The sequence below is a fragment of the Vipera ursinii genome (assembly GCF_947247035.1).
Source record: "Vipera ursinii genome assembly, chromosome: Z".
NCBI classification, from domain to species: Eukaryota; Metazoa; Chordata; class Lepidosauria; order Squamata; family Viperidae; genus Vipera; species Vipera ursinii.
Genome location: NC_139517.1, coordinates 53,718,415 through 54,275,025, shown reverse-complemented (window position 1 = coordinate 54,275,025; position 556,611 = coordinate 53,718,415). Strand labels below are relative to the sequence as shown.

Below are 556,611 nucleotides of genomic sequence, written 5' to 3'. Positions count from 1 at the left end.
CTGACAGTTAGAACAACTAACCAGTGGAACAACCTGCCTCCAGAAGTGGTGAATGCTCCAAGACTGGAAGTTTTTAAGAAGAGACTGGCCAGCCATTTGTCTGAAATGGTATAGGGTTTCCTGCCTGAGCAGGGGGTTGGACTAGATGACCTCCAAGGTCCCTTCCAACTACTTATTATTATTATTAATAATAATAATAATAATAATAATAATAATAATAATAATAATAATAATAATAATCTTGTAGAAAGGAAATGCCCACACTGATAAATTAAAAAACTTTGTGGTCTGCAAAGGAATGCTGGTGGGCTAATCAATGATTTGGTGACTAGAGGAACATCTACAGTGTTGGAGCTTGTGATCATGGTAAGCCATGGAGGCACTAGGCAACATGACTTTCAGGGCAGTGGTGTGATTTTATTACTTTTAAAAAAAAGTCTGTGCTCTGTCCAAGGGTACTTGGTAGGCTGCATGTACAGGCCTGGTCTAGAATTTATTTTGGAGCATTCAACTGTCTAGAGCAGGCATGTCAAACTCATTTTGTTTGAGGCAACTTTTTATAAAAGAATTGCCATTAATTTGTTTTAATAAAATAATTTAAATCAATTTTTCACTTGATTTCAAATTAAATGAATGAGATATTTTTTTAGTACAATTGCCAAATGCAATAAACTGGTTTTAGGTATATGTTACTGGAAGGAAAAAGCAATCCCTGTTGCGTTACTGATCCCAGAGAAACATTTGCATGTATGCAGGTATCCTTAGGGTGCCATAGTTATGGATGAGAAATATTGGTTGCAAAGTTGGCATTTCTGGATGTAATACATATATTTTGGACTTATTTTTGTTTCTTTGCATGTTTGATATTTTTAAAAAGGCATATACTACTGACTACGCTTATGCACATATGTAACATGATCACTGCGTGTCCAAAATTCTACTATACAGATAATACCCCCAGAAATTATTTTAGCCTTTTTAATAAATGTTGTTATTGATGTTTAGCTCACTAGGGAAAATATCATATATTGTTATGTATATACTAGGTTAATTATTTAAAGACTAAAGTGCAAAATAACCAGATTCTAAATAATCTATTTTTCAAAACACACAACAGTCCAAACAGTAAAAGTAAAGTCCAAATTAAGAATATTTCATTCTTAAGAATTGTTTAGATTCAAAATAGTTTTCAAGAGTGTACAAAAGATACTATTTTTTTCTAGAATCAGCTAAATTAGACATATTACATTGAGAAAAATGTTTCTCATTTCTTTCCTGTTACCTTTGATTTCATTGCAGAGATGTTAACATAAGAAATAGATTATTTTGTTATCTAATTTTACCTTCCAAAAGACAGAAGCAGATGAAAAATGTGAGGTTCTTTGCTGTTGGCTTTTCTGAATTAGCTGTTTTAGATTCTAAAAGTTTAGTTCTTAAAGAAGTAATCCTGTAAATAATTTTAATGTCCTCCTCTAGTGCAGGATCTTTTATGAATCAAGGACTTCAACTCCCAGAATTCCTGAGCCAGCATGGTTCAGCTTGGAAACCTCTCCCTTTCCCCTCAGCATGGCTAGCTCAGGATTTCTGGGAGTTGAAGTCCATGAGTCATAAAAAAGAGCCAAGATTGCTAGCCCTGCAATAGGCTTAGGAAAGCCACTAGAGGGAGCTTCTTTTTTTTTTTTTTTTTTTGCAAAAAAAGGTGCCAGAACGCCATTCTCAGTGTTCAATGAGAAAAAAAGCCCTGGTAATAACATTCTGAGCACCATCTCTGCAGTTCTAAACTATTGATACATGATCTTGCTTTATGATTTGTCCTTTTTTTCAAATAGTCACTTTTTGGGCAGCAGTATTAACTGCTTCTGCCCTTGTCCAGTTTTTCTCTGATTTTTCAATATACTTTTCCTATATATATGTAATTGCTTTGTGTTTATTAAAATCTACATTTTGGTTATGTAAGATACACTGAGCAGGAGAACGGGTGAGAGAGCCTTTGTACCCTGCAACCATTGAGTAGAATCAGCAACTAGGTGCAGATGACCAGAGGGGAAGAGAGAAGAAAAAAGGAGAAGGAAGAGCATGCTACTGGTGAGCAAGCAGGTGAAAAGCAGTGAAACCCAGCAGCATCAGGCAAGCATACTGAGCAGCATTGAGATGCTATCAGAATCACCAGCCTCAGCTTTGCATCTCACTGGCATTCTGACATCAGTGAGGCAAAGGAGGGGAACAAGGGGAACAAATGGCCAGGTTGCTGTGTACTTTTATGATGGGAAAATGGGAGAGGAGAATTGACAGTTGACAAAGAACAGAACAGCCTGGAATTCAGTTTGAGCTGGCATCCTTGTATCTTCAAGGTCATTTACCCTGGGTGTGGAATTTCACCAGCCTAAATACCAGAGTTTCTTATAACATCATGGTGGTGCTGGATTGATTATGCTCTGTACCACAGGGGGAGGGCTAGGGAAATTGGTAGTTTAGTTCTGTATTGCTGCATGGGAATTTCAAATTCCGCTTGACTCTATTGAAACCAATATTCCTGTCAGAACCCTATCGTTCTATGGGCATGTGTTTTCTGATCCTTTTTGGGTTCTGCCATACTCCGGAGGGAGGGGGAAGTTTGAGGTGCTTTGTTTTCTGCTCTATCCTCTTTGATGTTTCTCTAGTGGGATAAGAATGGAATGTGTCTCTGCCCATCTGCCTTAAGTCCTACCACAGGAGAAATGGCACAGACACCTAACAGCCTTGGAAGCTGCACCTTATCATTCTGTTTCCATGGTGTTTTCACACCTGCAGATTGGCCCGTTTGAACCATCTGGATGGACAGTTGGGATGGGGTTACTATGGACATTTTTGATTACGTAGTTTGCGTGGGAAACCCTCAGATCCTGCCTTCTATTCCTGGTGTCAATATCTCCCAATAAAAGTTCCTTTTAAAATGATGCCATTTTAAGAGTTCTGCTTTCTTGGGAGGACTGATTGAGGCAGGTCCTTATATTCGGCAGGATCTGCAAAGTGGTCAACCCAGAGGGAAAACTGTTGTGTATGTAAATAGTTAGCAATAAGCCATGGAAGAGATTGCAAACACAGTGCAGCTTTGCAAGATTTAAAGCGGGAAAATAAGGTGCAATCATTGGACGCCACAACCAAGGAGCGGGAAAAGAGACTGTTTGTATTGGTTACAGTTCAAACGCTTTCTCTATAAAAGGGTTGCAACATTTGACAGTTGACAGTTGACTTTGTGTATTCAATAAACTCGTTCAGTGTTAACCACTCTGAGTCCTCGTCAATTCGAACCAAACAACTGGCGACGAAGGTGGGATTGACAGAAGACCAGAGATTAGGAAGAATTGTCGTGAAGGCGGCAAATTCAGAGCGAGTCACAGTCAACCGAGCGGCCGCGGCAGAATAGGAAAAAATTCTCCGAATGGCGCAAATCGGGTCACTGAAGGAATTCGACCCTAACTTCCCCGAAGATTGGGAAGAATACATCGGTCAGGTCGAAGGATTCCTGTTAGTGAACGGAATCACTGACGACCGAAAAAAAGCGGCGGCACTTTTGACAATCTGCGGCACACCGGTCTACAGAGTTGCTGTCGGGCTGTGCCAGCCACAACCAGTCTCCAGCGTGCCCTATGCCGACCTCCTCGCAAAATTAAAGGTTCACTTTACTCCCCGAAGGTCCGAACTCTTTTGGCGGCGCATCTTCGAAAAGAGAAATCAGAGACCGGGGGAGTCCATACAGAAATTCGTCGCTGCCGTCAGGGAAGCCGCAGTACGTTGCAAATACGATAATTTAGAAATTAGAATTCGGGACAGAGTCGTGCTGGGCTTACGTGATGAACAATTACAAAATAGAATAATCGCCAAACCTACCAGCGATTTACAGGAAGTGCTCGACGAACTCCTAACGTATGAGTCAACCGGGTATCGCGACCCCCCCCCCGCAGTAGCATGGCGGCAGCACCTGAAATTAACCAAGAGGGCTATGTGGACTGCGGGGAGGTGGATCAGCAGTGGGAGGAAGAGATCGCCGAAGTCTCCAGGCGATTCGGAAAGATGGCACCAAGACAACTCAGAAGCGAGGGGCCTGAACCTGGCCGCCGGCAACAACCCGCAACACCGCAAAGACCACCGACCGGGGCACAACGACCGTGGCGGGACACCGCAACCAGACCGCGCGACAACGAAACCCAGAACCGATGTGGCAGCTGCGGCGGCAACCATCCCCGCGCTTCCTGCCGATTCCGTACCGCCAAGTGCAGGGCTTGCGGCAAGACCGGCCACATCCAGGCCATCTGCAGAAACCGCGTTCGGGACACCCGTCTGAACGAAGTCGATGTGTGGCCAGAGGGTAAGGTAACCCCCAATGCTAGTGGCAAGGAGACCCCTAAAACCCGGGTGAAATTTCCAAACCTAAGGGAGGTGGCCCGAGTCAATCGGAGACGGCGGGGAAGGGGTCACAATTTTCCGGACGGAAAATTAAAAATCACAGTCCTTCTGCAAGGGGTCCCTTGCAGAATGGAAATCGACTCAGGGGCTTCAGTGTCGATAATTTCCACTGAAACCCTTGAGAAAATTGAACAACTAAGCGGAAAAAGAATTCCACTTAGTCCAACAAATATTCAATTAATGGACTTCCAAAAAAGTCCAATAATCGTAAAAGGAAAGACCAGCCTTAGAGTAAACTTTAAGGGGTTTAAGGGGGTCTTAGATTTGATAGTTACGGAGGGGAATAGGACCAGCTTAATAGGGCTTAATTGGTTTCCTGCCCTGGGAATTTGGATAGGGGGAATAAATTCAGTGATTAGAAATAAGACCCTCGAATCCGTCTGCAAAGAATTTGCAGACGTATTCGATGGATCTCTAGGCAAGTACAAAGGGCCCCCCATTAATTTTAACCTAGACCCCTCAGTAAATCCAATCAGGCTAAAGGCCCGGAGGGTACCTTTTGCCTTAAAAGAAAAAATCGAGGCCGAGCTCGACCGGCTTGTAGGCCTCGGAGTTTTAGAACCTGTTGAGGGCGGTTTGTGGGAGACGCCGATTGTCACACCCCTCAAACCCAATGGGGAGTGAGAATCTGCGCCGACTACAAAGCCACCCTCAACATTGGAATGAAAAAGCATGCTTACCCGGTCCCGACGGTGAAGCAGGTCCTCGCCACGATCCAGGACGCCGCCATCTTCGCCAAGCTCGACTTGGCGCATGCGTACTTACAGTTGACTGTTTCCAAAGAGGCTGCAGAGGCACAGACAATTGTTACCCACAAGGGGGCGTTCCGAGTCCACAGACTGCAATTTGGAATTGCAGCAGCTCCAGGCATCTTCCAAGAAGTGATGGAGAGGACCTTACTTTGATGATGTCCTAATAGCTGGAAAAGATGAAGGAATGTTAGTAGAGCGGCTGGAACAGGTACTGGGTAGATTTAGAAAGGCTGGATTAAAATTAAAAAAGGAAAAATGTAGCATAGGGGTTAAATCCACTGATTTTTTGGGGTTCAGGATTGACAAAAGCGGAGTCCACCCTACCCCTGAAAAAATTAAAGCAATAAAAGGGGCTCCTGAACCAAGGAACAAGGCGGAGCTACAGGCCTTCCTAGGCTTGGTAAATTTTTATCACACTTTTGTGCCACATAAGGCTGCCATTGCAGAACCACTGCACAGGCTTTTAGATAAGAAGACCCCTTGGCATTGGCAAGACAAGCACAAAGCGAGTTTCCAGACCTTAAAAGACATCCTTTCCAGTAGTTCAACTGTAACCCACTTTATAGAAAACAGACCAATCTACCTGGCGTGCGATGCTTCGCCTTATGGCGTTGGGGCAGTAATCAGCCATTTAGACACCCAGGGAATGCAAAGACCCATTGCTTACTACTCCCGCACACTAACCAAGGCAGAGCGGAACTATGCTCAAATAGACAGGGAAGCTTTAGCCATAGTGGCAGGAGTTAAAAAGTTCCACGACTACCTGTATGGCAGGAACTTTACAATACTGACAGACCACAAACCCCTGCTGGGACTGTTTACCACAGATAAACAGACTCCCCAAATTATGTCTCCCAGGATGCTGAGATGGTCCATTTTCCTCTCAGCATATTCATTTTCCCTCCAATACCGACCAGGTAAGGACATGGGTCACGCAGACGCTCTTAGCAGATTGCCCCTTAGCACAACAGAGGAGGACCCTGCCCCAGTGGGACAAGTAATGTCCCTACAAGATATTCCTGATTTGCCCCTAACTGCTAAAGACATAGCTGAGGCAACCAATAAGGACCTCATCTTAAGGAGAGTAATGGCCTGGGTCATGAGCGGTTGGCCCAACGCCAACCCGGACGTAAAATACAGTCCATTTTTCAGAAGGAAAGATGAACTATCAGTTCATATGGGTTGCTTACTCTGGGGAACTCGTGTAGTAATTCCGGAAATCCACAAATCAGCTATTCTATTTGAATTGCATGAGGGACACCCTGGAATAGTAAGGATGAAGGCCCTGGCTAGGAGTCACTTGTGGTGGCCAGGATTGGACCACGACATTGAGGAATGCGTTGCCAATTGCCATCTGTGCCAACGTTCCAGGCCTGAACAACAACACATCCGCACACATAAATGGGAGCTAGCTAGGAATCCTTGGTCCAGGATTCATATTGACTTCGCTGGACCTTTCCAGGGGTTAACGTTCCTTGTAGTGGTCGACAGCTACTCTAGATGGCTAGAAGTAGTACCGGTCAGTTCAGTAACGGCAGGCAGAACAATACAGGCATTAAGGGGCCTCTTTGCCACTCATGGGTTGCCGGATTTAATAGTGTCTGATAACGGGCCACAATTCACATCTATTGAATTTCAGGATTTCCTCAAGGCCAACTCGATTAAGCACAAGACTTCTGCACCCTTCCACCCCTCCACCAACGGATTGGCTGAAAGGAATGTGAGGACCACGAAGGACGCGCTTAAAAGAATCATTCGAGGTGACTGGCATCAGAGACTAGCTGAGTTCTTGTTGGCTCAGCACACAACCCCTTGTTCGGCTACAGGGAAAAGTCCAGCTGAAATGAGGTGGGGCAGGAAAATATTGACCAAGTTGGACAGATTACACCCTGACAGACTCCAACCAAACATTGAATTAGACATTCCTAACAGAACATTTGAAGTGGGGGACTTGATTTGGGCCAGGAACTACGCCCAAGGGGACAAATGGATTCCAGGGGTGGTAACTGAAATCTTAGGTCCCCTATCATACATCATTGAGGGGGAAGGGAATAGGATCTGTAAAAGACACATAGACCAGCTGAGGAAAAGATCTAGTGGGTGTGTGCCTGCAGAGGGGGACCAAAGCTCAGTAAGGGGAAACAGTACAGACAACATTAGGCCAGAAAGCGGTGTAGAGGTTGGGCAAGATGACACATTCCCTGATGCCCAACAACAACAATTCAGTCCAATTGATTGGGAAATACCCCTGCGAAGTAGGCCAGTGACCACTGAATCCCAAACACAACCTAATACACAAGACAGTACATCTGAAGCCAGTAACCCAGAGCCCAGGTCTAGTAGTAACCAGCAGCCAAGCAGTCAACCAGGAAGAAGGGTCCCTAATAGCCAAAGTAACAGATACCCGTCCAGAATACATAGGCCACCAAAATACCTAATGGATTTTGTAAAGAAATGACACCAACTGGGGGGTAAGGGGTGTTGTGTATGTAAATAGTTAGCAATAAGCCATGGAAGAGATTGCAAACACAGTGCAGCTTTGCAAGGTTTAAAGCGGGAAAATAAGGTGCAATCATTGGACGCCACAACCAAGGAGCGGGAAAAGAGACTGTTTGTATTGGTTACAGTTCAAACGCTTTCTCTATAAAAGGGTTGCAACATTTGACAGTTGACAGTTGACTTTGTGTATTCAATAAACTCGTTCAGTGTTAACCACTCTGAGTCCTCGTCAATTCGAACCAAACAAAAACCCCTACCACAGGGACCATGCAAAAAATGTCAAACCACAGTGGTGAGAGAGGAGAAGGCAACCTTAGCATGAAAGCTCCCCCTCCAGGCTAGCTTGAGTGAGAGCAGCTCAGACTCCTCTGGTTCATCCGATGAGGCCGTGAACAGACAAAGTAGGGAGAAACCTAGGTGGTTGATGGGCATTGGAAAGAAAGAAGACTAGGAGGCAAAAGCCAAGAAGTTAGCCCTTAAGCGTGGCAGTCACCATCCGGGTTGGAAGTGAGAGATGAGGATGAGAGTGAGGATGAGGATGAGAGACCAGCCCAATCTGACTGCTTCCTCAAGCAAGCCATCAACCTGATGGTGGAAGCTTTCAGGTCCCTAAATGAGGAGGAGGAAGAACTATGCCAGGACTCCATAGTCATGGGAATTGCAGAAGAGGAGTGCTGGGAGAGTGAGTTGGCAAACCCAGGCCCCTCTACCAGCACATCAGAGGCGGCAGAAGCAACTGTTGTGATTCAGGGTCAGCCTGTGGGTTCGGCAGTTGGGTCGGACGAATCAGAGGAGACCTTGCTGAGGGGGTTGAAGATCTTGCTGATGATAGCCCTCAGGCAGGCCCCTCCCACTTGGTCACCATGGAGACCCAGCTGTGTGAGCCTGACAGTGTGGATGAAGATGACCCACAGCTGGCCCTGTTCAAGGACGCCCGACGCAGGAGGCAGTCAAGTAGGAGTAAACAGAGGAAGGCTGTGGGGCTTCTCGGAAGGAGGCAGAGAGAGGCCACGCCCTGAACTCTTTATAAAGGGAATGTTTGGGGAGGGCTGGTTTGCTGAAAGCAACCGCTCAGATAGTGTTTCAAAGCTCCTGTATCTTGGTACGTGTCTTGTTTGTTTTTTGTAGTAATAAATTTGGCAGATGTCATTCCAGCCTCTTGCCGTTTATAAAGGGGTTGCCTTTCTGCAGGGCCGGTAGCAGGCTGGTACAGAACAGTTTGCTTTCAGCCTCCCACCCCTTACTAATATTATGGAGCAGCTACGTGCTGAGAATGCCCAGCTCACCCAGCAACTCACTTTGCTGGCAGCTCAGGTGGCTCAACTGCAAGCTCAGGTTCATGCTGCACCCCCACCATCACCCCCACCCAGGAGAAAATGCCAAGTTGCAATGCCGGATAAATTTACAGGCACTCCAGAACTGTTTCCTGCTTTCCTGGGACAATGCCAGCTCTTTATCAGAATGAGAGCAGCTGATTTCCCCACTGACCGGGATAAGGTGGGGTTTGTGTTAAGCCTTCTTTCAGGTGATGCAGCTCGTTGGGGCACACCTCTGCTGGCTCAACCTAGCCCATTGTTGGACAACTTTGTGGGGTTTTGTGATTATATGTGTCTGATGTATGAGGACCCTATTAAGACGCAGACTGCTACTCGATGCCTGAAAGCTCTGAGGCAGGGTCAACGCCCCCTACAGGGCTATATCAGCGATTTTCGGCTGCTTAGCCAGGATTCCGCCTGGAATGAGGCTGTGCTTGTGGATGCCTTCCAGGATGGATTGTCGGAGGAGATGTTGGATGAGCTGGCCCATGTGGATATTCCCTCAGACCTGAATGGGCTGATCCATCTCTGCCTGCAGATCGATGCTCGGTTGCAGCAGCGAAGGAGTCGCCGTGCCACCCCACAGACCCCTGCCACCCCTGTTGTGCGTGAGCCCCCAGTTCAAAGGGAGGAGCCAATGGAGCTGGGTGCCGCCAGGTCTCGTCTATCGGTGACTGAAATGAACAGACAATCGGGGGGGTTGTGTTTTTACTGTGGGGACCCTGGGCATTTGGCTGCTTTTTGCCCAAAGAAGTGACAGCGGACATCAGTGACCGAGCCTGCCCCGAGAAAGTCCCCTACTTTTCTGTTGGGAAATGCCCCGAGCCCGATATAGACGGTGTGATAGATTGGGCATCCCACAACAACACTGAGCGACGTCTTTCCGATGCTGCCTGTGGACCTCCACAGCATTTGATTTTGGAGGCACGTCTGATCCTTCCTGGCAAGCCAGAGGGGATTCCAGTCCATGCCTTAATTGACTCTGGGGCCACCACAAATTTTATGGACTCAGCATTTGTGGCCAAATGGGCTGTTCCCCAGTGCCCGGTGGATCCGCCCATGTTAGTGGAGACTATCGATGGTCGAGTGCTCCTGTCTGGGCCTATTACAGCCGCCACGCAACCATTATGTATGGCTATCAGTTCCCATGTGGAGGCCATCCAGTTCTATATCACCTCAGATCTGCATTTCCCCGTGGTCCTGGGACTGGCGTGGCTCCGGGCGCATGACCCACAGATCTATTGGTCACAGAACTTGGTCACCTTCCCAAGCTTGCAGTGCATGGACCACTCCCGCCATATCTGTGCCGGCCAGGTGGAGGGTTCCCCAGGGGTTTCCTTGCCTCCTGAACTGTCCGACTTTGCTGATGTGTTCAGCGAGACAGAGGCGGATCAATTACCCCCGCACAGGCCCTATGACTGCCCCATTGATTTAGTCCCTGATGCGCCTCTCCCAGTGGGACGTTTGTACTCCATGTCGGACCCCGAGTTGGCTGCATTGCAGGACTTTCTGGAGAAGAATTTGGCTCGCGGTTTCATCCGGCCCTCATCCTCGCCAGTGTCTGCACCCGTGCTCTTCGTCAAGAAGAAGTCGGGCGAATTACGGCTTTGCTGCGATTATAGGAAACTTAACGCCATCACGGTGCGCAATCGTTACCCGCTGCCCCTCATCCCCGAACTCTTGGACCGACTCCGGGAGGCTAAGATTTTCACGAAACTGGACCTGCGTGGAGCTTACAACCTCGTCAGGGTTCGGCCGGTTGATGAGTGGAAGATGGCGTTTGGTACTCGCTATGGACATTTTGAGTACACGGTGATGCCGTTTGGCCTGACCAATGCCCCCGCCATGTTTCAGCATTTCATGAATGACATTTTCTGGGATTTGTTGGATCAGTTTGTCGTGATCTACTTGGATGACATCCTGATCTACTCCCCGTCGCGTGAGGTGCACCATCAGCATCTCCATCAGGTCCTGCAGCGACTCCGAGAACATCGGCTGTTTGCCAAGTTGGAGAAGTGCCAGTTCTACTGGGTGACCATCGATTTCCTGGGTCACCACATTTCTCCTGAGGGCATCGCCATGGAGCCGAGTAAGGTTGAGTCTTTGCAGAGTTGGCAACCCCCGCGTCGCGTGAAGGATGTTCAGCGACTTCTTGGGTTTGCCAACTATTACTGAACTTTCATCCCTGGGTTTGCTGCCTTGACAGCCCCCCTCACCTGGCTCCTGCAGAAGAAGACTCGGTTCCAGTGGAATGCTCCAGAACAACAGGCTTTCCAGATTTTGAAGGAAGCCTTCATGAAGGAACCCATCTTGAAGCATCCTGACCCGCAATGGCCATTTGTCGTGGAGGCGGATGCCTCCGACATTGCCATTGGGGCGGTGTTACTCCAGGCAACGACACCCAGCGGTACCCTCTTCCCTTGCGCGTACCATTCACAAAAACTGAACCCTTCGGAGCGCAATTATACAATCTGGGAGAAGGAGCTGCTGGCCATCAAAGCGGCGTTCGAGGCCTGGAGGCATCATCTGGAGGGAGCGTGGCATCAAATCAAGGTCCGGACAGACCATAAGAATTTGGAAAGCCTGCAGACCGCTCAGAATTTGAACCAACGCCAGATCCGGTGGTCTCTTTTCTTTGCGAGGTTTGACTTCCGGGTTCGGTACATACCTAGCGGGGACAATCAAAGAGCAGATGCTCTGTCCAGGAAGCCCGAATATTCCCGAGTGGAAGACAAGCTTCTGCCCAGGACAGTGATCCCCGTCGAGTCTTTTGCTGCGGTGCGGGAGCCGGTTGATATACGGGCTCGGATCCGGTAGGCACAGCAGCAGGAGGTGTGGGTGGCTCAGCGGAAGGAGGAGGTGGGGCAAGATTCTCCTTGGACGGTCACGGATGGACTCTTGTATTATCGTGACCGGCTCTACGTTCCGGGAGGGCCACTCAGGGGACTCATCCTCAGCCAGTGTCATGATAACCCAGCGGCGGGGCATTTTGGCCTGTTCAAGACCCTGAACCTGGTCTCCCGTACCTTCTGGTGGCCCCGAGTCCGACACGACGTCCAGTCCTATGTTACCTCCTGCATCCCATGCAGGCAGGCCAAGTCAGTGACAGGGGCCCCGCCTGGATTACTGCAGCCTTTGCCAACACCCAAAAGACCCTGGGGGGCTGTGTCCATGGACTTTCTGATGGATTTACCCCCATCCTCTGGTTTTACGACAGTGTATGTGGTGGTGGACATGCTGACCAAGATGGCGCACTTCATCCCCTGTCGCGGCTTACCATCAGCCCGCGCCACTAGTCGTATGTTCATTCAGCAGGTGTTTCGGCTGCACGGCCTCACTGATAGAGTCGTCTCTGATAGGGGGGCCCAGTTTACAGCCCGCTTCTGGCAGGAGTTGATGCATGCGTTGGATATCAAGATTTGCCTCTCATCCATGCATCATCTTTATACTGACGGGGGAACCGAGAAGGTCATTGGTATCCTGGAACAATATCTGCGCTGCTACGTCAATCTGCAGCAAAATAATTGGGTGGACTATCTGGCCATAGCTGAGTTTGCATTTAACAATTCGCAGCACACCTCCACACAGATGACACCGTTCTTGGCCAATATGGGATATCACCCCCGGTTTTTCCCCCTTTCTCCCGTGGACTCACCGGAGCCAGCAGCGAACGACTTCATGGCAGAGTTACAGGAGATCCATCGATTGGTGCGACGTCAGTTAGAGAAGGCCAAGGCCGATTACAAAAGGTTTGCTGATCGGTCAAGACGGGATACGCCTCCACTATCGGTGGGGGATCGGGTCTGGTTGTCCACCAGGAACCTACCATCAACACGGCCGGTGAGAAAGTTAGATCACCGATATTTAGGACCATTCCCAGTCGAGGCTGTCATCAATCTGGTCGCCTATCGCTTAACTCTGCCACGTTCCCTGTGCGTGCACCCAGTCTTTCATCGGTCTCTGTTGGTCCCCGAGCAACTGGCCTGTCCACTCCACCAAGTGGAACCTCCCCCATCAGGACCTCGTGATGGAGGCAGCACCTCCGGGTACGAGGTCACCAGCATCAGGGATTCCCATTGGCTGAAAGGTCGTTTCCAGTACCTGATTGAATGGAAAGGTTATGGACCAGAGGACTTCACCTGGGAAGATGCGACCGCTGTTCATGCCCCTGCGTTGGTGACCGCTTTTTATGAACAATTTCCATCCTGACTGCATCCGGATCGGCAGACCCTGCGGTGCGGGATAGTGTTGTGATTCAGGGTCAGCCTGTGGGTCAGCCTGTGGGTTCGGCAGTTGGGTCGGACGAATCAGAGGAGGAGGGGGGTGTTGAAGACCTTGCTGAGGGGGTTGAAGATCTTGCTGATGATAGCCCTCAGGCAGGCCCCTCCCACTTGCTCACCATGGAGACCCAGCTGTGTGAGCCTGACAGTGTGGATGAAGATGACCCACAGCTGGCCCTGTTCAAGGACGCCCGACGCAGGAGGCAGTCAAGTAGGAGTAAACAGAGGAAGGCTGTGGGGCTTCTCGGAAGGAGGCAGAGAGAGGCCACGCCCTGAACTCTTTATAAAGGGAATGTTTGGGGAGGGCTGGTTTGCTGAAAGCAACCGCTCAGATAGTGTTTCAAAGCTCCTGTATCTTGGTACGTGTCTTGTTTGTTTTTTGTAGTAATAAATTTGGCAGACGTCATTCTAGCCTCTTGCCGTTTATAAAGGGGTTGCCTTTCTGCAGGGCCGGTAGCAGGCTGGTACAGAACAGCAACCATGGCAGTGGTTGCTACCCTGGCATGAGCCATCCCAGCTGGGGGAGATAGGCACTGGGCCAGATAGAGGAGATCCCACAGCCCCAGCCAAAATGACATGGTTGCAGAAGTGGAATGGACTGGAGGACCAAAGAGTTAATGTTGCCAAAGCAAAAGCCCACCACCTGGGGAGGAGGCAGAAAGACAAAGAGAAAATGGACCCCACAGGTGATAGCAGCAGTGAAGGATCAGGTGTTGGAAGGAGTACCCAAGAAATACTGGGATCTAGCCAAGTTGTTTAGTGAAGAGTGATCTGATGAATTACCCACATCAGCCCACAGACTGCACCATTGAAATCCTAGAGGGGGCCAAATTACCTAAGCCAAAGATATATTCCATGACAACCAAGGAACTAGAAGAGCTGCAGAAATTCATAGGAAAAAAATTAGCACAGGGTTTCATACAGCTGGCAAGACCGAAAATGGCGGCTTCAGTTTTATTCTGGGAAAAGAAAGACAGGTCTCTTTCCCTCAGCATGGATTACAGGTCCTTAAACAGAGTTAGCGAAAACAATATCTACCCCCTGCCACTAATGAAAAATATGCTGGCCCACCTAGCAAAGGGGAAAATATTCTCAAAATTAGACCTAAGGGAGGTGTATTACCAGGTTAGGATTAAAGAAGGGGATGAATGGAAGACGGCATTTAACTTCCCCATGGGCTGCTTCCAATTTAGAGTACTCCCATTTGGACTACAGGGAGCGCCAGCAGTCTTCATGCAACTGATTAATGAAGTCCTCCAGGAACACCTCTACAAGGGAGTCTTTGTGTACCTGGATGACATCTTAATTTTCACCTAGATGAGGGAGGAGCACATAAAACTAGTCAGGGCAGTGCTGAATAAATTGTAGGCCACTTGACTTTATACCAAGCTGTCGAAGTGTGAATTCCATAAAGAAAAGATTGACTATTTAGGATACTGCATATCTCATAATGGGATAGAAATGGATCCAGAGAAAGTCAGGGCAGTGCTAGAATGGGCACTGCCATGCACAAGGAAACAATTACAAAGTTTCCTAGGGTTTGCTAATTTCTACCACCAATTCATCCCCTTTTGCCCAGATCCTGCTTCCTGTTATGAACTTGCTAAAAACCAGTGTTGTGATTCAACTGCCTGTGGGTTCGGCAGTTGGTTTGGACGATTCAGAGGAGGAGGAGGGGGGTGTTGGAGAGGTTGCTGAGGGTGTTGGAGAGCTTGCTGATGAGAGCCCTCAGCCAGGCCCCTCCCACCTGGTTACGACACAGACCCAGCTGTGTGAGCCTGACAGCGTGGATGAAGATGACCCACAGCTGGCCCTGTTCAAGGACGCCCGACACAGGAGGCAGTCAATCAGGAGTAAACAGAGGAAGGCAATGGGGCACCTCGGAAGGAGGCAGAGAAAAGCCATGCCCTGAACTGTTTAAAAGGGGAATGCGTGGGAGGGCTGGTTTGCTGAAGGCAACCGTTTGAATAGCTCCTGTTTCATGGTTCGTGTCTTGTTTTTGCTCTGTTTGCTTTTGTGTCCATAAATTTGGCAGGCTTAGTTCCAGCCTCTTGCCTTCTTGTAAAGGGGTTGTCCCTGCCTTATCTGCAGGGCCGGTTGTAGGCTGGTACAGAACAACCAGAGGGGAGGGAAAACCAAAGCCTAGCCAACCACTAAAATGGACCATGCAATGTCAAGCCGCATTTGAAAAGCTGAAAAGACTTTTCACAGCTGAGCTGGTCTTGAAACACCCAGACACAGAGAAGCTGTTTTTCATACAAGCAGATGCAAGCAATGTAGCAGTAGGTGCAATGCTGCTCCAAGAAAACCAACAGGGAAGAATGCATCCAAGTGCTTACATATCCAGAAAACTCACAGAGATGGAACAGAGAGGCGCAGTGTGGGAGAAAGAAACCTATGCAGTATGCTGGGCCCTCCTCACATGGAGGCACTTCTTGGAAGGGAGTAAACTCCCCTTCCAGGTATGGATTGACCACAAGAACCTTGAAGCCTTAAAAAAAACCAGAAAATTGTCACCAAAACAAGCAAGGTGGTCTTAACATTTCCACCGATTCAATTTCACCATCAAATACTTATCTGGAGGAAAGAATTTCTTAGTGGAAGCTTTGTCAAGGTTGCTAGAGTATAACAGTACCAAAACAGTAGTAGACCCCCTCATGCCATCTAAACAATTAGCAGCCCAAGTAACCACACACTTGCAAGCAAAGAAACCAAAGCCCCTGGATGGCGAAGCAAGAGCGGAGTTCAGACAGGCTCTGGAAATGGATGAATAGTTCCTGAGTCACAGAAATCTCTGCTCAATGAATTATGGACTGCCTTGGGAGAGTTTTGTTCGGGGGGAAAGTTCCCTTTGCATGGGGCTTTCCTCCTCCCTTGCTTCGTTGTTAGACATTGTATTTTTTGCAAAGTTCCCCGGTAAGGGTTTTCCTTCCAGGTTGACTCTTAATGCAGATCCTGTCTAACATCAGGACCCACCCCAATCCACATCTTAGGAAAGAAGAACTCTTGGAGACAGGGTTGTCCAAGCAGGAACTTTTACTAAAACATGATTGACAGTGGAAAATCTAGACAGAATCTGGAAACTGTGTTGCAGATAGATACTTTTAAAGTGTCCCCGAGTAAAACCCCCTCCCCCTCAGTCCATTTGGTCAGTCCCGGATCAATTAAGTTTCAGGTGTCAAAACCTTCCATGGGAAAAGGGATCTTCCATGCCTTTACAACAATTGCTTCCTCCCCTTCAAATTTCAATCGGAGATACAAACCAGATTCTCTCCCCCCCCTTCCTTTGTTCTTCTCAGTTCAAAGGTTCTTTTCCCTGGTCTTTGATGATGGCCTCCAGGCACGCTGAATAAACAACCTTGCATCTAATGGATAGGGATCGCCAATTAACATCTTCTCTTCTACTCCTTGGGTATGGCAGAATCCAGTAAAGGGGGGAGATTTAAGGGTTGCAAAGATGGGGATTTAGGAATGGAATATAAATGGATTCTGACAGATATTATAGTATAGTTAGGTCATGCTGTGTTTTGCTCACATGTAACTGACAGAATGGATGCCAAATTGTGATTTTAATATAGATTTTATCTGTTATTTATTATTTTATTTTAGAATTTTTTTACCAGATACTCCTTGAGTGTTTTCTTGTTCTAGTCTCTGGTCTTTAACTGTAATAAATTTACTTGAAACTAGTGAAGGTCATATAATTCTTCCCACAAGCCAGAAGAGCAATGCTGCCAAACTCTCTCTCATTCTTGGACTGTCCACATACACACATGCAGCTCAACAAACTTGATGTTAGCTTCAAAATTAATTGGAACTGATAAAATAGTGGGTAATTTCTGAAAACTGATACAGTACAAGATTTGTAGCTCAGGGTTGAGCTGTGGGGTCCTTGTTGCTCTTTGAGTTTGATAGTGTTCTTGCAGACATTTCATGACCCAACTAGGAAAGATCATCAGTGCTAGTTGGTAATGAAATGGAGGGCTGGGGGGTCCATTGACAATAGAGGAGCAATGGCAGAGGGCCAGCTGATTCTGAATGCCCACTGTGAATTGGCTGTAATTGGAGGGCCAGGGTGAAGGAGTTGCAAGCATGTAGTATAGATGAATTGTCCCTTTCCATCCCCTGAGGAAGCAGCCTAGAATAATCTAGTTTTCTTGTATACATGGGACAAAATTTGGCATAAGGATTAATTAGGATGCCTAACTAATAAGCCTGGATTTGATGTGGGCAAGCTATCCATCGGCCATCAAAGGAAATGTTCTTCAGTACATATCAAAATAGGGCTGAATTACTCTATTTCCTTAGAATTTCCACACCTGTGAAAATCATGCATTCCTAAGAAAGATATTTTTGTGGAAAAAAGGTCTGGCAATTTTCTGGAAGATCTATAGTCCTATTGATATTTTTTTCTTCCCTATGATGTAGATGACGCATTTAATGTGAATGAGGGTTGCTTTTTTGTGGTCTTGCACATTTGTTTTTTGGATTCTTTGAATTTGCATCTTTTTGGTTAGAGATAGTGTGAAAATATTTTAAATATATCTTACATATTCATACTTTCCTACACATAAATTTCCCCTTTGCTCCCTTATGTGATTTGTGATTACATTTCAATGTGTGGCTTGTGATGTGATTACTATCCATATTAGATTTATATTTTATAAAACGTCTACGCATGCCCAAGATGGCGGACGTACTCGGCTGAGCTCCGCGAGCTCCAGCTGTTAGGCGTCCCTTAGGAGCCCCTCAGGAGCCTTTGGGTTCTCTGTGATGGGGATTGGGGGCTCATGGTGACAGGCAGTGAGGCAGCTAGGCAGTTGACGAGGCTGGCAGTGGTCCGTTCAGGCTCTTACCCACTGGTTTGTCCGTCTGCTGGCCCTGCTGTCTTCCGACCGCTTGCTTTTTGCTCCTTGCCTTTTCCGGACCGTCTGCGGCTGTTCGTGACCGACTCCGGCGTTTCTTGCTGCTCCGGGCCATTTTGGGCCGCTTTTGGCGACGGCATCCTCGAGCTGCTCTCGGTCGGTGAGGGGGATGCCTGTGAGTTTGTTTTGATGGCAGCGGTGGCGGCGACGGCGTTAGCGTCGGCTTCAGCGTTGGCGGCGGCCTTTTCGGGCCGCGCTCAGTGGCAGCCCACGCTCGGCGGCGGCGGCAACGGCAGCGGCGGCGTTTTCTGGCCGTGTTCTGGCCGCTTTCAGTGATCAGCGGCTAACGGTGATGTTTCCGGGGCCTTTTGGCCAGTGCTACCAGCGGTGACATCTGGTCTGCCTTCGGGCCGCTTTCGGTGGCACCAGCGTTTTCGGGCCTGTTCGGGCCGTTTGCGGTGGTCGACGGTCGGCTGCGGTGTTTTCTGGGCTTTCGGCCCCTTTTGCCACCGGCGGCATTCCCATGTTGCTCCAGGCTGCCTCGGGCCGCTTTCGGCGTGGTTGTCGTCCTCGGGCCGTTTTGGCGGCGGAGAGGACGACTGTGAGTCATCTCGGCGGCGGTGGTGTTTCCCTATGTTGGCTTCGGGCTGCTTTCGGCGGCGATGGCATCTTCGGGCCATTTCAGCGGCAGAGAAGACGACCGCGGGTCATCTCAATGGAGCAATGGCGACATGTGGTTCCTGCACCGTTCTTGGGCCGCTTCAGCGGCGGCGACGGCGTCTCCAGACTACCTTAACCACCTTGGCCAGCCTACCCTTCTGCCTTGAACATATATACTTACCAACTCTCTGCCTACCCCTCTCTCCCCTTTGGACCTGGATGGACCTGGGTACTAGCCACGGTGGGAGAGTGGCTTGGGTTTACATCTGCAGCCCCATAGAGGTGGGAGCTCTATGGGGTATGCCTACCCAGAGTATATCTTGGACCACCCCCAGGAACAGAGCTGCAACCCGTCGTGAGAGGGTGGGGGGTGGCCTGTCTCTGGGGACACCCAACTGAGTGGCAGTGAAGTTGGGTGAGGATCCAGATATTTATCCCCTTACTTCGATCCTCCTATGGAAATGACCAATTATGGGACTGCCTATCCTGGACTTGCCGGACCTATATGCAGCGATGTACCAGCACAGACTTGTTCGCCCTCAGGGGTGCCCCCCTCTCCTGGGTGCGACCCACCTTTTCAAATACCTCCAATCTCGATGAAGGGCCCAACTGTTGGGACCCTGAGAGATGGCCGGCAGGGGCAGGGGCCTTCAACATAAATTTAATAGGAGGCCCCTGGTTAATTTTTTAGCAAAATTTTTTATGGGGTTAGGGAGAGGGGTGGGAGTGGGTGGGGGTTGTTTGGCTATGGGGGGTGGTCAATCAACCATGGCTCAGGCCAGGCTTGGGTCTGGCCGCGCGGGGGGAGAACAGGGTTAGGGTTAGGGTTAAGGTTAGGGTCTTCCAAATCGGCAAATAAGAGATAATTTGAGAATAGTAATGAATACGTTGGAATATTATGAGATGCACCCTAGCAAACAGTTGGCAATGAGGTTTCTTGATGCTCAGAAAGCATTTGACATGGTTAGTTGGGAATTTTTAATATGTCAGATGATTAAAATGGGATTTGGACCAAATTTTGTAAGAGCTATACAAACAATTTACACTACGCAATCTGCCCGAGTATTATTCAATGGTGAAATGACTGGGAAAATTGATATACAAAAAGGTACGAGACAGGGATGCCCCCTTTCACCTCTACTGTTTATTTTGACTTTAGAACCACTATTGATCATAATTAGGCAAAATAATAATATTAAAGGATTAAAGATAAATGATCAGCAATATAAGCTTCAAGCTTTTGCTGATGACTTAGTTTTTATTTTGGAAGACCCGTTGGAATCAGGCCCTAAATTATTGGAGGAAATTAGTGCCTTTGGAGAAGTAGCAGGTTTAAAGATTAATCGAGATAAAACTAAATTTTTGGTAAAGAATATTGGAACTGAATCCAAGGTACAATTACAAGAGGTGATGGGGATCCAAATAGTTAAAAAAGTTAAATATTTAGGTATTTGGCTATCTTCAAGGTGTCCATCTATAAAGGAATTAAATTATCAAAAATTGATGACTGAGATGGAGAAGAAATTAGACAGCTGGAAAAACATTCAACTCTCAATCTTAGGACGAATCGCAGTGATTAAGACTCATATTTTGCCAAAGTGGTTATACTTATTCCAAATTGCTCCTGCAAAACTAGATAAGAAATTTTTAAAAAAACTAGAACAGATGGTTGGTAGATTCATATGGAATAACCGAAAGCCGCGTATTAAAAGAAGAACGCTGCAGGAGCACAAAACAAGGGGAGGACTGGGGCTCCCATATTGGGAGCTGTATTACCATGCCTCTGCCTTGGCTTGGATTAGGGACTGGGTTGTGTTATCTAGAAGGAGGGTGTTAACTATTGAAGGATATAACTTAACGCAGGGATGGCATGCCTATCTCTGGCCAAGGAAGGATAGTCAATATAAAGTTTTCTCTAATCATTATATTAGGGATGCATTGATAAACTCTTGGCGTATGGTGAGAGGGTGGATCTATACAAAGATACCTGGCTGGTTTACTCCTTTGGAAGCTGTAACTTATTCAACGTTACACAATCCAGACAGAAACTATAGGTATAAAGATCTCATAGATCTGAGAGGCAATCTTAAATCCAGGGAGGAATTACATTCTGGGGGTATAGAGTTGGATTGGTGGTCGTATTCTCAAATGAGCTCAAGGTTTAATAGGGATAAGCAGGAATTTGGACTCAATATAATCCCACAAGAATTAGACAAGATTTTATGGGGAAGTGATGCTAAATTTTTATCTAAGACCTATAATCTACTTTTGTTTCCTGGGATGGAAGGGGGAACAATAAATGACCTAATGAATGTCTGGGGGAGAAATATTGGTCGCACTATAGAAATAGAAGAGTGGGAACAAATTTGGAAGAAAAATATAAAATTAACGTTAGCAACGGCATTTAAAGAAAATATGTACAAAATGTTGTATAGATGGTACTTAGCTCCCGCACGAATTTCAAAAATGTTTCCCAATGCAAATGACAAATGTTGGAAATGTGATTCTGCCAGGGGCACTTTCTACCATCAATAGTGGACTTGTCCAAAGGTTAGGCATTACTGGACCAATATAAAAAATTGGTTATTTCAAATAACAGGATATGATCTTCAATTGGACCCAGCTATCTTCCTCTTGGGGATGAAGCCACAAGAAGTACCAAAAAATGTTTGGTATCTAGTAATACATATTACAACAGCGGCGCGTATGACTTATGCGCAATATTGGAAGACGAAGGAAATCCCAACGGACTATCAAGTAATAGAGAAAGTATTACTATGCGCAGAGTCAGATCGTATGACATATATTCTCAAAGGGAAAAGTGAATCACTTTTCAATAAAAGTTGGGACTCCTGGTATTCATGGTTACAAAATAGAAGATTTAATCTCAACGGGGGAAATACTAGATGATTGTCTATTTTTTATTTGAGGTATAGAATCTGGAGATATATACAATTATAGATTTCTAATATTTGGTAATTAAAGGTTACTTAGCCTGGGATGTACGAGAAAAAGAAATTAGGGGTAGTATTACACTCCCCGGTCCTGTCTAATGTTGTTGTTCTTGTCTATTTTGGTGTCTAGGATGTCTTGGTGTTTTTCTATTTGATGCACCTTTTAGTACTTTGTAATAATGTTCTTGTTTTTTTATTTAAAATTTGTTTAATAAAAATATTTTTTTTAAAAAAACCATGGCTCAGGCCAGGCTTGGGTCTGGCTGCGCGGGGGGAGAACAGGGTGTGGTTGTCTCCGGGGCTCTGGAGCGGGTCATGGGACTATCGATTCCCACGACGTTGGGGAATGGCAGCAGGTGCATAAACAGAGGGCCGTATCATTACCGGGGGGGGCGTCTCCACTACTTGCAAGCGGTGAGGCGCTCCGACCCTCTGTTTCTTCCCTGAGGTTCTGGGAGAGAGGATGTGCAGCCTCCTGAGCTCCGGCTGGGGTACCTGAATGCCAGGTCCGTGGTTAACAAAGCTCCCCTTGTTAGGGATCTAGTTGAGGGTGAGCATGCGGACCTGGCTTGCATCACGGAGACCTGGTTGGGCCCAGAGGGTGGGGTCCCTTTGGTTGACCTCTGCCCACCAGGTTTCTGGGTGCTACACCGGCCACGAGCTCAAGGTAGGGGTGGGGGTGTGGACTACTGCAATGCTCTTTACATGGGGCTTCCCTTGAAGACCACTCGGAGGCTCCAACTGGTACAGAATGCGGCCGCGAGAGTTGTCTTGGGAGTTTCCCGGTACTCCCATGTTACACCTTTGCTCCACGAGCTACATTGGTTACCAGTTGTCTTCTGGGTGAGGTTCAAGGTTTTGGTTATGATCTTCAAGTCCTTACATGGCATGGGTCCGGGGTACCTCAAGGACCACCTGCTGCCGGCGTCAAGTCCCCTCCGCCCTGTGCGTGCCCACAGAGAGGGCCTCCTCAGGGTGCCTCCAGTCAGGGAATGTCGACTGGTGGCCCCCAGGGGGAGGGCCTTCTCTGTGGGCGCTCCGGCATTATGGAACCAACTGCCGGTTGAGCTCCAGATGGCATCGGACCTTCGCTCCTTCCAGCGCGGGCTGAAGACCCACTTATTTGAATTAGCTGGTCTGGCCTGATGGGGAATATTAGGGTTTTTTAATGGGTCTTTTATTGTTTTTATTGTTATTGTAATTTTTAATTGGGCATTTGTTTAATTCTTTTTAATTTTTGTATTGTTATTTATATATGCCCTGTTAACCACCCTGAGTCCTTCGGGAGAAGGGCGGTATACAAATTTAATAAATAATAATAATAATAAATAATTTTACTGGATACTCAGAGAAAAAAGAACAATTTTATCTCAAATGGGAAAAACTATGTAAGAATAAGGAAGGAAAGTTATAATGAGGTTATGAAAAATTGGGATAAGAAATAAAATGGGAAACAAGACTGAAATGAGGCATAGAAACTGTTGGAATGAAAATTAGGCAGTGGTGGGATTCAGCTGGTTTGTACCACTTTGGCAGAACTGGTAGCTAATTTTTTGTTGCCCAGGCCCAAAATGGACTTCTGGAAGCGGCAACCACACAGAGAACCAGTTGTTCACATATTTGAATCCCACCACTGAAATTAGGTCCATTCCAACATGGCATTGAAAGAATGCAGGCAGTCACTTAAAGTAGAGAAGTTTTTTTCTGAGAGTATGATATAGCACAATATCAGTTTATCAGAAGTGTGCACTCTTAAATATTTTCCAAGGTCTCCTTATACTGAAACTCCTTTCCTTGGTTCCACAAAAGCACAATCTGCCAGTTACAGAAATGGCAACCTTGCACTTCTCTGCTGAACTGTGTTTTAATATATCTTGATCTTTATGGGAAAAGCCCTTTCTCTTCTTCAATCAAAAAGATCACAGGTTATGGGTCACATAAAGAGAAATGTTGCGACCCATTGCATTTAGTGTTTCCTTTGAATTTTGTCTAGAGCCCATTCCAATGTGTGATTCTGAAATACAGAAGGAAGAATGTAAGGGACAACTTGATGTCTTTCCCACAAAACAAAATCCAATTTTATTCTTCTAATTAAATTAACCCCTATAAAAGGATTGTTTGTTTGCTGTTAACTGTTCTCCCATTCAAAGTTTGATAAAATGTTACCTTGGAGGTAAAAGTATATAATTGCCTTAAATGTCACTAGGCAAACAATAAGACTTGAGAAGTAAATTAAAGGGGGGGGGAAAGAGGGGGGAAGAAGGCCAGGGCAATCATTCTAAATAAAAAAATGACCAACTCTAATTATCATTTTTGGACTCTATGTGAAGACTCAGGTCTTCTAAGGGGCTGCCACAAAGAAGAGGAGGTCAATCTATTCTCCAAAGCACCTGATGGCAGTGGATGGAACTTAATCAAGGATAGTACCAACTTAGAACTGAGGAGAAATTTCCTGACAGAACAATTAATTAGTGGAACAACTTGCCTCCAGAAGTTGTGGGTTTTCCATCACTGAGGACTTTTAAGAAGAGACTGGACAACCACTTGTTTGGAATGGTATAGGGTTCCCTGCTTGAGCAGGGGCTTGGAGTAGAAGACCTCCAAGGTCCCTTCCAGCTCTGTTATTCTGTTTTCCTACAGATCAGCAACAGCATAATTAACCCATCTTTTCACACCAATTCTTTTACCTAAAGGACACACAAAGAGTTTAAAACACATAGATACACAAAGAAAAAAATGATTAAAGCTCTTAAGTTTTACAAACCACGCATTTGGCCAGGCATCATAGATCTTGTTATAATATTTTCATCTCATTTTTATATCAATTTGAGTCTAAAGAAACATTCATACAATTGCAACTTGATTTTTCACAAAAAATGTTCCTACTCAAAGCACTTGTATAGCAGAGAAGGTTTGAGCTGAAAGTACTCATTTCTGGACAGATTGGATTACCAGCCCCACTTCTGAGCCTAAATGTGTGCATGTGTCAGAACCCATTCCTATTTCATTTCTCTCTATCCCCTCTAACCCAAAAGTAAATATCATCTTTTCCTGGGTTCTGCCATACTTCTAAGGGGGAGGGGGGACATGCCCGCAGGTTTATTGCCTCTGCTTCATCTATCTGCTACAATGTAACATCTTGCTCCCCTGTGCTATATCTCTGTTCAAACCTATCTCCCTAAACTGTCAGCTAGAACAAGGGAAAGAATAAAGGATGCAACCTCCATGCCTGGTTTGTTTCCACAATCCCAGAGGAAGGTGTGGAGAGCTGTCAACCACTGTGGGATCTGGAGACAGGCCAATGTTATCTCCCCTTTTCCCACAATGGACCTAACACCTGGTGATTGGTTGTCCCACACTGGCTGGATGGACTATGAGATGGGTCTTCCTTGGGGATACCTTAACCTATCGTTCTCCACGGGAAATCTCAGATCCTGTCTAGTATACCTGCTATCAACTACTCTTAATAAAAATTCCTGTTGGTAGAATTTGTTTCCAACAGTTCTGCTTTCTTAAGATGTGGGATTGAAGTGGATCCTGACAGCATGGTTCTTTTTCATCCACCAGGATGGGCAATTTTCCCTTATGCCAGCCTCCAAACTTCTTTCCCAATGGGGAAGCCAGAGAAACCTTAGAATTCCCAATGGACCCTAACCAAATACAACATGATTTCTGCTAAGCTTTTAAGTGCTCCACATATCTCTCCTAATGGAGTATTGACCTTTCCTTATTAAAACCTTTTTTGATTCAGGGCTAAGACAGAAAGTAGACTGGTAATTGCACAAAAGAAATCATACATTTAATTTTATGCAATCAGGCTTAGGTCCTTATTCTGTTGATTCCTCTTACTTTCCAGGTCCTCCAGGTAACTGTCCAATACAGGCTAGCAGTAGGTTGAGTGCAGCTGGGACAGACACAAAATCAGCTTCAGGAATCTACACACACACACACACACACACACACACACACACACACACACACACACAGACATATTGGGCACAAAAAATTACAGGGTTCTTACTATGCAGTTCAAATAGATGTTTGGCCCAAAACCAAAACCTCCTTTACAACTTGTGTTGGAACAAGCAGAGTCCTGGGAAACCCATCCCCAGATTAAAAGGCCTGATGCCGGCAGGATGAAGTTACCTGGACTCCGTCTGCCAGTCAGGTTAGTTCAGGAGTCCCACATTGGGCACCAAAATGTTTTACTTAGTCTGATTTTCTGAGCCCAGTCACAAATAAACATATAATGCACAGTAAACACAAATGGGCAGCTGCTATAAGCAGAGTTTATTCCTTCAACCATGTACAATGATTGAAGGCAGTCTACAACATTAGAGGTCTATCAGTAGAAGGATATATAATGACAAGCAGAATAATTTAATTAAAAGTCTAAAGAAAACCCTGAACATGCACAGAATTGCAACTACAGAGGAAAATAGTGAATGGAGACAGGAGAAATCTTGGAATTCAAACATTTATTTGGATTCAAACTTTATTCTGGTGAATTCTGCTGTGTAGCATTATCAGACTGCAGTTTCCTTTGTTCCTATGTTGTTCTGATGACAGAAAATATCAACATTGAGAAAGTTTTTCAGAATTGAGACAATTTTCCTTATACAGACTGAACTGTTTTTCTTCAGTATTAACTGTAGTTCTTTTTACCATAACAGAGTACAGACATAATTGCAAAATGAATTAGATACAGAACCATTTCCATGAATGTTATCTCTCCCTATCTCTCTAATGATTAAGTGCAGATCTATTTGCAAGAGTTTTTTTCTTTTTCTCTCTACATATTTACAAGGATTCCAGTCTTTACTAACTAAATAATCATGACTGAATTGAATACAATTATAGATAGATAGATAGATAGATAGATAGATAGATACTGAGAAAACTGAGTAATCATTTTAAAAACTGGTTTACAACTATTGTAAAGTTTTACTGCTGAATCATAATTTTTGGTTGCCTATATGGTAAGCTTTTATTGTCCTGAACTGCAATTATCATTCGTTTGTGGATTACAAATAGTCAGAGACATCAATAATTTTTACAATATTTTTAAATTTTTAAATACTTTGGGAACTAGTTTTGTAGACTACCTTGTGGATTTTTGTGGATTGTATTGCATTGCATTGCATTGCATTGCATTGCATTACATTATATTTTTTTAAACTAATAACAAGCTGACATTTCATTTTTCTTACTCTCAACTAAGATAAAATTCTTTTTTCTTTTAAGCTGAGATTTTGTTTTACATTCTAAATTTTATTCATCTATCATTTTCAATACATGCGTGGGTTATTATATCAAGGCTATATCAATAGGGAACAAAAAGAGAACTTCTTCGCCTAGAACAAAGAGGTGAGAGGCAGCCTGGCTGCAAGGTGGCCCAGTTGTGAGACACCCTGGCTGCCCAACTGAGAGACACCCAGTTGAGAAGTGGTCTAGCTGAGAGGCAGCCCAGTGTCCCAACCTGAGAGGTGCCCTGATGGTCCCTCTGAGAGAAGGAGAGACAGCCAAGCTAAGAAATGGAGAAACAGCCCAAGGCAGTGCAGTGCAAATGGAGGCCACTGAGTACTGGTGAAACAGAGCAAGGTGGCAGCACATCAGCAGTGTGAGCAGCATGGCAGACCTTAAGCAGCAACAGTGGAGAGTTAAGTGGCAGAGGAGCAAAATGTCCAGAGCAGTGATTAAGAGCAGTGTGGTGAACCAGCAGCAGCTGAAAGAAGCACAGTAGACAAGCTGAGCAGAGGGCCCACAGCGGTGGCTGAGAGCAGTGAAGCAGACCAACAGCAGCTGAGAGCACTATGGTGGATCAGCACATCATACCTGAAAATCCCAGCAATGGCCAGGCAACCAAAAGGCAAGAAAGCAAGGAAGAAAAAGAAAAGTAGAATCAAGATCATGTGAAGTATTATTACCACTTTATAAAATCCTAGTAAGACCACACCTGGAATACTGCAAACAGTTTTGGTCACCATATTACAAAAAAGATGTTGAGAGTTTGGGGAAAAAAATCAGAGAAGAGCAACTAAGATGATCAAAGGCCTGGAGATGAAGAATGGCTGCAGGACTTGTGTTTGGCTAGTCTAAAGAAAAGAAGAAATAGGGGTGACATGACAGCAGTATTCCAGTATTTGAAGGCTGCCACAAAGAAGAGGGGGTCATGTTATTCACCAAAGTACCAGAGGGTAAGACAAGAAATAATGGTTGGAAACTGATCAAAGAGAGAAGCAATGTGGAATTAAGGAGAAACTTCCTAATAGTGAGGAAAATTAACCAATAGAAACAGTTTGCCTTCAGAAATTGTGGACACTCCATCACTGGAGATTTTTAAGAAGAAACTGGACAGACACTTGTCTGAGATGGTATAGGTTCTCCTGCTTGAGCAGGGGACTGGACTAGAAGACCTCCACAGTCCCTTCCAGCTGTTTTCTATTCTAAGTACAAAACACTTGTGGACAGGGAGTAGAGGGTTAAGAACAAAGCATCTCCTAGAAAACAACCTGAGATTTCCAACAAAAAAGATATTACTTCATAAAGGGCCAAGAACTTTTGTAAATTCTTAAGTTTTTAAAATCTCTGAATTCCATTTTTTAAAAAGAAATCTTTTTTAAAAAATTTCAATTTCTTTTTTCAATTTTTCAATTCTTTTTTCAAATTTTAATTTTTCAACTCTTAAATATTTTAATTTTAAATTCATTTTCATTTTTAAATTATTTTCAATTTTCAATCTTTTTCAATTTTTAAAAATCTCAATTTTTATTTTTTTCAATTTTCAATTTCTTTTTTAATTAAAAAATTGAAAAAACTAGCTCACTTATCTTAATTCTTTAGAATTTATTAGACTCTTAATAATCTAAGAGAAAAAAATAAACCACAGAAAAATAGACAGACACTTCAAAACAGGGAAGATAATGAATTTTTCAAGATAGAAAATAAAAGGCCAAGAAGTCTTGTAAAATATTGTAAACTGACAATTCACAACAGGTAAAATATTTAATTTTTAGAAATTTTTATTTTTTAGCAAACAAACCAAAAATGTCATGGAAATAGAAACTGACACTATAATGACTTGCAAAGTGTGTCATATGTTTCAGTTTATGCCCAGAGAAGACCCAAACTATGTATGTATCAAATGTAAACTACTTTAATTAGTAGAAGAAAAAGTAAAGAGTTTCTTTGATCAGTTATTGGTCGTTACATTCTAACCATTCTGAAACTCCAATGAACAAAGCTAGAAACAAAAAGCAGCCCAACCCTAAACAAAAAGACTACACCAAAATAAAACACAGTAGGGAACAAATAGTTTCTAAAAAAAATGACCCCATGTATGAACATAAAGAAGAAAGCTGATACACCCAAATTGAACACAACAGAGAATAATTTCCATTTAAAAAATGACCCTACATACGTATCTAAAGAGCAAGACCATAGGAAATATGTCACTCTTAGAAGAAAACAACAACCAAGAGCAAGATCCTTACTATCTACCATAGTCCACTCCAATGAAGCCTCTCTAGAACTAAACAATCACTTTCATAGCCTCCCCCTGGAAGAAAATATGCAGACACCCACTGTTGTGCCCATAGTTAATGAGAGTGGTTTCCCAAGGCGGGAAAACCGGGTGCAGTTATTGGTCGTTACATTCTCGGCGGGAGATTCTGGGCCGGGGATTGGTTATGTTTAAAGGCACCTTAGTATATAAGATAGGGCTCAACGGCTGTTAGCCAGTTGACCCATGTGCATTCAATAAACGTTCTCTAGTTCAACCTCGCTGTCTACGCTCGTCATTCCTCAGGGAAAGGGCGGTATATAAATGTAATAAAATAAATAAATAAATAAATTCCGGACTTAACAGTGGCGACGAGGGTGGGATGACGGTGGAACAGCGAAGGAGCCGCGGAAGCCAGCTGAGCGAAAAGCGGGAAATTTGAATCGCAGTCAACCGAACTGCTGCGTCTAAACTCACAGAATGGCGCAAGTCGGATCCCTGAAGGAGTTCAACCCAAACTACCCCGAAGACTGGGAGGAGTACGTCGGCCAAGTCGAGGGGTTCATGCTGGTCAACGGAATAACAGAGGACCGGAAGAAAGCGGCGGCTCTCCTCACCATTAGTGGCACGCTGGTTTACCGAGTTGCCATCGGCCTGTGCCAGCCCTTGCCGGTCTCCAGCGTGTCATACGCCGACCTGTTGGCCAAACTTAAGGTCCACTTTACTCTGAAAAGGTCCGAGCTGTTCTGGTGAAGGATATTCGAAAAACAGAACCAACGGCCGGGCGAATCCATCACACAGTTTGTGGCGGCAGTCAGAGAAGCGGCCCTGCGTTGCAAATACGATAACCTCGAAATTCGCATAAGGGACCGAGTAGTTTTGGGACTGTGAGACGAACACTTGCAAAACCGGATAATAGCAAAGCCCACAGGTACACTGCAAGAAGTCTTAGACAAGCTACTCACGTATGAGTCTACAGGCAGACGTGACCCCCCTTACAACAGCATGGCTACCTCGGCCGAAATAAAACTCAAGAGCCATGTGGACGGTGGGGAGGTGGACTACCAGTGGAAAGCCGATGTTGCAGAGATCGCCCGAAGGTTCGGAAAGATGGCGCCGAGACCCCCATGCTACGACAGACCCGACCAAGGAAGAAGACAGCAGACCCCAGCACCACAACGACCCCAGAGGGACAACCAATCCAGGCCTCGCGACCCTGAAGCGAGGTGCGGCAGCTGCGGTGGAAACCACCTCCGAGCAACTTGCAGGTTCCGAAACGCGAAATGCCGAGGGTGCGGAAAAACGGGCCACATCCAGGCCATTTGCAGAAGCTGACCACATGACAACCGTCTCCACGAGCTCGACGCATGGGCCACAGGTGAGGTAACCCCCGAAGGGAGCGGCGGAGAGACCCCAAGACCTAAGGCACGCACTTCCAACCCTGGGCCGGGGGTGGGGGTCAACCACGTGGGAACCCCTAGAATTAATCACATTCTGAGGCCTAAATTAAAAATTGGAGTCCAACTGCAGGGCATTCCCTGCTAGATGGAAGTGGACTCAGGGGCCTCAGTATCTATAATTTCTAGCGACACCCTCAAACACATCGAGAGGAAAAGCGGCCGTAGAATTCCCCTAAAACCCACTAAACTACAGTTAGCCGACTTCCAAAAAAACCCCATTGAACTAAAGGGCGAGGCCACGATTAAAGTAAAATATAAGGGGTTTAATGGATTTTTAGACCTCTTAGTCACTGAGGGCCAGAGAACCAGCCTAGTAGGCCTCAATTGGTTCCCGGCCCTGGGGATTTGGGTAGGAGGAATTAACACAATCACTAGCAAGACCCTTAAGACTGTCTGCGATAACTTCACAGACGTGTTCGATGGGTCGTTAGGGAGATACAAGGGACCCCCCATTTCTTTTAATTTAGACCCCGCTGTTAGGCCCATCAGGCTTAAGGCCCGGAGGGTGCCTTTTGCCCTTAAACAAAAAATCGAGGCCGAACTAGATAAGCTAGTAGGCCAGGGCATCCTAGAACCCGTAGAGGGAGGCCTCTGAGAGACACCAATCGTCATACCCCTTAAACCGAACGGGGATGTGAGGAGTTGTGCCGACTATAAAGCCACCCTAAACTTAGCCATGAAAAAACATACTACTTGCAACTCACTGTGTCTAAGGAAGCCGCCGAGGCCCAAACGATAGTTACCCACAAGGGGGCGTTCCGCGTTCACAGACTTCAATTTGGAATAGCAGCAGCTCCAGGCATCTTCCAGGAGGTGATGGAGAGGACCTTAAAGGGCATACCAGGTGTATGCCCTTACTTCGATGATGTCCTAATCGCTGGAAAGACTGAAGACATCTTAGCAGACAGGCTGGAACAGGTATTGTGGAAATTCAGGGATGCAGGGCTTAGACTAAAAAAAGACAAGTGTTGTATAGGGGTAAAATCAACTGAGTTTTTAGGATTCAGAATTGATGCACAGGGTATACACCCAACTGAGGGAAAAATTAAGGCAATCAAATTGGCTCCTGAACCCAAAAATAAGGCGGAACTACAAGCCTTCCTAGGCTTAATCAATTTCTACCACACCTTTTTGCCTCACAAAGCAGCCATTGCTGAACCTTTACACAGGCTGTTAGATAGGAAGACACCTTGGCAGTGGCAGGACAAGCACAGAATCAGTTTCCAAACATTAAAGGACATCTTGTCCAGCAACTCCACAGTCACCCATTTCATTGAAAACAAACCAATCTTCTTAGCATGTGATGCCTCTCCTTATGGAGTAGGGGCAGTCATAAGCCACATGGACGACCAGGGTCAACAGAGGCCTATTGCATATTATTCCAGGACTTTGACTAAAGCAGAACGGAATTATGCACAAATTGACAGGGAAGCCTTGGCCATCATGGCCAGCGTAAAAAAGTTCCACAATTACCTGTATGGTAGGAACTTTACAATTTACACAGACCATAAACCCCTCCTAGGGCTATTCACCACAGATAAACAGACACCCCAAATCATGTCCCCAAGGATGCTGAGATGGTCAATTTTCCTTTCAGCTTACACATTCTCTATTAAACACAGGCCTGGCAAAGAGATGGGGCACGCAGATGCCCTTAGCAGATTGCCACTAGCAGACACTGGCACAGACCCAGCACCTGTGGGCCAAATCATGTCTCTACAGGAACTCTCAGAATGCCCACTGACAGCCAAAGACATTGCAGCAGCTACCAGAAAAGACCACATCCTTAGCAGAATAGCAGCGTGGGTACAGGGGGGGTGGCCTAACAAGAATCCTGACCCCAAATTCACGCCATACTTTAGAAGGAAGGATGAATTGTCTTCACACCTGGGATGTATTCTGTGGGGAAATAGGGTTGTCATTCCAGAGGGCCATAGGAACGCAGTGATGGGGGAATTGCATGAGGGACATCCAGGGATTGTCCGAATGAAAGCCCTGGCAAGGAGTCATTTATGGTGGCCTGGGTTAGACACAGCAATCGAGGACAGAGTAGCCGGGTGCTATCAGTGTCAATGGTCTAGGCCAGAACAAGCACACACACCTGTACATAAGTGGGAAGTGGCTAGGAACCCCTGGTCTCACATTCATATTGATTTTGCAGGCCCATTCCAGGGCCTCACATTCCTAGTTGTCATGGATAGCTACTCCCGGTGGTTGGAGGTCGTGCCTGTAAAGTCCATGACTTCAGCCAAAATCATACAGGTCTTGCGGGGACTCTTAGCCACCCATGGGTTACCTGACGTGATTGTTTCTGACAATGGGCCCCAATTCACATCCAATGAATTTCAGGACTTCCTCAAGGCCAACTGGATTAGGCACGCGACATCGGCACCCTTCCACCCCTCCTCCAATGGATTGGCTGAACGAAACGTCAGGACAACCAAAGAAGAATCATCCAGGGGAATTGGCATCAGAGACTGGCTCAGTTCCTGTTGGCCCAACACCTTGCACGGCCACAGGGAAAAGGCCAGCTGAAATGAGGTGGGGCAGACGTCTAACTACCAAATTGGACAGATTACACCCTGACAGGCTACCTGCGGAACCTGAAAGAGACATTCCGACCCGGTCTTTAAATATTGGGGACACAGTCTGGGTGAGGAACTATGGGCAGGGGGACAAATGGTCACAAGGGGTAGTCATTGACAAAACAGGACCGTTATCTTACTTAATTGAGGGGGAAGGGAATCAGCTGATCAGGAGACACATCGATCAGCTAAGAAAACGGTCCCCTGAAATTGTACAGACCAACAATGACAGGAGCATCACTACACCAGACAATGCATTCAGTCATGACCAGTTAAGGGCAACATCAGGGGGTGAGGGAATGGGAATACAAATCAGTGCAGCTGAAGCAACTCTCCTTAGTAGCACAGCAGAAACGGAACCACGTTCCCAAGGCAGCCCAACAGAGTCCCCTGAACGGCCCAGTGAACCCCAACAACCCATAAGTGCGGCCTTGCCAGAGTCAGTGCCACAAACCACAGGGCCTGAAACAGAGTCTAACAGCAGAACAGTAGACACCCCAGTTGTCAGCACAGCCGGCAGATACCCAGCCAGGAATCATAAGCCACCAAGTTACCTAAAAGACTATGTTAAGTAATTAACATTTATCTGGGGGGAAGGGGTGTTGTGTCCATAGTTAATGGGAGTGGTTTCCCAAGGCGGGAAAACCAGGTGCAGTTATTGGTCGTTACATTCTCGGCGGGAGATTCTGGGCCGGGGATTGGTTATGTTTAAAGGCACCTTAGTATATAAGATAGGGCTCAACGGCTGTTAGCCAGTTGACCCATGTGCATTCAATAAACGTTCTCTTGTTCAACCTCACTGTCTACGCTCATCATTCCGGACTTAACACCCACAAAAGATCATTCAGCAATAGTTTCTTTAAAAAGGCACAACACAGCATTGCTGCCACAGGAAGAAATGTATTCCAGAATTCCCTAGGGAAAAAAAGGCAAATATTGGTGATAGGAAATTCAGTTCTTAGGAGAACAGAAACTATAGTCTGCAGACTGGACAGTCAATCTAAGGAGGTGTATCCCTGGAGCAAAAAACAAAAAACAAAGATGTAACTGAATATCTTACTAAAATAATCAACACCACAATTACTACCCCCAAATAATATTGTATTTTTAAAATCTATTTTAACCTTTTTAAACCTTTTAAACTCATTTTAACCTTTTTAAACCTAGTTTTAAACTTATTTTTAAACCTGTTTTAACAAACGTGAATGGGGAAAAGGAGGAAGAGACAGCACTCTGCAGCAGAGAGTTTATCCAAGGCATTGAAGCAGCTGAAAATGGAATATTATATTGCAAACAGACAGTCTGTTCCAGTAAGTAACTCATTCGCAGGCACCTTATCAGATAAATTTAATTTATGTGACTCATTGGAATGGGACTTACAAACCTAACTGGAGAGCAAACAGCATGTAGAGCTGTCCTCTTGGAGAATGGCTCCCCTCCTTGGAACCCAGCAGCAGCCTTCTTTGCACAGGAGGGAGATGTAATAAATTTAAAGGGGGAAAATGTGACAGACTTCCTCTCTAGACAATGTTTGCTTACAGCTCAAACTGTAAACTTAATATATGATCTCTTGTCAATTGTCATAAATAAAGTCGACTGCCTGAAAGAATCTTTTGCAAAGTTTGTTAGGAGCCACCCAAATACTGTAGAAGGACTTGGGAGGACAACCATGGATAGACATGGGATGGCTAATTCAGAAAATGAAAGTAGACAAGGACCTTGTCTTCCTTCCAAAAATTTGAACACCCATAGAGAAAACACTCAATCAGGCAAAGGCCTAAGAGATTACCAATATAACTACAGTCTGCAAACTAACCCGGTTACTTTGCAAATTTATGACAAGAGAGTAAATAGAGGGTTTTGGAGTAATACAGTAGAGAAGCTGTTAGGCTGTCCCTGAGCCAGCTGCTTTGCTCTGAATTCACTCTGATAGATCTACTACATGCAGAGTGGCTTCCAGCAAGAATGCAATGTATGAGAATTCTCCTATCGTTCAAGCAGCCCACAATTCCCTCCTTGCTCTTCAGAATGAAGCCCTTTCTGAGCACCTTTTCAATATTTCCAATAAGGGTCTTTTGCTCAGACAAAGTTTGCCCACTCCTGAAACAGCGTCACCAAGAGGGAACTGTCACTTTAAATCCAGGCTGCAACAGCCCTCACACTACTAAGCCTGAGGCTGCTACAACTGAACTGACCCTGAGAAGGCAAAGGAGCAATATACAAACTGTGTTACCCACAGCTGCAGGAACTGCTGAGGATGTGCCAGAGGAAATGCTGATTGACCTATTCAGTGCATTGCCGGAACCTGAGCAAGTTAATATCATTCAAAGATCGGATAACCTAAAAGAGGCACTGACAACAACTCAATCTACAGCAAAGCCTCTATTTAATTTGGCTCCACTAATCACACACCATTGTGACAATATATTTAATCAACAATCTCCCTTTACCTCAATAGTAAAAAAAGGTACTGTCACACAGGCTGACAATGGGGTAACTGCACTGACTGACCCAGCCTCTGAGAAACAACTGAAAGACAAAGCGCTTCATCACACAGTGCCCCCTAAATTGACAAACACTAAGGATATAATCCAGCTTCCATCCTCATTTGATTTAGAAGTTCCCACAACATCTTTCCACAAGATGAATGCCCCTCCAAAAATGGACATAAATTTACATTTATAGACTTAAGCTGGAGTACCTGCCCATTGGGGGAAAAAGTCATTCTTGGAGCAAGAGCAGAGCCACACTGGCAACTGAGATATAGAGGAGCAACAACAAGTCCTGCAACCCACAAGGAGAAATATTGAACCTCACAACAACTGTGTTTACATGGGAAGCATAAATGGTATCAACCTGGCTCCAATGTCAAGTTGACATCTGGCATTTTTACCATCTAGCCAATCAACCAAGCCAGACCACCTTGCCTCCAAGAATCCCATACAGTTGATGACCTGTAATGTAGCTGGCTGGAAAGGGATGGTTGATAGTGGACTAATGAGCTTTCTGTCTAGATTTGACGTAATAGCCTTTCAAAAAACCTGGTTAACTGAAGTGGATGAACAAGTACAACTGCCAGGCTTTCAGGGATGTGTTCTGTACCAGCCTGCTACCGGCCTAGCAGAAAAGGCAACCCCTTTACAGATGGCAAGAGGCTGGAATACATCTGCCAAATTTATTACAAAAACAAACAAGACACGAACCAAGATACCGGAGCTTTGAAACACTATCTGAGCGGTTGCTTTCAGCAAACCAGCCCTCCCCACACAAGTCCTTTATAAAGAGTTCAGGGCGTGGCTTCTCTCTCCCTCCTTCCGAGAAGCCCCATTGCCTTCCTCTGCTTACTCCTACTTGACTGCCTCCTGCATCGGGCGTCCTTGAACAGGGCCAGCTGTGGGTCATCTTCATCCACACTGTCAGGCTCACACAGCTGGGTCTCCATGGTGACCAAGTGGGAGGGGCCTGCCTGAGGGCTATCATCAGCAAGGTCTTCAACACCCCTCCCCCTCATTTGAGTCATCCGACCCAACTGCCGAACCCACAGGCTGATCCTGAATCACAACAGGATGGGCCTCCCAAAAAACAAAGAACAAAGGGAGACCCTCTGGTGGACTATTTGAATATGACCAGTTTGAGTTAATATTGGTAAATGTGCATATTCCTCCAAGCACAACCCAGCACTATAATTCAGAATACTGGATGGGCTTGGAAGTTATCCTAGAAGATATATCTGTACTGTATCCTCAGTCCACAGTGGTATTACTAGGAGATCTGAACGCTAGGCTGGGCCCCTTTCTATATGAGCTTTCCCAGAAGAAGGGAATCCCAGGGGAGTTCTTTGATAACCATCCTCAGTGGCTCTCGAGAGACTGTAAAAGTAATGCTGATGACTTGCTCCTAGTCTCCTTAATTTTTAAGGGTAACCTCCATATTTGGGGGGGGTAAGGAAAAGAATTACACATACCCTTATACATACCACTCAGTCAATTTAAGTAGTGTACTGGATATCTTTTGCGTGTCTAGAGATAAGGCTGACTTCTTTTCGGAGGTCACAGTACACCTTTGCGACAATAGCGACCATCAGCCTGTAAGCGTGACATTGTGAGGCCGCTCAGATTTAAGACCATATAACATGGCTGACAGATGGCTCACCAAAAAGGTAGAGGTGACCCAAAATAAAAGGTTAATTTGGGCCAAAGTTGATACTAAGGCAATATTAGAATGCCTTAAAACAGAGAATGCTACTAAGTGGGCTAGAACAATCCAGTCATCTACTACTGACTGGATGTCAGCCTTCAATGCATTCTCCAATCTCTGTAATATACTGAAAAAACACCTAACAGCTAAACCTACTACAAAAAGAGCCCAAGTGGGTAGACCTCGCTGTTTTGATCCTGATTGCCAGCGACTGAAAAAGAAATTGAAGGCAGCCATGAGGCTTGCCCAGAGGAATCCTACTGCCTATATACAAGCTAAGATGCTGCACACAAGAAGGGAATATAAAAAAAACTATAACATTAAAGAAAAAACGTTTTGCCATTTCAATCTGGTCAGGACTTGAGTTGGCTGCCAGAAGTCATAATTCAGTATTATTTTGGCACTCTGTAGCAGGTATCCTGAAGGAATGGAGATTTGCATTTGACATACCAATCTCTGCTGCAGACTGGGAGAATTATTATCAGTGCTTGTTTGCCCCCACCGAACCGGTAAAGAAATTATTTTTAAACAGTGATTTGGTAAATCCTAGAACCCCCCTTGGCCGCCAGTCTCAGAAAAGGAGATACAGTCCATCATTAAAAGCTTAAAGAGCAATAAAGCCCCAGGTGAGGATTTTTTACCAGCAGAATTATTTAAGAAATTTCCCAATTGGTAGGGCTCTGTATTAGCAGGTCTTTTTACACACATAAATAACACCTGCCATATACCAGACAGGTAGAAGATGGCAATAGTTGTCCCCATATATAAAAAAGGAATAAAAAGGATCCTAGTAATTACAGGCCCATCAGCCTGATTGACATTGTAGCAAAAATATATACTAGGTACCTTTTGAACAGAATAGAAATCTGGGTACATCCTCACAGAAGAATAAGCAGGTTTTAGACAAAACAGATCTACTATTGATAACTGCTTTGTCTTGAACCATCTAATTGCCAAATAGGCCTATAAAAGGAGACCCCTGTTTGCTGCTTTCATAGATCTTACAGCAGCATTTGATATGGTAAATAGAGAAGTACTATGGAGTAAATTGACATCCCTTAAAATAGAACCCAGACTCCTGGATTTCATTAAAGCCCTTTACACAAGTACCTGTTTGACGGTGCAGTATGGGGTTAATGGGTCCCTGACTAACAGGATTCACACAATAAAGGGATAAGGCAAGGGTGTATCCTGGCCCCATTATTATTTAATTTTTACATCAATGACTTGCCTGGGTTAATGAAGGATACCATGGTACACATGCCGATGATCCTAAATACTTACTGTAACAGCTTGCTTTATGCTGATGATATGATTTTATTATCATACTCACAAATAGGATTACGTAGGCTATTAAGAAGATTCAGCTCTTATTGCCAGGATAACTCCTTAATTATTAGCAAATTTAAATAAAAAATAATGGTGTTTGGAAGAAGCCATCAGAGACATAAGTGGTGAATCAATTGAACAAGTTAACACCTTTGTATAGTTTGGGTGTAACTTTTTCCAAGACTGGATCTTGGGCCTGCCATCATCAACGGACTACATTTAGAGCAAAAGCCCTTTTGAATTTACTGCCCAGACTAAAGAACCATAGTTACCCAGGGTCCCTAGTCCCATTAATCAAGGTTTATAAGGCTAAGGTTACCACAATGCTCTTGTATGGAGCAGAAATTTGGGGTCTTTACTCAAACACAGTCCTAGAACAAACACAATCCCAGTATTTAAAGATGTATTTTGGGTGTAGATTCAAGAACATCTGCTGCAGCAATTAAAGCTGAATTGGGAATTCATACAATTCATGCATTATCTAAAATTAGAGCTTATAACTACTGGTGCAAAGTTAATGAAATGGAGACTAATAGACTCCCCAAGTTATGCCTACTAGAGCAAATAAAACTACAATCACAAATCTCCTGGATCATCAAACTAACAAATTTTGTAAGAAGCTGTGGCCTTCCCATCTCTTGCGTAACAGGAGAACAATCCCAAAAAAGAGTTGCCCAAAGAATTAAGGATATAGAAGCACAAACTGATATAGCTATCCTTGGTAAGGTGGGTAACTTGAAATGGCTGAGTAAATACAAACATACTTTTCAAGTAGACAGTTATTTGAAGTCACAACTCCCAAAACATCTCAGGGAGATATTTACATGAGCGAGATTCAAACAGCTTTACACAATGGTCAGATATGGGAGATTTCATGCTATACCCTATAATGAACATCTCTGCATTTGCAGAGCAGCAGAAGTAGAAGACCTGGCTCACATCCTATTTGACTGTTGCCTGTATAAGAGGATGAGAGACAGGTATCTTGGTCAATATACCAAACGAAAGACCCATTGGGATCCCCATATCAAAACATCTTACCTTATGTCTGGCCAGAACTTGAAAATAACATTTAATGTAGCACAGTACCTAAATAAAATGGTCCAGTTGAGATCTGCATATGTGGGGCTGATAGGGGTAGATTGCAAGGGTGACTCCAAAATATAATTTTATCATATTTTACTTATATCTTAAATTATTGTACATTATTACAATTTCATTTTAGATTGTATTTTATTACCATTACATTTTAAATTGTATTTTATCAAATTCCATTTTAAATTGTTTGTATCAAATTTTAGTAACAATTTGTGCTGGAAATTTGCACTTTGATATGGCCCAAGGGCTAATCAATAAAGTTGTTGTTACTATCCCTTTCTTCTCCTACACATGGAGACCAATGATACAACAATGAATCTAAAAACAATAACAAGAGATTACAAACAGCTAGGGAAGAAAGTTAAAGAATTAGGAGCATCTCATCTACTAGGAGTTTTCATCTATACTTCCAAGAAAAGGCAACATCCAATGAGGAAGCAAAGAATTTTAGAAACAAACCACTGGCTTAAAAACTAATGTTATCAAGAGAAGGTCAGCTTCCTAGACCATGGTCTGCATTACCTACACAAAGAGCTACTGGCAAGGGATGGACTGCACCTCACGAGACAGAAATAAATATATTTGGAAAACAACTGGCTCACCTTATCAAAAGGACTTTAAACATTAATTGAGGAGGGAAATGAAATGAATATAAGACTAAAATCTGGATAAGTTTGAAATTGGTGGAATTTGTTAAGATTTTCTTTTTAAACCATGAAAACAGAAGAAAACAATTGTTTATTTTGAAAACTGAAAAACGAACTGGTGCTAACATGTAGTGGTGGATGAAAATATACAATAGTAGTTGCTCCAATACAGGACCTGGCAAAGCCCAGGAAAAGGTAACTTGTTTTTGGGACCTTCAATGCCTTAATAACAGGAACAGCTGTCACAAAAAAAGAAAACATTTTGGGCTATCTACAAAGTGAGAATTACAAACTTTAGAAAAAAAATTGACCTTCCTGGATTATAAATACTTACTCAACTATGACTCTAAAGCTGTTTGCAGAAAAAGAAAAACCCTGATTTTTTGCTATCATGGAAAACCAGAGATCTGCAGAAAGAATATACCAAGAAAAATCAAACACCTTCCAGGAGGAGATGTATGGTATGTTGCAACTAATTCAAACAACAATGATCTCAAACTATGAGGAAATTAAAAATAACTTTGAAAATATAACTGAATCCATCTCTAATATAACTTTACAACAACAAAAAAACTCTCAGAAAATAAAAATAGAGAGTAAGCAAATAAAACAGACAACTGAACATAAACCAGAGGAAAGAGATTTAAAGATGGAACCTAACAATAGAAGGAAGTATGACTTAACTCAGGAGGAAAAAATGCAGGAAATATTGGATATGGAAAAGATAACTTATACTCTAAGATCACAAAATAAGTCTGAGGACAAGAAAAAAGATTAGACAAAATGGATTACATAGCTGTCAGGAGAGCTACGAGAACTTGAGAGACAAAAAATGATAAGAGAAATTAAGACAGAAAGAAAGGAAAAGGTTTTCAATGAATACGAAGGGACAAAACCTTCCCATAAAAAATCTTACTTGATTTGCCTTTTTGTACCTACAACAACATCTACAAGACTATGGGAAGACTCTTTCATTCAGCAGAGCATATTGATCAGGAAAGTTGTTTGGCAAAAAAAATAGGCTAAGGTGAGAATTAAGAAATTAGATGATGGGAGAGGTATTAATAAATTTGTTTGGACTGGGAAGAGACCGAGAGTTAAACTTAAGATAATGCAAGATGTACATGAAAGAGGTACATCTTTAATTTAAAATGCCTGATTTTAAATTATACTATGACGCTGCAGCATTATCATCAATTAGTAATTGGTTTAATTTAACACAAGGGAGATTACTGAATACTGAAGGATATGATTTGTTATATGGTTGGCATGCTTATTTATTGTATGATAAAAAAGTGGATAATGTTTTTAAGACAGATATATTAAGATATGCCCTGTTGCGAGTTTGGAAAAAATATCATTATAAGTTGAATTTTAAAATTCCAATTTGGGCAATACCTAAACATGCGATAGAAAATATAAATGTGGGATTTAAGCATGATGTGACTACATATAAAGAAATTCTTAGATTGGAAAGAAATGGGTGGCAATTAAAGCCATTTAATATTTTAAAAGAAGAAAAGATAGTACAAAATTGGTTCCAGTATGGGCAGTTACAAACTAGATGGAAACAGGATCAGAAAATTGGTATTTCTATAGTAGAAGAAAATTTGGTTAAACAAATTAGAGATCAAAGTCCTGCACATATAAGAAGGATATAAAATGTATTGATAGAATTAGATTCAGAAATGGAACTTGTTAAATATTGTATGATAAAATGGGCCCAGAATATTCAAGAACCAATAGCCATGGATACTTGGGAAACAATCTGGGTCAGAAATGTAAAATTTACACAGGCACAAAATTTAAGAGAGCATTTTTATAAGATGTTTTATAGATGGCATTTAGATCCTAAGAAATTGGCATGTATGTATCCAAATTATCAGCCTAAATGCTGGAGGTGTGGTTGTGATGATGCAACGTATTATCATATATGGTGGACTTGTAAAAAAGTTAAAGCTTTTTGGATTAAAATTTGGTGGAATATGCAGAAGATATTTAAGAAAAAGATAAAGTTTTCTCCACAATTATTTTTGCTGGGTATTGCTATAGACTCTACTGCTATAGAAACTAAATTGATGTTGAATTTAATAACGGCAGCAAGACTTTTGGTAGCGCAATATTGGAAGAAGGAGGATTTGCCTACTGTAGAAGAATGGACTTTAAAAGTTTCGAACCTGGCAGAAATGGCAAAAATCTCAGCATATTTGAAAGATCATTCGCAAGAAAGATATATTTTGGAATGGAGAAGATGGATTGATTATATCCAGAATAAATATGGGACTAAAAAGTTTTATTTAGCATTTGAATAAATTAGATTTATAAGATTTGTCATTATTTAGTTATTTTTAAGGAGAGTTAAAGTGCGATAGGACTTAAAATGTTATTATAGATAGTTAGCATATTATAGTTTAAGATTGTTAGGGTTAATACCCTGTATTTGCTCTGGGAAGTTGGTTGGGGAGGGAGAGGGAGGGATGGGTTTTATGTTTAAAATGTATTTGTAAAACTTTTTAATTAAAAAAAATTAGATGATGGGATTTATCAGAGGGAATATTTAAAAATTAAATATCTGTTTGAATATGGTTAAAGAAATGGAAAGATTTTGGATGTAAATGAATTTTAGTTTAAGAGGAATGAGCCCCTCAAGTAACATAGTATTTTTTCTTTCTTTTTTCTTTTGTTTTTTGACATGAGAAATATAAAAATATTGGGATGGTTTATATAAAGGAAATGTTTTAGATACTTAAATATAATTGATCTTGAGAAAACATCAATGGATAAAAATGTTTTGAATAGATCTAAAAGATTATATAATTGGATTTATTAAATGGAATATTTAAAGATTAAGATATGTTTGAATATGATTAAAAAGAAGAGAAAAATTCTGGATATAAATATATATTAGCCTAAGAGGGACATGTATTTTAAATAGTATACTATCTTCTTATTTCTTTTTCTTCTCTCTTTTTTCTAAGACATTAGAAATGTAAGCATGTTGGGATGTCCTGTATGAGGAAAAAGATTTAAATATTTTGAGTGTAATTAACTTTGAGAATTTTTTTTTACAAATTTTATTAATTTTCTAATATTACATTCACATATTTGAAAAGCAACGAGGTGACTGAGTAGTAGTAATTCAATTACATACAGATATAATTAGTACAGACTTCAGATTGCTACCATAAACATTTCCTCTTTTTCCCTTCATATATACTGTCTATTTGAAAATTAAAAAGCAAGTTTTACCTTATGAATCACATAGAAAATAATTTTCTTACATATATCCATAGTTTTTAGTTTACACATATTCTAGTTGTTTTAACATACAATCTTTTAGACAATCAATGACTTAATAGATTTTTCAGTTGCAATTTCACTAACATTTAGATTTAATGTTTGCTATTTATCATTCCCCCCTTCATGGATTACTGCCTTGTCGTGGCGAAGGGGCTTGTGTAATTCAATGAAGCTATGAGCTATGCTGTGCAGGGCCACCCAAGACGGAAAGGTCATAGCAGAGAGTTCTGACAAAACGTGATCCACTGGAGAAGGAAATGGCAAACCACTCCAGTATCTTTGCCATGAAAACCCCATGGACAGTACCAAAAGGCAAAACGATATGACGCTGGAAGATGAGCCCCTCAGGTCGGAAGGCGTCCAATATGCTACTGGGGAAGAGCAGAGGGCTAGTACTAGTAGCGCCAGAAAGAATGAAGCGACTGGGCCAAAGCCGAAAGGACGCTCAGCTGTGGATATGTCTGGTGGTGAATGTAAGATCCATGAATCAAGGAAAGCTGGACGTGGTCAAACAAGAGATGACAAGACTAAACATCGACATCTTAGGTATCAGCAAACTAAAATGGACAGAAATGGGTGAATTTAATTCAGATCACCATCAGGTATACTACTGCGGGCAAGAATCCCTCAGAAGAAATGGAGTAGCCTTCATAGTCAATAAAAAAGTAGGAAAAGCAATACTGGGATACAATCCTCAAAATGACAGAATGATCTCAGTTCGAATCCAAGGCAAACCATTCAATATCACAGTAGTCCAAGTCTATGCCCCAACCACCGGTGCTGAAGAAGATGAAATTGACCAGTTCTATGAAGCCCTACAGCACCTTATAGAACTAACACCCAAAAATGATGTCCTTATCATCATGGGGGATTGGAATGCTAAAGTAGGAAGCCAAAAGATAACTGGAATAACAGGCAAGTTTGGCCTTGGAGTACAAAATGAAGCAGGGCACAGGCTGATAGAATTTTGTCAAGAGAATACGATGGTCATAGCAAACACTCTTTTCCAACAACCCAAGAGACGGCTTTACACATGGACATCACCAGACGGTCAACACAGAAATCAGATTGACTATATGCTCTGCAGCCAAAGATGGAGAAGCTCTATACAGTCAGTAAAAACAAGACCAGGAGCTGACTGTGGCTCAGACCATGAGCTTCTTGTTGCAAAGTTTAGGCTTAAATTAAAGAAAGTAGGGAAAAGCGCTAGGCCAATCAGGTATGAATTAAATCATATCTCTGTTCAATATACAGTAGAGGTGACAAATAGATTTAAGGAATTAGAACTGATAGACAGAGTGCCTGAAGAACTATGGACAGAGGTTCGCAAGATTGTACAAGAAGTAGCAACCAAAACCATCCCAAAGAAAAAGAAATGCAAGAAAGCAAAATGGCTGTCTGAGGAAGCTTTGCAAATAGATGAGGAAAGGAGAGAAGCGAAAGGCAAGGGAGAAAAAGAAAGATATGCCCAATTGAATGCAGAATTCCAGAGAATAGCTAGAAGAGATAAGAATGCCTTCTTAAATGAACAGTGCAAAGAAATAGAAGAAAACAATAGAATAGGGAGGACCAGAGATCTTTTCAAGAAAATTGGAGAGATGAAAGGAACGTTTCATGCAAAAATGTGCATGATAAAGGACCAAAATGGCAGGGACCTAACAGAGGCAGAAGAGATTAAGAAGAGGTGGCAAAATTACACAGAACAACTATACAAGAATGAGCTTAACGTCCCTGATAATCACAATGAGGTGGTCACTGACCTCGAGCCAGACATCCTAGAATGTGAAGTGAAGTGGGCCTTAGAAAAGCTGAGCAACAACAAAGCTACAACAAAGAATTGTATTAATTCAAAGTTGGCAGAAAAGAACATTATTGGAAGAAGGGAAAATCAAGCAAAGCTACTATGTGGACTATAGAATTATAGAAACTAATTGTTATTTATTGCTTTTTAAATATAAATCCAAACAACATGCTGTTTATCAAATATTAAGGTGATTATGTTAAAATAATCATTAAAATATATTTTTTAAAGAATAAATCACTGGGACCTGACAGATTATATCCCAGAGTTCTGAAGGAGTTGGCAGATGTTATCTCAGAAATATTGTACCATATCTTTCAAAAATCCTGGAAACAGGGAAGTACCAGAGGATTGGAAAAGAGCTGATGTGGTTCCCATCTTCAAAAAGTGGGGGGAGTGGGGGAACAGAGCAAGGTAACTACAGATTAATCAATCTAATATCAATACCTAGGAAGATCCGGGAAAAGATAATAAAAAATAGAACTGTGAACCTCTAGAAACAAATAAAGTTATAACTAGTAGCCAATACAGGTTTGTTAAAAACAGATCATGCCAAACCAATCTTATTTCATTCTTTGATTTGATTAAATTAGTAGACCAGTGAAATGCTGTGGACATAGTGTAGATTTCAGCAAGGCATTCAACAAAGTAGATCACAATCTATATCTTGGTAAACTAAAAAAATGTGGGATAGACAGCATCACCACCAGATGGATTTGTAACTGGCTAACAAATTGTACTCAGTTAATAATCCTTCATGGTATTACATCTACATGGAAGGAAGGAAGCAGTGAGGTACCACAAGGTTCTGTCTTAGGCCCAGTATTCTTCAATATCTTCATAAGTGACTTAGATGAGGGAATAGAAGTGGAATTCATCAAATTTGCAGATGACATTAAGCTGGCAGGAATAGCCAATAGCCCAGAAGACAAGCTTGGGATCCAAAAGGATTTTGACAGACTTGAATAATGGGTCCTATCCAACAAAATGAAATTTAATGTGGAAAAAAACAAGGTTTTACATTTAGGTAGGAAAAATCAAATGTACAAGTACAGATTGGGCAACACCTGGCTCAAAAACAGTAACTGTGAGAGGGACTTTGAAGTCCTAGTGGACAATTACTTAAACATGAGTAAGCATGTTACTACATACTTTATAAAGCCTTAGCAAGGCCACATCTGGAGTACTGCATCCACATTACAAAAAAGATGTTGAGACTTTGGAAAAAGTGCAAAGAAATGCAACTAAGATGATGTAGGCAAGGCCTGGAGTCAAAAACATTTGAAGAATGGATGCAGGAATTGGTTATGGCCAGTCTAGAAAAAAGAAGGTTGAATAGCGAGATTGAATTGCTATTAGACCTGTTAACCTTTATTTCTAATCAACTTGCCATAGAAAATGGGGGAGAGGCAGAAAGTGCAGGGAGGAAACGGGATTCCATCTTCAGACCATGACAGCCTGCAGGAATGCCAAGGTCACTAATGCAGGTGCTTGATGGAGAAGTAGACCATTTCCATAACAAGCTGAAGTTCTATGATTAGATAATGGGAGCAATTTTTCATGCAGGAAAACCAGAGCTGGTTTTGCTTTGTCAGTTCTGAGATGTGTATTCAATAAAGTTTTGTCTTTTATGGCACTTCAAAGCATTGAAAATTCCTTAATTTTGAGTTCACTAGTCAGACAGTTTACAGAAGGACTAGGGGTAACATGATTTGGGTATGGCTACTCTGGAGAAGAGAAAGTCTGGGAATGACATGATAACACTGTTCCAGTTTTTGAGGGGCTGCCAAAAAGAAGTGGGGGGTCAACTGATTTTCCAAAGCACCAGAAAACAAGAAACAATGGATGGAAACCAATCAATGAGAGAAGCAATCTGGAATTAAGGAGAAACTTCCTAACAGTGTGGACAATTATCTAGTGGAGCAGCTTGCCTTCAGAAGTTGTAGGTACTTCATCACTGGAGGTTTTTATGAAAAGACTGGGCAGCCACCTAACTGAAATCATATAGAGTCTTCTGTTTGAGCAGGGGGTTGGACTAGAAGACCTCCAATGTCCCTTCCAGCTCTAGTCTGATTGAAGTTTAGGTGTATATTGGATTTGCCCTGAGGAAATATAAAGTCCAAGAAGGAAGGTCCTTCCTAGGTGTAGGTTATTATGAAAAGGTCTGGCATCTTCCCTTATTTTGAAGATCTTTGAAAGAGGTGTTAGTCTAAATATTAGGTTTATATATTTATTTAGAGGACTTGCTAAAGGGGAGTGGAGGGGAATCAAAGGCTTTTAACTTTTGATATTCTTTTTCTATTTAAAATCTAAGAAGAATGAAAAGAAAATATAATAAAGAAACAGAAAGAAATATGTAAAATGATTTCCAACCTTCATACATGTATAAACAAACCAAATTTTCTGCTATCTTATAGATCTGAACTTACCTTATAGAACTTTCAACGCAATTCCCTTTGAAGGATTATGACAAAAAGTGGCAGTTTCTTCTACTGATATTTTTCACTTAATAATAAAGTGGCAAGAAAATTGAATACAATGTCTTTTATTTATTCATGCATATAATATAAAGGCTATCCAACTCCTTAAGAACCCTAGAGATTAATGTCATTAAAAACAAACATAGCAATAAAAACACAGAGCTTGAACCTCTAGAAAAAATATACTGTATAAAGTAAAATTCTAAGAAATACAGCACCCAGTCTAAACTAAGGCCTGCAACAATAATGAGATTTTCTGAGACTTCATAAGCATCATTAAGGGTGGAAGTCTTATAAATCTTAAGGGGATGTTGTTTCAGAGGACAGGCATTGCAAAAGAGAAATCATAGGACCACATGGTTCTGGGACTGCTTGCCACCCAACAAGACAGGATTCAAAGAAGCCATAAAGGCAGAGGTCAGGGTGAGATAAACAGGTCAGGGGAGTTGGAGGTAGTTCCTTACTTTAATAAGGCTGGAAAGAACTGAACCCAGAATGACTTGGTTTGAGGTGGATCCTTGGCTAACAATTAGTGGTATTTACTTAACAACAACAATGGGGAATGTCAGAACTGCCATCACTAAGTGATGCAGTAAGAAGAGTTCTGCACTGCGACATGATGGAAATTTCATTCCCAATGTGATCTTAACCTGCAAATCTTAACCAGCAAATGTTTTCTCTACTACCTCAGCCCACAAGCTTTTGCTTGTGGTTTTTGTTGTGTCTGTAGCTTAATTGCAAAAAGGGTTTCTTTGAAGCGGGAAGTTTGGGTGCATTCATTGGTTAATGTTTTAACGGCGGGAAATTCCGGGCTGCGGATTGGATACAGTTCAAACGGCTGGAGTATATAAGCCGGAGTTATTCTGACAGTTGACAGTTGACATATGTGTATTAATAAACTTCTTACTGTTAAACCTCTTTGAGTCATTCGTCTGCCTGAACCCAACAAGTGGCGACGAGGGTGGGATTCGCAGCAGACTAGAGACGGTTCGGCGATAAACAGCTGAGTGTAAGGCGGTAAATTTAAAGAATACACAGTCAACCGTTGGCGGCCGCGGCGGAAAGTAACTAAACCTCCGAATGGCGCAACTCGGCTCTTTGAAAGAGTTTGATCCAAACTACCCAGAGGATTGGGAGGAATATGTTGGACAGGTCGAAGGGGTTTTGCTCGTAAACGGCATAACCGACGACCGGAAGAAGGCTGCTGCCTTATTGACCATAAGTGGCACACCCGTGTACCGGGTTGCCGTTGGACTCTGTCAACCTATGCCGGTATCTAGCGTCTCGTACGCTGATTTACTGGCCAAATTAAAAGTACACTTTACGCCGAAAAGATCAGAGCTCTTTTGGCGACGCATTTTTGAAAAACGCAATCAAAGACCGGGCGAATCTATCACAAAGTTCGTCGCTGCAGTCAGAGAAGCAGCGTTGCGCTGTAAATATGATAACCTAGAAATTAGGATTCGTGACAGAGTGGTGTTGGGCTTGCGGGACGAACAGCTACAGAATCGTATTATCGCTAAGCCCACCGGCGACTTACAGGAAGTCCTAGACGAACTGTTAACCTATGAATCAACTGGGAATCGCGACCCCCCCCCCGCAATAGCACAACTGCTTCAGCCGAAATAAACTAAGAAAGCCTTGTGGACAGCGGGGTGGAGGACCAACAATGGGAAGCCGACATAGCCGAAGTCACCTGAAGGTTTGGTAAAATGGCGGCGAGACACCCTCGAAATGACGGACCCGAACCGGGACGCCGAGTTCAAACAACTGCACCGCAACGACAACCAAGAGACTACCAGTCTAGACCACGCGACAATGAAAGCAGATGTGGAAGCTGCGGGGGCAACCACCCCAGAGCAACATGCAGATTCCGCTCTGCCAAATGCAGAATGTGCGGGAAGACTGGCCACATTCAGGCCATTTGCAGAGGTCGTCCCCGAGACAATCGCCTTCACGAAATTGACGTTTGGGCCGAAGGTAAGGTAACCCTTAAATATAGTGGCACTGAGACCCCCAGACATGTGGCACGTTACCCCAACCGCGGGGAGGTGGCATGAGTCAACCACATAGGGAAATCCAAAATACACCACATCCTGAGGCCTAAACTAAAAATCGTAGTACAATTGCAAGGAATCCCTTGCAAAATGGAAGTTGATTCTGGGGCCTCAGTGTCCATAATTTCCAGTGAGACCCTTAAACAAATTGAACTTAAAAGTGGATGTAAAATTCCACTTAGTTCAACCAAAATTCAATTGGCAGATTTTCAAAAAAAACCAATAAATATTAAGGGGAAGGTTACCCTTAAAGTTAAATATAAAGGGTTTAATGGCTTCTTAGACTTATTAGTCACAGAAGGCCATAGAACTAGTTTAATTGGTCTTAACTGGTTTCCAGCCCTGGGAATTTGGGTCGGGGGAATAAACACCATTAATAATAATAAGACCCTCAAATCTGTCTGCGATGAATTCGCAGACGTATTTGATGGGTCTTTAGGTAAATATAAAGGGCCCCCAATTAATTTTAATCTAGACCCATCAGTTAAACCCATTAGGCTTAAGGCCCGACGGGTGCCTTTCGCCCTTAAGCAAAAAATCGAGGCCGAGCTCGATAAGCTTGTAGGCCAAGGCGTATTAGAACCAGTCGAGGGCGGTTTGTGGGAAACACCAATTGTCACACCCCTTAAACCCAATGGGGATGTGAGGATTTGTGCTGATTACAAAGCCACCCTGAACTTAGGAATGAAAAAGCATGCTTACCCGGTCCCGACGGTGAAACAGGTCCTCGCCACGATACAGGACGGCGCCATATTTGCCAAGCTCGACTTGGCGCAGGCGTATTTGCAACTTACTGTTTCCAGGGAAGCTGCTGAAGCTCAAACTATTGTCACCCACAAGGGGGCGTTCCGAGTCCACAGATTGCAATTTGGAATTGCAGCAGCTCCAGGCATCTTTCAGGAGGTGATGGAGAGGACTTTAAAGGGCATACCTGGTGTATGCCCTTACTTTGATGATGTTCTGATAGCTGGAAGAACTGAAGAAATTTTAGCTGAGCGTCTGGAACAGGTACTGGGAAAATTTAGAGAGGCGGGACTCAAATTAAAGAAGGAAAAATGTTGTATTGGAGTTAAATCCACTGAATTCTTAGGGTTTAGAATAGATGAAAAAGGAATACATCCTACAGCTGAAAAAATTAAAGCAATTAAATTGGCTCCTGAACCAAAAAATAAGGCTGAATTACAAGCCTTTTTAGGATTAGTCAATTTCTATCACACCTTCTTGCCACATAAAGCTGCCATCGCTGAACCATTGCACAGATTATTAGATAGAAAAACCCCATGGCAGTGGCAAGAAAAACATAGAATCAGCTTTCAAACCTTAAAAGATATTCTATCTAGCCAATCCACTGTTACTCATTTTATTGAGAACAAACCAATCTATTTAGCTTGTGATGCTTCACCTTATGGTGTGGGAGCTGTCATCAGCCACATGGATAGTCAGGGAAATCAAAAGCCAATAGCATACTATTCCAGGACGCTTACCAAAGCTGAACGGAACTATGCTCAGATTGATAGAGAAGCTTTAGCTATCGTGGCAGGAGTAAAAAAGTTCCATGATTATCTTTATGGTAGGGACTTTACCATATTCACAGACCACAAACCGTTACTGGGACTGTTTACCACTGATAAACAGACACCCCAAATAATGTCTCCCAGGATGCTGAGGTGGTCAATATTCCTCTCTGCATATTCATTTTCCCTGCAACACAGACCCGGTAAGGAAATGGGTCATGCTGATGCTCTTAGCAGAGTACCTTTATCTAACAGTGATGGTGACCCTGCCCCGGTAGGACAAATTCTGTCACTACAGGAAATACCTGAATGCCCCTTAACAGCTAGAGAAATAGCTGAGGCCACTAAAAAAGACCATATTCTCAATAGGATTATGACCTGGGTACTAGGGGGATGGCCAAGTAAAAACCCGGACCCTAAATACACTGCATATTTTAGAAGAAAAGATGAATTATCATCATATTTGGGTTGTATATTATGGGGTAACCGAGTTGTCATTCCTGAACTTCACAGGAATAAGGTCATAACTGAATTACATGAAGGTCACCCTGGGATTGTCCGAATGAAGGCATTATCCAGAAGTCATTTGTGGTGGCCGGGGTTAGACAAGAATATAGAAGAGTGTGTTTCTGGGTGTTACCAGTGTCAGCACTCCAGGCCGGAGCAGGCACACGCACAAACGCATAAGTGGGAAATGGCCAGGAATCCATGGTCTAGGATTCATATTGATTTTGCGGGGCCATTTCAAGGCCTAACCTTCCTAGTTGTGGTGGACAGTTTCTCCCGGTGGTTGGAGGTTGTTACTTCAATGTCATCTACTAGAACAATACAGGTTTTAAGGGGCCTTTTTGCCACTCACGGGTTACCTGATGTGATTGTATCGGATAATGGGCCCCAATTCACCTCTGCTGAATTTCAGGGTTTCCTCAAGGCCAACTCGATTAGACATACAACATCGGCACCCTTCCACCCTTCCACCAACGGCTTGGCTGAACGCAACGTAAGAACCACTAAAGACGCCTTGAAGCGAATCATCCGTGGCGACTGGCACCAAAGACTTGCAGATTTCTTGCTGACTCAACATACAACCCCTTGCACGGCTACAGGGAAAAGCCCTGCGGAAATGAGGTGGGGCAAACGGCTAACCACTAAACTGGACAGGTTACACCCCGACAGACTACCCTCAAGTGCAGAACCTGACATCCCAAACAGGTCTTTCAACATTGGAGATTTAGTTTGGGCAAGGAACTATGGACCGGGGGACAAATGGGTTCCTGGGGTAGTCACTGACATTATGGGGGCGTTGTCTTACACCATTGAGGGGGAAGGGAATAGAGTAAGCAAAAGACATATTGATCAACTAAGGAAGAGGGTTTCTGAAAGTGTGGCAGTCAATGGGGGTCAAATGGAACACAGGGGTGATACTGCATCGTGGCTTATCCAACATGACTCGTCAGCTAGTGGGGGAGAAGTGGAAACTCAACCTAGATTAGCTGTAGAAACTCCACAGCATAGTCAATTTGATTGGGAGTGGTTTTCCAGGGACAGGCCAGCAGTACCTGTACAACAACAACAGCTAGATCAACAACAACCACAACAGCCACATCGGCTTCAGCAATCAGTTAGTAGAGATTCTGCGGAGCCAGTAACCCAAAATTCTAGGCCCATAACAATCAGCCAGTCAGTCTACAATGATGTAAGTTGCAAGTCAAATAGATACCCATCTAGGGTCCATAAGCCACCTAAATATTTAAGAGATTACGTCAACAAATAACATCAACTGGGGGGGAAGGGGTGTTGTGTCTGTAGCTTAATTGCAAAAAGGGTTTCTTTGAAGCGGGAAGTTTGGGTGCATTCATTGGTTAATGTTTTAACGGCGGGAAATTCCGGGCTGCGGATTGGATACAGTTCAAACGGCTGGAGTATATAAGCCGGAGTTATTCTGACAGTTGACAGTTGACATATGTGTATTAATAAACTTCTTACTGTTAAACCTCTCTGAGTCATTCGTCTGCCTGAACCCAACAGTTTTATCAAAATTTCTCACCAGATTCTAGGAAGATTTTTCTTCTTCACAGCAAAAACTTCTCCATATATGTCAACATTAAGATAATTTTTATATGCTAAATGAGAAGTATAAAGGAAAAGATGCACCCAAACAAAAGCAAAATACAATTTACCTGGCATTTATTTATTTATTTATCTGATTTGATTTGTTTGCTGTCCATCTTGCTTTGAGTTGACTTTCAAAGGCTATCCTTCCCTATAAGACAAATGAAAAAGAAAATTTACTGTGATTCAGAAAAGTATTATATATACTGAGAGACAAAGAAATAGAAGAAAACAATAGAATAGGGAGGACTAGAGATCTCTTTGAGAAAATTGGAGAGATGAAGGGAACGTTTCATGCAAAAATGGGCATGACTAAGGACCAAAATGGCAGGGACCTAACAGAGGCAGAAGAGATTAAGAAGAGGTGGCAAAATTACACAGAACAACTATACAAGAACGAGCTTAACATCCCTGATAACTACGATGAGGTGGTCACTGACCTCAAGCCAGACATCTTAGAATGTGAAGTGAACTGGGCCTTAGGAAAGCTGAGCATCATCAAATTTAGTGGAGGTGACAGTATTCCAGCTGAGCTATTCAAAATCTTAAAGACGATGCAGTAAAAGTGCTACACTCAATTTGCCAGCAAATTTGGAAAACTTAACGGTGGCCACAGGACTGGAAAAGATCAATTTACATTCCAATTCTAAAGAAAGGCAGTGCAAAAGAATGTTCAAACTATCGCACCATTGCACTCATTTCACATGCTAGTAAAGTTATGCTTAAAATCCTACAAGCTAGACTTCAGCAGTATGTGGATCGAGAACTACCAGAAGTACAGGCAGGATTTCGAAGAGGCAGAAGAACTAGAGATCAAATTGCTAACATATGCTGGATCATGGAGAAAGCTAGAGAGTTCCAGAAAAACATCTATTTCTGCTTCATTGACTATGCTAAAGCATTTGATTGTGTGGATCACAACAAACTGTGGCAAGTTCTTAAAGAGATGGGAATACCAGACCATCTTATTTGTCTCTTGAGAAACCTATATGTGGGTCAAGAAGCAACAGTGAGAACTGGACACGGAACCACTGATTGGTTCAAAATTGGGAAAGGAGTCCAGCAAGGCTGTATACTGTTGTCCTGCCTGTTTAACTTATATGCAGAGCACATCATGAGAAAGGCAGGGTTAGATGAATCAAAAGTTGGAATTAAGATTGCCGGAAGAAATATCAACAACCTAAGATACACAGATGATACCACTCTAATGGCAGAAAGTGAAGAGGAACTAAAGAGCCTCTTGTTGCGAGTGAAGAAGGAGAATGCAAAAGTAGGGTTGAAACTAAATATTAAGAAAACCAAGATCATGGCATCCGGCCCTCTCATTTCCTGGTAAATAGATGGGGAAGAAATGGAGGTAGTGATAGATTTTATTTTCCTGGGCTCCAAGATCACCGCAGACGGGGACTGCAGCCAAGAAATTAAAAGACGCTTGCTCCTGGGGAGGAAAGCCATGGCAAATCTAGACAGCACACTCAAAAGCAGAGACATCACTCTGCCTACAAAAGTGCATAGTCAAGGCTATGGTCTTCCCAGGTGCAATGTATGGCTGTGAAAGCTGGACCATAAGAAAGGCTGAGCTCCAAAAAATTGAAGCCTTTGAACTATGGTGCTGGAGAAGACTCCTGCGAGTCCCTTGGACTGCAAGGTGATTAAACCGGTCAGTCCTAGAGGAGATCAATCCTGACTGCTCTTTAGAAGACCAGATCCTGAAGTTGATAATCAAATACTTTGGCTACCTAATGAGAAGGAAGGACTCACTGGAGAAGAGCCTAATGCTGGGAAAGGTTGAAGGCAAGAGAAGAAGGGGACGTCACAGAATGAGGTGGCTGGATGGAGTCAATGAAGCAGTAGGTGTGAGCTTAAATGGACTCCAGAAGATGCTAGAGGACAGGAAGGCCTGGAGGAATGTTGTCCATGGGGTCATGAAGGGTTGGACACAACTTCTCAACTAACAACTTACTGAGAGAGAAACAGGTACAAGTGGTCCTTGACATATGATCAGTCACTCAATGGCTGTTCAACAAAAGTTATGACACATAGCCCTCCAAAAGCTACACATAACCCCATTTCAAAGTTATAGTAACTGCTGAGACCCCACTTGCTCTTATGACCAACCACAAAGATGCTGCAGCACACACACACACACACACACCTCTCTCCCCCCCATCCTGTCCCACCAGAACTCCATAGCACTTGGACCTGCTCCCTATGCCTACTGGAGGCAGCCACTATTTTTAACTTCCAAACATGAAGCCATACTTATGAGCTAGAAGATTGCAAACTTTTCCTGGCTCTTGTTAGGCTTGAGAAAAGCCAACCACCTATGTGCAAAGGTGGCAGCTTCATGATGAATTTCCCAAAACATTCCCTTGCTTCACCCCCTCTCTCCCCCAGGAACCCAAATTTCTTCAATAAATAATACAAAACAAAAGCTGGGAGGAACAGATTTGTTTATCTTTCCCTCCCTCAATTAGGAATTAATAATAGTAATATGATAACATGAAATCTGATACAAACTTGAACATTCAACAACTGAAAGAAGCTGTGCTTGACAGGATAGCATAAAGAGCACTTGCCTATAAAGTCACCAAGAAATGACGAAATGGTTAAAACAAACAAACAAAACAGTATTTGCAGTGTATGCCACTCAGCATACACAATGAACAGCACAGAAGGAGGCTGAAGAGCAGCACAGCAGGAGGCTAGACAGCTCCGGGCTATAACCGTTTACGCGGGAAAAGCCTGAATGGCTCAAGCTGTTGACAGCCCCAGGCATGGTCAGCCCTGGTGGGAAGCCAGGATTTAAACCTATTGGCCACCTGCACTGGCGGGAAGCCCAGGTTTGAATTGATTGGATGTGATTCACCTGGGCAGGTACAAATAGATGCCAGGTATCCCCTTTTGCCCAGATTTGTTCTGTTCCTGAATAAAGGCATCGTTACCCAGCTCAGTGTCTGTCTCTCTGTGAAGCACGCGACTTTACACTGGCGACGAAGGTGGGATCCTGCACCGGACAACGCTAGCCGCGGACGAATTCCAATCGGCAGCTCGGAAACCGACACAGGACGACTGAGACCACGGTAATGGCACAACTGGATCAATACCCCATCTTCCACAGCAACTGCCCTGAGGAATGGGAGGCGTTTGTAGGTCAGCTCGAGTGCTACCTACGGGCGAACGGGGTCAAGGATGACCGACAGAGAGCAGCGGCGCTACTCTGCAGCTGTGGCACGGAAACGTACCAGCTGGCGGTCGGTCTTTGCGCGCCCGACGACATTCATGCCATTGGGTACAGCGAACTAATAACTAAATTGACGGAGCATTTTAAGCCCGAGACCTCAGAAATAGCATGGCGGTACCGGTTCGAGAAGCGGGAACAGTGACCAGGTGAGACCACCAAGCAGTATATGGCCGCCCTACGACAAGCAGCTCGACTCTGAAACTTCGAAAACCTAGAGGTCCGTCTGCGAGACCGGATCGTCTGCGGGCTAAGGGATCGCAAACTGCGGCAGAAAATGTTTGCCAAGCAGAAGCTGACCTTACGGGACGTCCAGGAGGAGTTCTTAGCCTGGGACGTAGCAGAGGAATCCGAAGCGAGGGAGAGCAGGGCCATCCATCAGTTGTCCGGCCACAGCGACGCGGAAGGGGCAGAGTTCGAGGTGTACACCATTCACCACCAGCAGCGATCGAGTGCCTTCTCCAGGGACCGCATGAGGGAGCAATGACCAGTGGCGGCCGATCAATGGTACCAGGAGTGCGGGTGCGGAACGAGCGGACCCCGGTCTACCCAGCTTCCCGGCTGCGGCGCCAATCGCCCCGATCTACCCAGCAGTGCGGCTGCGGCCCCAGGTCTACCCAGCCTGGCGTTCTCGGACAACCCTGGTCTACCCAGTGCGCCGGCTGCGGATCAGGAAATTCCCCCCAATCTACCCATTGCGCCAGCTGCAGAGGACAGCATCCCCGGTCTACCTGTCATTTCAAATCGGCCAAGTGCAGAGTGTGTGGGAAGACTAGCCACATTGCGGCGGTCTGTCGGAGCCGGCAGAGGGACAGTCTACACGAGGTGGAGGCGGACTTCCAGCTGGCCACAGGTACTGGGGAGCGGATGCCGAGGCTAACGGTTAGCCACACGGTGGGACGGTCGGCTGTTTGTGTAACAGGGGGGCATTCACCCCTAACGCCGAAAATCAAACTGAGGGTCAAGCTTCAAGGGGTCCCCTGCGTAATGGAGCTTGACTCTGGGTCGGCCGTATCCATAATTTCCACGTGGACATTCAACAAAATCTGCAAGCGGAGCAGCCAGCGGGTTCCCTTGAGGCCATCCAGACTGACCCTCTCGGACTTCCAGAACTCTCCAATTAACGTAAGGGGGGAGGCGTCGGTGATGGTCCATTACAAAGGGTTCAAGGGGAACTTAAGCGTGCTGGTTGTCGAGGGCCAGTGGACCAGCCTCGTGGGGCTAGGGTGGTTCAGGGCGCTGGGCATTGGGATCACGGGGATCCACCAGACGCAGAGCCACCTCTTGTTGGAGGGCATCTGCAGGGAATTTGCAGATGTTTTTGACGAACAGCTGGGCAAGTACACCGGGACCCCAATTTCCTTTAAACTAAATCCCCTAGTCCAGCCGGTTAGGATGAAGGCGAGGAGAGTTTCGTTCACGCTCAAGCATAAAATTGAGCAGGAACTGGATAAATTGGTGGAACAGGGGGTGTTGACGCCGGTAGACAGGGCGGAATGGGAAACCCCCATAGTCACACCGTTAAAGGCAAACAGCGACATTAGGATCTGCGCAGACTATAAAGGGACAATCAACCGGGCTTTAAGCGCGCATTCTTACCCAGTCCCTGCCGTAAGCAGCATCCTGGCGTCCCTGCAAGGCGGGGCAGTGTTCGCCAAATTAGATCTTGCCCAGGCTTACCAGCAGTTGCCGGTAGACCCAGAGGCAGCAAGGGCTCAAACGATCATCACCCATAAGGGGGCATTCCGGGTAAACCGGCTGCAATTCAGAGTCAGCGTAGCTCCAGGTATTTTCCAGGAAGTCATGGAAAAGACGCTCAAGGGGATTCCCGGGGTTTGCCCATACTTCGACGCCGTCCTCATAGCAGCCAGTTCAGAGGTCGTCCTGGCATCACGACTAAAAGCGGTACTTGGTCGGTTTAGGGATGTTGGTTTAAGGTTGAAAAGAGACAAGTGCAAAATTGAGGTAACGGAAACGGAGTTCCTGGGGTTCAGGATAGATGCCCAAGGCATCCATCCGTCCGCCTCTAAGGTCAGGGCAATTAAAGAAGCTCCAATTCCCAAAAACAAAGCAGAAATGCAGGCGTTTCTTGGTCTTTTAAACTTTTATCACACATTTTTACCACACAAGGCAACCATTGCAGAGCCTTTACACAGACTTCTGGACAAAAAAACACCCTGGGACTGGACTGCCACACACACAAGCGCGTTCAGGACCCTAAAGAACATGCTAGCAGGGGATGCAACAGTCACTCACTTCAGGGAAGATCAGCCCATCTGCCTGGCATGCGATGCATCCCCTTATGGGATCGGGGCGGTCCTCAGCCACCTAAGGGAGGATGGCACGCAGGCTCCCATAGCATACTATTCCAGGACCCTGTCAGCTGCTGAAAGGAACTACGCTCAGATAGATAAGGAGGCACTGGCAGTGGTTGCTGGAGTAAAAAAGTTTCACGATTACCTCTATGGGAGGGAATTCCTCATTTACACAGACCACAAGCCCCTGTTAGGACTATTCACCACAGAGAAGCAAACGCCACAAATCCTTTCACCCAGGATGCTTCAATGGTCCATATTCCTATCAGCATACTCCTGTAAGCTGATCCATAGATCAGGGAAGAAAATGGGACATGCTGATGGCCTCAGCAGACTCCCATTAAGGGAGGCTGGGCCAGACCCTGCTCCTGCTAATCAGATATTAGCAATACAGGAATTGGCTGAATGCCCATTAGATGCTAGGGATATAGCATCTGAAACTCCCAAGGACAAGATTCTCAGCAGGATTCAGTCCTGGGTGAGCAGCGGGTGGCAAGACAAATCACCTGGACCAGAATTCACAGCATTTTTCACGAGAAGGCACGAGCTATCAGCACATAAAGGGTGCCTGTTGTGGGGGAGTAGGGTCATCATCCCCACAAAACTTAGGGAGAAAGTCCTTCAGTCACTACACGAGGGCCACCCATGAGTGGTAAGGATGAAGGCCCTAGCAAGGAGCTACCTGTGGTGGCCAGGGCTGAACAAAGAGATAGAGGGGTTGGTAGCGGGGTGCTACACATGCCAAAGGTCACGACCAGAGCTTGCACACGCTCCAGTCCACAAGTGGGAACAAACACACACCCCATGGTCCAGGGTACATATAGATTATGCAGGGCCTTTCCAGGGACACACATTTCTGGTCATTGTGGACAGTCATTCCAAGTGGTTAGAGGTGGTACCTGTGACTAACATGACATCAGCAGGAACTATACAGGCCTTAAGGGGAGTGTTCGCCACTCATGGGCTGCCAGATGTAGTGGTATCTGATAACGGAGCACAATTTACCTCCTCGGATTTAAAGGTGTTTCTGAGGACCTTGGGGATTAGGCACGCCACATCAGCGCCCTTTCACCCTGCCAGTAATGGATTGGCAGAGAGGTTCGTGCGGACCACCAAGGATGCACTCAAGTAGATAGTACAAGGGGACTGGAAACAGAGGCTGGCCACATTCCTCCTTCATCAGCACGCAACACCCTGCACAGCCACAGGCAAGAGCCCAGCGGAGCTCAGGTGGGGCAAACGTCTCATAACAACGCTAGACAGACTCCACCCAGACAGGGTAGCAGCAGACACAGAACCCCCAACCCTCAAAACCACTTTCAACACAGGGGAGCAGATCTGGGCCAGAAATTATAGCACAGGCCATCCATGGGTGCCAGGGGAGGTAGTAGAGCAGACAGGCCCCCTCTCCTACAAAGTAAGGGTGGAGGGAGGACTCCTGTGGAGGAGACATTTAGACCAATTAAGGAAGAGGGCCCCTGAAAGGACGGGTGAAGCATCAACAAAGGCAGTGGGGGAAGAGGCAGTGCAAACACAAGCACACACACAAACCCATTCGCAGTCACCCAGAAGAACAGCAGGGAGGGCCCTGGGGCATCCTTTTACCTGGCAAGAAGCTGGCAGGGAAACTAGGCAGGAGTCCGATGACAGCAGGTTACAAAAAGCAAACACAGAAACACACACCCCCGCACAAAACAGACCACTGCAGTCAGACCAAGAACCAAGAAGCAGAACCGCACCTCCTGGAGAGCCGATCCTGAGAAGATCCAACAGATCACACAGAGCCCCTAGCTACCTTAACGACTATGTTCGCTCTTAACCCTGGGGGAGGGGGAATCACAAGGGTTAAATGTAAATTTGTAAATAAGCTGTATATAATTAAGACAGAATGACAGAGGGTAACTCCTCACCATGGGGGAAGGGGTGCAGTGTATGCCACTCAGCATACACAATGAACAGCACAGCAGGAGGCTGAAGAGCAGCACAGCAGGAGGCTGGACAGCTCCGGGCTATAACCGTTTACGCGGGAAAAGCCTGAATGGCTCAAGCTGTTGACAGCCCCAGGCATGGTCAGCCCTGGCGGGAAGCCAGGATTTAAACCTATTGGCCACCTGCACTGGCGGGAAGCCCAGGTTTGAATTGATTGGATGTGATTCACCTGGGCAGGTACAAATAGACGCCAGGTATCCCCTTTTGCCCAGATTTGTTCTGTTCCTGAATAAATGCATCATTACCCAGCTCTGTGTCCGTCTCTCTGTGAAGCACGCGACTTTACAGTATTTTTATTACAGTCACAGACCAGTATTAAAAATAAGAAGCACTCAAAAGATTTTTAAGAGAAAGATAAAGTTTTCTCCACAATTGTTTTTATTGGGTATTGTTGTAGATTGTGATACTAAAGAAATCAATTTGATGTTGAACTTGATAACAGCAGCACGGTTACTGGTGGGACAATATTGGAAGAAGGATAGTTTGCCTATTATAGAAGAATGGGTACTTAAGGTATCGAATCTTGCAGAATTGTTTAAGATTTCTGCTTATTTGAAGGATCACTCGCAAGAAAGATATATTTCAATTTGGAGGAGATGGATAGATTATATTCAGAATAAATATGGGACTAAAAGGTTCCATTTAGCTTATGAGTAGATTTTAGATTGTTATTAATTTTAGTATTAGTATTGATTATATTTTTGTTTAAGTTATTATTATTATGTTTTTAATAATTTGAATGTATCTATGTTAAAGGGGAGTTAAAGCACATTATGAATTTGGTTAATTTTATAATGGATAATCTTAGTTAGAATATGATTATTATATCTATAACTCTATTCAGCTCTGGGAAGTGGGGGGGAAGGGGGTGGTTTGGGGCGGGTGGGTTTTGGGGATATTTATTGTAAAAAATTTTTGTAAAACTCTAATAAAAAAATAAGAAGCACTAAAAATTAAAGTGAAATGAAATAAAGTAGAATAAAACAGATAAAATGACATTTAACAATTGGTGGTGGATTGGGCAGTCAAACTCTGCCTAATTTTGCAGACAGTATTAAAAAATTTGACTACCTTCAAAAGCACTATATTGGACCTATCTGAAAGCAGCAATTGTATCAATGTTTCCCTGATATTTTATTAGGTGAGGTGTTATAGATGGGTCCCTGTCCACACAGGGCACAGTCTCGGCTCATATAGAATTTTTTAAAAGGAGCTCTCCAAGACTGCTGTGGGAAATGCACTGCAGCGCACTAAAGTTAGTGCCTTCAGAGTTGGAGACAGTTATATAGCATAAATATCTTGCTGCTTTTAAAAAGAAGATTTCACTCCTCAAAGAAATGTTCTTAGGAAAAGCAGACTGATCTTGTTGGGATTCCAGATACATTGTTTGACTGCACTAAGGGCACACTCGTACCTCATCAGAGCTCTTCCATGGAGAAACAGTTTTTGGGAGATGGTCTGAAAATGGCTGATTATAGTCTTATAATGGTCCATTCTGACTTGTAAATGTCCTCTAAAAGGAAAGAACTCAAACCTGCAGGGGAAAGACTAATTTTAATCAATGTGCTATAATGAAAGTACCTGTTTCAACTTCAGATAACTCTGCCTCCCTCCTTAGTAGTCATGTAGTCATCTGGGACACAGTGAACTACTTGAAATATAGCTCTTAGGAATTTGGATTGCACCCATACCAGAAGGGTAAAGAAAGAGTAAGATCTCAGCTGAGCACCAAAGAGTAATTGTGTGTGCCTTAATTAAATATAGTTCCATTGTTGCTGGAATATATGATGCTCTTCTGGAGAAATGAAATGATTGGGGATGACATGGTTGAGGAAAGTGGAACCCAAGGGTGGACTGGAGGACTGGAGTGTTGAGGTTTCCAAGAAAAATAAAGATGGATCTCTTCAGCCCTGCATGGACTATAGGTCCTTGAACATGGTGTGTGAAAACAATATCTATCCCCTGCCACTAATGAAGGACATGTTGGCCCATCTAGCAAAGGGGAAAATATTCTCAAATTGGACCTATGAGAAGCATATTACCGGATTAAGATTAAAGAAGGAGACAAATGGAAGATGGCATTTAACTGCCTCATGGGGTGCTTCAGGAGCACCTCTTCAAGGCGGTTCTTGTGTATTTTCTTGTTAATTTTCACCAAAACAAAGGAGGAGCATGTCAAATTAGTCAGGGTGGTACTCAATAAATTTCAGGCCACCAGACTCTATGGCAAGCTTTCAAAATGTGAGTTCCATAAGGAAAAGATTGACTATTTGGAATATCACATATCTCATAATGGGATAGAAATGGACCCAGAAAAGGTCTGGGCAGTGCTAGAATGGGCACTGCTGCACACGAGGAGGCAATTGCAAAGTTTCCTGGTGTTCTCTACTTTCTACCATCAGTTCATCCCCTCCTTTGCACAAATTGTGCTCCCAGTTACCAATTTGCTAAAATCAAAGAGGGAGGGCAAGCCAAAACCTAGTCAGCAACTGAAATGGATTATGGAGTGTCAAGCCACATTTGAGAAATGAAAAAGACTTTTCTCAGCTGAACCAGTCCTAAAAGCACCCAGACACGAAAACCTTTCATCATTCAGGCAGATGCTAGTGATGTAGCAGTAGGTGCAGTACTATTCCAAGAAAACCAAAAAGGCCAGCTACAACCTCGCACCTACACATCCAGAAAACTCACAGAAACTGAACAGAGGTGGGCAGTATGGGAGAAGGAAGCCTATGCAGCTTTCTGGGCTCTCCTTACATGGAGGCATTTCCTGGAAGGAAATAAAATCCCTTGCCAGGTATGGACTGATCACAAAAACCTGGAAGATTAAAAAAAAACCCAAAGAAGTAAGGCATTTGACAAAGTAGACCACAACCTACTCCTTGGTAAGCTAGGAAAAGGTGGAATAGACAACATAACTACCAGATGGATCTGTAGCTGGCTGACAAACCATATTCAACAAGTAGTCCTCAATGGCACTACGTCCACATGGAGAGAAGTAAGCAGTGGGGTACCACAAGGTTCTGTGTTAGCCCCATTCTTCATAAATGACTTAGATGAGGAAAATGAAGGGGAACCCATCAAATCTGCAGAGGACACCAAACTGACAAGAGTAGCCAACACCCCAGAAGACAAACTTAGGATCCAAAAACATCTTGACAAACTTGAACAATGGGCCCTATCCAACAAAATAAGTTTCAATGTGGAGAAAAGCAAAGTCTTACATTTAGGCAGGAAAAACCAAAGGTACAAATACAGATTGGGTGAGACCTGGCTTAAAAACAGTAACTGGGAGAGGGACCTTGGAGTCCTAGTGGGCAATCACTTGACTATGAGCCAGCAGTGTGCAGCAGCAACCAAAAAAATTAATACAATCCTGGATTGCATAAATAGAGGCATAGAATCAAGATCACATAAAGTATTACTACCACATTATAAAACCCTAGTAAGACCACACCTGGAATACTGCAGCCAATTTTGGTCACTATATCACAAAAAAAATGTTGAGAGTTTGGGGGGGGGAAGCAGAGAAGAGCAACTAAGGCCTGGAGACTAAAACATAGGAAGAAGGACTACAGGACTTGGGTTTGACTACTCTAAAGAAAAGAAGAAATAGGTGAGACATGATAGCAGAGTTCCAGTATCTGAATGGCTGCCACAAGGCATAGGGGGCCAGGTTGTTCACCAAAGCACCAGATGGAAGGACAAGAAACAATGGCTGGAAACTGATCAAAGAGAGAAGCAACCTGGAATGAAGGAGAAACTTCCTGGCAGTAAAGACAATCAACCAGTGGAACAGCTTATTGCCAGAAAACGTAGGCGCTCTATCACTGGAAATTTTAAAGAAGAGACTAGACATTCACCAGTCTGAGATGGTATAGGTTCTCCTGCTTGAGCAGGGGGCTGGACTAGAAGACCTCCAAGGTCCCCTCCAACTCCTATTCTATTCTATTCTATTCTATTCTATTCTATTCTATTCTATTCTATTCTATCACCAAAACAGGCGAGGTGATCCCAACATTTCCTTTAAAATACCTGCCTGGGGAGAAGAACTTCCTAGCTGGCACTTTATCAAGGTTGCCACAATATAATAATACAAAAATGAAAGTGTTGGACCCTCTTATTCCATCCAAACAATTAGCAGCTCCAGTAACCATACAGTCACAAGCAAAAATTGTACTCCATGAGCCCTAAAGAGAAGGAGGAGATGGAAAGATTCATAAATGAAAACCTAGAAAGGGGATTTATTAAACCCACCAAGCCCAAAGTAGCCAACCCGGTCCTCTTTAGAGAGAAGGATGGTACTTTGCGCTTGTGCATGGATTACCATGCCCTGAATGTAATCAGTGAAAGTAACCTGTACCCCATAACCCTCATGAAGGATCTATTATCCCACCTATCAAAAGGAAGATATTTTACCAAACTAGACCTAAGGGAACCATACTACCGCATTAGAATTAAGGAAGGGGACAAATGGAAAACCACATTTAATTGCCCACTGGGATGCTACCAATTCAAAGTTTTGCCATTTGGACTACAAGAGACCCCTGCAGTCTTTATGCAATTAATCAATGAGATGCTAAGGGAGCACCTGTTTAAGGAGGTCCTAGTTTATTTAGATGACATCCTTATTTTCACCGAGTCCAAAGAGGAGCATGTCAATCAAGTCAGAGTGGTTTTAAAGGAACTGCAAGCTGCTCACCTATATGCCAAACTATCAAAATGTGAATTCCACCAGGAAAAATAGACTATCTGGGTTATCGAATATCCCCAGGGGCATCGAAATGGACCCTGAGAAGATCAGGGCAGTGCTAGAATGGGCACCACCCTGCACAAGGAAGCAATTGCAAAGTTTCCTGGGTTTTGCAAACTTTTACCACCAGTTCATCCCTTCATTTGCCCAAATAGCCCTGCCCCTCACAGACTTGTTAAAATGAAGGGGGAAACCTCAGTGAAACCCAAGCAATGTGGCAGTGGGGGGCTGTACAACGAAGGGGTACTGCAACTATGCACGTACACATCCAGGAAACTCACTGAGATGGAACAACGCTGGGATTTGTGGGAAAAGGAAGCGTATGCTGTGAGATGGTCATCACTTACGTGGCCGCCATTTCCTTGAAGGGAATAAAATCCCTTTTTAGGTCTGGACGAACCACAAAAACCTGGAAGCACTAAAAACACCCAGAAAGCTCACCCCTAAGCAAGCTCACTGGTCCCAGCATTTTTACCAATTCCGTTTTATGCTCAAACACTTGCCAGGGGGGAAAGAACTTCCTGGCAGATGCACTGTCTCACATACCCCAATATAACAGCACACGTGCCACCAGTTCTAAAGCACTCATGCCTGAACCACAACTGGCGACACCAGTAATCACCAGGGCCCAAGCTAAAATAAAGCTGCAGCTGGGTAGCCAAACTGGAACTGAATTCCGGAAAACTTTAGAAACAGATGAATGGTTCCAAAAAACTTGACACATGTGCAAGATCAAGGACAGACTGCCATTGATGGGGGAGAAGTTATATATACCAACCACCCAGAGGGTCACTTTCATGCAGCTGTGCCATGATACAAAATCAGCAGGGCATTTTGGATTTGTAAAAACATTACATTTAATTAAAAGGCAATTTTGGTGGCCATCCATGAAAAAGGACATAGAAAGCTATGTGGCCAGCTGCCCAAGTTGCACAGCTGCTAAAAGGTTGCAAGGGAAATCGCCCGGACTGCTACAACCAGTGGCAAATCCCTCAGCCCCATGGAAAGAAATATCCATGGATTTTATAGTGGAATTACAAGAAAGCAACATAAACACTGTCATTTGAGTGGTTATGGACCTGTTTTCAAAACAAGTGCACTTTATCCCTTGCCAAAAGATCCCCACCGCAAAATCTTAGCGAAACTATTTGTGCAGCACATCTATAGACTGCATGGGGCACCCCACCGTGTCATAACAGATAGGGGAGTGCAATTTGCATCAGAATTTTGGGGAAAAAATATGCCTCTTAGGATCCACTCAGAGACTGCCATCTAGTCATCATCCTCAGTGCAATGGATCGACGGAACATTCAAACTCAGTACTTGAGCAATACTTAACGTGTTTTATCAATAATTTCCAGCAAATAAATTGGGCGGACCTACTCCCTTTCACAGAAGTTGCTTGCAAGAATGCAGTCCAGTCCAGCACAGGCTACATTCCTTTTCAAGTAGCCACAGGCAAAAGTTTCAACCCTATGCCACAACTAACCCCAAACAAACCAGCAATCACATCACTGAAATAATGGATATCCCAATTACAAAACACCTGGCCAGTGGTTAGGAAAGCCTTAGTTGAAGCTAAACAAGCACACAAAGCATAAGTGGATAAAAAAAGAGTCAAACCTAAACCATTCACTGTAGTAGAAATGGTATATTTGTCTACAAAATCTCTACATCCCTGTAAAAAACTTGGTCCAAAATATATAGGACCTTTTCCAATTAAAAGAATCATAAACCCAGTAACAGTAGAATTAGAACTACCCAAGAACCTCAGGCAAATACACCCAATTTTTCATTGCAGGTTACTGAAATGAGAGCAACAGTCACCCTTACAGCCAAAAGTCCCACCACCAGCAGCTCCAATCATGGTTGAAGGAAAACAACACTTCAAGATAAAAGAAATCCTAGATTCTAGGAAGTATCATGGGGCAACCAAACACCTAGTAGCGTGGAAACACCTTCCCTCCTCACAGAACGAGTAGGTCCACAAACGTCATGTCAGAGCACCCAAACTGCTAAGGACGTTTCATACAGAATATCCCAAGAAACCAGACTAACCTCTATACCTGTTTTGTTTTCTCTACAGGTGAATCTCTCCTATTTTTTAGGGAGAGGGGGGATGTGCCCAGGGGGGGGGGGTTATTGCCATTGCTTCCTCTATCTGCTACAATGTAACCTTTTGCTTTGTTTATTGCCTTTGCTTCCTCTACCTGCTACCGTGTAACAATTTGTTTCCTGCATTCTCTTTCTCTGAAATTTATCTCCCTAAACTGTCAGGAATGTAACCACAGTACCTGCTTTATTTCTACACTCAGAGAAAGGTGTGAAGAAGTCGTGACCATCACTGTGTGAACTGGAGATGGGCCGATGTTATCTCTCCTTTTCCCATGATGGACCTAACACCTGGTGATTGGCCATCCCATACCAGGTGGGCAGACTTTTGGGTAAGGTCTTGTTTGGGGATACTTTAATCTATCGCTCTGCATAAGAAATCTGAGATCCTGTCTATTATGCCTGCTATCAACTACTCTTAATTAAAGTTCCTGTTGGAAGAAATCACTTCCAAGAGTTCTGCTTTTTTAAGATGTGGGATTGAAGTGGGTCCTGATAAGCTAGTCATTTTCTAAATATATTCTTTCCAGTTCTTGTGAGGTGCCTTACCATGGTATGCATTACCATTTAGGTAATGCAGACCATGGTCTGGGAAACCAAAGTTCTGTTGACATCAGTTTTTAAACCAGTGGGTTTGTTTCTAAAATCCTTTGCTCCCTCATTTTGGAAGTATAGATAAAAACACCAGTAGTGCTCCCAATTCTTTAACTTTCTTCCCTATCTGTTCATAATCTCTTATTATTGTTTTCAGATTCATTGTTGTGTCATTGGTCCTCAGATGTAGGAGAAAAAAGGGATAGTAATCCACAGGATTGATTCTTTTAGTAAGGTTTTCAGTTACATCTTTGATTTTTGCTCCAAGGAGATAAGATACCTGCCTAGATTGACTATCTGGACTGCAGATTATAGTTTATTTTCCCCTAAGAAATGAATCTCTGATCATTAATATTGACCTTTTTTTCCCTAGGGAAGTCTGGGATACTTTTCTTTCCATCACAGGAATTTATTTATTTATTTATTTATTTATTTATTTAGTTAAATTTATATACCGCCCTATTCCCTGAGGACTCAGGGCGGTTTACAGGGAATTAAAAATCCAAAATACAAAAATTAAGAACCAAATTAAAAAAACATTAAATTAACCCTGTAGTCAGTTAAAAAGAACCCCAAATTAAAAATTCCTCCTCAGTCTGGGCCCGAGAGCTCAAAGAGCCAGGTCTTCAGGCCCCGGCGGAATGATCGGAGGTCGGGGGCAGTCCTCAGCTCCACCGGCAGCTGGTTCCAGAGGGCAGGCGCTCCCACCGAGAAGGCCCTATCCCTGGGTGTCACCCGCCGGCAATCTCTCACCGGCGGAACCCTGAGCAGACCCTCCCTGTGGGAGCGCACTGGGTGAAGGGCGTTTGATGCCGGCAGCAGGTGTTCCCTCAAATAACCCGGACCCAGGCCATGTAGAGCTTTATAGGTGATAACCAGCACCTTGAATTTCACCCGGAGGGCAACCGGAAGCCAATGCAGCTCGCGGAGTAGAGGTGTTACATGGGAGTATCGGGAAACCCCCATTACAACTCGCGCGGCCGCATTCTGCACCAGTTGAAGCCTCCGAGTGGTCTTCAAGGGCAGCCCCATGTAGAGAGCGTTACAGTAGTCCAAACGGGAGGTCAAAAGCGCATGAGTGACTGTGCGTAGGGCGTCTCGGTCCAGATAGGGACGCAACTGGCGCACCAGGCGAACCTGTGCAAAAGCCCCCCTGGTCACGGCTCCTATGTGATCTTCAAAATTGAGCCGTGAATCCAGGAGGACGCCCAAGTTGCGAGCCCTATCAACGGGGGGTAACACCTCACCCCCCATCATTAGGGGTGGAATAACATGGTTAACCCGAGACGCCGATACGCACAGCCACTCAGTCTTGGCGGGATTGAGACGAAGCCTGTTTCTCCCCATCCAGACCCGAACCGCCTCCAGGCACCAGGACATCACGGAGAGGGCATCACTGGGTTGGTTCGGGGTGGAAAGAAAAAGTTGGGTATCATCAGCATACTGGTGATACCCCACCCCAAAACCACGAATGATCTCGCCCAGCGGCTTCATGTAGATGTTGAACAGGAGAGGTGAGAGAACCGACCCCTGAGGAACTCCACAAAGGAGAGACCTCGGGACGGATCTCTGCCCTCCTGTCAACACCGACTGCGAGCGGCCCCGGAGGTAGGAGGAGAACCACCGTAGAACGGTGCCTCCCACTCCCAACCCCCTGAGACGCCACAGCAGGATACCATGGTCGATGGTATCGAAAGCCGCTGAGAGATCTAATAGGACCAGGACAGAGGAGCAACCCCTGTCCCTAGCCCTCCAGAGATCATTCACCAGTGCGACCAATGCCGTCTCCGTGCTGTGTCCGGGCCTGAAGCCCGATTGGTACGGGTCCAGATAATCAGTTTCCTCCAGGAACAGAGGGAGCTGATGCGCCACCACACTCTCAACAACCTTCGCCAGAAAGCGAAGGTTGGAGACTGGACGATAGTTGTTTAAAACAGCCGGGTCCAAAGCAGGCTTCTTGAGGAGGGGTCTCACCACCGCCTCCTTCAAGGCGGCAGGGAAGACACCCTCCTTCAAAGAAGCAGTTATTACTGCATGGAACCAGCCTCGTGTTCCCTCCCGAGCCGCATAAGTTAGCCAGGAGGGGCACGGATCCAACAAACAGGTGGTGGAGCTCAGTCTCCCCATGATCCTGTCCACATCATCAGGGGAAACAGGGTCGAACTCAGTCCAGATAACATGCTCAAGACCGCCTGATTCCTCCACATCAGACTCTGCCCAGTCAGAGTCCAGGCCGGTCCGGATCTGAGCGATTTTGTCCGCCAGATGATGACTAAACTCCTCGGCTCGTCCCTGCAAGGGATCCTCTCTCACCTCCTGGTTAAGGAGGAAGCGAGTCACCCTAAACAGGGCGGCCGGGCGATTATCTGCGGATGCGACAAGGGCGGCAAAGTAGTTAGACTTCACCGTCCTTATCGCCGCAAGATAAGACCTTATAAAGGTTCTTAACTGCAATCGGTCGGATTCGGATCGGCTGGATCTCCAACCGCTCTCTAGACCTCGTCTCCGACGCTTCATCTCCCGGAGCTCCACAGAGAACCATGGGGCCCAACGGGATCTGCGCCGAGTCAGAGGTCGCATGGGTACAACGCAGTCGAGTGCCCTGGTGGCAGCCGTTTCCCAGGCTTCCACCAGAGCATCGACTGGGCTGTGGGTAAGGGTGATAGGTATCGGCCCAAGCGCCCTCTGGAACCGGTCCGGGTCCATTAGGCGCCTGGGGCGGAACCACCTGGTCGGTTCCGCCGCCCAGCGGCGGGGGATGGCATGACAGAAAACCAGCCTCAGGAGGTAATGATCTGACCATGACAGAGGGGTGATAGATGGAGAACCCCCTCCCAGATCATCCAACCACTGTCCAGACAGGAACACCAGGTCGAGAGTATGATCCCCCTCGTGAGTAGGGCCCTCAATAACCTGGGTCAGGCCCATGGCTGTCATGGAAGCCATGAACTCCCGAGCTAACTCCGACGACCCCCCCAGTGATGGCAGGTTGAAGTCACCCAGGACTATAAGCCTGGGGAACTCCACCACCAACCCTGAGAGGGTGTCGAGCAGCTCAGGCAGGGCTGTTGCCACACAGCTGGGCGCCAGGTATGTGAGCAACAAGCCCAACTGAACCCGAGGACCACATCTCAAGAGGAGGGATTCACTCCCGGCCATCTGGACAATGGTGGCCTCCCGGGGACACAAGGTCTCCCGAATAACCACTGCCACCCCACCACCCCTGCCCTGAGCCCGTGGCTGGTGCAGCACCCGGAAACCTGGCGGGCATAACTCGGTGAGAGGCACCCCTCCCTCCGAACCCAACCAAGTTTCCGTGATGCACGCTAGATCCGCACATTCCTCCTCGATCAGATCACGGATGAGGGGAGCTTTGTTAACTACGGATCTAGCGTTAAAATAGACCAACCTGAGCTCAGGTGCCTGATCACCCTCATCCCCGGGTAAGAGGGTGCTAACCAGAGGGTCGGAGCGCGCCACCGCTCGGAGATAGCGGGGGCACGATCCCAGATGTTGATATGGCCCTCCGCGCAAACACCTGCTGCCATTCCCTATCGCCGTGGGGATGCTGGGTTCTGCCTCTTTTTTAGAAATTTTATAGGTGTCTGCAGTTTTTTCCCCAAGGGAGGCTATGAAAGTGATTGTTCAATCCCAGAGGGACTTCACTGGAGTGGGCTAGAGTAGATAGTAGGAACTTTGTCCTTGGTTGCCCTTGGTTGCTGTTTTCATTGGTCTTCCCCTTAGGGTCATATATAGGGTCATTTTTTATATAGAAGCCACTTGTTCCCTGTTATGTTTGGTTTGGATGTATTGGTTTTCTTCTTTATGTTCATATATGAAATCATTTTTTAGAAACGGTTTGCTCCCTATTGTGTTTTATTGTGATTTAGTCTTCTTGTTTAGGTTGGGATTTCTTGCTTTGTTCATTTGAATTTCTGTGTGGCTAGAGTTGCCTCAAGGCCCCCTTACTTTGTATTCTAGTAATTCATATAATTTACATTTAATTTATTTGTTATATATATTTATCCATAGTTTGGGCATACACTCAAACATATGAGATATTTTGCAAGCCACTATAATGTCAGTCTATATTTTCATGACTTTTTTGTTTTTTGTTAAAAATTTTAAATGTCTAAAAATTAAATATTTTCCCTATTTTGAAGTGTTAGTTTACAATAGTTTCCAAAAGTTACAGTAGTTTACAAAAGTTATAAATATGCAGAGAAAAAAAGAGAAAAGAAACATACTCTTGCAAACAGATCTGCACCCAATTCCTGAGAGGGGAGGGTAGAAAGAACACGTATGCAAACAGATCTGTATTCATTTTGCAATTATGTCTGTATAAGTATGCACTCTTAATGGTAAAAAGAACTATTCAGTCAATATTGAAGAAAAATAGTACAGTCTATATAGAGAAAATTATCTCAGGCTAAGATGCTGTGTGGTGCCTGTCTCTCCATAATTACAAAAGACAACAAAGGAAGCTGGAGATAGTTTATGCTACAAAGCAGAATTCATGAGCATAAACTTTGCATCCAAATACATTTTTGATTTCCAGGTTTTCTTCTCTCTCCAAATCCAGCCTTTTCCTCCTTTCACTTTTTTTCCCTGAGAGTACAATTGTGTGCATTGTCTGTGCTTTAGTTTAATGGGTGCAATTCTGTGCTTTATCAGCAATGTCCATTTCTCTAAAACACAGGTGTCAAACTCGCCGCATCATATGACGTGTCACAATGTATCACGACTTTTTTTGCATTGCTGGAGCTAGGGTGGGCACAGCCTCCAAATGATGTAACCAGCCCGCAGGCCGGCAGTTTGAAACCCCTGCTCTAAAGCAATCCCAGGATTATTTGTCTTAGAAATACCACATTTAGGTTTTAAAGTGGTAATACCCTCTTTGGAAAATTGATCCAAAAGTAGACTAACTTTCTCTGAACAGACGACACATACTGAGAATATTGAGAAGGAGTTCAAAAAAAGCTTCATTTTAAGAAGCATGCTAGGGATAGTAGATTGCTTAAAGCAGGGGTGTCAAACTGCCAGCCCGCAGGCCGGATGCATAATGGCAAAACAGCACCCACCCCATTGCCGGCAATGGGAAAAAAGTCACAATACGTCTTGACATGTCACGTGACATTGCGAGTTTGACACCCCTGGCTAAAAGGTTAGTAAAAATCACTTGCATTCCTTTCTGCCTGGCAGCAATTCAGCAGGTACTAGATCTATCAGAGTGTTTGCAGTGAAGCAGCTGGCTTAAAGTCAGAACAATTGCCTTTTTAAAGGCCCCATTGCCCTCAATTCACTCTGGAGATCTGCAGAGTGATCCAGTTGGTCTGTAAGTAATAGTTACACTTGTCTTGTCTCTGCCCTTTTAAGAGTTAAATCTACCATAGTTGTTGCTTTTCCTCCTAATTGATTGAGAAGTGGGGTTAGCTCTAAATTCCCTATTAATCTCATACTATTTATTTATTTATTTATTTTTATAAACCGCCCTTCTCCCGAGGGACTCGGGGCGGTGTACAGAGTAAGATAGGCAACATAATGAAACAGTATTGAAAACAATAATCAGAACAAAACAAACTGGGACCCCAATTAGAGCTATCAGAGCTATCAGGCCAGGCCGGACTGCTGGAATAGGTAAGTCTTTAAGTTGCGCCGGAAGGTGCGGAGGTCGGGGGCCATCCGGATTTCAGTTGGTAAGCAGTTCCAGAGGGCTGGCGCACCCACTGAGAATGCCCTCCCCCTGGGGGCCACCAGCCGACATTCTTTGAGCGGTGGCACCCTGAGGAGGCCCTCTCTGTGGAAGCGCACAGGGCGGTGGGGTGTTGACATTGGCAGAAGGTGCTCCCGTAGGTAGTCCGGACCCATGCCATGTAGGGCTTTGTATGTCATTGTTAGCACCTTGAACTTCACTCGGAAGGCAACCGGAAGCCAGTGCAGCGCACGGAGGAGAGGTGTAATATGGGAGTATCGGGAGGCTCCCAAAAGTGTCCGTGCCGCTGCACTTTGCACCAGTTGAAGCTTCCGAGTGGATCTCAAGGGCAGCCCCATGTAGAGAGCGTTACAGTAGTCTAGGCGAGAGGTCACAAGGGCATGGGTGACTGTACGTAAGGCATCCAGGTCCAGATAAGGCCGTAGTTGGCGCACCAGCCGAACCCGGGAGAAGGCCCCCTTGGTCACAGCTCCTATGTGATCTTCCAGGGAGAGCTGTGAGTCTAGGAGGACACCCAGGTTGCGGGCCTTATCAACAGGGGGTAGTAACTCATCCCCGATGTTAAGGGATGGGATGCTCTGAGTATCCTGGCTTGCCGGTACGTACAGCCATTCAGTCTTGTCCGGGTTCAGTTGAAGCCTGTTCCTCCCCATCCATTCCCGGACCGCTTTCAGGCAGCGGGACATCACGTCGAGGGCATCACTGATGTTGTTTGGAGTTGAGATGAAAAGCTGGGTGTCATCAGCATACTGATGGTACCCTACTCCAAAGCTGCGAATGATCTCACCCAGCGGTTTCATGTAGATGTTGAACAGGAGAGGCGAGAGGACCGACCCCTGAGGGACTCCGCAAACGAGAGGCCTCGGGGTCGACCTCTGTCCCCCTGCCAGCACTGACTGCAAGCGACCGTGGAGAAAGGAGGAGAACCAACGCAGAACCATGCCTCCCACTCCCAGTCCCCTGAGGCGTCGCAGTAAGATACCATGGTCGATGGTATCGAAAGCCGCCGAAAGGTCTAATAAGACTAGGACAGAGGAATGGCCCCTGTCCCGGGCTCTCCAGAGATCATTCATCAGAGCGACCAATGCCGTCTCCGTGCTGTAGCCCGGCCTGAAGCCCGATTGGTACGGGTCTAGATAAACCGCTTCATCCAGGACCTGAGGAAGTTGGTGCGCCACCACGCTCTCAACAACCTTCGCAAGGAAGCGAAGATTGGAGACTGGATGAAAGTTATTCAATGAGGATGGGTCCAAGGTGGGCTTCTTGAGGAGAGGTCTCACCACTGCCTCCTTCAAGGTGGTGGGGAAGTGACCCTCACTCAGAGAAGCAGAGATGACCACCAGGAACCAGCCTCGTGTCCCCTCTCGAGCCGCATAAGCCAGCCAGGAAGGGCACGGGTCCAGTAAGCATGTGGAGGAGCTCAACCTCCTCATAATCCTGTCCACTTCCTTAGGAGTCACAGGATCAAATTCCTCCCAGATGACGTCAACAAGACTGTCCATGTCTTGTTCTTCCAACTCTGCCCAGTTGGAGTCCAGGCCGGCTCGAATCCGAGCAATTTCATCCAGCAGATATTGACCGAATTCCTCGGCTCGACCCTGCAAGGGTTCCTCCCTCACCTCTTGGTTCAGTAGGAAGCGAGTCACCCTGAACAAGGCAGCTGGGCGATTATCTGCGGACGCGATGAGGGTGGAAAAATAGTTGGATTTTGCCACCCTTATCGCAGCAAGATAAGACCTGGTGAGGATTCTTAATCGCAATCGGTCGGATTCGGTTCGACTGGATCTCCAACGGCTCTCCAGGCCCCGTCTCTGACGCTTCATCTCCCGGAGCTCCACGGTGAACCATGGGGCTCGCTGGGATCTGCGCCGGGTCAGAGGCCGCAGGGGTACAACTCGGTCCAGAGCCTCCGTGGCTGCCTTTTCCCAGGCTTCCACTAAGGCATCCGCCGAGCTGTGAGCAGGGAGTGCATGTGCGTCCCCAAGCGCTGCCTGGAACCTATCAGGGTCCATTAGGCGCCTAGGGCGGTACCATCTGCTTGGCACCATGCACCCATGGCGGGGGGTGGCAAAGGGGAAGTCTAGCCATAGGAGGTGATGATCGGTCCATGACAGGGGCGTAACAGTCGTGGCACCCCCACCGATATCATCACGCCACCGTCCAGACAAGAACACCAAGTCTGGGGTGTGGCCTCTCTCATGAGTCGGTCCAGAAATTATTTGCGACAGGTCCATGGCCGCCATGGAAGCCATGAACTCCCGAGCCAGTTCGGACGATCCTCCCAGGGACGGTAGGTTAATGTCGTCCAAGACCATGAGTTTTGGGAATTCAACCACCAACCCTGAGAGGACATTGAGTAGCTCAGGCAGGGCTGCTGCTGCACGATTAAGTGGTAGGTACGCCAGCAGCAGGCCCAACTGCGCCCCCGGGCCATATCTCCGTAGGAGAGACTCACACCCGACCATCTGAGGGACGGTGGTCTCTCGCAGGCTAAGGGATTCCCTGATGATAACTGCCACTCCCCCGCCCCTCCCATGGGTCCGAGGCTGGTGCAGCACCTGGAAACCTGGCGGGCAGAGGTCAATCAGAGGGACACCACCCTCTGGGCCCAGCCAGGTTTCCGTGATGCAAGCCAGGTCCGCGTGCTCGCTCTCCACTAGGTCACGAACGAGGTGAGCCTTGTTAGCTACGGACCTGGCATTCAGGTAGACCAGCCTTAGCATAGGAGGCTGCACACCTTCGCTCCCGGGTCCTCCAGGGAAGTACAGAGGGTCGGAGCGTCTCACCGCTTGTACAGAGCGGAGATGACACTCCCGGTGACGATACGGCCCTCTGTTTGTGCACCTTCTGCCGTTCCCCACCATCCTGGGAATAGGCTGTTCGTCAGTTCGCCACTGGCTTTTGTCGGCGACTGGTCCTCATTTTTCACCATCGCGAATGGTCGTAGGCCTGGCCTGCGTTATGGTAGCTGGAAGGCCTGCCTTTCCCGAGCAACCATATTCTTTTCCCGCCCCCCTCCCTAACCCGACAAAAAACTTGACTAGAAACTTAACCAGGGGCCTCTTGTTGGTCTTGTGATGAAGGCCCCTGACCCTGCCTGGCCATCTCTCAGAGGCCCAATGGTCGGGCCCGTCATCGAGGTTCGATGTATTGAAGGCAGGACGAACCCAGGAGAGGGGGGAACTCCTGAGGGCGAGTAGATCTATGCTTGAGTATTGGAGAAGCATAGGGGGCATTGGGAAGCATTGGGAAGGCGGTCCCCTGGGTGGAGCATTGGAAGGAGGGTCTAGTCAGGTAGGTGGGTATCTGGACCGTCATCCAACCACTGCCACTTGGCTGGGTGAACCCCAGAAGCAGGCCACTCCCCATCCTCTTCTGGGGGTGGTCCAGGACCCACTCTGGGTGAAGCATACCCCATAGAGCTCTCACCTCTATGGGGCTGCAGGTGTAGGACAGGCCACTCTGCCACCGTGGCTTACACCCAGGCCCATCATGTCCTGTGGGGCGAGGGAGGGCAGGGGGTTCGGAGCTGGTGGAGGCAAGATGCTGATGGCCTCGGTGGTCTAGTCGCCGTCATCTCCACTGGTCAGCTGCATCCTGGCGTCTTTAGGTTGTTGATCGGCACGGAGACACCGTCGGCACCCAGGGTGCGGGCCGGAGACGCCACGCCGCATCTAGTAGTGCTGCCGTCAAGGTTTTTTTGGTGAGTTGGTTGACCGGGGCCTGGAGAAGCTTAGCGCCGCTCGGTGGTGGTCGATAGGGTCCGCATAGCCGGTCTGCGGCGTCTCCCTGATCCCATGGAGACGCTGCCGTTGCTCAGGCGCAGGCCAGGAGGTCGAGGCAGAGTAACGACTCCGGTCCTGCTCAGGGCGGTTGCTGCGGCTGCCTCTTCCGCCGCCTAGCTGATCCATTTGATCCGCGGGGTCTTTCCTGATCTTCCCAGGTGCCGCCGTTGCCCAGGGAGGCATAACAGGGAGCCGAGGGTGGAAGCGCCGGCCCCACTCCGGATGGCTGCAGCAGCTGCAGCGGCTCAGGGGCGGGTCAGAGGCGCCCCACCGCCACCGCCAGTGTTCAGGCCCGTGGGGAGACGACAGACTAGGGCCCCGCTGGGTTCTCGCCATCGCCGTTGCCGACGATGCCACTGCCTCCGCCACCCAGCTGATCTTCGGCGCCTCCGTTGATCGCTTGGAGACGCCGCCGCAGCCCGGGAGTCGAACAGGGGGGTCAGGGCAGGGCAGAGATGTTGGCCCCTCTTGGATGGCTGCAATGGTTGTGGTGGCTTAGGGGCGGGGCGGTGATGCCCCGCCACCACTGCCACTGTCGCTGCCAGGCTCCCTGAATAAACGACCAGACTGGGGCTGGAGAGTCGTCACCGCCGCCGCTGCCATCCTCGCCGTCGGTGCCTCCGCCGCCCTTGCCCGGTGATCGGGATCGTGGGAGACCGCAGACCAGGGCCCGCGGAGCTCTCACCGCCGACGCCAACGAAGATGCCGCCGCCTCCGCCACCCAGCTGGTCCGCGGCGTCTCCCCGATCGCCTGGAGATGCCGCCGCCGCCCGGGAGCCGATCAGGGGGCCGGGGCAGAGGAGAGCCTCCGGCCCCTCCTGGATGGCTGCGATGGCTGTCGTGGTCCAGGGGCGGGCCTGGAGACGCCCCGCCGCCACTGCCACTGTCGCTGCCGGCTCCCTGAATAGACGACCAGACTGGGGTTGGAGAGTCGTCGCCGCCGCCGCTGTTGTCCTCGCCGCCGGCGCCTCCGCCGCACAGCTGATCCGCGGAGATGCCGACGCCGCCCGGGAGCCGATCAGGGGGCCGGGGCAGAGCAGAGCCTCCAGCCCCTCCTGGATGGCTGCGATGGCTGTCGTGGTCCAGGGGCGGGCCTGGAGACGCCCCACCGCCACTGCCACTGTCGCTGCTGGCTCCCTGAGTAGACGACCAGACTGGGGCTGGAGACTCGTCGCCGCCGCCGCTGTTGTCCTCGCCGCCGGCGCCTCTGCTGCACAGCTGATCCGCGGAGACGCCGCCCTTGCCCGGCAGTTTGCACAAGCGGTAGAGGCAGGGCAGAGGCGCTGGCCCCCGTTTATAATGGTTGCCAACGGCCCAGGCAGCGAGGCGGAGATGTCCCGGCACCCCTGCAGCTGATTCGGGAGGCAGCAGGCGGCACAATTGCCCAGCTCATCTGCCCGAATTTCTGGCCCCACCCCAGGGGTTCGCTGACATCCCTGGGGGGCTCCTGGGGGGATGCCTTACCGTTGGGGGCTATGGAACTCTCCCCAGCGCGTCCGCCATCTTTGGAGCCGGCAAAAAAAAAATTGCTGGTATGAGCAACAGATGTCTTGTGGTTTCTGCTGTTGGTTTTCAAGCATACTTTATAAAAGACCCCTTTTAATGGGTAGATTTTATTTTTAATTGAAGTTAAAAGTTCAAAGATTTTTTTTCTTTTTAGATTTAATGGATAAATGTTTTTTATATTTTATATTTTGATAAACTAATAAAATATTAAAAGCCAAAAAAGGGTTCAAAGATTGAAGTTACTGTTTTTGCTGTAAGCAGACATTGCCTAAAAGTGTGTTTCAGTCTCCCTTTTTAAGTTCACATCATTTCCATCTTGCATAAGCAAGGCAGCTGCTGAACAGACAGTGGGAGTTAAGGGAGACAAGCATTCTCTATCAGGAAAGAAGAAAATTCCGTAAGCTGTTAGCTTACTACTTCCACCTGTAAATGCAACTCCAAGGAATTATCAATGTTATATCTATCTAGTGAGAGAGTAGAGTTTAAGTTACTTACTGAAGTTATCCACTTAATTATTATCTATTTATTCTTTCTCTGTTGATTCAGAGGCTTGATTGAATTCTCTGTTGCATAGTGGATATATTGTCTCTTCTTCCTTTTCCCTATTCTTAAATCCAGATTAAGAATTATTAAATTATGTCTGGTTTTCTCAGCATTACCCACTGGACTTTTTTTTTTAAAAAAATGTCAGCTACTATATGGTACCTTCCTCATATTTGGGAAAGACACTATAATTCTTGGATAGTTTTAACTAATAAGAATGTGTTTTAGCTTTTATTTTTTATGTATCTCTCCTCTTTATTTATTATTGAATGTTCTGGGTATTCAGACAATATTTTCTCTTTTTTTGCCAGTTAATGACTGCAATAAAATTGATTGATTTGAAATGTTAGCTGGAAAAGATAGATGGCGTCTTAGGTGATTCAATTTAAATAATTTAAAAATTAGAAATGGAGAGTAAAAATACCAAAATAAAGTTAAAAATGGAGAGCATACATTCAGAGCTGTTCACCAGTCACCATCTTCAGCTCCATCTGCAATTAGGTGCTGAAACTACAGGTGAAACTCAAAAAAGTAGAATATCGTGCAAAAGTTCATTTATTTCAGTAATGCAACTTAAAGGGGGAAACTAATATATGAGATAGACTCATTACATGCAAAGCAAGATAGTTCAAGCCATGATTTGTCATAATTGTAATGATTATGGCGTACAGCTCATGAAAACCCCAAATCCACAATCTCAGAAAATTAGAATATTGTGAAAATTTCTAGGCTCAAAGTGTTCCACTCTAATCAGCTAATTAAGCCATAACACCTACAAAGGGTTCCTGAGCCTTTAAATGATCTCTCAGTCTGGTTCAGTAGGAATCACAATCATGGGGAAGACTGCTGACCTGACAGTTGTGCAGAAAATCATCATTGACACCCTCCATAAGGAAGGAAAGCCTCAGAAGGTAATTGCAAAAAAAGTTGGATGTTCCCAAAGTGCTGTATCAAAGCTCATTAATAGAAAACTACGTGGAAGGGGAAAATGTGGAAGAAAAAGGTGCACAAGCAGCAGGGATAACCTCATAAATGTATAGGTAGAACAATGTGCTTATTCTGGGGATTCTGCCATCTCTCCGAAGGGGGGGGGGGAGAGGATAGACTTTAGGCATCTTCAAACAACAGGGAACATTTGAACTGGGGGAGGGAGGGGGAGTGACAGATCGGATTGCATCTTCAATTACAACAAAAAGGGAAGCAATAACCATAAAACCAAGGAGAGTTCCCTTTCCCATGGAAGGGCCTGACATCTGACCAAATGGATGAGGGGAGGGGCTGAAATGGGAATGCTTTATATAGGATTGAAATGTAACTTTGTTAGATTCCGTCTTGTATTGCCACAATCGATTCCATCCTAGTAAACATTTTCCTTTTGGACTAAACTTGCATCCAAGAGTTCTTATTTCCTAAGATGTGGATTGAGGTGGGTCCTGACAGTAGACGGAATCTGCTTTAAGAGTCAACCTGGAAGGGAAAACCTTACCGGGGGACTTTGCAACAAATACAATGTCTGGCGATGAAGCAAGAGAGGAGGGAAGCCCCATGGAGGGGGAGTCTTCCCCCCAAATGGAATCCCAGAGACAATGGGAAGCTGAAGCAGCATATTCCCCCGGGGAAGAAGCAGTGGAGCAGTACGACCGAAAACCCCGATGGTCGATGGGCGTTGGAAGGAAAAGTGAGTGGGAAAAGGCTTTGGGAGAAGCAACCCTGAGGCAGAGTAACCACCAACCGGAATGGAGGAAAGAGATGGAGAGTTCCCTGCACACCAGTGAGGAGGAGCGGATCCTGGAAAAGGCCATTGATCTGATGAAAGCAACCCTGAGCTCACTGAGGGAGGAGAGAGCTGAAAATCGCAACCGAGGCAGCGCCTGGGGACGTAACTGGAAAGGTAACGGAGGGGATCCAACACCTGAAACCCCGGGGCCGTCCAATGGAACAGGAATTGCTGCCTCAGCAGTACCCACCCACCCCAGAACCACAGACGGGGACCAGGATGAGGAGCGATACCGGCCCTGGCACAGACAACGCTCCAGCCAAAGACTCCCGCCCCTGGAAGTCAAATTCAAGGGGGAGCCATCACGACTGGGATTTTTCCTAACCCAAGTCCTCAGCTACATGGAAGAGTACAGACGGGACATCCCCAGTGACAAAGCACGCATACGAATTGTGCAATCTGCCCTGGACGGGACAGCTGCAGACTGGGTGGTGAACTTGCATGACTCCAATGCCCCAGAACTCAACAACTTCAACCGGTTCATGTCATCTTTGAGGCGGAGGTTCGAGGATCCTTTGGCTGACTGTAAGGCCCAGGAGAGAATCAAAACGGTGAGGCAGGGCAGGCGAGCAGTGGTTGATTATACCCAAGAATTCCGAGCCATTGCCAGCAAGCTGAACTGGCCAGAAGACATCCTCCTCAGCCACTTCAAAGACGGTTTAAACTACAACCTGTATGACGCTTGCCTGCCTTGAGGAGACCCACCCCATCTCGACAACTGGTACATCCTGGTGGAGGAAGTGGAAATAGACCTACTAAAGAGACACTGCAGAGGAAAACCATGGGGCTGCCTGCCACCCGAGCAAACACACGAGGGGGGAAACCCACCAGCCACAGCCAAAAAATCAACAGGTTGCTTCAACTGCGGGAGAGAGGGCCACCGTGCTGCAGAATGTCGTTCAAAAGCCCCCCCACAAAAACCAGAGGCATCATCCTCCAAGAAGCCGGGGAAGCCCCAAGGCAACACAAAGAGATGGGCAGTTCCTAAACATGATAAAAAAAATTTTCCTGCCCAAGATGGTGGCAGCCGCAGTTTGAGCTTCAGGCGCTCCACAAGGGCTACAAATGGGTCAGTTTAGGGAGGCCCACCCGTGCCACGGTATGATGGGGCGACTCCGGGGCTGGGGGATGCAGAAACAGCTGCTGCACGCTGTTCTCAGTGGCGCTGAGCCCTCCCCCTCCGAATAGCGGCGCTTTGGATATCGCCGGCCTGCCGGCCTGCTGAGCAATACTGGAATACTGCGAAGGCTCTGGGCGTCCTTGCTTGCCTTTCCTTTCCTGTCTGTTTGTCGTGGATACCCTCTGCTCGTTCGGAGGGGCAGCGGCGACGATCCCATCGGCTGGAGATTCGATCAGGGCTATCAGCTGGCTGGCGCCGTCTTTGGCGGCGTGGAGCCTCCCTCTCCTCCCGGATGGCGGCAGTGGATTGTGGGCCTGGACATCGGCCTCGGCGGACGTGCTGGTGAATGCCCGGACTCTAGACAGCTGCTGGGAATGCCTTTCTCCACCGCTCGAATACTGTTTGGACTGGCGAGCGGGCGCTTGGGGGAGAGAATGTTTTTGCCCTCCCCCCAGACTGGTGGCATTGGCCGGCGACTCGAAGATCGGCAGAGGCCTGGCTTGCTTGCTTTCTTGCTTTCTGTGCTGGCAGGCAGGTATTATGGCTATCTCCATGCCCCGCTGGAATCAAGACCTCCCCATTGACGGTCCAGTTTGGCTGGGACTTGACCATGGTGGGAGGACGGTCTTGGACTGGACATTGACCACCTCACTGGTGTGAGAGACCAGTTGGGGTGGGCTTGACCCAGGACTCCCTTTTCTCTCCACTCCAGATTGGACCCCTCAGCCGGAGTGAGAGGACGGCTGAGGCTTCCCTTTTGATTGCCATCTCAGGTGAGAGCTGAGATGGTCTTGTGGATTGAGAGACATGCCTACTGGACTTCTTTCTTCATCTATAACAATACCATCGAACTACCCTTTGGACATATCTGTAACATCTGCCCTATGTGATCATTCTAGTGCTGCATGGTTTGCTTCCATTACTCCGAAGCTGATCTGTATGCCCTCAGGGGGGTTTCTCCCTCCTGGGTGCGACCTACCACCTGTTTCCACACTCCCCTTAATGATGAGCCCAAGTGTTGGGACTCCGAGAGGTGGCTGGGCCTAGATAGGGGCCTCGAGTTGAGACGTGCTAAGAGGCCCCTGATAAAATTTTTAGCCGGTTATTTTAAAAGGTTAGGGAGGGGGAGGGGTAGGAGGGTGGGGAGGGAATCTTTAACTGGCACTCAGTCTCGGCCTGTTAGGGGTCCTGACGGGACGGGGTTGGGGGAGGTGGCTGCTGGTTCTGTGAATGTTGGGGTGGGGCTTCAAATCCCCACGACGATAGGGAATGGCAGCAGGTGGTTGCACGGAGGGCCATATCAACACCCGGGATCGCGCCCCCGCTATCTTCGAGCGGTGGCACGCTCCGACCCTCCGGTTAGCACCCTCTTACCCGGGGATGAGGGTGATCAGGTCCCTGAGCTCAGGCTGATCTATTTTAATGCCAGATCTGTCGTTAACAAAGCTCCCCTCATTCATGATTTGATCGAGGAGGAATGTGCGGATCTGGTGTGCATTACGGAAACTTGGTTGGGCTCGGAGGGAGGGGTGCCTCTGACCGAGTTATGCCCTCCAGGTTTCCGGGTGCTACACCAGCCACGGGCTCAGGGCAGGGGTGGTGGGGTGGCAGTGGTTGTTCGGGAGACTCTGTGCCCGCGGGAGGCCACCATTGTCCAGATGGCCGGGAGTGAATCCCTCCTCTTGAGATGTGGTCCTCGGGCTCAGTTGGGCTTGTTGCTCACATACCTGGTGCCCGGCTGTGTGGCAACAGCCCTGCCTGAGCTGCTTGACACTCTCTCAGGGCTGGCGGTGGAGTTCCCCAGGCTTATAGTCCTGGGTGATTTCAACCTGCCGTCACTGGGAGGGTCGTCTGAGTTAGCTCAGGAGTTCATGGCCTCCATGACGGCCATGGGCCTGACCCAAGTTATTGAGGGCCCGACTCATGTGGGGGATCATACTCTCGACCTGGTGTTCCTATCTGGACAGTGGTTGGATGATCTGGGAGGGGGTTCACCAACCATCACCCCCCCTGTCATGGTCAGATCATTACCTTCTGCGGCTGGTATTCCGTTATGCCACCCCCCGCCGCTGGACTGCGGAACCGACCAGGTGGTTCCGCCCCAGGTGCCTAATGGACCCAGAACGGTTCCAGAGGGCGCTTGGGCCTATACCCATCACCCTTACCCACAGCCCAGTCGATGCTCTGGTGGATGCCTGGGAAAGGGCGGCCGCCGGGGCACTTGACTGCGTTGTACCCTTACGACCTCTGACCCGGCGCAGATCCTGTTGGGCTCCATGGTTCTCTGTGGAGCTCCAGGAGATGAAGCGTTGGAGACGAGGTCTAGAGAGCGGTTGGAGGTCCAGCCGATCCAAATCCGACCGATTGCAGTTAAGAACCTTTATAAGGTCTTATCTTGCGGCGATAAGGACGGCGAAGTCTAACTACTTTGCTGCCCTTATCGCGTCTGCAGATAATCGCCCAGCCGCCCTGTTTAGGGTAACTCGCTCCCTCCTTAATCAGGAGGTGAGAGAGGATCCCTTGCGGGGACGAGCCGAGGAGTTTAGTCATCATCTGGCAGACAAAATCGCTCAGATCCGGACCGGTCTGGACTCTGACTGGGCAGTCTGATGTGGAGGAATCGGACGGTCTTGAGCATGTTATCTGGACTGAGTTCGACCCTGTTTCCCCTGATGATGTGGACAGGATCATAGGGAGGCTGAGCACCACCACCTGTTTGTTGGATCCGTGCCCCTCCTGGCTAGCTTATGCGGCCCGGGAGGGGACACGAGGCTGGTTCCATGCAGTAATAACTGCTTCTTTGAAGGACGGTGTCTTCCCTGCCGCCTTGAAGGAGGCGGTGGTGAGACCCCTCCTCAAGAAGCCTGCCTTGGACCCGGCTGTTTTAAATAACTATCGTCCAGTCTCCAACCTTCGCTTTTTGGCGAAGGTTGTTGAGAGTGTGGAGGCACATCAGCTTCCTGGAGGAAACTGATTATCTGGACCCTTACCAATCGGGTTTCAGGCCCGGATACAGCATGGAGACGGCATTGGTCGCGCTGGTGAATGATCTCTGGAGGGCTAGGGACAGGGGTTGCTCCTCTGTCCTGGTCCTATTAGATCTCTCAGCGGCTTTTGATACCATCGACCATGGTATCCTGCTGCAGTGTCTCAGGGGGTTGGGAGGCACCGTTTTACAGTGGTTCTCTTCCTATCTCCTGGGCCGCTCGCAGTCGGTGTTGACGGGAGGGCACAGATCCACCCCGAGGCCTCTCATTTGTGGAGTTCCTCAGGGGTCGGTTCTCTCACCCCTCCTGTTCAACATCTATATGAAGCCGCTAGGTGAGATCATTCGTGGTTTCGGGGTGGGGTATCATCAGTACGCTGATGATACCCAACTTTTTCTTTCCACCCCGAACCAACCCAGCGATGCCCTCGCCGTGATGTCCCGGTGCCTGGAGGTGGTCCAGGTCTGGATGGGGAGAAACAGGCTTCATCTCAATCCCGCCAAGACTGAGTGGCTGTGCATATCGGCATCTCGGGTCAACCAGACTATTCCATCTCTAATGATGGGGGGTGAGGTGTTACCCCCCATTGATAGGGCTCGCAACTTGGGCGTCCTCCTGGATTCATGACTCAATTTTGAAGACCATATAGGAGCCGTGACCAGGGGGGCTTTTGCCCAGGTTCGCCTGGTGCGCCAGTTGCGACCCTATCTGGACCGAGATGCCCTATGCACAGTCACTCATGCGCTCGTGACCTCCCGTTTGGACTACTGCAACGCTCTCTACATGGTGCTGCCCTTGAGGACCACTCGGAGGCTTCAACTGGTGCAGAATGCGGCCGCGCAAGTTGTGATGGGGGTTTCCCGATACTCCCATGTAACACCTCTACTCCGCGAGCTGCATTGGCTTCCGGTTGCCCTCCGGGTAAAATTCAAGGTGCTGGTGATGACCTATAAAGCCCTACATGGCTTGGGTCCGGGGTATCTGAGGGAACACCTGCTGCCGGCATCAAGTTCCCTTCGTCCAGTGCACTCCCACAGGGAGGGTCTTCTCAGGGTGCCACCGGTAAGAGATTGCCGGCGGGTAACACCCAGGGATAGGGCCTTCTCAGTGGGGGTGCCTGCCCCCGACCTCCATTCATTCCGCCGGGGCCTGAAGACCTGGCTCTTCAAGCTCTCCAGCCCAGGCTGAGGATTAATTTATTTTAATTGGGGTTTTATTTATACAGAGATAAATTTATTTTTTTTTTAAACTTGGTTTTTTAACTTTTGTATTTTTGGTTTTTAATTACCCTGTAAACCGCCCTGAGTCCTCCGGGAAAGGGTGGTATATAAATGTAATAAAATAAATAAATAAATAAATAAAAGAATCTTCCATGAAGGGGACAGAGGCTGTAGAGTCCACAATTCCTGCCAGGAACTGGGATTGGACTCCGGCCTGCACCGCAGGGATGGTGGACAACTTGGAAGACAGCTCAAGGGAGAACCATTGGTAAGTGGACCCCTTCCACCCATACTTAAGACAGTGACTATATTAGCTTCCCCTATGCCTGAAGCAGCCAAATTAAAAGCTCTGATAGACTCTGGGTGTATCCGCTGCCTTATCAGCCCAACGCTGGTGGAGAGATTGAGCATCCCAGTGAGGAAGCTAAAACAACCAATCTCTTTTAGTCAATTAGATGGGACAATAGCAGGGGGAGGACCAGCCACCCTAGCCACTTTACCAATCCACTTATCACTGGGGCCCCATGAGGAGGACATAACGTTTATAGTGGCCCCAGGCATGGAATGCTCAATGATTCTAGGACTGGAATGGCTGAAGAAATGGAACCCCAGGATAAACTGGAGGACAGCAGAACTCAATTTCCCAAAGGGGGGGCAGAAGAACTCAGACACCAAAAGCACCCCCCAACCCAGAGGGAGGAGACAGCAGCGGTGGGGAAAGAGAAGGGGTTACCAGAGATACCGGAAGAATACAGAGACCTGGCTGAGGTTTTCAGTGAGGAAAGAGCAGATGAGCTTCCCCCCCACCGCCCCACAGACTGCACCATAGAATTCAAATCTGGGGCAAAACTCCCAAAACCCAGGATGTATGCCATGAGCCCAAGGGAAATGGCAGAAATGGAAAGATTCATAAAGAAAAACTTAGAAAGAGGATTTATTGAGCCTGCCAAACTCAAAGTGGCCACCCCGGTTCTGTTCAGGGAGAAGAAGGATGGGTCTTTTCGCTTGGTTGTGGACTATAGAAATTTGAACACAATTAGTGAATGTAATCTGTACCCCCTTCCCCTAATGAAGGATGTGCTATCCCACCTATCGAAAGGAAAGATTTTTACCAAACTAGACCTGAGGGAAGCATACTACTATATTAGGATTCAGGAAGGAGATGAATGGAAGACTGCATTCAACTGCCCAATGGCGTGCTATCAATTCAAAGTATTACCATTCGGACTGCAAGGGGCCCCCGCAGTCTTTATACAATTAATTAATGACGTGCTGAGACAGCACCTATATAAGGGGGTCCTGGTTTACCTCGATGACATCCTTATCTTCACAGAAACCAAAGAGGAACATATCAAACTAGTCAGAGCAGTCCTGAAGAAGTTGCGAGCTGCCCATTTATATGCTAAATTATCGAAGTGTGAATTCCATCAGGAAAAAATCGATTACCTGGGGTATCGCATATCTCCAGAGGGCATTGAAATGGACCCTGAGAAGGTCAGGGCAGTACTAGAGTGGGCACCCCCCCACACACGGAAGCAATTACAAAGTTTCCTGGGGTTTGCAAATTTCTACCGCCAATTCATCCCCGCATTTGGCCAAATAGCCATGCCCCTCACAAATTTGTTGAAAACGAAGGGGGGGGTCACCCGTGAAACCCAGCCAGCCTCTGAAATGGTCAATGGAATGTCAAGCAGCATTTGAGAGGCTAAAGAGACTTTTTTCTGCTGAACCTGTCCTAAAACACCCAGATCCCGACAAACCTTTTGTAATACAGGCAGATGCGAGTGATGTAGCGGTAGGAGCCGTACTATTACAAGAAAATGATGGGGGGACGTTGCAACCATGCGCATACACATCCAGAAAACTCACAGAAACAGAACAACGCTGGCCAATATGGGAAAAAGAGGCATTCTCGTTGAGGTGGGCATTACTAACATGGCGCAATTTTTAGAAGGAAATAAAATACCTTTCCAGGTCTGGACAGACCACAAAAATTTGGAAGCACTAAAAACATCCAGGAAGCTCACTCCTAAGCAAACCCGCTGGTCCCAAAATTTTCACCGATTCAATTTCACTCTCAAACACTTACCAGGGGGGAAGAACTTCCTGGCAGATGCATTATCCCGCATGCCCCAATATAACAGCACAAGAGTTACTGACTTTAAACCACTTGTACCAGAACAACAACTGGCAGCACCAGTCACCACCAGGGCACAAGAAAAAATGAAGCCGAAGGTAGATAGCCAAACTGGAATAGAATTCAGGAAATCTTTGGAAAGTGATGAATGGTTCCAGAAAAATAGACATGTGTGCACAATTAAAGATGGACTGCCATGGGTGGGGGAGAAGCTATATATACCTGCCACACAGAGAATCAATTTCATGCAACTGTGCCATAATACAAAATCAGCAAGACACTTTGGCTTTCTAAAAACCCTACACTTAACTAAAAGGCAATTTTGGTGGCCATCTATGAAAAAGAACATAGAAAGCTATGTGGGTAGCTGTCAAATTTGCACGATGGCTAAAAGACTGCAAGAGAAACCGCCAGGTCTGTTACAACCAGTGGTAAACCCCTCAGCCCCATGGAAAGAAATAGCCATGGATTTTATCGTAGAACTGCCAGAAAGTAATGGAAGCACCGTAGTCTGGACTGTCACAGATCTGTTCTTTAAGCAAGTACATTTCATACCTTGCCAAAAAATCCCGACCGCAAAGCATTAGCAAAACTTTTTGTACAGCATATTTACAGATTGCACGGGGTACCACAACGCATCACATCTGACAGAGGGGTGCAATTTACGTCGGCATTTTGGAAAGAATTTTTATCCCTCTTAGGAACCACCCAAGGACTGTCATCTAGTCACCATCCTCAGAGAGACGGAGCTTCTGAAAGACTTAATAATATACTTGAACAATATCTGAGATGCTTTATTAATTTTCAGCAGTCCGACTGGGTGGACCTACTGCCTTTTGCAGAAGTAGCATATAATAATGCAGTCCACTCAAGCACAGGTTACACTCCTTTTCAAGTAGCTACAGGCCAGAGTTTCAACCCAATACCAGAACTAACCCCAAAAGAACCGGTTATCCCTGATCTGAAGGAATGGATTGCTCAATTACAAAATACATGGCCAATCGTTAGGAAAGCATTGGAAGATGCCAGAAAAGCATACAAGACACAGGCAGACAAAAAAAGAACCAATCCCACACCATTTAGGGTAGGAGAGATGGTATATTTATCCACAAAATACCTGAAATCACTCCAACCCTGTAAAAAACTAGGACCAAAATATATTGGACCCTTTCCAATTAAAAGAATCATAAACCCAGTAACAGTTGAATTTGTTGTTGTTGTTGTTAGTTGCGAAGTCGTGTCTGACCCATCACGACCCTATGGACAATGTTCCTCCAGGCCTTCCTGTCCTCTACCATCTTCTGGAGTCCATCTAGGCTCATGCCTACTGCTTCAGTGACTCCATCCAGCCACCTCATTCTCTGTCGTCCCCTTCTTCTATTGCCCTCAATCTTTCCCAGCATTAGGCTCTTCTCCAGTGAGTCCTTCCTTCTCATTAGGTGGCCAAAGTATTTGAGTTTTAGCTTCAGGATCTGGCCTTCTAAAGAGCAGTCAGGGTTGATCTCCTCTAGGACTGACCGGTTTGATTGCCTTGCAGTCCAAGGGACTCGCAGGAGTCTTCTCCAGCACCATAGTTCAAAGGCTTCAATTCTTTGGCACTCAGCCTTTCTTATGGTCCAGCTTTCACTGCTATACATTGCAACTGGGAAGACCATAGCCTTGACTATACACACTTTTGTTGACAGGGTGATGTCTCTGCTTTTTAGTGAGCTGTCTAGATTTGCCATGGCTTTCCTCCCCAGGAGCAAGCGTCTTTTAATTTCTTGGCTACAGTCCCCATCTGCAGTGATATTGGAGGCCAGGAAAATAAAATCTGTCACTACCTCCATTTCTTCCCCATCTATTTGCCAGGAATTGAGAGGGCCAGATGCCATGATCTTGGTTTTCTTAATGTTTAGTTTCAACCCAAGTTTTGCACTCTCCTTCTTCACCCGCAACAAGAGGCTCTTTAGTTCCTCTTCACTTTCTGCCATTAGAGTGGTATCATCTGCATATCTTAGGTTGTTGATGTTTCTTCCGGCAATCTTAATTCCAAATTTTGATTCATCTAGCCCTGCCTTTCTCATGATGTGCTCTGCATATAAGTTAAATAGGCAAGGTGACAGTATACAGCCTTGCCGGACTCCTTTCCCAATTTTGAACCAATCAGTGGTTCCGTGTCCAGTTCTCACTGTTGCTTCTTGGCCCACATATAGATTTCTCAAGAGACAAATAAGATGGTCTGGTATGCCCATCTCTTTAAGGACTTGCCACAGTTTGTTATGATCCACACAATCAAAGGCTTTAGCATAGTCAATGAAGCAGAAGTAGATGTTTTTCTGGAACTCTCTAGCTTTCTCCATGATCCAGCATATGTTAGCAATTTGATCTCTAGTTCCTCTGCCTCTTTGAAATCCTGCCTGTACTTCTGGTAGTTCTCGATCCACCTACTGCTGGAGTCTAGCTTGTAGGATTTTAAGCATAACTTTACTAGCATGTGAAATGAGTGCAATGGTGCGATAGTTTGAACATTCTTTGGCACTGCCTTTCTTTGGAATTGGAATGTAAACTGATCTTTTCCAATCCTGTGGCCACTGTTGAGTTTTCCAAATTTGCTGGCAAATTGAGTGTAGCACTTTTACTGCACTGTCTTTTAAGATTTTGAATAGCTCAGCTGGAATACTGTCACCTCCACTAGCTTTGTTGTTGCTCAGCTTTTCTAAGGCCCACTTCACTTCACATTCTAGGATGTCTGGCTCGAGGTCAGTGACCACCTCATTGTGATTATCAGGGACGTTAAGCTCATTCTTGTATAGTTGTTCTGTGTAATTTTGCCACCTCTTCTTAATCTCTTCTGCCTCTGTTAGGTCCCTGCCATTTTGGTCCTTTATCATGCCCATTTTGCATGAAACGTTCCTTTCATCTCTCCAATTTTCTTGAAAAGATCTCTGGTCCTCCCTATTCTATTGTTTTCTTCTATTTCTTTGTTCATTTAAGAAGGCATTCTTATCTCTTCTAGCTATTCTTTGGAATTCTGCATTTAATTGGGCATATCTTTCTTATTCTCACTTGCCTTTCGCTTCCCTCCTTTCCTCAGCTATTTGCAAAGCTTCCTCAGACAGCCATTTTGCTTTCTTGAATTTCTTTTTCTTTGGGATGGTTTTGGTTGCTACCTGTTGTACAATGTCGCGAACCTCTGTCCATAGTTCTTCAGGCACTCTGTCTATCAGATCTAATTCCTTAAATCTATTTGTCACCTCTACTGTATATTGAACAGGGATGTGATTTAATTCATACCTGACTGGCCTAGCGCTTTTCCCTACTTTCTTTAATTTAAGCCTAAACTTTGCAACAAGAAGCTCATGGTCTTAGCCACAGTCAGCTCCTGGTCTTGTTTTTACTGACTGTATAGAGCTTCTCCATCTTTGGCTGCAGAACATATAGTCAATCTGATTTCTGTGTTGACCGTCTGGTGATGTCCATGTGTAAAGCCGTCTCTTGGGTTGTTGGAAAAGAGTGTTTGCTATGACCATCATATTCTCTTGACAAAATTCTATCAGCCTGTGCCCTGCTTCATTTTGTACTCCAAGGCCAAACTTGCCTGTTATTCCAGTTATCTTTTGGCTTCCTACTTTAGCGTTCCAATCCCCCATGATGATAAGGACATCATTTTTTGGTGTTAGTTCTATAAGGTGCTGTAGGGCTTCATAGAACCGGTCAATTTCATCCTCTTCAGCACTGGTGGTTGGGGCATAGACTTGGACTACTGTGATATTGAATGGTTTGCCTTGGATTCGAACTGAGATCATTCTGTCATTTTGAGGATTGTATCCCAGTATTGCTTTTCCTATTTTTTTTATTGACTATGAAGGCTACTCCATTTCTTCTGAGGGATTCTTGCCCGCAGTAGTATACCTGATGGTTATCTGAATTAAATTCACCCATTCCTGTCCATTTTAGTTCGCTGATACCTAAGATGTCGATGTTTAGTCTTGTCATCTCTTGTTTGACCACGTCCAGCTTTCCTTGATTCATGGATCTTACATTCCAGGTTCCTATGGAGAAAAAATCTTTACAGCATCGGACTTTCCTTTCACCACCAGACACATCCACAGCTGAGCATCCTTTCGGCTTTGGCCCAGTCACTTCATTCTTTCTGGCACTACTAGTACTAGCCCTCTGCTCTTCCCCAGTAGCATATTGAACGCCTTCCAACCTGAGGGGCTCATCTTCCAGCATCATATCGTTTTGCCTTTTGGTACTGTCCATAGGGTTTTCATGGCAAAGATACTGGAGTGGTTTGCCATTTCCTTCTCCAGTGGATCACGTTTTGTCAGAACTCTCTGCTATGACCTTTCCGTCTTGGGTGGCCCTGCACGGCATAGCTCATAGCTTCATTGAATTACGCAAGCCCCTTTGCCACGACAAGGCAGTAATCCATGAAGGGGACAGTTGAATTAGAACTACCCAAAAATCTTAGATGAATACACCCAACCTTCCACTGCAGTCTATTAAAGAGAGAACAACAATCACCACTACGAGCAAAAATCCCACCACCACCACCCCTCATCATGGTGGAAGGAGAACAACATTTTGAAGTGAAAGAAATTTTAGATTCCAGAAAACACCATGGAACGATACAATATTTAGTGGCATGGAAACACCTCCCCTCCTCAGAAAATGAGTGGGTTAACAAACTCCATGTTAAAGCACCTAAGTTGCTTAAGAGGTTTCATACAGAATATCCGAACAAACCAGGCTAACATTTATATGTTTTCTTTCCCCACAGATGGACTCATCTTTTTTCTGAAAGGAGAGCTGAATGTCAGAATCCATTTATATCACATTTCATAAATGTATAGGTAGAACAATGTCCTTATTCTGGGGATTCTGCCATCTCTCTGAAGGGGGGGAGAGGATAGACTTTAGGCATCTTCAAACAACAGGGAACATTTGAACTGGGGGAGGGAGGGGGAGTGACAGATCGGATTGCATCTTCAATTACAACAAAAAGGGAAGCAATAACCATAAAACCAAGGAGAGTTCCTTTTCCCATGGAAGGGCCTGACATCTGACCAAATGGATGAGGGGAGGGGCTGAAATGGGAATGCTTTATATAGGATTGAAATGTAACTTTGTTAGATTCCGTCTTGTATTGCCACAATCAATTCCATCCTAGTAAACATTTTCCTTTTGGACTAAACTTGCATCCAAGAGTTCTTATTTCCTAAGATGTGGATTGAGGTGGGTCCTGACATCTGTGCTATGTCCTGGATGGGAGGGAGGGAACTGCCAATGAACTTTTCAGCCATCCTCACCACTCTCTGCACTGCCTTCCTGTCTGAGTGCCAATTTGGTACACTGGTTAAGGTGTTGATCTAGAAACCAGGGGACTGGGAGTCCTAGGGCCCCCTTAGGCATAAAAGCCAACTACATAACTTTGTGTCAGTTATTCTTTTTCCCAATCCACCTCACACTATGGAGAATAATGTGGTACAAGTGCCAGATATATTCATTATCTTTATGTGTGTGTGTGTGTGCGTGTGTGTAAATTATTCAAATTGCTAATAAAGAATTAGGGAGGCTGATATGGCCATTTCGAACTTATTTTGTTCTCATCAGTCAGTCATACCAGTCAGTCATACCAGTCAGATAAAGGGTATCACTGACTGATGAGAACAAAATAAGTTCGAGATGGCCATATCAGCCTCCCTAATTCTTCATTAGCAATTTGAATAATTTACACAAATAATGAACTGTCGTAAGTTGTGACTATAGCCTGCAGATAGCCTTGGGTTAGGCTGAAACACGAAAGAAGACTTAACCAGCAAGGTATTCAAAAGACTTGATAAATACTTAACACATATATCTCCCTTGCTTCCTAGCTAATAAAGAGAGAAAGAGCCTGTGGCCTAGGGGTTAAAACAACTGCCTAATATATAATTAGCCCAGGTTTGAATCTCAGATAAAAGGTATGACTGACTGATAAGAACAAAATAAGTTCAAATTGGCCATATCAGCCTCCCAAATTCTTTATCAGCAATTTGAATAATTTACACACACACACACACACACACACACACACGTGTGTGTGTGTTTTTGTAGATTTTCACGGGTATAGGTATGTAGGTCTTTGTGTATTTGGGTCTTTTCCCATGTAGGATTGAGGGTGCAACCACCATCCAGAAGCCAAACCTCGGTGGCATCTCCAGCTGCTGCACACACCCCCAACCCCCACACAAAGCAAACTGACATATGCCATGAACACAGGGCCAGACCGCAAACCCGAAGCCAAACCAAAGCCCGGGATGTTACACCACAGCCTTCTGCTCGGGACATTACATCACAGAATTCAGGAGGTTACAATGCTAAAACCCAGGATATCACAACACAGCAAACCACCCAGGATATTTCAACACAGAACTCAGGAAATCACTACAATAGAGCTCAGGATGTCATCACACAGCCCAGATCATTTCAACACATAGGACTAACAAGCACACAGCCAGCATCTCAGCCACACAGGATGTTACAAATCAGCCAACTAATCCCCTAACAATACCCCATCAATCAATCATGATGTAACATCACAGCCAACCAATCCGCTTACAGCAACAAAGCCAGCACCCCACACATCCCCACCAGTATTTATAGAGAGACGGCAGCTCCGATCACGCTTCGCTCGCACAAGCACAAAACCGAAGACACCAGCCTGAAGATGACGAGTGGGACCTCGTCGAAACTATATATATATAGTTTATATATATATAAAGGTGGGATTAAAATAATACCTGAAAACAAATCTTCCCTATTTTGTTTTCTTCAATGATTTGGTCCTGCCTCAGTCCTTCTTCTACTTAGAAGTCAGGCTTTAGTATTTCTATGCTGGGGGGGATGTATAATTTGTGGGGGGAAAATATCTTCATCAGTGTCCAATCGAAGCCAGAAATAAACAAAATGGAGATTGCTTTAGAAAGAAGGTTGTGGTTTATTAAAGAGCAGAGCCAGACAGCAAAGTGACTCTAGGAAAGTTGACCACATGTTGCTGGGAGTGGTGGATTTTTATACCTTCTTTTTATACCTTTATACCTTTGAGGTTGTTTCCTGTTTGAGGCTTTGTATTTCTTGTGTCATATACTTTGACCTGAATCTGAATGTGCCCTTTTGGTATTGAAGGGTTAATCCTATTATGTTTCCTGTCCTTAGAGTTTGGGTGGGATATGTAGATTTTAGGGGTCTTTGTCTTCCTAATCTCATCAGCTTCTAGCTTCCTGGCACCAACCTTTCTGAAAGGATTATCACATCTGCATTTCTAAAAGCTGGCTTCTGCCTAGTTTCTGCTTGGGGGAGAGGAGCTGGGCTGATTTCTGGGGGCTGGCTTCTGTCTTTTTAAAGATCTTCTCCATTATTCCTTTGGGGAAATATATTCTGCCTTTTTAATATTCCCCAAAATATTTCTTTCTATGGATTCTTCCCACAAGTTTTTTTGGCAATCCAGAAATTAACTAAAATACAGAATATCTTTTAGATTTGCATTTAAACTAACAATAACTTAAAATCTAAAACACAGTTTCATGTGTGTGTTTGTGTGAGAGAGATGGGCTGTGTGCTAAAACAAAGCAAGGTTATGGCATATACTTGAAAGGAGACCAAGAAGCCTATAATTGTGGAGTTTGTCTGACAAGAACAAAGAATGCTTATTCACAGAGAATATGCACATTTAAAACTTGTAACAATTCTGGGTGATTAGAAAGCTGACAAAAGTAACAAAGAGTTAGGCATTTTGTAAACCTCAGCCAAAAGTTAAGAATAAAGATGGCCTGGACCAAATAGAACATGTATTAGACAACTTCTGAAGCATTCATTAGGCAAGGCGTAGGAATAGGGATGGCTAGAGGCCAATAGCATAATTGTTAGATCATTACTAAAATGTTTATTAGATTATATTTCATACAAATCCTCCCTTATCACCCCTTCTGCTTTAATGAAAATGTATAAAGCTTTTCTTAATTCTGTGGTTTGGGATTCCTTGGCATTTTGGCCAGGATCCTTTTTCTTGGAGCGCTTCAATAAAAAACAAAACCTGCACCTCATGTCAGATGTTCTTCATCCACCTCAGCACCAGGCTCAGACTCAAATTGGGGACAGACTCTCTCTCTCTCTCTCTCTCTCTCTCTCTGTGTGTGTGTGTGTGTGTGTGTGTGTGTGTGTGTGTGTGTGTGAGAGAGAGAGAGAGAGAGAGAGAGAGAGAGAGAGAGAGAGAGAGAGAGAGGAAGTGACACTTCTCTAACAGTCATCCATTAATATTATGTTGTTGCTGACTTCTATTGTAACATTAATATTTTCCCACATTCCCAGTTTGTTACTCTGTTACTCTACATCTCTTTTTCACTTTCTGGTTTCTTCACCCTTTTTCTGTCTCTTCCTTCTTTCCTTCCACATTTCATCAGCAACAGTTTTATTTTAAAAAGTAACAATCCTTTTATTTCCCTACCTCTATTCCAAGCCCCGCCTACTTTTCTCAGTTTACATTCCAAGTCAGGTATAATAGCTCACGCTTGTGCTTCTCTTATTTCTTTCACCTTTTCTGAATTACTTGCTAGTGGGAGGCAGTCATACAGGTAAAAGGCAGAAGAATGAAGACCCTGGTCCCAGGAATAATTCCTTTACAATATCATGTTTCTCTAATACAGCTTCTTTGCATACTGTCATCATTAGAACTGCTCCCTTTCTCTTGGACCACTGGTAAGTAATGCAAATAGAGAAGAGACAAATAAATCCTGAAGCAAACCAGCATTTCCCTTCTTCTTAGTCACAAAACTTGTCCATAATATTCAAAGGAGGCATTTATCTATCTTGAGGTGCCATATATTATCACAGGATAGAAAACTCAGTTGTTCAGTCATACTCTTTCCTTTACATTTTCATTTACTTGAGGAAAGGAGAAGAACCTAGGGCCAGGTATCTGGAAATGAATACTTCATGATATTACAGAAAGGGGATCCAATCATTTTCAGACTGAGGACTCCACTTTGCTTTTGAGTGATGAGTTGAAGCCACAAACCAAGAATTAAGCAGAGCCAGAATGAATTAGGACCAAAATTAAATTTCATTTAATGTAACTTAATTGAAATATAATTAAAATTGGAATAAGTATATTTTGAATGATTGCTTCTTATATTCTGTAACATTAAAACTACAAATTAATAGCAGCCCTTGGCCTGGATGGGAGGTAGAAGTATGTGCAACCAAGGCTTTAGGGAAGATGATCTCAGGCTGTACCTTCAGTATTATGTTCAGTTCTGTCACTTTTAAACAAGACAGGATCTGCTATTTGAATATAACTACCAAAATAAACAAATTAGTATTAATCGGTCAATTCCTTGAATTTGTGCCAAAAATTGAAAATAAACATTACTGTCCCAAAGGGACCACAATTCAAGCAACTTTATCTGTCCCAAAATTTGGAAAATTCCTTTCTCGAGAGATTTTCATATTTCCATTTCTGTTACTGTATTATAGATATGTCTGAAGTCTATTTATGGAAAATTTTATACCCTGCTTTCTGCTTTTTTATAAATTATTTACAATTTATTTTGTAAATTGTAAATAATTATTGAAAAGCAATCTGTATACCCTGCAATGTTTAGAATACTGAAAATATTAAAGATAATATGTGCTATCTACCATACTAGTTAATCAAGTAATTAGAATAACTAGCAACTAAAGAGTCATTGAATATGAGATGGGTGGTAAAAAAAATCTAAATTAATTAAGAAATTCAGAACCAAAGGCAATGCTTGAGGAATACATTGAAAAACAGAAGGTACTAACCTTACTTAACTGTCTGGCCTTTTTAAACTGTCTTCTAGTAAAAACTGCTTTCATACAAACTGCTTTCATTTTCTAGACATTAGTTAATGGAACTGTCACTAAGAAAATATATCTTTAATTAGTCAAAGTGAACGTATTATTTCAGAAATCTACAATGTTTTGTTAGTCCCTATAGTTATGGGGATTGTCTAATTATTTTAATTAAAATTATAATATGCTTTGTAGAATTATGTTTTGATTTATTTTGTTTCTTTGTTATTTCTTATTGTAGTAGTTGGGAGTCCATGTTTTATGAATAAAATGTGCCACTTAAGGAAAAAAGGAATATATCTGAAGAGAGAAATTAGAAGTATATCACACACAAGAAAACCTCTATACGAATCCAGTATTTTTGTGACAGGAATTCAGCAAACCTCTATTCAAATAGTTGGAACAGAAGAAAGAATTGGTAACATATTTTTTCATTTGTTTACTGTCTTTTTACTGCACTTATAGCTGAGGTCCACAAAACCATTAAAGGCCAAACCATGAATTGGTCCAGTCAAATGCTGAATTTGTTTTCCTCTGGTGCAAAATAGTTGTAAGAGATTATGAGGCTGAGCCTGAGGGAGGGGTTTAATGCATCATCAGTCTTTAGTCCCTTCGGACCCACAAGATATTTAAGTCCAGCCCACTTTAAATTCTATTGACCCTTAGCTACCATCAATTTGGTTTGACCATTAGTAGTTCAGATTCTTGTTAAGAGCATAAATGTGAAGTAAACCTTTATATTCATTTGAACTGCCTGAACCTCTCATTTCCTGCACTTGACAGTGGTCAATTGTCACATAAGGTGGCAAATTGTAACCTGTTTATTCTGTGCAGTGCAAAGAGGTATGCTCTTGGGACAACTGACAAATCAAGAAAAAAAACCTTCCCAATTCATAAAATAATATAGTTTTTATACACTTTTGGAAAACAAAGGCATATGATCATTGCCCAGCAATAGGCAATAAGCAACAGAGTATTAATGACCCTGATAGAAGATGGTCCTCCCAGAAAGTGGGTTCATTACTAAAACATTATAGCTCTTGCCCATCAGTCCCTAACTTATGAGGCTGATAATTAAGTATGCAAAATTTTCTAGTTAATTTATCTGCAACAAGAAAGGGATGTTAGGGCATTCTGACTAATCTGGGCCCAGCCTTGTTTCCATTGCTACCCTTCTTCAGGGTGGTACATCTTCTTTCATAAGATTATCACGTAGTTTTGCAGGAATTTTAGGGAAAGGATCTGAGGCCCAAGAATGAGAGGCCCCAAAGACAGAAACATGAATGTTTTAAAGACAGAAACATGAATGTTTCTCAACAAAATGGGGTTTCTCTGAATAAAATTAGCTCTATCAGTCCTACATCATAAACTAGTCCTATTTTTACCTAGACCTTGAATGAAAAAAGCCTATGCAGTTACTCTGCAGCTTAGTGCATCTTATGAACACACAAAAAAGATTAAATCAGTAAAGTATTATTTAATTACACATAAGAGGGCAATTTATGAAGAGGCAATTTTGTAATTTATAACTTGAATATATACAGAATTAATCATAAGTCACTGAATTAGGAGTCTTAAATTATACCTATAGAGTCTTTAAATATTTCCAGTGGAGAACTTCTGGCACTGTCACTGAAAACATTATGGATCTTTTCCATTTCTTATGGTAGGAGTAGAGTAGACAGCAGACAAAGGTTACTGTAAATTTCCTAGTTCCTATTTGTGATTTGCAGTCTCCCCAAAGCTATCCTAGGATTAGTGAAGCTGAAATGTTCAGTCGCTTGAAGGGAGAATTGGTAAATGTTTAAAATAGGTGCCGTAAGCTTTTCAAAGTTACACAAATAGTGATCTAATGATTACTGGCACTTTCTCTGCTGCTTATAAATGTTATGAAACTTTAGCCACCACCCCCTCCTCAAGTCAAGGAAAGTGGTGGACGCTTGCCTTAATAGATTTTCTGTGCTAAGAAAAAATAATATGCTTGAGGAAGCCCAGAGTGATATGCAACAAAAGAAAACACTACTTGGAATGGTAAGCAAAAAGAGAACATTTTTTAACATAGGTACACGTTATTTGAGTTGCCTCAGGCATTACTTTTTTTAACCTTCGACATCAATAGTATTGTTTAATTATTATACCTCAAGCTGAGAGGAGCCAATGTTGTCTTTGCCCCTAAATGATAAATGAAATTTCACATAGATTATATACACCTATAGTGGTTGTCCGTTAACAACCACTCATTCAGCACCCCTGCTAGGTTGTGAAGACATCCCTGCAACTCTACAATCATTGTCATAATCATGACTGGTGACCTGACCTCCTGGTTTGCCACAAGCAAAGTCAGTGGCTCAGAAGTTACAGTCAGATGACAACAGTCAGATGCTTAAACAACAGTAACTGGAGACTATTTAAACAGCACACTCAGCAGGACTGCTTCTACAACAAATATATTATGTCTAATGGCAACTATGTGACATCACACTTTATAACCACATCACTTAGCAACGAAAATTCCAGTCCAAGCAAGCAATGTGAAGCAGGATATAAGTCTAAGTGCTTTTGCTATTAAGCATGGACTACCTCTATAAAAATATATTATGTCTTCAACCATTTTAACTAGGACCTAATTTTTAGTCTTGCTTTCATTTTTCTCAATTTCTCCTTTTTGTAATCTTACAAATCTTACCTAAAAGGTAGGTGTATTTGCTCAGGGAAAGTTCTTAGGGAAAACAAGAACTTTCTAGCTGCCTGCCTGCAGACAGGCAGGCAAAACATTAAAGCTGTAGAAAAGAAATGACAGCGCAGTCTCTGCCATGGCAGCTTATCCTACTATACCCTATAAATTGACATTTATTTTTGCTAAAATTGTTAAACACTAAAAATGCTCACATTCCTCATAGAAGTAAAGAATGGCAGAATTCCTTTTAGATTCTCTTGGCCCTTCTGAATTAAGATACCCTAGGATGACAAATAATGACAAATCCAAGTCTCTCAGTAAGCTCCATGGCCAAGCAAGTCCCAGCCCACATCCATGTCTCTAATGCAATTAATTTACATTTTCCTTGAGGGGAATGTAGGATGAAAATAAAGCAGGTTTAAGCATTTCATCTTTGAAGCAGATATTAATGATCCATGCTCAAAATAAATAGATATTTATTGCTTTTTATTAATAAATATTATTTGCTCAAAAGTAAATGTTTTTAGCACCACACATTAACTATAATGTTTGTCTGAAGAGTTAAATTAATGTCAAATGTAAAACTTTGCAAGTCCATTTTCCTTTTTTAATGCTCAGAATTGGCCATGGTTTTTTTGTTTGTTTGTTTCTCTGTCTGGTCTATTATATGAGAAAAATAGATGAGGCCATTTTTCTCAGAATTTATAATTTTCTCTATTTTAGAGCATTAAGCCCTAGACCCATTTTTATAGCACCCAGGGTAGCAGTTCCATATTTGAAGATCATCTCCTTTCTTCCAGTTTCTAATTCCAGAATTATCCTCTCATTCTAAGCATAATTTCTCAAGTCTAATTTTGCATTCTTAAAAAACTTTTGAGTGAAAAATATGCGTTTGATTGAGAAAACTCAGAAAAATATTGTGTTCTCTACTTCTTTCTCTTATCATAGGTTCTATATCTCAGAGTAGTCAAATGTCTATGCATTTAATACATAGATAGCTCATTGTGGAAAGAAAAAAAATATTCTTAACCTCAGTTCCATTCAACAAAAATATATTAATACTTTTCCAGTAATTTATTTTAATAGAAAAAACAAAACCTTTCACTGGAGTAAGCTAATATGAAGTAATTCACCAAACCTCTTCATTCTTTTTATTCACCTCACAGAAATAAGCCTTTATAGGATATTATTTGCATTATTTTAGTTAAATTGTATATAATCTTGTATCTCATGTGATTTTTCCTACTTTAGTTCCAATATATGTTGTTATTGATTCAAAAAAAATAATTCTAAACTGTTTAACTGAAAAACTATTAATGCAAAGAATCATTGATCCAAAATATCAATGGACTGGTCCTATAGGACGAATAACTCAAGGTAATTATTGATTTATTTGTAAACAAAATTAGAAATACTGTTCTTAATATAATTTTTTTGTGTAGGATGAGCAACCAGACATTTGGGCCAATTCCAATTTTGTATTTTTCCCATCTTCACATTGTGTCATTAAAATTGGCAGCATAGGACTGGTTTTTGGTAAACATTCTCCTTTTGAGGAAGAAAAGAAGGGGCAACTCTCAAATTTCAAGCCTGAAATAGTAAAACAAAATATATTGTCTCCACTCTAGGAACATAATTGCACTAATGACAAAAGCTCTGCAATTCTTGCAGGTGATTTTTTAAGTAAGATTCTTAAATAAAGTAGAATTTTTGGCCACAAACTGATTCCCTGCCCCTGCTATAAAGTAATCCACAATGAACCAGGTGATTTGCTTCTTTATAATTTCAACATGGTGGCAAATTAAATAATGTGAGATATACCTTTTTTGCAGATTTAATAGGCTCATATAATTTTATGATTCTTCAGAAAAAATTGTTATTATATTTTCATTTCCATAATAATGGCTCTGCTGCATGTTTCTTTAAAAGTAGTAATATGCTAGGCTATGCTAGGCAATTAACAATACAGAAATTTTGTGGGTTAGTTTCATGTAAGCAAAATGAATTCAGCAAAAAGCAGTTTTTCACTGATGTTGATGGTAGTGTATTGGAGAATGATTATTATTAAACTGTTTCATTTGCAATTTGCATTTTTTAAGTAAGAAAAAAGATAAATTTATGATAAGGAAGCTTTGGAGAAAAGAACTAGTTTGATAGAATTACTTTGCAACAGAACTGGAACCATTAAAACATTTTATTTATGAATTTGTCTTCTAATTTTGATTTAGGTGTTTGTTTATTTTTTTCCAGTTATCGGATAGAACCTCCAGACAGAATTCCAATCCCACTAAGAATAATGATAATACCCACTAGATTATGTCATAATTAGTGTCTTTAGAGTACACTCTTTTATTATTTCTTTCCTTATTTGGGTAATACAAATAACATAAATAATGACGTCATTCCCAAATAGTTTATTTTGCTCTCTTGCCACTAGATAGTAGTGAAAAATCCAGTTCACTCACCCACCTTCCAGGTTCCTGCCACTGTAACATTTTAGTAGGGATACAGTGAGCCCAAATGCAGTGTACCTGGCACACTAGTAAAAATAATTTGACAAGCAACAGAAAAATATCATCTGTGTTAACATTTAAACTTAGGGAGTATAATTTTGAACAGTATTACTAAATTAATAGATAGGTGACGTACTGAATAAATAACAAATACTAATATTTAATTTTTGTTCTGAACAAAACATAAAAGTGAGGAAAGACTTGTGAGGAGAATGGATTTTACAGGTGCTATGAATAATTATTTCATCTTTAAATAACTAATTGGCCAAAGTACTGTTGTTAAATTCATACTACAAATTAATTCTGGAATTATTAGGGGTAGATAGAGAAGCATTTCAACAAAATCTATTATGCCACCACAACTTCAGGTATGATAATTTACAAAAATTACAATAATTTAGTTAATGTTACATCATCATAATCTTTCTGTCATTACAAAATCTAAATAGGATAGTTTATAAAAGGATGGAATTGGAAATATAATGGCCAAAGAACAGAAAAAGAATAAACAGTAAAATAATCTCCCTTCCAGTGTGGTAATGTTGAAAGAAAAATCTTCACCAGGGTCCTATTCAATCTGGGAATAAACAAAATGGAGACTGCTTTATAAAGAAGGTTGTATTTTATTGAAGAGCAGAATCACAGATATATACCTCTGGAGCAGCTGACCACATGGTGCTGGGAGTGGTGGGTTTTTATACTTTCTTGGGCTTTTGTGTTTGGAGTTGTTCCTGTTCCTATGGCATGAACCTGAGGTTTAATGTGCCCTTCTGGTATTCTAATAATGGTGGGTTAATCCTATTAATCCTATTATGTCCTAAACAATATACAATATAAAGACTGGCAGAACACATCCATGAACATCAACTAGCAGTCAGAAGACATAATGAAAACTCTATTTTCACAACATATAGACAGACTTAACAATGGTTGCAATTGCAAAACTGTGACCATCCTAGACTAAGCCAAGTTCCAAAATGCCAGGGAATTACTAGAAGCCAGGCACTGACAAATTAGCCTTCAATAAATATATAGACATTAACAACATCTATATGCAAAAGAGACAAGTAACCAAGCAAAAGTAAGGAAGGGAGGTCTGCTATAGACAATGATCTTTTTCAGATTTTTCCACACATTTTGCTGGTTCATTTGTTAAGCTACTTTTCAGAATAGCTTCTTTTTGCTGCCCTGATCTTACTTCATTGTACAGAATTTTTCCTCCTTTCCTCTAGGCTTCCTTTTTGGCGCAATGTAACTACTTGAATTTAGCTGTGAACCAAGCTATATTGTTACTGTATATGCACAAACTTTTGATTGGGCCACAAAAACTAACATATGATGTCACAGTATCAATGAGTTCATCCAAGTCTACTGAGGCAGCTTCGAAAACAGTCTGTGCAGTTCAGTCTTTAACTTTGCCTCCTCAGTCCAAGTCTTTACTGTTTTAACCATAGGTTTTACAGTTTTAAGTCTCTGTCTATGAACAGGTATAAGGTGAATCATAGAATGATCAGCATGGCCCACAGTGCTCTTACTGTGTTTTCCCAAAAAGAAGACCTGGTCTTATTTTATTTTATTTTATTTTTCCTCCAAAAGAGACACCAGGTCTTATTTTCGGGTGTGTGTGTATTTTCCACTCATGTCACCAAGGTGGCACCGCCAGCCCTGCCCAGCCAGCCCACTTTTTCTACAGCCAAAGGAGTAGCTTCATTCTGCAGCTGAGAATAAAGCCCCGGCCTGTACTTCACAATCATAGGCCTTTCTGGAAGGTATCTGAACCTGAGAACCGAGCTCCAGATTGAATCCATAGCTCGGTTCTTGGCTGCAGAGGTCTTCTGGAAAGGCTTCTGTCTGTGAAATGCAGGCTGGAGTTCCGTTCTCAGCTGCAGAATGAAGCTGCTCCGCTGGCTGCAGAAGTGGGCCACAAGGCAACGCAAGTGTCAATCCATGGGAGGCCTGGATGAAATGGTAAGCTCCATCTTACCCCCACCCCTGCCCTAGCTTGATTTTTAAGCATGCACCTCACCCCAAAACTAGGGCTTATTTTTGGGGTAGGAATTATATTAGGCCCACCCCCAAAAGTCAAGCTAGGGCTTATTTTCAGGGTAGGTCTTACTTTTGGGAAAACACAGTAGTAGATAGTGATAAACATTTTTTAATTTTGAGTAGCAATGGTCTAAAATATTCTTTGCTCTAGTGAGACAACTGATATGCTGAGTGTATCTTGACAGCTCTTGGCTTAGGTTAGCACTGTTAAAATCTCCTAAGACAATGAATAGTGAGTCTGAATATCACTGTTCAGTCTACAGGATTTGGACACAAGATCCTCAAGCTCCTGGTCCATAGGATCCTCAAGAGAAAACTGCCCATGATTTTCTTAAAAATCACCCAAAGATGAAAAACCCACAGCTTGCTTAGATATACAGTTTCCAGTGCTTTTTTTGTAAAAGAAAAAGGTGCCGGAACTCACACATGTCATACAACCCACCTTTTTTGGTTCCATTTGGTTTACAACCATGTGAAATTTTGTCAAAGCTGTGTGGCAAATTGAGACAAATTATATCTACAGCATTCCATTCAGGTCAAATCTCATCAAAGGTTGAGACAAGTCACATGACTCATTTTTGACAGGACTGGTATGACAGAACTCTTAAGCAACTGCAGCATTCTTTTCAATACACTTACAGCCTGTGTTATTATCTACTCTAACATCTTTCCAGGTATTAATATTGGTTTCACTGATCAGCAATTACTGAAATCCTTTTTTGTTCTGTCTTAAGAGAAGGAATACATTTGCTCCTCCAACCCCATTTTATTTGCTAAGAAAACATAGGACTACAGTTAGGATAAATAAGTATGTACTTTGGAGAAGTTAAGGCCACACTGAGTAGCAGCAAATGCCCGAGATTAGAATTTTCCATGTTTCTCTAGGTGGAATTTGTGGCCCTGTGTTTGTTTAAAATAATATCTCTTTTTTAGAACATATATTGCAGTGGGTTTCTCAAATGGGATTATCTCTATATTTGGGATTTATATTGGGTACTTCCTACCTCAAAATGACAGAAATTATATCAACAATTAGGATCACAATTTCCTACCATTCTGTTCAGGAAATTACTTGGAGATTTGGTGACTTGGACCACCAAAATATTACTCAAACTTTTCTTATGTAGTTTTGTACATTTTCTTCTTTGCTTGTTTATACATTACTGTATGGTTTATCAAGACCTGTAAGAAAATAGATGGTCAGGGTAAAAAATCCTGTCCTATTGCTAAATAATAGATGTCAGGATTTTAAGATTAATTATTGCTTGTGATAATTTAATGTTACATTTTTATATTTTGAATTATTTTTATTTATAGAATCTCAAAGATTAGTTTTAAATAGTGATGGTAGCTTGGAGATTTATAAAATTAAAGGCAGTGATGCTGGGAGTTATACTTGCAAAGCAAATTATATGTACAATAATGAACAACTGACTACAGAAATCCATTTTATGGTCTATGGTAAGTAAGGATTTAGTAGTCTTCTTTTCTAACTGTGATATTAACATAAACTATACAGAACTCAAATGCAAGTAAAACAGTATAAGGTAATAAATTATATTTATTTATAAATTACAATTATAATGTTAGAGCTTAGGTCTATTGTAACTAAATATATGGAGATTTATGAAGAATGACTCTTTACACAATAATTAAAATTTATGCAATCAGAAGTTATGATGTTCATCAGCTGAAAAGGTAAACAAATTCACGAAGGACTGGACTGTCAAAAGCTAGGAAGCCCTTTCATTTTACCTGCAAGAGTTTTAAATCCCAAAGATGTTTTTTCACGAGGCAACTGGACTTTCTTGTTTTTCTTTGAAAATGTTTTGCTTCTCATCTAAGAAGCTTCTTTGGCTCTGATGAGAAGTGAAACATCTTCAAAGAAAAACAAGAAAGTCCAGTTGCCTCTTGAAAAAGCATCTTTGGGATACTATGACCTGGATGACTGAAAATCTCCAGAGACAAGAGTTTTAAATCTGTTAAATAATAACTACCTGCCATAAAACCCAATAATTATCTAGTAGCATCTGAAGAATACGAGCTCAAAGTAAGTGGCAAGGTGCCTCTTTGGAGTCAGTTAGAGCTACTAGAGAGTAACTGTTAGGAAATTTCTCCTTAATTCCAGGTTGCCTCTCTCTTTGGTCAGTTTCCAACCATTGTTTCTTGTCTTGCCCTCTGGTGCTTTGGAGAATAGTTTGACGCCCTCTTCTTTGTGGCAGCCCTTCATATACAGGAATACTGCTATCACGTTGCCCCTATTTCTTCTTTTCTTTAGACTAGCCAAACCCAAATCCTGCAGCCATTTTTCATATGTTTTAGTCTCCAGGGTTTTGATCATTTTAGTTTTTCCAAAGTCTCAACATTCTTTTTTTAGTATGGTGGCCAAAATTGGTTGTAGTATTTCAGCCGTGATCTTAGTAGAGTATTATAAAGCAGTACTAATACTTCATGTGATCCTGATTCTATGTCTCTGTTTAGACAACCCAGGATTGTATTAGCTTTTCTGGATACTGCTGCACACTGCTAGCTCATAGTCAAGTGATAGTCCACTAGGACTCCAAGGTCCCTCTCACAGTTGCTCTTTTTGAGCCAGGTCTTGCCTAATCTGTACTTAAAACTTTGATTTTTTTTCCCCTGCCTAAATCTAAAACTTTGCTTTTCTCCACATTAAAACTCATTTTGGTGGATAGGACCCATTGTTCAAGTTTGTCAAGATCTTTTTTGGATCCTGTGCTTGCCTTCTGGGGTATTGGCTATTCCTGCCAGTTCAGTGTCATCAACAAATTTGATGAGTTCCCCTTTTATTCCTTTTTCTAAGTCATTAATGAAGATATTGAAGAATACTAGACCTAAGACAGAGACTTGTGTTATCCCCTACTTACTTCTCTCCATGTGGATGTAGTACCATTGAGGACTACTTGTTGAGTATGGTTTGTCAGCCAGCTACAGATCCATCTGATGGAGTTGTTGTCTATCCCACCTTTTTCTAGCTTACTAAGCAGAAGACTGTGGTCTACTTTATTAAATGTCTTACTGAAATCTAAGTATACTATGTCCACACCATTTAGCTGGTCTACTAATTTGGTCACTTTATCAAAGAATGAAATAAGATTGCTTTGGCATGATATGTTTTTGACAAACCCATACTGGCTACTGGTTGTAACTTTGTTTACTTCTAGTTGTTTGCAGATCTGTTCTTTGATTATCTTTTCTAGCATCTTCCCAGGTATTGATGTTAAACTGATTGGTCTGTAGTTTCCAGGGTCTGTTTTTTTCCCTTTCTTGAAGATGGGAACCATATAAGCCCTTTTCCAATCGTCAAATACTTTCCCGGTGCTCCAGGAGTTTTTAAAGATAGTGCAATGGTTCTGAGATAACATCTGCCAGCTCCTTCAGAACTCTGAGATGTAATCTGTCGGGTCCCAGTGATTTATATTCGTCAAGATTGGATACGTGTTCTCTTACCATTTTCTTGCTTATTTTAATTTTTTTATAACCATATCACAAATCCTTAATATTTTATCAGCAACATATTGTCTGGGTTCCAATATTTAGTTTACTAATACATGTTAAACTCCTTTCTCTCTACCTCATTTTTCTAGACATTGATAAAATGTATCCCATGTTCTAAGTATTCTGAATTTTCTTTCACCTTCATTTTCAATGTAAGTCTGTCCATTTCTGCACAGTTCAAAATTTTCTGATTATCTCTTCATCTTTCTAATGTTGAGCAAATACAATTCTTGCTGCCATTAATACATTAAATATACTCATCCTTTCTCATAATTTCCTGCAATTATACCTAACAGAAATAATTCTGGCTTAAAATCTACATTTTTTTGCCATTTTCTCTAACTATATATGTATTCTTGACCAAAATCTTTTAGCCTTAGGGCACATCCACCAAAGATGATAATATATCCCTGGTTTTTGTCTAGATTTCCAACAATTGCTAGACATATTTTTAAATATTTTTGTTAACTTCACAGGTGTTCCAAGTGCCATCCATAAAACATTTTATATAAGTTTTCTTTGTAAGCCACCACATTTGTTATTTTAGAATTTCTTTCCCAAAGTCTTTGTCAGTTTTCTAGCTCTATGTTATACCCAACATTTTTTGCCCATGTTATCATTGTTTCTGTCAGAATCCATTTATATTTCATTTCTAATTATCTCCCCTGAGCTAAAATCAAATCTCACCTTCTCCTGGATTCTGCCATATTCCCAGTGAGGAGAGGGAACAGGCAAGGGGCTTTATTGCTTTCACTTCCTCCATTAAATGTAACCTTTTGTTCATTCGCCTGTCTGCTATCCATTACAATGTAACCAATTGCTTTCTATACTAGGCATTCTCTCTGAACTTACTGGGCAACTAGAAAAGGGGGTGGGGGAAAGAAGTGCAGCCCTCTGGGATCTGGTTTGTTTCTCCAAAGTGGTGTGAAGAGTGGTGGAATCGATAATGCTGCAAATGGAACCAGACTGATGTTATCTTTCTTTTCCCACGATGGACTTGCCACCTGGAGATTGGCTGATCGGGAACTGGCCGAATGAACTGTAGGATGGGGTCTGCTTTGGGACATTTTAAAAATATAGATCTGTAAGGGAATCCCTCAGATCTTGTCTGTAATGCCTGCTATCTCCTATTTCTTAGTAAAAGTTCCTGCTTGGAAAAAACTGTCTCCAAGAGTTCTGCTTTCTTAAGATGTGGGTGAAGTAGGTCCTGACAGTTTTTTTAACTTGTTTCTCTTCCATCTTTAAACTTAGCATGTACTTATACAGTTTCTTAATCAATTTTTCATTTGATGCCAATAGTATCTGGTCAAATTCTGTCTGTTCTTTATAAAATCCAGATGTTTTAGCATCTTTTTCATATCTCATTTGAATTTGCAGGTGTGGCCACCATGATAGATCAATACCCTGTTTTTCTAGTTCTTGTCTAGATTTTGGTTTTCCTTCAATATTCAAAATGTCTTTATAAGTCACAATTTGCTCATAGTTAATTAGGTTTGGGTGAACAAATCCTTCCATTGTTGAAAGTCATCCCAGTATTTTCATGTAAATTTTTACTTTTATCTTTTCCCATTCTAAAAAAAGTGTGTTTCTTATATTGTGGTTTTGAAAGTATCTATGCATTTTATTCTTCCCATACCATAGGAAGGCATGTCATCCACATTGTAGGTCATGCCCTTCTAGGTAACCCTTTATGTCTAAGGGTTATCCATTCTTTTATCCATGTTAGTGCAGATGCTTGATAGAATAGGGCCCAATCTGGCAGCCCAAATCCTCCATTTTCTTTCACTTCTTCTAGCATTCTCAATCTGGCTTTTTTTTCCTTCCCAAATAAATTTCAAGTGTCTTTAGTTCATTAAAAAAATCCCAATTTTATAGGCATTGTTTAAAATAAGAAGAGTAATTTTGGTAAGATATTCATCTTCACTGTTGCTATTCTCTGTAACATTGAGAGTTGTGGCTTTTTCCAGGGCTTTTTTTCTCATAGAACACTCAGAACAGCGTGCCGTCACCTTTTTTTTTGCAAAAAAAGCTCCCTCTATTGGCTTTCGAAAGCCTATTGCAGGAATAGGTAATCTTGGCTGTTTTTTATGACTCATAGACTTCAACTCCAGAAATCCTGAGCCAGCAACACTGAGGGGAAAGAGAGAGGTTTCCAAGGTGAGCCATGCTGGCTCAGGAATTCTGGGAGTTGAAGTCATAAAAGAGCCAAGGTTGCTTACCCTGCACTAGAGGAGGACATTAAAATTATTTACAAGGTTACCTCTTTAGGAACTAAACTTTTAGAATCTAAACCAGCTAATTCAAAAAAGCCAACAGGAAAGAACCTCACATTTTTCATCTGCTTCTGTCTTTTGGAAGGTAAAATTAGATAACAAAATAATCTATTTCCTATGTTAACATCTCTGCAATGAAATCAATAAAGGTAACAGGAAAGAAATGAGAAACATTTTTTCTCAATGTAATATGTCTAATTTAGCTGATGCTAGAAAAAAATAGTATCTTTTGTAAATACTCTTGAAAACTATTTTGAATCTATAACCATCTATTACAACTAAACCCCTTTAAATTAAACAATTCTTAAGAATGAAATATTCTTAATTTGGACTTTAGTTTTACTGTTTGGACTGTTGTGTGTTTTGAAAAATAGATTATTTAGAATCTAGTTATGTTGCACTTCAGTCTTTAAATAATTAACCTAGTATATGCATAACGATATATGATGTTTTCCATGGTGAGCTTAACAGCAATAACATTTATTAGAAAGGCTAAAATAATTTCTGGTGGTATTATCTGTACATTAACATTTTGTTTAGTCACAATCTTTCACTTTTCACATTCTGGACAAGCAGTGGTCATGTATCCTAGCAAAAGATGTTACATATGTGCATATGTGTAGTCAGTAGCATATGCCTTTTTAAAAATATCAAACATGCAAAGAAACAAACATAAGTCCAAAATATCTGTATTACATCCAGAAATGCCAACTTTGCAACCAATATTTCTCATCCATAACTATGGCACCCTAAGAATACCTGCATACATGCAAATACTTCTCTGGGATCAGTAACGCAGCAGGGATTGCTTTTTCTTTCTAGTAACAGATTGCTGGGAAATATCAAACATGGCCTTGAGAATTCCAATGTTTGTTACAAATTTTTCTGGATGTTGTTGGAAAGAGGCCTAGAAATGCCAGCACAAATACATCACACTTGCTGAATGTACACGCGCAACTAATTACAATCTTCAATTATATGTGATATATTTAAAATGAGATGGGCTGTCTCAACAACTTGCAAACCATTCCGTTTTTTGGCAAAACAATCCAGGACAAGCTGATCAGCAGAGCTTAAAGAGGACTCATTAACACAATTTTGGGGAAGAAAAGAAACAGAAGGACAGTTGAACATCTTCCAGTTAATGTTATATTATGTAACATCTTCTGGGAGTTGAAGTTCACAAGTCATAAAAAAGCCAAGGTTGCCTATGCCTGGCCTATTGGCTTTCAAAAGCCAATAGGAATTGCTGCCGAGCGTGCCAAAAGACCCGGCCAGCAAATGTTGCACAGGCAAGTTGTCTGCAGCAAAGGCAGGAACTTTGCACCTCTCCCTGCTGCCCAACTATGCCATCTCAACTAGGTAAGTAAGATATTATTTGCAAATAGGATGGCAATAAACAATTTAGGCTGAATTTACATCAGGGCTTTTCAGCCTTTTCAGAAATTGTACCACTTTTAGAACATGACAATATTCAAGCACCACCAGTGCTTAACAAGTCAAAAACTTGATTACTAAAAAAGGGGGGGGTATTTTGGGTTTCATTGGTTAGATTCATTTATTGTGGTAGAAATGGCTAGTTTATAATATTATAGAAAAGCAAAAAGTTGAGGTTCAAAGTTAATGCTTGCTTCTACTCCTGTAACAGGAAGTCAGAAGTCAGTGCCTTTTCTTTTTCCCTTCTCCTGCTCACTTTTCCCTTTTTCTCTCACCCTTCACTTGCAAAAGCCCCCCCACACTCACTCATACTTTGCTCACAAAAGCCTCCAGTCGCTCTCACTCACTCCTCCGTCTCTTTCAAAGGCACCTCGTTCAGTCTCTCCCCCACTCACTCCGTCTCTTTCAAAGGTGTCTTGTTCGCTCACTCACTTACTGCCCATCGCTTCCAAATGCCATTTTCTCGTTCACACACTCACTTACTGCCCCGACGCTTCCAAACGCCATTTGCTCAATCACTCACTCACTTACTGCCCCATCGCTTCCAAACGCTTCCAAACACCACTTGCTTGCTCACTCACTTACTGCATTTGGAAGCGACGGGGCAATAAGTGAATGAGTGCCAGTGCTGGAGGCCATCAGCTGTTTGGTGCCGGAGACCACTGCCACAAGGAACACAGCTCTGGGTCAGGGTTCAGGGCAGCTCCAGGTGGGGGCTCAGCACAGGCCATGGCGTGACAACTGCAGGGAGGGGAATCCCCACAGCATGTGGCTCCGAGCCACAGGGCAGGGGTGCAAAGGACAAGCGGCAATGCCATAGCAAGACACCGGCATCGCTCCCAGTGACAGCACCTCTGAGTTCCAGCACCTTTTTTTTTTTTTAGAAAAAAACCACTGGGTTTTTCCATTTATCCAGGCCTAGTTTTATTTATTTTAACAGTTTTGTGTAGTTGTCTTCTTTTATTGTTGCACATCTTGCTGTTAATTATATCCCCAGGTATTTAACTTTCTTAACTATTTGAAGGACTGTTTTTTCTGACAATTGATTTTTTTGTTTATCTGTAAGGTTTTTGGTTATCACTTTGGTCTTTTCTCTATTTATTTTCAGTCCTGCCACTTCTCCAAATTCTTCTATCTTTTTCAGAAGCTTGGAGATTGTCACAAGCGTCTCTTCTAATATGAAAACCAAGTCATCTGTGAATGCTTGTAGTTTATATTTTTCATCTTTTATCTTCATTCGTTTAATGTCTGAGTCTTGCCTAATATTTCTTTTTAATACTTCCAGTGTTAATATAAAAATAATGGGGATAAAGGACATCCTTGTCTTGTGCCTTTTTTAATGTTAAAATTTTCTGTAAAATCTCCATTTATTTATTATTTTATTTTATTTTAATTCCATTTATATCCCGCCCTTCTCCGAAGACTCAGGGCGGCTTACAAGCTTAGCAGTAGCCTTCATTCTATGTATATGCCTGCTTATTAGGGCTTTCACACACACCCCAAGCGGCATTATTACAAAGTCAGCTTAATTGCCCCCAACAATCTGGGTTTATTTTAGCTATCTGTCTATGATAGATTGTTTTAATTGTATTTATAAAGTTTTCTCCAAAATCCATTAGCACTATCTGCTGCCCTTGGTGCATTTCATGGTATTCCAAGGTGTCTGAAATCATTCTTAAATTATTTTTTATTTGTCTCAGGTAAAAATTCTTTTTGTTCTGTGTGTATAAATTCAATCAGAAAACTAATCTTTCTGCTATTATTGAAGCAAAAAAATATAATTCATATTTAATAAAGATATTGGTCTATAATTTTTTTTATCTGTGTCAAGTCTGAGTCTTCTTTGGGTATTAAAGTAATAATAGCTTCTGTCTAAATATTTGGTATTTTAGCCTCTAAAAGTAACTTGTTACATAGTTCTTCCATTAATGGGCTTAATGTATCTCATAGGCATTTATAAAACTCTGCAGGTAGCCCATCTGGACCCAAGGTCTTATAATTTTTTTTTGCCTTTTTATGGCCTCTGTTACCTCCATCACTGATAATTTTTCATTTAGCATATTTTGGATATTCTCTGAGATTTTTGGTAAAACAGCTTTTTTATGTATTGCTTTATTTTTTCTTGCAAAATTTCTTCTGTGTTGTAAAGTGTCTTGTAAAAGTCTTTGATTATTTTTTTGTAATTATGTCATTTTGGAATTGCAAATCGTCTTTTGAATCTTGCAGTTTACCAATTTTTTTTCTCTTTGTTTTTTTCAATTTGTATGCTAATCACCTACCTGGTTTATTAGCATTTTCAAAAAAAGTTTGGTTTTGCCCTTTTAATTTGTTGGGCCATTTTTTCAGCCTCTGCATGGTTTAATTTGTGTTTTATTATTCCCATTTGCTTTTTAACAGTTTTCTTTTGTGGATCTCTTTGTAGTTCCAATTCCAATTTTATAAATTCCTCCTTTAACTTCATTTGTTGTTTCATTTTTTCTTTATTCTTTTTCGCCATGTAAGTTATAGCCACCCCTCTAAAGTATGCTTTAGCTGTATCCCACACATTTTAAAATGATGTCTCTTCTTTTTTGTTTATTTTAAAGAAAAAATCCATTTCCTTTGTTACTATTTGTATAAATTCTTTCTCTTTCAGTAAACAGTGATTCAGAGACTATCTTAGTTTTTTCTTAGCTCCTCTCCAAGTCATCTTTTATCGGTTTATGGTCTGCCAATATATTGGTTTCTATATCAATCTTTTGTATAATCATGCTTAATTCAGGAGATATCTACCGTATATCATATCAATTCTAGATCATGATTTGTGCCTGTTTGAGTAAAAAAAATATATAGTGATTTTGGGGGGATTTCTTTTCTTGCCATATGTCCTCTATACAGATTTCTTCTGCCATTTTAAAGAAAATCTTAGGTAGTGTATTTCTTCATTTTCCCCCTGTTTTGCTACTTATGAAGTCCAGGTTTCCATCTACAGTTTCCCATTAAACAAATGTTTTTATATTCCAATCCCACTATTTTTGTGTGTGTAATTTTTGATACAATTCTTCTTGTTTGTTATTAGGAGCATATATTGCTACTATCAATATCTGTTTTTGATTTATCATTATTTCCACCATTAATATTCTTCCCTCTTCATCTACATAGATTTGTTCATTGTCTGTTTGATATATATAAAGCTATTCCTCTTTTCTTTTGTTGTGCTAGTATGAGGTGAAATTTCCCGATTTTTGGTTGTTCTAACGGTTTGTAATATTGTCTTTTAATATGTGTTTCTTGGAGATAGACTATATCCATTTTTAATTTCTATAGTCATGTAAAGGTTTTTTTTCCTTTTTGTGGGGGAGTTCAATCCATTTATATTCATTGAAAGAATCCCATTTTCCTTCTCTGTCTTCTTTAATTATGTTTAGGTTTTATTCTCCTAGTTGTTCTTATCTGTCTTTGTTCTGTTGCTTTTGCCCCTTCTTGTATATTGTGTTTTCTGTTTCTTCTTCTTCCTTTGGTTTGGCTGCTCCTTCTATTGCTATCTCTTCCTGGTTTGTTTGTTTTTCTTCTCTCTCTGCATGAAATTCCAGACTTTCCCCTTCCAAAAGCTTTGTATCTCTCATAAAATTCCACTGTCTTTTGTGCAGTGTCCAATCTGTATCTTTTCATGTCCCAATTAATTAAAATCTCTTCTGGAATCAGCCACTTGAAGTTCACTCCTTTTTCAATTAGTTTTCTGGTCAGGAATTGGTATTCTCTTCTTGAATCTCTTATCCTGCTGGGGATCTGCTTCAGCACTACAATTTCCTTTTCTTTATAATGCAGAGGACCATATCTCACTCTTTTCAATATCTCATCTTTTATAGATCTTTTGATGAATCTAACATGTACTTACTTCTCTAGGGACTTTATTTCTCCTTGCATAGCTTGAATTGGCTTGAAATATCTGGTCTATCTCTCCTTCCATTTCTTGTTTCCCGATTTCCAGTGCTTCAGCCAATAGTTCTGTCATCAAATCCGCAAGATCCTATTCTTTGTCCTCTGTTACGTTTTGAAACCTTAAAAAAATAAGATGCCTTTTCCATTTCCAAAACTGCTATTGAATCTTCCAATTCTCTATTTACCTGTGTCAGCCTCTGATTTTCACCTTTTATTTCTTCCATCTTCTGGTCAGTCTCTACTGCCTTGTCTTCTATTTTCTGAATTCTTTGTTCATTCTTTTTAACCATCTGTCGGAAGCTTTCTAGTTGAGAGTTTATGTTATGAATTTCTTGATTCATTCTCTCAAAATTGTCTTCTGTCTCCTCATGGTTTTTCTTGTATCTGTAAGGATTAGTAAGGGTTAGTAACAATAGGGAAGTCAAGGCAAAATCTGGGAAAATCCCACTTAAATGGTATAATTAAACAAGCAATCTTCCTCCTCCCACCAAGGTCATAGTGTCCATTTGAAATCCAGTCAATGCACAGGTAACATGATGTTTGGGTAACTGGCACAGTTGGCGTGCATCTCAAAGTCTCCTCCAGTTTCATTTCTCTGTAACTGTCACTCTGATAAGGGAGACATATTCTTTTCCCAAGTGGATAGAGGCGGGAGAAGAAAAGTAGAAAGCAAAAGTTATCCCAAGGGAAAGCAAATCCAACCCTCCCCGCATAATGGCAGGCCACAAACAAGAGCACATATACAGGGAAAACAATATGGATTTGAGGACCTGACATATGGCCCCCCTAAAAGAATGGGAAATCCACCTAGAAAATATACAAGGAAGGGGAAAAGAAAAAATACAGACATATCAGTCAAGTTTATCAGGATATTTAGCATGGAAACATTTGAGAAGTCTAGGTGCTCTAACATGTCTTTTGTATACCCACTCATTCTGGGTGGAAGGGAGGTATGGCCACAAACATTTGATCATTAGCTACTTGAAATGGAGTGAAACCTGTACTGGAGTGTAAAGCATTATTATAAGCAACTTCAGCAAACGGTAACAGGTCAGACCAATTGTCCTGCTGATAATTAATAAAACATCTCAGATATTGTTCTAGAACTGAGTTCATTCTCTCTGCCCCCCCCATTCGTTTGAAGATGACGGGAAGATGACAATCCTTGATAGAACTCATCAAGTCTAGAAAAGCTTTCCAGAACTTAGAGGTGATTTGAATCTCTCTGTCTGAAGTTGTGTTGTGAGGACCCGTGAAATTGATATATGTTTTGCACAAAGAGTTTAGCTAAAGTTTTTGCAATTGGGATCTTAGGGCATGGTATGAAATGAACTTGTCTAGTGAACAAATCCATTAAGACCCAAATTACAGTGTTTCCAGCACTTTCAGGCAGTTCCACAATAAAATCTCTCCAGGTGCTGACAGACTTGCTACCAGTCGAAGCAGTCCTGGAGATTTCCCTTGCTGCTGTTTAGCCACTGTGCATGTGGGGCAGCTGGCTACATACCTTTCTATGTCCTTTTTCAATGCAGGTCACCAAAATTGCCTCTTAATGAGATGTAAGGTTTTTACAAATCCAAAATGTCCAGTAGTTTTTGAGTCATGCCCTGTTTGCATTACTTTAAATCTTAAGGCTTCTGGGACATAAAGTTTTTCTCCAATCCAGGCTAATCCATCTTTTAACACAAACAGGTTATTATGGTGTTAATGCTGCAAACATTGGATGTTTTTGCTCTGACAATATAAGAGGCAGCCTTTTTCTTTAAACTGTTTGCTCTGAATATAAAGAAGTTGCAGGGAGGAGTATGCTAACCTGGATGTATAAATTAGATAAGAATGGCGTGCAAGATAACGGAAGTGAAGCTTGCGTTTTGAGCTAATTGGAGAATGTGATTAATGATGTGTAACTAAGGGAGGGAGTTGTGCATGATAATGATGGGTTTAGGGGAGGAGAATTCAGATTTGTCACCCATCCATGAGTGCCGATGCTTGGTTCTCATTATTATAGACTTTGAGAAAAACAACGCCTGAATGTTGTTTGAACTGTCTCATTAATTGGATCCATGACATATGGTTTCAAAACCACTCATCGGTTTCTAACCCAGTTTTAAAGTCCTGCAACAAAGTTTTTCCAACAAGAGCCACAGGTCTCAACTGGGCCTGGTGGTTACAGGGGCTGCTAATTGATGAGGATGTAAAAATGCTTTCTTGCTGTTATATTGTGGTAGTCTTTGCCATGAAAACCCTATGGGCAGTACCAAAAGGCAAAACGATATGATGCTGGAAGATGAGCCCCTCAGGTCGGAAGGCGTCCAATATGCTACTGGGGAAGAGCAGAGGGCTAGTACTAGTAGCGCCAGAAAGAATGAAGCGACTGGGCCAAAGCCGAAAGGACGCTCAGCTGTGGATGAGGTCCTGGTGGTGAAAGGAAAGTCCGATGCTGTAAAGATTTTTTCTCCATAGGAACCTGGAATGTAATATCCATGAATCAAGGAAAGCTGGACGTGGTCAAACAAGAGATGTCAAGACTGAACATCGACATCTTAGGTATCAGCGAACTAAAATGGACAGGAATGGGTGAATTTAATTCAGATGACCATCAGGTATACTACTGCGGGCAAGAATCCCTCAGAAGAAATGGAGTAGCCTTCATAGTCAATAAAAGAGTAGGAAAATCAATACTGGGATACAATCCTCAAAATGACAGAATGATCTCAGTTCAAATCCAAGGGAAACCATTCAATATCACAGTAGTCCAAGTCTATGCCCCAACCACCAGTGCTGAAGAGGATGAAATTGACCGGTTCTATGAAGCCCTACAGCACCTTATAGAAGTAACACCAAAAAATGATGTCCTTATCATCATGGGGGATTGGAATGCTAAAGTAGGAAGCCAAAAGATAACTGGAATAGCAGGCAAGTTTGGCCTTGGAGTACAAAATGAAGCAGGGCACAGGCTGATAGAATTTTGTCAAGAGAATACGATGGTCATAGCAAACACTCTTTTCCAACAACCCAAGAGACGGCTCTACACATGGACATCACCAGACGGTCAACACAGAAATCAGATCGACTATATGCTCTGCAGCCAAAGATGGAGAAGCTCTATACAGTCGGTAAAAACAAGACCAGGAGCTGACTGTGGCTCAGACCATGAGCTTCTCCTTGCAAAGTTTAGGCTTAAACTGAAGAAAGTAGGGAAAAGCACTAGGCCACTCAGGTATGAATTAAATCATATCCCTGTTGAATATACAGTAGAGGTGACAAATAGATTTAAGGAATTAGATCTGATAGACAGAGTGCCTGAAGAACTATGGACAGAGGTTCGCGACATTGTACAACAGGTAGCAACCAAAACCATCCCAAAGAAAAAGAAATGCAAGAAAGCAAAATGGCTGTCTGAGGAAGCTTTGCAAATAGCTGAGGAAAGGAGGAAAGCGAAAGGCAAGGGAGAAAAACATAGATATGCCCAATTAAATGCAGAATTCCAGAGAATAGCTAGAAGAGATAAGAATGCCTTCTTAAATGAACAGTGCAAAGAAATAGAAGAAAACAATAGAATAGGGAGGACCAGAGATCCTTTCAAGAAAATTGGAGAGATGAAGGGAACATTCCATGCAAAAATGGGCATGATAAAGGACCAAAATGGCAGGGACCTAACAGAGGCAGAAGAGATTAAGAAGAGGTGGCAAAATTACACAGAAGAACTATACAAGAATGAGCTTAACGTCCCAGATAATCACAATGAGGTGGTCACTGACCTCGAGCCAGACATCCTAGAATGTGAAGTGAAGTGGGCCTTAGAAAAGCTGAGCAACAACAAAGCTAGTGGAGATGACAGTATTCCAGCTGAGCTATTCAAAATCTTAAAAGACAGTGCAGTAAAAGTGCTACACTCAATTTGCCAGCAAATTTGGAAAACTCAACAGTGGCCACAGGATTGGAAAAAATCAGTTTACATTCCAATTCCAAAGAAAGGCAGTGCCAAAGAATGTTCAAACTATCGCACCATTGCACTCATTTCTCATGCTAGTAAAGTCATGCTTAAACTCCTACAAGCTAGACTTCAGCAGTATGTGGATCGAGAACTACCAGAAGTACAGGCAGGATTTCGAAGAGGCAGAGGAACTAGAGATCAAATTGCCAACATATGCTGGATCATGGAAAAAGCTAGGGAGTTCCAGAAAAACATCTACTTCTGCTTCATTGACTATGCTAAAGCCTTTGATTGTGTGGATCATAACAAACTGTGGCAAGTTCTTAAAGAGATGGGAGTACCAGACCATCTTATTTGTCTCTTGAGAAACCTATATGCGGGTCAAGAAGCAACAGTGAGAACTGGACACGGAACCACTGATTGGTTCAAAATTGGGAAAGGAGTCCGGCAAGGCTGTATACTGTCGCCCTGCCTATTTAACTTATATGCAGAGCACATCATGACAAAGGCAGGGCTAGATGAATCAAAAGTTGGAATTAAGATTGCTGGAAGAAATATCAACAACCTAAGATACGCAGATGATACCACTCTAATGGCAGAAAGTGAAGAAGAACTAAAGAGCCTCTTGTTGCGGGTGAAGAAGGAGAGTGCAAAACTTGGGTTGAAACTTAACATTAAGAAAACCAAGATCATGGCATCTGGACCTCTCAATTCCTGGCAAATAGATGGGGAAGAAATGGAGGTAGTGACAGATTTTGTTTTCCTGGGCTCCAAGATCACTGCAGATGGGGACTGTAGCCAAGAAATTAAAAGACGCTTGCTCCTGGGAAGGAAAGCCATGGCAAATCTAGATAGCACACTAAAAAGCAGAGACATCACCCTGTCAAAAAAAGTGCGTATAGTCAAGGCTATGGTCTTCCCAGTTGCAATGTATGGCAGTGAAAGTTGGACCATAAGAAAGGCTGAGCGCCAAAGAATTGAGGCCTTTGAACTATGGTGCTGGAGAAGACTCCTGCGAGTCCCTTGGACTGCAAGGCGATCAAACTGGTCAGTCCTAGAGGAGATCAATCCTGACTGCTCTTTAGAAGGCCAGATCTTGAAGCTAAAACTCAAATACTTTGGCCACCTAATGAGAAGGAAGGACTCACTGGAGAAGAGCCTAATGCTGGGAAAGATTGAGGGCAATAGAAGAAGGGGACGACAGAGAATGAGGTGGCTGGATGGAGTCACTGAAGCAGTAGGCGTGAGCTTAAATGGACTCCAGAAGATGGTGGAAGACAGGAAGGCCTGGAGGAACGTTGTCCATAGGGTCACGATGAGTCAGACACGACTTCGCAGCTAACAACAACAGTCTGGACAATGCATCAGCCAAAATAATCTTTCCCCCAGGGAGGTAATGGATAGTGAAATCAAAATGATGAAAATGTTGGGACCACCTTGCCTGTTTGGGTGAGAGTTTCCTGGGAGTTTTCATCGTTTCAAGATTCTTATGATCATTCCACAGTTGAAAGGATATTTTACTCCCTTTAAGGAAATGCCTCTAAGTGAGGAGAGCCCATCGTATAGCATAGGCATCCTTCTCCCCAAGCTGCCCACCTCTGCTCAGTCTCTGATAACTTCCTAGAGGTGTAAGCACAAGATTGAAACTGTCCTTTATTTCTCTGCAATAAAACTGCTCCTACAGCCACATCACTGGATTCAGCTTAAATTTTAAATGGCTGTTCTGGGTCTGAATGTTTCAAAACCAACTCCACAGAAAAGTCTCTTAAGTTTCTCAAAAGTTTCTCCTGTCCATTTTAATGGTTGACTGGTCTTTGGCTTATCCCCCCCACCTTTGGTTTTTAATAAGTTTGTGATTGGGAGGGTAGTCTGTGCAAAAGACGGGATGAATTGTCTGTAAAAGTTTGCAAATCTTAAGAAATTTTGGAGCTGTTTCCTGGTTTGTGGGGGAGCCTAGTCCAAGACTGCTTTCACTTTCTCTGGGTCCATCTCTACCCCCTTGTTGGATATATGATAGCCCAAGTAATCAATACAATCTTTGTGGAATTCACACTTTTGACAGTTTGGTGTACAGTTTGGCAGAGTGCAGTTTTCTTTTAGTACCACTCTGACTAGTTTAATAATGTGTTCATCTTTGGTTTCTGTGTAAATAAGGATATCATCCAGGTAAACTAAAACCCCTTTATACAGGTGCTCATGCAGAACTTCATTGATCAATTGCATGAATACTGCAGGGGCCTTTGTAGTCCAAAGAGAGAACTTTAAATTGGAAGCAGTCCAATGGGCAATTGAAGGCAGTTTTCTATTCATCCCCTTTCTTTATCCATATGCGGCAATACGTTTCTCTCAAGTCTAGCTTGGAAAATTTTCCCTTTAGACAAATGTGATAATATGTCTTTCATTAAAGATAGTGGATACATGTTTTCCACACACATAGCGTTCAGACTTCTATAATCTACACACAGACAAAGAGAGCCATCTTTCTTTTCTCTGAATAATGTAGGGGCTGCTACCCAGGGTCTAGCTGGCTCTATAAAATCCTGCTCTAAATTCTTTTTAATAAACTTTCCCAGTTATCCCTGGGAGTCTTAGAGTGCATTTTTGGCTTTGGCAGTTTCACTCTGGAATGATTTCAATAGCGCAGTCTGTGGGCTGGTGAGTGGGGAGTTCATCTGCTCTCTATTCGTTGAACACCTCAGCCAAATCTCATATTCCATTGGTAGGCTTTGCAAGTCTGACTCACTGAGGGTGGAGGCAAAATCACAATGTAATCCATATCTCCTGCCGTTTTCTTTAGAAATGGGCGGGGTTTGCCCTGTGGAAATTTTAGCCGTCCTTCTCTCCAATTGATCATGGGGTTCCACTTCTTTAACCAAGCCAGTCCCAAAACTAATGGCCACTCCATTCCTGGGGCCACAATAAATGCTAGAGTCTCTGTGTGGTCTCCCAGGTCAATATGTAAAGAGCTGGTGGCAAAATTGGCAGGCACCCCACTACAACTGAGCCATCCAGTCAGCAAAAGGTAATTGGAGTTTTTAGCCTCCTGAGGATTATCCCCATTTTCCCCACTAATTCTGGACTGATCGTACATCGGGTACACCCCAAGTCCAGCAAGGTGGCTAATTTTACTGTCCTCCCAGTGCTGGGTATGGAAAGTTCTAAGGGCAGTGTTATGGGGTCAATTGGCACACTCACCAATGGGTCATTTTTGTAGTCACTTTCCAACCCTTCTGGGTCATCATAGTGTGGAGTCAGAGCTCAACCTTCTCGGTCGTGGCCACTGGGGAGCTCTACAACTTCTTCAGATCTCATCACAGTCTCCCTGGGGTGCAGTGAGGCTCTTGGAGGTCTTCCAGCTGGTAGACGATCCACGCAGGTGTCTTGCTGTGGCAATCCATGGCTCAATGTACTTCTTTACCATATTTGAAGCAGGCAGTGGTGCAAGGCAGGGCAAGTGAAACTCAAGCAGTCTCCCCTCACCTCTCTGACTGTGCTCTGGAGTTTGGTCCCACTGGGCAATGTAGGTGCTTGCATTGATTGATCTCTACACCAATCGTACTGCTGTCCCAGGGCTCCAGGAGCTACGCAGGCATTATACAACTCTTCATTGAGCCCATCCTGGAAACAACTTATCAGGATGTCTTCTGGCCAGTGAAGACGGCTGGCCAATTCTCTGAATTCTTCAGTATACTCAGCCACCAGTCTTCTTACTTGCTTCACTGTCTTTATGTGCTCATGGGCTTTCTTATCTGCCAGCCAGTCTTCAAAACATCTTTGGAGAGCAGCCATAAAGAGCGGTTGAAATTTCTGAATTTGGGTGCATTGCAGTTGTACAGGCAGTGGCATAGCGTGGGGGGTGCAGGGGGGGCCGGCCGCACCGGGCGCAACATCTGGGGGGGCGCGCTCGACGGCACCGGGATCCGGCAGGGCGGAGACACCGGAGCCCAAGCCGGGAAGGGCCTGACGCCCCACAGCGCACCACACACACACACACACACACACAAACACACAGCGTGACTCCTCCTTTGGGCCACTCCGACTGGAAACTCCATAGGCCACAAGTCAGAGGCGCTCTTCTTTGCCCGGCCTAGAAGGCTCCGGGGAGCCAGGCCCGGCTGGAGCTCCTTTAACTTTTGCCAGGCGGCCTCCGCTCCCCCGAGAGGGCATAATCCCTCTCGCCTTCGGGTTGGCTGAAGTTCCGGCTTGTTTCCCGCCTGCCCTCCCCCCCTTCTGTGCCGCCGCCGCCGCAGGCAGCCGCAGTTGGCGCCTATTTACTCCCGCCATTTGTAAGGACGGCTCCCGCCAGGAGGGCCAGAGGCTGGAATCCGCCTTCGCTCCGGCGCTGGACGGAAGCCTTCTCTCCCTCCTCCCCCCCGCAAAGGAGAAGGCGGCTCCTGAGCGTGCACAGAGCGCGGCCCTCCTGCAACCCCGGGGCTCCGCTGCGGAGGCTCTCCCAAGGCGCTCCCGGGGTTGCCAAAGGCGGGGGGGCGTGGCGGGGCTTGAAAGAGGGTGGATTTCCCGTGGGGGGGAGGATTGCTGCAGTGTCTCTCTGGGGGTCCCTGCTCTGGAACGAAAGCTGCGTCGGCAGGTTGCCAATCCAACCGTGCATCGGCGATCAGGACCGCCCCCCCGACACACATCGCCAGCAGCGAGAGTTTCCAGCCAGGCCGGCGAATCTTTGGGGTGAGGTGCCAAAGAGAAGGAGGTGGCTTGGCTTGGATAAGCAGCGTCTGGGCAGAAAATAGGTCGGGCGCCACAGCAAGTATGAATTCCTGGGGTTCAGCCTAAGCAGGCAAAGCTGCAGGGTGGGTTGGTTGGCTTTTCCGGCTTTGGAATAACCTTGGGAAGCTGAGGCATTGTAAGTTGGAAGTCATTGTTTGTCGCCTAACATGTTGGGTCAACCCCACGCCACATGCTAAGCCATAAACCGTGGTTGGTATCCAGGGTTTAGGACAAGATGGAGAAAACTAGCAATTGTGGGATCATAAATCTTGATGAAGCCCATCATCGCTCCATGTGATGTATGCACTCAATCTACAAACGTAGTCCAAGCCTATTCACATCTGTTGTAAGGTCATTCTCTCCTGGGGTTTATCCTGACGTCCACTAAGAGTGGAACAAACATGCCCCATTAACCATTTTCAACGCCATGTCCTCTCTTTGTCTCATCCTAAATCACAGCTGAGGCACCTTAAAGTTGCCTTGTTTCAGTTTTAAACTAGCATTTTCCCTCTTCTCCAGAGACCCTTTTTTGCCTTGAACCTAACTCAGGGGTAGGCAACCTTGGCTCTTTTATGACTCATGGACTTCAACTCCCAGAATTCCTGAGCTAGTGGAAGAGACTCAAGTGCTAAAATCCACAGGTTAGGGGGCACAAATTACTTGCCTTGCCCCGGGTGCTGACAACCCATGCTACGCCACTGTGTACAGGGTCACCATCCAGTCAGCTGCTCCATCTTCCAAAGCTAGGGTAACTACCCAGACCTTTTCTACATTGGTAGGCAGTGCCCTCCCATAGATTTTCATGTAGGTAAACACTTGTGCCAGGAAATACCCCAATCGTTTTGGGTCTCCATCAAATTTCACTCTGAACAGAATTGGTTTCACCTCGGCTGGTTTAGGTGGTCTGCCTCTGGTCCCTTGAGACAAACAGTCTCACTGTGGTGCTGCCTCCAGTGCATCCAGCCACTGCCATCTTTCAGACCTCTGATTCCTCTTCCTCCGATTCGCCCTCTGACTCTTTCTCTGATTTAGGGCATTCTTTCAGCTCATCAAGGGTTTTTTTCACATACTCCATCACCACTTCCATTGTCTCTGATTTTGATTGTTCCTTTTCACTATCTTTATCAGGAGGGGCAGGGTGACTTTTGGGGCTTTTTCTTCCCATCCTTCTTTTTTTCCAACTCCGAGTGACCATCTGGCTTGATCTTCTTCATGAGAAGGCCCGGCTTCTTCCAGATCCCTGGAGAGGCTTTCATCAGGTTTCAAACAGAGGAGATCTTCTGTCCATTTCTCTGCCTGGAACTCCTCCATGTGGTATTCAGTTGCAACTCCCATGGCAGAGCAGCAGCTTCTCCGGGTTGAGTACTATGCAGATCTCACCTTACATAAGGACCCACCTCAGCTAACCACCCAAGAAAGCAGAACTCTTGAAACAATATTGTCTCAAAAGGAACTTTTCTTAGAGGTTAGTGACAGTAGGGAAGTCAAGCTGAGATCTGGGGACAATCCTGTGTAAACGGTATAATTAAACAAGCAATCTTCCTCCTCCCACCAAAGTCATAGTATCCATTTCAAATCCAGCCAATCTTTGTGAGAGGAGATTGCCTCTTGGATTGTTTGTAATGCCACTTGCATCTCCTTCTGGAAATTGTTAGATTTCTTATCTATAGTCTCTATACTCCAATAAATACCCTGAAAAAGAAGCGAGAACAAGGAAGAAGAAGAAAAAAACATGTAATTCAATTCAGTCTGTCTCTAAATAGTTTTTAAAATTACAAATCAAGCAATATTTGTAATCTGAGGAAGCCAGATAGCTTCAAAATAGTTTGCAGTTTGCAGAAAAGGTGCGATCTACAAGGTTATGAAGTTCAGAAACATCAAAGGGATTAGTTTGTTATCTATGTCTGGGCATCTGGCCAAGTTCTCTTACTCCAGACAAAATATAAATAGAGCTTGATGTAGGTTTTTTTTCCCCCACTAGATGTCATTAGGTATCCATTTTGTAATTTTCCAATCAAAAAAGTTTTCTTTTTTTCTTTAAGTTTTGTTCCGATACTCTCCAAGAATGGTAAAAAAAAGAAAAGAAATCATAACTCTCCAAAAAAATTTCTTTCTATTTTGTCCCAAATAATTTTATAGCCTATTTACCCCCAAGAAAGCTTAAACTGCCACTTTTATTCTGGAAGGGGGGGAAAGGGGGGGAAACACCTCTCTTTAGTTCTGGGAGTTTCCTTGCATTCAAATTGGTTTTTTTCCAAGAACAGGTTTTAAAATTGTAGAGGAAGGAAAATAATCTCACCCAGATTCAAACATGTTGCTCGTGGTTGTTAAATACCGCTTTTTTTTCCTCTGAGGGTCAGCAGCTTCCGACTGGCTACATGGGTGCAGCTAGTCTTTCTCCTGTCAGTTCTGAGGGCTTCCTTGGATCAAGCAGGTCAACTGCCATCTCCCTGCGAACTACAAGGGTCCCCTCTTGTTTCATCACCTCTCTGGGGCGACTTCAAACCCTTTTTGGCCTCCAGCAGAAAAAAAATCAAGTGCGGGAGGCAGAACCCTGCTTCCCTGCATTGGTCTTATCACAACATCAAAACCAGAAGCCTTGCTTATTTTAATTTTTGTTTCTAGTTTGTCTTTTACAGTAGTTTTTTGGTATGTTGGGCTATAATTTCTTTTTGTTTGAAGACTGATGCAAAGAGTGAGTTAAGCAGCTGTTTTCTCCCTACTTGCTGTTACTTCCTTGCCATCTTCTCTCTTTAGTGGACCTACAGTTTCCTTGACTTTTTTCTTGTTATTAATATGTTGAAAGAAACATTTTTGATTGTCCTTGATTTCTGTTGCAAGTCTTTGTTCATTCTGAGCCTTTGCTTTCCTGACTTTACCTTTGCATGTTGTGGCTGTCTGCTGATAATCAGCCTTAGTTATGTGTCTAATTCCTTTTTATTCTTTACTGTGGGTCTTCCCTCCCTTCCTATTGAGACTTCAAACTTAATTTTTGCCTTCACTTCTGTTGCTCGCTGCTCCAGCTTCTTGTTGTTTTCTCTGCCAGCTCCCTTTTGTCTTTTGGTGCTTGTCTCTGTTCTGGTGAGGCCTCCATTCAACCTTCCAGTCAGCTCAGCTCCACCGTCTGCTCTGCTCCTCTTAGCCAGCCACTCAGCTTCAGAGATTGGAACTCTCTGGTTCAAAGCATCTCTGCTGCTGCTGCTACTGCTGCTGCTGCATTTCTCTCCTCCTCAGATTTTGCCACCACCAATTCCTCAGAGCCAATGGATTGTTTTATTGAATGAATATAGTTTTATTGAATGAAGGACTATGTGCAGCTCTTTGGCAAGCATGTCATCTCCAGACCTCCCTTATGGAAGCTAAGAAAATTAATTGACATGCCCAGTCACTAAATGACTCAACAGCTCTTGCTGATTCATTCTCTTCCCAAAAGCTTTCTTTATAAAATCACAGACCCCACATGTCCTGCTGACCAAGTCAAAATAGATAAAAATATAGAGATGAAAAAATGGTTACTAGTACAATGTAACCCTTAGATTCTGCCCTTCAAGGATTTAGTGTTAATATGGTCAATAGCCTCTAATTTTAGTTGATGCTGTCTGTCTGTTACTGGTTATCTGTCTGTATTGCATAAATAGAGTTGGACTATGTTTTGGACCTGATAACATAATTTCTTAAAAGTTCAATTCACCATCATCTTTGAAAGAGCACATTCCATTTCAATATGTTATTTTGGTATCTTGAGTTTCCTTTTTGTATAGTTGGAATTGATTCCCATGTTTCTTCTGGAACTGAGTAGATTTGGCTCCTTCAATCTCTGGACATAAATTCACTAAACTGAAGTTCTGGGCTTAAGTCTATAGTACCAAGTCTAATAATTTCTTGGTATGTGTCAGAAGAATAATTTGGGGTTCCAACTTGAGCCACAGCTGCACAAGAATAAATAAAAATGAGATCCAGATAATGAAAATGAGATTCTCATAGAGCTGTGAGGAAAGAAAAAATATTTATTCCTAAAAGCAAAACAGTTTGCTTTTAGGAGCAGGCTAAAGAGAAATGGGGTACAGCAGTAGATTTTTTTATAGGGGCAGCTTATCCAGGGTATACAAGTGTCCACATGCTGATTCTAGGATGACCCTTGAGGGCATGTGTGTTTAGATATATTTATTCTTGTGAATAAATATATAAATAAATGCCGCATAACAGAGTGAGCGCCTGTTACTCGTCCCAGCTTCTGCCAACCTAGCAGTTCGAAAGCATGTCAAAATGCAAGTAGAAAAATAGGGACCACTACGGTGGGAAGGTAACAGCATTCCATGCGCCTTTGGCGTCTAGTCATGCCGGCCACATGACCATGGAGACGTCCTCAGACAAGCGCTGGCTCTTTGGCTTTGAAACGGAGATGAGCACCCGCCCCTAGAGTCGGAAACGACTAGCACGCATGTGCGGGGGAACCTTTACCTTTACCTTTATTCTTGTGAACATGCAGTTTCTCTGGGAGACCTAACTTAATTAACTCTGTTTGTGTTTCACGACCTTATCCGTTGATATGTGGATTAGGTCTGAGTAATTTATTTGGGAATTTGAGGAAGTTTGTTAATTTTAGTTGATTAACTTAGTTTCAGCTTGACTGCCAATTATCTAGTAGAGACACTGATTCTCAGACTATTGTGGATTCTGTTAATATTTTAGGGGAAGATGGAAACAGTACAAAGAATAAAACATATTTGGATATAAAACTTTTCACATGCAGATTACAAATTCTATGAATCAGTCTCTCAGATTAAGTAAACTTCAATATAACACATTTCTGAGAATACTTAAGTATTAAATATTAAATATTTAAGTAATTGTTTCTTAAATGAGTTCAAAGCACCAGGTTCAGATGGATTACATCCCAGAATTCTGAAGGAGATGGCAAACAATGATTTCAGAACCACTGAACCATATCTTTCAAAGATCCTGGAGCATCGGGAAATGACTAGAAGGCTGATGTGTTTCCCATCTTCAAAAAAAGGGGGGAAAATGGATCTAGAAACTACAGATAAATCACCTGACAGCAAACTGGGAAGATCCTGGAAAGACAATCAAGCAATGACTCAGTGAACACTTAGAAACAAACAGACTTATAACCAGAAGCCAACATGGGTTTGTTTTTTGCTTTTTGTCATTTTTTGACAAAACAACTAAATTAGTGGACCAGAGAAATGCTATAGACATACTGTATTTACTTGAATTTCAGTAAGGCATTTGATAAAGTAGGCCTCAACTCATTAATTAGTAAGATAGAAAAATGTAGATTGCATAGCATTACCACTAGATGGATTTGTAACTGGTTGACCAATTCATCATGTAGTCCTTCATGGAACTATATATCTACAAGGAGAGAAATAAGCAGTGGGGTACCCCAAGGTTCCATTTTAGGCCCAATACACTTCAATGTCTTTATAACCAATTTAGATGAAGGAATAGAAGGGGAACCCATCAAATTTGCAGACAACTTCAAGCTGGCAGGAATAGCCAATACCCCAGAAGATAGCTCAAGATCCAGATGAATCTCGACAGACTTGAACACTAGGCCCTATTCAACAAAATGAAATTTAATGGTGGGAAAAGTAAGGTTCTACATTTAGATAAGAAATATCAAATCTACAGGTATGCAACAAGCGGTTCAATAGCAATAACTGTGAGAGGGCTCTTAGAATCCTAGTGTACAACCACTTAAATATGAGGCAGCAGTGTGCTGCAGCTCCAAAAAAGCCAATGCCTTCCTAAGTGCAGTAACAGAGGAATAAAATCAAGATTATATGAAGTGTTAGTGCTGCTTTATAATACTTTGATAAGATCACACCTGGAATATTTCATGCAGGTACAATGGATGCTACAATATAAAAAAGATGTTGAGACTTTAGAAAGAATGCAGAGAAGAGCAATGAAGATTGTTAGGGGAATGAAGCCTAAAATATATGAAGAACAGTTGTAGGAATTGGGTACATGTAGTCTAACTTAAAGAAGAATTGGGGTGATATGGGCCTTGTTGAAGCAATGGTCTTTCTAGCAACTGAAGAGAGTCTTGCTTGGATACCTCTGAATGTAATCTGTGTACTATAGGAAGAACAAATAAATATTGTAACAGAGATTGAAGAGTTCAGACAAGTTATGAACTTAATTCAAAAGATTGCTGAATCTTTGTATAATTACTTGTCACAGAACAATAAACAGAACTAATCAACTCACAAGCTACTACCAATTAATTAGAACATAATACATTTAAAAAGCCTTCCAATAACAGCAAGAACAAAAGCAAGATGGAAGAAAGCCACAATCACCAAGTAAGAAGCATCAAAAAGAGATCTTGATAGAACCCAAATGTAGTAAGGAAAGGAAAATTATAAAGCATTTAGAAGAAAAAGATATGGAAGAGCTTACAGTGGGATTCCCATTAATTGTATTACAGGCACATATCCAAGAAAATTTACTTCAGCCCTTTTGGAGATCATATCTGCTACATACAACTTGAGAAACTTGGGAAGATAAAAATTAATACAGACAACCTCCAAGAATGTAATAACATACTTCGGAAAAAGAAACAACCCCCCCCCCACTCAAGTTCTTCTGAAAGGAAGAATTACACAAGAAGTCTTTTCCAAGAAACTCTTCACTAAAGCCTACTAATTGACAACTGAAGCATTCACAGGAGCTGAATAGCCTGTCATGAAATATTGTGAGTTGGCATTCTAAATGTAAATATAGCTAATTTGGGGATTATATTTGTAAATATAACATCACTTTGTTGCAGGAGACATAGTTTACATAAGATAATTTTGTAGTACATTCTCTCAAGGTCACTAGATTAAGAAAAAGTGGAAAGCCAAGTGGTAGTCTATATATCTGTGTTTCAAATAAGATTCAACAGTGGTGACCAATTTGAAACCCTGTAGTCAATTTTCAATGATTATAATTTTTTGGATTGACCACCTCTATTTTATTGTCATCAATACTTATCTCCTCCCACAGCTATTACAAAAACAGTTGAAAGAAACCTGGCTTATGCTGAAACTATATAATAAACACATGCTAAAGGCTTTAATGCTAGCTAGAGCCTTTAATACCAGGATTAGCAAAAATGATTAGATACTTTATGAATAATATTACACCCTCCCTGATTTGGTCCAAGAGCAAATTTCCTCTTTAATGTGCAATGTTAGAGAGAGCAGGAGACTGGACTAGAAGACCTCCAAACTCGCTTCCAGCTCTATTCTGTTCTGTTCTGTTCTGTTCTGTTCTAAGCCAAAGTTCAGTCATTAAAAAACGAGGAAAACTATAACTGCCATACTAAGATTTTCCTAGGTCATTTGGGGGATAATAGCGTAACTGCCTATAATTTCCAAATATGGGCAAACATATGAATTTAGAACTATTAGAAGCTGTACACTCAAGCTGTTTTTGGACCCTCATTATGTTCCCAACTCAAACCTCCAATCTGATGCTAGAATGGTTCCAATTAAAACTTGTGCCCAAATAGCAGGTTAGTTACTGGTTCAAGCTATTTTTCAACCAAAGTTGTCAACCTTTTTTTTTACTCTTTATGACAACTTCCAGAGTTCTTGGCACAACTTACTTGATGCCACCCTCAGCCATTATGGATTCTTTCTCAATATATTGAGTCCAGTGGGATTTGATCAAGGCAAAGCATTGTTCCAGATATACAGTCTTGCAAATGATCTATAAACAGAGGAATCAAGATCACATGAAATATTAGTACCTGTCAGGGCCCACTTCAAAACATCATCCCAAGAAAGCAGGACTCTTGGAACAGTTTCTTTCCAAAAGAAACTTTTATTAGGAGAAGCTGATAGCAGGCATAATAGGCAGGATCTGAGGGTTTCCCACTCAGATCAATAGGTTAAAAGAGTCCCAAGCATAACTCCACCCCAATAGTTCATCCGATGAGTCTGAATGGGCCAATCCCCAGGTGTTAAATCTGCTGTGGGAAAGGAGTTGATAACGGGGCCTTTCCCATACTTGTGAAGATGTTGTTGGGTCTTTGCACCTTCCCTTCTACAGCAAGAGATAAGCCAGATGGCCGGAGTCACATTCCTTTTTCACCCCAAGGTAACATCAAGGGAGAGACAGTTCAAAGAGTAAGCATGTAGCAATTTGTTGCTTCTGCAATGAACAAGAAAAATGGAGTGGTTGTCTACGTTAAGAGTACTCTAACAGCGGAACTAATTGAAGTAGATAAGCAAGGAAGATATGATTGATTTGCTGCTAGAAGGTTAAAAAAACGCTTCTAGTTGGATTGCATGCTCCTAATCAACAACAAGCTGACTTTTTTAATTTACTACACACAAAGGTTACCCAATTGGATTATAAATCTTTTATTTTTATGGGAGATTGGAATGGTGTCCTAGACGTACAGATGGACAAAGCTGGTTTTTTAAAGCATGCCCCGAGTCATGCTAGATTGCCTAAATCTTTTTTTGATCTGAAGGATGATTTGGAATTGCGAGATATTTGGCGCGATACACATTTACATGAAAAGGATTATACTTTTTTTTCTGATAGACATCAATCTTTTTCTAGGATTGACTTTATATTACTGACTAATGACTTTTTTTCTAGGATCAAGAAGGTAAAGATTTGTGCAAGAACTATTTCTGACCATAGTCCAGTTTGGTTAGAGATCAACAAGGACAATAGAGATAGGTGCTCTTGGCGCGTAAATGAGAATTTGTTTAGAAATCAGACAAATGTGGAAGAATGTAAACAGCAGATGAAGGATTTTTTTGAAATTAATATGAATAAGGGTACCTCTATGGACATGGTTTGGGATGCTAGCAAGGCCTATATGAGAGGGGTGTTGATATATATGAACAATAAATATAGACGTACTTTGGAAGCTAGAAGGAAAGAACTGGAGAATGAAATTAGGGAAAAAGAAAAGGCCCTAATTTTGAACCCATTGGATGTGAAGATTAAGGAGGTCATTAACCTATTAAGAGGACAATTTGATAAGTTGATGGCTGACCAAGTGGCAACTAATTTACGGTTTGCTAGACATAATACTTTTTGCAATGCTAATAAGCCAGGCAGATGGCTAGCCTACAGGTTAAGGAAAAAGCAAAGGGCTTCTAATATAGATAAAATTGAACACAAGGGAAAGGTTGTGTTTCAATAGGAATTCATCAAGGAAGCCTTTGTGGATTTTTACTCTAAACTATATGCTAAGGAGAAGATTAATGAAACAGACATTGATGTACATTTGAAGAATGCTAGCATCCCGGTTCTTACGCAAGAACAAAGGGAGGAGATTAATCAATTGATAACAGAAGAAGAAATTCTTATAGCAATTAAGGAACTGAAGGTGGATAAAGCGCCAGGCACGGATGGTCTGACTGCGGCTTACTACAAAAATCTACAATTGGAGCTGATAAAGCCGTTAAAGGAATTGTTTCAGACAATTCAGAGGGGGGGAAAGGTGCCTCCGTCTTGGAGAACTGCTTTTATTTCTTTGATTCCGAAGGAAGATCAAGATGCTACTCAAGTAAAAAACTATAGACCAATATCACTTTCAAATACAGACTACAAGATATTTGCCAAGGTGTTAGCTAATAGACTGATGAGGGTTCTGCAACAGGTGATTCATGGGGATCAAACCGGGTTTATTAGTGGTTGACAAATGAAAAACAATGTGAGGCATATAGTTGATGTGGTGGAGTTTTTGGAAAGGAACAACCAGATCCCTGCGGCGCTAATTTTTTTAGATGCTGAAAAAGCTTTTGATCAATTGAATTGGCAATTTTTGATGAAAGTTTTAGATAAAATGAATTTTGGGGATAAATTTTTACAACCAATTAGGGCATTATATGAAAAACAAACTGCCCGAATAATAGTTAATAATAGTCTGACTGAAGTATGCAATATTGAGAAGGGTACAAGACAAGGGTGTCCGTTATCACCTTTATTATTTGTTTTAACATTGGAGATATTGTTGATAAAAATACGGAGCTCGGAAAAAATTAAGGGTATTCAAATTAGAGATCAAGATTATAGACTGAGGGCATTTGCAGACGATCTGGTTGTTACGGTCACTCAGCCAGAAAACTCTGTTGTGGACCTGATGGAGATAATAATGCAATATGGGAAGGTTTCTGGATTTAAGGTTAATGGACAAAAAACCAAAATTTTGGCCAAAAATATGACAGTATCGCAAAAGGCCCTTTTAGAAGGACTAACTGGATTTGAGATTGTTAAAAGGGTCAAATATTTGGGGGTGTATTTGTCACCCTCTAATACAAAGTTATATAAAAATAACTATGGAAAGTTATGGGGAAAAATTCAAAAAGAATTGGAGAGTTGGGAAAAATTGCAATTGTCTTTGCTGGGAAGAATTGCAGCAGTGAAAATGTACGTCCTGCCTAAATTTTTATTTTTATTTCAAATGATACCGGTCCTTAAAAAAGATTCTAATTTGGAAGAATGGCAACGGGGTATCAATAAATTTGTCTGGGCAGGGAAAAGGCCATGAGCCTTTTCCCTGCCCAGACAAGAGCCTTGGTGGAGCAGTGGGCTAATGCCTCCTTAAGTAACACCAGCTGCCTGCAATTAGTGCAGGTTCACGTCCCAACAGGCTCAAGGTTGACTCAGCCTTCCATCCTTCCAAGGTAGGTAAAATGAGGACCCAGATTGTTGGGGGCAATTAAGCTGACTTTGTAATAATGCCGCTTGGGGTGTGTGTGAAAGCCCTAATAAGCAGGCATATACATAGGATGAAGGCTACTGCTAAGCTTGTAAGCCGCCCTGAGTCTTCGGAGAAGGGCGGGATATAAATGGAATTAAAATAAAATAAAAATAAATAAATAAATGAGTTAAACTTAAGATTATGCAGGATACTCGTGAAAGAGGTGGTCTTAAAATGCCTAATCTTAAATTATATTATGAAGCTGCTGCATTGTCAGGAATAAGTGACTGGATTAATTTGACACAAGGGAGACTATTAAATCTTGAGGGCCACGACTTGTTATTTGGCTGGCATGCATATTTGTTGTATGATAAGAAGGTAGATAATGTGTTTAAAGTGCATATTTTAAGACAGGCATTGTTGAGAGTCTGGAAGAAGTATAGACATAAGTTAGATTACAAGATGCCGTTGTGGGCAATCCCAAAACACGCAATAGAAAATATAAATGTTGGCTTCAAGCATGATGTGACAACGTATAAGGAGATTTTAAGCTTGGAAAGAAATGTCTGGTGTTTGAAGCCGTACAATCTCTTGAGAGATGAGAAGATCGTTTAAACTTGGTTTCAATATACTCAGTTACGGGCCAGGTGGAAAGAAGACCAGAAAATTGGTTTTGCAATGACTGATGAAAATTTGATAAAGCAAATTAGAAACCAGGGTCCAGCGCATATTAAACGGATATATCTTGCATTGATAGAAATTGACTCAGAAACAGAACTCGTTAAAGACTGTATGATAAAATGGGCTCAGAATATTCAAGAAGTTATTACAATGGACATGTGGGAAAAGATCTGGGTGAGGAATGTAAAATTCACGCAAGCCCAAAACTTAAGAGCGAACTTTTACAAAATGTTTTATAGACGGCATCTAGACCCTAAAAAGCTTGCAAGTATGTATCCGAATTATCAGCCTAAATGTTGGAGGTGTGGAAGCGAAGATGCAACGTATTTTCATATGTGGTGGACCTGCAAAAAGGTTAAGGCTTTCTGGATAAAAATTTGGTGGAATATGCAGAAGATTTTTAGGCAAAGGATAAAGTTTTGTCCGCAACTGTTTTTGTTGGGCATAATTACCGAAGCTACTGTAGTGGACGTTAAGTTGATGCTGAACTTAATCACAGCAGCAAGACTTTTAATAGGTCAATATTGGAAAAAGGAGGAATTGCCGACTATAGAAGAATGGACTCTAAAAGTTTCTGACCTGGCGGAAATGGCAAAGATCTCGGCTTACCTGAAAGATCATTCGCAAGAACGTTATATTATGGAGTGGAAAAAGTGGATTGATTACATTCAGAATAAATATGGGACTAAGAAATTTCATTTAGCATTTGAGTAAATTTCCTTTTTTGTTTTCTTTTTTTATATGTAATATTAATGTTGCTTGTAATCATTTTATATGAGCTAGAGGGTGATAGAATTAATAGTTTATTGTTGTTAGCATATGGATGCTTATGTTTGTTCTTTGTTTTTATACCCTGTATTTAGCTCTGGGAAGTCGGGGGGAGGGGGGAATGGGTGGGAGGGATAGGGAGGGTTAGGTAGGGGTGGGGGGAGGGGGGATTGTTAAAGTTAAAATGTACTGTAAAACTTTTCAATAAAAAAAAGAGTAAGCATGTAGCAACAGCGAAAAGGATACATTGTAGCAAATACATACATACCACGGAGCTTTCCCCCTTCCCTCTCAGGAAAATAGCAGAATCCTCAGAAAGAAATGAATTAGAAAAGAAATGAGATAGATCCACCCCTAGGAAAAGAATGGGTTCTGACATCCTACCCCCCTTAGAAAAAAGAAAGATCCACCTGTAGAAAACAAAACAGAAAAAGGGGAGACAAGGATTAGACTAAGTTTTATGTGGGTATGCAGCGTGAAACTTACTAAGTAATCGGGGAGCCCTAATATGATGTTTCTGATCCCACTCATTTTGGGAAGGCGGCAGGTGTTTCCACACTACTAGATATTGGGTAGAACCATGATGCTTCCTGGAATCTAGAATTTCTTTTATTTCAAAATGTTGTTCACCTTCCACCACGATTGGAGGAGGAAAAGGAGCTGCAACTGGCCTTAAGAGCTATTGCTGTTCACGTTTTAAAAGGCTGCAGAGGCAAATTGGGTGAACCTGTCTGAATGTCTTTGGAAGCTCCAATTCTACAGTGACAGAATTGATTGTTTGTTTAATGGCGAATGGTCTCACAAGTTTTGGTCATAACATTTTTAGGGCTTCAGGGATTTTAGGTATTTTGTTGATAGGTAAACTTTCTCTCCTACTTGAAAGGGTTTAGGTTTGCTTTGTTTTTTATCTGCTTGAATTTATATGCTTCCCTGGCTTCATCTAATGCCTTTCTCATGATTGGCCATGTATTTTGTAATGGTGCAATCCACTCCTTCAGGGAAGGGATGGTCAGGTCACTTGATGGAAGTTCAGGCATCAGGTTAAAACTTAGTCCTGTTGCCACTTGGAAAGGAGTGTAGCCCATGCTGGAATGTACTGCATTGTTATAGGCAATTTCTGCGAACGGGAGCAGGTTAGTCCAATTGTCCTGCTGGTAGTTAATGAAATATCGTAGGTTCTGCTCCAGTACTGAGTTCAACCATTCAGTCCCAACATTCATCTGCAGATGATGACTAGATGATAACCCCTGTGTGGTCCCTAACAGTTCCAGGAATGCTTTCCAAAATTCTGGTATGAACTGTACCCGTCTAGCTGATATGATTCATTATGGACCCCAAGAAGTTGATAAATATGCTGGACAAACAGCTTTGCAAGTGTCTTTGCATTGGAGATTTTTGGGCAAGGGGTAAAACAGAGCTTTGGTGGAGCAGTGGGCTAATGCCTCCTTAAGTAACACCAGCTGCCTGCAATTAGTGCAGGTTCGCATCCCACCAGGCTCAAGGTTGACTCAGCCTTCCATCCTTCCGAGGTAGGTAAAATGAGGACCCAGATTGTTGGGGGCAATTAAGCTGACTTTGTAATAATGCTGCTTGGGGGTGTGTGAAAGCCCTAATAAGCAGGCATATACATAGAATGAAGGCTACTGCTAAGCTTGTAAGCCGCCCTGAGTCTTCGGAGAAGGGCGGGATATAAATGGAATTAAAAAAATATGTACATGTTTAGAGAACAAATTCATCACAACCCAAATGACTATGTTCCCCCCCACACACACTTTTTAGTAATTCTACAATAAAGTCCATAGAAATTTCTCTCCAAGGTGCTGATGGGGTCACTACTGGTTGCAACAAGTCCAGGGTCTTTCCTTGCCTTCTCTTCAGTGCAGCACAAATTGGACAACTGACCATGTAACTTTCAATGTCCTTTTTTATTGACAGCCACCAAAACTGCCATTTCACCAGATGTAAAGTTTTTACAAAACCGAAATGACCATGTGATTTTGAATCATGGCATAGCTGCATGAATGTCCGTCTCTGTCTTTTTGGGATATACAGCTTTCCTCCCACCCATGGTGAACCATTGGTCATGGTACATAGGTTCTTGTGGCTTAGGAACCATTTGCTAGTTTCTAGTGCTTTTTTTAATTCAATCCCTACTTGGCTTGCTAGGGGCTTTTGAAGTTTGGCTTGTGCTCGGGTGGTGGCTTGTGCTGCTAATTGTTTTGATGGCATACGTGGGTCTGTTATTTCTGTTCTGTTGCTATTGTACTGGGGCAGTCTAGACAATGCATCCACTAAGAAATTCTTTCCCCTGGCAAGTGCTTTAGGGTGAAATTAAATCGGTGGAAATGCTGTGTCCATCTCGCTTGCTTACAGGTTAGTTTCCTGGGTGTTTTTATTGAAAAGTTTTATCATACATTTTATCTTTAACAATCCCCCCTACCCCTCCCCTATCCCTCCCTCCCTACCCCTCCCCCCCTCCCCTCCCCCCCGATTTCCCAGAGCTAAGTACAAGGTATAAAAAACCAAAAAAACCAATCATAAACATCCATATGCTAACAACCATAAACTCTGAGATCTATCTCTCTCTAGCTCATATAGGATAACTACAAACACTATTAATATAAGATATATAAAAAAGAGAAAAGAAAAAAAAGGAGAAAAAAAGGAAGACTTATTCAAATGCTACATGAAACTTCTTAGTCCCATATTTGTTCTGGATATACTCAATCCATTTTCTCCACTCCATAACATAACGTTCTTGCGAGTGATCTTTCAAATAAGCCGAGATCTTTGCCATCTCTGCCAGGTCAGAGACCTTTAAAGTCCATTCTTCTATAGTCGGCAGTTCCTCCTTCTTCCAGTATTGACCTACTAAGAGTCTTGCTGCCGTAATTAAATTCAACATCAGCTTAGTGTCCACAACCATAGCATCTGTAATTATTCCCAACAAAAAAAGTTGCGGACAAAACTTTATCCTTTGCTTAAAAATCTTCTGCATATTCCACCAAATTTTTATCCAAAAAGCCTTAACCTTTTTACAAGTCCACCATATATGAAAATATGTTGCATCTTCTTCACCACACCTCCAGCATTTAGGCTGATAGTTCGGATACATACTTGCCAGCTTTTTAGGATCTAAATGCCATCTGTAAAACATTTTATAAAAATTTTCTCTTAGATTTTGAGCTTGTGTGAATTTTACATTCCTCACCCAAATCCTTTCCCATGTGTCCATTGTAATAACTTATTGGATGTTTTGGGCCCATTTAATCATACAATCCTTAACAAGTTCTGTTTCTGAGTCAATTTCTATCAAAGCAAGATATATCCGTTTAATATGTGCTGGACCCTGATTTCTGATTTGCTTTATCAGATTTTCATCAGTCATTGTAAAACCATTTTTCTGATCTTCTTTCCACCTGGCCCGTAGCTGAGTATATTGAAACCAAGTCTGAACAATCTTCTCATCTCGCAAGAGGCTATATGGTTTCAAACACCAGACATTTCTTTCCAAGCTTAAAATCTCCTTGTACGTAGTCACATCATGTTTAAAACCAACATTTATATTTTCTATTGCGTGTTTTGGGATTGCCCACAATGGTATCTTACAATCTAGCTTATGTCTGTACTTCTTCCAAACTCTCAACAATGCCTGTCTTAAAATATGCACTCTAAAGACATTATCTACCTTCTTATCATACAACAAATATGCATGCCAGCCAAACAACAAGTCGTGGCCCTCAAGATTTAATAATCTCTCTTGTATCAAATTGATCCAATCACTTATTCCTGCTAACGCAGCAGCTTCATAATATAATTTAAAATTAGGCATTTTAAGACCACCTCTTTCACGAGTATCCTGTATAATCTTAAGTTTAACTCGTGGCCTTTTCCCTGCTCAAACAAATTTATTGATACCTCGCTGCCATTCCTCCAAATTAGAATCTTTCTTAAGAACCGGTATCATTTGAAATAAAAATAAGAATTTAGGCAGGACATTCATTTTCACTGCTGCGATCCGCCCCAACAAAGACAATTGCAATTTTTCCCAGCTCTCCATTTCTTTTTGAATTTTCCCCCATAATTTTTCATAGTTATTTTTATATAACTTTGTATTAGAGGGTGACAAAAGCACCCCCAAATATTTAACCCTTTTAACAATCTCAAATCCAGTTAATCCTTCTAAGAGAGCCTTTTGCGAAGCTGTCATATTTTTGGCCAGAATTTTAGTTTTTTGTGTATTAACTTTAAATCCAGAAACCTTCCCATATTGTATTATTATCTCCATCAGGTCCACAACAGAGTTCTCCGGCTGGGTCACTGTAACAACCAGATCGTCTGCGAACGCTCTCAATCTATAATCCTGATCTCTAATTTGTATACCCTTAATTTTTCCCGAATTCCGTATTTTAACCAACAATATCTCCAATGTTAATACAAATAACAAGGGCGATAACGGACACCCTTGCCTTGTGCCCTTCTCAATATTACATGCTTCTGTCAGGCTATTATTAACTATTATTTGGGCAGTTTGTTTTTGATATAATGCCCTAATTGGTTGCAAAAAAATGTCCCCAAAATTCATTTTATTTAAAACTTTCATCAAAAATTGCCAATTCAATTGATCAAAAGCTTTTTCAGCATCTAAAAAAATTAGCGCCGCAGGGATCTGGTTGTTCCTTTCCAAAAACTCTAACACATCAACTATATGCCTCACATTATTTTTCATTTACTTACCACTAATAAACCCCGTTTGGTCCCCATGAATCACCTGTTGCAGAACCCTCATCAGTCTATTAGCCAACACCTTAGCAAATATCTTGTAGTCTGTATTTAAAAGTGATATCGGTCTATAATTTTTAACTTGAGTAGCATCTTGGTCTTCCTTCGGAATCAAAGAAATAAAAGCAGTTCTCCAAGACGGAGGCACCTTTCCCCCCCTCTGAATTTTCTGGAACAGTTCCTTTAACGGTTTTATCATCTCTAATTGTAGATTTTTGTAATAAGCCGCAGTCAAACCATCTGTACCTGGCGCTTTGTCCACCTTCAGTTCCTTAATTGCTATAAGAATTTCTTCTTCTGTTATCAATTGATTAATCCCCTCTTTTTTTTAATTGAAAAGTTTTATCATACATTTTATCTTTAACAAACCCCCCTACCCCTCCCCTATCCCTCCCTCCTTACCCCTCCCCCCCTCCCCCCCTGACTTCCCAGAGCTAAGTACAAGGTATAAAAAACAAAAAAAAGAATCATAAACAACCATATGCTAACAATCGTAAACTCTAAAATCTATCACTCTCTAGCTCATATAGGATAACTACAAACACTATTAATATAAAATATATAAAAATATATATAAAAATAAAAAAGGGAAAAAAAAGGAAGACTTATTCAAATGCTACATGAAACTTCTTAGTCCCGTATTTGTTCTGGATATACTCAATCCATTTTCTCCACTCCATAATATAGCGTTCTTGCGAATGATCTTTCAAATAGGCCGATACCTTTGCCATCTCTGCCAGGTCAGAAACCTTTAAAGTCCATTCTTCTATAGTCGGCAGTTCCTCCTTCTTCCAATACTGACCTATTAAGAGTCTTGCTGCCGTAATTAAATTCAACATCAACTTAGTGTCCACAACTGTAGCATCTGTAATTATTCCCAACAAAAATAGTTGCGGACAAAACTTTATCCTCTGTTTAAAAATCTTCTGCATGTTCCACCAGACTTTTATCCAAAAAGCCTTAACCTTTTTACAAGTCCACCATATGTGAAAATATGTTGCGTCTTCGTCACCGCACCTCCAACATTTAGGCTGATAATTCGGATACATACTTGCAAGCTTTTTAGGATCTAAATGCCATCTATAAAACATTTTGTAAAAATTCTCTCTTAGATTTTGAGCTTGTGTAAATTTTACGTTCCTCACCCAAATCCTTTCCCACGTATCCATTGTAATAACTTCTTGGATATTTTGGGCCCATTTAATCATACAATCTTTAATAAGCTCTGTTTCTGAGTCAATTTCTATCAATGCAAGATATATCCGTTTGATATGTGCTGGACCCTGATTTCTAATTTGCTTTATCAAATTTTCATCAGTCATTGTAAAACCAATTTTCTGGTCTTCTTTCCACCTGGCCCGTAGCTGAATATATTGAAACCAAGTTTGAACAACCTTCTCTTCTCGCAAGAGGCTATATGATTTCAAGCACCAGACATTTCTTTCCAAACTCAAAATCTCCTTGTACGTAGTCACATCATGTTTGAAACCAGCATGTATATTTTCTATTGCGTGTTTTGGAATTGCCCACAGTGGTATCTTGCAATCTAGCTTATGTCTATATTTCTTCCAAACTCTCAACAATGCCTGTCTTAGAATATGCATTCTAAACACATTGTCTACCTTCTTGTCATACAACAAATATGCATGCCAGCCAAACAACAAATCGTGGCCCTCAAGATTTAATAATCTCTCTTGTGTCAAATTGATCCAATCACTTATTCCTACTAATGCAGCAGCTTCATAATATAGTTTAAGATTGGGCATTTTAAGACCACCTCTCTCACGAGTATCCTGCATAATCTTAAGTTTAACTCGTGGCCTTTTCCCTGCCCAAACAAATTTATTGATACCTCGCTGCCATTCCTCCAAATTAGAATCTTTCTTAAGAATCGGTATCATTTGAAATAAAAATAAAAATTTAGGCAGGACATTCATTTTCACTGCTGCGATCCGTCCCAACAAAGACAATTGCAATTTTTCCCAACTCTCCAATTCTTTTTGAATTTTCCCCCATAGTTTTTCATAATTATTTTTATATAACTTTGTATTAGAGGGCGACAAAAGCACCCCCAAATATTTAACCCTTTTAACAATCTCAAATCCAGTTAATCCTTCTAAGAGAGCCTTTTGCGAAACTGTCATATTTTTGGCCAGAATTTTGGTTTTCTGTATATTAACTTTAAATCCAGAAACCTTCCCGTATTGTATTATTATCTCCATCAGGTCCACAACAGAGTTCTCTGGCTGGGTCACTGTAACAACCAGATCATCTGCGAATGCTCTCAATCTATAATCCTGATCTCTAATTTGTATACCCTTAATTTTTTCCGAATTCCGTATTTTAACCAATAATATCTCTAATGTTAACACAAATAACAAGGGCGATAACGGACACCCTTGCCTTGTGCCCTTCTCAATATTACATGCTTCTGTCAAACTATTATTAACTATAATTCGGGCAGTTTGTTTTTGATATAATGCCCTAATCGGTTGTAAAAAATTTTCCCCAAAATCCTTTTTATCTAAAACTTTCATCAAAAATTGCCAATTCAATTGATCAAAAGCTTTTTCAGCATCTAGAAAAATTAGCGCCGCAGGGATCTGGTTGTTCCTTTCCAAAAACTCTAACACATCAACTATATGCCTCACATTATTTTTCATTTGCCTATCACTAATAAACCCCGTTTGGTCCCCATGAATCACCTGTTGCAGAACCCTCATCAGTCTATTAGCCAACACCTTAGCAAATATCTTATAATCTGTATTTAAAAGCGATATCGGTCTATAATTTTTAACTTGAGTAGCATCTTGGTCTTCCTTTGGAATCAAGGAAATAAAAGCTGTTCTCCAAGACGGTGGCACCTTTCCCCCCCTCTGGATTGTCTGGAACAGTTCCTTTAACGGTTTCATCATCTCTAATTGTAAATTTTTGTAATAAGCCGCAGACAAACCATCCGTATCTGGTGCTTTATCCACCTTCAATTCCTTAATTGCTGTAAAAATTTCTTCTTCTGTAATTAATTGATTAATCCCCTCTTTTTGTGCTTGTGTAAGAACCGGGATGCTAGCATTCTCCAAATATACATCAATGTCTTTTTCATTAATCTTCTCCTTAGCATATAATTTAGAATAAAAATCCACAAAAGCATCCTTAATCAGATCCTGTTGAAACACAACCCTTCCCTTATGCTCAATTTTATCTATATTAGAAGCCCTTTGCTTTTTCCTCAGTCTATAAGCTAGCCATCTACCTGGTTTATTAGCGTTGCAAAAGGTGTTGTGCCTGGCAAACCGCAAATTGGTTGCCACTTGGTCAGCCATTAATTTATCAAATTGTCCTCTTAATAGCTTAATAACCTCCTTAGTCTTCACATCCGCTGGATTCAAAATCAAAGCCTTTTCTTTTTCCTTAATTTCATTCTCCAATTCTTTCCTCCTGGCTTCCAAAGTACGTCTGTGTTTATTGTTCATATATATCAACACCCCTCTCATATAGGCCTTGCTAGCATCCCAAACCATGTCCATAGAAGTATCCTTATTCATATTAATTTCAAAAAAATCCTTCATCCGCTGTTTACATTCTTCCACATTTCTCTGATTTCTAAACAAATTCTCATTTACGCGCCACGAGCGCCTATCTCTATTCTCCTTATTAATCTCTAGCCAGACTGGGCTGTGATCAGAAATAGTTCTTGCACATATCTTCACCTTCTTAATCCTTGAAAAAAAGTCATTAGTCAACAAAATAAAATCGATCCTGGAAAAAGATTGATGTCTGTCAGAAAAAAAAGTATAATCCTTTTCATGCAAATGTATATCACGCCAAATATCTCGTAGTTCCAAATCATCCTTCATTTCAAAAAAGGATTTAGGCAGTCTAGCATGACTTGGAACGCGCTTAAAAGAACCAGCCTTGTCCATCTGTACATCCAAAACACCATTCCAGTCCCCCATAAAAATAAACGATTTATAATCCAACTGAGTAAGCTTTGTGTGAAGTAAACTAAAAAAATCAGCTTGTTGTTGATTAGGAGCATATAATCCAACTAAAAGCGTGTTTTTACCTTCTAACAGCAACTCTATCATAACGTATCTTCCATGCTTATCTGCTTCAATTAAGTCCGCTGTTAAAGCACTTTTAACATAAACAACCACTCCATTTTTCTTATTCATTGCAGAAGCAACAAATTGCGTGCCCAACCTTAAGTTCGATAAATACTTTTGGTCCATAGCCCTAATATGCGTTATATAACATATAACATCTATCTTGAATTGTTTTAAATATTGAAAAACTTTCTTCCTCTTCTGTGGTGAATTTAGTCCATTAACGTTCCAAGTTAAAAATTTAGTCGCCATGCATGTCATCCCAAAGCTGTTGGAGCACTTCTTTAATAGGCCCACTATCTCCTTTAGGCCGTGCTCCTCCCACTGCTTGGCTGTAAGTACGTTTTGAAAGTTCCATAGGCTTCTGCTGATCTTGTTCTTTTATTTGTTTTGCTCGTTTTAAAGCAGCACGCGTCACCCTCTGCTCTCCAGGATCAGCCAAAGAAGTTGTAGCTTGATCTCCTCCAGCACCATTCTCCTCTGTCTGTCCAGCTTCAGCCTCTTGAAGTTTTCCTTCCCCAGATCCCTTTGCAGCTTCCAGAAGTGGTAGTGGGGTTGCTTTTAAAACATTATTATAAAAATCACGCGCCTGTGTCACAGTGACCAGACGGTACCTTTTGCCTTCATGCATCGCCACCAATCCAACTGGAATCTCCCATCTGAACCTTATATCATGTTGTTTGAACTCCTGCACAAGAAATGCAAAATCCTTCCTTCTCCTTAAAATCTTTGGAGGAATTTCTTTTAAAACCAAGACTTCTTGGTCAGCAATCACAACTTTAGTATCATAGGCAGCTTGAATAACTTCATCTCTAGTTTCCCTCTTTGCAAAATAAACCACCACATCTCTAGGTAGCTTTCTCTGTCTAGCAATCCATGAATTTACACGAAACACTTTATCCATGCATCCCTTTATTTCAGATGCTGGCTGACCCAATACTGCTTCCAGAGCCTCAGAAATCAGCTGCTTTAGGTCTTCCTTAATATTTTCTTTTAAGCTTCTGATTCTAACAGCATACTGCATCTGATAATACTGAACAAGACTCAATTCTCTGTCCATTTTGTCTCTTAAATCTTCATTCTCCAGTACCTTTACTTCTAATATGGCATTCTTTTGAGTCAGGTCTTCCACTTTTTAATCCAGATCTTGCACACATTCAGCCACACTATGCACTGTAGACAAAATGTCTACCCTCATCGCACTGAACTTCTCTTCCATCCTCTCTTCTATTCTCTCCTCCAATTTCTCCAATTTCTCCTCCATCTTTGCCAATTTATCACCCATTGATTCCAAAATTATCTGGGCTTGTTTTTCAAGAGCATCTTGTAAATCCTTCGATGTCAATGCAGCAGGAGGAAGCAAAGCTTGCAACGATGTCTGTTGCACCGGAGAAGTTCCAGCACTCCGAAGAGTTTTTGAGGGAGGTTTAGCCGCCATCTTTTTACTTTCACTTGTTACGCACTTTCACTTTAAGTTTATAAAGTCCATTAAGCTAGAGAGTAAAAATAAAAGTCCTCTTCACCTTATCCTCCTGTACCGCTCTGCCTGCTCCTTTTATTCCATGGTCTTTCCTTCTGGCAGGGGTGGTCGCAAACGCCTGGCTCCGCTCCAGAAATCACGGAGCAGAGACGCTGAACAGCTGGGAGCAACCCAGGCTACGGGGGAGTTCAATCCTTCAGCCGCCCAAGCTTTAAGCTCAGGCGCCCCCGGAGAACTCAACCCCTACCTGGGGCCTCACCCCCTCCTCTTCTCCCGAGGGGGCTTCCAATCCACCCGAACAGCTGATCGACGCTGTTTCGGGTGAAAACAACACAGCTGAGCCGCGGGCAGCCCGAAAAGGCTGTCTCCGGCGCCGCGCCGCCACCGGAATGTTTCCTGGGTGTTTTTAGTGCTTCCATGTTTTTGTGGTCACTTCACACTTGGAAAGAAATTTTGTTCCCCTCCAGCAAGTGCTGCCAGGTGAGAAGAGCCCATCGAACCATGTAAGCCTCCTTCTCCCAAACTGCCCACCATTGCTCTGTCTCTGTGAGTTTTCTTGATGTGTTTGCACAAGGCTGCAATTTCCCTTCATCATTCTCTTGTAATAGTACTGCCCCCACAGCCATGTCACTAGCATCAGCCTGAATCACGAAAGGTTTTTTAGTGCCAGGGTGCCTTAGAACTGGTTCTGTGGAAAATATTTTTAACCTTTCAAATGCGGTTTGACATTCTACTGTCCATTTCAATGGCTGACTCGGCTTGAGTTTTCCCTCTCCCTTTTTCTTTAACAAATTAGTAATGGGTAATGCAATCTGCGCAAAGGAGGGGATGAATTCCTGGTAAAAGTTAGCAAATCCAAGGAAACTTTGCAACTGCTTCCTGGTGCGGTGCAGAGCCCATTCTAGTACAGCTCAGACTTTCTCAGGGTTCATCTCTATGCCACTCAGTGAGATGTGATACTCCAAGTAGTCAATTTTTTCCTTATGAAATTCTCATTTAGACAGAAATTCTCATTTATACAGGTGAGCTGCCTAGAGTTTTTTCAGCACTGTTCTGACTAATTTCACATGTTCCTCTTTTGTTTCAGTGAATATCAGGATATCGTCTCGCAGGATGTCATTTATTAATTGCATGAATACTGCAGGTTCCCCTTGAAGGCTAAAGGGTAGAACCTCGAACTGGTAGCATTCTAAGGGGCAATTGAAAGTGGTTTTCCACTCATCTCCCTCTTTAATTCTAATCCTGTAATATGACTCCCTCAAGTCCAGTTTTGAAAAGATTTTTCCTTTTGATAGGTGTCCTAGCATACCCTTCATGAGAGGGAGGGAATTTAGGTTACTCTCGCTCACTGTGTTCAGAGATCTATAGTCCACACAGAGGTGAAGAGTTCCATCTTTCTTTTCTCAAAATAGTACAGGGGTCTTGGGCTTTGCCGGCTGGATGAAACCCCTTTCCAGGTTTTTGTCTATGAACTTTTGCATCTCCTCTAGCTCCCGTGGGCTTATGGAATACAGTTTCGGCTCAGGTAATTTTGCCCCAGGTGGATCTCAAAGGAACAGTCCATGGGTCGGTGGGGGGCAGTTTGTCAGATTTCTCCTCACTGAATACTTCAGCTGGGTCCTGGTATTTCTCTAGTATGTCTTGTAACTCTCTTTCCTCCACTGCCACTGCACTTTCGGAGGGGCTTCCCCTGTATCAGGGATGAGCCAGGCTTCTTACTGTCTCTTCATCTGGGAATCTCCTGTCCTCCAATCCACCTGTGGGTTCCTCTTGGTTAGCCATGCCATGCCATGCCCAAGATAAGGAGGCATTCCATGCCAGGGGTCACTACAAATGTTATAGTCTGTACGTGATCTCCTATGATGAGTTGGACTGGTAATGTGGTGAGAGTAGCCAGTGTCCCCCCTGCAATGGACCCATCTCATTGACTGAATGATATTGGTTTCTTCAGGAATTCTTCACAGGAATTCCTAAATTCCCCACTAAAGTTGGGCTTGTGAGGCAACAGGTGCAGCTGGAGTTTATTAGTGCTCTGAGTGCAACCCTCTCAGGAATTCCAGGGCTAAACAGTTCTACGGTCCTGGTGAGGAGCACTTTGTTGATTCTCAGGGTGGCTCCCCTGATGATTTCCCCCAAGATCTTCCCCCACATCATTGTCTTCTGGTTTGATCAATCTCTGCTTCCTCAGCTAGGATACACCAGTCTTGGAGCCAGTCCGGGTCTCCTCGAGGGATGCAGGCATCATACAGGTCACAGTTCAGGCCATCTTTGAAATCCCTGATCAAGATATCTTCTGGCCAGTTCAGTTTGCTGGCCAGGGCTCAGAATTCTTGGGTATATTCCACTACAGGTCATTACCTTTGCATGACAGTTTTGATGTGCTCCCGTGCTTTTCGATCAGCCAAGGGGTCTTCAAATCTGTGTCTGAGGGCTGCCATGAATTGATTAAAATTGTGCAGTTCTGGGGAATTGACATCATGGAGATCCACCACCCAGTCTGCTGTGGTGCCATCCAGGGCTGCTTCCACAATTTGTATTCAGCCACAATCGCTGGGTATGTCACAGCCATATTCCTCCATATAGTTAAACCCTTGGGTCAGGAAAAACCCCAGTCAGCCTGGCTCCCCGCAGCACTAGTGGCAGGAACTTTCAGATGGACCAATGCCCCTTCTTCCATGTGTTCAGTGGCCATCTCCATTGGCCAGTGCGGCTTGTCAGGAGGTGGCTGCAGCTGTAGCTATGGCTGCTGCTTCCTCAGCACTGGTAGAAGGGCATGGGACTGCTGGCTCGTGCCCCCCCCTTTATCTGTTCCTTCGGCTGAGCCTGGGTTGGCAGTTCCCTGGCATGGGTCAGCTTTCTCCTCCTTCATGGAATCAAAGGTAACTCAACATGTTGATGGCTTGCTCCAGGAACTGGCTAGAGTGGGGCAGTCAGTCATCCTTGTCTTCACTAAAGCAAAGCGACCTGTCCATCTCGACTTTCCAGCCCGGTTGGTGACTGCCGTGTCTGAGCATCACTTTCCTGGATCTCTTCTCCCAGTCCTCTTTCTTTTCCTCCCAACACCTATTGACCACCTGGGCTTGTGGCAGTGTTCCACGACCACTACCTCATCTGACGAGCTGAAGGATTGAGAACTGTATCCGCTGGGCTCTGCTTGGTGGGAGAGCTCTCCTCCCATGGCAGGTTTTTCCCTTTCTGTTCCGAAATTGGACATTGTTTGCTTAGTCCCACAGCAAAGGTCTTCCTTCTGAGTTGACTATTACTGCAGATCCGGCCTAACATCAGGGCCCACTTCAAAATATCATCCAAAGAAAGCAGGACTCTTGGGACAGTTTCTTTCCAAAAGGAACTTTTATTAGGAGAAGCTGACAGCAGGCATGATAGGCAGGATCTGAGGTTTTCCCGCTGAGATCAATAGGTTACAAGAGTCCCAAGCATAACCCCACCCCAATAGTTCATCTGGTCAGTTTGAATGGGCCAAACCCCAGGTGTTAAATCCGCTGTTGGAAAGGAGCTGATATCAGGTCCTTTCCCATGCTTGTGAAGATGTTGTTGGGTCTTTGCACCTTCCCTTCTGCAGCAAGAGATACGCCAGATGGCCAGAGTCACATTCCTTTCTCATCCCACAGTAACATCAAGGGAGAGACATTTCAAAGAGTAACTATGTAGGAACAATGGAAAGGATACATTATAGCATAACATACCACAGAACCACCCCCTCCCCCTCAGGGACAATGGCAGAAACCTCAAAAAGAAAGAAATTAGAAAAGAAATGAGATAGATCCCCCCCAGGAAAAGAATTCCCTTGTAATTGATCAGGAGGCAGGGATTTCAAACAATGTAGCCAGATTCCATGTCAGAGTTATATCAGACATAAACAAATCCTCCAGTGAGATGGTGCTGAACTTTACCTAAGTTCCCATAATATATTCTACTATATATGTAATTTTTCCTCCAGGTTTTTTTTACCTCCCCTTACCTCCATTTTTTTAAAAGTATACACAGCCAATCTATGTTTTAAGAGAATAAAGAGTTGGACAGGTCTTCTGTCCAACCCCCTACTCAAGCAGGGTACCCTATACCATTTCAGACAAATACCTGTTCAGTCTCTTTTTAAAACCTCCAGTGATAGAGCATCCACAACTGCTGAAGGCAAGCCATTCCACTGGTTTATTGTTCTCATTGTCAGGAAATTTCTCCTTACTTCTAAGTTGGTTAGTTTCCACCCATTGTGTCAGAACCATCAACTTCAGCTTCGCATCTTGCACTGTTCTGTCATCAGTGGGAGAAGGGAGGGGTACAAGTGAGGAACAAATGGTCAGGTTGCTGTATACTTTTATGATGGGGAAATTGGGGTTGGGGGTTGACAGTTGAAGAAGAACAGAGCAGCCTGGAATCCAGTTAGTGCTGGTGCCCTGGCATCCTGAAGGCTGTTTGCCCTGAATTTCACCTGCCCAAACATCTCAGAGTTTTTCACAACATCATGGTGGTACTGGATTGGCTCTGCTCTGGACCACAGGGGAGGGCTAGGAGAAACCAGGAATTTAGTTCTGTATTGCTGCATGGGAATTTCATATTCTGCTTGACTCTACTGCAACCAGTATTCCTTAGTAAAAGTGCCTTTTGCTTCAAATGGAGTTGTGAGTTTTACTTCCCTAAGGGATCAAAGTGGAGCAGGTCTGAAATTAATTGTGGTCAACCTAGAGATGACATCACCTCTACCTTGGGGACTGTGCACACAATGTCAAGGGAGTGACCAGGAGATCAAATGCTGGGCAGAAGTTTCATCCAGGCCCCCTCCTGGGCTGAATTTCTCTGAATGGATGAGAGATGCAGAGTACTGTGGTGACCTGCCAAGACCTAGGTGGTCCCTGGGCATTGAAAAGAAGGAGGACTGGGAAGAAAAGCCCTTGGGGGTGACTTTCACCTGTTGAAGCTGTGACAGCTACTGGCGGAAACAGAAGATGGAAGAACTGGAGGAGGAAGAAATGAATTGAGAACAGGGCCAAGCCAACTGGATGATGGAGCAAACCATCAAATTCATGCAAGGAGCTTTCAAGAACTTCAAGGAGCACATAGCCTTTGCCAGGGCCTCTCAGCCAGAAGATCAATTATGTCCAACCTCGGCGACCAATGGGATGACCACATCCTCCATGGCAGTTAGTGCAGAGGCCAGATCCGCAGCTGCGGTGGCTGCAACAGCCCCAACACTTGGAGGGATGGCCCAGCATCCTATGGGGATTGGAATCAGTAGGAGAAGGAGGTGCAAGACCCCACCCCTAGGCCTAAAATTTGACAGAGACCCCCATCAACTAGAGTTCTTCCTAGCCCAGGTTTGGACATACATGCAAGGCTATGGTCCCAAGATAATGTGCCTCCATGGACTTAGAAGAGACTGCAGCAAGGTGGATGGCCACCCCACACAATGGCCACAAGACATCTTGATCAGCCTGAGACCACCATGGAAGGAGTGGAGGTCATCGAGTTGACCCCATTCTCCAAGGATGATGAGAGAACTCCAACCAGCCCAGCAAGGAGCTCAGGGGAGAGTGATACTGATACCAATGGGATTGGTAAATAGTCCAATCACCCCAGTGACAGTCCCCATTGAACTGATAGCCCAATCCTCAGGGCATAAAGCCAGCCTGATGACCCTCCTGGACTTGGGGCACTCTTAAACCACTGGGCAATCTTAACATAGAGGAACTTCTTGGAAGGGAGCAAGGTCCCTTTCAAGGTGTTAACTGATCACAAGAACTTAAAAGAACTTAAGGTGTACCAGGTGCTGCCCTGATGGAGAAGTTGAGGGTGAGACACTTAAAGTGCCAGTAGCATTTTGCCAGAGGCTCCATTGCAGGAGGGATCCCAGCGACCTTCATTACTGAATTGATTGAAATGCAAATGGGGGCACACACAGATACTCTGACCTTTATGTTGCCCCCAGGCATGGAGAGACACTTAGTGTTGGGACTTAGCATGGCTTCGGAACTGGAACCCCTATGCAAACTGGAAGAGGGGTTTGCTGGTTCTTCCCTGGCAGCATTAGAGGGAGACAAGTGGTTCCAGGCTCACAAAAACGAATGCATGATACAAAGGGGCTTAGCCTTTTCACTTCAAATAGAGTCCCTTCCCTAAGGGATCAAACTGGGGCAGATCTGACACATTGCTTCTTCTTATTTTCTGGTGTTTTGGAAAACACCTCTCTTCTTTGTGACAGCCTTTCAAATATTGAAACACTGCTATCATGTCAACCCCTACTCCTTCTTTTCACCAACTAGATATATCCAATTCTTGCAACTGTTCTTCATTATGTTTTAGTCTCTAGGCCCATAACTCTCTTCACTCTTTCCAGACTCTCAACATCATTTTTTATATTGTGGTGACCAAATCTGGATGCAGTATTTCAAATGTGGTCTTACTATGGCCTCATAGTGGTACTAACACTTCATGTGATTCTATCCGTTTGTTAATGCAACCTAGGATTTCATTGAATTTTTTTGGCCACTGCAGCATATTTTTAAGTGGTTTTATACTAGGAGTCCAGGATGCCTCTAGTTACCACTATTGAGCCAAGTTTTATCTAATCAGTACCTGTGCATTTGATATTTTGTCTAAGTGTAAAACTTTTCTCACCATTGAATTTTATTTTGTTAGGTAGGTCCAGGGTTCAAGTCTATCAGGATTCATCTGGATCCTGAACCTATCTTCTGGAGTGTTGGTTATTCCTGCCAGCTTAGTGTCATTTGCAAATCTGATGAGTTCACCTTCTATTTCCTCACCAATATCTTATGAAGATATTGAACAGTACTGAGCCTAAGACATTTTTCTAGTTGTAGTCTGTTTTGTCAAATGCCTTCCTGAAATCCAAGTATACTATTACACAGCATTTCACTGTTTCACTAATTTAGTCATTTTGTCAAATAATGAGATAAGTTTTCTTTAGCATGATCTGTTTTTGACAAACTTTTGTTGACTTCTCATTATAACTGCTTGCTTCTAGGTGTTCCCAGATCTGTTTCTTGTTTATCTTTTGCAGGATCTTCCCAGGTATCCATGTCAGGTTTATTGGTTTGTAGTTTCCTGAATCTTTTTTTCCCCTTTTTTGAAGATGGGAACCACATCAGCATTTTTCCAGTCCTCTTGTAGTTCCCTGGTGCTCCAGGATGTTTGAAGGATATGGTTCAATGATTTTGTGATCATATCTGCCAGCTCCTTTCAGAACTCAGGGATGTAATCCATCTGGTCCTGATGATTTGAACTTGTTTAGAGTGGACAGGTGTTCTTATTATTTTCTTGTTTATTTTAATTTGAATTCCTATTCTATCTTTTACAGTTCTATTTTTTGTAGGCTGAGCTATTTTTTCTTTTTGTGTGAAGATGGATGAAAATAATTAAGTAGCTCTGTTTTTCTCCCTGCTTTCTGTCATTTCCTTACCATCTTCTTCCATTAGTTCACTAATTGTTTCTTTGGATTTTTTCTTGTATTTTATATGTTGAAAGATTTTTTTAAAAAAAATATTTTTGACATTTGTTGCAAGTCTTACTTCATTCTGAATATTAGGTTTTTTTACTTCATCTTTGCAGATTCAGACTATATGCTTAGTTAGGTGTCTCTTTTTCCATTTTTTATACTTATCCTTTTGATCTTTCAGTGTATCAGAGATTTCTTTCTGTAACCATGCTGGTTTCTTCTCGGATTTCTTGTTTTTCCTTTTCAGTGGTATTGAGCTGGATTGGACTTTTTTAATTGTATTTTTCATAGTTTCCCAAGCTTCTTGAATTGTTTTCTCCTTTAAAATTTTCATCCATGGAGTGCTTCCTAAGCTGTCTCTAAGTTTTTTGTAATCAGCTCTTTTAAAGTCTGAGACACTGGTTTGATTATGTTCTGTTGCTTGTGTCTGCATTATGTTGAATTCTAATATGACACAGTCATTCTCCCCTAAAGTTCCTGCAACTTCAACCTCCTTTATCATTTCTCTGTTAGTAAGAATTAAGTCCAATATAGCTGTCCTTCTAGTTCCCTCCTCTATCTTTTGACAAAGGTAGATTGACAAAGGTAGACAAAGTTGCCATCTGGATTGGCCAGAAACCTGTTCAATCTCCCATATGTGTACACTGAGTTTGTCTCCCAGTTGATATCTGGGTAGTTAAAGTCCCTCATTACTACAACTGTGCTGTGTTTCTTACATACATTTGTTAACTGATTAGCAAAAAGTTCACCTATTTCTTCTGCTTGGGTGGGTAGTATACACCTATGGCAATGTTATTCTTCCTTCCTATTATATTAACCCACATGCATTCTAGGAGGATTTCATCCTTGGTTTTATGCATTTCTGTAGAGATGTAGAGATGAAGTATAGTTTTATTTTGCCATTTCTCTGTAATAGTTGATTGGATATTCATTGTCATAATCTGAATAAACCCTACTAGGGTTTCAGAAAATATTAAATTTAATGTAAGTTAGCAAACTCTACATATTCATAATTACAAATCTTACTATTTCTAGCTTTTTGTATAGTTATCTATCTTAGTTATCTATAGCATTCAGACTATTGATTGTAAAATTCATTATAATTTTATAGATCTTTCCCAAGTTTTAATTTTATGTTAATTTTTCATGTTTTATCAATATATTTTTTACTTCTGTTTTAGAGTGGTTATTATATTACTAGTTTAATGCTGATCTATGATCAAAATAAAATAAACGAGTCTATTTTAAGGAAAGTTTGATATATGCTTGATCCACATAATGCATTATGCCTTTGTCAGGTCCCCAAGTCCTTACAGCCTTAATTAGTGTTTTGTATTTATTTATTATATCAACAACAACTGTTTATTACAGCCTTAAGGCCAGACATTATTTGATCTAATACCTAGGGAGAGATTGTGGTACAGTCTAAGACATTCCATGATTCATAAAAGGCTGTTGGTGCTTATTCAGTCACTCTATTCAAATACCTCCCTAAAAATTAGATGTACCCCCTGGGGACATTTATCTAAAGCAGTTCCAACTCATAGAGGTGTAAAGCAAGGTTGCATATTAGCTCCACTACTTTTTAATCGGGAGAAGGGCGGTATATAAATAAATATATAAATATTATTATTATTATTATTATTATTATTATTATTATTATTATTATTATTATTATTATTAATCTGTATTTAAATCCAATAATGCCTTTGTCAGGTCCCCAAGTCCTTACAGCCTTAATTAGTGTTTTGTATTTATTTATTATATCAACAACAACTGTTTATTACAGCCTTAAGGCCAGACATTATTTGATCTAATACCTAGGGAGAGATTGTGGTACAGTCTAAGACATTCCATGATTCATAAAAGGCTGTTGGTGCTTATTCAGTCACTCTATTCAAATACCTCCCTAAAAATTAGATGTACCCCCTGGGGACATTTATCTAAAGCAGTTCCAACTCATAGAGGTGTAAAGCAAGGTTGCATATTAGCTCCACTACTTTTTAATCGGGAGAAGGGCGGTATATAAATAAATATATAAATATTATTATTATTATTATTATTATTAATCTGTATTTAAATCCAATAATGCAAGTGCTTGCTGACTCAGCCCATCATCCCCCTATCTTGGCTGCACCCAGCACTATTGTATGCCGATGATGTAGTCATTTTGTCTACTTCACAGTTGGGAATGAAAAAAGCACTTAGGGTACTAGCTTTATTTTGCACAGTACATAAACTTTTAATAAATTATGAAAAAACTAAAGTTTTAGTATTTGCTGCTTACCATCATAAGATCCACAAATGGTAAATTGATGGGACTTCAATTGAACAGGTGCACACCTATAAATATCTTGGAGTGCAGTTTCATGCCTCCCTATCCTGGAATACTCACTTTCTTTATCGGGCAAGTGTAGCACAGTGCACCTCATCAGTTATCATAAAGGTTTATCACTCAAAAGGAGCTTACTATATCCTGGCAGCTTGCAAGGTTTTCCAAGCTAAGGCAGTCCCTCAGCTCCTTTATGACTCACAAATATGTTCACTTGGAAAGCCTAATGTTATCAAAACTATTCAAAATAAGTTTATTAGAACCATATTGATGGTACCTAAAAGTGTCAAAAATGCCATCCTACGGGTAGAAATAGGTATAGTTTCATTGGAAGCCAAAGCATGGTTCCTTCTTCTTACCTTTTGGCTAAAGTTAATTTTGATGCCTGTAGGATTAGCCCCATTAGTATTTATAGACCATTTTAAATCGTCGTGGGGGAAAAAAGCCCTAGATAAAATTAAATCGCTGGGCTTTTCTATGGAAAGTCTGTGTTCATTAGGTTTTGATAATGCTAGAACTGCCTTGAAACAACGAATCTGGGATATTGATCTCCAAACAAATCTAAGTAAGGTGTCATACTCCAATATTTGTCACTTGCTTCCAGAAGGATTCTTCCCAGCTTTTTATTTATCTTCCATCACAATTTTGAAATTTCATAAAGCTTTCACCTTAGTCAGGTTGGATGCATTGCCCTCGGCAGTCCTTTTTGGACGGTTTAAGGGCACTCCTATGTACCTGTCCATGTGGTGATGGCTCTATAGAAACTCTAAGCCATATGCTGCTTTATTGTTCCCTATATAAAGACTCTTGACAAATTCTTATATATCCGATACTGAAGAAATTTCCAGGAAGGGGGTATGAATTTTATTTAATGCTACTACTTTCGGATAAGGACCTGAAAATATGAATTCAGGTTGCCCAATTTTGTGCCACCATCTGCACAATACGCCACACCACTATTAAGGTTTGAAAAAATTTAATATGATGTTTTATTTTGAGAATTTTGGATTGTATTATATTGATTGTTTGGTGGTTTTATATCCTGTAAATATGGATGTAAGATTGTTACTATTGTTATATCTATACCTAGTGCAATGAAAATAATTCTGGATATATGTACCCACAGATACTCACAACACACACACATATATGTGTGCCCATACTATGCAATAAAGCATACACAGTACAATAAATCAAAAAGAAAACAATCTATTCAGAACATTACATAGAAGGAAACAAGTCAACAATTCCCTTATAAACAATTAATTTTGAATATGTTGTTGAACCAGCTAAAATGATGCATAACCTATTTTTTACAGAAAATTATAAAATGTGTTTGTTTTGTTTATCAAATTTAAAAGGCTAGCCAACTACTCTATAAACCTGTCCCTATACATGAAAGGCTTTAGAGCAGACATGACAAACACAAGGCCCAGGGGCCAGATATGGCCCGTGAAGTGGTTTCATGTGGCCCGCGAAGCCATCCTGGAAACAGTGAGGGAACAGCCCCCACTGCCTTGGCCCTGGCCCAGAGACCCTCCTTCTGCCAGAGACCCTCAGATCTGTCCCACTCCTGACCAGGCCCCCATAGGCACCCTTGATGCGAATGATGTAGAGCTGGCCACGCCCACCCAGCAGGCCATACGCACTCTAGCCACACCCACCCAGTAGGCCACGCCCACCCAGTAGGCCACACCCACCCAGACCATACCCACCCAGCCCCCTGAGGGCAACTGCAATGCTGATGTGGCCCTCAATGAAATTGAGTTTGACACCCCTGCTTTAGAGATAATAACAAGCTCCTTGAGGTGCACCAGAAGCCAGATAGCAACCAAAGTAGCTTATGGAGCACCTGTGCCACATAGGCATACTGAGGCATGACCATTACAGCCCATGCTGCTGAATTCTGGGCCAGCTATATTTTTGCAATGGTCTTCATATAGAGTCTATTGTAATAATCTAAACATATAGGTCATGAATGATCATCTGCGGGGTCTCCTGATCCCCTTCTTCCCTTTTTCAAAATGAGCAATCTACTTAACCTCTCTCTGGAGATTTGGGAGCAGCTATAAAAGTCATGTGAAGGTGGTTTTCAGATTTAAGTATATTTTATTAAGTTCTACTAGGGACATTCTGATCAGTCAGCTGAACAAAATTTTTAAAAAGGAGAGATTGCCTGGATACTGCTATTTCATGTTACTTTCAAAAGAAGACAATAAATTCTTCAATAGAACCAATAATGCATTGGTGTTAGCTTTTGGTAACTTGCTTATTGTGAACTGTTAGAGAAATAATTTGTTTTAATTTTTAACAGTATATCATGTACCAGAAAGGAGTATATACATGACATCAGAATTCACAAGTGGAACCTGTGAAACAAGCACAGTGGCTTCATTTATAAAATATTTCTTAGCAAAATTAGAGAGCTTAATTTACAAGCTTAATTGTGAAATCAAGCAATGGAACACCCAGTGTCATACTGCTACAGATACATTGAAAAAAATAACACATAAATTTACCTTTCAGTTCATAGGTAAGGTGAAAACTTTGTTCACTACTTCTGTGTTTGTCTGTGTGTGCTATAAAATATTATATAATACCACAAATATGAAAATATTGCAGATATTATTTCTGATATTATTACGAGTGGTAATAATATAATAATAATATCACTTATACTACAAATGTAATAATGAATCTGTTTCAGTATATATGTCCGTGAAATAGGTGTCAAAAATAAATGAGCAACCATTTCCAAATCAGCCTGGGCAGATCCAGCACTGGCAGGGATCCAACCATCCACACAAAATTCTGTCATATTTCTCAACAAAGTGATACCTATTTATCTACTCACATAAAGCATGCTTTCAAACTGATTGGTGGGCAAAAGCCAAGGCAATTGATGGAAATTTACTCTGTCACATGATGCTAGGACTTGAACCGCTGAAGCAAAGACCATCTCCAGTATCTTTAAGTCATTAGCCACCAAACCTCTCTATGCATCTATGAAATCACCATATAGGTAGTCCTTGACCTAACACTATTCCTTCAGTGACTGCTAGAAGTTATAATGGTAGTGAGCATATGGTGGTTATGACTACTCCTTAAAATTCTGGCTGTTCCAGCACACCCACAATCAGGGGATTGCAATCTTGACAATCACTTCACATTTACAACTGGTTACAGTGCCCTGAGATCGCAAGATAGCCATTTGCAACTTTCTCTGCTGTCTTTCCCAGGAAGTCAATAGGGAAGCTGACAGAGAAAATCATGTCATTGGGTTAAATATCCTCCCCATCAGGAAACACTCTCTCAATCCATTTGCACTTGGGCTGTACCAACTACTCACACATTCACCAATCCTAGCTGTGCCTCACTCACACCCCTGCACAATGTCCCCAATTTACACCACACCTTGCACATCTTCCCTTATCCATGCCACACTTCTCATACATCCCTTCAAACCCCTTTGCACCTTCTTCAACCCATGATGCATCTTTCATACCCCCTTGCGTCCTTGGGGCATTTTTCCTGATCTGTGCCACAACTTTTGTATCCTGATGCACCATTGCATATCTGACCTGTGTCTACCTCTTGTGCACTCTCACACATGGACCTGCATCATGCCACTCACACTCATCCTTGTACTTTCATGTATTGTCCCTGATCCTCCCTTGTACCCTCAGAAACCCTTTTGTGGTAAACTGGCAAGACATTGCCTTGCCTAACAGCTGTGACATTTGATTAACAATAACAACAGGGATTGCTGTCCCTAAGTGATGCTGTCACACCTTACAACCACATTACTTAGCGATGGAAATTCTGGTCCTAATTGCCATCATATGTCAAGGAATAACTGTATCTAAAAATAGATTGCTTTTCAGTTGACATATCTCCTTTGTTTATAGTTCAGGGAACATACCGAACTGTATATTGAGAGTGCAAAACTATGAGCCTTAGCCACTACCAAAATTCTCTTTCTCTTTGTAACTACCCATTTCTCTGTTCCTCATAGCCCCTATTGCATTGGGTTCCCCAATTGCCAGCTGTGTTGGCTAGGAGGAGAACATTGACCAAATCCTGACTGTTATTTTTATACGCAAGGAAGCATTTTTTTAAGTCATTTCTGTCAATAGACACAGAACTAAGTCCTTAATAGATTCAAATCATGTGCTGATTTTTGTTGAAATGTTGTTAACCAAGAACTTAAATAAACAATACCTAGGTAACTGACTTTTAAGTGTATCTTTTCATAGTTCACCCTTGCCACCTTATAATGGCCTGATATTGCAGGCTAGTTTTATCTGTAGTAACGTTACCATATTCTGATACATGAAATTATCATATTAAGATATGATCTAAAAATCATCTGAAAAATATAATTAAAACATAAAATATTCTCTTTTTCACTTTTTGCAGTGTTTCCTCTTGTACTAGATTCAGCAGATTTTTGTCAAAATTCTCACTGTCAACATTCCACAAACAGCATCAGAAAGGTAATATAGAATTATTCTAACAGACTTAAAAACAATCATATTTGAAAATAGTCTTCAAGACATGACTCTGTCCAAAGCAAAATCTAAGTCCCAGATCAGTAAAGTCTCAGGTGTCAAACCCCTCATGGGAAAAGGATAACCACCAGTACATTTGCAACATAATTACTTCCTCCCCTTCACATTCCATCCGGAGATACAAGCCAGAATTCTCCCCATCCCCTTTCTTAGTTGTTTGTAATTCAAAGGGAGAGGGTTTCTTCCATCGGTCTTTTTGTGGTGGCCAACAGGCAGGCTGAATAAACAAACATTACATCTAAGGGAAAGAGATGGGGCAATAAACACCCCTGTCTTCTCTTTCCTCCTTGGCAATGCCAGAATCCAGTAAGGGGGTATGTGAGATTTGGGTTTGCACAGAGAGGGAGTTAGAAATGAAATATAAATGGATTCTGACAACTACTATTTATGATATTAGCTAGCAGAAATGAGTATCTTGCATTATATTCTATATGTAATCCACCTTGGGAGCCAGTTGACATCAAATATTAATGCAATCATCTTTTTAAATTGTAGGCGTATGACAAAATCAAGCAGTTCTTTGAAGTCCTAAACACAGATCCCTTTCCTGGTGATCTTTTAAATTATATTCCTGGTACTCTGTCTGGTGTTAAAGTAGATCATTGCAAACCAGGGTTTGGGAAAAACACAAGTACCATGAACAACAATACTATATGTCCAGGATGCTGTGGTAAGTTCCCAGGGTTTGGAGTAGAATTGTACATAGAAAAATGGGGAAGGAAAAAGGTAACTTGTTAATAGTAAATTAACAACTAGCCAGTTTGTCACCCATCTGCAGTTAATATCTGGTAGTTGCATTTTGCATCTGGGACTTCAAATATACTATTTGTTTGAACAAAGGCTAGGAACAGAGCAAAAGATTTGGCAAGAAAATCTAGTTGCATAGCGCTGGTATAAATTACAAGAAGTAACAAGTTGTGTTACAGCATCTCAGTGTAATCTTTGGCCTGTGAAATTGCATCCCAATATCACATACAAGTTTGCACTTCAAAGGATTCCTCCTTATGTCCCCTCTCAAGTTTCATCATTTGGCTGTTTTGTTGTAGTTGTTTTGGAGATTCCTATGCCTTTTTTTAAAAAAATATTTCTTTAATGTATAAAAACAAAAATATATTGCATATAGAGAAAACCATTCAACCTCATGTGTAAACACCTTATTATCTTGACAATAAATTAATGATGTGTTTACTAATTAATATTTTTTATTAATTCTTTCATTAAAGCTAGTTCATAAGCAGAAAGTAAGCATATTTTGGTATATAATTCAAAATACATTCACATCTTTGATTGATGTGCTACACTAACAGGTTATGAATATTAAACCAAAATATTGAAGCAAGCCCATACATGAATATATATCCCCTTACCTATTTTACATTTCCAATATAATGAGATTGATACAAGTAGTCCTTGACTAACAACCAACTTAGTCACTGTTCAAAGTTACAACAGACGCCCAAAACAATTGGTTTCAATGTTTTGATGTCACCTGGCCACCCCAGTCTTGTGACTACATTTTGGTTGCTCAACAGCCAATCCACATTTACAGCCATTTGCTGCACCCCTCAATCACAGGAATAAGATTTGAGGCAATTTTGCTGGAAAACAGTGTTTACTTCTAGTTTCTGGCAAAAATTGCCTCATAGCAAACCATGGGTTAGCTTAACAGCAGTGTTTGTTTAACCAACATAGTGCTTGCTTTATGACTTTGGCATTTGCTTTATAACCCCAGCATTCACTTACCAACTACAGCAAAAAGATTGTAAAATCAGGTCCAGTCATGTGATGACCAACTTTATGATTGTCATGACTTATGGCCATTATTGCAGGGCTCAATAATATTTATAACTGAAGGACAACCTGTCCTTAAATTTTCTTCAAAATTTCTAATAAGTGAGAAAAAATACTTCATTGATTTAGTCTTATCTAAAGTTAATAAGAAATATACTTAATATTACAAATCATTACAGAGTATTCCAACTCTATGCCAGAATTCTTATAGATAAATAATATTGCACAACTATTAAATAATGTGCAATATCATTTGGTATAAATAACACATTTTATATTATAGAAAGTGGCTTCCTTACACTTTATTCATTCAAGAGGAGCAACAATGACACTGCATTCTTCTCGACAGAGAGCTCTGGTGTCATCCTGTATCTGTTGGAGCTACTCTCCCAGCTTAGGAATCATATCCCTGAGTGCTTCTCCCATTACTGGGACACTTTGGCCTTTACTTTCCACATCCTGTCCAGTTTTTCTTCAGTCCCTAATAATTCTCCAGTTGCTTATAATCCTTCTTCCTGATGTTGCTTTTACTTGGCACTGCTACATCTGTCATAATTGCTTTTGGTCTTTGTCTTTAATGTTTGGTTGATTGGCCAGTACCTGCTTGTCTGTCTGAATCTGGAAATCCCACAGGATCTTAGCCTCTTTATTTTCCACAACCTTCTGTGGGATCTCCCATCTAGACTTAGAAGGGTCTAGTCCATGTACTGTAGATATTCTACTACACAATGTCAGCTACTTTGTTGCACTGTTCCATATATGCTATTCTTGCCTACATCTTATACCTTCCCACTCTGTATTGCTCTATCTCTGAGTCCTCTCTGCATAGACTGTACTTTAGATCCTCTCTGGTGTGGCAGACCCTTGCTTCTGTGAATGTGGTGTTAGTACCTATTCTTGTGATGTATGATCCATGCCTCAGTGCTGTCTTTCAATCCAGTCCTTTCCAGCCAGTGATAAGATTCCCAATGTCTGCCACTTCGGCTAGATGTCAATTACAGAATGGGATGTTTAGGCACCAACCCTTTGCTGTGCCTACTTCTCCCCAGCCACCCACAACATCCAATTCACAGGCAGCTTTTCCCCTCCCTTGGCCTTCCTCTGGCCATTCTCCATGGCCAATGAACCCCTGGCACTCCACCCCCTGCCCTTCATCCCTACCCATTCACCCAGGCATTGTTTGACCCAGTGTTTTGCTGCATAGGACAAATAGTCCCCAGATAATCAGATGGTAGGCATAAGCAATGGTACAGCGGGGACAGTGTGTGATTGGTGGTTGGCAGGATGTTTGCTGGGCTGTGGGATGGGCAGCGTGCAATGCAATTTTTTTTAAGTGCTGTGGCTGCTCCAGAAGTTTTTTTTTAAGAGGCTGTGCTGGGTGACTCCAGAGCCATGGTTCTGACAGGTCATGCAGACGGGGACAGGGCATATATTGGGGCTGCACAGATCTGTCACCAGGACCAGAAGGAAAGAGAGAGGGAGTGATAGTGGGAGTAGCAGCTCCTGGGGCCACTGGGGAGGCAGCTGGCTGAGTTGTGAACCAAGCCATTTCTGCAAAGCCCACTAGAGGTGTCCCTACTCCTTTCCTACTCCCCCCCCCTCAACACATCCTCACTTGTCTGCTTCCCCAGTGGTCCTGGCAGCTGCTATTCTCACCACCACTCCTCATTTCCTCCTCCCCTCTGGTCCTGGTAACCAATCTGCATGGCCCCTAGCAGCAGGATGCTTTTGTGCTACAGATTTGCTGTTTCTGACACTTTCTTTTTATAACTTGGGGGCCATCCCCTCTGCATGACCTGTCAGAACCACATCTCTGGAGCCACCCAATTGGTCTGAAACTTGTGGAGCAACCACAGCACTTTAAAAAAGCTTGTATTGCACACTGCAACCCCACAGCTTCTGTGATCACCCTGCCCACTGTCAATCACATGCTGCCGCTGCAGCACCATTGCTCCTGCTTGCCACCTGTTTAGCTGGGGGCTATTTGTTCCATGCAAGAAAACACCTGGGGCAAATGGTGCCTGGGCAAATGAGCATAGACAAAAAGTGGGAGACGAAGGGCCTGAGGGCCATTGGCCATGGAGAATGGCTGGGATAAGGCTACTGGAGGAGGAAAGCTGGCTGTGAATAGTGTTATGTATTGGGCTCAATGGTAATACCACGTGGGTTGTTGGAGCAGCTAATGGCTTTCCAGCAACCCAGACTACAAGTCTCCATTGCTGCTATTGGCTGTCCTTTGGCGGCAATGGTTGTTTCAAACCTATTGGCTGCCACCTAGGGGCTAGACTATATATTGCGGCTAGTTACAGCCCAATTCTCAGTTCAGATCTTGCAAGCAATAAACCATGAGTTTTCCTGAACTCACTTGCCTCGTCTTCATTCCTGTGCCAAAGAACCCGCTATACAACACTGGCGACGAGGGTGGGATCCTGCTTCCCTGAAAAAGAGCTGAAGTCTTAGAGGGGAAGGCAGAGCACACTGGAGGGAAAAGGCATTTTTCCCCCCTCCCTCAAGGTTGGCTAGCAAGCTACACTAGCGACCTCATGCTCAGTGGACTCATTCCCTGAACCTGGGAAGCAGGATCAGAAGAAATTGCAGGAACCAGCAAGAAACAGAATGCCGAAGGTCCGAAGACTTCGAGAATTCGATGTGAAGCATCCAGAAGAATGGCCATCTTATTTGTCCCAGGTAGAAAACTACCTCCGGGCAAACCAAATCACGGAAGAAGGCCTCAAGGCCACAATGCTACTCTGCCTCTGTGGCCCAGCAACCTTTGATTTGGCCAAGAACCTCTTTGCTCCAACGCCAATAGAATCAGTCTCTTATGCGGACCTCAGGAAGAAGTTAACCGAACATTTCCAGCCCACGATGTCTGAAATGGCCTGGCATTTCAAGTTTGACCAGAGAGTGCAGCAACCCGGTGAATCAGCTTCAGAATTCATCGCGGGCCTGAGGAAGGCCACACGCCTTTGCAAATTTTCAAACTTAGAAGAGAGACTACAAGATCGGCTCGTTTGCGTCCTACAGAACCGAATGCTTCAACAAAGACTCTTTGCCAGACCGAATTTAATGTTTTCAGAAACACAAGATGAAGTTTTGGCCAATGAAGCCACTGGGGGTGCAGTTCAAGCAGTCCAGCCCGCCAAAATGACAAAGCATGAAGAAACGGTACACCACAAGGATGCCAAACACCCCAAAGAGTCCTCCGAGGAGGAAGAACCAGAAATCAACATACTTCAAAAGCAGCCTAATGCGCAACACCGCAACAGCCAGCAGCAAGAGAATACTTACAAGGCAGTTCTCTTACCTAGATGTAAAGGGTGTGGCAGCAGCCATTTTCACTCCAATTGCAGATTCCGGTCATCCATGTGCAGAGCCTGTGGCCGGACAGGCCACATCACAGCAGTTTGCACAGCCCGCCAAAGGGACCGGCCACCCAAACACCAGTCAGAAGAACCAACTAAGAGAGGTACTGGAGCCCAGGGTCCGGTTAGTGTGGGGTTTTTCAGAAGCCATAGAAGTGTGTGCCGCATTGGGGTCCAATGCCCCCTCTAACCTAAACTCTGACTCCTGGTAGAGCTACAAAGAGTTCCTTGTAAAATGGAATTGGACTCTGGCTCTGCAGTCTCCATTATTTCTCAAGACACTTTTAATTTCATGTGTAGGCTCAGTAACAATTGGGCCAAACTGAGGCCCTCAGACATAATTCTAACTCACTTTCAAAATGCTCAAGTTAAAGTTTGTAGAACAGGGCATTTTACAGCCAGTTGATGGGGGCGAGTGGGAAACTCCTATAGTCATCCCACTTAAAGCCAACAGGGGAATTAGCATTTGTGCTGATTATAAATGCACTCTAAATAAAGCCCTCAAGCAACATGCGTACCCAGTTCCAGTGGTCAACCACATTTTAGCCTCCTTGCAAGGGGGTACTATTTTTTGCTAAACTTGATTTAGCACAGGCCTATCAGTAATTGCCAGTTGATGAGGCCACAGCTGCAGCTCAGAAGATTGTGACTCACAGGGGGGCTTTCAAAGTAAAATGCTTACAGTTTGGAGTCAGTGTTGCCCCAGGCATTTTCCAGGGAATAATGGAATGCACACTTAAGGGCATTCAGGGTGACTGCCCTTATTTTGACGATGTTCTTATTGCTGGGGAATCCCCAGAAGTGTTAGCCAGCAGGCTCAGAGCTGTTTTACAGAGGCTTCGTGAAGCAGGCCTCAAATTAAAAAAGAGCAAGTGTAGTATTGGGGTTCCTTCAACAGAATTCTTGGGATTCAGAATTGATGCTAACGGCATTCACCCTGCTGAATCTAAAGTGAAGGCCATTAAAATGGCTCCTAGGCCCAAATCCAAAGGTGAGTTACAAGCATTCTTGAGTCTCCTTAACTTCTATCACACCTTTCTACCTCATAAGACAGCATTAGCAGAGCGTTTGCACAGGCTTTTAGATAAGAAAGCTCCATGGAAATGGACTAATTTACATGAAAAAAGTTTCCAGGACTTAAAAGCACTATTGTCAGAAAAGTCCACTGTAACTCATTACAAAGAGTCTAAACCAGTATGTCTTGCATGTGATGCATCTCCCTATGGGGTGGGGGCAGTTTTAAGTCACTTAGAAAAGAATGGAACACAGGTTCCTGTAGCATTCTACTCAAGGACGTTGTCCTCTGCTGAGTGCAACTATGCTCAGATTGACAAAGAGGCCCTAGCCATTGTTGCTGGAATTAAAAAATTCTATGACTATTTATATGGCAGGGACTTCACAGTCTTTACAGACCACAAGCCACTGTTGGGACTTTTCACAACAGACAAACAAACCCCCCGCATACTGTCCCCAAGAATGTTGAGATGGTCTATTTTTCTTTCTACATACAATTTTAAATTGATTCACAAACCGGGCAAAAAAATGAGCCATGCTGATGGCTTCAGCAGACTACCACTGCCACTAATGGAACCAGATCCAGTTCCTGCTGCCAGAATTCTGTCCATACAGGACCTGCCTGAATTTCCCCTCCATGCTGGTGAAATTGCTGCTGAAACAGCTACAGATAGAACACTTAGTAGAGTACTTTCATGGGTATACACGGGGTGCTTGGATAAAAGTCCAGGTTCTGAATTTCAGAATTATTTTGTCAGAAGATATGAGCTTTCTGCCCACAAAAGGTGCATTTTATGGGGAAACAAAGTCATAATTCCCTCTTCCCTAAGAGACAGGGTCTTACAATCATTACATGAAAGCCATCCAGGCATTGTCAGAATGAAAGCTTTAGCAAGAAGCTACCTTTGGTGGCCTGGCCTTGACAAGGACATTGAGGCACCAGTCCATGGTTGTTATACATGCCAGCAATCTAGGCCTGAAATGCCACAGGCTCCAGTTCACAGGTGGGAGGAAATGCACACTCTCTGGTCTAGAATTCACATAGACTACGCTGGGCCCTTTCAGGGCCAGCTCTTTCTCATAGTGGTGGCCAGCCACTCCAAATGGCTGGAAGTAATTCCAGTCCCTAACATGACTACTGCTAGGACCATCCAGGTGCTGAGAAAATTCTTTGCCACACATGGGTTGCCAGATATCTTAGTTTCAGACAATGGGGCCCAATTCACTGCTGCTGAATTTCAGGCCTTCCTTAAAGCAAATCTCATCAGACATGCAACGTCTGCACCCTTTCATCCATCTTCTAATGGTCAAGCTGAACGCATGGTGAGGACAACAAAGGAATCACTCAAGCGCATTGTAACAGGTGACCGGCATCACAGATTGGCAGATTTTCTACTCTGCCAGCATTCTACGCCCTGCACTGCTACAGGCAAAAGTCCTGCAGAACTGCATTGGGGGAGGCGATTGATCACTAAACTGGACAGGTTGCATCCAGATAGAGTGGCAGCAGAAGCCTCTCGACCAAAACCCCCTAGGGGGCTGCAAATGGGTGATTGGGTTTGGGCCAGGAGCTATGGTCATGGGAATTTGTGGGTTCCTAGTAAAATTACCAAAGCATCTGGGCCCCTATCTTATGAAGTGGGGCTGGAGGGAGGGCAAGTTGTCAGACGCCACATTGATCAACTCAGAAAATGGTTTCCAGAATGGCCACTAAGTGAGGACTGCATCATAAGTCCCTCCCAAGGTCTTCAAACTTGCGGCCAAGCTAGTCCTCACTTGGACTCTCAGGATTTTTCCTTCATAACCGATGAGGAACCAGATGGAGAAGTGGGGAGTCCAGGAATGCAACATGGATCCCCTGAAGCAGCAAGCCAACCGGACTTCAGCAACCGCTGTGCCTTCTCTGCTGATCAGTCTGACTCTGGGTTGGGCCAACCTGGAGAGGCCAGCCAGAGAGCATCTAATCCCCTTGACTCAGGAGCAACAAGGGACATGGGTCTACTCAACCCACTGGGTAAGCTGGTAGACCACAAAGTGACTGGAACTCCGAGAAGTTCCACTAGGGCACACAAACCTCCTTCATATCTTGCTGATTACATTGTAAAATAAAGATCTATAATGTTGTTGTATTGCAACTTGCCACTGTACTACAGAAACTGGGAGTTATGATGTTAACTGTCTAGTGTGCTGTCAGTGAAGGCCTATTCATTCAGATGCTGTAAGTTAACCTTGTAACCTATATGGGTTTATTTTCTATTACTATTATTTAGAATTGTTTTGATAATGAATCTTGATAATTGTATTAAGACTAAATTGTGTTACAATATTGTCTGATCTAAGAGGAGAGGGGTGTATGTATTGGGCTCAATGGTAATACCACGTGGGTTGCTGGACCAGCTAATGGCTCTCCAGCAACTCAGACTACAAGTCTCCAGTGCTGCTATTGGCTGTCCTTTGGCGGCAATGGTTGTTTCAAACCTATTGGCTGTCACCTAGGGGCTAGACTATATATTGCAGCTAGTTACAGCCCAATTCTCAGTTCAGATCTTGCAAGCAATAAACCATGAGTTTTCCTGAACTCACTTGCCTCGTCTTCATTCCTGCGCCAAAGAACCTGCTATACAACAAATAGGCTGAGGCAGGTGGCTGGGGACGAAATGGGCACAGTCAAGGGTCAGTACTTAAATGTCCTAGACCTGTTGATTATAGATCCCATGCAGAATCTTGTCTTGCTATGGAACTTCCTCTTTTAATCTTTCTCCAACATCTGCTGCTGCCTTAGACATTCTCTCAGCATCTAGTTTCATTCATGTCAGTAGATTTGACATTCACCAGACTCCAACTGCTCTCTCTTTGACTGATGTATAGTCTCTAAGTGTTGGACTTGGGGTAGAAACCTCTGTGCATTATGAGGATCTTCTGGGTCTTCACATCAGCAGCTTCCATGCATTCTTTGCCCAGCTGAAGTCACTGGAACTTTGGGCAAGAGTTCCATACTGAAATTCAATATAATTCAAAGAGAAGCAATAGAATATAACCCAATCAGTGAGTTAAACCTTAAAAGAACTGATTTTTTTTAAAAAAAACCTCAGAGATAGCCTAAGAAAAATTCCATGGATCAAAATCCTAAAGGGAAAAACAAAAAGCATGGGCAATTGAAAAATATGATCATAAAAACCCAGTCCAACACAATATCACTCAAAAAGAAAAACAAGAAATCCAAGAAGAAACCAGCATGGTTGCACAAAGATCTTTCTGATAAAGTGAAAGACAGAAAGGATAAGTACAAAAAATGGAAAGAGGGACACATAGCTAACGCATAATATCTGCAAAGATAAACTCAGGAAAGCAAAGGCTCAAGGAAACAGTTGGTCCACTAAAGAGAGAAGATGGCAAGGAAGTAACAGGCAGTAGAAAGAAAGCAATGCTGCTTAACTTATTCTTTGCATCAGTCTTCATGCAAAAAGAAAAGACTAGAAATAAAAATTAAAATAAGCAAGAAAATGGTAAGAGAACACTTGTCTGATCTTCATGAATATAAATCACTTGGACCTGATGGATTACATCCCAGAGTTTTGAAGGAGCTGCTACATGTTATCTCAGAACCATCGTACCATATCTTTAAAAAATCCTGGAGCACTGGGGAACTACCAGAAGATTGCAAAAGATAATGCAAAAAATATGGAAAAAACAGATCTGTGAACATCTAGAAATAAATAAAGTTATAACTAAAAGCCAGCATGGGTTTGTTAAAATAGATCATGCCAAACCAATCTTATTTCATTCTTTGACAAAGTGACTAAATTAGTAGACCAACAAAATGCTGTAGACATAGTATCCTTAGACTTCAGCAAGGCATTCAAAAACATAGAACACAACTACTTCTTGGTAAACTAGAAAAATGTGGGATAGACAGCATCACCACCAGATAGATTTGTAACTGGCTGACAAACCATACTCAGTAAGTAGTCCTTAATGGTACTACATCTACATGGAGGGAAGTCAGCAGTGGGGTAACATAATACTTCACATGATTTTGATTCTATGCCTCTTTTTATACAACCAAGGATTGTATTAGCTTTTTTGGTTTTTGCTGCACACTATTACCGAAGTGTAAAACATTGCTTTTCTCCACATTAAAAGACATATAACATTGGCGCAAATTGACTGCAGGACCTGATAGCACACTACAGCAGTCTCCCAGAAGAGGAACCAGTCACATCACAGTAGCAAGCATCCAATAGTGGGTTAACAAAATGAACATCTGCACAGCACCTAGCCTGCAATGATCCACACTTACTGGCTAAAGAAACTAACACGAACACCTAGCAACACAGATGAACCAGCTGCTAGTAGCTCCCACTCAGACTGGCTAACCTAAATAAGGACATGAAAGGGAACAGTACCAGCCAACTATCAGCCAATAACCTCTCACAACATGGGCCATTATATGAGCACAGCTCAGAAGGGCATTAGGAAATACACCAGAGGCTCAAAGCACCCATTGCTCATTCCATTCTTAAACTTCTAGCATAGGTAGAGCAGTTGCCCAAAACATAAGGTTTAGACAGACCATATCTGAACACAGTTTGGATTGGCTGTAGGAAAGCCTGTGACTCAGTGCCACACCCATGCATGTGCCTGATGCTATGGAAAGTCAATAGGACACTAAGGACCTTCCTCAAGAACTCAAGGGACTAGAAGACAACATTAGAAATCAACTCAGGGCAGCTCACACAAGTAGCCATCAAGTGCAGGATATACCAAGGTGATGCATTGTTCTTGGTGTTCTGCGTAGATTTGTCTCAACTTGTCTCAGCCAAAGTGTTGACAGGGATAAAAATGTAAGAGTGAAATTACCATCAGTCACCTTCTTTATATGGATGACATCAAGTTGTATGGAAAGGACAAATGAGACATCAATTCACCGATCCACCTGATACAAGTCTACTGTCTACAGTGAGGACATCAGGATGTCATTTGAACAAGAGAAATTACAGTTCTGCTTGGAAAGAAAGTCAGAATACAACTGGAAGGGATGTTGGAGATCTTCTAGTCTGATCTCCTGCTTTCAGACAGTTGGCTGTCCAGTCTCTTCTTAAAAACATCCAGTGATGAAGCTCCTACAACTTCTGAAGGTAAACTGTTCCACTGATTAATTGTTCCCACTGTTTGGAAGTTTCTCCTTAATTCTAGGTTGCTTCTCTCCTTGATTAGCTTCCATCCATTGTTTCTTGTCTTGACTTCTGGTGCTTTGGAAAATAAGTTGACCCCCTCTTCTTTGTGGTGGCCCCTCAAATACTGAAGCACTGCTATCATGTCTCCACTAGTCCTTCTTTTCCCTAGACTAGCCATACTCAACCATTCTTCATGTTTTTGTCTCCAGGCCTTTAATCATCTTAGTTGCTCTTCTTTGCACTTTTTCCAAAGTCTCAACATCTTTTTTGTAATGTGTTGACCAAAATTGGATGCAATATTCCAGGTGTGGTCTTGGGGAAGGAGGGGGAAGAGCAGCTTTGTCTTCCAGGTGAGGTTTCAAAAAAGGCAAAGCAGCTCCCTCTGCATTACCCTTTTAACACTTAACCCTTTCTTGTCTGTTCTCCATTTCACTGAAACATGCCCCTGTTTCAGGAGGAAATATAGAAACTGCAAAGCAGAAATTGGGACTCATTATCCTGTTTTGAATTAAAGAGGCCATGCAGAAAGGCAGAAATGGTGCTTTGCTGAGGTCAGTTTCCAAATGGCTGCTCCACGTGGCCCAGTAAGAATGGCCCACAATGCTGAATTCTGCAGATCTCCAGAAGAAAAGCAAGGGAAAGTGAGGGGTAGAACAGGGGGACAAAGCAGGCCCGGTGCCTTTGGGAACCCATCAAGGCAAGGAAGTGGGGGAGAGATAGGTGGGTGTGCTGTAGCATCTCTGCAAAGTTATGAAGCCATCTGATAATTGGTAAGTGCAAATGACCAGGTGACTTTTCTAAAATTCTTATCTTTAAATCATGGCTGTACATGGCTTTTAGGAGGTCTGTTGTAACTTTGAATGGTTGCTAAATGATATTTTGTACCTCGAGGATGACATGTAGTTTGATACCTAGGGCATAAAATACTGTTTTCAACTTAGTTGTTTAGCAGAGTGATGGCATGGGGGGGACTGTCTTTGTGTCTAGTTGTTTTGGCATGCAGTGCCTCATATTGTCATTCTGAGGAAAGAAGTTGAAACAGTTTATGTCCAGGATATGAAGGGTCTGTAGTTATTTTCACAGCCCTCTTTCTCACTTATGTAGTATACAGATCCTCAATGGAAGACAAATACTGTATATAAATTGTTATATTGTATATAATTTGTTATATAATATATCTTTTTTTAATGGAATAGTGACATGTCCACCAGGTAGATTCAGTGCAAAATATGGAACAACCTGTATTTTGTGTCCTACTGGATCCTATAATGGAAAATATGGCCAGGTGGCTTGTGAAAATTGTCCAAAAAACCAAAGCAGTGATAGAAAAGGTGCAGTCACAGAAAAAAAATGTCACAGTAAGTTACTGAATACAATATGTATGGATTCAACTTTCTCTTATTGGTGAATTACAAATAGGCCAAAATAAGTTAGCTGGAGGTGTTAAAGCAATTGTGGAGCATATGGGAACTAATTGCTCCTCATAACAGATTTTTTAACGAAATACTTAATTCAGCTTTGATTTTCATATAAGCTGTTTTTCTTACTCTTTGTGTATCAAATCTTTCAAGGCAGTTGCCATATATTCCTTGAGAGACATAAGCAGTCGAAAAGCATAAAATATAAGAAATGTTGGAAAATATTTGTACTTAGCTGGTAGATGGTGGTGGTGGTTTGTTCTCTGAGCTTGTTGTTTAGTTTTTGAATGTTTCATCATCAGGTGAAGTAACATCACCATCCTCACAGTGCAAACTGTTATCTTAATATTTGAGCAACTTACAGCCATAAAACATGAATTGGAGACATTGAAAAGAGATATAAATGTTTTTCTTCAAAAGCAAGGACCTCTACTCCCACAATACTTCTGTAACAGACACAGTCAAATCTTCCACTTTGGGCAAGTGTGCTAAAAGCAACAAAGAGCCAAAGAAATAGCTAAAGAACTTGTCAAAAAGCCGCAGCTCTCTAAGAATAATTATTTCCTGATAAAGCAAAGAGAACGAAATTTACAAATGTTAAAGATTTCTTGTAAGCCAGCAAAGTGTCTTCTACCAAATTAAGTCATTCATTGAAAACACAACAGATCGCTCTCAGAATTTGCATGATTAGAACAGAACAGAACAGAATAGAACTGGAAGGGACCTTGGAGGTCTTTTAGTCCAACCCCCTGCTCAAGCAGGAGAATCTATACCATCTCAGACAGGTGATTGTTTAGTCTCTTCTTAAAAATCTCCAGTGATGGTGTGACCTACAATTTCTGGAGGCAAGCTGTTGATTGGTTGATTGTTCTTACAGTCAGGAGGTTTCTCCTTAATTCCAGGTTATTTCTCTCTTTGATCAGTTTCCAACCATTGTTTTTCTTTTTCTTTTTTTATTAAAGAGTTTTACAAAAACAAGATTTTACAATATATCCCCAAATCCCCCCCACCCCAAACCCACCCACTTCCCCCCCACTTCCCAGAGCTAAATACAGGATTATTTATTTATTTATTTATTTATATTTAAATTTATATACCGCCCTATTCCCGTAGGACTCAGGGCGGTTTACAGGGAAAATTAAAAGTTAAAATACATCATATACAATTAAAAATGATATTATAGTTATAATAATCATATTCTAAATAAAAATTATACATAATATACAATTAACCAAATTCATAATGTGCTTTAACTCCCCTTTAACATAAATACATACAAAGTACCAACAATCAATAACAATATCCCTTTAAAATCTACTCATAAGCTAAATGGAACTTTTTAGTCCCATATTTATTCTGAATATAATCTATCCAGCTCCTCCAAACTGAAATATCTTTCCTGTGAATGATCTTTCAAGTAAGCAGAAATCTTAGACATTTCTGCAAGATTCGAAACTTTAAGCACCCATTCTTCTATAGTAGGCAAACTATCCTTCTTCCAATATTGTCCCACCAGTAACCGTGCTGCTGTTATCATATTCAACATCAAATTGGTTTCTTTAACATCACAATCTACAACAATACCCGATAAAAACAATTGCGGAGAAAACTTTATCTTTCTCTTAAAAATCTTTTGAATGTTCCACCAAATTTTAATCCAAAAAGCTTTTATATTTCTACAAGTCCACCACATATGAAAATAGGTGGCTTCTAAACTACCACATCTCCAACATTGAGACTGTAAGTTAGGATACATGTTAGACAACTTCTTGGGATCCAGATGCCATCTATAAAACATTTTATAAAAATTTTCTCTTAAGTTTTGAGCCTGAGTAAATTTAACATTTCTGACCCAAATTATCTCCCAAGTGTCCAACGAAATTGGTTCCTGAATATTTTGTGCCCACTTTATCATACAATCTTTAACTAATTCCATTTCCGAATCCAATTCAATTAAAGCATTATATATCCTCTTTATATGTGCACAATTTAAGTCTCTAATTTGTTTTACTAAATTTTGATCTATAATTGTGATGCCAACCTTTTGATCTAACTTCCACCTAGCTTTCAATTGGGTATATTGAAACCAAGAGTGACTTATGTTTTCTTGTCTTAACTCATCTAATGATTTAAGTTGCCAATCATTCCCTTCCAATCTAAGTAATTCCTTATAAGAAACCATATCCAAACTCACTCCCATAGATACGCCCTCTATCGCGTGTCCAGGAATTCCCCAAATCGGTATTTTATAATTTAACTTATAATAATACTTTTTCCAGACACGCAATAAAGCACTTCTAAGAATATGGGATTTAAAAGCCCTGTCCACCTTCTTATCGTAAAGCAAATATGCATGCCATCCAAATACCAAACCCCAACCCTCAAGATGAAGTATTCTCTTATTAGTTAAATTAAGCCAATCACTAACCCACGTCAAGGCAACCGCATCATAATACAATTTCAAATTCGGCACCTTAAGTCCCCCTCTTTCCCTAGCATCTTGTAAAATCTTAAATTTAACTCTTGGTTTTTTCCCCGCCCAAATAAATTTATTAATACCCTTCTGCCATTGATCAAGGTTGGCATCCTTTTTCAATATAGGTATCATTTGAAACAAAAAGAGAAACTTTGGCAGAACATTCATTTTAACAACTGCAATTCTTCCCAATAAGGATAATTGTAATTTTTTCCAATTATTTAAGTCCCTTTGTACCTTCAACCATAGGGTTTCATAATTATTCTTATACAATTTTACATTTGAAGCTGCAATATATACTCCTAAATATTTAACCTTTTTCACTATTTCAAAACCTGTTAATTTAGATAACATATCCCTTTCACTCATAGATAAATTCTTAGATAATATCTTAGTCTTATTACTATTCACCCTGAACCCAGAAACCTTACCATACTGAGTTATAATTTCCATCAAATCAATAACCGACTGTAACAGTTGAGATACTGTCACAACCAAGTCATCAGCAAAAGCTCTCAATCTATAATCATTCTGTTTTATTTTAATTCCCTTTATCATAGAGGACTCTCAAATTTTAATTAATAAAATCTCTAATGTTAAAAAACAATAATGGTGATAGGGGGCATCCCTGTCTTGTACCTTTTTCAATTTTAAAGGTCTCTGTTAGCCCCCCTTTAACTATAATTTGTGCAGTTTGTTGTTGGTATATAACTTTAATAGTATGTAAAAAAAACCTTCTCCAAAATTCATCTCCTCAACAACTCTCAATAAAAATTGCCAATTCAATTGGTCAAAGGCTTTCTCTGCATCCAAAAATATCAATGCTGCGGAGACTTGGTTGTTCTTATCCAAATATTCAAGCAAGTTTACAATTTGTCTTACATTATATTTCATATACCTCCCAGATATAAACCCCGATTGATCACTATGAATCATTTGTTTCAAAACTTGCATTAATCTATTAGCCAATACTTTAGCAAAAATCTTATAATCTGTATTCAAAAGCGATATAGGTCTATAATTTTTAGGTTGAGTAAGGTCTTGATCCTCCTTTGGAATCAATGATACAAAAGCTGTCCTCCATGATGGAGAAACTGCACCTCCAGTCTGAATTTCATTAAACAAAATCTTTAAGGGTTCAATCATTTCGACCAACAACATTTTATAGTAAATTGCTGTTAATCCATCTGTTCCCGGAGCCTTGCCCAATTTCAACTGTTTAATAGCTAAAGAAATTTCTTCTGATGTAATTGGGCAATTCATCTCAAGTTGTTCTTTTGAGAGTCTCGGAAAATGAGCTCCCTGTAAATACTTGTCTATATCTAAAGCTTGTATATTTTCTTTAGAATATAATTTCGAATAAAAATCTAAAAAAACTCCTCTTAATCAAATTTTGTTGGTAGACTTCTTTTCCTTTATATTCTATTTTATCTATAGTACGTGATTTCTGTTTCTTCCTTAATTGGTAAGCCAACCATCTACCAGGCTTATTAGTGTTACAAAAAGTATTATGTTTAGCATAGCGCAAATTAGTTGCTACTTGATCAGCCAGTAGCATGTTAAATTGTTCTTTCAGTAAATGTATTGAGATCCTTAAATTATTATCCAATGGATTCAAAATAAGCTTTTTCTCCTTAGATTTAATCTCTTCCTCAAGATCTAAACGTTTTTGCATTTGCTTACGCCTGTAAGCATTGTTCATATAAATCAAAACCCCTCTCATATAAGCTTTACTAGCATCCCAAACCATTTCCATCGATGTACCTTTATGCATATTTGTAACAAAAAATTTCATATGTCCTCTACATTTCTGCAAGAACAAGTCATTTGTAAATAAGTTCTCATTCAGCCTCCAGGATCTTCAACTACCATCTTCAGCAAAAAACTCCAACCAAACAGGACTATGATCAGACATTGTCCTAGGGAAAATCTTAACATTCTTAACCGAAGAAAAAAGATCAGTAGTAATCAAAATAAAGTCAATCCTGGAGAAAGATTTATGTCTATCCAAAAAAAAGGTAAAATCTCTGTCTCTCATATTCCTTTCCCGCCATACATCTCTTAATTCCAGATCTTCCTTCAAATCAAAAAAAGCTTTAGGCAATTTTGAATTAAAAAAGTTTTTGGAGGATCCCTTCTTGTCTTCAGATGGCACCAAAACTCCATTCCAGTCCCCCATCATGATAACAGATTTATAGTCCAATTCGATTAGTCTCTGATTTTTGCTGTTGTTGATTTGGAGCATATAATCCAATAAGAAGAACTTTCTTTCCTTGTAATATCAATTCAATACTAACATATCTCCCTTATCCGATTCAATCAATCTTGCCAAAAAGTCTTTTCTTAAATAAATGGCCACTCCAGCCTTCTTGTCTGGAGCAAAGGATGCAAAATGTGTTCCTAATCGGGAATTAATCAGATACTTTTGGTCTTTTAATGCAATATGTGTCTCTTGTAAGCAAACAATGACATTTTTATGTTGTTTCAGATAAAAAAAATTCTTTCTTTCTTTTCTGTGGTGAATTTAAGCCATTAACATTCCATGTCATGAACTTCACCATCTCTGGTGACCATGAGCCTTTGGAACATAGCCTGAAGATCAGCTGTTGCTCTCTTCGGACGTGCTCCTCCCACAGGCTCTGAGACAGCCGCGTCTTGCGTAGTTGGACCAGATACAGGCTTCTGTTTTTGCTCTTTTTCCATACGCTTATATGCAGCTCTTGTCATCTGTTCTTTTGGGTCTTCCTTTAATGCCAAACTCTGCTCCATAACCTCCGCCTGCTGTATCTCCTCAAGAGGCAATGACATTGCCCCTTCACTCAATTGTTTATCTTCTTGTCTTGCTTCTGTTCTTTTGATTCGAGGAGACAGTGGTGAGCCTGCTTTCAGGACCTTAGTGTAGAAATCTTTTGCTTTTAAAATTGTATCCAAACTGTATTGGTCCCTGCGTAATTTACCATAATTCCATTAGGTATTTCCCATCTGAACTGGATTTGTCGCTTCTTAAGCTCATCAGACAGAAAGGCAAAATCTTTCCTTTTTCTAAGAATTTTTGGAGGTATCTCCTTTAAGATCATAATGTCTTGGCCTGCAATTTGAAATCTTTCCCGATAAAAGGCCTGGATAATAGAATTTCTGGTTGATCTCCTGGAAAAATAAATCACTACATCTCTAGGTATTTTTTTTTGCCTAGCAATCCAGGAGTTAACCCTAAATGTCTTATCCATTTCTTTTAGTAGTTCTTCAGGTTCACATTTCAAAACAGGAGCCACTGCTCGTGCTACTTCCAATTCCAAATCTTCTTTAGGATTCTCTTTAAGGCCTCTGATACGCAATGCAAACTCCATGTTCTTATATTGTGATATAATAACTTCATCCTCTGTTCTGTCAATCTTAGCCTCTGCTCTATCAATCTTCTGTTCAGCATCAATGATTTTATTTTCCAAATTCTCCACATACTCCATAACTGAGTCCACACGAACATCCAGGCGTTCTATATGTGCAGCCAAACCCTGGAGTGCAAGCACTATATCTTCCCTCATCTGGTTGTTTTGATTAACAAATTCTTCCCTTGTTTCCTTTATTTCTTGCTGCAAAACTTGTGTTGACTGCATCAGAACTCGCTGAATGTCTTTCAGTGTAAATGCAGGAGGTGGGGGGAGGGTGGTTGTACTGTAGGTTTCATCGAAGTCTGCCCTACAGCTTGTGGTAAAGGTGAAGAAATAACATTCTTAGAAATTGGAGGCCCTCCCCCACGTCTCGCAGCCATCTCTTAGGTTTCGATTTCCTCTTTCACCCAGCAGAATCAAAGTTCAGAAAAAAAGGGGGGGGAGAAGGGAAAGGAAAGAAAAAATAAAAGTTTTCCCAAAGTTCCTTAACCTTCAATAAGAAAAAAAGGGAACAGGCTTTCAAATAAACAAAATCCGGTGCTGGGTAAAGTCAGTTGCAAATTGTATCTCTTGCTATGTAGCAAAATATAACAGTTTTCCAACGCAGTCACTTCACACAGGAAAGAAACATTCCAGCGCCATTTTTACTCCATTTCAAACTTAAAACTTGAAGAACATAATGAATCTGAGTTAAAGTTAAAATCCAACTTGAAAATTCAGATCTTCCTGCTTTGCTCTGCCTGCTTCTCAAAGAAACAAAATACTCACAGTCCCATCTAAGCAGCAGGTGCAGTTGTCGCATCTGGTTCCACTCCTTTTGAAGCGAAAATGTCCTGAGAGCGGAGAAAGCCTGGGCTCCGAGAGGGCTCACCCTGTTATCCCCCAAACTACTTGGGAGAATCACAGGGGAGCTCTACCTCTACCCAGGCAAGCTCGCCTCTCCCTCTTCTCCCGAGGGAGAAGCTCCAGCGCTGCGGGACAGCTGATTTTCGCTGCCTCCGAGCGCTTTGATGCTTCCCAGGATCAGGCGGCTTCAAAACTCTGCCATTCGGCGCGGCAGCGCTACCAGAAGTCACCAACCATTGTTTTTCATCCTTCCCTCTGGTGCTCTGGTGAACAAAATGACCCCCTCTTCTTTGTGGCAGCCCCTCAGATACTGGAATACTGCTATCATGTCTCCCCTATTTCTTTTTTTTCTTCAGACTAGCCAAATCCAAGACCCATAGCCATACTTCATATGTTTTAGTCTCCATGCCTTTGATCATCTTAGTTGCTCTTCTCTGAATTTTTTCCAAACTCTCAACATCTTTTTTGTGATATGGTGACCAAAATAGGCTGCAGTATTCCAGGTGTGGTCTTACTAGGTTTTTATAAAGTGGTACTAACATTTTGTGTGATCTTGATTCTATGCCTCTGTTTATACAACCCAGGATTGTATTGTCTTTTTTTGGTTGCTGCTGCACACTGCTGGCTCATATTCAAGTGATCGTCCACTAGGACTCCAAGATCCCTCTCACAGTTACTATTTCTAAGCCAGGTCTCACCCAATCTGTACTTGTACCTTTGATTTTTCCTGCCTAAATGTAAAACTTAGCTTTTCTCCACACTGAAACTCATTTTGTTGGATACGGCTCATTGTTCAAGTTTGTCTAAATCTTTTTGAATCCTGAATTTGTCTTCTCTGTGTTGGCTACTCCTATCAGTTTGGTGTCATCATGTTGAGAGTTTAGAAAAAATTTAGAGAAGAGCAACTAAGATGATCAAAGGCAGGGGGCCTAAAACATACAAAGAATGGCTGTGGGTCTTGGATTTGGCTAGTCTAAAGAAAAGAAGAAATAGGGGAGACATGATAGCAGTATTCCAGTATCTGAGAGGCTGCCACAAGGAAGAGAGGTCCCAAAGGGAAGGGTGAGAAACAATGGTTGGAAACTGATCAAAGAGAGAAGCAACCTGGAAATAAGGAGAAACTTCCTGACTGTAAGAACAATCAACCAGTGGAACAGCTTGCCTCCAGAAATTGTGGGCACTCCATCACTGGAGATTTTTAAGAAGAGACTTGACAATCACCTGTCTGAGATGGTATAAATTCTCCTGCTTGAGCAGGAGGCTGGACTAGAAGACTTCCAAATCCTATCCTATCCTATCCTATCCTATCCTATCCTATCCTATCCTATCCTATCCTATCCTACCCTACCCTACCCTACCCTATTCTGTAATATTGAAGAGTACTGGGCCTAAGATGGAACCTTGTGGTACCCACTGCTTACTTTTCTCCATGTGGATGTAGTGCCATTGAGGACTACTCATTGAGTATGGTTTGTCAGCCAGCTACAGATCCATCTGGTGGTGAAGTTGTCTATTCCACCTTTTTCTAGTTTACCAAGGAGTAGGTTGTGGTCTACCTTGTCAAATGCCTTACTGAAATCTAAGTATACTACGTCCACAGCATTTGGCTGGTCTACTAGTTTAGACACTTTATCAAAGAATGAAGTAAGATTGGTTTGGCATGATCAGTTTTTAACAAACCCGTACTGGCTACTGGTTATGACTTTGTTTGCTTCTAGGTGTTTGCAGATCTGATTTCTTATTATGTTGTCTAGGATTTTCTTAGGTATTGATGTTAAACTGATTTGTCTGTAGTTTCCTGTGTCCATTTTTTTTCCTTTCCTTATAATGTGAACCATGTCAGCCCTATTCAAATCCTCAGGTACTTCTCCAGTGCTCCAGGATTTATGAAAGATGTGGTGCAATAGCTCTGAGATAACATCTGCCAGCTCCTTTAGAACTCTGGGATGTAATCTGTTAGGTCCCAGTGATTTATGTTCATCCAGGTGGGATAAGTGTTTTCTTACTGTTTTCTTGCTTCTTTTAATTTTTGTTTCTAGTATGTCTTTTGCAGTGGGTTTTTTTTTGGTATGTTGGGCTATAGTTTCTTTTTGTGTGAAGACTGATGCAAAGTATGAATTAAGCAGCTCTGCTTTTTCAGTATTGCCTGTTATTTCCTTGCCATCTTCTCTCTTTTGTGGGCCTACAGTTAGTTCCCTTGACTTTTTTGTTGTTAATATGTTGGAAGAAACTTTTTTTATTATCCATGATTTCTGTTGCAAGTCTTTGTTAGTTCTGAGCCTTTGCTTTCCTGACTTTATCTTTGCATGTTTTGGCTGTCTGCTGATAATCTGCCTTAGTTATGTATCCCTCTTTCCATTTTTTTGTCCTTTTTGTCTTTCAGTTTGTCAGAGAGTTCTTTGTGCAGCCATGCTAGTTTCTTCTTGAAATTCTTGTTTTTCTTTCTCAATTGTATGGTGCTGGACTGATCTTTTATGATCGTATTTTTCAGGGTTTCCCATGCTTCTTGGGTTGTTTTCCCCTTTAGGGTTTTCATCCATGGGATCTTTCCTAGGTTCTCTCTGAGTTTGTTAGAATCAGCTCTTTTGAAGTTTAAGACGCTGGTTGGATTGTTTTCTGTTGCTAGTGTTTGCATTATATTAAATTCCAGTATGACGTGTTCACTTTCACCCAAGGTTCCAGCAATTTCAGTTCCCTCTATCGTTTCTTCTCTATTTGTAAGAATTAAGTCCAGTACGTCTAGTTCCCTCCTCCACCTTTTGGGTGACAAAGTTGTCAGCTAGGTTGGTTAGAAATCTGATTGATCTCCCGCTCACTGCAGAGTGTCTCCCAATTGATATCTGGATAGTTGAAGTCTCCTATTACTACTGTGGTATGCTTCCTTTGTTAACTAGTTGGCAAAGAGTTCATCTATTTCTTCTGATTGGTTGGGTGGGCTGTAATAAATACCTATAGCAATGTCACTTTTTTCTCTTTTATATTGACCCATATACATTCTGGAGAGATTTTATCTTTCATCATGTACATTTCTGTAGATATGTAGTGTTCACTTAATGCAACTCCTGCTCCTGTTTTTGTAGACCTGTTTTTTTTGGGGGGGGGTTGAACAATTTGTATCCATCCATCAGTCCATTCTATTCATGGGTTTTGTCCCACCAGGTTTCTGTTATGCCAACTATGTCATACCCTCCCTCGTGTACTACTGCTTCTAGTTCACCCTGTTTGTTCCCCAAGCTTTGAGCATTTGTATATAAGCATTTAAGACTTTTATGCCTGTCCATGGGTGTGTTTCTCACATCTCCTGATTGTTGTTTGACTTTTTCCCTTTTTCTCATCTGATCAGCTGGAATGTTGCAGCATCTCCAGGGTCTTGTGATTAACATTCAGATGCTTGGCAACTGATTCATATTTATGATGGTCAAAGTATGCCAGGGTCATGTGAAGTGAACAAAACCTGCTGCAACCACCCAGCAGATGGGGGGAATAAAACCAAACACACACACCCCACTCCACCCCCGCTGCCAATCCTCAACAGTGAAAACCTCAGACAGAAGGAAGAGTGCTGCCGGGGAGGCAGGCAGGTGTCTTGCTCAGCTGTGGCTTGGGGGGCACTTTTTCAGTGCCATTGTAACTTCAAACAGTCACTAAGTGAACTGTTGTAAGTTGAGGACTACCTGTACTTCATCACTTTTTTTCCTTTTGTCATCAGTTTTTGACACCTTGCTAGGCGACTGGTGGTACTCGGATGTTGCCATATCCTAAAAGTTGTACAATGGGTGAAAAGGCTGAAAATCCCTGCTTTACCCAATGGTTTATTTCTAGAATTCTTTTTCCCCTCACTGGGTGGTGGCCTTTCATTGGGAGTATGGATGAGAACACTACTTGAGCTCCTAGCTTCTTAATATTATTGCCTAGTTGTTTGTAATCTCTCACTATTGTATTCAGGTTGTTTTCATCCCAATATGGAGGAGGAGGAAGGGGTAGTAATCTATAGGCCTAATTATTTTGGTTAGGTTCTCAGCAACATGTTTTGATTTTTGTTCCAGGGAGACCTCCCTGGATTGTATATCTGGTCTGCAGATGGCTGATTTGAGGATAGAATCTCCTATTACCAACAGTCACTTTCCTTTGGGGAGGGCTGCAGTCTGGGGTGCTTTTCTGTTTATTCTGGTGTGTGTTGGTGTTGACATTTGAAGTTCTTTCTTTGCTAGGTGTCTTCATGTTTTCTTTGAGGGGGAGGTTGTGAGTCTGTGTGTTTCCATCTAAGGGGAGAAATTGATTGCTCAGTTTTAGTGGGGCTGTTTCTGGTTGGCTTGGATTGGGCAGGAGTTTGTTATATGCTTCTTCTTTCTTTGATTATTGTGTTTCCTTCTATGTGTGATTTACCTCTATTTGTCTTCCTCCAAGGGTTTATCAGTAGGGTCAAATCCTCTGGGATTTATTTGTTTTTTTTTTGTTTTTTTTTATTGAAAAGTTTTAAAATACAATTTTCCTTTAAAAAAACCCCCTTCCCCCTCCCTCCTCCCCCCCTACCTCCCCTCCTCCCCCCTCCCTCCTCCCCCCCTCCCTCCCCCCTCCCCCCCCTACTTCCCAGAGCTGAATACAAGGTATATATATATAAAAAAAAAGCAAACCTAAGCAACCATATACTAACAACTATAAATTCTAAAATCCATCACTCTCTAGCTTATATAGGATAAAACAAACCTTAACAATATTAAATATATGTATAAAAAAAAACTAGAATAAGAAAAGGACACTCTCTAGCTTATATAGAATGGAACAAACCTTAATTGTATTAAATATATATTAAAGACAAAAAAAAAGGAAAAAGAAGAAAAAAACCCCTTCTCAACCCTATACTTATCCTAAATAAACTCCATCCATTTTATCCATTCCATGATATAACATTCTTACAAATAATTTTCCAAATTAACCAAGGATCCCAAATCAAAAAACTTTAAAGTCAACTCTTCTGTAATCGGCCGTTCCTCTTCCAGTACCACAATCCAAAAAAGCTCACCCTTTCCACAGAACCACCAAATATAAAAATATATTGCGTCTACACCCAAATCTTTTCCCCCCTCCCCTACTTGACTACTTGACTATATCGTAAAAGTTCCATAGACTTCTGCAATTCCTGCTACTTTCTCTTCTTAGATCGTTTTGCAGCAGCACGCGTCACCCTCTGTTTTATAGATTCATCCGATGAGGTTGTATCTTGATCTCCTCCAACACCGTTGTCTTCTATCTGACCATCTTCGGCCTCTTGATGCACTCCTTCTCCAGATCCCTTTCCAGCTTCCAAAAGTGTTAATGGCGTTGCATTTAAAACATTATTGTAGAAATCACGCGCTTGCATCACAGTAACCAAACGGTACTTTTTACCTTCGTGCGTCACCATCAACCCCACTGGGATCTCCCATCTGAACCTTATATCTCGCTGCTTGAGCTCTTGCACAAGAAATGTAAAATCCTTCCTTCTCCTTAGAATCTTTGGAGGAATTTCTTTTAAGACCAAAACTTCTTGATTAGCAATCATAACTTTAGTATCATAAGCAGCTTGTATAACTTCATCTCTAGTTTCCCTTTTTGCAAAATATACCACCACATCTCTAGGCAACTTTCTCTGTCTGGCAATCCATGAATTCACACGAAACACTTTGTCCATGCCTCCTTTTATTTCAGATGCTGGCTGTTTCAACACTATTTCAAAAGCCTCAGAAACCAGCTGCTTTAGATCTTCCTTAGTATTCTCCTTTAAGCCTCTAATTCTAATGGCAAACTGCATCTGGAAATATTGAGCAAGACACAGTTCCCTTTCCATTTTATTTTCATTCTCCAATAGTTTTGCTTCTAATATAGCATTCTTTTGAGACAAGTCTTCTAGCTTTTCCTCCAATTCTTCCACACACCGAGCCACTTTAAACACTGAAGTCAAGATGTCTACCCTCATCGCTTTGAGCTTCTGTTCCATCCTCTCCTCCATTCTCTCCTCCAATTTCTCCAATTTCTCCTCCATCTGTGCAAATCTAATATTAATTGATTCCAAAATTACCTGGGTATGTTTTTCAAGAGCATCTTGTAAGTCCTTTGATGTCAATACATCAGGAGGATGCAGCGCCTGCAATAATGATTGTTGCACGGGAGACGTTCCAGCACTCCGAAGAGTTTTAGGGGGTGGTTTAGCCGCCATCTTTTACCAAATATGACGCACTTTCACTTCAGATTTGTAATCCAAAAAAGTCCATCAAGCTGGAGAGTAAAACATAGTAATCCTCTTTACCATTTCCTCTTGTATCGCTCTGCCTGCTCCTTTAAATCATAGTCATTCCTTCAGGCAGGGGTGGTCGCAGACGGCTGGCTCTGCTCCAAGAAGTCAGGAGCAGAGGCGACGGCCAGCTGGGAGCAACCCAGGCTACGGGGGAGTTCAATCCTTCAGCCGCCCAAGCCATAAGCTCAGGCGGCCCTGGAGAACTCTACCCCTACCTGGGAGCTCGCCCCCTCCTCTTCTCCCGAGGAGGGGGCTTCGGATTCGCCCGAACAGCTGATCGGCGCTGTTTCGGGCGAAAAAACACCAGCTGAGCCGCGGGCAGCCCGGGAAGGCTCCCTCTGTCGCCGCGGAGCCACCGGAAGTCTGGGATTTATTTGTTAATTATTTAGTTCTGTTTGGGTGGAGTTTTCTTTCAGACTTTGGGGTTTGGCTAGAGTTGCCTCTAAGTTCCTAACTTTTTCCTCCAGTAGTTTAAATAGTTTACATCTAATGCATGCATAGTTTGGGTGTTCTTTGGGCACACGCACATACATGGAACATGTATTGCATACCACAGTAGTATCAGTCACCTGTTCTATGAGTTTGTTATTTGAAAATCCCTCTTTTTGGTTGGTGGATGTGCTTTCCTGTTAGGCTTGTATCTAGCTTCTCTGTTCTATGTGTTGTTCATGCCACCCTACACCTGGTGGCATGAGTCAGGCGTCCAATTGGTTCACCTGTCCGGTGGGAAAAGTAGGACACCAGGTTGGGTGTCACCTGTCTGGCAGGAAAATAGAGCCAGTGGATTGACTGACTGCGGGGATGTGGAAGAGCTATAAGAGGGCACCTGGGGAAGAAGGACTCACTTCCATCTTGTATTCAATAAAGATATTAACCCTGACTGCTGTCTCCTGGTCATGACATGTGGCACCCACTACAGAACAGTGGCAACGAAGGTGGGATTCCCGCGAAGCGAGCAATCAGAACCCTGGGGGGTGGAAAGTGTCTGCTGCATAAGCCTAGCAGAAGACAGTGCGCAACGCGGGAAATTTGAAAAGCCGTCATCACCTGCCACCGAAACTAAAGACAGCGCAGAACACAGAAAGATTCAGGAAATGGCACAGCTGGGCATAGTGAGGGAATTCGACACCAGACACCCTGAAGATTGGGAAGAGCATGTGGGCCAAGTGGAAGGCTACATGCTGGTCAATGGCATCACAGATGACTGTACGAAAGCAGCTGCACTATTGTCCCTCAGCGGTCCAGCCGTTTACTGAGTGGCTGTGGGGCTGTGCCAACCTGATCCAATCGCCAGCGTATTGTATGCAGAGCTCACTAAGAAACTGAGAGAACACTATACGCCAAAACGTTCAGAGCTGTTCTGGAGGTGCATATTTGAACGGAGGAATCAGAAACAGGGTGAGTCCATTATCGACTTTGTGGCCACAGTGAGAGAAGCCACGTACCGCTGCAAATACGACAATCTAGATGTGCGGATACAGGACAGAATGGTTTTGGGGCTCAGAGACGAACACCTCCAAAACAGGGTAATTGTGAAGCCCACGGGGTCCCTCCAAGAAGTATTGGATGAGCTGTTAACCTATGAGGATGCCAGCCATCGCGACTCCCTCCACAATAGCAACAGCGTGAGTGGGTCAATCCACCAAGAGAGCCTTGTGGACGGTGGGGTGAGAGACTATGATTTTGACGCAGAGATAGACAAAATTACACAAAAGGTTGAGAGAACAGCTGTTAAGAACGACCAGTGCGACAACACAGGCAGGCAAAGGAGACCGGCACCATTCAGACCACAACAAGAGGGAAACAGCAGGTGCAGAGAGATGGAACAAAAATGTGGCAGCTGCGGAGGAAACCACCCCAGAGCGGCATGCAGGTTCCGAAATGCTAAATGCAGAAACTGTGGCAAGATGGGCCACATCCAGGTCATCTGCAGGAGCTGAGTCCGGGACAGCCTACACAACCTGGAAGCATGGGTACCAGGTACTATAACCCATTCGAGTCATGGCACCGAGTCCCTTCGGCCTCAGGCACGAACTTCTAACCAGGGGGAAGGGGTGAAATTCAGACACTCTGGGATCAATCAAGTGATAAGCCCAAAGATTAAAATCAATGTCCGGTTGCAGGGAATCCCCTGCAAGATGGAGATCGATTCCAGGGCTTCAGTTTCAATAATTTCAGAGGAAACCTTGGAAAAAATTGAGAGAAGGAGTGCCAAACAGATTCACCTCAATCCTACCCCCATTCAGCTAACAGACCTCCAAAGGGCACCAATTAAAATAAAAGGTAAAGCCATCATGGAAGTTTCTTTTAATAAATTTAAAGGCCCATTGGAAGTACTGGTAACAGCAGGGAGGAGAGCTAGCTTGGTAGGGCTCAACTGGTTTGGGGCACTAGGAATCTGGGTAGGGGGAGTTAATACGATCCAAAATAAAAACCTGGAATCCGTTTGCAGGAAATCTTCAGACGTATTCGATGGATCGTTAGGAAAATACAGGGGCTCCCCAATTAAATTTAATTTAGACCCCACAGTACTTCTCATAAGAATCAAAGCTAGGAGAGTCCCATTCGCTCTCAAACAAAAAATTGAGAATGAACTGGACAAGTTAGTGGGCCAGGGAGTACTGGAACTGGTGGAAGGGGGACCCTGGGAGACACCCATCGTTACCCCCCTCAAACCCAACTGCGAAATTAGAATCTGTGCTGATTATAAGGTGACTATTAATAAAGCTTTAAATCAGCATGCTTACCCTGTTCCAACGGTGAAGCAGGTCCTCGCCGCCATTCAGAAGGGTGCCATCTTTGCTAATCTGGATTTAACTCAAGCTTACCAACAATTGCCAGTGGCTAGAGAGTCCGCAGATGCACAAAAGATCGTCACCCACAAGGGGGCGTTCCAAGTTAACAGATTGCAATTTGGCATAGCAGCAGCTCCAGGCATCTTTCAAGAGGTGATGGAGAGAACAGTAAAAGGTATCCCTGGGGTGTGCCCTTACTTTGATGATGTGTTAATTGCAGGTGAGGATGAAGAAATTTTGGCTGACAGGCTAGAGAGGGTACTGGAGAGGTTAAGAGAAGCAGGGTTGAAATTAAAAAAGGAAAAGTGCTCTATAGGAGTGACATCCACAGAGTTCTTGGGCTATAGAATTGATGCTCAGGGCATTCACCCCACAGAATCAAAAATAAAGGCAATTAAATCAGCTCCAGCACCAAAGAATAAGGCTGAACTGCAAGCATTCTTGGGATTAATAAATTTTTATCACACATTCTTGCCACATAAGGCTGCAATAGCAGAACCTTTGCACAGATTGCTTGACCAAAAAAAAACACCTTGGAATTGGCAAGAGGCCCATGAAAAAAGTTTTGAAAATCTAAAAAAGTTACTCTCCAGTGACTCCACAGTCACACATTTTATTGAGGACAAACCAATATGCATAGAATGCGATGCATCCCCTTATGGGGTGGGTGCTGTAATCAGCCACCTGGAAAACAATGGGGACCAGAAACCCATTGCATATTATTCCAGAACCCTGTCCAGGGCGGAGAGAAATTACATTCAAATTGATAAAGAGGCATTGGCAATTGTGGCAGGTGTTAAAAAATTTCACGATTATCTATATTTTATTTTATTTTATTATTTTAATTCCATTTATATCCCGCCCTTCTCCGAAGACTCAGGGCGGCTTACAAGCTTAGCAGTAGCCTTCATTCTATGTATATGCCTGCTTATTAGGGCTTTCACACACACACACACACCCCAGCAGCATTATTACAAAGTCAGCTTAATTGCCCCCAATAATCTGGATCCTCATTTTACCTACCTCGGAAGGATGGAAGGCTGAGTCAACCTTGAGCCTGGTGGGATGCGAACCTGCACTAATTGCAGGCAGCTGGTGTTACTTAAGGAGGCATTAGCCCACTGCTCCACCAAGGAATGGAAGAGAGTTCACAATCTTCACTGACCACTAGCCATTGCTGGGTCTATTTACCACTGATAGGCAAACACCTCAAATAATGTCCCCAAGGATGCTGAGATGGTTAATATTCCTCTTGGCATATTCATATAAAATAGTTTACAGACCTGGTAAGGAGATGGGACACGCAGATGCTTTAAGCAGATTACCCTTACCAGAAGCAGAACCAGACCCTGCCCCGGTGGGTCAAATCTTAGCCCTACAAGAATTCCCTGAATGCCCTCTCACAGCAAAAGACGTTGCAGCTGCCACAAACAGTGAGGGTGGCAATGTGGGTCAAATCAGGCTGGCAGGAAAAAAACCCAGGACAGCAATTTCAGGCGTATTTTGTGAGAAAGAACGAGATGTCCTCACACAAGGGATGCCTGTTATGGGGCAACATAGTACTGGACAGACTCAGGTAGGGTTGTAAGGGATTTGCATGAGGGACACCCAGGAATTGTGTGCATGAAGGCCCTTGCGAGGAGTTACCTGTGGTGGCCAGGACTGGATAAGGCCATTGAGGAGCAAGTAACCGGATGTTATCAATGTCAGAGATTCAGGCCAGAACAGGCACATGCTCCAGTGCTCAGGTGGGAGATCACTCAGAACCCATGGTCCAGAATTCACATAGATTACGCCGGACCATTCCAGGGTCAAATATTTTTAGTGGTCGTAGATAGTTACTCTAGGTGGTTAGAGGTGGTGCCTGTGAAAAGTATGATGTCTTCCAAGACCATACAGGTGCTGAGGGGGCTCTTTGCCACACATGGGTTACCTGATGTAATTGTATCTGATAATGGCCCTCAATTCACATCTACCGAATTTCAGGACTTCCTCAAGGCCAACTTGATTAGACATACAACGGCTGCACCCTTCCACCCATCCAGTAATGGTTTGGCTGAGAGGAATGTAAGATCTACAAAGGATGCACTGCGGAGCATCATTGTTGGCGATTGGCATCAGAGACTGGCTCAATTCTTGTTGACTCAACACACCACTCCCTGCACAGCAATGGGTAAGAGCCCAGCGGAGATGTGCTGGGGAAGGAGGCTGATAACCAAACTGGACAGACTTCATCCAGATAGAGTGGCCATGGAAGCAGAACAGGCTAATACAGCCAGGACATTATCCATAGGGGATCTAGCGTGGGCCAGGAACTATGGCATGGGGGAGAAGTGGATGGAAGGAGTGGTAGTGGACAAAACAGGGCCCTTATCTTATATCATTGAGGGGGAAGGGGATAGGCAGGTCAGAAGACATATCGACCAGCTGAGGAAACGAGCACCAGAGAACCGTCCCCAGGAACAACAAGAAGGCCGTACACAGCAACAGCCCAAGGCTCAGAGTTTGGAGCCACTACCAGTATGTCCACCTAAACCACTACCAGTATGTCCACAATCATCTGGAGCACAGGGAGCGGAGCCAGCTGCACATCTGCCAGGAAGAGGATCAACAACAACAACAACTATGTGCAGTCCAATGACAACGGTAGCCGAAACCAATGCAGTACCAGCGGGACTTACCTCAGCCAAATCTACCTCAGAGCAGTTGTGGGGAGAACATCAGGCAATGCCAAGGGAAGCAACACAGGGGTGCGAAGTAGGGTCAGAAAGGCAACAGGGAAGGTACCCGGCCAGGACTCACAAAACCCCGACTTACCTGAGGGATTATGTGGAAAAGTAAAAGTAGTAGTTAGAAAATTGTAGTGTAGCATTGTTCACGTTGGGGGGGAAGGGGTGTTGTGTATGCCATCCTACACCTGGTGGCATGAGTCAGGCATCCAATTGGTTCACCTGTCCAGCAGGAAAAGTAGGACACCGGGTTGGGTGTCACCTGTCTGGCGGGAAAATAGAGCCAGCGTATTGGCTGACTGCAGGGATGTGGAAAAGCTATAAGAGGGCACCTGGGGAAGAAGGACTCAGTTCCATCTTGTATTCAATAAAGATATTAACCCTGACTGCTGTGTCCTGGTCATGACACGTGGCACCCACTACAGAACACTATGTCTATTTTTCTATCCTTTTTTCTGCCTATTTGTTCTACCTTGTTATTTATTTAATCTTCTTATTATTGTGTTAGTTTTATTTATCCTTTTCTTCCCTCTATTCCTTTTTGTTCTTTTTTTTTATTGAAAAGTTTTAAAATACATTTTTAATAACATAAAGTTCCTCCCTCCCCCTCCCCTCCCCCTTGCCCTCCCTAACCCTCCCCCCCCCCGACTTCCCAGAGCTCAATACAGGGTATTAACTTTACAAACATAAGCTACAATATGCTACCTAACTAAAAAAACATTAAATTCTATCGCGCTTTAACTCCCCTTAAACATAACTAAATTACTAACCAATAATAAATAACTGATAATACATCATGTAAAACTAATACTTATTCAAATACTTCATGAAACTTTTTAGTCCCATATTTATTCTGAATATATTCGATCCATCTTCTCCATTCCACAATATATCTCTGTTGTGATTATTCTTTCAAATTTGCTGAAATCTTTGCCATTTCCACCAGGTTTGAAACTTTCAAAGTCCACTCTTCTATAGTAGGCAGTTCCTCCTTCTTCCATTATTGCGCTACTAAAAGTCTTGCTGCCATAATTAAATTCAACATCAATTTAATTTAATTTAATTTAATTTAATTTATTAATATTTCTATACCGCCCTTCTCCCGAAGGACTCAGGGCGGTGTACAGGGCAAGAATAAAACATAAAGTTACAAAAATTAAAAAGTTATTAAATACATGCCCATAAAAAACAATAAATACATTAATAAAACCCCCAATAAAATGATAATAAAAACCCCAGCAATCCCACCCTCAGGCCAGGCCGGCTTGTTCGAACAGGTATGTTTTCAGATCGCGGCGAAAGGAGCGAAGATCCGGTGCCATCCGGAGCTCCACCGGTAACTGGTTCCATAGCTCCGGAGCGCCCACAGAGAAAGATCTCCCCTTGGGGGCCACCAATCTACATTCTCTGACCGGTGGCACCCTGAGGAGTCCCTCTCTGTGGGAACGCACAGGGCGAAGGGAAGTTGACACCGGCAGCAGGTGTTCCCTAAGGTACTCCGGCCCCCTGCCATGTAGGGCTTTAAATACCATAACTAGTACCTTGAATCTCACCCGGAAGACAATTGGCAGCCAATGCAGCTCACGGAGCAGAGGTGTGACATGGGAGTATCGGGAGACTCCCAACACAACTCTCGCGGCTGCATTCTGTGCCAGTTGGAGCTTCCGGGTGGTCCTCAAGGGCAGCCCCATGTAGAGAGCGTTGCAGTAGTCTAGTCGTGAGGTCACAAGCGCGTGAGTGACCGTGCATAGATCATCCCGGCTTAGATAGGGCCGCAACTGGCGCACCAGGTGAACCTGGGCGAAAGCCCCCCTAGTCACAGCTCCTATATGGTCTTCCAGGGTGAGCCGTGAATCTAGGAGGACTCCCAAGTTGCGAGCCCTATCTAAGGGGGGTAATAATTCGCCCCCCATAACGAGAGGTGGAATGTCCGAATAAACCCGGGATGAAGGTATGCAAAGCCACTCGGTCTTGTCGGGGTTGAGTTGAAGTCTGTTCCTCCCCATCCAGACCCGAACCGCCTCCAGGCAACGGGACATCACGGTGAGGGCATCACTGGGGTGGTTTGGGGTCGAAAAGAAAAGCTGGGTATCATCAGCATACTGATGATACCCAACTCCAAAACCACGAATGATCTCACCCAGCGGTTTCATATAGATGTTGAACAGGAGAGGCGAGAGGACCGACCCCTGAGGAACTCCACAAATGAGAGACCTCGCGGTCGACCTCTGCCCTCCTGCCAACACCGACTGCGAGAGTCCCTGGAGATAGGAGGAGAACCACTGCAAAACCGTGCCTCCCACTCCCAACGCCCGGAGACGCCGCAGCAAGATACCATGGTCGATGGTATCGAAAGCCGCTGAGAGGTCTAATAGGACCAGAACAGAGGAATGCCCCCTGTCCCGAGCCCTCCAGAGATCATTCACCAGCGCGACCAATGCCGTCTCCGTGCTGTACCCGGGCCTGAAACCCGATTGGCACGGGTCTAGATAATCCGCTTCATCCAGGACCAGAGGGAGCTGATGTGCCACCACACTCTCAACAACCTTCGCAAGAAAGCGAAGGTTGGAGACAGGACGAAAGTTGTTCAATATAGCTGGGTCCAAGGCAGGCTTCTTGAGGAGAGGCCTCACCACCGCCTCTTTCAAGACGGTGGGGAAGCTACCCTCACTCAAAGAGGCCGATATAACTGCCTGGAACCAGCTACGTGTCCTCTCCCGGGCTGCATAAACCAGCCAGGAAGGGCACGGGTCCAATAAACATGTGGTGGTGCTCAGCCTCCCCATGATCCTGTCCACTTCCTCCGGAGTCACAGAATCAAACTCCTCCCAGGTGATATCAGCAAGACCACCCGTGTCCTGCTCGACAGACTCTGCCCAGTCAGAGTCCAGACCGGTCTGAATCCGAGCGATTTTGTCCGACAGATGCTGGTTAAACTCCTCAGCACGACCCTGCAAGGGATCCTCCCTCACCTCCTGATTCAGGAGGGAGCGAGTCACCCTAAACAGGGCGGCCGGGCGATTATCTGCGGACGCGATAAGGGTGGCGAAGTGGTTAGACCTCACCTCCCTTATCGCAGCGAGATAAGACCTAGTATAGGTTCTTAGTCACAATCGATCGGATTCGGATCGGCTGGATCTCCAACCGCTCTCTAGGCCCCATCTCCGACGCTTCATCTCCCGGAGCTCCACGGAAAACCATGGGGCTCGATGGGATCTGCACCGGGTCAGGGGCCGCAGGGGTACAACTCGGTCAAGAGCCTCAGTGGCTGTCCTTTCCCAGGCTTCCACTAAGGAATCTGCCGAGCTGTGAGCAAGGGAGGCAGGTGGGGACCCCAGCGCCGCCTGGAACCTCTGGGGATCCATTAAGCATCTGGGGCGGTACCATTTGATAGGTTCCACACACCCACGGCGGGGGGTGGCAAAACGGAAGACCAGCCGCAGGAGATGATGATCGGTCCATGACAGGGGCATAACAATTGGGGAGCCCCCACCAAGATCATCTAACCACCGTCCAGATAAGAAAACTAAGTCAAGGGTGTGGCCTCCCTCATGAGTCGGTCCCAAAATTACTTGCGTCAGGTCCATGGCCGTCATGGAAGCCATGAACTCCCGAGCCAACTCGGATGATCCTCCCAGAGATGGTAGATTGAAGTCCCCCAAAACTATAAGTTTCGGGAACTCAATCACCAACCCAGAGAGGACATCGAGAAGCTCAGGCAGGGCTGCTGCTGCGTGACTAGGTGAAAGGTACACCAGCAGCATGCCCAACTGCGCACCAGGGCCGCATCTCCAAAAGAGAGACTCACACCCGACTATCTGGGGAACGGTGGCCTCCCGTGGACACAAGGTCTCCCTCATAACAACAGCCACTCCCCCACCCCTACCCTGAGCCCGAGGCCGGTGCAGCACCCGGAAACCTGGTGGGCAAAGATCAACCAGAGGAATGCTGCCCTCTGGGCCCAACCAAGTTTCCGTGATGCAAGCCAGGTCCGCCAGCTCACCCTCAACCAAGTCACGGACGAGAGGAGCTTTGTTAACGACCGACCTGGCATTCAAGTACACCAGCCGGAGCTCAGGAGGCTGCATATCCTCACTCCCGGGATCTCGGGGAGGAACCAGAGGGTCGGAGTGCCTCACCGCTTGTAAGCAGCGGAGAGGCCTTCCCTGAGATCAATACGGCCCTCTGTTCCTACACCTGCTGCCATTCCCTATCGTCCTGGGAATGGGTAGTCCCACGACTGGCCCTGGAGCCCCAGAAGCGACCGACCCCCGCTCCTCCCCCCCGTGATCCGCCTCGGTACTGGCCTGAACAGAGGTTGTTGGACTGCTCCCCTCGTCCAAACAACCAAAAGAAGAACCCTCCCTCCTCCCTAACCCCCGAAAAAATTTCGACAAAAAACAAACCAGGGGCCTCTTGTTAGGTTTACGTCGGAGGCCCGTACCCGTGCCCAGCCATCTCTCAGGGTCCCAATAAATGGGCCCTTCCTCGAGATTGTACTCGGCTGGAAAGGCGGGTCGCCCCCAGGAAGGGGGAGCACCCCTGAGGGCGAGCAAGTCCGTAGAGGAGTACCTAAAACAAGGCATAAAAGCAGTCCAGATACAGGCAGTCCATAGTCAATTAATTAAGGAGGGTCCAAACAGAGAACAAATAGGTTTCCCGAGCTTCCACCCAGCCACTGCCACTCAGCTGGGTGCCACCCCAGGACAGGCCAACCACCGTCCTCTCACGACAGTCGGAAAGCCTATTCCTGGGGGAATTGTCCGAAATACCCATCCTGGGTACAGCATGTCCCCTAGAGCTCTCACCTCTAGGGGCAGCAGATGTAAGTTCAAGCCACCCTCTCACGGTGGCTAGTACCCAGTGTCTATGACAGTACAATCTGTAATAATACCCAACAGAAATAACTGTGGAGAAAACCTTATCTTTTTCTTAAATATCTTTTGCATATTCCACCAAACTTTAATCCAAAAAGCTTTAACTTTTTTACAAGTCCACCATATATGATAATACGTTACATCCTCACAACCACACCTCCAACATTTAGGCTGGCAGTTCGGATACATACTTGCTAATTTTTTAGGATCTAAGTGCCACCTATAAAACATTTTATAAAAATTCTCTCTTAAATTTTGGGCCTGTGTAAATTTTACATTTCTAACCCATATCTTTTCCCAAGTATCCATTGTTATAACCTCCTGAAAGTTCTGAGCCCACTTTATCATACAATCTTTAACAAGTTCCGTTTCTGAGTCAATTTCTATCAGTGCATTATATATCCTTCTTATATGTGCTTGACCTTGATCTCTGATTTGTTTTACCAAATTTCCATCAGTTATCGAGATGCCAATTTTCTGATCTTCTTTCCATCTTGCTTGTAACTGCCCATACTGGAACCAGGTTTGTACTACCTTTCCTTCATTTAAAATATTATATGGCTTTTATTGCCATACATTCCTTTCTATCCTAAGAATTTCTTTGTATGTAATCACATCATGTTTAAATCCCACATTTATATTTTCTATTGCATGTTTAGGTATTGCCCAAATTGGTATTTTATAATTTAACTTATGTCAATATTTTTTCCAAACTCGCAACAGAGCATACCTTAACATATGTGTCTTAAAAACATTATCCACCTTTTTATCATACAATAAATATGCATGCCAACCAAATAACAAATCATAACCCCCAATATTCAATAATCTCCCTTGTGTTAAATTAAACCAATCACTAATTGATGATAAAGCAGCAGCCTCATAGTATAATTTAAAATTGGGCATTTTAAGACCACCTCTTTCACGTACATCTTGCATTATCTTGAATTTAACTCTTGGTCTTTTCCCTGCCCAAACAAATTTATTAATACCTTTCTGCCATTCCTCCAAATTTGAGTCTTTTTTAAGTATTGGTATCATTTAAAACAAAAATAAAAATTTTGGCAAAACATTCATTTTTACTGCTGCAATTCTTCCTAATAAGCATAACTGTAGTTTTTTCCAACTATCTAACTCTTTTTGTATTTTTAACCATAACAATTCATAATTATTTTTATATAATTTTACATTAGAAGCTGAAAGATATACCCCCAAATATTTAATCTTTTTAACTATATCAAATCCTGTTAGCTCTTCTAAAACAACCTTTTGTTCTATGGTCATATTTTTAGACAATATTTTAGTTTTTTGCGTGTTTATCTTAAATCCAGAAACTTTTCCATATGACATTATTATCTCCATCAATTCTACAACTGAGTAAGTCAGTTGACTTAATGTAATAACCACATCGTCCTCAAACGCTCTCAATCTATAATCTTGATCTCTTATTTTAATTCTCTTAATTTTATTTGAGTCTCGTATCTTAATCAATAATATTTCCAATGTTAAAACAAACAACAAAGGTGACAATGGACACCCCTGTCTTGTACCCTTTTCAATATTACATGTTTCTGTCAAACTACCATTGACTATTATTTGAGCTGTTTGCTTCTGATATATTGCCCTAATAGGTTGTAAAAAATTATCCCCATACTCCATTTTCTCCAGTACCTTAAATAAAAATTGCCAGTCCAATTGATCAAAAGCTTTTTCAGCATCCAGAAAAATCAGCACTGCAGAGACCTGGTTATTTCTTTCCAAAAATTCCAATAAGTCTACAATATGTCTCACATTATTCTTCATTTGTCTGCCACTTATAAATCCTGTTTGGTCTCTATGAATCATTTGCTGCATCACCTTCATTAATCTATTTGCTAAAATTTTTGCAAATATCTTATAATCAGTATTTAAAAGCGATATTGGCCTATAATTTTTGGTTTGGGTAAGATCTTGATCTTCCTTCGGAATCAGTGATATAAAAGCTGTTTTCCACAATGGAGGCACTTCTCCTCCAGATTCAATTGTTCTAAATAATTCTTTTAAAGGTTCCACCATTTCTAACTGTAAATCTTTATAATAAATAGCAGTCAAGTCATCTGTTCCTGATGCTTTCCCCACCTTTAATTGTTTAATTTCTAGAATAATTTCTTCATCATTTATCGGTTGATTCATCCCTTCCCTTTGCTCTTGTGTAAGAACAGGGATATTAACTTCTTGTAAATATCTATCTATATCTACATCTTGAATCTTATCCCTAATGTATAACTTAGAATAAAATTCAACAAAAGCCTTTTTAATAAGATTCTGCTGAAACACCTCTTTACCCTTGTAATCTATTCTATCTATATTACGTGACCTTTGTTTCTTCCTTAACAAGTAAGCTAACCACCTACCCGGCTTATTAGCATTACAGAAAGTATTAATTTAACATACCGTAAATTGGTTGCCACTTGATCTGCCATCAACATATTAAACTGACCTCTTAACAAAGTAATTACCTCTTTAATCTTATCAGATGGATTCAAAATTAAAGCCTTCTCTTTCCTCTTAATTTCCTCCTCTAATTTTTTTCGCTTATGTTCCAGTTTGCACCTATGTTTATTATTCAAATATATTAACCCTCCTCTCATATAAGCTTTACTTGCATCCCAAACCATTTCAATAGAAGTACCCTTATGCATATTTATATTAAAAAATTCTTTCATCTGTTTTTTACATTCTTCCACATTTTCTTGACATCTAAACAAATTTTCGTTCAGTCTCCAAGACCGCCTATCTCCACTCTCTTTTTCCAGTTCCAACCATACTGGACTATGGTCTGATAGAGTTCTTGGACATATCTTAATCTTCTTAATCCTAGAAAAAAAATCATTAGTAGTTAACACAAAATCAATCCTAGAAAAGGATTGGTGTCTATCGGGGAAAAAAGGTAAAAATCTTTTTCTTGCAAATTTCTTTCTCTCCAAACATCTCTCAATTCCAGGTCGTCTTTCATCTCAAAAAAAGATTTAGGCAATCTAGCATGATTTGGTATACTTCTAAAAAGACCTTTTTTGTCTTTTTGTACATCCAGGACACCATTCCAATCTCCCATCAAAATACACAATTTGTAATCCCATTGAATTATCTTGCTGTCTCCTGGTCATGACACGTGGCACCCACTACAGAACACTATGTCTATTTTTCTATCCTTTTTTCTGCCTGTTTGTGCTACCTTGTTATTTATTTAATCTTCTTACTATTGTGTTAGTTTTATTTATCCTTTTCTTCCCTCTATTCCTTTTTGTTCTTTACTGGGGGTCTTCCCTCCCTTCCTATTGGGACCTCAAATTTAATTGTTGCCTTCACTTCTGTTGCTTGCTGCTCCGGCCTGTTGTTTTGTCTGTTGGCTCCCTTCTGTCTTTGGTGCTCATCTCTGCTCTGGTCAGGCCTCCATTCAGCTTTCCAGTTGGCCCAGCTGCTCTGTCAGGCCTGCTCCTCTCAGTCGGCCACTCAGCTTGAGAAATCAGAGAATACTGTATGGCATAGAAGAAATTCCAAGAGAGAGAATGATCCAATATCTGGAAGAAAATAACTTTCCAACAATTTCAGAAACCTGTAAAGATTATGTTAGAGGAAAAATAACAGTGATGGAGGCCATAAGAAGACAAAAAAAATGAGAAAACACCAGAGCCAGATGGACTACCAGCAGAGTTACATAAAGCCAGGGCTTTTTTTGTCATACAACGCTCAGAACAGAGTTCCGGCACCTTTTTTTGGATGGAACCTTGTAGGATAGGCAAGGTGGGTTGTATGACATGTGTGAGTTCTGGCACCTTTTTCTTTTACAAAAAAAGCACTGCATAAAGCTTTACAAAATATACTAAGTGAACTGCTGAAAGACATTTGCAATGAACCTTTGTTGGAGGCTAAACTCCCAAATATATGGATAGAAGCAAATATTACCTTAATACCAAAAGAAGTCTCAGATTTGACACAGATAAAAAAATATAGACTGATATCATTACTGAATGTGGATTATAAATTTTTTACTTCAATAATGGCAGAGAGACTGTAAAGATTCTTAACTGAATTTATACATTTAGACCAAAATGGTTTTTTTTGCCAAAGAGACAAATTAAAAATAATTTAAGAGTGATGTATTAGAATATTTTGAATTACATCCAGGGAATCAACTGGCACTAATATCTCTAGATTCCCAAATAGCATTTGTTAATGTTTCCTGACAATTTATGATTCAGCAATTACAAATAATGGATTTTGGACAGAACTTTATAAACATGATAAAAACAATATACATAAACAAACAGTGAAAGTGATTGTGAATGGAGACTATACTGAGAACGTTGAGATAAGAAAAGGCACAAGGCAAGGATGTCCATTATCTCCATTGTTATTTATTTTCATTCTGGAAGTTTTAAATAGAAATATTAAGATATAGAAATTAAAGGGCTAGAAATAAAAGGCAAAACATATAAATTACAAGCATTTGCTGATGATTTGGTATTTATTTTGGAAGAACCTTTGGAGATGATTCCTAAACTATTGGGAAAGATAGAACAATACGGAGAAATGGCAGGACTGAAAATAAACAGAGAAAAAACCAAAGTAATAGTTAAAAACTTTACAGGTAAACCAAAAAAACAAGTGTTGGAAAAATAGAATTGCAGATAGTAAAAAAGGTCAAATATCTGGGAATATATTTAACAGCAAGATGCTCAACAATAAAAGAAGATAATTATACAAAACTATTGTATCAAATAAGACTGGATTTGGAAAAATGGAAAAACTTGCAATTGTCAATAGAAAGAATTGCTGCAGTGAAAATGAACATACTTGTGAAAATGTTATTCTTATTTCAAACAATACCCATAAGACTTGAGAAAAAAATCTTTGAAGACTTAAATTTACTAATCTTGAAATTTATTTGGCAAGAAAAGAAAGCTAGAATTAAGATGAAAATGTTACAAGATGCCAAGGAAAATGGAGGCCTTGGTCTACCAGAGTGGGTTTTATATTATCAAGCATCTGTATTAACAAAGGTAAAAGAATGGATAACCCTTAGAAATAAGAGGCTGTTATATCTGGAGGGGCATGATTTACAATTGGGGTGGCACGCTTTTTTATGGTATGTGAAAAATAAAGTCCATAAATATTTCCAAAATCATTATATAAGAAATGCATTATTAACAACGTGGGAAAAAGTAAAATGTAAAATATATTTGAAAATTCCAGGGTGCTTGTCAACAAAGGAAGCATTTGTACACCCAAATTTAGTGAACCTTGAAAAAATCTGCACATATAGAGATATTCTAAACTCTGAAGGGAATTTAAAATCTAAACAAGAAATAGAAAATCAGGATATCAATCTATCATGGTAGGCACATTTACAAATGCAAGCTAGATATGATAAAGATGTTAAACTATGGATTTTATAAGGAACAAACTGTTTGATAAGACATTGTTAACTTTTGATGAGAAACTAATTAAGAAAATGTATAATTTTCTATTAATTTTGAAAGTGGAAAGCGAACAAGTTAAAGAAATAATAAAATGGGGAAAATTTTTTGGATATAATATAGAATTAGAAAAATGACAAAAATTTATGGAAAAGAAATTACAAACTGACAATGTCAACTTCCTACAAAGAAAATTTATATAAAGTGTTCTATAGATGGCACTTGCCACTAGAAAAACTAGCAAAAATGTTTAAAAACATGTCAGATAGATGTTGAAAATGTAAACATAAGTCAGGCACATATTATCATATTTGGTGGACATATGACAAAGTAAAGACTTACTGGAAAAAGATATGTACCTGGCTAGAAAAGATGTTGAACTTTTATTAGGTATAATACCAGAAAAGACTAACAAACAAAGCTTATATTTGATTTTGCATGTCACAACAGCGGCGAGAATTATATTCGCGCAATACTGGAAAAATAAAGGAATATCAACGGACAAAGAAATAATAAAAAAAAATACTAGAATGTGCAGAGATGGACAGACTGATTCTGAGACTGAAAGAAAAAGAAGAAACAGAATATTATTAAACTTGGGAGTTATTTTATCGATGGCTAGAGGAAAGAATAAAGGATTAGGAATTAAATTTGTATTAGCAAATGTAAACTCAGACAGCACGTTTGTTGAAAAATTACTACTGAATGTATGGGAAAAAACCCAATAAAAACTTTTATAAAAAAATGAAACCCCATATTACATGTTGTATGCAAGGAAACCTTCATTGGCTCACCTAAGGACATTTGGCAGTTATGCCAGGATGCATATCCCCAAAGGCACCAGAAAGAAAGGACAGAAAAAGGCCAGGAAACTTAGGTTTGTAGGATATAGATTCCAAAGGTTCCAGAGAATATAGTTTCTCAGATGAAACAAAAAAGATTGTAATATCAAGGTCTGCTAGTTTCACAGAGCACAATAATTGGGATAGGGTGCATGGTAACACTGAGGTGTTCATACCAACAAGTAGTTTTAGTTCTCAAGAAGGAGAGGCTACCCAAAACCCAGTGAAGAAAGAACAGGTTAGCAGGTCAGAAATAGCAGGGATAGGTGATGATAGACCTGAGATAAAAAGAGAAGTCACAGAAACACAGGAACAGGTGATAGTGAGGAGGTCTGAACGTAATAAAGGTGTACACCCTGATCAATTCACAGCAAGTGGGGTTAAAGCATATAATGTAGGGTATGAACCCCGTAATTATCAAAAAATGTTATTACCTAAAGTAGAAAAGGATAAATGGAAAGACACAATAATGAAGTGCAGTATAAGGCTGGAATGTACACAGCGAAAAAATGTTCAATTTTTCAAGCCAATATGTTGACTAGGTTTTAAATTTTCGAGAGACTTGGGGAGTTTCCGGTGACATAGTTCAAGGATAGACCCAGGGAATGATTTTCCTTTCCCCAGGTTCAATTTCTGCCTGCTGGTGGGTCCAATTGGACTGAAAGTCACCCTGGAGAGGTGGCTATCAAGGGGTGAAGCTTTGGAGATCACGGCTCAGTGGTAGCTGGCTTGCTGGACACAAAGGAGCCCTCGGAATTGGCAGGAGAGAAGTATGATTGCATCCTTGTGGTCGTCATTACCGCTGTTCGTTGGAGACAGAGGTGAAGAATCTTAAAGCAACAGCAAACAATTGATCTGGGTGAGAATATTTTCCCCTTTCTCACTAGATGTTCAGCACTCCAGTTTGGCAAATAGCTCTTTTTTCTTTTTCTGTTTTCTTCCCCCCCCCCCTGATTTTTGGCCTGTTGCTATTTCTATTTTTCCTCCCTCATTTTTATCTTCAACTATTTTTATGGAATGCCTCTCCTAACCAATAGGAGTGGATTATAAAATGTGACCATTTGGCTACCTGGTGGATTATAATATATGAAGTAAAGACAAAGAAGAGCATTTCAAACTTATCCAAAGTTGAAAAAAAAAGGATTCTCAGCTCCTGCCTCAACTTCTGCAAGTCCAGTATATCAGAGATCAATAACAACAATGCTCCAGCAAGAAAAGACAGAGGTTCTCCAAAAAGATACTCAAGCAATTTTGCAAGCAATTGCAGCCCAGATGGCAACTTCAACAAAAAAAATCATGAAGAGATAAAAAGTGACCCTGATAAAATGAATCAAAAAATTATCAATATAGATTCTCAAATTGAAAATTTTAAACAGATGATTACAGATAATCAGCAAAGAATTCAAAAAATGGAAGCTAAATCAGTTGAAGTTGACCAGAAACTAGAAACTTTAAAAGAAAATGAAAAATTGGTGCAAATAAACAGAGAACCAGAAGATTCTTTAGCAGTTATAGAAATGGAAAAGGCATTATATCTTCAAGGTTTCAAAATATAATGGAAGATAAGGAAGAGGATCTTTTAGACTTGATAACTGAGTTACTGGCAGACGTCTTAGAAATTGGGAAAGTACAAATGGAAGGAGAGTCAATTCAAATTATGCTAGAAGAAATAAAGTGCCTAGGATCCACAAGAGATGAGATTCTGAGAAAAGTAAGAGATGAATCGTTAAAATATAAAGAAAAAGAAATTGTAGTTCTCAAACAAATCCCTAGAAGGATAAGAGAGGCCCGAAGAGATTACTAGTTCCTAACTAGGAAATTGGTTGAAAAAGGAATGAACTTGAGATGGTTGATTCCAGGAGGGATCTTAATCTATTGGGACATGAAAAGATACAGATTGGATACACCACTTAAATCAGCTGAGTTCTTTGACAATCATAGAGCATTTATGAAAAGAGGTGATCCTGAACCCAAGAAACAAGAAGATACTGCAGCTCAAGGAACAACTAAACAAACAGAAGAGGAACAAGATAAAAATACAGATTTAGAAGAAGGAGCAAGATAATAATAATAATTTAATTTCTATACCGCCCTTCTCCCGAAGGACTCAAGGTGGTGTACAGGGCAATACAATAAAATATAACATATAAAAGTTAAAAAAATATTAAATATTACAGCCCAAGATCAGAAGACCAGAAACAGATAAGATCGACTAGGACTGACCTAGATATAATTGAAAGAGAGGGAGGAGACTAGGATTTTATCAATAAATATAAATGGACTAAACTCTCCTTCAAGAAGGAGAAATTTTTTTATGCGATTACAAAAATTAAAAATGGACATAATCTGTCTTCAAGAGACACACATTAAGAGACAACATTTCAAAATCTTAGAACAACCGAAAATTGGTAAACTTTATTTTGCACTTGCATCTCAAAAGAAAAGAGGAATTGCTCTTTATATTAAAGAAAAGATGAATCCTAAACAAATTTATGCAGATGAAGAGGGGAGAATACTGATGGTGGAAATTATGAAATTATATACACCTAATGATAAACATGAGCAATTCTATCAAAAACTATACAACAAAATATTAAATTTAAATTACCAAAATCTTTGCATAACGGGAGATTTTAATGGAATAGCAGATGCAACTTTAGATTATAAAAGCTCTAAGCAAGGGAGAAAAGGAGGAAATTTACTAGCCAAAGCATTTTCAAAAATGATAGAAGAATTCTGTATCAAAGACATATGGAGAGAGAAAAACCCAGAGAAATTACAATACACATTTTATTCAAATAGACATAAATAATGGTCCAGAATCGACATGATATGGATATCTTTGGACTTGAAAGTGATAATAGAAGATGTGGAGATAGAAACTAATGTCTGGGCAGACCACAAGCCAATAAAAATGACTTGGAAAGGAATTAAGAAAAAACCAAGATGGTCCCTGAACAAATCCATATTGAAAGAACAAGAATTTCTGCAACTAGCAACAAAGGAGATGGATTTTTTCTTTAAAATAAACAAGAAAGAAGAAACATTGCTTCAAAATGTTTGGGACATGGTGAAATCATATTTTAGAGGATTGGGTATAACCTATACTGCTAAAAGAAAAGAAACAATTACAATTAAAGCTGAGAGAAGAACTTAGAAATATGGAATTACAAAAGATCCACAAAAGAAAGTGCTCAGGAAACAAATGGAGATAATAAAGCAGAAATTAAGCCTGGCCAAGATGGAAATAATGGCTCAACAGATTAAATGGACCAAACAGAACTTTTTTGCAAATGCTAATAAGCCAGGGAGATGGTTAGCATATAGATTGAAAAAGGAAAAGGAAAAAAGGATGATAAATAAGTTACAAGACTCAAAAGCAGAATTACAGTTCCAAAAGGATGCAATGAAAAAAAATCATTAAAGACTATTATCAGACACTTTATAAGGCAGAGGAAATTCCTAAAGAAAATACAGTTGTATTTAAAAAAAGCAGACTTGCCAAAAATTCTGGAGAATATTCAAAATATATTAAATGGAAAAATATCATTGATGGAGATCATAGAAGCTATAAAAAGGCAAAAAAAAGAGACAAGACTCCAGGCCCAGATGGACTTCCCACAGAATTTTATACATCTTTACAAGATGTATTAAGTCCAACTTTGAAAGAACTGTGTAATGAAATCCTTGTGGAGGCTAAAATACCAAAATCATGGACTGAGGCAAATATTACCTTATTATCTAAAAAAGAAACCAATCTCACACAAATAAAAAATTATAGACCAATATCGTTATTAAATATAGACTATAAAATTTTCACCTCTATAATGGCAGAAAAAACTAAAAAATTCTTGAATGACTTTATATACACAGATCAAAATGGCTTTTTACCTAAAAGACAGATAAAAAATAACCTAAGAATGATTCTTGATGTACTAGAGTACTATGAAATCCATTCAGGGAAACAGATGGCATTAATATTCCTTGATGCACAAAAAGCATTTGATAATTTAAATTGGCAATTTATGTTCCAGCAGTTGGTGAAAGTGGACTTTGGGGAAAATTTCATAAATGCAAATCCAAACAATCTACACAAATTGCTACATTAAAAAAGGTACAAGACAGAGATGTCCATTATCCCCATTGCTATTTATATTAACATTGGAAGTACTGAATAGAAATATTGGACAAGATATACAAATTAAAGGATTGGAGATAAAAGATGAAAAATATAAACAACAAGCTTTTGCGGATGACCTGGTTTTCATATTGGAGAAGCCACTTGAAACAAGCACTAAAGTGTTGGAGAAAATAGAAAAGTTTGGAGAAGTGGTGGGTCCGAGAGAAAAGACTAAAGTATTGACAAAGAATTTAACAGATAAACAGAAAAGTCAACTTACAAAAAAGACAAATCTGCAAATAGTTAAAAAAAATTGAGTACTTGGGAATTTATTTATCAGCAAGATGTGTAACACTAAAAGAAGATAACTATGAAAGATTGCTAAAACAAATAAAATTGGACCTGGAAAATTGGAAAAATCTCCAACTCTCAATGTTAGGAAGAATAGTTACTGTGAAAATGAATATTTTACTGAAAATGCTGTTAAACATTTCCTGTAAAATTGGGGAAAGTCTTTTTTGATGACTTGAATGCAACGATATTGCGATTTATCTGGCAAGGGGAAAAAGCACGAATTAAAGTGAAAATGTTACAGGAAGCTAAAGATAGTGGAGGATTTGGACTCCCGGACTGGAGATTATATTACCAAGCAGCTATTTTAACATGGCTTAAAGAATGGATAACGCTTAGAAATAAAAGACTATTATACCTAGAGGGGCATGACCTACAGATTGGTTGGCATGCCTTTCTGTGGTACAGGAAGAATAAAATACACAGATATTTTCAAAACCATTTTATAAGGAATGCACTTCTTTTAGAATGGGAAAGAATAAAAGAGAAAAATTATATCAAGATACCTGAATGGCTTTCAACAATGGAAGCTTTTGCTCATCCAAATTTAATTAACTATGACAAAGTTGTGACATACAAAGACATTTTGGATACTGAAGGAAAACTGAAAGATAGACAAGATTTATAATGACAAGGTACTGACTTAACATGGTGGGCATATTTGAAAATTCAAATGAGATGAAAAAGATGAGAAAACAATGGGATTCTATAAAGAACAGACAGAATTTGATCAAATATTATAAAAACAGATGAAAAGTTAAGAAGCTATAAATTTCTGCTAAATTTAAAGATGAAATAAGAACAAGTGAAAGAAACAATGATAACATGGGCGAAGAACTTTGGGTATTTTATTAGACTTGGAAGACTGGCAAAAACTATGGGATAGAAATATTAGATTAACTGAAGCAGTGCCATATAAAGAAAGCTTGTACAAAATGTTTTATAGATGGCATGTGACACCAGTAAGACTAGCGAAAATGTTTTAAAATAGTTCAAGTAACTGTTGGAAATGTAAACAAAGGCCAGGTACTTACTATCATATCTGGTGGACATGCCCTAAAGCAAAAATGTTTTGGGGTAAGTTACGTGTATGGTAGAAAACCAAGATCATGGCATCCGGCCCTCTCAATTCCTGGCAAATAGATGGGGAAGAAATGGAGGTAGTGACAGATTTTATTTTCCTGGGCTCCAAGATCACTGCAGATGGGGACTGTAGCCAAGAAATTAAAAGACGCTTGCTCCTGGGGAGGAAAGCCATGGCAAATCTAGACAGCACACTAAAAAGCAGAGACATCACCCTGTCAACAAAAGTGCGTATAGTCAAGGCTATGGTCTTCCCAGTTGCAATGTATGGCAGTGAAAGCTGGACCATAAGAAAGGCTGAGCGCCAAAGAATTGAAGCCTTTGAACTATGGTGCTGGAGAAGACTCCTGCGAGTCCCTTGGACTGCAAGGCGATCAAACCGGTCAGTCCTAGAGGAGATCAACCCTGACTGCTCTTTAGAAGGCCAGATCCTGAAGCTAAAACTCAAATACTTTGGCCACCTAATGAGAAGGAAGGACTCACTGGAGAAGAGCCTAATGCTGGGAAAGATTGAGGGCAATAGAAGAAGGGGACGACAGAGAATGAGGTGGCTGGATGGAGTCACTGAAGCAGTAGGCGTGAGCTTAAATGGACTCCAGAAGATGGTAGAGGACAGGAAGGCCTGGAGGAACATTGTCTATAGGGTCGCGATGGGTCGGACACGACTTCGCAACTAACAACAACAACGTGTATGGTTGGAAAAGATGACTAAAAACATAGATTTTAAACCAGAACTGTTCTTGTTAGGAATATTAGGAGCTAATTATGAGAATAATTAATATTACATGTATTAACAGCAGCGAGAACTGTATTTGCCCAATATTGGAAAAAATGAAAACTTACCAACCAAAGAAGTATTAATTAAGAAAATTCTAGAATGTGCAGAAATGGATAGATTGACTTTAGAGATTAAAGAGAAAGAAGATTCAGTTTATTTTAGAACATGGGACAACTGTTATCAATGGCTAAGAAAATGAACTAGTAAGAAAGGAATGTGATATGCTATTTTTTATTGAAAAGTTTTAAAATACATTTTAAAAACATAAACTCCCTACCTCCCCCTCCCCCCCCACTTACCCTCCCTCCCCCCCAACTTCCCAGAGCTGAATACAGGGTATTAACTTTTACAAACTTAAGTTAAATAAGCTAACTGACTAAAAAAACACTTAAAATTCTATAGCACTTTAACTCCCCTTAAACATAACTAGATAACTAAATACTAATAACTAAATAATAATACATCTTATAATACTAATACTTATTCATATGCTAAATGAAACTTTTTAGTCCCATATTTATTCTGAATATAATCGATCCATCTTCTCTATTCCAAAATATATCTCTGTTGCGATTGTTCTTTCAAATATGCTGAGTTTTTTGCCATTTCTGCCAGGTTTGAAACTTTTAAAGTCCATTCTTCTATCGTAGGCAGATCCTCCTTCTTGCAATATTGAGATACCAAAAGTCTTGCTGCCGTTATTAAATTCAACATCAATTTAATTTCTATAACAGTACAATCTGTAATAATACCCAACAGAAATAACTGTGGAGAGAACCTTATCTTTTTCTTAAATATTTTCTGCATATTCCACCAAATTTTAATCCAAAAAGCTTTAACTTTTTTGCAAGTCCACTATATATGATAATACGTTGCATCATCACAACCACACCTCCAACATTTAGGCTGATAATTTGGATACATACATGCTAATTTTTTTGGATCTAAATGCCATCTATAAAACATTTTATAAAAATTCTCTCTTAAATTTTGTGCCTGTGTGAATTTTACATATCCGACCCAATTTTTTCCCCAAAATATCCATCGTTATTGGCTCCTGAAAATTCTGGGCCCATTTTATCATACAATCTTTAACAAGTTCCGTTTCTGAATCTATTTCTATCAATGCATTATATATCCTTCTTACTGTATATGCGCTTGACTTTGATCTCTGATTTGTTTTACCAATTTTTCATCAGTTGTCGAAATGCCAACTTTTTGGTCTTCTTTCCATCTAGTTTGTAACTGCCCATACTGAAACCAGGTCTGAACTATTTTTTCTTCTTTTAAAATATTTTTTTTTTATTGAAAAGTTTTAAGATACAATTTTCCTTTAAAAAACCCCCCTACCCCCTCCCTCCTCCCCCCCTACCTCCCCCCCTCCCCCCCTCCCTCCTCCCCCCCCTACCTCCCCCCTCCCCCCCTCCCCCCCTGACTTCCCAGAGCTAAATACAAGGTATATATATATAAAAAAGCAAACATAAACAACCATATACTAACAACTATAAATTCTAAAATCCATCACTCTCTAGCTTATATAGGATAAAACAAACCTTAGCAATATTAAATGTATATAAAAAACTAAAATAGAAAAAGAAACACTCTCTAACTTATATAGGATAAAACAAACCTTAATAATATTAAATATATATTAAAAACAAAAAAAGGAAAAAAAACCCCAAGGTATAAAGAAAAAAGAAAAAGAAAAAAAGGAAAAAAGAGTTATTCAAATACTACATAATACTTCTTAACCCTATACTTATCCTAAATAGACTCCATCCATTTTGTCCATTCCATGATATAACATTCTTACAAATAATCTTTCAAATTAACCAAAATCTTCGCCACCTCAACCAAATCAGAAAACTTTAAAGTCAACTCTTCTGTAATCGGCAGTTCCTCTTCCAGTGCCACATCTATAATTATACCAAACAAAAAAAAAAAGATTGCGAACAAAACTTTAACCTCCATTTAAAAATCTTCTGTACATTCCACCAAACTTTAATCCAAAAAACCTCACCCTTACCACAAAACCACCACATATAAAAATATATTGCGTCTACACCCAAATCTTTTCCCACCTCCCATTACTTGACTATAAATACGTTATAGAAATTCCATAGGCTTCTGCAAATCCTGCTATTTTCTCATTTTAGATCGTTTTGCAGCAGCACGCGTCACCCTCTGTTCTATAGGATCATCCGACGAAGTTGTATCTTGATCTCCTCCAACACCGTTGTCTTCTATCTGACCATCTTCGGCCTCTTGATGCACTCCTTCTCCAGATCCCTTTTCAGCTTCCAGAAGTGTTAATGGCGTTGCTTTTAAAACATTATTGTAGAAATCACGCGCTTGCATCACAGTAACCAGACGGTACCTTTTACCTTCGTGCGTCACCATCAACCCAACTGGGATCTCCCATCTGAACCTTATATCTCGTTGCTTGAGCTCTTGCACAAGAAATGTAAAATCCTTCCTTCTCCTTAAAATCTTTGGAGGAATTTCTTTTAGGACCAAAACTTCTTGATTAGCAATCACAACTTTAGTATCATAAGCAGCTCGTATAACTTCATCTCTAATTTCCCTTTTTGCAAAATATACCACCACATCTCTAGGCAACTTTCTCTGTCTAGCAATCCATGAATTCACACGAAACACTTTATCCATGCCTCCTTTTATTTCAGATGCTGGCTGTTTCAATACTACTTCGAAAGCCTCAGAAATCAGCTGCTTTAGATCTTCCTTAGTATTCTCCTTTAAGCCTCTAATTCTAATGGCAAACTGCATCTGGTAAAATTGAGCAAGACTCAGTTCCTTATCCATTTTGTCTTCATTCTCCAATACTTTTGCTTCTAATATAGCATTCTTTTGAGTCAAATCTTCTAGCTTTTCCTCCAATTCTTCCACACATCCAGCCACTTTATACACTGAAGACAAGATGTCTACCTTCATCACTCTGAACTTCTGTTCCATCCTCTCCTCCATTCTCTCCTCCAATTTCTCCAATTTCTCCTCCATCTGTGCAAATCTATCATTAATTGATTCCAAAATTACCTGGGTGTGTTTTTCAAGAGCATCTTGTAAGTCCTTTGATGTCAATACATCAGAAGGATGCAGCGCCTGCAGTAATGATTGTTGCACCGGAGAAGTTCCAGCACTCCGAAGAGTTTTAGGGGGTGGTTTAGCCGCCATCTTTTCCCAATTGTGACGCACTTTCACTTCAGATTTAAAATCCAAAAAAGTCCATCAAGCTGGAGAGTAAAATATAATAATCCTCTTCACCTTTTCCTCTTGTACCGCTCTGCCTGCTCCTTTAATCCATAGTCATTCCTTCAGGCAGGGGTGGTCGCAGACGCCTGGCTCTGCTCCGAGAAGTCAGGAGCAGAGGCGCTGGCCAGCTGGGAGCAGCCCAGGCTACGGGGGAGTTCAATCCTTCAGCCGCCCAAGCTGCAAGCTCCGGCGGCTCCGGAGAACTCTACCCCTACCTGGGGGCTCACCCCCTCCTCTTCTCCCGAGGAGGGGGCTTCAAATTCGCCCGAACAGCTGATTGGCGCTGTTTCGGGCAAAAAAACAACAGCTGAGCCGCGGGCAGCCCGGGAAGGCTGTCTTCGGCGCCGTGCCGCCACCGGAAGTGTCAAATCTTCTTTTAAAATATTAAATGACTTTAATTGCCATACATTCCTTTCCATTCTAAGAATTTCTTTATATGTAGTCACATCATGTTTAAATCCCACACTTATATTTTCTATTGTGTGTTTAGGTATTGCCCAAATTGGTATTTTATAATTTAACTTATATCGGTATTTTTTCCAAACTCGCAACAGAGCATATCTTAATATATAAGTTTTAAAGATATTATCCACCTTCTTATCATACAACAAATATGCATGCCAACCATATAATAAATCACATCCCTCAATGTTCAATAATCTTCCTTCTGTTAAATTAAACCAATCACTAATTGATGATAAAACCGCATCCTCATAATATAATTTAAAATTGGGCATTTTAAGACCACCTCTTTCACATATATGTTCCATTATCTTAAGTTTTACTTTCGGTCTTTTCCCTGCCCAAACAAATTTATTAATACCTTTCTGCCATTCTTCCAAATTTGAATCTTTTTTAAGTATAGGTATCATTTGAAACAAGAATAAAAATTTTGGTAAAACATTGATTTTCACTGCTGCAATTCTTCCCAATAAAGACAATTGTAATTTTCTCCAACTATCTAACTCTTTTTGTACTTTTAACCATAATAATTCATAATTATGTTTATATAATTTCACATTTGAAACTGAAATATATACCCCTAAATATTTAATCTTTTTAACAATTTCAAATCCTGTTAATTTTCCTAGGACTTCCCTTTGTTCTATAGTCATATTTTTAGACGATATTTTAGATTTTGCCTATTTATCTTAAATCCAGAAACTTTTCCATATTGCGAAATTATCTCCATCAAATCTACAACCGACAAAGTTGGTTGACTTAATGTAATAACCAAGTCGTCCGCAAACACCCTTAATCTATAATCTTGATCTTTTATTTTAATTCCCTTTATCTTATTTGAATCACGTATCTTGATCAATAATATTTCCAATGTTAAAACAAACAACAAAGGTGACAACGGACATCCCTGTCTTGTACCCTTTTCAATTTTACAAGCTTCTGTTAAACTACCATTAATTATTATTTGAGCTGTTTGTTTCTGATATATTGCCCTAATAGGTTGTAAAAACCTATCCCCAAATTCCATCTTCTCCAATACTTTAAATAAAAATTGCCAATTCAATTGATCAAAAGCCTTTTCAGCATCCAAAAAAATCAGCACTGCGGGGACTTGATTATTTTTTTCCAAAAATTTTAATAAATTTACAATATGTGATATGCTATTTTGAATACATACTAGTAAGAATGTTATGGATTGATTAACTAATACTATCTATAATAACTAGATACTAACTACTTATTATTGATATCTATTACTATATTAACTATATTACTTAAATATATGTACCCAGACAATATTCTGTTTGTTAAATATTGAAAATGTCACTGGGGGATAAACCCAATGTTGACCACAATCCTGTCCTTATCCCAATCCTGACCCCAACCCTAGCCTAAACCCTAATCCTAATTCTGACCCTATTTTATCCCTAACTTTATAAAATCCAATAAAATTCTTTTTTAAAAAATGTTCAATTTTTCAAGCCAATATGTTGACTAGGTTTTAAATGCAGGCAAATGTAAATGCATTTGGGTTAACAGCTGTTTAGCTTTAAATGGGAGAAGCATCAATGTAATAATTTAACAGCTAAACACCTTATATAATAATGTAATGTAAGGTGGATGATGCAATGATAGGAATGACCTAGCAGGGTCTGTGTCTGTATCACTTTAAGAGCCTGAGTATAAAAGGGAAGGCTTTTCTGGAGTCTCCCTCTCTTGTCCATTTCATGCTGTAACTGCTGTGTGTTGGAGTTTGCTGTATTACCACATGTATGTATTTTGTTTCTAGTTATATTGTAGATAGTGTAAAATAAATCACCATTTAATATAGACCACTGTTTACTGTATTTACTCCTGGGTTACCTCAGCGCAATAAGACTGTGCATGCTCTGACATTTTAGCTCAATAGACAGCAGCAGGCATTGAATAAAAATATTTCTGCATGGCAGAGGTTATAATTGTTTTTGAAATTTGCTGACTCTCTTGGATTATAAATATCAACTGAACTTCAACTTTTGACTTTCTGCCTCTTGGCTTCTTTTATCTGGGGAAACCTATGGCTTGATTGTGAGGTGGTTGGACACTTTGGATTACAAGCATCAGTTAATTGAAAATTTTTGGATTCCTGGACAGAACAACTGTGATAAAATATCTCTTTTGGTGATGGACTTATAATTTGGAACTTATTGGAACATAAAGGCTATACACAAAGACTATAAGAACTATATGAGATTATTTTAAAGCTAAATTTAAATTTAAGCTGTATATTGTTGTATTAACTATAAGATTGGTTGTTTTAGATATGTTTAGCACCTGGAAAAAATAAATGGAGGGCAGGAACAAAAATGAGTGCTTCACATTTAGCTAAAAGTGGTAAAAAAAACCCATCTCAAAAACCTTTTTCTGAAGCCACAACTTGGTATATCAGAGATAAAGAACTAACAACTTTCAGAAGGAAATGCAATTTATATTACAATCGATTCAAGAGAATTGAGTCACATAAAGAAGATTCAAGAAGAATCCATGATGAGACCAAGGAGAATCTGAATAAGATAAATGAACAAGTTTCTAACTTAAACTTGCAGCTATGAAACTTTCAGAAAATAACTACGAAGAATGAACAAAGAACTCAGAATATAAAAGATAAACCAGAAGAAACTGATCCAAAGACAGATGATATAAAAGAAGGAAACTACAGACTGGCCTAGCCATAAAGAAAAACATTAAAGGATCAGTGGTAGTACTGGAAATGGAAAAGGCATACCATCTCTCAAGACTGCATGACATACTTGAAGATAAGGAAGAAGACCATATAGAACAGATTACAGAGCCTTCAGGAGAAAAGTTAAAAATTGCAAAACAAGAAATGAAGAGAAGCTGAGGGAGGAGGGAAGTTGGAGCTGTTTAATGAACTTGAATGGGTTGCACTCCCCTTCAGAAATATCTTACTTAAATGGCCTAAATGGCTTTTCCTACTACAAAGGGTACCTATAAAAACAGAGAAAAAATTCTTTGATGATTTAAATACATGAATTTGGAAATCTAGTTGGCAAAGGAAGAAAGCTAGAGTTAGACTAAAGAAAACAGAGGCCCTGATCTATTGGATGGTGCCTTATGTTACCAAACAAATGTTTGAATATGGCTAAAAGAAACAGATAATTTTTAGATACTAAAAGACCATTGTATTTAGAAAGACATGATTTATAATTAGGATGGCATACTTTTCTATGGGATGGGAACATGAAAATAACAGGGTGGCTTTTAATAAGGGAAGCTTTTACTCACTTTAATTAACTTTGAGATAACTATAACCTATAAAGATACTTAGAATATTGTAGGGAAAACAAAATTGAATAAGAGCTGGGAAAACAGGGTATTGGCTTAATAAGGTGACCTCAACTGAAAATATAATTGAGATTTGAGCTGGATAGAAAAATGTTATAAATTGGAACTATCTTTAGTTGATATAATATTAGAAAATATGATGAAGAAGCATTATAATGCTGTATGCATGTTGTATGTATTAATAGCAAGAATTGTATTTGTCTAATGTTTGAAAAATGAAGAAACAGTACCTGGAAAAGAGGGGATTAAGAAAATACCAGAATGTGTAGTGATAATGAAGAACAAAGGAAAAGACATAGAATAATTTTAATATGTATTTTTAAGTAAAAACTGTACCTAGACAACACGTTGTTTACTATGCAATTATGATGTGTAAAAATAGAAAATCAGTAAAATTTTGTTAAAAAAACAAAACAAAACTTGAAGGGCTGCCTTAGGGAAGAGGTTGTCAATTTATTCTCCTGAGGATAGGGCAAGAAGCAATGGATAGAAGAGAGAGATATAACTTGGAAATAAGAAAGAATTTTTATGACAGAATTATTAACCAGTGGAACAGCTTGCCTCCTGGGGTTGTGGGTAATCTATTACTGGGGCTTTTCAGAAAAGATTGGACATCTGAGATGGACATCCTTCCTTGAGCAGCAAATTATTCTGGAAGAGCTCCAAAATCCCTCGTTATATTTGTGCTATTCATAGAATCAGAGGGCTCTCTGATTCTATGAATAGCACAAATATAGCATTATTATCTGGTTTAGCAGTAAAATATTATAAATATAATATAAAGCTTATTTATTTATTTATTTATTTATTTATTTATTTATTTATTTATTTATTTATAATGAGACTTGTATGCCACCCTATCTCCCAAAGGACTCAGGGCGGCTAACAACAACAACAACAATAATGATAATAATAATAAGTTGGAAGGGACCTTGGAGGTCATCTAGTCCAACCCCCTGCTCAGGCAGGAATCCCTATACCATTTCAGACAAATGGCTGGCCAGTCTCTTCTTAAAAACTTCCAGTGTTGGAGCATTCACCACTTCTGGAGGCAGGTTGTTCCACTAGTTAGTTGTTCTAACTGTCAGGAAGTTTCTCCTTAGTTCTAGGTTGCTTCTCTCCTTGACTAGTTTCCATCCGTTGCTTCTTGTCCTGCTTTCAGGTGCTTTGGAGAATTGCTTGACTCCCTCTTCTTTGTGGCAGCCCCTGAGATATTGGAACACTGCTATCATGTCACCCCTCACCCTTCTCTTCATTAAACTACACATACCCAATTCCAGCAACCGTTCCCTATATGTTTTAGCCTCCAGTCCCCCAATCATCTTTGTTGCTCTTCTCTGTACTCTTTCTAGAGTCTCGACATCTTTTTTACATTGTGGTGACCAAAATTGGATGCAGTATTCCAAGTGTGGCCTTACCAAGGCATTGTAAAGTGGTATTAGTACTTCACGTGATCTTAATTCTATCCCTCTATTAATGCAGCCTAGCACTGTGTTGGCTTTTTTGGTAGCTGCAGCACACTGCTGGCTCATATTTAAGTGATTGTCCACTAGGACTCCGAGATCTCTCTCACAGTTACTACTATTGAGCAAGGTACCACCTATACTATACCTGTGCATTTGATTTTTCCTGCCTAAATGTAGAACCTTACTTTTTTCACCATTGAATTTCATTTTGTTAGATAGTGCCCAGTGTTCGAGTCTGTCCAGATCCTCCTGTATCTTAAGCCTATCTTCTGGAGTATTGGCTATTCCTGCCAGCTTGGTGTCATCTGCAAATTTGATGAGTTCCCCATCTATCCCCTCATCCAAATCGTTGATGAAGATGTTGAAGAGCACTGGGCCCAGAACAGAGCCCTGGGGCACCCCACTACACACTTCCTTCCATGTAGCTGCAGTTCCATTGAGGACCACATGCTGAGTACGGCCTGTCAGCCAGCTACGAATCCATCTGGTGGTGATGCTATCTAACCCACATTTTTCTATCTTATCAAGTAGTAGGTTGTGATCTACTTTATCAAATGCCTTACTGAAGTCCAAGTAAATTATATCTACAGCATTCCTCTGGTCCACTAGTTTTGTCACTTGGTCAAAGAATGCAATAAGGTTTGTCTGGCGTGATCTGTTTTTGACAAGCCCATGTTGGCTTTTAGTGATAACTTTGTTTTCATCAAAGTGTTCGCTGATTTGTTGTTTGATTATCTTTTCCAGAATCTTCCCAGGTATTGAGGTCAGGCTGATAGGTCTGTAGTTTCCTGGATCTATTTTTTTTCCCTTTTTTAAATATGGGAACTACATCAGCTCTCTTCCAGTCCTCTGGTAGTGCTCACTTACCATTTTCTTGCCTATCTTAACTTGCATTTCTATTCTGTTTTTTATGGCACTGGTTTTGGTAGGTTGGACTGTTTTTTCCCTTTGTGTAAAGACAGATGCAAAAAATGAGTTAAATAGTTCTGCTTTCTCCCTGTTGCTTGTCACCTTCTTGCCACTTTCCCCCACTAATGGACCAATCATTTCCTTAACTTTTTTCTTGTTTCTTATATGTTGAAAGAAGCTTTTTTTGTTATTTTTGACTTTGGTCGCAAGCCTTAGTTCATTTTGAGCCTTAGCTTCCCCTCACTTCATCTTTGCAGGCACGGGCTGTTTGCTGATATTCTGCCTTAGTTATGTGCCCCTCTTTCCACTTCCTATACTTGTCCCTTTTATCTTTCAGTTTATCAGAGAGTTCTTTATGCAGCCATGCTGGTTTCTTTTGAAAGCTGTTATTTTTCTTCTTTGTTGGTATTGTGCTAGACTGGGCCTTTATTATCTCACTTTTCAAAATTTCCCAAGCTTCTTGAGTTGTTTTCCCCTTTAGGATTCTCATCCATGGAATTCTTCCCAAGGTCTCTCTAAGTTTATTGAAATTAGCTCTTTTAAAGTCCAAGACTCTAGTTTGGCTGTATTCTATTCCCTGTGCTTCCATAATGTTGAATTCCAGTATTGCATGATCACTTCCCCCCAAGGTTCCTGTGGCTTTGACACTTTCTATCATTTCATCTCTGTTAGTGAGAATTAAATCCAATGCGGCTAATCCCCTAGTTTCCTTGTCTACTTTTTGGGAGAGAAAGTTGTCTGCTAGGTTAGTCAGGAATCTGTTAGATCTTCCACTTGGTGCAGAATTTGTCTCCCAGTTGATATCAGTGTAATTAAAGTCCCCCATTACTATTGTGATGCGCTTCCTACATACCTTAGTTAACTGACTAGCAAAAAGTTCACCTATTTCCTCTGCTTGGTTGGGCGGCCTATAGTATACACCTATGGCAATGTTATTTTCCCCCCTTTTATATTGACCCAAATACATTCAAGTTTACAGTTTTCATCATTGTTGTGTTCTATTTCTGTAGAGATAAAGTTATTTCTTATATAGAGAGCAAGTCCACCTCCTCTTTTGTTTAGTCTATTTCTTTTAAATAATTTAAATCCCTCTAGCTGTGTGTTCCATTTGTGGGTTTCGTCCCACCATGTTACTGTAATGGCAACCATATCATATCCGCCCTCATTTACCTGAATTTCTAGTTCACCCTGCTTACTGTTCATACTCTGCGCATTGGTGTACAGACATTTGAGTCCTTTATGACTGACCCTGTGTTTACTTGCTACATAACTTGTGTGGTGCCTAAGTTCCCCTATTTTCTTAGATTGCCAGGGACAGTGATATTCTGTATCAATTAACTCACTGTCCCTGTTGTTTAATTTAAATATTCCTTCAGAAAAGCTGTGAATTTATTGCCAAGTAACTCAGTCCCTTTCTTGGATGGATGCAGACCATCTCTTTTGTACATTTTTTCATTGGACCAGCTACAGACATCGTGACTAATATAACCAAAGCCTTCTCCTTTACACCACTCCTTTAGCCACATATTAAATTCTGCTGTACGCTGGCCTTTTCCATTTTGCTCCTTATACGCTGGTAAGACCTCTGAAAAGGTGAGCCTACAGCCTATTCTGCTGACTTCCTGCCCCAAGCTCTGGAAAATATTCTGCACAGAGAGTACATCGTTTTGGGACAGATTGTTAGTGCCAAGATGTACAATGGCATCCACATCACAGTCTTCACTGGCATTGTTGACTATTTTGAAAATACGCTTCTTGTCCCTACTGGCAGTAGCACCTGGAAGACACCTGACCTCTTTTGAAACCTCTGCATCCTTTCCTAAATTAACATCCCTTATAATTGAGTCACCAACCAGAAGGTGGCTTCTCTTTTTGGGTACCTTTCTTTTCTTGTATGACTGATGTGTAATACCTGATTCGACTTCTCCCTGTCAGAAACAAGTACATCTCGGACCATGGTCCCCTGCTTATTTGAGTTATCACAATTACCTTGACCTGTTTCCTTAATGTCCCTGTTAAGATCAGCAAGGGCACTGTATCTGTTATGCAGGGACACAGCTGAAGCTTTGGGTTTATGGTTCACCCTGCCAGATGTCCACACTGCCCTTCTCCTGCAGGATCTTTGCGGTAGAGGGAGCTGATAGCGTGGAGGCTCAGTAGAGTAGGAGGGCTGAACTGAACACCTGATTTCTGCCTGAAGAGCGCAGATTAAAGACCCTAGATGAATAATCTGTCCTTGTAGACTAGTAATTTGTGTACATATAGGACAGTTTCCCAGTTTGAAAAGAGTGCTGCGAAAGACAGCTGCAAAACATAAATAAATAATATTTATACATAAAATACAATACAATAAAATACAAATAAATACAAATATTAAAAAAATTAAATTGTGTCAAAGTCCCACTAAAACCAATAAAAACATTTAAAATCATAATTAAAAACCCCATTATCATCAGTCCAGGTTGGCCTGTTGGAAAAGATATGTCTTAAGGTCACGGTGAAAGGACCGAAGGTCTGGGGCCATCTGGAGCTCCTGGGGGAGTTGATTCCACCAAGCAGGTGCCCCAACATAGAAGGCCCTCCCCCTGAGGGTCGCCAGCCAACATTGTCTGGCCGACGGCACCCTGTGGAGGCCCTCTCTGTGTGAGCACACAGGGCAATGGGGAAACGTTCCTGGCAGCAGATGGTCCTGCAAATATCCCGGGCCTAAGCCATGTAGGGCTTTATAGGTAAGAACCAGCACCTTGAATCTCACCCAGAGGGCAACCGTTAGCCAATGCAGCTCACGCAGGAGGGGTGCAATATGAGAGTATCAGGATGCTCCCATCACAACCTGCACGGCCGCATTCTGCACCAGCTGAAGCCTCCGGGTGGTCTTCAAGGGCAGCCCCATGTAGAGAGCATTGCAGTAATCTACCCGGGAGTGACAAGCGCATGAGTGACCATATGTAAAGCATTTAAGAAAAGCTGTAAAAGTTTCAGATTATAGATATATCATTTTTTTAAAAAAAAATGCCATTCAATAAGGGATCATCTCACCCTGGCATTTTGGATTCTTCTTCATCATCATCATCATCATCATCATCATCATCATCATCATCATTATTATTATTATTATTATTATTATTATTATTATTATTATTATTATTATTATTATTAATTTTATTTGTATACCGCCCTTCTCCCGAAGGACTCAGGGTGGCAATACATATTAAAAAACAAGATACAAAAATTAAAAACGATTAAACAAATGCCCATGAATAAGTTAAAACATATTAAAAAATAGATTAAAACAGATTAATAAAACCCAACCCCATCCCATCAGGCCAGGCCAGCTTGTTCAAAAAGGTAGGTTTTGAGATTGCGCCGGAAGGAGTGGAGGTCAGGCGCCATCCGGAGCTCGACCGGAAGATGGTTCCATAAATCCGACGCGCCCACAAAGAATGCCCTCCCCCTGGGGGCCACCAGTCGACATTCTTTGACCAGTGGCACCCTGAGGAGGCCCTTTCTGTGGGAGCATACTGGGCGGAGGGAAGTTGACGCCGGCCGCAGGTGCTCCCCAAGGTATTCCGGACCCATGCCATGTAGGGCTTTGTAGGTCATTACCAACACCTTGAATCTCACCCGGAAGACAACTGGAAGCCAATGCAGCTCGCGGAGCAGAGGTGTAACATGGGAGTGTCAGGAAACTCCCAACACAACTCTCGCGGCTGCATTCTGTACCAGCTGGAGCCTCCGAGTGGTCTTCAAGGGTAGCCCCATGTAGAGAGCATTGCAGTAGTCCAAACGAGAGGTCATGAGTGCATGGGTGACCGTACGCAAGGTAATAATTCACCCCCCATGGAGAGAGATGGGATATCCTGAATATCCCGAGATGCCGGTACGCACAGCCACTCGGTCTTGTCAGGGTTGAGTCGAAGCCTGTTCCTCCCCATCCAGACCCGAACCACCTCCAGGCAGCGGGACATCACGTCGAGGGCATCAGTGGGGTGGTTTGGGGTTGAAATGAAAAGCTGGGTATCATCAGCATACTGATGATACCCAACTCCAAAACCATGAATGATCTCACCCAGCGGTTTCATGTAGATGTTGAACAGGAGAGGCGAGAGGACCGACCCCTGAGGGACTCCACCAGCGAGAGGCCTCGAGGTCGACCTCTGCCCCCCTGCCAACACCGACTGCGAGCGTCCCAGGAGATAGGAGGAGAACCACTGAAGGACCGTGCCTCCCACTCCCAGTCCCCTGAGACGCCACAGCAAGATACCAGGGTCGATGGTATCGAAAGCTGCTGAGAGGTCTAATAGCCCTCCAGAGATCATTCACCAGAGCGACCAATGCTGTCTCCGTGCTGTACCCGGGCCTGAAGCCCGATTGCTACGGGTCTAGATAATCCGCTTCATCCAGAACCAGAGGAAGCTGATATGCGACCACACTCTCAACAACCTTCACAAGCAAGCGAAGGTTGGAGACCGGATGAAAGTTATTTAACACAGCTGGGTCCAAGGCAGGCTTCTTGAGGAGGTCTCACCACCACCTCCTTCAAGGCGGCGGGGAAACTACCCTCACTCAAAGAGGCAGATATAACCGCCTGGAACCAGCCTTGTGTCCCCTCCCGGGCTGCATAAACCAGCCAGGAAGGGCACACGTCCAATAAACATGTGGTGGAGTTCAGCCTCCCCATAATCCTGTCCACTTCCTCTGGACTTACAGGATCGAACTCCTCCCAGATCACATTGACAAGATCACCCGTGTCCTGATCGTCCGACTCTGCCCAGTCGGAGTCCAAATCGGTCCGAATCTGAGAGATTTTATCCAACAGATGTTGACTAAAGTCCTCGGCACGCCCCTGCAAGGGTTCCTCACTCACCTCCTGATTGAGGAGGGAGTGGGTCACCCTAAACAGGGCGGCCGGACGATTATCTGCGGACGCGATAAGGATAGCGAAGTAATTAGACCTCGCCACCCTTATCGCTGCGAGATAAGACCTAATGTGGGTTCTTAGTCGCAATTGGTCGGATTCAGATCGGCTGGACCTCCAACCGCTCTCTAGGCCCCGTCTCTGACGCTTCATCTCCAGGAGCTCTGCGGAGAACCATGGAGCCCACTGGGATCTGCGCCAGGTCAGGGGCCGCAAGGGTACAACTCGGTCAAGTGCCTCCGTGGCCATCCTTTCCCAGGCTTCCACTAAGGCATCTGCCGAGCTGTGAGCAGAGGAGGCAGGTGGGGACCCCAGCACTGCCTGGAACCTTTCAGGGTCCATTAAGCGCCTGGGGCGGAACCATCTATTTGGCTCAACACACCCACGGTGGGGAGTGGCAAATGGAAGACCAGCCGCAGGAGATGATGATCGGTCCATGACAGGGGCATAACAATTGGGGAGCCCCCACCAAGATCATCTAACCTCCCTCCAGATAGAAAAATGAAATCCAGGGTGTGACCTCCCACATGAGTCGGTCCATGAATTACTTGCGTCAGGTCCATGGCCGTCATGGAAGCCATGAACTCCCGAGCTAACTCAGATGATCCTCCCAGGGATGGTAGATTGAAGTCTCCCAAGACCATGAGTTTGGGAAACTCAATCACCAATCCCGAGAGGATATCGAGAAGCTCAGGCAGGGCTGCCGCTGTTTGACTAGGCGAAAGGTACAGCAGCAGCAAGCCCAACTGCGCCCTAGGGCCGCATCTCAGGAGGAGAGACTCACACCCGACTATCTGAAGAACGGTGGCCTCCTGCGGACACAAGGTCTCCCTCATAACTAACGCCACTCCCCCGCCCCTACCCTGAGCCCGAGGCTGGTGCAGCACCCAGAAACCTGGTGGGCAAAGATCAACCAGGGGGATACCACCCTCTGGGCCCAACCAAGTCTCCGTGATGCAAGCCAGGTCCACGTGCTCCCCCTCAACCAGATCCCGGATGAGAGGAGCCTTGTTAGCAACGTACCTGGTGTTCAAGTACACCAGCCATCAGTAATACAGCTGTTCTTCAGGTATAATTCCCAAGACTCATGGTCTTGGGCGACTTTAACCTACCGTCCCTGGGAGGATCGTCCGATCTGGCTCGGGAGTTCATGGCTTCCATGGCGGCCATGGACCTGTCGCAAATAATTTCTGGACCGACTCATGAGAGAGGCCACACCCCAGAATTGGTGTTCTTGTCTGGACGGTGGCGCGATGATTTCGGTGGGGGTGCCACGACTGTTACGCCCCTGTCATGGACCGATCATCACCTCCTGCGGCTAGACTTCCCCTTTGCCATCCCCCGCCGTGGGTGCGCGGTGCCAACCAGATGGTACCGCCCTAGGCGCCTAATGGACCCTGATAGGTTCCAGGCAGCGCTTGGGGACGCACATGCACTCCCTGCTCACAGCTCGGCGGATGCCTTAGTGGAAGCCTGGGAAAAGGCAGCCACGGAGGCTCTGGACCGAGTTGTACCCTTGCGGCCTCTCACCCGGCGCAGATCCCAGCTAGCCCCATGGTTCACCGCGGAGCTCCGGGAGATGAAGCATCGGAGACGGGGCCTAGAGAGCAGTTGGAGATCCAGTCGATCCGAATCCGACCGATTGCGATTAAGAATCCTCACCAGGTCTTATCTCGCTGTGATAAGGGTGGCAAAATCCAACTACTTTTCCACCCTCATTGTGTCCGCAGATAATCGCCCGGCTGCCTTGTTCAGGGTGACTCGCTCCCTACTGAACCAAGAGGTGAGGGAGGAACCCTTGCAGGGTCGAGCCGAGGAATTTGGTCAATATCTGCTGGATAAAATTGCTTGGATTCGAACCGGCCTGGACTCCAACTGGGCTGAGTTGGAAGAACAAGACATGGACAGTCTTGTTGACGTCATCTGGGAGGAATTTGATCCTGTGACTCCTAAGGAAGTGGACAGGATTATGAGGAGGTTGAGCTCCTCCACATGCTTACTGGACCCATGCCCTTCCTGGCTGGCATATGCAGCTCGAGAGGGGACACAAGGCTGGTTCCTGGCGGTCATCTCCACTTCTCTGAGTGAGGGTCACTTCCCCACCGCCTTGAAGGAGGCGGTGGTGAGACCTCTCCTCAAGAAGCCCACCTTGGACCCATCCTCATTGAATAACTTTCGTCCAGTCTCCAATCTTCGCTTCCTTGCGAAGGTTGTTGAGAGCGTGGTGGCGCACCAACTCCCTCAGATCCTGGATGAAGCGGTTTATCTAGACCCGTACCAATCAGGCTTCAGGCCGGGCTACAGCACGGAGACGGCATTGGTCGCTCTGATAAATGATCTCTGGAGAGCCCGGGACAGGGGCCATTCCTCTGTCCTAGTCCTATTAGACCTCTCGGCGGCTTTCGATACCATCGACCATGGTATCTTGCTGCGACGCCTCAGGGGACTGGGAGTGGGAGGCACGGTTCTGCGTTGGTTCTCCTCCTTTCTCCAGGGTCGCTCGCAGTCGGTGCTGGCAGGGGGACAGAGGTCGACCCCGAGGCCTCTCGCTTGCGGAGTCCCTCAGGGGTTGGTCCTCTCGCCTCTCCTGTTCAACATCTACATGAAACCGCTGGGCGAGATCATTCGCAGCTTTGGAGTAGGGTACCATCAGTATGCTGATGACACCCAGCTTTTCATCTCAACTCCAAACAGCATCAGTGATGCCCTCGACGTGATGTCCCGCTGCCTGAAAGCGGTCCGGGAATGGATGGGGAGGAACAGGCTTCAACTGAACCCGGACAAGACTGAATGGCTGTACGTACCGGCAAGCCAGGATACTCAGAACATCCCATCCCTTAACATCGGGGACAAGTTACTACCCCCTGTTGATAGGGCCCGCAACCTGGGTGTCCTCCTTGACTCGCAGCTCTCCCTGGAAGATCACATAGGAGCTGTGACCAAGGGGGCCTTCTCCCGGGTTCGACTAGTTCGCCAATTACGGCCTTATCTGGACCTGGATGCCTTACGTACAGTCACCCATGCTCTTGTGACCTCTCGCCTAGACTACTGTAACGCTCTCTACATGGGGCTGCCCTTGAGATCCACTCGGAAGCTTCAACTGGTGCAAAGTGCAGCGGCACGGACACTCTTGGGAGCCTCCCGATACTCCCATATCACACCTCTCCTCCGTGCGCTGCACTGGCTTCCGGTTGCCTTCCGTGTGAAGTTCAAGGTGCTAACAATGACATACAAAGCCCTACATGGCATGGGTCCGGACTACCTACGGGAGCACCTTCTGCCAATGTCAGCACCCCACCGTCCTGTGTGCTCCCACAGAGAGGGCCTCCTCAGGGTGCCACCGCTCAAGGAATGTCGGCTGGTGGCCCCCAGGGGGAGGGCATTCTCAGTGGGTGCGCCAGCCCTCTGGAACAGCTTACCAACCGAAATCCGGATGGCCCCCGACCTCCGCACCTTCCGGCACGACTTAAAAACTTACCTGTTCCAGCAGTCCGGCCTGGCCTGATAGCTCTAATTGGGGTCCCAGTTTGTATTTTACTATTGTTTTTTCACTATTGTTCATTCTGTATGCCTACCTTATTCTGTACACCGCCCCGAGTCCCTCGGGAGAAGGGCGGTTTATAAAAACAAACAAATAAATAAAATAAATAAATAAATAAATAATGCATTTAAGTTTCTAGTCAGCTCATTTAAGTTTTTAAGCAACTCCTTTGCATTGACTATTTAAAGATGAGAGATTCAACTAATTTGTAGCAAATCCTCAAGTTTATAAAGTTTTGATTATTCTTTAATTTGAATTTATATATTTAACCATTATTTATGTATTATAAGCATCCCAATTACAATATTTGGATAAAGCTTGTTGCTGTTTTAATCTTTGCCAGTTTTATATTTAGCATACATTCAATTCTCCAAATCTCTGCCATAAGCATGTTTGGCTTTAGGTGAAAGCTTTGTTCTTAAACTGTGACGTCAAATGAATAGTGATTTGAGACAGCACATGCATAAACCTTCTGTTTAATTTTCTTCTTTTACTGCTTTTCCCCCCATTGAATAACAAAATAATATGTCTTTTCAATTAAATTCTGCTTGCTATTCCTCACCTTCAGAAAATGCTGAACTCTTACTCATATCAAAATAGATTTGATATCATTTCCACCCTAAAGAAAGGAATTGTGGATGTAGGATTGATGTATTGTGTATTTCTGAAAACTTTTAACTGTTGGTCTTTTCTTTTAATCTCTGAGTCTCACTTAGACCAAACACTAGTTCCTCTTTTCCTTTTCTAGTCCTTTACAATTTTTATAACTTTTTAAAATACTCCCTTGTAATAGGAGATTAAAATTTCATAGATATTTATAGTATTAGTTTATAATGTAAAGAATTAAGATATCTACTGTATGCAATCCAGTATGTTTAGACAAAAAGACAAGTATATATAATTTTAATTATTTTTTAAATAATTTACCCATTGACTATGTTGATATCTCAATCAGAATACCTAACGATGTATAAACATTGTTAAGATGGCATAAGCAGATATCTTACAGCTGGTACAGAAGTACAAGATTTTTAAGATAACTAAAATAACATAGATGCAGAAAATTTTTCCATGAAATGGAATTTCTGTACATTTGGAGGGGTTTTTTTGGTACTTTCTTCCAAATTACGTTGACAAGTTTTTGCTTTGTTTCATTTTACTGTCTAGATCATTTGCAGAGCACTCTAAAAGTGCTGATAACTTAATAATTTATTTGTATCCCACCTTTATTATTTTTAAAAATAATTCAAGGCAGCGAACATATCCAACACACCTTCCTCCTCCTGTTTTCCCCACATCAACAACCCTGTGAGGTGGCTTCGGCTGAGAGAGTGTGACTAGCCCAAAGTTACCCAGCTGGCTTTATGGCTAAGGTGGACTTGAATTTATCATCTCCTGCTTCTAGCCTAGTGCCTTAACCATTAGACCAAACTGGCTTTTCAGTTTGTTATTTAACAATGTTATCTAATAATATTAACTAACATCAACAGCTTCCTCTTTTAATTATTGAGAATTCTGCAAAGTTTAGCTGAGTAGCATTCCTGTTGGTGATCACTGATTGCTTTCACATAACCTAGGTTGTGTCTGGGACTCCTTTGGCAAGCTTAATTTTTGTGTTAGATAAAATAGGATTTATAAATTAATGTTGTTTTCCTGTTTTTTAGAAATTGTACCAGTGTGGATGGCCTTTTTAATATCTTCTACTGCAACTAGTATTTTTCTTGGGACAACTTGGATGTAAGAAACTTATTCTATTTTGAATGTTGATAAACATCTTAAATGTTATGTATCAAGTATAACCTCTGCATCCCGTTTCAGCAGCTGAAGAAAGCCAGTTTTGTTGAACTGAATTTGGTAAATTGAATTTAGCAAATGCTATCCATGAAACTATGTAAAAACAAATAGTAATTTTCTTGTCAGACTGGTCCCAACTTACTTCCTAGGAAAGAAGCACCCTTGACTCCATAGGTGGTAGAGAAAAGGTGCTTTTACTGGAGATGTGGAGTGCAGTGTGAGTGAGGTAAGCTCTAAAGAAAACCTGCACAAAAATCATATAATGAAAGCAATTCTCAATGTCTGAGACACTCCTGCTGGGAAAGTAGTCCAATCAGGTCTTGTTCCAATGTTTTGGGAATGTGGTGCCTCCAGTGTCACAGCAAATTCCTTTCCCAGGGCTGGCTCAATTTAGCACTTCTGATTCCTGTCAGTGTCCATGCTCCCCATTTTCCCACAAGATTCTTTCACACATCCAGCACTCATCTGCTCCCAAGTGCTCCCTCCCCATCACCCGGTTATGGCAGTTGCTACTGAGCTTCAAAGAAAGCGAACATAGGGAGCTGACATTCGGCCCCCATGTCAAAAGCCTTAGCTGTGTAAAAGAAAGAAAGTTTTAAGGAATTGATCGTATGGCTTTAGACATTCAGGGTTTGTCAAGGTATTTCTAGTGGAAGGAATGTAGAAGTTTTGCAGCTATCAACCCATTCAGATTGTGAGGCTGGGAAGAGTTTCCACAAATTAGAATAGAATAGAGCTGGAAGGGCTGCCTGGATGGTTCAGAGTAAGCTCTCCTCTTCTCTCCCTGGCTGGCTCTCCTCCATTATCTCACCAGCTCTCCTGTTTCTCCTCTCTGCCAGTTGTTGCACTGCCCTCAGTTGGCTTTCCTCTCTGTCCCACAGCTGATTCTCTTCTCTGCTCTTTCTTCTCCTTTTCTCTTCTCTAGTCTTCTTTATTTTTCTGACTTATCTTTCCCTCTTTTCCTATCATTTTGTCTTAGTTTAAGATAACTTAGTTTAATAGCAACTTCTCTTCTCACGATGTAGCCATGCTTCCTCTGTGGCCGCCATCTTGGAATAGAAATTGGCAAAACCCAAGAAGCTTTGCAACTGCTTCCTGGTGAGTGGGGTTTCCCATTCTAAAATGGCACTCACTTTCTCTGGGTCCATCTCCATGCCCTCATGCGAGATCTGGTAGCCAAGGTAGCCAATCTTCTCTTTGTGGAATTGCACTTAGAAACCTTTGCAGTTCAGATTTTACTCAGGACCGCTCTGACCAGTTTTACGAGCTCAGCTTTCATGTCAGTATATATTAATATATCATCCAGGTACACCAAAACTTCCTTATATAGGTGCTCATGTAGCACTTCATTTATCAGTTGCATAAATATTGTGGGGCCTCCTTGTAATCCAAAAGAGAGTACTTTAAATTGAAAGCAGTGTAGGGGGCAGTTAAAAACAGTTTTCCATTCATCTTGCTCTCTAATTCTGACTCAGTAATAAGCCTCCCATAAGTTCAGTTTAGAAAACACTTTCCCCTTGGAGAGGTGGGCCAGCATGTCCTTCATAAGGGGCAAGAGATACACATTCTCCATGCACAATGCGTTCAAGCCCCTATAATCCATGCAGAGACAAAGAGACCCATCTTTCTTCTCTCACAATAACATGGGGGCTGCCACCCGGGGTCTAGTTGGCTGGGTGAAACCCCAAGCTACATTCTTATCTATAAACTGGTGGGGTCATGGAGTACTATTTAAGCTTTAGAAGTTTAGCTCTGGGGACAATTTCAATGGCAAGTCTGTGGACCGGTGAGAACGGAGTTTGTCTGAAACCCTCTTGCTGAATACTTCAGCCAAATCGTTGTATTCCTTAGTTATGCCTCACAGTGACTTGCACTTTGTGGCTGCCACTGTTTCCCAATTTGACTCTCTTTTCTGTTTGTTGCGGTTGCTAGGTTGTTGCAGTTGTTAAACCCAGGGGTTCAGTGGCAAAGGTGGCTGAGACACCTCCAGTGGAGGACCTGTTTAGCTGGCAGAATGCAATTGGGTTCTTTAATCTCCTTAGGAAAATTCCCAGTTTTCCCACTAGGGCAGGGTCCCCTAACCCGATCCATGGACCAGTACCAGGCCGCAGCATGCCAGCAACCACTCTGCACAAACAAGCAAATTCCCATCCATGGGATGCAGGCAGCACACAAAACCATGCACTCTCCAGTCTGTGGAAAAACCTTTCTCCATGGAACTGGTCCCTGATGCCCAAAAGGTTGGAGACCTCTGCACTAGGGTGTGGCTTATTAAGCACCTGGTGCACCTGGTACACCTTGAGTCTAGTAGGACCTTTAGGGCTACTTTCATCCCCATAGCTGGGATTAACAGTTCTATAGGCATAGTTACTGGCATGATTGACCCAGTTACCAGGGGGCTGTCATGATAGTTGCTGTCAGACATCCCTGGCTCTTTCTCCAGTGGGGTCAGGGTTCCCCCTCCCAATTTTGGGGAGGGATGGAACTCTCAGTGCTCTTTATGGCCATGTCCTTAGGTCGTTGGGAAGGCTTGGTCGGTTTCCCCTACAAGGGTCAATCTGCCTTTTTTGAGGGAGTCTTCAAACGGCATTCCACAGCCAGGTGGCATTCCTTGCCACATTTGAAGCTGGCAGTTGAGCAGACAGTTGAGTGGTGCTGCTAGGAGTTTTGCTGCCTCCCTCTTTCCCTCTGGCAGGGATCATCTCCACACTGCCTGAGTGGTGCTGGTTCTGAGCTTGGTCAATCTCTGCTTCTTTCACCAAGAGGCACCAGTCATGGAGGAAGGGGATCCTCTGGCAATGCAAGCATGGTATAGTTTGTTATTGAGCCAATCTTTGAAACAGCTCACCAGCCAGTTGAGGTGGCAGGCTAGGTCTTTGATGTATTCAGCTATTGAGTGATGGCCTTGCCTCACCGTCTTAATATGGTCTTGCACCTTTTCATCAGCCAGGGGTTCTTTGAAATGCTCCATCAGTGCTGCCAACTTCAACAGTTGAAGTTCTGGAGCTCTGAAGCATCAGCATTGTGCAGGGTTGTAATCTATCTAGCAGCAGCACCTTCAGGGGCCAGGGTGTCAACTCTGATACTGGCTCCCTCACTGGGGAGTTCTCGCCCTTATTCTTGCATGTACGTGACGACATGGGCAAAGAAGAACCCCAACTGTTGAGGGTCCCCATCAAACTTGACACCACGGGGAGGGGTGCTTTTTGCTTCGGCCATAGGGCTCCCCTTCCATTGACCTCTTGGACATTTACTCTGGGGTGGTCATTGCCCTTTCCTGGAGTGGGGGACTCACTTTCCCCATATGTAGATTCCTCCGCTGGTTCCTTGCTCTTTTCCCCACAGCCACTGACTTCTTGCATATTCTAGTTTTGGAAGGCTTCCACTATGATTTGTATGGCACATTTCAGAGTCAGTCGGCTGGGCTCAGCTGTTCGCCTGGTTTGTCATCGGTGTAGAGTAGCTGCATGTAATGCTTCCAGCCCAGCTTCCTGCTGTCATGGGTGAGATGACCCTCTGGGTCCTCCCTTCCCAATCCTCCTTTTTCCACACACCAATGGACCATCTTGGCCTCTGGGGATGTTCCATGGCTGCAGCTTCCTCCATCTATTTGAAGGGGCTCTCCTTGGGGTGAGTCTTCATGGAGGTCTCTGTCCAGCTCTCAGCCTCATCCTGCTTGCTTCCATGGTGAGACATCATGTGCATGGTGCCCATGGTAGTAATCCCTCCAGGTTGACCACTTTGCAGATCTTGTCTAACGTAAGGTCCTGCCTCAGCTAATTCTCCCAAAAAAGCAGAACTCTTGAAACTCTGCATTGTTTCAAAAGGAGCTTTTATTGAGAGGTAGTGAAAACAGGAAAGCTAGGCAAGATATGAATAATTCCCATGCAAAATGTTACATTAAACTCCCCTCTTCTAAACCTCACTCAGGTGACCAACTGCCCAGTCCAAATCCAGCCAATCCACAGGTATGAAGTTGTTATGGACACTGGAGATTAAAAGAGTGATAAAACTCAGTTCCCAGGCATTGCATACTCTTCTCAGCAGAGCAGAGATAAGGCAGATGGCCCCAGGCACATTCCTCCCTCCTTTCACATCCAAAGAGATACATCAAAGATTGAGAGAACAAAGCAAAAGAAACACATCCCAAAGCCCCCCTCCCCCCTCCCAACAGAGGAAAAGCTTACCCTCTCCCAACAGAATGGCAGTGCTGTGAAAATGATTTGAGGGGTCTGACACCATAGTAAGTCTACACACAAGTGAAGGGAGACATCCTTTCTTGGAACAAAACCAGGGCAGCTTCCCAGGGCTTGGCTGGCTGACTGAACCTGCACTGCAGATTTTTGTCTATGAACATGTGGAATTCTTCCAGTTCCTAGTTTGGGTTTTGGCAGTTCAGCCCTGGGGAGGATCTCAATGGCATAGTCTGTTACTCAGTGAAATGGGAGCGCATCAGACCCCTTTTTGCTAAAGATATCCCTCCTTGGGGATTCTTGGATCTTGTCTCAGTTGTTCCTGTGCCACTGCGGCTAGTTCTTTTGTGTCCTGTGGACTTGGGTTATTGATCCTCTGGGGGAAGATTTTCCCTTGTAAGCCCCATCCCCCACTGGATCTTCGACAGGCTCTTTTACTAATTTACATAAAGTTTCCAATTTTGCAGCTATGCCAGCCCCAGCAAGAGGGGCCTCTCCATTCCTGGAGTCACAATGAAGCTTAGGGTTTCTTGGTGATCCCATCCACAGCTCCATTACAAAGTGCACTGGAGACCACCACCCCAGCCATCTAGCTGACAAAGTGTTATGGGCACCTTGAGCTATTAGAGCCTTAGTCCCAATTTCTCCACTACTTCAAGGCTCACTACGCATCTGGTACAGTCCAAGTCCAGTAAAAGCAACTCCTTCCCCTGGGTGCCTGATTATGGCACATTCAATTCTACTGGGATGGTGACAGGGCTTACAGGGTTACTTATCAGGGGGGTTGTTGTCAGAGTCAATGTCACTCCTCTCTGGAGTAGACAGAGTTCCCCAATCTCTATAGGCAGGAGAGCAGAACTTGATTCCTTCAACTCCCTCCATCATAGTTTCATAGGGTCTCAGGGTGAGCTTTCCCGCCTTCTTGGCAAGTCAGCAGTTGGCAGCTCAGTGCCACTCCTTTCCATACTTGAAGCATCCCATGGAATGACATTTGGGGCTGAGATGGCACCCGGGTACTCTCCAGGTGTCCCTCTTGTCCAAGGGGGAAGAGCAACACTATCTGCAGGCATTGTGGCTGCTAGACCTGGCCAAATTGATTTCCACCTCTTCAGCTAGCACTTTGCATTAGTGGAGGATGCAGGAGATGCAAATGTTGTACATATCATTGTTGAGCCCATCTTGAAAGCATTCTTTTAGGATGTCTTCTGGCCAGTCAGCAAATCAGCAAACCAGCTCGTAGAACTCTTGGTTGTAGGCAGCCATCCCTCTGTAGCCCTCATTGTTTTGATGCAAGTTCACATTTTGCGTTGAGCAAGTGAGTCCTTGAATCACTTGTGCAGGGCCCTCATTAGCTGAGATAGACTGTGTCTTCTCTGTGGTGCAAATTGCCTACTTTATGTACTCCTAATACCTCATAGATTCCATTGAATGTTATCAAATCAGCGTGAATAACATATATATCGCCTCTGCATTCTGAAAGTATTGTGGGATGCAAATGTGATACACAATAATAATTCTAACTCCTCTTCATATAAGTAGAAATGAAAGTTTGTACATCCTGATAAATCTGATATTTAAGAATAAAAATAAAAATAGGTATCCAGCTTAATACTCATCATTGCCCCTATGACTCTATATCCATGTTTTACCCATGAGGTTTGCCATCCTATATGAATACAAATGGTAAAAATAAAAACAGAAAATCCCAGATAACCCAAAAAAGTAGTCCTGTGCAAGTACAAAAGCCCTTCTTTGAACTGTTTGGCTGTTACTTAGAAACTTCTCTTTGGATATCTTGACTAAACTTAATTAAAATAAAATAATCCACCGAATCTCTGTGTAATTGCAATCAGTACCTTTATTCATAAATTGGCTGTATTGCAATATTTGCACCAAAGAGTTACCTATAGTTGATTTCATCATTCAATCCAATTTTCTAGATTAACTTTTATAAAACATACTAAACTAAAACGTGGCCGGCTGGTTTGTGGTTCAGTTTGAAGAGAACCATACAGATGGTTTATCTATTTTGTGTTTATTTTGGCTTATTGCATCCTATTTCATACATACATACATACATACATATACATACATACAAAACATATAAACAGAAAATACTCTTAAAGACAAAACAGAACATTGAATAATATCAAGGTATGCACCAAGTAGGTGTCACAGAAAATCTCTACAGGTTTTCAAAAATAGACTGGACAATGATTTGGCTTGTATGGCCTGTCTTGAGCAAGAAGTTGGACTAGAACAGTGATGGCGAACCTTTTAAAGACTGAGTGCCCAAACTGCAAGCCAAAACCCACTTATGTATCATCGGGGGCCGGGTGGGCATGGCCAATTGGGTGGGCATGGCCCATTGGGTGTGGCTGCAATGGTAAGGGCAGACTGGGTTGGACTAAAAAGTTCAATCAATCAATTCCAACTTTGCAAGATCTTTTTTTCCCTGCGAGAAGTTGAAATTGATTGATTGATTGAACCTTTTTTTTTTTTTGCACATGGCAGCGGAGGCCTAAAGCGAAAAGGTTTTATAAAACCCAGATGAAGGCCTAGGACTGGAGCGACAGCATGTGTGCCCACAGAGAGAGGTCTGCATGCCATCTGTGGCACACGTGCCATAGGTTCGCCACCATGGAACTAGAAGATCTCCAAAGTGCCTGCCAATCCAATGATTCTAAATACATTGAGATATAACTATGGGAGAGCTTATATCAGCTGGTGCCTCATTTTCACTGCCATTGCAAAATATTTTGCTACTGTTTTGTGGAAAGTTTGAGTTTGAAAAAGTTAAATAATATAACAGGTTTCTCTTCCTCCAAGTTATTAGTAGAGCAAGGCTAAGTTACAAACATTACAAATGCCTGTACAGATACTACAGAAGAGTAACAGTTGACAGTTTCAGTACCTGCAGTTCTGTTTGGGCAAACATGTTTCTCAATCTGAGAATATTTTATCTGAATGTCAAGGACAAAATAGTCCCCGCAAAAAAAGCTATTTTTAATTTGGGAAATATAAATAAGAACAACTAGCTGATTGCTTCCCCAAATCCCTTTGTTACTCATATCCTGCTTCCCTGTGACAAGTTGCTTGCTTTCATCCTGAATTCAATATCATTAGTCTATTAAGCGGTATGAATAAATCATGCACAAAGCATCCAAACTATCAAATGTGAATCAGAAGAAATACTAGGTAGGGAATGAGCAACTTGATATACTATCTTATTCAGAAATATGTGTACAATTTATCTGGTATTCCTGATCTTTATTTCTCATTTGAATCAATACCTAGAAAGATTCTAGGGGATAAGTCCAGTGATATAATGGATATGCATCTTTTTTATTTAATACAGATTTTGTTAGTTCCTCCTTAACAATAAGATGTAACCTCTTTATCCAATCTAGAAATAAGGATAAATTTCCTGACAGTTAAAATGATAAATCAGTGGAACAGCTTGCCTTTCAGAAGTTGTAAGGGCTCCATCATTGGTTTTTAAGAAGAGATTGGACTGAAATGGAATAGGGTCTCTTGCTTGAGCCGGGGGTTAAACTAGAAGATCTTCTGTATACTGTATTCTGACACAATGTGCAGAGAAGTATATGATAGGAATGTATTCTGGACCCTGCCCTTTTTAAATTAAATTTTTAAAGTGAATATGTCAACAAAGAAGAAACAGATAAAAGAGATAAAAGAACATACAAATAAATAAGTAAGTATTTTACAAATCTTGTTAGTTTTCCAATGTACCATTAATTCATTATGGATAATTGAATATATGATTTCAAATGTCTAAAATTCACTGTTAAGCTCTAAACAAAGCAAAAATACCAGTAACCATGATTAAAACCATATAAATCACTAAGTGTATGTAGTACAATAATTCTGCCCGTATTATTTAGTCTATTTAGATTTGAAAATGCTACAAATTGAAATATAGCCAGTATTTTGGATATGATACAAGTCCCTGTGTTAAACTTTCCAAATTAAATTAAATCTTGTATCAGATTTACTTATGAGATGCAAAATTATTCTAAGTATTGAAACATACTCCCACAACTTGGTTAGCTGTTTTTCTAATATAGGAAGAACACTAATCAAATGCTAGTCTAGTATGTGTGTGTGTGTGTGTATACACACACACACATATATATGCATATACATACACACACACATCTAGTAGTAACTGCTTCACATATATGTGTGTGTGTGTGTGTGTGTGTGTACACACATACACAATGCTACCGCCAATGTGAATGATCTAACCTGCTTATTACATTTCTAGTTTTTAGAAAATGTATTGCCTATTTTATCATTAGGACCAGAATAATGTAATAAAATGTATTTCTAAGTGCAACATACTTTTGTCATTGAGATCGTTGCTACATATCTCTATTGTATCTAAATTCTGCATTCATTTTATTTTTTTTAATTTTGAGGTTTCTAAATCATACTTCATCAATAAAAGTGTCATATGAGATTTAAATATAATCGTCTCCACTTGATTCTGCAATTCTTTTAATAGTATGCTACTTATTTGCAATCAGTCAAGTGAATTGGACTTTCAAGTAAGAATTGCAAGAGGTTTTATCTTTATCTTATCAATAATCAGTTCTTGCATTTGTTAACTTTCAGCAAATTTGTGTTTTCTTCCTTATAAAAGTGAATGTTTTATTTAAAAAATCTGGATACCATATTATTATTGCATGGTCTCTTATAAGTTGTTCATTTCTATTTGTATAAGATCAGATATACTTATGTGCACTGTCTGGAAGTCCTGCCCCTTGCATAGAAATAGTGTCCCCACTATAAGGCAAACCAGACTAAAAAAAATCAATTGCATATAGGCCTAATATCACTTATATTTAAATAGTTATAGTAATAGAAACTTGTAAATCTGAATGTGTTTCCATCTTTTTTAAATTAGTTTTCCAATATTACAATAATATCTTTAAAAAGCAACGTGGTGTCCGGGTTACAAAAGTTACATTTCAGATAAATACATATTATTACAAATCTCCAAGTTATTGTAACCAATACTTCCTCTCTCTTTTTTTCCTTTAATACATATTGTCTCTTATATAAATTAACATACATCTCATTGCTACCCATCAGCCATTTAATAGTTGTTATATTAAATGGCTGATGTAAAACAAAACAAAACCCCTCCCAACCCCCTCCCCTCTCCCCAACCCTCCCCAACACCTCCCTCCCTTCCCCCTCCCCCCTCCCCGACTTCCCAGAGGGGTATAAAAATACAAACAAACACAATCTACCTTATGCAAACAACAATAAACTATTAAATCTATCGTACTTTAACTCTTATAAAATAACTACAAGCAATATAAATATTACATTAATACTTATTCTTTCTCTCTTTATGTGTTAAGTATTGTCCAATCTTTTGAATACACCTTGCTAATTAAATCTTTAATTAAATGGCCATATCAGCCTCCCTAAATTCTTTATTAGCAATTTGAATAATTTACACAAATAATGAGCTGTCATAGGTTGTGACTATATCCTGTGGATAGCCTTGGGTTAGGCCAAAACAGGAAAGAAAGATTTAATTAGCAAGGTGTATTCTAAAGACTTTACAATACTTAACACACACACACACACACACATATTAGTATATTTTATATTTTAACATTCCATCTTTAAAACATCAAACACCTTATATATTTTTCTAGCTTTAATTTTACATTGATATTGAAATTAAGCATTTAAGATTTCTCATTTTAATATTGCTAAATAACCTCCTTTCCCTTTACACAATTTTCTCCAATACCTGATAATGTAATCCAGTTCTTATTTATCTAATTTCCATATCCATATCAATCATACAATATTTAGAATAGTAGTCATTAAAATACCAATTGCAAGGAGGGGAAAATAGAGGAGGACAATATAATATTCTTATTTCTCATTTATAGTTTCCACATATTAAAAATTAACCAAAATTTCTTCCATTTCAACATTTAATACATCCACTCCTGTCTTTACATCCAAGTATATTAGTTACATTCTATCATTTTAGCATATATACATCTTAACCCATATCATTTAAAGAACTCAATATTTCAATGTTAGTATTCATACATCTGTATTTTTTTAGTTAATCAATATTTTTGTCTACTCATCAAAACAATCTCTCATAATCCCAATACAATCCTGTCTATTTTGATATTATCTATTTCAGGCCTCTTAAAAATGTTCATATTTCTTCAATCTTATTCTTGCTTTCTTCCTTTGCCATGTCATTTTTTGCTTCCTTGCCTCAGGGTCATCAAAGCATTCTTGTGTTCCTATGTCATATTGAAGTGGCCCTCCAGTCTCCACTTTTGAAGGATTGAAGAGTCTGCTAACAGTACCAAATCTTCTCATTATTTTCACCTCTTGATATAATTGTCCTGGTCTAAATAAAAATTTTTCCATCTTTTTTCCTTTATAATCTTCAAAAACCTGTATTTGTTGACTATTTAATTCTTCTGCCAGTGTATTTGATTGTTCAATTTCTTCTGTTAAGTTCTGTCTAAGTAAAATATTAGTTATAGTCACAGTTTGAGTTTGTTTCATTAAGATGCTTTCTAATTCTTTTCCAAAAGCTCTTATTTCATCGACAGCTGTAGAAAGGAACTGATAGGTTTGGTAAGATATTTCCCACATAGCACAGATGTTTTTGAAACTCTTCCATAGTGAAGTTTCACATCTGGTGTTCAAGGTTACTCTTATCTTGTTTTTCTTAAATATTTTCTTGGTTTTTTTTTAAAAGAGAACGTCAGATTGCAATTTCAGGTTTAGCCACTGGGTGTCCCCCAAGTACTTTGAAAATTATTTTTTTTTAGTCCATTTCTTTCTTCAACTTTTTTTTTAAAAAACACCCCTGGGCTTGCTCGCCGCTTATTTAAAGGGAGGGTTGAATTTCCCCCTCCCTCTCCACAGGAGGGAAAAGTACTTGGCAGCTTAATTAGGTGAAAAGAAGATGATTAAAGTATAAGAGAGGAATCTTACCCCATCTCTTCCACTCTGCTTTAATGTTGCTTGATGGTAAGTCTGACTTCGGCTGTCTGCAGCCTAGTAACGTCCATTAATGGCTGACTTGGCAAACCGGAAGTCGTGTTTCCATCTTTCCTCACATTTCAAGAAGCTTGGGAAACTCTGAAAACTGTAATTAAAAAGCCCAGTCCAGCTCAATACCCCCGTACAGGAAAACAAGAAATCCAAGAAGAAACCAGCATAGTTACACAGATAAACTGAAAGACAAAAAGTATGTATAAAAAATGGAAAGAGGGGCACATAACATAAATGGAATTAAAAATAAAATAAATAACTAAGACAGAATACCAACAAACAGCCTGAACTTGCAAAGATGAAGTTAGAAAAGTTAATGCTCAGAATGAAGTAAGACTTGCAACAGATGTAAAAAATAATAATAAAAAGTTTCTTCCAACATATAAAAAACAAGTCAAGGAAACAATCGGTCCAGTAATGAGAGAAGATGGCAACAAGGTAATAGACCAGGAGTTCTGAACCAAGGGAGCTCGGACCTCCTGGGGGAGTGAGACGATATTCCAGAGTGTGAAAACTTGGGTTTTCAAAATTATAATATATATGGATCCCATCTTCAAAAAAGGGAAAAAACACAGATCCATGAAATTCTAGATCAATCAGTCTGACATCAATACCGTCAGAGTCTGATGGGGAGGAATTGAGTGGTCTTGAGAGTAGTATTATCTGGACTGAGTTTGATCCTGTGACTCCCGAGGAAGTGGACAGGATTATGGGGAGGCTGAGCTCTACCACCTGTTTATTGGACCCATGCCCCTCCTGGCTGGTTTATTCAGCTCGGGAGGAGACACGAGGCTGGTTCCAGGCAATGATATCTGCCTCTTTGAGTGAGGGTGTCTTTCCTGCCGCCTTGAAGGAGGCGGTGGTGAGACCTCTTCTCAAGAAGCCTGCCCTGGACCCAGCTGTTTTAAATAACTACCCTCCGGTCTCCGACCTTCGCTTTTTGGTGAAGGTTGTTGAGAGTGTGGTGGCGCATCAGCTTCCTCTGTTCCTGGAGGAAACTGATTATCTGGACCCGTACCAATCGGGTTTCAGGCCCGGGTACAGCACGGAGATGGCATTGGTCGCGCTGATGAATGATCTCTGGCAGGCTCGGGACAGGGGCTGCTCCTCTGTCCTAGTCCTTTTAGATCTCTCAGCGGCTTTTGATACCATCGACCATGGTATCCTGCTGCGACATCTGGGGGGGTTGGGAGTGGGGGGCACTGTTTTACGGTGGTTCTCCTCCTACCTCCTGGGCCGTTCGCAGTCGGTGTTGACGGGAGGGCAGAGGTCCGCCCCAAGGCCTCTCGTTTGTGGAGTCCCTCAGGGGTCGGTCCTCTCTCCCCTCCTGTTCAACATCTATATGAAGCCGCTGGGTGAGATCATTCGTGGCTTCGGGGTGGGGTATCATCAGTACGCGGATGATACCCAACTTTTTCTTTCCACCCCGAACCAACTCAGTGATGCCCTCAACGTGATGTCCTGTTGCCTGGAGGCGGTTCAGGTCTGGATGGGGAGAAACAGGCCCCGACTCAATCCTGCCAAGACTGAGTGGCTGTGCATACCGGCATCTCGGGAAAACCAGTTTTGTCCATCGTTAACTATGGGGGGTGAGGTGTTACCCCCCATTGATAGGCCTCGCAACTTGGGCGTCCTCCTGGATTCACGGCTCAGTTTAGAACATTATATAGGAGCCGTGACCAGGGGAGCTTTTGCCCAGGTTCGCCTGGTGCGCCAGTTGCGACCCTATCTGGACCGAGATGCCCTACGCACACTCGTGCTCGTGACCTCCCGTTTAGACTACTGCAACGCTCTCTACATGGGGCTGCCCTTGAGGACCACTCGGAAGCTTCAACTGGTGCAGAATGCAGCTGTGTGAGTTGTGATGGGGGCTTCCTGATACTCCCATGTAACACCTGTACTCCGCGAGCTGCATTGGCTTCTGGTTGCCCTTCCGGTGAGATTCAAGGTGCTGGTGATGACCTATAAAGCCCTTAATGGCTTGGGTCCGGGTTATCTGAGGGAACACCTGCTGCCGGCATCAAGCTCCCTTCATCCTGTGTGCTGCCACAGGGAGGGCCTTCTCAGGATACCACCAGTTAAGGAATGCCGGCGGGTTATTCCTAGGGGAAGAGCGTTCTCTGTGGGCGTGCCTGCCCTCTGGAATGATTTACCCGTGGAACCTAGGACCGCCCCCAATCTGCATTCATTTCGCCGGGACCTGAACACCTGGTTTTTCGATCTATCAGGCCTGGACTGAAGGGGTTTTAGCTTTTTAAATATTGTTTTAATTGGGCTTAATTAATTTAATGTATTTTAATTCTATATTATTTTTATATTGTATTTTATGCTGCCCTGTAAACCGCCCTGAGTCCTTCGGGAATAGGGCGGTATAGAAATTTAATTAAATAAATAAATAAATAAGATACTGGAACAAATAATCAAAAAACAGATCTGTGAACATCTAGAAACAAAGTTATAACTAGAACTTAACACAGCTTTGTCAAAAACAGATCATGCCAAAGAAATCTTATTTCACACTTTATTTTTTTCTATAAGCTTTTTGTTTTTTCCCTTCTACATACATATGTTAGTTTTTCAAACAGCGTGTGATCTGGCTTCATATATTGTTCAACATTTTCAGAAATGATTTAGATAAGGAAATAGAATGGGAACTCATTAAATTTGTAGATGACACTAAACTGGCAGGAATAGCCAACACCCCAGAAGATAGGTTCAAATCCAGATGGATTTTGACAGACTTGAACACTGGGGCCAAAATGAAATTCAATGTAGAGAAAGATTTTATACTTAAGCAAGAAAACCAAATGTATAGATACAGGCTAGGTGAACCTGGCTCAATAACAGTAACTGTGAGAGGAAACTTGGAATCCTAATGAAAGTTAAATGTGAGCCAGCAGTTGCCAACATCTGCATGGTAACAAAAAATATAATGAAATATTAACAGAGGGATTTAATCAAGATCATTTGAAGTATCCTGTTTCCCCAAAAATAAGACCCGGTCTTATAATTTTTTTTTGGACCAAAAGACCCATTAGGGTTTATTTTAGGGGGGTATTTTATTTTGCAGTCACCTACGCACTCCATCCTACCATCTGGTTACTTGCAGCGTGCTGCTCGCTCCCCATTTCTTCCTATATTGTACAGCAGCTCTGGAGGCCGGTGGTAGACTTTCTGCATTGTTCCTGGCCCTCTTCACAGCTCTGCCTACATAGCCATGGGCAGGGCTTTTTTTCTCATAGAACGCTCAGAATGGTGTTCCGGCACCTTTTCTTTTTGCAAAAAAAGAAAAGAAAAGCTTTTGCACAAGCTGTGCTGCTATTGGCTTACGCCTATTGCAGGCTTTGCTCTTTTTTGACTCATGGACTTCAACTCCCAGAATTCCTGAGTCAGCTATGCTATTGGCTTTTGGAAGCCAATAGGAATTGCTGCTGAGCTTGCCAAAAGACCCAGCAGGCAAATGTTGCAGCGAAGGCAGGAACATTGCACTCCTCCCTGCTCCCCAACTATCCAAGTATGACTTAAGGCAATTTTCCCTGCATGGAGGGAGTAGTGGTTTGTTTCACTTTGTTTTACTTTTCAAATTGCTGTAGGGAAGAAATGATGATTAGAAAAAGGCAGGAAGTTATTTTTATTAGGAAGAATTCATTTATTCCATGCTAGATCTTTGAGAGCTTAGTACCACCAGAACAGAACATTTGCTTTTCTGAAACTTCCATTCAAATTCAATTCCTGATAGGAGCATTTGAAAAAAAAAGTTATTTATTAAATTTATATGCTGACTATCTCAACAGGATGACTCTGAAGTCATGGAGAGGGTTTGCAACTTCTGTTTGTAGTTTTCCACATTTCTGCACACTGAGATAATCGGCCATTGTACAAATACAGAGCCTATCATGCTTTTATATTTATATGGAACAGATACATTACCTGAAATTTTTGGAATGTGTAAAAAATTTGAACCAGCCCAAAAACTCATTTCCCATTGTTTGTGTATATAGAAAGTAAACCCTGAAATAGATTTGGAAAGAGCAAGGACTTTGATTAAATGGAAATGTTGCTAAGCACAGAACTGTTGAGTTAATTTGCAGCTGTTTTGGCTGTTTTCTTTTTATGTGCTTATGATTTTACATCACATTTTAAAATCAGCCAAATTGAATAGGAATAATATTGTGACTGAAAGAATACTAATTCTGAAATATAGTAAATAAAGAAACAAGTAACGTTAAATTTAGCTTTAGTGTAATTTGCTTGCTTACTGTAGCTAAAACTGGAAATTATATTTCTAAAGCATTAGTTTGGATCATTGGAAAGAAAAAAAGATTTAATATTTATGATTCAAAAATATAAATATGTGAGAAACATGTTTTAAAGTCCTTTGCAGCTTGTTCTCATATATACCCTGCCACAAAGGAATAACTAAAATTATGAAATTTAGAATCTACCAAGCTTCCCTCCCATGAACAGAAGACAATCCATGGGAAATGTGAATCCGTAATCCATAGCTTTATCAGCAATAATAAATCTAATTATGCTACGCATATTTAAGTTAGCCAAACCCTGGAGCAGTGGTAGCAATCTTCTATCACAATGGCAAGCATTTTAAGATTATATATTGTTAATCATATAAGTGAAGAAATGAGGAAAACTGTGGTTAAAGAAATTGTTTGATCCAATAATAAAATTTCATTGATAATTGATAAATCAACCACAATAAGCAAAAAAACTACCCTCATAGTATTTGTTCGATGCTGTATCGAAGGTATGGGAATGAATTCACCAATAATTTGTTTTTGGACTTGGTAGAACTTGAAAAAGTAACAGCAGAAAGAATATTTGATTCCTTACTCCAATGTCTTTACTCTTATGGGATGACAGAAGATTATTTAAAAAAATATTTGATTTCTGTGGCATGCAATGGCGCCGCTGTGATGATGGGATGTAAAAGTGGAGTGAAAAAATTGCTGTCAGAACATTTTCCTTCTATTATGGTTTGGCATTGTGCTAATCACAGACTAGAATTATCAGTAGGTGATGCTGACAAGGAAACTTCAGGAATAAATAGATTCCAATCATTTATTGATAAACTGTTTGTCATATACCATGCTTCACCAAAGAATAGCAGAGTTGCATTCATGTGCAGAATTACTGGGGACTGAGCTGCTGAAAATTGGAAGAATTTTAAGTACCCGATGGGTGTCATCTAGTTTGCATACAGTTTTGGCTGTATGGAATAATTTTGAATCCCTTGTGTATCATTTTGAACAAGCAATGCATGATCCCACAAGAGATAAAAATGATAAATGCGCTTATGATGGCTTGAAAAGAAAAATAACATCTACAGAATTTTTATTGGGCCTAGGATTGATGTGTGGCGCTCTCCAAGAATTGTCAGATTTAAGTTTGGATCTACAGGACCGCAACATTGACTTGTATAAGGCAAATAAGAAAATAAAAATACTGGTACAAGTTTTTGAAGGAAGAAGACAGAACTTTGGGCCCTATTATAAATGTGCTGTTGCTGCTGTAAGTGATCTTCACTTTTGTGGATTTTTACTTCACAAAAGAGATTCAAAAAGGATCCTCCCATTGACCCAAGTATATTTTATAGAAAATTGAAAGAGTCAATTGAAAAAAAAGATTACTTGAGAGCAAAGACGATGAGTTGGCGTATTGGTCTCGCGTACTTGATCAAAAACATTGGCCTGAAGATGTTAATACTCAACTGACATTTGGAGAAGTGGAAATTAGAAACTTATCAATCAGACTGCAACTAAATGAAAGAGAAATGATTCGTAGATTCCGTTAATACATTCTCGAAAAGACATATCCAGAAAAACTGTTGCATTTGATATGGACTCTGAATATCATTCCTATTTCTTCAAGTGAATGTGAACGTGGGTTTTCACAGATGAATCTAGATGCCACCCCAACAAAAGCTTTGTTAAAGACTAAGACAATTTCAGCACTTTTGCTCATCAAACTTGTCAGACCACCTCTGAGACTCTTCGATCCTTCAAAGTACATTGATCTGTGGTTACTCAGAGTATGACATTCGCCATAGATACTAAGAGCAAGGAAAGGAGTCAAGATGATTTGCCAGATGAGAATTGGACAAAAGTTTGGAATTTTCTATGAACATTTGCCTTAAATACAATAAATTAAATGTATGTTAAGAATTTAATATATAATTGTTTAATTATATAAATATATAAATAAAATTATATAAATAAAAGATTAAGAAGATGAGAGTATTGGCACCTTTTTTTTTTAGAAAAAAAGCCCTGGCCATGGGATAGTTATACCAGGGCTGGCGGTGGTGGGGCTCTGAAGACCGTACTGCTGTGATCCAGCCAACTCTCCCATGGCTATGTGGGCTGAGCCGTGAAGGGGACCAAAAAAAGCCCCTCCAGTGGCAATCATGGCTGTTGCACAGCTGCTGTCTTTTACCATCACTCCTGCCCCATTGTGACTACAAGCAACCAGGCAAGTGGGCGGGCTCCTGGTGGAAGACTGCTGCTGCTGATAGTACTGTTGCTGCGAGACTCTATCCCGGTGTTCGAGTAAACTTTTCTAGCATTAACATGCCTGGGATTCATATTTTTAGTTTAATTAAAGAGCATCGACAGGGTGCATCAAAAAAACACTCAAGACACATAGATAGATAGATAGATAGATAGATAGATAGATAGATAGATATAGACATAGATATACATACATACATATATTGCTTTTACACCTTCAGTTCTACGTGGGAAAAAACCTGAATAACCAAAGATATATATATATATATATATATATATATATATATATGTTTTCTGAGGTTTTCGCGGGTTTGTATGTGGATCTTTGGTTATTATTTGGAATTGAAGGTGTAAAAGCAACGTTTCGACGAAATCCCATCCGTCATCATCAGGCTGGTGGCTTCAGCTTCCTTCTTCTGGGAGAAGCATGTGGTAGTGACTGTTTGTTCCTCTTTTTTAAACTGCCAGAGGGGGTGTGTTCTGTGGGTGGAGGTGTGCTCTGATTGGGTGGGGGATTAGGTGTGTTCTGATTGGGTGGGAGTGTGTTTTGAATGGGGGTGTGTGTTCTGATTGGTTGGGGGTGTGTTTTGAGTGGATAGGCTGATCTCAGCTGCCAGCCTCAGACCTGAGCTGGTGAGTTGTGCTGCTTTTGTTCGGCTTCGTGTTTGTGGTGGTGCCATGTTTTTATAGTGGGTGTCAGTTTGCTTATTGTGTGGTTTGGAGGGGTTTAAAGTGGCTGATGTTGCAGCTGTAGTTAGGTTTCTGTTTTGTGGTTGTGCGTCGTTATCATTGTGGGTTCGGATTTGCTTTTTGAATGGTTGTGTGGTGGTGGTGTCCTGTGATGTTATCATGAGTTTGGGTCTGGTATCATTCTTGGTGGTTGGGACTCGTCTGTCAATCAAGGCGGGTTTCCAAATGGCTGGTAGGTGAGAGGTATCATCTCGATTGTTCATGCTGTGGGGGCGTTTTTCTATCTCAATGGCTTCTCTGATTATTCTATTGTTAAAATGTTCAATTTTGGCGATAGATCTGGTTTTTTTAAAATCAATTTCATGTCCCGTGGCTTCAAAGTGTTGGAACAGGGATGAAGTTTGTTCTCCCTTTCTGAGTGAGTTTCTGTGCTCTTCAATGCGTGCACTTATTCTTCTGTTGGTCTGTCCGATGTATGTGGTGGGGCAGGTGGTGCATGGGATTTCGTATACTCCTTGGTTTTCTAACCCAATTATGTCTTTGGGGTTTCTTAGGATGGTGGATATTTTTCTGTCTGTGTAGAATGCTGTTTTGATGTTGTGTTTTTGGAGGATCTTGCTGATTCTGTCTGTGGTCCCTTTTAAGTATGGGAGGAGGGCTTTGCCATTTTCTTGTTCTCTGTCTTGGGTTTTTGTGGGTGTCTCTCTTCGGATTAAGTTGGTAATCATGTTTCTTTGGAATCCATTGGCTGTTAGTACATTAGTGAGAGTGTGTAGTTCGGTTTTTAGGTGTTGTTCGTCAGCTAGGTGTTTTGTTCTGGAGATGAGTGTCTTGGCTACGGAGTTGATCTGTGCTGGGTGGTGGTGTGAGAGTGCGTTCAGATAGCAGTTTGTGTGTGTTTTTTTATGGTAGTGTGTCCTAGGGAGCCGTTGGATTTCTTGTAGACTAAGACATCAAGGAAGGGAAGTTGGTTGTTAGCTTCTGTTTCCATGGTGAATTGTATTTTGGGGTGTAGGCTATTGAGGTGTGTGAGGAAGTCATCCAGTTTTTCTTTGCCGTGTGGCCAGATTACGAAGGTGTCATCTACGTATCTGAGCCAGAGTTTGGGTTTGTGGTTGGATTTTTCTAGAGCGAGGGTTTCAAAGTGTTCCATGTAGAGGTTTGCGATGACAGGTGAAAGGGGTTATCCCATGGGTGCTCCTTCCATTTGTTTGTATCTTTGTCCATTGTAGATGAAGTATGTGTTTGATAGGCAGTGGTTGGTCAGATCTAGGATGTGTTTTGGGGCAAAGCCCTCCTCCCATACTTAAAAGGGACCACAGACAGAATCAGCAAGATCCTCCAAAAACACAACATCAAAACAGCATTCTACACAGACAGAAAAATATCCACCATCCTAAGAAACCCCAAAGACATAATTGGGTTAGAAAACCAAGGAGTATACGAAATCCCATGCACCACCTGCCCCACGACATACATCGGACAGACCAACAGAAGAATAAGTGCATGCATTGAAGAGCACAGAAACTCACTCAGAAAGGGAGAACAAACTTCATCCCTGTTCCAACACTTTGAAGCCACGGGACATGAAATTGATTTTAAAAAAACCAGAACTATCGCCAAAATTGAACATTTTAACAACAGAATAATCAGAGAAGCCATTGAGATAGAAAAACGCCCCCACAGCATGAACAATCGAGATGATACCTCTCGCCTACCAGCCATTTGGAAACCTGCCTTGATTGACAGACGAGTCCCAACCACCAAGAATGATACCAGACCCAAACTCATGATAACATCACATGACATCACCACCACACAACCATCCAAAAAGCAAATCCGAACCTACAATGATAACGACGCACAACCACAAAACAGTCACTACCACATGCTTCTCCCAGAAGAAGGAAGCTGAAGCCACCAGCCTGATGATGACGGATGGGATTTCGTCGAAACGTTGCTTTTACACCTTCAATTCTACGTGGGGAAAAACCCAAATAACCAAAGATCCACATACATACATACATACATACATACATACATACATACATATATATATATATATATATATATATATATATATATATATATATAAACAGACAGACAGACAGTAAGTACAGGGTCACACAATCCATGCCAAACTACAATTCTCCAAATATTAAATGCTATCAGGCTCCTATATTTCAGTACATTGTTTTTATCTTTCTAATCCCAAATCAAATTATATGACCTGGCTTTATATAAATATATATGAATTTTCACTTATAATTCTAACTTTTTTCTATATAATTCTTACAGGATCATAATCAATTGCTGCAAAAAAACAATAGCAGCTCAATACATCAAAGAAGCAGAATCTCAGCTTAAGAGGAGATTGCAAGCATTTGCAAACATTGCAAGTGATACAGAAATTCAAGAACAAAGAAATAAATTAAGTTCAATCAAACAACAAAGAAATAAGATTAGCTTTTTAGAAGAAGAATCTATGGAATTACTAAGCAATGATGAAATAACAGAAGCATCCACAGATGACACCCAGCAGAGTTTAATTGACATAATGAAGCATAAGCAATCCTAGCTACTGTGATATCAATCATTGGCAGGATTTTATTTTAAAAAGTACTTTGAAATGTATTATGTTACTTAAAAAGTGTTACAACTATACTTAAAAAAATTAAATTAAAACTTTGAACATATATTTAAAATATTGGCAAATTTCCTAGATTAGATATAAAATTGTTAGGGAACTTTAGATCTTTTTTGAGAAGAATTTCCCCAGAAATCAAAATCTGAAGTAAAATTTTCTTTAAGCCCTATGCAAAAAAGAAATGGAATACAAATGAGATTATAATTTGTAATGTCTTATGCTGTATTGTGAATTGAATCTGATGAGAAACTGAAAAATATCAAATTTATTCATTCTAAATATTAAGTAGAAGTAATATGCTTTGAAGCATATAATACTGAAAAGTGTAAGTGCATGGACTCATCCAACTGTATCAGCAAGCCCAGATGGGGTCAAAGATATGTTTGTCAGGGTACAAGATCAGATAGTGGACCACAGATCTAAGAATTTAAGAAAACATTTCTGGTTCTGTAACCTGACAATCTTGCGTATCTTTGATTCACTGAGAATCTTTTAAATGCTTTTTAAGTAAAAGGTTGCTGTTAGAATATTTTCTGTTTTAAACATTTCTTATTTTCAATTATCCCATTTATTTTTCTGACTTACTGAGTTATACTGTTCTTATAAATACAGTTTGTTTCATATATATAGCATTTTCAATCCTGATGGGACCTCATGTAGTGAGATTTCTTCACTGCAGCTGCCCCAAATTCAGACATTTCAGAAACAAAACTGCAACAAAACAGTTATGTTGCAGTTATGTGAGGGAAAGTGTGAACCCTGGAAAAGATGCTTATGATTATTATTCAGTATAACAAGAAAATAATCAACATAGAAGTGTACAATTTTTATGAAATTATACATTTGTAAACGAGGAATAAAATATAAAAATATTTTATTAAAATAAAAGCTTTGATATTACATTGCAAAGATTTCTTATTTGTAAGAATCAAACAAAATAATTGCCACAAATTATTGCTAACAGAAATGCTAAGATAGTTTCATTTTTTAATATTTAACAATTTGGTACAGACAGTGATATTGATACATACTTCAAAATGATGTTTAATAATACTGATAAAAAAATACTAGAAAAGATCAGGTGCACAAAAAGTATAGAAGCATAATCCAGTTTATTATGTAGTAAATCTCTATCACCCTGAATAGCTTCTGTTTATGATTTGTACAAAAACAGTCCTCTTGGAGTGTAATAATATAAAATCTTTACCTAAGTATCTAGAATAATATGCAAATACTGCATTATTTAGAGCAGACATGTCAAACTCGCGATGTCACGTGATATCACGCAACATATCGGGACGGTTTTGCCATTGGCGGCAATGGGGTGCAAGCGGCTTCTGCGTGACGCGTCCAGCCCGCAGTCTGGCATTTTGACACCCCTGATTTAGAGTGATATTCACAAATATTTTAATGTTCTTTATCATATTGCTTTTCAAAGAAAATTGGTGTAAATGATATTTGTTATTTAAGCTGCATCTTTTATATATTTTAAACACGAATGAAAACTAATTTAAAACATGACCAATAATGGGGCAATAGTATACAGCAAATCTTTCTGTGCACAAATAATTTTACTTCACATTCTTTGCAGAACAAGGCACATGGCTATATTCTTTATTATGTATTTATTTCCAGTAATATGATTCTAGGATTCTACATGAAAATGTATTAATTTTTGGTACATTTATATAGTAGCAGCAGCAATATTTTTCATCAAAAACTAATTTTTAAAATGGATATTCTGAATAATATACCTCTAAACCAGGGCAGTGCTATTTCCATTGCACTGAGGGGGCATGTGATATCCAGCACCCCACCTCCAAAATAATATAAAAATAATTTTTAATCTTATAAAATATGTTTCAACTGTGAAAATTATACACAAAATATAAATGTATGCAAACATCAATGTCATCTTCAAAGAAAATGAAAACAATCATTTTAACGCAAACTTTCCTCTACAATAAGCTCTTGGTACATGCAGAGTGGATGGTTCACATACACAAACTATGCCCTGGATTAATCTTTATTATATATGGACCATTTGACCTATTTGCATGGATGAAAAATAGAAATTGGCATGGACATATACACTATGGTATCCTTGCATGGCACAGAGGAAACATACATTTTCATAATATGAGGAAATATGGCATTTATGTTTTTAATTTTTCCCTCACAATTCTAATTCTACTTAGTAACTTTCTTTGGATAAGCTAGATTTAAAATTATTATATAAGGCAGAGGGGGACTGGTAAAAATGCAACTGAGCATAGGCTTAATAAAAAATGTTTCCAAAAAGATTGCCTGACATTTGGGTGCTGAGGTGCAGTTTAAGACTTGTGACAGAAGACAACTGAAAAATATATGTTAGAGTTATACCTGTTAACAAGTGTAAATATACATTCATTTAATTTGTCCTGTTGATATTGTCAGTTTAAAATATCCAATAGTATTTAATAATTTATTGATTTAATTTATATCTTGGTTTGCACTAAAAATAGTGCTTAGGGCATCTAATGATCAAACATGGTTAAAACACTAAAACTATAATTTTAAGAAATAATTGAACACATCCATAGGAAATTATAAGACTCACAATAACAGCAAGCCATCTGACTAAAAATTATTTTCCATTTATTGAGGCCTGAAGCCATTTGAACTTCCCTTGCCAGAACATTCAAAACCTTACAGTAGATATTTCCAAACAAGCCTGACCAAACAAGGCTAAAAAAAATGAGCTTGTATACAGAAGCTCCACAGTGATTTTGTTTTATGCTTCCTTCATCACTGAAAAACATTTTTATAGTCAGGACTTCATTATATTGTACAGCACTGCTTATTTGCTATGTTACAAAATATTAAAGATTAAGTTAATGCCAAATAATAATCCAATTTTGTAATTAAAATGGCACAGTTGCAACTGTGTGAAGCAATCCTTGTGGGCCTACAAGTTGGTCCACAGATTATGACATTGTTACTTCACCAGATTAGAATGTCTTTCGCAAAATAAATACTAAAGTCTACTTGAATATTTTTTTACTATGTATTACACTTGATAGCTAAAAAAAATAGCATAAGGTGCCAAAAGACCAAATAGTCTGCTAATATAACTTGACTACGGGAAGAAGACATCTTGAACGAAACCTTCACCTGGGCTGCGATAAGTGCTGAGAGAGGTACATGGGATGCTAAAGCAGGACTGTCAGAGTTGATCAGTGATTCTATCTTTTCTGCTTCTTTATTGCATGCTTCAATCTAGGAAAACATAATACTGAATTTAGTCAATAGTAAAAAGGAGGCCATTATGGAAATATGCAACTTTTGGCTTTATCTTCTAGTCTTTCAAAGTGCTTCTTTCATGTAACAGGAAATAAGTTAACTTTATTTTATACATTCAGTACAAAAGTTTTCCCTTTCCTCTGCCTTTTAGTGGCTCCATTTGCAAGCCTTGTTGACCAGATCAGCTACTCAAGCAAATAATTCATCCTCTGTGCACTCTGAGTTGTCCCTGCCAATTACAGAATAGCCATTTTTTAAAAACTTCCCCGCTACAGCAAAATTTCGTTTCCTTCCTCTCTCTCCCACTGGAATGCAAAAAACCAAAAAAGTTAAAATCTACAATGATCTAATTAGGATAGACACAATGGGAGAATTATCTCATTATTTTCAGGCCCATTATCCACCTTCCTATGTAGTCACAAGGAGAAATGAAAAAGAATGTCCACAGACCATTTGACCTATTTGCATTTATACAGGCCATTCTATGATTTTATCTCAGTTTTGGTAGGAAGAACCTCAACTGATCGGATTAGGTTCCAAATATTAAGATTATTTGTGCAACATGCTAACTCCCAGTTAAGTTAAGCATGGGCGAACAGAGCCAATGTTGCTTGTTTTACACATTGCTTCTTGAATGTATCTTCTTATTTATAAAATGATGCATAGATTATATTCTTCAGTATTCCTTATCTTATACTGGTTTCATCAAAGAGATCATCACTCCAAAATTCTTTCCATAGCACTTTATATTTTTAATCATATTTTTGTTTTTATTTTGAATCAGTTTTTTTCCAAAGAAGAAACAAATACATTTTTCTCCTTTTGAAATTCTCCTTCTCTTTGGCATATTTATTAGAACTTTACATGCTTATTAAAGAAGTAATTTAATTCAAAAGAAATCTGATTAAATCATCCCACAAACCATTGTGGAGAAATTCTAAAAAGATTCATATTTTGTAAGACCTCGGGTCTTGTTACTAATGAAGCTTTTGATAGTGTTTCTTGGAGATTTCTGAAATAACTTTTGATTCATTATAGGAACCCCTTAAGATATTTCAAGTTGCATGTTTTATTCAATCTTTTATTCAAATGTGTGATTACTAATATGTTTTTCTCTTTTTTTACATTTATGTCATGTTACTTGTTAAGTATGTTCTGTTTCTTTCATTTTAATTTGGCTTTAGAATCTCTTATTTGTTATATTGGAAAATGTGAAAGTATTAAAATAATAAGATAAACCAGAAATATCTTTTTGCCATATTTTTAGTACAAAGGTTTGCTTATTTCACAATCTAGAGAAAATCAAATTTAATATTACTGGGTCTCAGTAATAATTTTGAAGACTTGGAGAATTTAAGCTGTGCTCTGATTTTTTTTTAGTAAAATTAAATGCAAAATAAATTAAAATATTACCTGAAGAGGCTTAGGATTCTGATCAACAGGAATGATAAGAATTATAAGTTCAGATTCTATGCTGAAGTATCCAAACACATCACACTGCGGTACAGAAACATGAAGACGGATCTTTTGAAGTATTTCAAGTACTGTGATTGGCTTTTGGTTGGTTATCTACAAAAAAACCCGCACAAATATTTTAACATTTTACAAAATTGTGTTTTTCCAGTATCCCTAGTATAACAGTACAGTATACATATCTTATAGCATTACTTTCTGTAAAATAGAGATTCTCATAAAACATTATGAGTGTCAAGAACCCACTTCAGCCCACATCTTAGGAAAGAAAGACTCTTGAAGACAAGGTTTTCCAAGTAGGAACTTTTACTAAGAAATAGGAGATAGCAGGCATAATGGACAGGATCTGAAGAATCCCCTCACAGATCGATATTTTTAAGCAAACCCCACCACTCAGTTCATTCAGTCAGTTCTGGATCAGCAAAGTTCCAGGTGGTAAGCCCCTCATGGGAAAGAAGAAAGTCCATAGCAGGATCATTTCCACCCCCTCACATTGCATCTGGAGAAACAATCCAGATTTTGGAAGCATTCCTTCCTCAGTTTCTACCCCCTTTATTAGCTGTCTGCAAGATAAGAGGGGAATGCCTGGTAATTGGTTATATTGTGATGGATAGCAGGCAGGGGAATACACAAAAGTTACAATTAAGGAAGGAAGTGAAAGTAATAAAATCCCATGCTTGTTCCCTCTTCTTCTTCGGAATGGCAGAATCCAGGGAAGGGTGAGATTTGGGTTTTGCACAAAAGAGACAGTTAGAAATGAAATATAAATGGATTCTGACATCCTGGCCCCCTTTAAAACGTGTAGAGGAAACAAAAATATAGATGTTAGCCCGGTTTGCTGGGATATTCTGTATAAAACCTCTTCAGCAACTTGGGTGCTCTAATGTGACTTTATTGATCCACTCATTTTCTGAGGAGCGAAGGTGTTTCCAAGCTACTAAATATTGAATTGCTCCGTGGTGCTTTCTAGAATCTAGGATTTCTCAAAGTGTTGTTCTCCTTCAACCATGATAGGAGCTGGGGGGGGGGGGTCATAAGGGTGAGTGTTGTTCCCTTTTTAGTAAACTGCAGTGAAAGATTGGGTGTATTTGCCTAAGATTTTTGGTTAGTTCTAATTCTACTGTTACTGGGTTTATGATTCTTTTAATTGGAAAAGGTCCAATATATTTAGAGTTTTTTACAGGACTGTAGGGATTTTAGGTATTTTGTGGATAAATATACCATCTCTCCTACCCTGAATGGTGTGGGATTGACTCTCTTTTTGTCTGCCTGTGCTTTGTACGTGAATTGTTTGGAGAATGATCAGAGGGAGACAGCAGGCTCGGTTTCAAGCATTTATTTTGCTTCAGCTCCGGAAAGCTGTCAAGCGGAGAAACCCTCGCTTTTATAGTGAACTGTCAACTTTAACAACCAATTAGGGAACCGTATTCTCCCGCCTCGAGGGTGGCGACCAATGACCTACCGGCAGCTTTGACAGCTCCTGGGTGATTGCGCTTGCGTGGCTTGGTCAAGCTGACTGGCCCGCTGGCTGAGGGAAGGCGTGTTTGGAAGCCGGCGTTTTGACAGCTCGGCGGCTGTCAGCTGGGCCGGCTCTGGTGCATGCGCAAATGCTTTAGGCAGCCTTTTGACAGCTGTCACTGTCAACGGCTGCTGCTGGCTCGTGCACGTGTGCGATTTCTTCCGGCAGCCTTTTGACAGCTGTCAACTGTCAACGGCTGCTGTGTTAGGGATTCCCTGGTTTAGCCTCGGGTCTGGAGGCTTCCTAAAGTAGGGGTTAACCTTGTAAATGTCAGTATGTAACACCCCTTCCCCCCCGATTTGAGACCCTTAACAATATTTTTAACTGAACTGTCAGAATAAACATTTTTAACAGAGTCATTGAACGGCTGCGTGCTTCCTGCCCGTTCAAAGTCCACAAGGTAGGCGGGGGGCCGTCTGGTTCTGCTGGAGTGGCGGAGGAGGGGCCCCTCCTCTTCTGCCGGTGTTCCTTCTGGAGGTGGCGAAGGTGGGGATTGTAAGTCCTGGGATGGTTGCGGTACACCGGGGTGTCACCACTAGACGGTTTGGGATCCTCAGGGGGTGGGCGCAGGGGGAGGTTTGGAAGTGACCTGGGTCAGAGTTGGTCTGTATGTCTGAGGAGGACAAGTCCCCTTCCGATGTCCACCATATAAGATAAAGGGCCAGTTTGATCCAGGATGACTCCCTGGATCCATTTATCCTTTCCCCCAAAGTCCCTGGTCCAGATGTTTTGTCCTTGGGCGAATGTCCTGGGTGGGGGGTTATTTCCCTCCTCGGCCGCCGGTCTGTCTGGGTGAAGTCTGTCTAGCCTTGTCAATAGCCGGTGGCCCCAACGCAGTTCCGCGGGGGATTTCCCAGTGGTGGAGCAGGGCGTAGCGTGGTGAGCCAGGAGGAACTGTGCTAGGCGGCAGTGCCAATCTCCAGCGATGATCTTCCGGCATCTTTGGTGGCCCTCACCATGACCTCTGCCAGACCATTAGATGAAGGATGGAAGGGGGCCGACGTGGCGTGCCTAATACAGTTGTTCTTCGCAAAGATCTGAAATTCACGAGAGGTAAATTGAGGGCCGTTGTCGCAGATTAAGACATCGGGGAGGACGTGTGTTGCGAAGATTCCCCTGAGAGCCTGAATGGTGGCAGCAGTTGTGCTGGAAACCGGGAGAACCTCCAACCACTTGGAATAACTGTCCACTACGATGAGAAAAACCTGTCCCTGGAAGGGGCCAGCAAAGTCAATGTGGACCCGGGACCAAGGATTCTGGGTGGTTTCCCACTTGTGAATGGGGGCCTGGGGTTGTACTGGTCGGGACTGCTGGCATAAATAGCAGCCAGCTACATGTTTCAATGTCCTTATCGATTGCCGGCCATCAAACATAACTACGGGCCAAGGCTTTCATCTTTACGATGCCAGGGTGCCCGTCGTGTAACGTGTGCAGGACTTTGAGTCTGTGTTTCAGCGGCACTATCACTCTGCAGCCCCAGATTATACAGCCTAGGTGAGAGGTCAGCTCATTCCGTCTTGTGAAATATGGTTGGAAATCAGTGCCGGGGCAGATGGATTGCCAACCAGAAGATAACCACGCCAGTACCCTGCTGAGTGTTTTGTCTCTGCCGGTTGCGGCAGCGATGTCTTTTGCTGTTAGTGGGCATTCCAGGAGTTCCTGGATGGCTAAGATGTGACTAGCCGGGGCTGGGGCTGGGTCTACGAGGGGTAGGGGCAGCCTGCTGAGGCCGTCTGCGTGGCACATTTGCCGCCCTGGTTTGTAATTTAATTGGTAGGAATAAGCTGAGAGGAACGTTGTCCACCGCAGAATTCTTGGGGACAGAATTTGGGGAGTTTGACGGTCCCAGGTGAATAGCCCTAGCAATGGCTTATGGTCCGTGAATATAGTGAATGGCCGGCCATAAAGGTAATCGTGGAATTTTTTAATGCCCACCACGATTGCCAGTGCCTCTTTGTCGATCTGGGCATAGTTCCTTTCAGCTTTGGAGAGAGTCCTAGAATAATAAGCAACCGGCGCCTGTGTCCCGTCACTTAGTAGGTGGCTCAAAACTGCTCCGATCCCATATGAGGACGCGTCGTATGCTATGCAGAGGGGTTTATCTTCTTTGTAATGGGAAATGGTTGCGTTGCTTGACAGCATCTGTTTAAGTTTTTTTAAACTATCGTCGTGGACTGCTGTCCACTGCCAGGATGCCCCTTTGTCAAGTAACCTATGGAGAGGTTCTGCTATGGTTGCCTTCCTGGGTAGGAAGGCATGATAGAAATTCAAGAGCCCCAAGAATGCTTGGACCTCTCTCTTGTTTTTGGGGGTCGGGGCGGCCTTGATGGCTAGGATTTTGGAATTTGTGGAGTGGATTCCCCGAGAATCTATTCTGTAGCCCAGGAATTCCGTGGAACTCCTATGGAGCATTTTTCGCATTTGAGCTTTAATGCTGCTTTACGGAATCTGGTTAGCACTTCATGCAGTCTGGCCGCTAAAGTGCTCTCAGATTCCCCTGCGATGAGGACATCATCGAAGTAAGGGCAAACTCCTGGGATTCCTTTCAGGGTTCTCTCCATGACTTCCTGGAAAATGCCAGGAGCCACTGAAATTCTGAATTGGAGGCGGGTCACCTTGAAAGCCCCTCGGTGTGCAACAATGGTTTGGGCATCAGCTGTTTCCCTATTGACAGGGATCTGGAGGAACGCATGCGCCAGATCGAGTTTTGCGAAAATAGAGCCAGAGCCAATTTCTGACAGGACGTCCTTAACTGCGGGAACCGGGTAAACGTGGGGGTTCAATGCACGGTTGAGGGTCGCTTTATAATCCGCGCAATCCTCACGTCCCCATTAGGCTTGACAGGTGTTACTATTGGGGTTTCCCAGGTTCCACCGTCAGTGGGCTCCAGGACCCCTAGGGTGACTAGGAGGTCCAGTTCACTTTCAATCTTTTGTTTTAGGGCAAAGGGGACCCTTCTGGCTTTGATTCTGATAGGACCGACCTCAGGTTTGAGCTTGAGATCTATAGGGGGGCCTGTGTACTTGCCTAATGTCCCATCGAAAACATCAGCGAACATTTTGCAGACATTTTCCAGGGTTTGCGACTGGATGCAGTTAGTTCCTTCTAGGCGGATGCCCAGAGCCTCGAACCAGTCCAGGCCGATGAGGCTGGCCCTAGGTCCTTCGGTGATCGGAGCTAAGAGGTGCCCTTGAAACTTTTTAAATCCTACTCTCAACTTGGCCTGTCCCTTTAAGCTTATGGGAGCGCCCTGAAAATCAGCAAGTAAGATTTGGGAGGGCTGTAGGGGAATGCGACGTTTACACTTTAAGCTGATTTTCTGGAGGGTGTCCCAGGATATGATAGAGACGGAGGACCCTGAGTCCACTTCCATCTCGCATGGGACCCCCTGGATCTTAACACAGATCTTATTTTTGGCTTGTAGGTGATGGATGGCAAGGGGCTTTTGGCTGGAGAGAATGGATAATACGGTTTTTTGGGGTGGGCGGGAAAACTTAGTCCTACCTGACGGAATTTCTTCAAGTTCACGGAGGGTCTCCCGGTTTTGGCTGCGACACACGGAGCGGATATGCCCGGTCTTCCCGCATCCATGGCACTTGGCGTTCCTGAATCAGCAAGTGGCTCTGGTGTGGGCCCCGCCGCAGTGGCGCACCTGGCTCTTGTGCCTGCAGGGATGTTTTTTTGGCTGGCACCCCCTGGCTTGGTCGGTCTGGGGTTCACCTCGTGGCCGGCAGCCATTCTATTGAATCTGGAAATGATTGTGTCCACACCGGAATCGACCTCTGGGGTCTCGGTGTCTGGCTCCCTGGCCTGATGGACTGAACCGCTGGGGCTGCCTCCTAACGCAGAGGAGTCTTCACAATGGCTATCTTCATACGCCATGATCTCCAGAGTGAGCTCCGCGAGATCCATCATGGACTTAGCCACCAGCTCCCATTGAAGCCGCTCATTTTGGAGTCCAGCGATGATCTGGTCTCTGACGCGGTCCTCCAGGTCGGGAAATTGGCATCTGCGGGCAGCATGACGAACCCCCGTGATGAATGCGGTAGGTGACTTGCCCGGTTGCTGACGACGAGCAAAGTGGAGCTGCCAGTACAATTCCGACCGTCTGGGCATAAAATGCTTGCTGAGGAGTTCAGTCAGCTCAGCATATGGTATTGTGGCGACCGGGTCTGGGCTGCAGAGTCCTACAGCGATGTCATAGACGGCTGGTCCGCTGAGGCAGAGTAGTGCCGCGGCCTTGTAGTGGTCTTCTGTAATTTTGTTCAAGACGAGGTACCCCTCGACCTGCCCCAGTGCGACTCCCATCCCTCGGGGTGTCGGACGTCGAACTCTCTGATGTGTCCAAGGTTGGCCATAGTCTGGGTCCGCAGTACCATTCGAGCATATAGAAGGGTTCCCTTGCCCTCAGCCAGCGACTTCAGCAGTGACTTGAGCGGCTGGAGGGATTGGAACTCCTTCTTGCCATGACTTAGTTCAGTGACTAGCTTTGTTGTACCGGTATCCCACCTTCGTCACCAGGTGAATTGTTCGGAGAATGATCAGAGGGAGATGGCAGGCTGGGTTTCAAGCGTTTATTTTGCTTCAGCTCCGGACAGCTGTCAAGCAGAGAAACCCTCGCTTTTATAGAGAACTGTCAACTTTAACAACCAATCAGGGAACCGTATTCTCCCGCCTCGAGGGTGGCGACCAATGACCTACCGGCAGCTTTGACAGCTCCCGGGCGATTGCGCGGCTTGGTTGGGGAATCTGCCAGCTGACTGGCCCGCTGGATGAGGGAAGGCATGTTTGGAAGCCGGCGTTTTGACAGCTCGGCGGCTGTCAGCTGGGCCGGCTCTGGCACGTGCGCAAATGCTTTAGGCAGCCTTTTGACAGCTGTCACTGTCAACGCCTGCCGCTGGCTCGTGCACGTGTGCGATTTCTTCCGGCAGCCTTTTGACAGCTGTCAACTGTCAACGGCTGCCGTGTTAGGGATTCCCTGGTTTAGCCTTGGGTCTGGAGGCTTCCTGGAGTAGGGGTTAACCTTGTAAATATCAGTATGTAACAGTATGCTTGTCTAGCTTCATCTAAAGCTTTCCTAACAATTGGCAGGGTGTTTTGCAATTGTGCCATCCATTCTTTCAGTGATGGGATTTCCGGTTCGTTTGGGAATAGTTCTGACATAGGGTTGAAACTTTGACTGGTGGCTCTTTGAAAAGGAGTGTAGCCTGTGCTGGAGTGGACTGCATTATTGTAAGCAACTTCTGCAAAAGGGAGTAGGTCCGTCCAATTTGTTTGCTGGAAATTAATAAAGCATCTTAAATATTGCTTCAGTACTAAGTTCCCGCATTCCAATTGATCGTTCCCCTGAGAATGGTGACTAGATGTCAGTCCCTGAGTAGTTCCTAAGAGAGATAAAAATTCCTTCCAAAACTTTGATGTAAATTGCATTCCCATGTCGGGTTTGATGTGTTGGGCTGCTCCATGCAGTCTGTAAATGTGCTGCACGAATAGTTTTGCTAAGGTTTTTGCAGTGGAAATCTTTTGGCAAGGGATAAAGTGCACCTCTTTGGAAAACAAATTTGTGACACCCCCCAGATGACAGTGTTCCCGTTGCTTTCTGGTAATTCCACTATAAAATCCATGGCTATTTCTTTCCAGGGGGCTGAGGGGTTCGCCACTGCTTGTAACAGTCTAGGCGACTTCCCCTGCAGCCTCTTAGTGCACGTTTGGCAGCTGGCCATGTAGCTTTCTATGTCCTTTTCATGGATGGCCACCAAAATTGTCTTTTAGTTAAATGTAAAGTTTTTACAAATCCAAAATGTCCTGCTGATTTTGTATCATGGCACAATTGCATGAAATTGATCCTCTATGTGGCAGGTATGTATAACTTCTCGCCAACCCAGGGTAGTCCGTCTTTGATTATGCACACATGTCTATTTTTCTGGAACCATTCATCAGTTTCCAAACACTTTTGGAATTCAATTCCAGTTTACCTATCCACCTGTGGCTTTATTTTAGCTTCGGCCCTGGTGATTACTGGTGCTGCCAGTTGTTGTTCAGGCATAAGTGGTTTAGAGTCAGTGGCTCATGTGCTTTTATATTGGGGCATGAGAGATAATGCATCCGCCAGGAAATTCTTTCCCCCGGTAAGAGTTTGAGTGTGAAACATAATTGGTGAAAATGTTGAGATCAGCGGGCTTCCTTATGAATGAGTTTCCTGGGTTTTTTAGTGCTTCCAAATTTTTGTGGTCTGACCAGACCTGGAAGGGAATTTTATTTCCTTCAAGGAAATGACGCCATGTAAGCAATGACCACCACAGCGTGTCAGCTCCCTTCGGTTCTGGAGGAAACTGACTATCTGGACCCGTACCAATCGGGTTTCAGGCCCGGACACAGCACGGAGACGGCATTGGTCACCCTGATAAATTATCTCTGGAGAGCTCGGGACAGAGGTTGTTCCTCTGTCCTAGTCCTACTAGATCTCTCAGCGGCTTTTGATACCATCGACCATGGTATCTTGCTGCAGCGTCTCAGGGGATTGGGAGTGGGAGGCACGGTTCTTCAGTGGTTCTCCTCCTATCTCATGGGACGTTCGCAGTCTGTATTGGCAGGGGGCAGAGGTCGAGCTCGAGGCCTCTCACTTGTGGAGTTCCTCAGGGGTCGGTCCTCTCGCCTCTCCTGTTCAACATCTACATGAAACCGCTGGGTGAGATCATTCGTGGTTTTGGAGTTGGGTATCATCAGCATACTGATGATACCCAACTCCAAAACCACGAATGAACTTTTTATTTCGACCCCAAACCACCTCAGTGATGCCCTCAATGTGATGTCCCGTTGCCTGGAAGCAGTTCGGGTCTGGATGGGGAGGAACAGGCTTCAACTCAACCCTGACAAGACTGAGTGGCTGTGCGTACCGGCATCTCGGGATATTCAGAACATTCCATCTCTTTCTATGGGGGGTGAGTTATTACCCCCCGTAGATAGGGCTCGCAACTTGGGAGTCCTCCTAGATTCACGGCTTTCTTTGGAAGACCACATAATAGCTGTGACTAGGGGAGCCTTTGCCCAGGTTCGCCTGGTGCACCAATTGCGGCACTATCTAGACTGGGATGCCCTGTGTACGGTCACTCATGCGCTCGTGACCTCTCGTTTAGACTACTGCAATGCTCTCTACATGGGGCTGCCCTTGAGGACCACTCGGAGGCTCCAACTGGTACAGAATGCAGCCGCGAGAGTTGTGTTGGGAGTCTCCCAATACTCCCATGTTACACCTCTACTCCGTGAGCTGCATTGGCTCCCAGTTGTCCTCCGGGTGAGATTCAAGGTGCTGGTAATGGTTTTCAAAGCCCTACATGGCATGGGTCCGGAGTACCTTAGGAATCACCTGCTGCCGGTGTCAACTTCCCTCTGCCCAGTGCGCTCCCACAGAGAGGGCCTCCTAAGGGTGCCACCGTTCGGAGAATGCCGTCTGGTGGCTCCCAGGGGGAGGGCGTTCTCTGTGGGCGCGCCTGACCTATGGAACCGTTTACCGGTTGAGCTCCGGATGGCTCCCGACCTTCGCTCCTTCCGACGCGACCTAAAAACCTATCTGTTTGAGCAATCCGGTCTGGTCTGACGGGTTTTGTTTTAATTATTGTTTTAATGTAACTTATCTTCTGCATTTGGGCATTAGGGTTTAATTTGTTTTCAATTTCTGTATTTGTGCATTTTTATATTTATGTCACTGTTCACCGCCCTGAGTCCTTGGGGAGAAGGGCGGTATACAAATCAAATCAAATAAATAAATAAATAAATAAATAAATAAATAAATAAATAAGCCTCCTTTTCCCACACGGCCCAATGTTGTTCTGTCTCTGTGAGTTTCCTGGACATATATGCACACGGTTGCAATGCCCCCTCATCATTTTCCTGTAATAATATAGCTCCCACCGCCACATTTCGCGTATACACGTATTACGAAAGGTTTATCAGGGTCCAGGTGTCTCAGTATGGGTTTGGCAGAAAAAAGCCTCTTTAGCCTCTCAAATTCCACTTAACATTACTATGTCCACTTCAGGGGCTGGCTGGCTTTCACTGGGGGACCTCCCCCATTTTCAACAAGTTTGTGACGGACAGGGCTATTTGGGCAAACGAAGGGATGATTTGGAGGCAGAAGTTTGCAAACCCCAGGAAACTTTGCAATTGCTTCCTTGTGTGGGGTAGTGCCCATTCTAATGGTGCCCTTACTTTCTTGGGGTCCATTTCGATGCCCTGTGGGGATATGCGTAATCTATTCTTTCCTGGTGAAATTCACATTTCCATAATTTTGCATATATGTGGGCGGCCCACAATTTTTTTAGAACTGCTCTGACTAGATTAATATGCTCCTATTTTGTCTCAGTGAATATAAGGATGTTATCTAAGTAAACCAGGACCCCCTTATATAGGTGCTTTCTTAGCACTTCATTAATTAATTGCATAAAAACTGCAGGGGCCCCTTGCAGTCCAAATGGCAGAACTTTGAATTGGTAGCAACCCATTGGACAATTGAATGCAGTCTTCCATTCATCCCCTTCCTTGATCCTAATGCGGTAGTATGCTTCTCTTAGGTCTAGTTTGGTAAAAATCATTCCTTTCGATTAGTGGGATAGGATATCCTTCATTAGGGGTAGCAGATACAGATTACTTTCACTAATTGTGTTTAGGGCATTGTAATCCATGTATAAGTGCATAGTGCCGTCTTCTTGTCCCTGAAAAAGACTGGAGCGGCCACTTTGGGTTTGGCAGGCTCAATAAATCCCCTTTCTAAATTTTTATTTATGAATCTTTCCATCTCCGCCGTCTCTTTAGGGCTCATGGAGTACAGCCTGAGGTTCAGGAGTTTTGCCCCGGGTTTGAATTCTATAGCACAGTCTGTGGGTCAGTGAGGGGGGAGCTCATCCGCCTGTTCCTCACTGAAAACTTCAGCAAGGTCCCAGTATTCTTCCGGTATTTCTGGTAACCCCTTCCCTTTCCCCACTGATGCTATCTCCATTCCTCAGGTTTGGGGGATCCTTTGGGGTTTTAAGTTTGTATGCTCCCCCTCCAGGAAGTCGAGTTCTGCTATCCTCCAATTTACCCAGGGGTTCCATTTCTTTAACCATTCCAGCCCTAAAATCATTGGGCATTCCATGCCTGGAGTCACTACAAATGTTATGTCTTCTTCATGGGTCCCCAGGGACAGGTGAACTGGTAAGGTGGCTAGGGTAGCTGGTGTCACCCCTGCTATGGACCCATCTAACTGGCCAAAGGAGATTGGTTGCTTTAGTCTCCTCATGGAAATGCCCAAATTCCCCACTAGTGTCGGGCTAATGAGGCAGCAGGTGCAGCCAGAGTCTATTAGGGCTTTTACTTCATTTATTTATTTATTTATTTATTTATTTATTTATTTATTTATTTATTTATTTAATACTATTTCTATACCACCCTTCTCCCGAAGGACTCAGGGCGGTGAACAGGGCAAGAATAAAAATACAAATTACAAAAGTTAAAACAAGATTAAATAAATGCCCACATACTAAAATACATCTTTAAAACCAAATAAAATAACAATAGCAAACCCCCCCCCCAATCCCCTCATCAGGCCAGGCCAGCTTGTTCAAAAAAGTATGTTTTTAGCTCGCGGCGAAAGGAGCGAAGGTCGGGCATGGAGCCACTTTGATGGCTTTGGGCATGGAGAAAGCTAATATAGTCACTGTCATAAGGATGGTGGAATGGATCCACAGAGCTGTCCTCCGAGGTGTCCACTGCCCCTGCGGTGTAAGCTGGAGTCCCTTCCTATTCCTTGACAGGGGTTGGGGACTCTACAGCCTCTATCCCCCTCATGGCAGGTTCTTTTGGTTTGGCTGGAGACTCCTGGCTGGTGATGGGTCTCATTTGTGCTGAGGGGCTTTTGAGCGGCATTCTGCAGTGCGGTGGCCCTCTCTACCACATTTGAAACAGCCTGTTGATCTCTTAGCCATAGCCAGTGGTTTCGCTGGCTCGCATGTTTGCTCGAGCGGCAGGCAGGCCCATGGTTTCCCTCGGCACTGCCTCTTCAGTAGGCCTATCTCCGCCTCCTCTGCCAGGTCGTACCAGTCATCAAGGTAGTGGGGGTCTCCTCGAGGCAGGCAAACATCATACAGGTTGTGGTTTAGGCAGTCTTCCAGGAGGATGTCTTCCAGCCAGTTCACCTTGTTGGCAATGGCCCAGAATTCTTGTGTATATTCAGCCACTGGCCGTCTGCCCTGCGTCACCATTTTGATTTTCTCCTGGGCCTTACGATCAGCCAAAGGATCCTCAAATCACCTCCTCAAGGATGACATGAACCGGTTGAAGTCACTGAGTTTGGGGCATGGGAGTCATGCAGGTTCATCACCAAATCTGCAGCCGGTCTGTCCAGGGCTTTGTCGCTGGCGATGTCTTGTCCGTATTCTTCCATATAACCGAGGACTTGAGTTAGAAAAACCCAAAGCGTGGCGGCTCCCCCTTGAATTTTGCTTCCAGAGGTGGGAGTCTTTGAATGGATCAGTGGTATTGCCCCCCATCCTGATCCCCGTCTGCAGGTTGGCAGGGGGTGGGTGCTGCTGAGGTGGTAGCTCTGGGTTCAGTGGATGCCCCCGGTGCTACAAGTTCCGGATCCCCCCTACTGTCTCTCCAGATGCAGCTCCAGACACTGGTGTGGCTGTGGGACTCAGGTTTCTCTTCCCTTAGTCACCCAAGGGTTTTTTTGATCAGGTCAATAGCTTTCTCTAGGATCCAGTTTGCATGTGGTGCATAATTCCCGTCCTTTTCGCTGACGTGCAGGGAGCTCTCCATCTCTTGCTTCCATTCGGGTTGGTGGCCGCCCTGCCTCAGGGTCACTTTCCTCAATGCCTTTTCCCACTCGCTTTTCCTTCCAATGCCCATCGACCACTGCAGTTTATAGTCGTGCTTCTCCTCCACCTCTTCCCCAGAGGAATATGATGCTTCAGCTTCCAATATTTGGTGGGATTTCGGTCAGGGGGAAAGTTCCCTTTCCATGGGGCTTCCCTCCTTTCCTGCCTTGTTGTTAGACATTGTATTTTTTGCAAAGTCCCCCAGTAAGGTTGTTCTTTCCAGGTTGACTCTTAATGCAGATCCTGTCTAATGTCAGAACCCACTTCAGTCAACATCTTAGGAAAGAAAGACTCTTGGAGACAAGGTTTTCCAAGTAGGAACTTTTACTAAGAAATAGGGAGATGACAGGTATTGTTCTGTACCAGCCTGCTACCGGCCCTGCAGAAAAGACAGGGACAACCCCTTTACAAGAAGGCAAGAGGCTGGAACTAAGCCTGCCAAATTTATTAACATAAAACAGCAAACAGAGCAAAGAGAGCAAACACGAACCATGAAACAGGAGCTATTCAAACGGTTGCCTTCAGTAAACCAGCCCTCCCACACATTCCCCTTTTAAACAGTTCAGGGCGTGGCTTCTCTCTGCCTCCTTCTGAGGTGCCCCATTGCCTTCCTCTGTTTACTCCTGATTGACTGCCTCCTGCGTCGGGCGTCCTTGAACAGGGCCAGCTGTGGGTCATCTTCATCCACGCTGTCAGGCTCACACAGCTGGGTCTGCGTTGTGACCAGATGGGAGGGGCCTGGCTGAGGGCTCTGTGGAGCCTCAATATTATTCTCAGCAAGCTCTCCAACACCCCCCCTCCTCCTCTGAATCGTCCGACCCAACTGCCGAACCCACAGGCTGACCCTGAATCACAACAGGTATAATAGACAGGATCTGAAGAATCCCCTCACAGATTGATATTTTTAAAGTGTCCCCAAGCAAACTCCACCCCTCAGTTCATTCGATCAGTTCTGGATCAGCCAAGCTCCAGGTGGTAAGCCCCTCATGGGACAAACAGGATCATTCCCACCCCCTCACATTTCATCCAGAGAAACAATCCAGATTTCGGAAGCGTTTCTTCCTCACTTTCCACCCCCTTTCTTAGCTGTCCACAAGATAAGAGGGGAATGCCCGGTAATTGGTTATATTGTGATGGATAGCAGGCAGGAGAATACACAAAGTTTACAATTAAGGAAGGAAGTGAAAGTAATAAAATCCCATGCTTGTTCCCTCTTCTCCTTGGGAATAGCAGAATCCAGGGAAGGGTGAGATTTGGGTTTTGCTCAGAAGAGAAAGTTAGAAATGAAATATAAATTGATTCTTACAATGAGCATCTTTGAACTTTGGCTGTGATTTTGGTATACTTGAACAAAAGTGCAAAACATTAATGGAGTTGTCTTTACCATTAGCAGAGAATGCTGCATATCATGCAGGTTTATAGCCCCCTCCCTTTCTTATTTATATGAAAAGCCTCACTTGGTCAAAGCCATGATAAAATTCATAATCCCATCAGAAGACAACTGTGATTCATGCATGAGGGGCACATGACATGGATTTTGTAACTTGTTAATTAACATAATTATTTTGCATTTTAGTTTGACTTATTTCTCTCTTTTATGAGGGTTTATCAAACCACTATAGACTGGAATGTAGGAAAACTTATTATATAATTGTATGGATTGACTGATATCTTCTAATTCCTAAACTGAAAAGATAAACTACAGAAGAATGGATGGATACTATTTCCTCATAAGAAAAAGTCTGTTAGCAAAAAACTGGTGTTTGATATTTCTCTTTGAGAACTTCAAACAATCTTTGTAGTTAATTTACTGTGCAAAGAAAAGGTTACTTTTATCCTATCCAATTAAGTTTTCTTTTGCATTTTCTTTGTTGTGTTAACTATAACAAAAATGTAAGATGGGTCTCAAGGTTCTCCCTTTTCATAGAGAGATCTCACTTTATCAGAGTACCCTAATAAATTGCTTTTAAATGATCTTCCAACTCGGTTGCTTAATGGGAAGGTAAACCAAGGCAGAACCTAAGACCAGATTTTGCTATCATGGATGAGTGAAACTTTAAATGCAAGTGGAGCAAATTATACACCGTATGAACAAGAAATAGACATATATGGTTGAGCAATGAAATAAAAACAGTCTGATCTGTTATTGTGGATGTGAGTTATTGGGCTAGAAAATCAAGAATGATTGAAAATACTGATTTCTAGATGAGTAAAATATTGGTTCAATTCAATTCAAATAAGCATAATTTCATTCATTTTATCAAACAAAAACAGACTGATCTATTATTATGGAGGTGAGTTATTGGTCAAAAATCAAGAATGAATAAAAATATTGATTTCTAGATCAGTAAAAGCACTGGTTCAATTCAACTCAAATATGCAACTAAGTATTATTTCATTAAGAGGGACGCGGTGGCTCAGTGGGTTAGGACGCTGAGCTTGTCGATCAGAAGGTCGGCAGTTTGGCGGGTCGAATCCCGAGTGCCGTGTAACAGAGTGAGCGCCTGTTACTTGTCCCAGCTTCTGCCAACCTAGCAGTTCGAAAGTACGTAAAAATGCAAGTAGAAAAATAGGGACCACTATGGTGGGAAGGTAACAGCGTTCCGTGCGCCTTTGGCGTCTAGTCATGCCGGCCACATGACCACGGAGACGTCCTTGGACAAGTGCTGGCTCTTCGGCTTTGAAACGGAGATGAGCCCCTAGAGTTGGAAACGACTAGCACGCATGTGCGGGGGAACCTTTACCTTTACCTATTATTTCATTAGTTTTATCCACGGAATGAATACAAATCTAAAAGTATGATTTGTCTAACTCTTTATGAATAAAGATAATTATTTAAAATGGAGAAATACTGGTGGTCATGAAAAGAGCTGAAGATGATACAGACCATTCATAGTAATGTAATTAGCCAAATTTGACAATCAGTTGGTGAGCCAGCCAGGAGATCTTCATCTCAGCCAGTTCTTTCTTGGACTTACAGATCACTATCAATGGCAAAGGGCACTTGAAAAGAATTTTGACATTGATTTTTAGCTGAGGTTTAGGAGACTGTTGTTAGTGATGCAAAAGACCTTTATAAGGAAGATTATGAATTATAAAGGGACACTAAAAGAAAGATCAAGCAGATGTCCATCCAGATGGTTTATTCAAAAGAAATTTGGTGAGTGTTGATTTGTTTCCTTTTCTCTCATTTCTTTAGTGAATAATGTTAAGTTAGCTATTTGACTCTGAAGAGATGGAAATCTTCTGAGTCGTAAAACTATTGATATTGTAATGAGAGGGGAAAAGCTCATTAGTTGATCCTGGATCATAAACCAGTTAGGGCCCACTGGCATGGAAAGCCATGAAGAAAGAAAAGTTTTGTTCTTCTTCCCACCCAGAGTTTAGCAAGTAATGAAAAGTTAGCCTGACTAAATGGGAAGTTATAATACAAAACACTCAGATAATTTGGATGTGACTTCTGTTCAAAATTCTTTGATGTATAAATTTTCTTGAAGCCAGCAGGATTGAGTTGAATTAAATTAAATTGAATATAAAAAGAGATAGGGCTTGTTAAAATTGTTCATCTGAAGGTACCATTGAATAAGAAATGATATTCGCTCTCATGACTGTTTTATAGGATTCTGGAAAATTAAAAAAACATTGGTATGCTCAGCTATTTTTAATTATTAGTAGCAATCCAGAATCATTCCAAAATTGTCATCAAATTGTGTAGAGTAGCAACAAAAGAAATTCTCTTCTTGTAAATCCATTTTAAACAATATTTCCTTAAAATTCCTTTACCTATGTATAATCAATTGCGCAGATGCAGCTGAAAACAAAACAAAAGAAAAATTGTTCACATGTTCAGCCAGCTAACAAATTAATTTGGGCTTCTCAGCTTGGCCTAAGGCTGTGGAGATTTGGAAAATGTTGGTCATTGGCTTGCGAAAATGTTTCCTGAAAATTGTAATGATTATTTTGCCAGCATTGGCTGAAGTATTTGTATCTGGAAGTCTGAATGGAATAAACTTGGTGGAGTACTGAGATTAGATGTCTGGTGTGAATGCATATGCTGACAAACCCCAACATTCTCCCTCCAGTTAGTGAAGAGGACTAGTTAGGCTTTTCTTACAGAAAGCAAGGAATAGTCATTGTGGGATAATTAGAAGGACAATGCAATGTGTTAGAAAAAAAAGGAATGATCTAATGAAATAGAGAGATATTGGTACATTGTGCATCACAGAATTATGGCTGGTCACACACAGAATTAAAAGCACTTCATATTTACAATTAAAACAATTTGTTTTTAAAAAAGAAGCAATTATAAAACCTAAGAGGAAAACAGAAATAACATTTCAGAGTTTAATGTCGAGTTTGGAGATCCAGTCAGTAGCTGCCGTTGTTACACAGAGGAAGTCCTTAAAATCTCCTGGGTATCTTCTATTAGTGCATTTCCTCACTATATGTTGGATAGTCTGTCGGGGAGCCCCGCAATCACATTGTGCTGAAGGTGTCTTTCCCCATTTATACAGGTAATCGGCACATACCCCATGAGTCGTTCTAATTCTATTGTATGTCACCCTTATGTGTTGGGGTAGATTAAATCCTGGAGGTATACTATTAGGATTAATATGCTCAGAAATATCTTGGGAGGTATAGCTACTCCATGCTTCCATCCATTTTTGTATAGTGCTCTGATGTTCGGCCAGCAGCTTAAGCACTGTGAGGAGTGGTGGATTTCTTGACTTTAATCGACATCTTAAGAGATCAGAGGTATAGGCATGAATGGGTAGAGAGGAGTTTAGCAGGATCTTACTATACTCCCGAATGAGAGCTTCTTGTCGTCGTCGTAAGTGCAGGGAAAGTATGTGGCTAAGAACTGGTAGCCAGTGAATAGATGTAGATTTTATGCACCCAGTAATTAATCTCATCGTATGGTTGAGTTGAACATCAACAAGTCTTGTATGTGAGCTGTTTATCCATACAGGTGCGCAGTATTCCGCTAGAGAGTAGCAAAGCCCAAGGGCTGCGCATCGAAGAGTTGGAGCTGAGGCTCCCCAAGTTGTTCCACATAGTTTTTGCAGAATGTTGTTTCTGCTGTTAACCTTGGCAACCATATTCTGAATATGTTTTTTAAAAAACAGGGTCCTGTCTAAGGTGACCCCCAGATATTTTGGAGTTGCCTCATATGGGAGCAATTTGTTATTTAGGTATACATTGAGTTCTTTTTTTGCCAGTTTATTATTAAGGTGGAAACACGATGTGACTGTCTTACATCATTACTGCTTCACAGAAGAGAGGTTCTGAGAGAGACCAAGAATAGTGCGTAGTTTTATGCTTGGGCAGGATGAAAGGTGAGAATTTTGATCTTTTATTTTGTGTGAGAGACTTAATGAGTTAAACTGATTGTTGATCTACAGAACACTAATAGAAAGCTATGTATGTCTTTAAGTTCCTATAGTCTGGAGGCTGAGAAGAGAGGGAAAATCTCTTTTGATCATTCCCTCCCTCCAGAAAAATGCCACCAACCTTTTCTAACTGGAATGTGTGAGACAAAAAGGGCGGAATGAAAGGAAATGTAAGACATCTGTTATTAGTGTACCATTTTGTTTTGAAAATTTTCTGTGTGTCTGAATCACGTTTCCCTGTCTGTAATTTTATTATTTTTTGGCTAACTCATTTGTTACATAGTATTTGAGATCTTTTCTGAAAGAATTATTTTCTATTCTCTCTATATTACATTAAGAAGAACCCGCATTATGTTTGTGGGTGATTGTTCTGGAGATTTTTTCTACATCTTGGTAACATCTGAGTGTGATTTCTTTCTTCCTACATAAGGCACAAGGGATGTAGTTAAGAATAACTGCTGGACAAAACATTTAAGGTATTGCAAATATCATTCTGCCTTTTAATTATATCTCAGTAGGAAAGGGGGAGGTCCATTTTTTTCTGTTCCTTTTAAACATTTTTTTCTGCATAGTTCAACATTTTTGCCTGAGAAAGGAGGGAAACTATGACATGTGATATTGCTTTCCCTCACATTGAGAGAGAGGGGGAGAGGGAGGGAGGGAGTGTTTCCATTTGCACTGTTTTGGTTTGCATGAATTGAGTATGTTTAGTTTAATAAAACGAAGGACATAGTGGCAATATCTAAAGGGCTGCCACAAAGAAGAATGTTCAACATTTTTTTAAAAAAGTATGCAATTGTTGAGAAATTAATCAAGGAGAAAACCAGCCTAGAACTAAGAAGAATTTCCTGACCGTTAGAATAATTAATCAGTGGGATGATTTGTCTCCAAAAGCCATGGGTGCTTCTTACTGGAGGTTTTTAAGAGGAAATTGGACAACCATTTGTCTGAAATGGATAGATTTCCTGCTTCGGTAGGCGGTTGGACTACAGTCTAATCCATAATCTGAAGATGTTTTGTAAAACAGTGTTGAGCAGATTTATATACCATGAATCAGTTGAAGATTAAATAGGTATCTCTTTGTGGGTAATTGAACGTGATTCAAATGTCACTCAATTTAATCCATTTAATTCATGTATTTTTAAATGCAGCTCACATAAGGTAAATCAATGCATGGATGATGCTCAGTTTTATATCTCAATCTCTGATAATGCCATGGAAGCCTTCTTCTGGATACTTGAAGTTGTGATTTGAAAACAGATCATAAAAGTTGTAGTGTACAGGGCAGGTACTCTGAGATTGTCTTTTGATTTAGTAGATTTTAATAGGAACCTGTCAGGAGAAACTACACCTACTTTGGAAAGAGTTCTCCTCACTACTGAAAACTATACAGCAATGAACTTGGTTACGCTTTTCCTGCTGATCAGTACAGGTGCTGAACAGACTGATCACAATTCTAGCTACAAGAAGACTGGCATTACTGCACTGCCATACAACTGATTGACTTTGTCCTAGGACTGGCTTAATGAACAGTGGATGATGAACATTTGTGTATTGATTTCTATGTATGTAACTACCTGTATGATTTCATTATGTGTATTTATTGTTGATGTTTCATTATTTAAAATAGACTTATAGGCAAACTACTCCTTAGAGAAACCCCATCAAGTGAACCTCCAGGGAATACTTGCTGAAGACTTGGTGTAGCAATTGTGACAGTAGTAAATTATGGGGATAATTGACCTTGTATTTACATTTTCCTTCTACACAAGGATTTCTTGCTCCATAGAACAAAGGGACTGCATGGCATGGAAAGTGTTAAACAGGATGACCAATATTACATCAGGACCACCTACTGACTTTGAAAGATACTTTTTTATTACTATGTCCTCTAACTTTGTTTAAAGCTGGCAGATTTCTGAGTGCATACACCCATCTATGGAGAGCATCCATTTTTGTTGAGCGTTCCTTAACTCTTCATGGCCCCATTTTTCTTGATGTATCTTATTTCTCAGTCACTAGGATGACTCATGAAGATCTATACTTCTTGCATATATCATGTATGACATACTGTAATTGGACTTTATTTTATTTTTTTATTTTTATTTTTATTTATTTATTTTTATTTTTATTCCATTTATATCCCGCCCTTCTCCGAAGACTCAGGGCGGCTTACAAGCTTAGCAGTAGCCTTCATTCTATGTATATGCCTGCTTATTAGGGCTTTCACACACACCCCAAGTGGCATTATTACAAAGTCAGCTTAATTGCCCCCAACATTCTGGGTCCTCATTTTACCTACCTCGGAAGGATGGAAGGCTGAGTCAACCTTGAGCCTGGTGGGATGCGAACCTGAACTAATTGCAGGCAGCTGGTGTTACTTAAGGAGGCATTAGCCCACTGCTCCACCAAGGCTCTTTAATGTCTCTGCTGCATTTAAACACCAGATAAACACCAAAGGATAGTAAATTTTGGATGTCTGGGTCTGTTGCTTATACAGTGTTACCTTATACATGATATTTGCCTGGTTTGAGATTACTCAATTGGCATTGCTCTTCTCCTTATTTAAATGCCATTAGGAGACTACTAACTGAAATCTCCTCTGTATCTCTAATTGTTATTTGGAACCACACAGCCCCAGATTTTTTATGGGCAAACATAGGAGGTGTATATGCACTCAATACTTCTCTTTGTTATGCCTATTATCAGAGGTTTTTATGTAGATTTTCATACAGGCTGTGTTTTATACTGCAGTATGGGTTCAGACCTCTTTGTCCTTCATTTTTTAAAACAAACTTTACTCCTTCCTGATTATCTATCTTGACATAATTGGGATCATTTATGGTGTTTTTGTTTTGATTGTTATATTAGGGATTTTGCTTTGTTTCTTCTCAGAGTGCCTGCCCTGTACACTACAACTTTTATGATATTTTCAATAAGTCATCTATTCCTTCTTTTCTAAACTGGAACTTCTGTGCATATGGTCCCTGATACTGTTGTTCCAAATTCCTTAGGCTTTTTTTGTTGTTATTTTCTTTTGGGTAACGCTGAAAGGGCATCTTTTCTTTGCCCTTTAGCATCAAAGGGGGATTATGAGGGGCACATGACATGGATTTTGTAACTTAACTAATATAGTTACTTGGTATTTCAATTTAATTTATTTCTCTCTTTTATGAGGATTTATCAAACTACTATAGACTGGAATGTAAGAAAACTTTGTATCCTATCATTGCATGGATTGATTGACAGCTTCTAACATTCCTAAACTAAAAAGATAAACTGCAGAAGAATGGATGGATACTATTTTCTGGTAAGAAAAGCTGAGAATAAAATGGATAAGATTGATGATGAGGTGGTAATGATACAATATAAAGACATGGAGTTTGCTTTGAGGATAAGAGGTCTAAAAGAAAACCCACAAGAAAACCTGGAAGAGATATTTGCAAAGGCTGTGGCGCCTATATTGGGATGGCGAGTTGAAGATTTTATAATGGAAATAGATAAAATATTTCATGTCAACTCCTAGATTGCTAGACAAAGAAATTTACCAAGAGATGTGGTTGCTTATTTTACAAAAAGAACTATCAGAAATGCGATTATTCAAGCTTTTTATCATAACAGATTTAAAGTGGTTGATCAAGAGGTCTTAATTTTGAAAGAAATTCCACCAAGAATTTTAAGAAAAATGAAAGAGTTTGTTTTCTTGGTAGATGAATTAAAAAAATGACAGCTCCAGTTCAGATGGGAAATACCAACTGGGATAGTGGTGAATTATGCAGGTACAAGATATCGTCTTAATACAGTTCTGAAGGCACGAGATTTTTATTGTAATGTACTGAAAGCAGGTTCATCGCCACCCCCAGAATTCAAAAGAGGAAAGGAAGAAGGAGCATGACAGGCACAAATGGAAGGTATACAGCAAGGTGAAAAAATCACCTTGCTGACTGTAAAAGATGTACAGCAAACTCTGGAAACTGCGCAACCCCTGGCACCATTAGAAGAACCAAGGGGTTAAAGAATGACACGGGCTGCAACCAGACGAAAGGAACAACAACAGGAACAACAGAAACAGTATCCTATAATCACAACTCAAGAATCCACTAATAATGAAGCAGTGGGAGGAGCAAGACCAAAGAGGCAGGTGCTTATGGATCTGCAAGATACGCTCTGAAAGCTTCAAGCTGCAAAAGATGGCAACAAAGTTTCTAACGTGGAATGTTAATGGCCTAAACTCTCCGCAAAAGAGAAAGAAAATATTTCAGTATCTAAAACAATTTAAAAATGATGTTATACAGTATGTTTGCAGGAAACGCATATTCGTGTATCAGATCAAAAATATTTGATAAATTCCAGATTGGGTATAAAATTTACTGCATCTGTTCCAGACAAGAAAAACGGAGTAGTTATTTATGTGAAGTAGGACTTAACAGCTAACCTAACTGAAGCAGATAAACAAGGAAGATATATTATAATTGAACTTTTAATAGAAGGGAAGAAAATACTTTTAATTGGAATATATGCACCCAATCAACAGCAAGGAGATTTTTACAAACTTCTTCATAATAAAATAATTCAATGGGATTATAAATCGTGTATTTTAATGGGAGACTGGAATGGAGTGTTGGATACACAAAAAGATAAAAAGGGATCTTTTAAAAGTACTCCAAATCATGCTAGATTGCCTAAATCTTTTTTTGATATGAAAGACGATTTGGAACTGAGAGATGTCTGGAGAGAACGAAACGTGGAAAAAAGGGATTTTACTTTTTTTTCTGATAAACATCAATCTTTTTCTAGAATTGATTTTGTACTAACTACTAATGATTTTTTTCTAGGGTTAAGATTAAGATATGTCCAAGAACTTTATCAGACCACAGTCCAGTATGGATGGAATTGGACCAGGGGAAGGGAGATAGGAGATCCTGGAGGTTAAATGAAAATTTGTTTAGATATGAGGAATATGTGGAAGAATGTAAAAAACAAATGAAATAATTTTTTACTATAAATATGCATAAGGGTACTCCAATTGAAATGGTTTGGGATGCAAGTAAAGCTTATATGAGAGGAGTTTTAATATATTTGAATAATAAACATAGACGTAGATTGGAATATAAGCATAAGGAGCTAGAGGAGGAAATAGATGAAAGAGAGGGCTTTTATTTTGAACCCCTCTAACAAGAGGGTGAAAGAAGCAATTAATTTGTTAAGAGGACAGTTTAACATGCTGATGGAAGATCAAGTGGCAACTAATTTATGATAAGCTAAACCTAATACCTTTTACAATGCTAATAAGCCAGGTAGGTGGCTAGCTTATCTGTTAAGGAAAAAACAAAAATCATGTAATATAGACAAAATAGTATATAAGGGTAAAGAAGTGTTTCAGCAAAATATTATTAAAAAGGTTTTTGTAGAATTCTATTCAAAATTATATGCTAGGGATATAATTCAAGGTTTAGATATAGATATTTACAAGAAGTGAATATTCCTATACTTACACAAGAGCAAAGGGAAGGAATGAATCAATTAATAACTGCTAAAGAAATTATTTTAGCAATTAAACAATTAAAAGTGGGTAAAGCACCTGGAACAGATGGTTTGACAGCTATTTATTATAAAAATCTACAATTAGAAATGGTGGAACCTTTAAAGGAGTTATTTAGAACAATTCAATCTGGAGGAGAAGTGCCTCCATCCTGGAAAATAGCTTTTATAACATTGCTTCCAAAGGAAGATCAAGACCTTACTCAATCTAAAAATTACAGACCAATATCGCTTTTAAATATTGATTATAAGATATTTGCAAAAATTTTAGCAAATAGATTAATGCAAGTTTTGCAGCAAATGATTCATAGTGACCAAACAGGATTCATAACTGGTAGACAAATGAAATATAATGTGAGACATATTGTAAATTTAATAGAATATTTGGAAAGAAATAATCAAGTTCCCGCAGCGCTGATTTTTTGAGACGACAAAAAGGCATTTGATCAATTGAATTGGCAATTTTTATTAAAAGTATTAGAGAAGATGGAGTTTGGGGATAGGTTTTTACAACCTATTAGGGCAATTTATCAGAAACAAACAGCTCAAATAATAATTAATGGTAGTTTAACAGAAGCTTGCAAAATTGAAAAAGGTACAAGACAGGGATGTCCGCTGTCACCATTGCTGTTTGTTTTAACATTGGAAATATTATTAAGATACGTGATTAAAAAAAATAAAGGGAATTAAAATAAAACATCAAGATTATAGATTAAGAGCGTTTGCGGACGACTTGGTAATTACATTAAGTCAACCAATCAATCGGTTATAGATTTAATGGAGATAATTTTGCAATATGGACAAGTTTCTGGATTTAAGATAAGTAGGCAAAAAACTAAAATATTGTCTAAAAATATGACTATAGAACAAAAGGAATTCCTAGAAAAATTAACAGGATTTGAAATAGTTAAAAAGATTAAATATTTGGGGGTATATATTACAGCTTCATATGTGAAATTATATAAAAATAATTATGAATTGTTATGGTTAAAAACACAAAAAGAGTTAGACAGTTGGAGAAAATTACAATTGTCTTTATTGGGAAGAATTGCAGCAGTGAAAATGAATGTTTTACCAAATTTTTTATTTTTGTTTCAAATGATACCTATACTTAAAAAAGATTCAAATTTGGAGGAATGGCAGAAAGGTATTAATAAATTTATTTGGGCAGGGAAAAGACCAAGAGTAAAACTTAAGATAATGCAAGATATACGTGAAAGAGGTGGTCTTAATTTTAAATTATATTATGATACTGCGGCTTTATCGACAATTAGTAATTGGTTTAATTCAACAGAAGGAAGAATACTGAATATTGAGGGATATGATTTATTATATGGCTGGCATGTATATTTATTGTATGATAAAAAGGTGGATAATGTTTTTAAGAAAAAATATATTAAGGTATGCCCTGTTGCAAGTCTGGAAAAAATATCAATATAAGTTAAATTATAAAATACCAATTTGGGCAATACCTAAACATGCGATAGAAAATATAAGTTTGGGATTTAAACATGATGTGATTACATATAAAGAAATTCTTAGATTGGAAAGGAATGCATGGCAACTAAAGCCATTCAATATTTTAAAAGAAAAGATAGTACAAACATGGTTTCAGTATGGGCAGATACAAGCTAGATGGAAAGAAGATCGGAAAATTGGTATTTCAACAACTGACAAAAATTTGGTAAAACAAATTAGAGATCAAAGTCAAGCGCATATAAGAAGGATATATAATGCATTGATAGAAATAGATTCAGAAATGTATGATAAAATGGGCCCAGAATATTCAGGAGCCAATAATATATATTATATTATATTAATTTAATTTCTATACCGCCCTTCTCCCGAAGGACTCAGGGCGGTGAACAGGGCAATACATAAAAACAAGATACAAAAATTTAAAATTATTAAAAAGTAATTAAACAGTGCCCATAATAAATTAATACAGATTAATAGTTAAAATCCATTTATAAAATCCAACCCCATCCCATCAGGCCAGGCCAGCTTGTTCAAAGAGATGGGTTTTAAGATCGCGCCGGAAGGAGCGGAGATCGGGCGCCATCCGGAGCTCGACCGGAAGATGGTTCCAAAGATCCGGTGCACCCACAGAGAACGCCCTCCCCCTGGGGGCCACCAGTCGGCATTCTTTGACCGGTGGCACCCTGAGGAGGCCCTCTCTGTGGGAGCGTACTGGGCGGAGGGAAGTTGACGCCAGCTGCAGGTGCTCCCCAAGGTATTCCAGACCCATGCCATGTAGGGCTTTGTAGGTCATTACTAACACCTTGAATGATGGATACTTGGGAAAAAATCTGGGTCAGAAATGTAAAATTTACACAGGCACAAAATTTAAGAGAGAACTTTTATAAAATGTTTTATAGATGGCATTTAGATCCCAAAAAATTAGCATGTATGTATCCAAATTATCAGCCTAATTGTGGTTGTGATGATGCAACGTATTATCATATATGGTGGACTTGCAAAAAAGTTAAAGCTTTTTGGATAAAGATTTGGTGGAATATGCAGAAGATATTTAAGAAAAAGATAAGGTTTTCTCCGCAGTTATTTCTGTTGGGTATTATTACAGATTGTACTGTTACAGGAATTAAATTGATGTTGAATTTAATAACGGCAGCAAGACTTTTGGTATAGCAATATTGGAAGAAGGAGGATCTGCCTACTATAGAAGAGTGGACTCTAAAAGTTTCAAACCTAGCCGAAATGGCAAAAATTTCAGCATATTTGAAAGATCACTCACAACAAAGATACATTTCGGAATGGAGAAGATGGATTGATTACATTCAGAATAAATATGGGACTAAAAAGTTTCATTTAGCATATGAATGAGTATTAGAATTTAACAAGATGTATTTTTATTTAGTTATGTCTAATGGGAGTTAAAGTGCGTTAGGATTTTAAGTGTATTCATAGATAGTTAGCATATTCTAGTTTAAGTTTGTTAGAGGCAATACCCTGTATTCAGCTCTGGGAAGTCGGGGGGGAGGGGGAGGGAAGGGTGGGCTCTATGGGGAGGTGGGGGGGAGGAGGAGGGAAGGGTTTTTTTAAAATGTACTGTAAAACTTTTCAATAAAAAAAAGAAATGATCAAGCCTATATTTGTAATGGTAGGTTTATTTTAACAGTGAGAGATAGAATAACAACAAAATCCAGAAAAATGCATTTCAAAAAAGTTATAAATTGATTTGCATTTTAATGAGTGAAATAATATTTGACCCCTTTGCAAAATATAACTTAGTACTTGATGGCAAAAACCTTGTTGGCAATCACAGAGGTCAGACGTTTCTTGTAGTTGGCCATCAGGTATGCACACATCTCAAGAGGGATTTTGTTCCACTCCTCTTTGCAGATCCTCTCCAAGTCATTAATGTTTCGAGGCTGATATTTTGCAACTCGAACCTTCAGCTCCCTCCACAGATTTTCTATGGGATTAAGGTCTGGAGACCAGCTAGGCCACTTTAGGAACTTAAAGTGCTTCCTCTTGAGCCACTCCTTTGTTGCCTTGGCTGTGTGTTTTGGGTCATTGTCATGCTGGAATACCCATCCATGACCCATTTTCAATGCTGGCTGAGGGAAGGAGATTCTCACCCAAGATTTAATGGTACATGGCCCTGTCCATTATCCCTTTGATGCAGTGAAGTTGTCCTGTCCCCTTAGCAGAAAAACACCCTCAAAACATAATGTTTCCACCTCCATGTTTGATGGTGGGGATGGTGTTATTGGGATCATAGGCAGCATTCCGCCTCTTTTAAACATGGCGAGTTGAGTTAATGCCAAAGAGCTTCATTTTGATCTCATGCCACAACACTTTCACCCAGTTCTCCTTTGAATTATTCAGATGTTCATTGGCAAACTTCAGACGTGCCTGTACACGTGCTTTCTTTAGCAGGGGGATCTTGCGGGCACTGCAGGATTTCAGTCCTTCACAGTGTAGTGTGTTACCAATTGTCTTCTTGGTGATTATGGTCCCAGCTGCCTTGAGATCACTGACAAGATCCTCCAGTGTAGTTCTGGGCTGATTCCTCACCATTCTCACGATCACTGAAACTCCATGAGGTGAGATCTTGCATGGAGCCCCAGACCGAGGGAGATTGACAATTATTTTGTGTTTCTTCCATTTGCAAATAATCGGACCAACTGTTGTCACCTTATCATCAAGCTGCTTGGCGATAATCTTATAGCCCATTCCAGGCTTGTGTAGGTCTACAATCTTGTCCCTGACATCCTTGGACAGTTCTTTGTTCTTGGCAATGGTGGAGAGTTTGGAATCTGATTGATAGATTGCTTCTGTGGACAGGTGTCTTTTATACAGGTAGCAAGCTGATATTAGGAGCACTCCCTTTAAGAGAGTGCTCCAAATCTCAGCTTCTTCCCTGTGTAAAAGATACCTGGGAGCCATAAATCTTGCTGATTGATAGGGGATCAAATACTTAAATCATTACAATGCAAATCAATTTGTAACTTTTTTGAAATGCATTTTTCTGGATTTCTGTCGTTCTGTCTCTCACTGTTAAGATAAATGTCAACAGCAAGCAGAAGATGTCAAAGGTCAGCTGGGATCAACAGAGGCGACAGAATGCAGGGCAGTAGGGATGCAGGGCAGAGTTCTTGATGACAGGGATAGAGACATATGGTAGTGAGGGGCAGGGTAGAAGAAATGTGAGATATTTGCCTAATGATGAGGCAGTCCTGGCCCAACAACTGCAACCAGTTATTATTTAATGATGCAGTGCCATAATGTTTCTGTCATTGTTTAGTGATAGAAATTCCAGTCGCAGTTAGGATTGTTAAGCAAGGATTACTTTACATTCTTCTCAGGTTTGACAGGGCTTGCAAGTCAAGTTTATAACTCCCCCCCACACCCAATCCTTTTTGTATTATTTCATTGCTTATTTATTTATATTTATTTGAATTTTGGAACCATTTTAAAAGTTATGCTATTCTGATTGATAATTAAAATTCCTTTTCTTTCTTGTTGAAGATATGTATCCTGAGCAAGTTTCTCAGTATTTTCTGTTTTCAGTATTGTTTTTAGTAAAAATTCTTCCTATGTATTTTTCCTAAACATTCTAATATTCTCAATTCATCTTTGGAGATTTTTCATATTGATTTTCTTTATGCCATTTAATGACATAAAGTTTCTATCACAAATAATTATATGAAAAAAGAATAACTACTTAAAGGGCAAATAGAAGAGTCAGAGGTTGGATGGAATTAATAAAATGTTGAAAAACAGAGATGAAAAGTAATGTAAAAGGTGATATATATAGTACAGGAAAATGTCCAGCCCCATGTAACTGGCCAGGATGAAGAATGACAAAGATTTCAGTTATCTTTACCATTAGTATTGGAAAGTCTAATCACAAACTCCTGAAAACTGCAAAAATAATTTGCAACCCTTATTTATTAGTGAAGTGTGATGTTAGTATATTATAATGAAATCCCTCAGAATACTTTTGAGTAATTTCTTCCCATGTTTCTTGCCATCTATGAGTTGCCATTGATGAAATAAGCTGGACTCCTCTATTTTATGTTGTCTATGTCTAATTTTCCTCATATTAGTCTCCTTAGACTCTCCATAATCTCTCACAGGATGGATGGTTTGCTAGTCTAGAATAGAATAGAGAGGTGCTGGTACTAGACTACTTAGCTCTTATTTTTTTTAATTTTCTTGCCTGATACATAGGAAACTCACACTACTGGCTAAATAGAACCAGTTAGTTAGCTGTTTTCCAGTGGCAAGGCAGCATTTATGTATTTACTTATTTTATTACTTATTTTATTAACCAATTTCGGAAAGCGCTCCATTTCCCCAAAGGTGACAGTAGTGTAGCACACAACAATAAAAACACCCAATATAATATCTATAAAAATATTTTTAAACCCACAAATAACATAAAAACAAAAATACAAACCATGGGCAAAGGGGAGATAAAAAAATGTCTGCCTCAGCAATGTAATCATAGACAACTGTACAGTTTCACAGGAGCCTTAGGTCTGGCAGCATAAAGGGGTGAAACCAATCTAAATTCAGGGGGAAGAAGGGTGGTGGTCATAGCAAAGAAGACACGTCATGGGATCCACCAAATTTAAGTCCTTAGCTAATGGCACTTGCAACATGCCTTCTCTGTGAGATCCAATGGGGAAGGCTAACGTACCTGGGGAGAGGTGGTCCCCTACATGCATATAGCAATAGCACTTAGACTTATATACCACTTAACAATGCTTTACAGCCCTCTCTAAGTGGTTTATAATCAGCCTATTGCCCCCAACAATCTGGGTCCTCATTTTACCGACCTCGGAAGGATGGAAGGCTGAGTCAACCTTGAGCCACTGACAATCGAACTGCTGAATTGCAGGCAGCCAGCAGGCAGCAAAAGTAGCCTGCAATACTGCATTCTAACCACTGCACCACCACGGCTCATGATGTAGATAGTCATTTGTTAAGTGCAATCTATATTTATTTTAGATCACAGATACTAAAAAAAATGTGACAATTTGTGCCACCTGAGGTTGCCTTATGACACTACAAGGAAGATCATTTACTATCCATAAATGATTGTTTGTTTTCTGTTATTATTCCCCTGTGCTCAATTATAAATTCTATTGAATATCTGCAAGTCCAGAATAGATGGCCATCCCCAATGATTTATCATTTTAATAATAAAAAATGATGCTTACTTACCCTGGCAAAAGTATCCAATTTTTCTTTGTCATATAACACCCTCAGTATTCCTGCATACAAAGGACAACAAGCTCCTGCACAATAAAAAGATAGAAAACACCCAAAGACAGATTGAAATGTACAAAAAAACCACTTCTATGAATGTATGATAGTTAAAAATCCTAAGAACATGTTTCATCTTTACTGAAAAACACACAGTATTTAAATAAGCTCTTTTTATTATTATTAGCATTATTAACTCAGCTTTATCTAAGTTTTCATGTTCCTGATTCATCCTCTACTACAGACTCATATACTTTTCCTCCACAATGATCCTGTTTACAATTGGCTTTTAGTGTACCTAATGTAGAATGTAGAACATTAGTTTCTATGGAATCCTATTTATCACCAATAATCATAGATCATCAAGAGAAAATCTATTAAAGTCCAAAATAGAGGAAGGGTAGACAGTGAAATTTGTCCAAGAATAAATTTACAGTTGACATATGTACTACTAAAGTTACAAACAAATAACCAGTTTTTCACTGTGGCCTTTGTAATTCACACTGATAATAAAGTAATCAATTAAATACCTGGGGAAGAGATGGTATCAATGGGCAACCAAACGAAGGACATCATTTGAGGAGCTTCCTTTTGACATTGAACATCATAATATTTAATGAAGACTGAATTCATGGACCAATTCATTGCAGATTTGCTTATGACTGGGAGAGAGACTTAATACAACATACTACTGAAATTGCCACTGCTCAAATAGGAGAAAGATGGAGACAGCTGGTACTTAGTTGGTAGCACAAATATATGGCTGAAACAACTGATTGAGAAATATTGACCAAAGAACCATTTGTCTTTGATTTGACAAAATTTCTATCACTGATAAAAACCTCCAAAATCCAGAATGTATATTATTTCCAACTGGCTGGTCAGTTTTAACAGGAAATGAGAGAAAGCTCAGTTCAGGAATTGCAAAAAAGATACTGCAAAGAAACAAAATCCCCTCAGTGTGAATCAAGAGACCATAATGAAGAATCAGTTCATTTTATGTATGCAAAATCTAAAATTGTATCATTTCTCAATATGACCCCAAGCAATATTTTATGAGTATCATTTAAATGTTATCAAATATCAATCAAATATTAATGTCAGAATTTTCACCTGGTGGGATAACTGGCTTGTATCCTGTGGCTGAAAGATGGGAACATGTAACAGATACACATTCTCCATGATAACTGTAGCCAGAAAGGACTCCTACAGCTTGACAAGGTCCATTGTAATCAACAGCCACACGATCAGAAAAAGCAGCACAGATGTTGCTATATGTTTCTCCGTTATGGCCACATACCAAATCTACTGATTTGCAAAAAGACTGAAATAAATAAATAAATAAACAAATAAACAAACAAACAAACAAACAAACAAACATCAGAAAGAAATTTGCAGTTATTTCCAAAATCAGAGGAGAATATACTTTCCCAAAATGTGTGCAAAAAGAGTAATGATTTTTCAGTGTTTACATTATCCAGTATTCAGTTAAACAGAAATGAATATACAAGACAGAAACAAATGCAATTTTAAACTATAAAATAAAAGAGAAGGGGGAAACTGGTAGTCTCCTGGTTTCTAAGCCAATACCTTAACTGCTATACCAAATAGATGTGTTTTTCTTTAAATTATTGCTTGACCAATTCAACAGTTTTGAAAAGCCTAACATTATGATGTTTGGCCATAAAATTATATTGCGAGTTTTAGATGCTTCTATAAATATTAAGATTATTCAGAGATATGTCAATTCTTTATATCCTATTTGTTTAAAATCCAACTTTCATTTCTGCAGTACCGCAGGAAAACCATTGCCTGATGATTCTGATATTGTTAGGCATAACATCTGAATATTTTTTTAAAGCCTTCACTGCTAATCTACGAAGTATTAGTCTGTGGTATATTACAAAATCTCCAAGCTTTAAAAGAATACCTTCTAATTGAAATATTGCATCATTTGTCTTTGTATATATTTAATGTAGTAGGTTTGTCTCTAAAGGACAGTTAGGGTAACAGGAGAATCACTTTGTTGATTGTTGCTAGTGTTCCCCTATTATTATCCAGTCTTCTTTACTCTGCCATTTCTTACTTAGTTTTAACAAATAGCATACATTTTTGTCCTTTAAAATGCCTTTTTATTAAACAAATTCAGAAATAAAAATATAATGTTGAGCTGAGATATTAATTATACTTCATAAAATATTTAAATGTTGTATGCAATAAAGGCTTATTTATAGTTATTTACTGAAAAATAATTCAGAAATTGAATAAATAAAAATTGTTTGATTATACTGATACAGTATTTAAACAAGCAATTAAAATGAAACAATATGAATAGTAACAGAAGATAAATATCAGATTTACTGCTGTTTCTCTATAACAGGTGTTAGGATTGTGTGTTTGTATTAAAAGTTATATATAATTCATTATTTGGAGGCATACCAGACTAAGCTATGGAGGTAGGCATCAATGTTAAAAATAACTTTTTATTTTTTTAAAAAAACATTTATTTATTTTATTAAATTTATATGCCACCCATCTGGCTCTAACGTAACTTTGGGCAGCTTACAATCTGATAAACAATATTACAAAAGATTAAAATACTAGGACAATAAATATAACATTAACATTATATTAGATACTGAATTTAATGTAATCTGGATAGTGTGTATTACAATTATGCTTATAGACTTGTACCACATCTGACTTTAAAGTATTAAACTCAGTTTAGGCAGAAAGTCTTATTGTTTATTCTAATTAATAATGCGAATTAAATTGGGTGTCTTTTCTAATTATTCACTATCATTTTGACTATAACTATATTTTTAAACTGCTAAATTGATAAGACAACTTTTAAAAAAGTACTAATGTTACTTTGAAAATTCTTATTTAATTTTATAAAGCTTGTAGATCCCTTTTCTATTTCTTCATTTTCTTCTTGGCTGCACTTTTAAATTCTATCAAACAAAATAAAATAGTAAAGAAAATTCTCATACAGATTGTACAGAATTATTCATAGAGATTTCCAAGATTAGCCCAAGTAATGTTAAATCAATACCTATAAAAAGAAATGCCTTTTTCAGTTTATACTTTCTTAACTTGCTTAAATAGCATAAAGAGAAAAATCAGCATTAGATAGATATAAAACAGAATTCAACAAAAAAAGTAGTTTGATATATTGCTGCATACCTGACATGGGCCTTTGTATGATATAATTTTTCCTTTTTGATGCAGAGCACAGAGATTATTATATTCTATATTGTCTGTGTCACAAACAGGATCTCGCAACTGGTCACCACAACTGAACTGTCTTGGCACACATTCATACTGGTTACAACCAAAGTTCTCAAAACTTGTTAAACAAACCTGTGGCTTTGATAAACATCTGGGAAAATATTTTCAAATATTTATTCCAAGAGAAAAACAAAAGCAATAGAAATATTATAATAAAGAAACTACTATATATTCTGCTCTGTTCTTTAAAAAGTTATAAAGAATCATATGTAATAAATATAATACAGGTGAAACTCGAAAAATTAGAATATCGTGCAAAAGTTCATTTATTTCAGTAATGCAACTTAAAAGGGGAAACTAATATACCAGATAGACTCATTACATGCAAAGCAAGATAGTTCAAGCCGTGATTTGTCATAATTGTGATGATTATGGCTTACAGCTCATGAAAACCCCAAATCCACAATCTCAGAAAATTAGAATATTGTGAAAAGGTGCAATATTCTAGGCTCAAAGTGTTCCCACTCTAATCAGCTAATTAAGCCATAACACCTGCAAAGGGTTCCTGAATCTTTAGATGGTCTCTCAGTCTGGTTCAGTAGGAATCACAATCATGGGGAAGACTGCTGACCTGACAGTTGTGCAGAAAACCATCATTGACACCCTCCATAAGGAGGGAAAGCCTCAAAAGGTAATTGCAAAAGAAGTTGGATGTTCCCAAAGTGCTGTATCAAAGCACATTAATAGAAAGTTATGTGGAAGGGAAAAGTGTGGAAGAAAAAGGTGCACAAGCAGCAGGGATGACCACTGCCTGGAGAGGATTGTCAGGAAAAGGCCATTCAAAAGTGTTGGAGACTTTCACAAGGAGTGGACTGAGGCTGGAGTCAGTGCATCAAGAGCCACACCACACACAGACGGATCCTGGACATGGCCTTCAAATGTCATATTCCTCTTGTCAAGCCACTCCTGAACAACAAACAACGTCAGAAGCGTCTTACCTGGGCTAAAGAAAAATGGACCTGGTCTGTTGCTCAGAGGTCCAAAGTCCTCTTTTCTGATGAGAGCAACTTTTGCATCTCATTTGGAAACCAAGGACCCAGAGTCTGGAGGAAGAATGGAGAGTCACACACTGCAAGATGCTTGAAGTCCAGTGTGAAGTTTCCACAGACTGTGTTGATTTGGGGAGCCATGTCATCTGCTGGTGTTGGTCCACTGTGCTTCATTAAGTCCAAGGTCAACGCAGCCGTCTACCAGGAGATTTTGGAGCACTTCATGCTTCCTTCTGCAGACGAGCTTTATGGGGATGCTGACTTCATTTTCCAGCAGGACTTGGCACCTGCCCACACTGCCAAAAGCACCAAAACCTGGTTCAATGACTGTGGGATTACTGTGCTTGATTGGCCAGCAAACTCGCCTGACCTGAACCCCATAGAGAATCTATGGGGCATTGCCAAGAGAAAGATGAGACATGAGCCCGAACAATGCAGAAGAGCTGAAGGCCGCTATTGAAGCATCCTGGTCTTCCATAACACCTCAGCAGTTCCACAGGCTGATAGCTTCCATGCCACGCCGCATTGAGGCAGTAATTGCTGCAAAAGGGGCCCAAACCAAGTACTGAGTACATATGCATGCTTATACTTTTCAGAGGTCCGATATTGTTCTATGTACACTCCTTGTTTTATTGACTGCATGTAGTATTCTAATTTTCTGAGATTGTGGATTTGGGGTTTTCATGAGCTGTACGCCATAATCATCACAATTATCACGGCTTGAACTATCTTGCTTTGCATGTAATGAGTCTATCTCATATATTAGTTTCCCCTTTTAAGATGCATTACTGAAATATATGAACTTTTGCACGATATTCTAATTTTTCAAGTTTCACCTGTATTTATGGTCATAAGCATCAAATACAGAATGGATACAAATGTGTTATAAAACGGCTATCTTACTTATGAAATCTGCAATGCTCACTAGTTGTCACAAAGGACAGGACATATTGTGAGGGAACCTACTTCTCAATTAATCCAGTTGTACAATATTTTAAAAACCCTGCCTTCAACTACTCAGATAAAAGCCACCTTCTACTCTTCCTGGAATCTTCTATCAAAAGGAAAGTCTTCTTCTGGAAGCCACCAGTTAGGCAACTTGACCACATTAAATTTACTACTTGTAGCCCATACAAAGTAGATTCTTACTAAACACTTTCCCAACAGAAAGAGCAATTCAGCAATGGATCTACTCATCCAAAGAGATCCACTATCAGAGGATAGCAGCAATTTCCCTTCATTACTTTAATTTGGATTATTGTTCCAAGTAGGGCAGTGATGGCAAGACTTTTAGAGACTGAGTGCCTAAACTGCAACCCCAAACCTACTTATGTATCGTGGGGTGCCAGGTGGGTGTGGCCCATTGGGTGGGCATGACTGCAGTGGTCACGGCAGACTGGGTGGGCGTGGCTGTGATGGGCGTGACCACCTTGCTGTTGCTCATGGGGAGGGACGCGTGTGGGGGCCAGGCAGGGTTGGGGGAGATTCAGGGGGACTCTGGCATGTGGGACAGTGGGCAGGAGACTTATCCTATGGGGTGAGGTAAGGCAGGGGGCAGGGCAGGGGTGCCACTGCCACAGGGCACGGCAAGGCAAGGGAGGGGCAAGGGTCGCTGCTGCCTGACACCATTGCGGTCTTTCATGAGAAGTTGGAATTGATTGAACTTTTTTCCCCAAAAAAACATTCCTTTGTTTCCTTGCATGCAGCGGCGGGTTGCGAAGGAGAAACGGCACGGAGCTGGAAGTCAGGTAAGGAAAGAAAGGCAATTTCTGGGGGAAGCGAGGATTTTTTTCCATACCTGCCCCACTTGTTCCAAAGCTGCTTCCAACTCAGACATGTTGCTCTTACCAATGGCCCAAACACCCACTTCAGCGCTCTCCCTTCACGAGCCTCCAGCGCTGCACCTGCTGCTTTGGTCGGCCTGCCAGCCCCCACCTCAACACCCTGCCCACCACCCAGCATGGCCGCCCTGGCAATTCAGGGGCTGGTCTGGCATGGGAAGGGCATGTGCCCCACCCTCCCGCCACTATGCAGAGTAAGGTTGCTGTGCCCGCCCCCGCCCAGATGCCCTCGCCTCCCCCAATCATTTTTTTTACTAACTTGGCTTTCAGCTGCATTCCATTTCTCCGTTCACTTCTCAGCCTTCGCCGCGTGTTTGTGGGACTATTGGTAAAAAAAAAAGTTCCATCAGACTTTCTAACTTCTCGAGATCTTGCAAGAAGTTAGAAAGTCTGATTGAATTTTTTTTAACCTATAGTCCCACAAACACGTGGCAAAGGCTGAGAAGCAAACAGAGAAACAGAATGCAGCTGAAAGAAATGTTAGTAAAAAAAACTTAGGGAGGCGGTGGAGGGCACAGCAACCTTACCCTGTGTAAGTATTGACGCAGGTTGCTCATGGATGGGACTGAAGGCTTAGGTCTGGGGCGGTGGCATGCGTGCCCACAGAGAAAGCTCTGCGTGCTGCCTGTGGCACACGTGCCATAGGTTTGCCACCATGGAAGCAGGGTATTGGATCCACCAGCACAAATTGGATCTTCTGTTTCTATGATTTTAATATATTTCTATTCCTGCCTTTCTGTAATCATAACAATAACAAGGATTCCAGAATAAAGAAAGCAGTATTGATTTGACACCAGCAGACCAAAACACTGATTCATTGCCTTTAATCATTAGCTACAGTAAATTTCCCATTTCTCTTAATTATTTTTGGGGGGAAAGTGGGATTTTGGAATATCAACTGTTTTGGCAATATTTATTTAATTTACGTACTGCCTCATTCATCCAAACAACTCTAGGCAATTTAGCACATATTCTAAAAAACCTAAGTTGAAAATAGCAATAAGCAACATATATATACCATACCATACCACAATAAAACACATACATCCCTAGTTTATAATGCTTCCTTCCAGAGAAGATTGAGGAGTAAAATCCCAGCATGAGGATGGAATAAAAAAGCACCTTATCCCATAACCTTCTGAAAGAGCAATGATGTAAGGCTCCACAAACAAAAATAAGGTGAAGGTCATGGGGACTTTAGGGGAAGACATCTTCAAGTTCCAATATAATTTGAACTAATGCAATCAAGGACAGAATTGAAAAAGTGCAGATTATGCAAAGAGGCAAAAGAAACAGTAGATTATATACTGAGATCATGCAAGACAATCACTCAAACTAATTACAAATAATAACATTGTTGCCAAAATGATCACTGGAACATCTGTGAAAATTATCATGTGTCAATAATGAAAAATTGGTTGGACTACAAAATTGAGATAGTAGTCAAAAATGTGCGGATTAAAATATTGTGGGATTTCTGAATACAAACTGATAAAGTCTTAGTCCATAACATACCAGATTTAACTGTTTAACTTCTTTAAAAGAAGAAAGTGTGGATAAGTGATTTGGCAATATCAGGAGATAGTAGAATAGAGAAGATCAGAAAGTATCAGGATCTGAAAATTGAAGGTTTTTTAATATAATATTTTATTAGTTTTCTAATTTTACAATTAAACATTTAAAAAGCAACGTGGTGGCTGGGTAGTAATAATTCAATAACATACATAAATCTTTCCCCTTCATGGATTACTGCCTTGTCGTGGCAAAGGGGCTTACATAATTCAATGAAGCTATGAGCTATGCCATGCAAGGACACCCAAGACAGACAGGTCATAGTAGAGTTCTGACAAAACGTGATCCACTGGACAAGAAAATTGCAACCCACTCCAGTATCTTTGCCATGAAAACCCCATGGACAGTACCAAAAGTCCAAAAGATATGATGCTGAAAGATGAGCCCCTCAGGTTGGAAGGCGTCCAATATGCTACTGGGGAAGAGCAGAGGGCTAGTACTAGTAGCGCCAGAAAGAATGAAGCGACTGGGCTAAAGCTGAAAGGATGCTCAGCTGTGGATATGGCTGGTGGTAAAAGAAAAGTCCGATGCTGTAAAGATAATTCTCCATAGGAACCTGGAATGTAAGATCCATGAATCAAGGAAAGCTGGACGTGGTCAAATAAGAGATGACAAGACTGAACATCGACATCTTAGGTATCAGTGAACTAAAATGGACAGGAATGGGTGAATTTAATTCAGATGACCATCAGGTATACTACTGTGGGCAAGAATCCCTCAGAAGAAATGGAGTAACCTTCATAGTCAATAAAAGAGTAGGAAAACCAATACTGGGATACAATCCTGAAAATGACAGAATGATCTCAGTTCAAATCCAAGGCAAACCATTCAATATCACAGTAGTCCAAGTCTATGCCCCAATCACCGGTGCTGAAGAGGGTGAAACTGACTGGTACCATGAAGCCCTACAGCACCTTATAGAACTAACACCCAAAAACGATGTCCTTATCATCATGGGGCATTGGAATGCTAAAGTAGGAAGCCAAAAGATAACCAGAATAAGGGGCAAGTTTGGCCTTGGAGTACAAAATGAAGCAGGGCACAGGCTGACAGAATTTTGTCAAGAGAATACGATGGTCATAGCAAACACTCTTTTCCAACAGCCCAAGAGACGGCTCTACACATGGACATCACCAGACGGTCAATACAGAAATCAGACTGACTATGTGCTCTGCAGCCAAAGATGGAGAAGCTCTATACAGTCAGTAAAAACAAGACCAGGAGCTGACTGTGGCTTAGACCATGAGCTTCTCATTGCAAAATTTAGGCTTAAACTGAAGAAAGTAGGGAAAAGCACTAGGCCACTCAGGTATGAATTAAATCATATCCCTGATGAATAGTAGAGGTGACAGACAGATTTAAGGAATTAGATCTGTTAGACAGAGTGCCTGAAGAACTATGGACGGAGGTTCGCAACACTGTACAAGAGGTAGCAACTAAAACCATCCCGAAGAAAAAGAAATGCAAGAAAGCAAAATGGCTGTCTGAGGAAGCTTTGCAAATAGATGAGGAAAGGAGGGAAGCAAAAGGCAAGGGAGAAAGAGAAAGATACACCCAATTGAATGCAGAATTCCAGAGAATAGCTAGAAGAGATAAGAATGCATTCTTAAATGAATAGTGCAAAGAAATTGAAGAAAACAATAGAATAGGGAGGACCAGAGATCTCCTCAAGAAAGTTGGAGAGATGAAGGGACCGTTTTATGCAAAAATGGGCATGATAAAAGACCAAAATTGCAGGGACCTAACAGAGACAGAAGAGATTAAGAAGAGGTGGCAAAATTACACAGAAGAACTATAAAGAACGAGCTTAACGTCCCTGATAACCACAATGAGGTGGTCACTGACCTCGAGCCAGACATCCTAGAATGTGAAGTGAAGTGGGCCTTAGGAAAGCTGAGCAACAAAAAAGCTAGTGGAGGTGACAGTACTCCAACTGAGCTATTCAAAATCTTAAAAGACAATGCAATATAAGTGCTACACTCAATTTACCAGCAAATTTGGAAAACTCAAGTGGCCACAGGACTAGAAAAGATCAGTTTACATTCCAATTCCAAAGAAAGGCAGTGCCAAAGAATGTTCAAACTATCGCACCATTGCATTCATTTCACATGCTAGTAAAGTTATGCTGAAAATCCTACAAGCTAGACTCCAGCAGTATGTGGATTGAGAACTACCAGAAGTACAGGCAGGATTTTGAAGAGGCAGAGGAACTAGAGATCAAATTGCCAACGTACACTGGATCATGGAGAAAGCTAGGGAGTTCCAGAAAAAATCTACTTCTGCTTCATTGACTATGCTAAAGCATTTGATTGTGTGGATCACAACAAATTGTGGCAAGGTCAGAGATGGGAGTACCAGACCATCTTATTTGTCTCTTGAGAAACCTATATGCGGGTCAAGAACCAACAGTGAGAACTAGACACAGAACCACTGATTGGTTCAAAATTAGGAAAGGAGTCCAGCAAGGCTGTATACTGTCACCCTGCCTGTTTAACCTATATGCAGAGCACATCATGAGAAAGGCAGGGCTAGATGAATCAAAAGTTGGAATTAAGATTGCCGGGAGAAATATAAACAACCTAAGATATTATTATTATTTATTAAATTTGTATACCGCCCTTCTCCCGAAGGACTCAGGGCGGTGAACAGGGCACATATAAATAGAGAATACAAAAATTAAAAGGAATTAAATAATCGCCCAGATAAAAACAATAACAGTATAAAACCCCATTAAAAACCCTAACATCCCCCATCAGGCCAGGCCAGCTTGTTCAAATAAATGGGTCTTCAGACCGCATCGGAAGGAGCGAAGGTCCGGTGCCGTCCGGAGCTCGACCGGCAACTGGTTCCATAAAGCCGGAGCGCCTACAGAGAAGGCCCTCCCCCTGGGGGCCACCAGCCGACATTCTCTGACCGGAGGCACCCTGAGGAGGCCCTCTCTGTGGGAGCGCACAGGGCGGAGGGAAGTTGACACCGGCAGCAGGTGGTCCCTGAGGTACTCCGGACCCATGCCATGTAGGGACTTAAAGACCATTACCAAAACCTTGAATCTCACCCGGAAGACAACTGGTAACCAATGCAGCTCGCGGAGCAAAGGTGTAACATGGGAGTACCGGGAAACTCCCAAGACAACTCTCGCGGCTGCATTCTGTACCAGTTGGAGCCTCCGAGTAGTCTTCAAGGGAAGCCCCATGTAAAGAGCATTGCAGTAGTCCAGAGAGGTCACGAGCGCATGAGTGACCGTACACAGGGCATCCCGGTCCAGATAGGGCCGCAACTGGCGCACCAGGCGAACCTGGGCGAAAGCCCCCCTAGTCATGGCTACTATATGGTCTTCCAAAGTAAGCCGTGAATCTAGGAGGACTCCCAAGTTGCGAGCCCTATCTACGGGGGGTAAAAACTTACCCCCCATAGAAAGAGGTGGAATATTCTGAATGTCCCGGGATGACGGAACGCACAGCCACTCAGTCTTGTCAGGGTTGAGCTGAAGTCTGTTCCTCCCCATCCAGACCCGAACCGCCTCCAGGCAATGGGACATCACGTCGAGGGCATCACTGGGGTGGTTTGGGGTCAAAAGATATGCAGATGATACCACTCTAATGGCAGAAAGTGAAGAGGAACTAAAGAGCCTCTTGTTGCGGGTGAAGAAGGAGAGTGCAAAAGTTGGCTTGAAACTTAACATTAAGAAAACCAAGATCATGGCATCTGGCCCTCTCAATTCCTGGCAAATAGATGGGGAAGAAATGGAGGTACTGACAGATTTTATTTTCCTGAGCTCCAAAATCACCGCAGATGGGGACTGCAACCAAGAAATTAAAAGATGCTTGCTCCTGGGGAGGAAAGCCATGGCAAATCTAGACAGCACACTAAAAAGCAGATACATCACCCTGCCAACAAAAGCGCATATAGTCAAGGCTATGGTCTTCCCAGTTGCAATGTATGGCTGTGAAAGTTGGACCATAAAAAAGCCTGAAAGAATTGAAGCCTTTGAACTATGGTGCTGGAGAAGACTCTTGCAAGTCCCTTGGACTGCAAGGCGATTAAACCGGTCAGTCCTAGAGGAGATCAACCCTGACTGCTCTTTAGAAGGCGAGATCCTGAAGTTGAAACTCAAATGCTTTGGCCACCTAATGAGAAGGAAGGACTCACTGAAGAAGAGCCGAATGCTGGGAAATGTTGAGGGCAAGAGAAGAAGGGGACAACAGAGAATGAGATGGCTGGATGGAGTCACTGTGAAGCAGTAGGCGTGAACTTAAATGGACTCCAGAAGATGGTAGAGGACAGGAAGGCCTGGAGGAATGTTGTCCATGGGGTCGTGATGAGTCAGACACGACTTTGCAACTAACAACAACAACAACATAAATCTTTAGCACAAATCTCAAGTTACAACATCAAATATTTCCTCTCTTTTTCCCTTAATATCTACTATCTCATATTGAGCTAATATAGTTCTTATTATCTACTAAGTAAAACCATCTTTGTTACATTTATCAATAGTTTTTAGCTTATATGTATCTTAATTGTGTTTGCATTCAATCCTTATATACAATCAATGTGCTGTTATTGCTTTTTTTCAAGGCTTTAATTTCCCCTCAATATTCAAGTTAACATTTGGTATATTATAATTTCCAAGCTTTAGGCGACCAGAGTTTCCCTTATCTTAACTTGTACATTTTTTCTTTTTTATAACAAAATCTAAAATTCTAACTACACATCTTGTCTATTTGCATATAATCTTATTCTATTTTTTAAAACTTGTCTATTTTTCACCATATTAAACAAAAAGTCTATTAATTTAATTACATCTTACCTACTCAAGTATAATGTTACTTTATTTTCTAAAAAATATCTATTTTCCACCATATTCAACCGACTAATCAATAGTATAAAATCTCCTCTACTAGATAAAAATCCTACTTTCTTTCAGCCTTACTCTGGCTTTTTTCCTTTGCCAACTAACCTTCCATGTCAATACTTTTGAATCCTCAAACAGTTCTCTCTCTATTGTTATATGTATTATTTGAAATAAGAAAGACCATTTAATTACAGATTTTTTGGAAGGACTAGCCCAATTATATTCATTTAATCTCCTCATTACTCCAATTTCCCATAATTGTCCTGATAAATTTATCTTCCATTCAATCAGTTCTCCTTCCTTTTCCTCAAATTTCTTCTGATTTATGTAAAAAGTCTTTTCCATTTTCAATGTTGTCACTCTCTTTTCTAATTTTCCTGTTGGCTGGATATGTTGGTCAGTTGTGTCTTCTGTGTTAGTATTTAGTTATTCCACTTCTCCTGTTACTTGCTGCATTGTTAGTTCTTTGGTTGTAGTCAAGATCTGGGTTTGTATATCTAAGCTGGCATCTTGTTCCTTTATGTAGTCAGTCGCCGGTGTTCTTAGAGGGTGGGGCAGGAATTCCCTTCCCTTTCTCCTCACAAGAGGAAAAATACTTAGGGCAGCTTTTGCAGGAAAGATATTTAGAGTCTTAAAGAGAAGATCAGATCTCACCCAGTTTCATCCATGTTGCTTTAAAGGTGCTTGGTAGTCATTTTGACTTCAGCTGTCAGCAGCTTAATGACAAGCCATATTGCGATGGCAATTCTTTCCCCCTGCTGGTTTGAAGAGCTGCCCTGGATCAAGCAGAAGGGCTGCCGCCCTCCCATGATCAAGCTGTGATCCCATCCTCACTCGTCGCCCCTACAGGGTGACTTTCAACCCTTTCCAGGGTCCCCCAGTGGCATGAAATTGGATGCTGAAGATGGAGTTCGCCTCCATGAATCCTCCATGAATAGCAAACCAGAAGTCTGAAAATTGAAGTTTACTATAAACACACTAGGTGCCAAAAATCTTGGATGGCACTTTGAAATTCTTCACATTGACCACAGTTACATGTGCCAATTACGAAGTGCCACACTTTGGATCCACACTGATACCACTTTGATACATTACAAGAACTTGGCTTTTGGGGAAGAATGAATACATATGAAGGTCAATATCAGCCAAAGAACTAATAGCTGTTATATGCACATCTTTATGTATATAACTATTATGATTGGTCGCATGGTCAGCCAGATGTTTTGACTGGATTTAGCATTTTTATCTAACTATACAGTTCTTCCATGGGGCTGTGATAGGCAGATGTTATGTGATAGAGTTAAAGATGTTGTTACAGAATATAAGCTATTCCAAGTAAAGTTGCTTTTTGCAATTGACTGATGGTATTTGTCAATGACAATTGTGTCCAAGTGGTGCTCCAGTGGTTTCTGAATTGCACCCAAGATGCCTATTATTATTGATATTATCTATACGTATTATGGTTGATTGCACATTCAGCAAGTCGTTTAGACCGAATTTGGCATTTTTATTCTCCTATCAAGCACCTGGGATATATGTTGTTTAATAAAAGTATTGTTAAAGGGTGTAATATGTTCATGTAAAATTGCTTTTTGTAAATGACTGATGATTTTGTCAATGCTGAAAGTTTTCAGGTTATGGTCCACTTGTTTTGGGATTGCACTCAAGGCATCTATTCCTACTGGTGCTATCTTTGTTTTCTTTTGCCACTGTTATTTTACTTCTATTTGCAGGTCTTTATATTATGTGATTTTCTCCAGTTCATTTCCTCGTATTCTGCTCACTCCAGGTACTACATGTCCACTATCCGCTCTTCTTTCTCTTTCTAACAATTAATAATTATTAGATCAAAAGTGTTATGTGGCCGATAATTATCTGTTAAATTATAAAGTCCCAAAGACTTTAACTTTTTTATTTTCTATTATTTTGTCTATTTTGTTATGTTATTATGTTATTATAATAATAGATGCTGCCCAACTCACAGAGATTATATAATTTTAATGAACATATCCAGTATACTAGATCCAACAGAACAATGGTAGTATCTTTCAGGATTCTTACTAAGAATCCCTCCCATTACCTAAATTTTGCTTCTAATTAATAGGGACAGTCTTCCATAGATTTGGCTGCTTAAGATTATTTTTCAGTAGTATTCCTGCAGTCTGAAAGAAATCACCTTTATAGACACAGATATATTACTTTCTGGGAATGAGATTAACAAAACTATTAAAAGAAAGATATAAAGAAGCTACTTATTTGTCATTTAATAAACAATCCTAAATAAATTCTTATAGCACAATACCTATCCCATGATAGAGCTTTGATATGCTCTATCATATTGCTATGTATGCTCTAACATTCCTTGTTTTAAAGAGAAAAAAATGAAACAACTCACTCTCAGAAGTGAGTAGTTCAATATCCTATTTCAGGGGTGTCAAACTCAATTTCACTGAGGGCCGCATCAGCACTGCGGTTGCCCTCAGGGGGCCGGGTGGGTATGGCCAGGGTGGGCGTGGCCTACTGGGTGGGCATGGCTATAGTGGGTGTGGACTACTGGGTGGGCCTGGCCAGCTCTACATCGTTCGCATCAAGGGTGCCTATGGGGGCCTGGGCAGGAGTGGGACAGATCTGAGGGTCTCTGGCAGAAGGAGGGTCTCTGGGCCAGGGCCAAAGCAGTGGGGGCCGTTCTCTCACTGTTTCCAGGATGGCTTCGCAGGCCGCATGAAACCACTTCGCGGACCGCATCCAGCCCCCGGGCCTTGTGTTTGACATGTCTGTCCTATTTGATATTCGTTGTTCAATATCCTGTTTGAGGATTACATCCTCCAATTGTGTTTATATTATCAATAATTGTGATTTTTTAAAATAGTCATATTATGGTTTCCATATAGAGATAGTCCTCGACTTACATGCCACAATAGAGCCCAACATTTCTGTTGCTAAATTAGAAAATTGTTAACTGAATTTTATGATCGTTCTTGCCATAGTTGTTAAGGGAATCACTGCAGGTGTTAATTTAGTAACAGATTGTTAAGTGCACCTGGCTGCCCTACTGACATTGCTTGTCAAAAGATTGCAAAAGCTGACTCAGGGACACTGCAACCATCATAAATCTGACCCAATTGCCAAGCTTCCCAATGTTGATCATGTGACCATGGGGATGCTGCAGCAGTCATAAGTGTGAAAATAATTATAAGTCACCTTTTTCAGTGCCACTCTAAATCAAGAATTAACTGTATCACACATATGATAGCACCTAGGCCTGCATGGAAGTCTCTCTGGGTACTTTTAATACCTACAGAGAATTCAGAAAGGAAATCTATTTCCAAAACCTAAGCTCAGAGGCAAGACTTCCACTCTCACTTCAGTTTTTTTTAGAAATAATGCAATTTTCTCAGAACCAGGGCTATTGATTATTGTAGGGATCTACAAAGGAGGTAGACCAGTTGTGCAAATTCAAAAATGGCCATTAAGAACCAAGTACAGGTAAATAATACATTCCTCATCATGTTCTCTCTGCATCACTCATACAAGCAAATTTATCAGGTGAAAGTTGAATAGGTACCTAGGTTAAGCTAGGAGGAGCAATAAATCAGTCCTGCAAGAGACATCAACTTTAACCAGAACATCCATTTTTGTGTTACTCAAATATATTTACTCTGCATACATCAAAAAGTAAGATAGTTTACAATACAGATGCATACTGTAGACCAGCAGTCCCCAACCTTTCCAGCTTGGTGGGGGGAGAGGGGATGGTTCCATGCCAATGGCAGGTCCATGTGCGCGAACAGCTCCATTTGTGTGAGTGGGGCTTTGCATGCAAATGCCCACTGCTCACATGAGTGGGTTGTACATACATGTGTGCCCACCTGCACACATGTTTACACAGCAGTTCCAAATGGGCCGCAGCCTGGTAGTGGGCATTGCCCAGGGGTTGGGGAACCGTGCTATAAACAATCAATGGTATACATTAATAATGTACCATCATCCACTGAGCAAAATATTGCAATTAATACAGTTCTTCGATCTATACAACAAACTGTGACAGGAGAAATAACTTATTGAGAACATTCAAAGACTGAGAATATTTCAGTGAATTGGATATAAATGAGAAGTGAGAAATATCAGCAGGATGGTTATACAACAGCTTTTAGAAAAAGATAGTATTTGGTTTTAAAATATTTATTATAAGAAAAGAGGATTTACTGAAAAGGCACAAAGTTTCCACATATAGCATACACAGCTTGTCGCAAGAAATACAATTTCAAGGAATAGAACTGAAGCTTTAATCAAGCAGTTTTCCAGATGAATTTGAAATACTTAATAGACAAAATTCCAGACAGATAAATGTTGGAAAGCCCTTTGTAAACAGATGAATTAAAATTGAATGGTTTTTGGTAAAATCATGCATCACTAGATTAAGTCTAAGAGAATGGTCTTTTAACCTGAAAATCCAATTTACCTGAAGAAATTGAAAAAAATAATGGAGAATTATCAAAAATTGGTTCCAAGTATAGACACAAAAGCTGAAAATTAGACTTCTTGTTAGACTCTCTTATAAAAGAGCTTTATGTGGACTCAATACTTGTGCAAGTTCTCTTAAAACAATGGTCCCCAACCTTTCTGGATCCGGTAGCAACAACAGGTTGAAACTAAACATTAAGAAAACCAAGATCATGGCATCTGGCCCTCTCAATTCCTGGCAAATAGATGGGGAAGAAATGGAGGTAGTGACAGATTTTATTTTCCTGGGCTCCAAGATCACTGCAGATGGGGACTGTAGCCAAGAAATTAAAAGACACTTGCTCCTTGGGAGGAAAGCAATGGCAAATCTAGACAGCACACTAAAAAGCAGAGACATCACCCTGTCAACAAAAGTGCGTATAGTCAAGGCTATGGTCTTCCCAGTTGCAATGTATGGCAGTGAAAGTTGGACCATAAGAAAGGCTGAGCGCCAAAGAATTGAAGCCTTTGAACTATGGTGCTGGAGAAGACTCCTGCGAGTCCCTTGGACTGCAAGGCGATCAAACCAGTCAGTCCTAGAGGAGATCAACCCTGACTGCTCTTTAGAAGGCCAGATCCTGAAGCTAAAACTCAAATACTTTGGCCACCTAATGAGAAGGAAGGACTCACTGGAGAAGAGCCTAATGCTGGGAAAGATTGAGGGCAATAGAAGAAGGGGACGACAGAGAATGAGGTGGCTGGATGGAGTCACTGAAGCAGTAGGCGTGAACTTAAATGGACTCCAGAAGATGGTAGAGGACAGGAAGGCCTGGAGGAATGTTGTCCATAGGGTCGCGATGGGTCAGACATGACTTCGCAACTAACAACAACAACAGCAACAACAGGAGGAGAGAATGGTTTCGCGTGCACAAATGGAGCTTCATGTGCTCACCCACTCCTTGCACGGCCCGGTTCCCAGCAGGCTGCAGACTGGTACCAGGCCACAGACTGGGAGTTGGACCCCTGTCTTAAAATCTATCAGGTTGAAGGTAGGAGGCCAAAGATCACAGATAATAGTGGTGCATACAGAAACTTTAAACTAGCTCAAATGAACAGTAACCTAGGACATTATGAGGAAACAAATGATATGTTTGATGCTTATGTAGGTATTTTATAATTAAGGAAATGATAGAAAATATAAAGAGGTTTGATTTTTTTCTTGTGTAAAGACATTTTCCAGGAATGCTGAATTACAATCAGTTTTGTTGCAAAATTGGATGAAGAGGCATCTTAGAAGATAACAAATTTCAGCCCCAATTGAAATGAACCATCAGAGATAGCCAGTTTGATCTAGTGGTTGAGGTACCATGCTAGAAAGCAAAAGATTGGAGTTCAAGTCCTGCCTTAGCCACGAAAGCCAGCTGGGTGAACCTGCCAGTCACTCTCTCTAAGCCCGATCCACCTAACAAGGTTATTGTTTGGGGGAAAGTAGGGGGAAGAAGGTGTGTTAGATATGTTCACCATCTTGACTTATTTGTGAAAATAATAAAGGTGGGATATAAATAAATGAATGGAGTGAAGAACATGTTCGTGTGAACTGTTTTAACTGCAGATGAGAACATCAGCTGGCAAAGAAACATATAATCAGGGCTATTTTTGTCATAGAACGCCCAGAACGGAGTTCCGGCACCTTTTTTGGATGGAACTTTGTAGGGTAGGCAAGGCGGGTTGTATGATGTGTGTGAATTCTGGCTCCTTTTTTCTTTACAAAAAAAGCACTGCATATAATAATTCTTATACATAGACAAGGTAGTACAGATAGCCCTCTTTCAGCAATTGGGACCGAATGGCAAATCAGTTAAGTAAAATGGTTGCTAAGTGAAACTGTGACCAAGCTCATGATCTTAGTTCAGCTTTCCTTTGCTTTGCAGATCTGTGAGATTTGTAAATGCAAGGATTTATCACAAAGTTACTTTTTCATCATTATCATAACTGTGAACAGTTGCTGTATAAGGCAATTGCTAAATGAGACTACCTATATTGCATTTTCAGAACCATATTACTTTAAAAATAACACTGCAAGCTCTGGCTGAATGTTACAATGCAGAAGCCCTATTTACAAAGTTGGATGGAGAGCTATTGCCAAATATTGTGATTTCCACACTTACTTATCAGGATACAACATCTTACTCTTGCAAAACCATGGGCTATAAATAAGTCCAACCTAGATAACCTGCATAGCAACTGGATTAAAGCAACTGTATGTAAGGTTATCCTTATGTATCCTTAAGAAACTATAGCCCAACCTACCAAAAACATAATTGTAAAAAACAGACTAGAAATAAAAATTAAAATAAGGAAGAAAATGGTAAGAGAACACCTGTTTGAATATAAATCACCAGGACCTGTGGGATTATATTCCAGTGTTCTGAAGTTGCTGGCACATGTCATCTCCGAACCATTGTACCATATCTTTAAAAAATCCTGGAGCATTGGGGAACTACCAGAGGATTGGAAAAGAATTGATGAGGTTCTCATCTTCAAAAAAGAAAACCAGACCCAGTATACTACAGATTAATCAGCCTAACATCAATACCTGGGAAGACACTGGAAAAAATAATCAAAAAACAGATCTGTGAACATCTAGAAACAAATAAAGTTATAATTAAAACCTAACAAAGGTTTGTCAAAGACAGATCATGCCAAACCAATTTTATTTCATTCTTTGACAAAGTAACTACCAGTAAATTAGATTTCAGCAAGGCATTTGACAAAGTATACCATAACCTACTTCTTGCTAAAAAAGAAAAATGTGGGATAGACAGCAGTACTACCAGATGGATTTATAACTGGCTGATAAACCATACTCAATGAGTAATCCTTAATGATACTACATCTACATGCAGGGAAGTAAGCCACGGGGTACCACAGGATTCTGTCTTAGGCCCAGTACTCTTCAATATTTTCATAAAAGACTTGGATGAAGGAATAGAAAGGGAACTTATCAAATTTGCAGCTGACACTAAGCTGGCAGGAATAGCCAACATCTCAGAAGACAAGCTCAGGATCCAAAAAAGTCTTGACAGACTTGAACAATGGACCCTATCTGACAGTATGAAATTTAATGTGGAGAAAAGGTTTTACATCTAGGCAGAAAAAAACTAAAGGTATAAGTACATTTATAAGAAAAATTGCCTCAAAAACAATAACTATGAGAAGAACCTTGAGATCTTAATTGACAATCACTTAAACATGAGCCAGCAGTGTGTGGCAACAACCAAAAACTTAGCCAATCCTTGGTTGTATAAACAGAGACACAGAATCAAAATCACATGAAGAATTAGTACTGCTTATAAATCCTTAGAAAGACCACACCTGGAATACTGCATCCAATTTTGGTCACCATATTACAAAAAAGATTTGAGACTTTAGAAAAGTGCAAAGAAGGGATCTACTGACTATATACCAATCTGTTTTGATAGTGAGAAGCAAACTGTATGCAAAACCTTTACATCCAAAACTTTCTGAATGAATCGAAACCAAGCCTATTTAGAGAAGAACAGGTAGGTTTCAAGCCAGGCACTCAGTGGTGAACCATGTTCTTGTGCTACATCATCTGAGGTTCCTGAGGTTTGAAAGGAGACATCTTAGTATTTTAATTATAACTTGATCAACACCAAAGCCATTAATTTTCTAAGACTTGTGGTTGGAACAATGAAGGAAGCAATTTCTTTAATTTTATTGTAACTGATGACAAGTTGCTTCTTTCTGTTGTTATAAGTCAGAATATGAAAACTCCCAGGCTTGCTTGCGATAAGGAAATTATTGCTTCATCAGAGGAATATAAAAGAAGGGAACCATTTCTGTGGCTCAACATGGGGGGAATAAGATTCAGCCCTGTGAGATGGGCTGAGCTGAGAAATAGTGACTGGCCCAAGGGCACCTTGCTGGCTTTCATGGCTAAAGCAAGATTAGAACTTATGGTCCCCCAAGTTTCAAGTCCAATGCCTTAACTACTAGACCAAACTAGCTCTCATAATCCCTAAACCAGGGGTGTCAAACTCAATTTCATGGAGGGCCGCATCAGCATGGCGGTTGCCCTCAGGGGGCCAGGTGGGTGTGGCCAGGGTGGGTGTGGCCTACTGGGTGGGCGTGGCTAGAGTGCGTATGGCCTACTGGGTGGGCGTGGCCAGCTCTACATCGTTCGCATCAAGGGTGCCTATGGGGGCCTGGGCAGGAGTGGGACAGATCTGAGGGTCTCCGGCAGGAGGAGGGTCTCTGGGCCAGGGCCAAGGCAGTGGGGGCCGTTCCCTCACTGTTTCCAGGATGGCTTCGCGGGCCGCATGAAACCACTTCGCGGGCCGAATCCGGCCCCCGGCCCTTGTGTTTGACATGTCTGCCCTAAACTAATGAGAAGGTTTATTTTTCCATATCATACTGTGGATGAGGAAAACTTATAATGTCTATACATAAACATGGGGAATTACAAAGAAACAAATAGGATTATTGAGTACACTTATATAAATTCTGAAGTCCTGTAGCATAAGCTCCCTTTAGACCAGGGGTGTCAAACTGCCGGCCTGTGACCCGGAGGTGTGATGTGGAAGCCGTGCCCACCCCATTGCCGGCAATGGCAAAACAGTCCCGATAAGTTATGCGGCGTCACATGATGTCACAAGTTTGACATGTCTGCTTTAGACCTTCCCTAGCCTCTCAACAGTTTGCTCAGGAGTAAAATATACTACTCTTGATTTCTCCCTAATTTTATCTGGAGTTTCTGCTGTAATTGATTTGGATATCTAAGCTGGAACATAAAGTGATTCTCAAGTTGTCAGAGAAGAGGAAAGTTGATGGGAGTTCAGTTGCTGAAAATATGACATTAGGGCACTATCTAGATAGCTGAACTTTAATAATTTCTATCCTTTTTCATCTAGCTGGCGTAGTGATTAGACACTCAAATTGGTTCCTCAATATGTTGTTCCTTTCTTCCTTTTTAATAAAGTTTCTGGTGTTCCTACAGAAAAGTTATCTACTTATCAAACTGAAGAAGACAATTGGATCATTGACAAGAGATTCTTTCAACAAGAAATGGCCTTTTAATCCTGATTTCCAAATCTTTAAACTCATGGAAGCAAAGCACATACAATGTTTAAGAACTTTTAAAAGTTTTTTTTTCATTTTAATTAACACATGGATTTAAATATCACATTTTTGTGACACTTTTCTTTCAAAATTCAACTTTTAATATTACATATTCATGACATAAAATAATTGTAATAGTTTACATAACACTGATATCTATTATATAAACTACTACAATTCATATTTTTCTGTTAACAGTAAACCAGAATTAAGTAAGATAAAACTTATTTTTCATAAAAGTTAATTGGTTTATTAAAATAATTTCTGTAGATTTTCTTAAATATTTACCTCTGATTTTTAGGGCAGGGATTAGAGTTACAAGGATCCTTAGAAATGCAGGACCCAAATTCAAACTGATTATCATGTAGCCCAACACAACGTGCTACACATGCACTTGGATAAGTACGTCCATTCTGACCACATACTGGGACAAACTGATCAGCGCAGTTACATGGCAGACCTGAAAAAGTTAAACCTTGTTTAGGATGTTGACTATATTTACATCAGCTATAGAAATTCATTCGTTATTTTTCTCTGACGGAGGATGAGGCGTTTGTCCCTTAAATAATTATCTGAGGGAAGGATTACCTTACACTGGATAAAAATATGGTAACAGAAGTAGACACTGTTGAATGAGTATACAGGTTTTCCTCATGATACAACTGTAATGGAGCCTGTCCATTATAGGCACTGCATGACATTCATTAAGTGAGTGCTCCATTTTTAAAAAGAAGATTCCATTTGTTTCTGCCGTTTATGGCACCTGTTTTTAAAAAAAACCTCTATAGTATCAAGAAAGGGATGCGGTGGCTCAGTGGGTTAGGACGCTGAGCTTGTTGATCAGAAGGTTGGCAATTTGATGGGTCGAATCCCGAGTGCCGCGTAGCAGAGTGAGTGCCTGTTACTCATCCCAGCTTCTGCCAACCTAGCAGTTCAAAAGCACGTAAAAATGCAAGTAGAAAAATAGGGACCACTACGGTGGGAAGGTAACAGCATTCCATGTGCCTTTGGCGTCTAGTCATGCCGGCCACATGACCATGGAGATGTCCTCGGACAAGCGCTGGCTCTTCGGCTTTGAAACGGAGATGAGCACTGGCCCCTAGAGTCGTAAACGACTAGCACGCATGTGCGGGGGAACCTTTACCTTTACCTTTAGTATCAAGAGAATAAAACCTGTTGCAAAATAGCAGGAGTTTGACATGAATCTGTAAGAAACTGATCCTGTATTGGGTCAGGTACCTCTCTCAGAAGATGAAAAAACAGAAAAGTAAGTTGGGTATTTCCTGGAGCTGGCTTGAGTCCTGCAAGTGCATGGGTGGGTTCCCTCCTTGTTCCCCGGAGGCTGATCTCCCCTTCCTTGCCAAAATTTGCAAATTCCATTTGCTCTGACCTCCTCTTTCTTTTTGGAGTTTAGAAACTCCATCTGCCCTGATCTCCCTTGCTTGCTGGGTGGGAAGGAAGCTGGAAGTTTGCAAGATTTGACCCATTATATCTACCCATTCCACTGGGTAGATGAGTGGTTGCAGGAACCCAGTGGAAAGGGACAGGTAAGTTGGTTAGTGCTGCAGCATCATTTGTAAGAATGAATGGCTGTGAGGGTGTTGCAGCCGCCATTACTTTGAAACCGAGTCACAAGTAACATTTATAACATCAAATGGTCACTAAACAACCTGTTGTAGGTCGAGGACTACTGTATGAATATATAGGAGTCTATGCAAATAATGAAAGCACATGGCTGAAACAGAAAGTTTCAAGAGGGGTGGGATGAGCATATTAGCACTACCTCTACTTATCTTTCATATAAAGAGTACACAGCTACAGTGAGAAACTCCTTTATGGATTGAGGACTCTGTAAATGAAAATACTCAATTCATGAAGTCTAGAAATTCCAATCATACTTATCTAGGAGCAACAGCTACTAGATTCTATTGAATCTACTATAGAGTAAGAAGAAATAGATTTCTTATGTTTGTAGGCTAGCATGAGAGTCTGCATTGAGCTATTCAATTTTTGCTAACAGAAAGAAAAAATAAGTCAGTATTTCAAGGTTTTCAGTCTATCATTACTTATGGAAGGAATACAAGTTAAATAGATCCATCCCAGAAACAAAATCAACCTGTGCATACTGTACTCAAGGAAACTTGCCACAAAATATGCACAGATACTGTGTTTCCCCGAAGATGAGACTGGCTCTTTTCTTTTTTCTTTTTTTGCCTCCAAAAGAGGCACCAGGTCTTATTTTCAGGGGGAGGTATCTTTTCCACTCATCTCCAGCACTGACAGCTCCATCCAGCCAGTCCACTTTTTCTGTAGCCGAACGAGCAGCTGCATTCTGCAGATGCATTCCGGCCTGCATTTCGCAGTCAGGCCTTTCCGGAAGGCCACTGCAGCTGAGTACCTTGGCTGCGTAGGACTTGCAGAACTGAGCTATGGATTCAATCCGTAGCTCAGTTCTCGGCTGCAGTGGCCTTCTGGAAAGGCCTGTGACTGAGAAATACAGGCCTAGCTGCAGAAGACGCCACAGAAGAAGTGGGTAGGCGAGGATAAGTTTACCAGGTAAGTGGATGCAGGGCACATGGGCTAGCTCCATACCCCCACCCCATCTTGACTTTTAGGTGTGTGCCTCGCCCCACTTATATTAGGCTCACCCCAAAAAATCAAGCTAGGGCTTATTTTCAGGGTAGGCCTTATTTTTGGGGAAACATGGTATATGCTTGCCCAATTCTGTTGCAGGCAAATAAGCTTTTTTTTTTTCTTTGTTTATGTGTGTGAGGAATTTATGATGAGAGAGAATTATTTTGGTCTACATCTGTAAATGAGGATCATTTAATTTATACAAAGTGTATTTAGCAGGAAATGAATTTTAGTCAAGTAATATTAATTTTCATTCTCCCTTTTTTGAAGTGAACCTCTAGCTAGCATGTATACATATACAAATGTACAGAAACATGTGTGGAACATGTTATATTTATCAATGGAAAAAAATCTACCAGACTGACTTCAGTGGAAGCACTACTTTTTAAATATGAGGAAGGTAGACAGTGTACAGAATTTTTATTTGTATTAACAACTGCTTTTCTGCCCAATCTTTCCATTTTAATTACAGCATTTCTTTCTTTTGAGAAAATATAGTTATATCAAGTGGTATTAATCTTTTTAAACAAGTTTGTAAAAATACATTAAAATAGCTTCCTAACATTCTTATAATTTTCTTCTCCCTAGAACTGTGTGTTTTGAATTTCATCTATTTCATGTGGTATGCAATCTGCGCTATAGCCCAAAACATTTGCTTCTGTATCGGCAATCTGAATAAATCCAAAGGCAAACAGACTACAAAAAATTGTCCCAGGAAATATTAGGCAAAGTATCATCAGAGGAAACCAAAATTCAGCATTACAATGCTTCTGATAAGTTTCAAAGTTTCTTAAAATTTAAAAACAGTACCTGTAAATAGGTGATGTTCATCTTCTGAACTTAATTCATTGAGACACTGACGAGTGGAGCATATCAAATTCCCAGAAAAACATGAGCAGACATTGCAGTCTATATTAAAAGATGTTCCATGGCCTTAAAATAAAAGAAATATATTATTATATATTGGATTTAAAATATAACTACTTAAATATATACATCATTAGTATGAAATATTGCCCTTGCAGCCAAAAAATATTATTCAAATGTATATCCTATCTTTTCTTTAGGAGTTAACAGTGGGGTAGATAGCATTCTCTCCTGCAATTTTTTCACAATAACTCTAACCATGCCGGTGTGACAAGCCTAACCCAAAGAGCTTAAATGATTCAGGATGGACTTATAATTGGATTTCCAGATTAGCAGATAAAATTTAAAAATAAAAATTCTCAAGTTTTATCTAGATTTAACTGATTTTCATTTTGAACAAAATTTCTACATATGATTTATTTGCTAAGGTTTATTTTACTGCATTCTCTTATTTTATATTAACTTTATTATTTACATACTGTAAAAATACAGGTAGTCAATGACTTATGATCACAACTGAGCCCAGAATTTATGTTGCTAAGTGAGAAATTTGTCAAGTGAGTTTTATCCCCTTTTGCAACTTTTCTTGCCACATTTGTTAAGTGAATCATTGCAGTTGTTAAATTAATAACACAGTTGTTAAGTGAATCGGGCTTCCCCAATTACTCTGCTTGTCAGAAGTTCGCAAAAGATGGTCACATGACCCTGGAACACTGCAACCAGCATAAATATGAACCAGCTGCCAAGCATCCGAATGTAAATTATCTGACCATGGGGATGCTGCAACAGTAATAAGTGTGAAAAATAGTCATGTTATTTTTTCAATGCTGTTGTAACTTTGAAGGGTCATTAAAAGAACTGTTGTATTATAGAATTCCGTAAACTGCTATATTATAGAATTTTGCAAAAAACAAATTGGTACAAAATAATCCCAGCAAAACTAAATAATACGTACAACAAATATTTGTTTGCATGGAAAATTTGTGAAAAATAGACAGGAGATCATTGCTAGGAGGGGTTTAATTAGAATTAGTTTTATAGTCTGCAGAATTTTAAAACTTTGTTGTAAAAAAAACCTCATGTATTTCTGGTTTGCTGCTGCAGCCACTCAAAGGAAAACTACATCTTCCATGTCCGATTTCACAACGCTGGGGGACCCTGGAAAAGGTTGAAAGTCGCCCTGTAGGGGCAACAAGCACAAAGGGATCCCTGCTTGATCGTGGGAGGGCGGTAGCCCTTCCGCTCGATCTAGGGCAGCCCTCCAAACCAGCGGATGAAAGACCGGCTATAGAAAGATGTCCCATCACTAGACTGCAGACAGCCGATGTCAAACTTACTACCAGACACCTATAAAGCAGTGTGGATGAGACTGGGTGAGATCTGAACCTCTCTTTAATCCTATTTTTTCTACCTGTATAAGCTGCCCAAAGTATTTTCCGCCCTGTGGAGAGAGGGAAGGGAAATTCTATCCCACCCTCTAAAAACAGCAGCAACTGACTATCCAGGGAGTTTAAACCGCTGGAAGAATAACCTGATTTTAACTGGATTTCTTTTAAATGGTATGGGCAACACCTTGTGGCTAAACCTATTACAACTTTTTATTGTTTAAAAGAGACTTGGCTTGAAGCCCAGACTATAGATAAGACTTTTGCAACCTTGGCAGATATCAGTTGTGAGAAGCCCAGCTGTGTTCTATACTCAGTGACAAAATTATTTTCATTCTCTGATTGTAAAGCTTTTAATTTAACACACCACTAAGAGAACATGGATGAAGTTCAGGAACAGATTCTCTTTATGTTGAAAGCAATTTATGAAACTATTCTTGCAGCTTCTGATGAAATAAGAAACTACAGAAAAGAACAAGAAGTCAGACTAGATATACGAACCCAAATTTTGATTATAACTAAAGAATCAACTACACAGATTTTAATAGATTATGATTATGATTATTATGGTAGAAGATTCAACTGATCAATAAATACAGTTAACAGGACTTCTGGATGGCGCTTCAGCAGCGTGGACGGTCGGGATCGACCACCAGCCTTCCGATTTCATTAAAGCCATAGAGCAGCTGACAATCAGCTGTTCCGCGGCTTACAAACTCTTCCCCTCGGGCGAAGAGGGGAAGGGGAGACTCTGGGTAGGGGTAGAGCTCCCCTAGAGCCCCAGAATGTTTATTCTGGGGCTTGAAGGGTGAGAGCTCCCCCGAAGCCCGGAAAATACTCCAGATCGGAGGACTTTTCTGCTATTAAGCAGAACAAGACGCTGCATCCACTCCTGCTGGATTTGTATGTTATTTTGAGTAATTGATGCAGGCGGAGTGGATGCAGGAGCAATATAAACAGCAAGTATAAGACTTTAACTCTGGAACTTCAACTTTTTCCCTGTTTCAACGATCGTTTTAAGAAAGAAGGGGAAGATGGCGCCTGAGTGATTCTTTGTAACAAGAATTGAAAGCATCTGGCTGGTGTCTTTTTTTTCCTTCAAAGTGAAAGTGATTGGATATTGAGGAGGAATATGCAAAGTGGATTCTCAGAACTTTAAGATTTTGTTAAACTTTGGAGCTGTTTAAAAGTGATTATCACTGGGATATTTAACAGCTAAACTACAATAGCAAGTGGGGCGGAAAAGTGAAAGTGTGCAACAAAAGTTAATTAGGTGTTAAAATGGCTTCCAAACCGCCTAGAATTCCCGTTTCTAAAAGTCCGGGGCCATCGCCTGTTCAGCAATCTGGAATTCAATCTTTGATGTTACCTGCCGCAGCTGTTGCACCTGTACTGACTTTAAAAGACTTACAAGATTCTTTAAAAGATGCTTTAAAACTTCAGTCTGAAAAAATATCTGAGCAGGTGGCAAAACCTATTGAAGAAAAAAATAAGGAAATACGGGAGGATATTTTGATGGCATTTCAGGGGCTCTCAGGTTGTATTGAGAGTCTGGATGAACGTGTGGAAGAAGTGAAACAAAATAATCTGATGCTGAAAGCTAAAATGTGTGAAGTTGAGAATAAAATGGAAAAAATTGATGATGAAGTGGTGATGACACAATATAGAGACATGGAGTTTGCCCTGAGGATAAGAGGTTTAAAAGAGAATCCACAGGAAAATCTGGAGGAGATGTTGGTGGATGCTCTGGCGCCTATTTTGGGAATTCAACCGGAAGATTTTTTTGTGCAGATAGATAAAGTATTCCGTGTTAATTCTTGGATTGCAAGGCAAAGAAAACTGCCAAGAGATGTGGTTGTGTATTTTACAAAGAGAAAGAAATGAGATCATTCAAGCTTTTTACAATAATAGATTTAAAGTGGCTAATCAAGAGGTTTTGATTCTGAAAGAGATTCCCCCAAGAATTTTGAGAAAAAGGAAATATTTTGTTTTTCTGGCAGATGAATTAAAAAAACAACAGCTTCAGTTCAGAAAAGGGACTGATAACACTGAAAATGGAAAAGACTTTCTACATAAACAAGAAGAAACCTGAGGATCAAGAAGAACAAACCAAAGGGAAGATAAACAATTTCTTCTCCTTGTAGTATATTGTTGAACTGCTTGGCAATGAGTGGATATATAACAGTTAGATGTTTCAACCAAAACCCATACAGCTCATCTTCAAGACAACTACGTCGAGATGGAAAAATAGACAGACGATTTGTTAGCCCTTCCCCAAAAATGGCAACTGGATGGCCTCTTTTATCTCAGACAATATATATACATAATAACAGAGGGAGCTATTTGATGACTTAAAAGCACAGTTATGGAAGGCGAGTTGGCAAAGAAAGCAAGCTAGAATAAGGCTGAAGAAAATTGGGGTTTTGACTTATTAGTAAGGATTAAAATAGAATATACTCAAATAGACATGATGTGTACTTTGAATACTAGATTGTGTTATGAACTGAGATAAAGAAAATTTGGTTATTTAAAACTTGGAAGTATAAATATTAAAAGTTAAATTAGAATATTGATTTGTTTATAAAGGTTGAATGTAAAAGTAAAATATATAATCTAAAAATTGATTGATAAATGTAATAAACATGTTTTTACTTAGCTGATATAATAAGAACTGTACTAGCTTAAAAATGAGATAGAAGACATTAAGAGAAAAAGACAAGAAGTATTTGATGTTGAAACAAGAGAAACTTTGGTTACTAAATTTAAGACATCTGGAAATTAATAGAAAATAAGTTTGTTATACTGTATTATTAATCAGATGATGTAAGATGGTGAGAAATAGAATATATTCAAATAGATAAGATGGGTATCCTGAATATTAGACTTTGTGATGAATTGTGATAAAGGGAACTTATTTAAAACTTGGAAATTATAAATATTAAATGCTAAATTTAAATATTAATGGGAATACAAATTGTGAAAAACTAATTAGGACATTGATTGTCTATAAAGACTGAATGTGAAAATAACTAGGATAAGCTAAAAATTACTGATAAATGTAAGAATGTTATTTTTATTTAATTGATATAATAAGAGTCATATTAGTTTAAACATGAGACAGTAAATACTAAGGGGAAAAGAGAGGAAATATCTAATGTGGTAGCTTGAGACTTGTACTAAAGATACTTGTATGTCATTGAATTATCGATTAATTCAGCCACCATGTTCCTTTTTAAATACTTAAATGCAAAATTAGAAAATCAATAAACATTAGAAAAAATCTTATGTATTAGTACTTACTTTTTCTTTGCCCTCCAACAATGCATGACTTTTGGAGATCAATACAATACATTTCCATACAATTTTCTAACAAACCATTCTGGCCACACGTGCAAATTTTATAGCAACCAACATCTCCAACAGAAGATGGTACTTGGATGAGTGTACCTTGACGGACAATAAAATCAGAGGCTTCACCCAATTTGCAGCCTATGTTAATATGCAGAGAAGACAAATATTAGTGAATTATGAATTCTAGGAGGAACAAGTATGCTACAAAAAGTATTGTATTCTCTTAAAGATTAAGAAAGTTTAAACCTTCACTGATTAATTTACTCAGACATATGAAGCATTATACTTTTTTTTTATTGAAAAGTTTTAAGCATTATACTTAAATAGAGGCATATTTATAGCAAGATCTTAAAAAATGAAATTGGAGATGAAAGAGGTACAAGGCAGATAATAAAATTACTGATAAATATGGGGCAGCATCAAATGAGATTGGAGAAAATAATCTGTGTTTGTTATCACACACACACACACACACACACACACACACACGACAATGTGATTGTAATATAAATAATGGCAATATATTATCAACTGTCAAAAATTTACCAAGATGATACTGAAGTGAAGAAATATCAGACAATGAGATACAGATAATTTCAGGTAATTCCTGCTTCTGATTAATTTCTATTTTGCTAAAATAGTAATTCTCTGAGCAGCTTAAATCCTGAAAATTAATTTTTGGCACACATTAGCTTTTCTGTACCTCAAGATTGAGGTGGACCACAGACAGTATTTTATCATGATTAATCCATAGATTAAAAATGGGGGGGGTTTCAGATATAATGCGGTAGGAATTGCATTTTGCTGTAGCTTTCTTGGATCCACATTACTCTAATTCTCATTCAATTATTCTGTGTTAGGAAACAATCAACCTCTTATGAAGGAGGGTTCAATTGCAATGAGCCTGGAGTCACTGCACAGCCACAAAGGGGCTAGGACCAACCCCTCCCGAAGTTCTTTGAAGTCTTATCTATTTGTTCCCAAGAGAAGGCTGCCAGTTGGGGAGATTTCGATATTGTAGGCAGAACACAATAAAAAAGTTAGCTTGAACTTTGCATGTGTGGTAGATTGTTCACACCTGATTATTTTTGGAAGGTTTTAATGCAAAGGTAGGATGAGATAAATGAGATATATAGGATATATAGAATGAAATATATTGGTTATGATGAGCTTATTACATATTTTCCTTATGTAAAGATGGATGACAAATATAACAAAACAGGTATATTTTGAAATTTAGAAACTTGACTAGACAACCTCTGTTTACCATAAGTGAGCTAATTGCTATTGATTAGAATTGTATCTCATCATGGGATGCCCGTTGTATTTTCTAATTTCTTCAGGCTGCAGTGATACCCAACCTCTCACAGAATTAGTTGGTTGGAAGGGATCTTGCAGGTATTCTAGCCCAAGCCCCTAACAGGGCAGAAGTCCTTGGACTATCACCAAGAAATGGCAATTTATTTATTTATTTGTTTGTTTGTTTTTATATACCGCCCTTCTCCCGGAGGACTCAGGGCGGTGTACAGAGAAATAAAGTAAGAATACAATAAAAATAAAAATTTTAAAACCCAAATCCATCAGGCCAGGCCGGCTTGTTGGAACAGATAAGTTTTTAGATCACGCCGGAAGGAGCGAAGGTCGGGGGCCATCCAGATTTCAGCTGGTAAGCGGTTCCAGAGGACTGGCGCACCCACCGAGAATGCTCTCCCCCTGGGGGTCACCAGCCGACATTCTCTCACCGGTAGCACCCTGAGAAGGCCCTCTCTGTGGGAGCGACCAGGACGGAGGGATGTTGACGCTGGCAGTAAGTGCTCCCATAGGTAATCCGGACCCATGTCATGTAGGGCTTTGTATGTCATCACTAGCACCTTGAATTTCACCCGGAAGGCAACTGGAAGCCAGTGCAGCTCACAGAGCAGAGGTGTAATATGGGAGTATCGGAAGGCCCCCAAAAGCACTCGTGCAGCTGCACTCTGCACCAGCTTAAGCTTCCGAGTGGTTCTCAAGGGCAGCCCCATGTAAAGAGCGTTGCAGTAGTCAAGACGAGAGGTCACAAGTGCATGGGTGACTGTACGCAAGGCATCCAGGTCGAGATAGGGTCGCAGCTGGAGCACCAGACGAACCTGAACGAAGGCCCCTCTAGTCACAGCTCCTATATGATCTTCTAAGGAGAGCTGTGAATCTAACAGGACACCCAGATTGCGAGCCTTATCTACGGGGGGTAATAACTCGCCCCCGATATTAAGAGATGGAATATTCTGAATATCCTGACATGCCGGTATGTACAGCCATTCAGTCTTGTCCAGGTTGAGTTGAAGCCTGTTCCTCCCCATCCATTCCCGGACTGCTTCCAGGCAACGGGACATCACATCGAGGGCATCACTGATGTGGTTTGGGGTCGAAATAAAAAGCTGGGTGTCATCAGCATACTGATGATAACCCACTCCAAAACCACGAATGATCTCACCCAGCGGTTTCATGTAGATGTTGAACAGGAGAGGCGAGAGGACCGACCCCTGAGGAACTCCACAAACAAGAGACCTTGGGGTCGACCTCTGCCCTCCTGCCAACACCGACTGCGAACGTCCCAGGAGATAGGAGGAGAACCACCGAAGAACTGTGCCTCCCACTCCCAATCCCCTGAGACGCCGCAGCAGGATACCATGGTCGATGGTATCGAAAGCCGCCGAGAGGTCTAATGGGACTAGGACAGAGGAATATCCCCTGTCCCGGGCCCTCCAGAGATCAATGCAATCAATGCAATCTTGTTGGAAGCCTCCAATGATAGATCAACAACAACCGAAAGAGGAAAGCTCTCACTTAAGAAAATCATTCCTCGTTCAAGATTGGATCTCCTCTATAAAGCTTCCACGCACTGGTTCTGGTTTAACTATGGAAAATAAATCCCTATGCTCTATCTTGTGACAAGACTTCATATCTTGGAAGACTGCTATCAGGTCTGCCCTTGGCTTTCCTTTCTTTAGGCTAAATATACAAGTTCCTAAACTACTCTATATGCCCTTATTATGCTTTTCATTCTTTTTTTTATATCTTACGATTCCTCAGTATCCTTTTAATATTGTATCAACCCAAACTAGCCACAGAATTCCAGATATATTTTAATTGGGGAAACAAAGAGCAGTACTATAATTTCCCATGATCTTGACAGTGTACTTATGTTGATGCAAGCCTAAACTGCATTACCTCTTTTGGCAGCCACAGCACACACTTCTGGCTCTTCCAGGACACCCAGAGATTCTTGCAAATACTAATTTATTTATTTATTTATTTATTGATGGGATTTATATCCCGCCCTATCTCCTGAAGGACTCAGGGCGGCTCACAATAAAACATATAATAAGTACATAAATCAAGATAAAATGAAAATTGAGAACATCAGTGCAATAAAAAATTAGAGAATTTTAAAATGAATTAAAAATACTAAATATAAATTAATTAAAATGCCTGTCAGTCTAGGTCAGCTTGGTGGAACAGGTGTGTTTTGAGGCCGCGGCGAAAGGATTGGAGGTTTTGGGCTATCCAAAGCTCAGGGGGGAGCTGATTCCATAGGGTTGGTGCTCCCACAGAGAAGGCCCTCCCCCTGGGGGTCGCCAGCCGACATTGCCTAGCTGACGGTACCCTGAGGAGGCCTTCTCTGTGTGAGCGTACTGGACGATGGGAATTTGTTCCCGGCAGCAGATGGTCCTGCAAGTATCCCGGACCTAAGCCATGTAGGGCTTTAAAGGTAAGTACCAGCACCTTAAATCTCACCCGGAGGGCAACTGGTAGCCAATGCAGCTCACGCAGGAGGGGTGTAATGTGGGAGTATCGGGAAGCTCCCATCACAACCCGTGCAGCTGCATTCTGCACCAGCTGAAGCCTCCGGGTGGTCTTCAAGGGCAGCCCCATGTAGAGAGCATTACAGTAATCAATACGGGAGGTAACGAGTGCGTGGGTGACTGTACGTAGGGCATCTCGGTCCAAAAAGGGGCGCAATTGGTATATAAGACGAATCTGGGCAAATGCCCCCCTAGCCACGGTTCCAATGTGATCTTCAAAACTGAGTCGTGAATCTAGGAGGACGCCCAGATTGCGTGCTTTATCAATGGGAGGTAACATCTCTCCTCCTATAGTCAGAGATGGAACCTCTTGGACTAAACGAGATGACGGTATGTACAGCCACTCAGTCTTGGCCGGGTTGAGTCGAAGCCTGTTTTCTCCCATCCAAATCTGTACCGCTTCCAGACAACGGGACATCACATCAAGGGCATCACTGGGTTGGTTCGGGGTGGAGATGAATAGCTGGGTATCATCAGCATATTGATGATATTTCACCCCGAAGCTACGGATGATCTCTCCCAGCGGCTTCATATAGATGTTGAACAGGAGGGGCGAGAGCACCGAACCCTGAGGCACTCCACAATTAAGAGGCCTAGGGCTTGACCTCTGCCCTCCTGCCAACACCGTCTGCGAACGGTCCGAGAGGTAGGAGGAGAACCAACGCAGAACGGTGCCTCCCACTCCCAGCCCCTCAAGACGACGCAGTAAGATACCATGGTCGATGGTATCAAAAGCCGCTGATAGATCTAATAGGACCAGGACAGAAGAATAACCTCTATCTCGGGCCCGCCAGAGATCATTCACCAGCGCGACCAATGCCGTCTCCGTGCTGTGCCCCGGTCTGAAACCCGATTGGTACGGATCTAGATATTCAGCTTCCTCCAGGTTCAAAGGGAGCTGTCGCGCCGCCACACTCTCGACGACCTTCGCAAGGAAGCGAAGGTTGGAGACAGGACGGAAGTTGTTTAAAACAGCTGGGTCCAGTGCCGGTTTCTTGAGGAGGGGCCTTACCACCACCTCTTTCAAGGCAGCAGGGAAGTACCCTTCACTCAGTGAGGCATTGATAACTGCTAGGAGCCAGCCTCGTGTAACCTCCCGAGAAGCATAGACTAGCCAGGAGGGACACGGGTCCAACAAACATGTGGCGGCACTTAGTTTCCCCATGATCTTGTCCACTTCATCCGGAGTCACAGGATCGAACTCTTCCCAGATGTACTTGGCCAACTTCATCGATTTCCTCTCGTTAGATACTGCCCAGTCAGAGTCCAGACCAGCCCGAATCTGAGCAATTTTGTCCACCAGATATTTACTAAATTCCTCAGCCCGTCCATGTAGGGGGTCCTCTCCCGCCTCTTGACTTAAAAGGGAGCGGACCACTCTAAATAGGGCGGCCGGGCGATTATCTGCGGACGCAATGAGGGTGGTGAAGTAGGCGCGCTTTGCCACCCTCATTGCCACAAGATAGGATCTAGAAAAGGATCTTAACTGTGTTCGGTCAGACTCAGACCGACTGGCTCTCCAAATGCTCTCTAGGCCCCTTCTCTGGCGCTTCATCTCCCGCAGGTCCTTGGAGAACCAAGGAGCGAGTCGGGACTTGCGCCGGGTCAGAGGCCGCAAAGGGACAACGCGGTCGAGCGCCTCCGAAGCAGCCTGTTGCCAGGCATTAACTAAGGACTCGACCGGGTTGTGGGAGAGGGAGGTGGGAATCGGTCCAAGCGCCATCTGGAATTTATCTGGGTCCATCAGGCGCCTGGGGCGGAACCACCTGGTCGGTTCCGCTTCCTGACATCGGGGGGTGACGTGACGGAGGCCCAACCGCAGGAGGTAGTGGTCTGTCCATGAAAGGGGTTGTGATGTTGGAGTAACCCCACCCAGCCCATTTAGCCACTGCCCAGAGACAAAAATTAGATCCGGCATGTTTCCTCCCTCGTGAGTTGGGTCCTGAGTAATTTGAGTAAGGTCCATGGCCGTCATGGAGGCCATGAACTCTCGGGCCACTTCTGATGCACTGCCCAGGGAAGGTAGATTAAAGTCTCCCAGTACCATAAGCTTTGGAAATTCGACCACCAATCCTGAGATGGCGTCAGGTAGCTTGGGTAGAACCGTTGCTGTGCAGCTTGGAGAGAGATATACCAGAAGTAGGCCCAACTGACCACCAGGACCCCACCTTAAGAGGAGGGATTCACATCCGTCTATCTGAGGGGCAGTGGCCTCCCGCGGATGGAGGGTCTCTCTGATAACGATCGCCACGCCACCTCCCCTACCCTGAGCTTGAGGTTGATGTAGCACACGGAAACCTGGAGGGGATAAATCAGTCAGAGGGACCCCTCCCTCTGGGCCCAGCCAGGTTTCCGTGATGCATGCCAGGTCTGCGCCTTCCTCCTCGATCAAGTCATGGATGAGGGGAGCTTTATTCACAACAGACCTGGCATTAAAATAGATCAGCCTGAGCTCAGGAGTCAGACCTCCCTCTTCCCCAGGGCAGCAAGCGGGAGCCAGAGGGTCAGAGCGCGCCACAGCAAGAAGATAGCGTGGGCGTGATCTCAGAATACGATATGACCCTCTGCTCCTCCATCTGCTGCCATTCCCAATTACTGTGGGGATCGGTATCCCTGTCCCATCCCCCTGGTTTACAAGACTCTCCTTGGCCCTCATATTGCCGCGACCATTGGCCAACTTAGGCTGAGACAGGTCCGGTGGGATCTTCCCCTCGATTTGCTGGGCCTGACCCTCCCCCCTCCCTAACCCTTCAAAAAATTTTAAAAGAAAACCCAAGAGCCTCTTCTTGGCGCCATGCCACCTCTCGGGGTCCCAGGACCCGTCATTAAGGAAACGGTGGCGTAGGTCTGATGGCCATCTCTGAGAGAGTGGGGAAGCTCTCAGGGCAAGTAGCTCACTTCTGGTGTAAGCCATCAGAGGTGGAAATAGGAGTAAAGGACGAGCTGGTAGGAACAACTGCATATCACGACCACAGAGCTGAAGTAGTGGCTCCTGAGAACATGGTCACCCTCTCACAGTGATCAGGATCTCAGGGGGTCACCATCCAGCTCCGGGTAGGTCGCAGGAGGAGAGAGAGTCCGGTGAATGCTAGCATAGTCTGTTGGTGGATAACTTCGTAGCTCCGGTGATGAGCGATGGTAGTTCATCTATCTCCATGCCTAAGATGTCATCGCGACCGAGGGGCTGTAGTCAGTCTCCGGTGAAAAAATGAAGGAGGGATTATCTGGACTTAAAGTATGATCCCGAGAGGATAACTGCTATCTCGGGGGCCTTTCGGCACATCCCACCTCCAAATAAAGCTTCAGGTGGTCCCTGGTGAATTCCGCCCTCCAGACCAGATATAGGAGGGTTTTAAATGGCGCTCTAGCCTACAGACGGTGGCCATCATCCCACAGACCTCTGTCGTGGGGGGGGAGCGCGATGATCTTATAGATGGGCAGATGGGGGGCAGCAGCCACCAATTCTGGAGCCTCGCCGTCCGGGCTACCTTTGTAGGCAGCCCCAGGTCGTTACAGCTCCTCCACAGGTGGCTGCAGGGCCGGACCGTTTGTCTATCGAAGGGAGATCGATCAGGTCGTTGTATGTCCGTTGCAGGCTTCCACATGCCGCGCATCCAAGCAGGCCGCTTAACAGCTGATTTGGAGGCCGCTGCAAGATCCCACTGGCAGCTGCCGGCTAGTATATGCTCTCTGCCGGTCTGAACGAGCCAGAAAAGGCTGCAAACTGCGCGTTGCAGCCCGCCCATCCTCGGCCGCTTTACAGGCTGCCGCGGGGTGCCGCCGGTTACTCGCATCCAAGCTGGCCGCTTAACAGCTGAATTGGGGGCCGCCGCAAGATCCCATCGGCAGCTGCCGGCTGATATATGCTCTTTGCTGGTTTGAGCGAGCCAGAAAAGGCTGCAAACTGCACGTTGCAGCCCGACCATCCTCGGCCTCTTTACAGGCTGCCGCGGGGTGCCGCCGGTTGTTTTCGGCCGTTGTAATTCGACCGTCAGCCTGATCGAGCCGTTCCGCTTGGCCCCTTCGAGTCCGGGAGCCTTGCCTCCTTGCCGCTTCGCCATCCCTTTCCAATACCGCCCCGTTGTTATTGCTGGCGCTCATTACGGGCTCCACCAAAGCCTCGGAGGGTCCTGTCACCCATCCGGGCTAGGGAACAGCAGCCCCCTGCAGGGCTCCATGCCAAACTCGCATCCTTTGATCTCCGCGATCAGCTGCGAGCGGCCATCTTCCAGGAGGCGTGGCAAAAAAAAAAAAATACTAATGCCTACTTGTCATTTGAATTTTCCTGCTTAAATAAAAAATCATATCTTTCTCACAATAGAACATAGAAAAATAGGATTGAAAGAGACTTTGAAGGTCTTTTAGTTGAAACACTTGTCTGTGGCAGGAGAGCCTATATCATTCTGTACAAATGGTTGTCCAATCTCTTCTTGAGCATTCACAACTTTCACAAATACTTTGGTTTTTGTACACCATCTGTAGAATAAGGATGATGATCTTGATGATAAATAGTATTACTTTTCTACTGGTATTATTTTTCTATTGTATCATAATTTTAAAGAATTAAAATAAAATGATGCATCATTGGTATATCACACCCAAGAAATTATAAAAAAATGTGCAAAGGTATTTCAAACCAGTGTTGAAAATGAAAATAACAAGAGGGAACATGATATCATGCATGTGGCTTATGAGGAAGCTAAGAAGTTGTGAATAAAAAAAATCACACAATGAGGAAAAAAGATTTTAAAGAATAATATTGTGAAGAAATCAGTATTCTTTTGATTGAGACTTATGGACAATGAATAAGACTCATGGTAGATTTATTCTGTACAGAGTTAAGTGCAGTAAGATTATTCTATGCAAAAAAATGGAAAATTACAGAAATTCCCCTACTGGAATAATGGATTGTAAAAATGTCAGAATTCATAAAAAGCAAATAGCTGTTTGGTCAGAGAAAAAACCACAACAAAAGTTTTCTCAGACTGGAAAATTTATATGGACTTTTTGCTGAAAGAAGGAAAAAAAATGAAATGATTAATGGATCTGAAGATTTAGAAAGAGGTAGGTTAAATGAGGGGTTGAAGGGACTTGGATAACATCTAAGAGACAAGAGATCTAATAAGAGTAAATTATCTCTTTAAAATGTCAAAAGTCATTCATAAGTTCTTTAAATTTAGGGGGGGATTTCTTTTTTATTTCTTGCACTTTTTTCTTTCTTTCTCATTTCCTTTTTTATCTATTAAAAATCTTAAATATAAATTTAAAACTCTATTACCAAAGCAACAAAGAAAAATATATCTTAAGTTCACAAGAGGCAGACAGTATTCATAAGCAGCTGAGACTGATACTTTCCTAATTCACAAGAGTACAAGAAAGGAGTAGGTACAGCACAATCATACTTGCAAGATTCTGTTACTGTAGCCCAACTCATAAATGGTTCTGCATCAAACTTGAAAAATTGTGGTATTATAAAACACATTATCTGGGAAGTTCAATATTTCTATTAATGGCCCTGAGAAAGGGGCTTGCAAACTGGAAGCAAAAAAAATATATGGTTATTTTCACCAGATAAATATTTTCATTTTAAAAATTGTGCTGAGAGACCGATGATTTATATTAAAGGGGATTTTTTTAACAATTGGATTTTATTCTGTATTTCTACAGAATTTATTGTAAAAAAAGTCTCCTAAAAATTGTAATATAATATCTCAACATTTGTTTTCCAATTGGGTATAACAGATCCATTCCCCAATCTCCCTCAATCTTCTTAGAAAAATCAAGTTCATCACTGATAATTTCTATCAACTTTGAATCTTTACAATCCATGCTTTTCTCAGAGTCCTCTAATCAGTTTGTATTTTCCAAGTCAGCCTTATCTTTCAGGGCTACCAGCAGTGAATACATTCCAATCCATCTGGTTGTAAATCTTGTTGTCTTGCTATTATTTGTGTATGATTACTGTCTTCTAAAATCATTGTTACTTTATCAAACTTTTTATCCAAATTTTCAAGCTGAACTTGTAAATCAGAAAATCAGCTTTACCAATAAATTTTGTTGATATATTGCTTGCATTTTGAGTATATTCTAATACAGTCCAAAATACGTGTCAAGAAGATGCCTGTAATGGCGTCCTGGAGCCGTGACTTGCTGTAAGCTGGAAGCCAGAACATCCCGGTAATCTCATCTGTTCTAAACCGCGATCTATTTTAACTTTGAACAAAGTGAGGAAAGTGAACTGGAAGCTTGTTCTTAAGAGTTTGGATTTAGCTGACGTGAACCAGCACGAGTGGAGAAAGTGGCAAGGAAAATGAAAGGCGAACTGTTACAAAGTGTTTGTCAGCCGATTGGAGAGGTTTATGCTGCTTACAAGACAAGATTATTTTGACCTGTGTTGGAAAAGGATACTGGCGGATTTAAACTTTATGCTTTTCTTTTCCTTTTTCTCAGAACAGAGACCAGACGCCATTTGCATGAACTGTCAAATTTGATCTGCTTGCTGTCCTCTAAACAAAGTTGTGATCTCTACTCCCATCTAGTGACTAAATGACTAAACGAACTTATCCTACAATTTAACTTTAATTAACTATAGCTCCTTTTTTTTAGGAATCATTTACTAGAATTAGTTTGGTCATTGGTTATTAACTTTTATTTATAGTTAAATAGTAATCCAGCTGTTTAATCAAACCTATATTGACTAAGTTTACTATTACTAATAGTGTGTAAGATTGTTATTATTACCGTAGTTATTATTATTCTTAGTGCTATTATTAATTATATTAAGCCACAAAAGTAAGTAATATTAATACTAGAAGCTGAAAATCTATGTATCCTTTTTGACTTTAGAATTATATTAGAATATTAAGATAGTGGAATTTGAGATTAGGAAGGCAAAGGAAATATATTATTACTGTGAAACTGAATGATACAGACCAGAGAACGTGGTGGTGTACAATTGGCTGGAGGGATATTTTAGAATTCCCAAAGATGGCAACAACTACCACCACCACATCCCTTAAAAAGAAGACACTTATAGCTTCTTCCTCCCCTGTGACAACAATTCCACAGATGCTGAAGAAATCTGCAGAAGATATCCCAGTTGCAAGCCAATCCTTAACTATACCCCAAGAATGGCAAGACATGCTTAAATCAATACAGGATATGGTTCTTAAGAACCAAGATACCTTGGTCAATAATCTACATCTAAGCTACTGGAGGAACTAAAATTGAATGTGGCAATATTGACAGACGAGACTAGACAATTTCATACAAGATTCGAGGAAATACAGAATATTTTAACTAAACATGAAGATCAACTGCAAACTATAGAAATGAAAATTGCCAAAACAGATGAGAAAGTGGGGAGGATGGATGCCCATTTTGCCAGAGTCAACAAACGATTGGAAAATGAGATGGTGATGCTGGAAATGGATAAATCTGGGAACTTCCTACGTTTCCAGAATATAATGGAAGAAAAAGAGGAATGCCTTCGAGAAGTGATGGGAGAAGTTATGGCTGGGATTTTGGGAAGAGACCAAACCGAGATATTACGAGATGTGGACGAAGTTTATCGCATTTATACTAGTTATGCCAGACATAATAATCTACCCAAAGAAGTGCATGTCCGTCTTACTAAAAAGTCAATTCGAGATGAGATACTCCAGAAAACCAGGCTCCAAACATTTACATACAAGGGAAAACGTATAGCAGTACTGCCACAAATACCAAAGAGAGTACGAGATATGAGAAGACAGTTTGAATTTCTTACAACTTTTTTAAGGAAATATAAGATTCGGTATCGTTGGCTACTACCAGAAGGAATATCATTCACGTGGCAGACTCAAAGGCTTAAACTGGAGTCACTTCAGGATGCATAGGACTTTTATGAAACACAAGTTACCTTATTTGATCAAGAAAGTGAAGGAGAAATAGAGAGCAAGAGTATGGAAGAAACTTCACAAGAACCCAGTATAGAGCAGCAGGATGACCAAGGAAAGAGGATGAACGGCAACAGTAGGACTGGAAATGCAACAGGGCTACAAGTTGAAACTAGATCACAGAGACAAAAGGCCGCAGGTAAGTAAGAGTATGGAAGAAGAATTATATTTGTTTTCCGTTAATATTAACGGATTAAATGCCCCTGCTAAAAGGAAAAGAATTTGGCTTAACTTACAAAAACAAAATTGCGATTTGATTTGTATACAGGAAACTCATATATGTAAAAACCATCAAAAAGTATTAGAGTGTGACTTTCAGTGGCGACGCGACGTCGAAAGACAGCCGTTTTCGGGCTGCCCGCTCCGCAGCTGTGTTTTTCCATCGTAAACAGCGTCTATCAGCTGTTTAGATGGATTTGAAGCCCCCTCCTCGGGAGAAGAGGAGGGGGTGAGGCTCCAGGTAGGGGTTGAGCTCTCTGGGGCCGCCTGAGCTGAGAGCTTGGGCGGCTGAAGGATGAGCCCCCCCGAAGCCTGGGTTGCTCCGAGCTGCGCAGCGCCTCTGCTCTGGGATTCTTGGAGCAGAGCCAGGCGTTAGCAACCACCCCTGCCAAAAGGAAATACTTTTGATTATCAAGATGCAGGCAGAGCGGTACAGGAGGTCAAGGTGAAGTGGACTCTTTATTTTTACTCTCTAGCTCAATGGATTTTATAGCTTTAAAGTGAAAGTGCGTAATAAGTGAAATTGGGGGAAGATGGCGGCTAAAACTTCTAAAGCTCTTCGGAATGCGGGGTCTTCCCTGGTGCAAGAGACCTCACTGCAAGCTTTGCTTCCTCCTGCATCTCCTCCGGTATTGACGCTTAAGGATTTACAAGACGCTCTTGGAAAGCACGCACAACTGATGTCTGATATGATGGATGAAAAGTTGAAAAAGCTGGAAGAGAAATTGGAGGAGAAAATGGAGAAACTGGAGAAGAAGATGGAAGAGAAGCTGAGAGCAATGAGGGTGGACATCTTGTCTAAGGTTGTATCCGTAGCTGAATGTGTGCTACAGCTGGATATAAAAGTGGAGGATCTCAGTCAAAAGAACTCTATATTAGAAGCAAAGGTATTAGAAAATGAAAATATAAGGGATAAAATGGATGAAGAATTGAGCCTTGTTCAGTATAATCAGATGCAGAATGCTATTAGAATTAGGGGTTTAAAGGAGAATGGTAAAGAAGATTTAAAGCAGCTGATTTCTGAGGCTCTGGAAGGGGTACTGGGCCAGTCAGCATCTGAAATTGAGGGAAATATGGACAAAGTTTTTCGTGTAAATTCATGGATTGCAAGACAGAGAAAGTTACCCAGAGATGTGGTGGTCTATTTTACAAAGAGAGTAATTAGAGATGAAGTCATTCAAGCTGCTTATGATACTAATTTGGTAGTGGCTGAGCAAGAAGTTTTGGTTTTAAAAGAGATTCCTCCGAAGATCCTAAGGAGAAGGAAAGATTTCGCATTTCTAGTACAGGAACTTAAGAAACGTGATATTAAGTTCAGATGGGAGATTCCAGTTGGGTTGGTGACAACGCACGAAGGTAAAAGACATCGTTTGGTTACTGTGGCTCAGGCACGTGATTTTTATAGTAATGTGTTAAAAGCAACCCCCCTATCATTTTTGGAAGTTGCAAAAGGACACGGTGTGGGAAAGTTTCAAGATGTTGCAGACAGACAGACAGACAGAGGACAATGGTGGTGGAGGGGATCAAGCTACAGTCTCATCGGTTGCTGCAGGAGGCCAGAAGATGACGCGTGCCGCCCTAAGAAGAGCGAGACGAGAGCAAGAGCAAGACCAGCGGAAAGTTATGGAATCTTCAAAGTGTGCTTACAATGAAGATGTAGGAGGAGAGCGGTCTAAAGAAGTTTTGGGGGTTATGACAGAGGTGCTCCAAAAGTTTTGGGGCGTTAAGATTGCTGATTAAATTTTTAGATTAGAATGTCAATGGAGTAAAATTATTATAGAGGAGAAAGAAAGTTTTTTTTCCTTTTTTTAATATTTTATACAATTTAAGATTGATGTTATTTGCTTGCTAGAAAAGTATATTAGGGTTACGGACTTAAAGTATTTGTTGAACTAAGAGTGGGTATGTAAGCTCCTAATTAATAACAAGTTGTCTTAGAGATTGCTTAAAATTTTTTTTTATATATATACTCTTTTTATTTGAACTTTTATTTGAACTTAAGGATGATTTGGAACTGTGAGACATTTGGCGTGATACACGCAAGAACTATTTTAGATTATAGTTTAGTTTGGTTGGAGATTATTAAGATTAACAGAGATAAGCGCTTTTGGTGCGTAACTGAGAATTTGTTTGGAAATTAGAGAAAGGTGGGAGAATGCAAATAGCAGGTGAAAGTTTTTTTTTCTTTTCCCTTTTTTTTTTGAAATTAATATGAATAAGGACTGGGATTAAGAAAATTTATTTTGAGTAAAGATCTTTTTCTGTTTTCCTCTTTTTCTTTTCTACTTTATTTGTAATATTAATATTGTTTGTATTCATTTTATATGAGCTAGAGAGATAGAATTTATAGTTTATTGTTGATAATATAGGGGTGTTTATGTTTGATTTTTGATTTTATGCCCTGTATTTAGCTCTGGGAAGTCGGGGGGGGAGAGGAGGGAGTGGGGGAGAGGGATAGGGGTGGGGGAGGGGGGGATTAAAGTCAAAATGTATTGTAAAACTTTTTAAATAATAAAAAAAAAGTATTAGAGTGCCCCCAATTGGGGAAATTATATGTATCCTTGGCCAGTCAGAAAAAACGAGGTATTGCTGTGTACGACCGCAAAGGATTAGTGACACAACAAGTGTACTCTGATGAAGAGGGAAGAATACTAGCGCTGGAAACTAAAATAGGTTTAAAACTGGTATTATTAGTAGTTATATATGTGCCTAATACGGATCAGAAAACTTTTTTAAAAAAGTTATATAAGAAACTAACTGATCTTGATTATGAAAAGATATGTATTTTGGGGGACTTTAATGCGATTAAAGATGTTAATAAAGACTACGAACCAGGGACAGGCCCCCCAAGGTACGTAAAAAGACAAAGGAAAATTCTGCCTAAAATATGGGATAAGCTAGTAACCCAAATTGGACTTTCAGACGTAAGGAGAGATTTACATCCTACTCAAAAACAATTCACCTATTTCTCCCCCAGGCACCATTCATGGTCTCGAATAGATATGTTTTGGTCGACATTGAGATTAAAGAGACCATTATAGAGGTAGAGATAAACACCAATGTATGGGCAGACCATCACCCCTTAATAGTCAAATGGGCAGGACCCCCCCCAAAAAAGGGCAAGGTGGTCTATGAGACCAGATTTAATGAGAGATGAGGAATTTCTCAAAAGCACAAAAAAGGAGTTAGAATTTTTTTTATAGAAAACAAAAGAGAGGACACCTTTCTGCAAACTATTTGGGACACAGCTAAGGCAGTAGTGAGAGGGCTCGCTATAAAACATTCGGCCTATAGTTGGAAACAAGAAAGATTAAAAAGAGTTGAGCTATTTTCAAAATTATCAAAAATAGAGGAGGCGCTGCAATTAGATCCCCAAAATTCCCAGCATAAAGAAAAAAAAGATTTGATCAAACATGAGATTCTTTTGATTGATCAAAAAGAGCTGGCAGATAAAATTAAGAGGAGCAGGCAGAGGTATTTTGAACACGCTAATAAACCGGGGAAGTGGTTAAGTTACAGATTAAAAAAGGAACAAAGAGCAAAATGGATAGACTATCTACAAGATCAGGATGGTAACCTGGTGATTAATAAGGAACAAAAACTAAAAATTGCACAAGAATTTTATAGACTACTTTATAGTGAGGAAGAATGTCCACAAAGTAAGTTAGAACAATATTTTCAGAATTATCGCCCCCAACCGATCTCGGATTCTTTTAGACAACTTCTGAATAAGGAAATAACTATGGATGAAGTTGAGGAAGCTATTAAAAAACAAACAGGGAAAAACTCCAGGGCCGGATGGCCTGCCTTGTGAATTTTATAAGGAATTCATTGACCTGCTAGGTCCTCAATTAAGGGATATATTTAATAACATTTTAACTGATGCAAAAATGCCCAAATCTTGGAGAGAGGCTCATATCTCAATTCCTAAACCTGATTCGGATTTGACGTTGATCCAAAATTACAGACCAATTTCGTTATTGAATGTAGACTACAAAATTTTTACGACCATATTGGCAGGAAGACTTAAAATATTTCTTTCCCACTTTATTCACCAGGACCAAAATGGTTTTTTACCCTATAGACATCTTAATGATAATGGGAGAATAATTTTAAATGTATTGGAGTACTACCAGAAACTTTCAGATAGGCCCATGGTGATGATATTTGTAGACGCACAAAAAGCTTTTGACAGAGTTAATTGGAAATTTATTATGCATCAATTCAAAGTAATGGAATTTGGCCCTAAATTTATGAATGCAATTCAAACAATATATTCTGAACAGTCGGCTAGGCTGCTTTTTAATGGAGCGATGTCTGGAGAATTTGGAATTTTCAAGGGCACCAGACAAGGTTGTCCTCTTTCCCCATTATTGTTTGTTTTGGCTCTGGAACCATTTCTTGATTCAGTTAGACAAGATGAGTCTATTAAAGGTAATGGTAAAGGTTCCCCCGCACATGCGTGCTAGTCGTTTCCGACTCTAGGGGCCGGTGTTCATCTCCGTTTCATAGCCGAAGAGCCAGCGTTTGTCCGAGGACATCTCCGTGGTCATGTGGCCAGCATGACTAGACGCCAAAGGCGCACGGAACGCTGTTACCTTCCCACCATAGTGGTCCCTATTTTTCTATTGGCATTTTTTACGTGCTTTCGAACTGCTAGTTTTGGCAGAAGCTGGGACGAGTAACAGGCGCTCACTCTGTTACACGGCACTCGGGATTCGACCCGCCAAACTGCCGACCTTCTGATCGACAAGCTCAGCATCCTAACCCACTGAGCCACCGTGTCCCTTATGAGTCTATTAGGGGCCTCAAAATTAGAGGAGAAGAATATAAACTTCAGGCTTTGGTGTTTGTGTTAGAGGACCCCCTAGTCTCTGGGCCAAATTTAGTAAAAAAGATTGAACAATATGGTGAGGTGGCAGGACTGAAAATAAATAGAGAAAAAACCAAAATGTTGTCCAAAAACTTAACTGATGTAAAGAAAAAATAGAAGGAATTATGGGGTTAAAATTTGCTAAAAAAAGGTAAAGTACTTGGGAATCGAATTAACCAATAAATGTTCCAATATTAAAGAACTTAATTATAATAAATTATTTGCCAATACACTACAAGACCTTGACAGGTGGAAAAATATTCAATTATCTTTTTTGGGCAGAATTGCCGCAATCAAGGCACATATCCTCCCACGTTGGATTTTTTTATTTCAAACGGCCCCCGTAAATTTAGACAACAAATTTTTTAGGAAATTGGATCAAGCAATAGGGAAATTTGTTTGGCGGGGTAAAAAACCACGAATAAAGAAAAAAATGCTCCAGGAACACAAAACAAGGGGGGGCTTGGGACTTCCAAATTGGGAGTTATACTATCAAGCCTCTGCACTCCTCTGGATTAAAGATTGGGTATCCTTGTTGAGGAAACATATATTAACTATTGAAGGCTTTGACCTTAACCAAGGATGGCACTCAACCTTATGGTCATATCAAAAAACTCCATCCAAGTACTTTACTAACCACTACATCAGGAGAATTTTGATCAGAATTTGGCAAAAAGTTAAAAAACGAATGTATACCAAGATTCCCAAATGGGTGGTCCCATTGGAGATAACAACCCAGCCGACTGTTCACAACCTGAAAAGAAACTGGTCCTACAAGATTCTGGTGGATGAAGAAGGGAACGTGAAATCTAGAGAACAACTACAGATACAAGGTATAGATATAGACTGGTGGTCATATATTCAAATCCAAACCAGGTTCTCTAAGGATAAACAGGAATATGGCATCTCCCAAACTAGTCAACCCCTCGATAAAAGTTTGGAAGGCCCTGGACTAAAATTTATTTCTGGAATGTACAATCTCCTCCTAGCTAGATACATAGATGATGAGATCGTGAAAGATACAATGATAGCCTGGGGGAGAAATATAGGGAGGTCGATCCAACTAGAGGAATGGCAGACAATATGGACCAGAACGATGAAAATAACATTATCTTCGGCATTCAAAGAAAACTATTTCAAAATGATTTATAGATGGTATTTGCCGCCAGCTAAAATAGCCAAAATGTTTCCAGACGCCTCTGATAAATGCTGGAAATGTAGACTGGCCAAGGGTACTTTTTTTCACCAGTGGTGGACTTGCCCTCAGAGTAAGAAATATTGGGAGAAGGTTCAAAACTGGTTAAAACAAATAACTGGTGTCATCTTCCCTCTGCATCCAGACTCTTACCTACTTGGTATAAAGCCAAAACTAATTAATAGACAAGATTGGTATCTCTTTGTACATGTTACAACAGCAGCGAGAATAACCTTCGCTCAACAGTGGAAGGATATAAATATTCCAACGGACCAAATGTTAATTAATAAGATTCTGAACTGTGCTGAAATGGATAAACTAACCTATATGTTAAAACAGAAACAAGAATCTATGTATTACACCAACTGGGAACGATGGTATGATTGGTTAAAAAATAGAACAAATCTAGAATAGTTAATATGACACTTCATAGTAATCTTTATGATAATATTTAATAGTTGAAATAGACAACGTTAAATAAGATTTACGATTTACCGGGATGTAATTATGTATAACTGCACAGGGGTTTTTAATCCCCAGTTAGTTTATTTGCATGTTTGTTAAATGTTTGTTTGTCCTTTTCCTTTTTTTTCCTTAATTTGAAATGTATATACTTAGTGTGTATGTGTCTGTAAATATTTAATAAAAATTTTAAAAAAAAGAAATTAAGAAAAATTAAGACCAAAGTTTTCTTAGCAAATATATAAAATACAAAATCCCTATAGTGAAAGTACAACAACAACAACAATAATAAAGTTGGAAGGGACCTTGGAGGTCATCTAGTCCAACACTCTGCTCAGGTAGGAAACCCTATACCAAGGGTATCAAACTTGCAACATCACATGACATCTCCTAACTTTTTCCCCATTGCCGGCAATGGGGCAGGCCCGGTTTTGGCATGACACATCCGGCCCGCGGGACAGCAGTTTGACACCCCTGCTCTATACCATTTCAGACAAATGGCTGTCCAGTTTCTTCTTAAAAACTTCCAGTATTGGAGCATTCACAGATTCTGGAGGCTGATTAATCATTGTTCTACTGATTAATTATTCTGTCAGGAAATTTCTGCTTAGTTATAGGTTGCCCCTCTCTTTGGTTAGTTTCCAAACATTGATTCTTGACCTGCCTTCAGGTACTTTGGAGAATAGCTTGGTTCCCTCTTTGTGGCAATCCCTGAGATACTAGAACACTGCTATCATGTCACCCCTCATCCTTTTCCTCATTAAAGTAAAGGTAAAGGTTCCCCCGCACATGCATGCTAGTCGTTTCCAACTCTCGGGCCCGGTGCTCATCTCCATTTCAAAGCAGAAGAGCCAGCGCTTGTCCGAGGACGTCTCCGTGGTCATGTGGCCGGCATGACTAGAAGCCAAAGGCGCACGGAATGCTGTTACCTTCCCACTGTAGTGGTCCCTATTTTTTTACTTGCATTTTTACGTGCTTTCGAACTGCTAGGTTGGCAGAAGCTGGGATGAGTAACAGGCGCTCACTCTGCTACGCGGCACTCGGGATTCGACCCGCCAAACTGCCGACCTTCTGATCGACAAGCTCAGCGTCCTGACATATCCAATTCCACCAACCGTTCCTTATATGTTTTAGCCTCCAGTCCCCTAATTGTCTTTGTTGCTCTTCTCTGTACCCTTTCTAGAGTCTCAACATTTTTTTTACAGTTTTGGTGACCAAAACTAGATGCAATATTCCACGTGTGGAAGGCAAGGCATTGTAAAGTGGTATTAATACTTCACGTGATCTTGATTCCATCCCTCTATTAATACAGCCTAGCACTGTGTTGGCTTTTTTGGCAGCTGCAGCACAATGCTGGCTCATATTTAAGTGATTGTCCAGTAGGACTCCAAGATCCCTCTCACAGTTACTACTATTGATCAAGGTACCACCTATACTATACCTGTGTATTTGTTTTTTTTCTTCCCTAAATGTAGAACCATACTTTTTTCACTATTGAATTTCATTTTGTTAGCCCTAACCCTAACCCCCAATATTCAAGTCTATCAAGATCCTCCTGTATCTTCTTATCTTCTGGAGTGTTTGCTATTCCTGCCAGCTTGGTGTCGTCTGCAAATTTGATGGCTTCCCCATCTATCTCCTCATCCAAATCATTGATAAAGATGTTGAAAAGCACTGGACACAGAACAGAGCCCTGGGACACCCTACTACACACTTCCCTCCATGTAGATGCAGTTCCATTGAGGACCAGATGCTGAGTACAGCTGGTCAGACAGCTATGAATCCATTTGGTGGTGATGCTGTCTAACCCACATTTTTCTATCTTATCAAGTAGTAGGTTGTGGTCTAGTTTATCAAATACCTTACTGAAGTCTAAGTAAATTATATCCACAGCATTCCTCTGGTCCACTAATTTTGTCACCTGGTCAAAGAATGCAATAAGATTTGACTGGCACAATCTGTTTTGGACAAACCCATGTTGGCTTTTGGTAATGACTTTGTTTGCCTCTAGGTCGGGGTGGGGAATGTTGGCTATTTTATGACTTGTGGACTTCAACTCCTAGAATTCCTGAGCCAGAATGGATGGCTCAGGAATTCTGGGAGTTGAAGTCCACAAGACATAAAAGAGCCAACGTTCCCCACACCTGCTCTAGGTATTCTCTGATTCGTTGCTTATCTTTTCCAGAATCTTCCCAAGTATTGAGATCAGGCTGATAGGTCTGTAGTTTCCTGGATCAATTTTTCCCCTTTTTTGAAGATGGGAACTACATCAGCTCTTTTCCAGTCCTCTGGTAGTTCCCAGTGCTCCAGGATCTTTGTAAGATATAGTTCAGTGGTTCTGAGATCACATCTGCCAGTTCCTGGTGATTTGAACTTGTCTAGGCTGGACAGGTGCTCACTTACCATTTTCTTGCCTATCTTAACTTGTGTTTCTAACCTGTTTTTTACGGTACTGTTTTTTATAGGCTGGACTGTTTTTTCCCTTTGTGTAAAGACAGATGCAAAAAATGAATTAAGTACTGATGTAAATCAAAACAGATCTCTTTCACTACCCATAATTGCCTCAGCTTCTATGCAGAAAAGACAGAATTTATTTATTTATTATTGGGACTTATATGCCGCCCTATCTCCTGAAGGACTCAGGGCAGCTAACAACAATAATGTACAATAAATACAGAAGTTATATAAAAATTAAAATTAAAGGCCCCTGTAGAATAAATAAAAATTAAAATTAAAATAAATTAAAAATTAAGAGTTAAAAATTAAAAACATAATTAAAATCCCTGTCAGTCGAGGTCAGCCAGGTGGAAAAGGAGTGTTTTGAGGCTGCGGCGAAAGGACTGGAGATCTGGGGCCATCCAAAGCTCAGGGGGGAGCTGGTTCCATAGGGCTGGTGCTCCCACAGAGAAGGCTCTCCCCCTGGGGATCACCAACCGACATTGTCTAGCTGACGGTACCCTGAGGAGGCCCTCTGTGTGAGCGTACTGGGCGATGGGAAGTCCTTCCCGGCAGCAGATGGTCCTGCAAGTATCCCGGGCCTAAGCCATGTAGGGCTTTAAAGGTAAGTACCAGCACCTTAAATCTCACCCGGAGGACAACCAGTAACCAATGCAGCTCACGCAGGAGGGGTGTAATATGGGAGTATCAGGGTGCTCCCATCACTACCCGCGCGGCCACACTCTGAACCAGCTGAAGCCTCTGGGTGGTTTTCAAGGGCAGCCCCATGTAGAGAGCATTGCAATAATTTATACGGGAGGTAACGAGTGCGTGGGTGACTGTACGTAGGGCATCTCAGTCCAGAAAGGGGCGCAACTGGCGTACCAGGCAAACCTGGGCAAATGCCCCCCTAGCCACGACTCCAATATGATCTTCAAAACTGAGTCGTGAATCCAGGAGGACGCCTAGATTGCGTGCTCTATCAACGGGAGGTAACAGCTGTCCTCCTATAACCAAAGATGGAACCTCTTGGACTAAACAAGATGCCGGCACGTAAAGCCACTCAGTCTTGGCCGGGTTGAGCCGGAGCCTGTTCTTTCCCATCCAAATCTGTACCACTTCCAGTCAACAGAACATCACATCGAGGGCATCACTGGGTTGGTTCGGGGTGGAGATGAAAAGCTGGGTATCATCAGCATATTGATGATACCCCACCCCGAAGCCACGGATGATCTCTCCCAGCGACCTCATATAGATGTTGAACAGGAGAGGTGAGAGTACCGACCCCTGAGGCACCCCATAGCTAAGGGGCTTAGGGGTTGACCTCTGCCCCCCTGCCAACACCGTCTGTGAATGGTCCGAGAGGTAGGAGGCGAACCACCGCAAAACGGTGCCTCCCACTCCCAGCCCGAGACAACGCAGCAAGATACCATGGTCGATGGTATCAAAAGCTGCTGAGAGATCTAATAGGACCAGGACAGAGGAATAACCCCTATCTTGGGCCCGCCAGAGATCATTCACCAGCGCGACCAATGCCATCTCCATGCTATACCTGGGCCTGAAACCCTATTGGTACAGATCCAGATACTCAGTTTCCTCCAGGACCAAAGGGAGCTGCCGTGCCACCACGACAGGATGAAAGTTATTTAAAATAGCTGGATCCAATACAGGTTTTTTAAGGAGGGGCCTTACCACCGCCTCTTTCAAGGCGGCAGGGAAGTACCCTTCACTCAGTGAGGCATTGATAACTGCTAGGAGCCAGCCTCGTGTAACCTCCCGAGACGCATAGACCAGCCAGGAGGGACACGGGTCCAACAGACATGTGGCGGCACTTAATTTCCCCATGATCCTGTCCACTTCATCCGGAGTCACAGGATCAAACTGTTCCCAAATGTTCTCGGCCAGACCTACCATTTTCCTCTTGTCAGATACTGCCCAGTCAGAGTCCAGACCAGCCCGAATCTGAGCAATTTTGTCCACCAGATATTTACTAAATTCCTCGGCCCGTCCTCGTAAGGGGTCCTCTCCTGTCCCTTGATTTAAAAGGGAGTGGGTCACCCTAAACAGGGCGGCCAGGCGGTTATCTGCGGACGCAATGAGGGTGGTGAAGTAAGCACGCTTTGCCACCTCCATTGCCACAAGATAAGATCTAGAGAAGGATCTTAACTGTGTTCGGTCAGACTCGGACCGACTGGTTCTCCAAATCCTCTCTAGGCCCCTTCTCCGGCGTTTCATCTCCCGCAGGTCCTTGGAGAACCAAGGACCAAGCCGGGACCTGGGGCTGCAAAGGCACAACGTGGTCGAGAGCCTCTGAAGCAGCCTGTTGCCAGGTGTTAACTAAGGCCTTGACATGGCTTTGGGAGAGGGAGGTAGGAATCAATCCAAGCGCCATCTGGGTCCATCAGGTGCCTGGGGCGGAACCATCTGGCCGGTTCTGCCTCCCGGCAGCGGGGGTAACATGACAGAGGCCCAACCGCAGGAGATAATGGTCTGTCCATGAAAGGGGTTGAGATGTTGGGGTAACCCCCCCCAGGCCTTTAAGCCACTGCCCAGAGATAAAAATAAGATCAGGCGTGTTTCCCCCCTCGTGAGTCAGGTCCTGAATAATTTGGGTCAGGTCCATGGCCATCATGGAAGCCATGAACTCTCAGGCCACCTCCAACGCACCGCCCAGGGAGGGCAGATTAAAATCTCCCAGAACCATAAGTCTGGGAAATTCAACCGCCAATCTTGAGAGGGCGTCTAGTAGCCTGGGCAGAGCCGTTGCTACGCAGCTTGGAGAGAGGTTTGCAAGCAACAGGCCCAACTGACCACCAGGACCCCACCTTAAGAGGAGGGACTCAAATCCGTCTATCTGAGGGCCAGATAGACGGATTGTCTCTCTAATAACGACCGCCACGCCACCTCCCCTACCCTGAGCCCGAGGTTGATGCAGCACACAGTAAATTGGTTTACGGCAGCTAATAAAACAGAAAGGCATAAAAAGAAGTCACTAAGATCCAAGATATGGTTAAATTAAATTAGCATTCAACCAGTAGATAAATATTTTACAATAAAAATCAAAAGAAAAAAAATCAAAAAGTCCAGTTAAAACCCAGGCATTTTTAAAACAGTAGACAGTTGGAAAGGAAAAGATGGAGACTTGACTCTCTGACTATTGTTATCTTCTAGGTCCTCTTGTCAGATATGTCCACCATCATCCAAGAGTCATTTGAGTCATTCTTAATAGCCTTCATTCATAACTGGGGAGAATGCTGCTGTCAGCAGGAAAAAAAATCACTGGGGTGTTTTATTTTGTAGCCATAAAGGAAAAATGGAGAGGAGATGGGACAGGGGAGGAGGGGGGAGAAGTGAAGTGAAGAGAAGAGAAGAGAAGAGAAGAGAAGAGAAGAGAAGAGAAGAGAAGAGAAGAGAAGAGAAGAGAAGAGAGTTTTTCCTCACATGTTGATGAAGGCTGAAAGTTCTGATCCTACTTACTGCAGCAAGGGAAAGGAACAAGCCCACTGTAGGATTCCTCCATTATAGGAAAAAACAGCACCCTCTATTTGGCATTTACTACCTAGATTACACCATTTATTTACTGGAGTGATCATTCAACCTTACAACAAAGAATCATAGGGGTTTCTTTTGAGATCTTGTAGACCAACCCCCTCCTCAGACATGGCACCCTATACCATTTCAGACAGATGGTTGTCCAGTCTTTTTTAAAAAAAGCTTCCAGTGATGGAGCACCCACAACTTCTGAAGGAAAGCTGTTCCTTTGGTTGTTCTCACTGTCAGGAAACTTCTCCTTAGTTCTAGGTTGCATCTCTCTTTAATGATCTTCCACCCATTACTTCTTGTCCTACCCTCTTTTCTGTGACAGCCCTTCAAGTACTGGAAGACTACTATCATATCATTTCTAGTCTTTCTCTTCATTAGACTAGACATCTAGTTCGCTCAATTGTTCATTGTATGGTTCAGCCTCTAGATTCCTTAGCATTTTTATTCTTCTTCTCTGCACTCTTTCTAGGGTCTCAATATCTTTTTTGTATCATGGTGACCAGGACTGGATACCATATTCCAAATATAGTTTCACCAGTGCAATATAAAGTAGTACTGTCATTTCACATGATCTTGAAACTATTCCTCTATTGATGCAGCCTAGGACTGCATTGGCTTTTTTGGCAATTGCAGCACACTGCTTGTTCATTCTCAAGTGGTTGTTTACTAGGACACCTAGATTCCTCTCATAATTGCTATCGTTGGACCAGATAACTTTTCTATAACTGTGCATTTGGTTTTCCTTGCCTATATATAGGATCTTACTTTTCTCACAACTGAATTGCATTTGTTGTATAGGGCCCAGTGTTCAAATTTGTCAAGGTACTCTGTGTCTTAAGTCTACCCTCCAAAGTGTTACCAATTTCCTCAGCTTGGTGTTTTTTTTTCCAAATTTCATGACTTTCCCTTCTATTCCCTCATCTCGATTGTTTATAAAGATATTGAAGAGTACTGGGCCTAAAGCCAACCCTTAAGCTATCCCACTGCAAGCTTCCCTCCATGTAGATGTAGTTCCATTGTGGACTTCTCACTAAGTGTGAATGAACAATCAGTTGCAAATCCATCTGGTGGTAGTACTATTTCACATTGTTCTATCTTACCAAAAAGGAGGCTGTGATCTTTTTTGTCAAATGCCTTACTAAAGTCCAAGTAAACTATGTTCACAGCATTTCCCTCATCTAGTCACTTTGTCAAAGAAGGCAATAAGGTCAGTCTGGCATGATTTATTTTTAACCAAACCCATGCTGGCTTCTAGTAATCACCTTGTTCATTTCTAGATGCTTAAAAATCCTGTGTTTCATTATCTTTTCCAGGGGTTTCCCAGATATTGATATCAGGCTGATTGGCCTTTTAATTTCCTAGATCCTTTTGTTTTCTTTTTTTGAAGATTGGAAGCATATCAGCTCTTTTCCAGTCCTTTAGCATTTCTCTGGTGCTCCAGGAACTTTGAAAAATTTTGTTCAATGGTTTCAAGACCACATCTGCCAATCCTTCAAAATTCTGGGATGTAATCCTTCTGGTTCTGGCAATTTGAACTCGTCTGGACTGTACAGGAATTTTCTAACAATTTTCTTTCCTATTTTGACTTGCATTGCTATTCTGTATCCTACATGCCGCTTTTAATTAGCTGGACTGTTTTTCATTTTGGTGAAAGCAGATTCAAAGAATGAATTAAGCAATTCTGCTTTCTTCTTGGTACCTGTCACCTCCTTGTTATTTTCTCCCATCAGTAGATTGATGGTTTCCTTGATTTCTTTTGTTTCTTACATGGTTAAACTTTTTAAAAATTATTTTTGGCATTTACAAGTCTTAATTCACTCTAACCCTTAGCATTTTTGCCTTTGTTCTTGCTGATTCACGCATTTTGCTGGCATCCCTCTTTCCATTTTTTATACTCGTCCTCTTTTTCTCTCAGCTTGTCAGAGATTCTTTATGCAATCATGCTGGCTTCGTCTGGGGTCTCCTGTTTTCTTTCTCTGTGGTACTTTGTTAGATCGGACTGTTATAATCTCACTTTTTCAGATTTTCCCAAGTATCTTGAGTTGTTCCGAAGTGCTTTTTCAAAAAACAACTGAACTTTGTTTTTCCTGAAGACATTTCACTTCTTATCCAAGAAACTTATTCAATTCTTGAACTGTTTTCCGCTTTAGGATTTCCATCTATAGATTCCTTCCTAAACTCTTAGTTTGTTAAAGTCAGATTTCTTAAGTCTAAGATCATAGTTTGACTTTATTTGATTATATGTGCCTGATTTATGTACGGCATGGTTACTCTCTCCCAGAATTCCCACAACTTCAACCCATATCATTTCAACTCTCTTAGTAAGGATTAAGTCCAGTGTCCCTAGAGATGTCCCTCTAATACCCTCCTCTACCTTTTGGGTAACAAAGTTGTCAGCTAAATTGGTCAGTAAGCTATTCAATCTCTCATTTGATGCACAGCTTGTCTCCCAGTGGATGTCAGGTCAGTTAAAGTCCCCCATTACAACTGTGGTGGGTTTCCTGCAGACTCTAGCTAACTGATTAGCAAAATGTTCATCTATTTCCTCTGAATGATTGAGTGGCCTGTAGTATACACTCACAGCAATATTTTCCCCTTTATATTAACCCATATGTAATCAAGAAGGTTTTATCATTTCTCTACAGGTATAGTGATTTCCAATATATAATGCAATACAACCTTCTCTTTTGTTACTTCTGTATCTTTTGAACAATTTTTATCCTTCCAGCAGTACATTGCAATCATTAGTTTTATCCCACCAAATTGCAGTAATAGCAACAATATTATATTTGTCCTCATATACTAAAACTTCAAGTTCACCCTGTTTGTTCCTCATACTTTCAGCATTAGTATATAGACATCCAAGTTCTTTATGGCTAACCCTGCATTTGCTTCTTCCATCTCCTATTTTATATCTGAGTTGCCCTTACTTCTCAGCACTTCCTATCTCCTTGTTTGATTGGTTGTCTTGGGGTTAATGCTTGAAATTAGGTTCTAAAGTTCCTAAAGATTGGTCACCTTCCCCTTCCAGTTTTAGTTTAAAGCCCTTTGGATAAGCACAGCCAGTCACTTTCCAAATACTTTTGTGGATTATTGTGAGGTGTAGCCTGTCTCCTGTCAAAAGCCCTTCATGTAAGTAATGTAGACTGTGGTCTAGGATGTCAGGTCAGTTAAAGTCCCCCATTACAACTGTGGTGGGTTTCCTGCAATACAACCTTCTCTTTTGTTACTTCTGTATCTTTTGAACAGTACTGCTGTGGACGGCGTTGTTGTACGCCACTTCGGCGAGTGCTATCAGGTCCACCCAATCGGTCTGTTGATAGGAGACGTAGCTCCTAAGGTACTGCTCCACGGCGGCGTTGGCACGTTCTGCTGCCCCATTGGTGCTGGGGTGATAGGCTGTACTCAACCCCTGGGACAAACCGATGTATTGCAGGAAATCCCTCCAGAACCGTGCCGTGAACTGCAACCTCCGGTCCGAGATCACACGGCGCGGCACTCTGTGCAACCGGTAGATTTGTGTGACAAACAACCACGCCAGTCGCCGGGCCAATGGCAATCCCTTGCAAGGGATGAAGTGTGCTTGCTTGGAGAACAAGTCGACTACCGTCCAAATGACGGTGTGCCCCTTGCTCTCTGGCAGATCTACAACAAAGTCCATGGCTATGTCTTGCCATGGCCGGGTGGGGTCAGCCACTTGCTGCAGTAAGCCCAAAGGTTTCCCGACCTGGGGTTTTGCGGCAGCACAGACGTGGTAGCGCCGTACATAGTCCTCAATGATGTTCTTCATACGTGGCCACCAGAATTGTTGGCGCACTAGATGCAGGGTCTTTACGAACCCAAAGTGCCCCGCCTGCCTGATGTCGTGGCAGCGGTAAAGGACTCGTGCCCGCTTAGACTTGGGTACGTACAACCGTGTGCCATGCCACGCCAGGCCTTCCTGCATGGTCAAAAGTCCCGGGTTGTTCCGTAGCCAATCCTCCTCCTGCAGGGCCCTTTGGAGTGCTTGGCACAATCCTTCCTCTGCCACCCGCCCGACGCCTCCTGCCCAGACCCCCCCTCTGTCCTTGCCGGCACAAGCGCCTGCACCACCTCCTCCCTCTTGCTGTCGAATTGCGGCATGCGAGACAAAGCATTCGCTAGGAAGTTCCGTCCCCCCAGCACGTATTTCAGAGCAAACCGGAAGCGACGGAAATACAACGCCCACCGGACGTGTTTGGGTGACAACCGTCGAGGGGTCCGCAGGGCCTCCAAATTCTTATGGTCTGTCCACACCTCAAATGGGTGGGAAGTCCCTTCCAGGTGGTGCCGCCAAGTCTCCAGGGCCCAACGAACCGCGAATGCCTCCTTCTCCCACACCACCCAAGCTCGTTCAGTGGGAGTCAGCTTTTTGGAGGCATACGCGCAAGGCTGCAGCGCCCCGGTATGGTTCCGTTGGAGGAGGACGGCCCCAAGAGCGACATCGCTCACGTCCGCCTGCACCACGTAGGGCAGGTCGGCGTTTGGATGCAGCAGAATGGGTTCCTTGGCGGAGAGGGTCTTTAGTTCTTCGAAGGCCTGCTGACACGCCGTGGTCCACGCCAGTTTGAGCCCTGGCCGTGGTTGTACCTTCAATTGCCGTGTCCGTAGGAGGTCCGTCAGAGGCAGGGCAATGGCTGCGAAACACAGGATAAACTGTCTGTAGAAATTTGCGAAGCATAAGAAGCTCTGCAGTTGTCTTCAGGTCCGTGGGCCTTGCCATTGTTGGATGGCGTCCACTTTCTTGGGATCCATCTCCACTCCAGCTACCGATATGTGGTACCCTAGATAATCCAGTTGGGCCCTGTGGAATTTGCACTTGGACTTTACGTAAAGCTGTGCCTCCCGTAGCTCCGTTAACACCTGCCGTACGAGAACGACATGCTCCTCCATGGTGTCAGGGTAGATGAGAATGTCGTCCAAATACACCAGGACTCCACGGTACAAGAATTCGTGTAGACCTGGTTGATTAACTGCATAAACACAGCCGGGGCCCCTTGCAGCCCGAACAGCATTACCCGGAATTGGAAACTGCCAAGGGGACAATTGAACATGGTGTTCCATTCGTCCCCGGCCATGACCCTCATCCAGTAGTAAGCCTCCCTCAGGTCCAGTTTTGTGAACACCCGGCCCTTAGCCAAATGGGCCAGCAGGTCCTTCATGAGGGGAAGGGGATAGAGGTGCTCCACGCACACTGCATTAACCCCCTGGTAGTCCACACACAAATGGAGGGTCCCGTCCTTCTTCTCACGGAAAAGTACTGGCGCCGCCACCTGGGACCGTGCAGGCTGAATGAACCCCCTCTGTAGGTTCTTGTCGATATACCTTCATAGCTCCTGCTCTCTTTCGGTGACATGGCGTACATGCGAGGCTTGGGCAGTCTGGCACCGGGTTCTAACTCGATGGCACAGTCCGTGGCCCGGTGGGGCGGCAACATGTCGCACTCTCGCTTGTCAAAAACCTCCATTAGATCGGAGTAGGCCCGGGGCACGTGTGCCTTAAGGTCCTCCCCAACCCCGCAAGCTTTCTCCTAATCCCCTGTGTCGCCCGGGCCTAGGAAGGTATGGTGAAGAGGGGGCTCAAGCCCCAAGCTCAGTCAAAGGTAACGGCAACCCCCCTCCCACCAGATCGTGGGTCCCCACTTGTCCAGCCAAGTGAGCCCCAGGATAACGGCCTCCGTCATGGAGGGCACTACGATGAACCACAAGGTCTCGCAATGGGCCCCCAGCTCCAGCCTGACCGGCTCAGTGACATGGGTAATGGGAGCCCCACCCAAGAGGGACCCGTCCACTTGCTGAAACCGAAGAGGGGTTACCAGGCGTCGCAGCCGGATACCCACAGCGGCCGCAGTTGCCTGGCTGATAAGGCACCGGGTACTCCCCGAATCGATTAAGGCCCTTACCGCCCTCCTTTGCCCTGTAAGGGGGCTCACCAGCACAACTGGGAACACGAACGGACACACTGGAGCACTCACCATTGGGTCCTCCTCCCGCTCCTGGTCTTCAAAGCCTTCAGACGGCATGGGTTGAGCGGCCGCTGGAACGGTCGCCAAGGGAGGGCTTGTCGTCCGGCACGTTTCATCGGCTACCTGGTAAGCAGCCCGGGACCGCTCCATGGTCCTCCTAGCAGACAGGGCCCACGCCAGGGAAGCAGTAGGGCCCATTCGAGCCGGCAAGAGCGGGCACTCAGCCACCCGATGACCTGGTTGGTCACACCAGAAACACCGGACGGCTGGCCGTGGTGGCTGTATGGGGGGTTTAGCTGTTGCCAGCCCAGGCCGCTCCTCCGGTTTTGCTCTCTCGACAGGCCGCCCCCCGGTCATCCCTTTGGGCTTCCCTCGAGTGTCCTGTAATCCGATGTCCAGCTCAATAGCCACTCGGAACCAATCTTGTAGGCAAGCCGGTACCCCACGCACCACAGGCCCGGCGAAGAGCATTGTCAAGCCCAGCCTTGAAATGATGCACCAGAAGGCGCTCTGGCCAGGAGCGCAGTTTCCCGGCCACCTTCCGGAACTCCCCGACATAGTGCACCGCCGGTCTTCCCTGCTGTCGCAAGGCCAACACCTCGGCCTCGGCACGGTGCACCTGTGAGATGTCTTCAAAGCGCCCCCGTAGCGCCTCCCAAAAGAGCCCAAGGTCCCCAAGCTCACGGGCATGGTCGCAGTATAGGTCGGCCGCCCAGGCCGCAGCCTCCCCCTGCAGGCAAGTCATCACAGCCACAACCATTGCCCACTGGGACGTATAGGCCTGCCCGTACTGGTCCATGTGGTTATTCACCTGACCCAGGAACATTGCCAAGCGATCTGGATGCCCATCGTAGACTGCAGTTAGGGGTGGTGGGCCCCACACCATTCCTGGTCCCCAAGGACCTGATGGCAACCCCTGGACCCGGGGCCCCACGTCTGCCCGCAGCGGCTGCTGTCTTGGTCTTCCACCTGTCCCTTCCCAGGAACCCGTGCCGCTTGGTGCCACTGTTGCAGGGGCCGGATCTTCAGGGAGAGGACCCCCGTGGGCCTCGCTTCGTTGAGGTGGACCCCGAAAACGCAGGCTGGCCATGCGGAAGCGGGGCGGGCTGGACCGCTGTGTGGGGGCCCCAGTGAGAGACCACTGCCCCAAATCCGAATCATCGGGAACAGTCCAGGGGCCGGGCTCCCGTCTCCTCACCTCCCCAAACCTGTCCCTGAGTACATCCATGGTATGGCTACCTGGGGCGGTGGAGTAGCTCCACTCCTCTCCATTGTCCTCTGTGTAGCACTGCTCCCTCCACTCCGAGGACGTCCCTCTGGGCCGGGTCGCCTGTCCCTGGTCGGGTTCTTTGCATCCCAAAGCAGAGCCCGTCCACCAGTCGCCTCCGTGGGCCTGATCCCCGGTCTCCTGGGAGCCCATAACACGCCCCTTGAGAGGGGGAGGCCTTTCCTTCCACCACACTGAGGGCAACGCCTTCTCCCCCACCTCCACCGACTCATGCAGCCCAGCGGTGGCTCCGGCCTCCTCCTCCGTAGCAGTCAATGGTACAGCTCCCTGCGTGCCCTCCGCCGTGACAACCGCACCTAGAAAGCTCTCAGCCAAGAGAAAGGGGAACGCTGACTTACTGTCAACCCCCATCCGACGAGGCAAAAGAATGCGACCGGAACGAGAGCTGGTTCTCCTGAGCAACGTTTATTCCGCTCCATAAACATCCACCCGAAGACAAACGAAGTCAGCATTGGTTGCATAGCACAACCAACGCTGCTAAATAGTTGGCGAGGCTGACACCCATCACCACGCCCAAACAAGCCAATAACCTACAGCCCCACTTAAACACCACCACCCCTGGCCTCCGCCCTTTGGATCCTGCCCTCCAGGTACGTACCCTCCCCGTCCCCATCCCACCACGACTGCAGCCGGCAAGCCACCCCCCAGCCCAGGCAACCCCCCTCACGACCCCGAGTCCTTACACCCTCTTCACCCCCCACAGGTCCCCAAACCGCTGCAACCTGCACAGTCTGGGCCGTCTTCTGGCGTCGCTTGCTTCGCAGCCCCTCGGCAGGCAAAGCCTCGGAGCGAACTGTCAGCTGGGATTTCTGGGGGAACGCTGTGCAGGCGCACTTTCCCCCGGGCCGCCGGAAGCCGTCCATGCCGAACCCAGCCCGTCGGAGGGCCCTGGTGGCTGCTGGGATGTCCTGGTGGCCACGCTTTCCCCCTGGCTGCCAGTAGGCCTCAGAGGCAAGAGGGCCGGATGCGGGCGTCCGCGGCTCTTTCCCGGCCTGCCGGAAGGCCCCGGTGGCTGCTGGGACATCCTGGCGGCCGCGCTCTTCCCTGGGCCGCCGGAACACATTGGAGGCGGTAGGGCCGGTTGCGCCCGTCCGCAGCTCTTCCCCGAGCCGCCGGAAAGCCCCGATGACTGCTGGGCCGGCTGCGCGTGTTCGCAGCTCTTCCCTGAGCCGCTGGAGAGCCCCGGGAACTTCAGAGCTGGTTGTGGACATCGGCGGCTGGTCACGGGGCCTGGTGAGTTGTTCCGAGGCCTCGCCGGGTGTCGGGCCTACCAGGCCCGACATCCTTCCTTTTTGCTAATTTTCATTTGTTTTTTTAAGTAGTAATCAAAACTTCTTTTTATTTCAATATTTAATACTTCCTCTCTTTCTCTTTGTATCTGCTATCTCTTGCTTAAACTGATAATTTTTGTTTTTAAGAAAATAGGTCCATATAGACCTATTTATTACTTTCAACAATAGTTTTTTAGCTTGTCTACATTATTCTCCTTTACATGCACAAATCAATATTCAAATTAGCTATTAATATTTATACTGTAAATTTTAATGAACAAAATTTTTTCTTTATTTCAGTTCATAACAATGTCTTATGTTCCACATATGCATCTTATCTATTTAAGTACATTCTGTTTCCGATTTCAATAAGATGGAAGAAACTCCATTCTACTTGAGTCTTATTCTGGCTTTTTTCCTTTGCCAAATCATCTTCCATGTCCTTGTTTTTGGGTCATCAAACCAATCTCCTTGTAATATCATGTATATTAATTGATATTGGCAAAACCATCCAATCGCCATTTTTTTGAGAGGACTTGTAGGTCTAGTGGGTCCTACATTCTTCCATATTGACATAGTTGTTCTGAATTGTCTATCTTCTCATCCAACTGTTCTTTTTCTAGATCCTCTAATTCCTTCTGAGTTGTATAAGAAATCTTTTCCTTTTTCCAAGTTGTCAATGTCTTTTCTGGATTTTCAAATATCAATATTTGTTTAATAGTAGATTCTTCTGTCATTGTACTTGAATATTTCATTTTTTCTATTGAATTTTGTATAGATGATTCTTTAGCTGTGGTCAAAGTTTGGGCTTTCATCTATGGGCTGTCTTCTTGTTCCTTCACATAGCCTCTTAGTATTTCATTGGTTGTGGTAAGAATTTGGATTAGTGTTTTCAACATTACGAGAGTTTGTTGATCTTCCTCCATAAATAAATTTTGTTCCTGGTCTTCTTCCATATTGATATTTTAAGCCAGGCATGTCCAAAGTCCGGCCCGCGGGCCATTTGCGGCCCGTGGGGCGGTTCAATCCGGCCCTCGAACAGCCCTCCCTGCTCTATGTAAATGTGGCCCTCCCACGGCCCTCCTGGCGTCACCGCCCAAACCTGGAAGACGAGCGGCGCAGGAGGGCCGTGGGAGGGCCACATTTACATAGAGCAGGGAGGGCTGTTCGAGGGCCGGATTGAGTGCAGGGAGGTGGGGTGAAGAAACCCGACACCGCCTCTTGTCCGGCTTCTCTGGCTCTGTCTCTCTCTAGCGGGGGGACGATCTCGCTGCGCCTCCCACTCTAAGGACCAGCCGGGCAGAGCCACGCAGGTAAGCCCTCCTCCCTCCCTGGTAAAAAAAAAGAAATGCAGCAAGGAGGTGCCTGGGGCGGACCACCTTTTCCTGGCTGGCCGAACCGCCCCGGGCTTGGCGCAGCGTCTGCCCCGCTGGCCAGGGAGAAAGGGCCTGCCACACGAGGGAGGGCGGTGAGAGGGCCGGCCAGGGAGAAAGGGCCTGCCACACGAGGGAGGGCGGTGAGAGGGCCAGGGAGAAAGGGCCTGCCACACGAGGGAGGGCGGTGAGAGGGCCGGCCAGGGAGAAAGGGCCTGCCACACGAGGGAGGGCGGTGAGAGGGCCAGGGAGAAAGGGCCTGCCACACGAGGGAGGGCGGTGAGAGGGCCAGGGAGAAAGGGCCTGCCACACGAGGGAGGGCGGTGAGAGGGCCGGCCAGGGAGAAAGGGCCTGCCACACGAGGGAGGGCGGTGAGAGGGCCGGCCAGGGAGAAAGGGCCTGCCACACGAGGGAGGGCGGTGAGAGGGCCAGGGAGAAAGGGCCTGCCACACGAGGGAGGGCGGTGAGAGGGCCGGCCAGGGAGAAAGGGCCTGCCACACGAGGGAGGGCGGTGAGAGGGCCAGGGAGAAAGGGCCTGCCACACGAGGGAGGGCGGTGAGAGGGCCAGGGAGAAAGGGCCTGCCACACGAGGGAGGGCGGTGAGAGGGCCGGCCAGGGAGAAAGGGCCTGCCACACGAGGGAGGGCGGTGAGAGGGCCGGCCAGGGAGAAAGGGCCTGCCACACGAGGGAGGGCGGTGAGAGGGCCGGCCAGGGAGAAAGGGCCTGCCACACGAGGGAGGGCGGTGAGAGGGCCGGCCAGGGAGAAAGGGCCTGCCACACGAGGGAGGGCGGTGAGAGGGCCGCATCCTGACGGCACCGCCCAAACGTGGAGGACGAGTGGCGCAGAGCGGGCGCCCCAGGCGAGCTCCGCTCGGCAGCAGCGCTGCCCGGCTGGCCGCTCCCTCGGTGCTCTTCCCTCACCGGCGCTCTTCCCTCACCAGCCGCCTCGCCCTGAGCTCACGCTCGCCGCCTCCGCTTCCCGCACCTTTTCCTGGCTGGCCGAACCGCCACGCTCCTCCCCCCGCCCCGGGCTTGGTGCGGCGTCTGTGCCGGTGCAGCGAGGCTGACGGTGCGCGCCTGGCCTGGCCAAGCGGGAGAAAGGCCTGGCGGGTGGAGTCTCTGAGCTTGCGCCAGGCAGACCTCAACGGCCTTCCCGCCCCCGGAGACGCCCCGGTGGCCAGGGAAAAAGGGCCTGCCGCGCCCTCGGATTCTCTCTGCACTGCGAGCACCGCTCGGTTGCCAGGTGGGCTCCAAGTGGCAATTTTCTTGTCCGCTGCATGGAAAGGGCTCGGCTTGAATTCTTCCCGGATGTTTCTGGTTGGTCCCCTCTCAAGTGCTAACCAGGAATGCAGGTGAAGCCCTTGGTATGTGGCAGCCGAGAAAATTGCCTTTCAGAGCCCCTTTGTGCAATGGTTCTTTTGTCAGCCAGAAACAATTGGTTGTGACCATCTACCTGGGCACCCTCTACTCTTCAGCAGCCTCAAGGCCAGGCAAGGGGTGGGCGTGCGGCGCTGGTTCTCTCCTCGGCAGGGGGGAAGGTGAGGCAGCGGCGGGGCAGAATTTGTGAAGTGGTGGAAGTGTGTGAGCTGTTACCAGAGAGTCTGACCTTGTCAAAGCAAATAACACAGTTTCCATCTTCCAAGGTCAAACAGAAAATGGCGACTATAAATAAGAAAAGGAAAGTTGACAGTGAGGGCCGCCGTTTCCAGGAAAGGTGGAAAGTGGAATTTTTTTTCACTGAAATACGGAATCGCTGTGTTTGTCTGATATGTCAAGAGACTGTGGCCGTTTATAAAGAATTTAATATCAAAAGACACTACCAGACAAAACATAGCACATATGACAAACTAACAGGGCGTGACCGCAGTGAAAAGTTGAAGCAACTTGAAGCAGTTTTAATGTCACAACAGCGATTTCTCACAAGAGCCCGTGAGTCAAATGAAAATGCCACAAAGGCAAGCTATGACGTGGCAATGTTAATTGCTAAAAATTGCAAGTCTTTTGCTGAGGGTGATTTTATTAAAGAGTGCGTTTTGAAAATGGTTGAAAATATCTGTCCCGAGAAGAAGCAAGAGTTTGCCAACATTTGCCTGGCTCGTAACACTATAGCACGGAGAATTGAAGATATTTCATCAGATATTAAGAGACAGTTGACGTCCAAAGGACAGGATTTTGACTTCTTTTCAATAGCCTGTGATGAAAGCACAGACCTATCTGACACAGCTCAGTTGCTGATTTTTTTGAGAGGGGTGGACGATGAAATAAATGTGACTGAAGAGCTACTTGACCTCCAGAGCCTTACGGACCAAACTAGAGGAAAAGATTTATTTGTTGCTGTTAGTTCCGCAATAGATGACATGAAACTGCCCTGGAACAAAATTACTGGGATTATTACTGATGGGGCACCTGCTATGGCTGGTGAACGAAGTGGCTTATCAACCCTAATCTGTAACAAGGTGATTGAAGAAGGAGGCAAAGCTATTAAACTCCATTGTATCATTCATCAACAAGTTCTCTGTGCTAAATATCTCAAATATGATCATGTTATGAAACCGGTTGTAAAGACTATTAATTTTATTCGCGCTAAAGCTCTGTACCACCGCCAGTTTAAACAGTTTCTACTGGACATCCAGGCTGAATATGAAGATGTTTTATATCACAACGATGTAAGATGGCTCAGTCGAGGGTCTGCGCTGCAGCGTTTCTACTCTCTCAGAAAGGAAATAAAAGAATTCTTGGAAACAAAGGGACAACCGATGCGAGAACTATCTGATCCTATTTGGCTGGCTGATTTGGGGTTTCTAGTTGACATAACAAAGCATCTGAATGTACTAAACACGAGTCTTCAGGGAAAAGATGCAGTGGTGAACCAGCTTTATTCACACATCAAGGCCTTTGGAACAAAGCTGCAACTTTTCCAAAGGCATTTGTCACAAACACAGCCCAATACCATACATTTCCCAGCATTGCAGGAAATAATGAACAGTTTTTCACAGGACAATATCAGTGTGCAAATGAGCAGGTATGCAGCAGACATCGCATCTCTGGCTGGAGAGTTTAAACGGCGCTTTCAAGATTTTGCAGCTATTGAAAAGGAGATCAGCCTTTTCTCCTCTCCATTCTCTGTTGACCCTGATGATGCTCCAGATCAGCTGCAGCTTGAGCTCATTGATCTGCATTGTGACAGTGAGTTACGCAGTCGTCAGCAACAGCTCTCTCTTGTGAACTTTTACCGCCAACTAGATAAGGGCAGGTTTCAGGAGATTCGGACATTTGCAAAGAAAATGCTGAGCTTGTTTGGCTCAACATATTTGTGTGAGAAGACATTCTCTACTATGAACTTTAATAAGAACCGTGTGAGGACAAGACTAAGTGACTCACATCTCCGTGACATTTTGCGTATCAAAACCACTGCCTTTGTACCAGACCGAGCCTATTTGCTGCAGTACAGATCTCAGTTTCACCCTTCACATTAGTGCAGGTAAGTTTTTTTTAAAATTTATTTAAAATACATTGTGAAAACTCAGCTGACAGTTGATCTTAATGTTATAAAATGAAAAGTATGCCATTTGCAATTAACTTGGCATAAAATAATTCATTTGCATTTAATTGCAATTGTTCAAAGAATGTTCGGAAAAATGTTCGGCCCTCCAGCATGTTCACTTCATCCAATCTGGCCCTCTTTGAAAAAAGTTTGGACACCCCTGTTTTAAGCTAAATGTTTTACACTTAGAAAATCGAAAAGAAAGATTTTCTTTTTCTAGGTAGGGAACACAAAGCCTTTCACAGCTGTTGTTTCAAAGTTCTCAAGTTATGTACCTTATCTATTTCCCTAGGCAGTCAGCCAGGCCACTTTTAAAGTTTCCCTTTGAGTCCCAAGTTGTCTTAATCTTTTCAGTTCTTTTTTTTTCATAAGAAAGAATCCAGATTTCCAACAGAAGTAGACAATGAAAAATAGGAAATAAAAAATCTTTCAATCTACATGCTTTGAGAAATAAATTTCCAATTGGGATTCAGTTACTTTTTCAATGTTTAAAATGCCCCTGGGTATTTAGTCATGGCTCTTTCTGGAGGGAGGGCAAAAGTCCCCTTTCCCTTACCACAGGGGGGAAAATGCTTAGCAGCTTAAGGAGGTACAGAAAATAATTAGGGTGTAAAAGAGGTAGATCTCACCCAGTCTCTTCCGCGCTGCTTTAAGAGTTGCCTGGTGGAAAATGTGACTTCGGCTGTTCACAGCCTAGGGACAAGCCATAATGGCCAGTCCTTTCATCCACCAGTTTGGAGGGATCTCCAGGTCTAATGGGAGAGTTGCAGCTCTCCTGCGATCCAGCGAGCACCCCTCCTTGCGGGTCACCTCTTTGGGGCAACTTTCGGCCCCTTTCAGGGGCCCCCAGCGATGCGAAACTGGATGGGGGAGAGAGAGCAAGTTTCCCAGCCGTCCACAGCAGCTGCATGACAAACCAGAAACTTGGATACAGTCTTCTTTCTTTGGTTGGAGTTTCCCATTTTGTTGATTCTCTCAGAGTGGCTAGTCTTGTCTGAATCAGTTGGATGGCTTGTAGTTTATACCCATGGTTGATTTCAAAAATGTTAAATGGAACTTAAAAGCCAGAGCTCAATTTAAAATAGTCTTCACTTTTATCTAAGTGAAACCATGTAGACTATCACTGTGGAATCTTTCTATTAACAACTGTGAAGTTGTGAAGTCTCATTTGCTCCATTTTTGCCAGCTGAGATTAGCAGTACTTGTTATGTAACTATATTAATATTAATGTTGATCTATTTTTATAGTATTGCAAACTATATGAAGTTTTAAACAAAAGAAAAGCAATATACACATTTCCTAATTAATAAATAGTAATAACAATTAATATTCCAATTTTGAAATTATATTCTGAAACAGCAGTCCCTTTGAAGAAAGATATTTTCAATGACAAGAAGGCAAGTGTTAAGTTATTAGGAATCCTATGGCATTTGTTTAGACTTTAAAAAGCCTTACCCTGTATACAAAAATAGGGAAGACAAGGTTCGAGAGGCTGACATCCCTTTCTATTTACTTCACACAATTGATTTGCAGCACAGGGATTTGGGTTACAGGGATGTGTAACATCTTCCACAATATTATCCAATGTACTTGGACCTGAAAAAAACAAAAAGTAGGGAACATTAATACTGTGTATAATCAGACTTGTGAATTACTTTTTTTTTAAGCCAGTGTGTCATTTTTATTCAGTGTGAATATGTACAATTAAAAGAAAAAATAATTCAGCCAATTTTTTAAAAAAGAACCAACATTTCAGCCTAAACCAGGTTATGTTCTGAAATGCTTATCAAAGTGGTTTATATTTATTATTTATCTAGCATTCATTCATTCATTCATTCGTTTGTTCATTCATTCATTCGTTCATTCATTTATCATATTTTTATGGCTGCCCATCCCATTCTGGGCAACATATATTAAAAGCAAACCATGGAAAAGAAACATTAAAAATATTCTGTATTTTTTTTAAAAAAGAACCAGTATTATTGAAAGATAAGAAAACAGAATCTTCAGTATAACAGACAATATAGCCATCTCATTGATTCACCATTTCCCTGATATCATCAAGCCTGTTGATGCAGTCATGTTTTGAGCAATATTCAGAAGGTTAGCAAGGATGGAGCTAGCCTCATCTCAAGGGAATGATGTTTCGCATAGCAGAAAAGACCTGTGTTCTAGGTCCTGCCAGATTCAACTCCTTAATAGACAGAACCTGCAGCATATGTTTTCTGACACAGCCAACGGGATGGACAAATGTACTCTGGAAAAGAAGGTTCCTCAAATAAACTAGTCCCAGAAAGATCAAAACTGGTATCCTTGGACCTTGACTATTCCAGGAACACACATAACTGCCTGTTTCACTTTATTTTGTATCAATTAAAGTTTCTGAATACACTTCAAGGGTAGAGCACATAGCAATAGTCTATCTGGGTGGTGAATATTAATACATGGTTTGATAACTTCTAAGTACTAATTGGACATGTTAAAACCCATTCCTATTTTATTTCATTTCATTTCTATTTCACTCCACCTCTCCTGGGTTTTGTCATGTTTCTAAGGGGGAGGGGGGATGTGCCTGCAGGGCTATTGCTATTGCTTTCATTTCATCCCTTCACTACAACGTAATCCCTTATTTTGTTTATTGGGTCTGTATCCTGTTTACTGCTTATCTCTCTCTCTCTGAACTCTATCTTTTAAACCAGGGCTTTTCAACCTTTTCACCCATTGTACCACTTTTAGGATATGGCAACATCCAAGTACCACCAGTCGCCTAGCAACGTGTCAAAAACTTGATGACCAAAAAAGAAAAAGGAAAAGGAAAAAAGTGATGACGTACAGGTAGTCCTCAACTTACAACAGTTCACTTAGTGATTGTTCAAAGTTACAATGGCACTGAAAAAAGTGACCCCCAAGCCACAGTCGAGCAAGACACCTGCCTGCCTGCCCGGTGGCACTCTTCCTCCTGTCTGAGGTTTTCATTGTTGTGAGCATTTCTGTTGAGGATTGGCAGCGGTGGTGGGGGGGGGTGTTTGGTTATTCCCCCCTCTGCTAGGTGGTTGGGACACTGTGACCGTCATAAATATGAATCAGTTGCCAAGCATCTGAATGTAAACCACAAGACCCTGGAGATGCTGCAACATTCCAGCTGATCGGCGCTTCTTCTGGGCTCAGCAGAAGCTCCAGGATCAGTGCCAAGCTCCAGCTGGAGCCTGGCACTGATCCTGGCGCTTCCACTGAGCTCTGACAGCCCTGCAGCTCCAGCCATCTCTCGCTCAGGCTTGTGAGGCGCTGCCACCGGTTCAGCTCATTCCCCTGCCCCACTACCAGTTTTTTAGGATGGTTGCATACCACCTCCAGGTGCTAATGTACCACAGGTGGTACCCGTACAACTGGTTGAAAAGCCCTGTTTTAAATTGTCAATTAATAACAAAGGAGAATAAGGAATATAACTTCAGTGCCTGGTTTATGTCCACACTCCCAGAGAAAGGTGTGAAGAAGCCGCCAACCATCGCTGTGCGAACTCCCCGCTTCCCACAACGGACTTAACACTTGGGAATTGGCTATCTCACATCAGGTGGTCAATCCATAGGGTGGGGTCCTGGTTGGGGACACTATAGTCTACTGCATTGCATGGAAAATCTCAGATCCTGTCTATTATGCCTGCTATTCCTTATTCTTAATAAAAGTTCCTGCTTGGAAGAAATTGTTTCTAAGAGTACTGATTTCTTAAGATGTGGCTTGAAGTAGGTCCCGACAGGACATCTTGTACTTATGTTGAACAATTATCCATGAGAATCTTATTTCCTGAACATTCCCAAACTTTGAGGATGGCATCAGCTGTTAATATGACTAGCATCATCAGGAAAATGATATTCAGATCTCTATAATGCACTGCTTCTTGATATATCGAAAAAAATCTGCTTTTCCTTGGTGCCTGTCACCTCCTTGTCATCTACTCCCATTAGAGTTTTCTTGATTTTTTTTCTTGTTTCTTACATGTTTAAACTTTTAAACATTATTTTTAGCATTTGTTACAAGTCTTAGTTCATTTTAAGCCTTAGCATTCCTGCCTTTGTCATTGTTGATTCAGGCATTTTCCTGGCATTGTTTTATGGTCCCTCTTTCCATTTTTTAATACTTGTTCTCTTTTTCTCTCAGTTTGTCAGAGATTCTTTATGCTATCTTGCTGGTTTTGTTTGCTGCCTCCTGTTTTCTTCCTCTGTGGTACTATGTTAGATTGGGCTGTTATAATTTTATTTTTCAGATTTTCCCAAGTATCTTTAGTTTTTTCCCCTTCAGGATTTCCATCCATAGATCCTAATTTTTCAGTTTTTCTTTTAATTTTATTTCAGTTTTTAATAAACATGGTATAAACTAATAGAACCAAACAAGAAGAAAAAAGTTCAGAAGATTAAAAAAAAGAAAAGAAAAAATAGAAAAGAAAAAGGCAACAAATTCAATAATAAAGAAGTGACTTCCAACCCTAATCACACTGAGCATTAGCTAATATAATAACTTTTACTCTTTTTAAAGTCACAAATAAAAAGTCTAACTTTATCTAAACACAATCCAGAAATTCCCATCTTTTCAGTCCTGGGTTTAGTCAAAAATCTTCTGAAGTTATCAGAAATATCAAACAAATTGTTTATCTTAATAAAGTAGTCCAACCTTATGTTCTTTCTTTTTGCTGTTCACAAGGTTTATTTTAAAATAGAGGTGTCACACTCACAACATCATGTGATGTGTCACAACGTATTGCAACTTTTTTTCCATTGCTGGCAATGGGGTGGGTGTAGTTTCAGCATGATACATCTGGCCTTTGGGCCAGCAGTTGGACACCCCTGCTTTAAATCCTTCCAGTGCCATCACAGAATTTGAGAAGAGTCTTCAAAGTTTTCTACTTTATTCTGTACTGTTTTCTAATATTTGTAAATCCCATAAAAAGGCATTGTCCAGAATTTCTTGTCATGGCTGTTCCATGTCCAAATTCTTTTCATGATTTGTTTTTTGCATTTCTTTGTGGTAATCTCAGCTTTGTTATCATCCATGCTTTCAAACTCTAAAATGTCTGCTTAGGTAAAAGATTATCTCAAAACCTTCTAAACATTTATCCATTGAAATCTGTACCTTTCTGAAATATTAGTTGCTAATATCTTAGCCCAGTTATAAAAAAAAACTCTTTAAGATAAGAAACAAGATATAGCCAGCTTAGCCATTTTAACTTTTTTTGTGCCAGTTCTTTAGTTCCCTCTAGTGTCCATTTGTAACCATCATCAAACCTCAGTTCCTAATATGGATTTATTTATTTATTTATTTATTTAGTTATTTAGTTATTTATTTATTTATTTGAACAGAACAGAACAGAACAGAACAGAATAGAGCTGGAAGGGACCTTGGCAGTCTTCTAGTCCAGCCCCCAATTCTGTTCTCTCTCAGTTGTTTCCCATGAGTAAATTATTTAATTGTGGACTTGCTTTCTAAATTTTACAGCAATTTGCAGAGATGTTGTATCTCAAAATGGATGACTCAAACTGGAGGATGGTCAAAAGGGATCAATCTAGAAGAGACCTGGAAGAAATTCTATGAGTGAGCAATTTTACTCTAAAAGTAAAGAAAAGAGTTTAGGCAATCATAAAATAGAAAGATCTGCAAATTGAAATAGAATGTGGCAAAAGAAAGCAAAGCTAGTACCAATAGTACAGGTTCCTTATGTGCAATCCCAAACAATTGGAGCACCAAACATGTTCAGTCTTGATAAAATCAGTCAATTGCAAAAGGTAGCTTAATAGGTTAAAAGGACTTGATAAGTGGACAAAATCTTTGATAAGTGGATAAAAATATTTAAATATCTAGCTGACTACGACCAACTATAGCAGGCATGTCAAACTTGCGATATCACGTGACACTGCACGACATATCGAGACTTTTCCCCCATTGCTGGCAATGGGGTGGGCATGGTTTTAGTGTGACGGATCTGGCCCATGGGCCGGTAGTTTGACATGCCTGAACTATAGTAATTTGAAACCCTTAAATTTTGTCCTGCTTTCCTAAAAAGAGACTATGTTTCTATCTGCTCCATTCTTCAAACCAATATTTTTGTCTTTGAAATTAACCCTAAAATTATACAACATAAGTCATTATAACTACTGTATACTAAAGACACAATCTGAAATATAATCCTCAAAACTTCCTATTCTTCTTCTTTAGTTTTTTAACATTTTACTTTATAACTTCCAGTTCCAGTTCCAATTACCAAAGTCTAAAATTCTTTATTTTCTGATCTAATTTTCCCATTTCACTATTTTTATCAATAATTTTGGTTCATTCATATTGACGTTTTGGATGAAATTGAACATTTTTGACATTCAAAAATCCCCTGATTTATGTTTGATGATGAAGATGTGAAAAAAAATGATAGCATACACCAAGGGAGAGCTTTCAAATGAAGATTTAATTGAACTGAAATAAGAACTGGAGGTTCAAGGGATTGTGAGAAGAAGGAGTTTCTCAGTCCAAAAAGTTCAGTTCGAAAATTGATTTTGATGTTTGATGTTTCCTGAAGATTAACAAAAACTTGTCAAAATTAGGAATCCAAAGATAGAACATTTGCATTGGAAAAGACATGAAATCTTGGAAGTGTTATGAAACACATGAAGAAAAAAAGAAGAAAACCACATTTAAAGTAACTAACAGTTAACTAATATCTTTCTCAACTCTTATTTCCATCCTCATCACCCTCCCAAGTCCATCAGAAATAGAAGACCAAGATAATTCTCGACCACTAACCAGTTATGGCAGCATATCCATCATTAAAAAACAGCCTCAGAAAAAGGTCTTGTATTGATGTTTACAGGGAGTGTATTGTAAATGTAAAATCTGATTTTGCACTCTTTATTTTGCACTGTAACACAAAACTATTATGCTTAACAATAATATTCATGTTAAAAATTATTATGATGTATTATGTTAATGTATTATGTTATTAAAGATGTTTAATCTTTAAACATCTTTAAAGTATAAGTCTTGCTCCTTCTTATTTATGCATGTGCTCTATTAATTACTCAATACAATACAGCACAGAGCCTGGTCAGAACTACTTTGAATTCCTGATTTCCCAATGGATGTGCAATCATTTGATAAAACCTGTTGAGTATAGTATTGAAAGTATCTGGTAATGCTCAAAGGTGACACTAAAAATTTTCTCAATTTGCCTTCTAGTCCTATCACAGCTGCATGGAGCTATCACTTTTTTCATTTATGCGTAGTAAGCACACAGATATATTGTAAAAAAAAACCTTCCATCATTTATACAACAAAAACCAAAACAACATTGAAATACTAAAAGTAAAGTTATGGTTAATATGGTTTCCTTTATACAAACAATTGAACTGCTGACATTGTTTTGGTGTACTGTTCACTGAAAATAGTAAAAGATATATCAGAGACCATTACAATTGCCAGAGAAAGGGGGGAATGAGTTATTAACTGTTCAAATCAACCTTCCCCATCCTGGTGCCCCCTACAGAAATCTTTAACTTCTAGACTTTTTAATCAATATAAATCTTAACACTGAACCTTTATTCTCAATATAGTTCAGGGGTATTTGGTTAGAAGAAGCTGGTTTGTTGTAAGTCAAGATAGTTCTTGACTTACAACCATTCATTTAGTGACCAAAGTTACAACAGAACTAAAAAAAGTGATTTATAACCAGTCCTCACATTTATAACCAAAACAGCATTCCCATGGTCACATGGATCAAAATTTGACTGCTTGGCAACTGGCCTGTATTTAACAACAGTTGCAGTGTCCCTGGGCCTTGTAATTGCCATTTGCAATCTTTCCAGTCAGATTTTGGCAAGTAGAGTCAATGGGGAAAGCCAGATTTATTTAATGACCACATGATTCACAACCACTGCAAAAGGTAGCAGAAAGATTATAAAATTGGACATAATAACCCCCTACTTAACAATAGAAATTCTGATCTCAATTAGGACTACCTGGATATACACAAACTTGCAAAGACATCTCTCTGAAATAGTGTCAAATGAATTAAGATAATAGCTAGGACCATGAGCTTGAAAACCCAGCCTTTTAAAAAGTGCACTGAGTACAGTACACACAATGGCCCAGATTCAGACTGTGATTCAGATACCAAAGAAGCTATTCCAACTGAATCTGTAGAATGTCAAAATGGCAAAGGGGAAATACTGCAAAACTATATGCCAAATCACATTTTGCTTAGTGACCATGCTTAATGACTGAAGAAAAAGCAAGGTCATAAGCCAGTTGTGGACATGTGATGTTTTGCTTAATTATGATGCTTAGCTATGGAGTTGCTGGCCCCAACTGGAATTGCTAAATGAGGACTACCTGCAGATGGAAGACTTAACTCTGCTGACTTGCATAAGGCTCACCTTAGGTTTGGTTATGCCTGAAGCTCCTCTCCCTGCCTTTTTAACTAATTATTCTATTCTTGTTTTAACTGCCTCCTTTTACTGAGATATTGTATTTTATATGGTTTTATATTTTTAACTGTAAACCCCTGAGAACTGCTCAGTGAGTGTATGTTACTTATACATATCTTTTGTGTACTGGGTTCTTTGCAGCAAGCAGAAGACAAGGCAAGAGAGTTCAGGCAGGAACATGCTTTACTGAATGCAGGAACTGAACTGTAACCAAGGCTTCTACGCAGCTATTTATACTCTGGCCACTAGACGGTGGCCAATAGGTTTCAAGGAACCTATTGCAGCCCTACAGCCAACCAATGGTGGTCCTGGAGACTGCCTGTCTGAGGAGCCGGCGACCGTTACCCCACTCCCTGATTAAGCAATCTCAACAGTATTCAAAACCCACGTGGTATAGTTCAAGTAAAACAGGCCCAATACATTACATCCCTCCCCCATAGAATGTACACACATTATAATAAAACAATGGTTGAAAATAAACTACAGTAGTGTTATAAATGTTAGCAATAGTAGAGTTACTTTTTCTGAACAAGAAATAAAGTACAGCAGTCATACAAGCACTTACAATAATTCAATTACTTTAAAACAAAATCCTGCAAATAAGCTGGAGGCTTATGTGACCTTGCAGATCGCCTGGGGGATCCAGGCAACTCCCAGTCTACCAGCTTGCCTGCTGGGCTGGGTAGACCAGGTCTCATGAGTCTACGAGAGTCAGACTGACTCGAGTCCCTCTGGCCGGCCATTCCAGGTCGGCCCAAACCGTAGTCCATCTTTGCAGCAGAGTTAGCACAGCAGCTGTCTTGATCGGGCTGACTTTCCCCGTCAGGGGACCCATGTTGCACTCCCAGGCTTTGCCCATCTCCACCTCCCCATTGTACTGACTGCTAGAGTCCTCAGGGCACGTGAATTGCCCCGCTTAGCTGCCGGTTTCTGGCTCTAAGAGCGGAACTGTCATGACGTCCTCACTTTGTGGCCGTTCTGGGAACCACTTCCACAGCTGATCAATATGACGGCGAACGATTCACTCGCCATCCAGGGCCACCTCATACGAGAGGGTGAGACTTTGACAATTTTACCCGGCACCTATAAGTTCCCATGCCCATAGTTCCGGGCCCACCTTGCAACCCCCTCGGAAGTTTTGGGCGAGAGGTGTCTGCTGCCACCTGGTCTGGATGCAGCCTGTCCAGTTTAGTGATTAGTCTTCTTTCCCAGCGAAGCTCTGCTGGGCTCTTGCCTGTTGCTGTGCAAGGCGTAGTGTGCTGGCAAAGCAAAAAATCAGCCAGCCTGTGGTGCCAATCCCCAGTCACTATGCACTTGAGTGACTCCTTTGTGGTGCACACCATCTGTTTGGCCTGCCCGTTAGTCAAGGGGTAAAGGGAGCCGATGTAACATGTCTTATGAGGTTAGTCCTCAAGAAGGCTTGAAACTCTGCCACTGTGAACTGAGCCCTGTTATCGGATACTACGACGTCCGGCAACCCGTGTGTTGCAAAAAGGTTTCTAAGCATGTGGATGGTCCTAGCAGTAGCCATACTTGCGATTGGAAAAACTTCCAGCCATTTAGATTGGCTGTCGACCACTATCAAAAATTGCTGTCCCTGAAAGGGCCCAGCGAAGTTGATGTGAATCCTCGACCAAGGAGTATGTGTCTCCTCCCATATGTGGGCAGGAGCATGTGGCATTTCTGGCCTGGACTGTTGACACGTGTAACGCCCGTGAGCCTCGATAGCCTTATTTAACCCACGACACCATAGATAGCTTTGTGCTAATGCCTTCATCCAGATGATGCCCGGATGTCCCTCATGCAAATATTGAAGTACCCTGTCTCTTAATGAACTGGGAACAATGACCCTGCTCCCCCATAAAATACAACCCTTGTGAGCTGAAAGCTCATGTCTACGTGTGAAGTAGCTCTGGAACTTGGGTCCAGGACTCTTTCTAGCCACCCTGTGTGAATCTAGGATAGCACCCTGCTTAAAACCTTGTCTGCAGCAGTTTCTGCAGCCAGATCCATGGAGGGGAAACTCAGGCAAATCCTGAATGGACAAAATGCGAGCTGCTGGAGCCGGATCTGGCTCAATCTGTGGCAATGGCAACCGCCTGAGGCCGTCTGCGTGACCCATGTCTTTGCCGGGTTTGTGAACCAGCCTGAAGATGTAGGCTGACAAGAAGATGGACCATCTTAACATCCTCGGGAACAGAATTTGGGGTCTCTGCCTATCTGTAGTAAATAACCCCAAAAGTGGCTTATGGTCTGTGAAGTCTGTGAATTCCCTGCCATACCAGTAATCATAGAATATCTTCACCCCGGCCACAATGGCCAATGCCTCTTTGTCAATTTGCACGTAATTGCACTCGGCAGAGGACAATGTCCTTGAGTAATAGGCAATTGGGACTTGAGTCTCATCACTTTCCAAGTGACTTAAAACAGCCCCCACCCCACAAGGGGATGCGTCACAAGCAAGGCATACAGGCAATGATTCTTTAAAGCGAGTGAGCACTGAACTGGAAGACAGTAGTGACCTTACTGCCTTAAAACTGCTTTTTGTGAACCATGGTCCACTTCCATGGGGTGTTTTTGTCTAAGAGCTGGTATAACGGCTCTGCCACTGCGGCCTTGTTAGGAAGGAATGCATGGTAAACATTAAGGAGACCCAGGAATGCCTGAAGCTCTCCCTTTGACCTGGGGCTGGGTGCCAGCTAAATGGCTTTCAGCTTGGACTCGGCAGGGTGGATGCCTTCAGCATCAATATGGAAACCCAGGAACTCAGTAGAGGGGACCCCTATGCTACACTTATTCTTTTTAAGTTTAAGGCCCGCTTCGCGGAACCGTGGAAGGACAGCCTTGAGCCTCCTTGCAAGCACCTCAGTGGACTCATCGGCTATGAGCACATTGTCGAAGTAGAGGCAGACCCCCAGAATGCCCTTGAGCGTACGCTCCATAACACCTTGAAAAATGCCAGGGGCTACACTAACGCCAAATTGGAGGCGCTTTACTTTAAAAGCCCCCCTGTGCGTTACAATGGTTTGTGAAGCGGCTGTGGCCTCGTCCACAGGTAGCTGCTGATAAGCCTGTGTCAAATCTAACTTTGCAAAAACCGTACTCCCTTGCAGTGATGCCAAGATGTGGCTAACGACTGGCACCGGGGTACGCATGCTGCTTAAGTGCCTGGTTAATGGTGCACTTGTAATCAGCACAAATCCTGGCCTCCCCATTGGCCTTAAGTGGTGTGACAATTGGGGTTTCCCATTCACCCCCATCTACGGGCTGTAGTACCCCCTATTCAACTAGCTTATCCACTTCAGCATCTATCTTATGTTTAAGCACAAATGGCACTCTGCGGGGTTGATTCTGATAGGCATTATGGCAGGGTCAAGTTTAAAGGCTATCGGAGAGTCCTTGTACGTTCCAAGGCTAGTGTCAAAAACATCCGTGAACTCCTCGCATACTGCCGCCAAGTTCGTCATTTGTGTCCGATGGATTCCAGTGACCTGGATGCCCAGAGCATCAAACCAATCAAGCCCTATCAAGCTCATTCTCTCACCTTCCACTACAATAACATCCAGAGGCCCTGAAAACCCCTTGAACTTGACAGCCAGTGTGGCCTTGCCCTTGATGGCGACTCGAGAGTTCTGGAAGTCAGTCAGGATAATGTCGGATGGCCTAAGCTTGGCCCCCCTCTTGCTGAGGTTGCAGACGAAATGGAAGGTTTCAAGTGAAATGATGTACACGGCTGAACCAGTGTCCAGTTCCATCCTGCAAGGGACGCCTTGAAGCTCGACCTGAAGTCGGAGTTTGGGCTTAAGAGGGCAGCGAGCTCCTGTGTAGCAAATGCTCCAGCGGCTGGAACAAAACCCTATGCTAAACTGCCCCAAGGCCCCGGTACCTCCTGATCGGAATGTCCAATTGGCGGTCCTTCTGTCAACCTCTACAGACTGAAGCGATGTTTCCGGTCTTCCCGCAGGCCCAACACGTACGTGGCTGTCCAGAACCTACAGTCCATGCATTGGTGGCGGCCGCCACAACCTGGACACCAAGAGAAGGGAATTGCCTTGTAAGTAGTCCTTTGTTGTTGGTCATTGTGCCGTTGTTGGTCGTTGTGCCATTGAAGCTTGTCCATTTCATGGTTGCTGTCAACATCTTCTGTAAGTTCAGTGTCCTCGTGGTGGATGGCCTCCTTGTGCTGAGTGCTTTTGGTGGGCCGCATGGCTTTCATGGCCCTGCCGGAGGCTTCATCCACCATGATCTCTTTTAAGGCTTCCTGGAGCAAGAGAGTCTCTTTAGAAAAGAGTTTCTGCTGCAGCTCTCTGCTCCGAAGTCAACAGATGAGCTAGTCTCGAAGCCTTTCTTCTAAATTGGTGAATTGGTACAAACGTGAAACTTGTCTCAATGCCATGATGAACTTTGTTGCAGTTTCATCCAGCTGCTGAACTCTCTGTTCGAATGCGTGCCTCCAAACTATTACCAATAGCTTGGGCTGGAAATGCTTGCCGAGCCGTTTCTTCAGGTCTGCGAACGTTACAGACTCCAGCTGCACCAGTGTGACCGAGTTCTCCGCGATATCAAAGGTTGCAGGCCCGCAGACGCACAGGAGCGTTGCAGCCTTCAGGCAGTCTTCACCAACTTGGTTGGCATCGAGGTAGTTTTCGACCCTCGAGATGTACGACGCCCATCTCTCTGGATGAGTGACATCAAATTCCTCAAGCTTTCCAACCTTCGCCAACTCAGGAAGTCTTCTTGGCTTGGGCTTCTCTTCTTCCTTGTCCTGCTCCTTTGTAGGCCCTGGGACTGATCCGCAGGGCTGGTGGTCACTAGCGTGGCAGTGCTAGGACGACCAAGGGGGGGGGACACGTTCCCTGCCAGGCGCTTTGGCTAGCCCACAGGTCGGCAACCTGCGGCTCCGGAGCCGCATGCGGCTCTTTGAGCCGTCTCTTGCGGCTCCCAGCCGCCCGGTGCGCGCGCACCTCTTCCAACGGGCAGTGGTGCGCGCGCACCTCTCCAAATGGAGAGTGGCACCGCCCGTTTGAAGAGGTGCACGCGCACCTCCCCAAACCTTTGGAGAGGTGCGCGCGTACCTCCGCGCGAATGGGCAGCGGTGCCGCTCTTTGAGGAAGCTGCCGCGGCCCGTCTGTGAAGCTGGCGAAAGCAGCTGTGAAGCTGCCGCTTTCGGCAGCTTCCTCAAAGAGCGGCGCCGCTGCCCCTTCGCACGGAGGTACGCGCGCACCTCCCCAAAGGTTTGGGGAGGTGCGCGCGCACCTCCGGTCGTTCGGAGAGGTGCGCGCGCACCTCTCGGAATGGGCAGGGGCGCCGCTCTTTGCGGAAGCTGCCGCGGCCCGTCTGCAAAGCTGCCGAAAGCGGCAGCTTTGCAGACGGGCCGTCGCCATCGGGCAACCGGGAACCGGTTCCATCTCATTTTTAAAAAAATGGCAGCTGCGTGCGTCCGCGCAAAAAAACTTTTTGCGCATGCGCGTGCATGGACACACGCACGCGGCTCCCTCTTTTTTTAATTTGTGATGGAACCGGTTCCCAGTGGCTCTTTTTCTTTTTTAGGTTGCCGACCCCTGGGCTAGCCTCACCACCTAGTGACTTCTGAAGGAGCAGGGTCGCACTTTCATTGCCAGTGTTGTGTATTGGGTTCTTTGCAGCAAGCAGAAGACGAGGCAAAAGAGTTTAGGCAGGAACATGCTTTATTGAATACAGGAACTGAACTGTTAACCAAGGCTTCTATGCAGCTATTTATACTCTGGCCATTAGGTGGCGGCCAATAGGTTTGAAGGAACCTATTGCCACCCTAGAGCCAAGCAATAGTGGTCCTGGAGACTGCCTGTCTGAGGAGCCGGCGACTGTTACCCAATTCCCTGATTAAGCAGTCTCAACAGCATTCAAAACCCACGTGGTACAGTTCAAGTAAAACAGGCCCAATACATTACAAATCACCAGGACCAGATGGATTACGTCCCAAAGTTCTGAAGGAGCCAGCAGATTTGTTCTTGGGACTACTGAACCATATCTTTCAAAGTTCCTGGAGCCTCAGGGAACTTTTCCAGAGGACTGGAAAAAAGCTGATGTGGGGAGACAAGGAAAAGACAAAAAGTAATGGATGGAAACTTATCAAAGAAAGATCCAACCTAGAATTAATAAGTAATTTCCTGAAAGTGAGAATAATTAATCAATGGAACAACTTGCCTCCAGACGTTGTGGGTGCAGGCAATCCTCAACTTATAACCACAATTGAGCTCAAAATTTCTATAGCTGAGTGAGACATTGGTTAAGTGAATTTTGCACCATTTTACGACCTTTCTTGCCACAATTGTTAAATGAATCATTGCAGTTGTTAAGTTAGCAACATGGTTGTTAAATGAATCTGACTTTCCCGTTGACTTTTCTTGTCAGAAGTTTACAAAAGGTGTTCACATGACCCCAGGACACGGCAAGCATTATAAATATGAACCAGTTGCCAAACATCCACATTTTGATCACATGATCATGGGGATGCTGCAATGGTCTTAAATGTGAAAAAAGGTTATAACTTACTTTTTGCAAAGCCGGTGTAACTGTCAGGTCCCTATCGAAACACTGCCATTCTGAGGGGAGGGAGACTGTTACTTGGGGATTTAAGAATTTGCTGCTTTTGCTTTGATGTAAATGATGTCTACTCAAGGCAATGAACAGGAATAAACCAAGTGATGGGTGAAGTCTACGCCAAGGCTTACCCAGGTGCGAACTCCACCGGATGGTTGGAGGAAGCTGCGAGCCTAGGGGGCTCATCTAAATCTAGACTGTCCATAGGTGTTGGGAAGAAAGACGATTAGGAAGGAGGATGAAAGGAGTCACCCTCATCTGAGACAGCCACTGGCAGGGATGGAGGGAGGAGCTGGAAGTGCTGGGATGGAAAGGCCCCTGGGCTAGACTGGCTGAAAAAATGGAACCCACGGGTGGATTGGAGGAGGGGACTATTGAAATTCCCACTGAGGGACAAACCCCCATGTAATGCAGGGTACCCCAACAGGCACTACACTGAGACATCGGAGCAGCAGTGCAAGAGAAAGACCTCCCAACCATCCCTAAAGGTAAAGGTAAAGGTTTCCCCGCACATGCGTACTAGTCGTTTCCGACTCTAGGGGCCGGTGCTCATCTCCATTTCAAAGCTGAAGAGCCAGCACTTGTCCGAGGATGTCTCTGTAGTCATGTGGCCGGCATGACTAGATGCCAAAGGCACATGGAACGCTGTTACCTTCCCACTGTAGTGGTCCCTATTTTCTACTTGCATTTTTACGTGCTTTCGAACTGCTAGGTTGGCAGAAGCTGGGACGAGTAACAGATGCTCACTCTGCACTCAGGATTTGACCCGCCAAACTGCCGACCATCTGGTCAACAAGCTCAGTGTCCTAACCCACTGAGCCACCGCATCCGTTAACCATCCCTAGGGAACACCAAAACCTAAGGGATGTGTTTAGCAATCAGATAAGCTTCCTCCCCACTGACCCACAGACTGTGCCATTGAGATCATCCCAGGGGTCAAATTACCGAAGCTTCAGCTTCGATGATCCCAAGAAAATTAGATGAATTACATGCCTTCATTGACAAAAACCAGGTCTTTATTCAGCTGGCCCAACCTAGGTGGCTGTCCCTGTTCTGTTTAGAGAGAAAAAAGATGGCACTCTTCATCTCTGTGTTGACTATCAAGGCCTAAATGCAGTGTGTGTGGAAAATGTATACCACTTTCCCTTAATAAAAGACATATTGGCCCACCTGGCCAAGGGGAGGATTTTTTCGAAATTGGACTTACAAAAGGCTTACTACTGCGTTAGGATTAGAGAGAGGGAATGAATGGAAGACTGCTTTCAACTGTCCGCTTGGTTGCTTTCAATTCTAGATGCTTCCATTCAGACTGCAAGGGATGCCCTCAGTGTTCATGCAGTTGATACACAACGTACTACATGAGCACCTGTACAAAAGGGTGCTAGTGTATCTTGATGACATCTTAATTTACACAGAGATGAAAGCTGAATATGTGAAACTGGTCAGAGCCATTTTAAAGAAGCTCCATGCTGCCAAACCTAATGTCAAATGGTCCAAATGTGAGTTTCATCAAGACAAAATTGACTATCTGGGGTAACAGATCTCTCACGAGAGAGTGGAAATGGACCCAAAAAAAGTATGGGCAGTGCTAGAGTGGGTGCCACGATGCACCAGAAAGCAGCTGCAAAATTTCCTGGGATTTGCCAACTTTTACCAGGAATTCAACCCCTATTTTGCTCAGATAGCCTTCCCTATCACCAATCTGCTGAAAACAATGGAGATGGATAAACCAAACTCTGCTGCATTTCAGCCCTGCTGCTGAAATGGAATGCCAGGAAGCATTCAAAAACCTCAAGTGGCTTTTCGAAACAATGCTAAACAGCCAGACCCAAAAAACCTTTTCTCATCCAAGCTGATGCCAATGATGTAGCAGTAGGGGCTGCATTGTTGCACAACAATGAGCAGCATCAGCTGCAACCATGCGCTTATACGTCAAAAAAAAAACTGAGCGAAACTGAACAACACTGGGCCATGTGGGAGAAGGAAGCATATGCTGTTAGGTGGGTGCTCCTCTCCTGGAGACACTTCTTAGAAGAAAGTAAAAACCGATTCCAGGTGTGGACTGATAACAAGAACCTGGAATCACTAAAAAACCTCCCAAAAGCTATCCTCTAAGCAAGCTCAATAGCCCCAATACTTCCAACGATTCATTTTCACCCTACGTTATTTACCGGGGGGGGGGAGAATTTCCTGGCAGACGCTTTATCTCGAATGCCTCAATACAATAGCTCCAAGGCAGAAATAGTTAAGCCTTTGCTCCCATCATACCAACTGGTAGCCAGGTAATCACAAGGGCTCAGTGAAAAGAATACGTGCCAATGAACAGTCATGAAAGCAACTTTCAAAAAAGCCCTGGAAGGAGAAGTGGTTTTCTAGTCACAAGAATGTCTGCTTCATTCAGGAGGGACTGGCATGAGTGAGTGGAAAATTGTATGTGCCAGCCACCCAGAGATTTAAAATATACAGGCTTGCTATGACTCCAAACTGGCAGGGCACTTTGGTTTCATGAAAATTCTGCACCTTTTCTAGAGGTAGTTTTGGTGGCCCTCTCTCAAAAAGGACATTGAAAGCTACATCTCCAAGTGCCCTATTTGTGCAGTGGCAAAGCAGAGACAAGAGAAAACACTGGGGCTCCTTCAAACAGTGGCCGAGCCATCAGCAACCTGGAGAGAGATCTCTATGGACTTTATTGTAGAATGTCCTGAAAGTGTGGGAAATACTGTGATCTGGGTGGTGACTGATTTGTTCTCCAAGCAAGTACATTTTATCCCTTGTCAAAAAATTCTCACTGCTAAGGAACTAACAAAAATGTTCTTACACCACATTAACCACCTACATGGAACACCACAACTAATTATTTCTGACAGAAGAATCTAATTCACATCTAAGTTCTGGAGAGCGTTTTTGAATTTTTTAGGTAATGATCAAGGACTCAGTTCTAGTCACCATCCGCAAATGAATGGGGGGACAGAATAAATGAACTCAGTCTGGAACCTCCAGTGCTTTATAAACAACACTGTGCATACCAGCACCAATTTTTCACCTTTCCAAGTGGCGACACAGCAGGACTTTCACCCTGTTGCCTAAGTCATTAAGGAAAGTTCACCCTGTTTTCCACTGTAGTTTGTTGAAAAAGGAAATGGTTTCCCCTTTAAAGCCAACGCCTGCACCAATGCCTAAACTGTTTATGGTAGAAGGGAAACAGCATTCTGAGATTAGGGAATCCTTGTCTCACGCACACACAGGGGAACCACTCAATAACTAATAGGATGGAAAGACTTCCTGGGGGCCCAAAATGAATAGGTACATAAGAAGCACATTAAAGCCCCTAGATTGGTGTTCACCCCAGCTATCATGGCGAGACAGATGAAAGAAACCGAACCTCTGATTTCCTAGTCCAATTTCACTTCATCTGGAGACCCAAAGAGGTCAGAAAGTTGCCCTGGAGAGGCAAGGAGGAGGAAGGGAAATCTTGGGAGTTCGGAGCCAACGGCAGTTGGCCCAAACAGACCAAAGAAACTCTTCAAATAGGCGGGAGAAAAGCTGCCGGCAACTATGCAGACAGCCCAAGAAGAAGGGAAGAGCCGCAGCAGCGCTGCCAAACAGCTGACTGCCAACAACATGTTTGATCTGGGTGAGATTTATGTTTATTTCTCTTCCCTATGGACTTTTAAAATATAATTCCCTGAATTGGATAACTTTTGAAAGTAAAACAACCCAGGAAGACTTGGGAAGAAGACAGTTAAGAGCAGCAAGAAATTTGGAATGGGGGAACAAAATTAAGGAATACAAAAATATGCAGAAAACATTTGAGATTGATTGAAAAGAAAAAAAATGATAATCTGTTGTTGGCTAATTCTTTTGATTTGGGAAGATTTTTTTACTTTGTTGTGAAAGAGTATTTTAAATAAAAGTTTTACTACTGAATAGAGACACTATAACTAATGAGGACATCTAGTGGTGAAGGAAGATACTACAATAATACAGAAAAATCAGAAGTGATGACCTTGAAACAATACCTGTGCTAAACAAAGAAAATCCAGTGTTTCTACAAAAGAAAAAACAAACACTTTTTAAACTACATCTTTCAACATTAGACATAACTATTATAGAAACTATTTACAGACAGGGATTTTTTTTCTTTTCTTTCTTTCTCTTTCTTTCTCTAATATCTTCAAACTGACAGAAATATTTGGATTAGACCTATGAAGTTGGTGTTTTTTATTTTGCTGGATTATAGCTTAAAGTAGTTGGCTTTTTTATTTTTTTATTTTTTTTAAAAAAAACTTGGATTAGCATAAAGCAGTTGGCTCCCTTTTAAACCTGGATTACATCCTAAGGCAGTTGGCTTCTTTTTAAATTTGGATTATAGCCTAAAGCAGTTGGCTTTTTTTCCCCTTTCTCTTCTCCCTGTGGGTTATAGCGTAAAGCAGTTGGCTCCCTGTTAAACTTGGAATATAGCCTAAAATAGTTGGCTCCCTTTTAAAGTTGGATTTTAGCCTAAAACAGTTGGCTCTTTTTAAAGTTGGATTACAGCCTAAAGCAGTTGGCTTCTTTTTAAATTTGGATTATAGCCTAAAGCAGTTGGCTTTTTTCCCTTTCTCTTCTCCCTGTCGGTTATAGCGTAAAGCAATTGGCTCCCTTTTAAACTTGGATTATAGCCTAAAATAGTTGGCTCCCTTTTAAAGTTGGATTTTAGCCTAAAGCAGTTGGCTTTTTTTTTCTTTCTCTTCTCCCTGTGGATTTACAAAATTTGCCTGATCGAACAATGAGTGCACCAAACCTTACTAAAATTACAAAAAAACCTGCCTCTGCAACCTCTTCTGGAACATCTAGTCCAGCAAGTCAGAGATCTATTGAAGCAATGTTACAACGAGAGAAGGCAAACAATCTCCAAAAAGAGATGCATGCGACTTTACAACTAATGCAAGAAATGATGCAGAAGAACGATCAAGAAACAAAAAGCAATCTTGATAAGCTAAACGAACAAATGCTTGACATAAAGACAGAATTTGAGGTTTACCACAAATGATCCTTAAAAATGAACAAAGAATTCAGAAGGTGGAAGATCAATCAGAAGATACTGGGGGGGGGAATTGAAGCACTAATGACAGAGAATTAAAGATTAGAACAAAACCTAGAAGGTACGGTTGCTGCTTTGGAAATGGAGAAGGCGGTACATTATTTGAGATTCCAGAACATACCCAAAGATAAAGAGGGAAATATTTACAAATGCAAGTGAGATATGATAAAGACATTAAACAGTATGGATTTTACAAAGAGCAGACTATGTTTGACCAGACATTACTAATTTCCAACAAAAACTTAATTAAATCTGAAAATGGAAGACAAACAGGTAAAAGAAACAATGATAATATGGGCAAAAATTTTGGATATAATATAGATTTAGAGAAGTGGCAAAGTTTGTGGGAAAGAAACTATAAATTGACAATGTCAGCCTCCTATAAAGAAAACCTATACAAAATGTTTTATAGATGGCACTTGCCACCAACAAGATTAGCAAAAATGTTTAAAAATATGCCAGAGAAATGTTGGAAATGTAAACACAAACCAGGTTCTTATTATCATATGTGGTGGACATGTGTTAAAGCAAGGAGATATTGGACAATAATCCACACTTAGTTAGAAAAAATGTTAGAAAAACACAGAGTATAAACCTGCAATTTTTTTACTAGGTATAATGCCAGAAAAATTTGATAAGCAAAGTACATATTTGATTCTACATGTGATAACCGTGGCAAGAATTATATTTGCACAATATTGGAAGAACAAAGAAATACCACCAGAAGAAATAATCAAAGAAATATTAAGACTGTGCGGAAATGCAGACTTACTTTAAGATTGAAAGAAAAAGAAGAAACAGAATATTTTCAAATTTGGGACCTATTTTACAAATGGTTAGAGAAAAGATTTAGGGATTAGGAATTTAATTAGTGAATAAGATACTCAGACAACACGTTTTTGTTGAATAATTATTATTGAACTCTGTTAAAAAAATAATAAAACTTTTTTTTAAAAAAAGCCCCTAGACTGTTTAAGCACTTCCATGATCAGTACCCGGATAAACCAAAATGATTCTAATCTTTGTTTTCTTATTCCCTGTTTATTATTTTGTCTGCTCCAGTCACAACTCTCCTTCTTTTAGGCGGGCAGCATGTCAGGTCCCTTTCGGGATGCTGCCATTCTGAGGAGGGGAACTGTTATTTGGGGATTTCAGAATTTGTTGCTTTTGTTTTGATGTATCTGTATGAGAAATAGGGAGAAAGGAATGGGCCATCCTTTTTGGCCAATTTCAGCCTGTTACCCAGGCTACGACGCCAAGAAGATGACGTTATTACCTTCTCATCCCAGGGTTCTCATAACACGTTCATGCAGTGGTGGGATTCAAATATGTGAACAACCAGTTGTCTGTGTGGATGCCGCTTCCAAAAATCCATTCTGGGCCTAGGCAACAAAAAATTAGCTACCGGTTCTACCAAAGTGGTGCGAATCAGCTGAATCCCACCATTGCCGTAATGCCGGCGGATTGGCTCCTGATGGACTGGGCCTGAGGTATTGGGGTAGGGTTTGAACAAAGGGGAAATTAGCTTAACGATTCACATGGGAACTTCAGATCCCACCTGGCTTCTTTGCAATCACTTTCCCTCAGTAAAAGTTCCTCTTGAAATAATGCTTGTTTCAAGAGTCATGCTTTCCTGAAAAGATAGCTGAGGCAGGACCTTACAGTAACTCTGAATGGTCACTAAATAAACTGTTGTAAGTCGAGGATTACTTGTACTTTATCACTGGACAGTATGGCTGGCTCAGGAATTCTGGCAGTTGAAACCCACAAGTCATAAAAGTGCCATCATTCCCCCTCTTTGGTACAGGGTATAAGATCTCCTGCTTGGGCAGGGGTTTGACCAAAAGATCTCCAAGATCCCTTCCAACTGTGTTTTTGTATATCTATAACCTGTTAAAAGGTGACAACTTACACTTCCAAGGAGCACTATAAATTTGACCCTATTGCTGTGCACTTGAAAAATAGCAGACAGAAATAATCACTGTAACAGAAGGGGAGGATGACATTTATGGATGAATTCTGAACCAAATCTTGTATCATAATGTCAGTTACATTCCGAAGAATCAGAAATTCTTTGCAGGAGTGAAGTCTGGATTTATCCTATCTGAAGATGAATAAGTTACTGTTCTAATGGATGCTATAAAATGTAAGAGGCAGAAGATAAAATAGGTTGGAATAATGGTGTGCTGGATGCTTGGGAAATCAAAATTTGGGGCAGAAATTTTGGAAGAGTCTGTCAAATAAAATAAATAATATAATAGCCTAGAAAATCTAAACACAGAAGGAACATTAAAAAGCTCAAGAAAAATGAACCAATCATAGTATCACTGTAACAAAGAAATAGGAACAAATTATGGTGACTATACTTAAAAGGAAGTACAATACATACAAGGTGAAAGACTGCCAATTAAAATACCACTTTTAAGATTTTAGAACAGAGCTCTGCATAGGCTAAAAAGAACTCTGTATGTGACCATTGTGAAGAACCAGCAATATTGGAATCACAAAATGGCACTATTATAAAGGTAATTAAACTGAATGACAATAAAATAATTATAAATTGTAATTATCCTAGGCTTTTGATCCCATTGGTTTTTTGGTTAAGCCTAGAAAACTGTAAACTGCTTTGAATTCTAAATGTTTTATTGGGCCTGTTCTTCAGTACTTACGAAGGTAGGTATCTAACGGTATGCAAGTCTCCAAATCATCAGCTGGAGATAAAAGTTCACAGATGCTTTCAGCCATATGTCCCTCAGGAAATTTGCTTAAGTCTCCACATTTTTTGAGAATTTCTACACAATCTGACCTTCAAGAAAACAAAATGTTTGCACATTATATATGGCACAATATTTCAAACTAAAAAGAAAAGCACACAGGTGCACATATAAAAAGAATATACAATTTTAAAAACAAATATCAATGAACCTAAGTGTTATACATACTGTATATTCTTACATATGTAACATTAGGTCTCTATAAAGCACATGAAAGAGGTGTTTTGGAATGTATGGAACCACGTAATTTTTTAAAATCCTTCCATAGCTGCCACACAAGTCTGAAAAAAGACACAACTAATTAAATATTAGAAAACAAATTTGTATCATCTGACCCATCCACTATGATAATTAAGTTCGCAGATGATACGACTGTGGTGGGTCTTATTACAGGTGGGGATGAGACAGCATACAGGGCGGAGGTACAAAAACTACCCATATGGTATAGTAACAACAACTTGCACCTGAACATCGGCAAGACGAAAGAGATGGTGCTAGACTTCCGGAGAAAAAAGGAGGAGCCTGCCCCACTTTACATCGGGGAGGACTGTGTAGAGAGAGTTTCCTCCTTTAAATTTCTGGTAGTCTACCTCTGTGAAGATCTGACCTGGAAAGTTAACACAACCCAGGTGGCTAGAAAGGCTTCACTTTCTCAGGGTCTTGCGGAAGAACAGGGTAGAACAACGGCTAATGACCCTCTTTTACTGGTCTACTATAGAGAGCGTCCTCTCATATGGTATTGTGGTTTGGTATGCTGGTCTGACAGCCACGGATAGGAAAGTATTACAGAGGCTGGTGAGAACAGCACAAGACATTGTGGACTGTTCCCTGACACCACTGGATGACATCGCCAGGGCTCGTTGCCTTGAAAGAGTGAGGAAAATTCTCAGGGATGACTCACACCCTGGACGGTATCTCTTTACTCTCCTACCATCGGATAGGAGATATAGGAGTATAGCCAGCTGCACCAACAGGCTGAAAAACAGCTTTTATCCGTGGGCTGTTAGGCTTTTGAACAGGAAATAATTTTTATAAACTTTATGCAGAATTGACTTGCGAGGCCGGTGTGTGGTGCAATTAGTTCACATGGTGTAATAAGATGGAGGGTTTTTTGTCACTGTGAGTTGGGGGGTGGGAGCACGAAGTGAGGCTCAGCTAATCTCAATGTATACATGGCTGTACTTTGATAATAAAGGTTCATTCTATTCTATTGTAGGCCTTTCCATGTGTTCCAAATCACCTCCTTCTGGAGATTTGCCCTATATAATATGTATGTTTGCAAAAAAAAACCTGCTAATGAATTTAGCAGCTTAAATTATTTATTCTACAATAAATTACCATATAGCATAAATCTTGAACTTTTACATAAGCAGTAAACTATGCATTATCACATTGCATGTGGGATTTCCATTAAAATTATTTTACTTATTAGATTTATTTGCCCCCCATCTTGCCTCATGGCAAAAATTATAGAGGCAGGGGGATCCAATAACTTCATTCTAAATGCAAATATATAGATTTTCTGCCAGTTCTTATTGTACTGGTATTTTTCCAATTAAAAACATCTGGTATGAACTCTCAGACTATGAGTCCTTTACAATTCATGAATTTGTCCAAAAATTATGCTCAGAGTAATTCACCAGTATGCAGACTAGAAGTTCAGCCGAAGTATTTTATGTACATTGCACAGAACATTATTTGACTGTCTGCAGGCTTATTCTTCTCCACAATTTCATAGGTTTTGGTTCTGCACAGCAGAACCTGACTAGACCCTATTCAATTGCATAATATATTAGGTTTATACAGTTTACTAAAAAAAATCTGTAAAAAAGGAATTTTGTAGCCATCTTATCTGAAAGTCAAACCTGAACCTGGTTTGATAACCCTGATTTGCACAAACATTTGAAACCAATTGTTGTTTGAATTTCCAAACATATCACATTGTTGCTTTTGTGCTTTCTTCTACTTGCTCAACTCTCCATTCTATATTTGCAAACAAATTACAAATTAATTTATATTTTTATTTAAATATAAATAAAATATGCTTTAATAATTAAGAATAATTTTGGATCAGTTTTAGAACAAAATGCTGAAGCTTTATTTGTTGGAAATGCACTAATTAGTTCTAATCTCAGCTTTGCTTTCTACTTTCTTCATTTTGTTACTGAAATTACAATTTTTAAATACTACTGTTGTTTAATTTTCCTTATTCTATATGCACATTCAACTGAAAATTAACCCTCTTTGTGCAATCATCTAAATATTTAAAGAAAAAATGAGAATGTTGTTCTTGCTTCGACAGAGAATCAAGAACAAGCACACAGTGGTTTTCTCCAACACTCTCAAGATCTCCAAACAATCAGCTGAAAATTCTGAAGGACAGCTGCCCTTACATTAGCCTGATGATTACAGGGTTCTTATAAGATATGATGTATTAGCATACTTGCCTCTACAGTTTTCAACTGAAAGTATGGAAGTACATGGAACCCCTTTTGTTATCTAGTCTTAACATTAAGGAAAAGGCCTGAAAGAAGCTATTAAATGCTAAAAATCGACTTACTTGCAAATAATACTTCCTCTAGATTTACTATGACAAGGTTTAATTTGCAGTGAACAAGCAACTGCCTTCCACATTTCTGGTTGACATTTTTTAATATCAAGTACAGGGATATTTATAAAAGGCATCTTAATGCTTCCTTTTTCCCAGAGTTTCATATCATTCATAGCTCCTTGATCTGACTGGGCATTGCAGCTCCTGAAGAGTTCAGTAGGCCTTCAAGGAAAATGTCATACAAACAGAAGTCAACAATAATGTCATGATCTTTAGATAAAGATAATAAAAATAATAGGGTACATTCTTAGATAAAAAGCTGGATTTTGCCTAAAATAAAGAAAATGGACTGATGTATATTATTAATTAATTATGTACCATCATGTCATTTTTCAACTTCTAGCAACCAAATAGATTTTCTGTATATATTTATATTTATATAAATATATTTACATCTATTCCTAATCTGCTCTTTCAAGTTTCCCAAAAGTGATTTTATGCTTTACATAATAAAAAGATTTTTTGCAATCAAATGCTAAATTTAAAATATTGAGCCAAATTATTTGATTTCAATAATAGAACTGCATTAAAAATGTATAAAAAAAGCTAGACTTTGAAAAGAATTTCAGAAAGAACATACGTTAAAACAGGAAATGAAAGCATTACCTAGAGTTAAGTTATTTTGAATATTTTATTTTTAAAAATCAGAAAGAGAAGCTAAATACACAAAGAATTTCATTAAGATCATAAATGTATATTTCTGGAAACTCATCTAAATGAATGCATACAATTACAGAAGTACAATTATATATTTGTGATACAATCAACATTTAAAGATTCTTAGATTGGAACTTCATAGAACTGAATTATAGATCAGGCATGTCAAACTCGCCATGTCACGTGACATCGCACGACGTATTGCGACTTTTCCCCCATTGCCGGCAATGGGGTGAGCGCAGTTTCGGCATGATGTATCCGGCCTGCGGGCCGCAGTTTGACAAGCCTGTTATAGATGGTATTACATTATAGATATTAAAATAGAGAATAAATTAATAGCTGAGGATAATCAAGTAGAAATATTTACAAATATATTTTGGAATAATAAATGCAATTAAAAATTTTAATAATACAACTTGGGAATAAGATTTTAGTAACACAACCCCAGAATCAAAACTATTGCATATAAGAATCAGATTTTAATATCTTATATTAGAGACAATGAATTATCTTTAACTATGAAGATACTGTCAGAAGCCACCTCAGCCCAGATCTTAAGAAAGCAGGACTCTTGGAGACAAGATTTTCCAACCAGGAAGTTTTACTAAGAAATAGGAAGAAGCAGGCATAATAGACAGGTTCTGAGGAATTCCCTCACAGATCGATATTTTTAAACTGTCCCCAAGCAAAGCCCACCCCACAGTTCATTTGGTCAGTTCCGGATCAGCCAAGCTCCAGGTGGTAAGTCCATTGTGGGAAAGGAGAGATAACAGTCCGTTTGCGGCAGGACCATTTCCACCCTCCTCACACTTCATTCGGAGAAACAAACCAGATGCTGGAGGGTTGCATTTCTCCCTTTCCCACCCCCTTTCCTAGTTGCCCGTAAGTTGAGAGGAAATGCGTAGTAAGAAAGCAATTGGTTAAATTGTGATGGATAGCAGGCAGGCGGAAAAAACAAAGGTTACATTTAAGGGAGGAAGTGAAAGCCATAAAGCCCCATGCCTGTTCCTTCTCTCCCTTGGGAATGGCAGAATCCAGGAGAAGATGAAATTTGGGTTTAGCTCAGAGAAGATAGTTAGAAATGAAATATAAATGGATTCTGACATCCCGCCCCCTTTAAAAATAGGAGAGATCCACCTGTAGAGAAAACAAAAATATAGATGTTAGCCTGATTTGTTCGGATGAAACCTCTTTAGCAACTTAGGTGCTCTGATGTGATGTTTATGGACCCACTCATTTTCTGAAGAGGGAAGGTATTTCCAAGCTACTGGGTATTGAATTGCTCCACGGTACTTTCTAGAATCTAGGATTTCTTTTACTTCAAAATGTTGTTCTCCTTCAACCATAAGAGGAAGTGGTGGTGGTGGTGGTGGGGTTTTGACTGTAAGGGTGACTGTTGTAACCTTTTCAGCAAACTGCAGTGAAAGATTGGGTGTATTTGCCTAAGATTTTTGGGTAGTTTTAATTCTACTGTTACTGGGCTTATGATTCTTTTAATTGGAAAAGGTCCTATATATTTTGGTCCAAGTTTTTTACAGGGCTGTAGGGATTTCAGGTATTTTGTAGATAAATATACCATTTCTCCTACTCTGAATGGTATGGGTTTGACTCTTTTTGTCTGCCTGTGCTTTGTATGCTTGCCTGGCTTTGTCTAAAACTTTCCTAACAATTGGCCAAGTGTTTTGCAATTGTGCAATCCATTCTTTCAGCGATGGGATTTCCAGTTCATTTGGGATTAGTTCTGGCATAGGGTTGAAACTTTGACCAGTGGCTATTTGAAAAGGAGTGTAGCCTGTGCTGGACTGGACTGCATTATTGTAAGCAACTTCTGTGAAGGGGAGTAGGTCCATCCAATTTGTTTGCTGGAAATTAATAAAGCATCTTAAGTATTGCTCAAGTACTGAGTTCCGATTGGCCACCTGCCTGAGGATGATGACTATATGACAGTCCCTGAGTAGTTCCTAAGAGGGATAAAAATTCCTTCCAAAACGAATTTTGATGTAAATTGCACTCCCCTATCAGATATGATGCGTTGGGGTGCTCCATGCAGCCTGTAAATATGCTGCACAAATAGTTTCGCTAAGGTTTTTGCGGTGGGAATCTTTTGTCACAAGATAAAGTGTACCTGTTTGGAAAACAAATCTGTAGCCCCCCAGATGACAGTGTTCCTGTTGCTTTCTGGTAATTCCACTATAAAATCCATGGCTTTTTCTTTCCAGGGGGCTGAGGGGTTCACCACTGGTTGTAACAGTCTGGGCGACTTCCCCTGCAGCCTCTTAGCCGTTGTCCACGTTTGGCAGCTGGCCACATAGCTTTCTATGCCCTTTTTCATGGATGGCCACCAAAACTGCCTTTTAGTTAAATGTAGTTTTTACAAACCCAAAATGTTTTGCTGATTTTGTATCATGGCACAACTGCATGAAATTGATCCTTTGGGTGGCATGTATATATAACTTCTCTCCCACCCAGGGTAGTCTGTCTTTGATTGTGCACACGTTTATTTTTCTGGAACCATTCATCTGTTTCCAAAGACTTTCAGAATTCGATTCCAGATTGCCTATCCAACTGTGGCTTCATTTTAGCTTGGGGACTCATGGTTACTGGCACTGCCAGTTGTTGTTCAGGCATAAGTGGTTTAGAGTCAGTGGCTCGTATGCTGTTATATTGGGGCATATGAGACAGTGCATCTGCAAGGAAATTCTTTCCCTCTGGTAAGTGTTTAAATGTGAAACGGAATCGATGAAAGTGCTGAGACTAGTGGGCTTGGTTAGGAGTGAGTTTACTGGGTGTTTTTAGTGCTTCCAAATTTTTGTGGTCTGTCCAGACCTGGAAGGGGATTTTATTTCCTTCAAAGAAATGACGCCATGTAAGCAATGACCACCTCACAGCGTATGCCTCCTTTTCCCACACAGCCCAATGTTGTTCTGTCTCCGTGAGTTTCCTGGACGTATATGCACACGGTTGCAGTGCCCCATCATCATTTCCAGCTCCCATCACCGCATTGCTTGCGTCTGCCTGTATTATGAAAGGTTTATCAGGGTCTGGGTGTCTCAGTACGGGTTCGGCAGAAAAAAATCTCTTTAGCCTCTCGAATGCCGCTTGACATTCCATTGTGCACTTCAGGGGCTGGCTGGGTTTCACTGGGGGGGGCTGTTTTCAACATGTTTTTGAAGGGCAGGGCTATTTGGGCAAACGAAGGGATGAATTGGCGGTAGAAGTTTGCAAACCACCCAGCAGAGGGGGAGGGAATAAAACCCAAACACCCCACCTCACCCCTGCTGCCAATCCTCAACGGAAATGTTCACAATAATGAAAACCTTGGACAGGAGGAAAAGCACCACCGGGTGGGCAGGCAGGTGTATTGCTCGACTGTGGCTTGGGAGGCACTTTTTTCAGTGCCACTGTAACTTCAAACAGTCACTAAGCGAACTGTTGTAAGTCAAGGACTACCTGTACTTCATCACTTTTTTCCTTTTTATTTTTTTTGATCATCAAAAAAAGGTGACTGGTGGTACTTGGATGTTGCCATATCCTAAAAGTGGTACAATGGATGAAAAGCTTGAAAAGCCCTGCTCTATTCTACATTTTTTGGCTTACCAAAAAATAGGTTATCACCTTTTTCAAATGCCTTACTGAAATTCAAGTACACCATGTCCATTGCACTTCACTGGTCCACTAATTTAGTCGCTTTGTCAAAGAATGAAATAAAATTGTTTTGGAATGATCTGTTTTTGACAAATTTGTGTTAGCTTCTGTTTATAGCTTTGTTTGCTTATAGGTGTTCACATATCTGTTGCTTGATTATCTTTTCTAGTATATTCCGATACTGATGTCAGACTGATTAGTCAATAGTTTCCCAGATGTGTGTGTGGTGGGGTTTTTGTTTTTTTTGGAAGATGGGAACCACATTAGCTCTTTTTCAGTCATCTGGTAGTTCCCAGGTGCTCAGGATCATTGAAAGACATGGTTCAATGATTCTGGGGTCACATCTGCCAGCTCCTTCAGAACTCCTGGGATATAATTCCTCAGGCCCAGTGATTTGAACTCATCTAGAGTGGACAGATGTTCTCTTACTATTTTCTTGCCTATTTTAATTTCAATTCCTAGTCTGTCTTTTACGGTTCTGTTTTTGGTAGGATGGGCTGTATTATCTTTATGTGAAGACAAATGCAAAGAATGAATTAAGCAGCTCTCTTTTTTCTCCACTGCCTGTTACTTCCTTGCCATTTTATCTCATTAGTAGACCAATTGTTTCCTTGACATTTTTGGTTTTGTTTTTTATATGTTGAAACCTTATTATTTTTGACATTTGTTGCAAGTCTTAATTCAGTCTGGGCCTTAGTTTTGCCAACTTCATCTTTGCAAGTTTGGGCTATTTGTTGTTATTTTGAATTAGTTATGTGTCCCTCTTTCCATTTTTTTTATGCTTCTAATTTTTATCTCTCAATTCATCAGAGTTCTTTGTGTAACCATGCTGGTTTCTTCTTGGATTTCTTGTTTTTCTTTTTCAGTGGTACTGAGGTCGACTAGGTTTTTATAATTATATTTTTCAGAGTTTCCCAAGCTTCTTGTTTTCCCCTTTAAAATTTTCATCCATGGAATCCTTCCCAAACTCTCTCTAAATTGGTTAAAATCAACTCTTTTAAAGTGTAAGACATTGGTTTGATTATGTCCTATTGTTTGTGTTTGCAGTATATTGAATTCCAATATGATATGTTCACTCTCCCCCAAAGTTCCTGCACCTTCAAATTCCACTTTTGCTTCTTCTCTGTTAATAAGAGTTAGGTCCAATATAGCTATCCATTTAATTCCCTCCTCTACCTTTTCAATGACAAAGTTGTCCGCAAAGTTGGTCAGGAACCTGTTCAATCTCCCACTTGATGCAGAGTTTATCTCCCAGTTGATGTCAGGGTAAAGTTCCCCATTATTATTGGGGTGCTTTCTACATATACAGGATAGTATATAACTATGGCAATATCTATGGAGATTCTCAGTCATTCAGGTCATGGTTGTCCCAAAGGTGCTTTTTCAGGAGGCAACTGGATGCCTTGTTTCTCTTTGAACATGTTTTGCTTCTCATCCAAGAAGCTCCTTTAGCTCTGACTGGATGGTAGGGAATAAATAGAAGGAGATGCAGACAACAGAGACTCAAGTGTTTAAGTCTCAGTGTACAACCATAACAAAGCCTGTCCATAATGGTTCCAAGTGGTGATGGCCATTAAATGAGATGGCCTCATTTAATGACAACTATCCTGTTCTCCCTAATGTGGTAAATGACCAAGTCAGTCATTAAGCAGAGCACCAAATGCCTCAAAAGTGGATTAGGCCCTGGGAGTCCTACTACAAGCCTGGATATGCCTGCTCTGGGCCTCCCACAAATCCTCCACCACAAATCCTGCATCTTCTTCCTCACTTATCTTTTGAAGATCTCTGGAGCCCAGGAGGCTACAATAGAGGATGACAGGCTGCTCTTTTGCTAGCCACATAGCATGATCCCAGAAGCAACTGCCATTTTCTGAAAATCAGCATTGAATTGTGGCTGCTTGAAAAATGGCACCCACTTTTGGGAATGTGCCATGAGGATTAGCAATGGAGCATCTTGCTTTGCTTCACTATCAGGAGCTCTGCAGTGTTCGACAGTGCCAGAGTTCTGTGGAACACTACAGAACTTGCATTAGCAGAGGAAAGAAGCCTCTCCATTGCTGGGCTGCATGACACCATCCTATTAGCAGCCATCATTTTCCACATGGCTGCTTACAGGATCATGCTGCTCAACTGCAAGCTGCTGTTACTGGGCCACCTGCCATAGGCCCAGAAGTGGCTCCCATTTTCTAAGTGGCCACTGAATTGTTGTCACTTGCAAAATGGTGGCCATTTCTGGGATCACACAGCACAGACTATCAATGAAGCGGCTTGCTTTGCTTTGCTAATGTTAGCTCTGCATTCTTCCATTGGAACATTAAAGAATGTTGCAGAACTTGAATTAGCAAAGCAAAGCAAGTCACCTTTGTTGCTGGACTGTGCAGCCTGATCCCAGATGCAGATGCCATTTTCAAAACAATCACAATTCAATGTGGCACATTCAGAAAATAGTTGTCACTTCTAGGATCGCACCATTTGGGGGATGGGAGCAAAAGAATGGCAGGGGAGTGCTGTAGGATTCTTGCAGTCAGTCATAAAGGCACTGCAGCAACTGTAACTTCAGGACCGGGTCATAAGGGGACCTTCAATTATGGGAGGGTCTGCCATAATTTCAATTGCTAAATAAGAGCTATCTGTAGGCTATTCTTTTAGAATAGCTTTAACTTGGTTTTTAGTTACAAGAAAAAGGTCTTGTGTAATGGTCCCACTGGAGCCTGGTTTGAAGGAAAAGGAGATGGAACCGGGACCATCTGATGGGGATGGTACATCTCCCTTGGAAAAGTTGGAGAGGCCAAGGGCTGAGGATGATGCTATCCCAGGCCCCTCAGGCAGTGGGGGTTTTGATCAACCGGATGGAGAGCTGCCTGTCCTCACAGACACAGGGGAGGATCAGCTGCAGACAGGTAGTAGAGCTGATAAGCAGTAGATCACTACTGATGAGGAACAGTTACCTCCCCCACTCGATCCAAGGACACAAAGAGTAGAGCAGAGGCAAGCTCAAAGCAGGGCTGTGAAGCTACTTAGGAGAAGGTCACCCTGCCCCTCACAAGGAACACTTGGTGTGGGTTAACTTAAGAAGAAGCTGGGATGGGGGGGCAGTTTGTCTTTGCCAGGAACAATTGTTTGTTTTGGCTTACACTCCCCTACTCTAAACCTCTTCTCCTCTATCACATGCAGCTTAGGAATATACAATCTTTTGATCTGAGTCTCTTTTTAGGAAAGCACTATATTGCTAAACTCTCTCCTATTGTTCCTCCAGGTGCACATCCCATCATGTGTTTAATAGTTACCTTGACAGAATAATTTTTGCTTTGGAATTATACTATAGGGGTAACAGTTGGTTACTAATATCTATATTAGCACTTACATAAATATATATTAAAGATAATAAATAAATGATTTATTTTTGTAATGTTTAATTGCTAATTCAGATTAGATTTTGCTTATTATTAGGCATTAGGATGCTTAGGCTTTAAACAGAAATAGGAATATATATATATATATATATATATATATATATATATATATATATATATATATATATATTCCTATTTCTGTATATATATACAGAAACAAATGAACACTGGGATAGAATTAAAAACTAAAACAGTTTTTATTGCTGAAAAATCAAGCTTTCGTTGGCCAACTGCCAACGTCATCAGGATGGAGATGCTGGGGTGGGGAGATTCCGTTTATACTGTTGGTGTCTGCACTCTGCTCACGGAGCACGCTCAGATCTGTTTGTTGAGGTCTGCCGTATTTCTTTGAGTTGTCGCGCATCCGTTTTTGGGATGTATTTGTCTCTGGGTATCTGTTGTTAAAAGTGAATTGAAAAAAGTTTGGATACCCCTGATCTAGCAGGGACTGAGGCAATTGCCAGTGACAACACTAAAGGCGGCCGCTTGTTTAAGGAAGCATATATACCTCCCCCCTGCATACCAGGCACTAATAAATTGGGAAGAGCAACGACGTGCGCGACATGAAGACAAACAGCGCAAGAATTCACAAATTACCTCATTGCATCAAATCCAAGATTGCACCAGCACACAACCATTTAAGATCCCTGGCATGAGAACATGGACAATGACCAGGGTTATGGCTACAACACATGGAGCTATAATCAATTCACTTTTAACAACAAATACCCAAGTTTGATTTTTCAGCAATAAAAACTGTTTTAGTTTTTAATTCTATCCCAGTGTTCATTTGTTTGTTAATTTTAACATGCCTGGGATTCGTATTTTTAATCTTATCAAGGAATATATATATATATATATATATATATATATATATATATATATATATATATATATATATATATATATATATATATATATATATATATATATGTATTTGTCAAGGCTTTTTGAATGGACCTTGCTAATTAACTCTTTCATTCCTGTTTTGGCCCGGCTCAGGGCTTATCCACAGGAACTAGTCAACTTATGACAGCTCATTATTTGTGCAAATTATTCAAATTGCTAATAAAGAATTTGGGAGGCTAAGATGATCATTTCGAACTCTTTATGTTCTCATCAGTTAGTCATACCCTTTATCTGAGATTCGAACCCGGGCTGATTATATATCAGGCAGTGTTTTAACCTCCTGAGCCACGGGTTCCTTCTCTCTTATATTAGCTGGAAGGCAAGGCAAATGTATGTTTAAGTATTTGTCAAGGCTTTTTGAATGGACCTTGCTAATTAACTCTTTCATTCCTGTTTTGGCCCGGCTCAGGGCTTATCCACAGGAACTAGTCAACTTATGACAGCTCATTACTTGTGCAAATTATTCAAATTGCTAATAAAGAATTTGGGAGGCTAAGATGATCATTTCGAACTCTTTATGTTCTCATCAGTTAGTCATACTCTTTATCTGAGATTCGAACCCGGGCTGATTATATATCAGGCAGTGTTTTAACCTCCTGAGCCACGGGTTCCTTCTCTCTTATATTAGCTGGAAGGCAAGGCAAATGTATGTTTAAGTATTTGTCAAGGCTTTTTGAATGGACCTTGCTAATTAACTCTTTCATTCCTGTTTTGGCCCGGCTCAGGGCTTATCCACAGGAACTAGTCAACTTATGACAGCTCATTATTTGTGCAAATTATTCAAATTGCTAATAAAGAATTTGGGAGGCTAAGATGATCATTTCGAACTCTTTATGTTCTCATCAGTTAGTCATACCCTTTATCTGAGATTCGAACCCGGGCTGATTATATATCAGGCAGTGTTTTAACCTCCTGAGCCACGGGTTCCTTCTCTCTTATATTAGCTGGAAGGCAAGGCAAATGTATGTTTAAGTATTTGTCAAGGCTTTTTGAATGGACCTTGCTAATTAACTCTTTCATTCCTGTTTTGGCTCGGCTCAGGGCTTATCCACAGGAACTAGTCAACTTATGACAGCTCATTATTTGTGCAAATTATTCAAATTGCTAATAAAGAATTTGGGAGGCTAAGATGATCATTTCGAACTCTTTATGTTCTCATCAGTTAGTCATACCCTTTATCTGAGATTCGAACCCGGGCTGATTATATATCAGGCAGTGTTTTAACCTCCTGAGCCACGGGTTCCTTCTCTCTTATATTAGCTGGAAGGCAAGGCAAATGTATGTTTAAGTATTTGTCAAGGCTTTTTGAATGGACCTTGCTAATTAACTCTTTCATTCCTGTTTTGGCCCGGCTCAGGGCTTATCCTTATACATATATATGTTTTCTGAGGTTTTCGCGGGTGTTCATATGTGCATCTTTGGTTATTCGGGTTTTTCCCCACGTAGAACTAAAGGTGTAGGGGCGACGTTTCGACGGAATCCCATCCGTCATCATCAGGCTGGTGGCTTCTGCTTCCTTCTTCTGGGAGAAGCATGTGGCTGTTTGTTCCTCTTTTTTAAACTGCCAGAGGGGGTGTGGGTGGAGGTGTGCTCTGATTGGGTGGGGGAGTAAGTGTGTTCTGATTGGGTGGAAGTGTGTTTTGAATGGTGGGTATGTTCTGATTGGGTGGGGGTGTGTTTTGAGTGGAATAACCAAAGATGCACATACGAACACCCGCGAAAACCTCAGAAAACAAATATCTTACCTCTACGGGGAGGAAATCCACCAGCTAACTAGGACCTATGAAAAACTCGAAGTACGAAGAGCTTCCATTCTGTGTGACCTCACATTCCTACGCAACTGCCGAGATCAAAATTTAATCCCCACATCCTTCCAATTGAAATTCCACTCCAACTCTGCAGCCATCAAACGCATTCTGATAAGAACTGAACTGGCCCTAATCAGAAATGAACTCCAGACAAAAAGATTCCTCCTGGACCGAATCAACAGAGACCTCCTCACACTTCACCTCAAACTCAGCAACAAGATCCACCCCACACTTTGGGACAAATTCAAACAAATCGCTGTCTGGAGAGCTGAAACAGAGACTGCCTACAAAACAGACACACACACCAATAAACTCCGAAGACTAAAGGAACGCCAGAAACAAACCCCTCCTCTCTCACAGCAACACATGAAACAAACTGTGCACAACATCTCAGATAGGATTCTCACCAAAGCCGAAACCAACGTCCTGTCTAAAGGATTTAATTTTGCAGTCGCTCCCAAACACATTCCCACAGAAACCATTATATGCGGAGTCGAATCCAGCCTGACCAAAATTAACCCTGATGACGCCAACAAAATCAGACTCGAAGTGACCAACATCCTCTGCACCAGCAAACCACCCAAAAGCAACTTACCCAAAGAGGAACAGACAGCACTACTTAACCTAAAAAATGACACCAGCATAATCATTCTGCCAGCAGACAAAGGCAACACCACGGTGGTAATGAACTCATCTGACTACCATACCAAATTATCCAACCTACTCCGAGACTCCACATACAAACTCCTCAAGACAGATCCCACCACCTACCTGGAAAAAACCACAAAATCCAAAATAAAAGCCACCCCCATCAGTGAAGAGATCCAGAAAACAATCATTCCCAGAGAAAAATCATCCAGATGTCCCAAGCTCTATGGTCTGCCCAAGATACACAAAGAAGGAACCCCACTCAGACCCATAGTCAGCTCCATAGGCTCACCTCTACAAAATCTAGCCAAATTTTTTGCCAAACAACTACAGCCTTATGCAAATTCCATCACCTCACACGTACAAGATTCATTCCATTTCATAGAGATCATAAGTAAACTAAACTTACAGCCCTGTGACCTACTTGTGAGCTTCGATGTTGTATCCCTCTTCACCCAAGTGCCAATCAAAAAAGCCTTGACAGCTATCCTAAATAAATACAACCCCCCAAAACACATCCTAGATCTGACCAACCACTGCCTATCTAACACATACTTCATCTACAATGGACAAAGATACAAACAAATGGAAGGAGCACCCATGGGATCACCCCTTTCACCTGTCATCGCAAACCTCTACATGGAACACTTTGAAACCCTCGCTCTAGAAAAATCCAACCACAAACCCAAACTCTGGCTCAGATACGTAGATGACACCTTCGTAATCTGGCCACACGGCAAAGAAAAACTGGAGGACTTCCTCACACACCTCAATAGCCTACACCCCAAAATACAATTCACCATGGAAACAGAAGCTAACAATCAACTTCCCTTCCTTGATGTCTTAGTCTACAAGAAATCCAACGGCTCCCTAGGACACACTATCTACCATAAAAAAACACACACAAACCACTATCTGAACGCACTCTCACACCACCACCCAGCAGAGATCAACTCCGTAGCCAAGACACTCATCTCCAGAACAAAACACCTAGCTGACGAACAACACCAAAAAACCGAACTACACACTCTCACTAATGTACTAACAGCCAATGGGTTCCAAAGAAACACGATTACCAACTTAATCCGAAGAGAGACACCCACAAAAACCCAAGACAGAGAACAAGAAAATGGCAAAGCCCTCCTCCCATACTTAAAAGGGACCACAGACAGAATCAGCAAGGTCCTCCAAAAACACAACATCAAAACAGCATTCTACACAGACAGAAAAATATCCACCATCCTAAGAAACCCCAAGGACATAATTGGCTTAGAAAACCAAGGAGTATACGAAATCCCATGCACCACCTGCCCCACCACATACATCGGACAGACCAACAGAAGAATAAGTGCACGCATTGAAGAGCACAAAAACTCACTCAGAAAAGGAGAACAAACTTCATCCCTGGTCCAACACTTTGAAGCCACGGGACATGAAATTGATTTAAAAAAAACCAAAACTATCGCCAAAATTGAACATTTTAACAACAGAATAATCAGAGAAGCCATTGAGATAGAAAAACGCCCCCACAGCATAAACAAACGAGATGATACCTCTCATCTACCAACCATTTGGAAACCCGCCTTGATTGACAGACGAGTCCCAACCACCAAGAATGATAGACCCAAAGTCATGATAACACCACATGACATCACCACCACACAACCATTCAAAAAGCAAATCCGAACCCACAATGATAACGAGGCACAACCACAAAACAGAAACCTAACTACAGCTGCAACATCAGCCACTTTAAACCCCTCCAAACCACACAATAAGCAAACTGACACCCACTATAAAAACATGGCACCACCACAAACACGAAGCCGAACAAAAGCAGCACAACTCACCAGCTCAGGTCTAAGGCTGGCAGCTGAGACCAGCCCATCCACTCAAAACACACCCCCACCCAATCAGAACACACCCACCATTCAAAACACACTTCCACCCAATCAAAACACACTTACTCCCCCACCCAATCAGAGCACACCTCCACCCACAGAACACACCCCCTCTGGCAGATTTAAAAAGAGGAACAAACAGCCACATGCTTCTCCCAGAAGGAAGCAGAAGCCACCAGCCTGATGATGACGGATGGGATTCCGTCGAAACGTCGCCCCTACACCTTTAGTTCTACGCGGGGAAAAACCCGAATAACCAAAGATGCATATATATATATATATATATATATATATATATATATATATATATATATATATATATATATATATATATATATATATATATATATATATATATATATATATATGTTGTAGTTAATAAAACCACTATTTAACCATCCAATTTCAGACAAAAGTTATTCTATCTTATTAAGATATTTAATTTAAAGCACTAACTACAAGTTAATGAGCTCTATGATCTTAATTATCATATGCTGGCTGCTTCCTGTGACTGACAAGATCTTAACCCATGCAACTATCATTCTTTTAAGTACGAGGGCAATTTGGAAATAAACCTCTGTTTGGTTATCAATGACAAGACACTTGCAGATACAGAACTTTTATTATACCCATTAGAAAACTAGAACATTACATTACTTTTCAACATAATTGCCATTCAAATTGAGGCACTTGTCATAATGTCTTACAATGTTTTAAATTCCTTCTGCAAAAAAATCTCTCACCGGGAAATGAAGCCATCCAGATCCAGAATTAGCAAACATACTTTCTCCAACATATTTATATATTTCAAAACAATATTGTTTAAAAATGTTGAGAAACGCTTTCTTACCTGTTATTAAAATTAGTGCAGAAAGTAAGATTTCTACAGCCGAGCTGACAAGGTTCACGTACATCTGCTAAGCAAGTCAACATGGAAACTTCAATGGGATTATATTCACAAAAACGATCAAATTCTTGCCAGCTTTGTGTATTGCCCCAGCTGCTTGTATAAAGTTTAGTGCACACATCTCTAAAAAGAGTACAAATATATATGAAATGAAATAAAAATGAAATATTTTATGTTTATACTTTAGCATATAGTTCATAAGACTTTTTGTCCCAAAGATAAAGGAAAATATAAGGACTGCAAGAAATTGTAGACTTTTAATTATGTCCAACTCATTGTTGATATAATCATGAAAAAGAGTTTGCTAATAATCTTTTGTATAGTTACTGAAATTAGGTTCTACTGAACATAGCAAGTCTTACCGGTCTATGCCTAGGACCACGCTTAGAACCATTCTATTTTCTTCTTGTGTCTTAAAAAAGACACTGTTTCTGTTCTTCCTGAATTACTGAATATACCTGATGTTTTAAATATTTATATCCTTTTCAAAATAAAAACAGACTGTTCTTCACAATTGCCTGACTGCTCATTTCCTAGATAATAAAACTCAGAAGCTAGATGATGAATTGCCTATCTCGGTTTCATAGTCTAGAAATGGTGTATTTTGGACACAGTGGTGTCATATGGGGCTACTTTAATTTGCACTCATGCGCTTAAGTGCAAATTGATATCTCCAATGAGACATAGATCGGGGGGGAGACTTGAAATTCATGAATACCAGCTGCCTGCAATTAGTGCAGGTTTGAGTCCCACCAGGCTCAAGGTTGACTCAGCCTTCCATCCTTCTGAGGTAGGTAAAATGAGGACCCAGATTGTTGGGGCAATAAGCTGACTTTGTAATAATGCCGCTGGGGGGGGCGAAAGCCCTAATAAGCAGGCATATACATAGAATGAAGGCTATTGCTAAGCACATTGATTTGTGCTTAGATTGTAAGCCGCCCTGAGTCTTCAGAGAAGGGCGGGATATAAATGGGATTTAAATAAATAAATAAATAAATCAATAAATCAATAAATAAATAAATAAAATTCATGCAGTCTGGAAAGCTGCAACTAATTCAAAAAGAACAAACCAGATAGAAAATACAGGGATATATATATATATATATATATATATATATATATATATATATATATATATATATATATATATATATATATATATATATATATATATATATATATATATTCACTTGAACAGAGATTTAGGAATCAGAGTATGGAAATCCTTTTGAAACTGTTTGGTTTCAAAGGGAGGGAGGGAGGGAGGGAGGGAGGGAGGAAGGAAGGAAGGAAGGAAGGAAGGAAGGAAGGAAGGAAGGAAGGAAGGAGCCATGGGAGTATAAAATACCTTGCTTGGGCACATATAACTTTTATATGAGGCCTGTCTGCAAGATATTGCCAGTCTTTCAAACAAACCTGGAATAGTGACAATGGGAGGTTTCAATGATTGGGGGTTCTGTTGGGAATCTATCATTGCTGAGTTAAAGGTGCAATAATTTTTCTCCTTTCTTGTTGACAATCTCATTTGTCAGGTGGTGGATGAAATAACAAAATTTTCAGCTTCAGAGACATTTACTTTATTAGAAGTAATAAATCTAATAAAATCTAATAAAACAAAAAGCCCACAATGTTGTTACAATGCTCTAAATCTGCATCAAACATTTCAACAAATGACTATAGCTTACTCAACAAAAATAGTATTTCAGGCTTATTCAGGACTTATTCAAACTTAGTGTGTTTCTACAGCAAGGAACAAATAAATCATTGAATGGTTAGAAATGTAATAATAACAGTTCATTAAAATGTATTGTACAAGTTATTAAAAATCCCTGCCTCCCAGTCTTACTAAGGCTTTATAAAGCACTACTAATACTTCACATGATTTTGATTCTATCCCTCTGTTTCACCTAATCTGTACTTGTAGATTTGGTATTTCTTGCCTAAGTGTAAAACCTTACTTTTCTTTACATTGAATTTCATTTTGTTAGATAGGGTCCAGTATTCAAGTTTTCCAAGATCCATCTGGATCTTGAGCTTGTCTCCTGGGATATTGGCTATTCCTGCCAGTTTTGTGTCATCTGCAAATTTAATGAGTTCTCTTTCTATTCCTTCGTCTAAATTGTGTGAAGACCCAACAACATCGCTGCGAGCCGAGCCTGGGAAAGACTTGTGTTATCAGCTCCTTTCCCACAATGGATTTAACACCTGAGGATTGGCCCATTCAAGCTGACTGGATGAACTATAGGGTTGGGGTTTGCTTGGGACTCTTTTAACCTATTGATCTGAGTGGGAAACCCTCAGATCCTGCCTACTATGCCTGCTATCAGCTTCTCCTAATAAAAGTTCCTTTTGGAAGAAACTGCTTCCATGAGTCCTGCTTTCTCAGGATGAGGTTTTGAAATGGGCCCTGACACAGAGTCTCCTGCATCTCAATTGCCAACAGCTGCATTCACTGCAGATACTGTGGAATTTAGGCGATGATGGACACTATCAGGTATATACATAGAGACTGTGTGAGTAGCAAAGAAATGCCTTGCATGTCAGGCTAACAACACCTCCTTGACAAAGGCTTTCCACAAAGGGGAACACCATGGGCACCTCACACCTTCGAAAACAACTTGATTTCATCCAACTACCTAGCAGCAATGGCTAGCAATATACCTTAGTGTCCAGGACCAACTCACTTACTGGATGGAAGCCTTCCCTTGCCACCACACCACTGCTCTATAAACATCCAAACAACACCTAAAAGACAAAGTTTGGCCTACCTAACACCATGAATATGGACTGAAGAAAACATTTTGTTTTCCAAGTTATCACCTTCGTATTGCAAGCATTAGGAATAAAACAAAATCTTCATGCCTTTTTACACCCCCAATCATCAGGGAAGAGTGGAGAGGGCTAATAGGGAACTAACAACCTTACTAGGCAAGCTATATCAGGAAACACATTTATTGTGGCCTCAGATTCTGCCCATTGCCCTATTACACCTGAAAACCCAACTCCAATAGGACATAGGCATTTCCCGCTTCAAATTACCTTTTGGTAGATGCCCTGATATATTGATAGGCTTAGATCCACATTTCCTTAACTTAGAAAAGGGGGACATGGTTCTGTCTTCTTATCTTTCAGCCTTATACAACTCCGAAAGCTATGGAAGCAGTGTGTGCTAATACAGATGCTGCCAATGGAAGAAGCCCTTCACCCATTTGAGTTAGAAAACTGGGTGTGGATTGGTCCTTCACATGGAAATCTCAGTTACATGCAAAGTGTAACAGTCCCTTCCAAGTCCTGCTTACCACAAACTAGTGAAAAACGACTCCTGGATCCACTGGACACACATAAAATTATCTACAATTGATCTCAGCATCAAGCAGAACACAGCACCAAATGTTTCACGTATCAAACTCACCAAGACCCAGAGACTGATCAGTGGGACTAAGAACTCTCTTTGAAAATAACAAGAATGGTGTGAACGGACTGAAATGTGGGAGGCATGAGAATACCTATTTCCCAATGCTATCTCTGATTCAATTGATGGACTTATGTGTACCCATCTTCCTTCAAATAGGGGAAATATCTGGAAATATTTAGCCAAACAAGTCTTGAACACCATTGATTTTTGTTTGGTGGGAGGGAAATCAGTAAAGAACATCCAAACGACCTGTTTTATATGAGTTTCCACACTCCCATGCATCATGCAAAACTATACTATGTTTAGGCACTATCACATCACTATCACATACTCAACTATCTTTAACTGGGAACCTAACATCAACATTAAAGAGTAAACCATATTGTTTTGTGGTTGTGTGTCGTTATCGTTTTGGGTTCGGATTTGCTTTTTGAATGGTTGTGTGGTGGTGATGTCATGTGATGTTATCATGAGTTTGGGTCTGGTATCATTCTTGGTGGTTGGGACTCATCTGTCAATCAAGGCGGGTTTCCATATGGCTGGTAGGCGAGAGGTATCATCTTGTTTGTTCATGCTGTGAGGGCGTTTTTCTATCTTTCTAGGCCCCAAACACGGGACAAATCTTATTTCCTGTTTCAGGCTAACCCAAGGCCATCCACAGGCAGTAGTCATAGCAGTGACAGCTCATATTTGTGTAAATTTTTTGGATTGCTAACAAAGAATTAAAGGGAGACTGATAGCTATTTCAAACTTATTTGTTCTCATCAGTCAGCCATTTGGGGCCTAGCAAGGTATTCTAAATACTTAACAAACACTTAACACATATCTCCCTTGCTTCTCAGCTAACAAAGCGAGAAAGAGCCTGTGGCCTAAGGGTTAGAACAATTGCCTAATGTGCAATTAGCCCAGGTTCGAATCTCAGAAGGGTGTGGCTGACTGATGAAAACAAATAAGTTTGAAATAGCTATCAGTCTCCCTTTAATTCTTTGTTAGCAATCCAAAAGATTTACACAAATATGAGCTGTCACTGCTGTGACTACTGCCTGTGGATGGCCTTGGGTTAGGCTGAAACAGGAAATAAGATGGTTGTGTGTCGATATCATTGTGGGTTCGGATTTGCTTTTAAAAAAACCAGAACTATCGCCAAAATTGAACATTTTAACAACAGAATAATCAGAGAAGCCATCGAGATAGAAAAACGCCCTCACAGCATGAACAAACAAGATGATACCTCTCGCCTACCAGCCATATGGAAACCCACCTTGATTGACAGACAAGTCCCAACCACCAAGAATGATACCAGACCCAAACTCATGATAACATCACATGACATCACCACCACACTACCATTCAAAAAGCAAATCCTAACCCAAAACGATAACGACACACAACCACAAAACAGAAACCTAACTACAGCTGCAACATTAGCCACTTTAAACCCCTCCAAACCACACAATAAGCAAACTGACACCCACTATAAAAACATGGCACCACCAGAAACACGGAGCCGAACAAAAGCAGCACAACTCACCAGTTCAGGTCTAAGGCTGGCAGCTGAGACCAGCCCATCCACTCAAAACACATCCCCACCCAATCAGAACACAGCCCCCATTCAAAACACACTCCCACCCAATCAGAACACAGCTAACCCCCCACCGAATCAGAGCACACCTCCACCCACAGAACACACCCCCTCTGGCAGTTTAAAAAAGAAAAAAAAACAGCCACTACCACACACTTCTCCCAGAAGAAAGAAGTCACCAGCCTGAGGATGACGGATGAGATTTTGTCGAAAAAGTGCCCTGATACCTCCAATTCTACGTGGGAAAAACCCGAATGACCAAAGATCTACATACAAACACCCGCGAAAACCTCAGAAAACATATATATGTAATTCTTTTTTAGTAATTTACACAAATATATGAGCTGTCCGGTGTGACTACTGCCTGTTTGGTGGCCTTCAAGATAGGCTGAAAACAGGAAATAAAGATTTGCCCCATGTTTGGGGCCTAGCAAGGTAATCTAAATAGTTAACATTTGACACATATCTCCCCTTGCAGAAGCTAACAAAAGCGAGAGAGATCCTGTGGCTCAAGAGGTAAAAACAAATGCCTAATGTGCAATCAGCCCAGGTTCGAATCTCAGAAGGGTATGAGGGTATGTACAGACACACACACATACATATATACACATACACACACACGTGTGTGTGTTCTATAATCTCCCAGGATTTGAAATGGACACCTCATATTAGAACCATCATTAAAAAGGCATAACAAAGAAGGTTCTTCCTGTGCCAACTCAGAAAGCTCAGATTGCCCTAGCAAATGCTGATACAGTTCCACAGAGAAATTATTGAGTTTATCATTTGTATTTTTATAACTGTTTAGTTAGTTACAGCAAACAAACCGGACAAGTACAGACTTCAACAGCTAATTAGGACTGCAGAAAAAATAATTGCAACCAGCCTGCCTTCTACTGAGGACTTGTATATTGCATGGGTCAGAAAGCAGGCTGAGAAAATATGTATGGACCCCCCGCATCCTGGACATAAACTGTTTCAACTCTTCCCCTCAGGATGCTGCTATAGACCAATGCATGCTAAAATAACTAGACACAAAGACAGGTTGTTTCCCCCATGGCATCACTCTGCTAAATACATAATTCCTACAGCATTGTTGTCAACGCTGCTAACATAGGATGTTCCTGCTCTGACAACTGATGAAAATGCAGCCATTTTCTCTATTCCTTTAACATACTTTTTCTTACTTTAGAAATTAGGTGCAGCAAAGGAGGGGGGATTGGAATGTAAGCTCAGCTAGCCACAATAATAACTCTGATGTGGGAATCCAAGGACAAGTTGATAACGTTTTGGTGGACTGTGGAGTTGAGGAGAAAGCCCAGTGATTTAAGCTAATTGAGGAGTGTGATTTATGACAGTTAATTGTACGTTACTTTGTATTTGGGGGAAGGGAATTTAGTTTTTGGTTTCAACTAGGTACTGCTGATACTTTGTATCCTGAATAAATGTACTTTAAGGAAGAAATTTGCCTTTTTTGATGGGTTTCATCTATCGGAACCATGACAACTCTCTTATGCCTAAGGATATTTAACCATGTAGTAGGATCTTAAGGCTATCATTTGTTGATTATATCTTATGATTTATTATTTTGTTGCTTATATGTATACTGAGAGCTTATGCACTGGAGATAAATCCCTTGTGTGTCCACTTGGACAACAAAGAATGTTCTATTCTATATAAACATATACATATATGGATAAGGATATGAATGTGTATATGGATATAAGAAGCCATAATATGTCAGGTTTTTTGTTTTAATTTAAAAAGAAAAAGTTTTTTTTAAAGAAATCAGTTCAAAATTGTGAAGGTTTTGGAAATCCAGTCCTAAAGTAGCAATCACTAACCTTTCCTGCTTAGTGGCCCAGCCCAGCTTCGGGGGGGGGCATGTGAGTGTCAGGCACACGCGCACAGCTCTATTTGTGCAAGTGGCATGCGTGCATGCCCTCCACTCACACAAATGGAGCTTTGCGCGTGAGTAGAGGGTGGTTGTGCTCATGCGAGAAGCTCCACTTGCATGGAGCTCCACTTGCATCAGTGGCAGGCACGTGCATGAGTGGCAAGCACTTGCACTCACATGCAAAGTTCCACTTGCATGAGCGGAAGACACTAATTCACACATGCAAAGCTATGCTCGCACAAGTGGAGGGTGCTTGAATGGAGGGTGCTTGTGCTCATGTGCAAAGCTCCAATCATACCCAAGTGCTTTCACTTCATGCAAGTGAAGTTTTGCGCTCTTGCCCAACACTTGCACGAGCGAAGCTTCATGTGCATGCTTGCCCATTACTCGTCTGAGTGGACTCATGCACACGTGCTTGCCCATCTCTCCCATGGCCTGGTTTTGAGCAAGCTGTGGCCCAGGAGTGGGCTGCAGCCTCGGGATTGAGACCTCTGCTATAAGGAATGTTTAAAGAATCTTAGTATGCCTACAGAAAATACAACTGAGCAGAGGTACAATAGCAATCTTTAAGTATGTGATGGCTTCCAATGCAGAACATTGAGTGGTTTAGACTTAGTCCAGAGGAGGACCAGAATGGGTTAAAACTACTAGGCATCAGAAGTACTTCTTGATTGTATAAACTTTCAGCCAGTAGTACAGGCTGCCATATTACAGCTACACAACATGGACTTTATAGTATTATTGTACTTAATAAATAGAATGAGTTTTTCTTGTATTTTTATTTGATTTTATACTCCTTTTTAATTGGTGTTAATAGCTTATCAAACCATTGCAGACTGGAATATAGAAAGTTCTTCATTCTGTTAGTGGATGGATTGATTGATAATTTCTTAAATTACAAGATAAAACTGTCTTTGCTCTCCAGGCCAGGATCATATTAGTTAACAAGCTTGTTCATGTTAAATGGCACCTGGTTTCTGTCTTGGTGGACTTCAAATAACCTAATGACTTTTTCCTCATTAAAATCTTAAATTTTATGTCTCTAATTTCTTTGGAGCTCATATAAATGAACATGTGTTGTATTATGGGATGCAAATATGTAACATGTAACGTTAACAACTGTAACTCCATGTAAGTGATTTCCTATGCAAAGGGCAAGATGCTTTTGTCCTGTTCAATCAACTTTTCTGTTGTAATTTCCTTTGATGTCTTAACTATAAAAGGGAATGTAAGATGGGTCTCAGGGTTCCCTCTGAATAAGAGGAATCCTTTTTATCAGAACATTCTAAACTTTTTATCAGAACATTCTGAATAAATCATAATAAAATGATCTTCCTACCTTGATCTCTTTTATTGGAATCTATGCAAGCCAAGACATGAACCTAGGGCCAGATTTGGCTATCACATGGTGAAGTGGTGACTTATTTTTCAGAGCAGCTTTTCAAATGGCTATTACATGGTAATTTCAGACAAATGTTGTTGAATCTAATGCCAAGCAAAGAGTTAGAATAAATAAACTCCCCAGTCATGAATCCTGGATTTTGGACACTTTCTGAAAGTTAGCCCATTAGATATGTTCTGAAATTTAGCCCCTCAAAAATCCAGTTTGTCATGGCTGCCATTCGGCTTTTAGCTTTGCATCGTATCTTTCCAGCCTGACATTACCAAGGGGAAGAGGGAAGAGATTGGAACATGGGTGGACAAGGACAGGGAAGGTTGGAAGTGAAGCTGTGCCAGCTCTGAAAGTGAGTTGCACCAGTCCAGCACAAGGTCAGCCAAAAGAATGCGGAGATAGAGAAGGCATGAACATAGGGTCATTTCCTAAACAATCTGAAAACTTCTAATTGGACATTGACTGATAACAGGGAGTGGCCAGGGGAAAAGGGAGAACTTAATTGTATCTTTTTCACACCAAGCCAACAGATTCTGCCTTGCTACTTCTGTATTTGCTTTTGTTCTCAGTAAAGTATATTCTTGGAAAAACAATAAGCCAGAAATCTTTCTTTGCTAATTAACTTAAGTGAGATGGATCACATCTGGCAAAATCTGCAGGAAGGACCTACCTGGAGAATAACTTTACCAACATAGTTACACAAACAATGTCTGTCCAGAGAAGGAACCATAGCAGAGGAAAAAGATTGGGACAAGGCAGAGCCTGAAGCTCTAAGGACCCCACAGGGAGCCCAGACAGTCTGCCCAAAGGTGGCAGGGGAGTGTTCTGGGGTGCCAACGACCATACTGGAAGAACAACCGGGAGAAACACCACACGGCCGATGGTCCTGGAGGGATGGGACATTTGGGAGAAGAGGAAGATCCTACTGCAGGGATAAATGTAATGAGAAACCGCTGGAAAGCCCAATGCTGACTGGAGAACCCCAAATGCCTTCCAGCCCAACAGTGGAGCAGCTAAGAGAGAAATTGCAGGTGCTGGAAATGTCAAACACTCCAGCAACAGGAAATTGCCCAATGCTACCAGGCTCTACAGCTGCGCATCCCGCAGCGCCTACTGTGCCTGCGATCCCTCCGATGGCTATACCAGCTGTCTCAGCAGCCGCCATCCCTGCAGCCACCCTGAAAATGGCTGCCATGCCAGCACAGGCCCCACCCCTGGGCCAGGGGGATTTCTCTCCACCAGTATATCCAGGAGTTCCACGGGCTAGCCAGCCAGCTAGGAGAGCAGCTCCAACACTTTCTGATAATCCATTTATGAGTGGGTTTGAACAAGGAACTATACTACACTTGCCGGTCTCGAGGGGCTCCATCAACCATCCACCATTGGTACCTGCTGGTCAGTGAAGTGGAAATTGACCTAGACGAATTTCACAAGCATATAGGGAGAGACAGCCAAGGACCTCAGGGCTCACCAAACCTTAGGGCCCACCAAAGAAAGGGAAATCTCCCTCTAAGCTGAAAGGAGGCTGAAAAGGAGTGAGGGTCATAGAGTTCTCCCCTTCATCCAGCAATGGAGAAGGAACTCTGACCTGGAAGCCACTGGCTGCCCTCAAGAGCAATAGTGACACAAGGGGCTCCTGACAGTTCTGTTAGACTATGGATGCATCCAATGCCTCATCAGTCCTGGTGTGGTGAGGAAGCTAGGGATGAGGTTGAGAGAGCTGAAGTCCCCTATAGCCTTTTCCCAGTTGGACGAGACAATAGCAGGGGGAGTGTCAGCCACGTTCCTCACTGAACAGGTGGAGCTGAAGATAGCGACCCACACAAAAAACATCTGTTTCTTTGTGGTACCAGGGATGACTGAAACTATGATGTTGGGTCTTGCCTGGCTGAAAAAATGGAATTCCTCTATAGACTGGGAGCGTAATTGGCTGTAAGTATGAAAGAAACTCTCCAGCCAAGAGGCATTTGTAAGAGTAATGAAAAGCCGCCACGAGTCTGCAATTAGAAAAGTAAAAGCAGAAAGTCCAAGGACTGTCCAGGTGAGGGAGGGACCAAATTTGTTGATCCCCAGGGAATATAGGGATTTAGATGATGTGTTCAGTAAAAAAGGACTCTGACATGCTTCCACCCAACGGATTGTGCGACTGAAATATCCCAGAGGCTAAGCTTCCAAAGCCCAAACTGTGCTGAATGACACCTTGGGAGTTGGAAAAATTCAGGGCATTTGTGGACAAAAATCTGGCCAGGGGCTTCATCAAACCAGCAAAGTTGCAAATAGCTGTCCCTGTGTTATTCCAGGGGGAGGATATGGCTCTTTTAGACTGTGCATTGATTAAAGGGCGCTAAATGCATTTTGTTTAGAGAGGCTGTACCTCCCCTACTAATGAAGCACCTGTTGGCCCACTTGGTAAAAGGAATTTTTTTCACAAAATTGGATTTAAGAGAACCCTACTGCAGAGTGCACATTAAAAAGAGAGATGAATGGAAAACTCCTTTTAATTGTCCACAAGTTACCGTACTTCCCATTTTGGGTGCTCCCTTTCGGCTTGCAAGGAAACCCCTGCAGTGTTCATGCAATTAATAAATGAAGTCTTGCACAAGCATCTTTATAAGGGGATGTTGATGTACTTAGATGATATCTAGATTTACAGCAAAACTATGGACGAATATATGAAGTTAGTGTGAGCAGTGCTTAAAAAACACTGAAAAGGCTCAGCTATATGCCAAACTGTCCATGTGCAAGTTTCATAAGACCCAAGCTGGATTATTTTGGGTATCTGATCTCCTAGTAAGGCATAGAAACAGATCAAGAAAAAGTACATGCTTTCCTGGAGTGGGAGGCTCCCTGCACGAGGAAGCAACTGCAAAGCTTCCTTGGATTCACAAACTTTTACAGGCAATTCATCCTGCTTAATGCCCAGATTGCATTGCATTGGTAGTGGGGTGGTGGTGGTCCTCCTCCTGTACGTACCTGAAAAGGTACTTACAGCCATGTGTCTAGATCTCAAGGAAGCTCTTCAAGGAAGAAAGATGTTGGGCAACAGGAGATGGCATGTGAGGTTTGTGGACACTCCTCATCTAGAGGCAATTTCTTGAAGGTGGCAAAGTCCCTTTTGAGGCAGTAGAAATGCTGAAAACACCCAGGAGGCTATCTCCCAAACATGTCCATTGGGCTCCATACTTGTTGATTTAATTTCACGCTTCAGTACTTGACCAGAGGCAAAAACCTCCTGATGGATCCCATACCCAGAATGCCCCAAAACAACTGTGCAAAGGAGGAGGTAGTCATCTTTCATTATCCTATCCAAGCAAATAGTGGCCCTAGCTCTCACTTGGCAACAGAAGGCCCCCAAAGAGCAAATTGCGGATGATCTAATGTAGGTGCTAAAAACTGCCTGGTGCAGGATGATTGGTTCTAACAAAACAAGGAGGACCTATCATCCCAGGACAGATTGGCTTGGATGGGGAGCTGGCTATAAGTGCCTGTGAGCCAACAGACCCAGATCCTTCAGCGAAGTCATGATTCCAAAACTGCGGGGCATTTTGGCTTTGTGAAAATTCCCCATCAGGTGAAGCGGCAATTTTGGTGGCCACACGTGAAAAAGGACATTGAACATTATGTGGCCAGTTACCCAGTGTACAAATCACTGGAAAGGTGCCCAGGGAAGACTTTGGTTCTGTTGCAACCTGTAGCCAGCCCAACTGCCCCTTAGAAGGAGATCTCAGTGTAGAGTTATTGTAGAGTTACTGGATAGCACTGGGAATACAGTGATTTGGGATTGTCACAGATCTTTTCTCCAAACAAGCTCACTTTGTGGCCTGCTCCAAAATTCCACCTGCTCAAACCCTGGTGAAGATGTTCATTCAACACATCTACCTATTGCATGAGGCACCTGAACGCAGCCCGTGGTGTCCAATTTACCTCTAGCTTCTGGCAGGAATTCCTAAAGAAGTTGGGCACCTCCCAAGGGTTAAGCTCCTCCACCCCCACTCCCAGACCAATGGAGGCTGTGAAAGAGCTAAGGGTGTATTGAAGCAGTACCTCTGTTGCTATGTGAACTACCAGCAAGATACCTGGGCCAAACTCTTGCTTTTCATGGAAGTTGCCTATAATAACTCATTGCACAGTAGCACTGGTTTCACTCCTTTCCAAGTGACCAAAGGCTTGGACCTTGTTCCTATGCCAGAGCTGCCTCAGCACAGACCCCTGCACATGTCATTAGCTGAATGGATCAAGACCCTGTAGAATACTTGGCTCATTGTCCGCAAAACATTAGATGAGGCAAGGGAAGCATATAAGAAACAACCAGACAAGAAGAGGGCAACCCAAAGAATTTAAAGTATGAGATAAGGTTTACCGCTCCACTAAGTTCCTGCAGCCCTGACAACCCTGCAGAAAACTAGGTCCAAAATATGTAGGGCCTTTCCCCATCACCAGTCATAAACAGCTGATGGTTGAATTAAAACTGCCCCCAAAAAACTTAAGTACATTCATCCTGTTTTCTACTTTAGTCTAATGAAGCCTGTTTAGTTCACCCTTATGGCCTGACACAAAACCACCTCCACCTCCAATTATGATAGAAAGGGAAGAACATTTTGAGGTTAAATAAATCCTAGATTCTAAATTCCATATGAGGAATTACCTTATTCTGTGAAAGGATTCCCTTCCCTCAGAGGCTAAGTGGGTTTAGGCTAGCCATGTTCGCTCCCACTTTTAATCCGCCAGTTTCATAACAAATATCTGCATAAGCCTAAATGAGACCTTGTGATTTATACTGTAACTAATGTGTTTCCTATGTTTTATTTTGTAGGCCTAGCCATTTTTGGAGGGGCAGCAGTCATGGTTGCCATTCTGCTTCTAGCTTCCCATTGCATCTTGCCAGCCTGACATTAACAATGTGGGTAGAGGGGGAGAGAAAAGAAACTGGAATGTGGATAGACAAAAATGGGGGTGGGGGATTGGGAATGAAACTGTGCCAGCTTTGAAAGCACCCATTCAGCACAAGGTCAGCCAAAAGAATGCAAAGATGGAGAAGGCATGAACACAATTTCAATCCATTTCCTAAACAATCTGAGAACTTCTAATTGGACATTGACATTGACAAAGGGGGGGGGGCTAGGGGAAAAGGGGAATTTAACGTCATCTTTTTTGCGCTAAGCTGACAGATTCTGCCTTGCTACTTTTATATTTGCTTTTGTTCTGAGTTTTGTTTTTAATTGGAAAAACAATTTCTTTGCTAATTAACTTAAATGAGATGGATGACATTGTTAAGGAGGACAATGAGAATTTTAATAGTATGTAGTTCTCTGAGTTTTATATAGAATCTTGAACACATTTTCTTTTGACATTAGCAAACTACCTTACAAAAGTGGTGTATTTTGTTACTTGTTGTTCCCTTCATTTTGTAAATAAGAAAGCGTTTTTTTAATTAAACTATTGATAGGAGTTCCAAAGCATTCTCACATTTCAAATTGGTTCACTTTATTTAAAAAAATGTACACTGTTTAAATATTAGCAAATTAATGGCTAAATGAACTTTTGTTTTTTTATCAAAAGCTTGTAGGAACTGAAACAAAGAAGGAGATGCACTAACCTGCACAAAGAAGTATTTGCTTTGGAACAGCAGTGCAACTTAGCACTATCCAGAACTGTTGAAGGTGGCGGGTGCAGTGTCACTCCAGGATGAACAGATCTTGAGCTCTCCAAGAAACATTGCCAAAGAGGATCCTGTGGAAGAGGCATTGTTTTACAGCTTTCAATAAGTCCATCCACAATTTCATGTTCCGTTTTCATTGACATTAGTATCCTTTTACAAGCTGTTTGGCAAACATAATCTTCTGCTCTATCACAACAGTATAAACCTATATAGGAAAAAAACAAATATTGTTAGTTGCCACCTCTGTGCATATATGAACCTCTGGTTTAGCATGTAAGCATGAGTAGTCATATCTTTTTCTTCTACTGTTTATCTTCTTAATCTACATTATATTCTTGCTATGGGTTCACTACTTCATTAATTTAATACAAATTGTTTATGCCTTGTTTTCATTGTATGTATGCATGTATGTGTGTGTGTACCTGTATATACTCAAGTAAGAAAGCACCAGCTTTATCCTTCTGAGCAGAAATAATTTCTATTGTCTTTACTGAAAGTTTTTTTTTCTCAAGTAGACTCTAAAGCCTACTCAGAAATCTATTTCCTGTCCTCAGTCAGTTGTTGCAATGAAGGAGAAATGAAGTCAACAAACTTCAGGATGGGTGAAGGCATTAGAAACTGCAATGCTGGCAAAACATAAAGTTCTTTGGTTTTGAATTACTGCTTGAATATCAAATATACAGGAATTTTTTTTCAGATGCCTTCCTGAAATCCACAAGATTCTTGAGTTTGTCAGTACTGAATTTTTGATTCTGAAGAGAACTTTGAAAGTTATAGTTTTAGAAGATACAGTTTTCCAAATTTTGTATTTCTATTATCTAGCATCAATATTTAGATGAGTCCTCTTAGTGGAAACTCTCCTTTATATGCCCCTCTACAAAATTCATACATTCATTACATCTTTACTTAGAGGTTTGGGTCAAAATACAACACATTTGAAGCAGTAATTCTTATTGTTACATCCTTACAAAAATTGTGAAATATATTTTTTGGAAAAGGGACATTTTGAACCTTTTTCTCATACTTGGTTCATGCAATGGGATAATCCATATCTCAGAATACATTTTAAAAACTGATCATAGAGAAAAGGTGGTAGAAGATGAGATTTAGTTGTAATTAATTAATAGATGTATTTTCAATGTTTTCTGCCATAAAGGAAAAATAATCCGACTTACATGGCTCAGTGGCAGTATTTTCAATTATATCTACCAACTTTCCAATTTGGACATGTATGTTCAGACTCAGAAATACCTACTCTAATAAAAGTAATTATTCAAAAAGCTTAGAATTACTTTTTAAAAAATCTATTAATGATGAATCAAGTTGATATACAAACTTTAGAATTTGCAGATTAGAATTAGAGGTTTATATTTTGCCTAGACAATGGAAAGAGGTATTAACATCAATATTAAAAACTTCAATATATTTTGTATTTTCTGTATTCAACAGAAAATAATATTTTAGACTTGGACTCCATCGTGCTTATATTGTAAATCGCATATTTTGAAATTAATGCTTCATTTCAACATGATTTTATATATAATATTATAAGTATTTTCTATATAATGTTTATAAAGTATAAATGTTTGTTATTGAAAAGGAAGTTGATACATATATTAATTTGTGAAATTTAACATTCACAGATGCTCATATTATTTTGAAATATATTCTTAATGCATGGAAAGTCGAATCTAGACAAAAGAAAATAAATTCTCTGTGCCCTATTTATAAATAATCACTGGACAACAATTTTTCTTCAAAAGTTCTGCTTCCTGGGAACTTTAGTTAATTATGATATGCCCCTTCAAACTGAACACAAATATAATTTAAGAATGACTATATCATATAGGAATCTTGAAAAATATGGACTTCCGGTAGCGCTGCCGCACCGAATGGCGGTGTTTTGAAGCCGCCCGATCCTGGGGAGCGTCAAAGCGCTCGGAGGCAGCGAAAATCAGCTGTCCCGTGGCGCTGGAGCTTCTCCCTCGGGAGAAGAGGGAGAGGTGAGCTTGCCTGGGTAGAGGTAGAGCTCCCCTGCGATTCTCCTAAGCAGTTTGGGGGATAACAGGGTGAGCCCTCTCGGAGCCCAGGCTTTCTCCACTCTCAGGACGTTTTCGCTCCAAAAGGAGTGGAACCAGACGCGACAACTGCACCTGCTGCTTAGATGGGACTGTGAGTATTTTGTTTCTTTGAGAAGCAGGCAGAGCAAAGCAGGAAGATCTGAATTTTCAAGTTGGATTTTAACTTTAACTCAGATTCATTATGTTCTTCAAGTTTTAAGTTTGAAATGGAGTAAAAATGGCGCTGGAATGTTTCTTTCCTGTGTGAAGTGACTGCGTTGGAAAACTGTTATATTTTGCTATATAGCAAGAGATACAATTTGCAACTGACTTTACCCAGTACCGGATTTTGTTTATTTGAAAGCTTGTTCCCTTTTTCTTATTGAAGGTTAAGGAACTTTGGGAGAACTTTTATTTTTTCTTTCCTTTCCCTTCTTTCCCCCCCCCCCTTTTTTTCCTGAGCTTTGATTCTGCTGGGTGAAAGAGGAAATCGAAACCTAAGAGATGGCTGCGAGACGTGGGGGAGGGCCTCCAATTTCTAAGAATGTTATTTCTTCACCTTTACCACAAGCTGTAGGGCAGACTTTGATGAAACCTACAGTACAACCACCCTCCCCCCACCTCCTGCATTTACACTGAAAGACATTCAGCGAGTTCTGATGCAGTCAACACAAGTTTTGCAGCAAGAAATAAAGGAAACAAGGGAAGAATTTGTTAACCAAAACAACCAGATGAGGGAAGATATAGTGCTTGCACTCCAGGGTTTGGCTGCACATATAGAACGCCTGGATGTTCGTGTGGACTCAGTTATGAAGTATGTGGAGAATTTGGAAAATAAAATCATTGATGCTGAACAGAAGATTGATAGAGCAGAGGCTAAGATTGACAGAACAGAGGACGAAGTTATTATATCACAATATAAGAACATGGAGTTTGCATTGCGTATCAGAGGCCTTAAAGAGAATCCTAAAGAAGATTTGGAATTGGAAGTAACACGAGCAGTGGCTCCTGTTTTGAAATGTGAACCTGAAGAACTACTTAAAGAAATGGATAAGAGCCTTGGTGGAGCAGTGGGCTAATGCCTCCTTAAGTAACACCAGCTGCCTGCAATTAGTGCAGGTTCGCATCCCACCAGGCTCAAGGTTGACTCAGCCTTCCATCCTTCCGAGGTAGGTAAAATGAGGACCCAGATTGTTGGGGGCAATTAAGCTGACTTTGTAATAATGCCGCTTGGGGTGTGTGTGAAAGCCCTAATAAGCAGGCATATACATAGAATGAAGGCTACTGCTAAGCTTGTAAGCCGCCCTGAGTCTTCGGAGAAGGGTGGGATATAAATGGAATTAAAATAAAATAAAATAAAATAAAATAATAAAATAATAAAATAAAATAAAATAAAATAAAATAAAATAAAATAAAATAATAAAATAAAATAAAATAAAATAAAATAAAATAAAATAAATTTAGGGTTAACTCCTGGATTGCTAGGCAAAAAAATTTACCTAGAGATGTAGTGATTTATTTTTCCAGGAGATCAACCAGAAATTCTATTATTCAGGCCTTTTATCGGGAAAGATTTCAAATTGCAGGCCAAGACATTATGATTTTAAAGGAGATACCTCCAAAAATTCTTAGAAAAAGGAAAGATTTTGCCTTTCTGTCTGATGAGCTTAAGAAGCAACAAATCCAGTTCAGATGGGAAATACCTAATGGAATTGTGGTAAATTACGCAGGGACCAGATACAGATTGGATACAAGTTTAAATGCAAAAGATTTCTACACTAAGGTCCTGAAAGCAGGCTCACCACCGTCTCCTCGAATCAAAAGAACAGAAGCAAGACAATAAGATAAACAATTGAGTGAAGGGGCAATGTCATTGCCTCTTGAGGAGATACAGCAGGCGGAGGTTATGGAGCAGAGTTTGGCATTAAAGGAAGACCCAAAAGAACAGAGGATGACAAGAGCTGCATATAAGCGTATGGAAAAAGAGCAAAAACAGAAGCCGGTATCTGGTCCAACTACGCAAGACGCAGCTGTCTCAGAGCCTGTGGGAGGAGCATGTCCGAAGAGAGCAACAGCTGATTTTCAGGCTATGTTCCAAAGGTTCATGGTCACCAGAGATGGTGAAGTTCATGACATGGAATGTTAATGGCTTAAATTCACCACAGAAAAGAAAGTATTTTTTTTATCTGAAACAACATAAAAATGACATTGTTTGCTTACAAGAGACACATATTGCATTAAAAGACCAAAAGTATCTGATTAATTCCCGATTGGGAACACATTTTGCATCCTTTGCTCCGGACAAGAAGGCTGGAGTGGCCATTTATTTAAGAAAAGACTTTTCGGCAAGATTGATTGAATCGGATTAACAAGGGAGATATGTTAGTATTGAATTAATATTACAAGGAAAGAAAGTTCTTCTTATTGGATTATATGCTCCAAATCAACAACAGTAAAAATTCTTCAAATTTTTACATCAGAGACTAATTGAATTGGATTATAAATCTGTTATCATGATAGGAGACTGGAATGGAGTTTTGGTGCCATCTGAAGACAAGAAGGGATCCTCCAAAAACTTTTTTAATTCGAAATTGCCTAAAGCTTTTTTGATTTGAAGGAAGATCTGGAATTAAGAGATGTATGGCGGGAAAGGAATATGAGAGACAGAGATTTTACCTTTTTTCGGATAGACATAAATCTTTCTCCAGGATTGACTTTATTTTGATTAGTACTGATCTTTTTTCTTCGGTTAAGAATGTTAAGATTTTCCCTAGGACAATGTCTGATCATAGTCCTGTTTGGTTGGAGTTTTTTTTGCTGAAGATGGTAGTAGAAGATCTGGAGGCTGAATGAGAATTTATTTACAAATGACTTGTTCTTGCAGAAATGTAGAGGACATATGAAAGAATTTTTTGTTACAAATATGCATAAAGGTACATCAATGGAAATGGTTTGGGATGCTAGTAAAGCTTATATGAGAGGGGTTTTGATTTATATGAACAACGCTTACAGGCGTAAGCAAATGCAAAAACGTTTAGATCTTGAGGAAGAGATTAAATCTAAGGAGAAAAAGCTTATTTTGAATCCATTGGATAATAATTTAAGGATCTCAATACATTTACTGAAAGAACAATTTAGCATGCTACTGGCTGATCAAGTAGCAACTAATTTGCGCTATGCTAAACATAATACTTTTTGTAACGCTAATAAGCCTGGTAACAGAAATCCTGTACTATAGATAAAATAGAATATAAAGGAAAAAAAGTCTACCAACAAAATTTGATTAAGAGGAGTTTTTTAGATTTTTATTCGAAATTATATTCTAAAGAAAATATACAAGTTTTAGATATAGACAAGTATTTACAGGGAGCTCATTTTCCGAGACTCTCAAAAGAACAACAACTTGAGATGAATTGCCCAATTACATCAGAAGAAATTTCTTTAGCTATTAAACAGTTGAAATTGGGCAAGGCTCCGGGAACAGATGGATTAACAGCAATTTACTATAAAATGTTGTTGGTCGAAATGATTGAACCCTTAAAGATTTTGTTTAATGAAATTCAGACTGGAGGTGCAGTTCCTCCATCATGGAGGACAGCTTTTATATCATTGATTCCAAAGGAGGATCAAGACCTTACTCAACCTAAAAATTATAGACCTATATCGCTTTTGAATACAGATTATAAGATTTTTGCTAAAGTATTGGCTAATAGATTAATGCAAGTTTTGAAACAAATGATTCATAGTGATCAATCGGGGTTTATATCTGGGAGGTATATGAAATACAATGTAAGACAAATTGTAAACTTGCTTGAATATTTGGATAAGAACAACCAAGTCTCCGCAGCATTGATATTTTTGGATGCACAGAAAGCCTTTGACCAACTGAATTGGCAATTTTTATTGAGAGTTGTTGAGGAGATGAATTTTGGAGAAGGTTTTTTACATACTATTAAAGCTATATACCAACAACAAACTGCACAAATTATAGTTAATGGGGGGCTAACAGAGACCTTTAAAATTGAAAAAGGTACAAGACAGGGATGCCCCCTATCACCATTATTGTTTTTTTTAACATTAGAGATTTTATTAATTAAAATTCGAGAGTCCTCTATGATAAAGGGAATTAAAATAAAACAGAATGATTACAGATTGAGAGCTTTTGCTGATGACTTGGTTGTGACAGTATCTCACAGTCGGTTATAGATTTGATGGAAATTATAACTCAGTATGGTAAGGTTTCTGGGTTCAAGGTGAATAGTAATAAGACTAAGATATTATCTAAGAATTTATCTATGAGTGAAAGGGATATGTTATCTAAATTAACAGGTTTTGAAATAGTGAAAAAGGTTAAATATTTAGGAGTATATATTGTAGCTTCAAATGTAAAATTGTATAAGAATAATTATGAAACCCTATGGTTGAAGGTACAAAGGGACTTAAATAATTGGAAAAAATTACAATTATCCTTATTGGGAAGAATTGCAGTTGTTAAAATGAATGTTCTGCCAAAGTTTCTCTTTTTGTTTCAAATGATACCTATATTGAAAAAGGATACCAACCTTGATCAATGGCAGAAGGGTATTAATAAATTTATTTGGGCGGGGAAAAAACCAAGAGTTAAATTTAAGATTTTACAAGATGCTAGGGAAAGAGGGGGACTTAAGGCACCGAATTTGAAATTGTATTATGATGCGGTTGCCTTGACGTGGGTTAGTGATTGGCTTAATTTAACTAATAAGAGAATACTTCATCTTGAGGGTTGGGATTTGGTATATGGATGGCATGCATATTTGCTTTACGATAAGAAGGTGGACAGGGCTTTTAAATCCCATACTCTTAGAAGTGCTTTATTGCGTGGAAAAAGTATTATTATAAGTTAAATTATAAAATACCGATTTGGGGAATTCCTGGACACGCGATAGAGGGCGTATCTATGGGAGTGAGTTTGGATATGGTTTCTTATAAGGAATTACTTAGATTGGAAGGGAATGATTGGCAACTTAAATCATTAGATGAGTTAAGACAAGAAAACATAAGTCACTCTTGGTTTCAATATACCCAATTGAAAGCTAGGTGGAAGTTAGATCAAAAGGTTGGCATCACAATTATAGATCAAAATTTAGTAAAACAAATTAGAGACTTAAATTGTGCACATATAAAGAGGATATATAATGCTTTAATTGAATTGGATTCAGAAACGGAATTAGTTAAAGATTGTATGATAAAGTGGGCACAAAATATTCAGGAACCAATTTCGTTGGACACTTGGGAGATAATTTGGGTCAGAAATGTTAAATTTACTCAGGCTCAAAACTTAAGAGAAAATTTTTATAAAATGTTTTATAGATGGCATCTGGATCCCAAGAAGTTGTCTAACATGTATCCTAACTTACAGTCTAAATGTTGGAGATGTGGTAGTTTAGAAGCCACCTATTTTCATATGTGGTGGACTTGTAGAAATATAAAAGCTTTTTGGATTAAAATTTGGTGGAACATTCAAAAGATTTTTAAGAGAAAGATAAAGTTTTCTCCGCAATTGTTTTTATTGGGTATTGTTGTAGATTGTGATGTTAAAGAAACCAATTTGATGTTGAATATGATAATAGCAGCACGGTTACTGGTGGGACAATATTGAAAGAAGGATAGTTTGCCTACTATAGAAGAATGGGTGCTTAAAGTTTCGAATCTTGCAGAAATGTCTAAGATTTCTGCTTACTTGAAAGATCATTCACAGGAAAGATATATTTCAGTTTGGAGGAGATGGATAGATTATATTCAGAATAAATATGGGACTAAAAATTTCCATTTAGCTTATGAGTAGATTTTAAAGGGATATTGTTATTGATTGTTGGTACTTTGTATGTATTTATGTTAAAGGGGAGTTAAAGCACATTATGAATTTGGTTAATTGTATATTATGTATAATTTTTATTTAGAATATGATTATTATAACTATAATCCTGTATTTAGCTCTGGGAAGTGGGGGGGGAAGTGGGGGGCTTTGGGGTGGGGTGGATTTGGGGATATATTGTAAAATCTTGTTTTTGTAAATAAAATAATAAAAAAGGAATCGTGAAAAATATGAAGTTAATTTTTAATTACTATAATGTATTTAATCACGTTTCTGATCCGTTGCATGACTTCATTAGAGCTAAACGTGTTTTGTTGCTGATTTTCATTTGTACTCAGTGTACGATGCATCTCACTGCAGTGTCCAACAACAGTTTACCACTACTGATGGATTCCAGTTGCCCTGATACCATTTTTCTATTGTGAAAATGTGCTCGTGAAATCTTCCTGAAAATTTTTCAGAAAAGAAGTCCAAATGTGAATGCAGAAAAAGAAAACTCCAGTGACACGCTGTACCTCATGGTCTTGTATTCTTTAAAATGTTTGTCAACTAGCTGAATGTAGTTTGTGTTCTGTGGTTGCCAAGAAAATTCTCAATGACATTCTTGAATGCTTTCCAGACAATTTTCTCTGACCCTATTAATAGATCTTCAAACTGCTTGTCATTGATGACCTTCCTTAATCTGGGCATCAATTATTCTTGGAAACATCTGTCTCAAATAACAAAAACCTTCACTTTCCTCATTTCATAGCTTTCAAAAAAAATCATCAATTTGAGTTTTATATGAAGTGAAGACAAAAATATCTTTGTCAGGTCAACAAGAGATTCACTTTTTATGTTCTGGAATCAAATTCTTTTGGTCATTTCTTTTTAATATAACCATCTTGCATAGCTGTCTCATTCAAATATGTAACAACAGTATCTGGTATATCTGAGCTGCATTCCAAATAGCAGAGCCACTATTTTTATATCTCTACAGATATTCTAGTTGTAGTTGGTGTACTGGATGTGTTTCAACAACAGTTCCATGTTTTTGTATGTTTCTTTCATGTGTACAGTATAACCAAAACGTAGAAGGTTGTACACTGCCATCATGCAAAAACCGAAGATTTTGGTATGGGATAGATTAAATTATAGGTTGTATCCAAGATTAACAACCAAAAATCTATATGATACATCCAAAAGTGTTCAGGAAGCAAAATCTCTGTTGTCCAGTGAATAAATTAATTGCTCTGCTCCTTTCCCAATGGATAGTTCCAGTCTTAGAAATTCATAATAATTGACTGGTATAGTAACATTATTTGTTCATCTGAATAAATTTGAGTATATATTTGAAGCAGGGTCTCAGAGGCCAAAAATCCAGACATAACTTTAGCCAGTTCTGGAGACCATTTATTTAATACTTTATACTATTTTATACTTGTTTTAATGCCAGTGGAGCAGTGAACTACTTCTAATAGTTCAAGATTTGTTTTAGGGTAAAAAAGTAGCAAATTATTGGAAAGTGGCCACCATTGGGACAATTTTTACTGCAGTAATAAACAATACAATGTACAGAATTCTGGGAAATCAAAATATAATTAACCACACTGGCCCCACTGGAGTGCCAGACTCCTTTTTTAGATCATCCATTACAGTGCCATTAAGTATAACTAGATCTAAACTGTCACCAGTTGAACCAAGCAAAATCAAGCAATACTATAATGATGGTCTTTGGATTCCCTGGTCAATAAGTAGCCAATATATGTTTTAGGAGCATTTGCCATTTAAAATAAGATTGCAAAGTGATGTCAGGTGGTCAAATACATGCATTAAGGTCACCAGCTATTATGATTACAATCTCTATCAGGGGTCTTCAAACTTGGCCCTTTTATGACTTTTGGACTTCAACTCCTTGAATTCCTCAGCCAGCATGCCTGGCTGAGGAATTCTGGGAGTTGAAGTTCACAAGTCATAAAAGGGCCAAGTTTGAAGACCTCTGGTCTTTATATTGATAAATTAGTAAACTTATGTAAATACTCAATTGGTCCCACAGATTGTTTACTTACCTATCCCCACAGATTGGGGGGAAATATATATTAACAGATAGAGTATTATTTAAATCTGAGTAAAATGGCTAAAGCCACATTTGAACAGGATTTCAGAATAAGTACTGAAAGACATAGTTTAACAGTCATCATAGAATTCAAGCTGCCTGATGGTCTGCTCTTTTTTGAATTGCATTCATAATAAAGGGAAGCTATCCAGATATTGTTAACTCTTCCATAACCCACATTTCTGGGAACAAAAGAATATCAAAAGAAGAAATATATTCCATAAATGAAATCTCTAAAAATTTTCTTTCCAGCCTGCAATGTCCAGGAGAGGCTAGAAACCATGGCTAGAATCCATGCTAACTCTGGATAAATGATCAGAAAAAGCAACACTTTGGATAAGGAGGTTCAAGACTAAGAAAAAAGATTGAGAATAGATCTCCTGCTGTCAGTTAAAGTGGTTAGTATCTCAAGTATGGGGCAATTCCATAGCAGAAATTTCATGGGCAAAACCAGTAAAGGCCAGACTGAGGATTAGGATCAGAAAGTTAGTATGTTCAGATCTCCTTTGAAAGGAATTCACTTGCAGGAGGAATAGCAGCCATTAGGTGAACAGAATCAGGGTCTATGCACAGGGAAGCCAGTGAAAGTGAGCTACAATTTGACTCGTACATTCTTTACAGTCCAGTTTGTGAGTCAGTATCACCTGTGGGATGAATATTTGGAGGGTTATAAACAGGTTGTGTTACATTGATCAGCTTGGTATTCCTTTGTCTGGATGAATTTGGGGTTGGAACACATTTTTGTTTGGTTTTTTGGAAGTATTAGGCACTCGGAAAATAAACTTGCTACCTTTTCAACAGGAGGACAGCTGGAAGGTAGTAAAGTGTTGACTCAGTTGCAACAGTTACTGACTAAAACATTGATTTGACTGCTTCAAGTTTGCATATGATTATTCGTTCGTTCCAAACAACTAAGCTAGTGCTTCCATATCTTCCATAGGGCTGGCAGATGTATATATCTTCACTTTAATTAAAACATGGGCTTATACCTCTTGTATTTATCTGGATCTGATCTTGGAGTTGGTGATGCATTCTGTTGTGTAGAAATAATTGCTGGCTCATGTTATGAGATCTGAAACTTATGCCATCCTCTCTCATGGGATTTGCTCTTCTCCCAGAATTTAACAGATGCAATCTACTGATGTTATGAAAAACATATATTCTGTAGATCTAATTTGAAATCCCTGTAAGAAATGTTTGAGTTTGAAGATCATTTTGAAGGGAATGTGGAATGGCTTAAAGTCAATATTATTCTTTCAAGACATTGCCATCTGGGAAGCCAAAAAATTTCTGTAAGCTTGCTGGAATATACTCTGCGGTGAAGGATTTGTGAGAGGGAATGTAGTAGTAGTCTATTTTTCCACCTGCCCTTGTTGATAGGATTAATTGCAGTCTGCACAAGACTATTATCGTTGGCCATTTCTATACATATGTGATCTTGTGCAATGGGTTTTGAGTAAGATGTGGAGCAACTGGGCTAGTAGCTGGCTCCATGACAAGTTTAATTACATCTTTTCCATTATGATCTTAAGTTCATCTGTTTTCTGATTGACATTTAGTAGGTTGATCAAAGATTACAATAATTGTCTTGATTATTAGAAGGCATTTCATCTTCTAGAGGAAGGGAAATCATTCACTTTGCAATCAAATAGGACAAGATTTATTGATGGAAATTGCAGGGTTGGGGAAGGGGAAGAAGGAAATTTATATACTAGGTTCATGTGCTGGAATATATCCTCCAATTTCAGGTGTCCAGAGGTTGTGGCCATGTTAGTGTTCAAAATGCTTGTTCAGCCTTGTTCCTGTCTTGTTGTTTCTCTCCAAATTCTTTTTCGTTCTTATTTTATAACTATTGTTGTCTCACATCATCAGCAAGGATACGGTGCTATTAGATTCCAGGCTCTAGAAAATGAACTAATCTTAATTCTAAAGTTAAAAAATTACTAAAACCTTATACAGGAAACTTAAATTTCTAACTGATTTTCAATAAAATTACTAAGTAAGCTATTTTAAAACTAAATATAAAAAAAATAAAAAGTTGGGCTTCCGGTGGCGTCGCGGCGCCGAAGACAGCCTTCCCGGGCTGCCCGCGGCTCAGCTGTTTGTTTTTTCGCCCGTAACAGCGCCGAACAGCTGTTCGGGCGAAATTGAAGCCCCCTCCTCGGGAGAAGAGGAGGGGGTGAGGCCCCAGGTAGGGGTAGAGCTCTCCGAGGCCGCCTGAGCTTGGAGCTTGGGCGGCTGAAGGATTGAACTCCCCCGTAGCCTGGGTTGCTCCCAGCTGGCCGGCGTGTCTGCTCTGAACTTTCTGGAGCGGAGCCAGGCGTCTGCGAACCATCCCTGCCTGAAGAAAGGACTATGATTTAAAGGAGCAGGCAGAGCGGTACAAGAGATAAAGGTGAAGAGGCTTATTTTAATATACTCTCTAACTACTTGAACTTTTTAAACTCTAAGTGAAAGTGCGTCATATTTGAGGATTAAAAGATGGCGGCGAAACCTCCCCCTAAAACTCTTCGGAGTGGTGGATCCTCGCCAGTGCAACAATCATCTTTACAGGCGTTGCACCCTTCTGAAGCGCTGACAGCGAAGGAGTTTCGAGATGCTGTGGATAAACTTTTGGACTCAATTAATCAATCAATGGCTGATAAATTTGCGCAGATGGAGGAGAAATTGGAGAAACTGGAGGAGAGAATGGAAGAGAGGATGGAACAGAAGCTCAGCGTGATGAAGGTAGACATTTTGTCTTCAGTGCATAAAGTGGCGGAATGTGTGGAAGAATTAGATGAAAAGATGGATGATTTGGATCAAAGGAATGCTATATTAGAAGTCAAAGTAAGAGAGAATGAAAATGTAAGAGATAAACTGGAGAAGGACTTAAGTTTAGCCCAATTTTACCAGATGCAGTTTGCTGTCAGAATCAGAGGTTTAAAAGAGGATACTAAAGAAGACTTGAAGCAGCTGATCTCTGAGGCTTTTGAAGAAGTATTAAACCTGCCAGCATCTGAAATAAGAGCAGCTATGGATAAAGTGTTTCGGGTGAATTCATGGATTGCCAGACAGAGGAAGTTGCCTAGAGATGTGGTGGTTTATTTTGCAAAAAGAGAGATCAGAGATCAAATTATACAAGCTGCCTATGATGTTAAAGTGGTGATTGCTGAACAAGAAGTTTTGGTTTTAAAAGAAATTCCTCCAAGGATTTTAAGGGGAAGGAAGGATTATACATTCCTCGTGCATGAGCTCAAGCAAAGAGATATAAGGTTCAGATGGGAGATTCCTCAGGGGCTGATGGTGATGCATGAAGGTAAAAGGTACCGGTTGATTACTGTGAAGCAAGCGCGTGATTTTTACAACAATGTCTTAAAAGCAACTCCATTAACGCTCCTGGAAGCTGGGAAAGGATCTGGAGAAGAAGAACAACAAGAGGAGGAAACGGAGGAAAGTGGAGCGGGAGGAGATCAAGTTACAACTTCTTTGGATGATCCTAGAGAGCAAAGAGTGACGCGTGCTGCTTTAAAACGAGCAAAGAAAATAATAGAACAAGATCAACAAAAGTCTTCAGTTTCTTCGCAACGTACATACAGTCAAGCTGTGGGAGGAGCACGGCCTAAAGAAGTTAGTCCTATCAAGGCTGTGGTCCATGGGCTTCTGGAGAATATTCATGGCAACTAAATTCTTAACTTGGAATGTTAATGGACTGAATTCACCGCAGAAGAGGAAGAAAGTTTTTCAATATTTAAAGCAATTTAAGATAGACGTTATATGTTTGCAAGAAACGCATATTAGAGTTTTGGATCAAAAGTATTTATTGAACGCGAGACTGGGTACGCATTTTGTTGCCTCTGCAGAGAATAAGAAAAATGGAGTAGTTGTTTATGTTAAAAGTGCTCTAACAGCAGATTTAATTGAAGCAGATAAGCATGGAAGATATGTTATGATTGAGCTGCTGTTAGAAGGTAAAAAGATGCTTCTAGTTGGACTATATGCACCTAACCAACAACAAGCTGATTTTTTTAGCTTACTTCATACAAAGCTTACCCAGTTGGATTATAAATCTTTTATTTTTATGGGAGATTGGAATGGTGTTCTGGATGTACACTTGGATAAAGCTGGAGCTTTTAAGCGTGTTCCAAGCCACGCCAGATTGCCTAAAACTTTTTTTGAATTGAAGGATGATTTGGAATTGCGAGATATCTGGCGTGAGAGGCACCTGCAGGAGAAGGATTATACTTTTTACTCTGACAGACACCAATCTTTCTCAAGGATTGATTTTATTTTGTTGACTAATGACTTCTTTTTGAGAACTAAAAAAGTGAAGATATGTGCAAGAACTATTTCAGACCACAGTCCAGTTTGGTTGGAGATTGATAAGGAGAAAAGAGATAGGCGCTCGTGGCGCCTAAATGAGAACTTGTTTAGAGATCAGAGAAATGTGGAAGAATGTAAACAGCGGATGAAGGATTTTTTCGAGATTAATATGAATAAGGGTACCTCGATGGATATGGTTTGGGATGCTAGTAAGGCCTATATGAGAGGGGTGTTGATATATATGAATAATAGACGTAGACGTGTAATGGAAACTAGAAGGAAAGAACTGGAGAATGAAATAAAGGAAAAAGAAAGGGTTTTGATTTTGAATCCAGGGGACGTGAAGATTAAAGAGGCTATTAGGCTGTTAAGAGGACAATTTGATAAATTAATGGCAGACCAAGTGGCAACCAATCTGCGGTTTGCTAGGCATAATACTTTTTGCAACGCTAATAAACCAGGCAGATGGTTAGCCTATAGACTGAGGAAGAAACAAAGGGCCTCTAACATAGACAAGATTGAATATAAAGGAAGGGTTGTGTTTCAACAGAATCTAATTAAGGATGCTTTTGTGGATTTTTATTCGAAATTATATACCAAAGAGGAAATTGAGGTAAAAGACATTGATAAATATTTGGAGAATGCTAATATTCCGGTCCTTACGCAAGCACAAAGAGAGGGGATTAACCAACTGATCACAGAAGAAGAAATCCTTACAGCAATTAAGGATTTGAAGGTTGATAAGGCGCCCGGTACGGATGGCTTGTCTGCGGCCTTTTATAAAAATTTACAATTTGAGATGATAAAACCGTTAAAGGAACTGTTCCAGACAATCCAGAGGGGGGGAAAGGTGCCACCGTCTTGGAGAACAGCTTTTATCTCATTGATTCCGAAGGAAGATCAGGATGCTACTCAAGTTAAAAATTACAGACCGATTTCGCTTTTAAATACAGATTATAAGATATTTGCTAAGGTTTTGGCTAATAGACTGATGAGGGTTCTGCAACAGGTGATTCATGGGGATCAAACGGGGTTTATTAGTGGTAGGCAAATGAAAAATAATGTTAGACATATAGTTGATGTGTTAGAGTTTTTGGAAAGACACAACCAGATCTCTGCAGCGCTAATCTTTTTAGATGCTGAAAAGGCTTTTGATCAATTGAATTGGCAATTTCTGTTGAGAATGTTAGATAAAATGGATTTTGGGGAAAATTTCTTGCAGCCGATTAGGGCATTATATCAAAAGCAAACTGCCCGAATCATAGTTAACAATAGCTTGACGGCAGTATGTAATATTGAGAAGGGTACAAGGCAAGGATGTCCGTTATCGCCCTTGCTATTTGTATTAACTTTAGAGATATTATTGAACAAGATTCGGAATTCGGAAAAAATTAAGGGGATACAAGTTGGAGATCAAGACTATAGATTGAGAGCATTTGCAGATGATCTGGTTGTTACAGTGACCCAGCCAGAGAATTCTGTTGTGGACCTGATAGAGATAATAACACAATATGGGAAGGTTTCTGGATTTAAAGTAAATATACAGAAAACTAAAATTTTGGCTAGAAACATGACAGTTTCACAGAAGGCCTTCTTGGAAGGATTAACTGGATTTGAGATTGTTAAAAGGGTTAAATATTTGGGGGTAATTTTGTCGCCCTCGAATACAAAGCTATATAAAAATAATTACGAAAAATTGTGGGGGAAAATTCAAAAAGAATTGGAGAGTTGGCAAAAATTGCAATTGACTTTGTTGGGACGGATTGCAGCAGTGAAAATGAATGTCCTGCCCAAATTTTTATTTTTATTTCAAATGATACCGATTCTTAAGAAAGATTCTAACTTGGAGGAGTGGCAGCGTGGTATCAATAAATTTGTGTGGGCAGGGAAAAAGCCACAAGTTAAACTTAAGATTATGCAGGATATTCGTGAGAGAGGTGGCCTTAAATTGCCTAATTTTAAATTATATTATGAAGCTGCTGCATTAGTAGGAATAAGTGATTGGATTAATTTGACGCAATCGAGGTTATTAAATCTTGAGGGCCATGATTTGTTGTTTGGCTGGCATGCATATTTGTTGTATGATAAGAAGGTAGGTACCGTGTTTAGGACGCATATTCTAAGACAGGCATTGCTGAGAGTTTGGAAGAAGTATAGACATAAGCTAAGTTGTAAGATACCATTGTGGGCAATTCCAAAACACGCAATAGAAAATATACATGCTGGTTTCAAACACGATGAGACTACCTACAAGGAAATTTTAAGTTTAGAAAGGAATGTTTGGTGTTTGAAATCATATAGCTTCTTGCGAGAAGAGAAGGTTGTACAAACATGGTTTCAATATACTCAGCTACGGGCCAGGTGGAAAGAAGACCAGAAAATTGGATTTGCAACGATTGATGAAAATTTGATAAAGCAAATTAGAAATCAGGGACCTGCACACATTAAACGGATATATCTTGCATTGATTGAGATTGATTCAGAAACAGAGCTTGTTAAGGACTGTATGATAAAATGGGCCCAAAATATCCAGGAAGTTATTACTATGGACATGTGGGAGAAGATTTGGGTGAGGAATGTGAAATTTACTCAAGCTCAAAATTTAAGAGAGAATTTTTATAAGATGTTTTATAGATGGCATTTAGATCCTAAAAAACTTGCAAGTATGTACCCGAATTATCAGCCTAAGTGTTGGAGGTGCGGGGCTGAAGATGCAACATATTTTCACATATGGTGGACATGTAAAAAGGTTAAGGCCTTTTGGATTAAAATCTGGTGGAATATACAGAAGATTTTTAAAAGGAGGATAAAGTTTTGTCCGCAATTTTTTTTGTTGGGAATAATTGTTGATGCTACAGTGGTGGACTCTAAGTTGATGCTGAATTTAATTACGGCAGCAAGACTTTTGATAGGACAATATTGGAAGAAAGAGGAGCTGCCGACCATAGAAGAATGGACTTTAAAGGTTTCCGACCTGGCAGAGATGGCGAAGATATCGGCTTATTTGAAAGATCACTCGCAAGAACGTTATATTATGGAATGGAGAAAGTGGATTGAGTTTATCCAGAATAAGTATAGGGTTAAGAAGTTTTATCTAGCATTTGAATAAGTCTTCTTTCGTGTTTTTTCTTTTCTTTTCCAATTTTCTTTTTTATATATATTTAATAATGTTAAGTTTTGTTTGTTCTTATACAAGTTAGAGGGTGATGGATTTTAGAATTTATGGTTGTTAGTATATGGTTGCTTATGTTTGTTTTTATATATATATACCTTGTATTTAGCTCTGGGAAGTCCGGGGGGGGAGGAGGGTGGGGGGGAGGTACGGGGAGGGAAGAGGGAGGGGGGAAGGGGGGAGGCAAGGGAGGGAAGAGGGAGGGGGGAGCTGGGGAGGGGAGGGTCGGGGGGGATGGGGGTTTTTAATGGAAAATTGTATTGTAAAACTTTTCAATAAAAAAAAAAATAAAAAGTTTAAGAGCTTGCTAAAATGCTATCACTCAGTGGCCATGTTGCTCTGCCTACCCAATACTAATAGAGATATTCCTGATTTATAATGAGCAATTTCCAATTCTTTATTTTATAATAAATTTAATCTCATGATTTGATAGTACTATATTAATCAAAATATATATTGTAAGTTTTAATTTTGGTTTGCATTAATTGAATACAAATGGATTATATATTTATCCTTCTAGCACTTCAGAATAAGTTTATTCATTAAATTTGTACCTTATGCAATCAAATGACCCTCAGGGACTGATAATGAATTGGTATGACAATGATTAGATTAGATTAGATTAGAATAGAATAGAATAGAATAGAATAGAATAGAATAGAATGGAATAGAATAGAATAGAATAGAATAGACTGGAATAGAACAGAACAGAATAGAACAGAATAGAATAGAACAGAGTAGAAGCTGGAAGGGACCTTAGAGTTCTTCTACTCCAGCCCCCTGCTCAAGCAGGAGAAACTATACCATTTCAGACAAGTGACTGTCTAGCCCACAGGTCTGCAACCCGCGGCTCCGGAGCCGCATGCGGCTCTTTCAGCTGTCTCCTGCGGCTCCCACTCCTCTGCCATGTGCAGTTCAAAAAAAAAAAAGTGGGACTAAAAAAGTTCAACCAATCAATTCAAATATGCAGAGTAAGTGCATATCTCGCCTTGGCTCCACTCTTCAGTCAAACCCTGTTCTGCGCATGCGCGCATGTACGCCCATGTGCACACATTTTTTGCGGCTCCCAGTTTTTCCTTTTGTGAGGGAACCGGTTCCAAGTGACTCTTTCACTGTTTCAGGTTGCTGACCCCTGGTCTAGCCTGTCTTAAAAACCTCCAGTGATGGAGCGCCTGTCAGAATCCATTTATATTTCATTTCTAACTATCTCTTCTGTGCAAAACCCAAATCTCACCCTCCCCTAGATTCTGCCATTCCCAAGGAGGAGAGCAAACAAGCAGGGGGGGGGGTTATTGCTTTTACTTCCTTCCTCAAATGTAAACTTTTCTTTATTCCACCTGCCTGCTATCCATCACAATATAATCAATTACTCTCTCACTAGGCATATCCCTCTTATCTCGCGGGCAGCTAGGAAAGGGGGTGGAAAGTGAGGAATGAAGGCCTCTGGAATCTGGGTTGTTTCTCTGGATGGAATGTGAGGGGGTGGAAATGATCCTGCTATGAACAGACTTTGTCTCTCCTTTCCCACAAGGGGCTTACCACCTGGAGCTTGGCTGATCCAGAACTGACCAAATCAACTGAGGGATGGGGTTTGCTTGGGGACACCTTAAAAATATTGATCTGTGGGGGGATTCTTCAGATCCTGTCTATTATGCCTGCTATCTCCTATTTCTTAGTAAAAGTTCCTACTTGGAAAACCTTGTCTGCAAGAGTCCTTCTTTCTTAAGATGTGGGCTGAAGTAGGTTCTTACAGCGCCCACGATTTCTGAAGGAAAGCTGTTCCACTGGTTAATTGTCCTCACTGTTAGGAAGTTTCTCCTTAATTCCAGGTTGCTTCTCTCTTTGGTCAGTTGTAAACCATTATGTCTTGTCTTGCCCTCTGGTGCTTTGGAGAATAGTTTGATGCCCTCTTCTTTGTAGCAGTCCCTCAAATACTGGAATACTATTGTCATGTCACCCCTGTTTCTTCTTCTCTTTAGATTAGCCAAACCCAAGTCCTACAGCCATTCTTTATATGTTTTAGTCTCCAGGCCTTTGAGCATTTTAGTTGCTCTTCCCTGAACTTTTTCCAAAGTCTCAACATCTTTTTTGTAATATGGTGACCAAAATTGGTTGCAGTATTCCAGATGTGGTCTAACTAGGGTTTTATAAACCTAATATTTTGTGTGATCTTGATTCTATGCCTCTGTTTATACAACCAAGGATTGTATTAGCTTTTTTGGCTGCTGCTGCACACAGTTGGCTCATAGTCAAGTGATCGTCCACTAGGACTCCAAGGTACCTCTCACAGTTACTGTTTTTGAGTCAGGTCTAGACTAATCTGTACTTATACCTTTGATTTTTCCTGCCTAAATGTAAAACTTTGCTTTTCTCCACATTAAAATTCATTTTGTTGTATAGGGCACATTGTTCAAGTTTGTCAAGATCTTTTTGGATCCTGAGCTTGTCTTCTGGGGTGTTGGCTATTCCTGCCAGTTTAGTGTCATTTGCAAATTTGTTGAGTTCCCCTTCTTTTCAATCATCTAGGTCCATGGTGGCGAACCTATGGCATGCATGCCAGACTGGGCACGCAGAGCCCTTTCAGTTGGCACGTGCACCAGAGAGATGCTCCCCTCCCCCTCTCCACGTGCACCTGACTAGTAGTAACTGGAGAGGGCAGGGAAACTGAATTCAGCAGTGCTCTTGTGGGAACAGTTGCAACAGCTGGGCGGGGTGAGGGGAACCAGTATAAAAGCAGGTTTTGGCAGGATCAATGTGAGTTTGGAGAAGACAAGTAGGACGCAGTGTCCATTTGCACACTTTGTAGAAGGCTACCGGGGGAAGGAGGACATATGAGTTTGGACCTTGGGGAAAGGGACAGAGAGAAAGAGAGGAAGGAAGGAAGGAAGGAAGGAAGGAAGGAAGGAAGGAAGGAAGGAAGGAAGGAAGGAAGGAAGGAAGGAAGGAAGGAAGGAAGGCCAGGCCAGGCCTGCCAGCACCGCTGGGCAAATGTGTGGCCAATCCTGCCCAGGTGATGCCAAAGACAGCTAACCCTTCTGCGGAAGCGCTGGGGGAGGGGGAGAGAGCAGCTACCCTCGAACACCGCACCTGCTTCCCTTCGGGCTCCCTCGGCCTCTCCCCCTCCCCAGGCTGAGGCTGGTCAGATTCTCCCCATGGGCAACACTGCGCCTGCCGCCAGTCTGTCCCTAGCCAGCCCTCCTCCTCCATCTTCCTCAGCAGTGACACACAACCCCCAGGGCTGCGACAATGGCTTTCCTGTCTTCAATGGCCAATCCATGACCCCACCTGCTAGGCAGGGAATCCGCAGATTGTCCCGCTGTGCGGCCCCAGGGTCCTTTCTTTTTGTGGCCTCCGCCTGGCATCCACTATGCTGCCTGGCCAAAGCTGGTGACAACACCCCAACAAGCATCCCTCCCCATGAGCAACCTCGAGGTGGCCATGCCCACCCCAGCCACACCCACTCAGTCTGCTGTGACCACTGCAGCCACACCCACCCTGCCCACACCCACCCAGTGGGCCATACCCACCCAATGGGCCATGCCTACCCAGCACCCAGTGATAAATAACTGGGTTTTGGCTTGCAGTTTGGGCACTCGGTCTCTAAAAGGTTTGCCATCACTGATCTAGGTCATTTATAAAGATATTAAAGAGTACTGGACCTAAGATGGAGCCTTGTGGTACCCCACTGCTTACTTCTCTCCATGAGGATATAGTACCATTGAGGACTACTCAATGTATGATAACATAGTCATAAACTCTCCCCCCAATACTATCCAGATTTTCAACACCAAATGGTATCTATGCACAAAAACATCTAAATCCTGATATGATAATGATTGCATGAAGGCTAAAAAGGCTATCCTAAATATCCTCCCTTTGCCAGAAAAATTCTTTTGAATGTTAGGGTTTGGCTTACAGTTGAATGAATGAATATTGAATGAATAATAGTTAAGATTCAAAAAAAGATTTACAAAGACATTATGAAAATAAAGAAAAGGTAGGATACAAGAGAGAAATAGAGGAATAATTCTACCAGCATGTCAGGATCTCCATCATCAGCCTGGTGTCTTGCTGGAGGAGGCATTTAGGGCAATCGAAACCTGTGTATCTAATGGTAGGAAGTGGGGAGCTGTTTGTACCAGTTACTCCAGACATCTTCAAAACTGATTGCCTTGGGTATGAAATTCCAGCAGCCTAAACAACCCAGAGTTTCCCACAACATTGCGGTGATCCTGGATTGGGTGGCAACAGACTGGACTTTGGGGGGAGGGATGGGGAATGTTGGGTTTGGCTCTTTCGGGAGCGCAAACTTGTTTCTACCTCACCTTCCTGCAACCAACATCTTTAATAAAAGTCCTTTTCATTTCAATCAACTGAAGTCGAGAGTCTGCTTGATGTTATTATATTTACCTCTCAGGTGAGAATCGGAAAAGCATTTAGGGCATTAGCTTTATTTTGCAGAGATCAAAACTAATTATCAGAAAACCAAAGTGTCCATTTTTCCTTGACATCATAAAATTCACAAATGACAAATAAATAGGACTCCAATTTTTGAGTGCAATTTCATACTTCCCCTACCCTGGCATAATCATATTTTTTGGGGGGGGAAGGATTGCACAATATACCTCTATAGCTAGCTAAAGAATTTATCATTCAAAAGGAACCAGTTATGTTCCTGCAGCTTACAATGTCTTCCAAGTTAAATAGTCCCACAGCTTTTCTATAGCTTTCAAATTTACTCACTTACAAAGCTCAGTATCATCCAAACCATACAAAATAAATTTATCAGAATAATTTCAATAGTCCTACATAATAACAAAAATATAACATTATGTTTAGAAACAATAAATGCCAAAACACAGTATCTTTTTCTACCTTCTGTCTAAAGTTAATTCTATTCCTTATAACTTTGGCATGTAGTGGTCACTTTAAATTATGGCTTTAAAAAGCTCTGGATAAAATTCAGTTACTGGGCTTCTGTATGGAAGATGTGTGCACATTAAGCTCTGATAACCCTCTCTAAACCTGATTCTGATAATGCTAGAACTGCCCCAAGCAATAATCTGGTATACAGATTTACAAACAAGTCTAAGTAAAGTGTCACACTCCCTTGCTTATCACTACCCCCAAAACGGTCTCTGAGGTGGCTTACAGATCACTCGGAGACAGCAGGCTAACACTAACAGGTTTATTCGAGAACCGGACAAGTAGGTGTTCGGCTTCAGCTCTTTTATAGCCGGCCACCGGCCGGCTGGACCAATCCGCAGACGTTCTTCTCCCGCCGGGAATCCGGAGCCAATCAGCTGTGGAGTGTATTTGACAGCTCCGCGTCTGCGTGGCTGGAACGCATGCGTGGTACGGTGCTTGTTTTGATGGCGGAGAGCTGTCAACTGGCTGCGCATGCACTTCCACTGGCGGCGGCTTTTGACAGCTGTCAAAAGCTCCCGCGTGTTCCCCTGTCACAGTGTTTACCTCACAATATTACAACTGTATTAACTCTTAACGTTAACATTAACTTTTACATTCATAACATATAACACACCCCTTACCCTTACCCTGGATTAGTTCCTCCCCCCTGCTGTTGTTGGTTGTTTCCTGCCCACTCGTAGTCCTGTAGGTAGGCGAGGGCTTTCCTGGATCAGCTGGAACGGCGTAGGGGTGTTTCGTTGTCAGGCTCCCTTCCCGCTGATGTAGTTGTTGTGTGTCGGCGTCGTTGAGCGGTGCTGGATCGGTTGGTGCTGGGTCGACTGCTTGCGGAAAGACTCGGCTCTCTGTGTGTAATTGAGAGTTATTTTGGGGGCTCCTTGCTCTCAATTGGTCTACGTGCTGCCGTAGTTGACCATTAGGACCCGCGTCTATTAGGTATGACAGGGGACCGGTTTGGTGTAGTACGACCCCTTGCATCCACTTTTGCCCGCTTGTATAACTCCTCGCCCAGATGGATTGTCCCAGTTTGAAGCACCGTGGTGGGGGAGGTTGCTCAGCGTCGAAGTTTGCTCTGTCGGGGTGCAGTCTGTCCAGCCTGGTTATTAGCCGCCTTCCCCACCGCAGTTCCGCCAGTGATTTGCCCGTGGTCGTGCAGGGGGTGGTGTGTTGTGCTAGGAGGAACTGGCTTAGGCGCCGGTGCCAGTCTCCTTTAATAAACTTCTTTAACGCTTCTTTCGTGGACCTCACCATAATCTCTGCCATGCCGTTAGACGAGGGGTGAAACGGAGCCGACGTGACATGTCTAATAGAGTTCCTCATGGTGAACATCTGAAATTCACGAGAGGTGAATTGGGGGCCGTTATCAGAGACAAGGACGTCAGGGAGGCCGTGAGTGGCAAAAACCCCTCTGAGAGCTTGAATGGTGGAGGTAGTGGTGGTTTTGTTGACCGGAATCACCTCGAGCCATTTGGAAAAACTATCTATGACTATCAGAAAATTTTGTCCCCAAAGGGGCCCGGTGAAATCTAGGTGAATCCGGGGCCACGGGTTTTTTGTAGTTTCCCATCTATGGACAGGTGCGTGGGGTGGATCTGATCTGGCTAATTGGCAAGGGTAGCACCCTCCCACATGGTCCTCCATGTTGTTGTCAATTCCTGGCCACCACACATAGCTTCTAGCAAGGGACTTCATTTTTACCACCCCTGGGTGTCCCTCATGCAGCGTGCGTAGTGTCTGGAGCCTATTTTTCTCTGGAATCACCACTCTATTTCCCCAAAGAAGGCATCCTAAGTGGGAAGTTAGTTCCTGCTGTTTCGTGAAGAAGGGGCGGAATTCTGGGTCAGGGCATTTTGCCGGCCACCCCGCAGTGACCCAGCGCAGTACTCTACTAAGATGTTTGTCCCTGGCTGTGTTGGACGCTATGTCCTTGGCTGAGAGTGGACACTCTGGTAGTTCCGAGATCACTAGTATGTGTCCGGCAGGGGCCGGGTCAGGGTCTGACGTCTGGACGGGAAGTCTGCTGAGGCCATCGGCGTGTCCTAAGTCCCTCCCCGGTTTGTGTACCAGCTTGTAAGAGTATGCAGATAAAAAGGTAGACCACCGTAAGATTCTTGGGGACAGTATTTGAGGGGTTATTTTGTTCCACATAAAAATGCCTAACGGGTTTATGGTCGGTAAAAATGGTAAAGGGTCTGCCGTACAGGTAATCGTGAAATTTCTTCACTCCGGCGACGATAGCTAACGCCTCCCTGTCAATTTGGGCATAGTTTCTCTCTGCTTTGGATAGTGTCCTTGAGTAGAATGCTATCGGTCTTTGTGTCCCGTTTTTGTCTAGGTGGCTTAGGACGGCCCCTATCCCGTATGGGGATGCATCGCGAGCAATGCAAATGGGAATGTCCTCTTTGAATAAGGTGACGGTGGAGCTGTTGCAGATGATGTCTTTCAGGTTTTGGAAGCTGGCTTCATGTTTCCTAGTCCAGGACCATGGCGTTCCCTTATCTAATAGCCTATGTAAGGGCTCTGCAATTGTCGCCTTATGAGGCAAAAATGCATGAAAAAAATTTAGCAAGCCTAAGAAAGCCTGAAGTTCTTGCTTATTTTTGGGGCTGGGGGCCGCTTGGATTGCTTTGAGTTTCTCGTTGGTGGGGTGGATTCCTTGGGTGTCAATCCTGTACCCCAGGAATTCCGTGGATGGAACTCTGATTGAGCACTTCTCTTTTTTCAATTTGAGACCGGCTGCTCTGAACCGGTCTAGGACAGCTGACAGTCTGTCGGCCAGATTGGATTCGGTCTCCCCGGCGATGAGGACATCGTCGAAGTAGGGGCAGACTCCAGGGATCCCTTTTAATGTTTTTTCCATTACCCCTTGAAAAATTCCAGGGGCAGCTGAAATGCCAAATTGAAGCCTATTGACTTTGAAAGCCCCGCGGTGCGTGACGATCGTCTAAACATCCGCGGTTTCCTTGGTTACAGGCAGTTGCAAGTACGCCTGCGTGAGATCTAATTTCGCGAAGATGGCGCCCGAGCGGATGGGAGCGAGGATGTCTCTCACCGCCGGGACCGGGTAAGCGTGGGCATTTAAAGCTAGGTTCAGGGTGGCTTTATAGTCGGTGCAGAGCCGAATCTGGCCGTTAGCTTTAATTGGGGTAATGATAGGAGTTTCCCAGCTTCCCCCTTCGGTGGGTTCTAGGACCCCTAGTTTCACGAGGCGTTCCAGTTCATCCTCAATTTTCTTTTTGAGGGCGAATGGAACTCTCCTAGCCCTAATTCTGACTGGTTGTACAGTAGGGTTCAATTTTAAGGAGATGGGTGGGCCGGTGTATTTACCCAGAGAGCCATCGAAGATGTCTGCAAATTGTTTGCAGACGGCTTCGAGGCTTGAGGCCTGTGTCGCGTTGACTCCAGTAACAGCAATGCCTAAGGCTTTAAACCAGTTAAGCCCTATTAGGCTGGTGCGTTCCCCTTGTGTTACTAACACTTCTAGGGGCCCTTGAAATTTTTTAAACTCTACCCACACTCGGGCTTTCCCTTTAAGCAGAATAGGTTTTTTTTGATAATCTGTCAAATGTATCTGGGGGGGGCTCTAAGGGAATTTCCCTGTTGTTGTGCCGGCAAATTTTCTTGTAAGTTTTGAGGGAGATTAGTGACACTGCTGACCCGGAGTCGACCTCCATGTCGCAGGAGACCCCTTGGAGCTTAGCTTTAATTTTTACCTTGGGGCTTAGTTGGTGGACCCCTTGAGCTCTCTTGTCCCTGTCTACCGCCTTCACTAAACTCCCCGGGGGGGGGGTTTCTACAGGCTCGGGTAGGTCTCGTACCTGGGGGGGTGGCCTCCAATTCGTGCAGATTGTCGCGGGGGCGGCTCCGGCAAACTGTCCTGATGTGCCCAGTTTTCCCGCAGTTGTGGCACTTGGCGTTACGGAAACGGCAGCTGGCTTGGGCATGGTTGCCCCCGCAGCTGGCGCAGGTGGCCCATTGTTCCCTGGGGTAGCTTCGAGGGGGGATGTAGCGCTGTGCTTTTTGTTTGTCGCTGTGGTCCCTTCGGCGGGTTTGGAGTCTCTCCATCCGCCGTTGGATGGCATCCACGTCGGTCAGGTCTATGGTTCCGTCGTCGTCGCTGAGGGTCGTTTCGTCTTGGTGTACGGTTCCGTGATGTTCGTTAACTGGTCGGGCGGGGTCTCCCTGGTGGCTGTCTTCGTACGCCAACACCTCCCTGGAGACCTCCGCTAGATTCAAGTCGGGCTTTGCAATGATCTTTTTTGGGAGTCGTTCGTCTCTCAGCCCTAAGACGATTTGATCCCTGATCCGGTCTTCTAAGTCCGGGAATCGGCAGCTTCGCGCAGCGTGCCGGACTCCTGAGATGAAGTCATTCGCAGATTCATCCGGCCGCTGGCGTCGATGTGCGAATTGCACTCTCCAATACAGCTCCGAGCGGGCAGGCATGAAATGTTTGTTAAGTCTTTCGGTGAGCTCGGCGTAGGGTACCTCAGCGATCGGTATCGGGCTGAACAGCCCCACGGCGACGTCATAGACTGGAGGCCCGCTTATGTACAGGAGGGCTGCCGCTTTTGCTCGGTTGTCAGTAATTTTACTGACCAAGAGGAACCCCTCGACCTGCCCCAGATGCGACTCCCATCGCTCCGGGTGGCAGGTATCGAATTCTCTTACGCGTCCGAAGTTGGACATGCTGTCTCGGTCCGGTTATCTGCTTCGCCGTGGAAGTTATAACTTCCGAGTGACTCAGCCGTGACTCGCTCGGGGTTGCCGGGAACTCTCTTCCCTGGTGGTGACTTCAGATCGGCGAAGCAGATCCCACCCTCGTCGCCAGTGAGGTGGCTTACAGATCACTCGGAGACAACAGGCTAACACTAACAGGTTTATTCGAGAACCGGACAAGTAGGTGTTCGGCTTCAGCTCTTTTATAGCCGGCCGCTGGCCGGCTGGACCAATCCGCAGACGTTCTTCTCCCGCCAGGATTCCGGAGCCAATCAGCTGTGGAGTGTGTTTGACAGCTCCACGTCCGCGTGGCTGGAACGCATGCGTGGTGCGGTGCTTGTTTTGACAGCGGAGAGCTGTCAACTGGCTGCGCATGCGCTTCCGCTGGCAGCGGCTTTTGACAGCTGTCAAAAGCTCCTGCGTGTTCCCCTGTCACAGTGTTTACCTCACAATATTACAACTGTATTAACTCTTAACGTTAACATTAACTTTTGCATTCATAACATATAACACAGTCTCCTCCAGCCACATATTGGATTGTCTCTCCCTTGAAGTCAGCTCGAAAGTGGGGAGAAAGGAATGCACCTCCAGCCATCTGGCTTATCTCCTGTTTCAGAAGGGAAGATGAGAAGACCCAACAAACATTGCTACAAGCCTGAGAAAAACCGGTGTTATCAGCTCTTTCCCACGAAGGACCTAACACCTGAGCATTGGCCCATTTGAACTTACTGGATGAACTACTGGGGTGGGGTTTGTTTGGGACTCTTTAACCTATTGATCTGAGTGGGAAACTCTCAGATCCTGCCTATTATGCCTGCTATCAGCTTCTCCTAATAAAAGTTCCTTTTGGAAGAAACTGCTTCCATGAATTCTGCTTTCTTAGGATGAAGTTTTGAAATGGGCCCTGACCCAGATTGTTGGGGGCAATAAGCTGACTTTGTAATAATGCCGCTTGGGGGGGGCGAAAGCCCTAATAAGCAGGCATATAAATAGAATGAAGGCTATTGGTAAGCCCATTGGTTTGTTCTTAAATTGTAAACTGCCCTGAGTCTTCGGAGAAGGGCGGGATATAAATGGGATTAAAATAAATTTGATTAATAAATAAATTCGACAGGATCTGCAAAAACAGCCTGGAAAGAAAACCCTTACCAGGGGACTTAGCAAATCATGTCAGACAATGGCATAGAGAGAGAGGATCCTGCAATGGGGGTGGAAAGCCTCCCACCGAGCAGACCCCTGCAAATACTACAACTTCTCGAGATCCTCGGAAGAGGAAGTGGTCGCAGAATGCCACCATAAGCCCAGGTGATCGATGGGTGTTGGGAAGGAGGAGGACTGGGAGAAGAAGACCAGAAAGGGGACGCTCAGACGGGGCACTAATCAGCCAGGCTGGAAGTGGAGATGGAGAGGTCCCTCCATTTTAGCAAAGATGAGGAAGACCGACTGATGCACTCTAGCTGACTGTTGGAACAGGTGATGGGCATGATGAAAATAGCTCTCGACTCCATGAAGGAAGAGAAAGCTGAACCATATTGAGGCACCATTTGCCTGGGATCCACCAAGAGGGCCAACAAAGGGAAAGCCAAACCTGAGGTTCCAGACCCCTCTGAAGGTAACACCAAAACCATAGCTGTCGCTGCTGCTGCAGCCACTGCAGACAGGGAGGGGAGACGACACAAGCAGAAGAAGAGGCACTGATTCATCCAGAAGTTCCCACCCCTGGACATAAAGCACCATGGGGAGCCATGGGATTCTTCCTGACCCAGGTGCTAAATTACATGGAGGAGTATGGCCGCGACATCCCAAGTGATTGAACCAGGGTCCACATTGTACAAGCAGCGCTGGATGGCATTGCAGCAGTCTGAATCATAGACTTCCATGACGCAGATGCACCGGAGCTACTAAATTGTAATCAATTCATGGCTCCCCTCAGGCGTCACTTCAAAGACCCCTTAGCTGGAAAGCCTGGGAGTGAATAAAGATGGTGAAACAGGGAAGGCAACCAGTGGCGTAATACACCCAGGAGTTCTGAGCTCTGGCCAGCAAACTGAATTGGCCAAAGGGCATTCTGCTCAGCCATTTCAAGGATGGTTTAAACTACGACCTCTACAATGCCTACCTCCCTCAGGGAGGCTCTCATTGATTGCAAGACTTGTACATCCTAGCTGAAGAAGCAGAGATCGACCTGGCCAAGAGGCAATGGCGAGGTGGGAGATCATGGGGGAAGTCACCATTGGAATCCACCCACGAACCTGCAAAATCACCATCAGCCACTAAGAGAACCTCAGGATGTTTCAATTGCAGGAAGGAGGAGCACCGCACTGCCGAATGCTGCTCACACACCCCTACCAGAAAACCTGACCAGGCTACAGCTGGAAAACCCAGGAAGACCCAAGTGAAACCGAAGGAGACGACCATCAGTCATGGAAGTCATCAACTTCCCTGCCTCAGACCAACAAGGAAAGGGAACTCCGACCAACCCGGGAGGAACATCCACTCATCCGATGACAACTCTGAAGACGAACCCCTGGTAAGTGGACCCATTGTGCCCCTCACCCAGACACTAGAACTGTTAGCATTAATTGACTCTGGCTGCAGCCACTGCCTCATAAGCCCAACGTTAGTGGGGAATTAGGAATTCTGGTAAGGAGGCTGAAGAAACCAATATCTTTCAGTCAATTAGATGGGTCCATAGCAGGGGGGATGCCCGCCACCCTAGAAATGCTACCAGTTCAACTAACCATAGGGGACCATGTAGAGACTATAACATTTGTGGTGACCCCTGGCATGGAATGCCCCATAATTCTGGGCATGGCGTGGCTAACCAAGTGGAACCCATGGGTGGAATGGAAAACGGCGGAACTCAGATTCCCGAAAGGGGAATCAACCAAGGTGCCAGCCCAGCCCCGAAATGGGAAACCCCAGCCAAGAAAGCTGCAGTGGGAGAGGGGGAAAAGAACTACCCGAAATACCAAAGGAATATAGAGACCTGGCTGAAGTGTTCAGCAAGGAAAGGTCCAATGAACTGCCACCTCACTGGCCCACGGACTGTGCGATAGAAATCTGACCAGGCGCGAAACTCCCGAAGCACAACTCCTGTGCTGTTTTGAGAGAAAAAAGATGGGACTCTTCATCTGTTTGTAGACTATAGAGCTTTAAATGCAATAAGCGAAAGCAATCTGTACCCTCTCCCATTCATGAAAGACATGCTGTCCCAACTATCAAAAAGGAAGATTTTCACAAAACTGGACTTAAGGGAAGCTTACTACCGAATCAGAATAAAGATGGAAGACAAGTGGAAGACAGCATTCAATTGCCCCTTAGGGTGTTACCAATTTTGGGTTCTACCTTTTGCTCTACAAGGAGTACCCACAGTGTTTATGCAGTTGATAAAGGAGGTACCTAGATGACATTCTTATATTCACTGAAACCATGGACGAACATGCCAAACTGGTCAGAGCAGTCCTAAACAAACTGTGGGCGGCTCACCTTTATGCCAAACTGTCCAAGTGCGAATTCCATAAGGATAAAATTGACTATCTGGGGTATCGCATATCACCAAATGGCATAGAAATGGACTCCAAGAAGGTCCGAGCTGTGTTAAAATGGGCTCCGCCCGTACCAGGAAGCAATTGCAGTTTTCTTGGTTATGCAAACTTTTATCAGCAGTTCATTGCTTCCTTTGCCCAAATAGTGCTGCCAATTACGAACTTACTGAAAACCAGGGGGAAAGTAAAAGCCAAGCCAAGCCAACCATTAAAATGGACAGTGGAATGCCAAGCCACATTTGAGAGACTTAAAAATCTTTTTTCCATAGAACCAGTGCTAAGGCATCCCAACACTGACAAACCTTTTGTGATTCAGGCAGATCACAGCAATGTGGCTGTGGGGGGCTGTACTATTACAGGAAAATGATGAGGGGACACTACAGCCTGTGCATACACATCAAGGAAACTCACGGAGATGGAACAGAAGTGGGCGGTCTGGGAAAAAGAGGCATACGCAGTCCGATGCTCTCTCCTCACTTGGCAGCACTTCCTGGAAGGGAACAAAATTCCTTTCCAGGTGTGGACCAACCAGAAAACCTGGAAGCACTAAAAATGACCTGGAAATTAACTACCAAACAAACGAGGTGGTCACAACATTTAACTTCACGTTAAAACACCTCCCAGGAGGGAAAAACTTTCCAGCACATGCATTGGCCCAAATGCTGCAATACAACAGTACTCGAAGTGATAAAACAAAGCCATTTATGCCGGACAAACAGCTGGCGGCACAGGTCACTACCCGAGTACAAGCCAAACTCCAAAAACCTTTAGCAAGTGAAGCAGGAATCAAGTTCAAAAAGGCACTAGAAAACGATGAATGGTTCCTGACCATAAGAACCTATGCACCATCACTGATGGACTACCATGGGTGGGAGGAAAATTATACATACCCAAAAGCCAGAGACGAACATTCATGCAGCTGTGCCATGACTCGAAATCTGCAGGCCATTTTGGGTTTGTAAAAAACGTTGCACTTTGTAAAAAGGCAATTCTGGTGGCCGTCGATAAAAAAAGGACATTGAAAGCTACGTGGCCAGCTGCCCGATTTGTGCCTCAGCAAAGAGACTACAAGGGAAGTCACGTGGATTACTGTAACCAGTAGTGACCCCCTCAGCACCCTGGAAGGAGATCTCCATGGATTTTATTGTGGAATTACCCAAGAGTAGCGGAAACAAAGTCATCTGGGTTGTAACAGACTTATTCTCCAAACAAGTACATTTTATTCCCTGTGCAAAGATTCCTATTACAAAAACTCGCAAAACTGTTTGTTCAGCACATATATTGACTTCATGGAGCCCCTCAATGCATCATATCCAATAGAGGAGTACAATTCACATCAGAGTTCTGGAAAGCATTCCCAAGCCTGTTAGGAACCACCCAGGGACTGCCATCCAGTCATCATCCGCAAACGAATGGTGGGACTGAATGGTCAAACTCAGTATTGGAACAAAATTTAAGATGCTTTATTAACTACCAGCAAGACAATTGGACTGACCTGCTTCCATTTGCAGAAGTTGCTTATAACAACGCCGTCCATTGCAGCATGGGCTACACTCTTTCCAAGTAGCCACAGGACAGAGTTCCAACCCAGTGCCTGAACTCCCTTCAATGGACCCTGCAATCCCTCTGTTAAAAGAGTGGATTGTATAACTAAAGAATACCTGGCCAATAGTCTGAAAAGCCTTGGATAAGACTTGGCAAGCATATAAAATGCAAGCAGATAAAAAGATTTGAACCAAAACCATTTAGTGTAGGGGAGGTTTACCTATCTACCAAATACCTAAAATCCTTACAACCCTCCAAGAAACTGGGATCCAAATATGTAGGACCATTCCCCATTCTCAGAATCATGAACCCTGTCACAGTAGAGTTAGAACTCCCAAAGTCCCTCAGACAACTTCATTCAATTTTCCACTGCAACCTTCTAAAACACGAGCAACAGTCACCGTTAAGACCAGTTGTTGCTCCTCACCCTCCTGCTATTATGGTAGAAGGGGAACAACATTTCAAAATTAAAGAAGTCTTAGACTCCAGAAAATACCATGGCTCCACTCAATACCTAGTAGCGTGGAAACATCTTCTGTCCTCCCAAAATGAGTGGGTACACAAATGCCATATTAAAGCCCCTAAACTGCTTAAGAAATTTCACACAAAATACCCAAACAAACCTGACTAACCTATATCTTTATTTGTCTCTGTTTTCCCACAGGTGGAGCTCTCTTTTTTTAAGGGGGTCAGGATGTCAGAATCCATATTGTTTAAGGGGCGCTTTTCTAATTCTATTCTTTCTCTCCTTCTGGGTTCTGCCATACTCCTGGAAGGGAGGGAGGAAGACGCTACAGGCTGCCGCTTTGTTTTTCTCTATCGCTACAGTGTAACTCTTTCACTGTCTCTGCATACATGCTCTTTGAACTGTCTCTCCCTTGATGTCAGCTCAAAAGGGGGGGAGGAATGCACCTCCGGCCATCTGGCTTATCTCCTGTTTTGGAAGGGAAGGTGTGAAAACTCAACAAACACCACTACAAGCCTGAGACAGACTGGCATTATCAGCTCTTTCCCACAAAGGACTTAACTTCCTGGGGATGAACTACTGGGGTGGGGTTTGCTTGGGACACTTTTAACCTACTGATCTGAGTGGGAAACCCTCTCAGATCCTGTCTATTATGCCTTCTATCAGCTTCTCCTAATAAAAGTTCCTTTTGGAAGAAACTACTTCCATGAGTTCTGCTTTCTTAGGATGAGGTTTTGAAGTGGGCCCTGACAGATCATCAATTCCAATTTTAAAATTTTATAAGGTCTTCATTTTAGTCAGGCTGGATATTATTCTCTTACCAGGGCTTCTTGGACATTTTAAGGGTACTCCTATTTATGTTTGGTTATGTCCATGTGTTGATGATTCAACAGAATCTCTAGGCCATATGCTATTATACTGTTTCCTCTGCAAAAGTATAGAATAGGTGGTAACTGGTTCAATAGTAGTAACTGTGACAGGGACATAGGAGTCCTAGTGGACAACCACTTAAATACAAGCCAGCAGTGTGCTGCATCTGCCAAAAAAATTATAGTCCTAGGCTACATCAACAACCTTCATGTAACAAGATCATGTGAAGTGTTAGTGCCACATTATACTGCTTTGATTAAGAACACACTGGAATACTATAGCCAATTGTGGTCACCACTATTCAAAAATCCCAAGGATGCTTTTTCATGAGGCAACTGGACTTTCTCAACAGAGGGGGAGGGATCATCTATCTCCAGTCTACAACACAGTCCTTTCAACAGTTCTAAGAAAGCTCCACACCCATTTGCACTACTCAGGCGACCCTGAAGACACAGATAACACTCCAGGTAGCTTTAACGACTTGTTAAAAGAATCCAAATGACCAGCTGCCTGCAGCAGTATAAATCTTTCCATTCCCCACCATCCAGTCAGAGCTGAAGAAGCTTCGTGGATGAGAAGCGAAATGTCATCCAAAAAAAAAAAAAACCAAGGAAGTTCAGTTGCATCATGAAAAAGCATCTTTGAGATAACTATGACCTGGATGACTGAGAATCTCCACAGACACTATTCAAAAATGTTGAAACTCTAGAGTGCAGAAAAGAGCCATAAAATTTATTATAGGACTGGAGGCTAAAATACATGACAAATGGTTGCAGGAACTAGGTGTGTGTAGTTTAACAAAGAGAAGGACTATGGTGACATGATAGTAGTCTTCCAATATCTGAGAGGCTGTCACAGAGAAAAGGGGGGAGGAGAAATCACCTTGTTCTGCAAAACACCTGAGGGAAAGAAGTAATGGATGAAAACGTATCAAGGAGAGATTGAACCTAGAACTAAGGAGAAATTTCCTGACAGTAAGAACAATTAATCAGTGGACCAGCTTGCCTCCAGAAGTTGTAGGTGCTCCATCACTGTAGGTTTTTTATAAAAAGAGATTGGACAGCCACTGTCTGGAATGATATAGGGTCTCCTGCTTGGGCATGGTGTTGGACTAGAAGACTTTCAAAGTCACTTCTAGCTCTGTTATTCTGTACTCTATGTAAGAACTCTAAGCTGACCCTTATATAGCCTCTCTTGAAGAAATTTCCAGGTAGGGAATACAATTTCTATTTAATGCTTCTACTCTCAGACAAGGACTCAAGACCCAGTTCTGTGATACCATTTGTACGATATACTACTGTATTATTACATAATAATATTTTAGTTGCTTAATTATTTTTTGATTCCATTATTGTTTTTCTGTTATACACACACACACACCAAAAAAATATAATACTTATTTTATTCAATATTGTTTTTATCAGGCTACAACAGCTATAATAAATTTGAATTTGATTAACAATGATCCCTCAGATATTAGGTAGGAATTTTTCCTAACCGAATGCTGAAAATAACTTCAGAGATATTCATGCATAGCATGTCCTCTATTAAAATATTTATGGCTTTTCCCCGTAGAATAACCAGGACATATGGTTATCCTTAATTTCAGAATACAGAATTGTGCAGATTTTTTTTTAAAAAAAATACTCCATAAATGAATTAACAATCTTTAATCTATAAAAGTCATTGTGTTATTTCCATGCATTAATTGACCAGATTATTATATGTCAAAGTTTCTTTGTCATATACTTACTATCTGTTGAATTTCTCATTGGATATGACTGTGTATAGTTATTCACACAATTCAGTAACACTGGGCTCACAGAAACACAGTAATTTTCAAGAGTCTTTATCTGCGAAGGGCCCGGAGAAGTATCTGTTCGAAAGATTGCTTGACAGTATTCCCAGCAATTTGTTTGATGGCCAGCGTAATTGCAACAAACCGATCCCACTAAGGAAAAAAAGAGGTTTTATTATTAAAAAGCATATTCATCTTTGCTGATAAATTTGAATATACAATTCTGTTTAGAATTTCAGGAACTAGCTAGCATTGCTCTTACTATTAATAGAAATATTTGGCCAAAAGATTCTACATTTTGAAACATACTGAAATACATAAAAAAGACTATTAAATTTAGAAGAAGTGCAATCTATTCTGCTTGAGTCAGTTTTACACATGTGAAGTAGATATATCCTCTTGAAAAATAATTTTTAAAAGGTAAAATGAAATCAAGATTAAAAAGTCAAATTTCAGGTTTTTTATAAAATAAGATACTTACTTTCATTTCTATTAATACAACTAAAAAGGGTGTTCTAAAAATAAAAACAAAAAGCATAATTAACAGGTAATAGAGAAAAAATAATGGTACATTTGCATGAATATGTACCTGATAAGCAACAGAATCCAAATAAATTGTACCTATATATATATATATATATATATATATATATATTGCCTTAGTATTCACAATAAGAATGTGTGCCCATTCAAAATTCCCAAAGTTAATAAAATATTTTAAAATATTAATTCAATACCTTAAATTCATCAATTAATTATAAGTGAAATGCTAGAAAAAAATAAGAATGACAGCTGAAATATCTTTATTCCATAAAACTATTTTAAATACACAGCAAGAATTTTTTTCAAGAGGGATTTTTTGTGATATATAAACTAGAAGAAATGTTGTAAATCCAGTGGATTAAAAAGACCCATTTTATAAATTCAATGGTTTAATTAACAATAATAATCCCTTTTTCTTTAGTTCTAATTATTAATTGAAGGGTTGTTTTGAAATCTATTAATTTCCTTTTTCTAGTTTTATCCAACTGGTATTAATTAGATGTACTTTATTTATAGTATATTTTAATTTCATTATAAGAATCTTATTCTATAAAGGACCTAATGGACACCTTCCCATTTATTTCTACATCACTCTACGGATACTACCAAAAATATACACCTGTCCTCATATTTGTAACTGTATTTAAAAGTATAGTGACTTTTAAATCACCAATTTTTGTATTACAAGAAGAAATTATTAATGAACAATCAAAATCACAATAATCCGCTCACTAGTTAAAAGAAAATACATTTTTAAAACTCAGTGTCTTTCATATCAGACTAAATTTTACTCTACTCTATAGTACTTAATTTTAAAATATTTTCTATTGAAGATTATCTAGCAACATCAAGAGATACTGATAATATAGTTTGACAATTTTATTCCCAAATCTAGAAAACTGTACTGGCAGTTTGCCCTGTAATGATTTTATCATGAAACTTATAAACAGACCTAAGATGTAACAATAGCTATGGTACATAGAAGTATGTAAGCATGTAAGAAAAGGTTTATCATGACAAATATGGGGAAAAAACTACCAGATAGTTTATTGTTTTTATATTTGTGAACATTTTTGAAATAACTCTAATTAAGGTAAGAGAAAAATAATGAAATGACATATAATAAAAATGAAAGCAAACACAGAGAATAAGAGAATAAAATTGGAAAAAAATATGAGAAATGATTACTTCACTCCTGTTTTGAAAACTTTCTTACCTTTTCTTTCTGTTCTCCAACAAAAATTGGTGAATCTCCTATAGTAATGCAGAAATCCAGAAAAGAGAAGGAAACACAGCATAATAGAGGAGTAGTATAATACAGAATTAGAAAAGGTAAAGCTCTAAGTTGAGGGCTGTGGTTCTCAAGTATTCAGACTTATGACCTCCTCGGTAATAGAAAAGCTCTATCTTTTCAAAAATGTATTTTCAGGAGACATTGAACTATTATCAGCATTCTTAGTTCAATTTATTGGACTTAACTAGTTAGAATGCATTGTGTACACTTTAGTGAGTATCCGTTGTGCAGGACAAAAATATCTTTAGGCAAAAATATATTATAGGGTCAAAAAACATTTATTTGCTTGCATCTCACTTTTATTGTTTTTATAAATAACTCAAGCAGGTGAACATATCTAATGCACCTCCTTCATCCTATTTTCCCCTGAACAACAAACCCATGAGATGAGTTGGGCAAAGAGACTAGAACTCACAGTCTTCTGCTTTCTAGTCTTAATTCTTTAACCACGAGGCCAAATTGACTCTTATAGAAGAAAATTAGGATGAGATATAGAATGAAATACCTTGGAATCCTAACGTAAGAATTTCTTGCAACTTTTTTTTACTGCAGTTTCCAAAATCACATATTTGTCACTTGAGTTACTATATATATTGATGTCTATCACTATATTTCTTTTCAAGTATGTTCTGTGAGATCACAATTCTATTTAACATAGAACAGGTGAATTCAATGAGTAACTGCATCCAAGTAAGATATTACTGAGTCAGATGAATCTTCATGTTGACTTATGAAGCAGAAATTGGTGCAGTGAACAGTTCCGGTTTATGAACATGAGGAGACTACAATGGATCTGTGTAACTATATCTAGGATGTTTCTTTTAGCCTTTCAAAGTTTCAAACAGCTGGCACTAGGATGTTCCTCTCAATCTATATAGCCCATTGTACAGATAATTCTCAACTTATGAGTGCAATTGAACCCGAAATTTTGATTGTAAGTTTTTGTGGTAGTTAAGCAAGACTTGCCAAGCTCAAAGACCACAATCCCAGCTCTCTATGGGGCCTCAAGAAACTGACCGGGACCTTAGGGGATGGAGGGGGCCATCAGAGGCCCAGCACCAGATGTTTGCTGCTGGGCCTAGCTTGCTGTAGCCTTCCGATGGCAGCAAGTTTTCTCACCCCTGTGATCCTAACCAGTTGAGGTCTCTTGTGAATGGAGAAAGAGAAAAAAAGCAAGACTTCTTGGGAGTGGGGACAGGGAAACTGGCAACCTGCACAATACTAGGCCTAGTTGGTGAGCTGCAATGTTTCCACAGCCATAAGGTAGTGTACCACCAAGTACCCAAATTTTGATACTGTGATCATCAGGAAGCTGCAACAGATAGAACTTTGATCAGGAATTGTAAATCCATTGTTCAGCATAGTCAATGAAAGAACAATCATAAGAACTACCTGTATGCCTGTTTAATCACTTATAGTCCCTTCCTCTCCAATGAACATAAATACAATTTTTAAACTGTTAACGCAGACATGCCAAATTCAAGGTTTACAGGCCAGATTCAGCCCATGATGTGTTTAGATCTGGCCTGCAAGCAGACAGTAGTAGTAGGTGATTGAGTAGTTACCTGGTTTCTTCAGGTGTCTTGTCAGTGGAAGCAGCACTAACAGAGGATGGGCAGCGGGAGCCTCTCCAATGGGTGGAGCTGTGTGGCAGCAGTAACCACAGGGGCAGATGGGCATGGCTAAAACACCTTCTGCCTGAGAGTGAGGGGCTGGCAAGGGAAGGAAAGGGAGGAAAGGAAAGGACGGAAGATGCCCGGGTCGTGTGTTTCTTCAACTGTCATCCCTTCCTGCTTCGCTGACTCTTTCTCAGGTTATTGGGACCTTAAGAGTGGCACAAAGAGTGCAGCCCCGATAGCCCCCTCAGAAGATCCAAACTCACAACATCCTACTGAGCCTCCAGAATGGATACCTAGAACATTCACAATTGCTTTCCTCACACAGCATCTGGGGCTTTGAACTTTCTGTGCAGTCTCATATACTATATATACAACATCTGCTGTGAAGAAGACCTGTGTGCCTATACTGGTATTCAAACCCCCCAAAATGGCCAAATGGGAAGTGGACTTTGAAAACAGGTGCTTTCAAAAGAAGTGGGAGGCAGAATACCTGTTTGTTGACATTGAAAATAAGACTGTGTGCCTTGTTTTCAGAACTAATGTTGTTTTACTTAAAGAATGTAACCTGAGATGGCACTGTAAGACAAAACATCAGGACAATTGCAAAAACTTCAACATACAGAAGAAGCTAAAGAAAGTGGAAGAGTTTAAAAAGAGTCTGATGTCAGGGCAGCATATGTTCAGAATAGCAAAATCACAAAGTGAAGCTGCTGTGAAAGCTAGTTTTATAGTGGCAGAAGAGACAGCGAAATCAACCCGGCCATTTACAGAGGAGGAGTTTTTGAAGTGCTGCATGATTAAAGTGTAGAAAGCCTTGTGTCCAGACCAAAAGCAAGCATTTTTGAATGTTTGCAGCAAGGAAAATTGAATCACTTTCTCTGTTGCCAAACATAAACCAAGTCTCCACCGCTGTGTCTCAGATGCTCATTTTGCTAATAAACTGAGCACACTTCACATGGACTTTACACGCTTTGATAATTTTGAAGCACAGAAATTAAATTTTGGACTACTGAGTAATCCATTTGCAGTTGATGTGGAGAAAGCACTTGTAAACATCCAAATGGAGCTGATAGAACTCCAATGTAACAGTACACTTAAGACAAAGTATGATTTTGTAGGGCCTGCACAGTTCACCAGGTTCATCCCTAAAACGATGCCCCAATTCTGCCTACAAGCTGCTTGAATGTTCTGCATGTTTGGTAGTACATACCTGTGTGAGCAACTTTTCTTTGTGATGAAGATGAACAAAACTGCACATCTGCACTCACTGATGCATACTTCCACTCTATCCTGAGAGTTTCCACAGCTCAGAACCTAACCTCAAACATCAATGAACTTGTAGGCAAGAAAAGATGCCAAACATCCGGCTTGGACAAAGAGGCATGTGAAAAAGAACTAGATAGTGTATGTGTTTTAAATTTGTTTTAGCAGATTTATTTGAAATGTTAATCCTGTTTGGCACACGTCTTAGGCATAATGCACTCCTGAACTAATAATACAGTCTTACATTCAACTGGCCCTTTGAGGGCAACCGTAATGCTGATGTAGCCCTCAATGAAATTGAGTTTGACATCCCTATGTTAGTGTGTCCTCCTCCTTCTCCCTGTTTGTCCTTTTTTTCAATTGTCCATGAATTCCTTTTTCTATTTAGGTATTTGATATCTGATCTATGCATGGAATGTGTAACAGAAAGATAATCCAACAAACAAAACCTAGAGCTCATATTCAGATGATTGTAATGATATAAAACATTACAAGGAGCATTTTTTGCAAAGAATTTCAAGGCAAGGCTGAAACTGACACTGCATTACAAAAAAGGAGGGCGGGCTTTTGGCTTCCTACTCCATTTTTCACAGGGCAAAGCTAGCCCCATATGGCCCAGGAACAAAGCAAAAAAGAGTGTTTTGGCATCTTTCTGCTCAAGAAGAACTGCTTTATTTTTTCTTTTCCCCTTTTCACAACATAAAATTAGCCCCAATGTGGCCACAGGATGGTGCAAAGGAGATTTTAGGTGCACTACAGCCCCTGTAAGTTGCTTTGAGCTTTTTTTTTTTGCCATGTGAAGCCAGCCCCATATAATCTAGCAACCAGGCCTCAGAAGCAGTGAGAGCAAGAAGACAGTAAAGAAAATCAACTGGGGCAGCAAATTGCAGGATAGCATGGGTCTTTTTTTTGTAACACGATGACCAAAACTAAATGCGTTATTCCAGTGCAATCTCACCAGAGTGATATAATGTGGCTCAATCACTTGATGTTGTTCCTCTGTGGAAGCAGTCCAAAAGTGCATTGGCCTTTTTGGTTGTTACAGTAGTGCTGGTTCATACTTAAATTATTATCCACTATAACACCTAGATCTTTCCCACAGTTACTACCACATATTCTACATATGTGCAATTGGTATTACTTGTCTAAGTGCAGGACCTTACTTATCTCACCACTGAACTGCATCTTGTTTGATACGGCCTACTATTTTAAGTCTGTCAAGCTCCTTCTGGATCTTGATCTTATCTTCAATAGTGTTACCAATTCTACCCAACTTGCTGTTATCTGCTAATTTGATGAGTTCCTCTTCTGTTCCCTCATTAGATCATTTATGAAGATGTTCAAGAATACTGGGCCCAAGACAGAGCTCAGCATGTAAATGAAGTTCCATTGAGGACAGGGTGCAGGTGCAGTTAGACAGTCAATTGTGCATCCATCTGGTGGTGATGCTGTTTATCCCACATTATTCTATCTTACCAAAAAGTAGGTTGTGGTCTAATTTGTCAAATGCCTTGAGAAAGCTCAAGTATGCTATAAGTAGACTTCGACGTACCATCACAATTGAGCCCAAAATTTCAGTTGCTAAGCAAGACTGTTGTTGAAATAATTTTAGCTTATTTTATGACCTTTCTTGCCACAGTTGTTAAGTGAATAATAAGGTTAATTCTGACTCCCCATTGAGTTTACTTGTCAGAAGTTTGCAAAAAGTCATCATATAACCATGGGACACTGCAACTGTCATAAATACATGCTAGTTGCCAAGCATCTGAATTTTGATCACGTGACCACAGGGATGCTGCAGTGATTGTAAGTGTGAAAAACGGTCATAAGACACTTTTTTCAGTGCCTTTATCATTTCAAACAGTCACTAAGTGAATGATTATAAGTTGAGGAATATCTGTATTTTAACTTCCGATGGTTATTAAGCAATCTGTAATAGCAAAAGTCTATTTTATTGCAAAAGTTTAAATTAAAATTCATCAAAAGGTTTGGTAGTATTTCTTTAAATTAAAAGCAAATTTTCTAAGTCACAATTCTTGGAACAGATTCTTTTGGTTTAATCCAAAACTTTGTAAAACAATAAGGCTGTGATTAAAGAAGAAAATCTTTTCCCTAATCTAGTGCAATCCTAGACTCTATTGTAATATAGAACTGGACTAATGTCTAGTACGTAGTTAAATAACCATTAAACCATCTGAGAAACAATGCAGAACCATTACTATAATAATTTTTTCTATCCCCGGATACTTTTTTCTCTTGAATTCACAGAAGTCAAGTTTTTATTCTGATCAGATTTAAAAAAAAATTATGCTGTGGAAAAAGTTCAAATCATACTTTTTATGCATCTCAGTAAAGAAGATTTTTATTTAAAAAGTAATTGCTAGCAAGAAGATAAGGAAAGAGAGCTGATGAAATGAAAGATAAAGTCGTTAACAGAACTGTCGGGAACTGAAGAAGGATCAACAGGCTAGTTCTTCCAAAAATACTTTAATTAAATTGTTTCTCTTGTTTCAAATAATATATACAAAAATAGAGGAAGAATTATTTGATGATCCAAATGCACCGACTTGGAAAGTTAATTGGGAAAGGAAGAAAGCTAGAGTAAGATTGAAGGAAACAGAAGCTTTGACCTATTAAAAGGAATGCTAGATTACTAATTAGATGTTTGAATATGGTTAAGAATAGATTGTTAGAAATAGAAGTATTATTATAGCTAGATAGATAGGATTTGTAATCAGAACATATCTTGATATGAAAATGGAAATAAGAATATGCTAAGAACTTTGAATAAGGGAAGCTTTTGGTTACCCAAATATAACTTGTTCTGAAATTATAAATGATTGGGATACTTGGAAAATGGATGGGAAATTAAAATTGAAAAAAGCAAAACTATGATATGGACTAAATAAATGGAAATTGAGTGCAAATACAATTAAGATATGCTTTGACTAGAAAAGATAGTCTAAACTGATATTATTGACACTATTAGAAAAATGTAACAAATGTTGATATGCAATTGTATATTTACTAACAACAATAAGAATTGTATTTGCTTAGTGTGGAAAAATGTCTACTACCAGAAGAAGAGTGGATGTACTGGAGGGTGTAATATTGGACTTAGTTTGAAGAAGCTTACATGTACCACGGAATCAATAATGGACTCAATCATCACGTTATCTATTGGGCACTTGATTGTGAAAATAGAAAATTAATAAAACATTTATAAATTTAAAAAAAACAAGCTTCATGGTTACATCAACCACAGAACAGGTACTCTATGGCTCATAAAGCATCATCATAAAACATCATATTACCCTTGGTCACATGATCATATTTCAGGCACTTGACAACCTGTTCGTATTAACAACCAGTTGCCAAGTGCTCTGTAATTATGAGGTCCATTTTCACAGCATGTCAAGGATTTCCCTTCCTCCATGCAGGGAAGGGAAATCCTCCTGCACACTGGAGGAACAGATCTAGAATCTGATGAAATGCTAGAGAAGAGCCTTTCAGATTAACAGCTTTGAATTCTCATCTTGAGATAAGGATGCTAGCAAAAGAGGTAGATTCCAGAAGAGAAAGCTGAGGTTTCAAATGCCAACATTTCAGAGTTCTGAAATGTTGAGGCCCAGAGCCTTTCAAAATACCAATTTCACTATATTTTCCTCTCAGAGGAGACACTAATGAATGCCTTGTTTTCATGATGATTTAGAAATCTCATGAATGAGTCTTCTAAACCACTGCAAGAATGGAGCTCACATGCAAAATAAAGTTAGGCAACAGAAAGATAAATGGACCAGGACATGGTGGGATGGTCCATGTGCCAGTGGGCCTAGATGGCAGGTGCCTCTGGCCTCTAGCAGGTTTCCACATGCCCATGGGCACATGGCCTCCCTCACCCTAGGCACTCTTGGATGCCTAACAACCGCAAGAGGGAGTGCTTGAATTGCAATTGTTAAGTGAGATGGTCACATGGACACTTTGCTTAATGACTGCAATTACTTATGACCAAAATTCCAGGCTCAGTTATTATCATAAATCAAGGACTATCTGTAAAGGCCTGGTGAAGAAATAATTTTCAGCTGACACTAAATACTTACAAGACCTAGAGCCAGTGCAAATGAACACAGATAGAATTCCATGATTGGAACAACTCTATGAGGAGTGCCTTCTGTCAGATTGATCCATAAATCAATTTCTGCTAATTCAGATTTAGTAAGAAGGGATTTTCACTACATGTTGCTCCTCAGTTTAATTTCTTTTATTTCTCATTCCATGGCCACTTATAGCTTTATTTTAAGAAAACAGGCTACAAACCCAGTGACAAAAGTCTATATATTATTTTTATTGCAACAGACTAACAAAACCTTGATTGGAACATAATCTTCCCTTGAGTGGTAGGGAAAAAAGACCTGGAAAGGTGTGCACAGAAAAGTTGTTTTAAACTGGACAAAGTAGTAGAGAGAGCAAGATTAGCATGGCTGGTAACAAGAAGGAACTGGGCCAATAAGCAGCCCATTCCAGGTTTGGGCAAGATTTTTAAATCACAATATACCTTCTTATTCAAAAGCATCAAATACAAAAGAGCAGCTTATAACCAGTGATTCTCAACCTTTTCTTTACCATGGACCCCCCCCCCCTTTAAATACTTTATATGGCCATAAACCATGGCTACGGACCCCCGAGACTTAAATTAGGAATTAAATCATAACATTTCTTCAAGTCTTCACGGACCCCCTGTGATGACATCGCAATCTGCCAGGGGTGTGCAGACAATAGGTTGAGAACCACTGGCTTATAAACATCAGATCACACACAAGTATTTATGACTACAATTTCCAGATTTCAAGAATATATGATTCATTAATAAAGTTTGTCTTGGTGTATAGGTCATATGCAATAATGACATTAAAAAGAAAACAATACAAAGAAAAGAGGAAGGAACAGGAAAAAATACAGTTCATTCTGCTGGCACTTATTTGCAAATCAGATTGGTAAAAGCCAACCTAACAGTGTTAAACATGGCATGATTTTCTTCTACAAACCATAGACAAACTTTATAATCAATCTATATTAAATAAAGTTACTTATGAAGAAAATAATATCTGCAAAATGCTTACCTCATATTCTTTCCTGCAAATTTTCAAAATATCGTTTTTTGAAGATGCCTAAAATAAATGTTATTATCAATATGTTTTTCTGACTATTCAAAAACAGAATTCAGAAAGTATATAGGTAAGAACTGTGATCATTTTAAAATGTCACCAGTCATATTTCTACTATAGCAATAAATATGAATCCTTTACATGATTCTAAATTTTGGAATTTAATCAATCCTTCCAGTTCTTGTGGATGGAGACAATAGTTGAAAGATTCTAATGAATTTAGGAACTTAGATGCTCACAAAAATAGGGGGAAAGAGACTGGAGAGGATGCCTAGTCAACACAAAATAAACACATAAACAATGTATAAGATTCCCTCCCCCTCCCTCATATGCTGCTGAAACATATCTTCTATCTTTCTAGCCATAAAATAATTAGGCACAATGGTGAATGTGGTCCAAGAAAATACAGAGAGCTGCAGATTCTAATCTTTGGTCTTAGGTTTTCAGTTATAAATTAAAGTATAAGACAGAGTAAGAGTCTGAAACACTTCAGTGCAATAGTTAAGGTGCTAATCTAGGAATCAGGACTCTGACCTCCCTTAAGTATGAAAGTTGGCTGACTGACTTTGGGGCAGTCACTCGCTCTAAGTCCAACCCACTTCATAGGATTGTTTTGTGGGAAAAATATGAGACAGTATTCAGTAGGTTCCATAATATCAGCTACAATAAAAAATAATAATTTTATGTAATTATTGACTGTTCACAATATCCCCTTATGTTCTGTGAAGGTTGAGAGCTATGCTGGAGGTATACCACCAGAAAATATACCAGCAGGGTCACACAAGCCAGACAGGTCTCAAACCAAAAAGTCAGATTAAGAGTATTCACAACACATTTACCATGATAAGACAACAGAAGAGGGATTCCATACTGGATTGGTCATCAGTCAGGTTAACATGAACTGCTGCAGTTGCTGTCCCTGAGCAGCTGTCAAAAAGTGAGTTACAGGGTTGGAGAAAGACCTGGTGATCTACCCCACAAAAACTTGCCAAGAAATTTCTATGGAAAGGTTCTCAAACACCAGATAGGGTCCCCAACGACAGGACAAAAGGAATCCTAGTTGTTGAGGGAGCCAGTGGCGTAAAGCAATTGTCTGCGTTGTGCAGACATATATCAGATGGTCACCTGGAATATCATAGTAATGAGTCAAGATAAATTAGATATTGTCAAATGAGAGATGATCAGGTTGGAAAATTGAGCTCCTTGTGTCAGTAAGCTAGACTGGTCACACAGTGACTTTTTCCAGTCTGAGGATTTCAATGTCTATTATTCAGGACATGATACCAAGAAAACAAATAGAGTTGTGTTTATTGTAAGCAAGAAACCTGCTAGAGCAGTGGCAAGTTTCTCAACTGTCGATGACTAACTTATGACCATCAGAATTCATGCCATCCCCTCAACATCACAGTTATCCCAGTCTATGTCCCAACAACTGCTACAACAGAGCTCGAAATAGAGGGCTTTTATGCCATAGTCCAAGAAATTCTGAAACAAGTGCCCCAAAATGACATTGTTTACATTTTGGGTGACTTCAATGCAAAAATTGGCAAACATGCAGAGACAGGCATCACTGATCATTTTGGATTAGCTGAGAGGAACAATGCAGGTGATTGTTTGGTAAATTTTGCCAAGAAAATTGATTTAGGACCATGAATACATGGTTCAAACAGCACAACTACCACTTATACAGTTGGACCTCACCAAATGAACTTCACCATAATCAGATTGACTGTGTTCTCTGCAGTTATTGATGGACCACTTCAGTCCTTACTCTTAAGATATATCTAAGTGCTGACTGTGACTCAAATTATTAATTGTTGCTGGCAAAGATTCAAGTCAAACTGAGAAGACACCTGATGAACTGTGGCAGGAAATTCAATCAACCATTATTAGAATTGCAAAAGAATACATATCATGTAAGAATCAGAGAAAAAGTGCAAGTTGTTCTCAGATGAAGACATCAAAACAGCTGAGCAAAGAAAATCAGCCAAGGCAGCAAGGAAATGGGAAGAAGCAAGAAGACTGAATGTAACTTTCCAGAGGACAGCAAAGGAAGGACAATTAAATTTACAGGGGCGAGGGATGTAAATAACTTGAAGCAGACTATATGAAGGGTCATATGAGGAATGCATTTGTGCAAGTCAAAAAGATACAAGCACCATTTATATTTAATAAAGGCATCATTAAAAACAAGCAAGGGGAAGATCTGTCTGATTAACAAGGCATCAAGAACAGGAGAGAGTTTCAAGTTTGAAATGGAGTAAAAATGGCGCTGGAATGTTTCTCTCCTGTGTGAAGTGACTGTGTTTGAAAATTGTTATATTGTGCTACAAAGCAAGGGATACAATTTGCAACTGACTTTATCCAGTATCCGATTTTGTGTATTTGAAAGCCTGTTCCCTATTCTTCTTATTGAAGGTTAAGAACTTTGAGAGAATTGTTATTTCTTCTTCCCTTTTTTTTTTCTTTTGAACTTTGATTCTGCTAGGTGAAAGAGGAAATTGAAACTTAAGAGATGGCTGCGAGACGTGGGGGAGGGCCCCCGCTTTCTAAGAATGTTATCTCCTCACCTATACCACAAGCTGCAGGGCAGACTTCGATGAAACCTATAGTACAACCACCCTCTCCCCCACCTCCTGCATTTACACTGACAGACATCCAGCAAGTTGTGATGCAGTCAACACAAGTTTTGCAACAAGAAATAAAGAATCAAAACAACTAGATGAGGGAAGATATAGTGCATGCACTCCAGGGCTTAGCTGCACATATAGAACGCCTGGATGTTCGTGTGGACTCAGTTATGGAGTATGTGGAGAACTTGGAAAATAAAATTATTGATGCTGAACAGAAGATTGATAGAGCAGAGGCCAAGATTGACAGAACAGAAGACGAGGTTATTATATCAGAATATAAGAACATGGAGTTTGCTTTGCATATTAGAGGCCTCAAAGAGAATCCTAAAGAAAATCTGGAATGGGAAATAGCACAAGCAGTGGCTCCTGTTTTGAAATGGGAACCTGGAGAACTACTTAAGGAAATGGATAAGATATTTAGGGTTAACTCCTGGATTGCTAGGCAAAAAAGTCTACCTAGAGATGTAGTGATTTATTTTTCCAGGAGATAACCAGAAATTCTATTATCCAGGCTTTTTATCAGGAAAAATTTCAGATTACAGGCCAAGATATTATGATTTTAAAGGCGATACCTTCAAAAATTCTTAGAAAGAGGAAAGACTTTGCCTTTTTGTCTGATGAGCTTAAGAAGCGACAAATCCAGTTCAGATGGGAAATACCTATTGGAATTCTGGTAAATTATGCAGGGACCAGATACAGACTGGATACAATATTAAAAGCAAAAGATTTCTACACTAAGATCCTGAAAGCAGGTTTACCACCATCTCCCCGAATTAAAAGAACAGAAGCTAGACAAGATGATAAAACAATTGAGTGAAGGGGCAATGTTACTGCCCCTTGAGGAGACACAGAAGCCGGAGGTCATGGAGCAGAGTTTGGCATTAAAGAACAGGAGAGAATATACAGAAGAGCTGTACACAGAGAGCAAAGGGGCCCAACCTCAGGATGACAAAGAAAGAGAAGTAGAAATAGAACTGGCCATCCTTGAGGAGGAGATCATATGGGTGATGAACTAACTGCCAAAAAACAAGGCTCCATGTGTTGACACTATCCCTGCAGAATTACTGAAACCTGTATCACCAGTGTCATTAGAGACCTGTGCCAGAAAAACTAGGAAATCAATATGTGACCAGAGGATTGAAAATTCAGTGTTCATTCCACTGCTAAAAAAGGGTGACTCTATAGATAGCTCCAATTATCACAAAATTGCTTTCATTCCTTACATCAGCAATGTTCTGCTTATAACAATAGCACCAACCGTTGAAAGGGAATTACCAGATGTCCAAGCCACCTTTCAAAGGGGTCACAGCACCCACTAGTGACACAACTCTCCTCTTAGAAACCAAAGAAGGCCTGTAAAATCTGATCAAGAAAATCAAAAAAGAAAGTGAAAATTTTGGTGTTTCTGAACATCAAAAAGACAAGCTCATGACTATTGCAAGGAACAGAAAGATCAGAATAGAAATTGATGGTAATTGTGGAAAAAATGTGGAAAAATTCACTTTCCTTATTTCTGTGCTGCATTTATCACTTTGAGTAGATCGCTCAAAGTGGTAAATGCAGCACAAAAATAAAAAGTAGATTGCACTGGGTCGCACAGCAATGATGAACATAAGCCAAATATAAAAAGAAAGGACATCAGCTTGGCAACCAAATGTACGTTAGTCCTCTTTATTGTGTTCCCCACAGTTAGCTATGATTGTGAAAGTTAGACTTTAAAAAAGCAAGACAAGAAGAAAATCAACTCATTTGAGCTGGGATGCTGGAGAAGGCTCCTGCGTATTCCATGGACAGGAAAGATGATCAACAAACAAGTATTGGAACTCATAACATCAGACATGTCCCTAGAATGAAAAATCACAAAACTGTGTCTCAATTATTTTGGCTAATTCACTGAAGCAAGCAATTGTGTTGATAAAAGTTAGTGATAAAAGGAAATCAGGCTGCCAAAGAACATTATGGCTAAACACCATCAAAGCTGACATCACCCAGAGCATAGAAAATCCCAAAGAAGCAGTGCAAGATTGGAAGATATGGGAAGACGTCCTGACCCATAGAATCATCAAGTATTGGATATGACTAAACAGATATCATCAATATCACTGCAATTTGGAGTCACAGCTCCAAATCTTTAGCTACTGTTGGCTTTCATATGCATCAAATTCTTCTGAAGAACCTAGGATGTTGTAATGCAGGGCTTTTCAACCAGTGGTACGGGTACCACCTGTAGGACATTGGCACCTAGCAGGTGGTATGCGACCATCCTAGAAAAGTGGTAGCGGGGGAGGGGAATGAATTGAACCGGTGGCAGCACCGTACAAGCCTAAGCGAGAGATGGCTGGAGCTGCAGGGCTGTCAGGCCTCAGCAGAAGTGTCAGGATAAGCGCCAGGCTCCAGCTGGAGCTTGGTGCTGATCCCAGTGCTTCTGCTGAGCCCAGAAGAAGCGCCGATCAGCTGGAAAGTTGCAGCATCTCCAGGGTCTTGTGATTTACATTCAGATGCTTGGCAATTGTTGTAAGTCGAGGACTACCTGTACTTCATCACTTTTTTCCTTTTTTTTTGGATCATCAAGTTTTTGACACCTTGCTAGGCAACTGGTGGTACTCAGATGTTGTCATATCCTAAAAGTGGTACAATGGGTGAAAAGGTTGAAAGGTCCTGTTGTAATGTATCCATGTAGTATATGATGATGATAACTTTATTGTCACTTTGAATGTATACCAATTAGCATACATCAAAATGAAATTTCATTGCATACAACTCTCAAAGGGTCACCACCTCCGATATATACTCCTTGTTCGGGGCCCGCTCAAATTTCACATTGTCCATTTTAGTCTCTAGGGAGTGAACGATGGCAAACAGGATAGATGGAAATGGGGCTCCATGTGGATTAGCCCTCAAGTTAGCTTGTATTCTGACAACCTCGCCTTCTTTCCTTTTTTCTGATCCTGACTCTTCCACCCTTTCCTTAAAGAGGCCTTGCTTCTTTACGCCCCTGGAGCACGCTGCTGCTGCCACCACCAACTCCTCCAAAAGCCTCTCTCTCTTCCTCTGGGCCTGCAGACAGCCTCATCCAGTTCCTTCGCTCCATAAGCTCCAGGTCCTCTCCTCCTCTGGAAAGAGCCCTGATTTGCAGTAGAATCTATCACTGGGCCAGCAGTCAGATCTTGCTGCTGGTAGAACAAATTCAAACAGCGCCAACGACTTTTAACGGTCTCACCAACAGTTCCAAAACAACTAGAAACTCGCCAGACCAGCAAAGATTGTTGGTCGTATGTCGTATGTTACCTTAGTTCCACCATGTTGCTCAAACACATTAAAATCTTCCTGATCATGTGGCCTATAGCCCTTACTATCCCTCCCAAAACTATTCACCTTCAAGAGCCAATGCAGCCGCAGCCATTCCAGGCGCCGCCATGTTAGAACAATATGTGGATACAAGTATTGTGGCATTTGCAATTCACAGATGGAAGTTTTGTCAATGTGCAGATTTTCTAACTGCTGCTCAGGTTTTTTGATATGGCACACGGTGTGCTGATAACCACTAGGACCAATATGGCAACTTTATGGTATTATCTTTTAATTTTCAGATCTTGAGTTTCTGATCTTCTCAAATTCTTTGTCTTCTATTCTAGTACTCCCTGATATTGCCACATCAATTTTCAGTATCTTCTTCTTTCCAATCTCAGCTATATCTGCTGTATTATGAGCCAAGGTCAGTCTGTATTCATAAATCCCACAATATTTTAATCCACGCATTATCAGCTTTCCAACTACTCATTTTTGGCTACTTTTCCAACTTTCCCCAATTTTTCATTAAAGAGCACATCATAATTTTTACAGATGTTCCACAGAATCATTTTGACAACTGGGTTATATCATTGTTTATAATCTGCAAGATTGCACAGACTGATTACAAATAAAGTACCAATAATGGTGCTCTAGAGCAGGGCTTTTCAACCTTTTCAGATTGTACCACTCAAATATATGACAATATTCGAGTGCCACCAGTGCTTCATGACTAAAAAAAGGCGGGGATTTGGGGTTTTACTGGTTAGATTCATTTGTTGTTATAGAAATGGCTAGTTTATACTATTATGGAAAAGTAAAAAGCTGAGGTTCAATGTTAATGCTTCCTTCTACTGCAACAGAGGAAGTCAGAAGTCAATGCCTTTTCTTTTTCCCTTCTCCCCCTCACTTTTCCCTTTTTCTCTCATCTTTCACCTGCAAATGCCCCCCTCTCATTGACACTTTGCTCGCAAAAGCCTCCGCTAGCTCACTCACTCACACTTTGCTCACAAAAGCATCTGCTGGCTCTCACACTTTGCTTGCAAAAGCTTCTGCTTGCTCTCATTCACTCCCCCGTCTCTTTCAAAGGCCTCTCAGTCTCTCACTCACTCACTCCCGACTCTTTCAAAGGTCTCTCCCCCACTCACTCCTCCATCTCTTTCAAAGGCTTCTCTCTCGGTTTCTCCCCCAATCATCACTCCTCCCTCTCTTTCAAAGGCATCTCATTCAGGTCTCACTCACTCACTCCTCTGTCTCTTTCAAAGGCTGCTTGCTCTCTCTCTCTCTCTCTCTCTCTCTCTCTCTCTCTCTCTCTCTCTGCCCCGTCACTTCCAAAGGCCACTTGCTTACTCGCCCACTCATTCACTGCCCTTCTGTTTCTCACTGCCATTGCTTCCAAAGGCTGCTTGCTTGCTCACTCACTGCTGTCATTTCCAAAGGCCGCTTGCTTGCTCGCTCACTCCTCTGTCACTCAGAAAGGCCCCTTTCGCTCTCTCTCTCATCACTGCGCTAACAAAAGCCTCTTCTATTCTCTCTCTTTCTCCATGTGTTTTTTTTCTCTCCCTCTCCCATCAAAACCTGCTCCTTTTATATCTTTTCCTTTCTCTGTCTCCTCCTCCTTTTCTCTTCCAGGTGTAGCAGAAGCTCCAATCAGCATGTAGCCACAAGTACAGATCCTGGGGCTTCTGCCAAGTCCTGCAGCTCCAGCTGATCTCCTCCAGGCCTGTGCAGCGCCACTTAAGTTCTTTTCCTCCCCCAGCACACTTGGCTAGGGGTTATGTACCACCTGCCAGGTACTAAAGTACCACCGGTGGTACACTTTTCAACCTTTTCACTGATTGCATCACTTTTATGATATGGCAATATTCGAGTACCACCAGTCACCTAGGAAGGTGTCAAAAACTTGATGACCAAAAAAAAGGAAAAAAGTGAAAGTACAGGTAATCCTTGACTTACAACAGTTCGCCTAATGACTGTTCAAAGTTACAATGGCATTGAAAAGTGACATGACCATCTTTCACACTTACGACTGTTGCAGCATCCCCAGGATCTTGTGATTTACATTCAAATGCTTGGCAACTGATTCATATTTCTGATGGTCACAGGGTCCCAAGGTCATGAGATCCTCTTTTGCAACATTTTGACAAGCAAAGTCAGTGGCTGGGGAGGCGTGACTAGATCTATGTTGGTTAGGTTAGGGGTGCCTGTGGGGAGACCAGGCGGTACTGTGGGGGGATCCGGGAGTCTTGGGTGGAGGGGGATCCTCGCCATCTCTCTTGGACTGTGCGGAGGATTCTCAAATGGGGGTGTTGACAAGCATCCAGCTCAGTCCTTCTGCTCCTGGGGCACCAGGACTCTGCAGCCCAACCCAGTCCAGCTGCGCTTACCTCCTCCTCAAGGCTGCTGCTGCTGTGCTCACTCTCCTTGGTCAGGCTGCCCATGGTGGGTGCAAGAGGGCAAAGTGCTTGTGTCAGAGGGAGGCCCACTCCCTCTCCATGTGAGGAGACCCAGCTTTGTAACCAAAGCATCTTTAGCGATAGGATGGGAGACGATCAGGATAGGCCAGGAGAAGGGGTCAAGGGGATGGTGAAAGGGCAGCAGGGCTGCTGGTGGCCACGTGCTAAGGAAAGACTTCCCTCAGACCCACCCTTTGTCTCATTCCAATTTCTCTCCCTCCCCTTCTTCCTTCTTTCTTTCCCTCCCTCCTACCCTATCCTCCTTCCTTCCCATTCCCATCTGCCTCCATTCAGTTTTCCTCCCTCCCTCTTTCCCTGTTTCTCATTCCCACCTCCTTCCTTTCTTCCCTTCCTTTCCATTTCCCTCCCTCCTTCCCTGCCTCCCTCCTCATTCCCATCTCCTTCCTTCCTTCCTGTTTTCCTCCCTCTTTCCCTGCCTCCCTCATTCTCATTCTCATTCTTTCTCATTCCCATGTCCTTCCTTCCTTCCTTCCTTCCTTCCTTCCTTCCTTCCTTCCTTCTTTCCTTCCTCCCTCCCTCCCTTCCTTCCTTCCCTTTCCTCCCTCCCTCCCTCCCTCCCTCTGTGCCCAGGAAGGGACAAAGGGAGGGGGAGAGGTTGCCAGCGCAGCTAGTGGCCGTGCTGCCAGTGGCCATAGCTTGAAAGGCCACTGTAAACTCCTAGACATGAGCCATACAGCCTTAAGAGCAGAGTGGCAAAAAGATATTTGTGATGAGGAAAGGAGAAAAACAGGCAAGAAACACAGCTGGAGAGGTGTCATACTCCACAAAGAATGAAGAAAGGCACCATCTCCTGAAGGAGACCAACAATTGGTCCTCGCCCACTTCACACACCTGGCTCTATGGGCTCTGGGGAGGGGATGCCAAAAGTGGAGTGAGAGTCCACATTACCTGCGGAACATCGCCCAGCAGGCAGAGAGGCTGGGCCGGGCAAGGTGAAGCTGGGTGTGCACATAGGAGGCAGTAAGCACAGGGCCTGGCATCCTGGGTGACCATTTTGCCCCACAGGCTGACTGCATTCTGAGTGTGTCCCTTCTGCACGCTCGCAGCCTCCTGTGTGCATGCCAGGCAGGTTCAGCTTCTCAAGAGCTTCATCTCACTCGGCCCAGCCTTTCTGGACATTGAGGACAGTGCGCTCCTGCTTGCCGAAAGTGGGTACACTGGGGCTTGGGTGGCATTGTGCAGGTAATGTGGACTCTCATTCCATTCATTGTCCCCTCCCCCGGAGCCCACAGAGGCAGGTGTGTGAAGTGGGCAAGGGCTAATTGCTCGTGCTGCCTTTCTTCATTTCTCGTGGAGGGTGACACCTCCCCAGCTGTGTTTCCCGCCTGTTTTTCGCTGCCACCTGGTACGGCGCCCAGCGCCCGGCACGGATGGCTGCCATGAAGTTGTAGATCAGCTCCCGGCCAGCCTGTTTTATATCTTCTCCTCTCTCTTTCCATCCTTCTTCTTTTCTCTTTGGTGTAGCTCCAGCTGACTCCTACCAAGGCTGCATCTTTTTTTCCCCTCTCCCGCCAAAACTGCCTCCTTTTATAGCCTCTCCAGTCTCCGCCCCCCTCCTACTTTATCTTCCAGGTGAGCCGGAAGTGCCAATCCTGGGGCTTTTGTCTTGCCCCAGCAGCCCTGCAGCTCCTGATGACTTTGTCATGGCAAGTCCTGTGCTGCACTGCTTTAGCTCATTCCCTCCCCCTGCTACACTTGTCTAGGCTAGGCAGGGCCATGTACCACCTGCCAGGTGCCAATGTATCACCAGTGGTACATGTACCACCAATAGAAAAGCCCTGCTCTAGAGTATCTGCAAGAAATACCACTACCTGCAAGCAAGAATTAATGGCACCACAGAATAAAATAACTGAAAATGAAAAAGCTAAAGTGTTGTGGAAATTTTGAACAATTGCTATTTTTTTATTTGCAGAAGCAGAATCTGAAAACAATATTTTTGTAGGTTTTATTTCAAATTTCCATAGAAATCACTCAAAGTACAGATTATATAGAACATGGAACACAAAATAATGAAGTTGGAAGTCATCTTGGGGGTCTTCTAGTTCAATCCCCTGTCTAGCAGGAGATCCTATACTATTACAGACTTTTCTTGGGCTTGATAGGATGGATACACATGATCATAGAAAGAATAACAGAAAAACAGAATAGAATTGGAGTTGGAAGGAACAACGGAGGTCCTCCACTCCAAACCTCATGTCTGATCCAACCAACATGTTAAGCCATAGGTAATTCTCTAGTTCTGCTTAATAAGCCATGTATGATCTAGTAAGAAGGTGGGACATCCCTTCCTCTTAACCCCTTTTTGTAGCTTACTGCTTTTGTAAGAACACATCCACTGAAAAAAGCCATCTTGTGAAAGGTACTTACATATTGTAATGTTCTTTGCTCAAAACAATTTGTAGCAGAAAACATGGAGAAATAGAAGAACAGAAATGTTTCAGAAGGCAAGTCTGTGCTGTTAAATTTTGCTTTTTTTTCTTATATTAGCACCACATACACATCCCCCCAAAAAAGAATCCAACAAACACTTACTTGTTTACATGCTTGTCGACATTCTACAGCAATGGCTAATTCACAGCAGCCCAAGCCAACCCAACCATCAGATTTTTTCAAAACACCTTTGAAGAAAAAAACATTATGAAATCATTGTGCATATTTTAAAGCTATATTCTATAATTATCAAACAACTTGAAAGGTAACACTTTACAAAACATTGCACTACACATCTAATATATTATTGCCAAAATAATTTCAGGAGGCATTCTTTGTATATGGGTTTGAAAGTGCCTAAGAAAGATCAAGATCTTGTTCAACTTAAACATTATAGGCCTATATCTCTTTTAAATAATGATTATAAAATATTTGCAAAGATTTTAGCAAATAGATTAATAAAGGTTACGCAGCAAATGATTCAGAGTGATCAAACAGGATTTATAAGTGGTAGACAAATGAAAAATAATGTGAGACATATTGTAAATTTATTAGAATTTTTGGAAAGAAATAATCAAGTCCCTGCAGCGTTGATCTTTTTGGATGATGAAAACGCTTTTGATCAATTGAAATGGCAATTTTTATTTAAAGTTTTGGAGAAGATGAAGTTTGGTAATAGGTTTTTACAACCTATTAGGGCAATATATCAAAAACAAACAGCTCAAATAATAATTAATGGTAGTTTAACAGAAGCTTGTAAAATTGAAAAGGGAACAAGACAGGGTTGTCCGCTGTCGCCATTATTGTTTGTTTTAACATTGGAAATATTGTTGATCAAGATACGTGATTCAGAGAAAATAAAGGGAATTAAAATTAAAGATCAAGATTATAGACTGAAAGCATTTGCGGATGACTTGGTAATTACATTAACTCAACCAACTCAATCGGTTATAGATTTAATGGAAATAATTTTACAATATGGACAGGTTTCTGGATTTAAGGTAAATAGGCAAAAAACTAAAATATTGTCTAAAAATATGACTAAAGAACAAAAGGAAGCTTTAGGAAAACTAACGGGATTTGAAATAGTTAAGAAGATCAAATACTTGGGGGTTTATCTTTCAGTTTCAAATGCGAAATTATATAAAAATAATTATGAATTGTTATGGTTAAAAATACAAAAAGAATTAGATAATTGGAAAAAATTACAATTGTCCTTATTGGGAAGATTTGCAGCTGTGAAAATGAATGTTTTACCTAAATTTTTATTTTTGTTTCAAATGATACCTATACTTAAAAAAGATTCAAATTTGGAGGAATGGCAGAGAGGTATTAATAAATTTGTTTGGGCAGGGAAGAGACCGAGAGTTAAACTTAAGATAATGCAAGATGTACGTGAAAGAGGTGGTCTTAAAACGCCCAATTTTAAATTATACTATGAGGCTGCGGCATTATCATCAATTAGTAATTGGTTTAATTTAACACAAGGGAGATTACTGAATATTGAAGGATATGATTTGTTATATGGTTGGCATGCTTATTTATTGTATGATAAAAAAGTGGATGTTTTTAAGACACATATATTAAGATATGCTCTGTTGCGAGTTTGGAAAAAATATCGTTATAAGTTGAATTTTAAAATTCCAGTTTGGGCAATACCTAAACATGCGATAGAAAATATAAATGTGGGATTTAAGCATGATGTGACTACATATAAAGAAATTCTTAGATTGGAAAGAAATGGGTGGCAATTAAAGCCATTTAATATTTTAAAAGAAGAAAAGATAGTACAAAATTGGTTCCAGTATGGGCAGTTACAAACTAGATGGAAACAGGATCAGAAAATTGGTATTTCTATAGTAGATGAAAATTTGGTTAAACAAATTAGAGATCAAAGTCCTGCACATATAAGAAGGATATATAATGCATTGATAGAATTAGATTCAGAAATGGAACTTGTTAAAGATTGTATGATAAAATGGGCCCAGAATATTCAAGAACCAATAACAATGGATACTTGGGAAACAATCTGGGTCAGAAATGTAAAATTTACACAGACACAAAATTTAAAAGAGAATTTTTATAAGATGTTTTATAGATGGCATTTAGATCCTAAGAAATTGGCATCTAGGTATCCAAATTATCAGCCTAAATGCTGGAGGTGTGGTTGTGATGATGCAACGTATTATCATATATGGTGGACTTGTAAAAAAGTAAAAGCTTTTTGGATTAAAATTTGGTGGAATATGCAGAAGATATTTAAGAAAAAGATAAAGTTTTCTCCACAATTATTTTTGCTGGGTATTACTATAGACTCTACCGCTATAGAAAGTAAAATGATATTGAATTTAATAACGGCAGCAAGACTTTTGGTAGCGCAGTACTGGAAGAAGGAGGATTTGCCTACTATAGAAGAATGGACTTTAAAAGTTTTGAACCTGGCAGAAATGGCAAAAATCTCAGCATATTTGAAAGATCATTCGCAACAAAGATATATTTTGGAATGGAGAAGATGGATTGATTATATCCAGAATAAATATGGGACTAAAAAGTTTCATTTAGCATTTGAATAAGTATTAGATTTATAAGATTTGTTATTATTTAGTTATTTTTAAGGAGAGTTAAAGTGCAATAGGACTTAAAGTGTTATTATAGCTAGTTAGCATATTATATTTTAAGATTGTTAGGGTTAATACCCTGTATTTGCTCTGGGAAGTCGGGGGGGGGGAGGGAGAGGGAGGGATGGGTTTTTATGTTTAAAATGTATTTGTAAAACTCTTTAATAAAAAAAAAGAAAGTGCCTAATTTCTCAATCCTTCTGAAAAGGCCTTTGTTCACACTCATTTTTCACACCGGCCTCTAATTATGGAAGGTACTAGACCAGGAGTGTCAAACTGCCAGCCATGGGCCAGTTGCATCATGCGGAAGCTGCGCTCACCCCAGCTCCGGCAATGCAAAAGTCGTGATACATTGTAACACGTCACGTGACGCTGCAAGTTTGACATCTGTGTACTAGACAGATCTTTTTGCAGGGAAATTTGGGCTGCACAATGCCACACAAGTTGAAACTACAAGCCTAGCTTCCTCTTCTCTTTGTAAAGAGAAATTTGCAATTCTTTATTTTCACAATATTCACTGGATTGCATAAAACAATTCGCCATTTCTGCATTTCCCTATAATTTTGTCACCCTAACCTTATCATGACATTGAAAAATAAATCCTGTTTCACATGGCTCATGCCGGAGTAGCATACTGTAATTTCCAATTACTCAGTTTGATTTTTAGATTTAAATGTTTTAAGACATTTTTTAATCCTGTCATTATTATTTTTATAAATAACTCAAAGCAGTCATAATGCCTATTACTCCTTTCTACTCCTATTTTCCCCACAACAACTCTGTTGGGCTGAGAAAGAGTGACTGATCTAAAGTCACCCAGCTGGCTTTCATGCCAAAGGCAGGTTAGAACTCTATCTCACCTTGTTTCTTAACCACTGGAACAAAATGCTTCTTTAAGTAGTTAAATTTAATTTTTAGCACAGTACATTATCTTAGTAGTATTTTATTTAATGCTTGAAACTTAATGAAATATTTTAATTTTAATTTTTACTTAACCCTACTACTATTTGATTTTATAACAGTTTACAGTTTTTATACTTCAAAATTGATGAAATATCATGAGACCGGAAGAAACCTCCATCTTTAAAAAAGGGAAGAAGAAAGAACCTGTAAAATACAGACCTGTTAGCTTAACATTTGAATTAAATATAACTGGACGCATGACCACACCCCAAAAATACCATAAACAGCTCTAGGAAAGTACTGAAACACACAACCAAACAGCTCTGTTCTGATCCCTGTTTGTTCAGACTATTTTTTAACGACCTAAATGAAGGCACTGAGGAAATGATTATCAAATCTGCCAGACACACCTACTCCATCTCATCTCTTTTTGGTTGGTCGCCACTGGTCATCTCCTCAGCCCCCTCGAGGGTCTTGCCCTTGGCCCACGGGTGGAGCGCATTCTCCTTGTGCACCTCAGTACCTACTGTGGCCGCCAGCTGCTTATGCAGATCCATTAGGCCGCCACCCAGAGCTGCAGGCCCGCCCAGCACAAAGGAGGTGAAGCGGTTGGCTAGGAAGCCCCGCGTAGAGGTGATAGATCATGCCCAGTGCCAGCAGGCAAAAGGCCACCCCGGGCAGGGAAAGCTGGATCCCCATCAGCATCATGGCTGCCCAGGCTCAGCAGAGATGGGGGGAGTCATGAAATCCTAGCTGGAACTGGGGGGCCATGGTGCCGATGGAGATCCAGCTTTCCCTGCTCAGAGTGGTCTTTGGCTTACTGGCCATGGGTGTGCTCTACCACCTCTAATCAAGCTTGCTAGCCAGCCATGCATTCTGGGTGGCAGTGGCAGCCTAATGGACCTGCACAAGCTGCTAGTGGTGCTGGTCTGAAGAGGGGACAAGGTGCGTAGGGTGTGCGAGGGGAACAGGTTCCACGTGCAGGCAAGGGCAAGATCTGTGAAAGGGCCAAGAAGATGACCAGCAGCAACCTGCTCTCCAACCGCAAGCAAAGAGTAGGCGCATCCGGAGTAGGCGCATCCAGCAGTCAGGATCATGTGCCTCTCCCCTCCCCTCCTTCACCTGCTGCTGGAGGGCTGACCTGGTATTGGCAGCAGGCTGCGGAGCCCCAGAGTGCACCTGTCAAGGGGCCGGCAGGCTATGGCTGCTGATGGACACCGTTGGCCCCCATGCACTCACTGGCCTCTCTGTGCTGGGGCCAATGGTGTCAGGGAGCAGCTGCCCCAGCCCCTGCCTCGCCTTACCTTGCCCCACAGCAAGGGCACCCCTGACCTAACCCCTGCCTTGCCTCGCCTCAGTCTGCATGACAAGCCTCCTGCCCACTGCCCCACCCACCAAAGACCCCCTGGATCTCCCCCAAACCCTGCCCTGCCCCCACAGGCTTCCCCCCCATGAACAACATCAAGGTAGCTATGCCACCCAGGCCAGGCCCCCCCAGTGGGCCATGCCCCCCCAAGGGCACCACAATGCTGATGTGGCCCTGGCACTTTGCGATAAATAAGTGGGTTTTGGATTGCAGTTTGGGCACTCGGTCTCTAAATGGTTCGCCATCACTGACCTATACATTTTCCATGGAACAGAAAGGCAAAATACGTGTAAGGGAAGAGAGGCTACTGGACACCAATCATATATCTGTAGCCATAGTTATGATTACTGGCACCATATCTGAGATCCACATCCTAAATTCTATGCAAAAAACTTACTTAGTATCTAATACACAATTAAACTGCTCATTTAAAAAAGGGATACCAGTAAAGTACAAATTTCATGACTAAAACATGAGAAGTTCAGCACTCTATTAAGTTTATACATAGTAATACTCTTACCTGGCAAAGAAGAATTTATACAGCCCCAAACCTCTCTCTGCAAAGAACAATGTTATCATTACTAAGTAATAAAGCAGTAATTTTTAAAAATATTTAAACAAGATAAATATTTGTATTGGAAACATTAGCATATTTAAAAGTCTACGAATTAGTAGTGATTAAAGGATCAAGCTAGAAACTTGGAGACCATGAATTCTATTCACATATTTGTACTTAGTTTGGGAAAGCTGCATATTTTTTCCACACACAGCATGGCAGAAATTAGAGGCTGAATTGGTTATAACCTCCCTGAGGCCTAACTAAGAAGGTTGTACATACATAGAATATAGAACACAGAATGAGAGAGTTGGAAGGGACTTTGGAAGTGCAACCTGCTGTCAAGCAGGAGACCTTATACTACACCAAATAAATGGTTGCCCAATCTCTTCTTGAAATCCTCCAATGAAGGAACACCCACAATTTCTGGATTGCATTGATAAAATGTTCTGTCAAGAAATTTCTTCTTAATTCTAGGTTGGATCTCCTTTTAATAAAATTCTGCTCATTATTCTTGTCTTGCCCTCAGGTGTTTGGAATATGGGCCAACCCCCCTCTTCTCTATGACAGTCCCCTCAAGTACTGGAAGACAAATATGTCACCCCTAAATCCTTTTCTTCGTTAGACTAGACATACCTAGTTCCTGCAACAATTCATCATGCAGTTTAGCCTCCAGACCCCTTATCATCTTTCTTGCTCTGTTGTAGATCAACAGTTCCCCAATTCTCTTAATTCATAGCAGTGTTTCTATAATTTTTTCACGTCACCCCTAAGCTGAAAAAATACATAACAGTTGTGTTTCCTTTGGAAATTTAAAATATCTCCAAAGCACCTGTGATTTCGATGGGATGCCACTGCCCACAATTTGGGAACCACGTGTCTCAATAATTTGGATAGTTTGGTGGAAGGTTAAATAGGGAAGAGATCACCTACTCCTCTCCAGAAGAGAAATCGAGGATGGGGTAAGCTGCACTGGTTTTTTGTCATAACATGTTTCTTTTCTCTGCTAGGTGATAGCAAGAAGTTGAGTAGGGATATGTGCATGGGATGGAAATATGTTGGATAGTTCTGTCTGTCTGTCTGTCTGTCTGTCTGTCTATCTATCTATCTATCTATCTATCTATCTATCTATCTATCTATCTATCTATCTATCAGTCATAAGTTAGAACAAAAACCCAGTGCAGCTGCCTTCTCCCGGTTAAAAAATATTGCAATCTGGAGAAGGGAAGGCATGTGTTGGGGGTTTGCGATATTCTGGTGAGGGAAAGGGAAGGCAATAAATCAGGGTAATGATAGGTACAAAATCATGTGAGAAGAGACAAGAGATTGACCAGTTTTCCAGAAGGTGACCTCACTGTTCTCTGCCAATCCTGCATTCCAATCCCTGTACCCAAGGTCTGATCTTCATAACATCAATGCCCCCCCCCCCCATATGCAGCAGTTGCTGGCTAATACAGGGTCACTCTGTAATAAAGTTTGCCCTAACCTCAGACCACATTAAATATACTAAGTGAAGATTAGATTTAGCATATACCCTTCTATATGAATCAAAGCCATAACTGTGACAAGTCCATGGTGGCCATGGAGGCTAGGAAGCAAAAGCATCAGCAAAATGCAACTAACTATTCCCCAGGCTACAGAGAATAAGCATTAGTGACTCCAATACTAGTCTTGAGATGTAGCGTAGAAGCTTAGAGAGGTCCACTGCCATCCAGCTGTTTAATTATTACACCATTTGCCTCTCTGTCCCATTTCCACACAGAGATACTGATAATTTCCAGGACAGTTCTCCCAGTTAATGCAAGAGATTCGCATACTATCGTAACTAACTAACTAACTAACTAACTAACTAAGAGATTTGCATACTATCGTAACTAACTAACCCTGAGTCCTTCGGGAGAAGGGCGGTATATAAATAAAATTATTATTATTATATTATTATTATTAACTTTCCTCCCCAGTGCCGAGACTGCTCCAGGATCTAAAATAGCAGATTTCAAAAAGGGCTACATCCCATTAATTTCCAATCAGGCTTCAGTAATGCACATAAGCTATGTATATTTATCTGTTACCATGTTTTAGAAATGGTCTTATTTTACACAGACCATCTGCATTTGTTGACCATACAGCATTGGAATCTGATATCTGAAATGAGCTCTCAATTTCTGTAATCTGGGACCCAAGGGACCCAATAATTCAGTCATAAGGCAAACACAAGCTCTACCTGATATTAAAACATGAGCAGCAATGATACTAACAATGACTCTATTCATTATATATTAACAAAGAACAATCATACCTACCATTGATTCTGGACAATATTCAGGAGCACGTTGCAATAGGTGTTTCAAATGAGAATCGCTCTTAGATGCCAAAATCTATTGAAAGAATTATTAAGAAAATATTGCATGGTAAAAATAGCACAACATAGCATTTTAAGTTTATAGACTGCTCCACAGCACTTTACAGCACTCTCTGGGTGGTCTGCAATGTAGAAGCATTATTCGCAAATTGCCTCCAACAATCTAGGTCCTCATTTTACCGACTCTGGAAGGACGGAGGGCTGAATCAACCTTGAGCCCCATCAGGATAGAACTCTAGGCTGTGGGCAGAGTTTACCATCAATATTGCACTTTAACTCTGACCCACCAGGGCTGAACTTCAATCTCAATTTCAATAAAATTTGCATGCAAACATTTAAGTATATGTAGACATATTTTTACAGTGTTTTAGCTATACAATGTATGTTGCATTGATATTCTAATATCAGCACAAAACTATTCAGTCTTGCTGGCTACCTGTTTCGAACCACATAGCACTGCCAGCTTTACAAAGCCAAGATGCACTAGTGACAGAATACAGAAAAGTTATGAACAACTCACTCCTATTGGTGCATGCCAACCTTCCTCATTTATCAGCCAGAAGACCTCCAGTCCAGGAAACCTCCACTAGTACTTGCACAACATCTGTCTAACAACTTTAACACTGATTCCCAATGGAAAGCCAAATAGGTTGCTGAATGCTCAGACATAGCAAGACATATAAATGACCCCACAAAAAAGATGTTAAGACTTTGAAGTACCACACTAGCAGTGTTTAGTTGTTTAGTTCTGAATAGGATTCAGACCTCACATGGCATCTGCTGGGACTCTCTATATAAATGCAGAATAGTATCCTCCCCTCAATTTGACTGCAGTCTCATATCAAACTGTAGAGCACACTGTGGTCACACTGTGACCAGCTGTAAGCTGAAGGCATACATAGATAGGGGCTGTTGGCTGAATCAGATTAAAAAGCCCCTACTATGTTTTTAGCCAGTTGTTTTAGGGGGTTAGGCAGGGGGACGAATGATAGAGGTGGGAGGGATAAGGGTATTTTATGAACCGGCTGTCAGTCCAGGCCAGAGATGGTTCCCGGCGAGACGGGCTTGGGGTTGGGGACCTCTGGTTCTTCCGGCTGTGGGGTGGAGTTTTATATCCCCACGACGATTGGGAATGGTAGCAGGCGGCTGCACGGAGGGCCATACCAACATCTGGGATCACGCCCCCGCTGTCTTCAAGCGGTAGCATGCTCCAACCCTCCGGTTGATACCCATTTATCCGGGGGTGAGGGAGATCGGGTCCCTGAGCTTAGACTAGTGTATTTCAATGCCAGTTCCGTGGTGAACAAAGCTCCCCTCGTCTGAGATTTGATCGAGGAGGAATGCGCGGATCTGGCATGCATTATGGAAACCTGGTTGGGCTCAGAGGGAGGTGTCCCTCTGACTGAGCTCTGCCCTCCAGGTTTCTGTGTGCTACACCGGCCACGGGCTCAGGGTAGGGGTGGGGGTGTGGCGGTGGTTATACGGGAGACTTATACCACGGGAGACCACTGTCGTACAGATTGGTGGGAGTGAGTCGCTCCTCCTGTGTGGCTCTGGGGCTCAGTTGGGCTTGCTGCTGACATACCTGGCACCCAGCTGTGTTGCAACGGCCCTGCCTGGGCTTCTCGACACCCTTTCAGGGCTGGTGGTTGAATTCCCCAGACTTATGGTTCTGGGTGATTTCAACCGTCCATCCCTGGGCAGGTCATCAGAGTTAGCTCGGGAGTTCATGGCCTCCATGACGGCCATGGACCTGACCCAGATAATTCAGGGTCCGACTCATGGAGGGGGTCACACTCTCGACCTGGTTTTCCTATCTGGGCAGTGGTTTGATGATCTGGGAGGGGGCTCGCCAAATATTGTCCCCATCATGGTCCGATCATCACCTCCTACGGCTGGTCTTCCAATACGCTACCCCTCGCTGCTGGGCTGCGGAGCCGACCAGGTTGTTCCGCCCCAGGCACCTGATGGATCCAGAACGGTTCCAGACGGCGCTTGGGTCTATACCTATCTCCCTCACTCACAGCCCGGCCGATGCCTTGGTGGAGGCTTGGGAGAGGGCCGCCACCGAGGCACTTGACCGTGTTGTACCCTTGCGACCCCTGACCCGGCGCAGATCCCGATGGGCTCCATGGTTTTCTGTGGAGCTATGGGAGATGAAGCGTCGGAGACGGAGTCTGGAGAGCTGTTGGAGATCCAGCCTATCTGAATCTGACCGACTGCGACTAAGATCGTTTACTAGGTCTTATCTCGCGGCGATGAGGATGGCGAAGTCTAATTACTTCACGGCCCTCATTGCGTCCGCAGATAATCGCCCGGCCGCCCTGTTTAGGGTAACTCGTTCCCTCCTTAATCAGGAGGTGAGGGAGGAGCCCTTACAAGGGCGGGCCGAGGAGTTTAGCCAGCATCTGGCAGACAAAATTGCTCAGATTTGGACCGGTTTAGACTCTGACTGGGCAGAGTCTGACGGGGAGGAATCGAGCCGTCTTGAGAGTAGTATTATCTGGACTGAGTTTGATACTGTGACTCCCGAGGAGGTGGACAGGATTATGGGGAGGCTGAGCTCTACCACCTGTTTATTGGACCCGTGCCCCTCCTGGCTGGTTTATTCAGCTTGGGAGGAGACACGAGGCTGGTTTCAGGCAGTGATATCTGCTTTTTTGAGTGAGGGTGTCTTTCCTGCCGCCTTGAAGGAGGCGGTTGTGAGACCCCTTCTCAAGAAGCCTGCCCTGGACCCAGCCATTTTGAATAACTATCGTCTGGTCTCCAACCTCCGCTTTTTGGTGAAGGTTGTTGAGAGTGTGGTAGCGCATCAGCTTCCTCTGTTCCTGGAGGAAACTGATTATCTGGACCCGTACCAATCGGATTTCAGGCCCGGCTACAGCACGGAGATGGCACTGGTCGCGCTGATGAATGATCTCTGGCGGGCTCGGGACCAGGGTTGTTCCTCTGTCCTAGTCCTTTTAGATCTCTCAGCGGCCTTTGATACCATCAACCATGGTATCCTGCTGCGATGTCTCAGGGGGTTGGGAGTGGGGGGCACTGTTTTACGGTGGTTCTCCTCCTACCTCCTGGGCTGTTCACAGTCAGTGTTGACGGGAGGGCAGAGGTCCACCCCGAGGCCTCTCGTTTGTGGAGTTCCTCAGGGGTCGGTCCTCTCTCCCCTCTTGTTCAACATCTATATGAAGCCGCTGGGCAAGATCATTCGTGGTTTCGGGGTGGGGTATCATCAGTACGCTGATGTTACCCAACTTTTTCTTTCCACCCCGAACCAACTCAGTGATGCCCTCAACGTGATGTCCCGTTGCCTGGAGGCGGTTCGGGTTTGGATGGGGAGAAACAGGCTGCGACTCAATCCTGCCAAGACTGAGTGGCTGTGCATATCGGCATCTCGAGTGAATCATTCTTCTCCATCTTTAATGATGGGGGTGAGGTGTTACCCTCCCGTCGATAGGGCTTGTAACTTGGGCGTCCTCCTGGATTCACGGCTCAGTTTGGAAGATCATATAGGAGCCGTGACCAGGGGGGCTTTTGCCCAGGTTCGCCTGGTGCGCCAGTTGCGGCCCTATTTGGACCGGGATGCCCTATGTACAGTCACTCATGCGCTCGTGACCTCCCGGTTAGACTACTGCAATGCTCTCTACATGGGCCTACCCTTGAGGACCACTCAGAGGCTTCAGCTGGTGCAGAATGCAACTGCGCAAGTAGTAATGGGAGTGTCCCGATACTCTCATGTAACAACTCTTCTCCGCGAGCTGCATTAGCTTCCAGTTGCCCTCCAGGTGAGATTCAAGGTGCTGGTGATGACATATAAAGCCCTAAATTGCATGAGTCCGGATTACTTTAGGGAGCACCTGCTACCAGCATCAGCTTCCCATCGTCCTGTGCGCGCCCACAGGGAGGGCCTCCTTAGGGTTCCGCCGGTTAGAGATTGCCGGCGGGTGATTCCCAGGGGGACGGCGTTCTCTATGAGTGCGCCCGCCCTTTGGAACGAACTGCCGATGGAGCTTCGGACTACCCCCGACCTTCGCTCGTTTCGCCGGGACTTAAAAACCTGGTTTCAAACACTGTCTGGCCTGGACTGAGGGATTTTAAATTTTAAAGTATTTTAATTAAATCATATTAAATTATATTAAATTAATTTTAAATATTAAATTTTTATTGTTATTATTAATTGTGGGCTTGTACTAATTTAATTCCATTTTATTCTCTTTTTTGTACTGTTTTAACTGCCCTTTGAAACGCCCTGAGTCCTTTGGGAATAGGGCGGTATGTAAATTCAACTAATAAAATAAATAATAAATAAATACACAGTCCAGTATCTATTTTTTTCATATAAACAATAAAAGGTAAAGGTTCCCCCACACATGCATGCTAGTCATTTCCAACTCTAGGGGCCGGTGCTCATCTCCATTTTAAAGCCGAAGAGCCAGCACTTGTCCGAGGACATTTCCGTGGTCATGTGGCCGGCATAACTAGACGCCAAAGGCGCACGGAACGCTGTTACCTTCCCACCGTAGTGGTCCCTATTTTTCTACTTGCATTTTTACGTGCTTTCTAACTGCTAGGTTGGCAGAAGCTGGGACAAGTAACAGGCACTCACTCTGTTATACGGCACTCAGGATTTGACCCGCCAAACTGCCGACCTTCTGATCGACAAGCTCAGCGTCCTAACCCACTGAGCCACCGTGTTCCAATATAAACAATGCTGTGCTTCAATTGTTAGATGGTCTTGATATCTGTATCTGAACATAGATCTTTTTAACATTTATATTTTATATAACATTTATATTTTATTGTTTTACTAATCTAGGTGGAATGTTAATATATATTGCTAGTTCATGTATGATATGCTATATGCTAAATAAATCAAGATAGAGTTTCTCCCCAATGAAACAAAGCAGCACACACTGTTTAAAGAATTATTCTTGATAACTACAGCCAAAATTGTGGCCTAGAGAAGTTCAAAGACTGCAATTTTTTTTTCCGGCTCCAAAGATGGCAGACATGCTGGGGAGAGCTCCGTGAGCCCCAGCGGCAAGACGTCCCCCAGGAGCCCCCCCAGGGATGTCTCTGGACCCCTGTGGTGGGGTCAGAGGTTTGGGCAATTGAGTCGGGCAATGTGCCGGCCGCTGCCCCCCCGGACCGGCCGTAGGGGCGCCAGGGCACCTCCGGCCCACCCCCTGAGCCGTTGGCGGCCGTTTTGAATGGTTGCCGACGTCTCCTCTCTGCCTCGGCCGCCTCGGTCTATTCCTGGGCGGCGGCGGCGTCTCCGAGCGTATCTACATCAAAGGAGACGCCGCGGATCAGCTAAACAGCGGAAACAGCTGGGAGCCTTCGACGGCGGCGGTGGCAGCGGCGGCGGGACATCTCCAGCCCACCCCGAGCCGGTCCGGCCAGTCCGTTTGCGGCCGTCTTGAATGGGTGCCAACGTCCCCTCTCTGCCTCGGCCACCTCGGTCTATTCCTGGGCGGCGGCGGCGTCTCCGAGCGGATCTTCATCAAAGGAGACGCGCGGATCAGCTGAGCAGTGGAAACAGCAGCGGCGATGGCGGCGATGGCGGCGACAGCATCTCCGAGCCTCCCACCGACCATTTTTTCCAGGACCCTTCGACGGCGGCGGTGTCAGCGACGGCGTGGCATCTCCGGCCAGCGCCCGGGCCGTTCGCGGCCGTTTAAAACCCATTCCGCCTTCTCGCTGCTCTAAGCCTCCCGGTGGAAGAGACACCCGCGGATCACCTGGGTAGAAAAGACGGCGGAGGTGACCACCGTGGTGATGTAACCGGGCCGCTCCTGGGCCACGGCACAGAGCGTTTCTTTCGAGGCACTTTCAACGGAGGCGGCGACGGCGGCGGCATGGCATCTGGGACTCCCGTACCTCTGGGAGGCCGCGCTCTGGACGGTCCCCAACCAGTAGGGGCCTATGGAGCTGCGGCCGGGAACAACGCCCAGAGTATCAGTACGGCGAGGGAACTGTAGGGGCGACTGAACCACCGAATCCGACGCCAGATGAGAATCTCATCATCTTGCCTTCCGCCCACTCTTAACCTTCCTTGCCCGCCCTCTCCCCATAGGACATGATGGGCCTGGGTACAAGCCACGGTGGCAGAGTGGCTTGTCCTTACACCTGCAGCCCCATAGAGGTGGGAGCTCTATGGGGTATGCTTCACCCAGAGTGCGTTCTGGACCATCCCCGGAAACAGAGTCACAACCCATCGTGAGAGGATGAGGAGTGGCCTGCTTCAGGGGTTCACCCGGCTAAGTGGCAGTGGCTGGGTGATGGTCCAGATACCCACCTACCCTGACTCGACCCTCCTGCCAATCACCATCTATGGGACTGCCTTCCCGGAATCCTTCTTGACTCAATGCACCTTTGCTACTCCAGCATGGACCTGCACACCCTCAGGGGTTCCCCCCTCTCCTGGGTGCGACCCGCCTTCGCTACCACCTCCAATCTCGATGAAGGGCCCGAACATTGGGCCTCTGAGAGATGGCCGGGCAGGGTCAGGGGCCTCCAGCATAAATCCAACAAGAGGCCCCTGGTTAACTTCCTAGTAAAAAATTTTGTGGGGTTAGGGAGGGGGGTGGGAGTGGGCTGTGGTTGTTCGACCAAGGGGGGCCGTCCAACAACCATTGCACAGGCCAGGCCTACGTTTGTTCGCGAAGGGGAGGAGCGGGGTTCGGTTGCCGACGAAGCCCGGAGGCGAGCCGACGGACTACCAATTCCCAGGACGGTGGGGAACGGCAGAAGGTGCACAAGCAGAGGGCCGTATCGACACCGGGAGGGTCATCTCTGCTTTCTGCAAGCAGTGAGACGCTCCGACCCTGTCTCTTCCCCGGGGACCCGGGAGCGAAGAGGTGCAGCCTCCTCAGCTCAGGCTGGTCTACCTGAATGCCAGGTCCGTGGCTAATAAGGCTCCCCTTGTTTGAGATCTAGTTGAGGGTGAGCACGCAGACCTGGCTTGCATCACGGAGACCTGGCTGGGCCCAGAGGGCGGTGTTCCTCTGGTTGACCTTTGCCCGCCTGGTTTCCGGGTGCTACACCAGCCTACACCTCATGGTAGGGGCGGAGGAGTGGCAGTAATTATCAGGGAGACCCTAAGCCCGCGGGAGACCACCGTTCCTCAGATAGTCGGGTGTGAGTCTCTCTTTTTGAGATATGGTCCCGGGACGCAGTTGGGCCTGCTGCTGACGTACCTTCCTCCTAATCGCGCAGCAGCAGCCCTGCCTAAGCTACTCGATGTCCTCTCGGGGTTGGTGATTGAATTCCCCAAACTCATAGTTTTGGGCGACTTCAATCTACCATCCCTAGGAGGATCGTCTGAGCTAGCTCGAGAGTTCATGGCTTCCATGACGGCCATGGACCTGACGCAAGTAATTTCAGAACCGACTCATGAGGGAGGCCACACCACTGACTTGGTTTTCTTATCTGGACGGTGGCGTGATGATCTTGGTGGGGGCTCTCCAACCGTTATGCCCCTGTCATGGACCGATCATCACCTCCTACGGCTGGACTTCCGCTTTGCCACCCCCCGCTGTGGGTATGCGGAGCCAACCAGATGGTACCGCCCCAGGCGCCTAATGGACCCTGACAGGTTCCAGGCAGCACTTGGGAATCCACCTGCACTCCCTGCTCACAACTCGGCGGATGCCTTAGTGGAAGCCTGGGAAAGGGCAGCCACGGAGGCACTTGACCGAGTTGTACCCTTGCGGCCCTTGACCCGGCGCAGATCCCAGCGAGCCCCATGGTTCACTGCGGAGCTCCGGGAGATGAAGCGTCAGAGACGGGGCCTAGAGAGCCGTTGGAGGTCCAGTCGATCCGAATCCGACCGGTTGCGACTAAGAATCCACACTAGGTCTTATCTCGCAGCGATAAGGGCGGCGAGAGCCAATTACTTCTCCGCCCTCATCGCGTTCCGCAGATAATCGCCCGGCTGCCCTGTTTAGAGTGACCCACTCCCTTCTGAATCAAGAGGTGAGGGAGGAGCCCTTACAGGGTCGAGCCGAGGAATATGGTCAATATCTGTTGGATAAAATCGCTCGTATTCGAACCGGCCTGGACTCCAACTGGGCAGAGTCTGACGAGCAGGACACGAGCAGTCTTGTCGACGTCATCTGGGAGGAGTTTGATCCTGTGACTCCAAAGGAAGTGGACAGGATTATGAGGAGGTTGAGCTCCTCCACATGCTTATTGGACCCGTGCCCTTCCTGGCTGGCTTATGCAGCTCGGGAGAGGACACGAGGCTGGTTCCAGGCGGTCATATCTGCTTCTCTGAGTGAGGGTCGCTTCCCCGCCTCCTTGAAAGAGGCAGTGGTGAGACCTCTCCTCAAGAAGCCCACCTTGGACCCAGCTACATTGAATAACTTTCGTCCAGTCTCCAACCTTCGCTTTCTTGCGAAAGTTGTTGAGAGTGTGGTGGCGCATCAGCTTCCTCAGATCCTGGATGAAGCGGATTATCTAGACCCGTGCCAATCGGGTTTCAGGCCGGGCTACAGCATGGAGACGGCATTGGTCGCTCTGATGAATGATCTCTGGAGGGCCCGGGACAGGGGACATTCCTCTGTCCTAGTCTTATTAGACCTCTCAGCGGCTTTCGATACCATCGACCATGGTATCTTACTGCAGCGCCTCAGGGGACTGGGAGTGGGAGGCACGGTTCTTCGATGGTTCTCCTCCTTTCTCCTGGGACGCTCACAGTCGGTGTTGGTAGGAGGACAGAGGTCGACTCCGAGGCCTCTCGTTTGTGGAGTTCCTCAGGGGTCGGTCCTCTCGCCTCTCCTGTTCAACATCTACATGAAACCGCTGGGTGAGATCATTTGTGGTTTTGGAGTAGGATACCATCAGTATGCTGATGACACCCAGATTTTCATCTTGACTCCAAACAACATCAGTGATGCCCTCAACGTGATGTCCCGTTGCCTGGAAGCGGTCCGGGAATGGATGGGGAGGAACAGGCTTCAACTCAACCCGGACAAGACTGAATGGCTGTACATACCGGCATGCCAGGATACTCAGAGTATCCCATCCCTTAATATTGGGGGTGAGTTATTGCCCCCCGTTGATAGGGCCCGCAACCTGGGGGTCCTCCTAGATTCACAGCTCTCCTTAGAAGATCACATAGGAGCTGTGACCAGGGGGGCCTTCACTCGGGTTCGCCTGGTGCGCCAACTACGGCCCTATCTGGACCTGGATGCCTTGCGTACAGTCACCCATGCACTTGTGACCTCTCGCCTTGACTACTGCAACGCTCTTTACATGGGGCTGCCCTTGAAAGTCACTCGGAAGCTTCAGCTGGTACAGAGTGCAGCTGCACGGACACTTTTGGTGGCTTCCCGATACTCCCATATTACACCTCTCCTCCGTGAGCTGCACTGGCTTCCAGTTGCCTTCCGAGTGAAATTCAAGGTGCTAGTGATGACATACAAAGCCCTACATGGCATGGGTCCAGATTACCTACGGGAGCACCTACTGCCAGCGTCAACACCCCTCCGTCCTGTGCGCTCCCACAGAGAGGGCCTCCTCAGGGTGCCACCGGTCAGAGAATGCCGGCTGGTGGCCCCCAGGGGGAGAGCATTCTCAGTGGGTGCGCCAACCCTTCGGAATTGCTTGCCTGCCGAAATCCGGATGGCCCCCGACCTTCGCACCTTCCGACGTGACTTAAAAACCTACCTATTCCAGCAAGCTGGCCTGGCCTGATAGATTTTGGGGTTTCATTTATTTTACTATTGTTTCTACTGTATACTTACCTTGCTCTGTACACCGCCCTGAGTCCTTCGGGAGAAGGGCGGTATATAAAAACAAACAAACAAACAAACAAACAAATAAATAAATAAATAAATAAAATTTCTTTCAGAAACAACAATTTATATAGTAAAATAACTTCATATAATAACTAAGATCTAAAATTTTACTAAAGTTAATCTCCAAAGTTGATATACCATTTTTATTGTAAATTGTAGAGGTCTATCAAAAATTTGCTAACCATGCAGTGGTTATGGACGGTTATGGAACATACAACATGGGAATCTGATATCTGAAATAAACACACAATTATTTTAAAACTCATATGCTACTGAGGAAGGTTAGGACTCCAATGTAAAACCTGAGAGATGTGGCTTCGTATGGATGAAGGAGTAGATACAAAACAAAAGACTATTGAAGCTAGAAGGTCATGACTTGAGATTTGGATGGCTATTTATTAACTGCTATTTATAGCATGATAAAATTAAGGTTAATATATAGTTTAAGAGGCAAATCTAGACAGCACACTAAAAAGCAGAGACATCACCCTGTCAACAAAAGTGCGTATAGTCAAGGCTATGGTCTTCCCAGTTGCAATGTATGGCAGTGAAAGTTGGACCATAAGAAAGGCTGAGCGCCAAAGAATTGAGGCCTTTGAACTATGGTGCTGGAGAAGACTCCTGCGAGTCCCTTGGACTGCAAGGCGATCAAACCGGTCAGTCCTAGAGGAGATCAATCCCGACTGCTCTTTAGAAGGCCAGATCCTGAAGCTAAAACTCAAATACTTTGGCCACCTAATGAGAAGGAAAGACTCACTGGAGAAAAGCCTAATGCTGGGAAAGATCGAGGGCAATAGAAGAAGGGGACGACAGAGAATGAGGTGGCTGGATGGAGTCACTGAAGCAGTAGGCGTGAGCTTAAATGGACTCCAGAAGATGGTAGAGGACAGGAAGGCCTGGAGGAACATTGTCCATAGGGTCGCGATGGGTCGGACACGACTTCGCAGCTAACAACAAAAATAGTTTAAGAATCACTTTGTTAGACATGCATTATTAAGAGTTTGAGCCAGATATAAAGCAAGATTGTCTCCAGATATTTTTCTGTGGTTGTCATCATGGGAAGCCTTTTTCAGAAATGAGAAAAGCACTCAACATTTGCTAAAAGAAAATCCACCTTAAAAACATGGGAAGACTTGGAGAAAGAGGGTTTTATTTATCAGTGTCTTATGTATGCTCAATTGTTTGAAAGATTTAAATTGATTGAAAGGAACTTCACTTTTACATATAAAACAACTGATTTTCAGAAGAATACATAAGGGTGCACAAGTGGCCTGCATGATATGAGCACAGAGGTTTAGGAGCGTCCATGAATAGAGGAGACTTATTCCAGCAACTTACAAGCTTCCTTGCCAGCTTCCTCCTTGATTTTCTGGGGAAGCTGGCAAAGAAGGTTGCAAATTGTGATCACATGATTTCAGGGCTGTGCAATTCGTTGTTAAGGGTAGACCATTGCCAAGCACTTAGACTGCAATGTTACTGGGCTAGCCAGAACTCCAAGGAGCAGTCGTAACCAATAATCATTCAGCACCACTGTAACTTTGAACAGTCAATAAACAAATAATCAAAGACTGAAAACTACCTGTATTCTCTCTTGAAACCATCCTTCAGATACTTGAAAACTAATCACGTCCTCTCAGTTTTAAATTTTATTTCTAGACCCATTGCCTCTTCTAAAGTGGATCTAATTTCTCATTGTCTTTTTGACTGGGTTATGCAGAACTGTACCTAGTAGTTCAACAGAGGTCATTTCAAGGCAAAGAAAAATAGAACAAATACTTGCCATAATTTGATCTTTAAGCACATCTTAATGCACCCCAAGATAATTCTTGACTTTTTAGCAGCTCCACCATGTTGCTGATTCTTATTTAATTTGTAGTCAACAAAAATAACCTGTTGGATCTCTCACTTGCCAAAGAATCTGATTCCCAGTTGATATCAGAGTAGTTGAAAATCTCCAAACATTTCAATGGATATGTTTCCTGGACATCTCAGCCTTCTGACTTATAAAGATCTTGCTTAGATAGCCTTTAAGCACACATCCACAAATTCTTCTTCCTTCTTCCCTCAATATTCACCCAGACACTTTCAGCAATACTTTTTCCTTTGATGTCACAAATGTCCACTTTTGTTGAATCTCCTTTGGAAGAATTTATATCCTTTCAGCAATACATTCCAATCATGAGTTCCATTAATTTCTGGTTGCCTGATGGCATTTAATTTAATTTAATTTAATTTAATTTAATTTAATAATTTAATTTGTATACCGCCCTTCTCCCAAAGGACTCAGGGCGGTGAACAGGGCAATACATAATAAAAAACAGGATACAAAAATTAAAAAGTAATTAAAACAAAAATGCCCGTAATAAACTAATACATATTAAAAGTTAAAACCGATTATAAAACCCAACCCCAACCCATCAGACCAGGCCAGCTTGTTCAAAAAGAAAGGTTTTGAGATCGCGCCGGAAGGAGCGAAGGTCGGGGGCCATCCGGAGCTCAACCAGCAAGCGGTTCCAAAGGTCTGGCACGCCCACAGAGAACGCTCTCCCCCTGGAGGCCACCAATCGACATTCCTTGATCGGAGGCACCCTGAGGAGGCCCTCTCTGTGGGAGCGCACTGGACGGAGGGAAGTTGACGCCGGCCGCAGGTGTTGCCGTAGGTAATCCGGACCCATGCCATGTAGGGCTTTGTAAGTCATCACTAATACCTTGAACCTCACCCGGAGAGCAACCGGCAACCAATGCAGCTTGCAGAGCAAAGGTGTAGCATGGGAGTATCGGGAAGCCCCAGCACAACTCGCGCGGCTGCATTCTGCACCAGTTGAAGTCTCCGAGTGGACTTCAAGGGCAGCCCCATGTAGAGAGCATTACAGTAATCTAGACGAGAAGTCACGAGCGCATGAGTGACTGTACGCAAGGCATCCCGGTCTAGATAGGGTCGCAACTGGCGCACCAGGCGAACCTGGGCAAAGGCTCCCCTAGTCACAGCTCCAATATGCTCTTCTAAGGAGAGCTGTGAATCTAGAAGGACCCCCAAGTTGTGTGCCCTATCTACAGGGGGTAATAGCTCACCCCCCATGGCCAGAGATGGAATAATTGGAATTTCCCGGGATGCCGGCACAAACAGCCACTCAGTCTTGTCAGGGTTGAGTCGAAGCCTGTTCCTCCCCATCCAGACCCGGACCGCCTCCAGGGACCGGGACATCATGTCGAGGGCATCACTGGGGTGGTTTGGGGTCGAAATAAAAAGCTGGGTATCATCAGCATATTGATGATACCCAACTCCAAAACTGATAGGTTTCAGTAATACCATCAATGTCATACTTGCCTTTACCATACTGTAATTTAATTTTTTCCTGCCTACTCTTGAGAGTTATTGTATAGATATCTGAGTCCTTTAGTACTTCCCTTATTAGATTTGTCTGATGCATCTCCTAGTATCTTCCTAAGAATCTTTTTCTTGTTCTATGATCTCATGTCTTCCAGCTTAAAATTTGAATCTGGCTCTGGGTATCAGTCTGGCTCCTCCTTCAGATATAGATTAAAACTTAACAGTTGATATCTTCTGAATTCATTTAACCTGTCTTTGTGAGAAACAACTCATCTCACATTCAAAGCCCTTCCAAAATCCAGTTTTCTTGACAGCTCCCTCTCTTGAGCCAATGGTTTACCTCCAGGATTGTTTGTTCCTTCCTTTTCTGATTCTATTCCTCTCAGCAGCGTCATCCATCACTACCACACATCTTTCCTAACTGCTCGATTTTTCTTTTTCAAGGAAGCTCAAACTTTTTTCTACCCTTGGAACACTAGACAAAAATTTTCTTCAAAACTCCCAGTCACTATCCAGGAAAAAAAACCTGAAATTTACCAGATGCTCCAGTGACAGTTGCTTTATTATTCTGATATCTGACTTATATACTTTAATTCTCCTACCTTGTGTTTTCTACAAATTGCCCTTTCGGAGTCTTGGTAGCTGCAGCCTGCACTCCCTCTGGGGCACTGAGGGAATTAAAAGGGCATCAAGTCCATCACTACCATCCCCCCCACACAGAGAAAACAAAACTATGTTTGAGAATTAGAAGGTGGGCAAAAACAGAAGTCCACACACCCCTATGAGCTGCAGCCTTCCCAAGACTGAATGGATCTCCCTCCCACTTTCTCCACTTGTCTCTGTGCTGAACTATCTCATCTAATGGGTGAATCAAGACAGACTGCCTGGAGACTGATGACACTGCCAAAGAGAGAATTCTCATTGGTCCTTCTACTTCTTCTGGTCACTCCGAAGGCTGACTTTGCAAGAAAAAACACTTTTTTCCCCCTCTCAAAGTCAGCAGTGGGAGGCAGGGAAATCTGTTCAGTTTTGTGGATGCACAATTCAATGGAGGTGTTTCATACCAGCTCTAGAAGGGAGTGCACTTCCGTTTGCCCCCTCATAAGAGGAGGAGTGATGCCTGGGTGGTGAAGTCTGTGGTGGTATGGCTGTGGATGGGCAGCTATGGCAGTGCAGAGGAGGAGTGGGGGGATGCAGTGGATTGACTGGGGACCATGATGAAGTGTCTGGGGCAATGCAGATGCAGCCAATTGTCCTAGACTCCAATGGAGACAGAAGTGGAATCTGTTCCTGAGCAATGGAAAAAAGAATCTTTGTTATCAGAGGTAATGTATAGCTATCATGATTAGTAGCCAGTTCTCCATCTTTACTCATCTTCAAATTTCCTTGTAAAGGAGATTTTGCAAGTGGCTGGCCTTTTCTAAATCTTCGGCTATTAAATCCCTTAAATTTTAATCCCACTTTCTGTCAGTCCTAGGAAGGAGGCAATTGCAAATCACTTCTGAAAAGTCTTGCTGAGTGTCACTGCACGTTTTTTTTTTGTTCGTCAGAAAGTTCATTTCTAACTGTACATTTTCCCCTGCTCTCTGCACCTGTTGTGATAACTTATCTGGTAACCATAGTGAATCCCATATGACTAGTTATGTTATGGTTTCAGTCTGTTTAGTGCGCATGTCTAGAAAAAGTTCCCAGTGTTTATCTTTATTGTTTTATTCACTTTGCTGTTACTGTCTGTTACGTTAGGATGTAGTTAACTAGCTCTTTTATAATATATATTTAGTTTATATATTTAGTTTTTATATTTTTGTAAGTAAAAGATATTTAGTAAGATTATGCGTCGTGTTTTTATTGCCTTCCTGCATGCACATCATGCATTCTCTGAAGCACGGTCCTTCGCCCTCTACAAAGGTGATTTTTACCTTGACATTTTGGTATCGAGGATGGTTTGATTTGTTTTTGGAGATGCATGTTTCTGCGGCTGTTATCAGTTAGTTAGTGCTAGCAAGGCAGCGGTGATTAACTGCTGAACCATGTCAGGAAGGAAGTCACGGCTGAAACGGGAGGCCAGGAGCTTGTCTGTTGGGCATCTCCCTTCAACTTTAAGAACTCCAATAGCTTCAGCCACACGCCTTGGAGACGACGCACCTGCTCCTGTCGACAATGCAAGGTCAGTCACTCATTTTTCTACTTTTCCAAGCTCCCTGGCAGCTGCTTTTGAAAATGTTCACACTCCAGGGGCTTAGGATGCATTGCAAAGGCTTGGAGTGAAACCTAAAGTTCAGCCGAAGAAAATTCCTTCTGCTCCTTCAAGCCCCAAGCAAACTTTTGCTACGCAGAGAAGGTACTCACATGATGGTGTTTAATCCTCCTGCCCAGCCATGGACTCCTGACATATGGGACTTGGATAATAGAGCATGCACAACATTATTGATGTCAATGGACACTGAATTGCAGCTCACGTTTTCACAAGATGCAACTGCCCAACAAATTTGGACTCAGTTAGAGACATGTTATCGGCCTACATCAATTGAGTCTACATGTTTACTTTTGTCTGAGTTCCATGGTTCCAGATTAAAACCTGGTGAACATATTGGAGCACATTTGACTAAAATGAAAGGTATTAGAAAAGAACTGGGTGAAAAAGGCTATCCTATTGATGATTTTCAAATGATCAGCATTATCATCAATTCTTTGAATCATGAGTGGAAAGATGCTATTTCCAAGATTAATCAAGTTCCTATTGCTCAACGCACAGTGGATCATGTATGCAGAATTTTAACCGAAGAAGAGGCACTTATGCAAGCTGCGCCACATTTAAGGGAACCACCTGCATCAAGAGCTTCAGTGAGGCGTGCCTTCCGTGGAAGGACTTACGTTCCAAGGATGCCGAGATGCTACATCTGCAATCATGTGGGACATGCCACCCGGGATTGTCCCCAACGAGTTCCAGCGCCCGTCACATACCAGCCCAGAGGAACAGATTCCAGAGGAGGCAGAGGTAGAGGCGGACGACAAGGTTGTGGTCGTGGTTCCAGGTGTGATCCACAAGCTCCACTTGTCACATTGGTTGTGACCAACGATCCACAGCCTCAACCAGAGTACGACAGACGACTTCTTTGGACTTTGGACAGTGGAGCAGCATTACATGTTACCTATAGAAAAGAGCTTTACACAGAGATGCACGAGCCTGAGCCTGAACTTCGTGAACTTTACTCTTTTTCCAATCATCCTGTTCAGGTCATGGGAAAAGGAACTGTTTATATTGAAGAGCTCGGTGCTCTCATTCCAAATGTTTACTATGTTCCGTCTGCCAGTAGTAATTTTCTTAGTCAGAGTCATTTGTCTAGGTTTTCTCATTTTCAGGTCCACCATCTTGAAAAAGCAAGTTATATAGTCAAAGATGGAGATATTGTTGCTGAAACCATGTTGATTGGTGGTGTTTATTACTTAAAACCAAAGTCTAAGCAGCAAGAGCAGGCAAGTATACACGTTCCAAAAAGCACAGGCCCAGAGAGAGACGTCCCAGAGAGAGATCCTGTTGCTACTCAAAAGGTTCCTAATAATGATAAAAATACAAAAAAGACACAGGTTGCTCACAGCAAGCCTAGGGTTTATAATAAAAATGCTAATGTTGAGAATTCACTAACAGGTAAACCTTTGCATTCCAGGTGTATCCATAAGTGGCATAGAAGATTGGGTCATGCCAGTTTCCGTGTTCTGAAGAAGATGCCAGAGTTCGCAAGAGGTTTGGATCTAAAGGGGTGTAAGGTGTTTTTGTACTGTGCTGTCTGCAAGAAAGCCAAATCCAAGGCAGCAGCAATTCCAAAACGTGCTACACGCCTGTCAACACACATTTTTGATTTGGTACACACTGACATAGTTGGTCCCTTTGCACCAACACTTGGTGGTAAAAGATATTTCTTGACAATCGTTGATAAGTATTCTAGATATGGATATGTATATCCTATGAAAGAAAAATCTGAGACCTTTCAGATCTTTAAAGACTTTGCTAGTCTTGACTTCCGGTGGCGGCGCGGCGCCGAAGACAGCCTTCCCGGGCTGCCCGCGGCTCAGCTGTTTGTTTTTTTGCCCGAAACAGCGCCGATCAGCTGTTCGGGCGAAATTGAAGCCCCCTCCTCGGGAGAAGAGGAGGCGGTGAGGCCCCAGGTAGGGGTAGAGTTCTCCGGGGCCGCCTGAGCTTGGAGCATGGGCGGCTGAAGGATTGAACTCCCCCGAAGCCTGGGTTGCTCCCAGCTGGCCGGCGTCTCTGCTCCGAACTTCTTGGAGCAGAGCCAGGCGTCTGCGAACCATCCCTGCCTGAAGAAAGGACTATGGTTTAAAGGAGCAGGCAGAGCGGTACAAGAGGAAAAGGTGAAGAGGATTATTTTACTATACTCTCGAGCTTGTTGGACTTTTTAAACTTTAAGTGAAAGTGCGTCATAATTGAGGACTAAAAGATGGCGGCGAAACCTCCCCCTAAAACTCTTCGGAGTGGTGGATCCTCGCCGGTGCAACAATCATCACTACAGGAGTTGCACCCTCCTGAAGTGCTGACATCGAAGGATTTGCGAGATGCTTTGGATAAACATGCCCAGGTACTTTTGGAATCAATTAATCAATCAATTGCTGATAAATTTGCACAGATGGAGGAGAAATTGGAGAAATTGGAGGAGAGAATGGAAGAGAGGATGGAACAGAAGTTCAGCGTGATGAAGGTAGACATTTTGTCTTCAGTGCATAAAGTGGCGGAATGTGTGGAAGAATTAGATGAAAAAATGGATGATCTGGCTCAAAGGAATGCTATATTAGAAGTAAAAGCACGGGAGAATGAAAATGCAAGAGACAAAGTGGAAAGGGAGTTAAGCCTAGCCCAATATTACCAGATGCAGTTTGCTGTCAGAATCAGAGGTTTGAAAGAGAATATTAAAGAAGATTTAAAGCAGCTGATCTCTGAGGCTCTCGAAGTGGTATTGAACCAGCCAGCATCTGAAATAAGAGCAGCTATGGATAAAGTGTTTCGGGTGAATTCATGGATTGCCAGACAGAGAAAGTTGCCTAGAGATGTGGTGGTTTATTTTGCAAAAAGAGAAATTAGAGATCAAGTTATACAAGCTGCCTATGATGCTAAAGTGGTGATTGCTGAACAAGAAGTCTTGGTTTTAAAAGAAATCCCTCCAAGGATTTTAAGGGGAAGGAAGGATTATACATTTCTTGTGCATGAGCTTAAGCAAAGAGATATAAGGTTCAGATGGGAGATTCCAGATGGGCTGATGGTGATGCATGAAGGTAAAAGGTATCGGCTGATTACTGTGAAGCAAGCGCGTGATTTCTACAATAATGTCTTAAAAGCAACCCCATTAACACTTCTGGAAGCTGGAAAGGGATCTGGAGAAGGAGAACATCAAGAGGATGAAACAGAGGAAAGTGGTGCTGGAGGAGATCAAGCTACAATTTCTTTGGATGATCCTAGAGAGCAAAGAGTAACGCGTGCTGCTTTAAAACGAGCAAAGAAAATAAAAGAACAAGATCAGCAAAAGTCTTCAGATTCTTCACAACGTACATATAGTCAAGCTGTGGGAGGAGCACGGCCTAAAGAAGTTAGTCCTATCAAAGCTGTGGTCCAAGAGCTTTTGGAGGATATGCATGGCAACTAAATTTCTAACCTGGAATGTTAATGGACTAAATTCACCGCAGAAGAGGAAGAAAGTTTTTCAATATTTAAAACAATTTAAGATAGATGTTATATGTTTGCAAGAAACGCATATTAGAGTTTTGGATCAAAAGCATTTACTGAACTCGAGACTGGGTACGCAATTTGTTGCTTCTGCAGAGAATAAGAAAAATGGAGTGGTTGTTTATGTTAAAAGTGCCTTAACAGCAGACTTAATTGAAGCAGATAAGCATGGAAGATATGTTATGATTGAGCTGTTGTTAGAAGGTAAAAAGACGCTTCTAGTTGGATTATATGCACCAAACCAACAACAAGCTGACTTTTTTAGCTTACTTCACACAAAGCTTACCCAGTTGGATTATAAATCTTTTATTTTTATGGGAGACTGGAATGGTGTTTTGGATGTACAGTTGGATAAGGCTGGAGCTTTTAAGCGCATTCCAAGTCATGCTAGACTGCCTAAATCTTTTTTTGAAATGAAGGATGACCTGGAATTGCGAGATATTTGGCGTGAGAGACACTTGCAGGAGAAGGATTATACTTTTTATTCTGACAGACACCAATCTTTTTCGAGGATTGATTTTATTTTGCTGACTAATGATTTTTTTTGAGAACTAAAAAGGTGAAGATTTGTGCAAGAACTATCTCTGACCACAGTCCAGTTTGGTTGGAGATTGATAAGGAGAAAAGAGATAGGCGCTCGTGGCGCGTAAATGAGAATTTGTTTAGAAATCAGAGAAATGTGGAAGAATGCAAACAGCGGATGAAGGATTTTTTTGAGATTAATATGAATAAGGGTACCTCTATGGATATGGTTTGGGATGCTAGCAAGGCCTATATGAGAGGGGTGTTGATATATATGAATAATAGACATAGACGTGCAGTGGAAACTAGAAGGAAAGAACTGGAGAATGAAATAAAGGAAAAAGAAAAGGCTTTGATTTTGAACCCAGAGGATGTGAAGATCAAGGAGGCTATTAGACTGCTAAGAGGACAATTTTATAAATTAATGGCAGATCAAGTGGCGACCAATCTGCGGTTTGCTAGGCACAATACTTTTTGCAACGCTAATAAACCAGGCAGATGGTTAGCTTATAGACTGAGGAAAAAACAAAGGGCCTCTAATATAGATAAGATTGAGTATAAAGGAAGGGTTGTGTTTCAACAGAATCTTATTAAGGATGCTTTTGTGGATTTTTATTCGAAATTATATACTAAAGAGGAAATTAATGTAAAAGATATTGATATATACTTGGAGAATGCTAGCATCCCGGTTCTTATGCAAGTACAAAAAGAGGGGATTAATCAACTGATTACAGAAGAAGAAATTTTTACAGCAATTAAGGAACTGAAGGTGGATAAAGCACCAGGCACGGATGGCTTGACTGCGGCCTATTATAAAAATTTACAATTAGAGATGATAAAGCCGTTAAAGGAACTGTTTCAGACAATTCAGAGGGGGGGAAAGGTGCCACCGTTTTGGAGAACAGCTTTTATCTCTTTGATTCCGAAGGAAGACCAGGATGCTACTCAAGTTAAAAATTACAGACCGATATCGCTTTTAAATACAGATTATAAGATATTTGCTAAGGTTTTGGCTAATAGACTGATGAGGGTTCTGCAACAGGTGATTCATGGGGATCAAATGGGGTTTATTAGTGGTAGGCAAATGAAAAATAATGTGAGACATATAGTTGATGTGTTAGAGTTTTTGGAAAGGCACAACCAGATCTCTGCAGCGCTAATCTTTTTAGATGCTGAAAAGGCCTTTGATCAATTGAATTGGCAATTTTTGTTGAAAGTTTTAGATAAAATGGATTTTGGGGAAAAATTTTTACAACCGATTAGGGCATTATATCAAAAACAAACTGCCCGAATCATAGTTAACAATAGCCTGACAGCAGCATGTAATATTGAGAAGGGCACAAGGCAAGGGTGTCCGTTATCGCCCTTGTTATTTGTGTTAACATTAGAGATATTATTGGTTAAGATTCGGAACTTGGAAAAAATTAAGGGGATACAAGTTGGAGATCAGGACTATAGATTGAGAGCATTTGCAGATGATCTGGTTGTTACAGTGACCCAGCCAGAGAACTCTGTTGTGGACCTGATGGAGATAATAACACAATATGGGAAGGTTTCTGGATTTAAAGTAAATACACAGAAAACTAAAATTTTGGCTAGAAATATGACAGTTTCACAGAAGGCTCTCTTAGAAGGATTAACTGGATTTGAGATTGTTAAAAGGGTTAAATATTTGGGGGTGATTTTGTCGCCCTCTAATACAAAGCTATATAAAAATAATTATGAAAAACTATGGGGGAAAATTCAAAAAGAATTGGAGAGTTGGCAAAAATTGCAATTGTCTTTGTTGGGACGGATTGCAGCAGTGAAAATGAATGTCCTGCCCAAATTTTTATTTTTATTTCAAATTATACCGCTTCTTAAGAAAGATTCTAACTTGGAGGAATGGCAGCATGGTATCAATAAATTTGTGTAGGCAGGGAAAAAGCCACGAGTTAAACTTAAGATTATGCAGGATACTCGTGAGAGAGGTGGCCTTAAATTGCCTAATTTTAAATTATATTATGAAGCTGCTGCATTAGTAGGAATAAGCGATTGGATTAATTTGACGCAACTGAGGTTATTAAATCTTGAGGGCCATGATTTGTTGTTTGGCTGGCATGCATATTTGTTGTATGATAAGAAGGTAGATACTGTGTTTAGGATGCATATTTTAAGACAGGCATTGCTGAGAGTTTGGAAGAAGTATAGACATAAGTTAAGCAGCAAGATACCATTGTGGGCAATTCCAAAACACGCAATAGAAAATATACATGCTGGTTTCAAACATGATGTGACTACGTACAAGGAAATTTTAAGCCTGGAAAGGAATGTTTGGTGTTTGAAATCATATAGCCTCTTGCGAGAAGAGAAGGTTGTTCAAACTTGGTTTCAATATATTCAATTACGGGCCAGGTGGAAAGAAGACCAGAAAAATGGATTTGCAATGACTGATGAAAATTTGATAAAGCAAATTAGAAATCAGGGACCAGCACATATCAAACGGATATATCTTGCATTGATAGAGATTGATTCAGAAACAGAGCTTGTTAAGGATTGTATGATAAAATGGGCCCAAAACATTCAGGAAGTTATTACAATGGACACGTGGGAAAAGATTTGGGTGAGGAATGTAAAATTTACTCAAGCTCAAAATCTAAGAGAGAACTTTTACAAAATGTTTTATAGATGGCATTTAGATCCTAAAAAGCTTGCAAGTATGTATCCGAATTACCAGCCTAAATGTTGGAGGTGTGGTGATGAAGATGCAACATATTTTCACATATGGTGGACATGTAAGAAGGTTAAGGTTTTTTGGATAAAAGTCTGGTGGAATATGCAGAAGATTTTTAAACGGAGGATAAAGTTTTGTGCGCAATTTTTTTTGTTGGGAATAATTGTTGACGCTACAGTTGTGGACTCCAAGTTGATGTTGAACTTAGTTACGGCAGCAAGACTCTTGATAGGTCAATATTGAAAGAAAGAGGAACTGCCGACCATAGAAGAATGGACTTTAAAGGTTTCCGACCTGGCAGAGATGGCGAAGATTTCGGCCTATTTGAAAGATCATTCGCAAGAACGTTATATTATGGAATGGAGAAAATGGATTGAGTTTATCCAGAACAAGTATAGGGTTAAGAAGTTTTATGTAGCATTCGAATAAGTCTTCTTTTGTTTTTTTTTCTTTTTCTATTCTAGTTTTTTATATATATTTAATATTGCTAAGGTGTGTTTTATCCTATATAAGCTAGAGAGTGATGGATTTGTTGTGACTCAGGGCCAGCCTGTGGGTCCGACAGCCGGCTCCAATGTATCGGATGACTCAGATGAGGGGGAGGGAAACGAACCGGCTGATGATGGTTTGGAGGCGTTGCAGAGCCCTCAGCCGGGGACCTCTTCTCAGCTGCGTGAGCCCGAGAGTGCGGAGGAAGATGACCCACAGCTGGCCCTGTTCAAGGACGCCCGACGCAGGAGGCAGTCGAGCAGGAACAAACAAAGAAAGGCTGTGGGACTCCTCGGGAGGAGGCACAGGGAGACCACGCCCTGAGCTCCCTATAAAAGGAGTGTTTGGGGAGGGGCTGGTTGCTGAAAGCAACTTTTCCGCTTGAGAAGACAAGCTCTAGTGTTTTTGTTAACTGCGTAATTAAATCTTGGCAGATGCCTTTTAGCCTTGGACGCTCTCCAGTCTCTTCTTTCTGAATAGGGGTTTGCCTTACTACAAGGCCAGAAGAGGGCTGGTTCAGAACAGTTTGCTTTCAGCCTCCCACCCCTTATTACTACGATGGAGCAGCTTCTTGCCGAGAATGCCCAGCTCACCCAGCAACTCACTTTGCTGGCAGCTCAGGTGGCTCAACTGCAAGCTCAGGTACATGCTGCACCCCCACCAAGGAGGAAATGTCAGATAGCTATGCCGGATAAATTTGCTGGTAATCCAGAACTGTTTCCTGCCTTCCTGGGACAATGCCAGCTTTTTATCAGCGTGAGGGCGGCTGATTTCCCCACTGACCGAGATAAGGTGGGATTCGTGTTGAGCCTTCTGTCGGGAGATGCAGCTCGTTGGGGCACGCCTCTGTTGGCACAGCCTAGCCCTTTGTTGGATAACTTTGGGGGGTTTTGTGACCATATGCGCCTCATGTACGAGGACCCGATTAAGGCGCAGACTGCCACCCGACGCCTGAAAGCTTTGAGGCAGGGTCAGCGCCCTCTACAGGCCTATATCAGCGATTTCCGGCTGCTTAGCCAGGATTCCGCCTGGAATGAGGCTGCGCTCGTGGATGCCTTTCAGGATGGCTTGTCAGAGGAGATGTTGGATGAGCTGGCCCGCGTGGACATTCCCTCAGATCTGAATGGGCTGATCCATCTTTGTCTGCGGATCGATGCCCGGCTGCAGCAGCGAAAGAGTCGCCGTGCCACCCCACAGACCCCTGCCGCCCCTGTTGTGCGTGAGCCCCCAGTCCAGAGGGAGGAGCCAATGGAGCTGGGTGCCGCCAGGTCCCGTCTTTCGGTGACGGAAATGGACAGACGACGATCGGAGGGGTTGTGTTTTTACTGTGGGGACCCTGGACATTTGGCTGCTTCTTGCCCAAAGAAGCGTCAGCGGGCATCAGTGACCAAGCCAGCCCCGAGAAAGTCCCCTGCTTTGCTGTCGGGAAACGGCCCGAGCCCGATCTAGACGGTGTGATAGATCGGGCGACCCACAACGACCACGTCGAGCAACGCCGTTCTGACGGTGCCTGTGAACCTCCACGGCATTTGATTTTGGAGGCACGTCTGATCCTTCCTGGCAAGCAAGAGGGGATTCCGGTCCATGCCTTAATTGACTCTGGGGCTACCACTAACTTCATGGACTCGGCCTTCGTGGCCAAATGGGCTGTTCCCCAGTGTCCGGTGGATCCGCCCATGCTTGTGGAGACCATCGATGGTCGAGTGCTCCTGTCCGGGCCTATTTCGGCCGCCACGCAACCCGTGTGTATGGCCATCAGTTCTCATGTGGAGGCCATCCAGTTCTACATCACTTCGGAACTGCACTTCCCTGTGGTCTTGGGACTGGCGTGGCTCCGGGCGCATGATCCACAGATCTATTGGTCTCAGAACCTGCCGGCCAGGTGGAGGGTTCCCCAGGGGTTTCCTTGCCTCCCGAACTGTCCGACTTTGCTGATGTGTTCAGCGAGTCAGAGGCGGACCAATTACCCCCGCACAGGCCCTACGACTGTTCCATTGATCTAGTCCCTGATGCGCCTCTCCCAGTGGGGCGTTTGTACTCCATGTCGGAGCCCGAGTTGGCTGCATTGCGGGACTTCCTGACAAAGAATTTGGCTCGTGGTTTCATCCGGCCCTCGTCCTCGCCAGTGTCTGCGCCCGTGCTCTTCGTCAAAAAGAAGTCGGGCGAGTTACGGCTCTGCTGTGACTACCGGAAACTCAACGCCATCACGGTGCGTAACCGCTACCCGCTGCCCCTCATCCCCGAGCTCTTGGACCGACTCCGGGAGGCTAAGATCTTCACGAAACTGGACCTGCGTGCAGCTTACAACCTCGTCAGGGTTTGGCCGGGTGATGAGTGGAAGACAGCGTTTGGTACTCGCTATGGACATTTCGAGTACACGGTGATGCCGTTTGGCCTGACCAACGCCCCCGCTGTGTTTCAGCATTTTATGAACGACATCTTTCGGGATCTGTTGGACCAGTTTGTCGTGATTTACCTGGACGACATCCTGATTTACTCCCCGTCGCGTGAAGCGCATCATCAGCATCTCCGTCAGGTCCTGCAGCGCCTCCGGAAACATCGGCTGTTTGCCAAGTTGGAGAAGTGCCAGTTCTACCAGGTGACCATCGATTTCCTAGGTCATCGCATTTCTCCTGAGGGCATCGCCATGGAACCGAGTAAAGTTGAGTCGTTGCAGAGTTGGCAACCCCCGCGTCGCGTGAAGGACGTTCAGCGACTTCTTGGATTTGCCAACTACTATCGAACATTCATCCCTGGCTTTGCTGCCTTGACAGCCCCCCTCACCCGGCTCCTGCAGAAGAAGACTCGGTTCCAGTGGAACGCCCCCGAACAACAGGCGTTCCAAGCTTTGAAGGACGCCTTCATGAAGGAGCCCATCTTGAAGCATCCTGACCCGCAACGGCCGTTTGTCGTGGAGGCGGACGCCTCCGACATTGCCATTGGGGCCGTGTTACTCCAGGCAGCGACGCCCAACGGTACCCTTTTCCCTTGCGCGTATCACTCTCGGAAATTGAATCCCTCGGAGCGCAACTATACCATCTGGGAGAAGGAGCTGCTGGCCATCAAGGCGGCGTTCGAGGCTTGGAGGCATCATCTGGAGGGGGAGCGGCATGAAATCGAGGTCCGGACGGACCACAAGAATCTGGAAAGCCTGCAGACCGCTCGGAATTTGAACCAACGCCAGATCCGGTGGTCCCTCTTCTTTGCGAGGTTTGACTTCCGGGTGCGGTATATACCAAGCGGGCACAACCAGAGAGCGGATGCTCTGTCCAGGAAGCCCGAGTACACCTGAGCGGAAGACAAGCTTCCGCCCAGGACAGTGATCCCTGTCGAGTCTTTTGCTGCGGTGCGGGAGCCGGTGGATATACGGGCTCGGATCCGGGAGGCGCAGCAGCAGGAGGCGTGGGTGGCTCAGCGGAAGGAAGAGGTGGGGCCAGATTCGCCTTGGTCGGTCACGGATGGACTCCTGTATTATCGTGACCGGCTCTATGTTCCAGGAGGGCCACTCAGGGGACTCGTCCTCAGCCAATGTCATGATAACCCGGCTGCGGGGCATTTTGGCCTGTTCAAGACTCTGAACCTGGTCTCCCGTACCTTCTGGTGGCCCCGAGTCCGACACGATGTCCAGTCTTATGTCACCTCCTGCGTCCCATGCAGGCAGGCCAAGTCAGCGACAGGGGCCCCGCCTGGTTTACTGCAGCCTTTGCCAACGCCCAAGAGACCCTGGGGGGCTGTGTCCATGGACTTTCTGACGGATCTACCCCATCCTCCGGCTTCACGACAGTGTTTGTGGTGGTGGACATGTTGACCAAGATGGCGCACTTCATCCCCTGTCGCGGCTTACCGTCAGCTCGCGCCACTAGTCGCATGTTCATCCAACAGGTGTTCCGGCTGCACGGCCTTCCCGATAGGGTCGTCTCCGATAGGGGGGCCCAGTTTACAGCCCGCTTCTGGCAGGAGTTGATGCGGGCGTTGGACATTAAGGTTTGCCTCTCGTCCGCGCATCATCCTCAGACCGACGGGGGTACCGAGAAGGTCATCGGCATCTTAGAGCAGTATCTGCGCTGCTATGTTAACCTGCAGCAGGACAATTGGGTGGACTATTTGGCCATAGCCGAGTTTGCCTTTAACAACTCGCAGCACACCTCCACGCAGATGACACCGTTCTTGGCCAACGTGGGTTATCACCCCAGGTTTTTCCCCCTTTCTCCCGTGGACTCACCGGAGCCGGCAGCGAACGAATTCATGGCGGAATTACAGGCGATCCATCGGTTGGTGCGACGGCAGCTGGAGAAGGCCAAGGCCGACTACAAGAGGTTCGCCGATCGGTCGAGAAGGGATACGCCTCCATTATCGGTGGGGGATCGGGTCTGGCTGTCCACCAGAAACCTACCATCCACTCGGCCGGCGAGGAAGCTGGACCACCGTTACCTTGGACCGTTCCCAGTCGAGGCCGTCATCAACCCGGTCGCCTATCGTTTAACTCTGCCACGTTCCCTGCGCGTGCACCCCGTCTTCCATCGGTCCTTGTTGGTCCCCGAACAACCGGCTTGTCCACTTCGCCAAGCGGAACCTCCCCCATCAGGACCTCGTGATGGCGACAGCACCCCCGAGTACGAGGTCACCAGCATCAGGGATTCCCGCTGGCTGAAAGGTCGCTTCCAGTACCTGATCGAGTGGAAAGGGTACGGGCCGGAGGACTTCACATGGGAAGACGCGACCGCCATTCATGCCCCTGCGTTGGTGACTGCTTTTCACGAACAGTTCCCATCCCGACCGCATCCGGATCGGCAGACCCGGGGGAAGGGCCCTGCGGTGCGGGATAGTGTTGTGACTCAGGGCCAGCCTGTGGGTCCGACAGCCGGCTCCGATGTATCGGATGACTCAGATGAGGGGGAGGGAAACGAACCGGCTGATGATGGTTTGGAGGCGTTGCAGAGCCCTCAGCCGGGGACCTCTTCTCAGCTGCGTGAGCCCGAGAGTGCGGAGGAAGATGACCCACAGCTGGCCCTGTTCAAGGATGCCCGACGCAGGAGGCAGTCGAGCAGGAACAAACAAAGAAAGGCTGTGGGACTCCTCGGGAGGAGGCACAGGGAGACCACGCCCTGAGCTCTCTATAAAAGGAGTGTTTGGGGAGGGGCTGGTTGCTGAAAGCAACTTTTCCGCTTGAGAAGACAAGCTCTAGTGTTTTTGTTAACTGCGTAATTAAATCTTGGCAGATGCCTTTTAGCCTTGGACGCTCTCCAGTCTCTTCTTTCTGAATAGGGGTTTGCCTTACTACAAGGCCAGAAGAGGGCTGGTTCAGAACAGGATTTTAGAATTTATAGTTGTTAGTATATGGTTGTTTATGATTGCTTTTATATATATATATACCTTGTATTTAGCTCTGGGAAGTCGGGGGGGAGGGGGGAGGGGAGGAGGGAGGGGGGGAGGAGGGAGGGGGGAGGGGGGGAGGTTGGGGGGAGGTAGGGGGGAGAGCAGGGAGGGGGAAGGGGGGTTTTTTAAAGGAAAACTGTATTTTAAAACTTTTCAATAAAAAAAAAGACTTTGCTAGTCTTGTCTATACCCAATTCGATGTCAACATTGCCAGAATCCAGAGTGATCGCGGTGCTGAATTCATGTCTCAGCGTTTCCAGGACTGGATGCGTGAGAATGGGATAGTACATCAGACATCTGCTCCTTATACTCCAGCTGAAAATGGAGTGGCGGAACGCAGAAATGGAGTTCTGCAAACCATGATGCGTTGCCTCCTTGAAGATGCTAACCTCAGTTTTCCATACTGGGGTGAAGCTATCAAATATGCTAATCATATCATCAACCGTACTTGGAGTAGTGTGATAAATCAGACCCCTTATTTCATGTTGTATGGACACAAGCCTGATCTCTCACATCTCCATGTTTTTGGTTCCTATGCTATGGTCAATATTCCTTTAGCCCAAAGAAAGAAAGGGGGTCCTGCAGCAAAAAGGATGAGATTTATGGGCATTGATGATAATTCAAAATGGAGCAAATACATTGACTCTCATGATGTTATTGTGGTTTCACAATCTGCTACTTTTGAGGAAGATGCTGACTGGTCCAGGATTCATTCTAACGATCCTGGAGTTTATTTTCCTAGAGATGATGTTGCTGATGCCACGCAACCTGATGCTCAAGATTCACAGGATAATGTTCCTTCCATGAGTTCTTCTCAACCTACTGTTCCGTCTTCGCAAGCCGCTGATGTTGCTGCTGTCGACGATGATGAAGACGAGGACGACACGGAAGAAGAATGGACGGTTGGCCCGAGACGTTCCAAGAGGACCACAAAGGGAATCCCTCCAAAACGGTATTCGTGGCAAGTAACAAAAACACCTGTACCTTTGATTTGTAATGTTACACTTCCACCTGAGAAGTTCACACAGATCAAACATCTTCCTGAATCAGAACAAGATAAATGGTTTGAGGCAATGCAGGCTGAAATGGACAGTCTAAAGAAACTTCAAGTGTTTACGCCTGCAAGCCCTCCAGCAAACAAGAAAGTTATTGGTACTTGATGGGTCTACAGGATCAAAAAGAAGCCGAATGGTGAGTCGTTGTACAAGGCCAGACTCGTAGCCCAGGGTTTCGCTCAACGTTATCCTGAGGACTATACAAAGACATACTCACCCACAGTGTGGACTGAAAGTGTGAAAATTGCTTTAGCCACTGCAACTATCCTTGGCCTAGAGGTTTTCCAGTTTGACGTTGAAACGGCTTATCTACACGCTGATCTTGACGAGGACATCTACGTGAAAGGTCCTCCAGGTTTCCGACAGCAAGAAGGGGCTACCTGGTTTCTACACAAAAGTCTTTATGGTCTGAAACAGTCTGGTTTAATGTGGTACTTATGTCTTTCTGACAAACTAAATTCAATGGGCTTTATTAAGTCCGAAACAGATGAATGCGTGTTTACTAAAAGATCCGGTAATAGGTATGAGATAATTCTTGTTTATGTCGATGATATTGTTTATATTGGTCCAAATAAGCAGATGAGTGAGGTTTTTGCTAAAGCTTTACAAAAGTTTTTCACTTTGAAGTGTTTAGGATGTATTAACACTTATTTAGGTGTTCAAATTGCTAAAACTCAGAAGGGGTTTAGTATCACACAAGAAGAGAAGATTGAACAACTGTTACATCACTGTAACATGGAGGACGCTAAGCCTGTGAGTATACCCATGCAAACTGACTTTCACATTTTGGCACATCAACCAAGTCCTGAGTTCGAAGATTAAACACTATATCGCTCAGTCATTGGGTCGCTGCTGTATATTAGTAGTTGGACTAGACCCGACATTGCACTTAGTGTTAATCTTTTATCACGACACGTAGGCAAGGCAAAACAGTTTCATTGGACATGTGTTAAAAAGTTATTGAGGTATCTAAAACACACCAAAGACATGAAGTTGTTGTTGGAACCCACACATACTGAATATGCAGAGTTATGTTGTTATGCAGATTCCGATTGGGCGAGTGATAAGAAGTCACGGAAAAGTACATCAGGTTACATGATGTTCTTAAATGGTTGTCCTGTTTACTGGCATGTGCGTAAACAGAATTTTGTTTCTTGTTCCTCTACAGAAGCTGAGTATGCTTGTGTGTCTGATGCATGCAATTCTTTAACCTGGTTTGATGCTTTAGTCACAGATATCTGGACACATCCGATTCAACCGATCACAGTGATGGAAGATAATGAATCTGTGGTTTATATTTCTGAAACACGTTTTACAGGTTCAAGGTCCAGACACATTGACATCCGATATCAAAACATAAGGCAACTGGTTAAACAAGGTTTTGTGACATTACAGTATGTGCCTACACGTGATCAAATTGCTGATATGCTGAACAAACCACTTCCTACAGCCCAGCATGAGTATCTGCGTGAGAAGATGTGCCTTACTTGAGTCTTCACTTTGCTGACGAAAGAAGGGGAATGTCACTGCACATTTTTTTTTGTTCGTCAGAAAGTTCATTTCTAACTGTACATTTTCCCCTGCTCTCTGCACCTGTTGTGATAACTTATCTGGTAACCATAGTGAATCCCATATGACTAGTTATGTTATGGTTTCAGTCTGTTTAGTGTGCATGTCTAGAAAAAGTTCTCAGTGGTTATCTTTATTGTTTTATTCACTTTGCTGTTACTGTCTGTTACGTTAGGATGTAGTTAACTAGCTCTTTTATAATATATATTTAGTTTATATATTTAGTTTTTATATTTTTGTAAGTAAAAGGTACTTAGTAAGATTATGCGTCGTGTTTTTATTGCCTTCCTGCATGCACATCATGCATTCTCTGAAGCACGGTCCTTCACCCTCTACAAAGGTGATTTTTACCTTGACACTGAGAAAACTGCGGAGACTTATCCAGGCAGTCACTGAGAACTGGACACAAATGAATGGAAGAAAAAACAGGGGTCATATATCACTTTATTTATGATGGATTATCTTTTATCTTCCAAAATTAAGTCCAAATTCTAGTATTTGGAGACAGGAAAGAAAACTTCTTGTTATCGAGGCTTTCTAAACCAAGTATAATTCCAACTCTGTCATCTATCACTCCCATACAAACCTAATCTTTTTCTAAGATAAAAAGCTCCAACTATTATACTTTCCACACAACAGTTGCTTCATCCTTGCATCCTCCTCCTCTTCTTTTTTTTTGGCCTTTTTTTACACATTTCCCAGTTCAGCAACATCACTTCTAAATGTAGCATCCAGAATTACATGTCACATTAAATGTAGTAAGATATAGATTTATATAAACACAGGGCTTTTTTCTCATAGAACCTAAGAACGGCATTCCAGCACCTTTTTTTTGCAAAAAAAAAAAAAGCTCACTCTATTGGCTTTAGGAGTAGGCAATCTTGGCTCTTTTTTAAGACTCATGGACTTCAACTCCCAGAAATCCTGAGCCAGTCACGCTGAGGGGAAAGAGAGAGGTTTCCAAGATGAGCCATGCTGGCTCAGGAATTCTAGGAGTTGAAGTCCTTCAGTCATAAAAGAGCCAAAGTTGCCTATCCTGCACTAGAGGAGGACATTAAAATTATTTACAAGGTTACTTCTTTAGGAACTAAACTTTTAGAATGTAAAACAGCTCATTCAAAAAAGTCAACAGGAAAGAACCTCATATTTTTCATCTACTTCTGTCTTTTGGAAGGTAAAATTAGACAACTTAATAATATATTTCCTATGTTAACATCTCTGCAATGAAATCAATAAAGGTAACAGGAAAGAAATGAGAAATATTTTTCTCAATGTAATGTCTAATTTAGCTGATGCTAGAAAAAAAAATTACCCGTATATACTTGAGTATAAGCCGACTCGAGTATAAGCCGAGACCCCTAATTTTACCCCCCAAAACTGGAAAAGTTATTGACTCGAGTATAAGCCGAGGCTGGGAAATGCAGCAGCTGGAGGCTGGATTCCCCGAAAGACGTCTCTGCTGAGATGAGAGAACGGGGTGGCAAGCCACCGAGAGAATGGGGAGGTGGAGTGCTCCGCCGAGAGAATGGGGTGGCTTGCTATTCTCTCGGTGCAGCACGGCAGAGGCTGGATCTCCCGAAAGACGTTCTCTGCTGAGATGAGAGAACGGGGTGGCAAGCTGCCGAGAGAATGGGCCGGTGGAGCGCTCTGCCAAGAGAATGGGGTGGTGGAGGCTGGATCCCCCGAAAGACGTCTCTGAGAGAACGGGGTGGCAAGCTACCAAGAGAATGGGGCGGTGGAGCGCTCCGCTGAGAGAATGGGGTGGTGGAGGCTTGCCGCCCATTCTCTCGACAGAGACTTCTTTCGGGGGATCCAGCCTCTGTCGCCCCCTTTTCTCAGTTGGGCTCTGCCGAGACGAGAGAATGGGGCAGCAAGCCGCTGAGAGAATGGGGCAGTGGAACGCTCCGAAAGAATGGGGTGGCTTGCTGTTGGCGCGGTGCGGCGTGGCAGAGGCTGGATCCCCCAAAAGAAGTCTCTGCAGAGAGAATGGGCGGCAAGCCTCCACCACCCCATTCTCTCAGCGGAGCGCTCCACCGCCCCATTCTCTCGGCAGCTTGCCACCCCGTTCTCTCATCTCAGCAGAGACGTCTTTCGGGGGATCCAGCCTCCACCACCCCATTCTTTCGGCGGAGTGCTCCACCGCCCCATTCTCTCGGCAGCTTGCCACCCCGTTCTCTCATCTCAGCAGAGACGTCTTTCGGGAGATCCAGCCTCTGCCGTGCTGCACCGAGAAAACAGCAAGCCGCCCCATTCTCTCGGCGGAGCACTCCACTGCCCCATTCTCTCGGCGGCTTGCCACCCCGTTCTCTCATCTCAGCAGAGACGTCTTTCGGGAGATCCAGCCTCTGCCGTGCTGCACCGAGAAAACAGCAAGCCACCCCATTCTCTCGGCGGAGCACTCCACCGCCCCATTCTCTCGGCGGCTTGCCACCCCATTCTCTCATCTCGGTGGAGAATTCTTTTGGGGGATCCTGCCTCTGTCGCCCCCTTTTCTCAGTTGGGCTCTGTCGAGAAGAGAGAATGGGGCAGCAAGCCGCTGAGAGAATGGGGCAGTGGAGCGCTCTGCCGAGAGAATGGGGTGGCTTGCTGTTGGCGCGGTGCGGCGTGGCAGAGGCTGGATCCCCCGAAAGAAGTCTCTGCCGAGAGAATGGGTGGCAAGCCTCCACTGCCCCATACTTGGCGGAGCGCTCCACCGCCTCATTCTCTCGTCTCAGCGGAGACTTCTTTCGGGGGATCCAGCCTGTCACCCCCTTCTCTCAGCTGGGCAGCTGAGAGAAAGGGGCGGCAGAGGCTGGATCCCCCGAAAGAAATCTTCGCTGAGAAAATGGGCGGCAAGCTTCCACCGCCCCATACTGTTAGGCATATGGTGCTAGCCTACAATGTTGGGTTGAAAATATATTAACCATAATGCTATGACGTATTGCTATGACGTTATTTAAATGTCAGACAATGTGTCAAAGATAAATTAAATACAGCTAAAGTATTGTTCATCTGATGTAAATATTGCAGACTATTTTACGAAGGTACAAAGTGCTGTGAAACACAATGCTAATTGTGAAAGAATGTGCATAAGATTGTAAGAGTTATATATTATTCTACCCAAAGGGGAGAATGTTAGGCATTCTTGAAAAGGAGCTGATTTTTTCAGAGTTGCATCAGGTCTACATTATTCTGTCATCTTTGGATGAGAGTTTTGATGGGTATGTTTCTTCTTTGGAAGTCCTGACCAGAGAGGAACTGACATTGACTAACATTACTGGGAGACTGCTGGAAGAGTCCAGAAGAAGGCGTGACAAAGACCAGCTGAGAGAGACAGCCACAAGAGGAGCAGCCATTCACCACTGCTTACAATATCAAGAAATGTTATTCTTGTGGGGCTAGAGGGCATATAGCCAAATCCTGTAGAAAGGGTAAAAAACAGAATGTGAATAGCAGTGGGAAGGCTAAGAAGAGCATTGGTTTGGCTATTTCTGGTGAACCAACATCCAAAAATAATGAATTGTGGGTTGTTGATAGTGGGGCTTCACAATGCATTACCAAAGTGAAAAAGAGGTTTATTACTATGAAAAAAAGCAACCAATATGTTTCATTAGCCAACGGTTGGAGGATGAAGGCCTCTGGTGAAGGTAATTCCTATTGTCCATGCATTGATGAACAGATACCTATGTTATATATACCTAAACTAAGATTCAACCTGCTATCTGTAAGGGAATTGGTTAAGGTTGGGTTTGTGGTAACATTCAGAGGGGAGCAATGCACTATTGAGAGGAATGGAACCTGTGTAACTGCTAATTTGAAAAATGGTTTATTCATTCTCACAAGTAACCAGGTTAGTACAGTTAAAGCTAACTCAATATGTGAGAACAAGAAGCCACATGATGAGTGCATACATTTATTGCATAGGCGATTAGGGCATGTAAACTTTAACTCACTACGTAAAACAGTTGAGTTAGTAGAAGGACTTAAACTGAAGCCATGTAGTAAGTACCTGAATTGCAATGCCTGTAATCAGGAAAAGAGTAAGGCAACTCCTGCAAACAGGTTAAACAGCTTCAAAACAACTGTACCTTTGGAAGTTGTGTTTGCTGATTTAATTGGACCCATGAAACCAAGTTTAGGAGGGTCATGTTATGTTTTAAGTATATTGGACCACTACTCTCGTTATGGATTTTGTTATCTGCTTAAGTCAAAGGCAGACACTTTCCAACAATTTGCAAACTGGCTGAAGTTCGTGGAGAGAAAAACAAAGAGAAAGGTTCAGTGCATAATTACTGATAATGGTACTGAATTTACAAATAAGCGCTTTGTTGATATGTTAGAATCTGCTGGCATTGAGCATAAACGTTCAGCCCCTTATAGGCCTCAACATAATGCATTTGTTGAGAGATGTGGGCAAACATTACAAGCCATGATGAGAACCATGTTAAAAGATTCAGGCTTAACAGATAGACTGTGGGGGGAGGCAGCAAAATGTGCAAACCATGTTCTGAATATAGTTGTTAATATTTCTACTGGTAAAATACCATATACAATATGGCATGGTAGAAAACCAAACCTTGATTACCTGCACACATTTGGCACCCCAGCTTGGGTCCACATTCCTGCACAACTCAGGAGTAAAGGCCAACATAGGGCTAGGCAATTATACTTTGTAGGTTACGAAGCTAACCACAGATCCTATCGTTTCTGGGAACGAGGCACAACTAATGTATATAACAGTACTAGTGCAAAATTCCTTGAGCATGTTGGTTGGGATAGGTTAGAGCAAGAAACTGTTAATACTGATCCTCTAGTGTTTGAGGACTTCCATGATAACGTAACTAGTAATGATAATACATCTCCTGTAAATATAAAAGATGAAGAGGAGATAGGGGAGATAAAGGATGAATCAGAGGAAGGAAAGGAGTCAGAAATTCAAAGCCCTGTAATTCCTTGGCGTTCAACACGAATCAGATGTCCACCTGATCGCTATGAAGCTAGTATAATATGTCAAGTTAGTTCAGTACCTTCTAACTATGATGAGATCAGGATGTATCCTGAAAAGGAACAGGCATCATGGAAACCTGCAATGAACAGGGAGTTGAAGTCTTTGCAGGATCTTAAGGTCTATGAGAAAGCAAAACTGCCACCTGGTGAGCAAGCTATAGGTTGTAAATGGATATATAAAATAAAGAAGGGTGTAGATGGAACTATAACCCATAAGGCATGTTTGGTTGCACAAGGTTTTGCCCAAACTACTGAGGATTATGATGAGGTGTTTGCACCCAGTCTGAGGGCAACTACTTTAAGAGCAGCTTTAGTATGGGCGGCTAAAAACCAATATACTGTATGGTTAACCATGTAGATGTTGAAACTGCATATTTACATGCTCCATTGCAACATTTGTTGTTGTTAGCTGCGAAGTCGTGTCCGACCCATTGCGACCCTATGGACAACATTCCTCCAGGCCTTCCTGTCTTCTACCATCTTCTGGAGTCCATTTAAGCTCATGCCTACTGCTTCAGTGACTCCATCCAGCCACCTCATTCTCTGTCGTCCCCTTCTTCTATTGCCCTCGATCTTTCCCAGCATTAGGCTCTTCTCCAGTGAGTCCTTCCTTCTCATTAGGTGGCCAAAGTATTTGAGTTTTAGCTTCAGGATCTGGCCTTCTAAAGAGCAGTCAGGATTGATCTCCTCTAGGACTGACCGGTTTGATCGCCTTGCAGTCCAAGGGACTCGCAGGAGTCTTCTCCAGCACCATAGTTCAAAGGCCTCAATTCTTTGTTGCTCAGCATTTCTTATGGTCCAACTTTCACTGCCATACATTGCAACTGGGAAGACCATAGCCTTGACTATACGCACTTTTGATGACAGGGTGATGTCTCTGCTTTTTAGTGTGCTGTCTAGATTTGCCATGGCTTTCCTCCCCAGCAGCAAGCGTCTTTTAATTTCTTGGCTACAGTCCCCATCTGCAGTGATCTTGGAGCCCAGGAAAACAAAATCTGTCACTACCTCCATTTCTTCCCCATCTATTTGCCAGGAATTGAGAGGGCCAGATGCCATGATCTTGGTTTTCTTAATGTTAAGTTTCAACCCAAGTTTTGCACTCTCCTTCTTCACCCGCAACAAGAGGCTCTTTAGTTCTTCTTCACTTTCTGCCATTAGAGTGGTATCATCTGCGTATCTTAGGTTGTTGATATTTCTTCCGGCAATCTTAATTCCAACTTTTGATTCATCTAGCCCTGCCTTTCTCATGATGTGCTCTGCATATAAGTTAAATAGGCAGGGCGACAGTATACAGCCTTGCCAGACGCCTTTCCCAATTTTGAACCAATCAGTGGTTCCGTGTCCAGTTCTCACTGTTGCTTCTTGACCCGCATATAGGTTTCTCAAGAGACAAATAAGATGGTCTGGTACTCCCATCTCTTTAAGAACTTGCCACAGTTTGTTATGATCCACACAATCAAAGGCTTTAGTATAGTCAATGAAGCAGAAGATGATGTTTTTCTGGAACTCCCTAGCTTTCTCCATGATCCAGCGTATGTTGGCAATTTGATCTCTAGTTCCTCTGCCTCTTCGAAATCCTGCCTGTACTTCTGGTAGTTCTCGATCCACATACTGCTGAAGTCTAGCTTGTAGGATTTTAAGCATGACTTTACTAGCATGAGAAATGAGTGCAATGGTGCGATAGTTTGAACATTCTTTGGCACTGCCTTTCTTTGGAATTGGAATGTAAACTGATCTTTTCCAATCCTGTGGCCACTGTTCCAAATTTGCTGGCAAATTGAGTGTAGCACTTTTACTGCACTGTCTTTTAAGATTTTGAATAGCTCAGCTGGAATACTGTCACCTCCACTAGCTTTGTTGTTGCTCAGCTTTTCTAAGGCCCACTTCACCTCACATTCTAGGATGTCTGGCTCGAGGTCAGTGACCACCTCATTGTGATTATCTGGGACGTTAAGCTCATTCTTGTATAGTTCTTCTGTGTAATTTTGCCACCTCTTCTTAATCTCTTCTGCCTCTGTTAGGTCCCTGCCATTTTGGTCCTTTATCATGCCCATTTTTGCATTAAACGTTCCCTTCATCTCTCCAATTTTCTTGAAAAGATCTCTGGTCCTCCCTATTCTATTGTTTTCTTCTATTTCTTTGCACTGTTCATTTAAGAAGGCATTCTTATCTCTTCTAGCTATTCTCTGGAATTCTGCATTCAATTGGGCATATCTATGTTTTTCTCCCTTGCCTTTCGCTTCCCTCCTTTCCTCAGCTATTTGCAAAGCTTCCTCAGACAACCATTTTGCTTTCTTGCATTTCTTTTTCTTTGGGATGGTTTTGGTTGCTACCTGTTGTACAATGTCGCGAACCTCTGTCCATAGTTCTTCAGGCACTCTGTCTATCAGATCTAATTCCTTAAATCTATTTGTCACCTTTACTGTATATTCAACAGGGATATGATTTAATTCATACCTGACTGGCCTAGTGCTTTTCCCTACTTTCTTCAGTTTAAGCCTAAACTTTGCAAGGAGAAGCTCATGGTCTGAGCCACAGTCAGCTCCTGGTCTTGTTTTTACCGACTGTATAGAGCTTCTCCATCTTTGGCTGCAGAGCATATAGTCAATCTGATTTCTGTGTTGACCGTCTGGTGATGTCCATGTGTAGAGCCGTCTCTTGGGTTGTTGGAAAAGAGTGTTTGCTATGACCATCGTATTCTCTTGACAAAATTCTATCAGCCTGTGCCCTGCTTCATTTTGTACTCCAAGGCCAAACTTGACTGTTATTCTAGTTATCTTTTGGCTTCCTAGTTTAGCATTCCAATCCCCCATGATGATAAGGACATCATTTTTTGGTGTTACTTCTATAAGGTGCTGTAGGGCTTCATAGAACCGGTCAATTTCATCCTCTTCAGCACTGGTGGTTGGGGCATAGACTTGGACTACTGTGATATTGAATGGTTTGCCTTGGATTCGAACTGAGATCATTCTGACATTTTGAGGATTGTATCCCAGTATTGATTTTCCTACTCTTTTATTGACTATGAAGGCTACTCCATTTCTTCTGAGGGATTCTTGCCCGCAGTAGTATACCTGATGGTCATCTGAATTAAATTCACCCATTCCTGTCCATTTTAGTTCGCTGATACCTAAGATGTCGATGTTCAGTCTTGTCATCTCTTGTTTGACCACATCCAGCTTGCCTTGATTCATGGATCTTACATTCCAGGTTCCTATGGAGAAAAAATCTTTACAGCATCGGAGTTTCCTTTCACCACCATATCCACAGCTGAGCGTCCTTTCGGCTTTGGCCCAGTCGCTTCATTCTTTCTGGCGCTACTAGTACTAGCCCTCTGCTCTTCCCCAGTAGCATATTGGACGCCTTCCGACCTGAGGGGCTCATCTTCCAGCGTCATATCGTTTTGCCTTTTGGTACTGTCCATAGGGTTTTCATGGCAAAGATACTGGAGTGGGTTGCCATTTTCTTCTCCAGTGGATCACGTTTTGTCAGAACTCTCAGCTATGACCTGTCCGTCTTGGGTGGCCCTGCACGGCATAGCTCATAGCTTCATTGAATTACGCAAGCCCCTTCGCCACGACAAGGCAGTAATCCATGAAGGGGCCATTGCAACATACTATTTATTTAAGAATACCACCAGGATTGACTAATGATAGAGACCATGATTGTTGGGAGTTAAAGAAAAGCCTCTATGGATTGAAACAATCAGGCTATGAGTGGAATAAATGTATAGTTCATGAGTTAAGTGCATTAGGTTTTGTAGCCAGTAATGCTGATCTTTGTTTGTTTAGAAGAGAACACAACAGAGCATTATCTTTTCTTTTATTATTCACAGATGATATTGCAATAATAACAAAAACTGAGTTAGAAGCACAAACCATCATTTCAAGATTGGAAAATAAATTCACAATTAGAAATCTTGGGAAAATAAGCCACTATTTGGGGTTAGATATTGTGAAAACGAATAGGGGTGTTAAGGTGTCGCAAGCCAGTAAAATATCTCAGTTATTAAAGAGATACAATATGGAAATGTGTAAACCAGCAAAAACTCCTATGGCTATGGATTTTAAGGACACTAATGTTGAGAGTCCTGTATTTGATAAGATGATATACCAATCTTTGATAGGAAGTCTTATATATCTGAGTAATTGGACTAGACCTGATATTTCTTACTGTGTAAACCAATTAGCTAGGTACAACAATAATCCAACTGTTAGACACTGGCAATCAGCTTAGATGGGGGCCTCGAGTTGAGACGTGCTAAGAGGCCCCTGATAAAATTTTTAGCCGGTTATTTTAAAAGGTTAGGGAGGGGGAGGGGGAGGAGGGTGGGGAGGGAATCTTTAACCGGCACTCAGTCTGGGCCTGATAGGGGTCCTGACGGGACGGGGTCGGTGGCTGCTGGTTCTGGGAATGTGGGGGTGGGGCTTCAAATCCCCACGACGATAGGGAATGGCAGCAGGTGCTTGCACGGAGGGCCATATCAACACCCGGGATCGCGCCCCCGCTATCTCCGAGCGGTGGCGCGCTCCGACCCTCCGGTTAGCACCCTCCTACCCGGGGATGAGGGTGATCAGGTCCCTGAGCTCAGGCTGGTTTATTTTAACGCTAGATCCGTCATTAACAAAGCTCCCCTCATTCATGATCTGATCGAGGAGGAATGCGCGGATCTAGTGTGCATTACGGAAACTTGGTTGGGTTCGGAGGGAGGGGTGCCTCTGACCGAGTTATGCCCTCCAGGTTTCCGGGTGCTACACCAGCCACAGGCTCAGGGCAGGGGTGGTGGGGTGGCAGTGGTTATTCGGGAGACTCTGTGTCCGCAGGAGGCCACCATTGTCCAGATGGCCGGGAGTGAATCCCTCCTCTTGAGATGTGGTCCTCGGGCTCAGTTTGGCTTGTTGCTCACATACCTGGCTCCCGGCTGTGTGGCAATAGCCCTGCCCGAGCTGCTCGACACTCTCCCAGGGCTGGCAGTGGAGTTCCCCAGGCTTATAGTCCTGGGTGACTTCAACCTGCCGTCACTGGGAGGGTCGTCTGAGTTAGCTTGGGAGTTCATGGCCTCCATGACGGCCATGGGCCTGACCCAAGTTATTGAGGGCCCGACTCGTGGGGGATCATACTCTCAACCTGGTGTTCCTATCTGGACAGTGGTTGGATGATCTGGGAGGGGGTTCACCAACCATTACCCCCCTGTCGTGGTCATATCATTACCTCCTGCGGCTGGTTTTCCGTTATGCCACCCCCCCGCCGCTGGGTGGTGGAACCGACCAGGTGGTTCCGCCCCAGGCGCCTAATGGACCCGGAACAGTTCCAGAGGGCGCTTGGGCCTATACCCATCACCCTTACCCACAGCCCAGTCGATGCTCTGGTGGATGCCTGGGAAACGGCGGCCGCCGGGGCACTTGACTGCGTTGTACCCTTGCGACCTCTGACCCGGCGCAGATCCCGTTGGGCCCCATGGTTCTCTGTGCAGCTCTGGGAGATGAAGCGTCGGAGACGAGGTCTAGAGAGCGGTTGGAGGTCCAGCCGAGCCGAATCTGACCGATTGCAGTTAAGAACCTTTATAAGGTCTTATCTTGCGGCGATGAGGACGGCGAAGTCTAACTACTTTGCTGCCCTTATTGCGTCCGCAGATAATCGCCCGGCCGCCCTGTTTAGGGTAACTCGCTCCCTCCTTAACCAGGAGGTGAGGGAGGATCCCTTGCGGGGACGAGCCGAGAAGTTTAGTCATCATCTGGCGGACAAAATCGCTCAGATTCGGACCGGTCTGGACTCTGACTGGGCAGAGTCTAATGTGGAGGAATCGGGCGGTCTTCAGCATGTTATCTGGACTGAGTTCGACCCTGTTTCCCCTGATGATGTGGACAGGATCATGGGGAGACTGAGCACCACCACCTGTTTGTTGGATCCGTGCCCCTCCTGGCTAGCTTATGCGGACCGGGAGGCGACACGAGGCTGGTTCCATGCAGTAATAACTGCTTCTTTGAAGGAGGGTGTCTTCCCTGCCGGCTCGAAGGAGGCGGTGGTGAGACCCCTCCTCAAGAAGCCTGCTTTGGACCCGGCTGTTTTAAATAACTATCGTCCAGTCTCCATCCTTCGCTTTTTGGCGAAGGTTGTTGAGAGTGTGGTGGTGCATCAACTTCCTCTGTTCCTGGAGGAAACTGATTATCTGGACCCGTACCAATCGGGTTTCAGACCCAGACACAGCACGGAGACGGCATTGGTCGCGCTGGTGAATGATCTCTGGAGGGCTAGGGACAGGGGTTGCTCCTCTGTCCTGGTCCTATTAGATCTCTCAGCGGCTTTCGATACCATCGACCATGGTATCCTGCTGCGGCGTCTCAGGGGGTTGGGAGTGGGAGGCACCATTTTACAGTGGTTCTCCTCCTATCTCCTGGGCCGCTCGCAGTCGGTGTTGACGGGAGGGCAGAGATCCGCCCCGAGGTCTCTCATTTGTGGAGTTTCTCAGGGGTCGGTTCTCTCGCCCCTCCTGTTCAACATCTATATGAAGCCGCTGGGCGAGATCATTCGGGGTTTCGGGGTGGGGTATCATCAGTACGCTGATGATACCCAACTTTTTCTTTCCACCCCGAACCAACCCAGCGATGCCCTCGCCGTGATGTCCCGGTTCCTGGAGGCGGTCCAGGTCTGGATGGGGAGAAACAGGCTTCGTCTCAATCCCGCCAAGACTGAGTGGCTGTGCATATCGGCATCTCGGGTCAACCAGACTATTCCATCTCTAACGATAGGGGGTGAGGTGTTACCCCCCCATTGATAGGGCTCGCAAGTTGGGCATCCTCCTTGATTCACGACTCAATTTTGAAGACCACATAGGAGCCGTGACCAGGGGGGCTTTTGCCCAGGTTCGCCTGGTGCGCCAGTTGCGTCCCTATCTGGACCGAGATGCCCTACGCACAGTTACTCATGTGCTCGTGACCTCCCGTTTGGACTACTGTAACGCTCTCTACATGGGGCTGCCCTTGAGGACCACTCGGAGGCTTCAACTGGTGCAGAATGCGGCCGCGCGAGTTGTAATGGGGGTCTCCCGATACTCCCATGTAACACCTCTACTCCGCGAGCTGCATTGGCTTCCGGTTGCCCTCCGGGTGAAATTCAAGGTGCTGGTTATTACCTATAAAGCCCTACATGGCTTGGGTCCGGGGTACTTGAGGGAACACCTGCTGCCAGCATCAACTGCCCTTCGTCCAGTGCGCTCCCACAGGGAGGGTCTGCTCAGGGTCCCACCGGTAAGAGATTGCCGGCGGGTAACGCCCAGGGATAGGGCCTTCTCAGTGGGGGCACCTGACCTCTGGAACCAGCTGCCAGTGGAGCTGAGGACTGCCCCCGACCTCCGTTTATTCCGTCGGGGCCTGAAGACCTGGCTCTTCGAGCTCTCTGGCCCAGGCTGAGGATTAATTTATTTTAATTGGGGTTTTAGTTGCACAGGGTTAAATTTAATCTTTTTTAAACTGGTTTTAACTTTTGTATTTTTGGTTTTTAATTCCCTGTAAACCGCCCTGAGTCCTCAGGGAAAGGGCGGTATATAAATGTAATAAAATAAAAATAAATAAATAAATAAACGAGTATTAAGGTATTTGAAGCAAACTATTCACTACTCGTTATATTTAGAGCCAAATCATGAGTTAATCCTTACTGCATATGCAGATGCAAGTTTTGCCTCTGATTCAAACACTCATAAATCTACTTCAGGGTTGGCTATAATGTTGGGTGATTCTTTGATTGGATGGAAGTCCATTAGACAAAAGCACATAAGCTTATCTACAATGGAGGCTGAATTTTCATGTTTATCAGTGTTATGTACAGAACTGCTAGTGTACAAACAATTATTGTTAGATATGGGTTTAAATGTAAATGATCCATTTATTGTGTATGAGGACAATCAAGCTGCGATAAAGATGGCTAATAATTCTGCAGTAAGAACAAGATCTAAACATACTGATCTTCATTATTTAAATGTCAGACAATGTGTCAAACATAAATTAATACAGCTAGAGTATTGTTCATCTGATGTAAATATTGCAGACCATTTTACGAAGGTACAAAGTGCTGTGAAACACAATGCTAATTGTGAAAGAATGTGCATAAGATTGTAAGAGTTATATATTATTCTACCCAAAGGGGAGAATGTTAGGCATATGGTGTTAGCCTACAATGTTGGGTTGAAAATATATTAACCATAATGCTATGACATTAAGAAGCTAATTGGCCAATGGGTGTGTAAGTGTTCTCATGGCCATAAGAGGAAGCTAGGAACGTAGCTTCTCTCTCTCTCTGAATTCACTGATCTCTACTATTACTGTTTTTGCTCTGCTGTTGGTTTACTACTGTTGTAAACTTGAACTGTGTATTGACCTCTGGACCGGTAAGAAGACTTTGTAGTTTGGATTACTCCTTGGACTATTGCTATTGTTTATGACCTGGACTGTTTGTTTTTGACTGTGCATTTTTGTTTTTACACTACCTCAAAGTAAAATACTTTTTGCTTTTACAACTCAGTGTACTCTTGTGTGACTCTTGCTGCTCTCAGTACCCTTCCTTGTCTGTGCAACTCTTTGGTAGCACAAGGAGACCTCTGCACAACAAATTCCTTAACACATACTTCGCGGAGCACTCCAACGCCTCATTCTCTCGTCTCAGCGGAGACTTCTTTCGGGGGATCCAGCCTCTGTCACCCCCTTCTCTCAGCTGGGCAGCTGAGAGAAAGGGGCGGCAGAGGCTGGATCCCCCGAAAGAAGTCTTCGCCGAGAAAATGGGCGGCAAGCTTCCACCGCTCCATACTTCGCGGAGCGCTCCAACGCCTCATTCTCTCGTCTCAGCGGAGACTTCTTTCGGGGGATCCAGCCTCTGTCACCCCCTTCTCTCAGCTGGGCAGCTGAGAGAAAGGGGCGGCAGAGGCTGGATCCCCCGAAAGAAGTCTTCGCCGAGAAAATGGGCGGCAAGCTTCCACCGCTCCATACTTCGCGGAGCGCTCCAACGCCTCATTCTCTCGTCTCAGCGGAGACTTCTTTCGGGGGATCCAGCCTCTGTCACCCCCTTCTCTCAGCTGGGCAGCTGAGAGAAGGGGGCGGCAGAGGCTGGATCCCTCGAAAGAAGTCTTCGCCAAGAAAATGGGCGGCAAGCTTTCACCGCCCCATACTTCGCGGAGCGCTCCAACGCCTCATTCTCTCGTCTCAGCGGAGACTTCTTTCGGGGGATCCAGCCTCTGTCACCCCCTTCTCTCAGCTGGGCAGCTGAGAGAAGGGGGCGGCAGAGGCTGGATCCCCCGAAAGAAGTCTTCGCCGAGAAAATGGGCGGCAAGCTTCCACCGCCCCATACTTCGCGGAGCGCTCCAACGCCTCATTCTCTCGTCTCAGTGGAGACTTCTTTCTACCTGCTTACCTGACTTAGGGATGAGCTTGGTAGGTAGTGAGAAAGGTGGAACGTGTCGGCTCACCATCGGGTCGCTCTCTCCCTCATTGCCGCTGTCAAAAGAGGGTAGAACTGGGGCAGATCCAGCTTAAGTCCCAGCATCCTCCCGTGTGGGGGATGTGACCTGGGCAACAGGTTCCTGCGTGATCCAGTTGGATTTCTTTCTCATTAGCTGATGTACAAGTTTCTTTCTCCCTGCTGGTCCTGGTCTATTCTGCAATTGGGGGTAGGGGACTGGGCAATTCACTGCTCGATGTCCCTGCTGTCCGCACCGGAAACACTTAATTGGGGGGCTACAGGTGGCCTGGGTCTTTCAGCCATCACAGTAGTTGAAGGTTTTCGTGGGGATGATTGCCATTCGGGTTGTTCTGGCCTCACTCAGCTTCAGGTGGGAGAGGCTTCTTATAGCAGGCGAGCTGAACATCTAATATTACCGCTGCCCGGTACCATTCTTGCAGCTCGTCAGGTACAGCTCGTTATATGCAGGCCTGAGAAAGGTGATCGTCCAACCCTTCCCTGAAATGAAGAATTATGGATTGCTCAGGCCATCTCTTTATCTGACCGGCTACCTTGCGAAACTCTCGCACATACTCCAGGAAAGGCCAGCCAGCTTGTTTTATCTTGTGGATTTGTTCTTCTGCTTTGAGAGCAGTGTATGGGTCCTCAAATTTTTCTCTCAGGCCTAGGAGAAAGAGGTGGGGGTCCTCCAATTCAGGGGCTTGCTCATTATATAAATTGTTTAACCATTCCGATGCTTCTCCCTCTACGCTGGACGCAATCACATCAACCATAGCACCTGGATCCAGGTAGAGATAGGCCCAGCGATTCAAATGAGGGCATACTTGGTTGACGAAAAAAATCAGTTTCTCTGGGTCCCCATCAAAGGTCGCTCTGAAAGGTGGAGCCATCACTAGCTGCTGGGACACCCACTGTGTCTGTTGTACCCCTAGTAGCTGCTGGCCCCATCCTGGTTGTTGATTCAATGGCTGCCGGGGGGCCCACTGCAGCTGTTGAACCCCAAGTTGCTGGCAAACCCATTGGTGCTGCTGTATGCCCAGGCATTGCACGTTCAGGCCCTGCTCCTGCCCCACTTGCTGTGGTTGTCTGAGGGGAGGCTGCTGGGTCTCCCTCATTAGCGGGCCCCTCAGCAGTTGCTGTAAGTTCAGGGGCAGTGACCAATCTCCTAACTGTGGTCATCCTCCCACCAGCTTCTGATCTCTAGGCTTCTGCACCACCCCAAGCTGTTGCCTCTATTAGCTGTGGCAAGCTCAGAGGTTGCTGGCCTTCCATTTGCAGGGGTTCCCAAACTTCCCATTGTTGCAGAGGCCCCAGGCTGGGGCTCTCTGTCTCTGTGGGTCTGGAGAGCCTGGCAGGGGACTCCTGGGGCTGGAGGGCTGTCTGATCTTCAGACAGCATTTTCCACTCACCCCAATTCTCAGTGGCAGACAATCTGGTAGCTCTCCACCATTCTGCTTTTGAAGTCTTTGACGGCAGCAAGGCAGACTCAAGGCGTCTGGAGTCTCCGCTGGAGTTGTTTCAGCCTGATGACCAGATAAGCTCTCCTAACTGCTTGGGTTCTCCCCACAACTGGGAGTCCTGCACAAACTCATCTTCCCACAGTATGCTGTCTTTTACTTCCTCCTCTGAGGTGTCAGTAGCTGCCAGGTCACCGTCTTTGAGCAGTTTCTCTTTTCCCATGATGAAGATTTTTCCCTGAATCTTTGCCAGCTTCTCTCAAGGCTAGAGACAGCGGCTGGGGCTCAAGGCCCCCAGGTTGTTTGAAAAGAAAGGTGATTTGGGCATGATGTCATGGTTCCGACTAAAGAGACAGTTCAAAGAACATTCAGGCATTGTTTATTCTAAAAAGTCTATAATAATGAGAACGAAGCATCGGCACTCATGGATGGATGCCAAAATCTGAATTCTCCTCCCCTGAACACATCGTATCAAACACAATTCCCTCCCTTAATTTAAACATCATAAATCACATTCTCCAATTAGCTTAAAATGCAAGCTTCAGTTCCGTCATCTAGCGTGCCATTCCTTATCTTATTTAAACAACTGGGTTAGCATTCTCCTCCCCCAAGCTTCATTTTATTCAGAGCAAAAACATCCAATGTTTGCAGCGTTGACAGAGGGAGGAAGGAAAAAAGGAGGGAGGAAAGGAGTAAGGAAAGAAAAAGGGGGAGGAAAGAAGGAAAGGGAAAAGAAGGAAGGAAAAGGGGGAAGGGTAGGAGGAAGAAAAGGAAAAAGGGGGAGGGAGAAAAGTAGGAAAAGGGGGAAGAGGAAGAGGGAGGGAGGAAGAAAAAGGGGAAGGGAAAGAGGAAGAAAGGAGGAAAGAAAGGGGCAATTCACTTGGAAATGCCCCAGTTCAAAGGAGAAAGCAATTTGGGTTAGGACGCTGAGCTTGTCGATCAGAAGGTTGGCAGTTTGGCAGGTCAAATCCTGAGTGCCGCGTAACAGAGTGAGCGCCTGTTACTCGTCCCAGCTTCTGCCAACCTAGCAGTTCGAAAGCACGTAAAAATGCAAGTAGAAAAATAGGGACCACTACGGTGGGAAGGTAACAGCGTTCCGTGCGCCTTTGGCGTCTAGTCATGCCGGCCACATGACCATGGAGATGTCCTCGGACAAGCGCTGGCTCTTCAGCTTTGAAACGGAGATGAGCATCGGCCCCTAGAGTTGGAAACAACTAGCATGCATGTGCGGGGGAACCTTTACCTTTTACCTTTTTTTTGTCACAGAAGAACTTTGTTGGCAATCGAAGTTAACATTAGTATTCTTGAATTGAGAGCTCTTAGGAAAGCATCCCTTCCTTGAGTGTTGCTAATAGCTATTTCCAATGGGAAAACAGAACAAAAGAGTGGGGAAAAATATTTTCCTTTGCTATATTTCCAGTCTGAATTACACCAAGGCAGGGTCCTTACAAGAGAGCCCTTTTAAGGATTATGTATTACCGTATATACTTGAGTATAAGCCGACTCGAGTATAAGCCGAGACCCCCATTTTCACCCCCAAAAACTGGAAAAAGTTCGTGACTCGAGTATAAGCCGATCCGCCGTTCTGCAAGCCTCCGCCGCCAGCAGAGGCTCGATCCGCCATTTTGCAAGCCTGAATACACAGGAATACCCTGTGTGGCCGCGGCTCTCGGGGAAGCCCTGGCTGTCCGCTTCCTCGCTCCACGCTGCCATTCGGGGCCCGCGCGTTCCCTGGGCAAATCACGGCGCCCAGCAGGCGAGGAAACACGCCCGCTCCAGTCGCCCCCCCTTCCCTCAGGAGACGCGAAGCAAGTGACCGCCCGGAGCTTACCGAGGACTTGCGCGCGGCCGAGGCTTCGGTGCTTCCAGGATCGCGCGCACCTCTCCCAAGCCGCCGCCGTCCGGAGACCTGCCGAAGTTTGGGGAGATTTGGGGAGGTGCGCGCGCACCTCCCCAAACCTCCCCAAACGTCAGCAGGTCTCCGGATCTCCGTGCCCTGCCTGCCTGCTTCTCTCCTGTTCCTAATGCTAAAGCTGTTGCACATAAAAAACGGAGGAGCTTTGATCAACTATCACAGCCATGATTTTGACCGTTTTATTGTACTGTGGTCTGTGGACGCCCCCACTAAATGAAAGCACGGGATAAACTGAGCCTGGTTTTTCTCAATCTTTTAAGTGGCCACAAACTACTAGCAAAAGTGGCATTTGATCACAAGGCAAGGAGGCATTGAGATATATTTCCCCTTTTGCATTTGAGCATCCAAGAAGGGACAGGAAAGGAGAAAGGGAAAGAGGAAAGACAAAGAAAAAGAAGGGGAAAGGGGAAGAGAACAAGGAAGAAAAAAGAAGGAAAGTGGAGAAGGAAGAAAAAAGAAAGGAGAATGAAGAGGGAAGGGGAAAAAAGTAAAGGGAAGAAGGGAAGAAGGGAAGAAGGGAAGAAGGAAAGAAAGAAAGAAAGAAAGAAAGAAAGAAAGAAAGAAAGAAAGAAAGAAAGAAGGAAGGAAGGAGCTTATAATGAGAGGAAAGGAGGCTCTGAGGGAAGTCCTGCCTTAGCATTTGGCCACCAGCAGCCCTGTTGCCTTTTTGCCATCCCCTTGCCCCTTCCTCCTGGCCTAACCTGGTGGTTTTCCATCCTACTGCGGATGCTTTGGTTACAAAGCTAGGTCTCCTCGTATGGAGAGGGAGTGGGCCTCCCTCTGACCCATGCACTTTGCCTTCTTCACCCACCATAAGTAACCTGGCCAAGGAGAGTGAGCACAGCAGCATCAGCAGCCTCAAGGAGGAGGTAAGTGCAGGCAGCACCCCCTCAGGAAACTGGGGCTGGACTGGGTTGAGCTGCAGCGTTCTGGTGCCCTGGGAGCTCGAGGGTCAGGGCTGGGCACTTGCCCTTCGCTGCCCAGGACTCTGGGCAGCCCGCACCACTGTCTAGGAGTCCCCCGCACAGCCCAAGAGAGATGGTGAGGCTCCTCTGATGGACCATGCCCTGGTGCCCACCCCAATCCCACCCCTTCCACTGGAGATCCCTGAATCCTCCCACAGCCGTCCCCACAAGCGCCCCCCAGCCATTGACTTTGCTTGTCAAAAGGTTGCAAAGGGGGATCACATGACCCTGGGACACTGTGAACATCAGAAATACGAATCAGCTGCCAAGCATCCAAATGTAAATCACATGACCCTGAGGATGCTGCAACAGTCGTAAGTGTGAAAAATGGTTATGTGACTTTTTTCAATGCCGTTGTAACTTCGAACAGTCATTAAGTGAACTTAATTAAGTCAATAAGTCAAGGACTACCTGTACGTTATCACTTTTTTCCCTTTTTTTGATCAAGTTCTTGACACCTTGCTAGATGACTGGTGGTGCTTGAATATTGCCTTATCCTAAAAGTGGTACAATCAGTGAAAAGGTTGAAAAGCCCTGATCTATAGGACTACCGCTCCCTAAGGCCAGCTACCCTTCCTACCTCGGAAATTGGACACACTTCTTTCCCTTAAATATTGCCCTTTTATGGCATTTAGGAATTATGCCTTTTCTGTGGCAACCCCTGCCTTATGAAACATCCTTTCTAAAGATTGGCAAGTCTCCACTCTCCTAGCCTTCAAAAAAGCAAAAGCTTGTTTTTCTTCCAAGTGCTGGGATTGGGTGAGGTGGATGAGAGGATTTAAGAAGGATATTGGAAGCTTAATTTTGGTTCCAGGTTTTTAATGCTTATGGCTTTTATAGATATATGTATTATGCTTTTGAAATTCATGTTGTTTTAATTGTTTTTATTGGGAGCTGCCTGGAGTTCAATGTAAGATGGCTGGCTATATAAATGCTTAAGCAGACAGAAAGTATGATAGGTATAAAGGCTGCAAATATCATGCCTTTCCTGCTGATGCAAAGACTGAAGCTATAATGTACCATCTATTTAAATTGTTAGATGGAGATAAAGAGAAAGCAGTAAATAAAGTTCAAAAGTGGTGGAAACTGACTGGCCAATCTTAGATACTAAATTTGGATTGCTAGCTAGCAGACTGAATATTGGGACTGCCTGGGTAGAATTCTCAAAAATAATACTCCAAACATATGGTCTGTTAAACAAGGAGCACAATGAATAGATTTGACAATAGTGCTCAGCAAGGAGGTTTACATATGTTAAGCACTGACAAAAACAGCCAAGCTGCTGTCACATATAACAGTATTTAGTTCAAAAGGCTAGATGTATGTATGTATGTATGCATGTATGTGCTAGAGGTTTCCAAGCACAAGATGGGAGAATTAGAATACTTAGTTGTGAATGAGAATATATTTAGGGTTTATATAGTAGTATGATGAGTGCCAATATCTAGCTACACATCTGTTCTAAGGAAAAGGTATTGATCATCTGATCAAATGTTGAAATTGATCTTGAAATTCTGAAATTAGGGAAGCAAAAAGAGATTACTATAAAAATGATGGACTCCAGTAAGCCTTATATAACATGTGTTTAATAATGCTCAGACCACATAAACACATAAAAAACCAAGTATAAATAACTATATCACTGTGGCTAAAATAGTTGGAACAAAGGAACTTAGCAACCCTAGATTTAATTCTAAATAGTGACAGTGATATGGTGCAAGATGTAGATTAATGAGACCATCAAAAAAGATAGAACAATTTCTACAGTTTATCAGTTCTAAAGGCAAGTATCATTTGCTACTTACAAATTATAAAAGCTGAAAAACTTAGAAAGAAGCTCAAACCAGTGAATTTAGACCGTGTACTCATCCTTTTAGACCATGGAAGAGAAAGATAGTAGAAACCATTTTGCTGTTTATTTATTTTAACCATTCATGAGCCAATGGAGCACCCAAAACTATGAATTGAAATAGCAGAGTTCACACTTAAAGCATGGTATGCTTTGTTCCAGTATAAAAACATAGTATGTTTTGTGCTAAGCTTAAAGAATGGTTCTGAGCTTGGAACTTTTAAGCTTTGAACTTTTGTGCTTGAAACTTTTAAGGGATATTTGTCAACTCTACAATGAGCATGGCTGCAGCCATTTTTTCTTCTCATTCTAGGTTGAGGGAGGGGGGGTTGCCAAGGTGCTTCGTTAGTCAAAATAATTTTCTGTCCTGTGGGAACCAAGGTCATCTACTGCTCCGACCAGGGACTGGGCGTTGTATAAAAAAGCCCACCAAATGAATATATTGGGGGACATAGTTGCTTGCATACTTTGTAATTGGGTAATTGTTACTTGTATTCAGACTTGGTTTCACTTTTGATCATTCCAGTACTTTGTAACTAATAAACCTGTTCTTTGAGGAATTTTCAAACCTCAGTTCTGCTTTATTCATCTCTGTCTGTTGAAACCATGATATCAAACCAAGTCTCCTAAAACTTTTGCTTTTTTTCCCCAGAGTGCTGGGCCCCAACTGCCTACCCATCCTTTAGGAGAGCGGTGAAGACTCAGCGAAGATTTGAAGATGGAGGAAAATAATGGAGCCGTTGCTGGCCACAACAGAACTCCGGCTGTCGGAGTGCAAGCAACCGCTCTAGCCACTGAGGAGGCGTCATTGGCAGGGGCTTGGCCAAAGTCCAGGTTGATCCAACCTGTGAAGCTGATACCGCAGGGGGGGAGCTATAATCCTGGCAGACCTCTATCAAGCCGAGGCTGCCCCTCAATGCAGGAACACTCCTGTAGCCGCTGAAGAGGAATGTTCAATACCAATACCAAAATCATGTGTACCAGCCACTGTATTGTTCCTGCCCGAGACCAAAGGAAATACTGTAATATGGACTGTGGTTGATCTATTTTCCAAACAAGCTCATTTCATCACTTCTTCAGGGCTTCCCTCTGCTCAGAAACTGGCCAATATGCTTTTGAAGCACATCTATCAGCTCCATAGAGCTCCTAAGCGGATTCTTTCAGACAGAGGGGTTCAATTCACTGTGAAGTTCTGGGGGGAGTTCGTTAAGCTTATTAGGTCTACTCAGGGACTCTCATTGGCTTTTCATCTGAGTACTAATAGGGCAGCTGAAAGTGCGAACTTAATGATAGAGCAGTACCTCATATGCTATGTTAATTACCAGCAGACTAATTGGGCTGATCTTCTGCCTTTTGCTAAAGTAGCCTATAATACTGTGCGCAGTAGTATTGGTCTTACACCATTTAAAATAGTTACTGGGAGGGATTTTGTGCCTATGCCTGAGTACCTCCAGGAGCCACCTGCCTCCCAAACTTTGGATCAGTAGGTGACCTCCTTCCAAAGTGTTTGGACGAACGTAACGAAAGCTTAACCCAAGCCGCTAAGTTTACAAGGAGCTGTCTGATAAGAAACGCTCCCCTCAAAGACAATTTTATGCTGGGGAAAAGGTTTATCTTTCAACTAAATATTTGAGACCCAGCAAAAAATTGGGGCCAAAGTTTCTGGGTCCTTTTCCTATCACCAAAATCATAAATCCTGTTACCGTGGAGTTAAAGCTTCCATGGCTTTTAGGGAAAGTCCACCCTGTATTCCATTATAGTCTGTTTCTGAATCCTTTTTAAGACCTATTCTAAAGAAGCTGCCAGGTCCAATAGTGGTAGAGGGAGAAACACGTTATGAGATAAAATGAATTCTTGATTCTAGGTTGTAGAAGGGGAAGTTACAATATCTCATTCAGCGGAAAGGCTATCCACTGTCAAAGGTCACGTGGGTGAAACGTACATATGTGAAAGCAGAAAGGTTAATACAAAAAATTTACAACAAATATCCTCACAAGCCTCGAGGAAATGCTTAATGTGCTTTTTGTTTCCCCTACAGGAGACTCTCTTTTTAAGAGGGGCTGACTGTCAACTCTACACTGAGAGTGGCTTCAGCCATTTTTTCTTCTTATTCTAGGTTGCTACATAGAACGGAGGGAGGGAGGTTGCCCAGGTGCTTCATTAGTCAACATAATTTTCTATGGGAAATGGGAAATTTTCTATGGGAACCAAGGTAATCTACTGCTCCCATAACCAGGGACTGGCCGTTGTATAAAAAAGCCCGCCAAATGAATATATTGGGGAACATAGTTGATTTCATAGTTTTGTGGATGGGACATTATAACTTGTAATTGGGAAATTGTTACTTGTGTATTCAGACTTGGTTTCACTTTTGATTGTGCCGATACTTTGTAACTAATAAACAGGTTCTTTGAGAAATTTTCAAACGTCCAAGTTCTGCTTTATTCGTCTCCATCTGTTGGAACCATGACAATATTTCATGAATCATTAATACGCTTGTTTCCTGAGGTATTAGCCCAGGTAGTATTATTTCCCCAACAATCAACTATGAAAACAATGAATTTATTTAAATTTTCTACAATTGTTTTATTCATTGTTTATATTAATTTAATTCCACTGTCATCTATGGTCCAAGTACATGTTTCCAGCTTATTAGCAATATGTTTCTGAACATTTTTGCATGTTGTATGTAATAATAAACTGTTATCTGGTTAAAATTTTCAGTTGCAATTCAAAATAACAAAGTTGCATTCTGGGAATAAGCAAGAAGAAAGGTGATATACAAAACAGAATCAAAAAATGCAAACAGAATTAAAAATATAAACTGATTTATAAATTATGCCCCCATATAGAATGAAAGAACTGGGAGTATGATTACTCATACCATTAAACTTAAAATGCCCTCATAATTAAAATATGTTCATGAAAATATCTGGGTGACACTAAAGATCTCAGGCTTAACACTTCACCATTAAAAGTGATAAACACATGGAAATATATAACATTAGAATACAAAGTTTGGCATAAATTCAGAACTAACTTACCAGTTCACAAACATCATGACACATTAAGTTATTCTTCGCAAGGTAACAGCATGATGCACCTGTACGAAAACATACTTTTCAACCTCAATAAAATATTTGCATTTTGTAATGTTAATAGAACTTTATTTTTATGTTTGTTGTTTAGAAGTTCTACTTTAAAACTGAACACTGAAATGACAATCATTGCCAAGCTTCTTACAACAGCACATAATCAAAGCAATAAAATTATACAAACTCAGTAAGATGTTTAATTCAAAAATTAGGGGTAAAAAACAAAATATAGGATACTACAACAGACCTCCTCCTCCATTCCTTCATTTATTATTGAAGCACAAAAAAGGTACAAATTTTTTCCCCAAGTTTTTTATAGCCAGGCTGACTTGTCTTTTATGAGGTAAACTACTAATGAACTCCTCTCCTATCAAATGGTTGTTTATACCTAGCAATCTTCTAGTATTTTCCAATCTCACTTTAATTTGTTGCAATAGTCTCATTGCCAGGAAATTTCTCCTTAGCTGTAGGTTTCTTCTCTCCTTGATTTGTTTACATCCATTGCTTCTTCTCTTGCCTTCTGGTGCTAGAAAATAAGTTGACCCCTTCTTCTTTGTGGCAGACCCTCAAATACTGGAACACTGCTATCATGTAACTCCTAGACCAGGGGTGTCAAACTCAATTTCATTGAGGGTCGCATCAGCATTGCGGTTGCCCTCAGGGGAACCGGGTGGGTGTGGCCTGCATGGGTGTGGCCTACTGGGTGGGCATGGCTAGAGTGCGTATGGCCTACTGGGTGGGCATGGCCAGCTCTACCTCATTCGCATCAAGGGTGCCTATGGGGGCCTGGGCAGGAGTGGGACAGATCTGAGGGTCTCTGGCAGAAGGAGGGTCTCTGGGCCAGGGCCAAGGCAGTGGGGGCCATTCCCTCACTGTTTCCAGGATGGCTTCGCGGGCCGCATGAAACCACTTCGCGGGCCGGATCTGGCCCTCGGGCCTTGTGTTTGACATGTCTGTCCTAGACTCTTTTCACTAGACTAGACATACCCAATTCCTGCAACCATTCTTCATATGTTTTAGCCTCCAGCCCCCCTTTGTTGCTGTTCTCTGCACTCTTTCCAGAGTCTCAACATCTGTTTTATATTGTTTATATTGTTTTATATCTTATATTCATAGGAAAGGTGGTGGAGATTGCAAAATAGACTTATATGCAACCAGCACCACCAAATGGATTTGTAACTGGCTAACAAGCCATACACAGTGAGTAGTCCTTAATGGTACTATACCTATATGGAGGGAAGTAAGCAGTAGGGTACCACAAGGTTCTGTCTTGGGCCCAGTACTCTTCAATACCTTCATAAATGACTTAGATGGGAGAATAGAAGGGGAACTCATCAAATTTGTAGATGACTCTAAGCTGGCAGGAATAGCCAACACCCCAGAAGACAAGCACAGAATCAAAAAGACTTGAACAATGGGCCCTACCCAACAAAATGAATCATAATGTGGAGAAAAGCAAAGTTTTTACACTTAGGGAGAAAAAAAACAAAGGTATAAGTATAAATTGGGTGAAACCTGGCTCAAAAACAAAAACAGTGAGAGGGATTTTTGGGATAACCATGACCTGGATGACCAAGAATCTTCAGTCATTTAGCTATGCACTCTGGGATGAGCACCCTTTGAATGGTACAGGAGTATGAATGGATTTCCAGAAAAATTGCAGACTATAGGAACCATTTGCGCTTCAGTTTGAGATGCAGACAACAGACTCATCCCCAATAGCCTGCGCCTGTATTCAACAGTGAAGGGACACAGGTCAGAAAACATCCTGCAGAAAGCACACCTCCACAACAGACCTTTCAGAAGTTCCAAGAAGGCTCCACACCCAGTTGCACTATTCAGGTGACCCTGAGGACACAGACAAATCTCCAACTAGCCTCCAGGACTCTCTAAAAAAGGCAAATGACCAGTTGTCTACAAGGAATATAACTCCTTCCATTCCCCACCATCTAGTCAGAGCTGAACAAGCTTCTTGGATGAGAAGCAAAACATTTTCAAAGAAAAACAAGAAAGTCCAGTTGCCTTTTGAAAAAGCACCTTTGGGATGACTTTGTGCAGCAGCAGCAAAAAAGCTAATACAGTCCTTGATTGTACAAACAGAGCCACATAATCAAAATCATGTGACATATTAGTACCACTTGATAAAACGTTAGTAAGATCAGATCAGGAATACTGCATCCAGTTTTAATCACCACACTACAAAAAAGATGTTGGAAAAAGTGCAAAGAGAACTAAAATGATTAAAGGCCTAGAGACTAAAACATATGAAGAAAGTTTGCAGAATTTGTGTTTGGCTAGTCTAGAGAAAAGAAGGACTACAAGTGACATGATAGCAATATTCCAGTATTTGAGGGGCTGCCACAAAGAAGAAGGGATCATATTATTGTTCCAAGCACCAGAGGGCAGGGCAAGAAACAATGGATGGAAACTAATCAAGGAGAGAAACAACCTGGAATTAACGAAAAACTTCCTAATAGTGAGAAGAATGAATCAATGGAACACCTTGCCTTCAGATATTGTGGGTGTTTCATCACTGGAGTTTTTTATGACAAGACTGGACAACCACTTGTCTGAAATGGTCTCCTGCTTGAGCAGCGGGCTAGACTGGAAAACCTCCAAGGTCCTTTCCAGCTGTATTCTGATTGATTGATTCTTTGTTTTCAAGAGAAAAGATTTCTTCTCTGAGAATCAACAGTATATATTGCATGAAGCAAAAAATCTGAAGTTATGCTAAATGGGCAAATAATCATACATATAACATGTACAAAGCACCATTTAGGCTGCTGGCTAGAATTACTGCACAGCAGGTTTTTTAACATTAGCTTTACAATGTGTAAACCCCTAAGGATATAGAAAGAGAAAAGAGGTAGCCTTAGGTCCTAACGCAATGACATTTTTTAACAATAAAAAGGAACTTGCTGCTGGTAGTAGATATATCTATCCTTTAAGTTTCCATTCAAATTTCATGAGCAATTGGAAAGAATTTAGAGTTGACAGTCAAGTCTGATTTCTCATGGCTCACTTCATGTAGCATCTACAATTTACTGGATAAATTTACTGGTACTGGATAAGAAATGTACTTCCACCTATTCTCCATTTGTTACCAATATATTTGCAAGGTATTTTTTACAATTCTCTTTTTTTCTTTTTTAAATTTTATTTCTGTGGCTTGCAGGAACAACTCATGCAAGAATGCACGCTGTGGTCAAAATATTACCAATTGGCAATGGTCAATCAATGTAAGATTGCAACGAAAAATTGAATTGAGTATTTATTATACCACATATACCCACCCTTCATCAGTAGACTCTAACCATCAAAACAGCAAATAATGAACCAAAAATGAATTACAACAGACAAAATTATATCATAGAAAATATTGAAATCAGTTTTGATTACCTTATTCTTTTTAAAATGATTTTTGCATAATACTTCGAAGTTGAAATTGATGTTTAAACCATCAAATCCAAGCAAAGCAAGAATTCAGATTAAAGCATTTTCAACAGATGGCTGCCCAAACTTTATTTGAAAATACTTAGTGACATATATTCAACCACTTTCTGCAATTTATACCATTCTTTGTTTTTAACTGTTCAATTGAAATTTGCCTTCTTTCAACTTAAGACTATTATTCATCATGGGACATTAAAGAACAAAACATACCTTACTATTGAATAACTAAATACAGCAAAGTCGTGATTAATACAAGTTGGAATAATGTGATATTCAATTTAGTGTTTATTTAGTGATCTCAGGTTGCATTTACAGCAAACCAAAATTTAGTTCATGTGAGGTTAGCTCATATGCAGTTGAGTTTACTAAGTTACTGTTAGATGCTCTTGTCTCAATATGCACTGAATTCAATAAATACTTCATATGTGTATGTGCTGCTCCTGCCATTTTTGTGAAATTGCTTTAAGAAGTTCCCTTAACAAAGTAGACAAAAGGAAGATTTATTCAGTTAAAAACAGCACAGTACTGGGCACAAAAAAGGAGGGGCTCATTCCATTCTGTAGATTTCATTCCATGGATTTCATGGATTCCATCCATTTCATTGATGAAAATCTTAAAGGGGAAAATGGCTCAAGAAGCTTTGGTAAGTCTGAAAAATATGATTATAAAAGCCCAGTCTCACATAATACCACTTAAAAAGAAAAAGAAAAAAAATCCAAGAAAAAAACAGCATAGTTACACAAAGAACTCTGATAAACTGAGAGACAAAAAGGATAAGTATAAAAAAATGGAAAGAGACATACACATAACTAAGGCAAAATACCAAATCTGCAAAGATGAAGTTAGGAAAGCTAAGGCTCAGAATGAACTAAGGCATGCAACAAATGTCAAAAATAATTTTTAAAAAATTATTTCAACGTATAAAAAAATAAGAAAAAAAGTCAAAGAAACATTCGCTTTATTAATGTGAGAAGATAGCAAGGAAGTAACAGGCAGCAGGGAGAAATACGACCTGCTTAATTTTTCCTTTGCATCTGTTTCATGCAAAAAGAAAAAAATACCCCAACCTACCAAAAGGAGAACCTTAAAAGACAGACTAGGAATACAAATCAAAACAGGGAAGAAAATATTAAGAGAATACCTGTCCACTCTAGACAAGTTCAAATCACCAGGACCAAATGGATTTACATACCAAGTTTCTGAAGAAGCTGGCAAACGTGATCTCACAACCATGAAACCATATCTTTCAAAGATCCTAGAGCACCAGAGAACTACCAGAGGACTGGGGGGAAAGCTGATGTCGTTCCCATCTTCAAAAAAGGGGGGGAAAACAGATCCAGGAAACTACAGACCAATCAGCCTGACACCAATACCTGGGAAGATCCTGGAAAAGATAATCAAGCAAGATTTGCAAACATGTAGAAGCAAGATCCAGATTGACCTCGACAGACTTGAACAATGGGCCTTATCTAACAAAATGAAATTCAGTGTAGAAAAAAGTAAGGTTTTACATTTAGGTAAGAAAAACCAGCCAGGTAAGATTAGTTGAAACTTGACTCAATAGCAGTAATTGGCAGGAAACAATGGTTGGAAACTAACCAAGGAGGGATGCAACCTAGAACTAAGGAGAAATTTCCTGACAGTGAGAACAATAAGCCAGTGGAATGGCATGCCTTCAAAAATTGTAGATGTTCCATCACTGGAGGTTTTTAAAGAGACTGGATAGCCATTGTCTGAAATAGTATAGGATCTCCTGCTTGAGCAATGGTTGGACTAGAAGACCTCCAAATCTGTTCCAACACTTGTTATTCTGTTCTTCTTTTATTCAATAGCAAAAGGTTAAGGAAAAGCCATGGATTGCAGTAATCCAGTAAGAACAAAAGTAAATTATTTCAGAATGTTAACAGAAGCTATAGGTTCTGGGCAGTCACCAAGAGTCAAAATTGATTCAAAGGCACAAACTTACCAATGGTAAAAAAAAAAGCCCACCATGATACAAATTGCCTTTGAAGCTTTAATTCAGAGAAGATGGAAGATGAGCAAGTTGCTAGAAACTATGTCTTAGATATATTGATGTATCTGGGAAAATTTAACTTTGAAAAGACTTGAAGGAGCATACAATAACACTTTTCAAATACTTGAAAGAGCATCCCACGAAAATCTTTGCAGAACTTAAAATTATAGTAAATCAAATTGTGATTGAATCTTTTTTTTATTTCCTAACAGTAAGAATAGTTTTACAGAGGAACCAATTAGCCAAAGGAGACTCCCAAGAGGTTGGATTTAATGATTTAAAGATTTAAATAGTCTTTTGAAATTTTTCAATGAATTATGTGCAGTTTGCCCACTGTCAGCTTTCTTATATGAATGTTCAAGGCCACAAAATATAAACTGTAAATTACAATTCACTGATATCATCCTATATTCTCAATAGTTGCTGCCATCATTTTATGGGGTTAAACATCAAAACAGAACCAACATAATTCCCTGTCTTGATTTTTCAAATGAAGTTGGAGCAGAAATTTTTTAAAAAGTCCAAAATTATGGATAATTATAACATTCCAGCATTAGATGTAATTTTGTCCATCACAGGATGAAAACTGTGTTTAGAATTTCCCAAAGCATTAGTGATATATCAGGCAGTTCTAAAATGCAAGTCTGTTGGACATCTTCCAGTTCCAGACCTGCCATCTTAATCCTAAAGACAATAATTCTACTCTCTAGAGCTGTGCCTTTATTCTAATCTGTAATGGTCTATGACTCAAGACTGTTCCCTAAGGCCTTTTTTTAATCTAAGGAGAATAAACAGAATACATTCTAAATATATTAAAGCAAACATACTTGAACTATTGAAGACAAAACAAAAAACTAGAAATACCTGTATGCCATTATCCATGTGTAAAACTTATATTCAGTTTTAAAACAATAAGAGAAAGCATAATAAAATATTTCTATTCCATTCCTAGTGTTGAGGATCCGGTTTGGTTTTTTTGGGTTTTTTGTGTTTATTTGCAGCTTGTTTTTATTTGATTTCTGATTTCCTATTCCTTGATTTAGACCTTCAGATAGCTTCAATCAGTGTCTTTTATTTTAAGAGTTTCACCGAAGATATGTACCGTAAATGAATAAAGACAGCACTTTGAGGAGAAAAAAACAAAGTGAAAATATTCAAATTCCGAGTAATTTTATGCTAAATTCCGTTTTAATGAATTTCTAAGATAACACACATAATTCGACGGACATCCTTAATTTCTTTTTCAAAAAAATATTTAAAAGGCATTATCAGCAAATTCCTCAAACTTCAGCCAACCCCCCCACCCGCTGCAACCTGGTTAATTAGCGGGTTGGTTGAGATGGTTTTGAATGTATAGCTGCCCAGCCTACGATTTGTTCCCGGAACCATTACTTACCCGTCATGCCTGGGAGGAACAACAGTAACACGGGGATGATTAACAGGTCTGTCTGACTTCGTCCATTCTCCCTCTGTGGACGAACGCCTCGAGTCGCCATAACTCGTTCTTTGCCGCCCGCCCCATCCGCCAGCCACCCCGGCGCCTTTTCATTGGCTGACGGACCCCTCCACTCCCGATTGTCTGAGAGAGGATAGAAAGCTATGAGGGAGGGACCCCTTAAGAATCCGGGAAAGAAAACGTTTTCTGCTGTTTCGCGAAATACTTAGGTATCGGGATATTGGCAGGCTCTTTTTTTCGAGTTTTATATAAAAGTTATAAAGTCTCTTACATCAAAGACTTTAATTAATTCGTCTAGCAGAGTATAATTTCTTGCTGGCCTATTTCTCCCTGAAAGGAAATTACAATTCCCATCTGTATAATTATCCCAAAGAATTAGATGAAGAAAAGTGAACCATTTAAAAAAAACATGGTTCCGTTTAGAAAAATTAAAAGGATTTGAGAAAACCGCTAATATTATGTACCATAATATTAATAATTTTGACATTTGACTAATGAGGAGAAAAGCAAAGTTTTAGATTTAGGCAGGAAAAAAACAAAAGTACAAATACGGATTGGGCGAGACCTGGCTTAAAAACAGTAACTGTGAGAGGGACCTTGGGGTCCTAGCGGACGATCACTTGACTATGAGCCAGCAATGTGCAGCAGTATCCAAAAAAGCTAATACAATCCTGGGTTGTATAAACAGAGGCACAGAATCAAGATCAGGCAAAGTACTAATACTGCTTTATAAAACCCTAGTAAGACCACACCTTGAATACTGCAGCCAGTTTTAGTCACCATATCACAAAAAAGATGTTGAGAGTTTGGAAAAAATTCAGAGGAGCAACTAAGATGATCAAAGGTCTAGAGACTAAAACATAGGAAGAACGGCTGTGGGACTTGGGTTTGGCTAGTCTAAAGAAAAGAAATAAGGGACACATAATTCCAGGGTTTGAGGGGCTGCAACAAAGAAGTGTTACTCACCAAAGCACCAGAGGGAAGGATGAGAATGGTTGGAATCTGATCAAAGAAAGAATCAGCCTGAAATTAAGGAGAAGCTTCTTAACAGTGAGGATAATTAATCAGTGGAACAGCTTGCCTCCAGAAATTGTGGGCGCACCATTACTGGAGACTTTTAAGAAGAGACTAGACAATCACTTGTCTGAGATGATATAGGTCAGTGGTGGCGAACCTATGGCATCCGTGCCAGAGGTGGCACTCAGAGCCCTCTCTGTAGGCACCGGTGCCATTGCCCCAGCCTTGTCTCCCCCCCCCATGGCTCCCTCTTTACCAGCAGCCCCCCTGAGGAGAGTCGCCCCCCAAGTGCAGTCCGCACAGAGCAGCACAGCCAAGGACATGGCAGCCGGGAGAAGACTACACCTTCATGCCCCATCATGCGCAGTTGATTCTGTGGGACATGGGTGGACAGTGTGGCTGCCATGGCACTGCTGGGCCCCCTGGGCAATCTGCAATGGGCCGTGGTGGTGAATGGCCCTGCGGGTGGGTGTGGGCGGGGCGGGTGGGACAAAGGCAGGGGGTAGGGACAGGTTTTGGGCACTCTATCTCTAAAAGGTTTGCCATCACTGGTACAAGTTCTGCTTGAGCAGGGTGCTGGACTAGAAGACCTCCAAGGACCCTTCCAGCTCTATTCTATTCTAAGTCCAATACCCTGATTAGTAAGTACTGCAGTCTAAAGCATTACAGAAAAATGCCAGGCCTCTGAACACATCCAGTGAAGGGGGAATCTCCCTATTTAAATTTATTTTTACTTCTTAAAATGAATTTAGTGGGATATTGTTATTGGTACGTTGTTTGTAGTTATGTTAAAGGGGAGTAAAAGCACATTATGAATTTGGTTAATTGTATATTATGCATAATTTTTATTTAGAATATGATTATTGTAACTATAATCCTGTATTTAGCTCTGGGAAGTGGGGGGGAAGTGGGTGGGTTTTGGGGTGGGAGGGATTTGGGGATATATTGCAAAATTTTGTTTTTGTAAAACTCTTTAATAAAAAAAGGGAAAAATGTAGATCCAGGAAACTACAGAGCTATCAGCCTGACCTCAATACCTGGGAAGATTCTGGAAAAGATAATCAAACAACAAATCAGTGAACACCTTGATGAAAACAAAGTCATCACTAAAAGTCAACATGGGTTTGTCAAAAACAGATCATGCCAGACAAATCTTATTGCATTCTTTGACCAAGTGACAAAATTAGTGGACCAGAGGAATGCTGTATATATAATTTACTTGGACTTCAGTAAGGCATTTGATAAAGTAGATCACAACCTACTACTTGATAAGATAGAAAAATGTGGGTTAGATAGCATTACCACCAGATGGATTCGTAGCTGGCTGACACTCAGCGTGTGGTCCTCAATGGAACTGCATCTACATGGAAGGAAGTGTGTAGTGGGGTGCCCCAGGGCTCTGTTCTGGGCCCAGTGCTCTTCAACATCTTCATCAATGATTTGGATGAGGGGATAGATGGGGAACTCATCAAATTTGCAGATGACACCAAGCTGGCAGGAATAGCCAATACTCCAGAAGATAGGCTTAAAATACAGGAGGATCTGGACAGACTCGAACAGTGGGTGCTATCTAACAAAATGAAATTCAATGGTGAAAAAAGTAAGGTTCTACATTTAAGCAGGAAAAATCAAATGCACAGGTATAGCATAGGTGGTACCTTGCTCAATAGTAGTAACTGTGAGAGGGATCTCAGAGTCCTAGTAGACAATCACTTTAATATGAGCCAGCAGTGTGCTGCAGCTGCCAAAAAAGCCAACACAGTGCTAGGCTGCATTAACAGAGGGATAGAATCAAGATCACATGAAGTACTAATACCACTTTACAATGCCTTGGTAAGGCCACACCTAGAATACTGCATCCAGTTTTGGTCACCACAATGTAAGAAAGATGTTGAGACTCTAGAAAGGGTACAGAGAAGAGCAACAAAGATGATTGGGGGACTGAAGGCTAAAAGATAGGGAACGGTTGCTGGAATTGGGTATGTGTAGTTTAATGAAGAGAAGGGTGAGGGGTGACATGATAGCAGTGTTCCAATATCTCAGGGGCTGCCACAAAGAAGAGGGAGTCAAGCTATTCTCCAAAGCACCTGAAAGCAGGACAAGAAACAATGGATGGAAACTAGTCAAGGAGAGAAGCAACCTAGAACTAAGGAGAAACTTCCTGACAGTTAGAACAATTAACCAGTGGAACAACCTGCCTCCGGAAGTGATGAATGCTCCAACACTGGAAGTTTTTAAGAAGAGACTGGACAGCCATTTGCCTGAAATGATATAGGGTTTCCTGCCTGAGCAGGGGGTTGGACTAGATGAACCCCAAGGTCCCTTCCAACTTCTTCTTCTTCTTCTTCTTCTTCTTCTTCTTCTTCTTCTTCTTCTTCTTCTTCTTCTTCTTCTTCTTCTTCTTCTTGTTATTATTATTATTATTATTGTTATTATTATTATTATTATTATTGTTATTATTATTATTATTATTATTATTATTATTATTATTATTATTATTATTATTATTATAGCAGAAGGCCCATCTTAGTGACATCTTAATCTCCATTCTAATGGGGAATCATCAGTGATCATAATTTTCAGGCTATATGGACTGTTGATTTGATCTCTGGGCTTGGTAATTAGGTTGGAAACATTTCACCTCCTTTTGGGGGGACATCTTCAGTGTGGTTTGAGTTGTGTTCAGTTTGTGTGGAATGTTGTTTTGGGTATTTCAGTTGAAGTAGCTCTCTTGCTCTCAGTGGTTGGTAGGTGGAGTCAATGTGAATGTGTCTGTTCATTGATTGGTTGTAGAGAACCAGGTCTTGAGGAATTCTCTTTCCTTCACTTTGCTTGGGTTGTAATTGTGGTACCGGTTAGATTGAACTTGTATCCTTCCGAGTCCTCGTGGACGGACATGAGGGACAAAGGGTTGTGTCTTTTGATAGCCAGGGAGTGCTTGTGCAGTCTGGTACATAGTTTTTTCCCTGTTTGGCCCACGTAGTTCTTTTCACAGTTGTTGCACCGGACTTGGTATATGATGCCTGATCTTAGATTTGTTTCTGTTGGTTCCTTAGATTTTTTATATAGAGATATAGATAGATTTTATTAATTTATATAGGGTTAAGAATCAGGGTTAGGGTTGGGATTTAGGTTAGGATTAGGGTTAGGATTGGGATTTTTCCAAATAACATTTTCAATATTTAGCAAAGAGCATAATGTCTGGGTTCATGTGATTAACAAACAATAATAGATATAGTTCATTATCACAAAAAATATTAATTAATCACTCAAAAGCCTTCTTCTTGCTAATATATACAGTTGCAAGAAAAAAGTATGTGAACCCTTTGGGATTACGTGGAGTTTTGCATGAATTGGCCATAAAATGCGCTCTAAACGTCATGTAAGTCACAACAATAGAAAAACACAGTCTGCTTAAAATAATACTACACAAACATTAGCTGTTGTCATGTTTTAATTGAACATAAGATGGAAACATTCACAGTGCAGGGTGGAAAAAGTATGTGAACCCCTAGCCTAATGACTTCTCCAAGAGCTAATTGGAGCCAGGAGTGAGCCAACCTTGACTCCAACCAGTGTGATGATATTGGATGTGTTGCTGACAGCTGTCCTGCCCTTTAAAAACACACACCTGTTGACTTCCGGTGGCGACGCGACGCCGAAGATAGCCGTTTTTGGGCTGCCCGCTCCGCAGCTGTGTTTTTCCATCGTAAACAGCGCCGATCAGCTGTTTAGATGGATTTGAAGCCCCCTCCTCGGGAGAAGAGGAGGGGGTGAGGCCCCAGGTAGGGGTTGAGCTCTCTGGGGCCGCCTGAGCTGAGAGCTTGGGCGGCTGAAGGATGAGCCCCCCCGAAGCCTGGGTTGCTCCGAGCTGCACAGCGCCTCTGCTCTGGGATTATTGGAGCAGAGCCAGGCGTTAGCAACCACCCCTGCCAAATGGAAATACTTTTGATTATCAAGAAGCAGGCAGAGCGGTACAGGAGGTCAAGGTGAAGTGGACTCTTTATTTTTACTCTCTAGCTCAATGGATTTTATAGCTTCAAAGTGAAAGTGAGTAATAAGTGAAAGTGGGGGAAGATGGCGGCTAAAACTTCTAAAGCTCTTCGGAATGTGGGGTCTTCCCTGGTGCAAGAGACCTCATTGCAAGCTTTGTTTCCTCCTGCATCTCCCCCGGCATTGACGCTTAAGGATTTACAAGACGCTCTTGGAAAGCATGTACAATTGATGTCTGATATGATGGATGAAAAGTTGAAAAAGCTGGAGGAGAAAATGGAGGAGAAAATGGAGAAATTGGAGAAGAAGATAGAAGAGAAGCTGAGAGCAATGAGGCGGGACATTTTGTCTAAGGTTGAATCCGTAGCTGAATGTGTGCTACAGCTGGATATAAAAGTGGAGGATCTCAGTCAAAAGAACTCTATATTAGAAGCAAAGGTATTAGAAAATGAAAATATAAGGGATAAAATGGACGAAGAATTGAGCCTTGTTCAGTATAATCAGATGCAGTATGCTATTAGAATTAGGGGTTTAAAGGAGAATGGTAAAGAAGATTTAAAGCAGCTGATTTCTGAGGCTCTGGAAGGGGTACTGGGTCAGTCAGCATCTGAAATTAAGGGAAATATGGACAAAGTTTTTCGTGTAAATTCATGGATTGCAAGACAGAAGAAGTTACCCAGAGATGTGGTGGTCTATTTTACAAAGAGAGTAACGAGAGATGAAGTTATTCAAGCTGCTTATGATACTAATTTGGTAGTGGATGAGCAAGAAGTTTTGGTTTTAAAAGAGATCCCTCCGAAGATCCTAAGGAGAAGGAAAGATTTTGCATTTTTGGTACAGGAACTTAAGAAACGTGATATTAAGTTTAGATGGGAGATTCCAGTTGGATTGGTGGCGACGTATGAAGGTAAAAGACATTGTTTGGTTACTGTGGCTCAGGCACGTGATTTTTATAGTAATGTGTTAAAAGCAACCCCCCTATCATTTTTGGAAGCTGCAAAAGGATACGGTGGGGGAAAGCCTCAAGACGTTACAGATAGACAGACAGAGGACAATGGTGTTGGAGGGGATCAAGTCACAGTTTCATCGGTTGCTGCAGGAGGCCAGAAGATGACGCGTGCCGCCCTAAGAAGAGCGAGACGAGAGAAAGAGCAAGATCAGCAGAAAGTTATGGAATCTCCAAAGCATGCTTACAGTGAAGATGTGAGAGAGGAGCGGTCTAAAGAAGTTTTGGGGGTCATGACAGAGGTGCTCCAAAAGTTTTGGGGCGTTAAGATTGCTGATTAATTTTTAGATTAGAATGTCAATGGAGTAAAATTATTATAGAGGAGAAAGAAGGTTTTTTTTCTTTTTTTTTCTTTTTGTTAATATTTTACACAATTTAAGATTGCTTGCTAGAAAAGTATATTAGGGTAATGGATTTAAATTATGTGTTGAACCAAGAATGGGTATGTAAGCTCCTAATTAATAACAAGTTGTCTTAGAGATTGCCTAAATCTTTTTTTTATATATATTCTTTGTATATGAACTTTTATTTGAATTTAAGGATGATTTGGAACTGTGAGACATTTGGTGTGATACATGCAAGAACTATTTTTGATCGTAGTTTAGTTTGGTTGGAGATTATTAAGACTAACAGAGATAGGCGCTTTTGGCGTGTAACTGAGAAATTGTTTGGAAATTAGAGAAAGGTGGAAGAATGTAAATAGCAGGTGAAAGTTTTTTTGTTTTTTTTCTTTTCTTTTTTCTTTTTCTTTTTTTTGAAATTAATATGAATAAGGACTGGGATTAAGAAAATTTATTTTGAGCAAAGCTTTTTTTCTGTTTTCCTCTTTTTTTTCTCTACTTTATTTGTAATGTTAATATTGTTTGTATTCATTTTATATGAGCTAGAGAGAGATAGAATTTATGGTTTATTGTTGATAACATAAGGGTGTCTATGTTTGTTTTTTGATTTTATGCCCTGTATTTAGCTCTGGGAAGTCGGGGGGGGAGGGAGTGGGGGGGAGGGATAGGGAGGGTTGGATAGGGGTGGGGGAGGGGGGGATTAAAGTTAAAATGTATTGTAAAACTTTTTAAATAAAAAAAACAAAAAAATTTCACACACCTGTTTTGGGTTTATTGGTCTCAAGAAGCACTGTCTGATGTGAACCATGCCTCGCAGAAAAGAGCTCTCAGAAGACCTATGATCAAGAATTGTTGACTTGCATGAAGCTGGAAAGGGTTACAAAAGTATCTCCAAAAGCCTTAATGTTCATGTGTCCACGGTAAGACAGACTGTCTACAAATGGAGAAAATTTAGCACTGTTGCTACTCTCCCTAGGCGTGGTCGTCCTGTAAAAATGACTGCAAGAGCACAGCGCATAGTGCTTAATGAGGTAAAGAAGAATCCTAGAGTGTCAGCTAAAGACCTACAGAAATCTCTGGCACATGCTAACATTTTTGTTGACACATCTACAATAAGGAAAACATTAAACAAGAATGGAGTACGTGGGAGGACACCACGGAGGAAGCCATTGCTGTCCAAAAAAAATATTGCAGCATGTTTGAAGTTTGCAAAAGAGCACCTGTATGTTCCACAGCACTACTGGCAAAATATACTGTGGACAGATGAAACCAAAATTGAGTTGTTTGGGAAAAACACACAACACTATGTGTGGAGACAAAAAGGCACAGCACACCAACATCAAAACCTCATCCCCACTGTAAAACATGGCGAAGGGAGCATCATGGTTTGGGGCTGCTTTGCTGCCTCAGGGCCTGGACGGATTGTTGTCATTGATGGGAAAATGAATTCCAGAGTTTATCAGGACATTTTGCAGGAAAACGTACGATCATCTGTCCGCCAACTGAAGCTCCGCAGAGGATGGGTGATGCAACAGGACAATGACCCAAAGCATACAAGTAATTCAACAAAATAATGGCTTCAACAGAACAGAATACGCCTTCTGGAATGGCCCAGTCAGAGTCCTGACCTCAACCCGATTGAAATGCTGTGGCATGACCTTAAGAGAGCAATTCACACCAGACATCCCAAGAATATTGCTACACTGAAACAGTTTTGTGCAGAGGAGTGGTCCAAAATTACTCCAGATCGTTGTGCAGGTCTGATCTGCAACTACAGGAAACGTTTGGTTGAGGCTATTGCTGCCAAAGGAGGGTCAACCAGTTATTAAGTCCAAAGGTTCACATACTTTTTCCACCCTGCACTGTGAATGTTTCCATCTTATGTTCAATTAAAACATGACAACAGCTAATGTTTGTGTAGTATTATTTTAAGCAGACTGTGTTTTTCTATTGTTGTGACTTACATGATGTTTAGAGCGCATTTTATGGCCAATTCATGCAAAACTCCACGTAATCCCAAAGGGTTCACATACTTTTTCTTGCAACTGTATTCAAAATTACATATCACGTTCCTTTCTCTCTGACTCATTTTTTAGCCATTGATAGAAATTATCCCATGTTCTAAAGTACACTGAATCTTTTTTCTCTTTAATCTTTAAAGTCAATCTTCATTTCTGCACACTCTAGAATTTTCTTAATTAGTACTTCTTCAGCTAGTAAGTTTCTATTTTTCCAATGTAGGGCAAATACAATTCTTGCTGCTGTTAATATGTGTAGTATTAAATATCTACAAACTTTCTCATAATTAGCTCCTATTATTCCTAACAAAAAAATTCTGGTTTAAAATCTGTTTGTTTTTTAGTCATTTTCTCCAAACATAAATGTATTTTAACCCAAAATTGTTTTGCTTTAGGGCATGTCCACCAGATATGATAATAAGTACCTGGTCTTTGTTTGCATTTCCAACAGTTGTTTGAAGTATATTTAAACGTTTTTGCTAATCTCATTGATGTCATAGGCCATCTGTAAAACATTTTATATAAGTTTTCTTTATATGCACTGCTTTAGTTAATTTAATATTTCTTTCCCATAACTTTTGCCAATCTTCTATATTATATCCAAAATTCTTCGCCCATGTTATCATTTCTTTTACTTGTTCTTCCTCCATCTTTAAGTTTAACAGAAATCTATAGTTTCTTAATCAACGTTTCATCTGTTTTTAGCAGTATCTGATCAAATTATGTCTTTTCTTTATAAAATCCCATTGTTTTGACATCTTTTTCATATCTTATTTGAATTTGCAGATATTGCCACCATGCTAGATCAATACCTTGTTCTTGTAAATCTAGTCTGTCTTTCAACTTTCCTTCATTGTCACAACTTTATCGTAGTTAATTAAATTTGAATAAGCAAAAGCTTCCATAGTTGAAAGCCATTCGGGTATCTTAATATAATTTTTTTTCTTTTATTTTTTTCCCATTCTGAAAGAAGTGCATTCCTTATAAAATGGTTTTGAAAGTACCGGTATCTTATGTATTTTATTATTTACATACCACAGAAAGGCATGCCAACCAATTTGTCAGTCATGCCCCTCTAGGTACAATAGTCTTTTATCTCTAAGCATTATCCATTCTTAAAACCATGTTAGAATAGTTGCTTGGTAGTATAACGTCCAGTCCGGCAGTCCAAATCGTCTACTTTCTTTTACTTCTTGTAGCATTTTAATTCTAGCTTTTTTTTCTTGCCAGTTAAATTTCAATATTGTATTCAGTTCATCAAAAAAGTCTTTTCCCAGCCTTACAGGAATCACTTGAAATAAAGAGTATTTTTGGTAAGATATTCGTTTTCACTGTTGCTATTCTCCCCAACATTGAAAGTTGGAAGGTTTTCCCCTTTTCCAAATCCAATTTTATTTGTTTTAGCAGTCTTACATAGTTATCTTTTATTGTTACACATCTTGCTGTTAGATACATTCCCAAGTATTTAACTTTTTCAACTATTTGAAGATTTGTTTTTTTTGTTAATTAATTTTTTTTGTTTTTCTGTTAGATTTTTTGTTAGCACCTTAGTCTTTTCTCTATTTACTGTCAACCCTGCCACTTCTCCAAATTTTTCTATTTTCTCCAGAAGTTTGGTGCTTGTTTCCAATGAATCTTCCAATATAAAAACCAAATCATCTGCAAATGCTTGTAGTTTATATTTTTCGTCTTTTATCTCCAGCCCTTTAATTTCTATATCTTGTCTAATGTTTCTATTTAGTACTTCCAATGTTAGTATATATAGTAATGGAGATAATGTCTTGTGCCCTTTTTAATATTGAAGTTTTCTGTAAGATCTCCATTTACAACTATTTTGGCAGTTTGTTAACAATAAATTGTTTTGATTACATTTACGAAGTTTTTTCCAAAGTCCATTTCTGCAAATTGCTGAAATATAAATTGCCATTGTCAAACGCTTTCTGTGCTTCAAGGAATATGAAAGCCATCTGTTTCCCTGAATGAGTTTCATAATACTCTTAACACATCAAGAATCATTCTTAAATTATTTTTTATCTGTCTTTTAGGTAGGAAACTATTTTGATCTGTGTGTATAAATTCGATCAAAAATTTCTTTAGACTTTCTGCCATTATTGAGGCGAAGATTTTGTAATCTACGTTTAATAGTGATATTGGTCTATAATTTTTTATTTTTGTTAAATCAGTCTTCTTTAGTTATTAAAATAATATTAACTTCAGTCCATGTATTGGGTATTTTAGCCTCCAGGAGAATTTCATTACAGTTCTTTCATAATCGGACTTAATAAATCTTGTAGTGATTTATAAAACTCTGCAGGTAATCCATCTGGGCCAGGCGTCTTATCCTTTTTTGCCTTTTTATATATAGCCTCTATAAACTCCATCATTGATATTTTTCCATTTAATATGTTTTGAATATTCTCTGGAATTTTTGGTAAGTGTGCTTTTTTTAAGTACTGCTGTATTATTTCTTTTGGAATTTCCTCTGCCTTATAAAGTATCTCATAGTAACCTTTAATAATTTTTTTGATTGTATCATTTTGAAACTAATTCACCTTTTGGATCTTGCAGCTTATCATTTTTTTCACTTTTTCTTTTTTCAGTCTATATGCTAACCATCTCCCCAGCTTGTTGGCATTTTCAAAGAAATTCTGTTTAGCCCTTTTAATCTGTTGAGCCATTATTTCCATCTCGGCTAAATTTAATTTATGTTTTATTATCTCCATTTGTTTCTTAAGTATTTTCTTTTGTGGATCTATTTGTAATTCCGATTCTAGCTTTCTGAGTTCTTCCTTCAACTTTAACTGTAGTTGTTTCTTTTCTTTATTCTTTTTAGCGATATAAGTTATAGCCAACCCTCTGAAATATGCTTTAGCCATATCCTACACATTTTGAAGCGATGTTTCTTCTTTCTTGTTTATTTTGAAGAAAAAATCCATTTGCTTTGTCGCTAGTTGTAAAAATTCTTTTTCTTTCAAAATATATTTATTCAAGGACCATCTTAATTTTTTCTTAGTTCCTCTCCAAGTCATCTTTATTGGGTTATGATCTGCCCAAACATTAGTTTCTATCTCAATTTCTTGTATCATCGTATTAAGTTCCAAAGATGTCCTTATCATATCAATTCTAGACCATGACTTATGTCTATTTGAGTGAAATGTATATTGTAATTTCTTTGGATTATTTTCTCTCCATATATCTTGGATACAGAGTTCTTCTGTCATTTTTAAAAACTCTTTAGGTAATATATTTCCTCCTTTTCTCCCTTGTTTGGCGCTTTTGTAGTCCAAAGTTCCATCTGTTATTGCATTAAAGTCTCCCATTATACAAAGAATTTGATAGTTTAAATCTAATATTTTTATATAGTTTTTGGTAAAATTGTTCTTGTTTATCATTTGGTGCATATATTGCTACCATCAGTATCTGTTTTTGATCCATCATTATTTCCACCATTAATATTCTCCCTTCTTCACCTGCGTAAATTTGTTTGGGGTTCATCGTTTCTTTAATGTATAGAGCTAATCCTCTTTTCTTTTGAAGTGCTAATGCAAAGTAAAGTTTATCAATTTTCGGTTGTTCTAACAGCCTATAATGTTGTCTCTTAATGTGTGTTTCTTGAAGACAAAGTATATCCATTTTTAATTTTTGTAATTGTGTAAAGATTTTTCTCCTTTTTGAAGGAGAATTTAGTCCATTTATATTAATTGACAAAATCGCACTTTTCTCCATCTCTTTCAGTTATATCTAGGTCTTAATCTTCTAGTCAATCTTTCTCTGATCTCTTGGTCTTGCTCCTTCTTCTATATATGTGTTTTTAATTTCTTCCTCCTCTCTTGGTTTGACTGTCCTTCTACTGCCATTTCTTCCTTTTTCTTTGTTTCTCTCTGTACCAGATTCAGGGTCACCTCTTTCCAAAAATGCTCTATGGTTGTTGAAGAATTCCATTGCTTCAAGTGGCATGTCCAGTCTACATCTTTCCGTATCCCGATAAATTTAAATCCCTTCTGGAATCAGCCATCTGAAATTCACTCCTTTTTCAATTAATTTCCTGATTAGAAACATATTCTCTTAGGATTCTCTTATTCTCCTAGGAATTTGTTTGAGGACTACTATTTCTTTTTCTTTGTATTTCAAACGTTGGTCTCTTACTCTTCTCAAAATCTCGTCTCTTGTAGATCTTTTAAGAAATCTAACATGTACTTCCCTGGGGTCTTTATTTCTTCTAGCATAGTTTGAGTTGACTCAATAGATCTGGTCTAATTCTCCTTCCATTTGCTGTTCCTAATGCGTTTGCCAATAATTGGGTTATCAAGCCTAGGAGGTCCTCTTCCTTATCTTCCATTATATTTTGAAATCTTAAAAAGTATGAGGCTCTTTCCATCTATATCCCAGCTATCGAGTCTTTTATTTCTTCATTTATTTGGATCAACTTCTGATTTTCATCTTTTAAAACTTCTAGTTTCTGGTCAACCTCAGTTGATTTATCTTCTACTTTTTGAATTCTTTGTTGATTATCTGTGATCATCTGTTTAAAATTTTCAAATTGAGAATCCATTTTTTAAAATTTTGATTCATTTTATCAAAATTACTTTTCAACTCCTCATGGTTTTTTGATGTGACCACCATGTGAGTAGTGATTGCCTCTTGAATTGCTTGTACAGTCGCTTGAGTGTCCTTTTCAAAAGTATTAGTCTTTTCTTGTTGAAGCATTGTATCAATTGATCTCTGATAGAGCAGACTTGCAGAAGCCGAAGAGAGAGCAGAAGATCTTTTTTTTCCCAACTTTAGATGAGTTAGGAGTGCTCATTTTTATCTTTAAATCATATTTTGTAATACACCAAGTAAGTCAGAATTTATAATCCAATAAGCTCCTAACAAATAGGAGTGGTAAACAATAGAAATAGTAAATAGTAAAAAAGAGCAGAAGGGCAAAAAGAAAACAATAGAAAAAAAGAAAAGAAAAGAAATTCCAAAATTTGTAAACCAAAGTATTCTGTTCGGAGAGATTAGGGTTTAGGTTTTGATACGGTCCATCTGAAACTGGAGGCTGGTTTGTACTGTGAGGTCGTGTTGGCATAGTAGTTTTGCTATCATCCCTGAAATGTTTTGTATGTAAGGAATTTTGAATAGTTTGGTTGTTGCTATTCCTGTTGCAGTTGTTGTGTTGTTTTGGGCATTTGTGTTTGTGTGCAGGGATCTCATGGATATCCGTTTCTCTCAAAGACTCTGTATAAGTGTCTCTATTCTGCCAATCTAGCTTCCATAGTGTTGCAATGGGATTCTGCTCTTCTGAAAAGTGTTCTGACACAGTTTTATTTATGCCATTTGGGGTGGTTGCTGTGGAAGTTGAGGATTTGGTCTCTGTGTTGTTTTTTTGTTTACAGATGTTAGAAATTGGCCATTGGTGGTTCTGGTTACAAGGATGTCCAGAAATAGCAGTTCATTGTTGTTCTCGGTTTCTATTATGAATTGGATGTCTGTGAAAATGCTATTGATTTTTTAGTAGGTTTGGTCAATTTGGTTGCACTTGATTATCCAGAAGGTGTCATCCACGTAATGTACCCATAGCTTGTGGGGTTTATTTGTGGGAGGACAATTTCTTCGATTGTTTGCATGATGACTTCTGCAACCAGGCCAGATATGGGGGATCCCATAGATGATCCTTTCAATTGTTCATAGACCTCACCATCAAATTTGAAGTAGGTAGTTAGGCAGAGCTGAGGAGTTTGCATGTGTTTTCTATTGTGAGTGGTCCTCTTGATGTCTTGTCTAGAAGTTCTCTGATTAGGTCGACTGCTAGTTTCTATTGATGTGAATAATGCAGTCAAATGATATCATACTTACATCCTCGTCATTGTGAAGGAGTTTGAGTTTGTTCAGGAATTGTGCGGCATTATTTATGGAGTATTGGGAATTGCTGATGAGGTGTTTTAGGCATTTCCATATTTCTTTCGTGAGGTTATAAGTGCCAGGGAGTGAGATGATTGGTCTGAGTGGGGTGTTTTATTTGTGCACTTTGTGCACTTTCAGGAGACCATAGAACTGCACTATGTTTGAATTGGTTGGTTTCATTTTCTGGTATTCTTCTCTGATAATGGTTTAGTTTCTGTAGCTTTTTTATGGTTCTGTTGATCTTGTTGGTCAACTTCGTTGTTGGGTCCGTTTCTCATAAGTGTCTCTATTCTGCTAATCTGGCTTCTGTAGTGTTGCAATGGGATTCTGCTCTTATGAAAGGTGTTCTGACACAGCTTTGTTTAGGGCATTTGGGGTAGTTACTGTGGAAGTTTAAGATTTGGTCTGTGTGTGTTGTTTTTCTGTATACGGATGTTAGAAGTTGGCCTCCACATGCGAGCAACTATTCTTCCCTCACAAATGCCTACAACAAAACATACTTCCCTGAAGCATCAACTACAGACCACCTATTAATCATCTATTAGCATGGATAACAGCAAGACAGAATTGCAAATGCTCACGACCACCCCAACAAATACACGAAATGCCAGAAAAACTCATTGGACCACAACTCATGTGAAATTTAAACACAGCAATTGAATGCAGAACAACAAACAAAAGGGAAAAGAAGCACACTGCCCTTCAAAGAAAACTATCCAGACTCACAGCAAACAGCCCCCACAACAATGAACAAACCTGGATCAAGAACCTATCCAACCACCAACTCAAGAATGAAGAATGAGTCCTGACGAAATTTCAACCACAAAGATGCGCCAAGCACAGAATTCCTAGCAAGCCTAAAAAGCACCTTAAAATAATAGATCTCAGCGAAGAAGCCCAATAACAAATATGGCAGACCGTCATTCCAATGCTGAGATACAAACGGAACTTCAGCATCTTTACAAAACAGTAACTATCGGCAATGAAATCCCTCAAAACCGACAGCAATATTGTCGTCCTACCAGCCGACAAAGGCTGAATGACAGTCATATTACACAAGGCTGACTACATACAAAAAGCCAAACAACTCCTACAGGACACAAACACCTACAGACACACCAACACAGACCCAATGACGAAGTTGGCCAACAAGATCAAAACAACCATAAAAAAGTTACAGAAACTAAACCATCATCAGAGAGGAATGCCAGAGAATGAAAACAACTGATTTAAACATAGCGCAGTTCTATGGTCTCCTGAAAGTGCACAAAGAAAATACCCCATTCAGACCAATCATCTTACTCCCTGGCACACCCACTTATAACCTTGTGAAAGAAATATGGAAACACCTAAAACACCTCATCAACTGAAATACTGGAAGCAACATTCCAAACAAATCGAGCACAGTTCTAACCACACTGAAGATGTCCCCCCCCCCCCGGAATGGAGATGAAACATTTGCAACCTAATTACCAAGCCTGGAGATCAAACCAACAGCAGCTGGTATACTGATTGCTGATGTTTTTCTCTTTTAATTTGAACAAAACTAAAGGCTTTTCTTAAGATTTGCTAACTCTGGTTTATTCTAAGCTTTTACTTTTCCGACACAAGCTTTTCCATTCTAAGCTTTCACATCTCCTCATTTAGATAATTTCCTCCCCCATTTAATGGGATCCTACTACTCCTCAATCTTTGTTACAATTCCCTTTTGTGAAACACAAAATAGATGGTTAAGTTCAGTTTCACTTTCATTTAAAGTTTAAAAAATCAGCATTTGTCTCCCAACAAATGTTAGGATAATTAAAATCTTCCATCAGTTCAACTTCAAATATAAGACAATATATTGTTGACTTTTGGAAGAAATTATCCAAATTTTCTGCCTGGCTATGTAGGTGACAATAGAGAGCAATATCAATATTGCTTTCTTTTTCCATTTACTTTAATTTTTTATTTGGTGATTAACAAATGTGCAAGTATTCATTTTCTATTTTAATTTATATTTGTTTCTGTTTGTGGATTCCAACATGCCCTGTGTCAATAAATAGTGTCTTTTCATTCTCTGCTTTACACAGTACTCCATGTATGTATGCATTTGCACGAAAAGGTAGCCAGAGCAGCTTCCAAAGCATTTCCATACTGTAATCAAACATAGAAAAAGGCATGTCTGTCTAAATGATTCAAAACATATGCATTTGACAGGCTATATTCCCATATTCTTTATTAGCCCAGTACCACTACTTCTTCATATCCTTTTTACAGTGAAGTACCTAGAACAATAAACTAATTGTCTAGCTATCAATGAATATCGATGAATAAATGAATGAGGAGAACAATGGAATTATTATCCCCTGGGTGATTTTCTATTAACATGACATGACATGACATAGAATACATTGGCATGTTTAGTCATTATAGTTCAGTATTTTCAGGGCTTTTTTTTCCTCATAGAACGCTCAGAACGGCGTTCTGGCACCTTTTTTTTGCAAAAAAAAAAAAAAAGCTCCCTCTATTGGCTTTAGGAGTAGACAATCTTGGCTCTCTTTTTTTCAGGGCTTTTTTTATGACTCGTGGACTTCAATTCCCAGAAATCCTGAGCCAGCCACGCTGAGGGGAAAGAGAAAGGTTTCCAAGCTGAGCCATGCTGGCTCAGGAATTCTGGGAGTTGAAGTCCTTCAGTCATAAAACAGCCAAGGTTGCCTATCCTGCACTAAAATTATTTACAAGGTTACTTCTTTAGGAACTAAACTTTTAGAATCTAAAACAGCTACCGGTAATTCAAAAAAGCCAACAGGAAAGAACCTCACATTTTTCATCTGCTTCTGTCTTTTGGAAGGTAAAATTAGATAACAAAATAATTTATTTTGTATGTTAACATCTCTGCAATGAAATCAATAAAGGTAACAGGAAAGAAATGAGAAACATTTTTCTCATTGTAATATGTCTAATTTAACTGATGCTAAAAAAAGAATAGTATCTTTTGTACACTCTTGAAAACTACTTTGAATCTATAACCATCTATTACAACTAAACCACTTTAAATTAAACAATTATTAAGAATGACATATTCTTAATTTGGACTTTTCTTTCACTGTTTGGACTGTTGTGTGTTTTGAAAAATATTTAGAATCTAGTTATGTTGCACTTCAGTCTTTAAATAATTAACCTGGTATATACATAATAATATATGATGTTTTCCATAGTGAACTTAACATCAATAACAACATTTATTAGAAAGGCTAAAATAATTTCTGGTGATATTATCTGTATATTAACATTTTGTTTAGTCACAATCTTTCATTTTCACATTCTGGACAAGCAGTGGTCATGTATCCTAGCAACAGATGTTACATATGTGCATAAGTGTAATCAGTAGCATATGCCTTTTTAAAAATATCAAACATGCAAAGAAGCAAAAATAAGTCCAAAATATCTGTATTACATCCAGAAATGCCAACTTTGCAACCAATATTTCTCATCCATAACTGGCACCCTAAGGATCCCTGCATACATGTAAATGCTTCTCTGGGATCAGTAATGCAGCAAGGATTGCTTTTTCCTTCCAGTAACAGATTGCTGGGAAATACCAAACATGGCCTTGTGAATTCCAATGTTTGTTACAAATTTTTCTGGATGTTGTTGGAAAGAGGCTGTTTGGTGCCGGAGACCACTGCCACAAGGAACACAGCTCTGGGTTGGGGTTCGGAGCAGCTCCAGGTGGGGGCTCAGCACGGGCCGCGGCATGGCAACTGTGGGGAGGGGAATCCCCACGGCAGCTGTGGGGAGGGGAATCCCCGCGGCGTGTGGCTCTGAGCCGCAGGGGCGGGGGTGCAAAAGACGGGCGGCAGTGACAGCACCTCTGAGTTCCGGCACCTTTTTTTTTTTTAGGAAAAAAGCACTATTTTAATTTCTGAAATTATATGCACAGGAATATAAGGATTGTAAAAGATCATTCCTACATCACAGATATCCATTTTAAAAAAGGAGGTAAAAAGTTGTGGAAGTTCCAACATTGGGCAAATAGATGCTCGAGCTATTTAAAGAGATATTGAGCCTATTTATTCTATTAGAACATTAATTTAATTTGCAGTGAATGAATTAAAGCTGAGGCGATCTGAATAGTTATTGTGGATGTAAAACATTATACCAGACACTTAAGATATTCCAGGTTGCTTGTCAGATGGGCTCAGATATTCAATATATATCTATGAGAAAGAGATGCAGTTTGCATCTAATATCCCAAGCAATTCAATTTGGAGGGGATTAAAAAATTGATTTAAGTCAGGTGGTATATTTGGGACAGAGGGTAAGCTGTAGTGCTATATCAACACTGTAGAAAAATTTACAGGCTGTCCAGAAGTTCTCCTATCTTACAAAGAAAAGATATGAGCATTCATTCCTGAGGCTTGCTGGTTACTGTCAAAGATTTGTGGCCAAGTACAGCCAAATTTCAGGACCGTTGCTAGAGTTAATCCTGAAGAACAAACTGATTGTTCTGAGGAATGCTAGGATGAGTTTGAGAAACTGAAAGCAACTCACAATGATTTTTCTGTGCTACAAGCTTCAGAGTTTGACAAATCATTCACATTCATTACTTACTGTATACCACAAAAAACAGAACTGGAGAATCGCTATCTGTGGAGGCAATTAATTCGAATACAGAACTGACCATGTGGCACTGGAATAACTATAGGAATAACAGAACAATAGAATTTGAAGTGATCTTGGAGGCCTTTAGTAAGTTCAACCTCCTGCTCAGGCAGGAAATCTATATCATTTCAGACAAATGGTTGTCTAAACTCTTCTTAAAAGTCTCCAGTATTGGAACACCCACAATTTCTGCAGGGAAGTCATTTCACTGATTACAGGCAGTCCTTGATTTACGACCACAATTGAGCCCCAAATTTCTGTTGCGAAGTGAGACATTTGTTAAGTGAGTTTTGCCCCACTTTACAACCTTTCTTCCCACAGTTGTTAAGTGAATCACTGCAGTTGTTAATAACACAGTTGTTAATTGAATCTGGCTTCCCCATTGATTTTGCTTGTCAGAAGGTCATAAAAGGGGATCACATGACCCTTGAACACTTCTACCATCATAAATATAAATTACCAAGCATCTGCATTTTGTTCATGTGACCATGGGAATGCCGCAATCATTGCAAGTATGAAAAACATTCATAAGTCACTTTTCAGTATTGTGTAACTGAATAGTCACTAAATGAACTGTTGTTGAGGACTGCCTGCAATTGTTCTAACTGTCAAGAAATTTCTTCTTAGTTCCAGGTTGCTTCTCTCCTTGATTAGTTTCCATCTATTGTTCTTGTCCTGCCTTCAGGCGCTTTGGAGAATAGGTTAACCCCTCTTCTTTAGGGCAACCCTTTAAATATTGAGACACTGCTATCATGTCACCCTTAGTCCTTCATTTCATTAAACTATACATACCCAATTCCTGCAACCATTCTTTATATGTTTTGTCCCCCATCTTTTTTATATCGTGGCATCCAAACCTGGATGCAGTATTCCAAGTATGGTCTTATCAAGGCATTATAAACTAGTACTAATACTTCATGTGATCTTGATTCTGTCCCTCTGTTAATACAGCCTAGGACTGTATTGGCTTTTTTGATAGCTGCAACACCCTGCTAGTTCATATTTAAATGATTGTCCACTAGGATTCCAAGATCCCTCTTGCAGATTCTGCTATTGAGCCAGGTATTACCTGTGCATTTGGTTTTTCTTACCTAAATGTAGAATCTTACTTTTTTCACCACTGAATTTCATTTTGTTAGATAGGGCCCAATGTTCAAGATCCTTCTGTATCTTTTGGAGTGTTGGCTATTTCTGCTAGGTTGTTGTCATCTCCAAATTTGATGAGTTCCCCATCTATCCCCTCATCTAAATCATTGATCAAGATATGGAAGAGTATGGGTATAAGACAGAGCCTTGGGGTATCCCGCTGCATACTTCCCTCCATGTAGATGCAGTTCCATTAAGCTCTACATGTTGCATGCAGTTATGAATCCATCTGATGCTGTCTAATCCACATTTTGTGGCAGATTGTGGTCTGCTTTATCAGATGCCTTGCTGAAGTCCAAGTAAATTATATCCACAGCATTTCTCTGATCCACTAATTTTGTCACAACAATGAAATAAGATTTGTTTGGTATGATCTGTTTTTCACTGTTGGCATCTGGTTATGACTTTGTTTGCCTCTAGATCAGCGATCTCCAACCTTTGCAGTTTAGTGGCCTGGCTGGGAGAAAGAGGGGAACCAGGCTGCATGAGCAGCGGGCCAGCATGAACAACATGTGCAACTCAACTCACAACTTAATTCAAGTCAAGCTGTGTGTGCAAACACGCGCACCGATCTGCTGCTCACATGAGTTGAGCTGTGCACTCACGTTGAGATATGCATGGGCATGCCTGCCACCCCATGGGGCCTGATTTCAAATAGGCCATGGCCTGATAGTGGGCTGCAGACCCCTGCTCTACATGTTCAGAGATTTGTTGCTTGATTACTTTTCCAGTTTTTCCCCAGATACTGATGTTAAGCTGACAGGTCTGTAGTTTTCTGGTTCCATTTTTTCCCCTTTCTTTGAAGATGGGAACTACATCAGCCCTTTTTCTGTCCTCTGATAGATCCCTGGTGCTCCAGGATCTTTGAAAAATATGGTTCACTGGTTCTGAGGTCATGTCTGCCAGTTCCTTCAGAATCTTGAGGTATAATCCATCTGGTCCTGGTGATTTGAACACATCTAGGTGGAAAGGTGTTCTCTTATCATTTTCTTGTCTAGTTTAACATGTATTCCTAACTATTGTTTTTTATAGGTTGGACTGTTTTTTCTTCCTTTTGTGTAAAGACAAATGCAAAAAACAAGTTAAGCATTTCTGCTTTCTCCCTGTTGCTTGTCACCTTTTTGCCATTTCATGGATCAGTAGTTTTCTTGACTTTTTTTTGTTTTTTGCATGTTGAAAGAGGCCTTTTTTGGGGTATTTTTAACTTTTTTCACAGGCCTTAGTGGTTAATTTCAAGCCTTAGCTTTCCTAACTTCATCTTTGCAGGTTTGAGCCATTTGCTGATATTCTACCTTAGTTATGTGCCCCTCTTTCCATTTTTTATACTTGCCCTTTTTTGTCTTTCAGTTTTTCAGAGTTCTTTGTGCTAGTTTTTTTTAAGAGCTCTTACTTTTCTTCTTCATTGGAATTGTGCTAGACTGAGTCCAAGACTCTAGTTTGACTTTATTCTATTATTTGTGCTTGCATAATGTTGAATTCCAATATTGCATGATCACTTACCCCTCAATGTTCTTGTAATTTCAATGCCTTCTATTATTTAATCTGTGTTAGTGAGAATTAAATCCAGTATGGCTAACCTTTTAGTTCCTTTCTCTACTTTTTGAGAGACAAAATTGTCTGCTAAGTTTGACAGGAACCTGTTGGATCTTCCACCTAGTGCAGCATTTGTCTCCCAGTTGATATCAGAGTAGTTAAAGTCCCATTACTATTGAGATGTGTTTCCTACATACCTTAATTAACTGACTAGCAAAAAAAATCATCTACTTCCTCTGTTTGCTTTGGAGGCCTATTGTATACACCTATGGCACTGTCATTCTTTTTTCCTTTTATATTGACCCAAATGCATTCAAGAGAGATGTCAGAATCCATTTATATTTCATTTCTAACTCCGTCTCTGTACAAACCCAAATCTCACCCCACTTACTAGATTCTGCCATTCCCAAGGATGAA

At 42.1% G+C, this 556,611-nt stretch overlaps 1 protein-coding gene across 1 annotated transcript; it reads right to left on the bottom strand.

The window, feature by feature from the left end:
• Window positions 1-255,682: 255,682 nt before the first annotated feature.
• RECK (reversion inducing cysteine rich protein with kazal motifs) lies at window positions 255,683-534,655 on the bottom strand. Its single transcript, XM_083377076.1, has 21 exons — window positions 534,545-534,655; window positions 527,631-527,689; window positions 473,320-473,394; window positions 470,981-471,017; window positions 465,676-465,761; window positions 454,701-454,748; window positions 445,343-445,376; window positions 444,817-445,014; window positions 409,447-409,714; window positions 395,507-395,686; window positions 381,625-381,837; window positions 378,960-379,096; window positions 357,619-357,759; window positions 318,147-318,335; window positions 313,405-313,527; window positions 310,249-310,420; window positions 291,014-291,209; window positions 288,941-289,151; window positions 287,786-287,859; window positions 257,721-257,876; window positions 255,683-256,283 (listed from the first exon to the last, which is right to left on the bottom strand). The coding sequence occupies exons 1-21, from the start codon at window positions 534,642-534,644 to the stop codon at window positions 256,068-256,070; spliced, it is 2,913 nt and encodes a 970-aa protein (XP_083233202.1). The 5' UTR covers window positions 534,645-534,655; the 3' UTR covers window positions 255,683-256,067.
• Window positions 534,656-556,611: the final 21,956 nt, after the last annotated feature.

What these genes read in the sequence shown, in the direction of transcription:
- RECK (XM_083377076.1), bottom strand. Translation starts at nt 534,644, where the DNA reads ATGGCGACTCGAGGCGTTCGTCCACAGAGGGAGAATGGACGAAGTCAG. An exon ending in GTCGACAAGCATGTAAACAA is followed by an intron (nt 454,749 to 465,675) that starts GTAAGTGTTTGT and finishes CATTTATTTTAG; the next exon opens with GCATCTTCAAAAAACGATAT. An exon ending in TCCCTATTTTTGTATACAGG is followed by an intron (nt 318,336 to 357,618) that starts GTAAGGCTTTTT and finishes ATATTAACATAG; the next exon opens with GCTGCAAATTGGGTGAAGCC.